This window comes from Anolis sagrei, chromosome 6 (genome assembly GCF_037176765.1).
Source record: "Anolis sagrei isolate rAnoSag1 chromosome 6, rAnoSag1.mat, whole genome shotgun sequence".
Taxonomy (NCBI): domain Eukaryota; kingdom Metazoa; phylum Chordata; class Lepidosauria; order Squamata; family Dactyloidae; genus Anolis; species Anolis sagrei.
The window spans coordinates 68,744,988-69,258,023 of record NC_090026.1 but is presented as its reverse complement, the minus strand read 5'-3'; the positions used below and the strand labels follow the sequence as shown (position 1 = coordinate 69,258,023).

The following is a 513,036-nucleotide window of genomic DNA, read 5'->3' as shown; positions in this document are numbered from 1 at the left end:
CGAAATCCTGGCTACGGGCCTGCCCCCAGGTATTTGGGTGCGCTGCAATGCTCCAGTGGGATTCCTTCCCAGGTGATCTTCAGAGCTCGGGATGCTTGTCTGTTCTTGAGGTGAAAGGCACATGTCTGTGTTTTAGATGGGTTGGGGATCAGTTGGTTTTCCCTCTAATAGGCAGTAAGAGCACCTAGAGCTCTGGAAATCTTCTGTTCTACCATCTCAAAGCTCCCTGCTTGAGCAGTAATTACTATTTAAATGATAAAGAGACTTTAAGGACACCCTGTATAGAACAGCCCTTAGCTTCCAACTGCTGAAATTAAAAACATAATAACAATAATAATAACAACAATCTGGTGACTTTAAAAACTAATACTTTACGTACTTACTTACTCATTGTCTGAACAGAATAGTCTTCCAGGGGCAGTATTCTGGTGGGTCCGTAGGTGAGTGTGGATCCCTATTCTTGATCTCCATCTTCTCCCACAGTGAGGGCATTGGTTTCCAGGTGGAAGGTGGTCCTGGTCGGGGTTGGCTTGATGCGCCTTCCTCTTGGTACGGTTCTCTCTTTCGCCCTCCATTCGTGCCTCTTCAAATTCTACAGTACTGCTGGTCACAGCTGACCTCCAGCTGGAGCACTCAATGGTCAGGGCTTCCCACTTCTCAGTGTCTATGCCAGAGATTTTAAGGTTGGCTTTGAGCCCATCTTTAAATCTCTTTTCCTGCCCGCCAACATCCCGTTTTCCGTTCTTGAGTTCGGAGTAGAGCAACTGTTTTGGGAGACGGTAGTCGGGCATCCAGACAACGTGGTCGGTCCAGCAGAGTTGATGACGGAGGGCCATGGCTTTAATGCTGGTGGTTTTTGCTTCTTCCAGCACGCCGACATTTGTCTGCTTGTCTTCCCAAGAGATTGCAGGATTTTCCAGAGACAGCACTGATGGAACCGTTCCAGGAGTTGTGTGTGACGTCTCTAGACAGTCCACATTTCGTAGGCATACAGCAGGGTTGGGAGGACAATACCTTTATAGACAAGCACCTTGGTATCCCTACAGGTGTCCCGGTACTCAAACACTCTGCTTCATTCAGAAAAAAGCTGCACTCGCAGAGCTCAGGCAGTGTTGTATTTCAGTGTCAATGTTGAGTTTTGTGGAGAGGTGGCTGCTAAGGTAGAGGAAATGGTCAACATTTTCTAATGTTACACCATTAAGCTATATTTCTGGCATTGGAGAGGGATTGGCTGGTGACTGCTGGAAAAGTACTTTGGTTTTCTCAACGTTCAATGATAGGCCGAGCTTCTTGTATGCTTTTGCAAAGGTGTTTAGAGTGGCTTGTAGGTCTTCTGAATGCGCACAGACAACATTGTCATCAGCATATTGGAGTTCTATAACAGATCTCGTGACTTTAAAAACGACAATAATAATAATAACACAGGATCTGATGACTAAAAACTACAGCATGAATAATAACAGAATCTGGTGACTTTAAAAACAATAACAACAACAATAATTACAATAATTTGAGTACAATACTCCTGACCTCACAATCATTGGGGGGGGGGGGGGACAAATATAGATCCTCGATGTTGCAATTCCAGGTGACAGCAGGATTGACAAGAAGCAACTCGAAAAGCTTCCATAGTATGAGGATTTAAAGATTGAACTGCAGAAACTGGCATAAGCCAGTAAAGGTGATCCCAGTGGTGATCAGTACACTAGGTGCAGTGCCTAAAGACCTTGGCCTGCACTTAAACACAATTGGGGCTGACAAAATTACCATCTGTCAGCTGCAAAAGACCACCCTACTTGGATCTGCACATATTATTTTACGATACATCACACAGTCCTAGACACTTGGGAAGTGTCCGACGTGTGATCAAATACAAAAGCCAGCATAGTGATCTTTTTTCTGTGTACTAATCTTGTTATGTATCAAATAAGAAATTTAAATAGTAAAGAGACTTTATGGACACCCTGCATAGTATAGACCTTGGTATTCACTGATGCTCTCCATCCAAGTACCAACCAAGGCTGGCCCTGCTTACTTGTCAAAGATCAGACAGAATCTGGTGCCTTTAATAACATAATAACAACAATAGTAATAACAAATTTTATTCATTATCTGCCTTTCCTGATAATTGGAGACAGGGTACAAAAACATGAACAATTAATCACATAGATAAAAAACCATTAAAAGAAAACATGCACCAAACACAGATACAGATTTGATATATCGTAGCAATAGAAAGTAAATCAAAACTCATGATTGAAAGTTGACTGAGTAGGCCTGCTGGACGAGATGGATTCTCAACTGAGTTTTAAATTGCAACTCATTTAGCCATTTGAGCTATTCTGGCAGGTCATTCCACAGCCTTGGGGTGGCAGGTAACACAATGTAACCCAATGTACAGTGCATTGCAGAAGTCCAACTTTTAGGGCAGAGCTTTCCAAACATTTTGTGTTGGCAACACACTCTTTAGACCTGCATCATTTTGCAACATGGTCATTCAGCAAACCCGAGGTTAACCCAAACTCTTATAATAGATATTGATGCAGACACCAATTGTAATAATAAAATGTATGACGGCACAGCACATCTCATGAAAAACTTTCATTTTAAATTAGGGTTCTGCAGAAAATTACTGTCTTCTGAAGGGTTCCACGTTAGCAAAGGTTTGGGAACTGTTGTTCTAGTGTTCCACTTTTTTTCTCTATTCAAGTAATCTATTCAATAAATAGGAGCATAGTGTCTAGATCCAGGGAAGTCATGCTACCCCTCTATTCTGCCTTAGTCAAACCACACCTGTAATTCTGTGTCCAGTTCTGGGCACCTCCGTTTAAAGGAGATGTTGACAAGCTGCAATGTATCCATAGAAGGACGACTAAAATGATCAAGGGTCTGGAGAACAAGCCCTATGAGGAGCGGCTTAAAGAGCTGGGCATGTTATCCTGCAGAAGAGCAGGCTGCGAGGAGACATGATGGCCATGTATAAATATGTGAAGGGAAGTCATAGAGAGGATCATAGAATTATAGAGTCAAAGAGTTGGAAGAGACCTCATGGGCCATCCAGTCCAACCCCCTGCCAAGAAGCAGGAATATTGCATTCAAATCACCCCTGACAGATGGCCAGCCAGCCTCTGTTTAAAAGCTTCCAAAAAAGGAGCCTCCACCACACTCCAGGGCAGAGAGTTCCACTGCTGAACGGCTCTCACAGTCAGGAAGTTCTTCCTCATGTTCAGATGGAATCTCCTTTCTTGTAGTTTGAAACCATTGTTCCGTTTCCCAGTCTACAGAGAAGCAGAAAACAAGCTGGCTCCCTCCTCCCTGTGGCTTCCTCTCACATATTTATACATGGCTATCATATCCCCTCTCAGCCTTCTCTTCTTCAGGCTAAACATGCCCAGCTCCCTAAGCTGCTTTTCATAGGCTTGTTCTCCAGACCCTTGATCATTTTAGTCGCCCTCCTCTGGACACATTCCAGCTTGAGGAGGGCGACTAAAATGATCAAGGGTCTGGAGAACAAGCCCTATGAGGAGCGGCTTAAGGAGCAGGCTTGCTTTCTGCTGCCCTGGAGACTAGGACACAGAACAATGGTTTCAAACTACAGGAAAGGAGATTCTACCTGAACACTAAGAAGAACTTCCTGACTGTGAGAGCTGTTCAGCAGTGGAACTCTCTGCCCCAGAATGTGGTAGAGGCTCCTTCTTTGGAGGTGTTTAAACAGGATGGATGGCTATCTGTCCGGGGTGCATTGAATGTGATTTCCTGTTTCTTGGCAGGGACTTAGACTGGATGGCCCATGAGGTCTCTTCCAACTCTATGATTCTATTATTCTAATCAGATAAAAGCCTCTGTTGTGATTTCTCCACACCTACAATGTTCATCCAGTTTCTACAAAGGCTGCCAGGGTGTAGTTGGCGGGAATGAGTGATCTACTATGTGTTATCTCCATGTTGTACCCATTCTGTGATGTATACTCAGAATATACATGGTATTAGAGCATATCAGTTTCTTCCCACTCGTGTTTCTAGTAGAATTCCTCTGCTTTTAACAGAGGCACATAAAACAGAATTTCAAAGCATAATGCTTTTCCTTTATTTGTATGCTGTGATATTCCAATTGGGATAAAAGATGTCAGCTCTAACAAGGAATGATCACGATTTGATTTAATGTAAACATAATAGAAAGAAATGGTAATTTCACTTACTGTCACTTCATTCCTTGCTTGAAGATCCTGAATTTACTGTTTTTCTCTGTTTACGTGCTATCTATATATTCATTAGTATGTATCTCTCTGCTTTCCCAGTCTTTTTCTACTATGGCAAGCTTTGATGATGTTGCTATTCATGTTAAATAGATCACAGTCAAAACTCATTTGTATTTTACTCTGAAAAATGTTTGATTTTCCCTTTTGACACAAGTGTAAGGGGAGTACTTACCCTTCCACCTACTAAAGAGTTTGAGTTTTGGCACACGGAAATGATTGATGGAGGTTGTCAAAGTATACTTCCAGGATGAAGGCTCTGCTTCCATTTAGAATAAATACAGGCATGAACCATATTTAAGCAGTGACTTAAAAGAAGCCCTAAAGAGTTGCGATTTCCATACATAAAATGTTGCAGATGGATATTCTGCTAATATTTTAGAGGTTTATCCATGCAATATGGGAATGTTTCAATTTCAGTTATACCAAATGAATAATGTACAGTCTGAGTAGATATTATGGGAATCCATGCAAACCTTATATAAAAGGTTTCAAGGTACTGTGTTGACAGAAGCACTTTATATTTTCAAATTATTTTTTGTGGTTTACGTTACAGTATTTAAAGGTAAACTATGTGAGGTGGGTGGCACCAAGCTATTCCACACTGTGTCAGAACATTGCTCCATCAAACCCATATATAATCTGCTCAAGAGCTTGGAATTAACAGATCAAAGTTAAGTAATTGCTGCTTAGTAATGAAGATACGAGGGTTGAATGAAAAGTCATGCCTCCACCTTCGTAACTCCTCAACAGATGGCAGTACTGGTATGCGGCAGGTACTGTCTTGTTCAGTAGACTCTCCTCTACAGTTCCATTTTGGTGGAAAACCTTAGCATTGAACAGTTGTGTTGTTAAAGTGCCAAGTATGGAACCCTGCACAGACGGTCGGTCAATGCGACTTAAGAAATGTGCCGTCATTGAATTCTTCACAGCAGAAGGTGTTCCCCCAAAGGAGATTAATCAAAGAATGCAAGTTGTTTATGATGATTGTGTTGATGTGAGTACTGTGCTTTGTTGGGCGAGTAAGTTTAAAGATGTCAAGGTGGGAACATCTTATTTGCATGACAAACAAAAAGTTAGACGTCCTGTGACAGCAACCAGTGAATGTCACAAGAAAAAGGTTGACAGATTGATTCAGGACAATCGTATCATTCAGAGAGAAATTTCAAGCATAATCGGCATTTTACAAGAACGTGTGGGTCACATTATTGCTTTGCTATCGGAAGATCTATGCACGATGGGTTGTGGAAACAGAGTATCGACTTCTTCCGTGACTGCTTCAGAAAACTTGCTCATTGTTGGCGGAAATGTATCCAATTGTCTGGTGATTATGTGGAAAAGTGAATAGTGGTAGTTAAAGAGAACATTCTAAAGATTATTTCTGTGTTTGATTTATTAAAACATTCCTATCCAAACCCAAGTAATGAAGATGGAGGCATTACTTTTCATTCAACCCTCATATATACCCAGAGCAATACGGGTAGGAATCATCTTGCTTTTGTCTGGTAATTCTCTACTACACCAGTGCTGTGAGTTGCTGTATTAAGGTAATAGCTTAAAACCCTTCAGCATTGAGCCTTCAGAATCCAAAGGTTTACAACTTGGATCTTTATATGAACATTATATTGGAATTTCCAATTATTAGTCTTACACATGAAGCAACAATGCATGCACAAGACTAATAACTGGGAATGCTCCGTATTACAGGGTTGAAATACCATTATATTACTCTCATAGTGATAAGGTGCAGATGGGGCATGCCTCCTCTGCTCCCTTAGCACACTTAACATGTAGGCAACATGTATGGCATAAGGAAAGTTACAGCAACTAAACTTTGATGGCTCTTTTGGTGTCAAGCTCAAAGCCTTACTAGAAATGATGGCAACAGAGTCATGTTTTCAGAATACAGTTTGACACCAAACAGAGATAAAAGGCAAATGTTTGAAAGCATAAAAGCACTAGGTGAGATGGTGTGCTGAATCCTTTCACCATCTGTATTTTTCAACCTAAAATCCCTTCTCCCAACTGCTTTTTCCAGAGCTGGGTTTCAAGACTACAACTAAATACACTGCAAAATAACTTAGGAGAGGTATTTTTATGACAACACACACACATACACACACTTATACACGTTCAGGACAACCTACATTTTAAAAAACAGTTTATGCCACCATCATGGTTGGTTAGTTCTATGGATTTGACCATTAAACAGGCAAAGAAATGGACTATTTGTCGTCCTTGAATTGTACGGGGCCAATTATAAATAAGCACTGCAAACACAACTGCAAGAGTTTTCACAGTCCACAAACTCAAATCAAATGTTGAATTGGGAATAATACACGTATCCAGTCTTCCAAGTTCTAAACAGCACAAATAGCACAAGTGCAGAATTTGTTTGTAGATATCTTGCCATTCAGCAATTCTTGCAGCCCTCCTCAGTGCCTTAACTCTGGACCCTTTCACCCAGCTGAATAAAATCCCAAATTATCTGTTTTGGTGGCTTCTGGAGTGAGAGAATCAGCCATCTACGAAGACGTTGCCCAGGGGACGCCCGGATGTCTTGCAATCCTGCAAGGAGGCTTCTCTCATGTCGCCACTGGTCAAAGATACTGGCCAAAGGACATTTACATGTTAATCAACTACCAAGCTTGCAAACTTTGTGTTTTGTTTGTTTGTTTAAAAAAATGCAATGCAACTGTTTGGTCTGCCCCTGACACGATAAATAAATATTATCTGCTTTGAACTGGAATGTATGGCAGATATCCCAGTTCAAAGCAGATATTGTGGGATTTTCTGCCTTAATATTCTGAGTTATATGGCTGTGTGGGAGGGCCTGTCTGTGTGCATGCACCTTTTCAAAAAAAAATATTATTCAAAGAAACCACCTTATCCTCATACAGATAACCAAAAACATCCCCCTCAATGGACTGTCATCTTGTCATGGTGAGGGGACTTGTGTGTTCTGATGAACCAGTGGGCACAACAACTGGAGTCGTGCACTCCCAGGAGTGGCTGCGGGGGAGGTCCCAGACCAAGCACAGTCCGAAGACCCAAAGACCTCAACGGCGGAGCAGGCGGAGGATAACATGGTACATGTTACAATGGCTGTGAAGGCGGAAGAAGGCTGCAACAGACTGAGAAGCCACAGTCATTGTGTTAAACTACACACCAATGGAACCTCACTCTGTGAAGACTGTGTGTTGATCAGCTGTGCACTGACCTCCACACATTAAAAAAAACTCATGCACAGGTGTCTTCCAAAGAAAATAAAAACAAACCAACAAAAGTCCCTTGGCGACCAGCGAGTGGCGATGGGGGCAGGACTGTGAAATCTGGAAGCCCCTAGTCACAGACTGGCACATGGGCGGTGGATATGGACTCAGTTGTTCTAGCTCAAGGTCCGAGGCAGTTGAGTAGTTCGGCAGCTGTATTCATGACTGAGCAGCCCTTTTTAGGACCCATTCTGCTCACCCCACACGAGGAGGGGGCACCGGGATTGTGGCTCAGCTGGCTGAGTGTCAGCTGCATTAAGATCACTCTGACCAAAAGGTCATGAGTTCGAGGCCAGCCCGGGCTGGAGTGGGTGTCCAGCCATTGTGTAGCCCGTTGTCGACCTTTGCAACCCGAAAGACAGTTGCATCTGTCAAGTAGGAAAATAAGGCACCACCTTGTGTGGGAGGCTAAATTTAACTAATTTATGAGGCCATAAAGAAAACTCCGGGGAATGTGGAATGCGGAAGAACTTCATCGGTGTCGTTGATGGACGATGAAAAGCAGCAGCTCCCCTGGCGGCCAGAAAAAAGTTAAATAGCCTTGGTGTATTTGTCTGTATTTGTTGTCTGTCAAACTGGCATTGAATGTTTGCCATATATGTGTTTACTGTAATCCGCCCTGAGTCCCCTGCGGGGTGAGAAGGGCGGAATATAAGAACTGTAAATAAATAATAAATAGAAAAGGTGCCCTCTCTTATCCCTGACTGGACTGACGCGTCCAGTGGGGTCACCACCCTGCGGCCAAAAAAGCAAAAATAGGACTCCACAGCCACCTACAGACTCACAAGTATTCTGATCCTGGAAGACTATCTTACTCAGCCAACGAGGGATCGCCTAAGTAAATAAGTAAGTAACCAAAACATATACAAAGGAACAAATTATAACAAACAAAAACATTTTCTTTCCAATCATTACACTATGTAAATTTCAGACTCTGTACAAATCTTTTCCCATTGATCCAACTGTATGTGAGTACTTCTAGTTTGTGTGCTCACTTGTATGCACATCAGCAAGATAAATATTACAATTAAATAAAAGTTTTGAAATTGTTTCTTAATTTGTTTGCAAGGGAATTTTAAAAAAAGCTTTGAATTTTCTTTTACTTGCAAATTAGCAAAATTTCAAATCAACGGGTTGTTCTTTGTGCCAACAATGTTGAAATACACCATCTTCCCAGTAACTCCTTTCTGAAATGTGCAGCATTTAAAACTGTGTTTGCAAAATGTAAGCTTTAAAACAAATAATAATAATAATAATAATAATAATAATCTTTATTTGTTACCCCGCCACCATAACCCCAATGGGGACTCAGAGCGGCTTACATGAGGCCAAGCCCAAACAACAATTACAATAAAGAAAACCAAAACACAAACCGAAAAAGCGGACAGTAAACAACAACATCATAGTTAAATAAAACACATGAATGCATAACAATATGAAAAATAAAAAAATATGCACAGGCACAAACAAAAAGGTGATTGATCTTTTTATATGGATCAAAACAGGCAGAAATAAGAGTATGAATGGAAATAAACAACAAAGACAAAGCAAAAAGTCAGTATGGTGAGAGGATAATGTAATGTGCCTATTAAAATGATTAATTATAATTGGATGGATAACACAAAACTCAATACAGTAGAGTCTTGCTTATGCAACCTTTGCTCATGCAACCTTCTGTATTATCCAATGCCGTCTGCTTCTAATCTGGATTCAGAGCTGTTTCAATACAATTATGTACAATACAATCCATGTCTACCCAGAAGTAATTCTCATGGGATGCAATACAGCTTTCTTTCCCATGTGTGTGTACAGGACTTCAGCATTTTTGACATCTCACATTTTTCTCAGAATCAAGGTTCAAGATGTTTAAAAAACACATAAAAGTAGAAACTTGCCAAACTTTACAGTTTAAAATCTATATACAGTAGAGTCTCACTTATCCAACCTTCATTCATCCAACGTTCTGAATTATCCAATGCTGTCTGCCTCCCACCCGGATTCACAGTTGTTTCAAAATATTGCAATGTTTTGGCACTAAATTCGTAAATACAGTAATTACTACATAACGTTAGCATGTATTCAACTGCTTTTTCTGACGATTTGTTGTAAAACATAATCTTTTGGTGCTTAATTTGTAAAAACACAACATAATTTGATGTTCAATAGCCTTTTCCTTAATCCCTTCTTATTATCCAACATTTTTGCTTATTCAACATTCTCCCAGCCCGTTTATGTTGGATAAGCAAGACTCTACATATTTATAAAGTTGTTTTTTAAAAAGTCACATCTCAGCTAGCCAACCCACTACACTTGCCCCCCCCCCCAACCCCAGGCCCCCAGACTAAAGCTTTGTCAGCCCCCACCCCCTTGGGGAAGCCATGAAAGCAAGTAGTTGTTTGTGTTGTTTGGGGAAAAAAGAAGAAGAAGAAGAACAAGAAGAGGAGGAGGAGGAGGAGGAGGAGGAGGAGGAGGAGGAGGTGTCCGACGTGTGATCCAATTCAACAGCCAGCAGAATATCTGCTGTGGACTCATCCTGTTGTGTTTCAAATAATAATAATAATAATAATAATAATAATAATGTATTTATTGGCATAGTCTTGTGCTCCCTGGTGGAGCAGCATGTTAAACTGCCGACTTGCTGAACTTGCTGATCGAAAGGTTGGAGGTTCGAATCTGGGGAGCGGGGTGAGCTCCCGCTGTTAGGCCCAGCTTCTGCCAACCTAGCAGTTCAAAAACATGCAAATGTGAGTACATCAATAGGTACCGCTTTTGCAGGAAGGTAATAATTCTCTATGCAGTCATGCTGGCCATATTACCTTGGAGGTGTCTATGGATAATGCCAGTTCTTCAACTTAGAAATGGAGATGAGCAATGGAGATGACCACCCCCCAGATTTGGACACGACTAGACTTAATGTCGGGGGAAACCTTTACCTTTATAGTCTTGTGCTGCACAATATAAGTATTTACTTTCATCATAAAAATGGACTATTGTGAACCATAAGTAATCATCATCATCATCATCATCATCATCATCATCATCATCATCTTTATTTGTACCTCGCCACCATCTCCCCAAAGGGGAACTCGGGATGGCTAACAGCAAAATAAAATACCAAGAATCAGGAAATACCATCAAAATAAATACATGAAATAACAAAATAAAGTAAACAACTACAAAATAACATGATAAAGAAATAGAACACAGTGGGCAGGCCAAATGCATTAGGATAAAATTGATAAAACCCTGGATGAGATAAGATCCCTATAAATATCTATTCATTTTGATATTGGTTGATTTTTAATAAATTCAGGTCATGTTGACTTGCTCTAGTCTCGAAGAGAAGGTATACTGACTGCAACATGAAATACTCAATGAGGGAAGGCATGAATATCCAAATACTTTCTTTATGAAAGTAAAAAAATGCCTGGTTTTAGATGCCATCATCCATAATGTTAATTAATATACAACAAGAAACACCCCAAGATTTTGATTTCCACTAACATTCAGAATATAAGATGGGTGTGAGTTACATTTATGCCCCGTTTAAGGCCAGTTTAAACTGCAATGAAGGCCTCCGTACAAATAGGAATGAGGCCCTGGGCTTCTAATTTTTCTCCCTGTGACAAATACCAGTGTTTAGGAGTTGACTTTTTCCATTTATTCTAAGCAGAACCCTCACTGAGTTCTGAGATTCCCAAGCTCCATGTAATAACATCTTAGCGAAAGAAGAAAATATTCCCATCAAACAGCTGCTTCCTTTATTACATCTTTTAACAGTCGGTGCTGCTTTTCTCCACACACAAATAGCCTTTTATCCATCCTGGATCTCCCCTTTTCCCTAATGCATGCGCCCCCTCAGGAATTGACCCGAGAGTACAGAGCTGTAGCCTGACAGTTCACCCCGGGACAATCCTTGATTATGAAGCAATGTTAGAGTCCAATCCAAATCCCCAGTGTGCAGGTTAGTGCCTTTAAGTGGTGCCCGAGGTGATATACAGGCAGGCTAAGCATTTGCTCCCCACTGGCGGAATAAGGGGGAGGAATTGCTCAATGAATTCTTCTTTTGATCTAGTGGAATTAGATATAGAAAAATAAACAAGCATATAACTTTGTACGTTATGAAAGTGGAAACGAAAATCTCGATTTTGAGGAATGAGATCCAGCTTTTCTATCTTCTGCTTTGGAACCAGACTAATGAAAGGTAAACAGAAACTGCCGAGTAAATGAGCCATGCAAGCAATCCGGATTTGAAAGTTTGAAAAGATGTATGCAGTTTATAGAGAGGCAACATGATACTCTAATTCCAGTAATACATAGTCAGGACAAGAAAATGTTAATGAGATCATGGCTGTCTTCACATAAGAAAGGTATGTAATTACAATTGGTCAGCAGCAATGATAGGGAGATGCAGCTGCAAAAACAATTTGGTTACCATTCTTCTCATTTTTCAGCTCAAGAAGGTATTTTGTAAGTAATAAAAGTTTTATGTGTATATGCCCCACATATCTAAAAGCTATGTTAACTGTTTCATTGCTAGATTTTTTTAAAAATAAAAGGTATGCACATACTCAGACATTTGTTGGACAGCAGTGGCTCCCAAAGTGACCTATTTAAGGTGGAATCAGGTGTCAAACAGGAATGTGTTATTGCCCCAACTTTATTCTCCATATTCACCGCTATGATACTTCATCTTGTTGATGGGAATCTGTCACTCCTTCCCACCTGCTACTAAGGAGGCTGTCGAGGTCCTGAACCGGTGCCTGGCCGCTGTAACGGTCTGGATGAGGGCGAACAAACTGAAACTAAATCCAGACAAGACAGAGGTACTCCTGGTCAGTCGCAAGGCCGAACGGGGTATAGGGTTACAGCCTGTGCTGGACGGGGTCGCACTCCCCTTGAAGGCGCAGGTTCGCAGCTTGGGTGTGACTCTGGACTCATCGTTGAGCCTGGACCCCCAGGTTTCAGCGGTGACCAGGGGAGCATTTGCACAGCTCAGGCTCGTGCGCCAGCTGCGCCCGTATCTCGAGAAGTCTGACTTGGCCACGGTGGTACACGCTCTTGTCACATCCCGCCTGGACTACTGCAACGCTCTCTACGTGGGGCTGCCCTTGAAGACGGCCCGGAAGCTTCAGCTGGTTCAGCGCGCGGCAGCCATGTTACTAACTGGAGCGGGTGGCAGGGAGCACACAACGCCCTTGTTGTCCCAGCTCCACTGGCTGCCGATTTGCTACCGGACCCAATTCAAGGTGCTGGTTTTGGCCTACAAAGCCCTAAACGGTTCCGGCCCAAAATACCTTTCCGACCGCATCTTGGCCTACGAGCCCACGAGGACCTTGAGATCGTCTGGGGAGGCCCTTCTCTTGATCCCGCCTGCCTCACAGGCACGGCTGGCGGGGACGAGGGAGAGGGCCTTCTCGGTGGTGGCCCCCCGGCTGTGGAACACTCTCCCTGCACACATCAGACAGGCGCCTTCCCTCATGTCCTTTCGAAAAAGCCTTAAGACATGGCTGTTCGAGAGGGCATTTAATTAAGTGCTAAACAATACGGTAATGAGAACTGGAATGGAACAAGGAATATGAGACTGGCTATGATTCCACTAAGAGACGAAGCGGATTTTTAGTGTAGTCTGTAATTGTTGTATAGTTTATATGTTGTTGAAACTGGCTTTTTTGTAATTGTCTTTTATGTGTACTGTACACCGCCATGAGTCGCCCTTATGGGCTGAGAATGGCGGTTAATAAGTGCATCAAATAAATAAATAAATAAATAATGGGAAGCTTCACACTGGAGTGGAAATCATCTATCGGACAGATGGCAAGCTATTTAACCTCAGCAGACTGAAAGCCAAAACCAAGATTATAACAACTTATAGAACTCCAGTATGCTGATGACAAAGTCGTCTGTGCGCATTCAGAAGAAGACCTATAAGCCACTCTAAACACCTTCGCAGAAGCATACGAGAAGGAGGATTATCCTATTCAGACAACAAGGGATCGCCTAAGTAAGTAAGTAAGTAAGTAAGTAGGTAAGTACGTTTTCTTTATTTAAATCCAAATTTGAATAGTCCATAAACAATTTTACATTTGGTGAGCCTCTGTGTCAGATAGTTTGCAGAGAATACTGGTAGATCCAAAGCTAGACTCTTGTGAAAGCTATGTGGAGACCTTACCTAAGAAAACCCTATGAAATGTATAGGTTTATCATATGTTAACAGGTGACTTGAAGGCGCATACACATACATCATCTAGGCACTGTGTCGCTCTACAAAAGCAGAAGTCTAAAAAGCATATAGTAAAGCAGGTTCTGACCCCAAATGGAGTCCCATTTGTTCAGTGTTGGGGTCTCGAAAAAGTTTGACAACAGTGAAAGTTTTCTGAACACTATCTAGTGGTTGTTTGCGATATTTGCATGAATCTGTACAGCAGTGTTTACAGTGGAGTCTGCAGAAGATACTTCAGCTGTACTTCATAAAAAGAAAAGTCAGCCTGTTTAGTAAGCTTTGCAAATGCTGATTTTTTATCAGTCAATGTTTGATTATTTTTTAAATATGTATGGTGAAAATGGAAGGAAAAAGGAAGAGGGGCTGACCAAGGGCAAGATGGATGGTTGACATCCTTGAAGTGACTGGATTGACCTTGAAGAAGCTGGGGGTGGTGACGGCCAACAGGGAGCTCTGGCATGGGCTGGTCCATGAGGTCACGAAGACTCAGAAACAACTGAATGAATGAACAACAACAACATATAACAAAATTTTCTCAGACCAAATGGGGTCCCGAATGGAAATGTTCAAGAAGCCCTCACTAAAGCTTAACACTTGCTTTTTACCATTTTTTTTTTGTTTTCTTTGTATTTAGGGGGGTGAAGGCAATTCAGTGTCTCACTTGAAATGTGCAATGCCACAAGTGTAAAACCCAACATTTCAACATTTGGATTTCAACCACAGTCCTTTCTTTCTTTCTTTCTTTCTTTCTTTCTTTCTTTCTTTCTTTCTTTCTGCCCAGCCTCCACTCTCCACTTTTTCCATTAAGCAAATATTGATTTCCTTCCCTTGCTTGAAAATGGAATAGAAATTAATATGGTTCTTTTTGGTTACTTCATTGTTTGTGGACCTTCTGGGAATAACATTTATTAGTTAACTGTTTTTCTGTTCATCCAATGGGCTGCACACATAACATTTTATATCTGTAGTTTAAATAAGGTTCGGTTGGAACTCTTATGCTGTGACAAAATATCTTTCCTTAAATATTTAAACAGCAGGCTTTTAAAGCTGATAGTGCCCTTGACAAGGAGGCATACTGTGGCTCAAGAATTTTGGACACGTTATTCTTTCATTTACTGCCCATTATCACAGTACTTTGGATTTCTGGTTCAGGATGTAGTGGAGGACACTTGGAGGGTAGACATTCACATTTCAAAAAATGCATGCATGGTTTACACATAATTTCACTGATATGGAATGTAACACAATTCACAAAGTCTCACAAAGGCATGGATTTCTAAGGCAAGTTGTCCTTTGTTTTGTAACAAGTATTGGTAAGAGTGGAATGAATAATTTCAGAAAGAATCTTGATACTACTGACATTCTTTAATTGCCCATTTCCAGCTGTCAAACTGCAACTCCCATCAGACCTAGCCAGTACAAATTTATTTATTTACAGTATTTGTATACCGCTTTTCTCACCCCGAGGGGGACTCAAAGCAGTTTACACATAAGCAATGGCAAAATTCAATGCCAGTACAAACAATTACAATTATACACTACAATTAGACATTTAAAACAAAACATCCATAAGCAATAAAACAATAATTAAAACAATAAAACAGTCTCATCCATCGAATCGCCGTTCCGGTCATTGTCTTTCCGAAATGCTGCATACATTTACTTCTACTGCCCGAAGGCCTGGTCCCAAAACCATGATTTTAAATTTTTTTCCCTAAAAGCCAGGAGGGAGGGAGCGGATCTTACCTCATTTGGGAGTGTGTTCCATAGGCGGCGGCGGGACGACAGCCGAGAAGGCCCTCTCTCTCATCCCCGCCAGGCGTATCTGTGCTGTTGATGGGAGCGAGACCAGGGCCTCCCCGGATGATCTGGAGAACAAGCCCTATGAGGAGTGGCTTAAGGAGCTGGGCATGTTTAGCCTGAAGAAGAGAAGGCTGAGAGGGGATATGATAGCCATGTATAAATATGTGAGAGGAAGCCACAGGGAGGAGGGAGCAAGCTTGTTTTCTGCTTCCCTGGAGACTAGGACACGGAACAATGGCTTCAAACTACAAGAGAGGAGATTCCATCTGAACATGAGGAAGAACTTCCTGACTGTGAGAGCCGTTCAGCAGTGGAACTCTCTGCCCCAGAGTGTGGTGGAGGCTCCTTCTTTGGAAGCTTTTAAACAGAGGCTGGATGGCCATCTGTCAGGAGTGATTTGAATGCAATATTCCTGCTTCTTGGCAGGGGGTTGGACTGGATGGCCCATGAGGTCTCTTCCAACTCTTTGATTCTATGATTCTATGATCTTAGATTACGAGGTGGGATGTAGGGGTAGATACGTTCAGACAAGTAAGCTGGACCAGAACCGTATAGAGTTTTATAGGTCAAAACCAGCAGTTTGAATTGGGCTCGGAGATGCAGTAGTCCTCTATTTAAAAAGGAAAGATCACATATCCATCACCCTTGGTTTTTGGTAAAGAAGGCCGCAAATCAAGATCTCAGCCCAAGTTATATGAATGCCAAATCAATGGACAGCTATTTTCAGTGAGCTCTTATGAAACACCTGATTGTATTACTTTTAACTGGACTGATTTATTCTTTACTTCAATAGCAATTCTGATAAATGAAAACAGAAACTAATTCGTAAACTAACATTCTTCTCTATATAATACCTGTTCTGAACTTGCTGTAAACATGAAGATTATCTTGAAATCTTTATAAGTCTCCAAATGTGTTTGAATGTAATAAATTACATGCAGACCTGCTTTGTCTGATTATTTGTAATGTTTTATAAGATCAAAGCAAAAAACTTAGAAGCGGGAGAAATAAAACTATAGCATGTTTTCCTAACACTAAAGAACAGAATTTGACAGATACAGGCTCTCCGTTTTATCTTTTTTTCTCTGAAGGGAGATGAAAAAGATCAGGTGGGAACCATGTCTCATTAGAAGTAAATGCAGTCAGAAGGGAGTCATGCTAAATACACTAGGTTGTGTCTTCTGAGGAAATGACACACACATCTGTCGAATATGCTGCACACTGTAGGACAAGAAATATGTATATTGATGCAATAGCATTAAGAACTATTCTGATTAATATTTTTTCTTCTTTAATGAAATTGAGTGACTTTGACTGTTTTAGTGAACCTTTTCCTGTGATTGACTTGAGATTGCAATGGGACTTAAGACAGTTCAGTTCAATATTCAGGGAACATCACAACAAATTAAGTCTATGTCTTCAGAACACACTTCATTTTCTTTTCCTCTACCCTCCTTTTTTGTACCTTTGCTAAAAGACATACTTTTTGATTAAGATATTTTCTCCCTGATCAATATTTTTAAACCTCTAGGTTATTGCTTCCTCAAGGGCTGCCTTGTTTCCTCCCCCGTCTCCTTTTCGCCTGCTGCTAAATTGCCCTTTGTAGTTTTATGAAGAATCTGGGGTATGCCAAAGCTTACATTAAATCTTTGAGATGTTTACTGTAGTAAGAAAGCGCTTGTGGAACAACCATTTATATATAACTGAGAACAGAGAGAATCTGAATCAGAAAAACGAAAGGCTTATTCCGTTTGAAGTGGACTTGTACAAATTGTTTACTACCCACCCCACTTGTGCTTAAACTGGGTGTATGTGCATAGATTCCTAAGCCACAGATATCCAGGAATATAGTCTTTACTCTCCACAACTGGGAAATGGTTGCAACATTTGTCTACACTGGGGATTTCATCACACACAATAAAACCAGTATTTTTACACATTTAAGAAACGGCTACCAACAGAGCCCGTTACATAACACAAGCTCGTACCATGGGTTCTGGGTATTCTGCTGTATCTAAAGTGTGTTTTTTTCCTATGTTTCCTAAGTTGATGGGCAATCGACTTCTTTCTTCTTCTTCTTCTTCTTCTTCTTCTTCTGAAATTTAACATGTGATGGGAATACCTCATTGTCCTCTTGTAAAGATAACAATGACATTGTTTTTGAGGGAGGAGGCGAGTTGGGCAGTATACAATCCTTTCTTTCACCATAATCTTTAGAACCAACGAAGAAGGAATGGTAATTGATATCTTTTTAAAAAAAAATATTGAAATTCAATAGAGTTACCTTTTGAATTGAGATATATCTGTACTTCTACATTGTAATATAGAATGGAAAAAGTCCTGTTTATTAATCTTGCATTTATTTATTTACAGTTTTTATATTCCGCCCTTCTCACCCTGCAGGGAACTCAGGGTGGATTACAGTGCACACATATATGGCAAACATTCAATGCCAATTTTTGACATACAAACATATACAGACATACACAGAGGCTATTTAACTTTTTCTGGCCGCCAGGGGAGCTGTCGCTTTTATCGTCCATCTGCGACGCTGATGAAGCACTTCCGCATTCCCTGTATGCTTCCCCCCTGGAATGCTTTGCTGGAGTCTTCTTTATGGCCTCATAAATCAGTTAATTTAGTCTCCCCACACTTTAAGGTGGTACCTAATTTTCCTACTTGACAGATGCAACTGTCTTTCGGGTTGCAAAGGTCGACAACAGGCTACACACAATTGGCTGGAAACCCACTCCAACGCGGGCTGGCTTCGAACTCATGCACTTTTGGTCAGAGTGATCTTAATGCAGCTGACACTCAGCCACAATCCCGGTGATTTTATGAGAACAAATAGAGGATTTCTTCAAGTAAAAGAAAATGAAGAAGGAAAAGTGGGAGGAGAATGTCTCCTGTGTGAAGAGAAGACCAACAGATAATTTGAATAGAAAGATGAATGAAGGAAAACATATTATTAGGGGTAGGAAAATCATTTGTTTAATTTCCAAATGGAGCACTGTGAAGCTCAAGGGATAAACAACGATCCCCAATGCTTTACTTATTGTGTGGGATAAAGTCCTAGCTTTATGCCCAAAGGACTGTATGTATATATAAGCCATTTGGACTTCATATTTTGTCAATGGAAATGATGGGTGCATTTTTGCTGTTAGACCTCAAGAATGAGTATCTTCCATGAGTAGGCCTGGCATGGAAAAGATCGACAAAGTGTTTGAACATGTGGAAAAGGCATTTGAGAACTTTCTGGTTGCACATTCTCCCCTTTTTGATGTTAAGAGGCAGGACTGAATGACTTTTTCATCGGTCAAACCTGGGGAAGGAATATCTGAACTAGTCCATATTTCTTAGCTAAACTTCTTTCAGCCACAAGAAACCCAAACTTCCTTGGGCTTCAGCAACAGCTTTTGCTTACAGTAATATGTTAGCTCCCCCCATCAAAACTCTTCCTTAGCTCTCCATTTTATCTGCCCGTTGGTCATTCTGTCCTGTCTGCCTCCCTTCTAACAAGCTGGAAACTGTACATCAAGATAGAGTCTTTGATGTTTTATTATTTCTTGTGCTCTGGCCAATACAAAATGATGAACACTATTTGAAATCGCTGATGCTGTGGGAAAAAAAATCTCATCCCACAAAATATCTCTTGTAGTTGATTACCAAGCTAAAAGCAAGTCTTCCTAATAAATGGCAAATCATGATCACTTCTTTGGATTGTCTGTCACCTAACTTGATAGGAGGCAAAGAGGAAAATTTGTAGGCAAGTTTTACACTTCTGAAAAGTGATGTTTCTTTAAAATGTTGTTTGTAAAAAATAGAAAGCTTTCACTCTTCCCTCACCTTTCTTTTAGCACTGATGTCCTCAAAATAATATCCAACTATTATTATTTGCTGTCATATTGATTTCATCTAATGGTGACCCTATGAATGAGAGATCTGGTCGTCAACTGTCTTGCTAAGGTTTTCCAAACTCAGGGCTTTTTCTTTCTTGATTGATTGTATTGTGGACTTCCTCTTTTTCAATTGGCTTCCACTTTATTGATATCTATATAAATAAAAATGTAATATAAGTTTGTGGGATTAACATAACCCAAAAACCACTGGATGAATTGACACGAAATTTGGACACAATATATCTATCAGGCCAATGAGTGACCATCACTCATAAAAACACTGAAAAAATTAAAAGCCAAAACTTTAAAGCTAAAAATATGCTACAGTGCATGCGCAAAAATGACTCTACTGGCAAACAAAACACACAATAAGATATCCACACTCTCTTCTGGACTACTGCTGCCAGTATCCCCTGGACCAGTCCCTTTAGGAGAGGAGGATGCTCCAAATGCACTGCTTCCAAGCTGCAAGCTTTCTTCTCTTTGGATTTCTCTGAGAGAATCCCAATCCCTACATATTTCCCATTTCCTATTCCTGGACTGCAACTCCCAGCAATCCTCCAGATAGATAGATTAGATAGAGATAGGTAGGTAGATTGATCAGGAGGACTGCTGGGAGTTACAGTCCAAGAATAGGTAGCGAAAGAAGAAAGGAGAGAAAGAAGAAGGGAAAGAAAGGAGAGAAGGAAGGGAAGAGGAAGAGAAGGAAGGAGAGAAGAAAAGAAAAAAGGGAAGGAAGGAAGGAGAGAAAGAAAGGAGGAGAGAAAGAGGGGGGGGGAAGGTTGGTCATAGCAATTTGTGGCGGGTACAGCTAGTTTATAATATTTTCCAATAAGTCACATTATGATACATCTAAAGTATGGGCGTATTCGGACTGCTCCTCAATGCTCAGGTCCCGCTTGTGGTGCATGTGTTCCAGGAAGAGTTTGCACTGCTTGTAGAGATCCTGCTTGGGCTTTTGGTATGGCTTGAGGAACTCCACAAAGTCCTTGGAGACCCGGTCTGTCTCCAGGTTGACCTGCCAGCTGATGGAGGGGCTCCCGGTCTTGGCCTCAGGGGCCTCTTTCTTGGCTCCCGGCCTGGAGGCCCCAAAGAACTTCATGGTGGTGACATTCCTGGACTTTTCATTGGTCTTCTTCTCCTCGAACTTGGAAAAGGTGAGGGGCTGGGCGCCCGGCGGGGGCTGAGTGCTGCCATAAGCCATACGGTAGGCTCAGTTTAATTATTTTTGCTTCTAGTGGGAGTTGATTTTTTTCCCCATTGGCTTTTTCTCACTGGCATACCTATGCATAGAATTAGAGAAATACTATGTACTATGACCAGGATGGTTCTGACTTTGGTATTGAATGGTATGTCTTTACACTTCAGTCCTTCATGGCTGCCTTTCCAAGTCCTAGTTTTCCAATTTCTTGACTGCAGTCTCCAGAGTGATAACTGAACCAAGATAAAGGAAAACTTTAAGAATTTAATTGCTCACTTTAAATGTATGTAAATCATGTGTTTTGTTTTCAATATTTGTTGGCAGTATTTTTAGAGCTGAAATTTTGTCTCTACTTTCTCAAGTGCCTCTTCTATTCCTAGTGATTTATCTCTTCCAGGTGCTTTGAGCCTTTTTCACTTCACTTTCTAAAATTGTGGATATGTTTACAAATTGTCCTTCCATTCTATCATCTCTCTCTCCCCCACCCCCACCCCGGTTTTTCTATAACTCTTGTTTCAATCGTTTGTATAAAAAAATGTTCTGATCACATCATGAGTTGGTCACAAAGAACCTTTATTTTCATTTTAAAATCCCTCTAATTTTTCAGATCCCGTGGAAGATGCCTCTTGCCTTTTTTTTGCCTTCTTCTATTTCTCTGCATTAATTACTGTAGTCTCTTTGTCTCTGCACACAAGTTGCTCAACAATTACGTTCAGTATTCTGGCAATATTTCTGTCACCCTTTGCTTTTGCATCTTGTGCATCCTTAACTGCTTGAAGAGTCTCACCTGTCATCCAACGAAGCTGTTCTTTCTTTTTGCCTCAAGATTGGGGTGGGGTGACATTCCTCCCTATTTTCAGTCTGTCGTTCTCTAGTTCCCTGTCCATTAGGCTTAGTAGTGCAAATGTATTCTTCAAAACAATGCAAAGATAAAACATTTTAAAACACATTAAAATGTTCTTCAAAAACTCATAAAAGCAGTTTAAAAGATGTCTTAGAATCCAGTTTTAAAACAGTTTAAACAGTAATTTCAAAATTGAACTCCATGCTGAACAACACTGTTTCAGTTGCTCACCAGAAACTTGAAAGTGATGGGGCCAGCCTCACTTTCTTGAATCATTAAAGTATTGCTAGAACTTTGTGAAGCCATCAGCCTAACTTCATGAGGTTTGGGGACATGCAACAAGAGCCTGCTCTGAAAATCTCTAATCCCAGCCAAGCTTATGTAGCAAGAGATAACCTGGCCTCAATCCATTGGGGCCAGGATATCAGAATGTTCTTCTTGGAAGCAAATTGGAAATTAGTGCAGTTCTTGCAAGGACATTGTTGTATAGTCTCTAAAATGCACAGTTGACAACATCACTCTGATTGCTGCTTTTTGCACTTGCTGCAGCTTCTGAACCCTTTTCAAGGGCAGCCCCATGTAGAATGTATTATCTGTAGTCCAGCATCCAGCAGTCCTATCCCTATTTCTGGATGTCAGAAATAGGAGCAAGTTAAAATTTGGGAGCAAGTTAAAATGCCTACATGAACATATATCTTGAGTACACATCTAGAAGTTATTAACAGGACATCTGTTTGAAATGGGTTGGCTCTTCAAGATGTAAATTGTGAAGTAGATAGGTCCAGCTATTGAGTAATTTTCTAATTTGTTTATGGGACTATTGACATAATAAACACTGTTTTTTTTCTCCAAAGGATCTCACAGATCTCACAATTCTATACACGGGACTTCCCATCTGGGTCTTCACCTTGAAATATTTTAACAAGGTCTATAATATCTGGGTGGTATTATTTTATAATGCATTGTTTATATTTTTACCTTTCAGGACCTAAGATTTCTGGAATTTTGCCTCCCTTTCCAGACAGGTACTTTCTAGTCTCTGGAAGTGATCACTGAAATGGGCCAACCAATCCCAGACTCACCAGTATCCTAGATCTCAGTGGCTGCTCCATTTGTTTTGTTTTTTTAATGCATTTGTTCATTGATGTGCTAATCTTACTTCAAGTACATTCTCTCCACCTTTCCCACAGTTGTATTACTCAAGAATTGGGAAAACAGAATATCTTTAGTAAAATGTGGGATAACATACCACAACTTTTATTTATTTAAGATGCTTATATGTCCCCGAACTGTCAAATCTTAGACACCGGAAACCAAAACAATCAGTAAATGTATTTATTTAATACTAGCTGTCCCTTGCCACACATTGCTGTGGCCCAGTCTGTATATATGTGTTTTGTGTGTGTGTATATGAGTGTGTGCAGGGCCGTAGCCAGAAAAAAATTTCGGGGAGGGTTGACAATTTGGGAGGGGGGGACAATTTCGGGAGGGGGTTGAAAATTTCGGGGAGGGTTGAAAATTTCGGGGGGGGGGGGGGTTGAAACCTGCCTCCTAGCTCACAATGAAGCAAAGAGCACAGCAGGGGGCAGAGTAGTCTTCAATAGCCTGCATCTCCGCCCCTGTCAACCACCTCCACCAAGTCTGGCCTCCTTAATGAGAGCATTCAACACACACACACACACACAACTTGGTTGCTTCACTACATCGGCTATTGCTGCAAGTAATGACAGTGTGAATAAATTGTCAGTATTTGCTTGAGACAGTGCTTATTGTTCTGGAGGGACTCTTAATTTTTTGCATCTCATAGACTTAGCATGGGGATTTGGTTAGCCAGTTAAAATTCATGAGTAAACCAGGTTTTTTTTAAAAAATCTGAAACATTTCGGGGGGGGGTTTGAACCCCTAAAACCACCCCCTCGCTACAGGCCTGAGTGTGTGTATGTTTGTGTATATGTGTTTGTGTATATATTTGGTTTGCGCATGCATTGTAATGTAATTTTTTGGGGTTTTTTTTGCTTTTTAAGTCCCTTCTGCTGTGTTTTTCAGTGTTTTTATGAGTGATGGTCACTCGTTGACCTGGTAGGTGTATTGTGTCCAAATTTGGTGTCAATTCGTCCAGTGGTTTTTGAGTTATATTAATCCCACAAACGAACATTGCAATTTTATTTATATAGATATATCTCATCCTTTTCCAACGTGGGACCCAAGGCAGTGTACAACATAATAAAACAAAATACAGTCAAAAACTTATAAATAGAAATATTTAAATACAATTAAATACAGAATTCTGTTAAAATCACAAAGATTATAACAGATTGAAATATTGTATAAAAGATGAAAACACATCACACCACATCAAAATATCTTTCTTCCACTGATGTTAAAGGCATCCCTAAATGAAAACACCCCCCCCCCCCCCGCTACACACACACACATTTGCCTGCTGGTGGGAAGAGATCAGGGAGGGAGCTAAGCAACCCCTTAAAAGACAATTTCACATCCACCAAAAAGGCTCCCATCCTTGTACTTACTCAACATGCCAAGAAAGTTCAGACCCTCATATATACAGATGAGGTATTTCAGTTAATCAGGATGTAATTTCTTTTTACAATGTATTGATGATAAGTATACTTGTTCTGGTACAGCTGTACCTGGAGCTCCAATTTTGTTTGCTTTGCATTGAATGTTTGTTTGCAGTCCTAAGTTTCAGGGACTCTGCAGATAGGTGGCTTCTTTTGGTTGCAGTTATAGGGCAAGCCACCTGCCCATCATCATTAACTTTTGGTCCCGCCCCTTGCTCAGGGCATTTGGGAAGGGAAGGGAGCCATTTTTAGTTAGTCTCAGCAAGGAAAGCTATGTACAGGATGTGTGTAAACTTCCCCTGTACAAAAGCTTCAACCTTTAAGAACTCCAGGGAAGCATCCCCACAGCTTTAAGAATTTCCAGGAAAACAGCCCTAAAGACCAAAGAACTCCAGCTGGAGAACATCTACTGCCTTGCTGGTAGGTCCACTCAGCATTCGAGACGCAGTTTGATCCGGTAGTGGAGCCCATGTCAGTAAGGGTTAGATTACAGTCAGACTGGGAGAAGTTAAAAAGGGGGATTTTCCTTTAAAGAAGAAGTTATTGAAGTCAGTTGCCTGTCCTTCGTGGGCAAGATTAGGAATTCACCAGTTGCCTAAAAGCTTGGAATCATTTGCTTAACTTTACTGAAGACAAGAGAAGTTTCTGTTTGATTGTTCATTAATAAAAGACTTTGTTGTACTTCTCAAGCCATCTAAAGACTATTTGTGGTGGAAACCTCTGAGAACTTCTACTTGGGCCCCTGGCTTCCCGCTGGGTAAAGGTTAGGTTACACATCCTGTTTTAAAGACAATTAATTACAGGCCCAGCGTGCGACAGAACAATACTAATAGCTCCAATTTAGGAAGAGTAGAAAAATGGGAGTAGAAGAAAGGAGAGAATTAAGGCAGCTATACAGAAAGAAAAACAAAACAATAAATTCCAGATTCCAGTGCTTATACTAGTTCCATGAAATAGTGGATTTCAGCAGGTAATAGCTGAGACTAATGTCCTATGCTGGAAGGTATGCACCAAATACAACAGCTTCTATTTGAAGCCCATGAATTAAATCAGGTAAAGTAATAAACCTTATTTGGGGGGAAACTGTACATTTTGTTTTGCTTTCTGATCCTAGCAAATTGATTTTGCAGTGACAGCCCTGAAACTTGCTACTGTTCAGAAAATTGGGGAACATGATAAATATGGTCATTAATTAAAATGTATACTTTGTTGTCCCCCTTGATTTAAATGTGATCTGTAGCATTTTATGTTTGAAAAAATAGCCTTTCCTCTGAGATGAACCATTATTGGTAGATGGTAAATACTGTATTATTAGTTCAACTTAGGCAGCACTTTATAGCTGAAAGACTAAGGTGTGAATATGGCATGGAAAATACTTTTAATATTGCTGTAAAATATGGAAAAATCATCCAGTATCGTTTCCACATATAGAACATAAATGATTGAATATGGCTGTGATTTGAGTCTGTCTGGGCAATCATGTGGAATGTGATACTTTGAGAAAATGGTTATTGTCCTTAACTGCTTAAATTTGGTTAAAAGCCAAGGAAACCATTTCTACCCGCAAAAACACATATGCTTTCATGTTTTAAAAGCAAATAAACGGATAGCGTGCTCCAAATATCACATGCAGACTGGAATCTCAAATAAGCACACTCACTTCCTGCAGTCCTATATTAATGCTTCAGGGAGAAAAGCTGCAGGTGAGTGATCCCTTATTGCTAGTTCTTATTCTCTAGTGTGTGCTGTTCTTGGTTTTCTCATATACTTCTATCAGCTGGAGACTTCCTGCACTTGAACTTGACCTTGGAAGGTACTTCACATGGTGCTTTGCTCAGAAATAAGTTAAAAAAAAACAAGAATGATGCAGATCTTAGCACTATAGCCTCTTTTGTACATAAAATGAAAGCTATCCAGTAGGCAACGGAAATCAGTGAATTAGTGTTCCAATGACAAATACAGTTGGGTCAAGTGACAAACAAAAGAGACCACTGGATCCAGCTTCAACTTTCAGACAGGTCGAAATTCCCGACTTTCTTTGTAAATAGAAACATTGCCTTGATCAAGAGAAATTGCTCAAGATATCTTGCTGCCTGATATAAAATAGCAAATGTGCTCTTCTTATTGCCTAGTACACTAAGTCTGTCAAGTAACTTTGTGACAATAGTCAGAAAATCTTTTTAAAGGCGTTTCCCCATTCTTGGCCAAATTTTAAGAATTTCAGGAGAAGGATATTTTTCTCAGCCTCCCCTATCCACTTGTGAATGGATCCATTTGCTTTTTCATCCGTTCTTTCGTTACCTTTGGGAGCATGTAATGGGAAGCCCCCTCCCGGTACAAAAATCAGCTCAACACAAAAGCAAGCAGGAGCCGATCTCAGGTGCTTATCTTCTTTTCATGAGCAGCCTCCTTGCCTTGGAAAAGTGAGCATGTGGTGTGCAGGCCCAGAAAGTGCATGTGCCTGCCTGCAGCTGAGCGCCTCCTCTAGAGTAAGAAACAGAACTTGCCTCCTTGACTTGGAAAGAGTGCATGTGTGGTGTCCAGGCCCAGAAAGCACACATCCCTGCCTGCAGCCGAGCACCTCCTCTAGAGTAAGAAACAGAACTTGCCTCCTTGACTTGGAAAGAGTGAATGTGTGGTGTCCAGGCCCAGAAAGCACACACCCCTGCCTGCAGCTGAACGCCTCCTCTAGAGTAAGAAACAGAACTTGCCTCTTTGACTTGTAAAGAGTGTATGTGTGGTGTGCAGGCCCAGAAAGCACACACCCCTTCCTGCAGCCGAGCACCTCCTCTAGAGTAAGAAACAGAACTTGCCTCCTTGACTTGGAAAGAGTGCATGTGTGGTGTGCAGGCCCAGAAAGCACACACCCCTGCCTGCAGCCGAGCACCTCCTCTAGAGTAAGAAACAGAACTTGCCTCCTTGTCTTGAAAAGAGTGTGCACCTGCATGGCGTACAGGTCCAGAAAGCATGCGTGCCTGCCCACACCCAAGCGCTTCTCCTCTAGAGTAGAGAAACAGATAAGAAACCTCCTTAAAGCATCCATCTGGCTGCAGCAGAGCGCCTCTCTTCTAGAGTAGAAATACTAGCAGCTTAAATGCCTAAAATGATGGGAAGGGGAGCCTGGAAAGCCCCCTCTTTCATAATGGGTCGACAGAAAATGAATCTTTCGGCACCCCAGAACGAATGCAGATACTTGCCCTCATAAAAGGCTCCCAAAAGCCGGGACATGAAACGGGTCAAGGTTTACCTGGATTGCACTAGCCTATTGTCCACCATAACAGGCCAATGATAGAAAAGAGAGGTTTTTTTTTCTTGGCACCTCACAGACTGTGAAAAATATTTTTAAAAATATTATTGTTTATAGGGAGACATTTATCTCTTAAGGTATATGACAGAAGGGTCTATTAAGGCAGACCCTTCTGACATATACATTGCACTGTGTTCTATGTGAAAGACTTCATCTCCCCATATGACCCTGAGTCTTACAATCTTTGGGGGAGACATTTCTCTCAGTCCCACCAATTTCACAGGAATGTTTCATTTCAGGTGAGGACACAAAGAGACACTTGTTGGTGACTGCTCCCAAGTATACAGCTCCCTTGGTGACTGCTCCCTTTGTGACAACAGGCAACCTTTTTATTTAAATGAGCATTCAGCTGTTTACTGGTGGCGGCAGCAGATCGAGCTTTTAATAAGGTGTGCTGTTAGTGTATCTTAGTGTTTAAGATTTTATGTAATATATTCATTCAGTGATATCTTTGGAAAATTTATTTTGTAAGTTGCCTTGGGTCCCATATTTGGAGAAATGTAGGATAATTAATAAATACGTATCACATTTAGAATCATCTCCAAGAAACCTCTTTCAGGACTAAAAATAGATCCCCAACCTTAATCCAAAATCAGCTGAAATATTCCAGCTTGAATTGCTGTCTGTAACTTACTCTATTGGTGACAGAGTGAGATATAAATATGTAAACAAAGAATTGTATGATGAACATATATATGTGAGTGTGAATTATTGTGTAAATCATAACACTGAATGGTCTATGAAGGCACATAGCTTCATGATCCTACACATTGGGTTGTTGTATAATGTTCTGTGGTTCTTAGGGTACAACATATTCTTTGTTCCGTGATTCTTATGCACCAAACAGCTATCGCTGTTTCTAATAATTGCTATTCAAATTAGTCTCGCCATCCTAACAAGCCTCAGTAAAATTAGGCATATATTGAAATTTGGAATAGTTTTCAGATTGGTTACCAAAGCTGGTTTAAGGAGTCCTGTGAGTTTGGAGTTTTGTTAACTTTTAGAGCAGTGGTTTGCAACCTGTGGGTCCCAAGATGTTTTGGCCTTCAACTCCCAGAAATCCTAACAGCTGGGAAACTGGTTGGGATTTCTAGGAGTTGTAGACCAAAACACCTGGGGACCCACTGGCTGAGAACCACTGTTCTAGAGGGAAGGGGCAACTGGTTTAGGATTTTGGTTCTGCAGGCAGGAAGAGGAATGAAGTTGGTTTTTTTGGATCCTTGTATCTCTCAGGAGATCCAGGAAAGCAACCTAATTTTTCTTCAGATGCAGACAAAAATGATCTGGTTGCCTCTCCTTATAACATAAATTACTACAACAGTATCTTGGATAATGACAAGTGCCTATTGGGAGAAGACAAACTGAATTTGAGAGCTCCCCCCCCCCCCCCAATGCCTTGATGAAGGGTCATTTTTTAACACAATGGTTGGAATTTAGTCCCAACCAGAGTCAACCTATTTAATTATTTGTGGATTAGCAAGTCAACATGTAAATTACTCCAACTGATTCATTGGCCTTGCTCTAACTATTTATTTATTTAATTATTTCATATATTTATATCCCGCCCTTCTCCCCACAAGGGAGACTCAGTGCGGCCTCACATGAGCATCAGAGGATGCTAACAACATAAATACCATAAAAACTACAACTTATAATAAAATCATTTTAAAACATTGTACATCATCAATAAAATTTAACAATAAATTAATAGATTAACGTGCCAGTAAAACCAAGCTGCGCCGGGAGAATCCATGTTGCAAAAATCCAAATTTTCTTTTCCTATTGCCGCTGGCCTCTAATCGAACGCCTGTTCCCAGAGCCAGGTCTTCAGTTGTTTTCTAAAGGACAGGAGGGAGGTGGCCAACCTGATATCCTTAGGGAGAGAGTTCCACAGACAGGGGGCCACTGCTGAGAAGGCCCTGTCTCTCATCCCCACCAACCACGTTTGTGAGAGTAGTGGGATCGAAAGCAGGGTCTCTCCTGATGATCTTAAGCTTCGTGATGGTTCATAGCAGGAGATACGTTCGGACAGATAATCTGGGCCAGAACCATTCAGGACTTTAAAGGTTAAAACCAGCACTAACTAGGACTAACAATAGAATTGTGGCCATATCTGCAAACAGCAAATAGTTTTCCCTCACTGTAAAATTAGAACAGCGGAAACCTTTGATTACAATGTACAGGAAAATATTAGCTAGAAATATATAAGGTTGCTCAAAGTTGAGATTGTTTTAGCCCCAAATAATAAATACTGTTCAGTCTGCCCAAAGAGTATCAATGGATCTTTTGAAGTGCTTACATTCATATATTTTGGGGAAGTTTACAACTTGACTTCAGACATTTCTCTGTTGTCTCTCCCCAAACCACAGAGCATATTCTTTCCACAAAACAGCACTCGTACACTACTGATAATGCTAGAGTTAGAAAGCTTTCAAGCAATTCTGAATCATAAAAGTGTTGCAAATTCAAGAGGCAAAAAAAGTGAGATTGGCAAGATATGCTTGTGGTTGAAATACATGTTTAAATTTTAAATGGTATCATGCTTTGCTTAACAAAAATAATTATAGCATCTTCGAGGGAGAGTTGCCTGTTGTAAAAAAATAATTGAGAAATACCTGATTTCAGACAAGCCAGTGAAATTGAATCCATGGGCAATATTTAACCATAGTAACTAATATGTTTTATATGGCATTCACAAATGCACAGCGTAATCATATACAGATCTATGCTGAAATAAAGTAAATGGGGCTTACTGCTAGCTAAAGGGTAAGATAAACTATCTTAACTTAAAACCTTGCTCTTTTCTCTTTTTTTCTTTACTTCGTTTCCATAACTTAAGAATTATAGATCCAAATACAATAAAACTGTGCAAGCTTTGCATTTGCTCTAGATTATTAACTATGGTTTACTGTGGGCAAGCAGATAGCAACTACTGGATGGCATATGTTCTGGATTAGATACTAGAGCTGATGTGGTCTATCCAATGCACATTTCTGAATCAGCACCCCAAATAACCAAAACGAATCTAAAGTTCACCAAAAACCGATTTGTAACCCTTTTGGTACTAATGTTGGATAGTGGTCCTTTGGAAACCCAAAGTCACCTATTGGGTTTCCATGGCCAAGCGCATAACCAAACCGTAGCCTCCAAAGTCATAGTCCAACATTCAACTCACTACGCTATGCCGCACATGTTCACAATCCTAGCCCAACCCAATTGCTCCAGGGCTCAGTTCAAGATGCTAATCCTTGGCTTTGAAGACTGAAATGGTATAAAACCCATGTACCTGAAAGGATTACTTGGTCAAAGTGGTCCCTGGTCAAAAGAAGGTTGGGAACCACTGCTTTACTAGACACTAGACACATCTATGGGCAATAGAGTAAATGAGGCTGGTGACGCAGTGGGTTAAAACGCTGAGCTGCTGAACTTGTTGACCAAAAGTCACAGGTTCAAATCCGGGAGCGGCATGAGCTCCCGCTGTCAGCCCCAGCTTCTGCAGTTCGACAACATGCAAATGTGAGTAGATCAATAGGTACCACTCCAGCGGGAAGGTAACGGTGCTCCATGTAGTCATGCCGGCCACGTGATCTTGGAGATGTATACAGACAACGCCGGCTCTTCGGCTGAGAAATGGAGATGAGCACCACACCCCAGAGTTGGACACGACTGGACTTAATGTCAGAGGAACACCTTTACCTTTACTTATTCTACCAATGTGGCAGGGGAAAATCACAGTATAGCTAGCAAAGGAGAGGCATCCGAATGTTTCCTTTATGTGGGGAACAGTTGCTCTACGCAAGTATATTTTCCCCTCTCCTCTCTTTACTTATACAATATGGTATAATAATTGAGGAACTGTCCCTGTCTGACTTTCATGAATTCCAGATTATGACGTGCAATAAACACTAGAAATAAACAACATTTCGAAAATAACGACTGGTTTGTTATAGGCATTTCAGCTTTGCTTGCTTTAAAATATAGGTTGCTTTTTAAGGGAGCTGACTACCTGAGTGACAAATCCAACGCTCTTCCTCATTGATAATTTTTCTGAGCCCAAGCAGGTCTTACTTCATGGAAAGCAGAATTTCCTGGCTGTCAGGCTGGAAAACCAATCATTAGCAACCTGTCAGTCAGGTAACTAGAAGTAGCAGTGATGTCAACACTGATTACATATACTGGCTGTAGAAACAACAACTGAGTCTCTCCTCCCCACCCCCGGCCTTCCTTCATTGTTATCAAACCATTAACATCTGTGAATGAAGTTTCATCTGTCAGTTTTAAGCTCAAATGGCAGTTCATTTATGTCTCACCTCTAAGAAAACTTGATGCATCAGGAATCATTTAGAAAGAGCAGGAAGTTTTCACAGGGTACATAGCAAGTGTGCTCACTGGAGCACAGTACTGTATGTCACTTTCCTTCGTGAACTACTCATTATGGAGTAGCAGATCAAACATATTTTGCAACAATTATCTGGTGGAGGACAAATCCTAACACTATAACTTTATGCAAGCCTATCTATAAGTAAGCCCCACTGAATTCCATGGGGCTCACTCCCAAGTCACTGGGGCCCCTTCCACACAGCTGAATACTGCCCAGAACCTCCAATTGGTCCAATATTCGGTAGCCAGACTGCTAACGGGCGAATTACAGGGAGCGGTCAACCGCCCTGTTTTAGGAGCTCCATTGGCTGCCATTCATTTTCTGGTCCCAATTCAAGGTGCAGGTTATCACCTATAAAGCCCTAAATGGTTTGGGACCCGCCTACCTTCGTGATCACATCTCCTACCACAAACCGGCATGATCCCTTCAATCCTCTCGAGAGGCTCTTCTTTCACCCTTCTTCCATCACACGCACTACTTATGGGAGCGAGCCTTCTCTGCTGTGGCCCTCCAACTGTGGAATTTGCTACTTGGTGAGATTAGGCAAGCCCCCACCCTAGCAGCCTCTAAGAAGGATCTAAAAACTTGGCTTTTCCGATGTTCTTTTGGAGAGTGACCATATATTCCTTTCATGTTGTTTGACCTACAATGTTGTCCTCATGTAGCACTTCCCCCAAACCTCACTGAATGCCTGAGTCCACTGTTCCACCCCCCTATGAGCTCCTCCCTCACAAATATTCCTCTTTCATTGTTATCTCATCCAGAGTTTTATCATTTTATGTCATTCATTTGGCCCGCCCATTTTGTTTGACTTGCCATTATGTTATTTTGCACTGTTTATTTTACTTGTATGTTTCATTTATTTTATGGTGATGTTATTTTTTGTTGTTCTGTATTTTATTTTGCTGTAATGTATCACCGGGCTTGGCCTTATGTAAGTCACCCCGAGTCCCCTTTGGGGAGATGGTGGCGGGGTATAAATAAAGATGATGATGATGATGATGATGATGATGATGATGATGATGATCTGCTTTGAACTGGAATATATGGCAGTGTGGATGCAGATAACCCAGGTCAAAGCAGGGTTTTTGGGATTTTCTGCCTTGATATTCTCGGATATATGGCTGTATGGAAAGGTCCTGAGCTTACCAAGAAGCAAGGCTTGCATAAAGTTATATTTAGGAATGTTAACTGGTTTACATTTACACTCTGTCCTTCTTGTAGAGAACTCAAAGGAAAGTTCATATTGCCCCATCAATTTTCCATTCACAAGAATCTTGTGAGGAAGGTTAGGCACTGTATGGGAAAGATTGGGCTGGGGTCATTTAGTGAGTTTCATAGATGAATAGGGATTTGAACCTGGATGTTCTCGGACCTACGTTGTTGTATGTCTTCAAGTCATTTCCAACCTATAGCAACCCTAAGGCTGGGGTTTCCTGGGGCTGAAAGTGTGTGACGCACCCAAAGTCACCTATTGGGTTTCCATGGCCAAGCGCATAACCAAACCGTAGCCTCCAAAGTCATAGTCCAACATTCAACTCACTACGCTATGCCGCACATGTTCACAATCCTAGCCCAACCCAATTGCTCCAGGGCTCAGTTCAAGATGCTAATCCTTGGCTTTGAAGACTGAAATGGTATAAAACCCATGTACCTGAAAGGATTACTCTCTCTATACCAGTCTGCTTGTATCTTAAGATTGGCAGGGGAAGATCTTCAAAGTATCCTTAATTCTAGGTAGGGGTGTGAAAAACGACAGAAATCTGTTCAATTTTCATTCAGTTTTCATTTTGAATTTCAGTCCCCACCCCCATTCTGCTTTTGGGAAGATTCTTCCTGAAACAGAATTGGAACCCCGAATCCCGAATCCGAATACCCCTCCCCCCCCCCGGCGCAGCATATCCTGGATTATTCCCAAAAACAGAACCGGGGGGGGGGGGGGGGGGGAGGACAGCAATCACAATGACAGATGGATCCAAAATTCAGAATGAAAAAATAATGAAAACAGATTGGATTTCTTCCATTTTGCATGCCCCTACTTAATTCATCATGTGATAATTAAGGAAATAACTTTCTAATTATTCTGAAGCCACATTGTGGGACGACCTCTGCTTAGAAGTTCAGCTGGCAGGGATCCTAGCATCATTTCAACCTTAGTGCTTGCCTAGACATTTTAATTTGGTTACTTTGCCCTTCTTTTTTTATCAAAATAGCTTGCTATTTTATTATGTAATGTTATTATTTATTATTTTGTTGCATTCTGTGGTTGTGTGACTTTATTGTTTAGTGCCCTGATTTTTTGTTGAATTGTTTATAACAATATTAATAAATAAAAGAAGAACATAGAAAAATTGGTATACCTTGGATCTTAGTGCTAAAATAACAGCTGTAAATAGTTAAGAAACTCCCAAGCTCTGAATTTTAATCTGCATTTTATCAGTAGATTTTGTTGTTGTTGTTGTTCATTCGTTCAGTCATCTCCAACTCTTCGTGACCTCATGGACTAGCCCACGCCAGAGCTCCCTGTCGACCGTCACCACCCCCAGCTCCTTCAAGGTCAGTCCAGTCACTTCAAGGATGCCATCAATCCATCTTGCCCTTGGTCGGCTCCTCTTCCTTTTGCCTTCCACTTTCCCCAGCATAATTGTCTTCTCTAGGCTTTGCTGTCTCCTCATGATGTGGCCAAAGTACTTCAACTTTGTCTCTAGTATCCTACCCTCCAATGAGCAGTCGGGCTTTATTTCCTGGAGGATGGACTGGTTGGATCTTCTCGCAGTCCAAGGCACTCTCAGCACTTTCCTCCAACACCACAGCTCAAAAGCATCTATCTTCCTTCGCTCAGCCTTCCCTAAGGTCCAGCTCTCACATCCGTAGGTTACTACAGGGAATACCATGGCTTTGATTAGGCGGATCTTTGTTGCCAGTGGATTTTAACTTGTATTTTAAATCTGTGTATCTTCTTGTATGTCTTTTAATAGGATTTTATGTATTGTTTTAATTATGTTGTATTCCGCTTCGAGTCAGGTAATAAAATAATCATCATCATCACAATAATAGGAGATAATTTTAGCTTTAAACTATTAATTGTTTCAGTCTTTTAAAAAACCCAAACAAAATAATATATCACATTGCCAAATAACAAAGTGCTGCACCAAACAGTATGAGGTTTTACCTGCAAAAAAGGAAGAAAAAAAAGACAGGGAAAGAACGACAATAAATACAATCAAAATGCAACAGGGTGAAAATATTTTCTTCTCAAAATTCAGAAGCTTCTTTAAGAAGTGCCAGCAGGAAAGGCTGTTGTTTTGTTCACAAATGGACACGGGAAACATATCAGAGGAAGATGTTAGCCTCAAATTAATTTCTGTCAGATTTGATTGAAAAACTCACACATATCTGCCCTTCGGAGGTTGGTGACCTAACTCTCTCTGAATGAGATTTGATAATCAAATAGAAAGTCCTATGATACACTGTCACTGGAGAGAGAAAATAGTAGAAAACTGCATAAGGACAGTAAAATAAGGATAAGTGGTTTCTAGTAACAATAATATTATATGCTTTGATCTTTACTTGCCAATGCAAGCAGACATTTGTATGCAGTTTTTTCCTTCTGCAGAAAGAGCCTTCTGCTTAATAAAAAGTGGGGCATAAATCTTTCAAATCATGGTTCAGTTTAGATGTACACAGTCCTTTTCCAAACTACAACACATATTCACCAACAAAGAGGCCAGGATTCACCACACATCATAGAAAATCCATGGGGTCCCGGTGGGATGTGGAGAACCTGTTGCTCCATGCCCCACATCATGGGAAGCGTCACCACCTGGCTTTCTCCCATTGATCCAAAGGCAACACGGAAAGCCTCCCACATTGCTGCCATGGTGGCATTCACCGCTTGCTCTCCCCTTTCAACACAGAGCCCAGCTGGAAGTATGCATGTAATGGGTTCAATGTTGAAAGTGGAGAGAAAGCGATGTATGATGAGGTGCTTCGCTGGCTATGATCTTATTCAATCCAACTTTGAGTATTGTGGTTATATCCCTGGACTGGATGAAGTTTGCTTGTAGCCTATTTAGATCTCCTCTTACTCCAGTTTCTTCTCTGTTCATTTATTTTATTTGGTTGTTTTTGTGTATTATGGCCTGCTCTTGATTTTGACTACAGAATGAAACTAGGCGATACAGGTAATTTTTGTAAACAGAACTTTTTAAAAAAAAACAGAACTTAACCATCAGAGCAGTTTTGCCAACCAAGTGCTCCACCAGCAGATCTTTGAGGTTCTTCAGATGGATATTTCTGATTACTTTCAGTCTGCTGAGGTTAGTTTCAGCAGACTGAAAGCCAAAACCAAGGTTACAACAACATCTGTTATAGAACTCCAATATGTTGATGACAAAATTGTATGTGCGCATTCAGAAGAAGACCTACAAGCCACTCTAAACACCTTCACAGAAGCATATGAGAAGCTCAGCCTGTCATTGAACATCGGGAAAACCAAAGCGCTCTTCCAGCAGTCACCAGCCAATCCCTCTTCCATGCCAGAAATACAGCTTAATGGTGTAACATTAGAAAATGTTGACCATTTCCGCTACCTTGGTAGCCACCTCTCCACCAAAGTCAACATTGACACTGAAATACAACACCGCCTGAGTTTTGTGAGTGCAGCATTTTTCCGAATGAAGCAGAAAGTGTTTGAGGACTGGGACATCCATAGGGATACCAACGTGATTGTTTATAAATCTATTGTCCTCACAACCCTGCTATATGCCTGCGAGATGTGGACTTCTATAGAGGTCACATGCATTTCCTGGAACAATTCCATCAGCACTGCCTCCGAAAGATCCTGCGAATCTCTTGGAAAGACAAGCAGACAAATGTCAGTGTGCTGGAAGAAGCAAAGACCACCAACATTGAAGCGATGGTCCTCCACCATCAACTCCACTGGACTGGCCACGTTGTCCGGATGCCTAACAACCGTCTCCCAAAGCAGTTGCTCTACTCCAAACTCAAGAACCAAAAACAGAATGTTGGTGGGCAAGAAAAGAGATTTAAAGATGGGCTCAAAGCCAACCTTAAAAATTCTGGTATAGACACTGAGAACTGGGAAGCCCTGGCCCTTGAGCGCTCCAGCTGGAGGTCAGCTGTGACCAGCAGTGCTGTAGAATTTGAAGTGGCACGAATGGAGGTCGAAAGAGAGAAACGTGCCAAGAGGAAGGCGCATCAAGCTAAACCTGACCGAGACCGCTTTCCATATGGAAACTCACTGTGGGAGAAGTTGCAGATCAAGAATAGGGCTCCACAGTCGACCCACCGCCTGGACACTGACCCTGGAAGACTATCCTACTCGGACAATGAGGGATCGCCTAAGAAAATATTTCTGATTATAGACAAATTGTGTACCTATGCATCCTATCTTTCTTTAATACAGAGCCCAAGATAACTTACAATATAGTTTAAAAGAACATATTGCAAAACAATGCTTTGAACACATTTTTTAAAAATCGAATACAGTCAAATTAAAGTATTAATTTTAAACAGTGAAAGCCACATTCGAAACCTAATTAAAATATGACACATCACACTTCAACAAATCCCCTTGCTCTAATCCTAATCCTTGACAATTAGCATGGTGCTAATTACTGAGCATTTGAACTGAAACAAGAGTTTCAGAAAATCCATTTTGTCCTCCTCCTTTCTCTCCTTCCATCCATAACTGTTAAAACAAAAGGGAATCACAATAGCTTCAATGTCTCAGCAGTTTCGTCAAGGGCATGATTGAGTAACGCAGTGCTGCTGACATTCTGCCATGTAACACACTGATTATAGGGAAGAAACAAGTCAGTGCTTTGTCTCCTGGCCCAGCCAAAGGATGCAAGCACACAGGTGGTGGGGGACTGAATATTCCCATTGATATCTTGCACATTGTTGGAATGGATGCCTGTCTCATATTTCTCTACATTCTAGGATTTAAAAATCTTCCCGTTAAGAAAAGACATAACATGCTGATGTGCCAATATGATGAAGTGAAGACACAAAGGCTCCCATACCATGTAAACCTTACATATCCGAATGTATCTCTCCTTATGAACCATCTAGGACTTTAGGATCGTCTGGGGAGGCACTGCTCTCGATCCCACCTTCCTCACAGGTGCGTTTGGCATGGCGAGAGACAGGGCCTTCTCAGTGGTGGCCCCTCGGCTATGGAACGCCCTCCCCAGGGATATATTTATGTATTTATTTCGAACATTTCTACCCCGCCCTTCTCAACCCCTAGGAGGACTCGGCAGCTTACAATTGGCAATAATTCAATGCCGCATCATAAAATACAGAATACAGAATAACCAATATAACAATTAACATGAACATTAATAAATAAAGATTAAAACCGTATACTTACACTCTGATTAGCTATTGCCTGTCTGGTGGCTGTTTAGCTAGCCATCTACTAATGAATACTCCGCTTAACTTATCCAAATCCTCTTCCATGCCATAGTCAAACATTATCAATTGTCCTTTAATCTGATTGCCCGAAGGCCTGGTCCCACAACCACGTTTTAACCTTTTTTCTAAAGGTGAGGAGGGATGACGATGACCTAATTTCCCCAGGGAGCAAATTCCACCTGCGGGGGGCCACCACCCAGAAGGCCCTGTCCCTCATCCCCGCCAAGCGTGTTTGAGACAAAGGCAGGGCCGAGAGAGGGCCTCCCCAGACGATCTTAAGCTTCGAGGTGGGACGTAGAAGGAGATACATTTGGACAGGTATGCTGGACCGGAGCCGTATACAAGATTGGCTCCCCCCCTTCTAACATTTCACAAAATGGTTAAGACCTGGCTCTTCGTGCAAGCTTTTTCTAATGGAGCATAATGACACGTAAACGAATATATGGAATGACTGATGATGCAACTGGACAACGATTTTTGTAAAGAGACGCCAAGGATCTTGTTTTTACAGATATATTTGCTTTTTATATTACATTTTAAATGTTGAATTGTTTTTCTAATTGTTTTAACTGTATTTTGATATTTGTTATGGCATCAAATTGCTGCCAAACCGCTTTCAGTCATCCCTGGCTGAGAAAGGCGGTATACAAATGCGGTAAATAAATAAAATAAATAAATAAACAGTAGATATATGCTACTGCAATGTTTCCCAAATGTCTTCCATATGTTTTGACTTCAGCTCCTACAATTCATGACTGTAGGCTAGGTTGGCTGGGGTCAATGGAAGTTGAAGTCCAAAATTTGTGAACCACTGTTCTAAAGTTTTATTTGTGAAGCACTTACATCACCATGTTGTGCTTTTGTTGTTTCAGCCCTCTGAAGGCCTCTATTTCAGGCAACATTGAAGATAGGGGTGAACGCTATACCAGTATTTTATTTCTTCTCTGTGGCAAAATACATGCAACCCTTACCTGTTGTCACCCCTTTCAACATTTCATAGAAGAAAACTTGGACCAGTGGTCAAACAACATCAGAATCTGGTCAAGTTGGCAAAAGTTATTAATGCGGAAGAATGGACAAGCTGGGAGAGGTTGCAGTGCTTTGCTTTTTCCTGAGCCCACCGAGAAGGATTTTTTTTCTCCTCCTCTCCCCCTGCGGAGTTAACTGAGTGCAGGTTGAACTCATTAAACTACTTTTGTGTTTCGAACACAGTTTGCAGCAAATGAAGTAGGCAAGGACAAAGTGGGAGAATGGGATGAAGAGAAAGAAACCGGGACATTTAAAAGCTTCTGAAAGAAGTAGGAAGACAGATCAATCAAGGCTGTCCTTGCCAAATCAGAACAGTTGTAGGGTGTACCTTCCCTCTTTTGACCTAATCACAACCACATATTGCCTGACTCATCGGAGTCCTCATCCCATGGAGGCAAGCGTTGGCTGCTTGGCTTCCCCATTGCTTCTGGTGCAACACTGGAAACCTCCTGTTGCCTGGCGGCAGCATGTGCCAATTCCTCCATAGTTTTTTGGCGGAGCCCTACTGGACATTCCTCTGCATCATGGGATTGGAGTCAGTAGGCTCTGTCGTAAAACTATTGAAGAACCAGCGCATGCTGCCAAAAACAAACCAATGTGATGAGGTTGTTTGTCTCTGACAATCTATGTGTTCTGCACTGCTCAATTTTACAAGTTTGCTATCATTGCCAATGCTTTATCCTTTGAAATTCTGACATCTGTATCTAGGTGGGGGTTTTTTTTTGTGGTGTGAGAGAATTGGCTGTCTGCAAGGACATCGGCCAGAGGACGCCCGGATGTTTTATTATCCTATGGGAGGCTTCTCTCATGTCCCCGCATGAGAAGCTGGAGCTGATAGATGGGAGCTCACCCCACTCCCTGGATTTAAATCGCCGACCTTTGATCAGTCATGCCAGCACAAGGGTTTAAGCCATTGTGCCACTGGGGGCGCCTAGGTGAGATAACATGCTTTTAGTCCATATCATTGAATTATATCATTATAACTCTCTGGCTGAGAATGTTAACTCAAAAAATGACACATTCCAAGATTCAGTAACATGAAACGATGACAGATAATATGGTAACCGGGACTGTGGCACAGCTGGCTGGGAGTCAGCTGCATCAAGATCACTACTGACCGAAAGGTCATGAGTTTGAAGCCAGCCCGGGTCGGAATGAGCTCCTGACCAAAATTGTATAGCTTGTTGTAAACCTTTGCAGCCTAAAAGACAGTTGCATCTGTCAAGTAGGAAAATTAGGTACCACTTTGTGGGGAGGCTGATTTACGAGGCCATAAAAAAATCACCAGGAAGTATGCAAAGAATGAGGAAGCGACAGCTCCCCTGGTGGCCAGAAGCTGGAATGTTAAATAGTCTCTGAGTGTCTGTCTATATATGTTGTGTGTCTATGGCATTGAATGTTTGCCGTGTATATGTACATTGTAATCCACCCTGAGTCCCCTGCGGGGTGAGAAGGGCGGAATATAATACTGTAAATAAATAAATAAATATAGAGCAATTGTATAGTGTAGTTACACAAACTGTGTCAGATAAAGAGGATTTTTCTCTCCCACCCTACACACATACATGCATACAAACACACAGTGTTGGTTGTTGGAATAGAAACTTAGTACCTCAAGGTTTAGAATTAGATGCTCGGCATTTTTAAAAATAAATTATCTGGCTGACGGCAGAGAAAGGTTGCTTATTAAATTTGCAGATTAAGCTTGGATGAGTAGACATCACCACAGACAGCAGAATTAAGATCCAAAATATTGAGCACTGAGCAAAAAATAACATGAAATTCAATGGAGATAAACTCCTGCATGTGGCACAAAAGACAATGTACACACATAAAAGTATGAGGGCAGAATAAGGTGAATATGGATGGCAGCAGCACATAAAAGCATTGAAATCTGAACCGAAAAAGAAGAAGCCTTCTACTTAACCTTCTCAATAGTCTCATCTCACTCACTCCCCAGTCCTTGCAATTCTCTTACACTCTTGGGTGCTCAAACAAAAGAAGTAGAAAAAACATTTTTCTCTTTCCTTCTGTCCTCTCTGTTGTCTTGTTGAGTGATTTCAGGTACTACCGCAAGAACTGTGGGTTCTGGGGCCAGAGTGTCAAGCTCCCAAAGGATTGAATGAGATGGATTGTAGGCAAAATCAGAGGAATTTATTCTCCGTGGCCAAAGTGAATGTCAGCAGAGTCAATGCAAACATAGAGACATATTTATAGGACCTGGACAGCACTTTGAAACAAAGGACTTCTGCTGCCCTGAGTGTTGATGTGCTCAGATCATGGCAGGCTAGGATCTGCAGGCTTATTGGCTGGGATGTGCTGTCTGTTGTTGTCAATTGGTCTCCGGTTTTGGAGTGAGATTTGATAAACTGTTATTGATATATTTGAAGGTTTGTGTCAGTTTATTAACCTATCCAGGAAAAGGGTGCAAGCAGAAAGGAATGCAGTGGGGCAAGAGATAATGGGTTTAAATGGGTTTTGATGTTTCTGTTTCAGTCAATACAATGGGTGCCAGCCAGGAAAACAAAATAATGTTGAGAAAAATTCTGTGGCTCTTCCTAAAGTCCATTATGTGTTTTGTGTGTCTTCTCGGGGTACTTACTTTACTTAGGTGATCCCTCGTTTTCCGAGGATGATTTTTCTTCCAGTGTTCTTGTGGGTCCGTATGTGGCTGTGGAGCCCTATTCTTGCTCTGCATCTTCTTTTGCAGTGAGGGCATTGGTTTCCAGGTGGAAGGCAGTCTCGGTCGGGGTTGGCTTGACGCGCCTTCCTCTTGGCACGCTTCTCCCTTTCGCTCTCCATTCGTGCCTCTTCCAGTTCTGCAGCACTGCTGGTCACAGCTGACCTCCAGCTGGAGCGGTCAAGGGCCAGGGCTCCCCAGTTCTCAGTGTCTATGCCAGAGTTTTGTAGGTTGGCTTTGAGCCCATCTTTAAATCTCTTTTCCTGTCCACCAACATTCCGTTTTCCGTTCCTGAGTTCGGAGTAGAGCAACTGCTTTGGTAGACGGTGGTTGGGCATCCGGACAACGTGGCTGGTCCAGTGGAGTTGATGGCGGAGGACCATCGCTTCAATACTAGTGGTCTTTGCTTCTTCCAGCACGCTGACGTTTGTCCACCTGTCTTCCCAAGAGATTTGCAGGATTTTCCGGAGGCAGCGCTGATGGAATCGTTCCAGGAGTTGTCTGTGACGACTGTAGATAGTCCACGTCTCACAGGCATACAGCAGTGTTGGGAGGACAATAGCTCTATAAACAAGCACCTTGGTATCCCTATGGATGTCCCGGTCCTCAAACACTCTCTGCTTCATTTGGAGAAATGCTGCGCTCGCAGAGCTCAGGCAGTGTTGTATTTCGGTGTCAATGTTGACTTCCGTGGAGAGGTGGTTGCCAAGGTAGCGGAAATGATCAACATTTTCTAATGTTACACCATTAAGCTGTATCACTGGCATTGGAGAGGAGTTGGCTGGTGTCTGCTGGAACAGCACCTTGGTTTTTTCGATGTTCAGTGACAGGCCGAGCTTCTCGTATGCTTCAGCAAAGGTGTTTAGAGTGGCTTGTAGGTCTGCTTCTGAATGCACACAGACGACGTTGTCATCAGCATACTGGAGTTCTCTAATAGATGTTGTTGTAACCTTGGTTTTGGCTCTCAGTCTGCTGAGGTTGAATAGCTTGCCATCTGTCCAATAGATGATTTCCATTCCGGTGGGGAGCTTCCCATCAACAAGGTGAAGTATCATAGCAATACTCGGGGTATTGTGAAGGGATTATGTTAATGAATGTATGGTCCTTCCCTGGGGTCTGGAATGTGTGTAGTCCGTGTGCAACATTATAGAGAAATTCAATGAAGAATGGCTTGAAACTAGAGAAAGGGTCAATGCAGGTTCCCTGTTAATTCCCGTGGAGCTGCAGATTGTGGGGTTGAGGGGTGAAAAAGAAGTCGGTAGCTAAAACACTAAATAAAGTATTGAAAGCTAGCGATTTTAGCTGATTTTGGGCATTGCTTACAACTAGCTAATACCAGTTGTTCCAGTCTTTCAAAAGAAGGCATTTGATAATATTTAGTAACCAGAACTGATTGCTAATCAGTGAGCACTTTATAGCTACATTCTGTGCATTCAACTGGGCTGCTACATTGATTACATGGGTCTTTTAACTAATTCTATTTTAATAGAGGTTGTTTTATCCAATCTATATACCTGGTTTATGTAATGTATTATTGTTTTCATGTTGATGTATTTTATTTTATGTATTATGTATTTTATGCATGGCATCTTTGTGTGCTATTTTGTAAGCCACCCCAAGTCCCTATGGTGGCAGGGTATAAATAAAGTTTTATCATTATCATCATCATCATATTAATTTTTTTGTGCAAATATTGTTTCCTGATCACAAAAAATAATAAACAAAGAGATACAGAGAGATCAACATTCTAGTTCTTTTGGTTTCTAATGTTTCCCATTTTACATGTTTTGATATGGGGGGGGGGGGTGGTTCCTAAAAAGAAGTGAATCTACACTGTCGAATTAATGCAGTTTGACACCACTTTAACCGCCATGGCTCAATGCTATGGAATCATGGGAGAGTAAGTTTTACAAGGCTTTTAGTGTCCTCTGCCAAATAGCATTGTTCCTCACCAATGTGCTACTCCCATAATTCCATAGCATAGAGTCATAGTAATTAAAGTGGTGTTAAACTGCATTAATTCTACAGTGTAGATGCAGCCAGAGTTCCTTCCCAATAAATAAATACAATTCTTGCCCTGCATTTTACGCTGAAAAAACCAATATCTATGATGGGGATGTCTCCTAACTGGTGGCAAGAAGCAAAGCCTGAAAAAGGGTGTTTTGTACTATTTATTTATTTATTTATTTATTTATTTACAGTATTCATATTCCGACCTTCTCACCCCGCAGGGGACTCAGGGTGGATTACAATGTACATATACATGCCAAACATTCAATGTAATAGACTCACAACATATATAGACAGACACTCAGAGACTATTTAACATTCCAGCTTCTGGCCACCAGGGGAGTTGTCGCTTCCTCATTCTTTGCATACTTCCTGGAGATTTTTATGGCCTCGTAAATCAGTTAAATTAGCCTCCCCACAAAGTGGTACCTAATTTTCCTACTTGACAGATGCAACTGTCTTTCGGGCTGCAAAGGTTGACAACAAGCTACACAATTTTGGTTGGGAGCTCATTCTGACCCGGGCTAGCTTTGAACTCATGACCTTTCGGTCAGTAGTGATCTTAATGCAGCTGACTCCCAGCCAGCTGTACTACAGTCCCGGTTCTACAACTTCCCAAATCCCGCATTCAGTAGGGCCAGTGGCATTTGTATCTCTGCAGCTGTCCATTTTGGATAATCAAGCACTTTGATTCCATTTTAAGTGTCCAGCCCCATTCTATAGGATCCTGAGATTTCTTGTTTAGTGATGTGCTCTCTGGTAGAAATTCCAAGGCCCCTTCTACACTGCACTATATCCCAGGATGTGATTCCAGATTATCTGCTTTAAACTGGATTATATGAGTCTACACAGCCAGATAATCTGGGATAAGCAAATAATCTGGGATTAGATCCTGGAATATCGGCACAGTGCAGAGTACATTATTAATCCAGGAGTCTATAAAAAGGAGCCTTGGCAAGAAAAGTGGGATCAAAGTGCTATAATTGTATAGTATGGATACATACCTTTATTTTCTTTTTCTGTCACATGGAGATATAATTATTCCACCACTATCAGCATGTCATGAGAACCCTCTTATTCAAGACCAATCAAGGAAAATGTGCAGAAACTAAAAGCCACAAGCAATTTGTTGCATTTCACTGACACATTAGCACTGCTAATTGTAACTGACAGAGTAATTAAAACCTAAAGATATCCTGACAAAGCTGCTTGTGTAAGTGCAACCACTCTATGAAAGTGGCAGATCGCACATTCGGTGTAATAGGATTAAACCCTTTCTCTGCATTTTTTGTCACACTGGAGCCCTCTGTTTTATCTGCATCCTATTAACTTTGCTTTTCAAGCATTCAGGCAACTTAGGCGCATTCTGCTTTATTTTATTTTAACTCTCTTCGAAAAGATAATCTTCTTAAAACAGCCAGTCTCCATGTAGCCTGATTGGTACTTCTAGTATCAAACTGAACGCTACTGCTTGAATGTGGGTGGCACTAGCAGTTAGGGATTGTATCATAGGGATAATAAAGTAGAACTACTACAACATCTGCATCATGCCCCTGCCAAGTAGTTCCTGATCAGTTGAACGTATCACAAATTGAAAGCTATGTATTCTCTTTTTTGAAAAAAAAAAAGTATTCTGTCCTTCCAAGCAGTTTTCTTACTCCTGATCATATAGTTGTTCTTACACTTTATTTTTCATTCGCCTACAGAAGAATTCAGATGGAGCCAGGCTCTTTAAAAATGACTTTTTCATTTCATGTTGTTTTCCCACTGGGCATGAACTAAATCCAAGGGAAGTTGACAGTTCCCATTGCGGTAAGATAGGCTTTGGTCTGAACCATAAAGGAGTTATGCAGAATATGGAACCATGTCCTCACAATAGATTTGGCCTCTTGGATAATTCTTCGAAAGTTTGGAGTAAAATCTGGAACAGGTACACCGCCACCTCTGTCAGGGCAGCCCCCCAGTGAAAAAACTGACAGAACCCGTCTATAAATCTTTTCAGCATAGCTCACTTTCGTTCAAGCCCACTTTTCAATTTAAGACAATTGTGAAATGGGATCAATATTTTCTCTGGTACTTATTTAGTAGAACCAACTGATGTATCATGTCATCTTGAGTTTAATACAGGAATCCCCAAACTAAGGCTTGAGGGTCAGACCGGGGTATAGGGTGGCAACCTGTGCTGGATGGGGTTGCACTCCCCCTGAAGTCACAGGTCCGCAGTTTGGAGGTCCTCCTGGATTCTTCACTTTGAGACTCAGGCGTCAGTGGTGGCTGGGAGGGCCTTTGCACAATTAAGACGTGTGCGCCTGCTGCGACCGTACCTCGGGAAGGCAGATCTGGCCAAAGTGGTCCACGCCTTAGTCACCTCTATACTGGATTACTGCAAGGCACTCTACGTGGGGCTGCCCTTGAAAACGGCCCGGAAAGTTCAGATGATCCAACGGGTGGTAGCCAGGTTGTTAACTGGGGCGCCTTACAGGGAGCGGTCCACCCTCCTGTTCAAGGAGCTCCACTGGCTGCCATTCATTTACCGGACCCAATTCAAGGTGCAGGTTCTTACCTACAAAGCCCTGAATGGTTTGGGACCCGCCTACCTGCGTGACCGCATCTCTGTATACGAACCCACACGATCCCTTTGATCATCCAGAGAGGCCCTGCTCTTGATCCCACCAGCATCGCACGTGTGATTGGTGGGGATGTGAGAGAGGGCATTTTTGGTGGTGGCCCCTCGACTCTGGAACTCACTCCCTAAAGACATCAAACAGGCCCCAACTTTGGCTGTCTTTAGGAGGAGCTTGAAGACGTGGTTGTTCCAGTGTGCCTTCCCGGAATAACTGATTCCATAGCACCTTGTCCTCCAAAGCACTTTACATTTTTTAGGTCTGCTCGTATGCCCTTCCACAAACGCCACTATCACCTTCTCGTCCATGTCCCAGTATTACTTCTAATTTTAATTTTATATTTGGCCTTCCCATTGTTTTAACTGTGTGTTGTCTTATTGATAATGTTGTATATTTTATTGTCTATGTTTTATTTTAATTTGCTTGTACTGTTGTTATTGCTTGTATTGTTGTATTTGGGCTCGGCCTCATGTAAGCCGCACCGAGTCCCTTGGGGAGATGGTAGCGGGGTACAAATAAAGTGTTATTATTATTATTATTATTATTATTATTATTATTATTATATACAGCCCTCCATTTACCCGGCCTTTGCTTTCAGGGCCGTAGCCAGAAAAAAAATTCGGGGAGGGTTGAAAATTTCGGGGGGGGGGGTGGGTTGAAAATTGGGGGGAGGGTTCAAAACCTGCCTCTTAGCTCACATTGAAGCAAAGAGCACAGCAGGGGGCAGAGCAGCCTTCAATAGCCTGCAGCTCCGCCCCTGTCAACCACCTCCACCAAGTCTGGCCTCATTAATTCAACACTACCCCCCAACTTGGTTGCTTCACTACATCGGCTATTGCTGCAAGTAATGACAGTGTGGAGGGATTCTTATTTTTTTGCGTCTCATAGACTTAGCATGGGGATTTGGTTAACTAGTTAAAATTCATGAGTAAACCAGTTTTTTTTTTAACCTGAAAAATTTCGGGGGGGGGGGGTTGGCTACAGGCCTGCTCGCTTGGGGTCAACCTAAGTTTGAAACGACTTGAAAGCACACAACAACAACAATCCTATCTCATAAAAAGCAGGCTTACACTTCCCATTGAAATACTAATGAGTTTATATTTGTTAAAATTGTTCTACATTTTAATTATTGTATTGTTTTTAAGTGTGTTTTTTGCACTACAAATGAGATATGTGCAGTGTGCATAGGAATTCATTCATGCTTTTTTCAAATTATAATCTGGCCCTCCAATAGTTTGGGGGACTGTGACCTGGCTCTCTGTTTGAAAAGTTTGAGGACCCCTGGTTTAATATATACCAGATAGTTATAACAGTTCCTAAAATAGAGGAGTTCAAGAAGAAACTTTAACTACACTCATTAATGGGCTTTATAATACTAGGTAAATACTACAAGGATACCGACAACATCACTCGTTTTCACAATGCACAATGCACAATGATTTTTTTCTGCTATTATCTAGTAATGAAGCATTTGGTTTTTTGATATTGTTGGATTGTTGTTTAGAACAAAGTGATCAAAGATCCCAACCTACCTTCTGCTCACTCCTAATCTATATTATTGCAAACTGATTTTGCTTACAAAGTCAATTAAGCTGTGCTGAATATTTTGGGGAGGTGCAGTGAGTTAAACCCACTGAACTGCTGAACTTGCTGACCGAAAGGTCAGTGGTTGGAATTTGGGGAGCGGGCTGAGCTCCTGCTGTTAGCCCCAGGTCCTGCCAACTTAGCAGTTTGGAAAGTGCAAAAGTCAGTATATCAATAGTACTTCTCTGGTGGTTTGAATGCCAGCCACATGACCTTGGAGGTGTCTACGGACAACCCTGGCTCTTCGGCTTAGAAATTGAGATAAGCATCAACCCCCAGAATCGGACTTAATGTCAGGGAAAAACCTTTACCTTTACTTAAATAAAATATGATTTTTTATCTAGAAGCTTATTGTAGCCGATATTACTGTGCTTCCATAAGATTACCTGAAAAAAATATGTTTGAATCAATCCACAAACATGTATAGTAATAAAGGTCCAAACATGAACCATTATGCCTTGGACAGGAAGCAATTCACCAAGTTAAGCATTTGGCTTTATTACAGGAAATGTTTCACCTATTTAATCTTTTCTTACCTGGCAGTTTGGGAAAGGATTGGAAAGTGTTCTAGAAAAGGGTGGTATGAAACAAGTAGGAACTTGGAGATAAATATATAAATATACAGTTGACTCTCGGTTAACCAAAACGATCAAGCAAGCGGCAAAAACACTGAAGAAATAATACAGCATTCACAAAGTTGGTTTTATAAAACTGTGTTACATTAAGTTGATCTTGATTGGCCCGAATTTGCTTTTAATTACTGTATTTCAGTATAAAAATCAAGTCTGCATAGTTTGTAGCGTGGCATAGTATGGGATATAGAACTAGCCCTATTCTTATAGTAACACCTAAGCAACCAGTAACTAGATTTATCTGGTATCTACCAGTCGCCATGGGTGCCGGTAACTGGGGGACCTTCCAAACAGCTGAATGATATCCCACATAATCTGCTTTGAACTGGAATATACGGCAATGTGGACTCAAATAACCCAGTTCAAAGCAAATATTGTGGGATATTCTGCCTTGATATTCTGGGTTATATGGCTATGTGGAAGGGCCCTCAGAGTACATGAATTAACCAGGAGTACATGAATTAAAATTAGTCAGATAAGCCTTCGACAATACATTAGTCAGATTTTTTTTTTGTCGTGTCAGGAGTGACTCGAGAAACTGCAAGACACTTCTGGTGTGAGAGAATTGGCCTTCGGCAAGGACATTGCCCAGGGGACGCCCAGATGATTTGATGTTTTTATCATCCTTGTGGGAGGCTTCTCTCATGTCCCTGTATGAAGAGCTGGAATTGATAGAGGGAGCTCATCCGCCTCTCCCCGGATTCGAACCTGCGTCCTGTTGGTCTTCTGTCCTGCCAGCGCAGGGGTTTAACCCACTGCGCCACCAGGGGCTCCTATTAGTCAGATAAGACTTTGTTTTACAAAGTAGCATGCCCTTTATTTACCCAAATAAAATGGACATTTTAGTCTCTAAGCTTCCTGAGTTTTAACAAAATTAAATGTGAATATTGAAAAACAACTCAAGAGAGCTTGTCACACCAGATCTATTTTAAATGTACAAAGTGTCTTGTTCTTCAATGTAAGGTTGTATCTTATATACATTTAACTTACAAGCATCTGCAAAGAGAGGCCAGGCATTGTGAGAAGATCACAGACTGTTCTGAGATTGCCATGCTTCTGTTTCTGCAGAAAGAGGAAAAATAGTCCCCCTAGTGTACTGTTGCTGTAAGAAACAAAAGCACATCTGTTGTGATTCACCAAGGAGTAAAAAGACTGCTGTTGTAAGAAGTTACATCTTTGCAGTTCCAAAGTTACTCAAAAGGTGGCAAATAACTCTATCCATTTGTCTAAGGGCTGATTCGTTCCATTTCCAAAATGCTAAAAGACATTGCATCAGTAAGGGAAATATATAAGGTAAAGGCTTTCCCCTGACATGAAGTCTAGTCATGTCCGACTCTGGGGGTTGGTGCTCATCTCCATTTTTAAGCTGAAGAGCCGGCATTGTCCGTAGACACGTCCAAGGTCATGTGGCCGGCATGTCTGCATGGAGCTCCGTTACCTTTCCGCCGGAGCTGTACCTATTGATCTACTCTATTGAAAAGAGTTGTACACATTTGTTTAACTGAAAAGAGGTATCACTTGTTCATTAACAAACTGCAAAAGGGAAAAGTAATACAAAATAAGTACCGTATATTTTCTCAGTCAAACTGTACTGTGCAATTTTAATCCTACCCACACTTGTAGGAATGTTCTTGTTTTGTGCCTTCAAATCAGTTCCAACATATGACAACCCTAAAGCATACATATAATAAAGTTTTCTTGGCAAAGTTTGTTCGAGAGATTTGCCTTTGCCATCTTCTGAGGCTGAAAGATTTGTGATTTGTCCAAGGCACCCAATGGGATTCTGTGGCCAATTGAGACTTAGGTTTCCAAACATATTCCAGCCATTGTGCTTAGGTGTGTTCAATCACAGGGCACGTTGGTCAGGGAGGGCCATCTTCCAGCCCAAACATTTTTTTACGTTGGATTTTTTGGTATGCAAGCCCCACTGGCTGCCTATTAGCTTCTGGGGTCAATTCAAAGTGTTTGTGGTCACCTATTATACCTTATATGGTTCCAACCCAGTTTACCTGTCTGAACGAATCTCCCCCTATGAACCGTCTAGGACCTTAATATCATCCGGGGAGGCTCTGCTCTCGGTCCCACCACCATCACAGTCGCGTTTGGTGGGGACAAGAGACAGGGCCTTCTCGGCGGTGGCCCCTCTGCTGTGGAACTCCCTCCCCAATGAGATCTGCCCCCTCCCCTCTGACCTTCCAGAAGAAGCTTAAATCCTGGTTATGGGTTCAAGCATCCACAGAATAGTTTGCTTACTGGGAAAGACAAGATTTTATTGGACCATACTTGGACTGCTTTGGATGGCAATTTTAATTCTGGTGATTTTATTCTGGTGAGCAGGTTTTTAATGTATATTTATAATTATTTTAATTTTTTGATGAATTTATTATATGTTTTTATTATGTTTGGCGTTGAATTGTTGCCTCTTTTGAAGCCGTTCTGAGTCCCCCCATGGAGGTCAAGAAGGACGGGGTCATGACCTATAAGGCCCTAAACGATTCGGGCAGGATTATTTTTAATATATGTGTGTTATGGCAACAATTTTTATGCATATTTTGTTTTGCTAATCTTATGGTTATGTTGTTTTTACTTTGTATGTTCTGTGATTTTTACCTGGGAACCGCTCTGAGTCCCCTCGGGGAGATAGAGTGTTATATAAATAAAGTTGTTGTTGTTGTTGTTGTTGTTGTTGTTGTTATTATTGTTTTAAATTAATCAATTAATCAATTTTGGAGTGGTTCTAGAGATAATGAGAGAGCTGACTAATGTCTAAACTGAGGGGAAAATATACAATTGAATAAATCATGTCATGTGTCCTTTACCGTATCAAGAACAGTATCAGATTTCCACCTGGAAATCTATGTCCTCATTGTGAAAGACCACGTGGATCCAGAATAGGTCTTCTTATGGATCCACTACCAAAACTCTGTCCTTGGAAGAAAATCATACTCAGCCACAAGTGATCACCTATGATAATGGTATGACAGGATCAAGTGTGCTATGGCAACATCTTGCACAGGACGCTAAATTAACTTTGTCCACAAAACATGTTTGTTTTTAAGCTGTCATAGGGCATGGTAGCAATGAGGACATCTTCAAGTAATGTCTTCTAGATATCTCAAAAGATATTCAGGGTGAATTTGGATGAGACCTGGGAGAACGTACATATATGTGTTTGTCAAACAACTCACTAACTTATTGGCCACTCTTCCCCTCACCATCCCAAAGGCTGCTGTAAAGAAGAACATCAAGACAAGTTTCAATACAAGAAAAGATCTAACATTAAGTCACAACCTTCTTTTGCTTTCTATTGTAAATTGCTTTGAATGCATTAATTTAAAACAATTCATTTATTCAGAACATACAAATGAATGGGTTCAACTCTGTGGAGACTTTCTACACCACATTTATTTATTTAAAGTATTTGCACATCTCTAAAGGCACCAGATCCTATTTGGTCTTAGAAGCTAAGCACTTCTATAGGCTATATTTCAGAGGAAGGAACAAATAAAAACAATTGAAAGTATTCTTTGCCTAAGCAAACCCTATGAAATTCATGGGGTTACCATAAGTGGAAGGCAACCTGATGTCACATACACACACAAACAAAAATATCCCAGGACAGTTACAAATATCAGGACTGAAACAGATCTTGTCATCTGACTTAGACTCCGAAAGAATCTCAACCTAAGAAGGAATGCTGCTGCTGGTGGTGGATGGGTGGCTGCTAAGGAGAACAAAATCAAGCTCAGTTAAGAAGGCAACAGTTCTCACCAAGGCCACATGTACCAGAAGCAGTCCACTGGCTAGGAGACAGCTGAGGAAAGCCAAAAGCAGATGACATCTCAATGGAGGAAACTTGCATTTTCCTCCTCCTTTTGTCTTCTGTGTGCTGTAGTGTGATGGACAAGTACCTGGCTTTTCAGACATTACATGAAACCATGGCGTGGAACCATTTCACAGGGGCTATGAAGTCTTGCTTTGATGTATAAGGTGGTGTTACATTTCAAAGTATAGGGCAAGAGAGGCCATGGTGTGCTCATTTGTTTGCTCACCAAAGAATAATAAAATCAATGCACAGTATGCTACAGATGCATTTGTGGGATGCCCTTGGAAAAGTGTGAATATATATAGAAATGGGACTCATAAAATATCCTATAGTAAAGCCCGTGGATGTGAGTCCGTGTTTTATTTCATCAGGCTGTACCCTGTCATCCTTTTCCTGCTCTTTTCCTGATTTTTTTTCCTTTAAAGCCCAATTCAGAGCTGAAAAACAAGAAGTTACCAATAATTAGTCATTTATGCAGGCATTCCCTGAGTTACAAACATCTGATTTAGAAAAAACTCACAGTTAAGAACAGGGGTGGGAGAACAGGAAGTGAGAGAAATCTACCCCTCGGAAGGGAAATTCACTCTTGAAAGAGTTATCATGGGGAAAATGTGTCTCCACTGAAACTTTATCACCAATCCTTGTTTCTACAACAAGCCAAATTTTTCAAAATGCAATTCTCACAGGGACAGAAAGTGAGGTGAAATCTTCTGGATAGGGGCAAAGACAGCAAAACAAATACCACGGGTGTTAACCCTTCCTTATGCTATTCGAAATCTATCTATCTATCTATCTATCTATCTATCTATCCAGAAGCGGCCCTAGGTAGTTTTCAACAGTAAGCAAACAGTATTTTGGCACCCCCCCCCCACCCAACCAATCATTGATATATATTTTCTATTCGTCATGGGAGTTCTGTGTGCCATATTTGGTTCAATTCCATCATTGGTGGAGTTCAGAATGCTCTTTGATTTTAGGTGAACTATACATCCCAGTCAAAGTTGAAGTACTTTGACCACATCATGAGGAGACAGCAAAGCCTAGAGAAGACAATTATGCTGGGGAAAGTAGAAGGTAAAAGGAAGAGGGGCCAACCAAGGGCAAGATGGATGGATGGCATCCTTGAAGTGACTGGACTGACCTTGAAGGAGCTGGGGGTGGTGACGGCCGACAGGGAGCTCTGGCGTGGGCTGGTCCATGAGGTCACGAAGAGTCGGAGACGACTGAATGAATGAACAACAACATACATCCCATTAACTACAACTCACATATGTCAAGGTCTATTTTCCCTCAAGAGCGCCCCTGGGCAAAATCAATTATACCGCGAATGCTTACTTTGCGTAATGGGTTGAGCCGCCCCTGTATCTATCTATCTATCTGCATGCTGGAGTTACACTTAAAATATACCTGTTCTGACTTACATACAAATTCAACTTAAGAACAACTTACAGAACCTGTCTGGTTTGTACGTTGGGAACTGTCTGTAATTGATTTTGTTTTTCAATAACATATGTAAAACTAAATTACATCATAATTGCAACTCATTGAGGGATAATGTTAAGCCTTTTTCAGTACAAATTAGCTTACAATTTAAAATATGGGGACGAAATACTCCAATGACTACCTACTTAGAATGGTTTCTGTGAAAACCAAAGTGTTAGAACAACAAATCTTCCAGCAATTGAAGCCCCACTCTCCCTACTCTGCACTTGCTTTCAATCCTGCAGCTGCCTGCAGGATTCTGGGGCCTTTAGTTTAGGGAGGAGCTTTTATCCTTCCTAGCAAGAGAAGTCCTGGAGCTGACTGAATTACAAGTTCCAGAACTCTGTAGGTTTTAAAGTGGGATGAGGCAAGTCCTATTTGATTTTGGAAACTAAACTGGGTCAGTACTATGAACACCAGTTGGGGTGGTTTATATTTCAGGTGAAGGAATTGGAAAAAATCACTGTACTGTTCCATTATCTGGGTGGAGACCACTAGGGAGCACTAGAGAGTGAAAGATAGTAAATTGTATTGTGTGTGTGTGGGGGGGGGGGGGAGTTGAAGGAGGAAAACCATTTCCCCCATTTTTGCTGGCTATTCCCCCTTCCCATATCATAAACAAGTTGGGTTCGGGGGGGGGGGCTGAGTTTCAGGGGGGAGCTGAGTCTGAGTGAAAGAGGGTCTACCCTAGCAAACCTTTTGTATTGTTACCCCAATACCCCCATGCATATGGGATATATTGAGTATGGTGATTAGATCATGATATGAATAAACATAACAGTTTAAATAATGCACCAGTAAGGCCTTTTCGCGAACCACCATGAGAATTTCGGGGGGGGGGGGGGGGCTGAAGCCCCTCAAGCCCCCTCCCCCCCCCGGCTACATGCCTGGCAGCAGCTGCTGCCTCTCCTCTCTCTCCCTCCTTCCCTCACTCACTCATCCCTTCCTGAATGAGTTTTTTCCCTGCCTCGCATCTTCCATTTGGCTACAGAAGCAGTCTAGTAAAAGTAAAGGTTTCCCCTTGACATTAAGTCTAGTCGTGTCCGGCTCTGGTGGGTGGTGCTCATCTCCATGGAAATGTTGTCCATAGATCCCCCAAGGTCATGTGGCCGGCATGACTACATGGAGCACCGTTACCTTCCCACAGAAGTGGTACCTATCGATCTACTCACATTTGCATGTTTTCGAACTGCTACGTTGGCAGAAACTGGGGCTAACAGCTGGAACTCACCCCGCCCCATAGATTCAAACCACTAACCTTTTGATCAGCAAGTTCTGTAGCTTAGTGGTTTAACCACTGTGCCACTGTGCCCCCCTTTTTCAGAAGCACTCTAACCCTGGCAAAAGGAGGCAGGAAATCTTTGAAAAGCAAGTAGCTTTCCTCTCTTGTGTCTCTTCCTCCTGTTTCCCAATGGCTGCTCCCTGTTTGCAAGCCTCATGGCCCTTCCAAAGGAATGTCCCTATTTACTTTGGCTCAGTTCTTGGATTACCGTAATACTCAATACTAATGCACACCCTAATTTTGGCTACGTGTTTTAGCAAAAAAAGTTGTGCATTAGACTCAAGAAAATACGGTAAAACAAATCTATTAAAGTTAATAATAACTATATGAAATGGGAAGCAACATTGTAATTTCATTACATGCCTGTACTTCCAAACACGGTGTTTCAGGTGTCCATGAGATCAGTGCTAGAGTACAATTTCAGAGACAACTAAGGACGCTTTTTTTTGTCGTGTCAGGAGTGACCTGAGAAACTGCAAGCCACTTCTGGTGTGAGAGAATTGGCCGTCTGCAAGGACATTGCCCAGGGGATGCCCGGATGATTTGATGTTTTTATCATACTCGTGGGAGGCTTCTCTCATGTTCCCGCATTAGGAGCTGGAATTGACAGAAGGAGCTCATCTGCCTCTCCCTGGATTCAAACCTGTGACCTGTCGGTCTTCAGTCCTGCCGGCACAGGGGTTTAACCCACTGCGCCACTGGGGGCCACTAAGGATTCTTATACACTGACGCTTTAATCCAGCTTGGAACCATGTTGTTTAAAAGCTTCCAAACAGCTTTTAAACAGAGGTTGGATGGCCATCTGTCAGGGGTGCTTTGAATGCAATTTTCCTGCTTCTTGGCAGGGGTTTGGACAGGATGGCCCATGAGGTCTCTTCCAACTCTATGATTCTAGTGGTATGTTTTCCAGCACCTGATTCTAGTGGCCTGAAGAAGAGAAGCCTGAAGAAGAGAAGGCTGAGAGGAGGTATGATAGCCATGTATAAATATGTGTGAGGAAGTCACAGGGAGGAGGGAGCAAGCTTGTTTTCTGCTTCCCTGGAGACTAGGACGCGGAACAATGGCTTCAAACTACAAGAAAGGAGATTCTATCTGAACATGAGGAAGAACTTCCTGACTCTGAGAGCCGTTCAGCAGTGGAACTCTCTGCCCCGGAGTGTGGTGGAGACTCCTTCTTTGGAAGCTTTTAAACAGAGGCTGGATGGCCATCTGTCAGGGGTGCTTTGAATGCAATTTTCCTGCTTCTTGGCAGGGGTTTGGACAGGATGGCCCATGAGGTCTCTTCCAACTCTATGATTCTAGTGGTATGTTTTCCAGCACCTGATTCTAGTGGTATGTTTTCCAGCACCTGGATTTTTGATTTCTCCCCCTGCAATGACCATTTTCACATGGTAGAGAGGAGACAACTGGTGTCAAGATTTGCTAGCTGATGCATTAACTGATGTACAGTTCATTAACGGAACAGCTGTATTGCCTTATTATTGTATTCACCCACCTGCTCTTAAAATGCTATAAGGATACATTAATGTCATCCAGCCATCAGCTATTACAGGCAATAATTTATCAGCAATCAATACTCTCACATGTTGCACGCACACATCAGATTTTGGAAGCTGATGTGTGTGTGGCTCATTCTGGAAAGGGAAACAGTCTCAGACATTTCTGAAAACCTTAACTTGGGAAAGGGACAGAACACGCAACTGCTTTCTTTGCAGATGGGGGTAGGGAGAGGATGTTAATGTCTGCCATCATAAGTAACAACAGTTTATGTCAGTTCAGTGGAGCAGCGAATGAACCAAAACTCCACAAACCTTCAAAATAGAAAGCATGCTGCAAGCAGGATTTACATAGTCTGAATATTTTATACTTGGGTGTTCAGTCAGGAAGCGTTAGCTACTGAAATGTGTAATACGACGTACATGGTAAATTTCTTGTTAACCTCGAACAGTTTAAAGCCTCCTCCCCAGCGCTTTCTAATTCTTCAGTCTTCTAATTTTATTTTTCACGGTTTTATACGTTTGTGCGCATGCAAGATAAGAGTGCAGTTGGTCTTGCCATAAACAATGGCATGAAATAGAAAAAAAAATAGGAGATCAAACTTTCAGGACACCGAAACACTACCAGCACAACAAAAAGAAACAGTAATGGGAAGGAAAGGGTTACCTTTCTGACCACCGCACCTGTAAATAAAATCATAGTCCTTTTTGAGAAAAAAAGTTTAGTCTTTTAAAAGAAAGCCACAGTCTTGTTAGGATGATCGAATATTAGGGCTACAGATTATAGTGAGTGTTTTGGCTTGGATGAATCGCTGTTTGTCTCTCCTTATTTATTTGGTATCGAGTATTTGTCAATGTCATTTCATATCTGCAGAAAATTCATATGTTATATGGAAGTATATATATATGTGTAGGAGAGAGTGGTGAAGGTCACATGACTGTTTCATCCTATTTGGTGGAGCTGCTTTACTTTTTTCTCTTCCCCCTTGCTTTTGGTGATGGCTGGGAGTGCAGAAGTTGATTGACAGATGCATGCCAGAAACCCCCATTCTCGTTTTCAAAGGCTACATATGATGGATTGCGATCTTGCAGCTCAGCAGGACACAGGGACCATGCAAGCTGTAATTGGTCAGGTATGGAGTCAGCCATTTCTCAACTCCCCTTTTATCCCCCCCCCCCCCACAAGAGACTAACCATATGATTCACATAATTCATATTTACAGTACCATCTTTCTGTCTGTAGCTTCAGCTGCAAGTAACTGCGGAGGCAGAAAGTGGAGAGTGGGGGGGGGGAGCAACAAAAGGCCACATTAATCTGGCCAGAGGCATAAGTGGTTAAAAATGTCATTCTGTGCTTTTTTTTAAAAAAAATCCCATTGCGATTTTTTAAGCTTCGTGTTTGGGGCTCAAATACATGCAAGTAAAACAAACAAAGTGTAAAGAAAGTGCTTGTAATGTTTACACGGGGAGTTGTGGTGTCTGTTTTCTGTATTCGTTGCGGATCGACAGTATTCTTTTGGCATGTAGCATGTGGATTTTTCTTTCTTCTTTCTCCCTAACCCAGATATAATGTGTGATTTCAGCTGGGTAAATGTAGGAGCCCTGGCTGCGGCTGCAGAGGGGCAGCTTGCAAATTAAACACACGGCCACCATCTGAAAGGTCCAGGTGGTCCGCTCCTGTTTCCGAATGCAATCCAGCACAACAGCTCTAATAAACAGCTCTGTTTAGTTCTCCCTGCGCTGTATCCAGGGAGGTGAAGCTGGTCTGGGGCTGCTGTGATGAAATGCCAGAAGGACATCTCTCAGAGGCCTCACAAGCTGCTTTTGAGAGCTTTTCCGCTTTGCCGTCTTTGTCTTCCAAATGGGTCAGTGTGAGTCCTTCTCTTGATGTTTCATTTGGTTCATTTGTCATTTCTTTTTTTCCCTGAGAAGTGTGCGTCGTCTCTGTGTATCTGTGTTTTTACACCTACCGTTCGGCTTAGTGTTGCCTTCCCAGATGTGATTTCTTTTTGTAAAAAAAAATCATTGTCTTTTCATCTGGCTCCAAATTATTACGGAAAGTGATGAGAGAGACCTGCTGCAGTTAGGAGAGGCCAGTTTTCTTCGATGGGAGCAGCAAATGGGAGAGGGTTGAGGGGTGTCCTTTGCATTTGCCCACAAAATGTGAAGCACTCTGCACCTGCTCATTAACTACTGACAAGCCTCAGCGAGAGATAAAAGACATTTAGGGATCCTTTAAAAGTTTGTATTCCTTATTTTTTAAAAAAGGAGCTGAAATTAATGCTGCTAAAACTAACAGTTCTGTATTTGTATCCAAAGCAGTGGGATGAAAGGGGAAGAAAACAGGCATTTTTAAACTTGTTACAGCGAAATGGAGAACTCACAAAACACATGGTTTATTAATACCAGCATCTTCAGTAATGCATTTGAAACAGAGAATGTAGCATCATATTTACTACAGCCTTACACGGCTGTAAATGTTGTTAAAAATAGATTTTTTAATATCAAAACCATCATGTACCTTTAAAAGCAGCATGGAAGTATGTGCAATGTTTAAGTTTTGATGTATTGTAAATGTGTTCATCACACACACACTCTCAGCTGAACACGTTTACAATACATTAAAATACATATATAGCAAGCACTAAAACAGTGTTATCTTTGTTGTTTACATATTTGCATAGCCAACTTTTAAACAAAACTTTGAGAGGGAAGGTGCAAGCACTGTTGATGCTTGTGAGATCATCCTTAATGCAACTATTTCTGAGCATATGCAAAAGTTTAAACTATTTTACATTTGTAATTAAAAAATAACAATAACAAAGCATGCCGGATACTTCACTATTTTTGTTTTCAATGAATTCAAGGTAGGCTAAATTACTCTGAACATAGCTGTATTGATTTTTAAATCCAAACACTTACAAGAAAGCATGAGAGTTTTGAGCCATACAAGGATTTGATGTAATATGTATCGGTCACTCGCTTTATTACTTGTTAGGTAACATAATTGGTGTACCTAATCAAATGAATTTTCTATTTAGCATATATGAATATAAAACTTTTATTATACAAATATACATAGATGCAAGGATACCTTGGTAGCACTGGTTATTTTAATTTCTTTTAAAAACAGAAGAAGATAAACAGCAATAGTAAAAGTTGAGATTTTGTTCTCTCCTTGGTGTTGTGTGGAAATGTTACAGGTATTTGAAAGCATAACATACATAAAAAGCAACTATTGTGTAAACAAATACAGAAAATAATGGTGTTAATTTCCTGGAGAACTACAGTTACACAGGTAGCATTGGAAGTGAGTGGCTGTTGTGTTATATGGTTCACATACTGCAAGGTGTGACTTAAAATTAAACATGCATACTTAAATAGTGGAAGTCAGTAAAACAAAGCTTTCATGATTTATCTATTTTTTAACTAAATGTTTCTTTCGAAAATTGAAATATCTGTGGCAGTAAAAAAAGTGTGTTCTAATATTTTGCCCATGTTCCTAAGCATATGAAACTTTCGGGGGAAACAAGTATGATCCTAAAAGCTGTGATCAATAATCTCTGAGTGCAAAATAATTAGATTGTTCATCAAGCCGCAATCATCCAAGCAACTGTCACATTACTGTATGTGAACAGATACAGTCAGGAATGTCAAAACTGTGTGTAGTAGTGGCAGTAGAATAAAAAAAATACTTAACACTTATTTGTTACTCAAAATACAAATCTCAATAGAATGCAGGAGTGCAAACAACGGAAAGGACCAGTATTAAAAGGATCATCAGTTCAGGATGCTGCTTTATTTAATTAAAGGAATTTCCTGATCTTTTTACCTTGATACTTAGCTATCCCTAAGCACCACTTTCCAAATTGAATTGCACTGACAAGTGGCATTAGCTAGGAGAGAGAGCTGCAGTGCTAGCGGTGGTACCTAGAAACAGTGCAGACTGGGTTGGGAGGGACAACATTGTGTGTCCAACTTCCCTTGCCTTTTCTTTCTTCCACCAACCTCTCCTGAGCAAGGAATTAATTCCCCCGAATGCTCTGAAGAAAAACTACTTCCTCGCCAGGTTAAAATGTAGACGTTGTGATTTTTGAATCATTGCTGAAGAGTTTGAAATCCTTGACAGAGGAATAGATCTTGCCACAGTGCCTCTTATTATCCTAATGTTTTGTTTTTCAAAACCTTTTGAAATAGGTGAAAAGGATCCTGCCCTTTCTCCCAGCTAGCCAGGTCACCTAATTATTTTAATTGTATGTTATCTTTCAACTTTGCTCAGTCGTGGTCTTGGCAGAAACTTGCTCCCTTCCCCCTCGATCTTCCCCCAAGACCTGAGTTTGTGAGTGACAGGTCGGTTCATCAGTGTTACAGCCCTCCTGTTTTTGTCTCATCTCATGCAGACAGGTCACTGTGTCCAATCACCCTTCTGGCTCTCTTGTCCCTTGGGAAGCCAAAGCCAGCCTACCATCTTGATCCTCCGGCCTCGGGGCCCAAATCTTGCTGTACATTTGTCCATTTGCAGGCTTTTGCAAACATAATGGAATAGACGAGATTAGATGAACTGGTGAAAGAAAAGGATGGCACGGATTAGATAAAAATGATTCCCATCAAACAGGAATGGGTGTGTCAGTGTCTACTGTGTGTGTTTTCTTATTGACATACTTATTTATTTATCGTGTCATCCACAACCAGAACATTGTATTACATTTCTAACAGAACAAAACAAACAAACAAATTAAAAAAACACACACAAATTTTGCAAACTTGGTAGCTGATTAAGTGTCCTTTGACCAGTATCTGGCCACTTGGAGTGCCTCTGGTGTTGCCACAAGAAGGTCCACTTCTTACTGAAAGAGAGTGTGGATAGAAAACAAAAAGATACTGACTTGATATGCATTAGCAGCATTGTATGGGTTAAACAACTTTTTCATTTTAATCTCAAATGTCTTCTCTTTTACTTCTGTCCAGAAGATTAATATAGGAAACAAATCAATAGGGGATAACTAATCAGATTTGTAGTACACTACTACTACTGCTGCTGCTACTACTAATTTATTTTATTTATTTGTCGTGTCAGAGCAGCCAGTCCATTATATTACATTTCTAACAGAACAAAGCAAACAAACAGAAAAATACACAACTTGTGAGTTTGGTAGCTGGTTAAATGTCCTTTGACCAGTATCTGGCCACTTGGAGTGCTTCCGGTGTTGCTGCAAGAAGGTCCTCCATTGTGCATGTGGCAGGGCTCAGGTTGCATTGCAGCAGGTGGTCAGTGGTTTGCTCTTCTCTGCACTCGCATGTCGAGGATTCCACTTTGTAGCCCCATTTCTGAAGGTTGGCTCTGCATCTCGTGGTGCCAGAGCGCAGTCTGTTCAGTGCCTTCCAAGTCACCCAGTCTTCTGTGTGCCCAGGAGGGAGTCTCTCATTTGGTATCAGCCATTGGTTGAGGTGCTGGGTTTGAGCCTGCCACTTTTGGACTCTCACTTGCTGAGGTGTAGATCTTAGAAAACTATTTCTAGATTTAAGTCGTTGATGTGCTGGCTGATACCCAAACAGGGGATGAGCTGGAGATATCTCTGCCTTGGTCCTTTCACTATTGGCTGCTACTTCCCGGCAGATGTCAGGTGGTGCAATACCGGCTAAGCAGTGTAATTTCTCTAGTGGTGTGGGACGCAGACACCCTGTGATAATGCGGCAACTACTACTACTAATAATAAACTAAACTTTATTTATATCCCGCCCCCTCTCCCCAAAGGGACTTGGGGCAGCTTACAACAGTCAATAGATACAGAAAATAATATAGGCAATAGACAAAGAGCAATAACCAATTATCACTACATAAAATTTAAAAACATACTAATAAAAACATTAATAAACAACCGTTTAAAAGCTGTTTACCCTCTAAAAACAATATAAATGTAGACACCATTTAATCAGTCTGTTCCTCTTGTCAGAATATCCAGTATTATGTTCTAATAGTCAATTCAAATCCTCTCCAACAATTAAGTTATACTCAGTATTGCTGTGATGTGAAGTTGATAGTTATATATGAAATTCTTATATCATATGTGACTTATAAGATGGATTGCCAGCCCCGAGAGAGTTGGTTAGGTTTACTCAGAAGAAAATAATTGTACCTTTATTACCAAACCCAACATTTTGGCTTGGTAATACTAGAAGAACCAGTGTCTGGAGAGATGTTTGCCTACGTTCAGTTCTTCAAACACTAAAACGCTGATCTCTAAGATCTAAATAAAACATTTTTATGCACCTATACATATATAAATATCAAAACTTTTGCTTAAAACATTCATACTTCCCTTTGAATCTGGTTTAATATAGTAGTTGAAAGTACTTCATAACTTATTTCTCTCAATATGGATTTGTTCAACCTATTATTTTGATACAGCAATGAGATAGTTCACTTTTATGCCCTTCAGAGCAGATCTCCGAGGCCTCTTCCACACAGCTGAATCAAATCCCACATTTTCTGCTTTGAACTGGAATACATGAGTACGGATTCAGGTAACCCAGTTCAAAGCAGATATTGGGGGATTTTCTGCCTTGATATTGTGGGTTACATGGCTGTGTGGAAGAGCCCTGAGAAGTGATAGTGGGCAGGGAACTCCTAGGTCTCAGTCCATTTCTCCGTTTATAGACTACCCGATATTTCCAAGATGATAATTCCCTTTTCGATCAGTTCTTCTATTTTCTCCTTGATAGAAATAATTTGGGAAAACTATAAATACATTGACTGGTCTGAGGAAGGCATGTTCTTGCCAAGTTAAGCAAACATATTATCTACGAACACACATTTCATTTACACCTGAGATGTCATTAATGCAGTGGTTCTCAACCCGTGACTCCCCAGATGTTTTGACCTACAACTCCCAGAAATCCCAGGCAGTTTACTGGCTGTTAGGATATCTGGGAGCTGAAGGCCAAAACATCTGGGAACCCACAGGTTGAGAACCACTGCATTAATGCATCAAAATACATATGTACATGCACAGGATGAGGGAATCCTGCTACCCTATGCTTCCATTCCTATCTGGCAAAAGGGATTTCTGCTTGACTGACCATGTGAAATAGCCCTATGTTTACAAGGAAATGTGTAGTTATTGACTGAAGTCTACAACACAAGGCTTTTATATCCAGTGCTTTTGAACTGCCTTTAAAAAAGCATAAAAGAGGCACCAATATCAGAGGCATATTATTATTATTATTATTATTATTATTATTATTACATACATTTTTATCTCGCCCTTCTCTCCACAAGGGGACTCAGGGCAGCCTTACATAAGCATCCAATGGTGCTATCAACATATATACCAATAAAATTACAATTAGAACAATAAAATCCATTTAAAACATTATACAGATTCAACAAATAAATTCATTAACAATAAATTAACGTGCATTGTCGCAATGTCCAAAATTTTCTTTGATATTTTCGCTCCTCTCTAGCCGAAAGCCTGGTTCCAGAGCCAGGTCTTCAGGAGGGACGTGGCCAACCTGATGTCCTTAGGGAGGGAGTTCCACAGACGGGGGACCACTGCCGAGAAGGTCCTGTCTCTCGTCCCCACCAACCGCATTTGCGAAGGTGGTGGGATGGAGAGCAGGGCCTCTCTTAAGCTTCATGATGGTTCACAATGTCATCACATTGCAACCTTGATGACTTTTTTTGGATACTTTGTTCATGTTCCAAACAATACAATGTTATAGAAGTTGGTTTAAAATGTTTGTGTTTCTTTAGGAACCTAATACATATTTTAAAAAACAACAACATCATAGGTCCATTCCTTCTCTATTCTGTTTAATTTTCATGTGTTTTTTTAAAAAAATCTCATAGTCATGCTTTGGTTATGATTAGGAAGACTTCTTTCTCACTGCTGATATTTACCAGGACAAGGTCAACACATTCTGTTGCAAATGCATTTATCTCCTCCGCAAATAATCTGTCCTTGTTTATCTTGCCTGAAGTTTTAATTCTGTTTCTACCCAATTTTCATTTTCCATTACATGTAGCTCACCCATGTTACCGTGATTGTGTTTATTGTAATTTTATATTGCTACTAGCCGTCCCCTGCCACACGTTGCTGTGGCCCACATGGGGGTTCTGTGTGAGAGGTTTGGCCCAATTCTATTGTTGGTGGGGTTCAGAATGCTCTGTTATTGTAGGTGAACTATAAATCCCAGCAACTACAACTCCCAAATGTCAAGAGTCTATTTTCCCCAAACTCCACATTTGGGCATATTGAGTATTTGTGTAGAGTATTTGAGTCCATCATTGTTTGAGTCCACAGTGATCTCTGGATGTAGGTGAACTACAACTCCAAAACCAAAGGACACTGCCCCACCAAACCCTTCCAGCATTTTCCGTTGGTCATGGGAGAACTGTGTGCCAAGTTTGGTTCAATTCCATCGTTGGTGGGGTTCAGAATGCTCTTTGATTGTAGGTAAACTATAAATCTCAACAACTACAACTCCCAAATGACAAAATCAATTTTTTGAGTGCAGGACATACATTGGATTGTTAGGTGTCTTGTGTCCAAATTTGGTGTCAAATCGTTCAGTGGTTTTTGAGTTCTGTTAATCCCACAAACGAACATTACATTTTTATTTATATAGATTTTATCTTTTGTTTTATGTAATTGTGTTATTATTGTTTATTATTTGCATTTTCAGTTTTGTTTTATTTCATGTAATTGTTGTTTTGGGCTTGGCCTCATGTAAGCTGCGCCGAGTCCCCATCGGGGAGATGGAGCGGGGTACAAAAAAGTGTATTATTATTATTATTATTATTATTATTGTTGTTGTTGTTGTTGTACTGATCCATTTAGTTTTCTTGGCAAGGATACTGGGGTGGTTTGCCATTGCCTTCCCCAGGGATCACGCTTGGTCTGACCTCTCTGCCACGACCGTCCTGTCTTGGGTGGCCCTTCACGGTCTCGCTCATGACATCATTGAGGTGCTCAAGCTCCAGCGCCACAACAAGGCGGTGATCCTTTGCTGGAGTCAGTCCAGTCCTGGACTTTGCAAGGTCAGTCCAGTCCTAGAAGTGACTGGACTGACCTTGAAGGAGCTGGGGGTGGTGACGGCCGACAGGGAGCTCTGGCGTGGGCTGGTCCATGAGGTCACGAAAAGTCGGAGACGACTGAACGAATGAACAACAACAACATTATTATTATTTGAGATGAAATGATACTCACTCCAGTCAAATTAAAATATAGAAATACATTAAATAACTAATAATTTGATGCCCATAGATCCCCATTTTTCTTAAGTGAATCCTAAGTTTAGCTATTCTTTGAAAAACTCTGTGTTAAAAACGTGTGGGTATGTGCGTGTTTTATCTGTGCGTCATCATAAGGGATAGTTATAGACAGATACAAGTTGAATGATGTTTTGAGTACAGCCAGAACAGTGTAAGCAATATTATGTCTAAAAAAATTCCTTTCATATTTATGAATACCTTTGTACTTTGAAAATAAAGTATTTCTGAAGGAAAACATTTTCCGTTTCTCCGACATGCTCCCCCTTTCCCTGAAATTATTATTGAAAGAAGATGCAGGAATGTCGCAATAATATTTTACAATATAAATGTTTGGTGTAGAAGAATTTTTCTATCTAGTTGAATTAGTCTATGTAATTCTTTGGTTCTTGTCCTAGATTCCAGCTCAAGAATGCTTTTACTCTGAGCCTTTTCTTTTTAAAGAAGGGTTTATTTTTTATATTAAAAATCTACTTTGCTATTCTATGTAAATAGTTTTCTGCGCATAACATTAACTGACAGTAGACTTCTGCAAATGCATTTATTTCTACTTAGACTTAAGACCTGTTGTCTTTTGTTATCCTACTTGGTATTTAATTTTGTGTCCAATACAACTGGTGGTAATTGAAGCCAATTAGGAGGTCATACTGTTGTTTTTTTAAAAAGAAAAGCATTAAAATATTATTATTTTAACTCTTAGGGTGAAAATACAATGCTTGCTTATGTGACCTTTAAATTGTTGGCCATGTTTCAGTCTTTCAGGGGTATAGATGTTTATCTTCAGGCAACACATTTACATTCAAGTGCTTTTTCTGTGGTTACTAGATTCCTTCCTGATAAGCTAAATACCAGCCTAGGCTACTATTTCTGTGTATAGTACATGGGAGAGACATTTATCTTATAAAGATCTGTAGCTGCAACAAGGCTAAAAAACAAAACAAGAACAAGAACAAGACAATAATCATCTTGATCCGTCTCAATCTCAGACAGATGAAAATAAAAATGTCTCCCAAAAATTAAAGTTAAATAGGCATTAACATTTTTTCTATGCAAAAATAAGCATAGATGGAAATGGAGTCAAATGTTTGTGTTGAATATATTTTAGGAAAAACAGTTTTCTAATTTCCCTGTTGCCTATGTTATCATTAGAAGCCCCATGTTGATTGATTTTTTTTGTGTAAAAAAATAATATCCAAAAAGTCCTTGCAAGTAGGAAGCTAGCATAAGGGAAAGCACTACACTAACATCCCCCCCCCCCCCCCGCCTCCAATGTTAGGAGTGCCTGGTGGCACAGTGGGTTAAAAGGCTGAGCTGCTGAACTTGCTGACCGTAAGGTTGGTTCAAATCCAGGGATCAGGGTGAACTCCCGCTGTTAGGTCCAGCTTCTGCTAACTTAGCAGTTTGAAAAAATGCAAATATGAGTAGATCAGTAGGTACCGCTTCTGCAAGAAAGTAATGGTGCTCCATGCAGTCATGCTGGCCACATGACCTTGAAGGCATCTTCAGACAGTGCCGGCTCTTCAGCTTAGAAATGGAGATGAGCACCCCCCCCCCCCCCCAGAGTCGGACATGACTAGACTTAATGTCAGGGGAAATCTTTACCTTTACCTTTACTGTATGTTAATTGTACTATTGGGAACATATCATAATGTGATCCCTAATCTGAAATCTGGAAAGGTGCAGTTAACACCATCTGCATTTTGCAGCGTGTAATGGTATTACTCTGTGCGTCGCTGTGAGTCACCCCCAGGCTGAGAACAGCGGTATATAAGCACAGTAAATAAATAAATAAATAAATAATACTCTTTCCTGTCAACTTCAACTTATGTTTTTTATTTATCGTGTCAGAAGCGAATTGAGAACACAGTTATAATTTATAGAAAAACCACCAGCAAATTTAAAAACTGGGCATTATGCTAAATTTCCTTTGACTACAAGCTGGCCACTTGGAGTGCCTCTGGTGTGGCTGTAAAGAGGTCCTCCATTGTGCATGTGGCAGGGCTCAGATTGCATTGTAGTGATTGGTCTGTGGTTTGCTCTTCTCCACACTTGCATGTTGTGGACTCCACTTTGTAGCCCCATTTCTTAAGGTTACTTCTGCATCTCATGGTGCCAGAGCACAGTCTGTTCAGCACATTCGAAGTTGCCCAGTCTTCTGTGTGCACAGGGCGGAGTTTCTCATTCGTTATCAGTCACTGATTGAGGTTCCAGATTTTTACCCTGCCACTTTTGGACTCTCAATTGCTGAGATGTTCCTGCAAGTATCTCTGTAGATCTTTGGAACTTATTTCTGGATTTATTGGCTTGCTGGTTGATAACTGAACAGAGGATGGGCCAGAGATGTCAATGCCTTGCTCCTTTCAATACAGGCTGCTACTTCCCGATGGATGTCAGGTGGTGCAATACTGACTAAGCCAGTGGTTCTCAATCTGTGGGCCCCTAGATGTTTTGGCTTTCAGCTCCCAGAAAACCTAACAGTAGTAAACTTTCTCCAGTGGTGTAGGGCATAGACATCCTGTGATAATGCGGCATGTCTCATTAAGAACCACATTCACTGTTTTAACATTGTGAATGTGGTTCTTAATGGGCATGCATACTCAGCAGCAGAGTAGCAAAGCACAAGGGCAGATGTCTTCACTGTGTCTGGCTGTGATCCCCAGGTTGTACCAGTCAGCTTTCATATGATGTTATTTTTAGCATTTTTGCTTGATATTCAAGCTGTGCTTCTTGTAAATCAGAGCATGGTCCAGAGGAACTCCCGGGTATCTTGGTGTGCTGCAATGCTCCAGTGGGATTGCTTCCCAAGTAACCCTCAGAGCTCGAGGTGCTTATCTGTTCTTAAGATGAAAAACACGTGTCTGCATTTTAGATGGATTAGGAATCAGTTGGTTTTCCTTGTAATAGGCAGTAAGAGCACCTAAAACTTTGGAGAGCTTTTTTTCAACCCTTTCAAAGCTTCCTGCTTGAGCAGTGATGGCACGATCATCGGCATAGATGAAACTCTGTGTCCCTTCTAGCATTTGTGTAAATGTTAAACATTGATGGAACAAGCATACTCTCCTGAGGCAGGCTGTTCTTCTGTTTTCGCCATCTGCTTCTCTGATCCTGGAAGTAACTTATGGTGACCCTATGAATGAGAGACCCCCCCCCCCCCCAAGAGCTCTGTTAATCAACTTGTAAACTCAGGCCTATGGCATCCTTAGTAGAATTTGTAGACCTGGCCAAAGGGTTGTCTAATGGCTAGTCTTTCTAGTGTGTGAATATGCTTTCGTGAAGGCTTATACAAGATTGGCATTGAGTTGAGGCTGGGTTGCACACAACCATATCATGATTTACTGGAGCATCATTCAGTTGTGGGAACAGGTCGTAGGAGCAAAATGATCACGGATATATGCCCAATTTCAGTAGGAATTAGTAGTTTGAATTCCATGTCATGCCTAGTGGCTTCCAGGCTATTGGGTCAGTGAATCTTCTGGTTTCAGTTTAAACCTTATAGGTGACCCAAAATATCAAACCCATTTTAACAATCAGTTCAGCACCATGGATAGTGCCTATAAAAATCAACCTCAAATGGTACCAGTAGATAAGCTGCCACCACCCAATGAATATTTTCCCCACACTGCAAGTCAAGTCTTAATGACATTTATACATTTTTTTTTGTATTGGAAAATAAATATTGATCTTGTATATAAACAGTGACATGACAATTGAAGAAATGCAATGTATAGTTTGACATATTACTTTTGAAAGTAATAGCATTGCTTAGATGAAGTTGCTCACCAAATGTAACACCCCAGACCATGTCATTATGTTGGGAATTTAGGCAGACTTGCTACTGAAACTAGAGATGATAATTTCCAAGTACTTATTCCAAATATTGGGCTTTCTAAACACATGAAGAAATTGTCGGATTTGACTATACTATGTTCTAATAATGCAGTGATTCTCAACCTGTGAGTCCCCAGATGTTTTGGCCTTCAATTCCCAGAAACCCTAACAGCTGGTAAACTGGCTGGGATTTCTGGGAGTTGTAGGCCAAAACAACTGGAGACCCACAGGTTGAGAACCACTGAAATAATGTATATTGTGACACCATTCTAGACAACTGCTTACAGATAGCCTAGCCCATATCACATTCTTATTTATTTATTTGTTTATTTACACCTTTTATATTCCACCCTTCTCACCCTGCAGGGGACTCAGGGTGGATTACAGTGTACATATATATGGCAAACATTCAATACCAATTTTTGACATAAAACCATATACAGACATACACAGAGGCTATTTAACTTTTTCTGGCCACCAGAGGAGCTGTCGCTTTCATCGTCCATCTGCGACGCTGATGAAGCACTTCCACATTCGCCGCATACTTCCCCACTGGAATGCTTTGCTGGAGTCTTCTTTATGGCCTCATAAATCAGTTAATTTAACCTCCCCACACTTTAAGGTGGTACCTAATTTTCCTACTTGACAGATGCAACTGTCTTTCGGGTTGCAAAGGTCGACAACAGGCTACACACAATTGGTTGGAAACCCACTCCAACCTGGGCTGGCTTCGAACTCATGACCTTTTGGTCAGAGTGATCTTAATGCAGCTGATACTCAGCCAGCTGTGCCACAATCTTAGAAGTTCTATTCAGTCTGTAGAGATGCTCCAAAATAAACAGAGTCTTAATAATATGGTAATCTGTATAATGCCAATCATTTTTTTTAATTTGTAGGGACCAGAAACACTCTTTTTGAAATATATGCGGTGGCATGCAAGATTTTTCACCAAGCATTATATAGATCACCATCTTACAAGATCTGGAAAAATTATTTTGGATGGCCAGTAGTTGGGAGTCTGCAAGTTACAGTCTCCAAAAGTAATCTTTTCAAGTTCTGACTCTCATTCAGGCATTTTCAGAATGGATGATCATGAGTCTTCACAGCCTATACACAAGTGTGTCCCCTGATTGAATACATTTAATTAGCAATGAATGTGAGGCATCATCAATTATAAGACAATTAGCAACAATTTATGTTGTATTCAATGCCTTTTATTTACAAATTAAGGACATTAAAATGGTAAGGTTCATTCATATCATATATTTTAGGGATCTTAGGGCCTTAGTTACATTTGATATGGCTTCAGGTTCTTTGAAAATAGCTGACAGGAAATCTAGTTTGATAGGACCATTTCTTCTTCTTTTTTAAAAAAGGACAGATTAGCTATTGATATTTGCCAATGATTCTCTGTTGACTGATACTGCTGCTCCATATGAGAGTTTTATCTAACAGTTGTATCAAAAGATCAAGGGAATGTTCTCTAGAGGGTGAAAAGCTAAGAACGCCAATACTAAAGATTTATTTCTTTGAATCAAATGTATAAATTGATAACTTTCCTACATAATAAAAATGTCATTGAAGCAAAAAGAATTCCTTTTTGTTAGTTATCTTCTGTTATTCATGTATTTAGTGTACATTCTAATATGTACATTAACAGAATTAACTTTAATGTAATCCTAATATACATTCTCGGTCATGCAATGGCTCAATCCTTGGTGTTTTTTTTACACTCATAGTATTATTATTTTAAGTGCATTTTTCTCTGTTCATTTTAATGATCAGTTGTTTTAAAATGTGATATTAATTGTCTCACATTTCCTTTTTATATACTTATTTATTTATTTATTTATTTATTTGCTGCATTTGTTGACCGCCGTTCTCAGCCCTAGGGCGACTCACGGCGGTGTACAACATATAAAAGACAATTTACAATAAAGCAATAACGAAAAATCAACATATCACTAATACACAATAATATAATTGCACTAAAATAATCCGCTCCGTCTTATCGTAGAATCATAACCAATCTCGTAATCCATATTCCGTTCCAATTGTCATTACCAGTTAATGTAGCACTCAGTTAAATGCCTTCTCAAATAGCCATGTCTTTAGGCTCTTACGGAAAGACATAAGGGAGGGCGCCTGTCTGATGTCAACAGGGAGGGTGTTCCACAGCCGGGGGGCCACCACCGAGAAGGCCCTCTCTCTCGTCTCCGCCAGACGTGCCTGTAAAGCAGGCGGGATCGAGAGAAGGGCCTCCCCAGACGATCTCAAGGCCCTCGGCGCTGAACCTGGAGGCCCAGGTATCTGTGGTGGCCAGGAGGGCCATTGCACAATTTAAACTTGTACACCAACTGAGCCCATTCCTTGAGAAGCCAGAACTGGCCAAGGTGGTACATGCCTTAGTTACATCCTGTCTAGGTTACTGTAATGCGTTCTACATGGGGCTGCCTCTGAAGAGTGCTTGGAAACTTATATACTTATGCTCATAAAACTCATATATGCAGACTTTCCTGACATAATATTAGCATTGCTATCAACAACTAAGTTCATTTCCACATCAAAATTCCAGCATTTATTAAAGGGATAAAATTTACATAGATTCTTATGTGGTTCAGAATATTTATACACACATTTCAACCCCCCCCCCCCCCAGAAATTTTTCAGGTTAAAAAAAATAAACCTGGTTTACTCATGAATTTTAACTGGTTAACCAAATCCCCATGCTAAGTCTATGAGACGCAAAAAATTAAGAGTCCCTCCAGAACTGCAAGCACTATCTCAAGCAAATATTGACAATTTATTCACACTGTCATTACTTGCAGCAATAGCCGAAGTAGCGAAGCAACCAAGTTGGGGGGGGGGGGGGGAGAGTGTTGAATGCTCTCATTAAGGAGGCCAGACTTGGTGGAGGTGGTTGACAAGGGTGGAGCTGCAGGCTATTGAAGGCTGCTCTGCCCCTGCTGTGCTCTTGGCTTCAGCTTGAGCTAAGAGGCAGGTTTCAACTCCCCCCCCCCCCAAAAATTTCCACCCCCCCCCCCGAAATTTTCAAAACTCCCCCCCCCCCAAATTTTCAACCCTTTCCGAAATTTTTTTCTGGCTACGGCCCTGTTCCATTCTGTCCCCCCAATGCTGTTTAACATATACATGAACCCGCTGGGAGAGGTTATCTGGAATTTTGGAGTATGGTTCCACCTGTATGCAGATGACACCCAACTCAACTACTCCTTTCCACCTAATGCCAATGAATGTGTCCTGAACCAGTCCCTGTCATCAGTAATGGACTGAATGAAGGCAAACAAATTGAAACTTAATCCAGACAAGACAGAAGTTCTCCTGGTCTGTTGGAAGGCAAATCAGGAAATATTGATTCAACCTGTGTTGGATGGGGTCACACTCCTGCTGAAGACACAGGTTCACAGTTTAGGGGGCTTCCTGGACTCGGCGCTGAACCTGGAGGCCCAGGTATCTGTGGTGGCCAGGAGGGCCATTGCACAATTTAAACTTGTACACCAACTGAGCCCATTCCTTGAGAAGCCAGAACTGGCCATGGTGGTACATGCCTTAGTTACATCCTGTCTGGGTTACTGTAATGCGTTCTACATGGGGCTGGCTCTGAAGAGTGCTTGGAAACTTCAGCTGGTCCAAACAGCAACAGAAAAGTTGCTAACTGGGGTTGGCTTCAGGGAGCAGACAACCCCCTGTTGCAGCAGATCGACTGGCTACCAGTAGCAATATTTTTACTGTATGTTAATGACAAAGCATAATGTCAGAGTGTACATTATTTTTTCTTCCCCGAAGATTGCTCCACAGAGGCCTCAAGAAGCGATTTATTCAATTTGTTTCCTCACCTGCACATTCAGATCCCTTTGATCTTTTAACAAAGAATGCAGGAAATGTCAGTTATTCAACTGAATTAGATATCATTACCCAGACGTTTGAGTACAACAATAAGGTATTATGAGAGATCAGTACTTCTGGAGTGAACCAAAGACTCCCTACTGCTGTTTTAGTGGAACGCACTCGTGTCAAGCTTTGGGACATATATAGTTCAGTTCAGTAGAGCAGTTCCACAGTGTCTTTCTTTTTTAAAAAAAAAATGGAGTCAAGGCATAGCAGGAGACATCTTATGTAGACAGAGGTCGTTTATAGATGTCTCCTTTTATAGAAGTAGGGGATTCAAACATGTGATAACTAAAAAGCCGAAGGTATTTATTTATTATTTATTTACTTTGCTTATATACCGCTGTATCTCAAGCCCGAAGGCGACTCACGGCGCTTCACAAACAGTAAAAACAGTAGAAACAGCAGTGGTTCCATACAACATATAACAATTGACTTAACACATTATCCATAAATTACCAATAAGCAATTACAATGCACAATTCTTACAAAAAACAACCGTACCCAATCTTCTCATCATCCAAGCGTAGTCCAGGTTCGTCGTCCATTGTTCCATTCCTATGTTCCATTACCAGATTGCACTAAATTACTCAAACGCCTGCACAAACATCCAGGTCTTCACCTTTTTGCGGAATACCATTAGAGATGGTGCTAGTCTAATGTCCGTAGGAAGGGCGTTCCACAGCCGAGGAGCCACCACCGAGAAGGCCCTATCTCTCGTCCCCGCCAGCCGAGCTTGAGAAGCAGGCGGGATCGAGAGCAGGGTCTCCCCGGAAGATCTCAAACTCCTGGTGGGTTCATAGGCAGAGATGCGGTCAGATAGGTAGCTTGGGCCGGAACCGTTTAGGGCTTTAAAGGCCAACGCCAGCACTTTGAATTCAGCCCGCTAGCAGATCGGTAGCCAGTGGAGTTGGCGCAACAGGGGGGTTGTATGCTCCCTGCGCTCCGCTCCTGTTAAAATCATGGCTGCCGAGCGTTGGACTAGTTGGAGCTTCCGAGCTGCCTTCAAAGGCAACCCCACGTAGAGAGCGTTGCAGTAGTCTAAACGGGATGTAACCAGAGCGTGGACTACTGTGGCCAAGTCAGACTTCCCAAGGTATGGGCGCAGCTGGCGCACAAGCTTTAGCTGTGCAAATGCTCCCCTGGTCACCGCCGAAACCTGGGGTTCCAGGCTCAGCGATGAGTCCAGGGTCACACCCAAGCTGCGAACCTGCATCTTCAGGGGGAGTGCGGCCCCATCCAACACAGGCTGTAACCCTATGCCCTGTTCGGCCTTGCGACTGACCAGGAGTACCTCTGTCTTGTCTGGATTCAATTTCAATTTGTTCGCCCTCATCCAGACCGTCACAGCGGCCAGGCACCGGTTCAGGACCTGGACAGCCTCCTTAGTAGCAGGTGGAAAGGAGTCACAGAGTTGGACATCATCCGCGTACAGATGACACCGTACCCCGAAACTCCGGATGATCTCCCCCAGCGGCTTCATGTAGATGTTAAACAACATGGGAGACAATATTGAGCCCTGAGGAACCCCACAAGACAATGGTTTGAAGCTGATTTAAAATATTAAAATTTAAAATATTGCAGTAACCCTGAAATGTAATGATAGGTAAATACTTTTTTGCTGTAGCACAGACTAAGTGGCACACTTTCCAACTTTCTGGGTGAAATTCTGACACACTTTATTCTGTAGTCCACTGGACTGGCAACAAGTATGCCTTGATATTTATTTCAGTAGAACTACAGTAGATTTTTTTGTATTCTATCCAGAATTTATTGAAATAAGGTTTGATTTCTGCATAAGAAACAAGAGCAGCTCCACTTGTTTGTGCTATGTCCAAATATACCAAATATAAGGACCCCCCGGTGGCGCTGTGGGTTAAACCACTGAGCTGCTAAACTTGTTGACCGAAAGGTCGCAGGTTCGATTCCGGGGAGCAGCGTGAGCTTCTGCTGTCAGCCCTAGCTGCTGCCAACCTAGCAGTTCAAAAACATGCAAATGTGAGTAGATCAATAGGTACCACTCCGGTGGGAAGGTAACGGCGCTCCATGCAGTCATGCTGGCCACATGACCTTGGAGGTGTCTATGGACAATGCCGGCTCTTCGACCTAGATATGGAGATGAGCACCACACCCCAGAGTCAGACATGACTGGACTTAATGTCAGGGGATAACCTTTACCTTTTACTACAGTAGAATTTTTAATGACAGTGAAGAAGAATTAATTCCACCTAAGGCACCTTATTAGCCAGAAAAGTTCACAATTGAAATGCAGCTTGTTCCTTTCTCAACCACTCAAAGTATTCCCTGAAACAAGTGAAACATTTGCAAACCACTTCTACGTATAATGTCTGTAGTTTTTGTACTAAACTCATTTTTTTAAAAAACTCAAATACCTCCCTCTTCCCCTAAAAAAACAATGTGCTGTGTCTTTCTGTGGCATTCAAATCAGACCATACATTTTCTGTGCTGACTTCATTTTATATAAAAAAAAGTTTATGTAATTACCTCCACATTTGCTTGTTGTTAATCTACTCTTTATTTCATCTTCTATTCTCTTCCTCGCTTCTGAACCCATCAAAGAACAGCTTCTGTCTCACATTTCCAAACACTTAAATGATCATACAGACATAGTAGGAAAGAATTGAAGAAGTAAAATATATTTGGCTCTCCACATTTGTGGGTCTGACTTTTGCAGGTTTGATTATTCACAAATTTTCTTAATATGGTCTTACCAGGAATTTTCTTTTTCACTGGAAGGTGACCATAGAGTTGTGCTTGAGGACCCAAAGATTCCTAGAGGTTTCTCTCAGGTTATTAAAAGTGTTTTTAATTCAATATTCCCACTTCTGTGAGGGTCCTGTGCTCCTAATCCCAACAAATTTGAAGGGGCCCACTGTCTTTTGATTGAAATGTTTTGTTTTTGGTATCTCCGATTTGCCTCTCATCTCCTTTTTGCTTAATTCTTTACATTTTAAGGCATTCAGTGATTGACTACAATTTTTTTTGTGTAAATGGAAGAGTTAAAAATAGAATATTTATATGTAGTGGGATAATAACAGCCTGCACAAAAGTGGCAAATATATTGATTCCTTTCTTGTTTTAGGTGTGTCGAATATATATATATTTACTTGGATTACACAAGGCAAAAATCTTATATAGCCACAGAAGTCGGATTATATTTTTCTTGCTGGTTTAGAAGAAGTTGAAGGGTGTGGTGAACACAAGAATGGCGGCTATTTGGGATAAAACACCTCAATCTTATTTTATTACTGTATATACTCGAGTATAAGCCTAGTTTTTTCAGCCCTTTTTTCCCCCTCGGCTTATACTCGAGTCAAGGTTATTTATTATTTTACTCTGTTATTATTATTATTTTCATTTCATTTATTATTTTATTCTATTTATTGTTATTACATTTATCATTTTAGTCTATTGTTATACATTCATTATTTTACTGTATAATTGTTGTTATTGCTACATTTATTCTTTTACTCTTTTTATTATTGTTATTGTTATTACATTTATTATGTTACTCTCTTTATTATTATTGGAAGGATACATAAGCACATTTACATTGAAGAAGGTAAATAATCAGAGTTGGACAGTCTTATCTTAAATTACTATTTTTGTAAATTTTCAAAAATATATAACCTGCTGATTCTCAATTAATGTAATTTAATTGGTATCTACTTTTATTTTGCAATTTACCAGTAGCTGCTGCATTTCTCATCCTCGGCTTAAACTCGAGTCAATCCGTTTTCTCAGTTTTTTGTGGTAAAATTAGGTGCCTCGGCTTATATTCGGGTCAGCTTATACTCGAGTATATATGGTACTTTATGCTGTGCTCTTAGAGCTGTAACATAACATTGGTTATATTTATATTTAGGGATGCAGGCACTGTTCCATTATTGAAGCGGAGGCCACAAGGAGACTCTAGAGAGAGAAGGACAGTCCATTTTATGGGGGTGGATGGTGGGTTGAAGGAGTAAACCATTTCCCCAGTTTTCCTGTTATTCCCCCCACCCATGATCCCATCATGGAATCAACCTTTATTGATGATATAGGAATGGGAAGGGGGCATAACCAATGAAAATAGGGGAAATAGTTTTCCTCCTTCAACTCCCTCCCTGTAAAATGAGCTACCCTTCTCTCTCTAGGCCCCCTTTGGGAGTCCGCCCAGACAATGGAACAGTACCAGACTGCAATATTGAATTCAGAATCAGAAAATATAAAACTGCTCCCAGATTTGACAAGTTGTGGGTCTGATAGTAAGTTGAGACCTAGTTTGGGGGATGTTAATGTCTATAAAGTTGAACCTGAAAATAATTAAGATGTTTGGATGCAGTTTTGTTTGATTGACTCAGGTCAGTATATTTGACCAAACGTCCGTCAATAGTTCACCACTGTGAGTAATAAATAGGCTTGTGCATTTCAGCTGAACTTCTATCCCTTTCTGCTGCCCAAATTTTAAGAGACCCCCCCCCCCCCCGATCCATTTTTCACATGGAGGACACATCAACTACTGTTAGGTCCCAATTTCATAATGTTTGGGTCATTCTCTGATTTTTAGGAATTTCTTTTCATTTTAGAAATAAAATCTACTTTAAAAATTACCCAAAGGTAACTCCTGCTGGCCCTGTCCTGTAACTTCTCCAGAGCAGCAGCAGCAGGGCATCATTACTTCCTGCCAAATGTCAAAGATGCACTTCCACATCACACAACCTAGTGCCCCACTATTATACTTTCTTCTTTACTCATAAAAAAACAACAGCAAACAACTTCCTCCAAAACTTTTACATTTCTTGTTTTCACTTTCCCAACTCCCAGTCCAACTAAATAAAAAGAATCAATAAAATAAGGGAAAATAATAATGATTCAATGCTAGAGAGAGGCCAAGCCAGGCCAAGCCAAAAATAAAGCTGAGAAGAAGGACTTGTGACCCACTGCCTCATGGCTCGTTTTGGCACCCCCCTTAAAAAAACCCAAAGCGGCTGAGCACTTGCCGTTATGGCCAGCCGAACAAGCTGGATTGGCTGAAGGAAACTGACCAAACCGAATCCGTGCACAAGCCTAGTAATAAATGCTTCAATAGAATTACCATTAATGTGGAGATCTTTGGTAGGGTTCCACCTAGACGCAGTGTCCAGAGAATGGGTAGCCTTATCACTTGTGTTGCTTTCCTTATGATGCTCTTATCAATAATCACCATTCTTCTTGCTTTTGGGATACATTGGGGATCTTTGGTAACTCAGTTTTGTTGGTTTATTAAACATAACTTTTCACCCAGGACTTTGGTCATCCATGAAACTGATCAGAGAGACCCTTGAAACTTTGTTCTAATTAAACATGGATCGGGCATGTAGCTGGGGGGGGGGGCTTGAGGGGCTTCAGCCCCCCCCCCCTGAAATTCTCATGCTGGTCCACAAGAAGGCCCTACTGGTACATTAATTAAACTGTTATGTTTATTCATATCATGATCTGATCACCATGCTCAATATATCCCATAAGCGTGGGGGTATTGGGGTAACGATACAAAAGGTTTGCTAGGGTAGACCCTCTTTCACTCAGACTCAGCCCCCCCCCCCGCCCCGAATCAAACTCAGCTCCCCCCGAATTAAAATCCTGGCTACGGGCCTGACATGGATGATTTGTTTTGGTTGACTTCTTACTGGATCAGATTGATTTTTAGAGCTTTCTTTTATTAGTATTTATGTTTCCCATTTTTGTTTTTGCTTGCAAACTTCTCTGTCTCCTCTTCAGATCAGGAGAACTAAAAAGAAAAGAAACACAGGTTGAGAAAGACATTGAGAGAGCAAGAGAAAATGAATTGGTGAATAACTTAGAAAATATTTGTGATAATTAATACATGTTCCAAATTTCTGCGTTTTACTTAGCTCCTGCAACAAATAAAACCAAAAAGAGGAAGTTCATGTAACCTAAGCAGAAGTAAATTGGATGAAGAATCTCTTAAAAGCTCAGACAGCAAGAAAATGAAAAACCTCCATGTCCCTCAGATGTTTCTTTTGCTTTTGAGACTCGCCTCTTTGACACTGTGAGAATCTCACTACTTAACCTTTTTCTCCTCCCTCAAGAGCCCATGAATCATCATAACTTGTTTTGCAGCAGCTATGAATCCCTTCGGAACTGCTCAGCATTGCTCCATGTATATAGAGGATGATGCTGAAGTTGTTCAGAATACACCGAGCTACTCTCTCTTACGTTTAGAACCAGAAACTGTTTCCCTAGGATATACACACGCACATACATACACACTACATTTTACCCATTGTTTTGAAATCATTTACAAATAACAAGTTCAATATTTTTGCTAGAACAGCAAGCCTTCTAACATGCTTTTTGGACCACTGCCAATAATAAATTTAATAATTTTCCTTCCCTTCTCTATAAGTACTAGCAAATAAAGTTCAGACAAATATTGTGAATTCTTGTATTATTTTGGATTTTTCAGCTGCTATTGTTGTTGCTGCTAGTTTAATTTAAACATTTGAAGCATTCGAGCTACAACAGAAGTGACCCTGGCAGTCCAGTTTATTTTAATACTAGCTTGAGTACCCGGCGTTACCTGGGTTATTTGAAAAAAGACATTTTTTTTAATTTTACAAGATGCATAAAGTTCTGAGTGAACTACAAGTCACATCATGCCAGGTTAACCCCGAAAAACTCCATCAGTACATCAGTTTGTCATGTTGGACATGTGTGCTCTAGATGCATCCTCAGTGGGGTCAAGTGTGCTCTCTAGCTGCAGGGTAAACTACAACTCCCACCATGGTGAGTCAGTCCCATCAAACAACTACAGAAGATTCAGTTGGTCATGTGGGTTCTGTGTGCCAAGTTTGATCCAGGTCCCTCGTTGGTAGGAGTCACAGCTTCTCTGGTTGTAGGAGAACTACAACTCTCAAAACTCAAGATCAATCCCTCCCAAACCCCTCCAGTAATCAAATTTGGGCATATGAGGTATGCCAAGTTTGGTCCGGATCCATTGGCCTTTGGATTCGCAGTACTCTGTGGAGGTGGGTAAACTACAACTCCCCCAAATGAAGGTGAATTTCCCCCAAAGCCCTCCAGTATTTTTTGATGTTCAGGAGGGTTCTGTGTGCCAAGTTTTGTCCAATTCCCATTTTTGTGGGGTCCAGAATGCTCTTTGATTGCAGGTGAACTATAAATCCCAGTTCCTACAAGCAGAAAGACATTACATATATTAGAAACCAACACTTTCTAATTACTTTATTTTCCATATCACCAGACTGGGCCACAGCAACGCATGGCAGGGGACGGCTAGTTTAAACATAAAAATGAATGGTCTGGTACAGAATTTTGTACAAATGCTTAAGGCCTCGCGGTTCCTTTTTTCTTTACAGTAAGCCCATGGTTATGAAAATACTAGTGGCCTAAATACCCTAAAAGCACTATATATCCCCTGGTCTTGGAAGCAAAGCAGGATCTGCCCTGGTTAGTACATGGATGGGAGACCACTAAGGAATACTGTAGGCAGGGAGTACTGCAAAACCACCTCTGAGTATTCCTTGCTTAAGAAAACCCTATTAAATACATGTGTTGCTATAACTATATTTGAAGACACATACAGAGCTTTTGTAGAAGCACACTTCACCTACTAAAGTCATATGTTTTGTCATAACTGCAGTATTCCCTCAATGCTTGAAAGGTCCTTAAGTCTACAGTTGGCCCTTCAAATTTGTGGGGTTTCAATGTGTTGTTGAAGGCTTTCATGGCTGGACTCACTGGGTTGTTGTAGGTTTTTTGGACTATATGGCCATGTTCAGGGGCGGCTCAACCCATTACGCAAAGTAAGCATTTGCAGTATAGTTGATTTTGCCCGGGGCGCTCTTGAGACGCTCTTGGGGGAAAATAGACCTTGACATATGCGAGTTGTAGTTACTGGGATGTATAGTTCACCTACGATCAAAGAGCATTCTGAACTCCACCAATGATGGAATTGAACCAAATATGGCACACAGAACTCCCACCACGAACAAAAAATATATATCAGTGATTGTTTCGGGGGGGGGGGGGGGATACTGTTTGCTTACCATTGAAAATTACCTAGGGCCGCCTCTGGCCATGTTCTAGAAGCATTCTCTCCTGATGTTTCGCCTGCATCTATGGGAAGCATCCTCAGAGGTTGTGGGGTTTCCTTTTGCAGATTTATTTATTTATTTGTTTATTTGTTTATTTATTTATTTACTGTATTTGTATACCGCCTTTCTCAGCCCGCAGTCAACTCAAGATTAAATTATTCACGGATTTGATGATTTTTTAACTCTGTGGTCAACATCTGGTGAAAGCGGACCACAGAATTGTGCTTGAGGACCTAGGGGTTCCTACAGAGATGTTCTCTGAGATAAAAAAAATAGAGATTTTTATTCACAGTTTTCCATTTCTGCAGGGGCGAAGCCCCTAAACACCAAAAATAGAGGGCCTACTGTAGTATGCAGTGGATGTCATTACAAATCTCCATATTCTGAAATAGAGACTGCCCTGAAAACACATGCATTATTATGATTATTATGATTATGATTATTATTAAATTTTATTTGTACCCCGCTACCATCTCCCCAAGGGACTCGGTGCGGCTTACATGAGGCTGAGCCCACAATACAACAATAAAACATAGCAACAGTAATACAACAATAAATAAACTCATAGCATCAGTTTGCTAGTGCCTATTGCCAATGCCTCCTAGGAAGTACTTCTCTTCGGAGAAAAAAAACCCTTTTCTTTCCTCTCCCCTTCCCCCATTTTTTTATTCTTACATTTCTCACTGACAGCGTGTGTCGTGCCACCTCCAAGCATTTTTGATATTCTTTAGCATGCCATTTTTTGGCCCACACTGGAGGAATCACTTATATGGACAGATATGTTGACTTCGTAAGATAGCGAGTAATGCATAAAGACATAACAGTTTTATTAATCATTTCCTTGATATCAATCAGGAACTAGACTTTGACAGAACTAGCACTTTACCACAAGCACATCTAACAATTTGTTTCTTCAGTAAAAGTTTCAAGTTACTAGAGAGACATATGAACACTGCATTATTACTTTCTTCTAGTTTTTAAGAGATATAATTGCTGCTTTCAACTCACCCTCCTTTTTCATATTGCACTTCGATTTTATGTTTGGGATGGGGGTAATTTTCTGTGAAGGTTACTTAACTCTAACGTTATTTTCAACTGCCATATTAAATTCCTTCCTAATTTTGTAGAAATGTACTTTGAACTTGAAGAATGGGGGAGAACCTGTTACTTTGTGAACACCTTTTTTGAAATGCGACAATAATTTCATCTGTGCAAGTATGGGAAAGTGCAACATAGTGGATGGATTTGGCAAACATTTTTAAAATACTACCACCGTTAAATAAACTGCAATAGAATATTTTTCTTCGTTAGCCATATTAACTCTCACAAAAGTCCTATTGTCATTTCCCAAGCGTTGTTAACCATTCTACTGATGAAGAAGTTACTATAGGTCAAATGGTTGGTTTACATGAGATGCCCATGGCTGCTTTGGTCATTGCCAGTTCTGTGGGTTAGTATGTGTTATTGTTCCTCTGTACAGAGGGTTTGTTCCATTTAGGGAGGGAAATAGGATCCAGCAGAGATTCCCAGTTGTAGAAGGGGGACAATAGGGGTCTCATCACAAAGGCCAGGTGAAGCATCTCACTTTATCTGGCTTTGGGGAGTCTGTCTGTCTGTCTCTCTCTCTCTCTCTCTCTCTCTCTCTCTCTCTATCTATCTATCTATTGGGAAATCTATCAACCCACACACAGCTCCCTCTCGGCTATGATTTCCCCATCACATGGGGGAAGCGTTGCCCTTCTGAAGAGGATCCATTGGAGCCAGCACAACATGGGAAGCCTCCCATGCTGTGGCGAAAGCCTCCATTGATGCTTCCACTCTGGTTAGGGCCTCTGCTGGACATCATGTGATGTTGTGTGATGGCTGGCGTGGGGCTCCATCCAGAAAACAGGATGAGTGTGATGAGGATGCAAGACAATGTTGTCCATTTTTTCCTTTACCCTGTGTACCAGGGTACCATGATGTGTACCATCTTCTATGTTATTTCCGGAGAGCACCTCAATCTTACACAGCAGAATAGGAGAGGATGCTGAAAGCTACAAGGAGAAGAAGGAATAAGTGAAAATTAAAAAAAAAACATCTCCCTTTTTTTCCAGTGCTAACAAAACATCACAGAGGGCTTCATTAAATGGGTGGGGAAAGCAAAGGGAACTGTTTGTTGCACTTTCCTTGCTCTCCCATCAGAATGTATTGCACTCAGTGAATCTGTACCTCAGCTATGTTCTTTTTCTCAGCCATATTGTTTTTGATGTTGTTTACAATTGTGACTGTTTTTATGTCTTATCTGATGTTTTTAACCAGATGTGTTTTGTTTGTAATTGTGGGCTTGTCCCTTGTAAGCTGCCTCGACTCCCCTAGGGGAGATGGTTGGCAGGGTATAAAAATAAAATTATTATTATTATTATTATTATTATTATTATTATTATTATTATTATTACCCTGTTCCCTATTGTTGTTCCTCATCTTCTGGGATCCAATGTATATCCTTTCTGTGCCTTTCCCCATATTCTCCCCATTTTCTAAAGTTTAGAGTCAAGTCACCATGGAGCCCCCGGTGGCTCAGTGGGTTAAACCCCTGTGCCAGCAGGACTGAAGACGAACAGGCCGCAGGTTCAAATCCGGGGAGAGCATGGATGAGCTCTCTCTATCAGCTCCAGCTCCTCATGCAGGGACATGAGAGAAGCCTCCAACAAGGATAATAAAACATCAAAACATCCGGGCGTCCTTGCAGACAGCCAATTCTCTCACACCAGAAGCGACTTGCAGTTTCTCAAGTCGCTCCTGACATGACAAAAAAGAAAGAAAAAAACCACGGAGTCCCACCAGAAGATCCCTTACATCATTTGATGGCCTTCGTAGGGCTCCCATAGGGCTCCGTTTCCTAAGCACAAGGGAACAGAGCACAGTCTGATGAAATCCTGAGTAGTGTGGATCCAACCTTATGTCTTTTTCAGCTGAAGAAATCTCTGCTACATGTAATATGTGGCATTCAGTAACAAAAAATACTTTAAAAGAGCTTCTTATCTGTCTCAAGACTAAAAACAAACAGCTGTCATCAAATCAAAAATTTTCCTCTGCAAAATAATTGATCATTTTCTAGTCCTTGCCATGTGATCAAGAGCAGTTGACTTTCCTGACCCCAATGATAATAAGAAATGATCATTGGAGTGCAAGCAACAAGGATCATAGTTAAGGAATTTAAAAAAATCTTTGAAAACCTTTATGGCAATATATATATTGCCATACACACACACATACACACACACACACACATATTGAGTATATATATGTGTATATATACATATATATACTCAATAAAATGTCCAAATGACTAAGAAGTGCATCAGTCCCAGTCTCCAAACACTTTGCTTTGCTCCACTACTTTCTCAATTTAGAAATTGACTCCCCTATACTTTGCCAGGAGCCCCTGGTGGCACAGTGGGTTAAACTGCTGAGCTGCTAAACTTGCTAACCAAAAGGTCACAGGTTTGAATCCGGGAGCAGCGTGAGCTCCTGCTGTTTGCCCCAGCTTCTGCCAACCTAGCAGTTTGAAAACATGGAAATGTGAGTAGATCAATAGGTACCTCTCCAGCCGGAAGGTGACGTCACTCCATGCAGTCATGCCGGCCACATGACCTTGGAGGTGTCTATGGATAACACCGACTCTTCGGCTTAGAAATTGAGATGAGGACCAACCCCCAGAGTCGGACACAACTGGACTTAATGTCAGGGGAAAACCTTTACCTTTGCCAATATAAAAGACAGAAGTTGCTGAAATCTTTAAGAAAGTATTTGCTTTGCATTTATCTCAACTGGACATTAAGTGAAGGCAGGGACTTTTTATCATGGCACTAGACCCCTGCCATTTCTAAAATAAGCCTATATGCTTCATTATGCTTAGTTCCTATGTTTTGTGCATATTGTTTTATATGCTTTGATGTTTTATATTTTAATGTTATGTTGTTTATTTGATTGCAATTTGTATTGTTATATTGTAATTCTTGTTCGGGCTTGGCCCCATGTAAGCTGCTCCGAGTCCCCTTTGGAGAGATGGTGGCTGGGTACAAATAAAGATTATTATTATTATTATTATTATTATTATTATTATTATTATATCTGTTATACAGATTTTTAAGCAATGGGTGAACATTTTACTCTTTGGACTAGCAGTTTCTCCTTAAAATGTGTTTTAATGTTCTACCATACTGAAATAATTTTCTCTCTCTATGTGGTGAGAGAGAGTAGGGGAGGGAGAGAATGAGAACATGATTTATTGCAGTTTTACTGTGTTTTCATTGGTTATTTATTATACATTGACTTTACTAAAGAATTTTGGAAAGGTACCTGATACATTGAAATGTGGGAAAATATCTAAAAGATGATTTATGTCTAAAGTTTGGTCAGCAAAGATGCTACCAGGCATGCTATTGTTGTACTACTCATATGACCCCTTTAAAGGATTTTTTGGGGAAGGGGAATAAGAATCGTGTAATCAATGCCACATCATGAGGAGACAGGAAAGCCTAGAGAAGACAATTATGCTGGGGAAAGTGGAAGGCAAAAGGAAGAGGGGCCGACCAAGGGCAAGATGGATGGATGGCATCCTTGAAGTGACTGGACTGACCTTGAGGAAGCTGGGGGTGGTAACGGCCGACAGGGAGCTCTGGCGTAGGCTGGTCCATGAGGTCACGAAGAGTCGGAGACGACTGAACGAATGAACAACAACAAATCAATGCCCATGTTCCTTCAGTCTGAATGCCATTTGGTACTCTGTGAATGAGCCAGTGGAGAAATCAGAGTAATGTAGCAATGAACATAATATAGTAGTAAAAAGTATTCTGGATTCTACTTGAAGAGAGATATGGATAAAGAACTGATGTCAGGTGTGGGAAAAGAAACTGGATATTTTTGGTAGACTGCAGTTCACATGTAAATCTTTTTCTGGATTACAGTATGTAATGAATTCCTTACCTTGGCAAGCTAGCTTAGGCCCCTGAGAGTGGGCCTGGCAAAGCCACAGCATCCATTTTAGAGAAGGGAGACAGGGAGATGTCATTTTAGGTTAGGTTTGCCTTAAGGGGGTGTGTTCTAGTCTTGGAGGGAAAGTCAGAAGGCTAGGATTGGTTAAGAAAGATGGGTGATCTGAAGAAAAAAAAGTAACTTTTAAACTGAGACTTGAGTTCCCAGATTGCCAGTTGGTGGAGAGTTGGCGGGGGACACGAGACAGGGCCTTCTCTGTGGTGGCCCCCCACCTCTGGAATGCCCTCCCGAAAGACCTCAGACAAGCCCCTACATTGGCAGTCTTCAGAAAGAATTTGAAAACCTGGCTGTTCCAATGTGCCTTTTCAGACTAGGAACCCCAGTAACAAATCCCAGAAGCACTTTAGTTAGAACCAAGATCACCGCACACCGCACTTATATTATAACCCCATATTCCTCCGACACATCAGCACTTTTAATCCTGTACCCCTACTCTGGCCGGCTCAGTTTTAATAATGTTTTGTTGTACTGCTATTGTTATTGTTTTTGCTTAACTGTTTATTTGCTAGGTACTGTATTGTTGTATTGTGTGGGCTTCGGCCTGTTGTAAGCCGCATCAAATCCCTTGGGAGATGCTAGCGGGGTACAAATAAAATAATAATAATAATAATAATAATAATAATAATAATAATTGGCGCTTGGAAAGGGTAGAGTGAAGACGTTGGGTGTTAGTGAGAACAGTTTGGGGTTTTGAAGAAGAACTTTGGGTCAGTCTTTTGTTTAGGATTCGGGGTAGCTATAGAGAAGTATAGCTAGAATACTGTGTGGAGCAGAACCCCGTTAGTGGTATGTTCTTTTCCTAAGGAAGGCTAGTTCAGGTTTTGACTAGTTTCCTAAGGGGGATTTTTGTGGGAGTTACTTTCAGAGATTCATTTCCTGAAGAAATTTTCTGTGTGGAAACCTTTAAGACTTGTAACCCAGAAGTTTTTAAGATCTTTTCTCAAACGTAACCACAAGCTTTGTATGCCAGATATTTACTGAAACCATTAAGCTTTTGTACCTGAATTATTCAAGCCTGTTCAATAAATGTTCTTGTTATTTTTATCAACTTATACCAGCCTCAGTGTGAATACCTTTGTGGTCAAAGCATTATTTAAGCCAGCTTTTTAACAGCCTCTAAGAAAACTCTAGTGACACAGTGTGATACTGAACAACCTCTCAATGGTACCTCAGTCTGTTCTGTAGTAATATGGTGGCAGCGGAAACCTTTTGAAGAATCATTTTAAGTCTCTCAGTTCCATGGTTCCCAGTACCTAATTTTTAAATATACAGTTGGTTTCAACAACTATTCTCCCTCTATATTTTGGTGAGCTAATCTGTATTAGTGGTGTCATTGTTATATTTTGGTAGGCTGCTGTGTGGTCGTTATAATTTGGTGAAGCAGCATTGGGATTTTTATTATCGAATAAAGTTCCCTACTTTCCCCCCACGGTTCGTTATACAGTACATTCCACAAAACAGGAGACTGCATAATGTTATGGTTCTCAAAATTCATAATACACTGAACAGTTTTCTCCCTGACATGGCATCTGCCATCTTCCTTTCTCTTTTTATTCTTCCCATGCACAAAACTGGAGTTGGCCTTACAAGATGTGAGGTTGCTTAGGCGGAAGCATAATGATCAACATCACAGTGCTATACATGTCTACTCATACGTATGTTTTATTGAAAAGAAAAGAAAGGAAAAGAGATTTAAAGATGGGCTCAAAGCCAACCTTAAAAACTCTGGCATAGACACTGAGAACTGGGAAGCTCCAGCTGGAGGTCAGCTGTGACCAGCAGTGCTGTAGAATTTGAAGAGGCACGAATGGAGGGTGAAAGAGAGAAATGTGCCAAGATGAAAGCATGTCAAGCCAATCTCAACCACCCGGAAACCAATGCCCTCACTGCGGGAGAAGATGCATATTAAGAATAGGTCTCTACAGTCACCTACGGACCTACCACCAGGACACTTCACTTGGAGGACTATCCTACTTGGACAATGAGGGATCACCTAAGTAAGTAAGTAAGTAAGTAAGTAAGTATGTTTCATTGAATTCGATGGGACATACTCCCAGCTAAGTGTACATAAGATTGCCACCGGATTCATTGTGTAACCCACTGAAGGAAGGAGTTTTACCTTTGAAATTTACAACCCCCAAACTGCTGCTCAGAAGTGACACAGACCAGAAACTGTTTTCTGTTGTCACCTGCTGTTTGTGTAGACTGCGCCTTAATCACACTGTCCAACAGGGCCCCTCTTTATCTTTAGTAGCTGACAGCTTTCATATGGATGGCAGCATACTCAACAGGCATCTTAATGTTAGAAAAAGTGAAAATGGTTTGCTTCTAGGCAGGCATAAATATAGCACTGTACTGCCATTGAGGACAAGGCAGGATAAAATCATGACTTTAATCTGCAGACCGCACTATGTTGCATTGATGGTTCAGTGCAAATCCCAGTTAAACTTTTTTTTGTTTTTGTTTACACCGCTACATTTTATTCCAGTTAAGCTGAGACCAGGTTTTATGCATTTGAACTTAACGTTGCTGTGACTCGAGCTATAAATTGCTATTTCTAACTGAAGGTTTCTGTGCCACATGCATGTTTATATGCAGTGCTATGCATGTCATATCACATATACAAGCTGTAGAGCTTGAATTCAATTGATATTACTAAGCCGCAATACTATTTTAATAAAATGAGACTGTGGCTTTCCTTGTGTAAGGATGTAAGAAAGAAAGCTCTTTTTGTCTCCTCTGTTTCTGCATCACTCCTTCTTCTTCTCCTACTACTAGTAGTAGGTATGGTGTCAGAATGCTGACTCACAACAGCTGATCACTTAACTTTGTGTTTTTGACACATTTACATGACCAAGATTTAGTCAGAGCATAATAGCATAAGAAAGTTTTGATTATAATGTATTATGTTGTTGTTCATTCGTTCAGTCGTCTCCGACTCTTCGTGACCTCATGGACCAGCCCACACCAGAGCTCCCTGTCGGCCGTCACCACCCCCAGCTCTTTCAAGGTCAGTCTAGTCACTTCAAGGATGCCATCCATCCATCTTGCCCTTCGTCGTCCCCTCTTCCTTTTACCTTCCACTTTCCCCAGCATAATTGTCTTCTCTAGGCTTTGCTGTCTCCTCATGATGTGGCCAAAGTACTTCAACTTTGTCTCTAGTATCCTTCCCTCCAATGAGCAGTCGGACTTTATTTCATGGAGGATGGACTGGTTGGATCTTCTCACAGTCCAAGGCACTCTCAGGACTTTCCTCCAACACTACAGTTCAAAAGCATCTATCTTCCTTCGCTCAGCCTTCCCTAAGGTCCAGCTCTCACATCCGTAGGTGACTACAGGGAATACCATGGCTTTGACTATGCGGATCTTTGTTGCCAGTGTGATGTCTCTGCTCTTTAGTATTTTATCGAGATTGGACGTTGCTCTCCTCTCAAGAAGTAAGCGTCTTCTGATTTCCTGGCCACAGTCTGCATCTACAGTAATCTTTGCACCTAGAAATACAAAGTCTGTCACGGCCTCCACATTTTCTCCCTCTATTTCCCAGTTGTCAATCATTCTTGTTGGAAGTAATTAAGCCATTGGGTAATTACTGTATTGTTATAATAAGAGTTTTTGTGTGAGGGGTGTTGTTTCCAATTTTCACATATTTTAATTCACAAGTTCATTCTGTTCCACTTTTTTGTGTGTTTCCTGGAATATGTATTTTGTGTGTTTTTAACTAAACTGCACTACAAATTTCAGTTTGAAGATTAACTGTATAATCTGTAAGTCAAAGAAATGTACATTAAACAAAACCTTTCCAACATCCCACTGCTGTTTTGGATTATTGTCTATAGTGGGGCTGAAGTGGTGCAATGGGTTAAACCCTTGTGCTGCTGAACTGCTGACCTGAAGGTTGCCAGTTCGAATCTACAAGACAGGTGAGTTCCTGAGTATCAGTCCTAGTTCCTGTCAACCTAGTAATTCAAAAATATGCACATGTGTGTAGATAAATAGGTACCACAATAGTGGAAAAAGCAAAGAGACACACCAAGCAATCTTGCTGGCCACATGACCAGGAGGTGAAAACGCAGGCTCCATGGCTTGAAAATTGAGAAAACCATATCTCCTTTCATTTCCGCCTCCAGAAGCCAGAAATGAAAGGAGAAGCCTCTGCCTTTGTTTGTGTTTGTGGATCTTATTGTATATGATTGTAAAAGCATTGAATGTTTGACTATGTATGTAAATGCTATAATCCACTCTGAGTCCCCTAGGGGAAAAGGGCAAAATATAAACAAAATGTATGATGATGATGATGATGATGATGATGATGATGATTATTATTATATCAATTTATAATTGAGAAATATTTATTGGCAAATCTACCAACTTGCGATACCAATGAGTTGGACAGAACTTGGAAGTATCCTTTTGGATTGGGATCCAGAGAATGCATTGTTTATATTCCAAAATGTAACTTTCCCAAGTTCTGGAACTAGAAGAGGGGATAATTTTTTTAGTGTTCCTTTTAGGATTTTCTAATTTTTCTTCCTTTCATGCCTGCCATGGCAATGAGAATGTAGGTGTGCTGTTAGAAAGTAACAGCAACCAAGCAGAATAAATGTACATGAAAGAGATGGTGGGAATGAGTGAGGTTTTAGAAAAAAAATACTTGTATTTATTGATACTTTTAAAATTTCAGAAAGTAATAATAATTATTATTATTATAAAAGAAAAGTTCAGAAAAGTTCTCTTTATTGTAAACTTGTAACTATACACTCAGAGATTTGGAATTAACTCCAAGAAAAGAATCCTGAGGATCAAGTTGTCTTATTTCACTAACAATAATTGTGAAATAATGAATTTCACAAAACAATCAAAATACCTGTGTCATAGTGCAGAAGGGGTAAAAGGAAGAAAAAGAAAGGATTTCACCAGCTGATTGGCTTTGGTTTTACAGATTGGATTCTCTATGATTAAGGGCATTCTGTCATGATCATAATAAATGCTACACCAGAGATAAATGGTTTAGTTCTCTCGCTGAAGAATTACTTTGGAGTCAAGGTAGGCCCAGACGTTGTAAACCATCCTTCAGTTGTCATAATGGTATTGTTATTGTGTAATATGTCTATGGCAACAATAGGGAAAGGAACCCAATCCAAGCTTGTACCTAATTCTAGAAATTCTCATCAGCACCTTAACTAGCCTTTTATTTTGCCTTCATCCAATGTATGAAAGTCAACATGATTTAATTCAGTTTTAATGGGAAATTACGCCTCTGTATCCATGAGTTCTGTATCCACAGATTCAACCATCAACATCTTGAAAATGTTTTTACCCATTTACTACACCATTGTATATAATGATACTTGAGTATTTACATATGTTGATCTCCATGTGGAGTCCTGAACCCAAATCCAGTGGATAGCAATAGTAACAGTGATTAATAATAATAATAATAATAATAATACACTTGCTGGCTCTGGGGAGGTGCTTTTCTCCATTTTCAAGCCAAGGAGCCTGTGTTGTCACCTTTTGGTTGTGTGGCCAGCAAAATTGCTTGGAGCATCTCTTTGCCTGTTCCTGCCAAAGTGATACCTATTTATCTACTCACATTTGCATGTTTTTGAATTGCTAGGTTGGCAAGAGCTGGAGCTGACAGATGGGAGCTAACCCTGTCTCGCGGATTCAAACTGCCAATCTTTAGGTCAGCAGTTCAGCCAACTAGTAAGCCCTGAATGTGCAACAAAAGCATTTTAATCTTTTAAAAGTAACTTTGAAAGCTTTTCCTAAATTCCTAAATACATCCTGGGTTGATTTATCAAAAACAAAAACAAGTCATGCCAGACTAATCTGATCTCTTTTTTCGATAGAGTTACAAGCTGGGTAGATGCGGGGAATGCCGTGGATATAGCATACCTGGATTTCAGTAAGGCCTTCGACAAGGTCCCCCATGACCGTCTGGCAAGGAAACTAGTCCAAGGTGGGCTAGGCAAAACTACGGTGAGGTGGATCTGTAATTGGTTAAATGGACGAACCCAGAGGGTGCTCACCAATGTTTCCTCTTCATCCTGGAAAGAAGTGACGAGTGGAGTGCCGCAGGGTTCCGTCCTGGGCCCGGTCCTGTTCAACATCTTTATTAATGACTTAGATGAAGGGCTAGAAGGCATGATCATCAAGTTTGCAGACGATACCAAATTGGGAGGGATAGCCAATACTCCAGAGGACAGGAGCAGGATTCAAAACGATCTTGACAGATTAGAGAGATGGGCCAAAACTAACAAAATGAAGTTCAACAGTGACAAATGCAAAATACTCCACTTAGGCAGAAAAAACAAAATGCAAAGATACAGAATGGGCAAAGCCTGGCTCGAGAGCAGTATGTGTGAAAAAGATCTTGGAGTCCTCATGGACAACAAGTTAAAAATGAGCCAACAATGTGATGTGGCGGCAAAAAAAGCCAATGGGATTTTGGCCTGCATCAATAGAAGCATAGTGTCTAGACCTAGGGAAGTAATGCTACCCCTCTATTCCGCTTTGGTTAGACCACACCTGGAATATTGTTGAGATCAACTTCACAATTCAGCAGCAGATCAGTTGCACAACTTCAGCGCTTTCCAGTAGCTTCTTCCTTCACAGTATTTTCAGTCAACTGCTCCCACAGCCTTTAGTCACTCTGGAACCTTTTACAGACACTTGAGCACATGCCCGGCCATTGTCAGTTTTACCATTGTCTTTCACCCAGTCTAGATGACATTATAAACTTACCACAGCATACAGTTATATCTTGTCTTAGCAGACAGGTTCTTTTAATCAATTACATATAGCCTTTGACGAACAACATCACAGCACAAGGAGATATATACACTGTACATGACTTCCTTATATACAATTCTATACAATTACACATAGCAATCTCTGATTGGTTCCCAACTCATTGACTTAACTCAAACCCAGGATTATATCATTCACAATCACCTGGACTAGGCCAGAACACATTCCCCAAATGAAGTTCTATATACAGTTAATGCATGACACAGCATTTCCAATAGAAGCCTGTTAACAATGCATGACTCAGCTATACTACATTACAATACATTGTAAAACCTGACAAATATTGTGTCCAATTCTGGGCACCACAATTCAAGAGAGATATTGACATGCTGGAAGGTGTCCAGAGGAGGGCAACTAAAACGATCAAGGGTCTGGAGAACAAGCCTTATGAGGAGTGGCTTAAGGAGCTGGGCATGTTTAGCTTGAAGAAGAGAAGGCTGAGAGGAGGTATGATAGTCATGTATAAATATGTGAGAGGAAGTCACGGGGATGAGGGAGCAAGCTTGTTTTCTGCTTCCCTGAAGACTAGGACGCGGAACAATGGCTTCAAACTACAAGAAAGGAGATTCCATCTGAACATGAGGAAGAACTTCCTGACTGTGAGAGCCGTTCAGCAGTGGAACTCTCTGCCCCGGAGTGTGGTGGAGGCTCCTTCTTTGGAGGCTTTTAAACAGAGGCTGGATGGCCATCTGACAGGGGTGCTTTGAATGCAATATTCCTGCTTCTTGGCAGGGGGTTGGACTGGATGGCCCATGAGGTCTCTTCCAACTCTTTAATTCTATGATTTGTATTTTCTTTCAGCAATTTCAACTTTTCTTATGATTTCAGTTCTGGTGGCAAAAGTTATAGAGCCATGCCTTTCAGCATTCCAGTGGAGTTGGTGAGGCATACTAATCTGTTTTGCCCTTCGCATACGCCCTGTAACTGATTCTGGGGAAAGCTGTTTACTTGCCCATTTTACGCAAGCATACAACCACAGTCTGACCACTAGAATAGAAGCCCATTACAGTATTTTCCTATTTCAAATGTCTGCCTTTTGATACCACTCTAGTTCTCAGGATTGTGTCTGTACTGTACATATTTCTGTACAATTATTTTAAAAAGTGCTCTTAACTGTACAGATTTAAAAATCTATGCATTAAATTTTCTGTGGCAGACTTCATCACCGGATACCAGATGATATACAAGGATGTGTCGTGATTTGTCTTTTCTTAATTGCCATCAATATATAAAATCACTTCTTCATCACTCTGGTGCTATGTTTAACCTTGTAAAAACAACTAGAGATTATGATGAACAGAAAGGAAGATAAAAATGAAATATTTCAAAGTGAACATCATATATTCAATGCTCATAAGATAAATGGCTTTACATCATGTTTAATCGAATAAGATAAGCAGATGATAAGCAATTGATAGTCCATAAGGAGGAAGATTCATTGAGTATATTAAAAAGTCAGTCATATTAATGGAATTAAAACTACAGTTGACATTGATTTTATTGACCTAATATCTACTCTTCTGACATAATTATCTGCTCTGACTCTGGATACTCCGTTATCTTCTTACATGTGACTGAAATTTACCCAGAAAACCATCATAATTACAGTGCATAAAGAACCCAACTAGCAATTAAGTTTACCTTCATAAAAGCAGTTAATAATATGGACTGAGTGCTATTATTTACTGCACCACATCTTAAACTGTGGGTGCTGACACCATATGAGGTCCCCTTAGTTCAATGTTGGGGTCACAAATAATTTGGCAACGGTAAATGATTTTTGAATGCCTCCCATTTGTACAAATTGATTAACAACAATATGCAGTGGCTGCAGAAAATGCTACAGGTGTACTTGAAAAATTTGAAAAATCGGCCTGTTTAGCAAGCTTGCAAATGCTGATTCATAATAATTAGGGAAGTAATGCTGCCCCTCTATTCCGCTTTGGTTAGACCACACCTGGAATATTGTGTCCAATTCTGGGCACCACAATTCAAGAGAGATATTGACAAGCTGGAATGTGTCCAGAGGAGGGTGACTAAAATGATCAAGGGTCTGGAGAACAAGCCCTATGAGGAGTGGCTTAAGGAGCTGGCCATGTTTAGCCTGAAGAAGAGAAGGCTGAGAGGAGATATGATAGCCATGTATAAATATGTGAGAGGAAGCCACAGGGAGGAGGGAGCAAGCTTGTTTTCTGCTTACCTGGAGACCAGGATGCGGAACAATGGCTTCAAACTACAAGAGAGGAGATTCCATCTGAACATGAGGAAGAACTTCCTGACTGTGAGAGCCATTCAGCAGTGGAACTCTCTGCCCCGGAGTGTGGTGAAGGCTCCTTCTTTGGAAGCTTTTAAACAGAGGCTGGATGGCCATCTATCAGGGGTGATTTGAATGCAACATTCCTGCTTCTTGGCAGGGGGTTGGACTGGATGGCCCATGAGGTCTGTTCCAATTCTTAGATTCTATGATTCTATGATTGTTATGTCTTGTTTATAAACCTAAATAACTGAGGTCACTTAAAAATTTCTTGGGTGGAAAGGGGTTGCGACGGGGAAAACCTTAAGAAGCCCTGGTTTACTGAACAACTTTCTAAATATGAACTAGCATATAGCTCATATTTAGATTTTTTTCTGGTTATATCTATATCTATATAAATAAAAATTGTAATGTTCGTTTGTGTGATTAACATAATTTAAAAACCACTAGATTAATTGCCACCAAATTTGGACACAAGACACCCACTAACCCAAGGAGTGACCATCACTCATAAAAAAATGATTTTGTCACTTGGGAGTCGTAGTTGCTGGGATTTCTAGTTCATCTACAATCAAAAAGCATTCTAAACGCTGCCAACAATGGAATTGAACCAAATGTGACACACAGGACTACCATAAACAACAGAAAGCACTAGAAGGGTTTGATGGGCATTGACCTTGAATTTGGGAGTTGTAGTTCACCTACATCCAGAGAGCACTGTAGCCTCAAACAATGATGGATCTGGACCAAACTTGGCACGAATATCCCATATGCCCAAATATGAACACAGATGGAGAGGGGGGGGGATAGACCTTGACATTTGGGAGTTGTAGATTTATAGTTCACCTACAATCAAAGAGCACTCTGAACACTACCAATGACAGAATCTCAAAAAAAAAAAACTTTTAGTGCTTGAAAATAAGATAAATCCTTATCTTTCTTATCAGCATGAATTTTCTCAAATATTCTTGAAGGTTTCATAGCTTCATTTGATTTTTTTTTTTTGGCAAATCAGGCACATTGATAATATAATATTTGTAGCCAACTGAATAAAGCCATATCTTAAATATTCAATACAATATTGTCTGGCGTGGGCTGGTCCATGAGGTCACGAAGGAACAGGCAGCTGGATCAAAATATTTTCAGTCTGATTCAAAAGGGCTATTCTTAAACAAGTAAATTTTGAGCTTGTCCATTGCTTTACCCATTACGGGAGCAAATCTTTCCCTAGAAAGAGAAATTCACTCCTGGAAGAGTTATCATGGGGAAAGGTGTCTCCATGGAAGCTTTATCACCAATCCTTGTTTCCACGACAACCCAACATTTTCAAAATCCAATTGTCACAGGGACAGAAAGTTTGCTGAAATATTCTGAAAAGGGGAACAGACAGAGAAACAAACATTACAAGGGTGCTATCCAAAACTTTAGAAAATTAGCTAGAATTACACTTTAAAATGTTTCTGTCCCGATTTACATACAAATTCATTTAAGTACAAACCTACAAAGCCTATCTTGTTTGTAACCCAGAGACTGTCTGTATATAATATACTAGCCGTCCCCTGCCACACGTTGCTGTGACCCAGTCTGGTGATCTGGAAAATAATTAGAAAATGTTGGTTTCTAATATATGTGATTTCTTGATGCTTGTGGGTAAGCAGTATTTCTTGGTGTTTCTTTATCATTGTTGATGTGGGGAGTGTCTGGTTTGCTCACTCTGGAACATGCAACATATCATAGTCCTTCTTTAAGGGTCCCTTTCAAATCTATGATACTATATCTCTCTCTCTCTCTGTGTGTGAATCATATCTATCTATCTATCTATCTATCTATCTATCTATCTATCTATCATCTATCTATATCGATAGCTGGGTGGCTCTTTGTCAGGAGGGCTTTGATTACATTTCCTTGCCCTGGTGAAGGGAGTTGGACTGGATGGCCTTAAGTATTTTCTGATGGTCATGGGAGTTCTGTATGGGAAGTTTGCCCCAATTCTGTCATTGGTGGGGTTCAGCATGCTCTTTGATTGTAGGTGTGAACTGCGATTCCCTTCCTTGGGCACCGATGCCCCATTCTGTACTGTGCTGGTCAAAGACCATAATAAATCATTGATTGATTGATTGTAGGTGAACTATAAACCCCAGTAACTACAACTCCCAAATGTCAAGGTCTATTTCCCTCAAACTCCATCTGTGTTCATATTTAGGCATGTAGAATATTCGTGCCAAGTTTGGTCCAGATCCATCATTGTTTGAGTCCACAGTGCTTTCTAGATGTAGGTGAACTACAAATCCAAAACTCAAGGTTAACACCCACCAAACCCTTCTAGAGTTTTCTGTTGGTCAGGGGAGTCCTGTATGCCAAGTTTGGTTCAATTCCATCATTGGTGGAGTTCAGAATGCTCTTTGATTGTAGGTGAACTATAAATCCCAGCAACTACAACTCCCAAATAACAAAATCATAATTTTTTGAGTGATGGTCACTCCTTGTGTTGTGAGACATTTTGTTGCCAAATTTGGTGTGATTTCGTTCATTGGTTCTTTTGTTTTCAAGGTACTCATTATGCACAGAACATTTTTATATAGATAGACTAGCCGTCCCCTGCCACGAGTTGCTGTGGCCCAGTCTGGTGATCTGGAAAACAAAGTAATAAAAAAGTGTTGGTTTCTAATATATGTAATGTCTTTCTGCTCGTGGGTAAATAATAACTCTCAATCCTTTATTCTCATTGCAATCCTTCCTGTCCCAAATGCTACAAAGAGAGACATAACTTAGGCTTTAGTGCAGGGGGAATGTATGTATCTCCTGGTCATGTAGGCACCTTCCACAAGTACAGGTCTTTAAAAAAAACTGCTTAATTTTGGGGGTATTTCCTGATTTATCTCACCACAGTTTATCCTATTCAGCAGTATTCTTAGTAAAAGAGTGGGAAATAAATTAAGCTACCTAATAAATGCACTAGGGAGTCAGTCCCATATGCAAACATTTTCAACAGTTTGAGAAAGGGAAGGTGCCATAAGAGACGGGGCTGAGAATTCTTATTCTACCATCCCAAATGTATACTGCTAAACTAAATGTTTCTAAACCAAAGCTTCTTGACCTTTGGATTGCTACCCCCTTTGGGATTCCCTAACTGAATGTGGGGGATCACAAAATGTGTGTAGCTTGCCACCTAGTGGCTGTTTTAGACATTTACAGAAATCTGTAAGCAACAACATGCAGCAAATACTTCAACTGTACTTCATAAAAAAGGAAAATCAGACTACCTTATTTAGCAAGACTTGCAAATACTGATTTAATTACTGTATATACTCGAGTATAAGCCTAGTTTTACAGCTCCTTTTTTAGGCTGCAAAAGCTCCCCTCGGCTTATTCCCGAGAAAGTTATTTATTCTTTTAGACTGTTATTACTATTATTTTTATTACATTTATTATTTTACTCTATTATTGGTATTATTACATTTACATTATTTTACTCTATTGTTATTTTATTACATTTATTATTATTATTATTATTACATTTATTATTTTACTCTATTGTTGTTCTTATTATATTTATTATTTTATTCTATTTATTATTATTATTATTATTATTATTATTATTATTACTACACTGTTTTACTTTATTATTGTTGTTATTATTACATTTATTATTTTAATATATTATTATTGGAAGTTAAAATAATGGTTTAATCAGAGTTGGTCAGTCTTATTTTAAATTACAGTTTTATGTAAACGTTGAAAAACATTTAACCTACTCAATTAATGTAATTTTATTGGTATCTTTTTTATTTTGAAATTGACCAGTAGCTGCTGCATTTCCCACCCTCGGCTTATACTCGACTCGAGTCAATACGTTTCCCCAGTTTTTGTGGTAAAATGATGTGCCTCCACTTATATTCGGATCAACTTATACCCGAGTATATACAGTAAATGCTTTTTTTAAAAAATTCAGAAATACTTCTCTTCCAATTTTGATACTAAAGAACTAAGTTGGGCGTGTAATCCATAAAGATTTCCCCTTCACTTTAAGTCTAGTCATGTCCGACTCTGGGCGGTGGTACTCATCTCCATTTCTAAGTTGAAGACTCAGCATTGTCCTTAGACACCTCCTAGGTCATGTGACCAGCATGACTGCATGGAGTGCCATTACCTTCCCGCCAAAGCGGTACCTATTGATCTACTCACAATTGCATTTTTTCAAACTGCTAGGTTGACGAAAGCTGGGGCTAACAATGGGAGCTCACCCCGTCCTCATATTCGAACTACTGATCTTTGGATCAGCAAGTTCTGCAGCTTAGCGGTTTAACCCGCTGTGCCACAGCAGCCTTATGTTGTCAACTGAAATAAAAAAATCTTATATTAAAAGGACTTATGGTTATTATTGTGTTACTGATGCTAACTGTAATGAGTTTTTACCTGTGTTAAATGTTTTTAATATTTAAATTATTTTTGTACTGTTGTGGGCATCGAATTGTGCCGTTTTGTAAACCGCCATGAGTCGCCCTCCGGCTGAGAATGGCGGTATAGAAGCATAGTAAATAAATAAATAAATAAGCTCAAGAAAAAATTGTCTGGAACCGTAGCAGGAAGGGATTAATACTCTTCTATTTGTTGGGAGGTGTTAACTGGTCCTGATTGATTCTTGTCTGGAATTCCCCTGTGTTTTGAGTGTTGCTCTTTATTTACTGTCCCGATTTTAGAGTTTTTAAATACTGGTGGCCAGATTTTGTTCAGTTTCATGGTTTACTCCTTGAATTTTGTATTTTTCTTTCTTCAATTCAATTTTTAAATTTCTGCCCAATTTTTCAATTTATTTTGATCCTTTTGACTTTTCCCCTGATTTCCAATGTGTAAGCCATTCCTCCCAGTTTTGTGTCATTTGCAGACTTGAAAGGGCTACCTCCACCCCATAATTGATGTCATTCATAAAACACTGAAGAATATAAACTTTCGGCAATGTCTAGAGTGCTCTTTGCAGGCAACTAAGCTAAAGATTATCACTGAAAGTTTTTTTAATTGATTCTTTGGCATGATTTCTTTTGGAATTCAGTAGCTGCCATATATAACACTTGGGAGTGCCCAGAATGAATATAATTGTCAGATCATGCTGATAAATATGGTTGTGTTTTTTAAAAAGTAGCCATTAGTCGACAGTGGCATTTTTGATTAGGAAGTAATGGGACAGATATCCAATATCCATATAAGAAGACTGAGCTAAACAGGGAAGATAATGTGATGCTTTCCATAAAAGTATATCAGCAGTGATGTGTCAGACACTGCCTCGGAAAATTATGAAAGTGCTTTCATGCCAATGCAACTAATGATCTGATTCTTCAGATAAATGATCTCAGCTATACCTAGGGAGCATTTTTCTCACTCTCTGTTACCTGCCCACAATAATATCCCAAAATACTACTTTCCAATAGCATTATGCAGCTTAAGTGAGAACATCAACTTCAGTTCGTGATTCCTGGTTGGTTGGGATCATGCTAGATCAGAGAAACAATCACTAACCAACAAAAATGCATAGAACAAGAACAACTGTGAGGTACAGGTAACTAAATAATTTTCAGAAAGGAGTAAGTTTAGCAATTCCAAATTTATTAATCCTTACAATTCTTTTTGTATTTGACTATGCATGTTGGTTTGGGTTGGCCCAAATCAAAGTGTGTTGTTGTTTATTCATTCAGTCACTTCTGACTCTTCGTGACCTCATGGACCAGCCCACGCCAGAGCTCCCAGTCAGCTGTCACCACCCTCAGCTCCTTCAAGGTCGTTAGTCACTTCAAGGATCCCATCCATCCATCTTGCCCTTGGTCGGCCCCTCCAATGAGCAGCTGGGCTTTATTTTCTGAAGTATGGACTGGTTGGATCTTCTCGCAGTCCAAGGCAGTCCAGAACTTCCCTCCAATGAGCAGTTGGGCTTTATTTTCTGAAGTATGGACTGGTTGGATCTTCTCGTAGTCCAAGGCACTCCAGAACTTTCCTCCAATGAGCAGTTGGGCTTTATTTTCTGAAGTATTGACTGGTTGGATCTTCTCGCAGTCCAAGGCACTCCAGAACTTCCCTCCAATGAGCAGTTGGGCTTTATTTTCTGAAGTATGGACTGGTTGGATCTTCTCACAGTCCAAGGCCCTCCAGAACTTCCCTCCAATGAGCAGTTGGGGTTTATTTTCTGAAGTATGGACTGGTTGGATCTTCTCACAGTCCAAGGCACTCCAGAACTTCCCTCCAATGAGCAGTTGGGCTTTATTTTCTGAAGTATGGATTGGTTGGATCTTCTCACAGTCCAAGGCACTCCAGAACTTCCCTCCAATGAGCAGTTGGGCTTTATTTTCTGAAGTATGGACTGGTTGGATCTTCTCGCAGTCCAAGGCACTCCAGAACTTTCCTCCAACACCACAGTTCAAAAGCATCTATCTTCCTTCACTCAGCCTTCCCTATGGTCCAGCTCTCACATCTGTAGGTTACTATGGGGAATACTATTGCTTTAACTATGAGGATCTTTGTTGTCAGTGTGATGTCTCTACTCTTAACTATTTTATCGAGATTGGTCGTTGCTCTCCTCCCAAGAAGTAAGTGTCTCCTGATTTCCTGGCTACAGTCTGCATCTGCAGTAATCTTTGCACCTAGAAATACAAAGTCTGTCACGGCCTCCACGTTTTCTCCCTCAATTTACCAGTTCTCAATCAGTCTTGTTGCCATAATCTTGGTTTTTTTAAAGTTTAACTGCAACCCAGCTTTTGCACTTTCTTCTTTCACCTTGGTTAGAAGGCTCTTCAGCTCCTCTTTGCTTTTGGCCATCAGAGTGGTATCATCTGCATATCTAAGGTTGTTAATGTTTCTTCCAGCAATTTTAACCCCAGCCTTGCATTCATCAAGCCCTGCACATAGCATGATGTGTTCTGCATACAAGTTGAATAGGTTGGGTGGGGGTATACAACCCTGCTGTATGCCTTTCCCAATCTTGAACCAGTCTGTTGTTCCATGGTCAGTTCTTACTGTTGCTACTTGGTCATTATACAGATTCCTCAGGAGAGAGACAAGGTGATTTGGTATGCCCATCCCACCAAGAACTTGCCACAATTTATTATGATCCACATAGTCAAAGGCTTTAGAATAGTCAATAAAGAAGAAATAGATGTTTTTCTGAAACTCCCTGCCTTTCTCCATTATCCAGCGGATATTGGCAATTTGGTCTCTCGTTCCTCTGCCTTTTCTAAGCCCAGCTTGAACATCTTGCAATTCTCTCTCCATGTTTTGCTGGAGTCTTCCTTGCAGGATCTTGAGCATTAGCTTACTGGCATGAGAAATAAGTGCCACTGTATGAAAAGTTGAGCCTTCAAAGTGTATGTGGATAAAATTTAAGAGGAAACTAATTGTACATTTCCATCAGTTATCTCCTGTTTTGTATGTTGAAAAAGCCCATATAGTACAGGGTGCTGTGTTTGTGACATTCACTCATGTTCCACTGCCTCTTCAGAGAGATCACTCTCAGTGATCTCTTCCACCATTCAATCACACATCTAAAATGTGACAGAACTGAAAGGAAAGCAAAGCAACACGAGAAAAGTTGCACCATTTATATGCGCTTATCTGTTGTTGTTATTGCTGCTGCCAGATCATTTCTGGAAAGTGAGTGAAAGCAAGGATAAAAGGTGGAAGAAAGCATTGCCCTCCCATCTGGAAAGAAAACACCAGACAACAACATTGTTATTAATAAAGCAACAACTTTATTTTAACAGAAATCTGCAATGTGGCAACGAGATGAAACATGCTCTTTGGTGGGAGCTCCAGTTAAAGTGAGCCTCCCAGAGAGATATCCCAGCTCTGAATTGTGGTGGAATTTCCTACATTTTTTCATCTGCTGTTCCCCATGAAGTGAATCTCTTGTAGGGAGGTTTCATCAGGAACAAAGAGCCTCTTTGGGATGTAGAAGGAGATACGTGCAGATAGGTACGCTCTGCCAGAACTGTATTGCTCTAGATGTGCAAGAAAGATGTGGTAAATTCCTTCACTTTGTGGTACCACATATATGAGAAGCCCAGAATCTAAGAAAATGTCCACACCCATCCAATCTGAGAGAATAGAACAAAGATATAACAATTAACAACAGTCTACTGTTAGAGAAACTCTCAGGGATAATGGCCATGAAAGTATAGAGTGTGAAACTAGGACACTGGGAGACCAGGAAAGGTAAAGACAATCCCCTCTCTCCAAACAAATTATGTCTGGAAAACCCCAATGAAAGGTTCATCTTAGGAGTTGCTTACAGTAGCAAATAAATAGGATATGACTAAGGCATGTGCTGTGGTGGCTAAATTTAGCATATCAAAGAATGGGTGCAGTCTTAAATGGACAATAAGCTCACAGCCAACACAAAAACTTTGGCTTCCAGGTTCAAAGTTAAGTCCAGGTATACACTCAAATTGCAAATCTCTGTCTTCAGGGGGAATGTAACCCCATCTAATCCCAATTTGTTTGCCCTCATCCACTCCATAATTGATGACTAACACCAGTTTAGAACCAAGACAGCTCCCTTGGATTGAAGTGGAATAGTTAGTAAAAGAACTGGGGTGTTTCCTTTATATTGATTGCATCACATCCTAAAACTCTTGATGATCTCTCCCAACTGTTTGATATAGATGATAAACAGCAAGGGGGGGGGGGGTTACCTTAGTGGGCTTCAAAAGTCAAGGCAATGGGTTAGGGTTAGGGTTACTCAGTGGTACTGAATGCCACTGAGAGATCAAGCAGAACAAACAGGGACACACTCTCCAGTCCAGTTTTCAATGTTTGTCATCCACCAAGTTGACTAATGTTTTCTCTGTCCCAAAACCAGATTGAAATAGATCTAGATAATCAATTTCATCCAGTAAGCCCTGAAGCTGGGAAGTCACCACATCCCCCAATACCTTGCCTAAAACACCAATTGGTTAAACACCAGTCAATAACACAGCCCACCAATATTGGTGTTTAGACCTGTTTCTGGGGCTATTTGGGGTGCTGATTCAGAAAATTGCACCAGCTCTAGTTTCTTAGGTATATGTCTCAAATGACTGGAAAGCTTGTATTATAAATCTGTGCTTTTGATATGAAATAAGTAGATTTGTTAAATTTAAGTAAATATAAGTACACATTAAAATTTTAATATGTTTCCTTCATGCTTAAAATATATTAATTTAAACTCTATATTAAAATATCTTACACATACATAATCTAGAGTGGATAGGGGGAAACTGGTACCATTTTTGGAATCAACAAGTCAAATATATCCAGAAACATCTATTAGCCAGTGTAATTACCGATTATGGAGGAACTCCTGGGCCAGCTTTTTCAGCAAAGGCTTACGAACTGCCACCTTTAGGCAAGCTGGAACTCTGTCTTGTTGTACGTAAATAGGCACTGACTATGACTACTCCATTCTTGTATTTGGTCAGCTCCTTTCTGGTTTGTTCAGTGAGCTAGGAAGGGTAAGAGTCTACTTCATGTGTACTTTGCAATGATTCTATTGTATTTGGTTAAGTCTGCTCAGCTGTAAATCTCATTTTAGTTTTCTGCAGACTTAGTGGTATTTGTAGCAAACATAACTACAATGTTTTCACTATTTATTGGTTGAATTAATTGACGTTACATGTATGTTTGCTAAATCAGAAAGTGTATTGATCATTATAAAGACAAATATTTTTACAACTCGGGGCACTTCCAGAGAGCCTTATAATCTGTAACAAATAAGTAGTACAAAAATAATGGTACCTGTCAGCAAGTCAAAACATGGAGCTGTCAGTTCCAGTAAATGTTCCCCCAGTGTCCTGACACATTAGTTTGTAGTGGATTTTAGAAATCTGCAAGATGGACAGGGGACATCTGTTGAAAGTTTACTTTTTTTAATGGACTCTCCAAGATGTGCTGAATTTCATGAGTGCTGATGTGACTATCTGAATGTGCACACTCATGCTGCCATTCCTTCTTCCCTCTTGAACCCCATTTCCTTTGGGGTCACTTTCCTGCCATGTTGGTGCACATTGTGTAAATTCAAGCTCTGTTTAATTTCATAAACAAAGGAATGCTTGCATAGAGTTCTTATGGGAACTGCTTTCCAATTGTGCTTCCATTTAGCCACCTGTGTCCATGGCTTCACTTGTTTACAGCCCTCATCAACCATTTCAGGATTTTAAAATGCACACACACACTGGAAGAGTCCACATTAGTATATAAGAATGAAGTCACACGTTTTCCTTGAGGGATATACAGTGATGTGAATATGCACATTTCTTGGACTAAAATCAGATTTTAAGTGCACCCTTTTAACACATTTTCAACAAATGTCATTTAGCCACCCTCCTTTAAGCTCAGTTTCTTACGCATTTAGGGCCTGTGTAGAAGGGCCCTTAGTTTCCTTTGAAACACGCAGTATTATGTCCAGTGTACAAAAACATGGAACCCAAATACCAATATTTAATGAAAATTGGGAAAGGGCTTACCTTTTACACAGGCCAGCATGCTTCTTCTAAAATGCCAACTGCTGGAATATGCATCTGTGCAAGTTAAAAAGGAAGAAAGTAAAGTTTTCCTCCTTCAAAACAATTGGCATCCCCAATAGCAATGCTTTGTTTGTTAATAGTGTGTCCAACAAATATATTTGATTTCTTAAATTTGATAACAGTCTATTAATGAAGAAATAACATGTTTTGGGGAAGAACTAATTCCTGTCCAACTCTGTAACATATGATGTTTAAAATGTTTTCCCCGTAAACATGGGGAATGGCCCTTCTGTCTGCCTCTCTCTTGTCTGTGCTGTGTTTTTTGTGCTCTGATGGTTTTCTGTCTTTGTCTGAGACAGATGAGATTCAAGGTGAGTGAGAGAGAACAAATCCTGTAAGGTAATTCTGTCACTCACCTCATCTTCATAATCTTTCCTTCGCTTCCTCTGCCTTCTAACCCTGCTATTGATCGTGTCACAGGCTACAGTAGACCAAGGCAGGGGGCTGAAAACCTTTTCGAACAGCAGTTGCCAGCCTGCCTGTTGCAGCTTGAAGAAGAAAAGCATGCTGTGAAAACAATCAGTGCATTTGCTTTAGATCTAAGTGATTCCAACTAGGTCGATGCTTCATGCTGATGTGTTGAAAACATTTAAAAAATTTCTCAGAGTTTGATTCCATCTGAAACATTTCGGCATGTGTCTGGCTGTCTGAAGTTGTTATTTTGCAGTAATATAGCAAGCAACTGGTTCTCCCCATAAATACAAAGAAGGTGTAGGTCTTTTTTGTTTTGATATCTTGGGAGGTCTAAGGTTTGCATGTGAAGGAAGGAAGATTTTCTGTGTTTTGTTGTGTTCTGGGCAGGATATGTAAGCAAGTGCTGCTTTGAGTTGGTCCTTATGTATTATTATTTCAGTGTGTATGAGAAAGATATAAACACTTGCCCCTTTTACTGAATGTATGCCACGTTGTCTTCTTTCCTGACTGCATTTTATTTGATTTTTTTTTCTTCAGAGCCAATTCTGACCATTTACAATGAAATTGGAAAGAGTTTATTTTCTTGAAACACATCCTTCCCTACATTAACATTTTACTCCAGAAATAATTGGCTTGATTCTCTCGCAGCTTGAAATGATGGAGCAAATGAGGCATTGCCAAAAGAGCTGCCCATATCCAAATTAATATTTATTCGCTCTCTGAGAGTGGCAGGCTCCTAGGATGCTCTTTCACGACCAGCAGTCAGTATCACAATTACCTTCTAAACTGCAGAGAGAAAGTACCAGCTGCAACCCATCTTGCTTCCTTTGAACATAAGCTTCCTCCTGGTGCCTTGGTTATTCAAGGTACATTCCACAGTGATTTGAATGGCGTTCGTGCATGTGCCATCACACCCAGACCCTGTAAAAATAAAACTAAGATGTAGGTTCTTGTGGGTTTTTTCGGGCTATAGGGCCATGTTCTAGAGGCATTTTTCCTGACGTTTCGCCTGCATCTATGGCAAGCATCCTCAGAGGTAGTGAGGTCTGTTGGAAGTAGGAAAATGGGTTTATATTAGGCCTGGGTAACAACGGAAAAATTTGTTTCTAAAATCGATTTGTATTTGGGTTTTTTTTTGTTTCGATATTTAAAATAATTACAAAATTTTCCTTTTAAAAAGTTCGATATTTACGAAATTTCGTAAATGGTAAAAAATTAACGAATTGATTTCCGAAACAATAACGAATCGATTCGTTAATGGTGGACGCGACCGCGAAATACGCTAAAAAACCTCCAAAACCTTCTGAAGCTTCCCTCTCCCTCTGTTGTTGACTGTTGGTGTGATATTATAATTTTTTTTCACTAATTAAACCATAAAACTGGCCCAGACATGCGGAAATAATAACGAAACGACCTCAAAACAATAACGAAACAAATACAATATCGAAATACGAAGCATTTACAAAACGTTTTTGAAAATTCGTTTTTTTAAATAATTGCTCCAGAATGGTTCGTTATCGTTTTGTAATTGAAAAAATTAACGAATTATTAACGAATTACGAATTAACGAAACGAAACCGCCCAGCCCTAGTTTATATATCTGTGGATATATAATGAAGGATATAATGAAGGTGGTCAGCTGAAACATTCACACCTAGCTGCAGCAGAGAGCTCTTTGCCCCACCCCAGTCATTCCACAGATATATAAACCCATTTTCCTACTTCCAACAGACCTCACTACCTCTGAGGATGCTTGCTATAGATGCAGGCGAAACGTCAGGAAAAATGCCTCTAGAACATGGCCATATAGCCCGAAAAAACCCACAAGAACCTAGTGATTCCAGCCATGAAAGCCTGCGACAATACATCAAAACTAAGATGTGCTTCTCTCTTTGTCTGGGTGGACCGCTGGGGTATTTCTTTAGAAACTTGAGATTCCCAGCAACTGTGACTACTACAGGTTTTGAACACCAAAACAGAATATTTATTTCTCAAAGTCCTTGAGACTTGGCACAGCTTGTCAAAGTTACAAACAAAACAGTCAATTGGTGAAACCATAGAGATGATATTTCTTTCTTTTTTCTTCAGTTACTGTGGTAACTCTTCCCCAAATGGTAGAAAATATCCTGGGATCCTTTCACCCTAACCCTGAGCTGCTATGGTTAGAAAAACAGGTTTTTTTCCCCTATCTATAGCTCAAGGTTAGCTTTGGAGATAAAGTACTGTTCAATAATATTCAATAACTTTTCTAGATCTCAGTTGCTATCTATAACTCAATTGCTATCTATCTCAATTAGCTTCTTTATCTATATAACTCAATCACTCAATCAACTCAATCTATCTTTCTATCTATGACTCAATCAGGTTATCTATATCTTAATAAGCTTTTCTATATCTCAGTCGTACTTACAATGGTTTTCTCAGAGTTACCTGCCTAACCAACAGCTTTCTTTCTCTGCTGAAGGAGGCAGGGGAGATTTCAAAATGGAGATCTCATCCCCTGGAAAAAGGGCAGTCTCTAGATCCAAAGATATACTTTTCTAAATGAATAACTGCAGAGGGCCTGCAGACTCTGATACTGTTTAACTTCCAGGGGGGTGCTGGGTCTGTAGCAGCCCTGGGAAAATGCAAAAGAAACTAAAAGGTAATGCAAACTATGCTCCTGGAAGACGGAACAGTGCAGGAGTTTGTATTAACAAATGTCCATAGGATTCGGAAATTTGGCCTGGTTTTATTGGTTCTAAGGTATTAACAAATCCAATTACACATAATTATTTATTATTTATTTCTTTAAAACATTTATATTCCGCTCTTCTTACCCTGAAGGGGACTCATATACACGGCAAACATTCAATGCTGGGATACAGATTCACATACAATACATATACATTAAAAAACATTTATCAAAATATTAAAATACACCATTTAAAACCATCCTAGTCATCCGTGTCAAATCTAATTGGCCTGGTCATCTTTCCTATTGCTGCTTTATTGCCCTGTCCCGAAAGCTTGGTCCCACAGCTAAGTTTTTATCATCCTTCTAAAGGACAGGAGGGAGGGGGCCGACCTGATCTCACCAGGAAGGGGGTTCCATAGCCGGGGAGCAATCACCGAGAAGGCCCTGTCTCTTGTCCCCACCAATCGTGCCTGTGACAATGGCGGGACGGAAAGTAGGGCCTCCCCGGAGGATCCTAATCTCCGTGATGGTTCATAGGGGGAGATGCGTTCGGACAGGTAGTTTGGGCCGGGACCATTTAGGGCTTTATAGGCCAAAGCCAGCACTTTGAATTGTGCCCGGTAGCAAACTGGCAGCCAGTGAAGCTGGCGTAATAGGGGAGTTGTATGCTCCCTGTATGCCGCCCCAGTTATTAACCTGGCTGCCTCTTGTTGGACTATTTGAAGCTTCTGAGCAGTCTTCAAAGGCAACCCCACGTAGAGTGAGTTGCAGTAGTCTATCCTAGATATAATGAGAGTGTGAACCACTGTGACCAAGTCTGACTTCCCAAGGTACGGGCGCAGCTGGCACACAAGTTTTAATTGAATTTGCCAATTAGAGTACTTTTTTCTGGTTTGGTAAACCTAAACACATGCATGACTGAAATCAAAATAACTTAGAATTAATTCTAAATGCATAAACATGCTATAAAGTAATTCTAATTTATAGCACTCTTGCACATTTAAAGATTACCTCCCCCTGCTATCTTTCAACCCTCACTTCATTTTACCAGTCTGCTCCTCTTCTTTGGTTCAGTTTTGCCCATTTTTTACTTCTGCCCCCCTGACCATTTGCAAACTGTTCTTTCCCTTGTTTTGAATTTTGATTAAAAACTTACTTACTTTCCAAAGCTTTGGAATTTTAGTATAATATTGATTTGAGAATCCTGTAAATATTGCTTACATGTGCTTGCCACATTGCTTTTTATTGCATTGGTTTTTGTATTACTCTTTGGATAATGTTTGTTTGCAATTGTATTTCATTAGTTTTGTATTTGTATTACTTCTTTCCCCACATATATGTGAGTGCGTACATTTATATTTTAGATTGTCTGCCTTTGGCAGGGCTGGCTGTTTGTTGTTGTTTTACTTTGTAAAGTATCGTGCACAGCGATAGTGCTGTATAAACAAATGATAACAAAAATTAAACATTATACATTAATTAGAACAGCTATCATAAATTGATATTTGGAATTAAATTAAAATCTGACAGTAAAAATATTCCTTCTCTCATGGTTTCAGCATTGAACTATTACTCTGGATACCAGGCTTTGAATCCCTGCTTAGACATGGAAAGTCACTGGGTAACCATGGACTAGTCATACTTTCTCAGGCCCCATCTACATTGCCATATAGAATCCAGATTATCTGGATTTTTTTTTTGTCGTGTTAGGAGTGACTTGAGAAACTGCAAGTCGCTTCTGATGTGAGAGAATTGACCGTCTGCAAGGACGTTGCCCAGGGGACGCCCAGATGATTTTGATGTTTTTATCATCCTTGTGGGAGACTTCTCTCATGTCCCCGTATGAGAAGCTGGAGCTGAAAGAGGGAGCTCATTCGCCTATCACTAGATTCGAACCTGCGACCTGTCGGTCTTTAGTCCTGCTGACACAAGGGTTTAACCCACTGCTCCACTGGGGGCTATTATAATATCTGGATTATAATAGTCTATACTTTTTGTCGTGTCAGGAGTGTCACGGAAAGTCATTTCTGTTGTGAGAGAATTGACCGTCTGCAAGGACGTTGCCCAGGGGACATTCGGATATTTTGATGTTTTACCACCATTGTGGGAGGCTTCTCTCATATCCCTGCATGGAGAGCTGGAGCTGATAGAGGAAGCTCATCTGAGCTCTCACCGGATTCGAACCTGTTGGTCTTCAGTAATGCCGGCACAGGGGTTTAATCCACTGCGCCACCGGGGGCTCCACTGCCATATAATCCAATTCAAAACAGATAATCTGGATTTTATATAGCAGCGTAGAAGGGATCTCAGCTTCAAAGAAAGCAAAACCATTGTGTACAAATTATGCCAGGAAAGTCCCATTATAGGTTCAGAAACTACTTGAAGACACACAACAAAAACAAATGCAGACTGTAAGGAATAACGCAACAAACAACAAAAAATGTAATGGAGTTCCTTTTCATTTTTGAAACATATGTTGGGACACTCCTTTCAGAAGTTGGTGGTTTCTTTTTACCTCTTGCTTTTCTTTTATTTCTTGGAATATTGTTGGGCCCACTTTCTTTAGTTTGAAAAAAATTGTACCCAGAAGAAATGAAATCTCTGGGGTGCTGTTCCCATCTTCTTTTTCTGTTATACCACAGAAAGCACATTCATGGCTGTTTCAGCAGGAAATAGCAAAACAAATACTCGCCTTGAGGTATGTGATTGAGCTTCAGAAACAAGTTGTTTTGAGTTGGACGCAGATGGTTCTCTTATTTTTAGCAGAAGAGAGAGAAGAGAAAACCACATCAGCAACTTATATTTGTAGCTGGAGTATGTGAAATGTACCCTGTAGTAACCTACGGATGTGAGAGCTGGACCTTAGGGAAGGCTGAGCGAAGGAAGATCGATGCTTTTGAGCTGTGGTGTTGGAGGAAAGTTCTGAGAGTGCCTTGGACTGCGAGAAGATCCAACCAGTCCATCCTCCAGGAAATAAAGCCCGACTGCTCACTGGAGGGAAAGATACTAGAGACAAAGCTGAAGTACTTTGGCCACATCATGAGGAGACAGGAAAGCCTAGAGAAGACAATTATGCTGGGGAAAGTGGAAGGCAAAAGGAAGAGGGGCCGACCAAGGGCAAGATGGATGGATGGCATCCTTGAAGTGACTGGACTGACCTTGAAAGAGCTGGGGGTGGTAACGGCCGACAGGGAGCTCTGGCGTAGGCTGGTCCATGAGGTCACGAAGAGTCGGAGACGACTGAACGAATGAACAACAACAACATGTGAAACGTTCTCTTTCGCTAGCATTCATCCAGTTCCTGAGATATAATTCAGCAGTGGGGATACCATATGTATATTTTATTAAGTGTTGTGACTTTTCTTCAGCTTAAGTGTCTATACCTCAAACCAGGGAAAATTGACACCTATAAGAATAGAACTATGGGGCAAGTTATTTTGAAGTGCCATCTTCTTAGGAACATTTCATTCGTTTAAAATATCAACTCACTGGATCATCTGGGAAAAATAGTTATACTTTAAACCAGGGGTCCTCAAACTATGGCCCAAGGGCCGGATACGGCCCTCCAAGGTCATTTACCCGGCCCTCGATCAGGGTCAACCTTAGTCTGAAACAACTTGAAAGCACAAAACAACAACAACAATCCTATCCCATCAGCCAAAGGTAGGTCCACAATTCCCACTGAAATACTAATAATTTTTATATTTGTTGAAATTGTTCTTCATTTTAATTATTGTATTGTTTTAAAGTGTTTTTTGCACTACAAATAAGATATGTGCACTGTGCATAGGGATTCATTCATGTTTTTTTCAAATTATAATCCGGCCCTCCAACAGTTTGAGGGACTGTGACCTGGCCCTCTGTTTAAAAAGTTTGTGGACCTCTGCTTTAAACTATATCTGAGTGCTATATCTAAGAGAATTTTTGCATATAATTTATGTACTCTGCTTGGCAGATATTAAAATTCCTACAGTTCCTTTCATTGCTCTGAATAGAGGATAAAGAAAGGAAGAAACAACACAGTCCCAAATGAAGCTCTGCACTGAAACTGACATAGTGATTCAAAATAGACCTTGAAAAACTTTTATCTAAGGATGGATGGAAATGGACTAGATAATGAGTCTGGACAATGTTTTTAACAAGGAGACACTATGGATTTCTATTTTATTGATTTGTTTAGTTTTTATTAAATGTCATGTTTTTAATTGTATTTATGACATTGTGAGCATTGGATATTGCCCTGTTAACCGCCTTGAGACACCTACGGGCTGAGAAAGATGGTATACAAATACAGTAACTAACTAACTAACTAACTAACTAACTAACTAAAATCTTAAACCCCTTGCCTAAAGGAGGAAGTTGTGAGACCTATACTTAAAAAGCCAGCCCTGAACCCATCCATAATCAACAACTATCAATCAGTGTAAAACCTTCACTTTTTTAAGCAAAGTATTGGAGCATGTGGTGGACAACTCTATCTCAATCCATGTAAATCTGTTTTCAGGCCTGGTTATGGAACAGACAGGGGCGGCTCAACCCATTACACAAAGTAAACATTTGCAGTATAGTTTATTTTGCCCAGGGGTGCTCTTGAGGTGCTCTTGGGGGAAAATAGACCTTGACATATGCGAGTTGTAATTACTGGGATGTATAGTTCACCTAAAATCAAAGAGCATTCTGAACTCCACCAATGATGGAATTGAACCAAATATGGCACACAGAACTCCTACGATGAACAGAAAATATATATCAATGATTGGTTTGGGGGGGGGGCGCCAAAATACTGTTTGCTTACTGTTGAAAATTACCTAGGGCCGCCTCTGGGAACAGAAACAGCCTTAGTTGCCTTGGTAGATGTCCTATACAAATAACTGAATAGGGGAGTCTGTCCCTGTTGGTTTTCCTGGACCTCTCAGTGCCTTTCAATACCATCAACTGTGGTATTCTTTTGGACTGTCTTGCTGAGATGGGACTTTGAGGCATTGTTTTATGGTGGCTCAATTCCTTCTTGGAGGGGCAAATCCAGAAAGTGGTTCTGGGGGATTCCTTTTCAAACCCCTGGTCACTGACCTTGGGGTTCCTTTTTGTTCCACATGCTGTTTGTCATATACATGAAACCACTGGAAGTGGTCATCCAAAGTTTTGGGGTGCAGGGGTGAGCCCCCCTGCAAGGTACAAATAATTGAAATAAATAAATAAATAAATAAATAAATACAGATGACACCCAACTCTACTCTTCCTTTCCACCTAAAGCCAAAGAAGTTGTCCTGACCCTATATCAGTGTCTGCCATCAGCAATGAACTGGATGAGGGCAAACAAATTGAAACTTAATCCAGACAGGACAGAGGTGCTCCTAGTCAGTCAGAGTTCAGATTAGGAAACAGAAATTCAGATGGTGCTGGATGGGGTTACACCCCCCCCCCCCTTGAAGACCCAGATCCACAATATGAGGGTCCTTCTGGACTTAGTGTGATCCTGGAGGTCCAGGTATCTGTGGTGGCCAGGAGAGCCTTTGAACATTTAAAACTTGTCACCAAATGTATCTGTTCCTTGAGATACAAGATCTGGCCATGGTGGTTCATACCTTAGTTATTTCCCGTTTGGATTTTACTGTAACATGCTCCATGTGGGGCTGACTTTGAAGAGTGTTCAAAAACTTCAGCTGGTCCAAACAGCTGCAGCCAGGTTGTTAACTGGGGCTGGCTACAGGGAGCAGACAACTCTCTTGTTGTAGCAGCTCAACTTGCTGCCGGTTTGTTCCCAGACACAATTCTAACCTTGGTTATGACCTTTAAAGCCCAATCCAGCTCAGATCCGGGCTATATGGCTGTTTGTATTTCCATTTCCTTGTACGAAGCTGTTCAGGCCCTGAAATCCTCAAGAGAGGCCCTTCTCTCGGTCCCACCTCCATCTTAAGCTCAGTTGGTGGGAATCAGAGAGAGAGAGGCTTCTCTCTCAGTGGCTGCCCTGCAACTCTGGATCTTCCTACCTAGGAAATCCAGAGTGGTCCATTCCCTACTGTCTTTCCAGCAGTAGGCTTTTTATTCAGGCAGGCTTTTAAAGAAGGAGGTTTTTAAGATCAAGTCAGGGGAGCTATGTTTTTAGCTATGAATAAGTTTTAAATCAGTTTTAAGGGGTTTAACATTTTAAAAATTCAGTTTTAATTCTATTTTAATGTCTGTATACATTTATTTATTTATTTATTTATTTATTTAAAACATTTATATTCCGCCCTTCTCACCACGAAGAGGACTCAGGGTGGAGCACAGCATATATACGGCAAACATTCAATGCCGGGACACAAATTCACATACAATACATAAACATTAAAAAAAATTATCAAAATATTAAAATACACAATTTAAAACCATCCTAGTCATCCGCATAAAATCTAATTGGCCTGGTCATCTTTCCTATTGAGGTTATTGCCCTGTCCTGAAAATTTGGTCCCACAGCTAAGTTTTGACCATCCTTCTAAAGGACAGGAGGGAGGGGGGCGACCTGATCTTACCACGAAGCTGGGGAGCAATCACCGAGAAGGCCCCATCTCTCGTCCCCACCAATCGTGCCTGTGACTGGCAGAATGGAAAGCAGTGCCTCCCCAGAGGATCTTAATCTCAGCAATGGTACATAGGGGGATATCCATTTAGACAGGTAATTTGGGCCAGGGACATTTAGGGCATTTATAGGCCAAAGCCAGCACTTTGAATTGTGCCCGGTAGCAAACTGGCAGCCAGTGGAGCTGGCGTAACATGGGAGTTGTATGCTCCCTGTATGTTGACCCAGTTATTAACCTGGCTGCCTCTTGTTGGACTATTTGAAGCTTCTGAGCAGTCTTCAAAGGCAACCCCACGTAGAGTGCGTTGCAGTAGTCTAGCCTAGATGTAACGAGAGCATGGACCACCTTGGCCAAGTCTGACTTCCCAAGGTACGGGCGCAGCTGGCGCACAAGTTTTAATTATGCGAATACTCCCCTGGCCACCGCTGCAACCTGGGATTTCAGGCTCAGTGATGAAATCAGGAGAACTCCCAAGCTGCGAATCTGTGCCTTCAAGGGTAGTATAACCCAATCCAGCACAGTTTGCGACCCTATACCCTGTTTGGCCTTGCGACTGATCAGGAGGACCTCTGTCTTGTCTGGATTCAACTTCAATTGGCTCGCCCTCATCCAGACCGTCACAGCGGCCAGGCACCGGTTCAGGACTTGGACTTCTAGGTTTTAATTGTAATGTATTGGTTTTACTACAAGTCTGTTTTGAGAGAGAGAGAGAGAGAGAGAGATTGAGATTCTTAGGGTCATCATCATTCTATAAGTGTAAGTGTATTGTGTATTGCTCACATATGACTTCTGCCCTCCACAGCCCAAAGTGTCTTCCCACTCCCACCCCTCCCTCACCTTGTTATGTATGTATGTATGTGGTGTCATCCCCATGTCGGGACCGAATATGAACATGAGGCTGATGAATTGAATAAATTTATGAAAATATTTTCCCTGAAAAAAAAAAAACCACACATAAGAATATACTGGAGGATAAATCCCATTCTTGTTCTTTGTACAAGATTCTATTGGCATTAATGGGAAGACAATGTATAGAACTATAGCACCAAACGGTACTTAATGTTGTTAAAAAGTGTTATTCTTATGCATGAAGTACATTATTGTGATGGTTTCTTTTCCCATGGGTGTTTTCTTTACATGCATCATTTGTGTTTTTAAAAAGAGTTTGCACCGTATTCCTCATTGCTAGGTGAAAGTTTTATGTTTTTCAAAAAATATCACACTGAAACTTTCCTCAGAAACACGATCAGCAAGCTGTTGCATATTATTCTGCAGGAAAGCTAAACAAAAGCTATAGAAAGTGTTTCGGCCTTTCTTTAGCAGACCGATTTTTCTCCAAAAAGTGTGGCCTTTGCAAAACATTATGAAAAATATGAGCAAATTACATTGAAGAAGGTAAATTAAAATTGAATTGAAATATTTTTCTCTATATCTAAAATTAACTTCATTGATGTACAAGGGCCTAAAGCAAAACCTTTAATTTCTCCAGTACATTTCTGGATCAACTTTACTGACTTGTATGATGTTCTGCAACTGGTTGGTGTAAGAGCTGCTAGGATTAGTACAATATGCTCATATAACCAGGGAAGGCCAGTGGATTTGTTACCAAAGGACTTGTGAGTTCATGTTCAGTTTTATAGCCAGAGAGATGTTTTTATCTTTAAAAAACCCCGCCTGTGAAACTGGTGAGTTATGGGGGAGGGGGTTTGCCTATATCACACCTTTAGAGTTATCTGGCTGTTTGAATGTTGGAATTAAAGAGTAAATGTGTCAGTCTCAGCACTGTTAAAGTAGTTAAAATAGTTTTATTGGATGGTCGTGATGTATTAGAGCTTATCAGGCAAGTACATCATGATGCCAAATACCTGGGAGTCACTCTGGACCGTGCTCTTACCTACAAGAAGCACTGCCTGAACATCAAGCAAAAAGTGGGTGCTAGAAACAATATCATACGAAAGCTGACTGGCACAACCTGGGGATCACAACCAGATACAGTGAAGACATCTGCCCTTGCGCTGTGCTATTCTGCTGCTGAGTAAGCATGCCCAGTGTGCAACACATCTCACCACACTAAAACAGTGAATGTGGCTCTGAATGAGACATGACGCATTATCACGGGGTGTCTGCGCCCTACACCACTGGAGAAATTACACTGCTTAGCCGGTATTGCACCACCTGACATCCGCCGGGAAGTAGCAGCCAATAGTGAAAGGACCAGGGCAGAGACATCTCCAGCTCATCCCCTATTTGACAGCCAGCATGTCAACGATTTAAATCTAGAAATAGTTTTTTAAGATCTACAGAGACCCTCGCTGGAATACCTCAGCAAACGAGAGTCCAAAAGTGGCAGGCTCAAACCCAGCACCTCAACCAATGGCTGATACCAAATGAGAGACTCCCTCCTGGGCACACAGAAGACTGGGCGACTTGGAAGGCACTGAACAGACTGCGCTCTGGCACCACGAGATGCAGAGCTAACCTTCAGAAATGGGGCTACAAAGTGGAATCCTCGACATGCGAGTGTGGAGAAGAGCAAACCACTGACCACCTGCTGCAATGCAACCTGAGCCCTGGTACATGCACAAGGGAGGACCTTCTTGCAGCAACACCAGAAGCACTCCAAGTGGCCAGATACTGGTCAAAGGACATTCAACCAACTACCAAACTCACAAGTTTTGTATTTGTCTGTTTGTTTGCTTTGTTCTGTTAGAAATGTAATATAATGGACTGGTTGCTCTGACACAACAAATAAATCATGATTCCATGCCTCATACGATTATCTTGAAGCATATAACTTTTATAAACAATAGAATTTTAAAGGCTATGATGGTGGAATTATTTCTGTGAGTGGAACGGTTTCTGTGAGTTTCTTAAAGAAAGGGATGTCACTGGGTCCTTTTAACAAAATGGATCATCATTGTTTGGATTTTAAAAAAAATCATCTTCTAGGCACAGCTAAGGGGGATGTCATGATGAGCTTGTGCTTTTTAAAATTTACAATCATAACACTGCCTATAACACATTGCTTTCTAGTGCAGTCATCTCACACATTTAGCGGCAACTTAGCCATCCAATATGAGGAATCAAGTGGTGAGAAATTAAGTGGTGTTCATGCATGTGTGAATCAGTTCCTGCAAAGGTGAATATATGCTTAGAATATTGAGGGTTTTTTGACAGCTGTAGCATCACAAAATGTTATGCTGACACTGCAGTGTAGCTACAGTAGTATTGTGGGCAAACATAAGACTGATTTTTTAAGGATTGGTGATTGGTCAGCAGTCAAAATAAGGTGTTATAGTAAAATTGAAAGTATTGGCATTAGATTTATTTCAGTTACTTTTACCCTGCCCTTCTCAACCCCCAAGGGGGGGACTCAGGGTGGCTTACAAAAAAGGCACAATTCGATGCCTACATAGAGTACATGTACATATAAAAACAGCAATCAACATTTATCACAATTAAACAATCAATATATAACACAATCACTAAAAACTAATCACGAGCTCAGCGTGCGTCTTTCAGAGTTCCATAATTCTATTCCATTTGTCAATTCCAGTCTATTGCCACATCCTTTTTCATCTGCCAGGTTGTCCAAATGCCTGATGCGAAATCCATGTTTTCAGTTTTTTTCTGAAGGAAAGAAGGGAGGTCGCAGATCTAATTTCCCCCGGGAGTGGATTCCACAGGTGAGGGGCTACCAACGAGAAGGCCCTGCTTCTCGTCCCCGCCAATCTCACTTGTGATAGAGGCGGGGTCGAGAGCAAGGCCTCCCCAGAAGATCTTAGATTCCGAGGTGGGACGTAGAAGGATCTGTTCGGACTGATACACTGGGCCGGAACCGTATAGGATTTTGTAGGTCAAAACCAGCACTTTGAATTGTGCTCGGAATTGGATTGGCAGCCAGTGGAGCTGACATAGTAATAAAGAGGTACTGGCAAATACCATAGAATTTGCTTTTTTTGGTAATTGCTGTCCTAACATCTTCTGATCAGGTGTTTCAGTGGGGCATTGAGAACACAACTTAAAACCTGTCCAGAGGTGGAAAAAACCACATGAGCCATCTAGTCCAACCTCCTGTCCTGCAGGAAAAGCACAATCAAAGCACCCTTGATAGATGGCCCTCCAACCTCTTAAAAGCCTCTAAGGAAGGCACATCTACCACACTCTGAGGCAGAGAGTTCTGTTTTTGAACAGCTTCTATGGTCAGGAAGTTCTTCCTCTTGTTCAAGTGGAATCTCCTCCTTTCCCATTGCTCTGAGTCTTAGGGTATTTCCAGACAGCACCAAATCATGGGCTTTATAGGTAGGGAAAAAAACCCTTGGGATCTGAGATCAGGTCCGCACACAGACCTGTTGGCCCTGGGATTTGTCCCTATGACTTGCTGCTTCTGAAATTTAGAAGCCCACAAGATGGCCACTGCGGGACGTTCGCTGGAAATTTCGGTGGCTTTAAACAACTTTTGTAATGTACAGATGCGAATATGCACATCATTCGTATGAGTTTCAGATTATAAATTATTATTATTATTATTATTATTATTATTATTATTATTATCTTTATTTGTATCCCGCTAGCATCTCCCGAAGGACTTGATGCCGCTTACAAAGGCAAGGCCTCAATAGAACAACAATATAACAAATACACATAAACCAAAAGCAAATCAAAACATTAAAGCAATAACAGTGAGCAGTAAAAAACAGTACACCGTAACACAATAAAAACTAGGCCAGGCCAAATGTAATGGGTACAGATTAAAAAGTGGTGAGTATGCTGAGTGAGACATAAGGATTTTCGGATAAGTGCAATGTGCGGACAATCTTAATCTCTAATAAAGTGGTTCTGGGACGCATTGCTGGAGTTTCCTATTCTGGAAAGGCACATCGGAATAGCCAGGTCTTCAAACTCTTCCTAAAGACTGCCAACGTAAGGGCTTGTGTGATGTCCTTGGGGAGGGTGTTCCAGAGTCGGGGGGGGGGGGGGGGTACCACAGAGAAGGCCCTGTCCCTCATCCCCACCAACCACTCTTGTGACGCAGGTGGAATCGTGAGCAGGGCCTCATAAATGGAGATGCGGTTCCTCATTGGTTCTATCATTGGTTCTATCATAAAAACCCAGTGAAAGTTGATTACAGGGCAAAAACTTTGTCATGGCAAGACAAAGTTTGTGACATACTAACAAAGTTTTTGCCGTGTAATCAACTTTGCCCATGTTTTTACAATAGAAGCAATCGGGAACCTACATTTATAACCCAGGAACATCACCCATTCTTCCAGACACAACCAAAGGTGGCCATGCAGCTTTTGAATAATGATAATAATGATGAAATTCTGTTTCTGGTTTGAAAGTGTGAGCTCCTCTTTAATGATGTAGACCTTACTTTGAAAGTATTGTCATACTCCACAAACTTTGTTTGTGTGCCACAAACTTTGATAAATCTCTTGCCACGACAAAGTTTTTGCCATGCAACCAACTTCCCCCATGTTTTACAATAGAATCAGCGAGGAACCAATATTTATAACTCAGAAACAAGCCAACATAAAAATTTTGTATTTTCTGAATGCAGGGACATACAGAGATTTGAAGATCTGAATCTTCTGCAGAACCGGGATATTCCTACACCTTTTTATCTTGCAGTTTTTTTAACTTTGTAGAAATTTCTCCCGTGTTTTCAGCAGTCATTGTCTAGCCACCCTTGATTTCGAACCAGGAGCTCCTGGGATAAAGGTACTCTGTGGATGGGCCCTTTGTCTCCAGGGCAGCAGAAAACAAGCCTGTTCCCTCTTCTTTATGTGGTTGCTGTTGTTGTTGTTGTTCATTTCTTCTTTATGACATCACCTCAATTTTTTAAACATGGTGATCATATCTCCTCTCAAACTTCTCTTCCGCAGGCTAAACATATCCAGCTCTTTAAGCTGCTCCTCATAGAGCATGGTTCATGACTTGCTATGAATTGCTTCTTACTCTTTTAAGGCAGCTTCTACAATCTACTTTTGTCAATTCATGTCATCATTTTGTCTCTCATATAACATTAACACTTACCATACTGCTTATTGTCTGCTCCCTTAAGAAATTGGATAGCCAAAGCTGAGAAAGAGACATGAGATAACACGACTATTTGCTTGCAAGAGATAATTTCCAACATATACTATTGGATGGTGTGCTGTCACACGCTGGGCCTGTGAAAAGGTCTGTAGACAGGACGTGCTCTGTATGCCCAACAGGACACCGGGGATGCCTCGGATTAGAAGCCCTATAGATTTCCCTAAACAAAGTCTTTAGAAACTTGGAAAGTTTAACAAAGTTCTTTATTAGTGCTTAGGTCTTCAATAAATCAAACAAATACTTCAAGGCTTTGAATCAACTGGTGGCTTTCTTAATTTTGTCCACAAGGGACAGGCAACTATCTTCATGAACTGTTTCTTCTCTATCAGGGAAATCATTGAACTCTACCTGGGCAATCTGTCTTAGGCTCTGCTGGCGTGGGCCCCTACACCCAGTCCAAATTGCATTATGGCTGCAGCAAGTGGTCCTTACCAAACAGAGTCCTTTTGTAGATTTCCAAGAGGAAAGAAGGTCTTCAATTCCCAGCAAAGGCTGGCTGTAAAGCTGTGGGACTGGATTCCCCCAGCAAAAGCTGTAAAAGACTAAGCTTTCTACAGGTGGAACTGACTCACGCCCTGTACGAAAGGCTTCTCTGTGAGAACTGAACTAGAGGTCCCCCCTTTCCCTCCTAAACCCAGAAAAAAGGGTGGAACTAAAGAACCTAATGATAATTGATGAGTCATTGGCTCTATAATTGCAAACCAAGTGAAGCCATCTTATTGCAAAATGCATGGAATTTTGAAATACACACAAACACTCAAAGAAAGAAAAAGAAGCTGGAGCTCCTGGTACAGCCGTACCAGAACAGATGGCGTCACTACATTCAGATCTCATGCTGAAAGATGGTTTTGTGTGATAAGAAAAATCTTCACTGAGCTTTGGGCATCTATGCTCCCATTCCCCTCTCCTCCTCCAGTACGATCATGAGACAACATTGAGGCTTCTACTTCCCGTTTACACGAACCACATTTCACTGTTACTGTATATCAGAACTCCAAATAACTAGTGGTGTCCAGATCTGTGAGATAGCATATATACTCTAGATTTTAAAGGAATTATCCAAGATGCTGAACACTTGGATAACTTCTTCAAAGTTAAGACCAAAACCTGAAGCAGATTAACCACCCTACTGACATGGAAACCATGAGCCACCACTAATCAGAATCCTAAACTCTGGTTTATCATAGCTAGAATTAATGGAAATCATAAAATGCATTTTGATTGTTTCCACATGACTTAGTCAAGAGGAAGTACATTGTCCAATTTGTACACAAAGTGTGGTTAATGAAACATGGGAATGAGAGATTCAAAATTCATGGAAGTTCTTCTTTGTCATGCTAATGTATGGTATAATGTCTGAGTGCAAGACAGAGAGAATTAGGAATTTTTATTTTAAATTCGAGGGGTATTTTTTAAGTAAGGTCCGTTTGAACATAAGTACACAACGAAAGTTTATTTCAAAAAATAAATTTATTTTCAGAAAGTACATACTTCACTCTATTTTTCGACATAATTGCCAAGTTTGTTCAAACACTTATCATACCTCTGAAGCAATTTTAAAATACCCTCTTCATAAAAACTTGCCGCCTGCTCCGATAACTAAGAGTTCACTGTAATCAAAGAAGGGCGACTGGAGCGGTCCTCATCATGGACGTTGTCACGGCCATCTTTTAATTGTCATACCCACTTATGCACTTTGCTTTCACTTATAACAATATTCCTTCACAAATCTGTCGATGAATTTCTGCAGCAGGCAGGTTCCTTGCTGACAAAAACCGTATCACTGAGCCAACCTCACATGCGGCGGGTGAGTTGATAGTCTTAAACATTTTTAAAGCACAGAACAGAACCGTACAGGTTAGCTACAGAGCGGAAACTGAGCACATTTGTTCCCGAGGCATGCCGGTACACGACACATGCGCTCGTTGCGGTATGCGCGCGAACTACTAGTGTCTACAACAAAACGGACCTTACTTAAAAAATACACCTCGTACTATTTAAACTTGTAAATGCCACCTTGGAACATTTATAAGTCCAATCTAATGTATCAACTTAAGGATATTTGGAAATTTCTCTCTATATACTATACCCCAATGTTGCAACAGTTATGAACATGCCAGGTATGATCAACATGCTTACACAGATCTGCATGTACAGAATACACACATAGTAACTATAAAAAAGGAGTGATATAGTAGCCAACATATATGTGTGCATGGTTGTAATGACATTTCCTTGTATCACATCTATGAGGATAGAAGTGGCTAATAATTTTCTTTTTTCCCCCCTACTTGCTGCCTGGCATTCTAATGGCATATCCTCATAAATCAACCTCAACGTTGAACATTGGTTAGGATATATAAATGTATGTGCATTGCAGAATGATCTGAGATTACAAAAATATATCAGAAGTCAAAAATAGCTGGTGGAGAAATGCTATGTCTTTAGTTTATTGAGATTGTTTGGAGGATCCTAATGTACTGTCACTGAAAGAATAATTTTTCCTTTACAATCTACTTAGCAAAGATTTATCGATCCTTTTCCCCTTCATAGAGAATTACTGATCCATTTTAGAAAATCAGATTTTCACACCTTTCATGAGAATGTGCACAGCGCAGTTCCCATGGGATTGCCGAGGAAGTTGACTTTGACATGAAATCCCCAGATACTGGGGCACAACAGCCTATAGTCTCTTTGCTGATTTGTTGCACAGGGTGGTAAAATACTTTTATACATTTATAGAGAAATGATTGCACTGCAAGGACTTATTTTTCTGTGCTAGCGAATGGCAGCCAGGGCACTATTATTTGTGTATACAGCATTTTTCAGAGCTTTCCCCCTCCCTACTTCTGATCTGCGATGTTTTGAACTGTAAGGTAAGATAAAAGTTGAAATTCATGTTGCAAAGACAAAAGGTATGTCTACATTTTTCTTGGCACACACACTCCCGTGTGTGTTTACGCGTGTGTGTATGTATAAATAGCTTTGTTTGCGTTGTGCCTCTTTTCTGTTCTCATTACTATTGTGTCCTAGGTAGCAAAACATTAGACATGCTATATTGAAGTATGCATCATAATGAAGGTGATTTATTATAATTAAAAGAGCATGGAGAACAGCTTTTATTAGACATATTGTTTCGCAGGAGAGCTTAATAAAGGGCATTATTATTAGTTATAGATCTGTGTGAAGGATGTTGTTTACCGAGAGTTATGTGAGTATTTGTCAAAGTCTGAAGTTGCTCATTTGAGCTGTCCACTTCAGAGGGAGTTGACGTTGAAAGAGAGGGAGAGAGAAGGAGAGAGAAAGAGAAAGGCATTCCATAAACAGCAAAGCAAAGAATTTTAAGACTGGCGGGGAAAGAGAGACAGAGGAAAAGGAAATGCCGAGTGCATGAAGTGTTCTCTGCAGGAGCAGTTCTAGAATACTTTATGACATATCCTCGGAGACGATGGCATGGACTGTAAGTAGCTCCAATCTCTCAATATAAAATAATGCACATAAAGTTGAGGTCATATTGGGTTTGCCCTGGGCTTTGATGCTACAGAAGGTCACTCTGGGAATCAATGGACAGAATGAGAGAGAGGGAGAGAGAGAGAAAGAGAGTCCTCACAATCAATTTGATCCCCACTCCCTGTTTCATTTGAACCCTGCAAGGTGTGAGTATAAGAGCTTCAAATGCATTATTTTCTATGGCTCACCCAGGCTGAGAACAAGAGCAACTGCAGATCTGTTGGCTTCTTTCCTTTTAATAACTGGGACTTGTAACAGTGGGAGCGCAGCCACGTAGGTCAGTCGACCAAACTAAAGTCTGAAGACACTGTGCAGCTTGAATGCAACAGTCACCTGCACAAATATATTGCATTTTCATTACTGTGAATTTTGTTTACAAAAGCTTCACTTCTGTGAAAGACCCAATTGTTAGCTAACATCTTAAACCGTCATCAGGTTTATTTATTTATTTTAGTGCACAGTATTTTCAACTTTTTGTTTCTGACTGTTCTGTGGCTGCACAGCTCGGTTATCATTTAAGTATGTTAGACTTTCAACAGCATGTTGACAGTTATTTTGGATTGCTGGAATGATACCGTATTGTCCTAAAGGTATTTGGAGCAAGGTTCTAAAATAGCAAGTGGCACCTTTAAAAGTTTTCAAAAGTGCTTTTAAGGTTTCTTATAGGCTTGGGTAACAACGGAAAAATTTGTTTCTAAACTCGTTTCGTTTTTAGGGGTCCATCGTGTTTCGTTTTTTTAAAGAATTCCGAAATTTACGAAATTTCGTATAATTACGAATCGATTCGTTAATGGCGGACGCGATTGCGCAATATACTAAAAAAAACCTCCAAATGGGACAGGGGGAACTTCTGAAGCTTCCCTCTCCCTCTGTTGTTGACTGTTGGTGTGATAAAACAAACAACAACTATAAAACTTGCACCAGACATGCGAAAATAACTACGAAATAATTATGAAATAATTTCGAAATAATTTCGAAATAATAAGGAAATAATTACGAAATAAATTGAAAAAATTGTTTCGAATCTAATTTACTCCTCACACTATTCCTGCATGGCTCAATATTGGATCGTAAGCTAATTTAAATACGAATTAATAACGAATTACGAAATTAACGAACGAAACCGCCCAAGCCTAGTTTCTTATAAGAAGGCTAAAAGCTAAAGAATGAATTTCAGGGTATTTAATGATTTTGTGCAATATGATTATTTATTTATTTATTTATTTACACCATTTCTACCCCGCCCTTCTCACCCCCGAGGGGTGACTCAGGGCGGCTAACACAGGCAACAATTCAATGCCAACAGTATCAATAACAACAATATAAACCAACAATATAAAATCCTATTACATAATTAAACAGTGATATTAATTAAAATTACATAATCACATAGAACAAATCACAAAATCACAAGTCATATAGCCATTTCCAATTTTCATAACAATCCTATTATCTGAGTTCAGTGCCTAAAGTGCTGCTGTGCCCACTAGCCAAAGGCCTGGCTCCAAAACCACATCTTTAGTTTTTTCCTAAAAGTGAAATGTATAAGACCACAAGATATGATAGGAAGGAGCTAACATAAGCAGAATTAAAAGATGCTATAAGTTAGTTTTTAAAAGTCTGCCAATGTAACTGGAAACAAACTCTCACAAATCGAGTTCAGTTCATACAAATCCCAGTTCTTAGTACTACTTACGTTATTTGGCCTTATTAATTTCAACAGAAATAACAGGATTAGAAATTAGAATTGTGATTTAAATGTATTGTGAATTCTGTATATATATCAGGGTAACATATCCGAGTGCTGACATTGTCTTTCTCTTTATTGCTCTGAGACAAGGCTGTTGTGTATTACAACTCAACTTTATTTAAAAACTAGCATGTTATATTAAATATAGTTTTACAGATTGGTGTATGTATTATATACCTTGAATGCTAAATACTGCATTTAAGCAGTATATTTTATTATTTTCTAATTTTTTAAAAAGAAAATATATAAGACCACAGTATAGGTGTGATCCAGTATAGAACTAGGAATTTATTTCACTTGTTTTCAATGGGCAGGAGTTAAGCACACACAGAACTTACTGAGATTATAAAGAGATTAACTTAGCCTACAATTGTTTCTATACTTTCATGTGAGCAAATTCTGTTGATCTCGGGGAGAAATATGTTTCTGAGAAGACATGTATAGATTTACATTTAGGGTGGATTATCTACTAGGCCTGGGCGGTTTCGTTTTGTTAATTCGTAATTCGTTAATAATTCATTAATTTTTTCAATTACAAAACGATAACGAACCATTCTGGAGCAATTATTTAAAAAAACGAATTTTTAAATACGTTTTGTAAATGCTTCATATTTCGTTATTGTGTTCGTTTCGTTATTGTTTTGAGATCGTTTCGTTATTATTTCCGCATGTCTGGGCCAGTTTTATGGTTTAATTAGTGAAAAAAAATTATAATATCACACCAACAGTCAACAACAGAGGGAGAGGGAAGCTTCAGAGGTTTTTGGAAGCTTTTTAGCGTATTTCGCGGTCGCGTCCGCCATTAACGAATCGATTCGTTATTGTTTCGGAAATCGATTCGTTAATTTTTTACCATTTATGAAATTTTGTAAATATCGAACTTTTTTAAGGGAAAATTTTGTAATTATTTTAAATATCGAAACAACCCCCCCCCCCCAAATACAAATCGATTTTAGAAACAAATTTTTCCGTTGTTACCCAGGCCTATTATCTACATGTCAACAACATCATGATGACTCCAAAGTAGTGGTTCTCAACCTGTGGAGCCCCAGATGTTTTGGCCTTCAACTCCCTGGTAAACTGGCTGGGATTTCTGGGAGTTGCAGGCCAAAACACCTGGGGACCCAAAGGTTGATGGGACTCACTGCTCTAAAGCTACATACATTTTTATGGAGGCCCACTGAATTTACCTGAAGTTACTTCTGTGTAAGGGGCTGCAGAGGTGCAGCGGGTTAAACCGCTAAACTATAGAACTTGCTGACCAGAAGGCTGGTGGTTCAAATCTGCGGGATAGGGTGAGCTCCCATTGCTAGTTCCAGTGTCTGCCAATCTAGCAGTTTGAAAACATGCAAATGTGAGTAGAAGGTAATGAGAAGGTGATGGCAGGAATGTAATGGCCCTCCATGCAATCATGCTAGCTGTATGACCTAGTAGGTGTCTATGGACAATGCTGGCTCTTCGGCTTAGAAATGGAGATGAGCACTTCAGAGTTTGACTCGATTAGACTTAATGTCAAGGGGAAAACTTTGCCTTTATGATTTCTGTGTAAAGCAGATACTGGGCTCGTTGTCTGCAAACAGATATTACAATGTAGTAGCAACAATAGGTTTAATTGCAGAAACTTTGCTCTGTAAAAGAAAATATTTAAGACAACTAGAGAAGGGAAAGGAGATTCCATCTGAACATGAGGAAGAACTTCCTGACTGTGAGAGCCGTTCAGCAGTGGAACTCTCTGCCCTGGAGTGTGGTGGAGGCTCCTTCTTTAGAAGTTTTTAAACAGAGGCTGGATGACCATCTCTCAGGGGTGATTTGAATGCAATATTCCTGCTTCTTGGCAGGGGGTTGGACTGGATGGCCCATGAGGTCTCTTCCAACTCTTTGATTCTATGATACAGTTGTAGAAATCAGTTTTTGGAAAGACTGGTCTTTATTTTTAACATATTTAAATCATTGTTATGCTAGCCTCATTGAGTCTCCTTTAAGAGAGCAAAGTGGGATATAATATATATATATATAAGTAATAATAATAATCCTTAAAAAGTTTTTTCTTGATAATTTGTTTTGGTAACATTAATCTGATTAATTCAAGTAAGTTATTATATATGTGTATGCATATATATTATTTAAAAAGTTTAAAGCAAACTTTAAAAGGCATCTTCCTGAGAGTCATAACATTATTAATACTTGGTTATTAATACAGAAGGAGAAATACCTGGCAGATAATATGTAGTAATAAAGCTAAGCTCTCAGATATCCCATTTATATTTATGGGAAGCTGTTAGCCAAATGTAGAAAAAGCCTATAATGTTGTTGATAAAGAAGAGTATTGACAAAGTGTTCATTTCCAACAAACATGCAGTAATTAATCAATTGAACACTTGTGGGAAAGCTTCATTCTTGTGCAGAAGGCAGTCACATTTTGTTTGCTGAAACTAAGAAGAATGCCCTTAAGAGTATATACTTGCATGCAAAAGCATGCAAGAGAATAACTTAATGTACTCTTTCAACATAATTTCTCTTAGCAGGGACATTTGCAATTCAAGCAGAAGGCATACTCACCTGAAATGATTTGTTTGTATTTTTATGTGTGCCCAGAGTAGGGACACTTCGGTTTATATTATTTTCATTTAAAGCAGCACCTGGGCATTCCTAAAAGGGGTTTTAAAACCTTTTCCAAAGACATGGTACTGATTTCAGACCTGTTGTGGTGAAACCATTTTGGAAGTAAAGGAAGAAGTACTGTGATTTAACATTATATATGAAATAACCTGCCCACAAAGATCTCTTAAAGCCAGATAGACCCTTGGGAGCTAATGGGAAGTGAATCACAAATAGATTTGATAAATCCACCAACTATGAGCCACGTTTGAATATGAAACCTTAGTGATATGTAGGGAACCAATATTTCCCTGTTTGAAATTATTATTATAGCATCTGCCGTTTCATGAATCTTGCTGGTTGGTTCTTTCAATGACAAAATGTATTTCTGTTCCATGATCAGAAGAAGAGATAAGGGTGGGACTAAATTCTGTCGGGCATACATGAATGTCATTCAACAGGACTGATGACAGCCAATACATGCCTTTTTAAAAAGATAAGCAAACACTACTCTCTCAGGAGTTCTGGGGCCTGTTTGATTCATATCAAACTTAGTGGGAGTCTGATCAAGTCTTTTCTGTTTACCTCTCTCTCTCTCTCTCTCTCTCTATATATATATATATGGCTTATACTTGTATAAAGTATGACTATTGTGAAGTGATAATATCTCCTTCTAGACCACAAGAAGGGCTTTTGCTTGAAAAGGTCTGGGACCTAACTCTGTAGGTATTCTGGTCATATTATTTTTCAAGCATTTTTCTCATACATACATATATATGTGTGTGTGTGTGTGTGGGGGGGGGGTGGGTGGTTTCCAGTGAAGAAAGTCTGTATCTGTGGGCCCTTCTACACATCATTAAAACCCGTGATGAAGTGGGTTCAAAGGGGGGAGGGTGGCTAAATGATGTTTTGCCAAAGTGCAGGAGGAATCAGGAGGAATTGGGTTAAGAGCTGGAAAACATGTTTTTAAAAGGTGCCCTTTAAACCTGATTCTTCCTGAGAAACATGGACCTTTCCATGTCTGTGAATCCCAGCAGGCATGGAAAACACATATTTTCCTTTCCTCCCCCCCACCCTTTGTGGATTCCTCTAGAGCATGTGCATTTTTGAAAAGTCCAAAACAGCTGATCAGCTGAACAGATGTCAAGCGGAGTCACAGGTGGCTCAGGGAAGCACAAGTGGAAAGCAAACAAATCTCTCTCAAATTCTGTCTTTGTAATGTTAAGCAGAACTTGAATTAACGATTGGGGGAAGACAAAGAGATGAGGGAAGGGTTTTTTTTTTTTTTGTTAAATTTGCTCTGTTATGCACTGGATCTCATACGGGCACATAAACAAATTTGCATCTTTGGAGTGAATTTTTTAAAAAGACTTCTGCTAGATGTTCCCTGTCTGCCCTTCACCTTAATCCACTTCCCAAAAAAAAGCTATGGGGACAGTAGGAGACTATGAAGCGGGACTGACAGGTCTGCATTTGAACTCCCTTTGAGGTGCTGCATTTTAAAAACCCACTTCTCTGTCCCGTGTTGTGACGCTGTCTGGAAGTGCTCTATAATAATGTCACATCACTAAGCAACATAGAAACAAGCCAATGCATTGCATATGCACAAAAATGAGTTGTGGACTTCAAAAAAATCCCCGAGAACCTCTCTTTGAGGCCCCCTGGCTTCCCGTTGGGCTTAAAGTATACGTCCTATAGAAAATTACAGCTGTTACAGGCCCAGTTATATTGTTCAGACGGAAGTAACTAGTCATAGAGGGTTAGGGGAAAAATAACTACAACTCCTGTAATTCCCTGAAAAGGCATTTTTTTTTCTAAACTCTGGTTTTGCTAAGGTTGTTTTTTTCCACAAAGCCATTCTTTGTCGCTAGAACTTCACCTGTAAGTAGCAATTTAAAATTCACCACAAACCCATATTTTTCTGAGTCTTGACGGGTTTTGACTGTGTTTGTTTAAAAGGTTGCAGCACAAACTCTAACCAAGTTGCTTTGTTTCCACCTCAATTTCACAATTTCCATGTGGGAAAAATATAGGTGTTTTTAAGAGCAAAGATGATAACAGATAGAACAAACAGTGTTTGTGATATCATTATAATTGTGCTTTGTTTTGTATTTTGATTTGGAGAAGGAAGAAACAAACAGATTTAAAACAAGAGGATATATATGTGAATGTTTTTGCCTGTATGTATTTGATACCATATAACAACAAATGCAATTGCTAGCCAGCTGTCTAGTACAGACAAAAATTAAACATTATATTTATTTGTTATCATGCCTTCAAATGTTAGTTGCAATTGAGTGCCTTCTATAGAGATGAATGAGAAAATCATTTGGTTTGCATTCTGATATAGTTTTACACACTTACTCTGGATCTGAATATGGATTGTGCCTTCAAGTTTTTTCCAAGTTTTGGAAAGATTGATTTAGGGCAGTGTTTCTCAACCTGGGGGTCGGGACCCCTATGGGGGTCGTGAGGGGGTGTCAGAGGGATCGCCAAAGACCATCAGAAAACATAGTATTTTCTGTTAGTATGAGGGTTCTGTGTGGAAAGTTTGGTCCAATTCTATCATTGGTGGGGTTCAGAATGCTATTTGATTGTGGGCGAACTATAAATTCCAACAACTACAACTCTCAAATGGCAAGGTCTATTTTCTCCAAACTCTACCAGTGTTCACATTTGGGCATATTGAGTATTTGTGCCAAATTTGATCCAGATCCATCATTGCTTGAGTCCACAGTCTGGATATAGGTGAACTACAACTCCAAAAGCTCAAAGTCAATGTCCACCAGACCTTCCCAATATTTTCTCATGGGAATTCTGTGTGCCATGTTTTATTCAGTTCCATCATTGATGGAGCTCAGAAGACTCTTTGATTTAAGATGAACTATAAATGAACCAGCAACTCCAGCATTACCAAATGATAAAATCAATCACCCCCAACCCCACCAGTATTCAAATTTTGGGCGTATAGGGTATTTGTCCAGTGACTGAAAATACATCCTGCATATCGGATATTTACATTACAATTCATAACAGTAGCAAAATTACAGTTATGAAGTAGCAATGAAAATAACATTATGGTTGGGGGTCACCACAACATGAGGACCAGTACTAAGGGGTTGCAGCATTAGGAAGGTTGAGAACCACTGGTTTAGGGGATTTGGCTTTGCTTTCTTTTGTGGTTAAGAATGATTCACTTGTCCAAGGTCACTCAGTGGGTTTCCATGGCCGACTAAGGATTTGCACTCTGGTCTCCAGAGTCATAATCCACACGTAAAGCATTACATCAAGCTAGCTTTGAAATCCATACACACATGAGTTTATGAATCAATTAGCCCATTTTTATTTTAAAAAATACATTTTAAAAAGATGTGCATGCACAAGTACAAAAATATTTTCATTTGAAAAGGGGTACATGAAAATGAGTCTGCTTTGGAAATAAGCATAGCAATGGAGCTGAAAATTCATGGAAAAAAAGAAGAAAAGAACTGTCAATCCACTGCAGACTGAAAGTAGAAATCGGAGAATTATTAACAAGATGGAACCTGGCAGCTTTGATCATCCCTAATAAATTGTTTATTTTAAAAACACACTCAGTGAAATGTTGACAAATATACAATATTGAGATCAACTGTTAGAGTCAATATCATATAACACTTAAAATAAAATGGCCTGTGAAAAATGTAGAGGATGTTTAAAAAAGTACAGATGTATTGAATATGTTGTTCATACATTACTTGCATCCGGCATTTCCTCCTTGCTTAACCCTCCTTCGACTAGTCACTTTTGTGTCTATCATGTAACATCTACCTCTTAGCAAATTATTTTTTTTACTGGGTTGTTGTAGGTTTTTTCGGGCTATATGGCCATGGTCTAGAGGCATTCTCTCCTGAGGTTTCACCTGCATCTATGGCAAGCATCCTCAGAGGGAGTGAGGATGCTTGCCATAGATGCAGGCGAAATGTTAGGAGAGAATGCTTCTAGACCATGACCATATAGCCCAAAAAAACCCTACAACAACCCAGTGATTCTGGCCATGAAAGCCTTCGAGAATATTTTTTTTATTAATGTTATTTCATGATAAATAAAAATCTTTAGTAAAATGGGAATTGTCCTTTTAATTCAATTTTTACAGGATAATAATCGAAAATGTCTTTTCTTATTATATGGTTTCTTTGCAAAACATTAAAATAATTAATTATACCTTTATTTGGAAAGTGAGATGCTAAAGACCTGTTTGCAACCCAAAGAAGTTTAGTCTATTTTAATTTTAGCCTCTACATATTGCCAAGTTCTAGGGGAAATTCAAAGCATTTGCTGATTACATTGCTTGAAAAGCATTGGTTTAAAGTGTAAGACTTAATAATTTGATGTACTTGTTAATTAATATAATAATATACTTAATGTCAATTCTAAGGGCCCTTCCACATAGCCATATAACCTAGAAGCTCAAGGCAGAAAATCCCACAATATCTGCTTTGAACTGGGTAATCTGAGTCTACACTAGCATATATTCCAGTTGAAATGTGGGATTTATTCACCTGTGTGGAAGAGATCTAAGACATACTCCCCCCTCCCATATAAACATCTCTAAAATAGAGTGTATCTTATAATTCTATGTGGTTTTATATAAATAAATAAACCCTTTTTCTGTTGGTGATATTGAAATTAATGTGCATCTTACAGTTGATGGTGACTTAAGACCTTATCACACTGAGGTCTTCAAGCCAGGTGACAGTGAGGTCATCCGTGGGACAGTGGGGCAAAGCCATCTAGCAGCAGGGGAAACTGTCATCACATGGCCTGTGTTGTCCACGTTGCTGCTTTCCCCCATCACATGGGAGAAAGTGTCACTCCCAGCTTCCCCCAACATTGTCCTCAGCTTACCTAATGAGAACACAGGTAGCCACCTATACTCTCAAGGATCCATCCTAGAACAATTCCTAGGATGCCAGAAGTAGTCCTGTGTCATGTGGTGGGCTCCTGTAGGCGTCATCCTGGAAGCATACTAGGATGGAGCTTAAGCCTCATGTGATGAGGTCCTCAGAATCAAAGAAATATGGTGATATACAAGTCAATGAAATGTTTCCGTGGCCATGTGTAAGCACTGACCATCATTATAATGACCTAACTAAATTGTTTTATTTGCTTTGCCTTTGAACCACCATTGTAGCATTTTCTTCTACCTTCCTATGTGTGGAATACCTCCTTTTGCACCTCCTTTAAATCATTGCCCACCTTTTCTGTGACCGATTTGGTGCAACTTCCTTGATACCCTACACTGTGTAACTAAGCAAAAAAATTTCACTGAAATAGAGGACTTGGACATATCTGGTCAGGCCTGTAGCCAGGATTTCGATTCGGGGGGGGGGGGTGAGTTTGTTTCGGGGGGGAGCTGAGTCTGAGTGAAAGAGGGTTGACCCTAGCAAACCCTTTGTATTGTTACCCCAAAACCCCCATGCATATGGGATATATTGAGTATGGTGATCAGATCATGATATGAAGAAACATAACAGTTTAAATAATGCACCAGTAAGGCCTTTTCGCGGACCACCGTGAGAATTTCGGGGGGGGGGGGGCTGAAGCCCCTCAAGCCCCCCCCCCCCCCCCCCCCGGCTAAATGCCTGTATCTGGTGTATCTGGCACAAAGTCACAGCCAGCTGTCATTTTTCTTGAATGGAACAACTGCTTCCTTCTGGGAGTCTGTGCAGTGTACTGTGAGTCTTTCCTCTATTTTGCAGGGAAAATACAATACCATCCTTTTTAATGTGTCACCAGAATTTACTTTACTAGCTGTTTCCCCATCCTCCCCCTCTTGTTTTCAATACTTGTATGCAGAAATTGAGCTTTAATGGCTATTATTCGGGGGGGGGGGTCAATGTGTCGTTTCTTCTTGTTCTAGTTCTTATTCAACCTGGCCATTAGGCCTGGGTAACAACGCAAAAATTTGTTTCTAAAATCGATTTGTTTTTGGGAGGTTTTTGCGTTTCGTTATTTAAAAGAATTACAAAATTTTCCTTTAAAAAAGTTCGGTATTTATGAAATTTCGTTATTATTAACGAATCGATTCATTAAGATGGCGGACCCCCCGCGCATGCGCAAATCACTTCCGAAACTTTGTTATTGATGCGGGGTCGATTCGTTAAGGTAATAACGAATCGATTCGTTAAAATGGCGGACGCGATTTGCGCATGCGCAAAAACGACTTCCGAACTTCGTTATTAAATACGAATCGATTCGTTATTAAAATAATAACGAATCGATTCGTTAAAATGGCGGACGCGATTGCGCAATGCTAAATGCTCTATAAACAAAATCATTTCATAAAATAAATCAAAAATTAATCAAATAGAACAAGATATTAAGATAAAGATATTAAATAAAAAAGTAATAAGATAAAGTAAACACAGCCACAGGACAGGGACAAACGCACACACAGGCACACAAGTTTCTTTTCTTTTTTTAGAATATTTTTTGAATTTTTTGAAGAATAAAAGAAATATATTTTTCAGAAATATTTAAAATGGAAAATTAACAAAATGCTTGCCCTGTTGTGGAGCGAACACAGCCACAGGACAGGGACAAATGCACACACAGGCACACAAGTTTTTTTCTTTTTTTAGAATATTTTTTGATTTTTTTGAAGAATAAAAGATTTTTTTTTCAGAAATATTTAAAAATGTAGGGCGAAAACAGGGCAAAGCCTCCCCGCTGCTCCCAGCCCAGGGAATGAATGCAAGCAATGAATGAATGCAAGCAAGCCAAGCCTCCCTCCCGAACCTCCCGTCTCCTCGCCTTCCCCAGCAATGAGCAATGCGGCCACGCGGAGCCGCTTTTAAAGGGCAGCCTGCCCAATCACAATGAGCCACGGTGCTTGGGAGCGCCGGATTGGCTCCCGGCGCACCCAGCATCCTCCATCCCTAAAACGTCATTTCCGAAACGGGCGGAAGCTCGTAAAAAAGATGGAGGATGCCGTTTCGATATTTAAAAACACTTCCGGGTTTGAAAATAAGTTTTGTAATCGTTTTGTAATTGTTAAAAATAACGAATATTTAACGAATTACAAAATTAACGAACGAAACCGCCCAGGCCTACTGGCCATCAGTTTCAGTTTTTGGTTGGATCCAATTTGGGGAGTGAGAGTCCCCATTCTGGAGAGATACCAGAATGGGTATTGGGGCGGCATCTTCTAAGGTATCACATAGCTATGAGATTTTCAGTCTTGCCTACGTTCTCAGTTTACAGCGGAACCACACTGACTTATACCCACACGAATCTCACTTTTTTGTCATCTCATGCTATCTCCATCAGTGTGGCTTGAGTTTGATGGTTTACATTGGGTTGAAGGCCCATCATACAGTTCTCTTTTGTATGCCACCTCAAGCATTTGCAGTTGTGACCAAAAAGTAGTAGCCTTTTATAATCCAGCAATGTATCTGTGTATTTTCTGTCATGTGTGGTGGTTACTGCCCACCTTTCACTCCTTGGGCCAAGAACAAGCAACTTTGCTGTTTCACCCACTGCCTCCATTTTTCTTACCACCTTATATGGTCTCCATTTCATTTTTTTTAAACTGAGAATTGCCCTCTCGTTCTTTGTCATGTGCCATTGTATGTGAAGAGTGATTAATAGATTCACATTATTTTTTTAAAAAAAGAATTTCATTTTAGCTTAACCAACATCATTTGGGATTTCACTTTCTCATGAGGAAAGCCCTCTGACTATTCAGTTAGTGCAAGATGGTACAGTGAATAAAATTCTATCCATGTTTTGCATTAATTGGGTTCATGTACACCAATGATTTTTAAACTATAGATATATGAACCATTTCCTCTTATGTAAGATATACATTATGTCATGATTCCATTGCTGTAGATCAACAAGTGGTGTTTATCGATCTGTTCCAACAGCATGTAATGCTGTGGAAGATTTTGATTGATAATTCTCATCCAAAATGTGCCTTTCCTCCATCTCTCCAGAGTGTTCTTTGTTTCTAGCAACAGACTATATGGAGGCCCTTATTTATGATGAAAGCCTTCTACCAAAAATAAAGGGGGTGGAAGGGTGGATTAGTTTCTGAGGAAACCTTTTAAGCACCCATCTGCCTTTTGGTTCCATGAAAATTTGGGAGGATCCAAAGTGTAACCTTTGAGAAAAAGAAAATTAGCTGTCAGTAATAATAGTGATGTTGACATATTCCTGTAGATCTGTGATGGAACCATTTAACATCTAGGTACTGAATCAGAAACTAAGGACTGCTTCACATATGGTATGACAATATCAAGTATAAACTTGACACGAAATAGCAATCAACCATGGCTCTCTTAAGGACATCTTTATATATTCTTTAGGAGCATGTCTAGATTCCTGCAAAGTGGAGTGACCTTACATGAATTCTTCATTTTTAAAAAAAAACATATTATATCCATCACTGGTAGGGAAAAAAGAATGCAGGTGAAGAAAAACAATTCTTATTTAACTGCAATAGAACGTATTTAATGGGTTCTATTTCTGATCACTTAGATCAGTGTTTCTCAACCTGGGGGTCGGGACCCCTGAGGGGGTCACGAGAGGGGTGTCAGAGGGGTCGTCAAAGACAATCAGAAAACACAGTATTTTATGTTGGTCATAGGGGTGTGGCAAGTTGGCCCAATTCTATCATTGGTGGGGTTCAGAATGCTCTTTGATTGCAGGTGAACTATAAATCCCAGCAACTAAAACTCCCAAATGTCAAGGTCTATTGTCCTTAAACTCCACCAGTGTTCATATTTAGGCATTTTGAGTATTTGTGCCAAGTTTGGTCCAGATCCATCATTGTTTGAATCCACAGTACTCTCTGGATGTAGGTGAACTACAACTCCAAAAGTCAAAGTCAATGCCCACCAAACCCATCCAGTTTTTTCTGTTTGTCATGGAAGTTGTGCCTGCCAAGCTTTGTTCAATTCCATTGTTGGTGGAGTTCAAAATGTTCTTGGATTGTAGGTAAATTATAAATCCCAGCAACTACAACTCTCCAATGACAAAATCAACCCCCCCCCCCCCATCTCACCGTATTCAAATTTGAACATATCTGGGGGTTTTTTTGGTCATGTCAGGAGTGACTTGAGAAACTGCAAGTTGCTTCTGATGTGAGAGAATTGGTTCAAATCTGGGGAGAGGCGGATGAGCTCCCTCTGTCAGTTCCAGCTCCTCATACGGGGACATGAGAGAAGCCTCCCACAAGGATGATAAAAACATCAAATCATCTGGGCATGCCCTGGGCAACGTCCTTGCAGACATATGTGATATTTGTGCCATATTTGTTTCAGTGAATAAAATGCATCCTGTATATCAGATATTTACATTACGATTAATAACAGTTGCAAAATTGCAGTTATGTAGTAGCAACGAATATAATGTTATGGTTGGGGTCACCACAACATTGGGAACTGTAATAAGGGGTCACAGCATTAGGAAGGTTGAGGACCACTGACTTAGATGAATGATAACAGTTATCATATTCAATATAATATATTGCTTTCAGTGGGAGCTAAGTGCAACTAACTTAGGTTGGGTCCAATTCATTGCTTATGTATTGAGCTATGCTTGTCTTCAGAGCAATTCAAAATACGCAAAATAACTATCAGAGTGTTAAAGAAAATCAAAATAGATTTATTTTTGAAACGTTAATAAAGTATTTTACTTTTCTTGTGGATTCCCGCTCCCTACTTTTAATGGGGGGGGGGATGTTCTGGGATGGTGGCGGAATGAAGTATAGTGTTCCCTCGCTACTTCGCGGTTTGCTTTTCATGGACTCGCTGTTTTGTGGGTTTTTGCCTTCCAGTTTATGAATGGTTGCCGTTGCCCAGAGTGGTGTTCTGGAGTGTGGAAGGGGGTTTCACCCTCCCCCTTCAGGAGAGAGGCAGCCAATCAAAAAGTGTGTGGTGCCTTTAAATCTCTCTTCACTTCTGTCTCATCCTCGGAACTTGACAAACATATATAGTGTCCCTACTTAATGGATTTTCACTTTTTGAGGCTGGTCCTGGAACGTAAGACCTGCAATAAATGAGGGAATACTGTATAATCAACCCTCTGCATCCATGGATTCTGGATCCATCAATTCCAGTCACCCAAAATTAAAAATAGGAAAAACCCTCCTTGATTTTGCCATTTTATATAAGGTTCACCTTTTAACTACCCTGTTGTATATTATGGGGTCTAAATATCCATGGATTTTGGTGTTCATAAGGTTCTGGAACCAAACCCCAAGTCCCCAATGCATTTTTCTTTTCCAGAAGCTGTGGTTTTGTCAACTATATAACTTCCAAACATGTTCATTTTGTCTTTCTGTGTCCCCTTAAAAGGAAAATGGTGAAAAATGGTGTGAGTTGCTGGTCAGCAATATCAAGTAGGCTTGGGCGGTTTCGTTCGTTAATTTCGTAATTTGTTATTAATTCGTATTTAAATTAGCTTACGATCCAATATTGAGCCATGCAGGAATTGTGTGAGGAGTAATAAAGATTCGAAACAATTTTTTCAATTTATTTCGTAATTATTTCGTAATTATTTCAAAATTATTTCGTAATTATTTCAAAATTATTTCGTAATTATTTCGTAATTATTTCGTAATTATTTTTGCATGTCTGGTGCAAGTTTTATAGTTGTTGTTTGTTTTATCACACCAACAGTCAACAACAGAGGGAGAGGGAAGCTTCAGAAGTTCCTCCTGTCCCATTTGGAGGGTTTTTTTTAGCATATTGCGCAATCCCGTCCGCCATTAACGAATCAATTCATAATTTTACGAAATTTCGTAAATTTTGAATTTTTTTAAAGTAAAATTTTGGAATTATAAAAAAAAACGAAAACAAAAACAAAACAAGTTTAGAACCAAATTTTTCCGTGGTTACCCAAGCCTATCAAGAGGTTGCTTGATTCCCTCATCCATTTTAATATGTTTCAGTAATTTGATTGTAAGCAAACACATAGAAGTGTTTTCATGCACTATCTGTTTTTAGAAGAAATCCACAGTATTGGTTGCCATGTAACATAATTTAGAATAATGTACTTGTATCCAGATATTATAGGATTGAGATTTCCACAGGAAGCTGAGAGTAAAGGTCCTACATGCATCTCTCCCTCGGCCCCCCAAACCTAGCCCAGTATTAAAGTCAGCATGCCAAACTCCCCCTAAAGGTATTGGCTTCCTGTTGAGAGGATAAATCTGTGACATCAGGGACTTGACTGCCTACTAGATGATAAATCTTCTGGATAACTTGTTATAGGAAGCCGTGTCAGTAATTAAGATGAGCAGAGTTGATGTAGTAATGAAGCACCATGCTCCCCATCCTCCCTGGTTTTTGTTCCTGTTCCTATACAGCAATTGCTGAGGTCCCTTGAATGTCAAAATGAGAGCTATTGGCATTGATTTAGAAGCTGGCATCGTATAAGTTTCATTTTTTCCACTGTGGAATTACTTGAATGGTGCCCCACCTTGAGATATTTTGAATCTGCTTTGACCAAGAACTACGTACTTCGTAGCAATATCTCAACAATATTTTTGTTTATATCTTTATAAACCATTAAAATTATTATTTTTAAAATAAGTACGTTAGACAGTTTCACATTTTCTGATCATACTATACTGTGGTGGCCTTCACAAATGACAGCAGTGGCGTTGAAGTCACTTTTCCCTGAACTAATCCATGGAATTTTTCATAAAACCGAAAGGCCTGAGATCATGTGGTTAGGGCCAAAGTGTGCTATTATTTTCCATCAAAGGTTGATTCTGGGACAATTAGTGTCCCTGAAGAAATAAAGAGAGCCTGCTGTATTTGTGGTGGTGTTCTTTTGAAACATCACACATATATGCAACACCCCCCCCCCCCAAAAAAAAACATGGAATATCATATCTTATATTGTCAAATGGCAGTGACACAAATTGGCATGCTTCAGTGTATCAGAATTTAAGTCATCATTGTTTAATAATATGGAGAATGACAATCTGTGATCAGTTAACAACAATTCTTTATTGATTAGTCAATTTTGACCATATCAAAATGTGCAAAACATAGTTTTCCGGGCTGTGATCAGTTGAAATTGTGGATCTGGAAATCCCAGATCCAGAGGGTCTACGGAACAGTTTCCAAATCTATACAGTAAGCTGGAAAACAAGAAAGTAAAACTTTGTTGTCAGTGGTCACCATATAATTTATCAAACTCGAATCTTTAACTTAAAGTTTTTAAATCCTGTATGTTATTGTTATATGTGATTTTTATTATTTTGTATTGCTTTAATAATTATAATAATAAACCTTTATTTATACCCCGATACTATCTGCCGCAGGACTCGGTGCGGCTTACAAGAGGCCAAGCCCAAATACATCAATAAAACACAACAACAACAATACAACAATCACGATGCATTTAAAATTTGTGGCAGGGCCAAATGTAATGATTAAAATTTTAAAATGCTGGGCATGTTCAAGAGAAATAGGATGGATATTTTAGGGATAGGTGGGCGTGCAAACAATTCTAAATCTCTCGTAAAGTGCATTTGGGACCTATTGCTTGGGGTTCCTTATTCTGGGAAGACACACAGGAATATCCATGTTTTTAAGCTCCTTCTAAAGACTGCCAATGTTGGGGCATGCCTGATGTCCTTGGGGAGGGAGTTCCAGAGTCATGGGGTCACCACCGAGAAGGTCTTGTACCTCGTCCCCACCATGTATTGTTTGTTTATTGCTTTTCTGTTTTGATGTGTTATTGGGCTTGGCCTCATGTAAGCCGCTCCGAGTCCCTTGGGGAGATGGTGGCAGGGTATAAATAAAGTATTATTATTATTATTATTATTATTATTATTATTATTATAAGGTCTTACATCAACCTTTCACGACATACCCTTTTGATGTAATCACCTACCAACTTTATTTTATGACTAGCAGGCAGATCTCATTAATATGCTTTTGTCTCTGCAGCATTATCTTTATTGCTACAGTTTAAAGCACGATCCTGTAAGAGACACATTTCTATGTCCTTTGTTGACAGCAAATGGTTTTGTTCTAAAATGTTTAACTGCACCACCACACCAAGAAATCTGATTCCTAGCAGGTAAAAAAAAAACTTCAAGAAATCCGCCTTTGGCACTGTTCTTCTCATTGACATTTTGCAAGTTTCCACACATAGATGGAATAACCAGTAACAGGGAAGCTGCTTTAACACTGGCGCAGGGGCTTCCTGTTGTTGTTGTTCATTCTTTCAGTCGTCTCCGACTCTTCGTGACCTCATGGACCAGCCCACGCCAGAGCTCACTGTCGGCCGTCACCACCCCCAGCTCCTTCAAGGTCAGTCCAGTCACTTCAAGGATGCCATCCATCCATCTTGCCCTTGGTCAGCCCCTCTTCCTTTTACCTTCTACTTTCCCCAGTATAATTGTCTTCTCTAGGCATAATTGTCTTCTCTAGGGGCTTCCTAAGAGGCAACAAATGAGATGGTGCCTAAGAACACCAGGGCAATTCCATAATCCTATTTTTATTTGCACTTTCGTTACAACCATTTATAGCATGATATTTTACCATGGATAGACTACTAGATATTACTACAAACAGGGCAAGAAGATGATAGACCATTTCGCCGGTTCACATTTTCCCTATTTCAGGAATGGAGCAGGTATGAGGAAGCCAATGCTGGAATTAATTCTGCTGTTTGGTGGTGATGTTGTTCATTCATTCAGGCATTTCCGACTCTTCATGACCTTATGGACCAGCTCACGCCAGAGCTCCCTGTCAGCCATCACCACCCCCAGCTCCTTCAAGGTCAAGCCAGTCACTTCAAGGATGCCATCCATCCATCTTGCCCTTAGTCGGCCCCTCTTCCTTTTTCCTTCCATTTCCCCCAGCATCATTTTCTTCTCTAAGCTTTCCTGTTTCTCATGATGTGGCCAAAATACTTCATCTTTGTCTCTAATATCCTTCCCTCCAATGAGCAGTCGGGCTTTATTTCCTGAAGTATGGACTGGTTGGATCTTCTGGCGGTCCAAGGCACTCTCAGAATTTTCTTCTAACACCACAGTTCAAAAGCATCTATCTTCCTTCGCTCAGCCTTCCCTATGGTCCAGCTCTCACATACGCAGGTGACTACGGGAAATACCATTGCTTTAACTATGTGGATCTTCATTGCCAGTGTGATGTCTCTACTCTTCACTATTGGTGGTGATAGAGACTTCCATTTCCTATGCAGGGAAGAAAAGAGATGTCACCCTTAGACATTGGCTTTGTGTTGCATTCTGGGCAGAAAGAAGAGTTTAAAATATTTCTTTTTTGGGGGGGGGGGGGGTTTGATATAAATATTATAGTATTTTTACTGCATGGATATAAATTGTGGAAATTGAAAAACAATGAATGATTGGGTTGTTGTAGGTTTTTTCGGGCTATATGGCCATGTTCTAGAGGCATTCTCTCCTGACGTTTTGCCTGCATCTATGGCAAGCATCCTCAGAGGCAGGGAGGTCTGATGAATGATTATATCTAGGTCTCATCACACATAGAATTTTTCCTGTTTCTACACACTTTAAAATCTGAGTGGTGAGACACTATGGGATGCCATTTCCACAGCCCATGGAAATGGCATCTTCAGAAGTTGGGTGTTACCTGACTCCAAACTAAAAGGTGGGAGAAAACGGGGGAAAGCAGAGAAAGGATGTAGGATGGCTGGCTATTCCAGAAGATAGTAGGTGATGAGATAAGACGTTTCCTTCTGCTTTTCCCTGCTTTTTCCCCACATGTGGAATGAAGTCCTTAATCATAGTGTATAAAATCTATAAAGCTATATTCAAATCATGTTAATATTTTTGAAACGTTTGGCCATTCAGAATTCAAAATAATAATAATTTTAAAATATGGTTTAACTGACCCCCTCAAATATCAGAAAACATAACATCTTTAATTTTTTATGGTCAGACAATAGGTAGCACTTCTATTTTAACATATTCTGTTTCATAATACAAAGTGTTTGTGTATGTGTGTATGGTAAATCATCAACATACGAATGGTGGTAACAATTGCAAAGGCTTTTCAACCACCCTGCACGCAACTGATAAATGTCTAGATTGGAAAACTGTGCTAGCGAATGCTGATAATCAATATTAGTAATTGTGTATACTCAATAGCCTGTCATCTTGATTTAAATTGTTCATCTAATTTGACATTTCTTCATGATGATCAAGAATTCCTACACTTTGGATATTTACTGAATATTCACGGAAGAGTCTCTTTTCTTTTCAGTTTTCTTATAAATTGTTGTAAAGGAAATAGTAGTTTTAAAACATGTATTTCCTCTTTTTGAATGGAGGACAGTATCAAATGTGGGTGAAACAGCCCAACACAAAACCTTGGACCAAGTAGAACTCGAAATCAATTTCAGGAGATACTTTGAAGCACTTCAGAATGAAGTAATTTTTACCTTTATTTTCAATCCAAACTTAATACATACATAAAAACCTTATTGTACATAGCCAATGGCATTCACACTGCACAGAATAAAACAGGAATAGAATTAACAAAGCTATTTAAAATAGTTAAAGAAACATTTTACAGACACTCTATTGTAAAATAAAAGGTGTAAAATTATTGTTTTTTTCTATTAGAATATGTTCCTTAATGAAGAGCACATATAGTTTATTAGTTGGCACTGCAAATTGGGCAAATGGCTGCATATAAGCGAAGGAGTCTTTTTTTACTTGTGGTGTGTTGGCCATATATTGCTGACACAAATCTTTGTCTAGGAAAATAATAATTAGTAAATCATGTCATCAATCTGATTACTGCCAAATACACATTTAATGTCTGCATTTGGAATACCACTACATCTCTCTTCAAAATCAGCAGAAGGCATCTAATAGAATCTGAGTTCTGTGAAAACCCTCTGGAGATGAGTGAAGCTCAAAGTTTCAAAGTATTGTGTCTTGCCAATACTGTGGCAAGACATAGGGGTGGCTCAACCCATTACGCAAAGTAACCTTTTGCAGTATAGTTGATTTTTCCCAGGGATGCTCTTGAGGCGCTCTTGGGGGAAAATAGACCTTGACATATGTGAGTTGTAGCTACTGAGATGTATAGTTCACCTACAATCAAAGAGCATTCTGAACTCCACCAACAATGGAATTGAACCAAATATGGCACACAGAACTCCCACAACGAACAGAAAATATATATCAGTGATTGGTTGGAGGGGGGGATGCCAAAATAAAGTTTGCTTACCATTGAAAATTACCTAGGACCGTCTCTACCAAGACACAATACTTGGACCAGTGATTGGTTGGAGGGGGGGGGGGATGCCAAAATAAAGTTTGCTTACCATTGAAAATTACCTAGGACCGCCTCTACCAAGACACAATACTTGCCAATACTGTGTGTAGCACATGATTTGAAACCAGTTTTTAAGGTGTTGAGGATAAGTCTAATAATAAGCTAAATGAGCTGTTGGAATTTAAAATGCAGAGATGGGAAGACCCATCTCTTCCAGCAGGCCTACCCAGTCAACCTTCAATCATGAGTTTTGATTTACATTCTATTGCTGCTATATGTCCATTCTGTATCTGTCTTTGGTGCAAGATTTTATATTTTTGTAAGCCATCGAATGGGTTATAAATGTTTATAATAATAATAATTATTATTTATTGTACATATTTTATATTCATATGGTTTTGACTTTGTTGTGCCATGGCTCAAGTCATCAGGAGAAGTGAGCAATAAACACAATTTATGGTGGTGGTGATGATGATGATAATAACAATTTCTTAAATAATTTTCTCTATTAAGGCTGTAAAATTTTAACTTGATTTGGCACAATTGTGCTCATAATACAGATCTTAATTCCTCCATCCAATGAAGTTTGCAATGAGCATTTGAGTCGCCTGAGGGCTGAGAAAAGTGGTCTATAAATAAAGTAAATAAATGAGCATGATCCTCATATCCATTTAATTGGTGCCAGAATTTTAGGAAAGTCAGATCAGTTTTAACTGCAATTGAAACAGTAAATGTGCATTAAATGTAACAGACAGTCAGAGCAGTCCATCACAACTCTGGAACCCAGTCTATCATGCCACTGGAAATGCTTAACAAAAATCCAAGTATTTGCAGCAGATGGGATAGGATGTTGTGTGGTACTTACTTATTGGTACTTTTATTGTAACATCCGTATTACTTATATTTCGCACAGTATTACAACTGCGACAGCTTTTCTCACCAGTACTCCTATTACCAAATACAACTGTAACTATCATTAAAACTACTACCATGATCATTTACTGTATCATTGTCTATTCTTCTGTCTAACTGGTGTATCTAGTACAAAGTACCTTCACTGCTCCTTCATATTTGCTAATAGCTTATATGATTCCACTCTAAGGTAAAGATATGTCAAAAGAAATTAGAAACTAACAGAACAACTGTTCTTCCCAAGTGCTAAACCTTGTTCAGATCAACTGGATTAACTCTCAGGCAGGTTTGTTCAGGAATCCAGTTTATAATATGAGAATAGGATGTTTTGTTGAGTAATCCGCTAGTGCTCGGCATCTAAATATCCAATGTAAACAAACAGAGCCATTAAAAGATTCAGAATAAAATGATACCCATTTCCCACAAACCATTTTATAAATGGGCAAATTCTACAATGTAAATGAGTGGAACAATGCCTAGCACCTAGCTGGATTCCTAAGCCAATAATAATAACTTTATATTTGTACCTTACCTCCATCTCCTCGAAGAGATTCGGGTAAGTTACATGGGGAAAAGTCCTATCAACATAGTTAAAATAACACATTAATATTCATAAACTCTACATGAATACTTATTATGCCCAAATGTGAACACTGGTGGAGTTTGAGGAAAATAGAATCTTGACATTTGGGAGTTGTAGTTGCTGGGATTTATAGTTCACCTACAATCACAGAGCATTCTGAACCCCACCAACGATAGAATTGGGCCAAACCTCCCACACAGAACCCCCATGTGGGCCACAGCAATGCGTGGCAGGGGACGGCTAGTTGGGGATAAAAAGCAATGTGAGGCAGAACACTATATCTCTGGGCAGGAGACAGTAGTAAAGTATAGGGACTGAATTTTGAGTCATAACTGGAGGCTAATTTTTTCTGGGAAACCGTCTAATCAAAAGCACAATGGAACATCCATATTTTTATATCTTTGTGAAAGATGGGCAAGGTGGGTGTAAGCCTAATCTCCCTGGGGAGAGAATTCCAGAGTTGGGGGCCATCACTGAGGAGGCCCTCTCCCTCGTCCCCACCAGCCCCACTTGTGATGGAGGTGGGAGTGAGAGCAGAGCCTCCCTAAAAGATCTTAGGGATCACACAGGTTCGTGGGGGAAGATGCGATCGCGAAGATAGGCAGACCGAAGTGTACTGACATCTCTGATAAGAGCCTTTATCATGCTGGCAAAGGTAGTGTGAGAGAGGTTTTTTGCCACTTCCGCCGCTCAAGAGGCCTGCCCAAAATTAGTCCACAGGGACTACTTTTGGGGGAGAGCGGAGCCTGGCAAGTTTGCTGCCCTCTTCACTTCCTTTAAGGACAGTGAAAACCCAACCCTCCCGCCCATTAACAGTATAATGGAGTGGGTCGCCCACAGGGGGGCCGGGTAGAAATTTTTTGCCCTCCCTTCCCCTTGTGGGGGGGGGAGGGGTTTTGCCTACCCTATACTGTTACACGAGGGCAAATTGAGAGGGTAGGGACTTAAATAGGCATACCCGGTGCAGCGTGAGCAGGATGGATATTGAATTCGATGCGCACCCAAGGCGCCCATTTGGATGGTTCAGCAACTGTAACCTGGCCCTAGGATAATATTGGATGGCAAGAAAAATTAGAGTGGCTCAGGATTTTGAAGATGGACATTAATAATTCCGGGAACAGGTTCACCCTCACCAATTTCATTGCCAAGTTCATGGCCAGGTCAAGGCCAAGTTCAATGCCAAGTTCATGGATAGAAGTTTATACTCAGTTATGGTGATGGTAGGTAGATTTAGTTTCTAATTAGGTAACAATAATAAAGTTGCCCTTAGTTAACCCAAGCACGTGTGTGGCTTCTTTATTTGCGATGGTGATGTGGCAAACATAGTAGAATGAAAGGTGACTTCTATATACAACGGGGGGCTTCGTGTTTGTATGCTCAGTTGTGAATGAGATGCTCAAATGTCTTTATGTCTGATGCTGCCTTTTATGAACACTGATAGAAACCTATACTAAAGAAACAAAAAGCCAGTACAATGCCATTAAGTGCAATCTGGCATTTTTTAAAAAAAATAGAAAATGTTGCTTTTTGCTTTAGTGGCAGGAAGATCAGAACCAATTGCTTTTCTTTATCCTGCACAAATGAGACGTGGAGACTTGAGCCAGATCCTGCTTCCCAGAGAAGAATAGGCGGATGACCAGTTGTTTATGTAAAATTAAAATCTGAAGTCTTATTAAACCAAAATGTGAAATTATCAAATCAAATGAAATACCACGGCAGGAGGGATTTATTATTTCAAGAATGAAAGGCATTGTCTGTTTTATGTCTCCTAAGGAGAGTGTGGTGCTACTTATACTTCAGCGGCAAAGTTGAATCATGCCTGCAATTTGCTAGTTTTTGCAAATAGAAACAGTAACGTGGGGGGAAATAATAATGGGAACTGCATATTTTTGTTTTGATTAGAATACCAATTTATTTCACCCATTGAAATATGAGCATCGTTCTCCATCTCCCCCTTCTTTTCCCCCTTTTTATTGTTTTTGTGAGTTCATTTTCCCCTTTTCTGAAAACAAAATAAAACTTATTTGCCACAAAAAATATATGAGCATCCTTAAAAACTACAAATGGAAAACAGGAACTAAACTTGGAAAATTCAAACTTTTTGTTCCTACTATTTCTGCTTGTCCAATAAAATACTCCCATGTAGAATGCAAATATTGAGCAGGTCATTACCTCCGAAATGATCAATATTTCTCATGTCACAGTAGTCTGCAGTAATGTGCTGTGTATAATGTGCTGGTTCATAGTGATAAACTGTTACATGCAATACCTTCCTGATTTTCTTGGGCTGCAGTTCTCATTATCTCTACCCAGCCTGGTTAGTTGGTGGAGGATGGTGATTTTCAGCATCAAGAGATCTGCATCCCCCTCCTTCAAACCAGAAGTGTATCTAAGGATAATTCTTTACACATAAAAGGATTTGACCTTAAGAAAAATAAAAGAGGGGTTCCAGAGCTTGTTTTTTTTTTCAGTTTTCAATCATACATTTTAAAAAGGGATGGAAGGGGTGAGCGGAGGTGTGATAACATCGGGTAAGTGGGGGAAGGGGGAAATAGGTCCAGAACACACACAAAAAAAAGAGAAAGAAGAAAAATACAGAAATATAAATAAATAAAAGGATAAAAACTGACTTCCATTCTAATTTCAGGCTTTTTATAGTCTCCTTATATAAGTTCTCCCTGAGTTTATCCAGGGGTGTATCCATCCCAGCTTATCATCCTTCCCTGTCTAATTGTCCGTCAATGTCTTTCTATTCTTTAGTAGACTTTATATCCATATGTCTTTTTTCATACTCCTCGAACACTGCCCATTCTCAGTTCTTGTGGGTTTTTTCGGGCTATATGACCATGTTCTAGAGGCATTTCTCCTGACGTTTCGCCTGCATCTATGGATGCTTGCCACAGATGCAGGCGAAATGTCAGGAGAAATGCCTCTAGAACATGGCCATATAGCCCAAAAAACCCCACAAGAACTGAATGATTCCAGCCATGAAAGCCTTCGACAATACACTGCCCATTCTGTTTGTTTCATTGGTCTACCTACGCTATTTTTCAAAAGAAAAGTCAACTTATCCATATCCTTTATATCAGAAAGTTTACTAAGCCATTGTTCTATTGTTGGGATGTGATCTTCTTTCCAGTGTTTAGCAAAAGTCATTCTTGCTACTGTGGTAATACAGGTGAACAGTATATCATCATTACTATTCAAGTTTAGATCTTTATCCGTGAGGCCTAGTAGGAAGTATTCCGGATTGCACGGAATCTTTTTTTAAAGGATTTTTTGGGTTTCATCTTGTATGGCACGCCAATATTTGGTGGACTTTGGACAGGTCTACCACATATGGTAGAAGCTTCCTAGTTGTGCTTTACATTTCCAACAGGAACCTTGATAACTCTTGTACATCAAATTCAGCTTTTGGGGCGTCAGGTACCATCTATGAAAGATTTTCAACCAGTTTTCTTTGAGGTCAGCCGAATAGGTATATTTTAATTTTTTCGTCCATGTTTGTTGCCACTCCTGAATCTTTATTTGTCTTCCTATGTTCTTGGCCCAAGTCGTCATACAGTTTTTAATTATTTCTGTTTCAGTTACCCAGTCTATCAGTTGGTTGTATAGTTTAGTTATATTTTTCTTTTCTGACGTTAGCAGTTTGTCCCAAAATAGCTCCTTGTCCTCAAATCCAACTGTTTTTTCCAATTTACGTATATATTTCCCTAATTTGGAAATACTGGAGCCAAGTTAGATCCTCGTATCTCTGAGATAAGTCTTCCTGGGATTTTAATTCTAGGATGTTAGATTTTTTCCCTCCAATAGGTCTTTGTATGTTGGCCAGACTTGCCAACCTAGTAGTCTTCTCTGTTTTGCCTCTATCAGCGAAATCCATAGCGGGGTTTTTGTATAAAAGTATATTTTGTATTTATCCCATACTTTAATGAGCGCTGACTATACAAAATGATTCCCAAAGTTTTTTTCAATTTTTGTTTTCCCAATTTTTGTTTTCTTAGTGAAAATAGCAACTATGTCATACATTGTCATAAAACCACGGTTGCCTGTGTAAAAAAAAAAATCAAACACTTCCACATGGCAGGATCTGTATAAAGTTAAGGGGCTCTTCATACAGCTCAAAATAGAAGGAAACATTGCATTAACACATGAAACAGACTGATTTCATTAGAAGGTCTAATTCTCAGTCTTTAACAAAATGACCTTCAAGGGATAATTATTTTAATAGCTGTCCTGAAATCAAGAGTTTCCTGTCTTAATGGAGTGTATTTTTGTCCTGCAGTGGTTGCTTCTTCTATTGGCAGAAAGAAACCTCAGCTCTAAGAAATGAATTTTAATACAATTTACATACTAAAGAGGAAGGATTCTTTTTTACCATTATTTTTTTTCTTCCAAAAGCAATGGTAACCTGAAACATTGGAGGTTTTGTAATTTTCTTTTTTTAAAAAACAAACAGTTTTTATTTATTTATTGTTTCTTCATGCTCACTCCTTAGTAAATGTAAAGGTTTCCCCTTGACATTAAGTCGAGTCGAGTCGAGTCCACCACTGCTCATCTCCATTTCTAAGCCAAAGAGACTGCATTATCTGTAGACGCCTCCTAGGTCATGTGGCTGGCATGACTCCATGGAGGGCCGTTACCTTCCCGCTGCAGCAGTACCTATTGATCTACTCACATTTGCATGTTTTCGAACTGCTAGATTGGCAGAAGCTGGGGCTAGCAATGAAAGTTCACCGTTCCCTGTGGATTTGAACCACTGACATTCGGGTCAGCAAGTTCAGCAGCTTAGCTGCTTAACTCACTATGCCACCACGGCTCATTCCTTAAGGCACCAGATTCTTTCAATTCTAGAAATGTTAAGCATGCTCATCCTTGGTCAGTGCTTAGATGATTGATTACCAAGGAGTATCAGAGGTGCTCTAGACTATTTTCAGGGCAAAAAACTGGCAAAATCACCTTGGAGTATTCATTGCCTAACACATTCCTATGAAATTCATGGGGTTGTGAACCAGTGTAGGGAAGCGTCGTCAGATGATACTATATTCTTAGGGGCCCTTTTACATAGGCATGAAAAATGTTGGTTCCAAGTTGCAGCCAGACAAGGGTGTCCTGAACTACCTTGGCAGTGGGATACCGGATTGACAGCTGAGCAATGCCAAAACCAGTTTGACAGGCAGTTTTCCAACATCCCCCCCCCCCCCGCACGCACCTCAATTTTACTCCTCCACCAAAGCAAGGTGATATGACCTTACAGATACTACCTGCTCTTCCTTTCTTGTTTTGCCATCATTTAAGTGAGCAAAGCAGATTGGGAGGAATTAATATTTTGGAATTATGAAACACATGTATGTCCACAGCATTACTTCAGCATTCAGATTAGAAAGGGAATATTGCTGAGAAGGACATTTTCAATTCAGGTGTTCCTGTAGAAAAAGTAGGACCAAAAATTGGGAGGGGGTACTCGACTTTCCCTAATTTGGGAAATTTGGAAGTGACTAATGGAAATCAAGAATTACTGAATTTTTCAGAACAGGAACATCTTATCATATAACATTTTAAAAGATGAAAATAAGAATATAGTTTGTTTATGTATACATTTGAGAATAATAGAGATGTAATTGGACTCTACTTACATTACTACTCAAATATCAACAAAAGTGTGCTTTTGACAGGAATCTTTCTACTATTGACCCCTCAAAAAGAGACGGTAAATGGAAATCCTTTGTGTGATATTGAAAGGCAGAGTGTGACCAGTCCAATGAGGGAGGGTATATTTTTGAATAGAAACCAAAAGAAACAGAAAGCTGGTGATGCCAACAAGGAATTGAGTAGAAGAAGCAACAATGATACAGTTCTTCTGTAGCAAGCAGAATTAGCTTGGCAGTAGAGTTAGAAATCCTTCTGTGGTTAGAAACCGGCAGCTTTTGGAAGGCACTGAAGATTGTTAAATGAAATAATCAAAGTGGGAAATGATTACAGTAAATATTAATTCCTCAGAGAAAAGATAATATTACTGAAACAAGTCACAGCAAGTGACACCAGAAAGCAGTAAAATATTAGAGATGACATATTTAAGTTCTGTTTCCAATATCTGTGAAGAGCTCTTTTAAGGGTGATAATAAAGAAGAGGAGGAAAGCACGTCGAATCATAGAGTTGGAAGAAACCTTGTGGACAATCTAGTCCAACCTCCTGCCAAGAAGTAGGAAAATTGTATTCAAAGCACCACTGACAGATGGCCATTCAGCCTCTGTTTAAAAGTCTCCAAAGAAGGAGCCTCCACCACACTCTGGAGCAGAGAGTTCCACTGCTGAACAGCTCTCAGAGTCAGGAAATTCTTCCTAATGTTCAGGTGGAATCTCCTTTCTTGTAGTTTGAAGCCATTGTCTGCATCCTAGTTTCCAGGGCAGCAGAAAACAAGCATGCTTCCTCCTCCCTATGACTTCCCCTCACATATTTATACAAGACCATCATGTCTCCTCTCAGCCTTCTTTTCTGAAGGCTAAACATGCCCAGCTCTTCAAGCCACTCCTCATAGACCTTGTTCTCCAGACCCTTGATTCTTTTAGTTGCCCTCCTCTGGACACATTTCAGCTTGCCAACATCTCCCTTAAATTGCGGTGCCCAGAATTGGATACAGTGTGATTCCAGGTGTAGTCTGACCAAGGTGGAATAGAGGAGTAGCATAACTTCAATGTAGCTAGACATTATACTCCTATTTATGCAGGCCAAAATCCCATTGGCTTTTTTAGCCGCTGCATCACATTGTTGGCTCATGTTTAATTTGTTGTCCACAAGGACATGTAAGAGAAGGTTTTCTGCAAAAACAATCTTGAATTGTATCTGTGAATTTATGCTGGTAGTGGTATCTCATCAGAAAGATAAGAGACAAGGCCTACCAACTATAAGAATTTGGTATTAGTTCATGTTGTGAAAGTAGCGTTAAAAAGACAATAGTGTCCTGGAAGCTTTTGTTGATGTGCTACTAGTGAAATATAACAATGTGTGTTCTTATTTCCCTGCATATTGTTCTATGAGTTGTACAAAATTATGCAATGCTGCTACTGAACTTGATTGGTATGGGCATCTCAGAATATGCAGTGCATTGTTTTATAGTTCTATGTTTTAGCTTTGCAATTTTGCAAAAATACGATGCTGTTCTCTACCATTGAACGTGACCTGCTCAGTGACCCAGTTGGTCCCAAGAGATACTGCATATGGTCTACTAAAGCTTGGCTGGGCATATGGGCAGAGGAGAAAACACATCAGCCAGACAGAAAGCAATGATAGTTGGAATTTAGCTATTGAAGTGAGCAGACAGGTTGGGAACAGGCAGAAGAACGAGCAGAAGAAATGTAGTTTCAAGTTTAACTTTTAAAAAAATCAGAACCTTGGAGAGATCCAAACAAGTGCAGGCAACTTGATCTGCAACTTAAGTTGAAGAATAGCTGATACCTCATATTAGAACTAATGACTGTTCTGAGCAGACAGGTCTTGAAAGATCTCTAACTCTGCCCTCAAGCCTTCCATTGTTTTTAATGTAGGGTTTCTGCATATGTGTTGACCTATCAGACAAGGATTTACAGAGGAACTTGGAAACTTGGGCCACCAGTAGATCAGTTCCTCAGAGGACTCAAGCTGCTCTGCTCTGTATTTCTGATGGTGTAATCTCTGAAGTTTATCTTCTGCAGTGGCCTTCTTCAGATGGAATTATTATTATTATTATTATTATTATTATTATTATTTCGCGTATTTCTACCCCGCCCTTCTCAACCCCCGAGGGGGGACTCAGGGCGGCTTACAAAAGGTACAGTTCAATGCCTACACGACAGTACAAATAAAACATATATAACAGCAATTAAAACAATTATAAACAGTTAAAACAATCAATTATACATCACAATCAATAAAACCAATCTCATGCTCAACGTTCGCCAGCTCAGAATCCATAAATTCATTCCACATTGTCAGTTCCTATCAATTCTAGTCGCCATTGTCCTTTATCTATCTGCCAGGTTACCCAAACGCCTGGTTCTAAATCCATGTTTTTAATTTCCTTCTAAAAGAGAGGAGGGATGTCAATGACCTAATTTCCCCGGGGAGTGAATTCCACAGGTGAGGGCCACCACCGAGAAGGCCCTGCTCCTCGTCCCCACCAATCTCACTTGTGATAGAGGTGGGGCTGAGAGCAGGGCCTCCCCAGAAGATTTTAAACTCCGAGGCGGGACATAGAGGGAGATGCGTTTGGACAGATACGCTGGGCCGGAGCCTTATGGAATGTCTTATGGAATGTCTGAAATTCCTGATGTTTATTCCTTACAGTCAACTTCGGAATTGTTACTCATTGGCTTGACATCGAGGGGATTTGCAGATGCATATTGGTGCCCCTGGTGGTGCAGTGGGTTAAACCACTGAGCTGCTAAACTTGTTGACTGAAAGGTCACAGGTTCGAATCCAGGGAATGGTGTAAACTTCCACTGTCAGCCCCAGTTTCTGCCAACCCAACAGTTCAAAAACATGCAAATGTGAGTAGATCAATAGGTTCCGCTCCGGCAGGAAGGTAACGCTGCTCCATGCAGTCATGCTGGCCACATGACCTTGGAGGTGTCTACGGACAACTCTGGCTCTTCGGCTTAGAAATGGAGATGAGCACTACACCCCAGAGTTGGACACGACTGGACTTAATGTCAAGGGGTAACCTTTACCTTTACCTAATCCAATATAGTCAGAACAAGTCCACATTTTCCAGGCAGAACCCATTTCTAGAGATTGGGAGGACAAAATTAGGAATGGGTTTCTCCAAATAGTTATGGACAAGTTTTAATTCAGTCATGAGACTATAATGAAATAAATCCCTCAACAGAGCCATAAAGGGGGATGCTTGGAAAAAGAAAAATGTTGGCGCCACCAGATTCTGGCATCAGATGTTACAGAAGAAGAATAGGCTGATTGATAGAGATTGGCTGAGGAGATTTTTTAAAAAAAGAAAACCCAAACATCAGCAGTTCTGTTCATATCACCTCCAGAGAAACACCAGGATAAAAGTCATCAGGTGCCACGAGGAGTGAATGAAGAGACAACTTCCTCCAGAGTTTTGCTGAGGAAAGAAAGAAGTGTGAACAATAACTTAGGACAGTCAGTTAAATGGCAGAGATTTGTTTTCTTATTTATGTGCCTAATCGTGAAATTGGCTTCTTTCACTTTCTACTTTTTAGTGGCGAACTTCTCTTGATGCTCAATTAAAATACAGATTAATTAGTGCCTTATGGACCTCACTACTAGTTCAAAGGCTTAAAAGAGCCAGTTCTACAGTTTACAATTATCATGTATCAACTGCACCGATTTTTTTTAACAAAGTAAAGGTTTATGTTGTTCTCGTCTGATGAAAACCAATTTCCAGTTTTGATACCGTTCCCAGCCTTCCAAGCCAAACTCGAGATGTACCTGTGGATTCGTGCAATTTCTGTAATAACTGAGTTGGCTTATTTTTTTGTACTGTCCAGGTTGAATATTTGCCCTGCTTTAGTGTAAACTGTGCAGTTTTAATTAATCTGTGTAACCAACCCTCAAGCTGCTCTGTGTATATAGTTTGGCTCCCTTCCATTATTCCAGATGCCATGTGATTTCTGTTTTATCCCATTACAACCTAGTGAATATTCTGAATTTATGCATCCTTCGGCTTTCACCCTCAGTTATAGCCAAGATTACAGATTCTAGTTTTGCATACTGAAGACATTAGTTCCCTCCTCCAAATTATCTACAGTTAATTCCAGTCTCTGCATCGTTCTTCTCTTTTTTCTTTATCCCCCTATCAGACCATATGCATTCACTAGTGCAAATTGCAAGATTAACAAAATTCACTTCTGAGGATAGAGTAATATAATAATAGAGTCAGAAGAGACCACAGTGACCACCTAGTCCAACACCCTGCCATGTGGGAAAAGCACAATCAAAGTACCCCCAACAGATGGCCACCCAGCCTCTGTTTAAAAGCCACCAAAGAAGGAGACCCCACCACACTCCAAGGCAGAGAGTTCCACTGTTGAACAGCTTGTATGGTCAGGAAGTTCTTCCTAATGTTCAGATGGAATCGCCTTTCCTGTAATTTGAACTCTTTGCTCCAAGTCCTAGTCTCCAGGCCAGCATAAAACAACTCTGCTCCCCAGGCCCATAGCCAGGATTTTGTTTTTTTTTTTGGGGGGGGGGGCTGAGTTTGGTTCGGGGGGGGGCTGAGTCTAAGTGAAAGAGGGTCTACCCTAGCAAACCTTTTGTATCGTTACCCCAATACCCCCATGCATATGGGATATATTGAGCACGGTGACCAGATCATGATATGAATAAACATAACAGTTTAAATAATGTACCAGTAAGGCCTTCTTGTGGACCACCATGAGAATTTTTTGGGGAGGCTGAAGCCCCCCAAGCCCCCCTGGCTACATGCCTGCTGCTCCCCCTTTTTATGGGGGCAGAAGATCCTCATGGTGGAGTATTCCTCTTTATATATTGTTGAAATAATAATATATTAATAACTTTATTTTTATACCCTCCCAACCATCTCCCCTAGGGGACTCAGGGCAGCGTACAAGGGACACCCCCAAGATTGCAATTAAAACACACATGTAAAACACTTTAACTAATTAAAACATCAGATAAAACAAATAACAACACAATTGAAAGCAATATAAAAACAATACGGCTGAAAGAAACATAGCTGAGCTACAGATTCAATGAGTGCAATACATTTGGTGTTATAATTGCATTGACACACTGGGAAGCTTCAGTAACTATGGCTGAGTTGACCTCTGAATGTTTCAAGTGAATTAGGAGGAAATCCTAAATTGGTACTAATATTTTCCTTCAAAGCAAACCCTACTTAAGAACAATGCTGTTTCTCCAGGCCACAGCAGTGGAAAAGAATATTGCCTCCCAGTGCCTACATCAATTCTTACCAAGAATTCATACCTTATAAAAGAGTTTTAAAAAGCTAAATAAGTAACATCATGTAAAAAGCCATGCCTTGACCTGCCACCTCATCATACTAGGACACATTTCCTCTTTACAGCACTTTGGGGATGGAGCCTGCCGAGTGCCATCACATGACACTCAGCAGGCCCCTTCCCATTTACCCTCCAAGTGCTGAGAACGTGCTGCAAAACACTTCCTTGGAAACTACAGAGAAATAAGTGCTTTTTGGAAGCTCCAATAGATCTACCAGTATTTTTGGGCCCTTTCTCCCATGTAATGGGGGAAAGGGCAACTCGTGTTGCTGCCCTTTACCCTATCTGATGAGGACAAGGTGCCAACGCACCTTATCCTGTTGTCCCAGTCTGATGGGAAAAGGAGGGAAGAAATGCAGGGTGCGATGAGGTGCCTTGCGTGGCTGCCGTTTTGTCGGCAATTGCTTGCAAACTGGCAGAGGGGCTAGGGATGCGTGAAGACATCTCTGGTGTTGAAAAGAAACTAATATTATTGCTAGTCAAGGGAAGGCTATTCTAGAAGTGGATTGCCAAAGCTCTTCCTTCTTGATATCACCCCATTGCTAGGGGGATAAAGAAGAAGGGCTTTCTGGCAAGATCTCAATCTTCAGACAAACATCTATCTATCCATATATAAAAATGTAATGTTCATTTGTGGGACACATATAACTCAAAAACCACAGGACAAATTGACACAAAACTTGGACACAAAACACCTATCAGGCCAAAGAGTGACCACCACTCATAAAAGCACACACACACAAAAAAACACAGTGGAAAGGACTTAAACACCCAAAACCCCAAAAAGATGTTACAGCACGTGCACAAAAATGACTTCCCTGACCACACCCCTTTCCTGCATGAGGGGAAAAAACCAAACAGCTGGGAGGTTGCTTCTGGTGTGAGAGAATTGGCCATTTCCAAGGATGTTCCTTAGGGTGTGCCCAGATATTTTACCATCCTGTGGGAGGCTTCTCTTTATAGATCTGTGAAAGGTCCAGGGTGGGAGAAAGAACTCTCTTCTACTTGACCCAAGTGTGAATGTTGCAATTGCCCACCTTGATTACCACTGAATAGCCTTGCAACTTCAAACCCTGGCTCTTCCTGCCTGCTGGAAATCTTTGTTGAGAAGTGTTACCTGGCCTAGACTGTTTCATGTCTGGAATTCCTGTTTTCTGAGGGCCAGAGCAACGTGTGGCTGGGCACAGCTAGAACTTTATGCAATTGTATTTCAGTGAGGCACTAAAAGTATTTGAAAGAATTTTTAAAAAAAAAAATCCTTGCAAAACTACAACTTCCATGATTCCATAGCATTGAGACATAGCAGTTAAAGTGGTGTTAAACTGCATTAATTCTGCAGTGTAGATGCACCCAATGTCAGCCTTATTTATTTCAATGCAGTCTATATTGCTGTCCATCCCTTGAGGGTCAGAGATCGGTATTAGGATAATTTGATGTATACTAACGATTTGTGAGACAATAATTGTGTAATTATAAATATTGTTCTAACTGGTGCAGCCAAGTACCATTATAACATGATTACATTTATTTACTGTAAATTCAGAAGACTTTTATATATCCTAAGTAAATAAATATATTCAAAACACAATAGATCTGATTTTATAGATAGAAAATACAGAGATACAGCAATATACGAGTTGTATTTTTAAATTCTTGGATACAATTGTTGAGCACAGTCATCTTATAGTACTAACCTATGCCTATCTATTGAGGAATCAACCCAGATATGTGTGTATAGCATGAGTGGGAAACGTGAGCCATGCAGAATATTATGCTCTACAACTCCTGTAATCTCTAACAATTGTCCATGCAGGCTGGAGCTACTCAGGAATTGTACTCTGATATTTGGATTGCCACAGTTTCATCATCTAGTGTTATAATGAGAATGCAGTCTGTGCTTTCTTCACCCCAGTTAACTTCATGTATTCCTCTCAATATACCTGATATTCTTCCTTTGAGCATTAAAAGTTGGGAGAATGATTCTAAAATTGAATTGGGTATGCTTGTTACTCTAAGCTATCAAAAGTATGCATACAATGCATATCTTGCAGCAGTCTGGAGATATATTACATTTTCCTATATTTGTAATTCACCGCTGGAAAACCACAAAGAGATAGATAAAAATGACAGTATGTAATCAAGTAATTAACATTACAGTTGCCCACAAAACAGTAAATAACACAGAATATGAATTATGCCACTTTGGATTGGATGGAGATATACACATGGTTCCCTGTCCAAACATATTCTCTGTACACAGAAGATTAACAGCTGGGGAAAAACTGTTTTAGCCTAGTTTTTACCCTAACTTGCTAGTTTTCTACATTCACTTACAATTTGCTGAGAAAATGGTTTATCACTCCCACTTTTACTGTTTGTAAGAATGATATGTTTGATCTCATGTCTTGGTTGAATGAGTTTGGAGCCTCTTTCCAATCTATCTGTTCAAGATGGAAGGAATGTATCAGGAGAGAAGTTGTCTAAAATATGCTGGTTTTTCTCCATTCTCAGTCCAAAAGTCAGAATTAACTAGCATATCATAGCCATTGCTAGACCAGCCATAAGAGACTGGAGGCAGTAAGGCTAGGACCCAAGTTCAGATCCTCAGCCAGCCTTTCTTTTCGCTGTTCTCTCCCTCTCTTCCTCCCTTCTTTCTTACCTTCCCTTCAAAAAGGCAACTAACAAATACTAAAGAAAATACATTAAAATATAAACAGAAATCAGAATTCAACAAATCAACAAAAAGAAGCAAACAGTACCTAACCAGATAAAAAGAGTTTTCCATGCTAGCAGAAGGACAACAGAGGAGGTAGCCTGGATTCCAGGCATGGATAGAGTCGCTCGGATAACCCGTAGCTCATAATAATTCTGTTAAAATTACTTTTTTGAAGGGATATTGAAGCTTTTTTAAAAATCGGAAGTCCCTTTGCCCTTCCAAAGCTTTTTCCGCCATTTTTGTTACAACTCAAGAAGTGAGCCAGAAATGATTTCAGCTTTTCCCCACTTCGGTCCCTGGCGTCGGCTCAAGCCAGAAACCCAGTTTTAAAGCCAAACAAGCCAGTTTTAAACCAGAGAAGGAAGGAATTTCCTCCGCTTGCTTTTCTCCGCTTCTGGTCCGCTTGCTTTCCCCCGCTTCTAGACCAGGAGCGGAGGAAAGCGGCAGAAATTCCTTCCTTTTCTGGTTTAGAACCAGAGAAGGAAGGAATTTTCTCCACTTGCTTTTCCTTGCTTCTGGAGTGAAACAACTACTTTCAAAGTAAAGATCACCCAATGAAACAGGAAATAACACTTTCAAACCATTAACGAAAGGATTTGGAAGTCTCAGAACTTTTGAAAAGTTTCGAAAAAAAAATTCTGTGAAAATCGGAATTGAATTTAGAATTAAACCACCAAAATGAGTTTTGAACCATTTTTTTAATCAACCAAGCCTACTGGATTCACTTGTTAGGAAGTTGCAGAACTTGGAAGCATTCATGGAGAAGTCATTTCTTGTGTTTCCATTGTTTATGCCTGTATTGGGAGTGGCACTGAGAGGAGGGCCTGCCTTGAAGATCTCAAAACCTGGTCAAGCAAGAACTTTGGGTTTCACATAGCCTGATTTCAAGCCAAGAGCATGGCTAGTACTTTGCATTATCCCTGGAAATGTGGCTGTTGTAACAAGGGAGTGTTCTCTGTGATTGGCCCAAATAAATCACCTGGACAAACTATTGTGAACCAGTAGGAGCTTTTCATGCAGAGTGAATTACAGCAGTTCAAATGAGAGGAAAACAAGGCAAGCATTATTATGGTCAAATCTGACTAGTCCAGGAACAGGCAAAAAATGCCCACTGGCCTTAGCCATGCCAATGGATTCCTTGTCACTGCTGAAAGCTGAGCATGTGGGTTTGTAGTGAATGAGAGAGTACCTCCAATTGCTAATAGGAGAAGAGAAGAAAAAAGAAACTCACAAATGCCTGGTTCTACACACTTCAAATGTATGAAAAAAATGCCTGCCAAATACAGACTAATAAATCCATACTGGCAATTTCATCTCAAAATAATGTGAATTTGCATCACCGATTTAATTCATTACATTTCAATTGTGTTGACAGCAGCTCAGTTTATTTTCTGGAAAGCTCAGGGTAGGTATCAATGGATTTTGTTAAAAAAACAATAACAACATCAACAACAATAGAGTAATGTTAGTGGTTCCTATCTGCAATAATCTAATGCTGACAGAGAGTAGTATTTTATTTAGTAATTAACAGTGTAAAGGGGAGAGAAGCTGTCATGTTGGTTCTTAAGCTGGGGAATGTGATGAAAGATGATATCTCCGATCTCATCCTTTCCACTTGTTTAGGATTGTCAGGATGAGAAATGTCAGCATTATGAAAGCTCAGCTCTGCTCTTGATATGATAAAACCCTTCAAAAGCCAGTCTCTCTCCCTCCCTCCTCCCCTCCTTTCTCTCTCCCTGCACTTGCTTCTTCTTTTTTATTTATCCTGTTTTGTTAGATGGCAGAAATATAATTCTTTTCTTTCTTCCTATTATCAGCCACCATTTTTGTTTTATTATATGTTTCACAACCCCTAATGTCCCACTGAAAATTACCTTGTTAAATGACAGTGTTTCAAAGCCATGAATCCTCACCCCCAGTCCATTTCCTCTGAGGTTTGAAACAGTCAACAGACTGTAAAGAATAAATAATAAAAAAGTATTGATTATTTTGATGACTGTGAGATTCAATTAAGTATTAATTTTGCCCTCCAGTGGACCTATCAAGGTATTCAAAAGGGAGGATTCGGCTTGAACTAAATGCGCACTGAGTGCTTCAGCCTTAAATAGGGAGAAAATGTGTTTACCTACAGTATTTGAAGAAGAGTGCATTGATGCACAGAGTCCAATATTTAAGTGCTGTGCAAATTAAACCCTGGTGACAGTGACATTGTTTTCGGCGATATGAGTATTGACTAAAGAAGTGCATTTGATGACAGTTTAAACTATTTGTATTGATTAACATTTTCATAGATTATCATGTGTCATATCAAATTCACTTTTCAGACATGAATACATTAAAGAAACCCATAGGCAACCATCGACCAATGTGCGAATGGGCAGAGGGAACATGCTAACCAACCTACGTGTACGCTGGTCACCTGTTCTCTGCATAAGAACCATTTAGGCATGAATTTAGCAATAAATAGTTCTGGGATCGCGCAAGTTCCGTTGCTTCTTTTTTTCATTCTCTCCTTGCCTATCCTCTGATTTTGTTGCTTGATTGGCAAAACAAATGACTCTCTTTGGAAGTCATAACTGACCTGTTTTACTCCAAAGCCCAAAACCTTTGAAAGAGAAGATAAAATAGATTTAGCTAATTAAAAAATTACTTAATATATTTCATAAATATGGAAAAATAATGCCCCAAATTCAAGAATGATTGCAAACATTTTGTAAGTATTTTTTTCACATATTTTGTCTTTTGCAAATGTGTATGTGTTTGTATTATTTGTCTCTATAACTGTATATTTTCGTTAAGTGGGAAATTATGGGCTTTTGAAGCTTAGCACCCAAAGACAAGAGGGTAAAGGTTTGTTTTGTCTTGATTGTTTCTGCTTACATGAAATATTTCTGTTTTATTCTTTAAATGCTATGTCGTGTTGTAGAAACATTTATTTGGACTGTGATTATTGCTGTTTTGCTTCTCCTTTGATTAGTGCTGTACCAACAAAAATGCTTTTTTCTTTTTGAGAGAGAACTCTGGGATGTTCACAAGCTTTAAAATAAATGCACTGCTGGACAGCCACCCCCTCCTTTTCCACATTAAAGTAAAGAGAGAGGTGTAAAAATGCACACATAAAGAAGCACATCCCACAATTAAAGCTGTGTTGGGTATGTAGCTTTCACTGAAGTTTTCTCTCCAAAGCATCCGGAATCTCTCACATGCTAGTTGAGCTTTAATAGGGTGGGGAGTAATGGAAAACTCATTGGATCTGTAATAGCTCTTCACTTGACTGCAGCCAGCAATAACAGCAGGAGCAGCCAGAGATAAGAGAAAGAGAGAGAGAGTGTGTGTATATGTGTGTATGTGTGTGTGTAAGAGAGAGAAAGGGAGAGAAAGAGAGGGAGTGGAAGATAGAATACGCACACCAAAGCTGCCACTTTTCCCCCCTCACTCTTTTTCCCCCCATCCTAGGATCCAATGATAGCTGGACAAGTCAGTAAGCCCTTGCTGTCACTGCGGAGTGAAATGAATGCAGAGTTGAGAGGTGAGGACAAGGCAGCTGCTTCAGACAACGAGCTGAATGAGCCCCTGCTTGTGCCTGTGGAATCAAATGACAACGAGGACACTCCCAGCAAGCTCTTCGGTAAGTCTGCCTAGGTATTTTGTGTTTGGAGTGTTGTTGCCTCGGCACTGGTGCCACAGAATCGGAGACTAGAGAAAGGAGATGCATTGATAATAATATTTGGTAGGACCAACTTTGGCTGTGTGAAGACGACGCACATGCTTTCTCTGTCCAGCTTAAAAGAGAGTGCTTGACAACTGAAAAAAGTTTAGTCTGAGAAATGCCATTGTATCGTCAACTTTAGCTGCAATATACAAATCACATCTTCTGGTGTAGTGTCTTTAACATCAGTGGGACCGTAGCAATCCGACCCTTGCTGAAGTGGTTGTCTTTTGGGTATTAGTGTTGCCATGTTTTCCAGAAAAGTAATGTGTTTGATGTTGTTAAGATTAAGTATGTTAATTGAAATTTGTGGGAGCACAATCAAAGACTCAGGTTTTCCTAGCTCGCTTCTTTTTAATGGTCTTTCCGAGCACTTTGCTCCACAGCAAACTTTTCTTCAGCATTTTAAAGAGTTCTCCACTCTTTTCCTTTTGTTTGTAGGTCTTTTTAAAAGGGGGGTCAGGCTTCTTTTATCTTCTCTTAATATCCAGTATTACACTATTCTAGAAAACCTTTTGGAATAGGTCAGTACAAGTTTAAGAATTATTCATTATGTGTTCTAAATTAAAGCAGGGAACGAAGACGTGTTGTTTCTTGGAAAGGTCTTTATTTAGAAGGAAAATAGCTCTCCCTCTGTGATTGCATGAATATATATGTGTGTGATGTATTAATAGCTTATAAAAATGTAGCATTTCAGCAATCTTTGTTTTGTATTCAAAATCAAAAGAAAAAAAGAACTTGTGTCAGGGGCACTTCAACCCAGACATCTGTCATTCAAACCAGTGACACCCTGTAAGACAACTCAAGCAACTGTAATCTCTAATCAGAAAAGGGAGCAGAGCGTGTTCGGGGGTGTGCTTGAATGATAGATGTTGATATACGTCTGTGCCGGCACAGCACCACATAGTACAATGTGACATTTGGATTCGACAGCAATTGCATCGGAACGAGTTCCTCTTAATTGTTTCCACGTGCAGCATTTTATCGGGAGAATTTGCAAGCATGTATGGGAAACATGCATTGTGTGTTTTACAAAGTGTCTTTTTTGAGAAAGAAACACAACTTTTAAAACACATTTTAAGAAAATAGAGCTGGAGATATGCTCAGAAGCAGCAAAACGATTTTTTGCAAAAGGGCCATGCAATTTTGATCAAAAGAGAGGTCCTATCATTTTTAGAGAGACAGGGAGATGCACAAAAATAATGAAATTATTGAATGTGTTCAACTGAGCCATTATAATTGAATTGCATGAGACCTATTATAAATTATCGTTTCTGTTTAAATAAAAATTGATACCTCTTTCATGAAAAAAAATCCTTTTCTTTTGGGAATATTTAGCTGCCATGTAATTATACCAGTTGCCTTCAGGGAATCAGCTGTGATACCGGTGTTTTTAAAAAAAATGAAAAACCTGTATTACAATCTAGAATCTAAACAATTTCAATAATATTTTCCAGAGATTCTTATAATTTGAAGAAAAGAGACAAATAATATATCTCTGCTTTGGTAGTTTAATAATCAGGACAATTCACACAGAGATATATATAGCTTAAATAAAATATTAGTATTATGTTGCTGATTTTGCTGAATGTTTCAGGCAAGTTTCATAATAAAGAGCAACAACTCACAACATAGCATTCTACAGTTATTTATCATAGTAGAAAACTTCTGTTCACTACTGCTAGAATTAAAAACACCTTTGTAGTATTAGTAAATTTCTAAACTTTCATAAAATTGAATTACAAGAGGTGAATTAATGTTGAAAAATATTCAAAACAATTGGTCTAAATTTGATATTTGTAAATAAATATAGGCATGAATCAGAACACTGTTCACTTAACCACTTTGTAAACCCTTTGATTTAACCATTTAGCATGGTAAAACTATTCATGCCTACTCAAAAGTAAATCCCATCCAGTTCAATTGTGTTTACTACTTGGAACTTAAAAGTGTTTAATTTGGCCATATGATGTGTTGTGATAACAGTTATCAAATCAGCATCTAGATCATGTCCTTCGTTTGCATGTAATTGAACTTGTAGAAAGAAGCTGGTGAAAACTCTTGTTTATCTGCCTGGTGTGCAAACCTACATATGCATACCTAGGAATAGCCTTGCATTGATCTCAGTGGGACTATCTATGTGAGGATTACACTATGCAGATCTATCCTATGCATGGTTTTACTGAAGGAAAACCTGTTTCGATCAATGAAACTTAAATACAGGTAAAGGTGTATTGGGTTGCAGTCTTAATCATTAGTGTCCCTACTGATATTAGTGGCAGTGTTTGGGGTGGGGGGAGCCTTTCCACTCCCCTTTGACTATCCTTCAGAACTATTGGTAATTCAAATTTTCTATATCTGTACAAGTAAGCTTTAAGAAAAGTTGAAATCGAAAGGAATTACATGTTAGCTGTGGAAGGCAAGAGTCTTCTTTTTCCCTCTCATGCCCACAGACACATATTTAAAACATATAGAGAGAATATGTGATATCATAGTGAAGAATCCATCAAAATTAGGACTCTACTATGAGTGTTTCAAGACATTGATTTTTCTTGTTATAATGTTATGATAATTTGTCTAATTTCATAGTCATTTTTTTTAATTTCAGGAGTCTCTGTCTATCATTGTTTTTCCATATAAAATCCCGACTCTTTTATCAAGTGTGTATCTCTTGTTATAAAAGAGAAGGAGGTGAAATAATGGTTGAGGCCCTCAGCTTCCAAAATGTCCTGCGTTGCAATATTTCACAGTTTCCCGCAATTGTAGTGTTAGATGGTTTTATGTGTTAATACCTGATAGAACATAGTAGGAAACTGGCTTTTTTCCAATAGCAATAGCTCCAGTTTCAGGTGGCAGAGATTCAGGATTAAGATTGATAGTAGTCTTTCTTCTTTCTTTTTTGTTTCCTTTACGGCTACAACAGCTTTTTGGCTTGCCTCCAAAATGTACACTTTGCCACCAATGGCAGAGAAATTGAAGACAACAGCATTTCAGGCTTCAGGAATGCCATCCTGGATTTATTCAGCTCTCAAAAACATTAAACATTGTGATATAGTTCCATAGCTAATATAAAATGAATTTAAGCTATTAAATTTCCTCTACCCTTATTGTATATGATTTGTGTATGAGCATATGTGTGGCTATACATTTGCACACTCAAACACATATACATATAGACCATATTATTTTCTGAACGTTCCATCCTTCAATGATGAATCTTTAATTCTTCTGCTTACCAACTTATAAATATTTGATATTTTCCCCAAATCTTTCTACATTAACATCAGAGGAACTATTGCTATGGTAATTGTAAGTGCCACTTAAAGTAACACTGAAAGTTCTGATAAAGGAACTTATATTCTCAAGTATTACACTGAAAATAGTATTTTCTTTAGCTTGTATATTTATAAAGAGCTATATTACACTAATGTGGCATGAATCCAGATTTTGTTGAGGAACACGAAATCACAGAAAGAGATTGTGTTGTTTGATTCCAAGAGGGAAGAAAGTCTCATACACAGATAGCATGCATAGAGTTTTCCCATTATTGAAAGCAGGCTGACGGGTATGTACTATCGAACTGTGCATTATCTGCAGGTAAAGTTGTGGGTAAAATTGGATTTCATTCAGTACAAGTGGGAAATTTGTGAATAACTGAATTTTGAGATATGCGTACGTTCAGAATTAATAAGTATGTTTTCATTAAAACCTATGTCATTTCAATTTAACATTGACACAAAACACGATTCCTTAAAATGTAGATTGTGATCAAAATGAAAGTTTTGGTTAAATCTTTGTTGTCATATTTTTTCATCTCATCATTGCTTTTAGTTGTAGGCCTTTGACCACCAGATGGTGAATCTGAAAGGGTATCAGATGCTAAAGTCTGAGATATGCTCTGACTTCATGATAAAGATGTTAAGAGAAAAAGGTTGTGTAATGTTTCTTTGTGGATATTGAGAGCCTTTGTAGTATTCTCCTGTATTCATGAGTCAAGAGTTAATGATTGATATCTTGTCCTAAACTGATACCTGGCACATTCAGTCTTGGCCTGGAAGTACCTTCTATTTAAATCCTTTCCCAAAGAAAATTATCCACCCTTTATGCCACACACATGCACACACCAGAACGAAGTTATGTCAGGGTTAAGGGGAAATATTGTCACTCTGGTGGCATGCAGTTTCTCTTTTATGGTATATATTGCAATTCATAGCACTTTCCCCTCTCTTTTCGTTTTGCTCCCAGAATGCTCACTTTGTTTATTTATTTACCATATTTGTATACCGCCCTTCTCAGCCCGAAGGTGACTCACGGTGGTTCACAGTTGGCAACATTTGATTTACCAGTTGGCAACATTTATTTATTTACCAAATATGGTAAATAAATAAATGCTCACTTTTTGTGTTGCTGTGCTCTCAGTGCTGTTTTGGCTTCCATGGAGCAAGAGGATGTGTAGCTGCTTATGCCAAGATCGAGAGTCTAGCTGTTGGAACTGAAATATAAACTTTGAATCGATAATGTTCAAATGTAAGGCAAAATATTTCATTTCTAGACCAGCTGATTATGAAATCGAGGGATTTACATTTTGGACGACCCTAGCAACCTCTGTTGTATATGTCAGCTTTGTTAAACATGTCTGTGTAATGTTAATGTTTAACCAAACTTTATTACATGTTCATTTTTGTAAACTTTCAGACTTTTTCATGATCAGAATTGCACACTAGGTTTTGGTTTTATGGGAAGGAAAATACGTGATTGCAATAGAGAACAAACTGTAGTCTTTGGTACTTGCCAGTTGATCTCACCTTAGTTGTATACAAGCAGTGTAGCATTTACTAGTATTCAGTTTTATTTGGGTATATAAACTTTACCAACAATGGAGATATGATCTTTCAGGATTAAAGTACTGAGAAATGTGGAATGTTTTACTCATCCAGTCAGTTTATTCTGTCCCACAAAGTAGTTTTTTTCTGAATGGGAGACACCTTGAAGGCAACAGAGCTTTGGGTTTTGTTGTGGGAGCATGTACATCTGTAACTATAAAGTAAGTCAAATTGCTAGATTTACACTTTAAAAATTGTGTTGTTCCTTGTTAAGTTGCAATGGTAATGCAACTTGATCATCCCTTAGTTATAGCATTGGGAATTGAGATCAGCTCTTCCTTGAATGACTTAATGGGATGTCTTATTTAGGTCCCCCAGGGCCCTTCCACACGGACATATAACCCAGAAAATCCCACAATATTTGCTTTGAACTAGATTATCTGAGTCCACACTGCCATATATCCCAGTTCAAAGCAGGTAATATGGGATTTTATTCAGCTGTGTGGGCCCCAGACTCTCACTGGACTAGTTCTCACTCCCAAATAAATGTCAATGTTAGTTATGTCATAAGTGGAAATTATGTGGTGCTGCAGATATCGTTGGAATACAGTCTCCAAAATTTGTCACCATTGGCGAAGTTAGCTAGCACAGCTAGGAATTAAGCATGACTTTTCCCACTGAAAAGAGTAGGACTTAAAGTACCTAACTATATATTTTAAAAACTTCTATTCACCTCCTGTAAAATGCCTACAGACATATGAGGAAAGGAAGCATCACTAAATCATAACATCTAAGTATGTTAGATTCAGATATAAATCACAAACAAAATGTGAAATGTGCTTAGTGATGTCTTTCAGTGTAAAGTACTAGAAAGATGGTTGTCTTATTGTGCGTCTCCTTTCTGGCAACATACCAGAAAATAATTGCAAATCAGACTATACTTCTCCAGGTCCATCGGTCCTGTATAAATGAACAACTCCTAAAGTAGGAAAAAGGGATTTTTGATAGCTTGCTGCTTCGGTTTATTTTCTTCAACAGTATTATACATAACAAATATCCATGTATCCTAGCAGGCATATTCTTGATGCACAGCAGATATAGTATGTGTCTGAAATTTAATTTAATAGATCCAGCTCTAAGTTCTTGCTGCTTTAAAAATATGGATCACAGGTAATTGTGTGTGTGTGTGTGGGGGGGGGGGTATAAATCAGTTTGATTAGAAATTGCTGCATTCTAACCATTTTTAGAGACAGAAAAAAGAATTAACACTTGCTCTCTGAGGTTATGGTTAGTTAAGTTCCAAGGCAAGGACATAGTCAGTTTTTCAGAGAAGTAGTTGCGTCCACGGAATGAAATTAAGTCATGTTAGAATTTTCTTTATTGTTGTCAAAGTTTTACACTACCAGTGATCCCAGTAATGACCATAGCATTGCTTTAGTATCAAGATGCATCTATATAAGATTTTTCTTTTCTATCTGGAAACTTTGAGAAACATTGGATTTATGTTCTCTGAAGAAACTTCTCTGATGTTTCAAGGATGGGAACATTTCCAAAACTACTTTGGGGCAAGAAGTCTCAATTTAGAGTGTCGACAACTTAAATATACTATGAATGAAAGCTTGCAGTGGTGGGGGGATAGGTGAGAAAAAATACTATCTAGGAGCATCTGCTCCCCTTGCTTTTACTTAGAGTCATCTGCATACAAGAGTGTACGATAATTCTGCAATAATGTTGTATTTTCTACAACTTTGGTAAAACACAGACAAAATTTAATGGCTAATTATTTGAACATCTAGGACTGGGCTCCAAAAACCTTCAAATAAGAGAACTTTAAAGAACTTCAGAAAACCAGACATTTTTAAAAACACTATTCATACAACAACTAATAAAGAAAGAAAATAATTGAACAGCAATGAAAGTAGCTGATGATGGATGTGGCATCAAACTGTTGCACAATCTCAGTAATATAGTTTGTGGAATAAAGGAAATATAGGTGCTCATTAGAGAAACAGAATTGGCTGCCTGGGAATTGAAGAATCAAAATTACTGTTTGTTTAATGAAACTTATGTCTCTCTGGCAACAGGAGCAACATATTTGTAAATTTTAGAGAAAAAAAAACTTCTGTTCTATATATGATTCTTCAAAATGCAGATTTCTTTTCATTATGATCATTATATTATAGATCTGCATATTATATCGTATTAAAATGTAACTTCCAATGCTCTGTGGGACTTTAGTCTGCTGTATTTTTTGCTGTGTTGTGTGCATTTGAACTTCTCACTGTTTTCCATATAACTTTACTAAGTACATCTGAATGGGGAAATAAAGCCAAAACATTTATTTTACAGATACAACTCTGACATTTTTCTGTTCCTTTCTCTTGCTCTCTTTCTTGTTTTTCTTTCTCTCTATTTTGATTATTTCATGCCATATCAACTGTCTAAATTGACCCCCTGAGTTCCTTGAAAGAAGATGATGCTATAGTAATAGAACAAATGAACAAATAATGAGTAAATGTAGCATACCACCAGAAACATAATGTAATTGCTTGGTCTTGAATGTAAATCTTTACAGAAATGTTCAAGAACAGCAATTTCGATAATTACGCTAAACAGGATTGCTTACAAAAACAGGTGAAACATGCAGTTGGCAGGGAATATAGTAGCAAAAGATATTGAATATATTTTGATGATAGTCTTTGCTTATTACCTTTTTGTAGTAGATAATTAAGTTCAAGAGCAATTCTTCAATTCAAAGGATTAAAAAACAGTCATTTTCATATTTATATGTGAAGTGTAATTATTACTCATTGTGAAACATGTATAAACTTAATTATAACTTTGATAGCTTGATATTCACAACAATATTTGACTCACCAATTTTTAAATTCCTTTTCCTTCATAATAAATTCCAATTATGAATTATTTTCTCTGTCGCTTTTTGTCATAAGCATGTATATGCCAACTAAAATCAAAGCCAAATGTACAACATCATGTCCTCCGTAGGCCGAGGGAAACATTATGCCTAATAACCAGCAAATGCTTGTAACCCATTAACAAGTCTATGCTGCCATTTCTATCTTCACAACCTCTGCTCAAAACTGTTTATAAGAAGTAAACCACACAAATATATCAAGTCGTTATTTCCAATTTAACATGCCTGTAGCCTTACAAGCATGCAATACATTTTCTTCGTGTTGTTACTCTATTTGTTTTCATTGTTACATCCTTCATTTATTTTTATGTTAACACATTTGATTGTCATTCTTGATGTTTTCTCTCTGTGTGTGTCTATATCTCTGGCATCAGATTGTGGTGGTGATGCTTTTAGTTTCTTAGAATGCTTCTGATATTGCATCCTTCAAAAAAGCACCCCCCCCCCCCGATGTTTTAGTCACATCATTCTAAGAAAATAATCATTGGCAAATAAGCAGGAAATTGTATTAGTTTCATTACAAATTTGTGTACGAAATTGTACAGAACCATATTTTTGTTGTCACTCTTTAATTTGATATATAACAAATATCCACCACTATTTCCGATCCTGAAAGGGTGATACAAACAAATCTGCAGTTCTCATGTATGAACCATTAGCTGGGCTAAGAACCATGTAGGCAAATGGGTATCAACTTCATGTCTACTGCTCTTGAACTGACTACAACAACTGTGAGTAATGTTTCAGTTGCTTGCTCTGGAATTGCATGTGTAATGCAGATCAGACAGTAGGTGCCAACAGCTTTGGCCACAGGTTTCTGGAGAATGTTGGCACTAGTTAGAACCTGGTCCTTCCTGCAACAGATATGACTATTGCTAGCAAAGCTGTCAATACCAAGTACATAATTGGCAGATTGACTTTAGAATGTCTCTGTGTGGACCAATAAAGAACTAATTCACAATTTGCATGTTTGCCACTGTACAAAGACTTTGGGGTGGCGGGGGGGGGGGGTTAATCAGGGGTTGTTGGACAACTTCCCACCAACTAAATTGCCATTAACAAGTGAAAATTAGTTTTGTATCTACAAACTAAATAGTATATTTCCCATTTCTACATAGAAATTCACTTTTGGAATTTCAGACTAGAGCAAAATAATCTATATATTCAAAATAAAGTCATCTTTGGATTAGTCCATCAATTGTGTAGAAGAAAGGTCAGGAGCACATTTTGTAGAGTAGAAATAAATCCTCCATGTGAATGGATGTTCTCTTATTCATAAGTAAATGTGGGAAACGGCTGTAGTTAAATACCTTTAAATTTCATTTGTTTCACATGAATAGCTAAGAATTATCTCCTTTTTATAGCCTGCCATATTTCCTTAAGAAAGAACATCCTCAATAATTTGTTTCTATGTGACTACAATTAAACAAATGCTGTTTCGAAAAGAACATGTTTCTTAGCGAATAGGGAATTGATAATTTGTGAGGGAACTGGTACCTTCTCAGATTGAGAACCTTGTTAGTTTGAGATTAATAATACATCAGATACTCACACATTAAAAGGAGAAGGATATGAAGAAGTGAAGGGGGAGAGAATGGGGTATATTTATTTATCCAGTCTCTATGGGAATTTAAAGATGAGCAAAAAGAAAATTTAGATTTGTCCAAATCTTTGCCTGCCATGAATCTTGTAACACTTTTCTATATGTCATAATCATGTCCTATGCACTTTGCTGTTATACTTTCCATCTGGGAAATTTTGTTCCTCTTTTCATGCTCTTGTAACATTGGAACTTAAACTATTTTCATTACAGTTTTCTCCTCATATATTTAATGTTTAGTTTTGTTTGGTAGAATAAAGCTTGTATGTCATATGTAAAATAATACAATTTGTTTTAAAGTGGACAAATTACAGTACAGTTTATTATGCCTTTATTACAGTTAACAAATCAGAAGGCAATGCGACAATTATATACATCTTAAACACATGTAAAAGAGGTGTGCACACACTATATTGGAAAACAGAAACAAGCCAGGATGCCATATACTTTAGTGCTGAATGTTAGGTTCTTCTCAAATACTTCTTGCCCCTCAGTCCTAAAGATGGTAATTTGTAAAAAATAAAATAAAGAAGTTTATTTCTTTCTCCATAACTTAAATCAAAGTAATTGTACTTAAAATGATATTTTTGTACTCTGTAATGAGACAGATAATTCCCATGACACCAGTGGGATATTCCAGAAGGGTAGTCATGCTAAGCTCCAGTTAGAAATCCATATATTTATAAATGTAATGTTAGTTTGTGGGACACACATAACTCAAAAACCATTGGATGAAATGACACCAAATTTGGCCACAAGACACCTACTAACCCAAGGAGTGACCATCACTCATAAATTCACCAAAAACAGTAAAAATAACTTAAAAATTCAAAAAGGTAGAAAATGACACAGCACATGTGCGCAATTGCCTTCCATGGCCACGCCCCCACCTGCGCAAGGACACAGCAAGTGTCAGAAGCACCACCAAACATCCTCCTTCTTCTGGCCAGAGCAGGAGCTAGGAACTGATGACACAATGATGGGTCTGGTGAGGGGAGAACCTCATCCACCACCAGGAATGGAAGGAAAGAAGGAGAAAAGGAAGCAGAGAATGAAAGGAGGAGTGATAGAGGGAAAGAAGAAAAGAGAGAAGGGAGGATGGAAGCAAAGAATGAAGGAAGGAAGAAAAGAAAGAGGTAGAAAAGGAAGAAAGGAGAGAAAGAAAAGGGAGCGGAAGGTAGAGGGAGGGAAGGTTAGCTACAGCAATGCGTGATAGGTACATCTAGTCATTTATGAATATGTAAATGAACAATGTGGAAATACACTAGCCCCTCTGACAGAGGCATAAAACAGACTGGAATGACTGGGAATCACTTGGCATTAATTGTTTCAAACTTCAAATAACTGTCAGATTATTCATATTTTTCTATTTTGTCTTGACTATTTTAATATTGCTGTCTATTAAAGCCACCTATTGCTGGGTAGGAGGATGTTTAAGACACAATTAAGTTGAATTAAGAAATTCATCAGTAATATTTCTTGTTAAAAATCTGGCTGAGGAAATTATTTGCTTTTGCTTTTAAAAGGTACTCTGATCCTTTTTCATTCTTTAAGAACCACGTTGTGAAATACGAGGATTCAAGGGTGCATGTGTGTTATGCCATCCCTTCCTTCACTATGTTGTGATGCAGTTTTGACATTATCAGAAATGGGACAAAACCTATTTAATTTGAAAGCAGGGGTCATTGAGAGAAGAATAACACTCTATTTCATCTGACTCAAGAGCTCATCCTTATAGAAACTGAAATTGTATTTGCTTTCTAAGTATTTTGAGTATTTTAATCAAAATGCAGCCCCTTAAAACGTTACCTGTCTCTTTAACATTAGACTGCTACTTGTTAGTTCAATGTCAATTGTTTTTCTTTTCAAATTGGTAAAACAGTATTGTACCAGATGTCCTTTCCTCAAAGTAAATCTCATCCTTTTGAGACCCTCAATTGCCTTCAGCTCTTGTTTTAGCACCAACAATTTGTCAAAGAGTTGCAAGCTTTAAGATGCAATTCTATACACATACCTACCAGGAAATAAGGCAATGGAATTCAGTGCGACTTAATTCTCTGAAGAGATGTAGAATATGGCATTATTAATCGTTATTAATTATATCTCTGCAGCCACAAACACCCAAGAATGAAACCATTACCATTTGAAAGTGTGGGGCATAGAGTTTCAAAGAATTACCACTAGATACCTATTCCAGTGCATAAACAGCCTCTAGCTGCAGTCATTTGCAAATGATGACCTCACAACATATCCCACACTGTATCCAGAGATCACAGAACAATTTAATAATTATAAAAATATAAACAATCTAAAACCAATTCAGCAAAATTGAACTTAGTCAACAAATAGAATCCTAAACCGAACCATCCAGTGGCTAGAATCAAGCCATAGTCACTATCCCCTCTTCCAAAATATAAATAAATACCCAGGTTTAACCTGGTTCCAAAATGAAGCCAACATCTTCTCTTATCTTCCTTGCTAAATTTAAGGTAAGTCACAGACAGTTCCTAGTAGTAGGTAGGTAGATAGATCTGTTTATTGATTAGTCTATTGATCATATCAATAATAAAAGACAAAAACAAAAGAACACAAACAAATAGACACTAATCATTATACTAAAATTCATGTAATAAACAAAATTAAATAAGTATGAGATTGTCACTTCTTAACTAGGTGCTCAGCATTGTAGGAATGGCTGTACATTTTGTCCAGTGCACATTTAAAGAGTACACTTCCACATGAGCAGGTTGAATTCATGAGCAGAAACAAATAATTTAAACTACTTAATGCTATCAGACTTCCATATTGACAAATACAAAAAAAGTACAAGGAATCTATGTATTTTCTTTAATTGAAATACATATACCACACCAGGAAAAAATGCTTATCAACAATAACTAAATCCATATCCAGAATGTATGACAGTTTGCTATATATTTCTGCCATACATTTAAAACTACGGTATATTTTGTGAACTTCAATTTAAACATTTTTCAATACGTAAAATTGTACAGTACAATAAAACAGCAATATTCCTATGTAAAGGGATCTTGTAGCACCTTGGAGACTAGCTGAGAGAAAGAAGTTGGAAGCACAAGCTACTGTAGACTTAAGGATACTTCATTGGATGCTTGGAGTGAAGTACCCAGGAACAGATTTTATAGCTATGATGAATACGTGACATGTATGAATAGCAATAGAAATATAAAAAGTATAGAAGTGGTGATGTGCTGTTCAGGGACCTCTGGTTGTAAGATAAGTAGTTGTGTGGTGATGGTCACCAATGGCACTACAAGCAGCGGGACAGCCATCCCCCTTCCCTGGGGTGTCTGAACCTGGGGAGCACTGAATTACTGCCAAGACAATTGAGGCTAATTCTGTTTCGGAACTGACTCAGCTGTCTGCACAGCACCCATCTCAGGGACAGCCCAAATCCTGTCTCAGGATTCAAGTTTCTCCCAGAGTTAGTTTAATCCTGATCAGTTCTGTGCAACAGTCACACATTACTTTACACTGTAATGTGTGAATGTACTTCACACTGACTGTCATGCCTCCACAAGATCTCTCACTGCGTACTCCTGTTTAGCTCCTATTTAGTTAGTGAGGAGTAGTATTTTATGTATAGTTTGTGGAGTTAGTCTAGATAGCCTGTTCCTCCTTGTGTATGAAACCTCCCTTGCTCTGTCTCTTTTAGACTCCTCTCAGGAGTGGAACCTCAATCAAGAGCCTTCTGGTTCCTTGAGGAAGCAGTCAGTGTGGTATTAGAAAGTGAAGAGTAAGGAAGGTGGAAGAATCACAAAATAGAATGTCATGTTGAAGTCATATACATAGCCATGTCGAAGCTACACAAGTCAGTCATGTCAAAGCTATGCAAGTTACATTAAGTCAAAGATTGAAGTTACACAAGTCATAGAAGTTACACCAAAGCTACATAATAGTAAAGACACAAAGTAAAACCACGTCAAAGATGTAACAGATTGCAATCCAATTGAAGTCATATTAAAGGGACATCCAGTCAGAACTGTGGTTGTGTTTCAAAGACATTACCTCTCCCCACAAAGACCCACAGTAAACTAAAGAAGAGAAGAAGTTTGAGATCTGTTATTCAATAAATTGTTGTTTTTACTTCAAATGTGTAGCATTTGATCTGTTCCCTGCATCATAGACACCTTCCAAATAATTAGCTAATGTGGGGGCAGAACACTGACCTAATGTGTCCCCCTTTCCCATTACTTTTTATTTAAGAAAACAAATATACAAACATAAAACAAAGGAAAACATGTACAGAAAAACATTAAAACAGTATCCTTGCTAGAGAAACAAATACATAATATATTTAGTTTAATATATATTTATATATATACGAGGGGTATTTTTTAAGTAAGGTCCGTTGGAACATAAGTACACAACGAAAGTTTATTTCAAAAAAGTAAATTTATTTTCAGAAAGTGCATACTTCACTCTATTTTTTGACATAGTTGCCAAGTTTGTTCAAACACTTATCATACCTCTGAACCAATTTTTAAATACCCTCTTTATAAAAACTTGCCGCCTGCTGTGATAACCAAATCGTCTGTAATCAAAGAAGGGCGACCAGAGCAGTCCTCATCATGGACGTTGTCATGGCTATCTTTGAATTGTCATATCCACTTACGCACTTTGCTTTCACTCATAACAGTATCACCGTACACTTCACAAATCTGTCAATGAATTTCTGCAGCAGGCAGGTTCCTTGCTGACAAAAACCGTATCACTGAGCGAACCTCACATGAAGCGGGTGAGTTGATAGTCTTAAACATTTTTAAAGCACAGAACAGAACCGTACAGGTTAGCTACAGAGTGGAAACTGAGCACAGTTGTTCCCGAGGCATGCCGGTACACGACACACGCACTCATTGCGGTATGCGCGTGAACTACTAGTGTCTACAACAAAACGGGCCTTACTTAAAAAATACCCCTCGTATATTTAGCTGCCCTCAGTCCTCCTCCCCCCAATCTGGGGGTTGAGAAGGGCAGGGTATAAATATTTGAAATAAATAAATAAATAATATATATAAATAGACTACAACAGTTAACAGAGCTCAACTAATGCAATCACCCCCTAACCACTGCAACCTCACACAAACCCATGCTACTAGACACATACTACACACACAATGACAAAAAGTAATCTATAAGCCTTGCACCCTCTGCATGTTGATTTTAACTTTGTGCTCCTTTAAAAACTCTGGGTTTATCATAATCCTGACCATAATAATTTCTTCCAACATCATATGTACTTGAGTCCAGTATTTCTGGGCCTTTTATAATACCTCTACGTATCATTTCATATAATTGTCTAAAAGGAAGCCACTCTGGTACCAGGTACCATTTATATATCATCTTATAAAATTTGTTTTCTAATCATTATTCAATATAAATTTCAAATTCTTTGTCCAAATCTTTTCCCATTGTTCCGATTATATCTACTCTGGCCCTGTTTACTTCTCCAAACGTATTCTCCCCTATGAACCATCAAGATTATTAAGATCGTCTGGAGAGGCCCTGCTCTCGGTCCCACCGGCCTCGCAAGCGTGTCTGGTGGGGACGAGGGACAAGGCTTTCTCGGTGGTGGCCCCTCGACTCTGGAACTCTCTTCCACTGGAGATCAGAACCGCCCCGTCTATCCTGACATTTAGGAAACAGATGAAGACTTGGTTATGGAGACAGGCATTCGACGAGTGAGCCAGATATGGATGGAGGATGATGAACAATGAGTTAGTGTGACGACTGACCATTGTAGTTATTGAATGTAATTGCTGTTTTAATGTTTTAGTGTAAAATGAATTATTATGTTTTATTAATTGTATGTGATATTATGGTTGGAAACCGGTCTGAGACCCTCAAGAGAGGTGAGAAGGCCGGTATATAAAACTTTTAAATAAATAATAATAAATAAATATCTATGTAACAATATTTTGTGTGAACTTAACTACACAATTTTCCAACTACTCATCCCCTATTTCATATTTTAGCAACAATTTACACATTTTATCAATCAGATGGTCATCCCCAGAATATAAAAAAGTTTCAAATTCTGGTTTATGTATTACAGACTCACATATATTTTTGTCCATCTTAAACTGTTTTCAATTTGTCTATAAGCAACTTAAGATGTCCTTAGTTAGTTTCAAGATTCCTTTGTATACTGGTGCAGATGAACATAGTCTTGTCTCTGAATTCTATCTATATTAATTTTGTCTGTCTTGCCAGCACAATTCAAAATTCTTCAATTGCTAAGTTTTGCTGTCTCTTATCATAAAGTCTGAAATATCAGTAAAGGGAAGTACTTGCAATGTTTTAAAATTGTACTTGATTTTTTTAACTGAAAGTTTTAAATGTTTTAAATGTTTACAATCCTATGCTGTAATTTAGGGGCCTGCCTACTTGAATACTATAAGATTTTTTTTCCTAAATAAAAATGCATAGGATTGTACTTTATGGATTCTTTCTTTCTATCACCATTTTAGTTGCTGCAATAAATGAGTGTGTTAAATGTGTATTATTTCAATGATGACATTGAAATAATACTAAAAGTACAGTTTTTTTCTTTTTAACTTAAATGAAGCTCTTTATTGACTGCTAGAACTTTAGGAAAAACAACTATTATTATGTTACATAGAACTGTAAGAACAGAAAACATAAATTACTCATGCTTTGCTCCTCCCTCCATACAATCTTCAATTTATATAGCTACTCCTGGGAGTTGCTCTTATTGATTTCAGTGGAATATATTCTCCTTATTAGACTGTAATCTTCACCTTGCCTAGGACCATTTTGGCAGATTTTCTGCAAGAAAAGAAGAAGAAATAATATGAAGAGGCAAGATTCTCAGCGTAAATTTCAGCTCTCTCCTAAAATATCTACATTAGGATAAATTTTGCAAGACAAGATTCATATTAAATGAAATTGTGGTCACAATTTTATTTATACATTTTACAATTTGATATCAAGACTGATTAAACAGGTTTTTTTTGTTTTTAGCCAAATGGATCCACACAGTCAGCATACTGACATGGTATTGGAGCCAATTTTATTTATTTATTTCGTTTCAGATTTGCTTAAAGTCCATAGAACCCTTTTTAAAAAACCACAGAGTTACACAGGACTAATTAGATGAAATACAAGAGATGTGTGAGTATTGTAGTTACTTTTTGGGGGGGGCGGGGTACAATAAATTTAAAAAAAACCTTAAGGACCTCATGTGGATTGATGGGGGTATTGTATATAGTACATTATAGAGAAATAGAAGAAATAATATGTAGGATTTGATGCAATCCTTTGTGCCATTTAGGTATCCTTACCCGGGTATTTCTAGTCCACATGGTCCAGGTTGTTTTGGGTTTGTCTTTGTGGCACAATATAAATGGAATAGAAATTATAAATACTTGATATTACATAACTGAAAAGTTGTTTTCAGACATGTAACATTTGGTATTTACAGTTTCCACTCAATGCTATGCAGTAGAGATGGAAAGAATATTCATAATTACCTGATTACAGGTGAAAAAAAACCAGAAAGTTCATCAAGAATAATAGAGCATTGAGAGTTTTGCTGTTTTCTCCTAGTATTCAAATACCCTAAAGTAGGAATGTAATTCTTAACTAATTACCTTTTCAAAGAAAGAAACAACTAATTTCAAATTTTCTTCCTACTGGAAGAAAATCTTTGAAAACCACAAAATTTTGTTGCCTAAGCAGAAATGCTATTTTCTGTGCAGAAAAAGTGACTACTTGCTCAGAAAATGCTGTAACATGTACAGGGACTAATTCACTGCAAAATTTGCATCTGATTTTTTTACACAGAAAACAACATTTTCTACATAGCAAACAGCTTTTTTCTGTTCACAAAAAATGTATTACTTCAACTGATAAAGTTCTTTTTGTGTGTAAAAACATCCACTTGTGAATTTTCAAAGAATAAGTGAATTGCAAAGATGTTTATCAGTTGAAGTAATGTTGAGATTTTTTAACACTTTGAAACATATTTTTGAATGTATTTTCAGAAATTCTTTCCATCCCTGTTCTGAAGTATTGGGTGAATCTTTTTGGCACAAAACATTTCTTATATAGAAAACAATGTTTCCTGTGCAGAAATATTGTTTTCTGTACCATAAAGTCCATATGTGTTTTTTCTGCATAAAATTCCTCTGCAACAATGAGGTGCTTTTGAAGCAGATAGGAAAGAGCAATGTCAAAAGAATAATATGGAAAGAAAAAAGTGTCTTCATAAGTAGTGTCTGTCTCAAGCCTGCATTTCATAGATTTGAGAGGATCACATTCCAGGGCAGAAGCAGTTACTTGTAAGATAAACATAACTTTTTCTTCTTATTTCCATCTTATTCTGTCTTTTTTCCTGCTCATTTCTCCCAAGAAACATGATGTTCTGACATTGAAATGCAGCTAATAGAAAGACCTAGGCCCTGCATTCAAAAAAACAAAAAATGCAAAAACAAACAAAAAAGCCACCATGGCACCATTTAGTAAAGGTCAGGAGGCTGTAACAATTTAAGTGTAGTGTAAATATCTACTAGGGAAGTAATACATCCACTGTACAACTTCTGTACTAAATAGTAATGTGACATAAACATGCATGTTGTTCATTGGTTCAGTCAGTTTTGTCTCTTCGTTACCTCATGAACCAGCCCATGCCAGAGCTCCTTGTCAGCCATCCCCACCCCCAGCTCTTTCAAGATCAAGTCGATCACATCAAGGATGCCATCAATCTTGCCCTTTGGTCAGCCCCTCTTCCTTTTTCCTTCCTTCCCCCCCCCCCCCCCCCCCAGCATCACTGTCTTCTCTCAGCTTTCCTGTCTTCTCATTATGTGGCCAAAATACTTCATCTTGGCCTCTACTATCCTTCCCTCCAATGAGCAGTCGGGCTTTATTTCCTGAAGTATGGACTGTTTGGATCTTCTCGCAGTCCAAGGCACTCTCAGAACTTTCCTCCAACACCACAGTTCAAAAGCATCTATCTTCCTTTGCTCAGCTTTCCCTATGGTCCAGAACTACTACATTTTCCAGGACCTGAGTCATTTAGTATGGGGAAAGAAGAGCTGCTACTACTTTGTTTGAACTCAGGAATGAAGGGGGACTAACTAGTCTTAGTCTTTTATGGTAACAACACTCTTTGTTTGAGTTATGCAAAGATGTACTTTTTCTGCATTTTTCTGCCCTTTTGAACCCTGGGTTTTTATGGGTTTCAGAAACACACTAACTATTGTAGACAGCTAACATTTCTCCTTCCTCTATGTCAGTCATTTTGAGGTTCTAAGTATAAGCATTGAGATAAATAGCACAAAATAGCAGAGGATTTGCTATAAATGTGTACTGTCTCTGTATATCCATTCTTCTTCAAGCTGTAACCAGTTACTTTCTTCTAAGTTGAAACTGTTCACATTGGAATAAGCATCTCATTCTTCTGTGTACATAGATCACATGCTATAGTCGCTGTAGTGTAGTGTAATCAGTATTACATTGCCTAAGTGGCACTTGTCTCCTTTTTTCCCAAGGGCCTCATACAAATATAACCTTTTGTAAATTATACCAGGTAGCAGTGCAAAGTGTCACTACAGAGTACCAGAAAGTCATTCAGTCAGATATCTGCTTTTGACACTAGTGGAATTGCATGGATGAACATTTTTAGGATATAATGTGCCTGTTATTACATTTCCCAATACGTATGGAGTTGTATAGAGTTACCTGGAGTTTTATCCCCAATTAAAATTTTGTCTTCTCTAATATGTCTCTCAGATTTATCAGTAGAACTTTATTTTTCTGTTATGCGAAGGAATATAGATTGAGTCACTTCAAGGAAACATTTACTTCACCTTTTTATAATCAAGGAAGCTCTGAAGCCACCAAGGTTTCCGAAGTTTTTGTCTTCTCTGTTACTAGGGTGCCTCCTAAGACCTACTATTCCAATGCCCACTGGAAAACTGCAGCATGGGATGTACTATTCCACGTCTTGCTTCTCTGAATTAACCTGTGTTATCTGGAACTGTCTGTGCTTGATGAATACTTAGTGTGTTCTTTTATGATTATTACTTTGAAAGTAGTTGGCAATTACATGAATTTAAAAACCATCTAAAGACCTATTTCTACTCTTAGGTCTACGTAAACAGTTTTTACACATGGATTTTAAACATGTCCTTTTAAAATTTTCATTTGCGTGTGGATGGGCGACACTCCTCCCGCCATAAGAACCAGAGACGACGCTGACACATAGATGGAGTAAAACATGGCCACAACTTAATTTATTGTTTACAGGAACAAGGAGTTGGCTGCCAGGCATGGGTTCTGGATCAAGATCGATCAGCCCGCTGCTGACTGATACGAGATGAGTCCAACAGGGGACCCACCGGCACAATACCGGGCAACGAAAACGGTACCCCTGGGAACAGCCGTATATTCCCTCCCTGGCCAGTAGGGGAGGGGCAGAAACCAGATCCAGGGCCCATGCCATATGCCAATGCAAGTTGTGACGAACAGATAATAACCAAAAAACTGCAACACTTTACAACAACATGAAACATGCAGGGTGGGTGGGAGGACAACTCGAAGCAGGTCTGGGCCTGCCTGGCCCAGCACAGCCTATATAAGGGTTCTGGGTGAGGCAGAGGCCGGCCCCTTGGCCCCTTAGAGGTACTGGGTGGGGCCAGCTGCTGAATGGCCTGCTGACCAGGTGGCGGGAAAACTTCCCACCATGCAGGGGGCTTCTGAGAAGGAGAAGCCCCCTGCTCCCCACGTGGCTGGCGGGAGACTGCCCCCGCCGCAACAGGCCTTGCCTGGTAAGTCAGGCAATGCATTTTGTGTATTTTAATATGTATTTTATAGAAAAACATTTTAAGTCCCCTCGGGGAGAGAGGTCAGATTAAAAATAAAGATTATTATTATTATTATTTAATATGTATCTTTTATGTAAATATACATATTATATAAAATAATTAATATATGTATTGCGGTATTTTTATAATGTTTATGAGTTTTAATTATACTGTAACCCACCTCAAGCTACAACGAGAGGTGGGTAAGAAATAAAACTATTATTATTATTATTATTATTATTGTAATAATTATGCAAATCTACACTAGATGAGGGAATTGTAGTTGCTGCTGCTGCTGTTGTTGTTGTTGTTGTTGTGTTCCTTGAAGTAATTTCTGTCTCATCATGACCCTCAGGCCTATGATTCTTATTATTTATTTATTTACTTTATTTGTATACCGCTGTTCTCAGCCCTTAGGCGACTCACAGCGGTTAATAACAAGAACAGCAAAAATTCAATGCTACCATAACACAGTATAAAAAACAGTTAATATCATAACATATTATAGAAAAGTATACAATCAACAACATATAGTATTAGTAATATATGTTCAGAGAAGATTTGACCTTTGTTGTCCTCTGCAGCTGAGATAAGGTTACTTGCCCAAGGTCACTCAGTTGGTTCCTATGACCGAGTGGGAATTTGAACAGTGGTTTCCAGAGTTACTGGGTTGTAAAAGGGTGCATGTATAAAATGTGTGTTACTAACATGAAATGTTTGGAAAGCTCTGGCTTAGATTGGGACTATGGTATTTTAGACACAATACATAATATTTATAACTTTACTAGGCGGGTATAAATGGGCATCTTAGTGCAGAGCCTTATCATTATGTTGGGTCTGAAATTTTTATATACTGTACATTCCTGTCATCTTTACTTTCTGTTCCAAGGGTAAACACAAATATCTCTTTATTAAGTACGGTCCCAATATTTTGACTACCCAAGATCAAGTAGATTACCATCCACCCATTTCACATACTAAAGTCAACCAAGCTGGAAGCTGAATATTAAGTCCAACACAAGTTAATATTACCCATTGGACTAGGATTCTGGGTTTAATTCCTCAATCAGCCATGGAAACCCAGTGGGTGACTTTAGCCCCAGACAAAGTCAAGGATGACCCTGCTTTGAACAATTTTTGCCCAGAAGATCTTATGATAGGTTTGCCTTAAGATTGCCTTAAGCTGGAATTGACTTGAAGACACATGACAACAATTTTTGTGTATTGTTAAAATAATAAATTAATTATACAAATAACACACAACAAACATTAACACAAAACATAAAATAAATCAGTTAAACAATCATATTTTTTATTCATGTAATCTCTACATGTACCCACCACCCATGGGATATATATTCATTTTTAATATTAATGATTCTTATATTGACCTCATCTCCCATATGCTAGCATATGTTGATTTGGTTTTATTCCTTTTTCTTTGACAAATACATACTCTAAAAATTCATTTCTTTTCATTAATCCCTTTTTACATTTTATTTCACAAATCAGTTTAGCATTTATTGTGATGTTCCACACCTCTTTGTACCAACCATCAATTTTGTTATCATAATTTTCTTCCAATTTTTGGCTATAACTAATTTTAAAGCAGTAACAAAAATTACTATTAATTCTTTATTTGGCCATTTTAATTTTGTATCTCCAAAATTTAATAGAAGTGCTATATTTAGAATTTTTTTTGATTAATCAATAGTATGTCATTAATTATCCCATTTTTTATTTTTTTCACACTCCTACCATATATGTTTCCTTATTGCGTCTCTAACAATTTTGTAGATTATTTCTATTATAATAATTTAATGTTATTGAAGTCATGTACCATCTCCAAATTGTTTTATAATAACTCTCTTTAATCCTAACGGACATATTTTTCATAATTTTTGTGTCCAAATTTTTAACCATTCATTTTCTGTAATATTGATTCCTAAATTCCTTTACCATTTTTTTTCTGAATTGTATTGGATCACTTTTTATCACTATTTTATAAATATTACTAATTAATCATTTTGTTACTTGATCTGTACCATTCTGCTTTAATTGTATTATTAATTCTTTAAATTGTGTTAATTGTCTGCATTTAGTGTGTTCTTTTATCCAATTCCTATTCCATGAATCCAACTGCAGTACATTAGACCAGGTATAAGGTATAACAGCAATAATTTGTGATTAACCAATAGTAGTAGCTACTAGCTACTACATATGAGGGTGATAGCCTAGTTTAGAAGGTACAGGATAGCCATTCTGTCCTCCAACAACATATCACAGTACCTGGCACTTCCCATTGTTAGCTACCTGAGGTATTTGCTGGGTCTGCCAATATTACTTTGTAGGAAGCATTCAATAAAATATACCCACATAGGTCCTTCCTGCAGTTAACTGAGAAACTTCATGCTGCCGAAAACATCTGTGGACACTGTAATTCCCACAAAGCTCAGTGGTCTCTAATGATTAATTTTTTTAAAATGTGTATACAATGTTTAGTTTCATTTAAGATTTGTTTTCATTGTCCTGGAAGAACTGCTCACCCATCTCCTGTGTTTAGCCATATTCTTCTCCTAGAATTGACTTTTTAAATGGAAAATATTTGGATTTACTCCTGTAATAAATTTGTGAAAAGACATTGATGCTTGGAATTTGTTGGTACACTCCCTCCTGGGAAGACTGAGTAGACAGAAAGTGCCTAAAAGATCAGTATTGAACCAGCAGTCAGTGAATTTCATACAAGATGTATTCCTAAACCAGTTCCAACCCAAACTCTTGTGGTATTTTACATCAACCGAAGCTTTTAAATGGTTTTAAGGGGCAACCTGTATGTACTATGTACATCATATTCCAGTAGTCTACCCTAGGGTTGGGAATCACATATCCTTCTAGCTATTAGACTGAGTTCTTTATAATTAACGATTAAAATTAGAGCTTCTCTGGATCCCGAGATTCAATATATGTATATGTGTGTGTGTATATATATATACACTGATAATGCCCAGAATATAAATGTGAACAATTTATATTTTCAGGCATGTGCTAAAGACACATGTCTTTTTGCAAGCCTTCTTAGAGCACTTCCAGACAGTGTCAAAAAGAAAACAAATAAGTGGGGCAAAAAATTGCGGTACCAGACACAGAGCTGTCAGTCCCAGTCCCCTGATATGTTTGTTTGTAGTGGATTTAGAAATCTGCAAAATGGATGGGGAATATCCTGTGGAAGTTTATTTTTAATTATTGTTTTAAATTGACTCTCCAAGATGCACTGGACCTCATATGCATTGATACAGATATCTAAAAGTGCAAACAAGCAGTTTTCGTATTATCTTTCCTCACCTTCCTGTAAATTCAAACTCTGTTTAATTTCAGAAACATCAGAACAAAGGAATGGTTGCAGAGATTTCTCATTGGAATTGCTTTCCAATTGTGCTTCCATTTATCCACCTGTGCATCCATGGCTCCATTTGTTTACAGCCCTGATCAGCTGTAAAATGCGGACATGCACTGGAGTAGTATAGGGACAAAGTCACATATTTTCCTTGACTGCAGGGATATACAGACATGCAAATATGCACATTTTTGACCGAAATAGGTTTTCAAATGCACTTTTTTAACATGGGTTTTTCAGGTGTTAATCCAAATCAACTCATATATTCCTTAAATATCATACCCTTCTATCCCAGTTCCTTCCACTGGGACCTTTTAGGACCTGTGTAGAAGGGCCCTTAGCGTAGTTCATTCTATCATGTAAGTATTCCCATGGACAATGAAGATATTGTATATTGATTTCATGTATTGTTTAATATTATCCATTTTATTCTTTGTGCCTCCTATTTGAAATCTTTAGACATAAACAGCTTATAAATATCTTTAAACAAAACAATGATACTGCCACCTCCAAAATTATGGACATTGAATATCATCAGAAGAAAAGTACTGAAGTTGAAATCCTGACTTACCTACCAGGGAGTAAGTCCCACTGAACTCAGGAAGGATGGAGAGAGATGAATAGTATTGTGTTGCAGGTCCTATTGAACTCACTTAGGCCCCATCTACACTGACCATTTAATGTATTTTCAAGCTGGTATTGAAAAAAGAGTTTCATAGCTGATTACTTAGGAAACTCTGGAACCAGTTTAAGGTCCAGATGGGTACATAATAATAATAATAATAATAATAATAACAACAACAACAACAACAATAACAACAACAACACTTTATTTGTACCCCACTACCATCTCCCCAAGGGACTCGGTGCGGCTTACATGAGGCCAAGCCCAAATACAACAATACAAGCAATAAAACAACAATACAAATAATTAAATAGAAACATAGACAATAAAATATTTAACATTATCAATAAGATAGCACACAATTAAAAACAGTGGGAAGGCCAAATGTAGAATTTAAAATTGGAAGTGATGCTGGGACATTGACGAAAAGGAGATAGTGGTGTTTGTGGAAGGGCATATGAGCAGACCTAAAGAAATGTAAAGTGCTTTGGAGGACAAAGTGCTATGGGATCATTATTCTGCGAAGGCATACTGGAACAGCCATGTCTTCAAGCTCCTCCTGAAGACTGCCAGAGTTGGGGCCTGTCTGATGTCTTTAGGGAATGAGTTCCAGAGTCGAGGGGCCACCACCGAAAAGGCCCTCTCTCTCGTCTCCACCAATCGCGCCTGAGAGGCTGGTGGGATCGTGAGCAGGGCCTCCCCAGATTATCGAAGGGATCGTGTGGGTTCGTATATGGAGATGCGGTCATGCAGGTAGACAGGTCCCAAACCATTCAGGGCTTTGTAGGTAAGAACCTGCACCTTGAATTGGGTCGGGTAAATGAATGGCAGCCAGTGGTGCTCCTTGAACAGGAGGGATGTTACATAGAGCACTGATGCACATCAAGGGCTTTGTTTGTGTGCTTTTTTGGGCATTTGTTGTCTGACCACTGCAGTTTGATACTTGCTTTGAAATACATTAAATGGTCATTTATTTCATTGGGAGATGAATTTTCCTATTTTTTGTACCCTGACTCCTTTAACAGCAACTAAAACTAAACTAGGGATTATGCCTTTAATGTTTTCAGAGCTGGTACAAATGTACTGTTTGAATTCAGTATAATATTATGCAAGTGATTTGTGTTATGTGTATATAATGCTTCCTTTCTTGCTAACCCTGTTCATCTTGTAGCCTTTTTTCTTTAAAAAATGTTCTTGTTCGTAGCAGGTTACAGTTGATAACAAAAACCTGTGTAGTTTCCTTAAAAGACAGCTTCCTGCTGCTTTGTATTTTGTTTATCTCTGATTTCTTTCTGATGCTATTCATGTGGTCCCTGTAATAGACTATCATAGCCCATGCGATGTCTCATCATCTGTAGTGTATCCATATGTTTTTATAATGATGTAATAACCTGATCCGTGCAGCAGTTTATGATTCATTTGAGTATGCTTATGGATCCTCAAAGCCACAAAGAGCTGGACAGCAGAAGTGGACTGCTTTGGCAAAACCGGTTCTGTGACACAATTGACAAGCTTGTGACTTAGCTGCTAAGAAATCATATTGATCTGAGCCATCATTAAACTTTTATGCTAAAGGGAGGAGTGTATCAAGTACATTAGACAGGAAAATATGCTTTTGACTGTTTGGGACTTAGAAAGCATGTAAAATGGCACACATTAATACAGGTATCGATTTGTTATTATTTATAAAAAGGATTTTATGCATCCTGTATTATAGTAAGTGGGCTCTTTTTTGTTGTTGTTTTTGGAAGGGTCCCCCTTCTATTTTTTGTCACTTTTTTTCAGAAAAGAGGAAATAAAGAAGTTGTAGCTTGATGGTGATGTAAACAGGACATAAAAACATGTACACAAATACTCAAAAACAGCTGGGAAAGTGACCATATCACAATGAATCGCAATATATACACACATGAAAACCTCAGTCATCTTAACATTTGTAATGGTGCTAATTTCCAAGTGCTTTTTAAAATATGCTTCCACATGAGCTCTCAAAACCCATAAAAGCCAGGCATGTAAAGTAAATTGTTTGTCACTTTGCTGACGACCTGCCATATTTATTGTCAGGAGAAATGGACATTAGTTGGAAAAGCAGTTGTTAAAGGCCAAACAATTTTTAAAGATGGCAAAAGATGCGCAAGGGTTTTTCCTTTTTCTAACAATGAGCCACCCCTTCAGACATCAAAAGACAAGATAATAAGACACTTCAAGCACAATTCAAGATTATATTCAACATCTAAAGGCTCATCTCTTGTCAGTTTGCATTTACTCTCCCAGGGATGTGATGCTTCTATCATCACGCTGTCAAGAGGAGTCTGGCAGAAGCGACGAGGGCCCCTCATTTCACACACTTAGTGTTTTTTATCAAATAGCCAGCACTCATTCTGATTCAGCCAAAATAGAGGGATAATTTGAGGAAGGTCATGCGCAAGTACAAAAATCTCGGGTATCGATTTGTGTGATTAGGAAGCATTAAAACGGCACATTTATGTTAGTTTTCAGAGATGTGTTGCCAGTTGATTTGGAAATGTATTTTTTTCTGGATTAAATTGTTTTCTTTTTTCAAAAATAGAAAGTGAGCTTTCTACTTTAAAGCACACAGTGAAAGGAAATAAAATTTCTCTCCCCCCCCCCCCCCAAAGATTTGGTATTTTCAAGCTTCTATTATTGAAGACAGCTTTGTCTAATTCTTCCTTTCTAAATCTTAAACATTTGCTTTGTAATGCAATTAGTAGCCTTGACTTTGATAATATAGTATTATCTCTCATAGTGTTACATAAGAGCACCTTATGCTAACACTATGTTTAGATTCTCTTAAAGGCAATGCAAAAACTGTGATCATAATGTATCTGGATTTCATCATTGTGTTAGGGCAAGGATATATAATGTTTATTATTATATATAATGTTTATTATCTCCCTCTACGTCCCACCCCGGAATTTGAGATCATCTGGGGAGGCCCTGCTCTCGACCCCACAGCTATCGCAAGTGAGGCTGGTGGGGACGAGGAGCGTGGCCTTCTCAGTGGTGGCCCCTCACCTGTGGAACTCACTCCCGGGGGAAATTAGGGCATCAACATCCCTCCTCTCCTTCAGGAGGAAGGCAAAGACGTGGTTATGGGACCAGGCCTTTGGGCAATCTGTCAACTAGATATGGACAACCAGATGGATAGGACTGAAAGGACTGACAATTGTGGATTGGAATTTGAACTATGAGATTGCGAAACGCTGACCATCAATGAGTAGAATGGTATGTATTGGTTTTATAGCTTATTACTGGTTTTATGGTTGTTTTCGCCTTACAATAATTATTGTCTCTGTTAATTGATGTTATTGCTAGAAATGCTGCTTTATGTTAACTGATGTTATTTGTCTTATTGCTGTTATGTGATGTGGGCATCGAATTGTGCCTTGCTTTTGTAAGCCACCCTGAGTCCCCTCCGGGGTGAGAAAGGCGGGGTAGAAGCAACCGAAACAAACAAACAAATAAATAAATTATTAAAGATGATAGGGAACTAATTAGGTCCAAAGGGAAACAAGAGATCATAATAATAGTCTGTTGTAAGGCAAACCTATCACGGGGTTTTCTGAGGTGGGGAGTATGATGCATCCAAGGTCACCCACTGCCAGGAATCAAATTGTGGTCCCAAGTGCTGTAGTCTGCTGTAGTCCAGCACTCAAACACATGACAACAACAATCTTACGGGGATTTCTAAATGGTATTTGGAACATCAAACTCATCAGATGGGCCAACAACATCACCACGCATTGTGATGAATCAAGTGGTGCCCATTTGGGGGACGGATGGGGATGACACATCACCCTACAAACCGCTTCACTCAACTTACCCCAGGCCCCATCCCATGGGGGAAGCATTGGGCACCCCCCCCCCCTAGACTTCTGTGCAAGATGGGAGGTCTCATGAGTTATTTAGCCAAAGAGACTGAACGTCCCAGATGCTCTTCTTCCCTTCCCTGCAAAAATGCAGTAGTAGGAAGGTCAATGAGTAACAATTTGCTGCCTTTTTATGACATCTCAAATATCCTGTCTGAATACACTGCTTCAGTATTGCTCACTCAGCCCACACTGAGGAAGTGCAGGAGATTTTCTTCAAAGTCTTCTTGTAAAGAAGGAGGTTATGACTGCTATGTGTTATGTCTGTTCCTCCCAGAGGACATAGATTTGAATTGCAAACAATACTTGATTCTTATAATATATGCATCAAGTCTGTGGTGACATTTCTTTCTTTTTGTATGTACAGTAAAACTTTCCCATAAGACCATCAAGGTGGCTTCTCTGAAAGAATTCTGAGAATAGTTTCATTTAAACCCCCCCAGCCTGCCCCAATCTCTTCCAGAATGAAAGCTGCCAAGTGTCCCAGGTAACACAAAATGATGATTAAATGAGGGCAAGTATCCCATGGGTAAGATATCACTTTATCTGCTGCTGAACAAAATTAGGATTTGGCTGAAATTCTGAACAACAGGATATACAGTAAGACAAAAAGCTAGCCAGGTGAGCAAATATTTGTCTTGTAGTCCACCATCACAAACACTTATTGATCTGAAGTGGTGGACTCTATACTAGAGGAGATTGATTCCTTATTTAACCAAATGCACGAGGATAGTCAGACTTCCCTCTCCACAAATTTAAAGATTCCTTCCACTATTGCAGCACAATTCTAATTGTAAATGCTTCTATCCGATAGAGAACATATTCAAACTTCACAAGATGCTCCTTACATAGGTTGGTTTCAGCATTGAGAAAGTATATGGATTGAAAGCAAAGTATATACAAAAAGCAAGAAAATCTCAATTTCCAGTGCACTGGAAGTCATTCATATGGTGGGTTGTTTTAGGTAAGCTACTGTGTTTTGACATTGAGATATAGACACATTGTCAATACTGTACAGAAATGATAACATGGCCCAACCAAAAGAAATTCTCGGTGTCTTGGTCTTTAGGCTTGTTCCTGGGGTTATTTAGGGCACTGATTCGGAAAATTGCATTGGATTGACCACATCAGCTCTAGTTTCTTAGATATGGTTACAATGTTTTTCTATAAGATGGCAACTTGTAGATGGCATATGTGTTCTATATCTCAAAAATTACAGCTGATAGGGGAAAACTGGTGAAATTTGTGGGATAAGCAGGTCATATATATTCCGAAACAGGGCTAACATTTGAGGCACCAAAATGTGTGTTCACCAATATAATCATAGTAAAGCTAGATAGACAATTGGTCTGTTTTGTTCATCCTACAAAGTCCATAATATAATTAATTGTTGTGTTGAAATGGTGCAAATCCAGCACATCTGAAAACTCAACTTTGGGAAGACTGACACAAAGCATGAGATTTTGTCTATCAATCTCTTCAGTTCACTTGGTCACTCAATTCTTGTTTTCTTACTACTCCTACCAACACATACACTTCAATCCCTCTTTAAATACCTTTCCATATAATAATGAGGAATGATTTATTTGAGTTACAGTTACAGGATCCCTGCAAGTAGGTAGCTACAAATATATTAATTCAGTGCAGCATTATTAGTCTAAAATTTTGAGAATCTGCAAAACATTTTTTTCTAAACAACTATGTCCTCACTCTAAACCAAGAGTCATAGTGTGCCAAGATCAGTAGCTGTGTGCAAGCTTTGTATGCAGGAGCCAAGGATCCCAAATATAATCTGTATCAGTTTTGCCATTATCTAACAAGCCCATTCTTCTCTGCATCAATCTTGCCTTATTTGTATATTTAGAAGGGATATTGAAGTGGAGATGGAAGTGTGCAAAGTGGGCAATAAGTAGAATGAGAAGACTAGGGAATGGGATTGATGGTAGCATTTTCTTTGCATTACTCAAGAGCATAGCACTAAAGTATTGCAAAGGGGTTCATTGCACTTCACACCAAATTATATAATGTAATAATTGTATAATATGTATATAACAATACAATATAATTAGAAATTATTATAATTGATGGTGAACAAGATGTTGTTAAATAGCATGGCAATGCACCCTGCCTACTTATTTTATGTTGGGCCATGTGAGGGGCATCTATGGTCCCTTCCACACAGCTCTATAAAATCTACCTTGAACTGGATTATATGACAATGGGGACTCAGATAACCACTTCAAAGAAGATATCATGGATCATCTGCCTTGATATTCTGAGTTACATGGTTGTGTGGAAGGGCTCTACATTTTAGACCTAGAATGTCTTAAGGCAAAAGAGTTCAGATACCAAATTGGTAGGGATAGCCAATACTCCAGAGGACAGGAGCAGGATTCAAAACGATCTTGACAGATTAAAGAGATGGGCCAAAACTAACAAAATGAAGTTCAACAGGGACAAATGCAAGATACTCCACTTAGGCAGAAAAAACGAAATGCAAAGATACAGAATGGGGGACGCCTGGCTTGAGAGCAGTACGTGCGAAAAAGATCTTGGAGTCCTCATGGACAACAAGTTAAACATGAGCCAACAATGTGATGTGGCAGCAAAAAAAGCCAATGGGATTTTGGCCTGCATTAACAGGAGCATAGTGTCTAGATCTAGGGAAGTAATGCTACCCCTCTATTCCGCTTTGGTTAGACCACACTTGAAATATTGTGTCCAATTCTGGGCACCACAATTCAAGAGAGATATCGACAAGCTGGAATGTGTCCAGAGGAGGGCCACTAAAATGATCAAGGGTCTGGAGAACAAGCCCTATGAGGAGCGGCTTAAGGAGCTGGCCTGAAGAAGAGAAAGCTGAGAGGAGATATGATAGCCATGTATAAATATGTGAGAGGAAGCCACAGGGAGGAGGGAGCAAGCTTGTTTTCTGCTTCCTTGGAGACTAGGACGCGGAACAATGGCTTCAAACTACAAGAGAGGAGATTCCATCTGAACATGAGGAAGAACTTCCTGACTGTGAGAGCCATTCAGCAGTGTAACTCTCTGCCCCGGAGTGTGGTGGAGGCTCCTTCTTTGGAAGCTTTTAAATAGAGACTGGATGGCCATCTGTCAGGGCTGATTTGAGTGCAATATTCCTGCTTCTTGGCAGGGGGTTGGACTGGATGGCCCATGAGGTCTCTTCCAACTCTTTGATTCTATGATTCTATGATTTTAAAAGGGCTCATATACAGTCAGCCCTCTGTATCTGAGAGGTGTAAGAAACACAATCTTCTATACAATTGTATATAATGGCACCCACAGATTTTGATATCCACAGGGACCCAAAACCCAACCCCCAACAGATACCCTGCTCAATTAATATTTTGCCATAATATAAAGCATAAACCAGTACAATACGTAACTGGTGGAGAGAAGTTGCCAAAGAGAGTCATGATGCACCCTTGGCAAATGCTTTTCTTTCATAGAGGCTCATTCTGGATGATCGTCTGGCTACTTGAGGGCTTCGGTCATCTGCAAAGGAAACATAACATTTCCCTCTTCACTTCCAATACATTTCATGGCTCAATTTCTTATTATTATTCTTTGCCACATTAACTGGGCTACAGAAAATTCTCTCTCATTATTGTCTTTCAAAAAGACCATAGGAATATTACTTTGCCCAATAACAAAGACTTGCAAGTTTCAGCCTTAATAATTTTCCCGAGACAGTAGGCTTTCATGTTGTATGGAATGTGAAACAGGGAGAGGAATTTACCCAAATGGATGTTGGTCACCCAGTTCACTATCACATCATTTTAACTTTAGCATTAAGCAGGGAATCTAGAAATGTAAGTGAAATTGTTTTTAAAAATGGTGATTTAATAACTCAATGGGTTACAAAATCTAGTGCTGACTCTCATTCAACAATTAATTCAGTGAATCTATTCTAGTTGAGATTTCAAAGAAGATACAGGTTTAAATAAGTAAATATGTAAAGATAAAAGATAAGTACATTTTTGCAAGCTTAAATATTCAGTCTTTCACTATTCCTGGAGGGCAGGCTGTGCATTTTTAGGTACTCTATTGGATATCATGAATAAAACTTCTCTAGGGATTTTCTTTTTGGCCAGTATTGTATTCATGTCAGGCAGATTTGCTGTGCTTCTCAATTCAGTTTTATACAACTCTTTCTTTTTGCTGACAAGGATTGAGGAGGAAGTGACAAGGAGAGTAATCAAGATGTAGGGACCAACACAAAAGCGTTTTCCATGTTTCTGGGTTGCTTCGGAAAAACCGAGGAATAGAGCCTAGAGTTAATAAAACCTTTCCCTAAGAAAAGCTCTAGGGTGCAAACTGGCATTTTGAAAGCTTGTACCTGCAGATTTCTTTGGGATTTCTTTGCTTTTAAAGGAAACTATAGGATGCTCACCAGTGAGAGACAGAATCAAGTAAATTAATAATAGGAAGCCATACTAATTGTGTGCCTGTTAGGTTGATGTGAAATCTTGAGATTATTCTTTGAAGAAAAAGACATTTTTGCCTGAAGCGAAGGGCTCTGGAACTCTCTGGATTGTACGCAGCACTGAGGGCAACATTAACCTGAAACAGTTTCATAGTCTTGGGTGTTTTTTTTTTAAATCCCAGGGGAAGGGGAAAAAATCACCACGACATCATCAGAAAAACAGCCAGCATCATCAGTTTGCTCAGTGGCAAACTGCAAGAACAACTACACAAAACAGACCAAGCTTGACTCAGTTCAACTGGACCTGTCACAGAGTCATAACCGGGATCCTTTGGGGAAATGCAAATTTGATTGTTCACAGTACATTCATGTTGTGCATAGTACAGGTTGAATATTCCTTATCCATAATGCTTGGGACTAGAAATACTATGGATTTCAGATTTTCTTTATCTAGGAATACCTGTATTTCTGTCACCGCTGGAGCCGAAATGAAGTGCTTTTAAGAGAGGATGTTAGGCTTGCATCCAGCGGGAAGCCAGGGCCCCCGAAAAGAAGCCTTTAGGAAAATTTCCCTTATTAAGCAGTCTTTATGAGGCTTGAGCTTAAATATAACAGTTCTTTATTAATGAACAAACAGGCTTAACAGTATATTAGCTCTTGCAATCTTGTTTACAGGAAACAGGCACTATCTTCAAGAACTTTGTTAAAAGGAAAATTTCCCTTTTTAGCTCCTCCCAGGCTGCTGTGAACCTAAACCTGACTGATTTGAGTCCACTACCAGCTGAACTGCATCTCAGAACCTAGCAGACGTATCAACAGGCCTATAGTCACTTAGCTGGTTGATGAGCAGAGCTGTTATTCCCTCTGGAAGTCCTCAGGGCTGTAAAGCTGTTTCCCTGGAACCTTTGGGAATCTGTAGAGGCTCTTAAAACTGTTCTCCCTCAGGAAGTCTTAAGAGATGAAGCCTTTGCACAGGAGGATGTTTGTATACATCCTCTGCATTGACTTCCTTTTTGAGACTGACTGAAAAATGGCTCCTTCCCTCCAAAAAACCCAGAGAGGGGCGGGACCAGGGAACCTAACTGTTATTGACAGGTGGCTTGTCCTATGAATGCAAATTATAACAGGAAGCCACCCTGCTGCAAAATCCCAAGCCTGGGATTGCAAACCAACGTTTAATTCAAAGAAATAAAATTGGAGCTCCTGGAACAGCTGTTCCAGAACACGTACATAAGGAGATAACTTGAAATTCATTTTTATTTCATATGCACCTTATAAACATAGCCTGAAGATAATCTTATACACAATATTTTAAATAATTGTACATGAAAAAATGTTTATGTACATTGAACCATCAGAAAGCAAAGATGATACAATCTCAGCCACACATGTGTATAATTCTGGATTTCAAAGTATTTAAGAATTCAGAATTCCGGCCAAGGGTTGTTCAACCTATATTTGTTATAATTTAACAAATCTAACATACAGAAGAAAATGTGTAGCTGTTAAGATCTAATGTATGTAATACTTAATTTCTGTTTGTAAAATGTAGGCCGCTTCCACACAGCTATTTACTCTGAGTCAAGATATGGGTGAAAGATATCCAGTTTGGTCCGGAGTGCCTATATAGGCACCCCAGGAACCAGTTGTAAGTTCCGATGGAGTCCATAAATCTACAATGATCCACATCTAGCCAAACCCAGAAGTATATTTTCTCCATTGCTCTTCTGCAAAATGCTGCGGTCAAAACCAGCATTTGTCTACAGGAGAGCCAGGCAGTTTAGTATTTTAATGGGCACCTTGCTGGTGGAGGATTTCTCTCCAAGCTGTTTAGCCATGTTCCATCTATGACCCCTGCAGCTTTAACCCTGTCTTGACAAGTGCTCTGAATGCTTCTTCCACTTTACAGAACTGTATTGTTCATACACTGACCAACTTAACCGCATTTTGTAGCATGAACTTGAGGTTTTCTTAACACACGAATTCCAGCTGGTTGCATGTTGAAAGTCACATTTGGGGTGAATGTTTTCTAGACTTTTTGACTTCAAGCTGGCTTCCAGCCATAGTGCAATGTGTGTGTAAATGCGATCCTAGCCAGCATGGTAGAAGTGACAATTTTGGAACCTGGGAAATATAAGTTCAAAAGTTGTCTCTACCGTAAGTTATTGGTTTTCATTTTACATTTTCATTCTGTAAAATGGGAATATTTGTTCAGAATAAGGGTTGTAGGATTGAATTTTACTTACATGTGATTTTTATGGCTACTGAGATTTATTCAAGCTGCTTCTATTTTTGTTTGTTTAAACCATGTGATGTCATGTAGAATTCATTAATTCTTTGATAAAAATTTAGAAAATAAAAAGTGTTGCATGAAAAGTCACTTTAGTTTAAAAGAAGCCCGATAAAAGTATGCTCTAGTTATACATTTAATAACTGCTTTTGTAGGTTTTTCTTTCTAAAGTGGACTTGTTGTTTCAGTCCTACTGAACTGATTGAACCAGTCTTTCAATCAGTCATCAAAGCTATGAAACATCTGCATCTCTTTAAATCAGTTTTCCTGATACCAAGTCTCCATGCAAACGAACTTCAGTTTTTCAGTAATTGAATAATAATAGGTTGCTGTAGGTTTTTCGGGCTGTATGGCCATGTTCTGGAAACATTCTCTCCTGACGTTTCACCTGCATCTGTGTCGAATGAATGCAGTTTGACATGACATTAACTCCAATTGTTCAATGCTATGTAATCCTAGGAATTTTAGTTTTAGCTTTATCTTCCTCACCAAATTACAAATCCCAGGATTCCATAGCATTGAACCATGACAGTTAAAGTGGTTTCCAAAGTTCATGAGTTTTACAGAGTAGATGAGTCTGTTGTCTCCTCTTGTTGTTCATTCGTTCAGTCGTCTCCGACTCTTCGTGACCTCATGGACCATCCCATGCCAGAGCTCCCTGTCAGCTGTCACCACCCCCAACTCCTTCAAGGTCAGTCCAGTCACTTCAAGGATGCCATCCATCCATCTTGCCCTTGGTCGGCCCCTCTTCCTTTTACCTTCCACCTTCCCCAGCATAATTGTCTTCTCCAGGCTTTACTGTCTCCTTGTGATGTGGCTGAAGTTTTAGGTGCTCTTACTGCCTATTACAGAAAAAAAACAGCTGATTCTGAATCCATCTAAAATGCAGACATGTGCTTTTCACCTTAAGAACAGACAAGCATCTCGAACTCTGAAGATTACCTGGGAAGAAATCCCACTGGAGCATTGCAGCACACCCAAATACCTGGGAGTTAACCTGGACTATACTCTGACTTACAATAAGCACTGATTGATTATCATGCAAAAAGAAGCCCTCGGTGGCACAGTGGGTTAAACCCCTGTGCCGGCAGGACTGAAGACCGACAGGTCGCAGGTTCGAATCTGGGGAGAGGCGGATGAGCTCCCTCTATCAGCTCCAGCTCCTCATGCAGGGACATGAGAGAAGCCTCCCACAAGGATGATAAAACATCAAATCATCCGGGCGTCCCCTGGGCAACGTCCTTGCAGACGGCCAATTCTCTTGCACCAGAAGCGACTTGCAGTTTCTCAGGTTGCTTCTGACACGACAAAAAAAATCACACAAAAAGTGGGTGCTAGAAATAATATCATACAAAAGCTGACTAGCACAACCTGGGGATCACAACCAGACACAGTGAAGACATCTGCCCTTGTGCTTTGCTGCTAAATACCATGCCCAGTGTGGAACACATCTCACAATGTTAAAACAGTGAATGTGGCCCTTAATGAAACATGCCACATTATAACAGAATGTCTACGCCCCACACCACTGGAAAAATTATACTGTTTATCCATTATTGGACCACCTGACATCTGTCTGGAAGTAGCAGCCAATAATGAAAGGACCAAGGCAGTGACACTTTTGTTGTACAATCCCACTTTAACAGAGCAGCTATTGTGAATATTCCACATTTTCTATTTTTAGTTGTACTTTTAATTGTATTTTAGTGGATTGCAGTGTCAAACCAGGAATAAGAGAAGCTGTCATAGCTATAATCCTCACAATTAAAGTATTAAAGATGATAATTAGCAAACATGATTTATTGCAAACCAGAGCAAGAAAAAAATCAATATTTTGAAATGATGGAACAGATGAGATACTTATAGTGAAAAAAAAAAGCATATTCAAAACACCCAATCATTTAAATACTGGAATTCCATATGAGAAATGTCTATTTTTATCCCTTTAAAAGCTCACATAAGCTAATTATTATTTTGAATAAATTGCATAAATGGCATGAAGACATCCAAGGCCATATTATTCCTGCATTTTCTCTAAATGTTGGGAGATCATGGCTAATGGAACGCGTTCCAGTGCCACTTCTACTCATTTATATATAATTGTATGTTTTCATTATATTGATATTAAAAGTTCTTCTAAGAAAAAAACATTAGTAAACAGGCACAGAAATATTTTAATAATTCTTCTGTTGAGCTACCCATCATGTTCCAAAATTCTTACCCCCACCTTGCACGTTTGGATTAAACAGAAGAGAGGGGACTTTATATGTTTTGGTCCCGGTTTCTGCACCACCGGGATTGTGGCGCAGCTGGCTGAGTGTCAGTTGCATTAAGATCACTCTGACCAAAAAGGTCATGAGTTCGAAACCAGCCTGGGTTGGAGTGGGTTTTCAACCAATTGTGTGTAGCCTGTTGTCGACCTTTGCAACCCGAAACACAGTTGCATCTGTCAAGTAGCAAAATAAGGTACCACCTTAAAGTGTGGGGAGGCTAAATTAACTGATTTATGAGGCCATAAAGAAGACTCCAGCAAAGCATCCCAGCGGGGAAGCATGCGGGGAATGCGGAAGTGCTTCATCAGCGTCGCATATGAACCATGAAAGCGACAGCTCCCCTGGTGGCCAGAAAAAGTTAAATAGCCTCTGTGTATGTCTGTATACGTTTGTATGTCAAAATTGGCATTGAATGTTTGCCATATATGTGTACACTGTAATCCGCCCTGAGTCCCCTACGGGGTGAGAAGGGTGGAATATAAAAGCTGTAAATAAATAAATAAATAAATCATACTTTCCAACATTTTTCAGATGAAAACTGAGGCATGTGTGTTCAAAACTGCAAAATGTATCAACGAGGAAGAACACAGAAGCTTAGGGAGAGAATAGCATTTTGCTTTTACCTGAGCCTACTGGGAAGGGAGTACTCATCTCCTTCTTGCTAAGAGTCTATCTTAAAATAAATGATCTGGCCAACATAATTTACTCTTATATATAAATATATCTAAGTTTGGTTTTTGCAACAACAACCTCAGCCATTTTATATACAACAAACTTGTCCTTATGTGATAAAAGACAATATTTTTCTTGGAATAACCTCTATCACAGTCTTTTGAGAACTGTAGCCAAAATGTGTCCCTTGAGGCTCCATATGATGTGCAGTGCAAGATGTTATGGAGAGTGGCTGGTACCATCTGCTGAGTGCTAATGCATGGATGCCTATTTACAAGAATGTTCTCATTATCTTCAAGAGAGGCTGTGGCCATATTCCAAAATTTAAGCACCATGTGGCCATATTCCAAAATTTAAGTGTTCATGAGACTTTGAGTCAGTGTAGTCTAAGGCCCCATTTATGCTGACCATTCAATGCGGTTCCAACTGGTGACCAGAGAAAATCTCGTGAAAGAAATCACTTAATGCACATCAATGATCTGTGGTTTCTGTAAAGACTGCTCAGATCTCAAACTTTTACCAACTGTAAATAATAATCACCTGCATAGCCAGAGGTGGCCCTAGGTAATTTTCAATAGTAAGCAAACAGTATTTTGGCACTCCCCCCAACCAATCACTGATATATATTTTCTGTTCGTCGTGGGAGTTCTGTGTGCCATATTTGGTTCAATTCCATCGTTGGTGGAGTTCAGAATGCTCTTTGATTGTAGGTGAACGATACATCCCAGTAACTACAACTCACATATGTCAAGGTCTATTTTCCCCCAAGCGCGCCTCAAGAGCGCCCCTGGGCAAAATCAACTATACTGCAAATGCTTACTTTGCGTAATGGGTTGAGCCGCCCCTGTGCACAACAAAGCCACTGGGATTCTGGAAACCAAAATATTGCACAAAGTACAGTGGGACTTTGGTATCTAATGGGTTTTGGTTCCCTCCTCCCTCCCAATCATGTCTGTAGCTGGGGGGGGGGGGGGGGAGGGGTTAGGGGTTCAACCCCCCCCCCCAAATTTTTCAGGTTAAAAAAACTGGTTTACTCATGAATTTTAACTGGTTAACCAAATCCCCATGCTAAGTCTATGAGATGCAAAAAATTAAGAATCCCTCCAGAACTGCAAGCACTATCTCAAGCAAATATTGACAATTTATTCACGCTGTCATTACTTGCAGCAATAGCCGATGTAGCGAAGCAATCAAGTTGGGGGGGGGGGTTGAATGCTCTCATTAAGGAGGCCAGACTTGGTGGAGGTGGTTGACAGGGGCGGAGCTGCAGGCTATTAAAAGCTGCTCTGCCCCCTGCTGTGGTCTTTGCTTCAGCGTGACCCTAACCCCCCCCCAAATTTTCAAACCCCCCCCCCAAATTTTCAACCCCCCCCAAAAAAATTTCTGGCTACAGCCCTGCTCCCAATAGCCAAATCTGTGGACGCTCAAATCCTGTGATATGCAATAGTGTAGTAAATAGTGTAATAAAAACTCTGGATAAAATGGCAAAATCAAGGTTTCCTTTTTGAATTTTGATATTTTTGGAATATTTTCAAGCTGTGGATAGTATAATCTGTGGAACCAGAATCCATGGAGGATGAACTGTATTGTTTGTGGTGACAGATGTAAATATAAGGAGGACTGGGGGATTGAGGGAGATCCTGAGATTCCCCAGATCTAAAGTTCTTCAGGACTTTAGAGTGAATGGTAAATAATGTACCACAGTCATCTTTAGATTTCCACAATTTGCATCCCCTCACTTCCTTTGCCATTTGTTAGAGGAGGTCAGTCTTTTGCCTTTGCTTTTAAACTAATTACAGCTCATGTTATTCAAACTGTAGATAACCTTGTTTGTTAATTAACAAATATCTTCTAATATTTTTTGCTGTATATAGAGGGAGAGAGGGAAGGAAGAAGTATTAAAAGGTGGGGAAAATGTTCTTAGCAGAGATTTTGATTACTGTATATTTTTCCAGCTGATAACACGCTGTGAAAGTGTGGTTGCATGTTAATTTTCCATTTCATGTATTTATTTATTTATATATCTATTTACTTACTTATTTGTCTCTATATGATATCTTTTTCCCAGAGTGGTGGGACCCAAGTCAATTTGGGAATTAAATGTATATGTTGGGGGGAAATGTCTGTCAAAATATGTATGTTTGGGCCTCTCCATTTCTGAAGGCCTTGCAGTCCAATACAGTCTTGCAATCCAATACTGCTGAAAAAAATGTTCTTGAAAAAAATGCAACAAAAAAATGAAGTCATAAATGTTCTTGTCTCCAGAGAGAATATAGTTAACTATTATTAGGTGAACTCATAGCCTATGGATCTCATCACATTGATAAGATTCCCCGTTACGATTCGCCAGCCTCTCTGGTGAATCGGCAGAACAACGGGGTAATCTTGGCACCTCGTGCCCCACTCCACCAGCAGCGATGCTTCTCCATCACAAATGGAGAAGCATTACTGCACAGTTTTCCCCCACACTAGCCCCATTGTTTCTAATGAAACACAAATATGCTCCCGTGTTGCCAGTACAGCTTCGTAGGATGCTTATGACCCGGTTGAGCCACAGAGCCCTGCTAGACATGAGCCTGCATCGTCTGATGAGCAGCATGGGCTCTGTTACTCAACTGGGGCCAAAGCATCCTAGGATGCTGAAAACTGATCATGTGATGAAGTCTTCCTTTAGTTCTAACTTGAGCAAAACTATTATGTCAACCTACAGATTGACTTACCATTCAACAACTGATTCAATGGGTCTAATTTAGTTAAAACTAACCACCAGGATGCCTAAATACTAAAAGTATTTGCAGAATGTGAAAGGCCAACTGAAGCAAGAACAATATTGAACAATCTTTGGGTCCTGATGGCATCCTGGAATTATCTAGTTCTTGGATCAAGGACAGTATTTTGGGAACTGAATGTGTTTGTGCTTTATTTCCACTATTCCTGTCTCTCTCCAACTACTGTGTATGGAAGCTCATCCTGACAAGACTGAGCAAATATATATTGTGGTGCATCTTTGTGCACTATCTGCTTTCATCAGGCATAGAACAGAACCCATGCAGTGCCAGTGTCAGGGAAACTAGCTGCATTTTTCCTGAGAGTTTTTTTTCCTAAGCAAGATCTCCTGGGAAATTTCCATCTCCAGAGGGCAAAGTGTATTAGATATGCCTGTAATTTCTGAGTGATTCTTGTGTTTGTCTGAAATGCAATAACTTCAAAGTCAATTCCTGAATTACCTGGATTGTTTGAGACATTAATTCATAAAACCCAAAGGCTTTGACAGAATATTAGAAAACTCAAAACAATTCTATTATTATGGAGATCTTTGAATGAAACAAAAGGCATCAATTGTAGTTTGTCCAGAGGTTCACAATACATTTAAAGGCAGTAATCAGGAACTGGCAAGGCCCAGTTTAAAGCCCTGCATACTCCACAGAGCTACACGCACACACACATTTAACGTCAGTTTTGTTTTTAAAAGACACCACTAATCCTTAAAAAATATTTGGCCTCAAAATCCTATTAAGTTGATACACTCTCTGATTTGTTCTTGAGGACAGGGAAGTTGGGGGATGTCCAGAGATAAATAAGATGGTAACGATGATAATGTTGATAACAATGTTTTATATTCATTATTTTTGATATTCATGATGTTTCAATACAGATATTGTATTCATGTTTATCAGTGTTACACCAGTGCATTTACCTATGAGTTCATCACATGGGCATTCAGCCCCATCCTAAGACACTACCAAAACACAGCCAGGATGGAGGCTGCTGGAACCCATCATATGACTTAGGGACAGTGTGGGAGCAAGCCGGGACCAGATAGAGGGTGACGTGAGGTGATGCCTGATGATTTCCCATGCTGCCCCACAGATGTCTCAGCTGTCACCTAGCTCAAGGACCTCCATATGATGAGTTCTCTAGAGTGCCCCCCTTTTTTTTGTCGTATCAGGAGAGACTTGAGAATCTGCAAGTCACTTCTAGTGTGAGAGAATTGGCCGTCTGCAAGGACGTTGCCCAGGGGACACCTGGATGATTTGATGTTTTATCATCCTTGTGGGAGGCTTCTCTCATGTCCCCGCATGAGGAGCTGGAGCTGGTAGAGGGAGGTCATTCACCTCTCCCTGGATTCGAACTTGCGGCCTGTCGGTCTTCAGTCCTGCCGGCACAGGGGTTTAACCCACTGCGCCACCAGGGGCTCCATAAGTGCCCAGAGTGCCCGTCAAAACCCACCTTAGAAATCAGCACTATGTTTTCTGTCACTGCTAGGAGTGGCTGTATACTTCTTCATACACCACTCCACTCCCCAATGACTCAGAAATATCAGTCTTGCTCTGGTTGCCTGGCTTCTAAGATAGGTTGGGAGGCATTGGGAAAGGTAACTATGATCACAGAGTCCATCGTTTTAGCTATGACTCCTGATGAATGCTCTCAGTCAAGGCTAGTTTCTGACTCAGTTACTGTCACAATGATGTTCCAAATTGAGAGTGCACTACACAATAATACACAACATCATATTACTTTCTGAAGTGATGTGTTGACAAAAGCACCAAAGCTACTCTCCATCCTGCCCATTTCTCCACTTAAGTGGCAAAAAGGAAAGATCTTTTTGAATGCTTTACTTGTGGCAGAGGATCTTCAAGGTTCCTTTCAACTTTTGTCAACTGTGTTTGTGTAGCATTGGATGGTAGCTTCTGTTGTAGACTCCATGTGTCCTTTTCAGTGAACAAGAATGAAAGGAAAGATGGCTTTTCAGGGTGTGTAGAGAAAGGTTTTATTCTAAGAAACAGGAAAATGCATTCCAGCCTGGAAATATTTGTGCTTTCTTCAGAAGAAATCAGTTTTAAACTCACTCTGTAGGGGTTTCAGAACTGTTTATCCAGCTCTAAAGGGACAATGAAAACATGATGATCCACGTATAGGATACAATACTCACATTGTCAGAAGAATGGATTCTGTTTTGGTTATTGTGATGCATTTTAAATGATGGTGGCTGTGCAGGATGTTTGGAAATTTCAGTTGCATGGTGCTATTCTTGGTTTCATAACTTTCAGACGACTGGTCCCAGGTTATGCAACTCTCTTCTGAGGAATGAATAACTAGCTTCATCCATGTCGTTCTTCTGCTAGTTACAGTAGCTCAGGACCTGAAACAGTCAGGAATTTGAAGTGGATGAGCAGCTCATTGAATATTTGTTTTAGTATTATTTAGACGTTTCAAATTGTTTTTAAATATATGAATTTTTAATTTGTGTTCTTAACTGATAATTTTATACTCTCACATACAGTCAATACTCATGTATAGGTCTAAAAATGTTACAGATAAAATCAGGCCCAAAAATCTACACCAACTTATTGATGGATCAGTGTAACTTTATTTCTCATTCTCAAAGAAACCATCTTCTTCTCTGGAAAAATACAAGAGCTTTAGTCTATCCTTGGAGAACCTTAAAGAAACACCCCTCTGGTCTCTCTGTTACAGTCCAACTTCTAGCCTTGTTGAACGCCTGGGTGAAAAAATGGCAGCAGTGTCTACTGGCGGCTGGCTCTCTAAGAACCTCATCCCATTTGCCACCAGAATTACCACACATTGTAGGGAATCTGGTGGTGCCTGGAAGAGGGCAGAGGGAACCCACCATCCCACACTCCGTATCGCCTGGCTTACCCTTTTCTCATCCCACTGGGGGGTGTCCACCATGGCTTCCCCCCGTTGACCTCTATGCAATATGGAAAGCCTCCCATGTTGCCGCCATGGCAGCATACGCCAGTCCTCTTCCCTTTTATCATGGAGCCCCACCAGAAATAGCTGTGAATCGTGGGTTGGGTGCTGGATGGCTCCATGGCAAAAGTGAAGGAGAACTGGCATTGCTGCTGAATTCAACCCCATCTGATGAGATTGTAGGGTGTGTTTACTCTTTCCTCTTGCTGTGGAATGACTCCCAACTTATCTATGAGACACATCAAAATCCATAAATATAGCCCCCAAATTGATCTTGATTTCAATACAAGATTTACTAATAAACAAATATATATGTGTTGTTGAAGGCTATCTTGCATTCCAGCCAAGGAGGAAAGGGAGGTTATAAAATAAATACATACTGAATAACCAGCATGACATAAGAACAGGAAAAGGAAACATACTCTTTCAACAAGACTAATAGGACCACCTCTTCCCACCTCACCTTCCTCAGGCTTCAGCCTAATGAGATGGATGCTGGTGTGACCATAAAGGGGTCTTCAGGAGTCTTGGTCTTTGAGTAGAACTGGCAGCATATACATATAACTCTGTATTAAATGCCTCCCAAAACCAAAACAATCAAGAATTACAATCTGGAATGGTTGGATTTTCAAGGCTTTCACATTGCAGTGCATGTTTGAATTAAACATTAAATCTGAATGGCAATATTTTCTTTAAAACTGGAAACTGAAGTTCTATCATCAAGGTACTCATAAATATGCATTGAGGTTCTTGTTGGTACTTAACTGATATTTAATAAGCAATAAGTACATTCTTATAATTTTAGAAGTTACTTTTTAAAGAATGTAATTTGTTCCTATTATTTGTTACACAGTTAAAAGAGTAATATTTTTTTTTATTTCTCATTACATCGAGAAAGGGAAATAAGAGATTAATTGACTTTCATTCTTGCCAGTGAAATTGCTTGCTGTACTGTTCATAACTTTGTTACTTTTTTGTTTCTTAAAAAAACATCTCAAGGCTCATATAAGAATAGCATAAATATAAATACATATCAAAAATGTTTTCAAATGTCTAGAAATTGGAAAATACAACCAATGTCTTTTAAAAGTAAGTTGAAGAATAACTAGAAAACTTATTAATTGCACTCATTTTTCAAATTAACACCATTCTCACTTACTATATTACTTTCAAAAAGGCCTTTTTAAAATAACATTATTACCATACACACAAAGAATTTGTTGTACAAGTGCATTGCTTGAAATTTGCTATTGCTAAACTGTATCCTAAATATACAATTTTTAAAAAATCTGGAATGGAAATTGAACTTATTAAATGGCAGACGTGTCTTTGTGGCATTCCCATAATACAGAATTCAGAAATATTCTGATTACTTGAGCATATTGATCAGTAAAGCAGATTGGTGCTACTGGGCAGGGGACCTAACTGGTATCTCCATGATCTCTGTGTCATGGCTGGTTATAATCATGACATGGATATGCCTTTCTCTCCCTCCTCCCAGACTCCCTTGTGAGTCATGAGGCCCTCAAGAAGGCCAACAGCCCTCCATAAGTAAGGTCCATGCCATGATTGTAGTCAACCATGATACAGAGGAGGGAGCCAGAAAGGGTAGCCATCCCACATCCCTGGAGAACCTGAGCCTGAGGAGTCCAGAATGACGATCTTGACATACCCTAACTTAAGGGAGAAACTAACTCCTGTTTCAGGAGTTGGGATTTCCCTCAAATGGGTTAACCTAGGGGAAAGTCTTGTAAGGTGTATTTCCTGCTTGACAGGTGTTGGACTCGATAGCCCATGTGGTCTCTTCCAACTCTATTATTCTATCAAGGTTAATGCAGATCAGCATTTAGTCACCATGGGACTGAATGCATCACACACCAGCCTAAATGCTCAGTGTAAATGTACTTTTAGATTCTGTACCAGAGATGGACCTTCTGGTTGGTTTTAGAGAAGAAAGGTTCTTCTCTAAGTGCTGGTCTTAACCTATAAAGCCCTAAACGACTCCAGCCCAATTTACCTGTCCGAACGTATCCTCCCCTATGAGCCATCAAGATTATTAAGATCGTCTGGAGGGGCCCTGCTCTCGATCCCACCGGCCTCACAGGCGCGGCTGGTGGGGACGAGAGACAGGGCCTTCTTGGTGGTGGCCCCTTGACTCTAGAACTCCCTTCCACTGGAGATCAGAACTGCCCCTTCGATCTTAACGTTCAGGAAACAGGTGAAAATCTGGCTTTGGGAATTGGCAATTAAACCAATGAGCCACGATCCTGTGATATGGATGGATGACGACGAATAATGACTTTGATGATGACTGACCACTGTAATCATATGACTGTATTTTTGCCATTTTAATTGTTTCAATGTTTTAATGTTTTAGTGTGATTTAGAAATATGATGTTTTAATGACGGTCTGTAATATTGATGTTGGAAACCGGCCCGAGTCCCTCGAATGGAGGTGAGAAGACCGGTATACAAAACTACCAAATAAATAAATAAATAAATAAAAACTTCATTATATGATTAAATGCAGTTTCCTGGAAGTCTGAGAATATCTCTTGTTTTAGAACTCCACAGTTTTACTTTTGAATAGTTACTGTGCAAGTAAAATCCAGAATCTCCCTTTAGGATCACTTCCTTTTTAATCAGAGTATTTTATGGTTCTTACCGTTGGTCCTACTTTGGTGAACTAGGATATGCTGGTAGTGACTGTAACAGGCATGAATTTTATAACAGTGGAATATTACATCCATGATGAACTCATGCATCAAAAGAAGTTAGTTGAAATTTACATAATGCTTGCTGCACAGGCTTGAATGAACTCTTAGATTATTGTATAAGGCTGACAGTGTTCAAGTGTTTCTGGCTTGTGACATTCTCAGTGGATTAGTGAAAATAAGTGTGCTGCTTGGCGATGGAATTTATATTGTGTTTCAAAGTCATTGAGCAAACACAAGAGGGTGAAAAATACATTATAGACCCCGCGTGCCTCTACACTGGGGGAAATATAAACCAATGATACAGCTTAAAGAGTTGTTGCTTTTTTCACTCGTGCAACATGTCTTGCTTCTTAATCAATTAAGACCAGGCCAGCTACTCCAGCCTGAATTGATTTATGCACTTTCAGCTGCTGAGAGCACACAATATTTACAAACAGAAAGAAACAGAAATCATTATATTCAGTAGCAGCCATTCGGTAAACTTGATCTTCAAGGACATGTCAAGTATTGTCCTTGATCTTCAACAATATGTGTAGCTTTTTCGATATCCCAGATGCCTTTTCCATAATTACTGTTTCATTATGAGAAGAGCTCTGCTGCCTCAAAAGAAGTCTATTAAGCCTCACATTCTGGTTGCTTTAGTAGCCAGGCAGTTTCGTAAAGGGATTTGAGCAAAGGAGTATCTGGTAAGAAACTCCTTCTGGCAGTTTCTTCCACACGGGCAGATATCTAGGACCTGCCATTTTCATATCTGTCAAGACCCTCCCAAGTGATGCCATTTTGCCAGGATTATCAATGGAGCAAAAGACTCCATGGGTTTAAAAATAATAATCCTAGAGTTAGTCACCAGTATTGCCCCCTGGTGCTGACCTTACCTTGCAGAAACAAAGAGAACATAAAGACAAAACTTTCTGTAATATCAGACAGTCAGATATGGAAAGCCAATTTATCTGCTATGGGTAATTAAAGTCACCAGTCCGATACCATAATATCTGATCCTAATTGTATCTCCCCCCCCCCCCCCCCAAGCACGGAGCTACTAGTTACACTCACTGCAAAAATATTTTCCATACTATTAAAATTAAAGCCAAAATTTATTTATTTTCTATATTTATACCCCAACCTTCTCCCCCCAAAGGGGACTCAGGGCAGCCTAACAAAAGAATCATACGATGCTAGCATCATAAAAACATCCACAGTACAATCAAAATATTAAAAATATTGAAACAACAATTAAAACAATTAATTAAGACACATCCATTAAAATCGAAATCCAAAAATCAGTCCGGGTCAATTCATTGCCATAAGTTGTGTGATCTTCTTCCACTTGCTGCTCATTGATCAAATGCTTGGTCCCATAACCAGGTCTTGATTTTCCTTCTAAAAGACAAGAGGGAAGTGGCCAATCTGATATCTTTATGGAGGGTGTTCCATAGGTGAGGGGCCACTGCACAAAAGGCCCTGTCTCTCGTCCCCATCAACCGCATTTGTGATAGTGGTGGGATCGAGAGCAGAGCCTCTCCTGAAGATCTTAAACTTTGTGATGGTTCGCAGGAGATACGTTCGTACAGGTAATATATGGTAGGCATTGACACCACAGCACATGGGAAGCTTTAAGAACCACGCACAGTAATTCTTTATGCTTACTGTCATGAAATAGAATGGCAGTGGGAACAAGATAATGGTGAAATTTTATAGATAGTAGGAAGGAAGGGTTAAGTCACTTCTTCCTAGATGCTATTATTTTCCTACAGAGCTGATATTCAATTAAAAACATTTGGTGATTAGTAATTGTGTTGTTAATGCCATGTGCACTTAGGTCAAAAGATAACTGCTGCATACTTTGCCTGTGAATTAGTTGGAACCTTGTAGAGTTGTTATTGCTGGTTTTTTTGTCAATGGGTGGTAAATCTCTTCTGTATTTTAATCCAGTTTTAAGCTATTTGAAGCAGATTAATCAATGCATTGACATGGACATCAGCAATCATGAATGCTATGAATGGTACAGATCGATGCTAGTAGAAGTTATGACCCATGTACTGAGGCTGGTAGAAATGGGCACAAGTATGTTACTTATTCCTGGCACATTAGGAAAAAAATATAGCTCTACCACATTAGATATCAGAAAAACTATTGCTATTGGTAATAATATGACAGATAGTGTTGATTTGAAAAAAATGTTACTCAGAAGGATAGCATGATACATTCCATTCAAATATCAACAATATGTGAGTATCTCCATGCTAGAGATGTAAACTTCAAATACTTGCTCCAAGGATGTGAGGGGGAATATTTTTCAAAGTTTTCCTCCTGCTGTAGGAGAAAATGAATATTTCTGCACACAAATACAAATAGAAATACAAATAAATAAACATAATAATCATCATAATCATTGTTTGTGTGTAAAAACATTTGTGTTTGTTTTTCCATGCACACACATTTCCATAAACACATTTGGTATTTTTGTATGAAAATACTGTTTGTATTGTTTGGGGAGGGGGGGTGCACAAAAATGTGCATTTCTGAACCTTTTTTGTTTGCACAAAATTGTGTAAAAACCCATTTTTATATATATCCTTTTTTCTTTCCTAGAAGTACATTTTTTCTGAAGAAAAAAAAGACTGTGGGCTTTAAGCAATGGAAAACTAATGTGTTTCTGCATGCAAGATGGGATTTTCTTTTGCATTCAGAAATATATTTTTTGTTAAATACTGCTGTTTTGTGCAAAAAGTACAAATTTTCCAAATTTGGACTTGCAAAAGGTTTATTATTGGAAAGAGTGTTCAAAGCTCCACAATTTTTGTGCTTCTCACTTCTATGTATTTCTGCATATGATAATTTTCTGAAACACACCAAAATGTACAGATGCTGGGCAAAAAATGGTAAAAATTTAACCTCTGTGCTTTTACTCTCAACTAAGCTTCCTGACTGATTTTCAGTGAGGAAATGAATAATAAAGAATGAGCATACTATTTTCTGCAGTGTTACATAATCAGATCTTTTACTTCCCCATTCATATGGTGTCAGGTGCCCAGTGTGGAACACATCTCACCACACTAAAACAGTGGATGTGGCTCTTAATGAGACATGCCGCATTATCACGGGGTGTCTGCGCCCTACACCGCTGGAGAAATTACACTGCTTAGCCAGTATTGCACCACCTGACATCCGCCAGGAAGTAGCAGCCAATAGTGAAAGGACCAAGGCAGAGACATCTCCAGCTCATCGCCTGTTTGGATTTCAGCCAGCACGTCAACGACTTAAATCTAGAAATAGTTTTCTAAGATCTACAGAGACACTCGCTGGAACACCTCAGCAAGCGAGAGTCCAAAAGTGGCAGGCTCAAACCCAGCACCTCAACCAATGGCTGATACCAAATGAGAGACTCCCCCCTGGGCACACAGAAAACTGGGCAACTTGGAAGGCGCTGAACAGACTGCGCTGTGGCACCACAAGATGCAGAGCCAACCTCAAGAAATGGAGCTACAAAGTGGAATCCACGACATGAGAGTGTGGAGAGGAGCAAACTACTGACCACCTGCTGCAATGCAACCTGAGCCCTGCCACATGCACAATGGAGGACCTTCTTGCAGCAACACCAGAAGCACTCCAAGTGGCCAGCTACTGGTCAAAGGACATTTAACCAACTACCAAACTCACAAATTTTGTATTCTGTCTGTTTGTTTGCTTTGTTCTGTTAGAAATGTAATATAATTGACTGGTTGCCCTGATACGACAAATAAATATGGTGTCAGGTAGAGTTGGCATGCAGAGATCAGCGATAAAATATAAGTTTTGCATGTGGGAACCAGGAATCACATGTTCAACCCCTTCTATCTCCAGTTTTTAAGAATCCTAGTACTCTCTAACTATCGTATTTTATTTGAAAAATCTATTTTCAGTAAATGACAAGAAAAGAGCCTGTACACAACTAGCAACATCAATTAGTTATTTAGCTTATTTTCAAAGATCTGACAATACTGTACTTCACTCTTTCTTTCTTTATTTGATTAGACGTAGGTGGTACAAATCCTTCCTTCTTTTTGTTCTCTTTCTAGAAATTAAGGCTGCAGTTACAGTGACATTTCCAGGAATTATGCACCACTAAAACCAGTGTATTTACCACTGTAAAACAAGCACGAATGTATAATAAGTTCTTGAAAGTGATTAATCAAGTACATGGGAAATAAGGCCCCATCTACACTGCCATGTAAAATCCAGATTATTGGCTTTGAACTGGATTGTATGGCAGTGTAATCTCATAATCCAGTTCAAATCAGATAATCTGGATTATAAAGCGGTGTAGAGCCATCCTAGGTTCATCAATGTCTAAAAGCTATCCTAGCTAAATATAAGCAGAAGAAGTGTGTTACATCAAGGTCTAAGGGTACACCCAATGAAGCTGGATCTACTCTCAATCATGGTCATATGTCAGTGATCTTCCAAATGTATTACCTATAAATATTTCACAGCCAAGTCTCATCTGGCCATCTTTGGAATCATTCTCGCTTAGACATTTTTGTAATTTGTTTTGATTGCACGGCTCCTGATTTTGGGATAAATATTTGTTTCAGACCATATAGTTCAACAGCAATACACTGTTGCTCAATTTACTAAAATCATATGATCGATAATATTTTATTGTTGTAGGAGTTTTTACTTCTGTAACATAGTCTGCCCTCCATCATTTTTTGTAATGAATAGGTATTTGGAGTATCCCCAAGAGTGGAATTGGTTATTCATTTGTATAAGGGGAAACATCATTGGAAAAGAGCAAGCTATAGCACAGAGAAAGGATGAAAGTTGAATTTAATAGGAAGAGTAGTTGCTCTATGGCTTTCAACTATGAATTTCAGTGTGAGGCCTACTGAAAGGCCAAGGATATGTTATGTTGAAGAGCTTGCAGAACAAGGGTGGTAAATGCTGCTTTCTGCATGTGGTTACGCCACAACTTTCAGCATTTCTTGCCATTTCCTATGCAGGTTATGTGTTCCAGTCTGACGACATTAAGAGGGTTGCATCATTCTCACATCTATTGTGGATACAATGGTCAAGAAGAACAGGAAATACCTGATTAAATATGAGGATTCTCGTACCTCTGTGGAGTGCACAAATGCCTCTAAAACCTCATAAAGAAGGTTCCTCCCCCGCAAACTTGGCGAGGGAACAATAATGCAGTTTTAAAAAGAATCCTCTAGAACATTGGTTCTCAACCTGGAGTCCCCAGATGTTTTTGGCCTACAACTTCCAGAAATCCCAGCCACTTCACCAGCTATTAAGATTTCTGGGAGTTGGAGGCCAAAAACATCTGGGGACTCCAGGTTGAGAACCACTGCTCTAGAAGATGTTCTGTTAGTGGAAGTAGAGAGGCTCATGAAGGCAGTTTGGGGTTCCAAAGAAGGAGGGGATTAGGTAAAGTTAAAGGTTTTCCACTGACATTAAGTCCAGCCATGTCCGACTCTTTGGGTTGGTGTTCATCTCCATTTCTAAGCCAAAGAGCCAGCGAACCAACACACATTAGGTTAAAAGATGACTAAAAATATTATCATTAAAATGTCAAGATAAAATTTCATACCACAAAAATAAAAAACGAAGGTTAAAATGAAGGTTAAAATGGGCCAGCTATTACCCAATCCCAAGCCACTTCAGATATCTGTGTCACCCCTACAGTTGACCCCAATCGCCTCCAGATACGCAGTTCTTAGCTGTGTTGCTTTATAAAGGAAAAGGGCTGTTTGGTGTGTTATCTTAGCATTCTGGCCAGCCATTAGGAATGTAGTTTTGATATGGGGATCCCAGTGAGTCTTCTGTATGATGAATGGTCCGAGGTATTGATTTCTCTCTTTGTTGTACAAAATACAATTAAACAGTACATGTGTAATATCCTCTACCTCTGTCGCCCCACAGATACAGAAACACTCATTATATGGAACTTGGTTAAACCTTCCATGTTTAACCATTGTATCTGTCTGTTCGACTCGGGTTCTAGTGAATACCCTCCTTAGATGTTTAGGCATTTCATGTGGCCAGCATGACTGCATAGAGCGCCGTTACCTTCCCGCTGGAGTGGTACCTATTGATCTACTCACATTTGCATGTTTTTGAACTGCTAGATTGGCAGAAGCTGGGGCTGACAGTGGGAGCTCACTCTGCTCCCTGGATTTGAACCTGCAACAAGTTTATCAGCTCAGTGGTTAAACACACTGCGCAACCGGGGGCTCCAATGAGGAGATTATTGGAAAGCAAATAACAGTCTTCATCAAAGTTGACACTGATTTGATTCATTGTGTCATCAGCAAATCTGCTCCAATTCACAATGGATAAAAACTTACTGCTCATCCATAAATAAATGCTGCCACTGGCACAGTATAGTGTGTGAGGATGTGGGGTGGTGACATGAGGGTATTGCACCCCAAATAAGAATTCTACCTCCAAAATGAAAATCTTTCAGACAATCAAATTTCTAGTAATAATTTAAAATTTTAGTTGAACATATGCCAGAAGTTGGCCATGGAATTGTGCTGCAGGATCTAAAAATGCATAGAGAGAATGAATTTTCTATTGCATATAGGGTTGCAGTGATAGCAAATACAAAAATCTGCAAATGCTTAAATTGCAAATGTGGATGAACAACTGTACACTATATGCATAAAAAAGAGACAGGTGAAGGTAGCAGGGGAGTGCAATCATATTGACTATGCCATCTCTTTGTATTGCTTGAAATGAGAAGACTCAGGATTTTCATGAGGGGCAGAAAGTCTTATGGAATCAATGCCTTTAACCGCAACCCAATCTGTAATCATACTCTTGCTTCCAGGGATGTAACTGCATTGCACAATTATAATAGTCTAGTATCATTTTGACTACTGTGACTTCATTTGGAAAAATCATGGAGGTATGTAATTTTGTATGCTATTTAGAATTTTCTAATACCACCCCCAAACTACAATATTGGAGCTCTTTGGGGTGATCCAAATACCCCAAAGCAAATCAGATGATTTAATGGGATATAGCCATAGCAGTAACTAGTGACTATGCTCCATCCGACAAGAAATATCACTTTGTTCAAAATTCTCTTTGATTTATATATCTGTAAAGAAATGTAATTACATTCTTTTAAAAAATAATTTTAATAAGAATTTTGTTAAAAGAAAAGAAGAAAAGAAGAAAAAAAGATATATCTATATAAATAAAAATGTAATGTTCACTTGTGGGATTAACAGAACTCAAAAACCAGTGGGTCAATTGACACCAAATTTGGACAGCATACACGTAACAACACAATGAATGTCCTTCACTCAAATTTTTTTGATTTTGTCATTTGGGACTTGCTGGGATTTATAGTTCACCTACAATCAAAGAGCATTCTGAACTCCACCAATTATGGCATTGAACCAAACGTGGCATACAGGACTCCCATGACCAACAGAAAACACTAGAAGGGTTTGGTGGGCATTGACCTTGAGTTTGGGAGCTGTAGTTCACCTACATTCAGAGAGCACTCTGGACCCAAACAATGATGGATTTGGACCAAACTTGGCACAAATATTCCATATGCCCAAATATGAACACAGATGGAGTTTGGGGGAAATAGACCTTGACAGTTGGGATTTGTAGTTACTGGGATTTATAGTTCACCTACAATCAAAGGGCATTCTGAACCCCACCAATGACAGAATTGGGCCAAACTTCCCACACAGAACCCCCATGACCAACAGAAAATACTTAAGGCCATCTAATCCAACTCCATCAAGGCAAGAAAACATAATCAAAGTCCTCCTGACAAAGAGCCATCCAGCTATAGATATAGATAAATATATATGATTCACACACACACACAGATATAGTATCATAGATTTGAAAGGGACCCCTAAAGAAGGACAATTCTATGTTCCATATTCCAGAGTACGCAAACCAGACAATCTCCACATCAACACTAACAAAAAAACAACAAGAAATACTGTTTAGCCACAACCATAAAGAAATTACATATATTAGAAACCCACACTTTCACATTACTTTATTTTCCAGATCACCAGACTGGGCCACAGCAACGTGTGGCAGGTGATGGCATATATATATATATATATATATATATATATATATATATTAGAAATAATAAAGAGAAATAGAGAAATAGATTAAAAAGTTATTTGTTGACTTCCATTGGTATCTTCAGAGTGGGTTCTTCCTTTTCTTTTTCTTGTCTTCTTTCTTCTGCTTCTTTTTCCTTTCTATTCCTTCTTTTCCCATTTTCTTTCCTCTTTCCTCTTTTCCTTCCTCATCTCCTTCTTTCTATATTAGTATGTCTCTTTTTTCGATTTTAAATAGTCTGTAACTTTCGACCAGTCTGTTTCCTTTATCGGGATCCCCTTATTTTTAGATATTAAATATGTTAGTCAGTCCATATTTCTAATATCTTCAATTTTCTCCATCCAAACACCTTCTTCTGGAATATCTTCCTTTTTCTAAAGCCTTGCATAGCAGATTCTTGCTGCTGTATTTAGCAAAAATAATAATTTATCTGTATTTTTATCTAACTTCTGAACAATTATACCAAGCAGAAATATTTCCAGTTTCATAGAGATTTTTATATTTAATATCTTTTGTAATGTAATTTGTATTTTTTTCCAGTACGTTCATGCCTTCTCACAATGCCACCATATTTGAAAGAATGATCCTTCCAATTTCCCTCATTTCCAACATTTTACAGCATTTACCTAGTTTCTGTGGAGTCATAAACCACCTGTGTGACATCTTAATCCAAGAAATTAATTAAATTCTTGAGGAGTTTTGCGTGTCAGCTATGAAGTCCATTGGGTGGCCTTCGAAAATGGCACTCTCTCTACCCAGAGGAAGGCAATGACAAACCTCTGCTGATTTATTTATCGTGTCAGGCAATCGAACAGTTGTATTACATTTTTGACAGAACAAACAAACAAACATACAAAAGACACAGAGTTTGCAAGCTTGGTAGTTGATTAAATGTCCTTTGACCAGTATCTGGCCACTTGGAGTGCTTCTGGTGTTGCCGCAAGGAGGTCCTCCATTGTGCATGTAGCAGGGCTCAGGTTGCATTGCAGCAGGTGGTCTGTAGTTTGCTCTTCTCCACACTTGCATGTCGTGAATTCCACTTTGTAGTCACATTTCTTAAGATTGGCTCTGCATCTCGTGGTGCCAGAGCGCAGTCTTTTCAGCGCCTTCCCAGTTTTCTGTGTGCCCAGTGGGGAGTCTCTCATTGGGTATCAGCCATTGATTGAGGCTCCGGGTTTGAGCCTGCTACTTTTGGACTCTCGCTTGCTGAGGTGTTCCAGCGAGTGTCTCTGTAGATCTTAGAAAACTATTTCTTGATTTAAGTCATTGACGTGCTGGCTGATACCCAACAAGGGATGAGCTGGAGATGTCACTGCCTTGGTCCTTTCACTATTGACTGCTACTTCCTGACGGATGTCAGGTGGTGCAATACCGGCTAAGCAGTGTAATTTCTCCAGTGGTGTAGGGTGCAGACACCCTGTGATAATGCGGCATGTCTCATTAAGAGCCACATCCACTGTTTTAGTGTGGTGAGATGTGTTCCACACTGGGCATGCATACTCAGCAGCAGAGTAACATAGAGCAAGTGCGGATGTCTTCACTGTATCTGGTTGTGATCCCCAGGTTGTGCCAGTAAGCTTTCGTATGATATTGTTTCTAGCACCCACTTTTTGCTTGATATTCAGGCAGTGCTTCTTGTAGGTAAGAGCACGGTCCAGAGTGACTCCCAGCTATTTGGGTGCGCTGCAATGCTCCAGTGGGATTCCTTCCCAGGTGATCCTCAGAGCTCGGGATGCTTGTCTGTTCTTGAGATGAAAAGCACATGTCTGTGTTTTAGATGGATTAGGGATCAGCTGGTTTTCCTTGTAGTAGGCAGTAACAGCACCTAGAGCTTCGGAGAGCCTTTGTTCAACCATCTCAAAGCTCCCTGCTTGAGCGGTGATGGCACGATCATCAGCATAGATGAAGCTCTCTGTCCCTTCTGGGAGTGGCTGGTCATTTGTGTAGATGTTGAACATTGATGGAGCAAGCACGCTTCCCTGAGGCAGGCTGTTCTTCTGTTTCCGCCATCTGCTTCTCTGACCCTGGAACTCAATAGATGAGGTCTTGAGATGAAATCTTGCCAAGAAAACTTTGTCATTGGGCTACTTTAGGGTCACCATAAGTTGGAAACAACATGACAGCACATAAGAACAAAAAATAAAATGAGATTAGATAGTTAACATTTTGAGGAGAATTGTCCAGGTTTAGAAAATATGTGGGTGGGAACCCCATCAATGAATGGAAATATGTAAGAAAGCAAATTGAGCTGGTATGAACAAAAGAAACAGGTAAAGATGGGAATTAGATAGACAAGGTTCAAGTAGAAGCTGAACAAAGAAAAGAGTTGAAGGAGAAGTGATTTTGTATACTTTGCTATATTTCTGTGAAAGAGAATATCACTTTCTCTAGACTGACCTTTATTGAGAGTTTTCTTTATTTACAGCGACGTCTGCTGACATTTATACAATTTCAGACTTGTCAGAGAGAAAGCCAGAAACATTTAGTTTCAATCTACGTAAACTATCCACTTGTCTTTCCCTCCTGTCTCTCCCTCCTCCCGCACTTTATTTGTGTGTATGTGTGTTGGGGGTACATTAAACTATTCTGTTCAGTTACTGGAGCAGTATCTCTACTATGTGTGCTTGGATTCCATGCTGTTCTTGCAACATTGGTTGCATGCCTGATGCAAACCACTTTCCGCATCAGTTGTACCTTTCTGGAGTGGATCATCCCGTCACTATACCATTCCTGGGAATATTTGCTATCAAAGTGATATGTAAAAGTAGCTATCTTGCTACTCATGGATTAATTTTCCCCAAATTTCACAGCTGCAAAGTCATCTTTTACATTTATCTTGTGCTTTAGAATGTGCAATAAAGCATATATAATTTCAGGAATGCTTAAAACAACATTGTAAAATGATGCCATAGATGCAGGCGAAACGTCAGGAGAAAAATTGCCTCCAGAACATTGCCATATAGCCCGGAAAAACCTACAACAACCCAGTGATCCCGGCCATGAAAGCCTTCGACAATACATTGTAAAATAGCTTGGCATGAATTACATAGATTGACTTAATACAAGCAATTATCTGCAGTCTTAATATTCTGACCCAAATAGTATGTGTATATCTCGTAATATTGACCTACTTGGTTGCTGTAAGAATAAGAAATTAATATATATGAATTCCATTCAAGGTTTCAGTGAATACAGTGTTTACTTTTGTAGATTGCACTGCCAAGGGAGAGACCAAAATGCTGAATTGCCTGTTGAATCACTTTTGCTTGTATCATTGTCTTCTTTCATTTTTATGTGATAGCTTGCACATTCCAATGTACATCAACAGATATTTATAATATAACCACAACTTACTGGTGTGTTGAGTTGTTCATTTTTATAAAAGTGTCAGATATTATGGTACTACCATAAAAAGTATGTATAAGGAAATTAATCATCCTATACTTTGAAGCAGAAATGGTGCTGGGTTCAGTAAATAAGGTGTGGGCTTGTGTAATAAAATATTAAATCTAGGGTCCACTTCCCTGTGGAATAGGTAAATCATCACAAAACTAGGGCTCATATCATAGCCCATGCTGATAAGGAAACAGATTTCAGAATAGCACACGTTTTGCATTACCCAAATGTTGTGCTATTATTATTGCAACATTAATATGATAGTATGATGTCCAGTTTTGTTCTGGTTTGTGCTATGAATGCTATGGTTCCACTTCTCATAAAGAGCTGTCTCATCTTTCTGCATTTCCCGACCTGATTTTTCAGCCTTCAGCCTGGCTTCCCAAAGGAAAGAGAGGGGCAGTAGGGCAAATCCATCACCCCGTGCATAGCTGATTTTCAGGGATGCTTCCCACATCACACGTGGAAAACATCACCCTTCCAGGGAGGAGCCAACACAACTTGAAAAGTCTGCCATGTTGTGAGGGAAGCATCGAAGGACATTTTCACCCTGGTTGTGGGTGTGGGCATGGGGCTCCGTCCCCCAAACAGGCTAGAGAGGCCCTGCTCTCGGTCCCACTGGCCTCGCAAGCGCGACTGGTGGGGACGAGGGACAGGGTCTTCTCGGTGGTGGCCCCGCGACTCTGGAACTCTCTCCCTCTGGAGGCCAGAACCGCCCCATCCATCCTAACATTTAGGAAACAGGTGAAGACGTGGCTGTGGAGTCAGGCCTTCGATGAATGAGACAACACCATAGGACCCTGGATGGAAGTTGATGTATATCCATCTTAATAGGACGACTGACCACTGTAGTTTTATATATAGTGTTTTAAAGTTGTTTTTGTAATTGTGATATATGATATTTTAATGAGTTTATATGTTTTTTATGGCTGGAAACCGGGCTGAGTCCCTCAATGAGGTTGAGAAGCTCGGTATAGAAAACTGTGAAATAAATAAATAAATATATATATAGAAGCATCTTGTTGTTGTTCATTCATTCAGTCACTTCTGACTCTTCGTGACCTCATGGACCAGCCCACGCCAGAGCTCCCTGTTGGCTGTCACCACCCCCAGCTCCTTCAAAGTAAAGCCAGTCACTTCAAGGATACCATCCATCCATCCAGGTTGTTAACTGGTGCTCCTTACAGGGAGCGGTCAACCCTTCTGTTTAAGGAGCTCTATTGGCTGCCGTTCATTTTCCGGTCCCAATTCAAGGTGCAGGTGCTTACCTACAAAGCCCTAAACGGTTTGGGGCCCGCCTACCTGCTGACCGCATCTCTGTGTACGAACCCACACAATCTCTTCGATCATCTGGAGAGGCCCTGCTCGTGCTCCCACCTCCATCGCAAGCGCGATTGGTGGGGATGAGAGAGAGGGCCTTCTCGGTGGTGGCCCCTCAACTCAGGAACTCACTCCCCAAGGACATCAGGCATGCCCCAACTCTGGCAGTCTTTAGGAGGAGCCTGAAAACGTGATTGTTTCAGTGTGCCTTCCCAGAATAAGGAAACTCCCAGCAATATGTCCCTAAACACACTATATTAGTGATCTAGGATTTTCTGCATATTTCATCCCTCTCCAAAATTTCTATCCTAGTTATATGCCACCTGGTCATGCCCAGCATTATTTTTTTTAAATTTTAATTATTACATTTGGCCCAGCCATAGGTTTTTAAATGTCGTCGTGTTGTTGCTAATGTTTATTGCTTATTTTCTGCTTATGAGTTTATTTATTGTTTTGTATTACTGTTGCTATTGTTTTTATTGTTGTATTGTGGGCTCGGCCTCATGTAAGCCGCACCGAGTCCCTTGGGGAGATGGTAGCAGGGTACAAATATATTATTATTATTATTATTATTATTATTATTATTATTATCTTGCCCTTGGTCAGCCTCTCTTCCTTTTTCCTTCCATTTTTCCCAGCATAATTGTCTTCTCTAAGCTTCCTTGTCTTCTCATTATGTGGCCAAAATGCTTCATCTTTGCCTTTAATATACCCTTCCCTCCAATGAGCAGTCGGGCTTTATTTCCTGAAGTATTGACTGGTTGGATCTTCTCGTGGTCCAAGGCATTCTCAGAACTTTCCTCCAACACCACAGTTCAAAAGCAGGAAGTATCTTAGGATGCTGAATTTGGTGAGTGTTATGGGGTCGCAAGAAATACTGGCCTGGATAGAGTTCTTACATAAACTTCCAGCTTCTTGCATAATCTCTAAACTCTGTAACAGATAACAGGAAAGTGATTTTAGCATCCCTGCAGTATAGACAAAGACCCCTTGCCAACATCAACAGGAAACAATGTTTTCCAGCTAAAATTTCCAAAGTAAATGCTGACGTTCACTGCAGTACAATGGTGCAAAAACATATTCAATGAAGTATTAATATATTTTGGAATAACTATGCTTCTCAAAACAACAGATATTTGACATCCCTGATTCCATTCACATTGTTTCTTCTCTCAGATCAAATACATTAAATTAAATGCTTTGCTTTCCATCCCAAAAAAGAGGTCAAGGTTGTGCATGATAAATTTCTATATTTAATCTTTCACATGGTTACGTTCAATATGTGCTTCCCCTTTTATCCTGGGTAGCAGAAAATAGATTATTTGTTTTCGCTTTTTCAATTTGATCTCTTTAAGTGTTTAGGCATGCATACATTTCTAGAAGGCAAGGAGGGGGATTCTATATATCACAGAATCCGAAGTTGCTTGGTATTTGAAAGCTGAAAATTAGAATTTTTTTATTGGTATTATTATTATTCTATTTGGGGCCCCAAGTTATATTTGAGTGTCCTTCACCTTTTCCTTCTTTATTATTTATAACCCACACTCTTTGAGCAATGACCAGGACTAATCTGTAACCTTATGTCCTTCTGGCTGATTCACTTGCTTTTGGAAACAAAAGCACTGAAACAAATATTCAGAAACTTCTTCAACATATATATTGAAATATATATTTCATGCTTCTCATACTGAAATCCAACTTATGAAGGCTTTTCTTTTCTCATTCATTCTCGGTGGAAGATTCTTCAAAAGAGAAGGCAAGAAGAAGTAGAAAATCCACTTTGCACTTTGGTATTCATTATATTCTAACACATTTCCATGTTGTTTCTCATTATGCCATACATACACAACTGGACAACAATCTGCGTCTATAGACAAAAATGAGTTGAACTTTCTTTTCTAGATTACTGGTTTAATTATTCTAGATTTTGTGTATTTGCCTGTGTTCATCCCACAGCCCAGCCCACCTCAAAGCAAAAGCTGCATCAAAATATATAAATAAATGCAACTATTCGTTTGTGCTTGCTATACAATGTAAGGAAGTGGAGCATAAAACAGCATTATCAGTGAATCCCCTGAGGATGGAAGAACCTCACAGGGGTTCGGTCCTCTGAATGGTCTCTGTCACTCCCTAGCAGCTAATGACTGAAATGGGATCCATTGCCACTGGGAGCTTTTAATTTACCTTACATTGTGCCAGATTGCCTTGATTTGATGCGTAGTGACAGCTACGATTCCAGTACGTCTCATTAACAGCTTTTTGTGCAAAGCAGTGAAGGCTATATTTTTTCTTTGAGCTATAAAGTCCATAGTCCACATACAGAAGCTATGTTCTCCCTTTGGACAGGGTATAAAATAATATGGCTGCATGTATAATTAACGTAGCTGGCAAGATATTGAGAGACGGAGGAATTTATTTATGCTTAATTTGTTCTGTTCAGTTTCTTTGGGGCCAAAACAATTACCATGTACCCTCAAGAATATCATGTGGGAAAGTTTGCATATAGAGAGACATACTATATTAAAACACGTGGAAGTCATAAAAAGGGGAAGATAGCTAGGTCATTGACTACATAAGCAAGATGTGGGGGGTAGGAGCTTTTGTGCAGGCTGATAAGTTCTGCAATCCTTTTAGGGCCCTCTCAAATAGGCCCTATATCCCAGATTCTGATCCCAGGTTTTTTGTTTGTTTGTTTGTTTGTTTGTTTGTTTACGATATTTATAGCCTGTCTTTCTCAGCCATACAGCAACTCAAGGCGGGTTACAGATTGGCACAATTCGATGTCAGGCATTCATAAAAGTGCCATTAAAAGCAATCAACATTACAATATAAAACATAAATAAAAACTATTAGAGCATATAATCATTAGTGTTAAAAATGCTATCCAGTAAAATCGTCTGGCCATTCCATGTTCATCATTCATAGTTCCGTGTTATCTATTCTGCTGCATTCTCAAAAGCTTGCTCAAAAAGCCAGGTCTTTACTTTTTTCAGAAAGTCAGGAGGGAGGCGGCTGATCTAATTTTCTTGGGGAGGGAGTTCCATAGCTGGGGGGCCACCACTGAGAAGGCCCTGCCCTTCATCTCTGCCAATTGCACTTGTGAGGCAGGCGGGATCGAGAGCAGGACCTCCCCAGATGATCTTAAGCTCCTAGCTGGTTCATAGGAGGAGATACGTTCAGAAAGATAAGCTGGGCTGGAATCACTTAGGGCTTTATAGGCTAAAGCCAGCACTTTGAATTGTGCTTGGTAGCAAATTGGCAGCCAGTGGAGCTGACGCAACAGAGGAGTAGTGTGTTCCCTGAACGCCACTCCTGTTAGTAACCTGGCTTCCGAACAGTCTTCAAAGGCAAGAGTGCATTGAGTAATCTATTCGGGATGCAACAAGAGCGTGGACCACCGTGGCCAAGTCAGACTTCCCAAGGTACAGGCATTTATCCCAGATTATCTAGCAGTGCGAACTCATATAATTAAGTTTAAGGCAGAAAACCTAGGATCAGATCCTGGGATATAGGGTCACATACGGTAGCATAACCCTTAGTGGCTTATGCTACTGTACGTGGGGGTTATTATACAAGAGTTTTGCTCAGCTGCTTAGATAGTGCCATGCACAACCTAGTCGAGATGACCACGGTTTGGCTAGGGAGTGGGCTCTAGAACAGCAGTCATCCTTCCAGCTTCCAACATGTAAATACATGAGTGGAGTGTTATTGTTTTGGTACAGCCGCACCAGGAGTTCCAGCTTATCTTGCTATTTGTTCATTGCTGCGTGTATTTTAGTTATATGCCTTTGCAGTTAGATGGCTCTCCTTATTTTGCAGTTATTGGGTCAATTGCTTGTCAATTATCCTTAGGTTCCCTAGTCCCGCCCCCTTTTTGGGCTTTTGTAGGGAAGTGAGCCATTTTGTGTTTAGTTTCAGCCAGGTTAACCAATGTATAGGATGTGTGTTGCTTCCCCTGTACAAAGGTTTCAACCTTTAAGAACCTCCAGGGAAAGAATTTCCAGGGGAGAACACCTTTAAGAGTCTCCTAAGAACTCCAGGGAAGCCTTCCCACAGCCTTGAGAGTTTCCAGGAAGACAGTCTTAAGGTCTAAAGAACTCCAACTGGAGAACATCCATTGCCTTGCTGGTAGGTCCTGGTTATGCAGAAAGGGTTTTGTTTCCATATGTTTGGTATGACTGAAAGGGGTGAAACCTTTGGTACCAAAACTTATATTTTGCTGCACATTGTTACATTCAAAAATTAAAGTGTGCACCACTCTGCATGTGTCAGGACTCTATTAGGGGAAATGTTTATGAGCTCCCTTTTTGGAATAGACAGTCTCTGGGGAGGTGTGGGGAGAGAAGCAGCATGAAACATGTTCAGTTGTTTACATTCTTTTTTATATTGACTGTTACATCATGTGAAAGATTGATCTGGCAATTTGGAGAAAGTATCGATTCACTAGAGACTATGTCCAATTGGTGAAGGACTGGTATGTTTAGAAAAAACTACCTAGTTCTCCCAGTGAAGTGGGCTGTTCAAAAACATTTCCCCATCACACGTGTCTGTTTACAAACAGTGGGCTCATGCCCTTGACTGAAGGGGACATGCATTATTTTTTCTTCCCTTATCCCTCCTTGGGTTATCTTGTTAGCAATGGATAGGATCGTTATTAAAGGATCTCTTCTGCATGTCACTGAGCAAATTCTTGAAGACAGCTGTCATGGCAAGCTGGGGAAACATTACATATTATTCTTCACTACTTAGGTATATCCACAGCAATAGAGTATGTAATAGAACAGATGTCATTTACATGCAACTTTGGAGCACACACATTCTGTTTCCTTGCTTTCTTCTATTTATTTATTTACTTTGCTTATATATACCGCTGTTCTCAGCCCAGGGGCAACTCACTTCTACTAGGGCATACTTAGCTAAGCGAATCTCCAAACCAAAACAGCCTTCCAGCATAAAACTTTCTTTTAAAGAGATTGAACGCCACATTTCTGGCTCACCATTAGATGCTACACTGTATATTCTCAAAAGTTGCACAACAATTTGAAATATAGAACTTTGATGGTAGTAATGGGTATAGTTGAGTTGCATGGAGTGTTTTCATCCTGTAAATGATTTCTTGTCCACTAGTGGAAGAGACTATTACTAATGAGATAAGTCTGTAGGATGTAAAAGTCATACATGCTTCTAGTAAATTATATTTCTGAATATTGTTTGTACAACATTTCATATATTATCAGTATTTCGGATACTAGTAACATTAGAGGATAGCAGGCCCGTAGCTAGGATTTTGATTCGGGGGGAGCTGAGTTTGATTTGGGGTGGGGGGGGGCTGAGTCTGAGTGAAAGAGGGTCTACCCTAGCAAACCTTTTGTATCGTTACCCCAATACCCCCATGCATATGGGATATATGGAGCATGGTAATCAGATCATGATATGAATAAACACAACAGTTTAAATAATGTATCAGTAAGGCCTTCTCACGGACCACCATTAGAATTTCGGGGAGTGGGTGGGCTGAAGCCCCTCAAGCCCCCCCCCTCTCGGCTACATGCCTGCAGGATAGGGTTCGGTCAAGCTTCTACACTGCCATATAATCCAGATTATCAAATCAGATAATTCACATTAACTGCTTTGAACTGGATTATTTGAGTCTACACTACCATATAATCCAGTTCAAAGCAGATAATCTGGGCTTTATATGACAGTGTTAAAGGGTCCTTAAAGTAGACCTGTTGAAATCAATGGATTTAAAATTAGTTGCTCTTAATTGTTAAACAAGTTATTATTAATAAATTTAATAACTTTTCTATGAGTACGCCTAGGGCCTCTTCTACATTGCAATATAAAATCCATATTATCTGCTTTGAACTGGATTATATGGCAGTTCTGTTCAAAGCAGATAATATGCATTATCTGCTTTGATAATCTGGATTATATGACATTGTAGAAGGAGCCTATGTATGGACTTTTTACAATATAGTTTGCCTGAGTTTGTATTTTCTTTGTGAAGGTTTCTTCCTGCATCTATACTGTTAAATTAATGCAGTTTGGCACCACTTCAACACCAAGGGCTCAGTGCTATGGAATCATGGGAATTGCAATCTAGGAAAGTACTTATCTGCCAAAGGCACTCTTTGACAGAGAAGGCTACCATTTGTAAAACTAAAGTTTCAACTCCCATTAACTGCATTAATTTTACAGTGAGGATGCATTGTAATGAATTTGGCGGCATGCACCAGTTTGCCTTCCCTTTTGCGACAGAGCCCCCTGGCTCAAATCCCATGATGCACTGCAATTTCAGTTGGGAGTCTGTTCTAAAAGTGAAGTTCAATGGGTGCATGTCGTTACAGCAGCAACACAGGGGGACTCCCACGTTACATCGACTTCAAAGGGGGGAAGCTGGGTGGCCAACACTTCACCCCATTAGATGGTGCAACCAATGAATCAGGCAATGCGGGGCATGGTATGATGAGTTCCCCGGGCACCCCGATGGGCACTGCAGGAATCACTATGATCCATGGCAATTCGGTCAACACGTTTGATGAGGTTGCAGCATGTCACATGTTGCAAAATCAAAATGTCAAAGCAAGTTGTGAAACAAAACCGTATGTCATTTTTGGATTTAGAACACTGGATTCCTATAAAACCAGCATGCTTATTTCTAAAAGTTTTTTTTACTGCTTTGAGTCCTCTTTGGGGACTAGCGCTGGCACAACAAAGCAATGCATAGGCAGTTCCTTAACAAAATTAAAGGAAAAGTTGATAAGAAGAAGACCTGTTTAGGGCTCACGAAAGGAACACTGAAAAAGAAAGAGACAGAAGGCCTGATTCTTGCAGCCCAGGAGCAAGCCATCAGAACAAATGCCATTAAGGCCAGGATTGAAAAATCAACTGATGACCCAAAATGCAGACTGTGCAAGGAAGCTGATGAAACCATTGATCATATCCTCAGCTGCTGCAAGAAAATCGCACCAACAGACTACAAACAGAGGCACAACTCTGTGGCCCAAACGATTCATTGGAACTTATGTCACAAGTACCACCTGCCAGTAGTAAAGAACTGGTGGGAATTTTTTTTGTCGTGTCAGGAGCGACTTGAGAAACTGCAAGTCACGTCTGGTGTGAGAGAATTGGCCATCTGCAAGGACGTTGCCCAGGGGATGCCTGGATGATTTGATGTTTTTTTAAATCATCCTTGTGGGAGGCTTCTCTCATGTCCCCGCATGAGGAGCTGGAGCTGATAGAGAGAGCTCATCCGCCTCTCCCCGGATTTGAACCTGCGATCTGTCAGACTTCAGTCCTGCTGGCACAGGGGTTTAACCCACTACGCCACCAGGGGCTTACTGGTGGGATCATAAACCTACGAAGGTAGTGGAAAATGAACATGCAAAAATACTGTGTGACTTTTGAATCCAGACTGACAAAGTTTTGGAACACATTATTCCAGACATCACGATTGTGGAAAAGAAAAACTTTGGATATTGATGTCGCCATATTAGGTGACTGTCGAACTGACGAAAGCAACAGGAAAAACTCAACCATTATCAGGACCTCAAAATCAAACTGCAAAGGCAGGTGGTCCCTGTGGTCATCGGCACACTGGACGCCATGCTAAAAGATCTCAGCTGGCATTTGGAAGCAATAAACATTGACAAAATCACAATCTGTCAACTACAAAAGGCCATCTTACTTGGATCTGCGTGTATCATTCGAAAATACATCACACAGTGCTGGACGCTTGGGAAATGTTCGACTTGAGAAATCTAGCATATAGATCTCGTTTGCTGTGACATACTGTGGTTTTGTGTCAGTAAAATAATAATAATAATAATAATAATAATAATAATAATAATAATAATCTATATAAATAAACATGTAATGTTCGTTTGTGGGATTAACAGAACTCAAAAACCACTGGACGAATTGACACCAAATTTGGACAGCATACACCTAACAACCCAATGCATGTCCTTCACTCAAAAGTTTTTGATTTTGTCATTTGGGAGTTGTAGTTCTTGGGATTTATAGTTCACCTACAATCAAAGAGCATTCTGAACCCCACCAACAATGGAATTGAACCAAACTTGGCACACAGTTCTCCCATGACCAAAAGAAAATACTGGAAGGGTTTGGTGGGCAGTGTCCTTTGGTTTTGGAGTTGTAGTTCACCTACATCCAGAGATCACTGTGGACTCAAGCAATGATGGCTCTGGATCAAACTCTACATGAATAGTCAATATGCCCAAATGTGAACACTGGTGGAGTTTGGAGAAAATAGAATCTTGACATTTGGGAGTTGTAGTTGCTGGGATTTATAGTTCACCTACAATCACAGAACATTCTGAACCTACCAACGATATAATTGGGCCAAACCTCCCACACAGAACCCCCATGTGGGCCACAGCAACGCGTGGCAGGGGACGGCTAATAATAATAATAATAGTAATAATAATAATAATAATAATAATAATAATAATGACCCTCAATGTTGCAGTTCTGTTATAGGTAGAACACGCCAAGCCATATAGCTGTTTTGTAACTGCAGAATAAAAAAAGTTAGTGCTGTGAAAGAAAAGGTACAGAAGTAGACAGGTGTAAGGCCCAGACACAGCAGGTGGGCAGGTTTAAGCAACATGGTTGACAGACTGGGAGTGCTGTGCAGTTTCACTTGAGGGATGCTGTTTACAGATAATGCAGAGCAATTGTAGCAGACAAGGAAAGGACCCCCAGAGAAGCATCTTCTCTCTCTATTGCTTAGAGTGTCACACTTATGACCTCGGTGCACCACTCAATCAAGTAAGAAGTTACCATAACTGAAGCAATTTGCATTGGTATTTAAAAAAGAACACTTGACAAAATATTGACAGTGTGCTTTCACAGTCAGAAGCAAACACAGGCTAGTGAGTAGACTTAAACATTAAACAATAATATCTCTGTGTGTACAGTCACATATCAATAGTTCTTGCGAGTGGGACTTCTTCCTGCCATATGTTTTGTATTGTTCTTACCATGTATTCATTATCCTTAATCATCAATTTGTAAATTATTCCTGTCAACCCTTTTCGTGATTTCTCCATTTTTAAAATACCTTCCCCAAATTTATTTTCCTCCTTTATTTTTTCATCATATTTTCCTTGTTTAAATCTATTGTATTATCCTAATAATTTAATCCTATTTTATTACCCATCTTTACTATTATCCTTCCCATTCATGTCATACATAGATTTAATTTTGTCAAGTACAGAATATAATGAAGGGGATGAAGAAAATTAAAATGGAGAAGTACAAATTTATTTTATGTATTTATGTATTTATTTATTTAGAACTTTTATATACCGGTCTTCTCACCTCCGCAGAGGGACCCAGGCCGGTTCACAACAACAGTATCACAGACAATCATTTAAAAACATCACATCCCGTAATACACTAAAACATTAAAATACTAAACTACAATCATATAATTACATAGGCCAAGTCGTCAAAATGAAATCGTAGTTCATCACCATCCGTCCGTGTAGTCACGAGTTAATGACTCACTCGTCAAATGCCAGTTTCCAGAGCCAGGTTTTCACCTGTTTTCTAAAGGTCAGGAGAGAAGGGGCAGTTCTAATCTCCAATGGGAGAGAGTTCCAGAGCCGAGGGGCCACCACTGAGAAGGCCCTGTCCCTCGTCCCCACCAGACGCGATTGCGAGGGTTTCTTTCCAAAGAATTGGAAAGAAAATTTATATTAAAATGGTACAGGACCTCGACCCAAATATCATACACGACAAAGGGATTAAGCCCAATGTGTTGGCATTGTGGAAAAAATAAGGGATGGTATTCCCACATGTGGTGGGAATGCCCAAAGATAATTCTTTTCTGGGAAATGATAATCAAATGATGGAGAAAATATTTAAATTACCATTGCATGTAGATTTAGATATACTATTAATGAGTAATAGGTGATACCAGAGTTTTAAAAAAAGAACAAGAATTGTTCAAAAGTATGATTCGGGCAGGACCAGTAGTAATTGCATGGGAGTGGAAAGACAATAAAATAAATGAAATAAAGAAAAAATGGATGACGTATATAGAATGGGTTGAAAAGGGAGAAGCCAACACAAGCATATTATATAATTTTTTAAAAACTGTGGACATGGTTAAAGATAATAGTCTATATAAATAAAAATGTAATGTTCATTTGTGGGACGAACTGACACCAAATTTGGACACAATACACCTATCTGGCCAATGAGTGACCATCACTCATAAAACACTGAAAAACACAGCAGAAGAGACTTAAAAAGCCAAAAAAGCAGAAAGACACTACAGCGCATGCGCAAAAATGACTCTCCTGGCAAACAAATCACACAATAGCATATCCACACTTACTTCTGAACTACAGCTCCCGACATTCCCTAGACCAGGCCCTTTAGGAAAGGAGGATGATCCAAATGCACTGTTTTCAAGCTGCAAGCTTGCTTCTCCTTGGATTTCTTTGAGAGCATCCCAGTCTCTGCATATTTCAAATGTCCTATTCCTGGACTGCAACTCCCAGAAATCCTCCAGATAGATAGATTAGATAAAGATAGGTAGCTAGTAGGGCTGGGTAACCACGGAAAAAATTGTTTCTAAACTCGATTCATTTCCAGGGGGCGCTAGCGCTTCCAAATTCTAAATACTTCCGAAATTTTGAGATTTCAAAATTTCGTTATTTACAAAATTTCGTTAATTTTGAATCGATTGGTTAATGGCGGACGCGATTGCGCAATATGCTAAAAAAAAAACCTCCAAATGGGACAGGGGGAACTTCTGAAGCTTCCCTCTCCCTCTGTTGTTGGTGTGATAATTTATTTTTTATCATTGATAAAACAAACAACAACTATAAAACTTGCACCAGACATGCGGAAATAATTTCGAAACAATTTCGAAACAATATCGAAACAATTACGAAACAATATTGAAACAATTACGAAACAATTACGAAACAAATTGAAAAAAAGTTTCAATTTTTAATTACTCTTGCATGGCTCAATATCGGATCGTAAGCTAATTTAAATACGAATTAATAACAAATTACGAAATTAACGAACGAAACCGCCCAGCCCTAGTAGGTAAGTAGATCAGGAGGACTTCTGGGAGTTGCAGTCCAAGAATAGGTAGAGAGGGAAGAAAGGAGAGAAAAGGGGAAAGAAAAGGGAACGAAGGAAGGAAAGAGCAAGAGAAAGAAGGAAGGAGAGAAGGAAAGAAACAAAAAGGAAGGAATGAAAGAGGGAGAGAAAGGAAGGAGGAGAGGAAGAGGGAGGAAAGGTTGGCCACAGCAACACATGGTGGGTACAGCTAGTATTGAATAAATATGTGGTCGGAGGGAGGGATGAGGGATGGGCAACACAGGTAGCTTTAATACTAAAATTTAGTTAAATGTTAATTTTTTGAAAGGACGTATATAAGAAGGTGAAAGAAGAAAGCGCAAAAGCTGGGTTGCAGCTAAACATCAAAAAAACCAAGATTATGCCAACAAGAATGATTGACAACTGCGAAATAGAGGGAGAAAACATGGAGGCCGTGACAGACTTTGTATTTCTAGGCGCAAAGATTACTGCAGAGGCAGACTGTGGCCAGGAAATCAGAAGACGCTTACTTCTTGGGAGGAGAGCAATGTCCAGTCTCGATAAAATAATAAAGAGTAGAGACATCAGACTGGCAACAAAGATCCGCCTAGTCAAAGCCATGGTATTCCCTGTAGTAACCTACGGATGTGAGAGCTGGACCTTAGGGAAGGCTGAGCGAAGGAAGATCGATGCTTTTGAGCTGTGGTACTGGAGGAAAGTGCTGAGAGTGCCTTGGACTGCGAGAAGATCCAACCAGTCCATCCTCCAGGAAATAAAGCCCGACTGCTCACTGGAGGGAAGGATATTAGAGACAAAGTTGAAGTACTTTGGCCACATCATGAGGAGAAAGCAAAGCCTAGAGAAGACAATTATGCTGGGGAAAGTGGAAGGCAAAAGGAAGAGGGGCCGATCAAGGACAAGATGGATGGATGGCATCCCTGAAGTGACTGGACTGACCTTGAAGGAGCTGGGGGTGGTGACGGCCGACAGGGAGCTCTGGCGTGGACTGGTCCATGAAGTCACGAAGAGTCGGAGATGACTGAACGAATGAACAACAACAACATATAAGAAGACTTATGTCAACAGCCTGTTAAATGAAAGTGGAATGTATCATACAACATATGTACAATTCTTAAGGCTGTTATGTATAACGCAGTGATATTTGGTAAAAATTGTCATTAAAAAATCAACAGTTCTCATTGACAGGATGATACTAAAATTTGCAGCCTCTGGAAAAGCTTCAGAATATGTAATGTTGGAGATAACTTTGGTAAGGGGCTGTGTTAATATATGTAAACCCAGGTAAAAATGAAATGAAATTAGCAGAAGAGTTGAGGAATTACGTCTTCTTAATTGACAAAAATACAAGTATTTCAGACTGGAAAAGGTAGAAACGATGGCAAAAGATGAGCCTATTCTGTTCTGCTGATGGGAAAAATACCTTTCTCGATGGAAGTGTGGAGAGTCTATTGTTCCATAAAGTCTGGCTTTCAGCAGGCCTTGGTTACATGGCCTTTTTCAAGCCTGGATCATCAGCCAATTTCCCCTGCCATTGAGCACATTGAGCACTCACAGGACTTGCCGTCTCCTTGCCTTAGGTGATCAGCTCCCTTCTTGTATTCATTAGAAGGTCACCGCCTGGACCTTTGTGCTTGGATGTAATTTTTTAGCACAGAGGAAGACATCTCTGCCATCAGAGGAACAGGCACTTCCATACAATCGAACAATGTCAGGGCAGAAACTAAAGCAAATTACAGTAAATTAAATACAATTTTTCACTAAAATGGATCTTCAACTCCCAGAATTCCTGACCATTGGACAAGCTGGCTAGGACTTCTTGGAGTTGGATTCCAACACCCAGAGGGCTACAGGTTGTGCAGGCCTGGCCTATAGTGATAGACACTGAGAACTTCAGTTTAATAGCATCACTGACTTAATTTGGGAGGTCTCTATAGAAATAAATGTAAGTGGTCCAAAATTAATATACTGTTATGTATTATTATTTATTATTTCCAGTATTTCTATTCCGATCCTTCTCAACCCCCGAAGGGGGACTAAGCACGGCTTACATTTGGCAGCAATTCGATGTCACTACATATAACAGAGTAATATAATAACAATTAAAACAATAAGTAAAACATTCATTAAAACAGTAAAAAACAGTATTAATAGCTGTATCATTATTCCAGTTAATTTCATATCCAATTCATGTCCAAAGTGCTATCTATGTCTGTTGTCCAAAGGCCTGGTCCCAGAACCACGACTTCAGTTTCTTCCTAAATAACAGGAGGTACTGATCTTACCTCAGTGGGAAGCGAGTTCCACAGGCGGGGGGCCACAGCCGAGAAGGCCCTGTCTCTCATCCTTGCCAGACGTATTTGTGATGCTGACAGAAGCGAGAGCAGGGCCTCCTCAGATGATCTTAAACTGTGAGGCGGGAGATGCGTTAGGACCAGTAAGCTGGCCCAGAACCATATAGGGCAGTCTTTCTCAACCTTCCTAATGCCGCGACCCCTTAATATAATTCCTCATGTTGTGGTGACCCTCAACCATAAAATTATTTTTTTTTTGCTACTTCAAAACTGTGATTTTACTACCGTTATGAACTGTAATGTAAATATCTGATATGCAGGATGTATTTTCATGCACTGGACCAAATTTGGCACAAATACCCAATACAACCAAATTTGAATACTGGTGGAGTTCAGGCGAATTGATTTTGGGAGTTGTAGTTGCCAGGATTCATATTCCATCCACAATCAAAGAGCATTCTAAACTCCACCAATGATGAAATGGAACCAAACTTGGCATACACAACTCCCATGACCAATAGAAAATATTGGAAGGGTTTGGTGGTCACTGACCTTGAGTTTTGGAGTTGTAGTTCACCTACATCCAGAGAGCAATGGGAACTCAAACAATGATGGATCTGGACCAAACTTGGCACGGATACTCAATATGCCCAAATGTGAACACTGGTGGAGTTTGGGGGAAAATAGACCTTGACATGTGGGAGCTGTAGTTGCTGGGATTTATAGTTCACCTACAATCAAAGAGCATTTTGAACCCCACCAATGATAGAATTGGGCCAAACTTCGCACACAGAACCTTCATGACCAACAGAAAGTACTGTGTTTTCTAATGGTCTTTGGAGACCCCTCTGATACACCCTCGCGACCCCCACAGGGGTCCCGACCCCCAGGTTGAGAAACCCTGATATAGGGCTTTATAGGTCAAAACCAGCACTTTGAATTGAGCTTGGAAGTGGACTGGCAGCCAGTGAAGCTGGCACAACAAGGGGGTGGTATGCTCCCTGTTCCTGCTTAACTTCAATTTCTTCAGCTTCTACACAACACCTTGCTGATCCATCTTGTCCAAACAGCTCTAAAGTTTCTAGTGGCTGGACATTCAAGTGTGTTCTTTGGACATGTGTATTGTTTTCATTTATTAAAAATGTAAAGACATGCGGTGTCCTTTGTTCACGCTACTGTGAGTCCAAGAAAAAAGGAAAGGAAATGTTCTTTCAAACAGACAGACCCCCTAAAAAGATAAAAAAAGAAGCAGCAGCACCCATTTAATTAAATGGCAGCACTGGGGATTTTATTTAGTTTGCATTACAGAAGGAATTTAGACTTCCACTGCTACCACCTGCTGCCAAGTTGAGCCTGGAGCATTGTTACTGTGACTTTACAAATGCAGGTGAACTTAGTGCTCAACCACTTTCACAGTCCAGAAAGCATGACATTCCTTGTTACCAGTGGGAGGAAAGGCTAATTGAGAAGTGTGTATAAAAGCTGTAATGAGTAGCATTTACATGTATTGATTAGAAGTAGGGCCACCGTCTCTCATTTATCACTACCAGCAGCTGTGAAATTTTTTTCCCCACGTCGATTGGCACGGCTCATATTCCCGCTCCCTTAGTTCTTTATTGCTTTTTCCTTCTCTCTCTTTTTCTCCCCATCCTCGGCATTCCCTCCCCTCCCCTCACTGAACCAGAAGGCTGATCCACCGGCTGGAATGGGCTGGTAATTACTCCAGCGACTCCACCAGCTGCCGCAATTGCCAAACTGCTGGAGTGAAAAATTCCATCCTACATTTCCGATTTTTTACATTACCACTGCATAATCATATTTGACGAATAATTAACCTGGGTTAATACTTCAGAGAGCCATTTGCAAGTAAATTGATAAGCCGAGTGGTAGCAAGAGGGCTTGCGTGGTGGGCTGGAGGCTTTAGGCCAGCTGCATGCAACAGCCAACTGGCTCGGACCTTCTAATGTATGCACACCCCCGACTGTCTTAATTAAGAGTGGCATGCAGCCACCCGCTCAGCATTGCACATGCTGCCTAAGGCAGAAAAGCTTTAGATCAAGCCGAATGAAACACTGAACTTTACAGCGTCTTACTTTAGGGGAAATGACAGAGACTTTCTCTTTTCTTTCTGCTTTTGGTACCTTCTCTCCTCCCCCCACCTTTATATAGATTAAAATATACTGGTGGTACACAGACAATGTGAAGAAATGGATCCTCTATAGCCACTGTTGACAAATGCAAGGCTGGGACGAAAATTGCTGGAAGAAACATTAACAACCTTAAATGTGCAGATGATACCACTTTGATGGCCGAAAGTGAGGAGGAGCTGAGGAGCCTTCTAATCAAGGTGAAAGAAGAAAGCGCAAAAGCTGGGTTGCAGCTAAACATAAAGAAAAACAAGAATGATTGACAATTGGGAAATAGAGGGAGAAAACATGGAGGCAGTGACAGAATTTGTATTTCTAGGTGCAAAGATTACTGCAGACTGCAGCCAGGAAATCAGCAGATGCTTACTTCTTGGGAGGAGAGCAATGTCCAATATCAATAAAATAGTGAAGAGTAGAGACATCACACTGGCAACGAAGATCTGCATAATTAAAGCAATGGTATTCTCCGTAGTCGCCTAAGGATATGAGAGCTGGACCATAGGGAAGGCTGAGCGAAGGAAGATAGATACTTTTGAACTGTGGTGTTGGAGGAAAGTTCTGAGGGTGCCTTGGACTGCCAGAAGATCCAACCAGTCCATACTTCAGGAAATAAAGCCCGACTGGTCATTGGAGGGAAGGATATTAGAGGCAAAGTTGGAGTGCTTTGGCAACATCATGAGAAGAAAGGAAAGCTTAGAGAAGACAATGATGCTGGGGAAAATGGAAGGAAAAAGGAAGTGGGGCCTTGAAGTGACTGGATTGACCTTGAAGGAGCTGGGGTGGTGATGGCCAACAGGGAGCTCTGGCGTGGGCTGGTCCATGAGGTCACGAAGAGTCAGAAATGACTGAACGAAAGAACAACAACATAGCCACTGTTTCTGTGTTGTGAACAAATATCCAGACCAAGCAGGGCCATAGCTGGGGGGGGGGGGGGGGTTAAGGGTTCTTTTAATCCCCTCCCCCCCCCCCCCCCGAGACCAAATATGAATGCAATAGTATTATTCACTACAATTTAGCTTTCACCCGAAAATATTAAGTTGCATTATACTGAAGTAGGTTATTGATCCAACTAGCCCATTACTTGTTGTTGTTTATTCATTCAGTTGCTTCCAACTCTTCTTGACCTCATGGTCTAGCCCACGCCAGAGCTCCCTGTTGGCCGTCACCTCCCCCAGCTCCTTCAAGGTCAAGCCAGTCACTTCAAGGATACCATCCATCCATCTTGCCCTTGGTCAGCCCCTCTTCCTTTTTCCTTCCATTTTTCCCCAGCATAATTGACTTCTCTAAGCTTTCCTGTCTTCTCATTATGTGACCAAAGTACTTCATCTTTGCTTCTAATATTCTTCCCTCCAATGAGCAGTCGGGCTTTATTTCCTGAAGTATGGACTGGTTGGATCTTCTCGCGATCCTAGGCATTCTCAGATCTTTCCTCCAACACCACAGTTAAAAAACATATATCTTCCTTCGCTCAGCCTTCCCTATGGCCCAGCTCTCACATATCTGTAAATTACTATGTGGAATACCATTGCTTTAACTATGCGGATCTTCGTTGCCAGTGTGATGTCTCTACTCTTCACTATTTTATCGAGATCGGTCATTGCTCTCCTCCCAAGAAGTAAAGTCTTCTGATTTCCTGGCTGCAGTCTGCATCTGCAGTAATCTTTGCACCTAGAAATACAAATTCTGTCATTGCCTCCATGTTTTCTCCCTCTATTTGCCAGTTACCAATCAGTCTTGCTGCCATAATCTTGTTGTTTTTTATGTTTAACTGCAACCCAGCTTTTGCGTTTTCTTCTTTCACCTTCATTAGAAGGCTTCTCAGCTCCTCCTCACTTTCGGCCCATTACTAGACCTTGGAAATTGTCACTTTGGGGGTGCTATGGTCTCAGAATCCCCAGCCAGCTTGGCCACTGCTTATAGTGGGACCTGTAGTCCAAAATAACTTTGCTTAAGCTCTGATTATTACTGCTTCTCTAAAACAGCAGGGTCTCTTCAAAAACTCTTAGATAAAGGGCCTTCTTCCCTTCACATTCACTTTCAATTTGAATTGCAGTAACTACACTTGGGACTTGTGGCCTATCACTGCACTGTGAATTAAGCTAACCTCAAAGATAGGAATCACCTAGTATAAGTGCTGCTGTCCTTACGTATGGTGAAATCAATATATACACCTAGACTAAAGTGGGGAAAGGGGTTTCTGTTGCACCACCATGAAAGCAAAAGATTGAGATCCCAAGTCTGATTGGCAATGAGGAACTGTCTGAATTTGTAATGAATCTTCCAAATGTGCTAAGTCTCCCAGACTGAACCTGCCAAGCATTAAGAGATGTATGCCTTGACACGCTTGCTGACTCAAGCAACCAGACTGCGAAGAAGTATTAGAGTGAGTGGTTTGAAGACCTCCATTCTCCAACAAAGATGCAGGATCTGAGAAATGCATGCCCCTTCTACACTGTCATATAATCCAGATTATCAAATCAGATAATCCAGATTATCTGATTTGAACTGGATTATATGATTCTACACTACTATATAATTCAGTTCAAAGCAAACAATCTGGATTTTATCTGGCAGCATAGAAAGGACCGTAGCTGAATTTAAGAATGATTAGGGGTCTCCTTTTTTTCCCTAGCATTCATGGGGACATTTCCAATCTTCATGAGACCCATCTAACCCTCACCTCTGATGCCAATTCTTGACATTGTGGGTGCTGAATGAGATTTAAGTCCCTACGGATGCCCCAAAAAACCAGGCTTTCCTAGGGGTTGTCCCCATTCCAGCATGATGCCTACCGCACTGGAATGTGGTCACCACATTACTGGGTCACCATGAGGCTGCTCTGAAAGTCCTCTTGGGATGTAAAAATGATGCCCCAGGAGGTGCGGGGGAGGAAGTGATCTCCCCCCTGCTTCCTGGCATATCATTTTTATGCACCAGGAGGGCTGCCGGAGCAGCCTTATGGCGACCTGGTAAGGATTTTTTTTAATATTTAGGCTTTGGGGGTGCGAAGCGGGTCAGTCCCCTTTTGCTTATCTGGGCTGATGGGGCAAAGAAGCAAATTGGGCTGTGGGGACAGACAGGAGTTGATCACCACAGGACCCATGCCCCATTAGACCTTGGCCTTTCAGGATGGCCTGGGTCTAATGGGATATCTATTTAATTCAGGACAAAGCTTTGGCCCAAATTAATCCTCTTTTACCTGAGGCATCATTTGGACACCTGAGGTACAAATCCAACAGGTCCCACATTTTGGGCTGTATCTTGAAGGGCTCTTTGAGTCCACCCCTCCCCCCGGCTTAGGGCCAGGCATCTCATGTGATGGGGCAGTGTTCCTCCCTTCACCACTGTAGACCCAAGCTAAAGTCCATCTCAATTCTGTTTCATTTGGGAAAAGTTTAAGATCTAAGCTTCTAGCAATATAAAAATAACATTTATATTTTTTATTTATATTACTTCTTTTAGGTCATAAACATATTTGTAAATTTTCTCCAAAGTAAGTGATGAAATGATAATAATGAAACTCAAGAACTTTGTTTTGCCTTACTTGGTTTATAATCACAACCATTGCTATTATACATTTTTGTTACTACACTTGATCTTAGCCAAAAGGCTAAGCCTAAAAATGCTGGTAATAGTCATGAAAGTTTGTCAAAGTAAATTTACTAAATTGGAAGGTTTTGACCCATGTAATCACAATAAAACTATCAGGTTGCAATAAGTTTTGCAATAGTGAGGGTCTTTAGCTGCTTCCATACCCATTGTTTCCCATCCAAACTGACAATTTTTGTGCGCTCAGTTATTACAGATAATATATATGATGATGTTGCCCTTTCGTGATTTTGAATGGAATCACAGCTGAAGCCTTTCTTGTGTGGATTGGTAAAAATCAAACATAGGCTGAATCCCTAACTAAAATTGGATATAATAATCAGTGTGTACAATCAAATACTAGATAATAAACAGATAAACAGGGTATAAAGCTCTGCATGAAAAATGTACTTCTGATCTGCATTTAAAAAAAAAATGAGGAAAAGACTTCACAAAAAGGTAAAATTATATTTCTGAAATGGGAAATGAGGAAAAATCCAACCTCTTTAATATTTTTTGAAAAAACATGGCCAAGATTTGCCATCTGCATGTAGCTCAGCACCCATAATTCAACATCTTCCCACCAAACCTGCATAGCATAGGTGAATGGACTGTAATATTTCAATCAGGATACAAAATATAAAGTGGGAACTATATCCCATTACAATAAAACTCAAAATTAGGAGGGAATGGCTACAATTACACCCCCATTGGAAGACGGCCACTGTAAAACCTCAGAAACATTAAAGCGTAAGGTCTATCTTCTATCGTTTTGTTGTTGTTGTTCATTCCTTCAGTCATTTCCAACTCCTCCTGACCTCATGGACCAGCCCACTCCAGAGCTCCCTGTTGGCCGTCACCTCCCTAAGCTCCTTCAGAGTCAATCCAGTCACTTCAAGGATGTCATCCATCCATCTTGCCCTTGGTCGGCCCCTCTTCCTTTTTCCTTCCATTTTCCCCAGCATCATTGTCTTCTCTAAGCTTTCCTGTCTCCTCGTGATGTGGCCAAAGTACTTCAACTTTTTCCTCTAATATCCTTCCCTCCAATGAGTAATTGGACTTTATTTCCTGAAGTATGGACTGGTTGGATTTTCTGAAAGTCCAAGGCACTCTTTTATCATTATTTTACCTAATTTATACATTTTCCAACATTTGGGTTAGAGAGGTGTGATATTCTCTCATTAAAACCAAGGTAGCATTGCATGCATTAGTCCTTAACCCTGAACGAAGTCTGTAAACTGAATGTGTAGCAAATGTGAAGTTCCCTTTTCTATAGTTTGTACTGTATTTCATACCTTTTTGCTTTGTATATGCCAATAAAGGCTTATTAGATTGGAAAATGGCATGCAATAGTCTGATGTTGCATTTGTTTGATATACAAGTAGCCACTTCTTCAAGCAAGCTTTGTGTACTTGTGAGACGAAAAGTCAGTACAGGCATTTGTCGCTGTATGAGGTAATGTAAGGGGAAGTAGTTCCTTTTCAGAGCTCAACAGTAGCAGTAAGTGAAATCAATGACCAAACAATCTAACACAATTGGTCACATATTGATAGAATTAAACACTGCTGTTAACGTGACTAGTCATTGATCCGACAAAAAGAGAGTCTGGGGTAAAAGTCGCCTGGAGCTTTTAGGCTTTGTGATGGTACAGCAAAGGTTGGGAATGCTATTTGCACCCTCTGAATTGAACATAGCCTTACATACAAACAACGGATTGCATATATTCTAATTCTGCGGGAAAGGAGAGAAAAATATCTGTCTTTCTGTTGTAATAAGGAATAGGCGGGACCAGGCAATTGATATTTAGTTTTGTTACCCCATCAGAAAGGAAACATAATTCATGAGAAACATTGCCAGTGAAAACTTTTGCCACGTGTTAACTTCTTCCATGCATGACATCAAACAATGGGAAAATAACTCCTGCATTACTGCTGTACGTTAGAGAATAACTGTAATTTGGATATTGTTACCAGTTCAGTACAAGATATTGAAATGTTTTCATTCCAACTTAGTAATCACTGTTCAAATAAATCACATCCTTTTTACGTAGCAGCTTAAGAAGAATTCAAAACAACTAATAAACCTGATTTTGCCATGGATCAACTGAAGCTGCATTCACTTTGGAAATGTTGTCTCAGTTGTAGACTTTTGGTTGCGATTTTGCTTGCTATAATCCCCACCACCATCGTTTTCATATTGCTTGGAGGAGCTGACCATCTATACATTGCCATGGACCGACCATCACCTGATCAGGTTTAGGCTTACTGCACCCCTAACCTCTACAGTGATGGAGGACCAATTGAAATGATCTGCCCCAGAAGACTTATGGATCCAGATGGATTCCTGAAGGCTCTTGGGGAATTCCCCGCTACCTTGGTAGGTGATCCTCTTGATGCCCTGGTCACTCTTTGGAATAGGGAGATGACTAGGGCAGTAGTCACAATTGCTCTGGAACGTCCCCTCTCGAGTAGCCGAGCTAAACCATCTCCTTGGTTCAATGAGGAGTTGGCAGCGATGAAGCAAAGGAAGAAGAGACTAGAGTGCATGTGGCGTTTTGAACGTAGCAAACACAGCTGTGTCTTCATTTAAGGGCATATGCGGTGGCAATTGACACAGCAAAAAAATCTCTTTACAACCAACATTGCCTCCACAAAGAACCATCCAGAGGAGCCATCTTGAGTGGTCAGATGCTTGTTAAATCCCTTCTCACAAGACAGGATCCCTGACCATTTGGCAGCCCACTGTGAAGCATTTGCTCGGTTCTTTGTAGACAAAGTCACTTTGATCCGCTCCAACTTAGACACCATGTTAACGGCAGTCTCTGAGGATGTAACACGAGTACCTGCTTGTCCGGTTTTAATGGATTCATTTCCAATTAGTACAGCCCGAGGATGTGGGCAAGATCCTTGGAGAGGTGAGGGCTACTACATACATCCTAGACCAATGCCCATCCTGGCCAATAAAGGAAGCCAGAGGGGGGTTGGCAGAGTGAAGGTGGTGGTTAACACCTTCTTACAGGAAGGCAATATTCCAGCCAGCTTAAAACAAACTGTTATAAACTGCTGTTGAGAAAACCATCACAGGATCCCACTCAATTTGTCAACTTTCAGCCAGTTTCTAATCTTCCCTTTTTGGGCAAAGTCCTGGAATGTGTGGTGGAAAACATGGATTATCTAAATCCGGCACAGTCTGGCTTTAGCCCGGGACATGGTACTGAAACAGCCTTGGTTACCTTAGTGGATGATCTATATCGGGAACTGGACAGGGGGAATGTGTTTCTGATGGTTCTGCTGGACCTCTCAGTGGCCTTCGATACCATTAACCACAGTATCCTTCTGGGGCGCCTCGCGGGAATGGGTCTCGGAGGTACTGTTCTGCAGTGGCTCCAGTCCTTCCTTGAGAATTGTTCCCAGAAGCTGTTGTTGGGTGACACCTGCTTGACCCTGCAGTCTTTGTTCTGTGGAGTCCCACAGGACTCACCCATGTTCCCAGAGTGATGTTAATATATATAGCGTTTTAAAAAAGTATTTTCCCACTTTGATGAAGCCCTCTGCCTCTAACCCCCAATAATATAGAGGGCCTACTAACATCCAAGCTTTGGTTTGAAATATTTTTCACTGTAAACTCCCCTTCCCACACTTCCTATTCAATTGACTGTCCAAGGGCAAATCTCTAGAAGAGTATGAGAGTTCAATGATACATTAAAGTATATAATACAGACATTTGAAGAAACTTTCATAATAAATTATCTCAATTCTCATCATCTAGATCCTGAGCTGCTTTCAAAATTCATAGGAGTCCTTCTTGACATATCTCTAGAGAAAGTCTTAATCCTTCAAATGAGAGGCTGGAAAGCTTTTGGCATGACAGAGTATCTAAGATAAAGTCATGAATACCTGTCAAGACTGCTTTAGGAATGTTTGCTTAATGCATCACCTGTAATTCTCAGGTTCACAGGAAATTATTTGTCATGCCCTGATTTGAGCCATTTTTTAAAATCTAAATCACCAAAACATTGTCAAATAATTAATACAAGTTCTGTAAATTAGTACTAAAGTATTCAATTGTACACAGGTATAATTTCTGCTGCAAACAGAACATCAGAGCGCTTTAACATAGGAAACTATGTATTGTGGTACAGGCGGAACTATCCCCTCCACACAATGCTTGCATAAGGCAATCAACAATGCACACTGAGATAGTTCATGGAGCTATCAGGTCAAAATTATTTTATTTTCCTAAGCTATTACAGTGGAAAGGGATGGATCACCTACCACTTTCAAAATTCTGCCAGTTGGGGACCATTGCAAGGAGTATTTACCCTGCCCCTCCACCTGTAGCTCTTAGTAGTAGATAGATTTTTAAACTCCCTCTTTCATAGGAAGAATAAATTAATATGCCTGGAACAGGATATTGTAACTAAATAGCCTGATCCTAGGGCCCCTTATTGGCTTTTAGATTCAGCATGGTTTATGTTTTTTCAATCCCACAAACAGTACTTCTTGTTTGGGGGATCCACTACTTACTGGAACACTGCCAGGAGTAGAATTGTACTTGCATATTCCCCCCCCCCCCTCTTTTTGTAACTTAAACCATGAGGGTAGATGGTACGTCCTCCCTCTCTAGAGTTCCTATCTGCTATTTGGTGGGCAGATGTCACTTAATATTTCAGTAATATTATGATTTTGATACAGAAATTATTAATTAAAGTAGATGCTCCTTGCTGGTCATCCAAAGTCCCAATCGCATTTTTAAAAAGAATTATATTGTGAAATTTTTATCTGAAAATGAAGTGAAAAGTCTCTTAGAATCACATCAGATGAGCAAAATGGCCCATCCTAGGATAGTTCACCCTCACTTCAGCCTCTGAGCTCGCCAGAACCCATCACATAATGTCGACTTACTTCCGGCAGTACTTCATGCCTGTTGTTCATTCATTCAGTCGTCTCCGGCTCTTCGTGACCTCATGGACCAGCCCACGCCAGAGCTCCCTGTCGGCCGTCACCACCCCCAGCTCCGTCAGGGTCAGTCCAGTCACTTCAAGGATGCCATCCATCCATCTTGCCCTTGGTCGGCCCCTCTTCCTTTTACCTTCCACTTTCCCCAGCATAATTGTCTTCTCTAGGCTTTGCTGTCTCCTCATGATGTGGCCAAAGTACTTCAACTTTGTCTCTATTATCCTTCCCTCCAGTGAGCAGTCGGGCTTTATTTCCTGGAGGATGGACTGGTTGGATCTTCTCGCAGTCCAAGGCACTCTCAGAACTGAGAGCAAACTGTTGTAAGGGCAGCACCAGCAGCACAGGAGGCTTACTTTGTTGCAAAGAGAACAACCTGGGGGTGGTGGGGGGGAGCCAGATGGTGACACTTCCCCCATGGAATGAAGAAAGGCAATGCAGGGTGTGAGGAGGTGGATTCCCCATGCCAGATTCGCCATGATCCATAGTGAATCCCCCGCTATTATCCAGGTCTGTGACCACAATGTGGTTCTTAAACACCTATCACCCCTGAAACCCCTATAAAATCTACAGTAGAGCCTATCCTAAATACTTGATTCTCTGAAAGTGACACAGTTTCACTCCCTGTTACCATTTTCTAAAGGACATGGATGAAAATAGTGGTATTATCAGGGTGATACAACAATGAAGGGGTTAGGAGTGAATTAGTATAATATTTTGGATGTATATCTTAGACATCTAACCAACTAAGTTAAATGGATCTTTCATTGTGATAAATATGCTCAGAATATGTATGTGTTGTATTTAATAGGGTTCTATCCTAGTTCCTATTGCGATGCAGCCCTTAGGAGGGATACAAAATGGCACCTATGAGATAGGCTGGGATTTTTTTTGTTGTGTCAGGAGCAACTTGAGAAACTGCAAGTCGCTTCTGTTGTAAGAGAATTGGCCTACAAGGACGTTGCTCAGGGGACGCCCAGATGATGTGATGTTTTATCATCCTTGTGGGAGGCTTCTCTCATGTCCCTGCATGAGGAGCTGGAGCTAATAGAGGGAGCTCATTCACCTCTCCCTGGATTCGAACCTGTGACCTGTCGGTCTTCAGTCCTACCGGCACAGGAGTTTAACCCACTGTGCCACCGGGGGCTCCTATAGGTTGTGGTGTAGGAGGTATTTTATTTGAGAAGTAAAATGAAATGGCAGAGTGATGTTAATGTGGAAATATACATGCCTTTTGAACTGGATTGTTACTGTATATGCTTTGAGATAGAGCAGTGGTTCTCAATTTGTGGGTCCCCAGGTGTTTTGGCCTACAACTTTCAGAAATCCCAGCCAGTTCACCAGCTGTTAGGATTTCTAGGAGTTGAAGTCCAAAACATATGGGGACCCACAGGTTGAAAACCACTGAGATACAGGTAGGCTTTATCTGTGGGTTCACTTTCCACAGTTTCAAGATGGATCTACACTGCCCTATATCCCCGGATTTGTTACTGGATTGTCTGCTTTGAATTGGATTATGAGTCCTATACTGCCAGATAATCTGGGATAAGCAGATATTCTGGGATCAAACCCTGGGATATAGGGCCGTGTAGATCCAGCCTCAGCTAACTTTGGTCAAATATTAGCAGCCCCCGTCCCACAATGTATGAGGGACTGCTACCATATTTATGCCCTTTGAATTCAACTGCTTTTCCTTTCTGGGGATTCACCATACACTTTCTGATAATTCAGTGTTCATGGGCTTTGTTTCAAGCACAAAATTATCAAAAATGTTGTGTATAAAATTACTTTCACATTATACATAAGGGGTGTAGAGAATATAAATGATTTTCAAATGCAGACTTAGGTCCCATCTCCAAAATGTTGTATTAATATGCAAATACAGGTATTCCAAACTCCTCCCGCTCAAATCCAGATTGCTTCTGGTCCCAAAATTTTTGGATAAGAGATACCCAATCTGTATTAGCAAGCCAATGTTTCTGTTCTAAATCACAGATTTAGAAATTTCCATGGCGTTTTGCATCAAATATATAATAGTTGAATATTACATTTATGATTTTTTTTGAGCCAATAAGTCCCAGCAGTGCACTCTTGAGTTTTACTCTTGAGTTCTGTGAGGCTTATTCCCAATTAAATTAATAATAACCAAAGTCATATGTGCTGGGGAAAGTGGAAGGCAAAAGGAAGAGGGGCCGACCAAGGGCAAGATGGATGGATGGCATCCTTGAAGCGACTGGACTGACCTTGAAGGAGCTGGGGGTGGTGACGGCCGACAGGGAGCTCTAGCTTGGACTGGTCCATGAGGTCACGAAGAGTCGGAGATGACTGAATGAATGAACAACAACAACAAAAGTCATATGTGTATGGTGTGCTTCAACTGCCGCAACATAAGTTCTTTCTCGGTAAAATGGAGATATTAGGGACTTTCCTTATAGAGTCATTTTTGAACAAAACAAGACAAAAGCAAAACCATGGGATTGTTTTTGTGTGTGTGTGCTTCTGCCAGAATATTAGGGTGAGGCCTTATGAGAAATGGAAGTGGGGACAGGTAGTCGCTTTCAGCTGTCTGGGAAAAACGCGTCTGCATTTTGTGCCCATCTTGGCTGCGATTAAGTGGCTTCTTAAAAGAATTGTCTCCATAATTGCATGCCAACAGGGACAGTCTAAGTTTCTAAGGCACAACCGATTTGTTAGAGCATTGGTTTTCTTTCTATTGCAGATAGTTTGTTTTCCAAGGAGGAAAAGAATAGGAGAGGGACCTGTTTGAGTAACTGCACACTTTGGCAATAGATAATGCTAAATAGCTTTGCCAGTCTTTGCTGTAGCAATACTGCCACTCTGGCTGAAGAAGTGTGCAGAGTTACTCAAAATGAATAAGAAGAGAGCTGAAATGGCAAGGAAGGCGGCTGTCAAAATACACTATACTTAAAGTTAATCCATTCCAATGCTAGACATTCATGTTAAATGGTTTTGACTTTGCTGTTTTTTTTAAAAAAGTTCATACTGGTGAACTCTGACCAATGTAAACTAAGAATTTGTATGGTCCTGCTCAAATGAAGCACCGACAGAAATGCCATACTATTTAAAATTTTAGTTTCGATTTATGTGTTTTGAACTTACTGAAAACAAAAGAATAGAAAACTTGAGGTGAGTTTGGGAAGTCCCATTCAAGGAACATTCCCTGTAATAATTTCATGGGAAATAAAAACCATGTTGACAAGTTAGGTCAAATGTCCCTGTGGCAAGATATATTTGCATGAAAATATGTTTGCCTGGAAACTTGCTCCAGATTTCCCAGTCTAGTAAGATGTGTTTAGGGGATGAATGGGGAGAAATAAATCCCTTCCAATTCTAATGACCAAAGGGCTTTCATTTGCATGCATTTCATATGAATTGATTATTTTGGGCAGTAATTACCCAGACGGTAAGTGACTCGTGTTGTAGATAGTATATCAATTACAAAACAGAAAGAACAGCATGAACTCTCTGAGAATTTAATAAGCATTGCTGCTCATGTTAAATATGTCTGGTTTGTGTATTTATTTATTTTTAAAGTTTTACTTTGAATTTATATTTGCTGGCCATCTCATTTTCACTGAGATCCAGAGACAGGGTAAAAATACATTATGTATTTTGTAGCATGTATTTTGTAGCATTATGTAGCATGAGCGTCTGCTGTCAGCCCCAGCTTCTGCCAACCTAGCAGTTCGAAAACATGCACATGTGAGTAGATCAATAGGTACCGCTCCGGTGGGAAGGTAATGGTCCTCTATGCAGTCATGCTGGCCACACGACCTTGGAGGTGTCGATGGACAACGCCAGCTCTTCGGCTTAGAAATGGAGATGAGCACCACACCCAAGAGTCGGACAAACTGGACTTAATGTCAGGGGAAATCCTTTACCTTTACCTTTACTATAAATATCTATATAAATAAAAATGTAATGTTCGTTTGTGGGATTAACAGAACTCAAAAACCACTGGATGAATTGACATGTAATTTGGACACTATACTCCTAACAGACCAATGAGTGACCATCACTCATACCCGCCCCCCCCAAAAAAACAGCGGAAAGTACTAAAAAAAACCCAAAAAGCCAAATGACAAAAAACCTAAATGACGATACAGAAAAAAAGGGAAGGAAGAGGGAGGGAATGAAGGGGAGAAAGGAAGGAAGGAGGAATGGAAGAAAGAAAGGAAAGAAGAGGGAGGGAGAGAAAGAAAGAAGGAAAGAGAAAGAAGTTTGGAAGCAAAATGCTAAGGAAGGAAGGAAAGCGGTAGAGAAGGAAGAAAGGAGAGAGAGGAAGGAAAAGCAAAAGGGGGAAGAAAGGAATGAAAGAGGTAGAGAAGGAAGGAAGGAGAGAAGGAAAGAAGAAAAGGAAAGAAAGGAAAGAGGGAGCAAAGGAAAGAGAGAAAAAGGGAGGGAAGGAAAGAAGGAAAGAGAAGGAAAAAGCAAAAAGCTAAGGAAGGAAGGAAAGAGGTAGAGAAGGAAGAAAGGAGAGAGAGGAAGAAAAAGCAAAAGGAGGAAGGAAGGAAAGAGGTAGAGAAGGAAGGAAGGAGAGAAGGAAAGAAGAAAAGGGAAGAAAGGAAAGAGGGAGCGAAGGAAGGAGAGAAAGAAGGAGGGAAGGAAAGAAGGAAAGAGAAGGAAGAATGGAAGCAAAAAGATAAGGAAGGAAAGAAAGAGGTAGAGAAGGAAGAAAGGGGAGAGAGGAAGGAAAGGCAAAAGGGGGAAGAAAGGAATGAAAGAGGTAGAGAAGGAAGGAAGGAGAGAAAGAAAGAAGAAAAGGAAAGAAAGGAAAGAGGGAGCGAAGGAAGGAGAGAAAGAGGGAGGGAAGGAAAGAAAGAAGGAAAGAGAAGGAAGAATGGAAGCAAAAAGCTAAGGAGGGAAGGAAAGAGGTAGAGAAGGAAGAAAGGAGAGAGAAGAAGGAAAAGCAAAAGGGGGAAGGAAGGAAAGAGGTAGAGAAGGAAGGAAGGAAGGAAGGAAGGAAGGAAGAAAGGAAGGAAGGAAGGAAGGAAGGAAGGAAAGAGAGAAGGAAAGAAGAAAAGGGAATGAAGGGAGCAAAGGAGGGAAAGAAGGAGAGAAAGAGTGAGGGAAGGCTGGCCACAGCAACACGTGGTAGGAACAGCTAGTACGTAAATAAAATGTCTTTGTTTCTGAGTTTAAAATATCTTTAATTAGACAAAGCAACACTATACCTGGAAACTGGATCCCTTTCTGGATTTGTAATGATGTATAAAGAAAACCTAAAAAGCTTTTGCCAAGTTTTCAGGTTTTTTTCAATGCTTTTTTTATATATATATATATAATCTTTATTGGCGTTTTCAATACAAAACATCTCAGAAAAGTCAGAAATATAAGGTGCATGAAACACCGGATAGAAGGTGGGGGGCGGAGGGGGCGGGGAAGGGGGAAGGGCTAAGGCGATAGTAGCGGGTATGGGACAGAGGTCAAGGTGGGTAAGAGAGTTGGGTAGGAAGAAGGTTGGGTGGGGTGGGGGGGGGGAAAGGGCAGAGTTTAAAAAAGTTTGACTTCCAAATAGTCTGCAGGGGTTATTCCATGAATTTGATTTCCTTTTCTTCTCCTTCTCTTAGTTACTTCCTCTACCTTCTGCCCCAGCAGTCTGGGGCAATATTTTTCTTTTCCTTCAAGAATGACCTCATTAGTTCCCAATCTGTCCTTTTTTTCTTGCTTTTATCGAGCAATAGATTGGCTAGTGCGTCCATATCCATTAAATCTCTGGCTTTTAATAGCCAGTCTTCGGTGGTTGGTAGTAGGCCTGGGCGGTTTTGTTTCGTTAATTTGTAATTCGTTAATAATTCATTATTTTTTTCAATTACAAAACGATAACGAACCATTCTGGAGCAATTATTTTAAAAAACAAATTTTTAAATACGTTTTGTAAATGCTTCGTATTTCGTTATTGTGTTCGTTTCGTTATTGTTTTGAGGTCGTTTCGTTATTATTTCCGCATGTCTGGGCCAGTTTTATGGTTTAATTAGTGAAAAAAAATTATAATATCACACCAACAGTCAACAACAGAGGGAGAGGGAAGCTTCAGAAGTTTTTGGAGGTTTTTTAGCGTATTTCGCGGTCGCGTCCGCCATTAACAAATCGATTCGTTATTGTTTCGGAAATCGATTAGTTAATTTTTTACCATCTACGAAATTTCGTAAAAAATCAAACCTTTTTAAGGGAAAATTTTGTAATTATTTTAAATATCGAAACAAAAAAAAAACCCAAATACAAATCGATTTTAGAAACAAATTTTTCCGTTGTTACCCAGGCCTAGTTGGTAGGTCTCTTTTTTTCCACATACTCGCCAGGACAGTCCTCGCTGAGGCTGTTAGATGGTATAATAACCTCTCTTTGCTGGGTTCTAGCTTAAAATCTAGTAGGTGGAGTAGATAGTACTCCGGTCTTAACTCAAACTTAATATGTATGATTTGTTGGATCTGCTTATGGATCTCTACCCAGAAACTCTTCACTCTCTTGCATTGCCACCATGAGTGGAAATATGTCCCCAAATGGGAGCCACACTTCCAACAACTGCTGTTCACCCCTTTATAAAATTTTGCTATTTTCTGAGGGGTGAGGTGCCAACGGTAAGCCATCTTATACCAGTTTTCTGTTATTGATGTCGCCTTTGCAAACCTAATTTTCCCTTTCCAGATTGTTTCCCACTCCTGAAGCAGTGTAGTAGTATAGGTTTTTTCAATGCTTTTAAACTGTATTTCAGACTGAATAACCACACAACAGCAACCACTTGCAACAGTAGTGGGAGTAAGAGAACAGGTGAGCTTACTGGATCAAGAAAAGAAAAGGCGTAGATTTCTTGCATTCTGGCCTTTTTTTATTGTTTGTTAACATTTCTCTAATGCCCAAACTGTTATGGGCACAAAGATTTGGCCTCTTGTCCTTTCTTAAGAAAGAGTATGAAGCCCCCCAGCTTTGGTCTCTGAATCCTTGGCAACTGTATTAGAAAAAGAAAGAAATAGAAGATAAAAATTGACATTTCTTGCGACTCAAAGGTAAAGCAAACAAAGCTTTTCCTGTCTACCACCACTACTTCAGTATTAGAAAATGAGAAGTTGTTAAAATTGCCCTCTTCATTATCAAGAATGATAAAGTGGATCATTCTCTTGCATGCGTCTCTGAAGGACCAGTTCAGCTTTCAGATTCAAAATGATGCCCAAGAGGAGTGATTCTTGCACTTGGTTGTTTCTAGAAATGCTTTCTGTGAATTAGCACATGCTTTGCTCTCTAGGAACTGGCTTGCTGAAACAGACCAAAATTTGATATAGTACAGAAACTTCTTTTTAGCATTAGCCCCAATGAAAATTCCACAACAAAATGTGTCTCCTTCCTGTTTACATTTGTGCATGCAACTATACATCATGTTATTCTTGATTTCTAATTAACAGTGAATGAAAGGATTACTGTTATAAGCTGTTTGTGTCTCCTTGGCTTCTTTTTAGAAATGTGAATAGCTAAATAAATTGGAAGCTGTCTATATTTTCTCTCACCTCTGCCTAACAACTACACCATGCATATGCTTTACACTGTAGAATGACATCCCGGCTGAGATCTGTGGCAAAGAAGCCCTGACTTATGACTCAGACTTACAGTGACATGCAACCAGATTAATGATTCATTCAAACCAGATTGGTTGGAGAAAAAAAAAACCTTGAAATGTGATAAAATATGTTTATTAGCACTGACTGTGCAGGTACAGCTGTACCAGGAGCTCCAATTTTGTTTGCTTTGCGTTGAATGTTTGTTGTAGTCCTGAGTTTCAGGGGCTCTGCAGATAGGTGGCTTCTTTTGACTGCAATCATAGGGCAAGCCACCTGTCAATTATAGTTAGGATCCCTGGTCCCGTCCCCTTTTTGGTTTTTTTTGGAGGGAATAGGTGCCATTTTGGGTTCAGTCCGTACAGAGAAGCCTTTCATGCAGGACATAAAACCAAGAGCTCCTGTAGAAAGCTTCATCTTCTACAGCTTGGCCGGTGAGAAAGGTCCCATAGCTTGGCCGAGGATTATACAGCCTTACAACTCCTTTGCTGAGGGACTTCAGCCAGCCATCATCGAAACCTGAACTCCCTTTTCCTCTGGAAGTCTACAAAGCTCTGCTTGGTAAGGGTCACTCGCGGAAGCCAGAAGCAGTTGGTACCGGGTGTAGGGGCTCCACGCCAACAGAGGCAAAGACAGACTGCCTAGATTAGAAGTTAAGGATTTCCCCATTAGTTAGTATACAGTTATGAAGATAGTGCCTGTTCCCCATGGACAAGATTGAGAGAGAGCCAATAGACTGTTAAGAAAGCCTTAAAGTACCTGTTTGTTTGCAATAATAAAGAACTTTGTTGAACCTTTAAGCAATCCAAAGACTCTGTTTTAAGGAAATCCAAGGGTCTTTCATCTGAGGCAGCCCTGGCGTCCCGTTGGGCACACAGAATTTATGTCCTGTCTACAGTCTTATGCACAGGCCCAGCGTGTGACAGCACACTGAGAATGAAAAAAGTGATAGAAAGAATATAAGAAAATATTTTAAAATGGCTGAAAAGCATTTATTAATATTAAGAAATCCTAATAAAATGATTATAGACTGATAAGAATATAGAAAATCTATCTATGCTTGTTGTGCAACAATATCAATTCCTGCACAGAAAACAATGTTTTGTTTCTATGTAGAAAATGCTATAAATGGGGTGGAGGCCTGTGCAACATTTGTGTATAATTTGCATAGGAAACATTTCTCAACATGTATTAATATTGCTGCCTTGATATGCCACTTCTTTTGCAGAAAATGCTGTTTTCTGCCTTGAAATATTTTTTCCATTGTACTAAATGCTATTTTCTTTGCAAAAATGTTGTCTTCTGCACAAATCATACATATTTGAATTTTGTACAGATTGAATCCCAAATTGTGAATAGTCTTCGAAAACTACATGTCTTTGAAGACTTTCTCGCAGCATGAAGAAAATAGCTGAAATTGCTTATTGCTATCTTTGAGAATAAATTTAGTGAAGAATTAAATCTCTAAAAACAGATACTGTTAGCAACAAGAAAAATATGGATGTGAGCATAGCCAGTTTATATATGGAAGACTATTCACTGTGAATGCCTTTAAACTATTCATTCTTATGTTTTGATGTTTTGTCTTATGTCTGTAATAACAGGCTGTGTTTTTTATTTAATTTTAGTTGTTAAGTTATAATTCGTGCTTATATGTTGAGTTATATACACTTTTTTATATTATGGATGTATTTTTGTTGTATTCAGGCATTTTTTTTTTATTTATCGTGTCAGGCAACCGAACAGTTGTATTACGTTTTTGACAGAACAGACAAACAAACATATAAAAGACACAGAGTTTGCAAGCTTGGTTGTTGATTAAATGTCCTTTGACCAGTATCTGGCCACTTGGAGTGCTTCTGATGTTGCCGCAAAAAGGTCCTCCATTGTGCATGTAGCAGGGCTCAGGTTGCATTGCAGCAGGTGGTCTGTGGCTTGCTCTTCTCCACACTCGCATGTCGTGGATTCCACTTTGTAGCCCCATTTCTGAAGGTTGGCTCTGCATCTCGTGGTGCCAGAGCGCAGTCTGTTTAGCGCCTTCCAAGTTGCCCAGTTTTCTGTGAGCCCAAGGGGGAGTCTCTCATTGGGTATCAGCCATTGATTGAGGCTCTGGGTTTGAGCCTGCCACTTTTGGACTCTCGCTTGCTGAGGTGTTCCAGCGAGTGTCTCTGTAGATCTTAGAAAACTATTTCTTGATTTAAGTCGTTGATGTACTGGCTGATGCCCAAACAAGGGATGAGCTGGAGATATCTCTGCCTTGGTCATTCAGGCATTGAATGTTTGCCTTTTATGTTTGGAATCTGCCCTAAGCCCCTTCGGGGAGATAGAGCGGAATATAAAGTTATTATTATAATTATTATTACTTATCAGGCCAGTTTTGACATTTGGACCTACATCCAATTGTTTGATCCAATCACATAAATCCATGGTATCTATTGTTGAATTACAAATCAACAGTTATATAAATTCCAGTGATTCAATGGGTTTACTCTAGTTGGATGAGAAATTGGATTTAGGATTTATAGTGGTATAGGTGATCCAAATGGAAGAAATCTGATTTGGGAGGGTCCATGTATAGAATGCCCAGCCAAGGAAGGTGATGGAGTGAATGATGGGCACTTCAAATGTGATTGGACACTGGTTTGGAAAAGAAGTCTGCCAAGGACCATAAAAGGCAATGAACAGGGCTAGAGAAGGAAGGTCAGAACTGAAGCTCAAGCACATGGGAACTAAACAGAAACTGGAGAGTGGGAAAATAATGGAAGAAATAAGAAGTGAAGGCTAAAGAAAGTGGAGAGCAAATAGCAACAAGACCTAAACTGCAATTACAGAAGAGATGAGACATAGGACTTCATCAGATGGGCAAAACTGCCTGTTCTATAACAGTATGCTCTCACTTCAGAGACAGAGCCCGCCAGATCCCATCACATGACATCAAGCTACTTCTGGAGCGACTCCATACCTGAAGTGAAGTCAAACTGTCATAAGAGGCAGCATCGGCAACACAGAGGCTTCCCGTGTTGGGGGGAAGCCGGATGGAAATACTTTTCCCTGTGGGATGAGGTAGGGGCAATATGGGCTATGTGGGGCATGGAGCATTGGATTCCCTATGCCAGATTCACCACGAGCTATGGCGAATCCCGCTGCTATCACCGAGATCAGTGACCTCAATGTGATGAAGTCCTAAGGATGGTCTGGGGCAGAAAATGGAAGTAAAGACCTATTTTGATATGGGAGAATTGTGCTATTCTTCCCATACCAATTTTCTAACTATTAATGAAAGTTATCATGGTATTCATTCGTTCAACTTGAACATGGTCAGAACAATGTGTGGTTGAGCCATGGGGGAATGGAAGGGTTGCCTTGCCATTTTGGTAAACCAAATCCTAAATCGCATTAGGTATTAAGGAGTACACAGTACAATGGTGATGATGATGATGATGATTATGACAATGACAAGAATTCATATGGAACTTTTTGAGATAAATGCACCTAGAGCAGCTCTCAAGTATACATATCATGTAGTTCTCAAGAATGCAGCAATATTACAACAAACAGTACAATGCCATTGAATTTAAATTTTAACATGGTCCACATACATAATTCATTTCAATAATAGTTATAACATACTATTTTAAAACTTAGTATAAAATAGTATAAAATAGGCAGTATCAATCTATCAATCAAGAATGATTGACAACTGGAAAATAGAGGGAGAAAATTTGGAACCGTGACAGATTTTGTATTTCTAGGTGCAAAGATTACTGCAGATGCAGACAGCGGCCAGGAAATCAGAAGACGCTTACTCCTTGGGAGGAGAGCAATGTCCAATCCCGATAAAATAGTAAAGAGTAGAGACAACACACTGGCAACAAAGATCCGCCTAGTCAAAGCCATGGTATTCCCTGTAGTAATGTACGGATGTGAGAGCTGGACCTTAGGGAAGGCTGAGCGAAGGAAGATCGATGCTTTTGAGCTGTGGTGTTGGAGGAAAGTTCTGAGAGTGCCTTGGACTGCGAGAAGATCCAACCAGTCCATCCTCCAGGAAATAAAGCCCGACTGCTCATTGGAGGGAAGGATACTAGAGACAAAGTTGAAGTACTTTGGCCACATTGTGAGGAGACAGCAAAGCCTAGAGAAGACAGTGATGCTGGGGAAAGTGGAAGGTAAAAGGAAGAGGGCCAACCAAGGGCAAGATGGATAGATGGCATCCTTGAAGTGACTGGGCTGACCTTGAAGGAGCTGGGGGTGGTGACAGCTGACAGGGAGCTCTGGCGTAGGCTGGTCCATGTCACGAAGAGTCGGAGACAACTGAACGAATGAACAACAACAATCAATCTATATAAGGTAACATTAGTTGCTTTCATCGATCAGTAGTCAATAGAAAAAAAATGACTAAAAGGGGCCCAGGCCACAAAGTTTGGTCAGCTTCTGTCTTCCATTTGTCTATATCATCTTGCAGTGCCAAGCAGAAGATATTTTTTCAAAAGAGCCTCGTCCTCATTCCAATTTCCTGGAAGAGTTGGCTTTATTTCCATTTTATTAAATATTGCCTTGCTTGTCCAAGTAGCAATTGTATTTGTGTTTTCAGAATGTATCTCTCTTTATTTATTGTAATCTGTGAATATTGTATTTTACAGTCTGTAAATTAGATATGAGATTTAATGCAGTGCCAGAACACAAGAGTGTTAAAAAATCTTCAGTTCCAGCAGGAAACCACAGGGATGTTTAAAAGCCTGATGCATATAATGTTAATATTACATTACAAGCTGTGCTACTGCTCTGGATGCTTATGGCAAATGTCTATAGGGAGAATCTGTTCCGAAGATTTCATTTTCAATAAACAGATTATGCAGTTCCACCATATACAATTAAAGAGGTAGTAATGAAATGGTTATGAAATCCCATGTCATTCTCTCGTTGTTTTTTAATTTTGTAAATAACATCAGAAGCAATCTTCTGGGAAGTGCTTATGTATTTATTTATTATTGATTTTTTATTTTTAAAAACTACATTTAACATTACTTGTTATTGCACATCTAGTCTTAGGAATGGCAAGACGATGAAGTATTTCCACATTATTAAATGTTGGATGCATGGGGAATTGAGGCAACATATCCTTTTATAAGAATATATTAAATATTAATAGCTTGTGATTACAGAAATTAATTTAAAGCTACAGTTAATTTTCAGATGGCAACTTTCTCTAACTTACTTTTATTGCAAAACAATGCATATTTAAAATAGATTCCCTTGGTAAATCTCTTGAGTGACTGCTGAATTGTCCTGTTTCATAACTGGAATTCTACAACCATATACAGGTCAATGCAGAAGATTTTCAAAAGATATATTGCCAGGAAAAGTCAAATACATCGAAATGGGCAAAAATGGCAAAAAGGACAAAATCTTGGGAAACTTAATTTGTAAGGGAGGTTGTTGTCTGAAACACATACACCTTGGGTCAGGACTTGCTTCTGGATAGACAGGTAGATAATAGGGCTGGGCGGTTTCGTTTCGTTAATTCGTAATTCGTTAATAATTCGTTAATTTTTTTCAATTACAAAATGATAACGAACCATTCTGGAGCAATTATTTAAAAAAACGAATTTTCAAAAACGTTTTGTAAATGCTTCGTATTTCGATATTGTATTCGTTTCGTTATTGTTTTGAGGTCGTTTCGTTATTATTTCCGCATGTCTGGGCCAGTTTTATGGTTTAATTAGTGAAAAAAAATTATAATATCACACCAACAATCAACAACAGAGGGAGAGGGAAGCTTCAGAAGGTTTTGGAGGTTTTTTAGCGTATTTCGCGGTCGCGTCCGCCATTAACGAATCGATTCGTTATTGTTTCGGAAATTGATTCGTTAAATTTTTACCATTTACGAAATTTCGTAAATATTGAACTTTTTAAAAGGAAAATTTTGTAATTATTTTAAATATCGAAACAAAAAAAGCCCCCAAATACAAATCGATTTTAGAAACAAATTTTTCCGTTGTTACCCAGGCCTAGTAGATAATATTCTATTACTTGGGAGTAAGCTTCTTTGAACTAAGTCAGATTTCAGCCCATCTACAATGAATATGCAATTTCAAACTGGTATTGAAGTAAGTGGTTTTGCTGTGAAGATGATTACATAGGAAATTCTGGAACCAGTTTGAGGCCTAAATAGTGATAAATTATCTTAACTAATTTTTTCCCCTGGACATTATAATATCCCAGCATGTATCTCTAACATTAAAGCCTATTTTTTGGTCTTTAAAACATTATTTCGTTTGCAAATAGTTAAACCAACTCACCTTCACCTCTGATTCTCGCAGTTCTTCCTGTTTTCAGGTGCCATTCATTATGTTGTTTTGTTAGTAGCTGTTTATAGCTAAGAATATCAACCTGGACCTAATTTATTTACAACTTCATCTAGTCATTCATATTAATAAAAACATCATGCACTCTGATACATCAAAAATATATTTTCTTTCTGCCTTTTATGTATACTCCTAATAGATGTACATAGAATCATACAATGCTATTGAATTGCTGAAGTTGTGACTCTTAGGCCTTCTTTGGCTTACTGCTATTTAATAAACGATAACAAAAGTACTTTATATTCTTCTTTGAATGTACAACTTGCTACAACTTGTTTCTCCATCTTTCTCGTGTCTTCATTTGTTCTTGTTACAACAAGAACAAAGACATAAGAAAGATGGAGAAAAGATAGATACATAAGCAAAAAAAAGTGAGTTATTGATTTTATTGACTGCTCCGTTAACTTCTGACATTCCAATAAAGCCTTATTTATTTGTATACAGAAGACTCAATTACATAGTTACATATCATTTTAATAACCGGTTTATTTACAAAATTCCAGCTTCATAAATAATATAGATGAGCATTTCTTAAGCTGGTGCTTACTTCTAGTTGCTATTTCGGGACTCGTGGATTGTAGAAATATTTTCTAGAAAAAAAAAGTCAGAATATCACTGTGTGACACGTGAAAGGAGAGACAAGGATTCTTCTTGACTATATAATAATATAGAGACAAATGTACACTTGGTCATAAAATTATGGAATCTCAAAGTTAAAAGGCCATATATCCAACTCCTGCCAAGCAGGCATACTCAACAAAAGCCCTCCTTAAAAATGCCTGTGCAACCTCAATTTAAAGACCACTATTCAACAGCTCCATCAGTAAAGATATTATCCCTAACATTTAGCTAGAAACCTTTCTTGTAATTTGAATCCATTGATTTGTGTTTTTTGGAGCAGCAGGAAACAAGCTTGCTCCATCTTCTGCATGAAATCCCTTCAAATATTTCAAGATGGCTATAATGTCACCACTAAGGTAGACATACATTGTTCTCTGGGGCATTCCTTATACGTTTCTTATAACTTGGTGTCATCTGAAAATGTTATAGGATTTCTTCTGTTCTTTCAATTACATCCTGGAAAAAAGATGTTTAATAAATCTATTATTGCTGTTGTTCTAAACCTGTCTCTGACTCTGCAGCCATTCTGCCATGCAGAGCTTCTGAAACTGGGGGTCCTGACCCCATATGGGGTCCCCTTAGCTCAATGTTGGGGTTGTTAAAGCCCTCCTTCACAATAAGGAGGGGGGAAAGCCTAGCTCAAGCTGCTAATGGCAGAGGAAAGGGCCCAGAAAGGCAGCAGCCATGTGAAGGAGAGCAAAAGAAAAATAAAGCAGACAGACAATAGAGGAGGAAGAAGAGGGACGAGGACAAGAAAAGGAGGTATGTATGTAAGGGTTGTCATGAATCTAACCTTTTGCCAGGAAGGCCGAAGCCTGGAAAGTCAGTAGCTGACATGTTCAGAGATAGGCAGGGAGCCAAGAGGCAGGAGGGAGGAGCCAGCCGACTCCTGATTGGCTAGAGCAGTCAGGGGAGTAGCAAGCTTTTAGAGGGAAAAAAGGCTGTCTTATTTGACAAGCTAGGGAGTTGAGCTTTAAAACATCGTAGAGTGAAGAAGTATTTTAGGGAGAGGGAGCTGAGAGGAATTTAGTCAGGGAAAACTTTTGAAGTGAGCCTTGGGTTTAGAGCATCGGGAAGGCAAAGGTTCCTGAAACACTGTACTTAGTGGGGTCAGTGTAGGAAAACCTATTTTGCTCTGTGAGACAGTCAGTGGGGCTGTTCTCAAGGACACACTGTGTCAGTGTAGTGAACAGTGTGAAGCAAGAGTCTCACAAGAAACAAAAGTTAAAGTCTCGAGTGAAGACTGCCTGTTTAACCAGCTAAGCCTCAAGTAACCGCATTATGCTTTTGTACCACTCTTATGAAGAGTTGTTTTGTTCACCAAGTTTAAATAAACCTGTTTCTATTTTTCATCTTTAAACTGGTGTCTGCCTCGGTCTATTACAATCATTAGATCTCAGCTAGCCTAAAGAAGATTACTTTCAGTCCAGTCAGCGAAAGAAGCAGTCTTTAAAGAAGCACTTAGGGCTTGAACAAACTTTACCAATTTCACATTCACACTCATGTTTTCCTCAGACATATATTGAGGTGGTGGCGGCGAATCTACCTAGTACATCGGTCATTAACAACGTTAATACAGTTGGTCACTGAATAATATTACGGAGGTGGGATAAGAGAGTCTTTCCCCCTTTGTCACAGCCATATATCCTCGTTAAAGTAGTGTCCAGCTGAAAGTTAACATCTTCACACTGGTGGGCAGTGGTGAGATTGGTCTTCTATCTGCCCGGTGTGTCGTTGATCTTTGTTATAGGGTGAAGGAGGAGAAACAGAAACCCTGCCATTTTCTCCAGGCATTTACTGCTCTTCCCTCTCATCAACCAGCTCCTTTGGAGGCTTTTAAGCAGAGGCTGGATGGCCATCTGTCAGGGGTGCTTTGAATTTGATTTTCCTGCTTCCTGGCAGGGGGTTGGACTGGATGGCCCACAACTCTATGATTCTAACCACATCCCCTTGCTGGAAGAAAATCTGATTTTCTTTTGTTTGTTTGCATCTTAATCTTCCTATAGAGTTTGACTTGCAATTGAATGGACCCTCTGTATCCATAGATTCAACCACAGCTTGAATATCTATAACTCTCTAAACTTGACTTTGCTATTTCATATAAGGGACATAATTTTACATCATCCTTTCAGATAGATCTGTTTATTTATTAGTCTACTGACCATATCAACAATAAAAGCTTTTTAAAATACACAGATAAGTAGACACTGATCACTATAATCTATATAAATAAAAATGTAATGTTAGTTTGTGGGATTAGCATAGCTCAAAAACCACTGGACGAATTGACACCAAATTTGGATACAATACACCTATCAGGCCAACGAGTGACCATCACTCATAAAAACACTGAAAAACATAGTGGAAGGGACTTAAAAAGCCAAAAAATAAAAAAATGCATTACAATGCATGCACAAAATCACATATATACACATATACACATACATAGTTTGTGGGATTAACATAGCTCAAAAACCACTGCACGAATTGATACCAAATTTGGACATAATATACCTATCAGGCCAACGAGTGACCATCACTCATAAAAACACTGAAAAACACAGTGGAAGGGACTTAAAAGCCAAATAAAATAAAATAAAAATGCATTACAATACCTGCACAAAACCACATATATACACATACATACACACACAAAACACATATACACAGACTGGGTTATAGCAACGCATGGCAGGGGACGGCTAGTAGTCAGCTAAAATTTGTGTCATGCAGACAAAGTTTCTGGAGTAGAACAACTACTTTCAAAGTAAACACCACAAAATGAAACAGGAAATAACACTTTCAAGCCAGGAACAGATTTTCTTTATTACTAAAAAGGTTTTTATAAAAACTTTGAAAATTCACTAAAAATCCATGGATAAGTCAAAGGTTATGAAATTTGGTGAGCTAACGCTTGTCCATGTGTTCTATCACTGTAACAAGTTTCATCAGGATTGGTCTAAAACTGAGGGACGGAAAATCCCCTGAAGTTTCCCCAGTGGCAGTGCTGTTTTTTCCTACTGCGCATGCACGTCTGCATTAACAAATCGATTTGGAAATTTCAGAAATTATGGAAAGTTTCAAATTTTTTGGGAAAGATTCAGAAGTGAGTTTAGAATCGAACCACCAGCACCCCCTACTTCCGAACTGAGTTTTGAACCATTTTTGGATCAAACAAGCCTAGTAGGAATAGTGTTCTTCCACTTGTTTACACACAACTAAATTGCTCTCTCCCAGCTCTAAGCAGCCCAGAAAAGAATTCCTGGTAACTTAAAAGAAGTACCACCTTCCCTGCTTTCTCTGATATGGCAGGGAAGTGTCAAAGAATAACCACCACTGCCACAATCTTTTCAAACAATCATTACAAAAGGGCAAAAGCTTTAATGGAGAGATATCATTACATTCTGCCAAAGCTTTCACCTTACATGGATTTTATATAGCAACAGAATCTGAAGTTAATTTCAGTCCAAAAACTCAACACAATCTTCAGCCACATATATACTATGACTCACTACAATACAAGCCAATACTTTCATTTGAAATAATGGCTCATCCTGCTGAGATATAGCATGAGATCATATTGTCAGTTTCATACTTTTGGGGGCATGGGGCTAGGTGAATGAAAGTGAGCTGGATGTGTTAGAATTTTTGCAAACAGGAACATTTCTCGATGCACTTTATATGCATGTTCATTTGTAGCACAGAATTTTGCTAGTAATTTGATCTGATCTTACAGCATGGCCTTATGACTACAGAGCTGCAACTGCTGTCATTCCCTGAGCTTACTGCTTAGCTCCTACTGTATGCATCTCTGTGGGGCTACTCTTTCAAGAGTCTCAGCAAAGTCTGAGCAGCTGAACAACCTGTAATGAGACCCTTGATTCAGCTACCCCGTAGAGCTGCATAAAAACCGTAGAGTGGATTGGGAAATTGTCAAAAAGCTGCAGGAAGCCAAACCAGCATACTGGACAATGTACTGAGACCTATAGTTTCATAAACCACTGTCTCTTACCTGGTCTCCCAGCTTAACACAATCTTGTGAAAATGCATTTCAGCGAAAAGAAAAAAAATCTACTGTTAATATATAGAGGGGGTGGGATAGAGAGAGATGTAGATTGTGTTCTTCTGATGTGGAGCCTAGCTGTACTATTCCCCTTTATTAGGTCTCCTAGAATAAAGATAAACAATCCTTTGGCTTTCTCAATTATTGTGGTATTTAAAGAAAGATAAATAAGGATTGTGCTGAATTTATTGAAGCCATGGTTATTCAGCTAGTGTATTTGTGTTCTTTGAAATAACGTTGCATTAATCGATTTTTAAATTCAGGTGGAGATGGGTGTTCAAATGTACTATGTTTCTGCGCAATTAGCCTTTCGAGAAAGCCAAACACTTACATTAGAAAAGTTTATAAACATACTACCAATTTAAATCTGTTTTAAAGGGCTACTGCTCGGCTGCCAAGCATACCTAGTGAAGAATTTTTATTAGCATTTTTAGGGCTTCAGATCCAATATCTGACATACCTCAGTTCATGGATATTTGGATCATACTTGAAACAGCAGGAAAATTCCTCAGAAGCAGTCTTGGATTCTAATGGATAGGTCTTCTGTTTCATTTATCTAATCATATATGCTCTGCTCTCTGTGTGGACAGGCCCAGGGAGAGTCCCGGGACTTCTCTGCAGCTTGTCAATACACCAATCTCACATCTTCTGGGCTCCTGGAGCCCAGAAGATGTGAGATTGCCTACACCCCTTTCCCCCAAAATATCCCCAAAGCCCTAAAAAGTAAAAATAACTTACTGGCCACCATTTGGCCTCACGGCAGTGGACTAAAACCCGGACGCAATCACTTTTTAAAAATGTGATTGCTCCTGGGTTATAGGGCTTTGCGAAACTGGTCTCCATCCATCCTGGACAACATAAGTCAATTACTTCTGGAGAGCCACATGTTCCTCTTCCCTGCTTTAAGACTATTTATTTATATATTTACTGTATTTATATACTGCTTTTCTCACTCCTGGTGGGAGGGGGGGGGGTCAAAGCAGTTTACAACAAATAATGGCCAAATTCAATGCCTATTACTATGGTTCTTGGTCGTGGCTCCTGGTTGCATCTTCTACTTTGGAAACTAATTGGTAGTACTTAAAAGAGTCTCAGATCACTTAGCTCAGTGGTTCTCAACCTGTGGGTCTCGAGATGTTTTGGCCTCCAACTCCGAGAAATCCTAATAGCTGGTAAACTGACTGGGATTTCTGGGAGTGGTATTCATTTTTTTTATTTAGAACAGGAGTCCTCAAACTAAGGCCCGGGGACCAGATACAGCCCTCTAAGGTCATTTACCTGGCCCTCACTCAGGGTCAACCTAATCTGAAATGACTTGAAAGCACACAACAACAACAACAACAACAACAACAACAACAACAGTCATATTTCATCAGCCAAAAGCAGGCCCACACTTCCCATTGAAATACTATTAAGTTTATATTTGCTAAAATTGTTTTTCATTTTAATTATTGTATTGTTTTAAAGTGTTTTTTGCACTACAAGTAACATATGTGCAGTGTGCATAAGAATTAATTCATGGGGTTTTTTTTCAAATTATAATCTAGCCCTCCAACAGTTTGAGGGACTGTGACCTGGCCCTCTGTTTAAAAAGTTTGAGGGCCCCTGATTTAGAACATTTATACCCTGTCCTTCTCAACCTCTGAAGAGGGACTCAGAACATCTTCCAACAGACAACAATTCCATGCCAACACAATATAAAACAAATCATAAAATACAACCATATACATTAAAACAGTTATAAATATATATTAAAAACAATTTGCCAGGTTAAAATTGTCATTGTAGGCCAAAACACCTGTGAACCCACAGGTTGAGGACCACTGACTTAGCTCTAATTTCTGGACCCCCTGAGTCTTGCAAAAGGGGTTTGAAGACCAATTCCTTTATTTTTGAATGTGTAACAGTATAATCCTATATATCAGTAGTTCTCAACCTCCCTAAAGCCGCGACCCCTTAATACAGTTATCTCATGTTGTGGTGACCCTCAACCATAACATTATTTTGTTACTACTTCACAAATGTAATTTTGCTGCTGTTATGAATCATCTTGCAAGTATCTGATATGCAGGATGTATTTTCATTCACTGGACCAAATTCGGCACAAATGCTTGATATGCCCAAATTTGAATTCTAGTGGGGTTGAAGGGGAGATTCATGAGTCCATAAGAACTCTTATGACCAACAGTAAATATTGGAAGGGTTTGATAGGCCTTGAGTTTTGGAGTTGTAGTTCGCCTACATCCAGAGAGCACTGTGGACTCAAACAATGATGGATCATTTGGGAGTTGTAGTAGCTGAGATTTATAGTTCACATACAATCAAAGAGCATTGTGAACTCCACCAATGACTGAACTGAACTAGTTTTGGCACACAGAATAATAATAATAATAATAATAATAATAATAATAATAATAATAATCTTTATTTGTACCTTGCTACCATCTCCCCAAGGGACTCGCTGCAGCTTACATGAGGCCAAGCCCGAAGTACATCAACAAACATCAATAACACAACATTAATAAACAATCAATAAAATACAAATCATATAAATCACATAACAAAAACAACAATCAATAATGACATATTAAAAATGGCCGGGCCAAATGTAAACAGATTAAAATTGATAATATGCTGACGTGAACAGGTAAAAATGTAAAAATGTAACTGGGATAGGATTTTTCAGAGAGAAACGAGGGAACGCAATCCGTAAGAACTCTTATGACCAACAGTAAATACTGGAATGGTTTGATAGGCCTTGAGTTTTGGAGTTGTAGTTCACCTACATCCATAGAGCACTGTGGACTCAAACAATGATGGATCTGGACCAAATACTCAGCATGCCCAAATGTGAACATTGGAGGAGGTTAGAGAAAATAGACCTTGACATTTGGGAGTTGTAATTACTGGGATTTATAGTTCACCTACAGACAAAGACCAATCTGAATTCCAACAATGAGAGAATTGGGCTAAACTTCCTACACGGAACCCCCATGACCAATAGAAAATACTGTGTTTTCTGATGGTCTTTGGTGACCCCTCTGATGCCCCCTCACGACCCCCCCAGGGGTCCCGACCTCCAGGTTGAGAAACACTGCTATATATAGTACTAGCTGTGCCCTGCCACGCGTTGCTGTGGCCTATAGTAAAACTTATCAAAGTTGAGGTAGATATCTGGACTATTATGAAAGAGAGGTCCCTACCTATTCCTTCCCCTTTTTCCTCCCCCTTTCTCTCCTTTCTTCCTTCTCTACCTCTTTCTTTCTTTCCTTCTTTCACTACTTGGTTTCATCCTTCTCTCTTTCCTTCATTCCCTCCCCCTTTCTTCCTTTGCCTTTCTTCCCTCCCTGTTTGCTTCCTTCTTTCACTTTTTATTTCCTTTTATTTTACCACCATCGTAACAATAACAATAATGCAATGCATTGCCTCTGGGACCTGACACCTCTCCCATTCCCCCAGGATCTCATAGGAACAATAGCATAATAATAATAATAATAATAATAGATATAACAACCTTTACCCGCCACGTGTTGCTGTGGCCAATCTTCCCTCTTTCTCTCCTTCTTTCCCTCCTTCCTTCCTTCCTTCCTTCCTTCCTTCCTTCCTTCCCATCTTTCCTTCTCCTCTTCTTTCTCTATCTCTATCCTTCCTTCCCCCTTTTTCTTTCTTTTCTGCTGTCTCTCTTTTCTTTCCTTCCATCTTTCCTTTTCTTTCCTTTTCTTCTTCCTCTAACTTTCCTTCCTTCCCCCTTTTTCATTACCTCCCTTTCTCTTTCTTCCTTCTTTCCTTCCTTCCTGTCTTTCCTAGATTTTGACAGGGCGGGAAGGGGCGGGGTGGGGTTTGGAGGTGGCATGAAGTAAAAGGAGGTAAGATTGGGGCAGGGGAGTGATGGAGTGTGGGGTTGCGTGTGTGTGTGCGGTGGCGGGGGGAGTGATGGAGCGTGGGGTTGCATGTGTGTGTGCGGCAGGGTGTGTGTGTGTGCGGGAAGTGGCGTGGCGGGGCTTGGAGTGGGCATGGTTTCCGCAGAGGGAACGTTGGCCAGAAGGCCATGTGCGCGCGCCAGGGAACTTGCGGCTGGGCGCCAATGCGCATGCTCAGTTGTTTTGCCGTTTTGTGAGTGTGTTGTTGTGTTGTTTTTCATTTTGAGTAGATATGTTTGTACCTTGTGGGTTGTGTTATGGGCATGGGAATTTTGGTTAAGTTTTGTTGGGTTTTTTTTAGTTTTGTTGTTTTGCTGTTTTGTGAGTGTGTTGTTTTTCATTTTGAGTAGATATGTTTGTACCTTGTGGGTTGTGTTATGAGCATGGGAATTTTGGTTAAGTTTCGTTGGGTTTTTTTTTGAGTTTCGTTCTTTTGCCGTTTTGTGAGTGTGTTGTTGTGTTGTTTTTCATTTTGAGTAGATATGTTTGTACCTTGTGGGTTGTGTTATGGGCATGGGAATTTTGGTTATGTTTCGTTGGGGGGGTTTTGAGTTTTGTTTCTCCGTTGGATGCCCCTAACAAATTTATATATATATAGATTGCAACCTGCTAGTGGCGTATGTCTATAAAGTGGGTTTTTAAGAAAAGAAGGAGGAGGGGAGGTTTCTTTTGAAGAATGAGAGTCTGGACATCATTTGAGTGTGGATTACTGGGGCCTACAGATAAAATTATTTCTGCTTTCTGGACTGAGTACGTAGAACAGATAAAAATTAAGTGAAGAAAATCATAAGGAGTCAATAAGTACTGATTTTCTTAAAAGAAAAAAAACTGAACACTAGCAGTTGCTCCATATAATAGATTTTCTTTTAACAGACTCTGCCTTTGGCATTTAGTAAGCTTGCAAGAATATAAAGAAAGGAGGTTTAATTTAGAGAATCCTCTGGACTGTTTAGTTAGGGATCAGCTGCCCAACATAAAATAATAATGCATCCAACTGTCCATCTTTTAATAGGCAACCTTTATCACCACTATATTCAGCAGTGCTAACAGCAAATGAAATAGTGTATGAATTCACAGAAAATTGATAGGGTCATTGTGACCTTAATGTGATTATATGTGTGCTAATGCATACAGCAGAAAGGAAACCAGAACTCACAATGGGGAAGGGTCCAGTTCATAAAAGATGCATGCAGTATACAGAGGAGGGGGTGGAAGGGATACGTAATGTTAGCCTGTTTTAAAAAAATAAAGAACATGCTTTTACAATTATATCCATTTCCTTATTGGGTAACAATTTTGCTTCTCAACAATCCTTTAGCTTGAAAAAAAGACATGCAATTGTTCATACCCAATATAAACATATGCATTTATTTTGTAACATGATGCAAATCAGGGAGCTACAGCGAATAGCAGAAAAAATGTGAAAACATAGATGAAAATATGAGCAAAGAAGCTGATGAACACATTAGGATAGATCCCAATGCGATTAGACCATAGAAATTAATTGCACTTGAGATTTGCTGCTTTTACTGCTTACCCTTTGACTATGACTAAATCTGGATCTAACTTTGAGTTTTGTAGGGGGTGTATATGTACATAGAAAACTATACAATATGACTGTTATAATCTATATAAATAAAAATGTAATGTTAGTTCGTGCTACCATCAGAACTCAAAAACCACTGGGGGAATTGACACCAAATTTGGATACAAGACACCTAACAGTCCAATTTATGTCCTCCACTAAAAAAAATGATTTTCTCATTTTGGAATTGTCGTTGCTGGGATTTATAGTTTACCTACAATCAAAAGCATTCTGAACTCCACCAATGATGGAATTGGGCCAAACTTAGCACACAGGGCTCCCATGACCAACAGAAAAAACTGGAAAGGTTTGGTGGACATTGACCTTGAGTTTGGGAATTATAGTTCACCCACATCCAGAGAGCACTGTGGACTCAAACAATGATGGATCTGGACCAAACTTGGCACGAATATTCCATATGCCTGAATATGAATACAGATGGAGTTTAAGGGAAATAGACGTTGACATTTGGGAGTTGTAGTTGCTGGGATTTATAGTTCACCTACAATCAAAGAGCATTCTGAACTCCACCAATGATGGAATTCAATCAAACATGGCATACAGGACTTCCATGACCAACAGAACACACTGGAAGGGTTTGGTGGGCATTGACCTTGAGTTTGGGAGTTGTAGTTCACCTACATCCAGAGAGCACTGTGGACTCAAACAATGATGGATCTGGACCAAACTTGACACAAATATTCCATATGCCCAAATATGAACACAGATGGAGTTTGGAGGAAATAGACCTTGACATTTGGGATTTGTAGTTACTGGGATTTATAGTTCACTACAATTAAAGAGCATTCTGAAACCCACAAACGACAGAAATGGAGCAAACTTCCCACACAGAACCCCCATGACCAACAGAAAATACTTAAGGCCACCTAGTCCAAATCTATTCACCAGGGCAAGAAAATGTAATCAGAGCCATCCTGACAAAGAGCCATCCAGTCATATATATATAGATAGATAGATAGATAGATAGATAGATATGATTCTATCTCACACACACAGATATAGTATCATAGATTTGAAAGAGACCCTTGAAGAAGGACTATGATATGTTGCATATTCCAGAGTAGGCAAACCAGACACTCTCCACATCAACACTGACAAAGAAACAACAAAAATACCGTTTACTCACAAGCATAAAGGAATTACATATATTAGAAACCAACACTTTCTCATTACATTATTTTCCAGATCACCAGACTGGGCCACAGCAACGTGTGGCAGGGGACAGCTAATAATAATAATAATAATAATAATAATAATAATAATAATAAGGAATTCCAGTAATGCTGTAAATTTGTAAATATAGCACATCACTCTATCAAAAGTTTCACCCCCAAATTACCTGAATCAGACTAGTTTACCAGAGTGGTAGTGGCCACCATGTGGTGGTCTAGTGAATGTGCTTGTGATTTTATTAAAGAAACTATTCTGAATCCTGTTTCCCAAACAGGTTCAGGACTTTGGATAGCACCTTTAAAATCTAGAATGAAACCAAAACTGATTTACCATATCAGTGACGCCAACATCCTGGTGTTTCTGGTTCAAGATCTTTTGCAGATTCAGGAAGACATTGGCAGTTTGTATGTCTACAAGACTTAAACCAAGCAGAAAAGCTCAGCTGGGTACTATTTAGAAGATGCACATTACGTATTTCAATTGCTCAATGTCCTCCATGATTTCAGTTGCATTGTTTTCAGTTAAGAGAGATTCAGCACACTTGAAAAAGCCAGAGAAAGTTGCAAGATCCAGTCCTAATCCTCAATGTAATGTCATCGTTGCAATCTTTGAGGTATCCATTTCATAGTACAGTGTATGTCATTTTATTTTCCGGGCCCAATTCAAAGTGCTGGTTGTCACCTACAAAGCCCTAAACGGCTTGGGACCCGCCTACCTTCATGACTGTATCTCTCTCCATGAACCAACCGGGCCATTCAATCTTCGGGAGAGGCCCTCCTTTCACCTCTGCCAATCTCACAAGCTCGTCTTGTGGGCACAAGGGAGAGAGCCTTCTCCTCTGTGGCTCCCTGACTCTGGAACTCATTACTTGGAGAGATCAGGAAAACCCCTACATTAGAAATATTTAAAAAGAACCTTAAAACCTGGCTCTTCTGCTACCCCTTTGGCGAGGAGGTGCACAATATGACACTATTGCTCCTCTAAACGCTTCTGTCACTGGAGTACACGCCCCCCAAATGGGAAGTTTAGTTTTACAACCCTGTGTTTCTGTATGAGCTCCCTGCAAATAACTTGTTCCTATTTTGATCTCATTAGAGTTTTAACATTTTATCCAGTACATGTGGATAATTTCACTGTTATTGAAATTGTGTTTATTGCAATGTTATTTTGTTACTGTATTCATATTTTTAATGTAATTTTGATGATGTTGTTTGTTGTTTATGTTTTGGTTTTATTTTGCTGTAATATGTTGTCCGTGCTTGGCCCCATGTAAGCTGCTCCGAGTCCTTATTATTATTATTATTATTATTATTATTATTATTATTTGACAAAGCTTTTTCCTATAAACTTAATATTTCTGGTAATTTTCACTATATTTTTAATCATTATAAACTATTTAAACCCTTGTTTGGGGTGTTTGCTACGTAAGACTTGATTGCATTTATTCTGTAGTATGGAATGTACACTGTAAGGAAAGAAAGAATCACAGCCATATCTGAATGTTTTGTGGCGGTAGTTTTCCTTCCTGGGTGTTTTCACCTGTGCTTTCACTGACAGTAATAGATGACTGAACATAAATTCAGGCGGCTCTGGGATGTAAGTCAGCTTCCAGCCAGCTTGAAATCGCAGCTTTATGGCATTTCCTTGGTTCTCAGCACACAATTTGCTGATTTTCCTTCTGGCTTTCAAACCAAACTTGCTTTTGGAGCTAGTCTTATATAGTGGGTAGATTAGGAGGAGGACCTACAAGGCTAAGTGAAGTACAAGTGTATGCTGTAGAAGGATGTGGGCAGGAGAGGATAAATTCCTCTTTGATCCTGAAAAGACAGCATGCATAATCTTGTATTGGGACTGTGTAAAGCCTCATTCATGCGCATGAAATCATATACCATTTTCACAGTCATTGCTAAACTGGTTTGGAAAAAAAAAAACCCTGAAAAAGTCAAATGCTGCTTTACAAACCAGACACATCATCTTGAATATCCTGCAGCAGGCAAACTAAACAATTAAGGGGTGTTTCATCCTGAAAAACTTTTGGGGGTAAATTATTATTTGGTAATACTGGATACAGTGATATATATATATATATATATATATATATATATATATATATATTATATATATATATACTAGCCCGTCCCCTGCCACGGGTCGTTGTGGCCCAGTCTGGTGATCTGGAAAATAAAGTAATGGTTTCTAATCTATGTAATTTCTTTATGCTTGTGGGTAAACAGTATTTATTGTTGTTTCTTTGTCAGTATTGATGTGGAGAGTGTTTGGTTTGCCTACTCTGGAATATGCAACATATCATTGTCCTTCTTTAGGGGTCCCTTTCAAATCTATGATATTATATCTGTGTGTGTGTGAGTGTGAATAATATCTATCTATTTATATTTATGGCTGGATGGCTCTTTGTTAGGAGGGCTTTGATTATATTTTCTTGCCCTGGTGAAGAGAGTTGGACTGGATGGCCTTAAGTATTTTCTATTTGTCATGGGGGTTCTGTGTGGGAAATTTGCCCCAATTCTGTCGTTTGTGGGGTTCAGAATGCTCTTTGATTGTAGGTGAACTATAAACCCCAGTAACTACAACTCCCAAATGTCAAGGTGTATTTCCCCCAAACTCCATCTGTGTTCATATTTGGGCATATGGCATATTTGTGCCAAGTTTGGTCCAGATCCATCATTGTTTGAATCCACAGTGTTCTCTGGATGTAGGTGAACGGCAACTCCCAAACTCAAGGTCAATGCCCACCAAACCCTTCTAGTGTTTTCTGATGGTCATGGGAGTCCTGTGTCAGCTTTGGTTCAATTCCATCATTAGTGGAGTTCAGAATGCTCTTTGATTGTAGGTGAACTATAAATCCCAAGAACTACAACTCCCAAATGACAGAATCAAAAATTTTTGAGAGGAGGAGAAACATTGGGTTGTTAGGTGTATGCTGTCCAAATTTGGTGTCAATTTGCCCACTGGTTTTTGAGTTCTGTTAATCCCACAAACGAACATTATATTTATATATATATACATACATACATATACACATGGCTATGCGGCATAGACGTACAGATATTGGTTGGAATACTAAACCAAGTAACATCTTCTGGTCGGACTCCTCCTCACCACAACCTTATACAATGTTAGTCACCATACTCCAATCCTTGATAGAATAGATCTTCTCTCACACACATCTATAATATAGGTTTGGTTGGGGGAGTTGTGTTTGTGGCAGTGGTGTCAAAATATGTAATAGTTCGAAATATGTGCACTTAACTAACTTTGGGTATCATAAAGAAGGATCAATACTTCTGTGGTGTTTGTTTTGCTGTCTGTGCCCCTTTTCAGAAGATTTCACTTCACTTTCTGTCCCTGTGAGAACTGAATTTTGAAAAATGTGGCTTGTTGTGGAAACAAGGATTGGTGATGCAGCTTCAGTTTTGACACTTTTCCCCCATGATAACTCCTTCAGGAGTGAATTTCCCTTCCGAGGGGTATATTTTTCTCACTTCCTGATGTTTCACACCCTTTCTTCACTATGGGTTGTTTGTAAGTCAGATGTCTGTAACTAGGGGAATTTTTGGTGTCAGGACTGACTTGAGAAACTGCAAGTCAGTTCTGGTGTGAGAGAATTGGCCATCTGCAAGGACATTGCCAGGGGTCACCTGGATGTTTTGAGGTTTTTACCAACCTAACCTCTGAGTATTCAAGCTTTTCCAACGAATGTACCAGCTAGGTTTTTGACATTCCCATATACTTTCCTTAGGATGTTTGGTCCAGGAAACTTTCAAGCAAAGAGTTCTAGATATCAATGTACAAACTGATATAGCTTTGCTGGCTGGCTTCAAATCACTAAACCGGTTAGCCAAAATCAAAACAACTTTTTGGCACAAAAAAGTACCTTAGGATGAGCATCATGCAGGGACAGAGAACAGCTTTAACAAGAGCTAGATTTGAGCAACTTAATCTTATGGTAAGAATGGAACAATTTCAAAATATACTTTACAATGAAAGAACATGCACCAGCTATAGAGGACATTGTGGAATGTGACTATTTTGTTTGATTGTTGTCTATATGCCAAAGTGAGATCTCAATATTTACAACTGCTTTTGGTTAGAACAACCAAATGGGATCCAATTTCCAAATTGTCTTTTTTCTTTCTTTCTGGGGAGAATCTACAGTTGATCTTGTCGAAGGCTTTCATGGCCGGAATCACTGGGTTGTTGTAGGTTTTTTTGGGCTATATGGCCATGGTCTAGAGGCATTCTCTCCTGACGTTTCACCTGCATCTATGGCAAGCATCCTCAGAGGTACCTCACTACCTCTGAAGATGCTTGCCATAGATGCAGGCGAAACGTCAGGAGAGAATACCTCTAGACCATGGCCATATAGCCCGAAAAAACCTACAACAACTACAGTTGATCTACTGCATAACCAAATTAATCATAAAAGTGGCCTTCCTGAGAGATCTCTCTATCTCACAAAGCAGGGTTTCTTGTCATGTTATCTAAATTCTCCAACTCATTCTTTTACACTTACCACTCTACTCACCTTGTAATTTAATCCCATTTTACTAAATGTATTATTTTATCAAGTTTTATTGAGTTTTGATTTATTTTAGTTGAATATTATAATGATCAGTGTCTATTTATTTGTGTATTTTAAAAATCTGTATTGTTGATAGGGTCAGTAGACTAATAAATAAACAGACCTATCTATAAGAGTGATGTAAAATGATATATCTTATATGAAATCGCAAAGTCAAGTTTAGAGAGTTATAGATATTCAAGCTGTTGCCTAGGGGGTGCGTGGATGTTTTATCATCCTTTGGGAGGCTTCTCTCATGTCCTTGCATGAGAAGCTGTTCCTGACAGATGGGAGCTCACTCCACTCTCCAGATTCAAACTGCTGAACTTATGGTCAGTAGTTGTGCCGTTACAAGGGTTTAACCTATTGCACCACTGGGGGCCCTAACTCAAGGACTGCCAGTAGAATAAGCGGGTCAACCTGCCTGTGCTGTGGTGTAGTTCAACCACCGCACTGTGGTTGGATCTCATGGTCCCTCAAAGCTAGGTATCTGGGAAGTTGCCACTGGTGCAGAGATGCATAGGGCAGTAGCAAAGAACAGCAATGGTTCTCCAATGTAGAGGGGCACCTCCTGAATTGAGGGATGGTAAAGGAACTATTTATTATTTATTTATTTATTTATTTATTTATTATTAACCATATTTATACATCACCTTTCTCAGCCTGAAGGCGACTCAATTAACAAGACTATCCTTGTTTCCTCTAACAATATTTTCATTGCTTTATTCAGTCATTTTGGGAGTCCTCTTGGATTCATTACTTACGCTTGAGGCTCAGGCGTTGGCAGTGTCCGGGAGGGCTTTTGCACAATTGAGACTCGTGCGCCAACTGCGACTGTACCTCGCAAAGGCTGATCTGCCCGGGGTGGTCCATGCCTTGGTCACCTCTAGATTGGACTACTGTAATGCGCTCTACGTGGGGCTGCCCTTGAAAACGGCTCGGAAATTTCAACTGGTCCAACGGGCGGCATCCAGGATGTTAACTGGAGCTCCTTACAGAGAGAGGTCAACCCTCCTGTTCAAGGAGCTCCATTGGCTGCCGTTTATTTTCCGATCCCAATTCAAGGTGCAGGTGCTTACCTACAAAGGTTTGGGACCAGCCTACCTGCATGACCACATCTCCGTTTATGAACCCACGCATTCTCTTCGCTCATCCAGAGAGGCCCTGCTCACGATCCCACCTGCGTCGCAAGTGCGTTTGGTGGGGACGAGGGACAGGGCCTTTTCTGTGGTAGCCCCCCGACTTTGGAACACCCTCCCCAAAGACATCAGACAAGCCCCTACGTTGGCAGTCTTTAGGAAGAATTTGAAGACCTGGCTGTTCCGATGTGCCTTTCCAGAATAGGAACTCCAGCAATATGTCCCAGAAGCACTTTATCAGAGTTTTAAGATTGTCTGCACAGTGCACCTACCTTAAAATCCTATATCCACCTGTCACACCCAGCACTTTTTAATCTGTACCCATTACATTTGGCCTGGCCCTAGTTTTATTGTGTCGTGGTGTATTGTTTTTTTATTGTTTACTGCTATTGTTTTATTGTTTGATTTGCTTTAAGTTATGTGTTTTGTTATGCTGTTGTTTTATTGAGGCCTTGGCCTGTGTAAGCCGCATCGAGTCCTTTGGGAGATGCTAGCGGGGTACAAATAAAGTTAATAATAATAATAATAATATAATAATAATAATAATAATAATAATTTGATTTTTAAAAGCGGCATACCCCTCTTTAAATTGCATTATAACAATTCGTTTTTTTAATTAGTTGATTATAAGATTGCTCATAAAAGGAATAACTAGTATTTACATCAACTTAAAAAAAACTATCTGTTCATTGAAAGGGAGAACATTACATGCAAAATGTATTTGACTTAGTTCATGCTATAAGGATATTTCAATACAACATATGTAAGTATTCCCAAACCTATGAACATTTTTGATTTTTCAAGAATATTATAAATTAATCAGATTCTCAGGTTTCCGACTAATGATTCTCTGCATTTATTTCTTAATCCCGTTATAAAATATTGTTAAGATTGACACATTGCTATAGAGCTAGAAGTCAATTGAATAATATGTAGCAGTCTATTTTATTTGTTACTTAATGTGGGGAGGTATTTCTTTCACATTTCTATTATTTATAAGTCTTTCCCCTTGGAGAATATATCGAAGAATTTGTTTTAAATGAGGAGATAATACCTTCTTTAAAATTTATAAGTATAGCAGAATCAGAGCCTTCCTTCCCCCCCCCCCCCCCCCCTCCTCTTCACAGACCATGGCATGGAAATAAAGAGGTTCTGAATTGCCTTTTGCTTGTTATTCATAGGACAAACATTGGGGAGAAAAGGATCTTGTTAAGGTTGAGTTAAAATTTCCATTTCTACATCCATCTGTAAAACGGCAGACAAAATCTACACCAAACTCTCTGGCAGAAGTCTTAAAAATTGGTGATGGGTTATGATGTTCTTAAGGCAACGGTGTTCCTAATGCTCCGTCACCATTTGCTTTCATTCATACAATTCAGAAATGACAAATATAAGCAACCCTATCCCGAAGCACCTTTTCTATTACTAACGCTCATTCTGCAGTAATAAGACAAGAACTTCAATCTATCTAGAGATGTATTGTCGAAGGCTTTCATGGCCGGAATCACTCAGTTCTTGTGGGTTTTTTCGGGCTATATGGCCATGTTCTAGAGGCATTTCTCCTGATGTTTCGCCTGCATCTATGGCAAGCATCCTCAGAGGTGACCTCACCTCTGAGGATGCTTGCCATAGATGCAGGCGAAACGTCAGGAGAAATGCCTCTAGAACATGGCCATATAGCCCAAAAAATCCCACAAGAACTGAGTATCTAGAGATGCATTCGTAGGCAGAAATAAGTTTACATGCATGTATTTGCAAGGGAATGTTGAACCACATACACAAAGAGCAAGCTAATTCAAATCTTTCCTTATATAAATCAGATTTTGGGATACACATCACTTTCTCTATGTTTAAAAATTGTGAAAGCTGAAACATATATAAATCCTAGACCTCTGGTGTTTGTTTATGTTCCAGCACACGTGACTTAAGCCTTCCATATTTTCCATGTGCTTTCTGTTTGGAATGTTTGTTTTTTTACAATGTGGCTTCTGGGTTGTATGGCCATGTTCTAGCAGCATTTTCTCCTGACGTTTCGTCTGCATCTGTGGGTGGCGTCTTCAGAGGATCAGCCTTTGACAATACATTTATTTGTGAAATTCATATGTATCTTTTCTTTAATGACCTCAAGATGGAATACATATTTTATTCTCTGTACTTTACATACATAAATGTTTGAAGTCAGTAAGGCTCAAAGAGTGAAGCTGGCTCAAGGTCACCTAGTGAATTTCACTGATCAGCAAGGAATTCAACTTAGATCTTAAATGGATGAACCCAGAGGGTGCTCACCAATGCTTCCTCTTCATCCTGGAAAGAAGTGACGAGCAGAGTGCCACAGGGTTCGGTCCTGGGCCCGGTCCTGTTCAACATCTTTATTAATGACTTAGATGAAGGGCTAGAAGGCATGATCATCAAGTTTGCAGACAACACCAAATTGGGAGGGATAGCCAATACTCCAGAGGACAGGAGCAGAATTCAAAACGATCTTGACAGATTAGAGAGATGGGCCAAAACTAACAAAATGAAGTTCAACAGTGACAAATGCAAGATACTCCACTTAGGCAGAAAAAACAAAATGCAAAGATACAGAATGGGGGACATTTCCTGGCTCGAGAGCAGTACGTGTGAAAAAGATCTTGTAGTCCTCATGGACAACAAGTTAAACATGAGCCAACAATGTGATGTGGTGGCAAAAAAGCCAATGGGATTTTGGGCTGCATCAATAGGAGCATAGTGTCTAGGTCCAGGGAAGTAATGCTACCCCTCTATTCTGCTTTGGTTAGACCACACCCGGAATATTGTGTTCAGTTCTGAGCACCACAATTCAAGAGAGATATTGACAAGCTGGAATGTGTCCAGAGGAGGGCGACTAAAATGATCAAGGGTCTGGAGAACAAGCCCTATGAGGAGCAGCTTAAGGAATTGGGCATGTTAAGCCTGAAGATTCCCTGTTATCTTGTGTCATTTATAGAAAACTCAAGGAGATAACTCTTGTAGTTTTTTAAAATGTTGTTTATAAACACTTTGAAAATTTCCCCAAAATACTATGGATAAGTGAAACATTTTGAAACATGATGGGCTAACAGTGGTAAATGTGTTCTACCACTGAAGCAAGTTTCACCCCAATAGCTGTACAAATGAGAAAGAAACTCCTGAAGTTTCCCCATGTGCAATTACTATAACTAAAAAGTAACGAAATTTTGTTACTCTTGTTATAGTAATGAGATTTTCACTAACTATATTTTAGAAACACTTTAGAAACAAAATGCCAACACCCCCTTATTTTGTAATGACTTTTGAAACATTTTTGAAATTGATCGCAATTCTTATAAGGAGTTGATTTAACTTCCAGTTGGATTGTAAAACTCCATTACTGTATTGTAAAACGATGCATGTCTAAAATGTGTGTAATCAACATGAAAAGTTTGTTGCTACTTCAGAACTGTAATTTTGTTACTGTTATGAATCGTAATGTAAATATCTGACATGCAGGATGTATTTTCATTCACTGGACCAAATTTGGCACAAATACCTGATATGCCCAAATTTGAATACTGGTGAGGTTAGCGGGGGGATAGATTTTGTCATTTGGGAGTTGTAGTTGCTGGGATTTATAGTTCATCTACAACCAAAGAGCATTCTGAACTCCACCAATGATGGAAATGAACCAAACTTGGCACACAAAATTCTCATGACCAACAGAAAATACTGGAAGAATTTGGTGGGCATTGACCTTGAGTTTTGGAGTTGTAGTTCTCCAGAGAGCACTGTGGACTCAAACAATGATGAATCTGGACCAAACTTGTCACGAATTCTCAATATGCCCAGTTTTGAACACTGCTGAAGTTTGGGGAAAATAGAGCTGGACTTTTGGGAGTTGTAGTTGCTGGGCTTTATAGTTCACCTACAATCAAAGAGCACTCTGAATGCAGCCCACAATGGATCTGTACCAAACTTGGCACACTACATACATGGCCAACACTGAATACTGGTGGGGTTGGGGGGGGGGCTGTTTTTGAATTCTGGGAGTTGTATTTCACCAACACCAAAAAAGAAGAGAAGGGCAGGCAGAGAAATCTTAAGTTTTGTCTGCCAAAGGGGTTCCTAAGACCATCAGACCTGGGTTTTTTCTGATGGTCTTTGGCGACCCCTCTGAAACCCCCTTGCGACCCCACTAGGGGTCCCGACCCCCAGGTTGAGAAACACTGCTCTAAACTGGGTTGTTGTAGGTTTTTCTGGGGTATATGGCCATGTTCTAGAGGCATTTTCTCCTGACGTTTCACCTGCATCTATGGCAAGCATCCTCAGAGATAGTGAGCCTCTGAGGATGCTTGCCATAGATGCAGGCAAAATGTCAGGAGAAAATGCCTCTAGAACATGGCTGTATAGCCCGGAAAAACCTACCATGACCCAGTGATTCCGGCCATGAAAGCCTTCGACAATACACTGCTCTAAACCTTTGACAATTTTGGTTGCCCTTCTCTTGACACATTCCAGCTTGTGAATTGTGGTACCCCAGAATGGTATGCAGTATTTTACTTCTCTCAATCTAGACACTGCACTCCCATTGCTGCAGCCTGGAATTGCACTGGCTACATCAGACTGCTGACTGAGCGTGTGATCTACTAAGATTCCTAAATCCTTTTCACATGTAGTGTTTTCAAGTAAAATGTCACCCATCCTATATCCGTGCATTTCATTATTTTTTTTTATTTTTTGCCTAAGTGTAATACAAAACATTTCTCCTGGTTCAAAGTAATTTTGTTAGTTGTAGTCTATTAAGGTCATTTTGGATTTGGATCCTGTCTCTGGGATATTAGCTTCCCGCAGAATTTGGCGTCATATACAGATTTTGGAATTCTGGTTAAGGGATGCTCTACCTAGAATTTTGCTACTTCTTTGCGGAATATATAGTCTGGTCTGTGGAAAAGCTGCAGTAACTTGGAACAACTAGACAACATATAGATGTGTATTTTTTTTAAAAAAAAAATCCTTGATTTAAATATACAGTGGATGTGAAATCACTTTGGCTTGGATGATTTTTGCTCAGCAAGAGGAAGGTTGCTCTTGCTCACCATAGCCTTTTAAAAAACCCCAAACCATTTCCCCTCTTTTCATGCAGAAAGCTCATGTGCTTTTTATGTAAATGGATGTATAATGTAACCCACATTAACTGTGTCAATGATAGCTTCAGTTTCACTGCTGTCAGATTTCCGTATCGCTCTAAGAGCGTAGGCTAGCTTGAATGAATGTTAGCATAATTTATGCAGCTGATAAGTGATTTGAGCGTTTGAGTTATTGATAAACTGCTTTAGCATATCATTTCCAGCTTGATGCTATGTGACATCACAGCAAAATGTAATGTGCTGGTCCCCAGACTAGATATTAAGGTAGAGCTCTTTATTTGAATTCCAGGAGCCAGAGGAAAAGCAGCGCTGTCTGATGCGAGCACATCTGACCAGCACCAACCCAGTCAATCCCATCCAGCGTTCGCTGTTGGGCCCCAGGTCAGTTTCTTTCATTGAGCCTTAATAAATCCTGTTTTCTGAATGCAATTATTACTAGTCAACTAAATGTATAAAATAGAATTCTTCAGCTGCATGCTTTAGTTCAAAATGTGTGCATTCTGATGACGTTTCTATAGCAAATTATATTTTAAATTTGCATTGAAAATGGAAACTTTATTTTAAAAATCAAGCTAAATGTATGATGTAAACTAGGGATTTCTCTCCATTAAGTTAAGTAATTAGAAACTAAAAACTGTCATTTTTCATTTGTAGAGAATATATTCATGCAAAACAGCTGAAAGTGATTCTAATATAAATTTAGCTGTTTGGGTTTTCTAGCTGTTTGTATGTTACATACATAGTTCATTTCAAATTAAGTTTGTATTATTTTGGAGCTAACAAATATTTATGAGTAAAGCAATTACATGATTTTGAAGCCTTTTTAAAGTGATTACTTTATAAAGGCTTTGGAATTGTTGTGATTATTATCATAGAATCAAAGAGTTGGAAGAGACCTCATGGGCCATCCAGTCCAACCCCCTGCCAAGAAGCAGGAATATTGCATTCAAATCACCCCTGACAGATGGCCATCCAGGCTCTCTTTAAAAGCTTACAAAGAAGGAGCCTCCACCACACTCCGGGGCAGAGAGTTCCACTGCTGAACGGCTCTCACAGTCAGGAAATTCTTCCTAATGTTCAGATGGAATTTCCTTTCTTATAGTTTGAAGCCATTGTTTCGCATCCTAGTCTCCAGGGAAGCAGAAAACAAGCTTGCTCCCTCCTCCCTGTGGCTTCCTCTCACATATTTATACATGGTTATCATATCTCCTCTCAGCCTTCTCTTCTTCAGGCTAAACATGCCTGGGTATTATAGGGTAATTCACTATAAAAGTTGCAGGGAGCCAGTTTTAGTTTTGGCCCATAGTCTGTGGGCATGTATACACTACAAACTTAAATTTGTATATGTCACTGGAACTATTATGGCTTCCTTCAAAGAATTCTTGGAGTTGTAGTTTGAGAAGAATATTGAGGAGAACCCTTTGCTTTGGTGACTCGTATCTGGAGCCCCCGGTGGCGCAGTGGGTTAAACCGCTGATCTGCTAAACTTGTTGACCAAAAGGTCGCAGGTTTGAATCCGGTGTAAGATTCCGTAGTTAGCCCCAGCTTCTGCCAACCTAGCAGTTTGAAAACATGCAAATGTGAGTAGATCAATAGGTACTGCTTCGGCGAGAAGGTAATGGCGTTCCGTGCAGTCATGCTGGCCACATGATCTTGGAGGTATCTATGGACAACGCTGACTCTTTTGCTTAGAAATGGAGATGAGCACCAAATCACAGAGTCGGACACGACTGGACTTGATGTCAGGGGAAAACTTTTATCTTTACCTATAGTAATGTTAGGACAATACACATCACAACCCCTGCACAAGAATTTCGTGAAGTATTATGTATTTGCATTCATGTGTTTTGAAAGCAAAAGTTTTGAGGTTCAGTCCATTCTGAAAAAGGATCAGGTATCAGAAAGTAGGAGAGATACTTGCTTGAAACATGAATAGCCATTGCCAGTCATAGTGGACACACAACTAGAATCAGCAGCCTGACCCTGAGAAAATCTGCTTCCTAAATCTGTTAAACATCCATTGCATGACAGCTCCATCACAAATCTTTTCTGGAGAAGAGTGACTATTGAAAAAGTTTTGGCCTGTTGTGCAGATATGCCCACTAGTTGCCTCCCAATCCAAATAATGACTTGAAATTTATTTATTTATTTGTGGGAGTAGTTAGTAATTGGGTTTAACCTGGTCTTCCGCTCAAGAGCAATGAATTAGAGATGAATGTGTCTAGTTCTGTTCTGCTCAGTTGCTCATTTTCCAACATTAAGTTCATTCTATCCAATGTCCATGTCCACTTTTCAGTTGTACTCTACAAAAGCTGCACATAAGTGTTATATTAGAGACACATTTCTTCTGATATATACATTGTTGTACATATTCAACAGTGCACACTATCCTGTAAGTGATTTTCCCTAATATCTATATAAATAAAAATGTAATGTTAATTTGTGGGATTAACATAACTCAAAAACCAGTGGACGAATTGACACCAAATTTGGACACAATTCACAAGTCACCAACAAGTGACCATCAATCATAAAAAACATTGAAAATACAGCAGAAGAGACTTTAAAAGCCATGAAACAAAAAATACATTACAATGCATGTGCAAAATCACATATATACACGCAAACACACAGATATACGCATATGCACACACAAAACACATATACACAGACTGGGCCACAGCAACGCATGGCGGGGGATGGCTAGTAAGCAATATAAATGTGCACATTTCTTTTAATAGATGTAGTTTTGCACACTTTTTCATACAATACCCTTAAGTATTTTGGATTTTCAAAAATTCCAACAAATATACGTATCACTGGGTAATTGTATCTCAGTTTGGACAGTGCAAATTTGATAACTTTGCATTAAAATGCAAACCAAATAAATATCTCACTTCTCTCTAACTTGTAATATGCCTTTCACTTAGCAAAGTCCAAGACATAACACAGGTAATGATGGTAATCTTGCTCTGTAGTTAAACAAGGAGGTAAATACACAGGGAAGTCTTTGTAGACATTCATGAATGCAGGTTTAGAAAAGATGCCACATGCTATGTTTTTAGATTTCAGCAAGCTGGCCCTTGAGAAAGATTGAGGACAATGAGCCAAATGTGGAACACCTTTCTATGATATCTGAGCTGATTTCCTTGATCATGAGAAATTGCAAGCTTTAGCCCTCTGTGCCACCCATCAGACCCAGATGTAGACCAGTGGCCAGTGCAGGTTGAGTATCCTTTATCCAAATGCTTTTTTATATATGCCTTATATACATAACCTTGAAGAAATTCAATACAAAACACTTTTTTAATGTGCACGAAAGACAGTTTATTTATTTATTTATTTATTTATTTACTACTCTTATATACCGCAATTCTCAGCCTACTGGCGACTCATTGCGGTGTACAACATAGAAAAAAGGTGCAGAATACAACATAATATAAAATAATCCACAGTACATAGTTATCACATCATCAAAACATCAAATTACTACAAGATCATTCCGAGTCGTCTCATCGTCGAATTCACAATCCGACCGATACCATTTCCGTTGTTCCATTCCTATGGTCAAATCACCAGTCATTGCACTTCTATTCAAAAGCCTTCTTAAACAACCAGGGCTTCAGCTTCCTGTGGAAGATCAACAGGGAGGGGGCTAACCTGATGTCCACGCGAAGGGTGTTCCACAGCCGAGGAGCCACCACCGAGAAGGCCCTATCTCTTGTCTCCGCCAGCCGTGCCTGAGACGCAGGCGGGATCGAGAGCAGGGCCTCCCCGGAAGATCTCAAAGTCCTCGTGGGCTCATAGGCCGAGAGGCGGTTAGTTAAGTATCTTGGGCCGGAACCATTTAGGGCTTTATAGGCCAGTGCCAGCACCTTGAATTGAGCCCGGTAGCAGATCGGCAGCCAGTGGAGCTGGTACAGCAGGGGGGTGGTATGCTCCCTGTGCCCCGCTCCTGTTAGTATCATGGCTGCCGTTTGTGTACATTGAACCTCCAAAAAGCAAAGTTGTCCCTATTTGAGCCACCCATGTGGACAATTTCAGATTTTGGAGTATTTTGGATTTTTGGAATTCCTGAGACATAACTAGTAAAGTAAAGGTAAAGGGTTCCCCTTGACATTAAGTCTAGTCCGAGTCCGGCCCTGGGAGGTAGTGCTCATCTACATTTCTAAGCTGAAGAGCGTTGTCCGTAGACACCTCCTAGGTCATATGGCTGGCATGATTGCATGGAGCACCATTACCTTCCCACCAAAGTGGTACCTATTGATCTACTCACATTTGCATGTTTTCGAGCTGCTAAGTTGGCAGAAGCTGGGGCTAACAACAGGAGCTCACCCTGTCCCGCAGATTTGAACTGCCGGTCAGCAATTTCTACAGCTTGCTGGATTGTAAACCGCCTTAAATCCCTTCTGGGGTAAAGAAAGGCAGAGTAGAAATGAAGTAAGTAAATAAATAAATGAAATACAGCTTAGTGGTTTAACCCACTGCGCCACCATGGCCCTGAAGTCATGAACAGCACCTTCTAACAGAATGGCATATTACACTGCTTGTCATTTATTTATTTATTTATTTACTATACTTGTATACCACCTTATCGGCGACTCAAGTCAGTACACATAACAACAAAATACAAATTGAACATTAAAACAGTATAAAACCACAACAGAAGCAATAAAAACAATAAAAACGAAACTTATCATCAGCGTCTCCTTGTTAAATAATGCTGTCCAAATTCCATTGTCGAGTGATTCCATTTCCTTTGTTAGTTACTCTGCATTTGTAAACGCTTGCTCAAATACAAGCAATCTGGCTTTTGGTTGCTTTTAATTTAACACCAAATCAACTTAAAATACCATCACACCAAATAGCCCTCTCCCATTAGTTTATGTGAATGCTACTTGTTATTCACATTGGATTAATTCTAAAAAGTAATAAAATTGTTAAAGTTGTAACATGTTACTTTCAAGCACTGGCAGTCACTCCACAGAATAAATACTGTGAACTCTCTAAGGTTGATTTTTCTTTTTTAGAGTAGGGGAGGACATCTCGGGGTAGGGGACTGGTTAAAACACACACAGATTTTGTTTGATCTATAAATATGTTTCCATTATAATAGTTTCATTCTTTCTATAAACAGCACTGAAACTACAACTGAAAAAATAAAATAATGATAACAAAATTAAAAATAATCATAACAAAATTGAAAATAATTATAACAAACAGTTAAAAAAACAGTACTCGACAACAATGTTAATTATGTGGCATATTTTAGAATTATATCTAACTAGAACACTTTCTAGTGGTAAGACCAATTTTATTTTGTTCCAATGTCCACCTATTTGGTCCTATTTGTGAGTAAGCATACAAGCATTCTCATTTGCATAGAATCATAGAATTGGAAGAGAATCATAGAGTTGACCATCCAGTCCAACCCCTGCCAAGAAGCAGGAAAATTGTATTCAAAGCACCCCCGACAGATGGCCATCCAGCCTCTGTTTAAAAGCTTCCAAAGAAGGAGCCTCTACCACACTCCAGGGCAGAGAGTTCCACTGCTGAACAGCTCTCACAGTCAGGAAGTTCTTCCTCATGTTCAGATGGAATCTCCTTTCTTGTAGTTTGAAGCCATTGTTCCGCGTCCTAGTCTCCAGGGAAGCAGAAAATAAGTTCGCTCCCTCCTCCTTATGACTTCCTCTCACATATTTATACATGGCTATCATGTCTCCTCTCAGCTTTCTCTTCTTCAATCTAAACAAGTCTTTGAGCCTCTCCTCATAGGGCCTGTTCTCCAGACCCTTGATCATTTTAGTCGCCCTCCTCTGGACACATTCCAGCTTGTCAATATCTCTCTTCAGTGGTGGTGCCCAGAATTGGACACAATATTCCAGGTGTGGTCTAACCAAGGCAGAATAGAGTGGTAGCATGACTTCCCTGCAACTAGGCACTATGCTCCTATTGATGCAGGCCAAAATCCCATTGGCTTTTTTTTGCCGCCGCATCACATTGTTGGCTCATGTTTAACTTGTTGTCCACGAGGACTCCAAGATCTTTTTCACATGTACTGCTCATGAGCCAAGCGTCCCCTATTCTGTATTTTTTCATTTCATTTTTTCTGCCTAAGTGGAGTATCTTGCATTTGTCACTGTTGAACTTCATTTTGTTAGTTTTGGCCCATCTCTCTAATCTGTCAAGATCGTTTTGAATTCTGCATGACAGACATGGAAACCAATACTCATAAGGTTTGCCCTCTCAAGAATAGGGTAGCCAATTTTGGAACGAAAATCTCAAATACTTTCACCATCTTAGAAGTACATTCTTAGGAAAGCTTTCTTGCAAAAATAAATGTATGGGATTCTCATGTTTCCACTTTTCTTATCAGAAATGATTGTATGAAACTGGAGTTGCATCTCAATTGAACATATTTAATTTGATTTATTATATTAATTTAATTGATGAATCAATTAAAGTTACAGATGAAACATATTTTTATTGTTTTTGGATGATTTGTGCATTTGTTCTAGCAGCCTTTATCTCAGAAGAGGCAGTCACCCAAATGTCAAGGCAAAGAGTTCCTTTTAAGATGGCCCTTGCCAATTACACTGTTTAGACAACATTAAATCTATATCAATTGCTGTAAAAACTATCTGGTTAGGTGGCCCCTTTTTAGTCAATCACTTCATTAAACCAATTAATTTTTAACTAGATTAATCAATTAAAAATAATTGACTAAAATGATGCTCTGAGTTAATCAGATAGCAGATGAATTATTAATTGATTGATTAAGTGCTGCATGCCCAGTGTAAACTCACTCTATGATTGCATTCGATTTTTGACATTAGAAACCTGACAGAAGTCAGGAAAATGGATGCGCTGGAATATCCCCAAGCTCTAGTGAAACAATTGCACCCATGCTGCTATCCATTAATTTTGCTGTATGGTAAATATGGTAATTGTGTTTCCTTGCAGCCACTACTGACGGCTCAGCAGTTAGCCTCAGCTGTAGCCGGGGTAATGCCGGGAGGCACGCCAGCCCTGAATCAGCCTATCCTTATCCCTTTCAACATGGCTGGACAACTAGGTGGTCAGCAAGGATTGGTCCTGACTTTGCCGACTGCTAATCTCACCAACATCCAAGGGCTGGTAGCAGCAGCTGCAGCAGGAGGCATTATGACTTTGCCATTGCAAAATTTACAAGGTAAAGCATCCCGGGAATTCATGTCATTTATTTATTTATCTATAATCATTTGTGGACACAGCGGGAATATTCTAAAATCACAATTCCTCATTAGAAATATAACAGCACATATTACGAGTTTAAAAGCCAAGGACAATTAAGCCATATTTAATATAAGAAAGCTTAAACTGCCTGTATGCATTGTTTGGGGTGGTAAGTTTGTTTGCCTTTAATGCAAGTATTAGTGAAATGTGACAGACCAGCAAAGACTGGGCTGCTCTGGAGGAGGAGGAGGATCCCCCTCCTCTCATTTTGATATGTTGTTCCAATCAAATCATTTATTTCGGTCATTGACTAGCACTGGAAATAGAAGTCACATTTTCATTCAAACTTGGTATGTTTGGTACATTAAAAATATAAATATAACTACTGAAGCACAATATGGGTGAGGGAGCGGAAGGGGAAACAGGATAAAAACATACAATGCACAGATCTATCACCAAATTGTAGATTCAGGGAAGAAGATTACTGGACACACAGTTAACTTTTGGGACTAGTCATCCCCTGATGGATTTTGTATGCTGCGGCACAGAACTTTGCAACATTGCAGGTTGTAGCTGAATTAGTATCTGCAAGTAGCAGGGTGGTATAACATTGTCCTGAATGGCCTGGGTGCTTGTATATCAGAGGTAAGATAAGCCTGGCATGGATATCCCTGTAGAATGGGCACTGAAGGAGCACATGTTCTATTTTTTCTACATGACCCGAGTCACAGAGGCAGAGTCTCTCTTGGAAAGGGATCTTCCGGTAGTGGCCTTCGAGTACAGCTGATGGGAGAGCGTGGCATCGAGCCAGGTTGAAAGCCCTTCGATGCTCCTCTGCGCTGTGTTAGCTATTTGATCCCCATGAGCTCTTCTGCTACCATTAGATTGGAGAACTACACATAAATATTTGAAGGATGTAACTTGTTCAATTTTATGACCATCTATGCTCCAAGAGTAAGTCCTGGGCCTATTAGCGAAAGCCATGATTTTGGTTTTATTGTAATTAAGTTGGAGCTGATCTGTGTTGCAATGTTGTATTAATGCTCTCAGAGCTCTTTTGAGCCCAATGGGTGTTCTAGAGAGGACAGCAGCATCATCTGCATAAAGCAGGATGGAGATGTGTCTTCCCGCCAGCTTTGGGGGGTGGAAGTCCATATTTTGAAGCTGGTCCACTATGGAGTTTATATAAAAGTTGAACAGCAAAGGGGCCAGGATGCAACCTTGCTTGACACCTTTGCCTGTTTCAACAGCCTCAGTGAGGTGATCCTGTGGGTTGCATCTTACTTTGAGTGTGGTCTTTTCATGAAGTTGGCGTATTAGGTATTTTTAACTCCAACACATCACAGCTTATTTATTATTTATCATGTCAGGAGCAAACCAAACAGTTGTATTGCATTAAAACAAACAAACAAAACACAAAGTTTGCAAACTTGGTAGTTGATTAAATGTCCTTTGACCAGTAGCTGGCCACTTGGAGTGCCTCTGGTGTTGCTCTAAGAGGGTCCTCCATTGTGCATTTAGCAGGGCTCAGGTTGCTCAGGTAGTAGGTGGTCTGTGGTCTGCTCTTCTCCGCACTCGCATGTCATGGATTCCACTTTATAGTCCCATTTCTTAAGGTTGGCTCTGCATCTCGTGGTGCGAAAACGCAGTCTGTTCAGCATCTTCCAAGTTGCCCAGTTTTCTGTGTGCCCTGGAGTGAGTCTCTCATTTGATATCAGCCATTGATTGAGGTTCTGGGTTTGAGCCTGCCACTTTTGGACTCTTGCTTGCTGAGGAGTTCCAGCAAGTGTCACTCCAGAAGCGACCAGAAGCGACATCACAGCTGACAGGAGCAGAGAAAAACCTCTCCTACCAGCAGTTTCTGTCACCAGAGCAAGACTTGCCTTTCTCCCCACTTCTTATAGTTTCTGCTGCCATTCATATGCATTTCCTCTCTTTTACTTGATCATTGGAGCCCTGCTATACAAATCCATCTACTAGGATGCAGAAGGGCAAAATAAAACAGAAGGCAATATAGAAAAGGTGACACCTAGAAATTGACACTCTTGCTTGCATGTGCTTGTATTGATACAATGCAGTTGGCAATCTGTAGCCACAGACTCAACATCCATGGTTCAGTTATCAAACTTGGAAAATATTAATTCCAAAATCAAAACCTTGATTTTGGCATTTTATATAATGTCACTATGAACTTAAGCATCCACAGATTTTCATATACTTAGGGGATGTAGAATCAAACCCCAATTGATACAGATGGCCCACTATACAGAGCAATTCTGTCTTAAGCAATAGTACTGGGTCGCTTTTGAAGAACAGCAAAATGGAGTCTAAGGGCCTCATCACATGGAGGTGTTTACTCCAGGGGACTTCGGGGATATCTGCGGGGCAGTGTGGCCAATCTGTTGGACAGCAGGGTAAATTGTTGGGCAGTGCCCCACATCCTCTGCTTATCATGCTATTGTAAGTGCATTGGGGTTACTTTAATATCATTAGCATCTCATAAAATGGTCTGGAGTTCTGGGAGAGCCTCTTGACTGATTTTCAGGCAGCTTTGAGTGCAGCAGAAGATAAGGGGAAATGGGAAGTTCTATTGTACTAGCAAAGTGGCATCTCTGAATTTAGGTCATAATTTGTAAGCATTTTCCCTCCAGAGAAAATAATGAAAACATAAGAATACTTTCTTTTTAAAAATATTGATTTTTATTCAGAAAAATGTAGTTATACAATAAAAGAGGAGGAACATTGTGTACAGAAAAGTAGGAAATAAAGTTGAATTTCTAAGAGAGGAAGAGAGAGACAGAACACACACACACACACAAAGAAATTACTAGGATAGAGCAAAACTTCGATGCTTCCTATCTTCACTGCAAAGAATTGTTATCCAAAATGATAATAAAATAGAATTATTTATATATTACTAGCAAAGTGTTTGACAATTATATGAAATAATTGTTCCAAATATTTCATATAATTATTTCCTTTACTATTATTTCCAGATTTTCGTCTTTCAGAAACATTTCAGGGGTGTCCAGTCCGTTTTCTTTTGGGGATTTGGGGAATTACATGAAATTTGATAAGTCAATATGTCCATATTCATTATACAGGGTGAGACAGCATAACTTCCTTTTTAAAAATGTGCACTATTCAGTCGGTTGAAGACGTAGCGAAGCGCTAGTGGTCTCGTTCGAGAGACAGGAGTATAAAGTTTTGTCCTGACACAGTTCAGTCGCCATCATGTGTTGGAACAGTGATAAGCATGCTTTTGCCATTGAGGCCTACTTTTTGAGCGGATTTGGAGTGGCCGGCCCGCTCTCCAGATTTGGCCCCTTGTGATTTTTTTTCTATAGGGTTTTTTGAAATCCCGTATTTATGTGAACCATCCAAGGACCCTACAAGATTTGAAGACCAACATCCAGGGAAAAATTGCCAACATAATGCCTGCTATACTGGCAAGAGTCATGACAAATGCCAGAAATCGGTTTACTCAGTGTATGGAGAATAGGGGATGTCACCTACCTAATTTGATCTTCAAACTACGTAAAACAAAACTTTAGGTATGCACCTACATTATAAAAAAAATAAAAAATTCTGATTCATGCAATGGGTTTTATTAAGTTTTGGAAAAAAAAGGAAGTTAAGCTGCCTCACCCTGTATCTAGTAATCTTAATTCCCATAATGTTCTAGTTGGAGTGATTTCCTGTTTCCATAGTTTTGCATAGATTAGTCTTGCTGCTGTCATCATGTAAGTCAAAAGTTTGTCTTGATTTTGGTCTAATACAAAGTCAAACATACCTAATAAAAAGTATGTAAGAATAGTTTCTGAGCCAATCACTGACATTTGAAAAGTCGTGACTAGTGAAAGATAAAGTCATGCTTAGATGCAAATGTTCTCTAGAAGGTTCAAAACTTTTTATTTCAGCAAGGTTCATCTGATCTGGTTATTTCATTTCACACATGCATATTGATCAGTTTGAATGAAATGTCGTCAAAAGAGGTTCCACTTCTCTTCTTTTCTGTTATGGTATAGGAACCTCTCTTTATTCTTTCCCTGTTGTTTCTGTCCGTGGTACTGAAGTTTCCATTGAGGAAGTCATGCCTGGGAACATATCAACTTCGTTAACCGAGATTTTCCATTTATGTACTGTATGCATCTTCAATAATTCAAATTCCTTGCAGTGTTGTAGTTGCCTTTCTTCCTGATAAGTAAATAAGTGAGCAAAGTTTTAGGTCTTAACTTGATTAAACTTCAGTGTCCATCAGAAGCTAGGTTAAATTTCTACTTGCTGCAGTGAGTTTTCACTGCTCTATTCTAGATTCTCAATTTATTCTGGGTATTTCTTTTTCTGGTCAGTAGGAACAGATTATTGTGTGAAATTTATTCCAGAATCAAGTGGTAATGGATTTAGGAGGGAGTTGTTTGAGTCTCAGAGAAGCTCTGAATAGCCTCAAAAGAGACAGAGTGGAATAGAATAAGTCAGTGATAAGAAGAGCTTCTCAAGTTCTCTGGGGTGTTTCTCTGTCCTTGACAGGCTCTGCATCTTTGCTGTAGTAGTTGGTCTGGATCTATACAGTTGTTTTTTGAGATTACAGTCAAAACAACATCCTGATTTCTTTCACATTAAATCAGTTCTTATCTAATTTATAATCAGAATTGTGTGCATATTCTACAGACACCTATTCTAACCTCATTTTCAGTGAGAGATCAGAAGGGAGAAGGTCCATCTTCTAGTCTACTCAGACTACAGCCTTGCTCCTATCTCAGCCACAATCTAATTGGTTAAAGGGAAAAGTAACTATTAGAAACAAAACCACCACATTTTTTCTGCTGTCCTCTAATACCAGGGGACATGAGATCCATCCTTCAAATCAAGTCAAAACAGCATGTATACTCTTACATTAAAATAATAATAGCAATAATCACTTTATTAATTCAAACTATCACCTGTGATGTCCAAATAGTCCACAAGGAGCAAGAGAAACAGGACAGATTTTTAATTCAGCTCACTAAATATGCTTTTCCAGCATGAAAGCATTCCTTTGACCTCTAACCTCTCTCTTGATTGCGAGCCTTGTACTACGGTGAACCCTGAATTCCAAACGGTCTGCCCTATCTAAATCTGCAGAGCCTTCAAGGTCGAATACCTCATTATCCTGGAGATGGGAATCAGCAATCTGAGAATCAGAAGGCAGAGGCTGGCTCAACTCCTCCACCTGCACCTGTGAAGTTTTGCTAAGATCAGAAACATCTTCTAAGACAACATCCCTTCCCATGGGAAACTGGAACTCCTCATCCTCAGCATCACCATCATCTGTTTCAACAATAGGAACATGTTCAGGAATCTGAAACCCATCATCCTCTTCCTGCTCTTCCTGAGGCTCCAGCTGAGCCACGACCCTTGGATTAATGTGGATCAACCTCTATGTATTCAAATTTTTTGGCCACTCACAGACCAACCTCAATAGTCAGTGTAGATCAGTGGCTCTCAATCTTCCACATACCGCAACCCCTTAAAACAGCCCCTCATGTTGTGGTGACCCCCAACCATAAAAATATTTTCATTACTACTTCACAACTGTAATTTTGCTACTGTTATGAATCGTTATGCAAATATCTGATATGCTGGATTTATTTTCATTCACTGGACCAAATTTGGCACAAATACCCGATATGCCCAAATTTGAATACTGGTGGGGTTGATGTCATTTGGGAGTTGTAGTGGCTGGGATTTATAGTTCACCTACAATCAAAGAGCATTCTGAACTCCACCAAGGATGGAATTGAACCAAACTTGGCAAACAGACCTCCCATGACCAACAGAAAATACTGGAAGGGTTTGGTGGACATTGACCTTGAGTTTGGGAGTTGTGGTTCGTCAACATCAAGAGAGCACTGTGGACTCAAACATTGACCAAACTTGGCACAAATATTCCATATGCCCAAATATGAACACAGATGGAGTTTGAGGAAAATAGACCTTGCCCTCTGGGAGTTGTAGTTGCTGGCATGTATAGTTCACTTAGAGTCATTTATTTCGTCATTGACCAGCACAGGAAATAGTCACATTTTCATACAAACTTGGTATGTTTGGTACATTAAAAATATAAATATAACTCCTGAAGCACAATATGGGTGAGGGAGCAAAAGGGAAGGGGAAACAGGGTAAAAACATACAATGCCCCGATCCATCACCAAATTGTAGATTCAGGGAAGAAGATTACTGGACACACAGTTAACTTTTGGGACTAGTCATCCCCTGACGGATTTTGTATGCTGCTGGCACAGAACTTTGCAACATTGTAGGTTGTAGCTGAATTAATGTCTGCAAGTAGCAGGGAGGTATAAAATTGTCCTGAATGGCCTGGGTGCTTGTATAACAGAGGTAAGATAAGCCTGGCATGGATATCTCTGTAGAACGGGCACTGGAGAAGCACATGTTCTATTGTTTCTACATGACTCAAATCACAGGAGCAGAGTCTCTCTGGGAAAGGGATCTTCCGGTAGCGATCTTCGAGTACAGCTGATGGGAGAGCGTGGCATCGAGCCAGGGTGAAAGCCCTTCGATGAATGGGAACCTCTAAGTTTGTTAAATATGTCATAGGGGAGGCAAGATATCTGCTGTCTTCATTGATATGGAAGGTTGGCACCGAGGCCAAATCTAGTTGTCACTCTGTGTCTGTGATACGTTGTTTAATAAGTTCTTTGGCTTGATTGTAATCCATAGCGAGTAGTAGACCTGGAGAAAATCCCAATGAGGAGATTTTTGATGCTACCGCCTGCTTCCATGTAGATTGGAAGTCATCCTTCATGGTTAGTGGGACAAGACCAAAGGGTGCACGGAGTCAAAAAGCATCCTGAACCCCAACAACAATAGAATTGGACCAAACTCCACACATAGAACCCCCATGACCAACAGAAAATACTGTGTTTTCTGATGGTCTTTGGCGAACCCTCTGACACCCACTCACGACCCCCTCAGGGGTCCCGACCCCCAGGTTGAGAAATGCTGGTGTAGATAGTGGCAAAATGATAGTAGCAAAGGAAACTTCATATTCATTCCTCTCTCATTCCTGTGTTCTATATTTTTCATGGCAAAGGATGATCTTCTGAATATGTAGGTAACATTGTAGAACAAAAGGGATCATCTGAGAACACCCTCAATTATTATTCCATCTGGTTTTTATATTCTATATTACACAACATACTACGTGTATTTATATTTAACCCCCCCACCTCTGAACGTCCACAAGAAGAACTTAAGTAGATAATGATGAAACATTTGTGAAAGGAACAAATTCAGCGTTAGATCTTTCCATTTTTAAAATAAATTTTGCTGACATAAATGCAGGAAAAGTTTTGCACAGATAAAATGGGGCGTCCATTAAGTGAATGCTCTGCACAGCACTCTAAGTACTTTTGCAGTGATTAAACTCTGGTTGCTGCTGATGACTTGATGGAATGTTTGACGCACCAAAGACTACAGGTTGTGAAACAGTAAGAAGGGGAGACAGTTAATGTGTTGAACAAACTCCCTTACAAACTGCACGCATGGTGCCCTCACCTGTTGCTTGAGCAGCTCGCCTTTACCTTGTGCAAGTTTTAAACATTAATGTCAACAGACCTCTCTTATCATAGTTGCAAATGGTTTTCACTTTAATGTTTAAAATAATGTCTCCCTCTCATACCATTAGCTGCACCGAGAAACCTGTCAGTCATAAATCTTAGATGAAAAGGACACACTAATGCACAAATTTTTCTTGTTTAAAATTTGAAAGTGCATGTAAAGTAGGGAACTGGAGATTAAAAAAATAATGCAGGGACAGGGTCCGAGTAAAAGCAGATATAACAAAGTGGATGAAGAGGCTTTTTAGTGTAGGTGGATGATAAAATCTTAATGAAGACTCGGGCATTATAAAAGTGTATCCCTTGGCTCCTGAGTGTTCTGACTTCTGGCTACTGTGGATATATAAATAAACATAAGCTGATACACATTTCACGTCATGAATTCATTCTGCTTTGCTAAGTTGTATAGTAGGGGCTTTCTTGCACGGAGCATTTTAGCTGAAGAAAACATGAAGATTCAGCACAATCCATCTATCGCTGCTGCTTTTGTAGGAGACCTGGATTGCTATAACACACAATACAGCAGTGGCCAAGACTTGCCAGTTTGTATGATGCCCATCAGCCTGCTCTATCCGCATCAAAACAGTCTTGGGACATCAGATTGGATAAATAATGGATTCAGGGAAACGTACGTCTTGGAAAATGATTACTTGCTATAATGAAGACTTCTACAGAAATCATATTTTGCATGTAGGCCAACACAATGATCAGTGGAGCATAACAATAAGTTGGTGTAACTTTGTAAACTTGCAAGGAAACTAAGCCCCCTTCTATAATGCCATATAATACAGATTACCAATGCAGATAATTCACATTATCGGCTTTGAACTGAATTATCTGAGTCTACACTGCCATATAATCCAGTTGAAAACAAATAATCTGGATTTTATATGGCAGTGTAGACGGGGCCTGAGTTGTCCCGCTGATGTGGGAGAGAGAGGAAAGCTTTTTGCAGCACTTCTGGGCTTTTCGGAACACGTCATACACTTGTGCATTTTTTTTTTTGGTTCACTTGTGCAAGGGGATCTTGCCCAGGGGATGTCCGGATGTTTTGATATTTTACCATCCTTGTGGGAGGCTTTTTTCATGTCCCCACATGGAGAGCTAGAGCTGACAGAGGGAGCTCATCCATGCTCTTCCCAGATTCAAACCTCTGACCTGTTGGTCTTCAGTCCTGCCAGCACAAGTGTTTAGCCTATTGTGCCACCAAGGGCTCCTGTGACAATGAGCTGTGACTGCTAGACCATAATACAGTTGATTCACTTACTTCTAGAAAATTACATATACATTCTAAATGATAAAAACCATATAAGAATTTACCAAGATTATTTATTTATTATTTAAAACATTTATATTCTGCCCTTCTCACCCCGAAGGGGACTCAGGGCAGAGCACAGCATATACACTGCAAACATTCAATGCCGGGACACAGATTCACATACAATATATAAACATTAAAAAACATTTATCAAAATATTAAAATACACCATTTAAAACCGTCCTAGTCATCCGCGTCAAATCAAATTGGCATAGTCATCTTGCCTATTGCCGCTTTATTGCCCTGTCCCGAAAGCTTGGTCCCACAGCCAAGTTTTTACCATCCTAAAGGACAGGAGGGAGGGGGCCTACCTGATCTCACCAGGAAGGGAGTTCCATAGCCGGAGAGCAATCACCGAGGAGGTCCTGTCTCTCGTCCCCACCAATCGTGCCTGTGACAATGGCGGGACGGAAAGCAGGGCCTCCCCGAGAATCTTCAACCCTGTGATGGTTCATAGGGGGAGATGTTTTCGGACAGGTAATTTGGGCAGGGGCTGTTTAGGACTTTATAGGCCAAAGCCAGCACTTTGGTGTAGCTTTGGTGTAGCAAGGTAGACAATAGGATCCACTTTTCCAGGAAAAGTACCAACCTATTCAGAGACTTGCAAGTTGATTTTGGAGAATGGTGGGTTTAGTTTTCCCCTCTTAGTTTTTAAATGTCAATGTTGATCAATGGAAAGGAGGTAGTTACTCATGACAGTACTATTTCTGAAATAGCATCTATCCTACAAATGCAACAGTATGTCTGTAACATGGTTTCTTGCTAGTCAGCTTCAAAAGCTCATTTTTTCCAGTCTTAGTTTGTACCAATGAAAGTAAGCTGAAGACAGGCAAGGAGAAGGAGGAGGAGAAGGAGGAGAGTGAAATGGAGATATTTAAAGTCAGGTGAAAAACAGGGATGAGAGAAGATTAATTGGGACTATCCCTGCCAAACTAACATGTTTGGAAGCAAATGATCTGTCACCTTTTCATATGTTCAAGATGTGTAGAAGACTAAAGTATGACAGCCAGTTACATTGGCAACAGACTGTGAGTCCACCATACACAGGGGCGGCTCAACCATTACGCAAAGTAAGCATTTCCAGTATAGTTGATTTTGCCCAGGGGCGCTCTTGAGGTGCTCTTGGGGGAAAATGGACCTTGACATATGCGAGTTGTAGTTACTGGGATGTATAGTTCACCTACAATCAAAGAGCATTTTGAACTCCACCAATGATGGAATTGAACCAAATATGGCACACAGAACTCCCATGACGAACAGAAAATATATATCAATGATTGGTTGGGGGGGGGGGGCAAAATACTGTTTACTTACCATTGAAAATTACCTAGGGCCGCCTCTGACCATACATTTGCTCATTGTTTGCAGGATATCATGTGAACCATCACTTGCATTTTCTTTAATCACTTTCATTGTTAGCACCCAAGCTATGAGGGAGAAGGATAGCACTTAGGCCAGTGGGATGCCTAGTGTATTGAGAATAGAGTAATTTATCTAAAATATTTAGGCAGGAAAGAAATCAGCAGCTGGTACAAGGGGAAAGCAACCCAAACGCAAGAACCCATACCAAACACAACCATAAATAAATAAATAAACATTCTACAAACAGATGATAAAAATGTAATACTTCACTCAATACAGACAACAAGTAAACCAGTTAAATAACCACAAAATGCATTTCTGAAAGAAATTTCAAATATATAAAACACATAACTGAAACACTATTTTTCTGTAGGGCTCTGAAAGCTATTTCATGTAACTAGATTGCATGATAGCAAGATACTACCTCTGAGAATTTGTGTAGTGATATGATTTCCAGTACTGTATAGGTTCACCACATTTTGGTACCACCCCAGAATGTTAGTATTTTCCAAGGTAGTAAGTTATGTTCAACAAAAAACTCAACTTAAATAAAATGCTTGGCCCGACTTATCGGGCCGAGCGAGTTGCGGTGCAGGGTGTCCTCGCCGCCATCTTGCTTGGGGGCTTCTTCCCAGAAGCCCCCTGGAGGTCTTGGGTGGTGGGAAAGTTTCCCGCCAGTTAGGGCCAGCCAGCCAATGGATGGACTGGCCCGACCCCATCTTGGGCCTGGCTGCAGTCGGTCCTCTCTTCCACCCAGGCAGACTACTTAAGGCTGCCCAAGGCCTCCAGCAGGCACTGGTCCTACTTCAGCTTTTCCAACCCTCCCACCCTGTTTGCTATTTGTATTAGTGTTCTGTTAGCCTTTCTTGTTGTTAGCTTGTTCCTCTTGTCACAACTCCGTGTTTGGCATGCAGCATGAGTCCTGGATCTGTCTGGTTTATTGTCCCTCGGTGGAAGGGGAGATAACGCATGTGGGCCCTGGGGTGCCGAGTTTCCGTTGACCGATATTGGGCTGGCGGCACCCAGGCTAGTGAGTAGCATCGGTAAGCAGCGGGCTGCCCGACCCCTGATCCAGGACCCATGCATGGCTGCCAACCCTTGTTCCTGTAATCAATAAACGAGTTGTGGCCATTTTTACTCCAATCTGTTCGTGTTCGCGTCTTCTTGGTTAACTGGAGAAAGGTGTATCACCCATGCACACGCAATTGGTAAATACACCTGCTTTTCTACATAGTGTAAAGAAGAATAGTATCTCATCTACACTGCCATATAAAATCCAGATTATCTACTTTGAATTAGATTATATGACAGTGTGGATTATCTTCATTGGTAATCTGGATTATATGGCAATGTAGAACAAGTCCTAGAATCACAGTTTAATGAGATCACTTGGCCAACCTCTGCCATGCAGGAAAATACAGCCAAAGCAAAGCCCTTCCATATATGTGCCCTTCATGGTTATACTAGAAAAGATATATGGAAGGACAAGGAGGATTGTAACCAATCCCCAAATAGTGGTCCAGATACGCCAGCTTTCAGTCACCAATATGAGAGGATATTAAAGTACTGTACAGCTTGTGTAATACTTGTATTTCAGAAGCAATGACCGTATACTTTCAAGAAGTGGACAGGTTTCATTCCATAAAAGTTAAATCCTCAAAGTTTTATTCCCACTGCAAATCGTGGAATATTTCCAAACCGAATGACAATAATATACTTCCTCATCAGCAGACACAGCAACCAATAAGAAACAATTGTCTTCTGTTACCATTAGTGAAATTCCCCTGTGCTGTAAGGAAATCTTGTTTTCTCTGAAAAAAAATTATGCCTTCACTTTTTCCTTTTTATTAAAAACAAAATGCACAGCAGGTTATATTTTTAAGCAGCATTTACTGACTAAACATTCATTAAATAGCCAGAGAATGAGATGCTGGAAGATGGCCATTAGAATTTTCTGGTTCATATTTATTCAGATATTGTAACAATAAAGAGAGAGGGATTCTTTAATCTTCAATTGCCTAGAGATCCAATTGCCTCCTGAAAACTACCAGAAAAGCAACAATACGTTTAATGCAATTGTTGTACCTCAATTAATTTTAATTGCAAAAAGATATATCGAAAATGCACAAAATCATTCCATTCTCTTTGTATGTGTAGTTCAAAAAATTGACTTGATAGGTAAAGAAAAATAAGAACATAAAATGAAGTGTCAACCTGAATTGTTTACTGATCTAAAGTCCAGAGCCTCTTTTTCCCTCAAAAGAATATTCTCTTTTTAACTAAAGTGATACAGTCCCTATTCATTTGTATTCTCCATCTAGTTACATGAAATAGCTTTCAGAGCCCTACAGAAAAATAGTGTTTCAGTTATGTATTTTAATGAGCACCAATGTCAGTAATAATCAAAATGATGTTTCACTTAGAGGAATAGTTATTCCCAGGTAGTTCTACATGGCACTAACATAACTAAAACAAGAATGACACCGACTAAGAGCAAATCAAAAGAAGAGCCCCAATCAGTACTAATCCTGACCTGCTACCTTAAGTCCAAATACAACCATCACAGTATTACTGTATATGCTATTTAGTCACATGACTTAAGGGCATGTATAATAAAGTCAGAGGGTATGCAATATCAATACTGAGGCCCAGTAAAGTGAGGGGACTTAATCACATGCAGTCAAACATATAGCCATATATAGGTGGAGAAAGAAAGAGAAAGATAACCTAATCTTTCTTACTCGATTAGTAACTTTGTTTCCTGATGTTGTGATGGCTATCATCAGGCAACAGGGTGGGAGAGTGGGTAAAATTTCACATATTGAGCCAGTTCACTGTAGATATCATGTTAAACCATGCAAGCTGATGTGTGCAACAAAAAGGCCACAGTTCAGCATGTTCTCTCAACTCCGATTAATCTGAAGCTTGATTTGTGAGAACAAGACGGTTTTCTACATCTAGTTGGACATTCGCTTGCCAATTAACCATAGTTTAGATACGCCTCAATTTGAGGGATCAAATGATACAAACCAGAAAAGAGTTGTCTTATTTTGTTCTTGTTGTTAACTGCCTTCAAGATGACTTTGACTCATGGTGAACCTATGAATGAGAGACCTCTTAGTCACTCTAGCCTCAACTGCCCAGGTCAGGACTTACAGACTGTAGACTTAATCACATTGAGATTCATCAACCATCACGAAGTTTAACATCTTCAGGAGAGGCCCTGCTCTCAATCCCACCACCATTGCAAATGCAGTTGGTGGGAATGAGAGATAGGGCCTTCTTGGCAGTGCCCCCCCCCATCTGTGGAACTCTCTCCCCAGGGTCATCAAATTAGCCACCTCCCTCCTGTCCTTTAGAAGAAAATTGAAGACTTGGCTTTGGGACAAGGCCTTTAATTAGTGGACAGTGGCAATTGGAAAGAAGACATGGATACTGTGACATTGAATTAACCCCATACTTGGTTTTGGTTTTAACTGGCATGACTAATGTATTGCTTTAATGAATTGTTTTAATGTTGTAATGTGTTTGTTGATAATAGCATAGTACAGTGCTTATGTGAGGCTGCCCTGAGTCCCCCCCTTGGGGGGGGGGGGGGAGAAGGGGGGGATAAAAGTGTATGAAATAATAAATAAATAAATAAAAAAGCTGGGGACAGCTGAGGCATATGTGGGGCAGAGAGGCAAATCCAGCTGGCAGCATGGAAAACCATCATCCATGTTCTGCATCACCCACTCCCACATCTCACAAGGGACAGCGTCCCCGCCCGGCTTCCCCCACACTGTATGAGAACATGGGAAGCCTCTCATGTTCTCATGGCTCCATTCTAGGATGCTTCCAGGATGGTACCCTGCCAGAAGTAACCCTGAATCATGTGATGGGCTTCAACAAGCTCCATCCTGGTTCTGTCCAGGAAACATCTTAGGATAGATCTAGAACCCAATGTGATTAGGTCCTCTGCCTTGCTTCTCTGATTGAGTTATGCATGAGGAATGCAGTATTTCTCTTCCCTGCTATCCTCCACTTTACCAAACATATATCTTTACACCTCAGGATCTTCTCTAGTTTCTTCATAGCTGCCATTCCAGGTTTGAGTCTTCCTGACTTCAGCTTTCATACTAGTTATATAAATGGATGATATCATTCAAGATAGTATGACTTGAAGTCTTCACAGGGTAGTTACCAATTTAAGTCAACTTGATGGCAGTTAAGACCAATAATTAGCTGCTACTAAAATGTGGTAGATAATGTACAAGAAACATTAACAAATGCTACGTTCAGCAAAGGACAAGAGGGATCCTCTCACCTCTGCAGGAGTCTACCGTATACCATGCAGCTGTGGACAAGTCTACATAGGGACCACCAAACTCAGCATTGCCCAAGCACGAATCAAGGAACATGAAAGGCACTGCAGACTACTTCAACCAGAGAAGTCAGCCATAGCAGAGCACCTGATGAACCAGCCTGGACACAGCATATTATTTGAGAACACAGAAGTGCTGGACCACTCTCACAACCACCATGTCAGACTACACAGAGAAGCCATTGAAATCCACAAGCATGTGGACAATTTCAACAGAAAGGAGGAGACCATGAAAATGAACAAAATCTGGCTACCAGTATTAAAAAAACTCTAAAATTACAACAACAAAACAGCAGAGAGGAAACAACCAGGCACATTTTAACACCTCTCAACAGAACATTTTCCCAGGCTCAGCCAGGCCTTCAAATGCTAATGAGGGTGGTCGGCTGAAACATTCACACCTAGCTTCAGCAGAGAGCTCTTTGCCCCACCCCAGTCATTCCACAGATATATAAACCCATTTTCCTATTTCCAACAGACCTCACTACCTCTGAGGATGCTTGCCATAGATGCAGGCAAAACGTCAGGAGAAATGCCTCTAGAACATGGCCCTATAGCCTGAAAAAACCTACAAGAACCTAGTGATTCCAGCCATGAAAGCCTTCGACAATACATTGAACATTAATTTTACTGCTGTTTTGGGTGAGGAAGAATCCATATCAACTAAAATGGTATAAAATGGCTTGGCAGGTTTGCATCTGTGTGCTTGTTTATTTGTAGATAGATTGGTATTGTCGAGCTTTCAGAATTATACGTACTGTAGCAACTACAATACCATAAAAATATTTTTCCTGCTTTATTTTTCAGTGAAATTCTAGCCCTTGTGTCCTGTTTAACAAAATGATCCATTGCTGTTCTTGACAGCACCTTGGGCTACATTATTGTGCAACACTATGCTATAGCTTCAAAATATTTTGTTCCCAATATTTTTTTCTTTTTTCTCTGTGATTATTTATTCAAATCATTTTATCTTCGAAGGATGGGTGGCAGCTTTCAGTAATTTCTCTTTACATTTAATGAACATCCTTTTACTGGTTTCTCTATTTTTATTCGTTTTAATTGTAGCATTCATCTCACAATAGTTAATTTAGAGAAGCTAAATTATCCAGATTTTGAAAAAATGCAATGCTGTTCAAACATTTTTGAGACATTTCATTCATGTACAAATATTTGTATAGATATCTATGCATACCAAACATTTGACATGAGCTAATTTGAGTTGTCTGTGTTTGTGAGCTTCCTCACTAGGGAAAATGTTGCATTAAATAAATAATAGAGATAAAATTTATACTTCCATATATTTCAAAGCTAATGCATCCAGTGTACAATGGAACGGTAACATGAAGACATGCTGCACTGTAATTTGATTGATTTGTTTTGACAGCAGCCAAATAATTGAGAGTGAAAGGTGTCAGCACAGATGAAATATTGTAGAAGCCACATTCAGAAGGCAAACCCCAGCAGCAATTGCAACTGGAGTTTTATTTCCTTTGATATCACACTGTTACTCACTTCCAGTTTATTATAAAACCCTGAAAGGTAGGCAACTTTTCAAATGAAAGAGGCACTTGGATGGAGAAGAAATAGAAGTATGTGTCCGGTACTTGAACAATGGAATAGATACTGACATCAGGGTATGTGATGGATGCAACATAGAAGGGAAATTATCTTAATCTTTTCCCCTGGTTTTCTCTCTTTTTCAAATCCTTTTTTTTCACAGGCTACTGCTTATCTAGCATCTTACCTCTAGCTTGGGGGTTAACTCCCTCCAGAGCAAACATCAGTGTCATTCGGTGGCTTGCTTAGCAGGGGTTTGCTGCAGGAGCAGGATTGCTATTAGCCATCCCAGCAGTATGGCTTGTGTTGAGTTCACTTCTTCAGCACAACAACCTGGTTTGCAGTATGGTCAGCTGCAAGATACATCTGCGTATCTTCAGCATCACATACCTTTGCAGATCCAGGAACTGAGGAAAATGGGAGGGTTACAGTTTAACCTCTGAGAGCTATGGCTCAGTGACATGAAAATTATCCAGTAGTCCAGCTTGTTTTGAAAACAAAGGGATCCAGAAATTGTAGCTGGAGATTTCAAAGAGGCACATGTGTTCTTCTGCTGGCTGTTGTTTTGAAAAATGGTTCAAATCTAGTTCCATATGTAAAATTACTATTTTTATTTATTTTATTTATTTACTTTGCTTGTATACCGCAGTTTCTCAGCCCGTAGGCGACTCAACGCGGTTCACAACAGGAGCAAAAAGACAATCATAACAATATACAATTTAAAAACCATTAAGAGCATAATATACAAAGTAATGACACATCAATAACAACACATTAACGTCTCGTAACTAGAATCGTGATCCAATTCGTCGTCTATAATTCCGTTCCTATATTCATCGTATTCATTGCACTGTTTATCCGAATGCCTGTTCAAACAGCCAGGTTTTTAGTTTTCTTCGAAACACCATTAACGTAGGAGCTGATCTAATGTCCAAGGGAAGGGCGTTCCACAGCCGAGGGGCTACCACAGAGAAGGCCCTGTCCCTCGTCCCTGCCAGCCGTGCTTGTGATGCAGGCGGGATCGAGAGCAGGGCCTCCCCAGAAGATCTTAGAGTCCTGGTGGGTTCATAGGCAGAGATACGTTCAGATAGGTAGCTTGGGCCCGAACCGTTTAGGGCTTTATAGGCCAACGCCAGCACTTTGAATTGAGCCCGGTAGCAAATCGACAGCCAGTGGAGCTGGTGCAGCAGAGGAGTTGTATGCTCCCTGCGCTCCGCTCCTGTTAGTATCATGGCTGCCGAGCGTTGGACTAGCTGGAGCTTCCGAGCCGTCTTCAAAGGCAACCCCACGTAAAGAGCGTTGCCGTGGTCTAGACGGGATATAACCAGAGCGTGGACTACCGTGGCCAAGTCAGACTTCCCAAGTCAGACTTTCCATGCAACATGCATAGATTACACCATAAACACCTTTGAGGAAAATCCACAAGAAAATTAATATTTACATTTGCATGGATACAAGGAAAAAGATAGTTTGAAAGACCTCAGTTAGATCACCTAATCCACCATTCTGGTTCCAGCAGTGGCTGAATGGAAACCGATACCTTTTTCTGTCTCCGAATATCTGCTATGCAATTTCTCAATATAGTTCTTCTATTTTGTCTACTTCATCTAATAGCCATTGAAAGCCCGACCCTTGGTATCTTTTTATTATTCTATTTAAGGCATCTAAGCCTCACAACTGTGAAGTATACTTCCCATGTGTGATCACGAGTATGAATTTCATTCCTACTGACTGCTTACTGTTTATAGTTCAAGAAAGCGAGACTTCTCCCCTCCTGCATGAAAAGATGAGCTAGCATTCCTGGTTAGAGAGGGGGAAATCCTACCAAAAGTGCATCTTCACTGAGGCATCTTCTACACTACCATAAAAAAACCAGATTATCTGCTTTGAACTGGATTATGTGGCAGTGTAGACTCATATAATCCAGTTCAAAGCAGACAGTGTTGATTATCTGATTTGTTAATCTGGATTATATCACAGTGTAGAAGGTGCCTCGTTTATAGTGGAAGCAAATCAGCTCAGTGGCTGTTATACAACCGACAGAACTGATCCAGTGTGGCCTTGAACCCCATTAACAGAAGTCTGCAGAATCAACTGTTCTGCTTCCTATTTGGGAAGTCACACAACTGATTATTTACCATCCCACGTTCCTCAGGTTCAGGCAGCCCAGGGACAGGGGACACTACCTTACCTCTCATCTTTTTGTGGTGCCTACCAGGCTATGAATCAAGATTTCAGTGGTTTCTTAGATACACCTCAATGCAAGTGTGGTCCTTGAGACATTGTTGAACTGACCCTAGCCAGCCTAGTCAGTGGTGAAATAGGCTGGAAGTTATAATTTAGTTCCATTTGAGGAGCCACATATCCCCCAAACCTGCTTTAGTCTCCATTTACTTAGGCAATCCCTTGTTGTCAGAGTACGATAGTCTTCCAAGATCAGTGTACTGACTGTGGAGCCCTATTCTTGATCTGCATCTTCTCCCGCAGTGAGGGCATTGGTTTCCAGATGGAAGGTGGTCCCGGTCAGGGTTGGCTTGATGCGCCTTCCTCTTGGCACGTTTCTCTCTTTCGCCCTCCATTCGTGCCTCTTCAAATTTAAATGACCTCCAGCGGGAGCGCTCAAGAGCCAGGGCTTCCTAGTTCTCAGTGTCTATGCCAGAGTTTTTAAGGTTGGCTTTGAGCCCATCTTTAAATCTCTTTTCCTGCCCATCAACTTTCCATATTCTGTTCTTGAGTTCGGAGTGGAGCAACTGCTTTGGGAGACGGTGGTTGGGCATCCGGACAATGTGGCCAGTCCAGCGGAGTTGATGGCGGAGGACCATCACCTCAATGCTGGTGGACTTTGCTTGACATTTGTCTGCTTGTCTTCCCAAGAGATTTCCAGGATTTTCCAGAGTCAGCACTGATGGAATTGTTCCAGGAGTTGCATGTGATGTCTGTAGACAGTCCTCGTCTCACAAGCGTATAGTAGGGTTGGGAGGACAATAGCTTTATAAACAAGCACCTTGATATCCCTATGGATGTCCAGGTCCTCAAACACCCTCTGCTTCATTCAGAAAAATGCTGCACTCGCAGAGCTCAGGCGGTGTTGTATTTCAATGTCAATGTTGACTTTTGTGGAGAGGTGGCTGCCAAGGTAGCGGAAATGGTCAACATTTTCTAATGTTACACCTTTAAGATGTATCTCTGGCATTGGAGAGGGATTGACTGGTGACTGCTGGAAGAGCACTTTTGTTGTCTTGATGTTCAATGGCAGGTCGAGCTTCTCGTATGCTTCTGCGAAGGTATTTAGAGTGGCTTGTAGGTCTTCTTCTGAATGCACACAGACAATGTTGTCATCAGCGTATTGGAGTTCTATAACAGATGTTGTTGTAACCTTGGTTTTAGCTTTCAGTCTGCTGAGGTTAAATAGCTTGCCATCTGTCCAATAGATGATTTCCACTCTGGTGGGAAGCTTCCCGTCAACAAAATGAAGTATCATAGGAATAAAAATCTCTACTATCTTTTCCTTATTAAAGAACTCAACCATTATCCCATAGAAAAGAACAAATACAAATGAGGAGTTCTTCTATTCAGATAGTAACAAGAGTGCTACCTGAATGAGTTCATATAGGACCAGGACTATGCTTTAACAAGGGCAACCACGAATTAAGGAATCCTTTGTCAAAATGTTGGGTAGCCTGACTTGCAAAAACCCTCTCTCCATGAACCATCATGTGTGGGAAATCAGCTGAAGATATTACAACTGGTCCTTTAGTTCTTCCTCATTCCAGATTAAAATCACAATTGTTAAACCATTTTAAGGAGCCTTTTGAAAAGCTGTTAATTTATTGCTCTTCTTGTGAATCACCACTGTCTTTTGGTTCAGTAGTTCTCTTTGCCAGACTTAGATTCTGAATGAGGAACCAGAATGCACACGATCATGAGCCACAAATGTTCAGATATCATAAGTCAGCCTCCCCCACCATCTGACAGGCTTAAAAATAACACGGGTTTGTTTTTATGTACCTTCTGATGCTGAGCCTTTAGGGCACAGAGCAGCCAGGCTGTAAATCTTTTCTATGACACCACAAAGGCTAAAAATATATTTTTTAATAAGTGGAAGCAGAGTGTGTCATGATTTTATCAGATGGGGCCACTAAAACACTTAAGACTGTAAGTCTGGGAAATAAAACTACAAAACTTGGCAAGAATGCATGTGTCTCTTTTGGTTCTGTGTCAGCATGCCATTTGGTAAAGAACAAGAATGAGGGAAGCAAAGGAGGATCGGATCAAAGAGAATAATCCCCTGACTGCAATCAAAATCAGACAAAAATAGGAAGTAGTCCATCAAAATGTATGCCAACCAACTAATTGGAGAGCTGGTGAAATGGCATTCTTCTAATAGTTGCATGTTCATGATTCCCAGACATGTCAGAGCTTTTATATGTAAGTTTTCTACTGTGATTCTCTGAATCCCCAGCCAACCTGGGTCACTATGAGTTTTGGGAATTACAGCCCACAAAAGTTACTTTTTAAATTCTGAGGCAAGTAACTGTGCCTCAGCTTCCAAACTTGTCAAAAAGTTGAGGACTCCTTCCCGCAGCACTAACCGCTCCTCTGGGCCAGAGTGAAGGGGGGGGGGCAGAGGACAGTTCCATCTTGTCTTCCACATATGTCATCAGCTGGGGACCCCTCCCCCCAGCACCAACTGCTGCTCTGGGCCAGAGTGAAGAGCGAGGGGGCCAGGGGACAGTTCCATCTTGTCTCCTACATATGTCATCAATTGGGGACCCCTCCCCCCAGCACCAACTGCTACTCTGGGCCAGAGTGAAGAGAGGGGGTGAGGCAGGGGACAGTTCCATCTTGTGTCCTACATAGGTCATCAGTTGGGGACCCCTCCCCCCCAACACCAACTGCTGCTCTGGGCCAGAGTGAAGAGAGAGGGGGCAGGGGACAGTTCCATCTTGTCTCCTACATATGTCATCAGTTGGGGACCCCTCCCCCCAGCACCAACTGCTGCTCTGGGCCAGAGTGAAGAGAGGGGGGGGGCAGGGGACAGTTCCATCTTGTCTCCTGTGCAATGCTAATAATATAATATAATAAATATAATATAATATTATATAATATTTATAATATTATAATGTAATACAATATAATACTAATAATATGAAATTATAATTATATATTTATATTACATGTAATATTACTAATAATATTACAATATAATGATATAGTACAGTATAGTAATATATAATATTGATATTGTACTATGCTAAAAATATAATGTATTGTATGTATACATATCTTATAAGCCACTCTGAGTCTCCTTCGGGGTGAGAAGGGCAGCATATAAATATCGTAAATAAATAAATAATAAATAAATAGTTGCTCCATTGTATGTGGGGAATAAAAAAGGCCTATTGTCATATCATGGGAATGACCAGACCTTGGAAGGAATTAATCATGGGCATGTACAGTCTGTAATATTTTTTTCTGGAGGCATAACAGTCCATTAACTTTTCCTTAATGGTTAGCTAAGACCTCAGGATTTGGCCAGCCATCTTGCTGGAACATGGATACTCCTCCATTCAATTTCAGTGGTCATTGCTGACACACTACATTAGAACAAACAGACCCACTTAGCATAGCTGTGTTTTCAACTGTCATGAGCATTCAGCCTTATTTAAAATGACATCCTCTCTATCAATCCCCACAAGCTAGAATTACTCTGTCAGAATGTTTCAAGTTGGGATTCTGGTCAGTTTGAATTCTGTTACTAATAAATTGTATACACAGATGGGTGAAGCACAACATAGAAATGAACATAGGATATAGAGAAGGGCATGGCAGACAGAGATAGAAGACAACCCTGTGTGTATTGTCGAAGGCTTTCATGGCTGGAATAACTGAGTTGTTGTAGGTTTTTTCGGGCTATATGGCCATGTTCTAGAGGCATTTTCTCCTGACGTTTTGCCTGCATCTATGGCAAGCATCCTCCTGTATGTATTTACTTTGAAGTAAATCCCCTTGTATTTAGTGGGGTTTGCTTCCAGGAACGTGTGCTTAAGATTGCAGCCCAAGAAGAGCATATGTAAAGAAAGCAAATATGGCAGGATGTATTAGAAATAAGCAACCTGTGCGGGAGACACTGTGCAAGAAACAAATGGAACTAAACTGCAACTCTCCCATAAGACAATGGTTGGATTCTCCCTTGCATTTTAAATGACTGCATGTTATAGATTTCAGTGCACTCATTTGACCTATAGTACAATTATGAGACATTGCATTCATAGAGTGTTCTCTTACAATATCACCAGGGAACTGGCTGTGCTAACTACGGGAAGCAAGGTGAAAGAAATACGTAGAATGTATACATTTATTAACAAAATTTATATGCTGGTTCAACACAGATTTTGGTCAAGATCCTATTTCATGCATGTCCATGTTTGTGTGCTTCACAAACATAATGTTGAATGGGAAAGTTGTGCAACTGAATGTGAAAATAAATGTGAAACCATGTCCACGTATACATCTGTGAACACAGTAGCACCACATGTACAACTCTATAGCCTTGAACTTAATGTGGATACTTTGCATAGGATAAACATGTCCAACTTGTGACATAAGTCAACTTAAACATGTGAAAGATACCAGAAAATAATTTAGGATCATAAAAGTTAAACCAATAGAATAACTACCCACAACTAAAAATAAACACAAGAAAACTAAACGTAATTTAAATATTACGAAAAATAAATGTACCAGCAGCAAAAACAAAGCAAATGCAAATGACTCATTTCTCTAGTAGATCTCGGAGCTTTAAACAAACTCAAAATGAAAATGCCCAAGAGAATTGTAAAAAATCTTGAGGAAGATAGCAGAGGAAAGCAGTATTAGCCTACTGGTCAAGCACAGTGTGTTTGAAGTAGAAAATAATTTTCTATGCGCATAAAATTAAGGCACTGCAAAAACACTATGTAACGTGATTTTTGTTCCTGGGTTATAAATATCATTTCCTAATTGTTTCTATCATAAAAACATGGGAAAAGGTTATTAAACTGTATTTTCAGCCTGCACAAAGTTTAAAAATGGCATATTTTCATTAAGAAAAATTACAGACAAAGTGCCTAGAGACTGAAGGAAATAATAGTACTACTCTCAGCCACAAAAATGAAAATTTGAGTATAACAGCTACTTTCAAAGTTAGTACCACACAATTAAACAGGAAATAACATTTTTAAACCAGCAACAGATTTTTTCAAATACTGTTACACAGTGTAGTGTAATATTAGATAAGGAGTAAAACATGTATGCAAGTTTTATTTGTTACTTTGTATACAGGGCTTCTACGGAAATTCCTGTGGTTCAGATACTGACATATTAAATATGCCTTTGAAATTACTTTTTATATTCAAAATGATTTTTCTTTCTAGAAATGACCTATTTTCATTAACATATTCAAACCTAGGGAGCCTAGAACAAACAGTAAATTGACCAGTCACTTATTTTCAGTTGACCATTTATTTCTCCTCAATCAAATATTATCCAATAGGATCTCTAAAATAATGTTGCAACACATATTTCAGTTCAATATTCTAGCCACTCCTCCATTCCACCCTGTCTTTCCTCCCCCTGATTCCCAATTTCCTTCCCGGTAAATATTTCATATTTGATAGTCACTATCAAATTTCCTCCAGGAAATAAAGCCCGACTGCTCATTGGAGGGAAGGATACTAGAGACAAAGTTGAAGTACTTTGGCCACATCATGAGGAGACAGCAAAGCCTGGAGAAGACAATTATGCTGGGGAAAGTGGAAGGTAAAAGGAAGAGGGGCCGACCAAGGGCAAGATGGATGGATGGCATCCTTGAAGTGACTCGACTGACCTTGAAGGAGCTGGGGGTGGTGACAGCCGACAGGGAGCTCTGGCGTGGGCTGGTCCATGAGGTCACGAAGAGTCGGAGACAACTGAACGAATGAACAACAACAGTCACTAAATGCTCAGTTCACAGAGAACCAATCCCCTTAACTGTAATTTTGCCTTGGTTCTGAGAGTACCTTAAAGTAGAGATTTCCAAATTGTGTGTTGTGACACATTAGAGTGTCAGTTACAGCGTGTAAATGTGCCACACACACACAATGAGAAGCCTCTGAATCTCTGTGAAAAAAGCAACAAATCATATATATTAGGGATGTGGACAACTAAAAAAACCTGCCTCATTTGTTTTATCAAAAGTCACGCAACCCCATTTGATTCTTAAGTGTTTTTAAAAATGTAAGAGGTCTATGTTGGACCTATTACAGGGTTCCAAAATCATTGCTAGTTTTCCATTATGTTCTTTGCCCATTTGTGACAATGGGGACACTATCTGGGGTCCTTCCTCAGTTTTAGGGCTTTCACAATGAAACCTGCTACACTTGTAGCACATATTTATCACTCTAAGCCACCCAAGTTTCAGAACGTTTCAATCATCCATTCAATTTACAGATATTTCAAAAATTTCTCTCTCCTACTGAGAGAAGGAGAGGAGACACAGCTGGCCGGGGGGGGGGGGGGGACACAGATGCAACAGCTGTTCCCAACCAGTTCAAGGAATCCTGGATTTTGTTGTCCAAACTGTAATTGGCTGAGAAAAAGCATGTGCTGCAACTCCCTCACCTTTCTCTTTTATCCAATGGAGTATCAGTCTACTTTGAAAAAACAAAATTTAACAATTTTTTCCCCTGGAATCCCAAGTGGACTGTTTTGTTTTGTTTAGATTCAGGGGAGCTCAATTTTGAATCATAAGTACAATTTGTTATTACAAATTTATATGCCTTACTAATTGCCACCCAAAATTTTGCACACTTCTGATATATATTTTAAATTATTAACGATAGGGTTTCATGAGATATACTGTATCCTGTCACAATGCCAGGGCTCTGCCTTATTCAGGTAGAAATGAACCAAACAAAAACCCAGTTTATATCAAGCAGTTTAACTAAAACAGCACTTACTTTCTGGCTGTTTTAATAGTCCAAAATATAAAACATAAAGATAGCACTCAGCCACATAATATAAAACAAAAACAGTAAACACTGTTGCAGGTTCAAGGTAACTCTGTAGTCAAAAGGTCCACTCCAGTGGTCAAATACCGAAAGTTCAATAAACAAAGTCCAGGGATCAAGAGTCTATACCGTAGTCAAAAACCAGTCCAAAGGTTCAAGGTTCCAGGATTCCAAAGTTTCAGGAGACAGGTCAGGACACTGAAAATCCACAAACCTGGGGAAAAACCAGCAGCATCTACCACAAAAATAAAACAAATACTCTTCTCCCAAAGATCAGTTCCAAGGCTTGCTCCTTATATCCAGAAACACCCAGCTGCAACGTATCTCTTGTATACCTCCATCCTTAATTGCTTTCACCCATGAACTCTTACTTACAGATTACTCAACCCTTTAGAACTAATACTTACATTAACCCTTCCATCACCAACCACCATCAACTGCAGAACATAATCCATGACATATCCTCATACATTTCATTATTATAATGTATGTATTCATCAGTATTTCTTATAAGAAGTTGGTTTAACCTCAGGTTTGCTAGTAAAACTAAATTACTGTGTTGTGAAATGATGCATGTCTAAAAAGAAAAGTTTGAAAATATCTACCTTAGAATCAAACATTGAACGAAATAGCCTTCTTAATATACAGTCAGTCAATAAGGCGAGATGTGTGTCTTGTGACCATAGCAGGAGTATGCACATGCAGCAGATGGCCAGTTTAAAACATTACCATTTGAGGTTCTTCCACGAATGCAAATGAGAGTTGATACTGTGCAAGCAGTGAAGGTGTCAAACTATTCCCTTTGGTCTACTGTGCAAATGTTCACATAGTATCCTAAGAGGATTGCGACATTAGTGGCCTATTAGCATGTAAATATGGTGATGATGTCCTTGAGACAATGGAAGCATGTGCTTTATTGCTAAATGAGCTCACCTGACAACCTTTGCAGAAGAAATAAAGTCCCCTTGTCTCTCTTTACTACTGCCCAGGCAAAGATTAAATATGTAAACACACTTATTTCAGAGCAGACCTTACTCTTGTCTTGTAATCTTCGCCAGAGAGCTTTTGTCTAACCCCCACCCCCAAACAAAGAGCAAGTATTATAGCTTCCTATGGGCTGTAGTTGCAGAGGCCTCTCTCTTTTTTACTTAATTTTTAATTCAAACTTGTGACACAAATAAAGAAAACAATACTTATACATACATAAACATAAGCATACTTGAACAGCAATTACATAAATAATTACACAATGTCTCTTACAACATACATCTTTAATTATATGTAACTTTCACATACAAAAATATATACAATGAAATCTTGACTTACAAGTGAACCAACTTACAAGCTTTTGAGATAAAAGCTGTCACTCGGTCAATTTTTTGCTTTGATATGCAAGCTGAGATTTGAGTTAAGAACTAACATGAGCGCTAGCATGAGAGTATGCCCCCTACCATCTTAAGCAGGGCTTTAAAGGAGTAGCCACGAAAGCTCCCTGATCTTGTTCTTGTTATTTCTGCAATTCCAGGGCTTTAGGAGAGTGTAGGAAAGTTGAGGGACCAGGAGCCTATCATCAGTAAACTTCTATCCCGATTAAAGTTTCAGAATTTATTGAAAAGAAACACCCTAAAAAATTGCAACAAATCATGCATTGGTGCTGTGTAACAACACTTGCCTCGCTCATTTTAGAAACATTTTGAAAAGAAGGAAGAAATAAACCAGTTTGGACAGGTTTTTATTGAAATACCCTGCAAGTAAAAGTGAGGAAAGTGTGGCAAAAAATACAAAGGTCAATGAAGAAGAAGAAGAAGAAGAAGAAGAAGATTAAGATTAAATGAAGTCTTATCTTGAAGGAAAATACATACTCCATATTTAATAAATCCAGTTTATTTCTTTACATTCTCTTTTATTATGTATTATTATTTTCAATAAATTATCTATTATTTATAAAGTACATTTTTCTTATTAAAAATACGCAACAAAAATTGGTGTGGTTTTTGGAGGGCTAGAACGGATTAATAGCATTTCAATTCATTTCAAAGGAGAAGGTTGCTTTGACATTAATTATTTATTTACTTTACTTTACTTTACTTATATACCGCTGTTCTCAGCCCGAGGGCGACTCACAGCGGTTCACAACAACAAGAATAGCAAAAATTCAATACCACAATATTAAAAACAATTAACAACTCAGCACATCACACAATTAATAAGCAATTACTACAATAACTTCACTATCGTCTCATCCACAAGAACGTAATCCAGATTCGTCAACCATTATTCCATTCCTACATTCATCACCAGTCATTGCACTAATTATTCGAACACCTGCTTAAACAGCCAGGTCTTCACTTTTTTACGGAATACCATTAAGGTTGGTGCTAGCCTAATGTCCGAGGGAAGGGCGTTCCACAGCCATGGGGCCACCACCGAGAAGGCCCTATTCCTCGTCCCCACCAGCCGTGCTTGAGAAGCAGGCGGGATCGAGAGTAGGGCCTCCCCGGAAGATCTCAAAGTCCTGGTGGGTTCATAGGCAGAGATGCGGTCAGATAGGTAGCTTTCATAAGAGCAATTTGAGTTAAGAGCTCAGTCACGGAATGAATTAAACTTGTAAGTCAAGGCACCAGTGTACATAAATTTGTTTTAAAAGAATTTCTTGTTTCTCCTTTGTTAGTTTTCTCATAATTTAACATTTTTCCTCTACCTTATATCCAGGATGTTATTTACTTCTGCTTATTATTTTATTAACAAATGATTAATTCAGCAGTTTATATCTCCAAACATGTACATAAAGTCTCCTCTCCCTTATACATATTGATAAAAAAAAATCCATTCTTCTAAGAATGTATCTGGGTTTTTTTTATCAATTTTTATGAATGCCCAAATTTTCATTGTCCAATCTTCTATAATTGATAAAAATGGGGACAAGTTCCCAATCCTCAGGCTGTCCTCTTGGCATTCTGCTAGGAGGAAGGCAAGACACACGGTGGTTGAGAGCACTCCAGAGGGCTCTCAGCTGCTACATGCCTTCGTCTCCCATCTTTTTGCCATAAGGAGATAGCGGGCTGCTGTGTCCTTCTGCCAAGAGGACAGGGAAAATTAGGAGGTCCTGAGATAAGCACCCAGGGAGCTGTGTCAGGCCCCTGGGCCTTAGTTTGCCTGTGCCTGATATATACTTAAGTTTAAGTTGATCTCGTGTATACAGTGTTCCCTCACTTATCACGGCGGTTCTGTTCCAGGAACCCCCGCAATAAGTGAAAACTCACAAAATAGGGACGCTCCACCCACTCAGTGGTGGCCTCCCCCTTCTCACTTCCTGTGCTCCTACTGGCTCCGGAGGCCCCTTGGCTACTGTTGATGGCACTGCCAGGCTGGCCTCCTCCTCCTCACCACCTCTGCTTCTACTTCTCTGGACTCAGAGGTCCCTTGGGCACCATTGATGGTGCTGCCAGGCTAGGCTGGGGCCTCAGCCCAGTCTGGCAACACCATCAACGGTGGCCAAGGGGTCTCTGAAGCCAGCAGGATCTCAGGCAGCGAGGAAGAGGAAGCTGCTGCCGAGTTGGCGGAGCGTCCTCCTCCTTGCCACCTCTGCTTCTCTGGCCCCAGAGGCCCCTTGGGTGCCATTGATGGTGCTGCCAGGTTAGACTGGGGCCTCAGCCCACAAGGGCAGCACCATCAATGGTGGCCAAAGGGGCCTCCGAAGCTGGCAGGATCTCAAGCGGCTAGGAGGAGGTTGCCGCCTAACCCTAACCGTCAAGGAGGAGGATGTCCCCTAACCCTAACCCTCAAGGGCAGGTTTTGTGGCCAAAATTATTGATTTTGGTATGACCTGTGGATAAGTTGAGGGTCATTTCAGAGAGAACGGAAAAACAGCAAAACCAACTCAGTCACCCCTGGCCACCAGGGGAATGGTAGTTCCCCCTGGTGGGGGAACTACCATTCCCCCACCCAGGCATTAAAAAGATCAGAAGTGGTGTTGTGATCAAGAGAATAGAGGGGATGCTTCTTTTGGGTTGCCCCTGGATGAACTAAGTATTTGCCTTTCACCAGACTACTCAGAGAGGGGAATGGTTCCTTTTTTGATAAGTAAGGTATAGTGTTCACATTGACCTATAGGCTCAGGTTTTGGGGTTGATTTTTTCACTAAAATGTCTAGACTTATACGTGAGTATATAGGGTAAGATCTTGTGTCATTGAAAACATGCACAATGCCACTATGGGATGCATAATGACTCACTTACAAAATATTTATTCCATTGTTAACACTTACGTAAGGCATAGATGTTGTGTATGTATGTATATGTCTAATTGTGTTGCTATGAGCACAGGGATTTTCTCCTGCTGTTTTTACTTAGTATTGTTAGCGGATCTTTGGAAAAAAGTTGAAAGTAACTAGTTACAAGTTACTTGGAACTAATTATATTCCTAATAGCTAAAGTATAAGTATGATGTATTATTATAATCCAACCGGAGGTAATGTCATCTGCTTTGGTATCTAATTTAACTTCTACATTGTGTTTGTAGTTATGAGGAATGTGGTCCCACTAAGCAGTGAAGGAAGAATGCATGTTAAGTGATGCAATGCATGGGCTTTCTTGTTGATATTGAGATGATGGTCATTTGGGCAGGGGTGGAGAGAGTGAGGAAAGTCACACAATGACACATAACTGTAATACATTTTATCTGGGGCTGCCTTTGAAGAGTGTTTGGAAACTTCAGGGGCAGAGAGTTCCACAGCTGAACATCTAGTGTAGTTTCTACTTGTAGTTTCTAACCAAACTACAAGTCCTTGCTTCAGAAAAATAGCTTAAAAATATTACACAATGGAGAGGCTTCCTGTAACTGATTTGAACATCAAATTGTCACTACTACAGGTTTACATGGTAGACACCCCACTTTTTATTGTGTTCAGAAAAAGGGGTGGCCTGAGGAATTTGGATGGTTGCATGAAGATGCTGCAGGGTCGCACCTTGTCTAACCTTGCTGCACATAATTGCAACATAATTCATGTTTCAGCCGGTGGCTATTTATCTGCCTCTTATGTAATTCAGGCTGCAGCAGTTACATCAATGCTCGCAATTTTCTTACAACAAATATTTAGCTATATATAAATGCATGTTTCTCCAAAGCAGCTGCATTTAATGCCAGGGGATACCAGAGCCTTTGAAGTTTCATGTTCTTAATGTAAAATTAATTCCTTTAAAAATATTTCTTTTACAAAAAATAAAACCACCCACAACATTTTTCTAATGTGCATTAAGAATGTTGGAGAGTTCACTGAAGCATATGTCTTGAGCTTTCAGGAGCAATCTGTAGTCAGGCATTTTAAATGAAAATTGATTTGTGATTTACATGGTCAGTGGAAAGAAAATTAACTTATGGAGGTTGTAATGAAATATTAGACAAGTAAAAAAGTAGATGGTGATCTAGTGGAACTAAAAGTCCCATCTGGAAGAATTCGGTGACATTTTTACATTTATCTATGTTCTGCATGAGTTGTAATGTTAGTGGTAATTTTATGGGACTGAACTGAAATGAAAAGGGTGTTATCAAAGATTGCCTACAATATAGGATTGTGTTCAGTGGAGAGTCCTGTATCCTTTTCTTCATTTTCCTATAATATGACTCATTGCACTTTTTTTCCAGCTACTGTTGTTGAATTCATTCAGCCCTGTACTTGAGGTTATTAAAGAAGAACATGAAATGCTCACAAATACAATCTAACAGCACATTTAAAAGAATCATTACTTCCTCTGTGTGTGGGTTAAAGAACATTCAAGAAAGACCATATCTACTGTACAAGCTATAAGAATTGTGAGTGCTGCCAACCTAAAGCATTTGCCCTGCAGGATTTATCCATGATCCACTTCACCCATAGATACTCTCACATGAGATTGTCACCTTGAGAATACACAGGGCTTGGGCAGGCCAAGCTCATGGGAAGGTACTATTTCTGTTAAACACTATCTGCATGGTAATAAAGTACATGCTTTGTATTTTCAGCAGGGTTTTCTCATTGGAGTCTCAGTCCCACAAATAAATTAGACATTCTGTATAGTCCTAAGATAACTACTTGGGGAGGGGCATTAACTGGAATAACAACTATCAATAGGACTGAGGATATGAAAAGAGTATTTACACTGCCATTACATAGGTAACTGTGCTGCTAACTGTGTTGCTAACCTGCGCAACTCTAGCACTTTAACTCATTAGTTTCAATATATAGCACTTTACACTGTTAATCCCTCCATTGTTGTACTTTATTTAGCACCTTAGATAATGACAAGTCCCACCTGCACTTTAAAATCTTTGTATATTATCTAGCACTTTAGAGTCTGACTACCTGCTTGCACTTTATGTACTCTAGTCAACTTGTTTTTAACAACTACCACCCATGCTCCTGCCCATCTCCTGGTACTTGATAACTGTACTTGGACTTGGTTGGAGGTGGGATAAGGGGTGTAGTGGGTTGGAGAAACTTGGAATTAGCAAAGCAGGGGTGGGAAATGAATGGAGGGGAGGGTTATTGCTAACTGAATCATTACTGAACCAAACAACCTGCAGGAAACAATGGGTTGAAGTTATGAAAGTAGAAAGTGATATGGCTGGGGGGTGTTCCATTGGCCGAGGGGGCCCCATAGGAATAATAATGGGGAATGGGAGATACAGGAAATTGAGACCTTTAATTTGGCCTAGGGATCGTGTAACAACGTCAGTAACTCCAAATTGGTCTCCTAACAAGGTAAATTGGTGTACCCAGGATGGCAGTCCCTCTGGATTGAAGGTAGTGCTGCCGAATGCCAGATCTGTCAATGGGAAAATAGCCTTTATCCAGGATCTAATCCTGGATGAATGGGCAGATCTGGTGTGCATTACGGAGACCTGGTTGGATGAGTCTGGGGGTGTAAATCTGGCCCAGCTCTATCCACAAGAATTCTCCATACAGCACCAGCTGAAATCTGGAAGGCAAGGAGGTGGGGTTACAGTGGTCTATAGGGAGTCCATCTCACTGACCAGGGCCCCCATCCCACAGTCAATCAATTTTGTATGTGTCCACCTGAGGGTGGGTGTCTGGACAGAATAGGGATTCTGTTAGTGTACCATCCACCCCACTGCACTACAGTCTCGCTACCTGAGCTAGCAGGGATGGTCTCAAGCTTGGCACTGGAGTCCCAATGGCCCAATGTGCTGGGGGACTTCAATGTCCATGCCAAGGCTACCCTTTCAGGAGTGGCTCAGGACTTCATGTCTGCCATGGCAACCATGGGGCTGTCCCAACGGGTATCTGGCCCCACTCACAGTGCGGGACACATGTTGGATTTGGTTTTCTGCCAGGGATGGGAGGAAGGAGGCGGTGTTGAGGAGTTGACCATTTCTCCATTGCCATGGACTGACCACCACCTGGTCAGGTTTAGACTTACTGCACCTCCTAACCTCCACAGGGGTGGAAGATCCATTAAGTTGGTCCACCCCAGGAGGCTTATGGATCCAGAGGGATTCCTGACAGCTCTTGGGGAATTTCCCATCACCTCGTGAGGTGATCCTGTTGATGCCCTGGTCACTCTCTGGAATGGGGAGATGACTAGGGCAATAGACACATTGCTCCAGAATGCCCTCTCTCAAGTAGCCAAGCTAAACCAGACCCTTAGTTCAACGAGGAGTTGGCAGCGATGAAGCGAAGGAAGAGGGAACTAGAGGGCATGTGGCGTTTGGATCTGAACAGGCCAAATCGAACACGTCTTGATGCCCTTCTAAGGGCATATGACGCAGCAATAAAGGCCACAAAGAAATCTTTCTTTGCAGCCAATAGTGCATCTACAAGGAACCGTTTGGCGGAGCTGTTTTGAGTCATCAGAGGCCTTTTAAATCCCACCGTTAAGGATGGGAGTCCTGACAACTCGGCTGCCCGCTGTGAAGCATTTGCTTGGTTCTTGGCAGACAAAGTCGCTTTGATCTACTCTGGCCTGGACACCATGTTAAAGGCTTTCTCTGAGGATGTAACACGAGCATCTGCTTGTCCGATTTTGATGGATTCATTTCAATTGGTGAAACCCGAGGATGTGGACAAGTTACTTGGAGAAATGAGACCAACCACATGCATACTAGACCCCTAATTTGTGGAAATCTCATCAGGAGGGTTTCTTGACAAGTTTTGTTCAAGAGTGTTGTTGCCATAGTTCTTCAATAAGGCTAAGAGAATGCAACTTGCCCAAGGTTATCTAGTAGGTTTCCGTGCAATTTGAACTGCATATATAGGAATTTGAAGCCTGGCCTTAAAAATCCTAATCCAACACTCAATCCACTGTGGCTTTAATAAAATATTGAGTTTGAGGTGATGCAACATGATATGCTAGTTCATATGCAAGGATTGCAATAATATTGCTTTAGTGCAGACTTCATAGAACTCAGGGTGGCTCTTTTGAGTGGATATTCAAAGCACTTCAAAGCTGCTAGCATATCCCTCTTTGCCTGGCTGAAAGCCAACTGTGATCACTGAATTAATATTTAAAGGTTTTGATTGTTGTCATGCTACCAACAATATAATCCTGTTGAGCTGTGGTTGAGAAGGATGCACATGTCTCATCTCTTTCATCATACAGTACAATACAACTAGTCATAATAATGCATCCTTTATATTCCTATGTGTGTAGATGTTCAAAAAGGAGCCAAATTCTGCCATGCCATCAAAAATCCACCAGATAAGAAAATAATGCAACTCAAACTAACCCATGTAGTACCTTTTAAAAATACGACAGTACCTTAATTGCAGTATCTATTGCAATAAAGGAGTGGCTGTCCAGACAGTGTTCTGGACAGTCCTGGATTAATTCACTACAAACCAGGAAAACCCTGGTTTGTAGCGAATTAATTAGATAATGGGTTTATTCCACACCTTCTTGAAAGGTGCGGGATAAACCCACTATTTCCAGCTCTGGACTACAGAATACTGTAGTCCAGATGGTATTCCCACAGTATTCCCCGGAAAACTGTTGAAATCCCAACCCCTCACCCAAAGCCCCCCTAAACTGAGCTCTCCCCCCTCCTTTTTCCTGGCGCATCATTTGTACATGCCAGGAGAACTCGGGCAGCCGTCCCAGGGAGGCCGGGTGAGTTCTTTTCTATTTTGACTTAGTTTAAGGGTGCTTTGGGGGAGGGGGGTTAGTGTCCCGATGTTGTCCCAGTACGATATCTAGACACCCACCCCACAAAGCATGCCCTTTCTGTGGTGGGTGTAGACAGCTTCCCAGAAACATCTACGTTTTTTTAAATATGGATGCTTGTGGGAGAAAAGGCTGTCTGGATCCACCCACAGAGACCTCTGAAGCCTTTGAAGGAGTGTATGATTGAGGCAGGAGAGTGGACTCAAGGCAGCCCAGTATTAAATCAAAAATTAAATGAATAAGGGACCCCAACAGTTCTGAAAAAAAACACTGTTCTTTAAAATTATAAAATAAAAGAAGGACCTGAAGCCCACAATTCTGAGCTCAGTCTTTTCACTCTAAAGCTCAATTGCTCATTCTTGTCTTAACACACTTACAATTCAATCCATCTTCTAACCACAGCTGAGCTCTGTTTTCAAGGCTTAAGATGCAAATATTGCTGTTAGTTGGGTTGTTGTAGGTTTTTTCGGGCTATATGGCCATGTTCTAGAGGCATTCTCTCCTGACGTTTCACCTGCATCTATGGCAAGCATCCTCAGAGGATGCTTGCATAGATGCAGGCAAAATGTCAGGAGAGAATGCGTCTAGAACATGGCCATATAGCCCCAAAATACCTACAACAACCCAGTGATTCCAGCCATGAAAGCCTTTGACAATACATTGCTGTTAGTTGCTGAGTGATTAAATTAAACTACACTCACCTTTATCCTGAAGACAAAAAGGTATGACAGCTCCCCCTCTCCATTCTGGGGCAGCCTCCGTAAACTGGAACCTTCCATTGGTTTGGAAGATATTGTACCCAGTGACACTCTTGTGATGGTCATAACATACATCTCTCTCTTAAAACAATTCTTTGGCACCAGTGTTAAAGTCAGTCTTGTCATTGTGGTCAAAACAACAGAGTTCCTTTGAAGAAAAGACCCAACTCTGGAAGATGCTGAGCAATATCAAATACTATTAATATCTTCTTTTAGAGTGGAGGTAGAATCGTCACTCTTTCCTCTTTATATTTATAAAGCACCTGAAAACAACTGTGCAGTGTGCAGGGTTTGGAAATCAAGTGCCCTGCCAGAGGTTCATAATTTATTGATTCCTGAAAGTGTGAGACCTACCTGAGTCTTTCTGGCACATGTTTCTTTCATATGGTAACCTGAAAGAAAGATGAAACATCACAAATCCATTGCACACTGTATGTCTTTCAATAAATCTATCTTGATAATGATGGAAGGAGTGGTCTTTCTAATCACAGGATACTCAAAAGGTCAATATTGGATATCGGCTTTCCGTCCTGTCCATCTGAAACAATATACAGCAGTGAATGCATTTGGTAAATGGTGGTAAATGAACCTCTCAGAAGCATTAGAATGGCAGGAAGGGAAAATTTGAGAATTGATGCTAAGTGGATTTTGTGGGTTGTAATAGTAGTCTTGGGAATAATTATCCTAATTAATAGCTTCTGTAATCCTGGCCTTTGCTCCTGTACTTATGCATGACTTAATGATTACTGTTCTGCCAATGTTTTTGGTAGAATTGCTAAGCATGTCAGAAGGGTAAAAAGTCCTCAGGGACCAGATTTAAAATCTAATGAACTTTTGGATGCTCACTTTCCCCAAACCACAAGTACATCACTCTGTGATCAGATAACATCTTTGCAGACCACAAAATAGTGGATCGTGGTTAAGTGATACTTGAGTGGAAAGATCTATTACACCAGTAAGTTCCTGAGACATGTAATCTTGCTCTTATTATGTGGAGGGCTTCACTTTCTATGCTGTGCTTTAAATATATATATTTTTCTATACGTCTGTTCCATTAGTTAAGTTTAACCCTTTATGGCAGAAATAAGTTATTATTGTTCCTCTTTGTGAATATCGTCTTATAGGTAGTACAAATTTTCAAAGAATATAACATTTTTGTTATTTATTATTAAAAGCATATTACATTATGCTTTCCTTCCCCAAACAAAATATACATCTACTCATTTATAGAGAGGAACACCGTGTGTTTATAATCAATGACAATATCAATATACCCCCCTCCCCAAATTGTGAAAACAGTGTTGAAAACATATATAATGTGTTTTTACACATGGATTGCTAGATTCAGAGAGTGGTGTGGAATTATCACTGATTTCACTCCAAAATATCATGAGGACTGTTTGCAATTTTGAGTGTATTATACACACACTCAGTTACTGAAATTCAACACTGCCTGAGCTCTGCGAGTACAGCATTTTTCCGAATGAAACAGAGAGTGTTTGAGGACTGGGACATCCGTAGGGATACCATAGTGCTTGTTTATAAAGCTATTGTCCTCCCAACCCTGCTATACACCTGCGAGACATGGGCTGTCTACAGACATCACATGCAACTCCTGGAACGATTCCATCAGCACTGCCTCCGAAAAATCCTGCAAATCTCTGGGAAGACAGACAAATGTCAGCATGCTGGAAGAAGCCAAGACCACCAGCATTGAAATGATAGTCCTCCGCCAACAACTCCCCTGGACTGGCCATGTTGTCCGGATGCCCAACCACCATCTCCCAAAGCAGTTGCTCTATTCCGAACTCAAGAATGGAAAATGGAATGTTGGAGGACAGGAAAAGATATTTAAAGATGGGCTCAAAGCCAACCTTAAAAACTCTGGCATAGTCACTGAGAACTGGGAAGCCCTGGCTCTTGAGCACTCCAGTTGAAGGTAGCTGTGACCAGTACGGCTGCAGAATTTGAAGAGGCACGAATGGAGGGAGAAAGAGAGAAATGTGCCAAGAGGAAGGCACGTCAAGCCAACCCCAACCCGGACTGCCTTCCACCTGGAAACCTATGCCCTCACTGTGGGAGATGATGCAGATCAAGAATAGGGCTCCAGTCACCTACGGACCTACCACCAGGACACTACACTTGTAGGACCATCATCCTCGGGCTACGAGGGATCGCCTAAGTAAAAAAAAAAGTGGAATTATCACTGATTTCACTCCAAAATATCATGAGGCCTGTTTGCAATTTTGAGTGTATTATACACACATTCAGTTATTTATTATTTATTTATTTATTTAGAACTTTTATATACCGGTCTTCTCACCTCCAACGAGGGACTCAGGCCGGTTTACAACAAGGGGGTTCATACACAATAGTTTAAAAACATCACATCAATAATACACTAATATAAACACATTAAAGTACTATCATATAATTATATAAAGCCAAGTCATTAGCATAAAAATCACTATTCATTCCCATCCGTCCGTGTGGTCAAAAGCCATTGCCTCACTCATCAAATGCCAAATTCCAAAGCCAGGTTTTCACCAACTTTCTAAAGGTCAGGAAGGAAGGGGCAGTTCTAATCTCCAATGGGAGATAGTTCCAGAGCCGAGGGGCCACCACCGAGAAGGCCCTGTCCTTCGTCCCCACCAGATGTGATTGCGAAGATGGTGGGAACGAGAGCAGGGCCCCTCCAGAAGATGTTAACAACCTTGATGGTTCATAGGGGAGAATCCGTTCAGACAGGTAAAAGTTATTGATAACATATTTGTATTCACAATGTAGCCTTGCCATAGGAAAACACAAAATATGTACACTTGAGAAAAAAATCATGACAATTAGTCATTTTTATTGATATGAACCTGAGAAAATAATTAATCTGATTACTATTCCTATGGAATTTAACAGGCTTTGACTGAGTGTCTCTTTGAATGAATACTGACTATGAGGTGGAGGTACTTCAAGACAATATCTTTTATCCATTTGAATGTTTTCGTCTTGGGAATGTATGTCAAAAAGCTGTTCAACCATGATTCTATAAGTTGGTGTAGTTTGTATCTTTATGTCACTATCATTCATTCATTCACATGTATAGCTGCTCCATCCTAAATGCCTAGGGCAGGTAACAGTAGGTTAGTATAAATATAACATTCCACTCAAATTTAAATGAAGAGTTAGGAGATAAGACACAACATATGCATATATTGGGATTGGATCTGTGTATGTTTGTATGTGTGTCATCTGTTTAAGATATATACTATGGAGGTCTAAACACACAAAGGACGTGACTTCAAACAGTTAAAATGCAGCCTCAGCCAATATGGAAATGCAACTGAATTTGAAATTTACTATATGCTATTTCGGCTTTTCATTTTTTACCATTTCACACCTTGTCCACATCTCGAGCGAGCTTGTAAGTTTCCAGTGCATACATTTCTTGTGATGATATATTGTCCTGGTGGAAAATTTCATTTACTGGCTGTGCCCTTTGCTGAACCTGTTGCTAGTCAGGGAACATGATAAGCGTATAAGTGGCATGCTACTTCATTTATCATACATCGTTTTAGACACTCAAATATCTTATATACAATTTTGCATTCTACACCACGAGAATCAACATGCAGGGGGAAAGAATCGACAAATAAAGTGTCTGTTTATAATACATAAGTATATCACACTAATAAAAATTAATCACAGTTTCTACTAAAAGTGCGTTTTATTTCATTTTTACAGCCGTGGTAACTGCATGCTATCAAACACGAACAGAGAAGTGTTTGAGTTTTGTGATTTGGGATATAATGGAATTAAATGATATAAAAATGCTACCTGTTTATGAATAATTGAATTGCATTTTGAAATAACCCACAGGTTTGATCTATCCTGCAATGTCAGAAGATGCTCCTATCTTTGTGTGGCTTGCGGGTTTGGATATTGCTTATAACTCAACTAAAATAATATCATGTTCAAAAGGAAAACAAGAGCAGCCCACACACATTTTCTGTTCAACTAGAATGACAACATTTAAAGAGATCTGTGGTCAGATGAAGATGTGATTCGCTGTCTCTTTTGTATGCTGGAAAAATAAGATCTAGCATTTCTAATTTCAGTTGCTGCTATTTATTGATTTCGCAGCATCTTTATAGTAATTTAATATCTTTTACTTTCTTGTTCTATGTGAACATTCAAAAGTCCAAATCTTACCAAGTTATATTTTTAAAATTTAAAATTATGGTTTAAAGAAGACATGATTGAAAAATATGATGTAACAAAACACAGCCATCCTTGTGTTATAACAAAAAGCTAATATTCATATGAAAGCCATTGATGAGGGTGGTGGTGATGATATGTATCCTACCTGCTTTCTAGTTCAAGACTCAGAATGGCTTACAAAAATGAAAAATAACATTGTGAAAAATTCACAAGATATAAAAGTTAAAATGAAATAAAAATTAAAACCAGATTAAAACATGAATTATTAACTACACATGCATGAACTCAGACCAGCACAACAATGAGCAAGATTCGGCACATTATTTAAATAAGATTATTTAATATAGTCAATCATCAAATGCTTGTTGTAATAGAAAGTAGGGAGAATGCCAGTCTAACTTGTCTAGGGGCAGCCACCGAGAGTATAGATTTCAATTCGATATTAGAAGGTACCTCTTGTCAATAAGAGCAGTTTTGCTGTGGAACATTGCCTAGAGAGTTACTAGAGTCTCCTTCTCTCTACGTTTTAAAAAAGAGACAGGTATGTTTTAAAAAAGAGACTTTGCGCAAGAGGTTGGACCCAATAGTTCACAGCACCCCTTCCAATTCGATGATTCTATGGCTAGGGCTTTGGGAAATCTTGGTTCAAATCCCCACTTAGTCATGAAAACCTACTAGGTGACCTTGTCTCAAGACCTCATCACACAGGGCTTTTTCTCCACCCCAGGACACTGCCAAGATGCAACCAGGATGGATCTTGCTGGAGCCCATCACGTGACACAGGACAACTTCCAGCAGGGTTCTGTCCTGGTTCCATCTTGGCAGTGTGTTCAGAGGCTTCCTTGAAAACATAGAGGCTGCCCTGACTACCCAAGTTTTCATTCAAGAAGCCAGAGAAAGCATGGGTTGAAGCTGGGGGCAGACTGGAAACAGCATGGCATAGGTAAGGGAGCAATGCAGGGCACTTCCCAATGGCTTCCCTCATTGCCCCACAGATTCCCCTGTTATCACCCAGCTTACAGAGCTCTATATGATGTGGTCCTCAGTCTTAGAGACATCCTATTGCAAACCTTCTCTGAATAAATTTTACGCCTCTCCAAAAGTCCATGATAGTACTTTGGCCACATCATGAGGAGACAGGAAAGCTTAGAGAAGACAATGATGCCGGGGAAAATGGAAGGAAAAAGGAAGAGGGGCCGACCAAGGGCAAGATGGATGGATGGCATCCTTGAAGTGACTGGCTTGACTCTGAAGGAGCTGGGGGAGATGACAGCCGACAGGGAGTTCTGGCATGGGCTGGTCCATGAGGTCACAAAGAGTCAGAAATGACTGAATGAATGAACAAGAACAACAAAAAGACCATGATAGGATTACCATAAATTGAGGTGACATAACAACAACAGTGATAATTTAGGATAAAAATCTGTATCCTATATTGTGTGATACATTGATTTGATGTCTGGACAAGGAGCCAGGCTCCACTTAACTTTGAAGCTCACTGGGTAACCTTCATCTAGTTACTATGTTTAGTCCTAATTTTCCTCACATGTTTGTTATAAGGAGGCATTTGTAAAGGAACATAGTACATAGCACTTTAACCTCCTTAAGGGTAGTTGGAATTGATATGTTAATATGGATGTTAACATGAATGACATCAGTCAGCACCAAGGCACTCATAAAAAGATTTTTCCCTTCTGGCTGTGGCCCCTCATAGGTGAGCGTGTCAAATATTATTTCAGAATACTGGTCTGCAACATCTGGGAAGAAATGGGCACATAGGCTGCATTAGGAATGAGAAGATGGAAAAGCTCTGATGCATATATAGATCATGAGAAGTTATTTTGATTCTGGCCAGAGTGCTGAACTACACTGGCCTTTGGGTTTGATCCAGCATTGGGCAAGGCTTTTATTTTGCATGCAAAGGTCATATTGCTTCAAAGACTATTGAACTATTTGCAGTTTCAGCTCTCCATGCATTCTGCTAAGTCTGTATTTCCAGAATGATAAGCTAGTAAAAGTGAGATTTGGTTACGAAAGTAAAAAAAAAATCAACCCCTATATGAATTCAGGTATTAACTGACCAGTTAGGTTGTGAAAAGTCCCTTAATATTTACTGTGGAGGTACCACTTGAATTAAACATCTGTACATGGATTTTGAGACTGCTTCGAAAGCCTTGGCCGATGGTCAAATAATAATAGATGAAACAAACAAGTAAAAAAAAGAGAGTCTGGCACTTCTCTGTTAAATAAAAGGGGATCTGCAAAACAAAGAGGTTGTTTGATTGAAAAGTTTCTACCTCTAAAGAAAAAGAAATCATACAATTGTATAATATGTGATAATTGACAATAATTCTGCAATATTTTACTGTTTTTTGGAAACCTCTTTCTCTTATCTAAGATATCTGGATGACCTTTGTCCATGACAAGATATAAGCTGTAAAGACTGGAATTTATCTGACACTATTGTTGTTTTACTTTCTACAGCAAGAAAAAGTCAACCCTGGCATTTGTCTATAGATGTTATATTTGAGGCTTGACAGCCACCTCCTAGGGAGTGACAGTGTGCCTTTCCTGCTTGTGAGTTCCCACCCAACATCAATCAGCAATCTACTTTCTGTTCTTGCTGCTAACAATTTCTCTGCTCCCTCAAAAACTTGATGGAAGAGAAACTCTCCCACCATAATATAATTTTCGTTTGTCCAGTTTGGCATCTGTGGCACTTAGGATTTTGGACTGACATGGGAATGTTTTCACAGGATGAGATGCAGTGGTTCTCAACCTGGGGTCCCCAGATGTTTTTGGCCTACAACTCCCAGAAATCCTAACAGCTGGTAAACTAGCTGGGATTTCTGGGAGTTGTAGGCCAAAAACATCTGGGGACCCCAGGTTGAGAGCAACTGTGCTAAGGGGTCCTCACAAGAACTTGTGTTTGCTCCCATATGGGGGAAAGGAGTGCTCATAATGGGGTCACATCTTGAAAAGAAAGTTCTTGGGAGACATTCCTTTTTAGTTTTTTCTGGAAGTTTGCTGCTGTTATCAGAAGATGAAGGAAATCATAATCTACTTGAGTTGTGAAATGAGGGAGAAAATAGAGACTACACACTTCCTTGACCAATTTCAAACCAGCTTCAGAGCAGGATATGGAGTTGAGACAGCTATGGTCACCTTAGTGGATGATCTCCATCTCAACATCAACAGGGGGAGTGTGTTCCTGTTGGTGCTTCTAGACCACTCAGCGGCCTTCAATACCATTGACCATGTGCTGTGCTGCAGTGGTTCCAGTTGTACCTCTCAGGGAGGTTCCAGATGGTGGTGCTTGGGGATAGCTGCTCCTCAAAAAAAGGAGCTGTTATATGGTGTCCCACAAGGTGCCATTCTATCCCCAATTTTCTTTATTATTTACCTGAAGCCACTGGGAGAGATCATCTGTAGGCATGAAGCAGGACGTTATCAATGTGCTGATGACACCCAAATATATTTCTCCATGCGTTCAAAAACAGCTTCAGCTAAGGATAGTGTGCCTCTTCTGAATGAATGCCTGGAGGAGGTAATGGGCTGGATGAGGAAAAACAAATTGAAACTGAATCCAGACAAAGCAGAGGTGCTTTGTGTATTGTTATGTTGTGTTTTGAGGCTTAGGCCTTTGTAAGCCGCATCGATTCCTTCGGGAGATGCTAGCGGGGTACAAATAAAGATAATAATAATAATAATAATAATAATAATAATAATAATATATTTCTTCATATCATGTTAGCCTTACTGCTTCTTGTTAAGATAATTATAGCTTGACACCCATCTAGTTAGCATTAGGCCGAGAAGGGATCTTTTGTTGTCCATTCTTACTATTAGGCATAGTGGAGTGGCTTCATAAGAAGTTGAATGTTGGGGTACAGCAGTAGCAGGCCCTTTCACTGCTTTTCCTGAGCACTCCTAATCATTTCCCCTAACCTCCTGGTCAAACAGCCATTATCATGTCCTTGGACTCTTGCTAATTATCTTCTTCTAATACTTTATAGACAATGTTTGTCAGAATTAATGAAGAAATGGAAGGTCAACCACACAAGACAGGGTAAATTTCAGCGGCAAATCCCATATGCATGGGGGTATTGGGGTAATGATGCAAAAGGTTTGCTAGGGTAGACCCTCTTTCACTCAAACTCCCCCCCCCCCCCGAATCAAACTCAGCTCCCCCCAAATCAAAATCCTGGCTACGGGCCTGGCCCTAGATGGTTCATGAGGGGAGATGCATTCGGACATGTAAGTCTTTTCTGCAGCATGCACTGGTTCCTCTATAGTTTTACAATGTAGTCTGCTGGCTCCTATCCCACAATGTAAAGCTACTTCTGGCGGGGCTCAGTTGTAAACTATAGAGGAATCGGTGCATGCCACTGTGGCAACAACTCTGGAGGCTTCCCATGTTCAACTGGAGTCAATGTGGGAAACCAGGCGATGTGGGGTAGGGATGATGGGTTCTCCACACCCCACACAGGGCACCGCCAGATTTGCTATGATTATATGGTGATTCTGGCAGCCCATCTGATGAGGTCATTAGACATCCTTAATACAATATCTCACAACTCTCTCTCTCTCTCTCTCTCTCTCTCTCTCTCTCATTCTCTCATCTCTCATTCCCTCTGTCCTCTTTCTCTTATTCTCCCTCTCTCTTTCTGTCTCTGTTTTGGACTTATGGAACTATTTTAAAAATTGCATCTGAGCAAATGAGAAGCATCTTCTAAAGGATTACTTTATGGCTTTGATTTTTATTTATAAAACATAAAAGGCTAATATATATCAGTTAGGACATTTTGCTTCCAAAGTGCATTGTAGCAAAAATAATTGGAAGGCAGTTGTGGTATGAAATATATGACAGCTTTACAGGACATAAAAAGCAGCTTTTTTTTTCTTTGTAATAGTGTAATTGCCTTAAACCCCACAATCATAATTGTTATCAAAAAATAATCCCAAGGAAAGGCTAATATAAGGTGAGCAGACTATTATGAGAGCTCTAATACACTCGATTCCTTGGAACAGCAAATGCAGCCCCTCAATCTCCCAGTGCTTTTAGTGTCAGTCAGAGAGCACTCAGTCATTTCTGTGCATCAAGCCTGCAGTATTGATTTTTCCACTGACTGAAACAGCCATATAAGCATAAATTTTGCATGAGGCTTTCACTTTGTAGACTCTCCTTTGGTCAGATGACACATGATGTGAACATGAAGACTGGATAATAACAATGCATGGTCAACCTGCAGGCATTAAAGCGTGGTCGCTCACAGCTTTGAAGGACAAAAGCTGGAATGGTGCTTCTCTGGTGTGATAGAAAACAAATATCATTTCCATCTTGGCAGCCAGCATTCAATTTTAGTTTCTATCTCTCTCTCCCCTTTTCACTTTCATAGCCCTCTTTCAAGGGGGAAATATATAAATGTATGTTGTGAGATAGTGTGCATGACAGAGTAGTGTTTGCGTGCATGCACACATATAACCCTCTCCCCCCGACGCACACACCTCAAAAGACTCCACTCCAGATGAGAATCTATTGACTGCAAAAACAAAGCTTTGATATCAGTGAGGTATCAGAACCAAAGCTTTTTTTCTACTTCCCGTCTCCCAGTTTCCCAGTGGTGTGTTTGCATTATTTTGTTTTTTTCGGTGGATGCCATTTTTTAGTCAGTCCTTAAGACTAAATACTGTATAGCTGGGTTTGATGACATCTTGTATCAGTGTTGTTGTTTTTTAATGTATTCCTTCTCGTGATGGACAGACAGGAGTGAAAACACTCCTTCAAAGTGACATCATGTTTATTCCATCTCGGCCATGGATGCGTTTCCTTTCTCCTTAATATTTTCTCCAATCTTTCCTTGTTTAAATGTTCCATCTCGGAATCCATTCATCCTGTTATGAGATCATGTCACCGGATCAAGGAGGAAGGGGAAGCCTGCCTAACATGAATACCATCTATAAGAGCTGCTGCCGTGTATTAGCTCTTGTTTGAAGAGCATTAAAAGTGCAGCTGTTTGATTTAATTAATTTAAATTACCATGGAACAAAACCTTTTCAAATCAAACTTAACTGACCTGGAGGAGACTATATTTGTAAACAAAAGTGGTGCCGCTTAAGCCAGTTTTAGTCAATAAAAATGTAGAAACCATTTTGCTTTGGATCCCAATCAGAACACATTAAAAGACAGAAGGGTGGGAACCGCTGGAGTGAATAACTGGAAATGAATTTGCTTTTCATTTTGCAAAAGATCTCTTTTCAGCACAGCCACTATATAACAGGAAACATTCTTCAGTTGGTGAGAGGTCAGAAACACCAATACAGCTGCCCTCATATGTATACATTAATCATGTAAAAGGTATAAATAATGGGGGTTAGTTCAAAAAGCATCAGAAATTGATGGTAAAATTGTGCATGTGTGACTGAGAGCAACAGCTACCATACTTGCTCTCAGTAGGGTAATTTTACATTTTCTTTGTTTCTTTGCTTCTACTTTTCCCACCAGTGTACTATATGATTGTAGCATGGTTACTCTTTGAATAGTGCCATTCCTTTATTGGGAATAGTGGTCAAATTATTATTATTTTTTATTTCAAGTTCAATGTGTATCACAGGAGATCTCTCTGTTTGAACTCAAAGCTATTAGAGTGAACTGTGTTCTTTGAAATGAGTTTTTTCCAGAAAGACAATAAGCATAATGATACTTTCGAGCCAGGGCTCCAGGAGGAGAGATTGTACGTGAGCACAGAATATCAAGGGACCAAAGCAAGAGGAAGAGGACTTCCTTGTTATAGATTAATGTTGATAAAGTGCAGAAGCTCACCTACTTCTCTCCTCCTATCCCAATTCCAGTACAAATACAAATAACCCTCATCTGGTAGTTTTAAAAACTGTATTGAGTGACTTGTTTTCAGAGGCCACGGGAATTGCAATGTATTGAAGGGTTAATGATGCCTATTTTCACATATGTGTTTGTGCCATCCAGAATGCTTAAATGCAGAGAGACAACGAATGTATGTTGATATGAGGCGAAATGTTGTGCTATTGTCAACCTTTCATTCTGGAGTGGGGGAAAACGCAAGCAATGCTATTTCTATGTCATAAAAAATATGTTTACTACTATGTTGTGAAAACAGTTATATATTTTTAAGAAGACCAAACATTAAAGATATTAAAGATTGTTGGTACCCCAACAACATCAGCCCAAGTAAATGTCTTCTAATGAAGGGTCATTCTTCCACCATCTATGCTTTCTACCACTTTCTTCCATTCATGCTCTTCTTAGACCTTCTCCACTTGCGACCCCTTTTTGCCTGAGAAATGTTTATATAAGATAAATATAAAGAACAAACATTTACAGAAAATAACCAGTATTTGCAAGGCTTGCTAAACAGGCTGACTTTCCTTTTGGTGGAGTACAGCTAAAGCATTTTCTGCATCATACATTATAAACACTGCACATTTTTGCTAACTGATTTGGGTAAATGATCATGTAGAGAAAAAAATACTGTTGCCAAATGTTTTATAACCCCCAACACTGAACTAAGGATACTCCATTTGGGGTTGGGACTCACAGTTCAAGAAGTAGTGATATAGCAAATTTCCAACATGTTTATGTATGCTATCTGCTGGTTTTCATAAACACTTTTCTGCTGCAGAAGTATTAGTACATATAGAGAGACTCAGTTCTTGTGGGTTTTTTCGGGCTATATGGCCATGTTCTAGAGGCATTTCTCCTGACGTTTTGCCTGCATCTATGGCAAGCTTCCTCAGAGGGTGAGGTCACCCTCTGAGGAAGCTTGCCTCAGACCTCACCCTCTGAGGAAGCTTGCCATAGATGCAGGTGAAACGTCAGGAGAAATGCCTCTAGAACATGGCCATATAGCCCAAAAAAACCCACAAGAACTGAGTGATTCCGGCCATGAAAGCCTTCGACATATAGAGAGAGTTTATTCTGTCAAATGGTGGCAACATGCATTAAATATTTGATTGCAAATTTTGTACCACTTCTAAAGCAGTAGAGAATATTCTGTCTCCTACCACATGTCATCTGGTGTGGAAATATGGTTAAATATTGTAACTAACCTGAGATTGTAGTACGATGCTACCTGCAGAAGTCAAAGTATCATCCCAAAGGTCTGATGTCTTGCCATGGTAGAACCTTCAATTTTTGTTAAATTTGCTTATTTTGCATGGCATGTTATAAATAGAATGGATAATTAGCCACCTGTTCATCAATTAGAGCCATCTCTGATTCATACTACTTTTGAAGCTGCCCAACATCATCCACAAGTCCCAAACTTTATCAGTAATTCTACACATGGCTTTTTCCTTGTTGTCAGATCAAGTGCCCTGACTTCAAAATATGGTATCTGCTCAAGTTCAGTGTTGCTCTGACAATGTGGCCCCAGCCTAGAGACCACAATTCAGTCTGGATCCAATCAATTTTGTGATAAAATATGACTGGATTTTGCTGGGGGGGGGGGGGGGGGAGGGAAGGGTTATTTAATATTTATTATTTATTTATTACTATATTTGTATACCGCCCCTCTCAGCCCAGAGGAGACTCGAGGCAGTTTACAGTCAGCAGTCAATGCCCCCAACAACGTAAAATACAGTTAAAAGCATTACATGTAATACAAACCATATAAAAGCAATAAAACAATAAAAACCATAAAGCATAAGTCCTCAGCATGTCATCACTAAAATCATTTTTCCTTCGCATTGTCCAATTGTTCTGTGGATCTCAATTAGTCTGTTACACTTTGTCTGCAAATGCCTGCTCAAGCAGCCAGTTTTTGACTCTCTTTCGAAATGTTAGGGGGGAGGGGGCTGATCTAATATCCCTAGGAAAGGCATTCCATAGCCGAGGAGCCACCGCTGAGAAGGGTTTGTATGGATTTCATTAGATTTACATAGAAACTGATAATAGAAAACTAATATCACTGTGGAAAACTCTGTGGTTTTATAATTGGTTTTAATATTGGTGGGAAATAAATGTAGTAGTAAATAAATAATTGCTGGGTAGATATTTAGAAATTGGGGGGGGGTAGCTGTTTCATATTTTTCTCTTTTGTTTCTTGATATATGTTAAAGCTTTTCTAAGATTGGAGGAAAAATATCTGGATTCGGCACAGTCTGGTTTCAGACCGGGACATGGTACTGAGACGGTCTTGGTCGCCTTAGTGGATGATCTGCGCCGGGAGCTAGACAGGGGGAGTGTGTCCCTGTTGGTGCTCCTGGACCTCTCAGCGGCCTTCGATACCGTCGACCTCGGTATCCTTCTGGGGCGTCTTGTGGAGATGGGCCTCGGGGGCACTGTTCTACAGTGGCTCCGGTCATTTCTGGAGGGTCGCACCCAGAAGGTGTCATTGGGGGACACCTGTTCAACGCCACAGCCTTTGACTTGTGGGGTTCCACAGGGCTCTATACTGTCCCCCATGCTGTTTAATATCTACATGAAGCCGCTGGGTGAGATCATTCGGAGTTTCGGGGTGCGGTGTCATCTGTACGCAGATGATGTCCAACTCTGTCACTCCTTCCCACCTGCTACTAAGGAGGCTGTCGAGGTCCTGAACCGGTGCCTGGCCGCTGTAACGGTCTGGATGAGGGCGAACAAATTGAAATTGAATCCAGACAAGACAGAGGTACTCCTGGTCAGTCGCAAGGCCGAACAGGGTATAGGGTTACAGCCTGTGCTGGATGGGGTCGCACTCCCCTTGAAGGCGCAGGTTCGCAGCTTGGGTGTGATCCTGGATTCATCGTTGAGCCTGGATCCCCAGGTTTCAGCGGTGACCAGGGGAGCATTTGCACAGCTTAGGCTCGTGCGCCAGCTGCGCCCGTACCTTGGGAAGTCTGACTTGGCCATGGTGGTACACGCTCTGGTCACATCCCGCCTGGACTACTGCAACGCTCTCTACATGGGGCTGCCCTTGAAGATGGCCCAGAAGCTCCAGCTAGTGCAGCGCTCAGCAGCCATGTTACTAACGGGAGTGGGACGCAGGGAGCACACAACGCCCTTGCTGTACCAGCTCCACTGGCTGCCGATTTGCTACCGGGCCCAATTCAAGGTGCTGGTGTTGGCCTACAAAGCCCTAAACGGTTCCGGCCCAAAATACCTGTCTGACCGCATCTCGGCCTATGAGCCCACGAGGACTTTGAGATCGTCCGGGGAGGCCCTTCTCTCGATCCCGCCCGCCTCTCAGGCACGCCTGGCGGGGACTAGGGACAGGGCCTTCTCAGTGGTGGCCCCCCGGCTGTGGAACACCCTCCCTGTGGACATCAGAGTGGCGCCCTCCCTCATGACATTCCGCAAGAGACTAAAGACGTGGTTCTTTGAGAAGGCGTTTGTGTAAGTGCTGCAACAATTGGCAACGACGATTAGAACGGAACATGGATAATGAGATTCGGATTATGATTCAACGATGAGACGTGGCGAATGATTTAGTGTAACTGTATTATTGATAGTGCTGTTGTTTATTGTTGATGTGTAATTGCTTTGTTGAAATTGTACCTGGTTTTTATATGTTGTACACCACTGTGAGTCGCCCTAGGGCTGAGAAGGGCGGTCTACAAATGTAGTAAATAAATAAATAAATAAATAAAAATAGAGGTAATGACTAATAGTTTTTTAAAAAGGCAGTGTCAGTTACTGGGTGAATCGTCTTAACTTCTGGACTTTAATTAAAACCATAGTTTAACTCTGAACTGCCAGCTTTAGTTTTTTCTCCTGTATTTGAGAATGATCTGCTTCACACAGGTGTTTTTTTTAATAAAGGTAAGCAGAAGAACAGAGCATCGTGAAAGTTCCATTAAGTATTTAAACAACCATTTAAAAACCTCTGAAAGGCCTGAGCTTTTAAAACTGCAATCTTAAGCACAGTTTCTGACAGTGCAATCCTTTTTCAGAGAAGCAAGAGAAAGGAGAAACCTTGTGTGCCAGTTGAAAAGGTGCTCTACCAGATTAACTACCCTTATGCTGCCATAACTTTCTTTTACCTGCACAACTGTCCTGGGATCTGCTAGCACAGTGGTTCCCAACCTTATTTTGACCAGGGACCATTTGACCATTTGACCAGGGACCACTTTGACCAGAGACCACTCTCCAACATTAGTACCAAAAGAGTTATGAATCAGGTTTTGGTCAGCTTTAGATTTGGTTTGGTTATTTGGGGTGCTGATTCAGAAAATTTCATTGGATAGTCCACATCATCTCTAGTTTCTTATACAGAACATATGCCATTCAGTAGTTGCCATCTGCTCGCCCACAGAAAACTATATTTAATAAGCCTCGGCACTATAAGAGGGTTTCATGAGACCAAGCACTCTCATTGCAATGGTGTAGTAATGGTGAGGCTGTGGACCATATTTTAGTTCTTGCAGATCATTGGTGGTCCATGGACCACAGGTTGGGTACCACTGTGCTAGCAGAAGAGTTCAGAAATAAGATGCAGTTTTATGGTCTTAATTGCCAATGGATTTCAATGGATTTTGCCATATCATATAGGAGCCAATGGATTTTGGTGCCAATGGATTTTGCCATATCATATAGGAGCATTTTATCTTGGTGCACACCCAAATCGGTTTCCCAAACATAATGAAAAATAGCTGAAAAGTTTACATTTAGTGTTTAAAAAGATAGGGAACATCTATTTTACAGTTAATAACTGATATGAGAGTCTGAGCCTTAAGTGATATTATCTGATGTGTTTGAGGTTGTAGAATTATATCCTCTAAAATATTGCATAGGCAAATGTACTCTTCACAATCTAATGCTATATTTTACAAAACGCTTCATGAAGTCAATGAGAAAGGTAATTAAAGGAAGGTCAACTAAATTAAAATGTAATGCAAAATTATAGAATTCCTCATCCGTTCATACTCTGAATCTAATGAATCATTCAATTGCTTTTCATTCGTCATTTCTCATTCTTTCCTCCAGGCATTTAAAATTGCTTTGCATTGTCATAGTCGTAAAACAGAAATTTATGTCCCTCCAAAAGAATAGGCACATTTTCAGGAAATAATATAGATGTCCAATTTGAGATCAGCATAGTTCGGCCATAAAGAAATGAGTCTTTCTCTAAGGCTCCTGGTGATTTCCTAGAACATCAAAGAGAGAGAGAGCAGTCTGAGAAGTAGAAGTAGAGAGATAGAAAGAAGATATTTGAGAAACACTAGTTCTTTTTGGAAGAAATGTCTGAAGGAGTACATATGCACTGTCAAATATGGCAGCAATAACCAGGAATTGTCATTTTTGTTTGGTAAGGTGGCTGCTATCTTTCCTTTCAGTTCAAGACCATGATTCCATCCTATATGAATAACTAAGCGTCCTCCTAATTATAGCACACTTTAAATTAATCTGCCCTTGAAAACAGCCCAGAAACTTCAATTAATGTAAAAATGAATGAAGTGGCTAATTTATTAACAGGAGCATGTAGACAAGATAATTGTTGCCCAGTTCTGGCAAATTAGAATATGTAGGAAAGAAGAGGTATGGTTTCAAATGGCTGATGACAAGGACACAGGGTGCCCCCGGTGGCGCAGTGGGTTAAACCCCTGTGCCAACAGGACTGAAGACCGACAGGTCGCAGGTTCGAATCCAGGGAGAGGCGGATGAGCTCCGTCTATCAGCTCCAGCTCCTCATATGGGGACATGAGAGAAGCCTCCCACAAGGATGATAAAAACATCAAATCATCCAGGTGTCCCCTGGGCAACTTCCTTGCAGACGGCTAATTCTCTCACACCAGAAGTGACTTGCAGTTTCTCAAGTCGCTCCTGACACGACAAAAAAAGGGGGGACAAATGACCAGGAGTATCCCAAAACTCTTCATGCTCTTCTAGACAGATTTTAACTCCCCCTTAAATTGTAGATTTAGTAACCAGATATCCACAACATTTCTGTCTTTCCAGGATACATATTTTCAGTTTATTGGTCCTTGCTCTGTCTACCTGATAGTAATTGCCAAGTTTCTCAAGATCCAAGAAGGGCTCATTATTATTTTTATTGTTAAAAATTATATTGCCTCTCCATTCATAGGATCACAGGTTGGACAAGACCACAAGGCCATCCAGTCCAATCCCTTGCCATGCAGGAACACCCAATTAAAGAACTCCCAATGGATCCAGCTTCTGTCTAAAAGCCTCCAGAGAAGGAAACTCCAGTACCCTGTGAGGCAGCATTTTCCATTGCTGAACAGCTCTTACCATCAGGAAGTTTTCCTGAAGTTTGAATCTATTGCTCTGTTTCCTAGTTTATAGAGGAGCAGAAAACTAGCCCCTTCCTCAATAAGAAAACAAGAAAACATCTCAAATATGTTAAATGTAGTTATAATGTCACCTCTCAACCTTCTCTTCTTTGAGCAAAACATACCCATAAGAGCCCTGTTGGAAATTAGTGTGTGTTGCGTGAGGATCTGTAGATTAACTGTGCTGCAAGCGTCCTAGGACGGTTGTGAAGACCCATGTGATGAAGTGGTATGCCTATAATCAGTATATTTATATCCCATAAATGAAGGCAATATTGGTGAGACAGCAAGCTGCTGTGGGAAAGTTAACATTTCAGAGAGCAAGAACTGAGAAACAGTCTGCAGCTACAGGCACACTGTCCATATCCTCATCTTTTACCGTACTTAAAAAAATTGAAATCCTGAAGATACAGGGAGACATCGGTGATATCACAGATTCTGCTTAGTAAGCACAAACTTCATCCAGTTTCTCCTTGCTTCAAACTAAACCATGCCAAAAAAATCTGGAGGACCAACTGAAATATATATATAGACAGATTACATGGCCCATTCCTTCCTTTAATAGTTTTTGTTAGAATGGAAAAATTATATTAACATTAGTTAGCTATGAGTGAATTTTCCAGTATTGGTGTGAACTCAACTCCTTCCAGCTTATCTTCATTCTCTGTATTGTCACGTCTTCAGAACTCTTACGTTATTCTGGGTGTCTGACTGCTGGATAGTCGTCCGTCTTTATGAAGTGATTACTAGACAACTTTATCATAGAAGTATCATGATGAAACAGGTCATGGGATCATAAAGAACACAATGCAACATAATGCTGTTGAACACAGCTCATGTGAGTCTTAAATATAGGTCAAGATTGAATGCAATATTCCTGCTTCTTGGCAGGGGATTGGACTGGATGGCCCATGAGGTCTCTTCCAACTCTATGATTCTATGATTCTATGTACAATTTGCATTACTTCAAATTATGCTTACACAATTATTCTTCAATTATTCTCAGTAAGTGAATTATTTCCCATTTTCTTTTCATGTCACGTTATTTTAATGCTTAGAATCTTTTTATATGATGGTTAGATCTAACAAAAAAACCAACAATGACAGGAGTTCTTTGATTGTATGACATGAAAAAAAAATGCTTTTTCTGTTTGGTTGCCCACTCAGTCAGAAATCACATTTATTGTTTAACTATAATCTCTGCATCCAAATATTAGAAGCTTTTCCAAATAATTTGAGGCTACACTAGAATTAATGTAGGGTAGGAAAAGAAATTGTCATTTACTTAAGTCAATACTGCTTTATATTATCTAATGTCTGAAACAGTAAATGAGATAAAGTAATGCAAAAATCAACAAGAAAAATCCAAAGAATTCAAATATACACATTATGCAATATAGAATTGGCATAGGTTTATAGCAGGCATGGGCAAATCTATCTGCAAGGGGGCCACATGCTAGGCCGGCCAAGCTGGGAGGGAAGGAGGGGGCAGGGGGATCGAGGGCACTTGGCATTGGGGGGAAGCCAGGGGGTGGTTGGCAAGAGGGGGAGGGTTTAACACATGGCTGTGTGGACCTCTTGGGAGAGTCACTTGCAGCTGCACGTGCTGGTAGAGCTGTCTTTTTGACAGGAGGGTGTGGTAGCCTGTCTTGCCCTCATATCAACATAGTAGTAAAACACATATGCTACTTTCCATGTAACAAGCTTCAGTCTCTGGGATCTCTAGTTTAAAAAATGTTATCATAGAATGCTGTGGGGTTACTAGTGTTCCAGAGATAGTCATGGGGATTATATTGTGACTAAGCCATATACCAGTGACACTTAATTCTTATCTCTCCTTCCATTCAGTTCCAAGGACATTATTCAGCTCTGGAATCTATTGTCAGTAATGGACTAGATGAGGATGAACATATCTAAACTTAATCTACAAAGGTGTTTCTAGCCCATTGGAATGTAAATTAGGGAATAGGGATGTGGCCTATGCTGCATTTGTCCTGTCTCTAGATGTTTTAATTTATGCCCTCTGCATTAGTAGTAAATCAGATTCTATTCATTGCTAATGTTTATTTGTTACATTCCATGTTCCTTTACTCCCAAATAGCTTTGAAAAGCTATGTTTCTAGCAAGCAAAATGCTTGGGGAGCACGACTGTTGGTTCTTGTGTGAATAATTCAGGTAGGAGCAGGATCTTAAAATTTATGCACAAATGTAATGACAGGTGCTTGCCCTCAGGTAGTTACAGTCTGAATTTGACTTGCACAGTGAGCAATTCCAAAATGAACAAGAGAGGAGCAGGAACTGAGCTTCAGATACTCCCTTGTTGACCTACCTAAGTTCATAGCTGCCTACAAAAACAAACTCTTTCTTCAGGTTTTTTTTAAAAGAATAAATATACTAAGAAATATATTTGGGTTTAAATAGCCAACACACAATGTTAAATAAAGAACAATTACATATGCTACTTGGCTGCTGAAAAATCAGTGCCCCATTTTATCAGTAAAACTGTACCTTGTTTTACTGATAAAATCTACTTGGTTAGGATGGAATGCAACATATCCATTGAATCCACCATCAAATGCTGAGTAAATACAAAAATTCACCTGATTCAATGGCTGTAATCAGGACTAACATTAGGATTTAAACCCATGAATACTAAGTGAAATTGTAAACAAAAACACATATATGAAGATGGGCACATCTGCATTTATACTATAATGAGGATAGGAATTGGTTTGGGAGGAACCGGTTCTGCTGTGCGGGTGATTAGATTGACAGGTCTGGAACTAGTTTGAGGCCAGATGGGTGATTACATTAACCACAGCATGCAGTCTCAAACCGCTTTGCAGGGCTCCCACCCCCCTCCCCAATATTCAGGAGAGATATGCACCAGCGCTCCAGAGGCACATGGGGTGAAAAAAATGGGGGGCAGTGACAAGTAGGAGTGGAAGTAATCAATTCCCCTTCCAGAGTGTCTATTTTTCCCCTGCTGCCCAACCATACGTTTGGATCGCTTTTTTGACGGCTCCTATTCTAGAGGCTATAATCTGCTACAACAGGACAGTTGTCTACAAAGTGCTCCACATTTTGCTGAGCTGATTTCACCCTGGATCTGGAATACAGGCAATTCCCAAATTATAAACAAGATAGGTTCTGTAGGGCTTTTGTATGAAGTTGAATGTGTATGTAAGTCGGAACAGGAACAGGTGTATATATATTAGCCTTGGATAGCACAGGGAAGGTTTAACACTCCTGTGGTGTTTGTTTTGCTATCTGTGCCCCTGTTCAGAAGATTTTACCTCACTTTCTGTCCCTGTGATGATTGGACTTTGAAAACTGTGGCTTGCTATGGACACAAAGATTGGTGATAAAGCTTCAGTTGAGATGTCTTTTCCACATAAGTCTTTCAGGGATGAATGTCCCTTCTGAGGGGTAGATTTCTCTCATTTCCTGTTGTCTCACCCCCATTCTTGACTATGAGACATTTTGTATGTCAGATGTCTGGAACTCAGGGACTACCTTTACACTCATCTCTGATGCAACACATTGTTTGGCTGAACTTGAAGTGTCCTGCAACTTTTTAATGCACTGCCGTATGCCCTTAAATGCTTACTGTAGCTTGCACAGATGACATATGTTTTGTGGCCATTGTGGTTTTGAGTAATCTGGAAGCCACATTATATAGCAAGTGTAAATGGGACCTTCATGTACTGATTCAGAGGTCCTCAAACTTTTTAAACAGAGGCCCAGGTCACAGTCCCTCAAGCTGTGGGAGGGCCGGATTATAATTTGAAAAAAACATGAATGAATTCCAATGCACACTGCACATATCTTTTTTGTAGTGCAAAAATCACCTAAAAACAATACAATAATTAAAATGAAGAACAAATTTAACAAATATAAACTTATTAGTATTTCAATGGGAAGTGTGGGCCTGCTTTTGGCTGATGAGATAGGATTGTTGTTGTTGTTGCATGCTTTCAAGTTGTTTCAGATTTAGGTTGACCCTGAGCGAGGGCCGTGTAAATGACCTTGGAGGGCCGTATTCGGCCCCCGGGCCATAGTTTGAGGACCCCTGTACTGATTAAACAAATACAAGATTGGAAAAGTAAGCATATACAGAAACAAAAATGGACAGAATCCTCTGTTATTAGTGATTTTCAATCCGGCTTTGGAGATATAACATAGAAGTCTAATTCAAAACAAAATAGGCACCTAGTGCTAAATAAATCTGTTGATAAAAATGTATTATCTTTTTCACTAATAATATACAAAGTTGCACGTAAAATGTTGAAGTCTAAAATACGTACAAAAATTACTATAAATCACAACGATAAAACTCAGGAAAATAATAATAATGCACTTTATTTATATTCCACTTTATTACAGTCTACATATAAGGCAAACATTAAATGCCTTTTAGACAAGCAATGACATACAATACACAGATAAGGTAAAGGCCTTCCCCTTTTCATCTCTGGCATCTGTAAGCGATGCTCAATTCCAGCCATGGGGAGGTGCTCTTGTTCCATTTTTCCATGCCAATGAGCCTGCTGTTCATAGACTTCTCCAATCGTGTTGCCAGCATGTCTGCATGTTGTATGAGGTGCCCTTTTACCTCCCCATCGAGGATCTACTCACATTGCATGCTTTCAAATGGCTAGATTTGCAGAAGCTAGGACTAACAGTTGGGAGCTCACTCCGACTCACAACTTTAAACATTTAGGCACACCATCAGGACATAGAAAAAATACTTTCTGAGAAACAGTATCCAACAACCCAACTCCAGTATGTGAGTTGCCATTGAAAAGAGAATAGGCAACTGGATCAAGGGCAGTGCAACTAAAATTTATAGCAATTCCCTAAAGATCTTGTCAAAAAGTCACACTTTAATGAGCCAACTAAAACTGTTTCATGTTACATGCTAGCAATCTTCTTTGGGAAGCAATTTCCCTAATTTGTGTCAGCACTGACAAGGCCTTATTTTGAATAAACAGAGCAAGAGCTTCCTAGAGATTGGAAACCCAAAGTATAACATGTTTTTGAGAATATTTTAACATGGATGCTCATTCTTCATAGATCAAGACCTTGTCTTCTTTTTCCTTCCATTTTATATAACTTTCAAAAGTTTCTGTTTTGCTTGTGCTCTGTATTTCAATTCTTTTGAGTTATTGAGAGCCAGACAAGGTGTTTTTCCTTTTCCTTTCTTCTATTTTTTTGTATATGATAAGCTCCAGTGAATAACATATACTTAACAAAATTACCCAATACATTTGCTGTGAGCAATGCCCAACTCCTTTTCACTTCTGTTCTGACAAGAAGAACGCTATCGCCAAGAAAATCACCGACCTCCATTTCCACCTCACTTTTATTTGGCAGAAAAGAGTCAAGTCTGCCACTGCCTCCTTCTCCTGCATTGTTCAGCTCATCTGATATGAGATCACATTAAGGAAGATTGTGGCAATTTGACTCATCTTGTTGTAAAAGCATATAGTGTCCTCCATGCACTCAAGCTATACTTTTAGAATGGAGGTTTGAGTGGGGCTGGAGCAGGCTGAGTAAATATGTTGTTCCAATTAGGGCACAATAATAAAAGGCTTTGCTAGCATTTTCAATGCTTCTTAGTGTTTGTGTTTAAAAAGTAATCACTTCTTTACACAAAAATCAAGTTCCACTTGGGGAGAGAGTTTTGAAAAGGTTATGAGAAGAGAGCTTTGCTTTGCTTTGCCATCTATAGTCAAGGCCTTCTCTTGAAGATAGACAACTCAGTCCAGCAAACATTTAAGAATGTGAAAACACAATTTAACCCAGTGGGAGTTAAATGCCCCTGGACCCACCCCATTGTCATACTATTATATTTCCCACAGCAACTAGAATGCTTTAGTAAGGTGCCATATACAAAGGTGGAATGGGAGACAAACAACAACAGAAAAATGGTAAAATGAAGGAATACCTTCAAACATTACAAATGCAGGCGAAACATCAGGAGAAATGTCTCTAGAACATGGCCATATAGCCCAAAAAAACCTACAACAACCCATTACAAATCTACTTCTATGTAACCGTGACACTTACCAGTGGCTGGTGACTCTCAGTCAGTGAAGACTGCTCTAAAATTTAGTTAAATTTTAAATTTTCCCAAAATAAGTTCAGCATGCTAGCTTGCTCCTTTAAATTTCACAACTTTGCTGCTAGCCACCAGTTGCCACTGGCCAGTTCAGCCAATCCTTGGGCTCCTGCCTGACCTCCTCTCCCTGATCTCCCAGAGATTATTTTATTTATTTACGCCATTTCTACACCACCTTTCTCAACCCTGATGGGGACTCAAGGCAGTTTTACAACATAGGCAGTGTGGTGAGGGAGGGAGACTATTTACTTATTAAAAACCTCTTTGCTGCCTTATACAGTTTCTTCTTTATATATTGGCTGGGATCTTCTGTGTGCTGTTAAACCTTTGTGCTTTATGTCACAGGCAATGAAACACTCTTGTGTATAACAAAGTAACACAGTTTATTTATAACTTCTGGCTCCAACGCTTGTGGTTACATTTGTGTTTTGTTGCAATCTTGAGGCTTAGAATCAGTATCATTTACTTGGTTTACTTTTCTGAATAAACTTTCAATGTTTCACGTTCACAAACATGTTACTTGCTTTGTAGACTCTTGGCTGAATTAGAGTCTGAACTAATGCAACACTAGCCTTCTTTATGTTCCTTAAAACTCGAGTTCTATTTAACTAACTGCTTCTCTGTATCAGAAGTCTTTAACCCATCTTCATAACTGCTTATTTCTCACAGGCACTCAAAAACCAACTCTCCTCTTCACACACAGATTCCTAACTGTCATTTTTAAACTCCCTCACTCTAACTGCCTCTTTCAAAACCTTGGCTCCACCCCTTTGGAATGCTCTGCTCTGCTCTCCCCAACTGTAATTTTGGCCTAGCAGCCTTTTCAAATCCTGGGCCTACGCTAATCTGCATATGACCAATCAGCTTCACATATGCAAATAAATCCTATCTCTGCTGTTGCTACCCTGTCTGTACCTATTCTTCCCTATCTGCCATATGTAAACATAGAGCTATACACCAAATATTTAACATAGAGTAGCAATTTCACTACAGGCAGCTATTCAATACCATTAAAAACAATGTAAAATTACAATAAACATTTAAAATGGGATTATAAAATACATCAGAACATTGAAAACATTAAACCAATATCATCACTGTTAAACCACGCTATTCATAATCATAATCCAGATCATTCCAATAGTCCATGCACATAATTCTGTCTATCATTTTATTTTAGGGCCACATTCCAGTTGTCAAATAGGTCTTTGCAATACATGAGGTAACTCTGCATGATGGCAATATTAAGAATTTCTCAGATGATTATTTCTGTTTTTCATGAAATACAAGGGATATCTGGAAAGTAAGGTTACAAGATTTTTTAAATACAAAGAATGAATATATTTTAATAAATCTTACATGGATTATAGCATAGGTGTTACACTATTTTTTTCACATAATCACCATTCGTTTCAATACATTTTGTCATCCATGCAACAAGTTTTTTTATGCCTGTGTCATGGAAGTCTCTTGCTGCCTTTTTCAGCCAGTTTGTCACTTTAATTTTCCTTCATCATCATTGGAAAAGTGTTTTCCACCAAGGTGTTCCTTCAATTTAGTGAACAGTTGATAGTGTCTGGGTGCGAGACCGGAGGCTGTGAGAGGGGTGGCTTAAAACATCTCAACCAAATGAAGTCAACAACTCTTGTGTTGCATGAGTGGTGTGTGGACACATATTGTCATGAAGGAGACAGACAGAAGGGAAATGGACTGAGGATGCTCACCTCTAACCTTCACCACAATGCCAGTTGATGAGCTACTGACAACTGGCACTGCTCGTTTGCTTCTGCTGGCTTCCTGCTACATGGCAGTGATACCAACTTCCCCCGGGAAAATTCCCCACCAGAGCTACGTGCCTTGTAACCTTACTCTCCAGATAACCCTCGTATATTGCATATGTGATATATGAATAGCTGGAAAGCTGACAGAAAAGCATGCACATAGGACCTCATCCCATGAGTGGGGGGAATGTGGGGGAAAGCAGGAGAAAGCAGAGTTCTATCGAGGTCCATCTTCTGGTCCTACGTCCTTTCCCTGCCAAAGTCTGTCTTTCCCTGCTTTTCCCGGCTTTATCCTGTTTGGAGTCGGATAGCACCTGACTCCTCAAAACACATTCTGGACTCCATTTCCATGCACTTCGGAAAAAGTCCCATGGAGTCCTACCAGAAGTGCATTTACGTCATGTGATGGCTTCTATAGGACTCTGTTTTCTAAGTGCATGGAGGGAGGGAGGGGCCTTCAGTCCCACTGATTACCAATATTCCGGTGGTTTTGGGGTTCTCATGGACCCAGTGAAAAAACAACTCCAGAAATTGGTTTTTTCACGCAAATTTCTTTCTGATGAAAAAAAATGTTTTTTTCATGCAGATTTCTTTTTATGTGGATTTCTTTTGGTAACGCAGATTTCTTTTTGATGAGATTAAAGTGAAAGAACTACAGTAAGCAATAGCAGGCAGGCCACCATCCTAATTGAGAATGGGTCACTTAGAATAATAATGTATGGCCAACCATCTCCCCTAACCTTTGGGAAATGCCTTTTCCTAGCCCTTACTAAATTAAGATTACACCTGAGTTGCAATAGATGACAAACATGATCAGTTGAATACAAACATTTCAGTCGTAAGAGATGTGATGCATACATTTTGGATAATAACTTCACCAACATTATCAGTAGGAGAGCCGAACAGTATTTTTAGCAGCATCAAGAACTAGTTAGAGATTAATGTGGAATTTATTTTATTTTGTGGTCTCTCTGATTTAATAGGATGTCTTTGGAGACAGGCTTTTTAAACAGCAAAAGCACTACCCTCTGAGTGATATACTTGGTTTTCATCTCTGCTGGACTCCATTAAAGTAAGCTGCTATAAACAGACATCAATTACAACCCATTTGAAAGTTTTTAAAATGTAATCCAACAGGGCTGCTTAACTAAATGAATCCTGAGAACTGATCTCTAGTGAATTAATAGAGCAGTATGTGGAGAGAGCCCTATGAATTTGAGTTAATGACTGGAGAAGATCAAATTAATTACAAGTGTCTCCTAGGACCAGTGGGGAAGAACTGTCCCTTATTAGCTAAAGTTTGCTTAACCCTTCAGTGACCAAATTCAAATATTTCAGTGATTTTTGCAAAGAAAAATGCATCCTGATTTAAACTGGATGTTAAAAAATGCTCTATATCAGGGGTGTTCCAAGGGAGGATATGTGTGCATATGTGTATACACATCCATATGTCTTGGTGAAACTCCTTCCTAAGTGGGATGCTTTTGATGTGGGCCAAACGAAAAATATGCATATCTCTATTGAACAGCTTTTTCCTTCAGAAAGTTTTTCCTAGTGTTTAGGTGGAATCGCTTTTCCTGTAGTTTGAATCCACTGTTCTGTGACTTAAATGATCAGTGTAGACTAGACAGCCTCTCAGTGTGCATCTACAATATAGAATTGATGCAGTTTGACACCACTTTAATTGCCATGGCTCAGTGCCATATAATCATGGGAGTTGCCATTTTACAAGGTCTTTGTGTTGTCTGTCAAAAAATGCTGGTTCTCCACCAAACTACAACCATGAGTTTGGCAATTAAAGTTTTGCCAAACTGCATTAATTCTACAGTGTAGATGCATACTGAAGGGATATCTATACTAACTACTTAATGTTATTTCAAATTGGTAGGAAAAAGTGGTATTGCTATGCATATGATTACACAGGAAATCTGAAACCAGTTGACGGAAACAGAAAAGGTGTTTCCATCAACAAAGAGAGTCAGTACAACAAATAAAGGTGCTTGACTAGATGCCAACAGAATTAAGAAAGAATCCATTTCTAGCTGTTTGGGAATTAGGACAGGGTTTATAAGTGACTAATGAGAAATATTGCTTCAGTTGAAGCAACGGATTCACGTCAAATTCCTGGTGTCAAGATCTTGGCTATGCTATGGAATATGCCTTTGTTCTGTTCATGATTCAAGTGCCTTTGTTGTTGTTTTGTCTATGAATTCAAGGGCCTAGTTTCATGGATTTCTTTGGACTCTATTTCTTTTGACCCTTTGTTCCTGTCATCTTTTAAATAATTTGGATTACTTCTTACTGTGGATTATTTTTTTTTACTGCTTTGGCTTTTTATACTCTTAATAAACTGCTTCCTGATTTTACCCAGCTGGTGTGGTGTTTAAAGTCGGAGGTGATTCTACTCTGGAGTACGACACTGATGTGCATTAAGGGCTTTCTTTTGTGCTCGTTTGTGGGTGTTTGTTGTCTGGCCACCATAGTCTGAACCTAGCATTAAATTGTATTAAATGGTCAGTATAGGCCCCATATAAGATACCATATAATTCCCTTTGAAACCACATTTTATGGTCAGTGTAGTCTCATATAATGCAGCTTAATTGCATTGATCTGCATTATATGCATCTCATTGATCGGTTCCAAACTACATTATATGGTAGCGTAGGTGAATCCATAGATGTTGCCTGAGTCTCTGGAGCAGCTGAAAACTAGTTTGTTCCCTCCTTAGTATGACACCCTTTCAAAGATGGCTATCATGCCCCCTTTCAACTTTTCTTTACTTCACACCAAACATAAACAGCTCCCTAACCTGCTCCTCATAGGGCTTGACTTCTAGACCTCTAACCATTTTGATTTCCCTTTACTGGATCTCAGCAGTTTTTTATCAGATAACTGCAGAGTAGCTAAAACAAAAAATCAGGTCCATATTAAGTTATTTCTAGAATAGAACCAATGAAACAAATGGTGAGTCCATTGCACCTGGGATGGAATCTGAATCCAACGTCATGAGTTGTCCTTTTATGCATGTAGTATTCATAAAATAGTCTCACATCTAAGAACCCAACAATGACTATTCAATATTAAATAAGACCCTCTTTCACCAAATTTTGGAACAGCTTTTAGGAACAGTTGAGAAATGTCACAGTATATACTGATTCTGTCAATCATTCAGCCAGAAGTGGAGAACAGAGAACATAATTACCCTTTTCATAATACAAAAAGTCTTCTTTGAGGTGGAAAGAATTATAAGACTTAAGAAGGGGAAAGATTTCTGCAAAGAAGATAAAGAGAATGGATACCTGAAATTAAGGTTCTTATAAATATAAGTTTGTTCTGCTAAGAACTGGATCCAAACTAAGATATAAAAAAGATTTAAAAGTGTTGGAGTTTTCTAATTATTTCACGTTCCTGTCTTTTCTTAAAAATTGCTAAGCTGTTGAACGTTACTTACTGATAAAAGCCACAGTTACAAACATTTTATGAGCAGGGCCTTCATACGTCCTCGTTTAAGGAAGCTATTATTTTTCTAGCAAACAGAAAGGAAAAACTACTGAAATGTACTCTAACAATCCTTAAGTGAGCAGCATATGAGAGAAGATGGAAACTGCCAGCAAATCTGTTGTCTTCTTACTGGCTGTCAGTCAAATGGAGAGCAGCAGATAAACATTCTAAATAATTAAAAGATTTTGTTGATATATAGTTGATTTGTTTGTATTTACCTTTAGTCATAAACACAGATTTTAAAATAAATGAGTAGGTTCTTAGTAGTTATCTAATACAAGGATTTGATGTATAGCAGGATCTCCATATCCACTGGGAATATTATGTATACGGACTTGAAATGGCAGACCTTTGGCCCAAAATATGATCGAGCAGAGCTTTCCAAACTGAATGTAAAGAGAAATCTCTGAATCTATGTATGAATCTACACTGTCCTATATCCCATGATCAGATTCCAGATTATCTCGTAGTGTAGACTCAAAGCAGACACTCTGGGATCAGATCATAAGGTACAGGGCAGTGTAAACCCAGCCTATGTAAAATAAGCAATAAATCATATATTAAAAAGATATAAATGAAAATTTTTCATGAGCTATATTGTGTTGCCATACACTCTTTTTTTTTTTCAAATTATGTATGTGTTTGTATCTCTTATAAGGGGTTGGTTTACCCTCCAGTTTGCTTTTGTTGTTGTTCATTCGTTTAGTCGTTTCCGACTCTTCATGACCTCATGGACCAGCTCACTCCAGAGCTACCTGTCGGCCATCACCACCCCCAGCTCCTTCAAGGTCAATCTAGTCACATCAAGGATGCCAACCATCCATCTTGCCCTTGGTCAGCCCCTCTTCCTTCCATTTTCCCCAGCATAATTGTCTTCTCTAGGCTTTCCTTTCTTCTCATGATGTGGCCAAAGTACTTCATCTTTGCCTCTAATATCCTTCCCTCCAATAAGCAGTTGGACTTTATTTCCTGAAGTATGGACTGGCTGAATCTTCTCGCAGTCCAAGGCACACTCAGAAATTTCCTCCAACACCACAGTTCAAAAGCATATATCTTCCTTTGCTCAGCCTTCCCTAAGGTCCAGTTTGCTAGTAAAACTGAATTACTGTATTGCAAAAATGATGCATGTCAGCATTATGTTTGGAAAGCTCTGCCATAGAGTCATGCTGGAGGATCTTGAAAATGCCTAAAGAGGATGTATATATTTTGAATGTGAATAAATAAACTGTGGATACAAGTCCCAAAGATATATACATTGTACAGAGTGTAAGTATGAGGTATTTAAGATAGGAAACATTTAAGCATTCTTTATCAAAGACCCATCAAGTTCAGAAACCTATTTTCCATAGAGCAGTGGTTCTGAACCTGTGGATCCCCAGGTGTTTTGGCCTACAACTCCAAGAAATCCCAGCCAATTTACCAGCTGTTGGGATTTCTGGAAGTTGAAGACCAAAACATCTAGGGACCCACAAGTTTAGAACCACTGCCATAGAGGGAGGTGATTTTTTAAAACATACATATACCTATTTGTTGCTGTTATGTGCTTCCAAGGCCCCTTCTACACTGTCATAAAAATCCAGATTACCTGCTTTGAACTGGATCATATGGCATTGTAGACTCATGTAATCCAGTTCAAAGTAGATAATGTGGATTTTCTTTGATAATCTGGAAAACAGTGTAGAAGTGGTCCAAGTCAACTTCAATTTATATTTTTTTCAAAACCCCTATCTTAGAATCTTCTTCATCCTATCTCAGTGGTTGGATCTACACTACCTATACTTAGGCAATCCCTCGTACTTTGAGAATGGTGGTCCTCCAAGTGGGTCCGTAGATGACTGTGGAGCCCTATTCTTGATCTGCATCTTCTCCCACAGTGAGGGCATCGGTTTCCAGGTGAAAAGCGGTCCCGGTCGGGGTTGGCTTGACACGCCTTCCTCTTGGCACATTTATCTCTTTCGCCCTCCATTCATACCTCTTCAAATTCTACAGCACTGCTGGTTACAGCTGACCTCCAACTGGAACGCTCAAGGGCCAGGGCTTCCCAGGTCTCAGTGTCTATGCCAGAGTTTTTAAGGTTGGCTTTGAGCCCATCTTTAAATCTCTTTTCCTGTCCTCCAACATTCAGTTTTCCGTTCTTGAGTTCGGAATAGAGTGACTGCTTTGGGAGACGGTGGTCAGGCATCCGGACAAGGTGGCCGGTCCAGCAGAGTTGATGGCAGAGGACCATCGCTTCAATGCTGGTGGTCTTGGCTTCTTCCAGCATGCTGACATTTGTCCGCTTGTCTTCTCAAGAGATTTGCAGGATTTTTCGGAGGCAGGGCTGATGGAATCGTTCCAGGAGTTGCATGTGATGTATGTAGACTGTCCACATCTCACACTACCTATATCCCAACATCTGTTCCCAGATTATCTGCATATCCCAGATTATCTGGCAGTGTTACTCATATAATCCTGTTCAAAGCAGATAAATAGGGATCAGATCCTGGGATATAGGGCAGTGTAGATCCAGCCAGGGTTTTCTTTTTTCCTCTGAGCCTAGGGCCCCATCTTCACACGTGGGATAGGAAATGGATTAGCTGGTTGCTCTTGAATTTTAGGCCTGTGTGGAAGCAGCCTAAGAGAATGTATAACACGCCTAATTTCACCCAGTGTAGTTCCATGTCTGAGCAAGGATTTAAATCATGGACTCCCAGATTTCTAACGAAACACTCAAAGACTATGTTCTCACCAGAAAGAGATGAGCACAAATTAATCCCTGCTTTCATTCCCTACATTCTATAGAGATAAGAGTTCTAAGAGGACTATGTGACACATTCTTCTACATTTGTGGATAGAATACTAGTAAGAAAGTTAGGTATCTTAGATAAAGGGAAATATTGCTATCTGATAGGTAGAATACTTTTGTCAGTTGGATGCTTATACTAGATTTGCAAATTTAATACAAAACCTGATAAGCATTTGAATTCCTATTCAGCCATGGAACTTTCTGAGTAAATTTAGATATATCTTTCCTTCCTCTGAGAGTTGTTGTGAGAGAGCTAAGATAAGAACCAAAAAATATTTTGTGGACTTAGAAATTGAATAAGACATAATTCCAGCTTGTCCAATTGAAAAGTAAGCCTCCATGGAGGTATATCATCTTAAATTCAGAAATAATGAACTAAGCATGTCCTGTCACTGTTTCCCTCTTTAGATTTTTACATTCTCTTTTTCTTTGGACTGAGACACATTTTGCCACAGGCTTGCCTTAGGAACCCTGATGTGTATATAACCCTGATTAAAAATAATACTGTCGTGGTGCCAGTACCTGTGGGGAGGAGGCTAATCAAAGATCCAGAATTAATATACACATAAAGGGGCTACCAAGGCACATTTTTCAGTGACTGAAATATTACATTTTGAACCATAGCCCAGAAAATCGCCTAGCTGCATGGCTAGACAGCCAGTCATTGAGATGGGAGTGAAGAAATGAACCCTAGAAGGATAGGCAGAGCCAGGCATGTGCAGGCTGATGGTCGTCCCCGCTGTGTTGTAAAGAGAACATATTATGCATCACAAGTTCATAAATGGCTAGAACAGACAACTGCGTAAAAATAATTTTTCATGGGCAGAAAGGATTTCTCCAAATGGGGACACTGAAGCTTCATGAGAGCTTTAATGCCAAATTGTGAATAGTATCAATTTGTCGCTTCCATTTGTACATTAAATTGAGATTTAATGTGACTCCTTTCATTTGCCATGAACACAGATAAAGGCAAGAAACAGTATTATGATGAGATCTGAAATGCTTTTGTTCAAGTGGAGGCGTTGCATTCTTGCATGTGAAGCAAAACCCACTATTTTGGGCAACGAGGAACAAATTAAAGGTTTACTGTTGTAAAAGAAGCTGCTGAGGGTGTCAGTAAATTTGCGATGAGTTTATAATTTACACTGTCTATTAAACAGTACATCGTGTGTGCATTAAAGTCATCATAATAACCTGTCAGTGAGATTTCCTTACAACACATTTATTACGGAAAATGTATGAAAACATAACATTCTCAAGGGTTGGCAGAACAGCTTTCCTTATAAAGTGGTAATGGCATCATCACACCAAAAAGGAATTCAACAAATGGGCTAAATATTTTCTATGAGCAAAATGCAGAGCTGGAAAAGTTACTTTTTTTAGATTGTAACTCTCAGAGGCCCCATCTACACTGCTATTTCTTGCAGTTTCAGAATGCTGGTTAACTGCATCGAACTGGTTGAGAGAGAGCAGAAGAGGATGATCGCCATCCCTACCTATGCCAATTGCAAATCGGCACAGATGAGTATCAGGCCATCTCCATCCAGAAAACCAGGGTCTTGGCCCTCTGTTTGGCCAAAAGTGTGAGAGGAATGGGCATTTAAAAAGCTGATTCTTCTTGCAATTTGGGCTGTCGGGGAGGGCCCCAAGTCTCCCTTTATTCCCTTTGTCTGCAAAGGGGATAGCACCGGAACTGTGGTGCAGCACCGGGACTGCGGCGCAGCTGGCTGGGAGTCAGCTGCATTAAGATCACTACTGATTGAAAGGTCATGAGTTCGAAGCCAGCCCGGGTCGGAGTGAGCTCCAGACCAAAATTGTGTAGCTTTGCAGCCTGAAAGGCAGTTGCATCTGTCAAGTAGGAAATTTAGGTACCACTTTGTGGGGAGGCTGATTTAACTGATTTATGAGGCCATAAATATCTCCAGGAAGTATGCAAAGAATGAGGAAGCAACAGCTCCCCTGGTGGCCAGAAGCTGAAATGTTAAATAGCCTCTGAGTGTCTGTCTCAGACAGACACTTGTTGTGTGCCTATGGCATTGAATGTTTGCCATGTATATGCACATTGTAATCCACCCTGAGTCCCCTGTGGGGTGAGAAGGGAGGAATATAAACACTGTAAATAAACAAATAAATTAAAAGGGGCACCCATGTGGAGCTCCATCTCTAGTCATGACTATTAGTTTACTTGCCCACATGACCACCATATTTAGCAGTTATTGTAATTAAGTATAGTTTAATTATTGTATTTGTATCTTTTCTTTTTCTTTCTAGTTTAATTATTGCGTTTGGATCTTTTGAGATAAAAAAAGTAAAGTTGGTCTCCCCCTTACCTTGTTGGATCATCTAGAGCAGTGGTTCTCAACCTGGGGTCCCCAGATGTTTTTGGCCTTCAACTCCCAGAATTCCTAACAGCTGGTAAACTGGTTGGGATTCTGGGTGTTGTAGACCAAAAAACATCTGGGGACCCCAGGTTGAGAACAACTGGTCTAGAGTAATTACTCCTGTTTCTATAGTAAATTTGTATTACTTTAGCCCGCTACACTCTGTTAGTATGAATCCCAAATGATCCAATAGTGTGTATGGAATCATGGGGAGGTGAAGACAATCATTTACACTAATTGTCTTTAGCTTTCCATATTTATGAAATATGACCCCGATCTACACTACCATGTAATGCAGTTTGAAACTCCAGGCTCTTCTACACCGCTGAAACTGTGCCAGGCATTGGCATTGTAAATGTTGATTAGGTCAGACAGTAGGGGGAAACTCTGCCTTTTTAAAGAAATGTGGCCATATACCTACCCATGCTGGTGTGCGCTTAGCACAGGTGGCCTGGGCATCGACTCACATTCCTCTCTGTACCCCGTTTTACCCCCAAAGAAGATAAAAGGCTTCCTTACTGAAGTAGGAAGGCTGCTTTAGCTCTGTGATGCTGCTAAATTTCCCCCTTCCCTCTCCAGGATTGTCTGGCATCATTTAGCATGCAACCACTGGAGAAAACCCGTTCTCTTTTCATGATTGTAGGAATTATAGTTATTTTTCCTGAAATTTCCATTCACTTAGATTAAAACTGCATTGTCACCGTTGTGTTTAACAGACCATTCAGAATACAAACCTTTCTGCTCCTACCACTGAAATGTACATCAGGACCCTCACTGTGATATCATCTACTAAACTATTGAAATATTACCCATCCATCTTAGCTTCACTTGTCAGTCTTTGTAGGACGTACATTCAACCAGGTCAGTAGCAATTTTTTTTAAAAAGAGGAACTGTGAGCTCTCACAGAGATGCTAAACTAAAGCTATCTTCAACTTAGGTATAATCTATGAAATAATTAGCTTTCAAGTCACTTCTGGAGGAAGAAATAAATACATTTCACATTTTCATATTAAAATTTATAATCAGAACCAGAGTTTGTCCATGACAAAATATAGATACACTTAAAAAAAAAGAGAGAGAGAGAATTCCTGGCATCTAGACTCAGCACATAGAAGATGGCTTTGAAAGGCAGCAGATCACAGGAGCTGTCTTCATAAACCTGTCCGCAGTTTATGATGCTGTGAACCACCGCCTCCTCCTGAGAAAAATGTATAATATCACAAAGGACTACCACCTCACCCGCCTCATAGGAAACCTGCTACAAAACAGGAGCTTTTTTGTTGAGTTCCAGGACCAGAGAAGCAGATGGCAGAAACAGAAGAACGGCCTGCCTCAGGGAAGCGTGCTTGCCCCATCTATGTTCAGTATCTACCAGAAGGGACAGAGAGCTTCATCTATGCTGATGACTGTGCCATTACTGCTCAAGCAGGGAGCTTTGAGATGGTTGAACAGAAGCTCTCCGAAGCTCTAGGTGCTCTTACTACCCACTACAGGGAAAACCAGCTGATCCCTAATCCATCTAAAACACAGACATGTGCTTTTCATCTCAAGAACAGACAAGCATCCCGAGCTCTGAGGATCACCTGGGAAGGAATCCCACTGGAGCATTGCAGTGCACCCAAATACCTGGGAGTCACTCTGGACCATGCCCTGACCTACAAGAAGCACTGCCTGAATATCTAGCAAAAAGTGGGTGCTAGAAACAATATCATACGAAAGCTTACTGGCACAACCTGGGGATCACAACCAGACACAGTGAAGACATCCACCCTTGCGCTATGCTACTCTGCTGCTGAGTATGCATGCCCAGTGTGGAACACATCTCACCACACACAAAAAGGGGATGTGGCTCTTAATGAGACATGCCGCATTATCACGGGGTGTCTGCGCCCTACACCACTGGAGAAATTACACTGCTTAGCCGGTATTGCACCACCTGACATCCGCTGGGAAGTAGCAACCAATAGTGAAAGGACCAAGACAGAGACATCTCCAGCTCATCCCTTGTTTGGGCATCAGCCAGCACGTCAATGACTTAAATCAAGAAATAGTTTTCTAAGATCTACAGAGACACTCACTGGAACACCTCAGCAAGCGAGAGTCCAAAAGTGGCAGGCTCAAACCCAGCACCTCAATCAATGGCTGATACCCAATGAGAGACTCCCCCCTGGGCACACAGAAAACTGGACGACTTGGAAGGCACTGAACAGACTGCGCTCTGGCACCAGGAGATGCAGAGCCAACCTTCAGAAATGGGCCTACAAAGTGAAATCCACAACATGTGAGTGTGGAGAAGAGCAAACAACAAACAACCTGCTGCAATGCAACCTGAGCCCTGCTACATGCACAATGGAGGACCTTCTTGCGGCAACACCAGAAGCACTCCAAGTGGCCAGATACTGGTCAAAGGACATCTAATCAACTACCAAGCTTGCAAACTCTGTGTCTTTTGTTTGTTTGTTTGTTTGTTTGTTTGTTCTGACAAAAATGTAATACAACTGTTCGGTTGCCTGACACGATAAATAAATAATCTAGTCCCTAATAATTTTGTATTCAGGACTTGATTTTCTGTGGTAACAAATTCCGCATAAATGTTCATTGTCCTGTCCAGTGACTCAATATCTGTTTACTACTAAACTATAGAGAGTGAGTTAAACAAGGGCCTCCTTGCTTTTTGGCACAGGTGCAAAATTTATGTAGGAGCTGTATTGTTCAAAAGTTGTACAACTTTTCCAAAGCCAATGGACATAGTGGGGGGCCTAGAAAAGGTACCAAAATAGGATTCCCTTTTGTGAATTTCTGTGTGAGTGTACACAATATATTCTCAGAGATAAGGCATAGGAAAAAAATCAGGATATTTATATATACCTTATAAATAGAAAGTACAACAGGTGGCAGTGCACCAGCCTTCCTTTTGAAATCCTTTTTCAGCTCTGAAATGTAAGAGGTTAACTATCTGATCCATTAATTTATTTTTTGTTCAATTACACAAGTAAGCTGCAGTATGTTGATGGCTATATACATATGAAGAAATTCAGAAAGTGAGTGGATATGCCTAGGAAGCAAGTGACACATTTTCCTTTCAACATCTGGACACTGCCAAGCCAGTGAGATACCTGAAACCATTGCACTGATTGAAACATTCATAATCTGACTCAGACCTTCTACTATGTTCAGCTTTAATGTGGACTTGGTATATGCGAACCTCCTATTGGAGCAAAACTGGATATTACTTACCTACCAGGCTAAAATCTTTTAAATCACAAATTACATCCTTCTCATACATCAGGAAATTAACAGATGTTGGTATGTTTTGATTAAAACAAACTAAATTACAAAACAAAGTCAATTCTCAACCATCTATTCATGGTCAGATTCAACAGATGCAGGTGTTTCCTGCATGGAGATGACCACGTTGTGTCTATTTACACATAGTTGCATAAGAAGGAAATCTTCTCAGACAAAAACTAGGTGGCATGTTTAATTCAGCACCAAAACTGCATTTGAATAGACAGGGACTCAAAGTCATACTTTGTAAAAGGGAGAATTATTCCTTGCTTGGAGGGATGAATCCATCACATTCTCCCATATTTACATGTTTTCTTCTCTGTGTTTTTCTGTCATATTATGAAAAAAAAAGGTCATAAAAAATCCAAGCAAGCAACATTCTCACCCATTATTTTCAATATAGTTTAAAATCCGACTTCTAAGATGGATCACTTCACCTTCATGCACAACACTATAAATAAATAAGACTCCTTACTTGACCACTGCAAAGTGTTGGGTGCAATGGAAGCCTTTCTAAGCCTTGTAAGGTTGTTACTTATGCAAAAGATAATTATTTTCATGCACAAAATGAAACACATGTTTTCTTATATGCATATTCTAGTTCTGTTCCTAAATATCTAATTGGTCAATAATACTAATTCCTTCTCACTTGGATAATGTTTTAATATTAAAAGCATTTAAATGTAAAGTCTTTTGGACAGTAGTTTCCAGCCTGTGGTCTCTGGCCCACCAGTGGTCCACAAGAACTAAAATATGGCCCGTGCTCTCCCCATTGCAACGAGACTGACTGGTCTCGCGAAACCCTCTTATAGTGCCGAGGCAATGGGGATATCAGGAAGCGAGAGGCTGACTACCCACGAAAATTGCATTGGATAGACCACAGCAGCTCTAGATTATTAAATATGGGTGAGCAGATGGTGACTACTGGATGGCATATGTTCTGTATCAGAAACTAGAGCTGAAGTGGTCTATCCAATGCAGTTTTCTGAATCAGCATCCCAAATAACCAAACCGAATCTAAAGTTGACTAAAAACCAATTTGTAACGCTTTTGGTACTAATGCTGGAGAGTGGTTCCTGATCAAGTGGTTCCTGGCCCCAAAAAAAGGTTGTGAGCCATTGCTTTAGGAAATAATTGAGTAAGAACTGTTTTAATGATTTTAATTTATAGTTATATGTTAGTGTTTAGTTATTATGATTTTTATCTGTATATGGCACTGAATTTTTGCTCTTTACTTTTTATTTAAAACCCTCTGTTGTTTTGCTGTTGTAATTTTTGAGTTTTTTAATACTGGTAGTCAGATTTTGTTCATTTTCATGGTTTCTTCATTTCTGTTGAAATTGTCCACATGCTTGTCCACAATTTCAACAGAAAGGAAGAAACCATGAAAATGAACAAAATCTGGCTACCAGTATTTAAAAAAAAACCTCTAAAATTACAACAGCAAAACAACAGAGGGGAAACAAACAGGCACATAAAATCACTCTCAACAAAAGATTCCCCCCAGGCACTTCCAAGCCATTGAATGCTAATCAAGGTGATCAGCTGAAACATTCACACCTAGCCCCAGCAGACAAAAGTCCTTTGTCTCACCCTGGTCATTCCACAGATATAGAAACCCATTTTTCCTACTTCCAACAGACCTCACTACCTCTGAGGATGCTTGCCATAGATGCAAGCGAAACGTCAGAAGAAAAATTGCCTCCAGAACATGGCCATATAGCCCGGAAAAACCTACAACAACCCAATAAAGATTATTATTATTATTATTATTATTATTATTATTATTATTATTATGTTGTAAAGTGCCTTGTGTCCCCCTCTGGGGTGAGAAAGGTGGCATATAAATAAATAAATAAATAAATAAATAAATATTAATAAATAAATATTAATTCACATGCTCAACGAGCAATGAAAAAAATAGAAAAAAATAAAACCTGATAACCTCTCCTTTATTATAGAGTGTAACAATTTATTTTTTCTTTCTTTCATGGATTCTGTACAGTGATTACGGATGTTACCTAATTTTTATTTTGCTGCCTTAAGGGATTTGGACCTGCTATGATTTAATTACATTTCTGCTCATTCAAACATTTCTCCTGCATGTATGTTTTCAGATTGTGCTCAGTGTATTTGCAGTTTTCCAACTTTGCGATATAAAAAAACAATCTTTTAAATAAAATGGTTCCTGCTCTGAAGTGTTTAAAGAAAAAGGAAGAGGTACATGAAGGAGAGCCACAAAGATGAAGGCCAGGCTTGAAGCACAGTTTCATTAATACTGGATGGCAGGGAAGAAGCCAAGTCCCAGATAATGAGGAAGGAGTTGCAATTTTTTTAAGCTATCTGGTGACAGGGAAAACAAAAATGACATTCAGCTGACGAATGAGCAGAGTTTGACCTAGCCTTTTGACCCTTGACAATCAATCTTACCTGCTGCTTCATAAAGAATTATAGCTGTGCCACTCACATTTGACTCCGGATTTTTACTATTCTCTTTTTAAACAAAAAACAAAAAAAACCCACAACCTGTTTTCTTTATGAATTCAGAGCCAAGGAAGATAAATGTGAGCTTTGGGTATCAGGAGCCAAAAAAGATAGCATGTTCTTAGGAAGGAAGAGAAAGAGGAGCAGAGGTGCAGATGCCAGAGCTTAGTGGATGATAGGAAGACAGTGATAAAAGGGAACTGTAGGTGAAATTTAGAAATGGAAAGGAATATATCACTGTAAGCACCGGTACATTTCTTACCTGTATGCACCCATCTGTGATACAGTAGTTTATGCAGCCATAAGATGAAAGGATGGATGAATGGAAGATATTTCATATAATAATATAAACAATGGGCAATCTATTGTCGAAGGCTTTCATGGCTGGAATCACTAGGTTCTTGTGGGTTTTTTCGGGCTATAGGGCCATGTTCTAGAGGCATTTTTTCCTGACGTTTCGCCTGCATCTATGGCAAGCATCCTCAGAGGTAGTGAGGTCTGTTGGAATTAGGACAATCGGTTTATATTAGGGCTGGGCAACCACGGAAAAAATTGTTTCTAAACTCGATTCGTTTTTTGGGGTTTTTTGCGTTTCAATATTTAAAAGAATTCCAAAATTTTTCTTTAAAAAAGTTCGATATTTACGAAATTTCATAAATTACGAAACAATTACGAAACGATTTCGAAACGAATACGAATCAATTCGTTAATGGTGGATGCGACCGCGCAATACGCTAAAAAACCTCCAAATGGGACAGGGGGACTTTTGAAGCTTCCCTCTCCCTCTGTTGTTGACTGTTGGTGTGATATTTATAATTTTTTTCACTGATTAAACAAACAACAGCTATAAAACTTGCCCCAGACATGCGGAAATAATAACGAAACGATTTCGAAACGAATACAAAACAAATACGAAGCAATTACGAAATGAATTGAAAAATTCGTTTCATTTTTTAGATGCTCCTGAATGGTTCAAAATCACTTCGTTATCAAAAAAAATAACGAATTTTTAACAAATTACGAAATTACAAAACGAAACCGCCCAGCCCTAGTTTATATATCTGTGGAATAGCTGGGGTGGGGCACAGAGCTCTTCTCTGCTGGAGCTAGGTGTGAATGTTTCAACTGTCCACCTTCATTAGCATTTGAAGGCCTGGCTGAGCCTGGGAAAATGTTTTGTTGAGAGGTGTTAAGATGTGCCTGGTTGTTTCCTCTCTGCTGTTTTGCTGTTGTAATTTTAGAGTTTTTTAATACTGGTAGCCAGCTTTTGTTCATTTTCATGGTCTCTTCCTTTCTGTTGAAATTGTCCACATGCTTGTGGATTTCAATGGCTTCTCTGTGTAGTCTGACTCTGTGCAGAGCACCTGATGAACCAGTCTGGACACAGCATATTATTTGAGAACACAAAAATGCTGGACCACACTAACAACCACCATGTCAGACTACACATTCTGCAAGTGTACATGCCTCTCCATTAAGATACCAATAAGAGAGTGGTTTGTGTAAAGGGGAAGACCACACCACAATAACAAGGAATAGGCGCTCAACTGATGGAGCAATTTTGTGTTTCCTCTGATGTGGAGGAGGTTCTGCCAAGGCCCAGAAAGCCACAGCACCAAGGACAGTTCCCAGAAATGCAAGAGATTAGAGGTGCATGTGTTTTTTGCATACTCCTTGTGCGCTCCCCAGGAAAACTGGTACACACTGGGTTCCCTATGTCTATTTGTTCATCTGTTCAACTAGTGTCTCTTCTGGTTAGACCTGAACTCAGGGCAAGCTCTTAGGTAACTGATTGTTTTTAATTGAACATGCCAAAGTTGATAGTGAGCCACTTTGGTCTAGAACACTAAATTATTCCTTCTTCCCTAAATAATGTTTAGGACTTCAGACAGACAAGGGGAGTCTGTAGACTTTTATTTGCTCACTTGTTAACATATATCTATGGCTAAGCTACATTGGTTACTTTTAAAAATAATCTTTATTAATTTTCCAATTTTCACTTTCAAAACGATAATACTATAAATGTGTGTGTGTGTGTTTGTGTGTGTGAATCATATATATCTATACTATCTATGGCTGGATGGCTCTTTGGCAGGAGGGCTTTGATAATATTTTCTTGGCCTGGTGAAGGGATTTGGACTGGATGGCCTTAAGGCAGCATTTCTCAACCTTGGGTCAGGACCCCTGGGGGGTCACGAGGGGATGTCAAAAGATTCGCCAAAGACTACCAGAAAACACAGTATTTTCTGTTGCTCATGGGGTTCTATGTGGGAAGTTTCGTCCAATTCTATGGTGGGTGGGGTTCAGAATGCTCTTTGATTATAGGTGAACTATAAGTCCCAGTAACTACAACTCCCAAATGTCAAGGTCTATTCCTCCCAAACTCTATCTGTGTTCATATCTGGGCATATGGAGTATTAGTGCCAAGTTTGGTCTAGATCCTTCATTGTTTGAGTCCACAGTGCTCTCTAGATGTAGATAAACTACAACTCCAAACCTCAAGGTCAATGCTCACCAAACTCTTCTAGTATTTTCTGTCAGTCATGGGGTTCAGTGTGGGAATTTTGGTCCAATTCTATGGTTGGTGGGGTTCGGAATGCTCTTTGATTATAGGTGAATGATAAATCCCAGTAACTACAACTCCTGAGTGTCAAGGTCTATTTCCCCCAAACTCCATCTGTGTTCATATCTGGGCATATGAAGTATTAGTGCCAAGTTTGGTCTAGATCCTTCATTGTTTGAGTCCACAGTGGTCTCTAGATGTAGATAAACTACAACTCCAAACCTCAAGGTCAATGCCCACCAAACTCTTCTAGTGTTTTCTGTTGGTCATGGGAATCCTGTGTGCCAAGTTTGGTTCAATTCCATCGTTGGTGGAGTTCGGAATGCTCTTTGATTGTAGATCAGTGGTTCTCAACCTGGGGTCCCCAGATGTTTTTGACCTACAACTCCCAGAAATCCCAGCCAGTTTACCAGCTGTTAGGATTTCTGGGAGTTGAAGGCCAAAAACATCTGGGGACCCCAGGTTGAGAACCACTGTTGTAGATTAACTATACATCCCAGCAACTATAACTTCCAAATGACAAAATCAATTTTTTTTGAGTGATGGTCATTCCTTGGGTTAGTAGGTGTCTTGTGGCCAAATTTGGTGGCAATTTGTCCAGTGGACTTTGAGTTATGATGTCACTCAAAACGAACAGAGCACATAAAGATATAAATATAAATAAAGATATAGATGATATAGGTATAGATATCCTAATGTCTGTTTCAGTTATGTGAAGTATCTCTGGAACCTCTTTAGTTCTCTTATGGAGAAGGAGACATATTTTACGTAATGTTTTTCCCATTTCACTTGGTCATCTTCAGTTTGTCCATCTTCCTGCAGACTGGGCTTCTGTTTGGATAGATTGCATCCATATTTATATTGAAAGATAAACTTATGAGACTCATTCTACTGCTACTGTTACACGTTTTCCTGTACAAAGTCATCCTGATCTTTTGCCTGACATGGGACTCTTAAAAGACATACAGTACTTTTCAAATAAATTACAAATGAGATAAGACAGCTTTTTTTAAAAAAAACAAAACACTCTTTTGTACAGCCGTGTGATAAAAAAAGCTACCATATCGATCTGACATATGAATCACTGTACACAGACATACATCACGCTGTATGTGAGCCACTATATTTTAAAAAGGCAAAAGTACTTTCTAATTTCATTCATTTAAAAAATCCAAAGTCCATAATAATTTAAGCTTTCATAGCATAGGTAAATCGCACTTTTGGCCTACAATTCACAAAATACCGCAGTCACTATCACCAATTACAATGCTGTCTCAGGATTATAGTGAAAAAAGATATATACCCACACGATCTCTTCGATCATCTGGAGAGGCCCTGCTCGCGCTCCCGCCTCCATCGCAAGCGCGATTGGTGGGGACGAGGGACAGGGCCTTCTCGGTGGTGGCCCCTCAACTCTGGAACTCACTCCCCAGGGACATCAGACATGCCCCAACACTGGCAGTCTTTAGGAGGAGCCTGAAAAAAATGGTTGTTGCAGTGTGCCTTCCCAGAATAAGGAAACTCCCAGCAATATGTCCCTAAATGCACTTTATTAGTGATCTAGGATTGTCTGCATGCTCTATCCTTCTCCAAAATGTCTATCTTGTTTATATGTCACCTGGTCACGCCTAGAATTATTTTTTAAAAAAAATTAATTAGTACATTTGGCCATGCCATAGGTTTTTAAACGTCATTGTGTTATTGTTAATGTTTATTGCTATTTTCTGTTTATGAGTTTTATTTATTGTTGTATTACTGTTGCTATTGTTTTATTGTTGTATTGTGGGCTCGGCCTCATGTAAGCCACACCGAGTCCCTTGGGGAGATGGTAGCGGGGTACAAATAAATTATTATTATTATTATTATTATTATTATTATTATACTGTAATTGGGAATTATATATTGTTTAACCTTTCGGTTGGCATGATAAAATTATTCAAAGCTTGGAAAGTCTGTTTATTTGGTACTACAGCGTTGACACCTCTTTTTAGACAAAGATCAAGAAATTCTGCAAATCTTCAGAATAGTGACATGGTCCAGAGTAACTTAAAGAAAAGTCCTGTACATGTATACTAAATCTCAGTTGAGTTCATTGGGACTCCTAGGTGTACACAATTGCAATATAAAAGCGATCTGAATGAGGGACTAGTAATATGTACACTGGACTATAGTAGTGTATGTGTAATTTCTTTGCCACAGAGCAATAAAGTCGGAAGGTTGTTAACTTCTTCCTGAGTTTTGATTTATTTTTTCCCTGGCAATGAGACTCATGTCAGTGGATTGTACAGTGCGCATTGTTCATAACAACAAAAATGTTTAAGAAGAGTAAAACAGGGCAGCCTTATTAATGGAGGAAGTGAGGTCAGAGGTCTTTACAGTCTTAACAAGATGACAAAATTTATGAACCACTACAGTAGAAGGATGTAGTTGCCCTCAGTTGGTTGATATAATAAGCCCACTTGGGGCTTATAGTTATTCCCCTTGAATTTGTTTTTGTTTCTTTGCTGTCTTTTCTTATCTTTGGATTTCTTTAGTCTTTTTTGCAATGGTACAGGAAAAGTATGTGTGCATGCATGTGCACACTCAAGAAAGAGCAAGAAAAAGAGAATTCCTTAAAGTGACAATTGATAGTTTGGCTTAAATGACAACATGTAACCATTACGGAAGGAGCACCATGTGTAAAATTGTGATTTTAATGAAAGAAGTAATTTTGGGTGTAATTTTAGTTCATGGCTTCACATTGTTTAGGGTTTGACATTATTCAAACTGGTATAGTGAGCATCAATTTCAGGGACAAACTAATTACATGGATGTAATGCCAGAAATTGATTTAGTTTGAACAGCTGCAGAAAAAAAATGCCACTGAAGAAATTATATGAGGCCTGACTTTTAAAGACTTCACAAATGAAAATATTTGAGTCTGGGGTCACAGATGATTTATAAATTTATTCTTGTACTAGCCGTCCCCTGCCACATGTTGCTGTGGCCCACATGGGGGTTCTGTGTGGGAGGTTTGGTTCAATTCTATCATTGGTGAGATTCAAAAAGCTCTGTGATTGTAGGTGAACTATAAATCCCAGCAACTATAACTCCCAAATGTCAAGATTCTATTTTCCCCAAACTCTACTAGTGTTCGTATTTGGGCATATTGAGTTTGGTCCAGATCCATCATTGTTTGAGTCCACAGTGATCTCTGGATGTAGGTGAACTACAACTACAAAACCAAAGGACACTGCCCACCAAACGCTTCCAGTATTTTCTGTTGGTCATGGGAGTTCTGTGTGCCAAGTTTGGTTCAATTCTATTGTTGGTGGGGTTCAGAATGCTCTTTGATTGTAGGTGAACTATACATCCCAGCAACTACAACTCCCAAATGACAAAATCAATTTTTTTGAGTGAGGGACATACATTGGGTTGTTAGGTGTATTGTGTCCAAATTTGGTGCCAATTCGTCCAGTGGTTTTTGAGTAATGTTAATCCCACATACGAACATTACATTTTTATTTATATAGATTACTCCTTGCTTTTCCTTAAAGGAGCTTAAGCTTGAATAGGCTGTGATCCGAACTGGATCCTCACATCAGGACTATGAGGTAGAAAAGATATGGTACTTGATCTAAAGTCACATGGTGAGCTTGATAAAGATGTGATTTTAACCTCTTCTGTTCTGATCTGGCTCTCTTAAATATGATACACATGGAACAAAAGAGAGGTTTTTTAAAAAAACTCATTGAGCCTCTTTATGCAGATCAAAATTTACAAGGCTTGTTATGCAAACACGAGAAAACTATCATTGTAGCAGCTCTGGTTGTAGTAGAAAATTGCAAGAATAAACCTCCTCCAAAAACAAATTCTTGGCACCGTTATTGGGGATACTACTGGCAGTGAGAATTAAAGCCCCTCCTATACTGCCATATAATCCAGTTTCTGATCCCAAATTCCCTGCTTTGAATAGGATTATATGGCAGTGTAGACTCATATAATTGTGTTCAAAGCACATAATTTGAAATCAGATACTGGATTATATGCAGTAGTGGCCGCAAAGAAATCTTTCATTGAAGCCAACATTGTGTCAGCAAGGAACTGTACAGCCAAGCTGCTTCAAATAGTCAGAGGTTTCTTAAATCCTGCCTTTCAAAACAAGATCCCTGACCATTTGGCAGCTGGCTGTGAAGCATTTGGTCAGTTCTTTGCAGATAAAATCATTCTGATCTGTTCTGACCAGGACTCTACTTTGACTGAAGTGCCTGAAGATGTAACTCAATCATCTGCTTTTTCTGTTTTAATGGATTCATTTCAATTGATACAACCCAAGGATGTGGGCAAGACCCTTGGAGATATGAGGGCAACCACATGCATCCCTGTCCATCCTGGCTGATAAAGCAGGCCAGAGAGGCTTTCGTGAAGTGGGTGAAGGTGGTAGTTAATGCCTCCTTGCAAGAAGGCAAGATTCTAGTGAGTTGGGCAAAGTAGAGATTGTTGGCTGCCCCAAGGTGGGAGTGGAACTTCCCTTGGCCGCAAGTATGGGGCAAGGAAGTGCCACAACTTTCCAAGAACTGTCAACAAATTCCTTTGCCCTTGCTCCCTAGCCAAGGCTATTGGAAAAGCACAAGGGAGGCTGGAAACAAGCTCCTTTGCTTCTCACCTCCAGCTGCAGCTGCAGAGGAAGGGAGAAGGAGACTGGCTAAAATCTCCCTTGTCCATCCGTTTGTATCAACTTGTTTGTAAGTCAGATATTTGTAACTTGGGAACAGTCTATACAGAATATTTTATCTCATGCGCAAATATATACAGTAGTAAAAACTGTAGTCATATGTGCAATAAATAAGTAGTTTTGATTTTATTCACCTACATAGATGGAGCCCCCGGTGGCACAATGAGTTAAACCCTTGTTTTGGCAAGACTGAAGACCGACAGGTCGCAGGTTCGAATCCAGGGAGAGCGCAGATTAGCTCCCTTTTTCAGCTCCAACTCCCCATGTGGGGACATGGAAGAAGCCTCCCACAAGGATAGTAAAACATCAAAACTTATGGGTGTCCACTGGGAAATGTCCTTGTAGATGGGCAATTCTTTCACACCAGAAGCAACTTGCAGTTTCTCAAGTCGCACCTGTTGTTGTTGTTTATTCATTCAGTTGCTTCCAACTCTACATGACCTCATGGACCAGCTCCTACATAGATGACTTGACAAGTGGTTACATACACATCATGACAGGTTTGCTCATTTTTTAGTCTCTAACAGTGCCTTTTGTAAGAGATATCCCACAAATGTGGGTCTTGGCTTGAATGAAATCTTGAAGCTTCCACCAATGCTTGGTGACAGTAAAAGTAGAGCTTGGAAATGCTATATTTTTATTACTTCTCTCAGCTACTGTGTTGTTGTTGGTGGTGGTGGTAGTAGTGGGTCCTAAAATTTATAGCATATATATATATATATATATATATATATATATATATATATCCCAATGTTCTGAATAAATGTTGTCATCAGACCTCTTGCTTTGAAATAATATTTATACTTTCTTCTGAGGCAGAGAACATCAAATTTTTCAGATATATGTTTAAAATCCTGCCTTGGGAGAGCAGGGAAAGGCACCTCCTCCTCTCTGGTGCTGTGAAACAAAACCATCAAGAGTGGTATTAATTTAAGCTTCATTGGAAACATGTAAGAAGGAGAAAAATCCATGATTGCCAAATGGAAAAGGTTTAAAATTGATGAGGAAAGAAATTTTCATTTCCAAGCTTCCATGCGGGCTATTAAGACCAACGGAGGAAAGAAAAATGGCTTGGCAGTGCCCCCTGAAGAAAACAGTTTTGCATCTATTTAGTTAAAACTTGGCAAAACAAATCCAATTTTAGTGGTTTCAGATTTCTCAGTGCACTCACAGTATAATTCTCACTTACTGCATTGCCATGATTATTTCCAGGGTCTGAGAACCAGTGCATAACTCCCACTTAAAAAAAGATAAATATCAATTGAAGCAAAACACATGGAGGGGTTTTGAAATGTTCCCCCGTCAAATTTTTCACCTTTGTACCCATCTTTCGCCAGTACTGTGACATTGAAAATAGGATCACTCTTGTGAACTTGCTATATTTCAACATATTCTCATAATGTGTGTACCTTTCTTTTCTGCTTCTACAAAATTGTAGGGTGTTATTTTTTATCGGATCCACAGTAACTATAGTTACTCAAGTATAAGCTAACCCAAATATAAGCCGAGGCACCTAATTTTATTACAAAAAAACTGGGAAATTGTATTGACTCAAGTATAACGTGAGGCTGGAAAAAGCAGTAGCTACTGGTAAAATTCAAAATAAAAATACGAGGGGTATTTTTTAAGTAAGGTCCATTTGAACATAAGTACACAACGAAAGTTTATTTCAAAAAAGTAAAATTATTTTCAGAAAGTACATACTTCACTCTATTTTTCGACATAGTTGCCAAGTTTGTTCAAATACTTATCATACTTCTGAACCAATTTTAAAATATTCTCTTCATAAAAACTTGCCGCCTGCTCCGATAACCAAATCATCTGTAATCAAAGAAGGGTGACCGGAGTGGTCCTCATCATGGACGTTGTCACGGCCATCTTTGAATTGTCGTACCCACTTACGCACTTTGCATTCACTTATAACAGTATCACCGTACGCTTCACAAATCTGCTGATGAATTTCTGCAGCGGGCAGGTTCCTTGCTGACAAAAACCGTACCACTGAGCGAACCTTACATGCGGAGGGTGAGTTGATAGTCTTAAACATTTTTAAAGCACAGAACAGAACCATACAGGTTAGCTACAGAGCGGAAACTGAGCACAGTTGTTCCCGAGGCATGCCGGTACACGACGCATGCACTCGTTGCAGTATGCGTGTGAACTACTAGTGTCTACAACAAAACGGACCTTACGTAAAAAATACCCCTCGTATATACCAATAAAATTACATTAATTGAAGCATCAGTAGGTTAAATGTTTTTGAATACAGTATTTATTGGAGTTAAAGTAAGACTGTCCAACTCTGATTAAACCATTATTTTAACCTTCTTCAATGTAAACGTACTTATATATCCTTCCAATAATAATAAATAGAGTAAAATAATGTAATAATAATAGAGTAAAATAATAAATGTAATAATAACAATAATAGAGTAAAATAATAAATGTAATAATAATAGAGTAAAATAATGTAAATGTAATAATAATAATAATAATAATAATAATAATAAATAGAGTAAAATAATAAATGTAATGAAAATACTAATAACAAAATAGTGAAATAATAAACAACCTTTACTTGAGTATGAACTAAGGGCTAAAAAAAGGGCTGTAAAGCTAGGCTTATACGCGCGTATATATGGTAGTTGAAATACACAGGCTTCAAAACCCATAGTTTGAAGTCAGATTTTTAAAAATTAACTGCAGTTAATGTTCGACCCAAAGTGTCACTCCAAATCACAGAAGAAAACACAATTAAAGCAAAATAATTTCCCTCCGCTCCCAAAGGACAACTTCCTTGCAATGCTACCACTTGGTGATTGCGTTTATCAGTGTACATTATTTTAAAAATGGTTTGCCTTATGTATGAATGTTTTCCATGGATTCTGCATGTATATGCATGTGCATACCAGGAAGCATCCCTGCCTTACCAGTCATTTTGTTTTCTGGTGAGAAAGTTGAGAATAGAAAAGGTTTACTGAAGCCAAAAGGGAGACAATACGTTGTTTTGCTAGCATCCGGTATCATAAACCAAGGAGTGGCTTTGGCAAAGAGAAACCCTTGGATCATATACCTAAGGATATTAATGAGAAGCAGTCGTATTTAGGATCAAGTTGGTAAGGTCCCATATATTTGATGTGTGTTTTTGATCTCACTTCTTGCCTCATTTCACAGATGAGAACTGTGACCCAGGTGGTACAACTTTGCTGGAATGTGGTCAAAAAACAAGAGGGCACAATTTAATAATAGGAAGTACGCCCAAAACTAACTTAGTTTTGTGTATGCTTCCTATTAACATAGTAAGTTGAAAAGGCCTGAAGCCACCCCATGATCAATCTCTTTCTCTCCATGTGTGTGCATGAATGCACATCATTATTAACATTATTGCTTCTCTAAAATATTGATCCTATTTTAGGAAAATTAGTAATAGAGGTCCTTGAAGTGACACAATCTGTGTGTTTGTGTGTGAGACCAATTGAGCAAGCACCTGCTCTGGACATAATGCAGTTCAAAGGAGGTCCTTTTAAGGAAAGTCCTTTATAATAGGTTGTTGTTTGTTTGGTTGTTTGTTAATATATTTTTGTTTGTATGCATGTATGTTTGTATATCACTGCTCACTGGGGTCACACAGGCTATTGAAGGGATACTACAGAAACTTTCTTCTTGCATTGGGCACATGAGAACAGGGAGGCTTCACTCTTTGCAGTAAACTGCTCTGGGGGAAAGGAAGGGAAATCTAATCCAATTTGTTAAAAGTAGCTAAAAACACTGAATTGAGATGTTTAGGAACTCATCTACTCTGTCCATATAGTGCAGACTGAGCTGGATTATATGACAGTGTAGATTTATATAATCTAGTTCAATGTAGTTCAGTCTGTATTATGTGAGTCTATGTTGACCGTATAACACCTTTCAAACGGCATTCTACGGCTGTGTAGATGTGGCCGAAGAGTCTTATCACATTAAGTAAGAGATTCGTCAAACATCGTGGGGAATCCATGGGGTCCCATAAGGGGCATGGAAAACCCATTGCCACACGGCCAGCATTGTTCAACTTACCATCACCCCCATCCCACGGGAAGACATGTCTGCCGTCTGGAAGTAGATGTCATGTAATGGGTTCTGTGGCAAAAGAGGTGCAGAATGCAGTGTATGACGGCAAATCAGCATATTATGAGATTGTAAGTGTGGTTTTCCCATCTGATTCATACTTGGTGGAGGCTATACATTGAAATTAGTATTCATTCCAGAATAGGATTACAAATAATAGCTATGAACAATTACTAGAGAAAGAGATTCTGAGAATATGACTTCCTCTGAATTTCTTAATAGTCATTGTAGTCTAATAAATAACTGATAGCAAAAAAAACTCATTCTTCTTTTAACAAAAGCTGTATCATGGTAATACTCTCTGTTAGTCATGGGATTTCTGTATGCCAAGTTTGGTTTAATTCAATTTCTGTTTGAGTTCATAATGCTCATTGATAGCAGGGAAACTATACATTCCAGCAACTCCCAAATGCCAAGGTCTATTTTCCCCATGCCTCTTCAGTGTTTTCAGTTGGTCCTGCGTGTTCTGTATGCCGTGTTTGGTTCAATTTCATTGTTGTTTGAGTTCAGAATGCTCTTTGATGGCAGGGGATCTATACATCCCAGTAACTGCAACTCCCGAATGTCTTGATCTATTTTTCCCAAACTCCACCAGTGTTCAATTTTGAGCATAGTGAATATTTGTGCCAAGTTTGGTCCAGATCCATAGTCATTTGGGTTCACAGTGCTCTCCGGATGTACATCTTTCATAAATCAGTCAATTCCTCCCAACCCCCTCCAGTATTTTCTGTTGGTCATTGGGGTTCTGTGTGCCAAGTTTGGTCCAGGTCTGTAATTCATGGGAGTCGCAGTGGACTGTGGATGTCAAAGATGAACCAGTTGAAGGTACTACAGATCCCACCTCCCTTGTCCATACTCCCACAAACATTTCTTTTTTTTTTTTAGAAATATGTTTATTGATTTTTCAATGTACATTAAAATAGGGGTCGTGCATCTTATGAAAAAGGGGAGGAGTGAGGGATAGGAGGGAAGGGAGGATGAGGTAGAGGCATTCGCTTTCTGGCATACTAATCACTTTCATACTCTGACTCATTCTGGTGGGTGGGGGTAGGGACGGGGTGGGACCGGGGAAGAGTGTAGGGTAAGAAAGGGGCAGTAGAAAGGAACTTCCAATAGTACCCGTAGGCTGTCATATTTATCTTCTTCGTTTATCCTTGCAGACATTTCTAACAATGAAAATACATCCAGAATATCAGATATTTACATTACAGTTCATAACAGTAGCAAAATTACAGTTATGAAGTAGCAACAAAAATATGGTTGGGGGTCACCACAACATGAGGAACTTTATTTAGGGGTCACGGCATTAGAAAGGTTGAGAACCACTGCCATAACTGGACACATAGCATCTCAAAATAGCAGAACTCTTCTAGTCAAAACCATTGTTCTTAAACTGTGGTCAGAGCTCACCATTTTCCACGTGGCACCTGAGATCATTATGCAAACTGGGGGAAAGTGGTTAAGAGCTTGAGATATCTAAGAACTTTATCAGTACCAGATGAGGAAGTAAAAATAGTTTGTCTCTAAGAATGAAATGAAATGCAAATAAAAAGGGAACAATGACCATTGCGGTCATGAGGAAAAAAGAAGATGGTTTAATCTTTTCCTCCACTATCATCCCAAAGTAAATCTCTTTCTCACACACACACCATAGCTAGCACAAAGCCTGTAGAAGAGGCGTCCCTTTGTGCTAATGGAAGCATCCCTCTTGGGACATAAAGAACATTAAGGCAAGAGCAAATTTTATTGGGATTGCTGCAGTTCTGATTCAAGACCTATCCCACCTCCTGCTATTGATATTATTTTGAAATGTGTTCACAGGTCTAACAGATCTAATGTGTTATTTATTTATGTGTAAAAAATAAAATTGTTTTTATCCAGACAAGATCGAACCACAGAATCATAGAGTTGGGAGAAATAGTTTAGCCTAAATCAGGTGTTTAAATGTGTGCTATCATGCTTCCTATCTGAAGTTTACACTTATGACCTCATCAAATGGGCTGCCAGAATCACCAAGCCTTGTGGCAAATCCAGCAGAACCCATTGGGGTAGGGTAGGGACTCTATGCTCTGCATCGCCTGACCTACTCGAGGCCCCATCCCATGGGGGGAAGCCTCCCCGTGTTGCCTCCATTGTGACATGTACTGGTTCGTTTGTATTTTTGTGACAGAGCCCTGATGGAACTAGCTCTACATCATGGGATGGGAGCCAGTAGGATTCCTTGCAAAAGTATAGACAAACCAGCACATGCTGCCAAAAAGTACCCCATCTGATGAAATTGATTATGTGAGTTGTGTTTTATTTTTTAAAGGAATTTGTTCAGTATCTTGGCTGGTTTTTAACTTGACTTTTGAATACTTGTGTGTCAGCTCCAAATTAATATTTACTATTTCATGGAAGATTTTTTCTAATGATTACCTCTATATTATGTTAAAAGCCCTTTAAGTGCTGTCATAATCATTTTAGACTAACATTTGCAGAGAATTATCTGTGAATGCCACACAATTCCTGGTTGAGGTCTAAAACTACGGGAGTCATAGAATATCTAGTTAGACAAGCAGTACCCTGATGTGTTTAATTAGATACTTTCCAATATCACAGGCAAATGTAAGGCCTTTGACATATACCCTGTACTCATGCACAGCTGCAGATATTCATATCTTTTCAAAGGAAACAAAAGGAAGGGCAAAACAATGGCAATATTTTGGTCTGATCTTTGACAGTTTGCTTTTAGCTGCACTAGAGAGCCTAGTGTATAAATCTATTAAGTTTTTATTGTTGTTTTGCATTGATATTGCATTGTCATCTCAAGGTTTTGCCATCACAGGGTCCCATTGTACTATTCTCTCAACAAATTAATGGCATGAGATATTCATTGGTCTGAAGAGTACTCCATTTCTTTAGAAGTCATCTCAACACAGGCAACGAGAGAAGAAAAAAATGTAATGTACATGCACATTTTTTAAATCAAGTGGATTCTTGAATTTATTCAAAAGCTTACTATATATATATGAAAAGAGTACCATGTACAAAAATAACAAGGACTCTTAGATAAAAGCATTTTGCCAGCATTAATCAACATTCAGGCAAAATGCACCATACTACATCCTTTGATGAAATTGGGGTGGGGTGGAAATGGCAAGCTGTTTTGTCATTTAAGGGGCTTGGAGGCCAGCCTCCGCTCAAAATAACAAAACAAAACATCACCACCTTGTATTTATGAAAACAATGTTTCCACTTATGATCACTTCACATTTACGAGAAATACGATTTGCGTCAAAAGTGTCTCTTGGGAAATACTTATAATGATGACTGATGTTCCAAGAAGCAAACACTTGCTACTTCTGGATAAATATGTTTTTAGAACACATACCCAAAACATACACCTTCCATTTCTATCCACAAACAAGTTACAAGACAGTAGAACTGATAATACCATTAAAATGTAAGAAATGGACCAGATAGCTCAGCAGAAAACCCAGCTTTGATCACACAAACTTGTTGAAATTTCTGATGAGAGAAGGAAAAACAAAAGAAAAACTTGCATTATGAAATTTCACTAAAACTAAGCCACTATATGACATGTTTAGCCCAGTTTATCTATCCAAACGCATCTCTCCCTATGAACCTTCCAGAAAGTTGAGATCATCTGAGGAGGCTCTGCTCTCAATCCCGCTTGCTTCACAGGCATGTCTGGCGGGAACAAGAGACAGGAACTTCTCAGTGGTGGCCCCTTGGCCACCACTGAGGAATATTAGATCAGGCCCCTCCCTCCTGACCTTTCGAAAAAGAGTGAAAACCTGGCTCTTTGAGCAAGCATTTGGAACTTCAGCATGACCAGATAAACTCAAATTGGAATATGAACTAGGAACAGCTAAGACGATGGAGTGGTTGAGGATTTGAACAAGAACACATAGGTTTTTTTTATTTTTATTGTTATTGCTTTTAAGGTTTTTAAATGTATTGTAATGTGATTTTTTATTTTATTTTTTGCTTTTAACCGATGTATGTATTTTTATATGGCATCTAATTGTGCCAATTTGTACACCACTCTGAGTCGCCTTCGGGCTGATATGGGTGGGATAAAAGTGACATAAATAAATATTAAATAAATAAATAAGATCACATAAAATTGAATTGAGACTATTGGGCATAAGGCTGAAATTTATTTGTGGAACAATTTATATCTAGATTAAGTTATTGCCTCGTGTGTATGTATATGTACATGGGGGCAATAAAATGCAAGGTTTTCCTGATATATTATACTCCTTACCAATTTGCTAAAACAGACTAAGCATCCCTTATCTGGAATTCCAAAATCTAAACTTTTCCACATGAGAAGCTAAGATAGTATAACACCTTTCCTTTTTGATGGTTCAATGCATACATCTTTGTTGTGTGCACTAAATTATTAAAAATATTGCATAAAATTATTTTAAGGTGTGTAGGGTGAAACATAAATGAATTTTGTGTTTAAACTTTATCTCATATACAGAATATCTCATCATGTAAGTATATGCAAATACCAGTATTCCAAAATCTGAAATCCAAAATACTCTTGGTCCTAAGCATTTCAGAGAAGGGATACTCGACCTGTACCACTTTTGTAGGTGCTAGCACACTATTTCAAATTACTTGATGCCAAGTAGGTGGGATGCTGCATGAATATGTTGTTTTAGGCTTGGCAGAGAGAGAGAAAGAGAGAGGGGGGGGGGTTCTGAGCCCCCAGAATCAGTTAGACATCAATGTTGACAAAAACCAGTCATACCATGAATATTTCTCAAGAAACTAGTCAGACACAGACACTCTGAAACAACAATGTACGGCACACCACTGCAGAAAAAACAAGGCATAGATTATTCCTTTTGTAGCCATGGGAGGGGGGGGATCATAACTACATTTGTTTGTTTATTTATATGTTATTCATTAATTAATTAATTCATTTACTTATGTATACATTTATTTGCATAGCAGCATCTGTTTGCATACTGTTTGATAATACAATGGTACAAAGTTCATCCCTTTAAGCTAAAGCAGATACAAGAAATCAATGGAAAGCGACAGAAATTGAGGTATAGGTAAGCAGGGGTTAAAATATGTGGTTATTTCAATTATATATATGATGCTTAAAGTAAAATCAAGAGACAGGAAGAAGCATCAGTGGCCAAGCAAGTGGGGGGGGGGGTTGAGGGGTTTCAGCTCCCCCCCCAAAAAAAAATTATCAGGGTGGTCCGCAAGAAGGCCTTACTGGTACATTATTTAAACTGTTATGTCTATTCATATCATGATCTGATCACTATGCTCAATATATTCCATATGCATGGAGGTATTGGGATAATGATACAAAAGGTTTGCTAGGGTAGATCCGCGCACCCCCCCCCCCAATCAAACTCAGCATCCCCCCGAATCAAAATCCTGGCTACAGCAGAAGTAATAACCAGTTACACTTCAATAATTGAAGCCAGATTATGGTCAAGGTTCATCATCTAGACTTTTAGCTTTACATTTCTCATTTTTAGTTTTAATTCATTGCACATACCACTGTATTATATATCAGCTCGTTCTGTTGGTTAGTTCCAAATACAGTTGACCATTGAACTAATTGTTGATTCAATAGGTCAACACACAGGTAAATCCTTTGATTAGAACAGTGGTTCTCAACCTGGGGTCCCCAGATGTTTTTGGCCTACAACTCCCAGAAATCCCAGCCAGTTTACCAGCTGTTAGGATTTCTGGGAGTTGTAGGCCAAAAACATCTGGGGACCCCAGGTTGAGAACCACTGGATTAGAATCTTTTCTATTGGGGACTAACAATAGGATTCAGTTCAGTTAATTGGCTGTTCCATTTTTAGAGTATCCTCTTCTCTTGCCACCTCATCATAAGGGCAAAATTTCTCGTCCTGTGCTGTTTTCATCCCTCGTCAGCCATGGAGCTTGCCAGCTCTCATCCTGTGACATAGATCCCATGTTGCATTGGGATCATGGGGGGTGGGTGGGCAGCAGACACTTCCCCTTGTGGGATGAGGTAAGGAAGAAGCCATGTGGTGTGGGGTGTGGGGCATGGGGCGATGGGTTCACCACATCCCATGCTGAGCACCACTGGATTCACCACAATTCATGGTGAATTGGCAGCTTAATGTCATAAGGTCCTTAAACTGTTGTCAACTGTTCCAAAGTTGAGTTAAACTGAAATAAATAAATACATAAATAAATAGTGTGTTATTTGATTTTATTAAAATCCCAAAATGCTTCTCTGAAAGCTCTTTTTCATGAGCCAAACCAATCTAGAGAATGATGTTACAGCCTCCTGTACAATATGATATTTTAATTCCCATTTGCACTGAAAAAGCAAATAGTGTATGGAAATCTAATTTCTTCAACAGTTCCCTTGCATTTAGACATTTAAAAGACGTTAGTACAATTTTTACAGTGCACACAGGGAGACTGAATCAAAAATATTGTCATGAACCAAGAGGCGAAGAAAACAATTAAGTTACCGCCAGGTAGGAGCAGCTTCACATGTATTTGTGTTGCTCTTTAGTTGATCTTCTTAATAAGTTTGAAAAAAAGTTTCTTCATTATAGAGTTATGCTGGTGGAGAGAAACTGAAATAATAGAATCAGTTGATTGTCTGTTCACAGCATTGAGACACCACAGAATCCTGTGTAACTTTATAGTCCTTTTATTGATATTGTGCTTTATTATCTTTAATATTTAAGCCATGAACTACTCAAGCAAATTAATCCAGATTTGATCAGAGTAGAATGTGAAGACTGAATCCAACAAAAGTGCTTTCTAATTATAAATACAGGGAAACTGTTTTATGTTCTAAACAAAAAATGTTACCACAACAAAGGAAGAGGTTTTGTCTCACAGAGAACATCACTTCTTCAGGATTTTCTGTCCTCTGAGGAATGCTAGGTGTATAAATGTTCCTATATAATAAATGTCTTCCTTTGGTGGAAGTGCAAACCTTATATACGCTTATATTTGGAAAAGCTCCAAAGTAATTAGTTTTGTAGTTGATTTTTTAAAGAGTAATTTTTACTTCGTCCTTTTTTGACAAGAATTTAAATATTGTTGTTTTCTTTTTAAAAAAAACATAGATAACAATGATGCTACAATCCCTTGGCAGAGATTCCATCTCCTTCTACCCATTGTTGTAACCTCAATATAGAAGAAGATACAAGTTGCATCAGCACGAGATAGCATTTTGATCCATGTGGTATTTTCCTTTGCCTTGTAATAAGACAACGTTTTATAACTACAAAGCTTACCTAAAAGTTACAATTCTGCTGTAAGGAACATCAGTGACTCATTGCCCAAGCAGGGAAGTGCCTCACACAATCTTTTTGGGTTGATCTTGCCTTTTTCAGACAATGGTGCACACTTACAAATTACAATTATAATACTTAAGTTATAGCATAAGTTTTGATGAAGGAAATTGGGTATAAACAACTAGTTCTTTTCAATCTTGGATTACAACTATTCATACTGTCTGCTCAAGATGCTGTCTTTTAACGTGCTTGATAGCTGTTGCGTCGTTCAAATGCAAGTATGCTGTGATAGTGCCTGAGGTCAGAAAGAGAGCATGAACATGATTTTTACAATATTAGTCAATGTGTACAAGGTGAAAATGTACATGTTGACAGAGTCGTTTGGGTTTTTTTGTTGGTCGGTGTACAAATTCTTCACTTATGACCTCATCACATGAGAGAAAATTGGCATCCTACCACACTGCCAGGAAACTTCCTCCTCGGTGCCCACCAGATGCCATCACACAACATACAGCAAGTTCCGGTGAGGCTCTGTGGAGGAAACATCCTGACAGCATGGTTGGATGTTTCCCTCAGAACATGAGAGGCTTCCAGTGTTCCATAGGGAGCAACGGGGCCAGTGAGGGGGAAGCCATTGTGGTGATGTTGAGGTTGCCCTGCTGCCCCAAGGATTCACCACAGGGACTGGCAAATCACCCTGCTTCCCCTCGTATTTTTTTTTCTTTTTTGGTGAGCCACACTGAGTTTCTGCTGTTTCTGCAGAGCCAGAGGCTACTTACCCCAATCTCAAAACTTTAGAAGGGGCAGTCCCATCTTTTCAACATTGTAGGTAAAGGTTTCCCCCTGACCTTAAACCCAGTCGTGTCTGACTCTGGGGTGTGGTGCTCATCTCCATTTCTAAGCTGAAGAGCCAACATTGTCCGTAGACACCTCCAAGGTGATGTGGCCGGCATGACTGCATGGATCACTGTTACCTTCCTGCTGGAATGGTACCTATTGATCTACTCACATTTGCATGTTTTCAAACTGCTAGGTTGGCAAAAGCTGGGGTGGACAGCGGAAGCTCACACCGCTCCCCGGATTTGAACCTGCGACCTTCCAGTCAACAAGCTCAGCAGCTCAGCTGTTTCAACACTGTATTCTTCCTTATTCTTTCACTCTTGAATTTCATGGGTTTTTAATGGTAGGTAGAGGTTGTTGGTTGCTTTGATAGGCAATGTGGTCCCCTGCCAAGAAAACACAGCCAATCCATTTTATATAACATAAGGCGCTCTATAGCTATCAAAGTGCTATGACTTTTGTTCTTTGTATTGACCTAGACATGATTTGAACCAGTGATCTAGAAGTAATGTGTGTTGTATTCCATTAGTAATATATGGAGCCATTAAGTCCCATCCCCACCCTCATTTTCTTTTCCTATCTGTTGGGCATATATATATATATATATATATATATATATATATATATTCATTCCTCAAAAAAGAAAATCAAGCATACATGCGGGAGGGTGGGAGGTGGGAGACAACCATTTCTTGGCAGCCCGCACCCTTCATTACATAATAGGACACAGTGTAAATGCAGACATACATTGGTCTATTCATTGTGCGCATTCAATTCCTTGCAATCTTCTTCAAAGAAAAGAAAAGCAGCCCAGCTCATTAGTAGATAAACAAAATAAGAAAAGCAGACCACGTCAATTGAAGCACTGGCCCCAGATGCTTAAGTTCGTTACACTTTTCAATAGAGAAATCCATTCACTACTTGAGGGAGGGCGATTTACGGAAAAGACTTCTCAAAACAGCAATCTCCAAATTCTCTGCTCAGTCAAATATGAACAGCCTTAATATATGATTTTCTCCTTTTTAGTCCATTGTACATTGCATTATTTCGCATTAAGGCACAATTGTGTAACATCTACACAATTATGGAAATAAAAGACTCTGGGACGAGGTAATGCAATGAAACATGTGGACCAGGGCAGCTTCAGATGCCCAATTATATTTGTCCTTATTCATCCACCATCATATTTGCACTGCGGTAATCAGATGCAAGCAAGCAACATGCAGCAGTTGAACGATTTGAAGTCATTTAGGATGAAAACCGATCTCTCATCATACTTAATTTTCACCTCTATTCTGACCTTTGGAAAAAAAAGATTTTCCTTGCTAAATCAGACCAACCGGTCCTTTATTATTGCCAGGAAGATGCCCTGACAAGCTCCAGCTTATGATGTTAATGCCCATCCCTAGTTGCTTAATCCCAACCTCCAATAACCAGCTTCTGAATATGGCAATTCCACCGTATATGCTGTGCTGTCGCACGCTGGGCCTGTGCATAAGACTGTAGGCAGGACATAAATTCTGTGTGCCCAACGGGACGCCGGGGCTGCCTCAGATTAAAGGCCCTTGGATTTCCTTAAAACAGAGTCTTTAAATTGCTTAAAGGTTCGACAAAGTTCTTTATTAATGAAAACAAACAGGTACTTTAAGGCTTTCTTAATAGTCTATTGGCTCTCTCTCAATCTTGTCCACAGGGAACAGGCACTATCTTTATAAACTGTACATTAACTAATGGGGAAATCCTTAACTTCTAATCTGGGCAGTCTGTCTTTGCCTCTGTTGGCATGGAGCCCCTGCACCTGGTACCAACTGCTTCTGGCTTCCACGAGTGATCCTTACCAAGCAGAGCTTTGTAGACTTCCAGGGGGGAAAGAATTCGGGTTTCCGTGATGGCTGACTGAAGTCCTTCAGCAAAGGAGCTGTAGGGCTGTATAACCACGGCCAAGCCGTGGGCTGTATATCTCCCCGGCCAAGCCGTGGAAGACGAAGCCTTCTACAGGAGCTCTTGGTATTATGTCCTGCATGAAAGACTTCTCTGTGTGGACTGGCCCAAAATGGCTCCTATTCCCTACAAAACCCAAAAAGGGGGCGGGACCAGGGAACCTAATGATAATTGACAGGTGGTTTGCCCTATGATTGCAGCCAAAAGAAGCCACCTATCTGCAGAGTCCCTGAAACTTAGGACTACAACAAACATTCAGTGCAAAGCAAACAAAATTGGAACTCCTGGTACAGCTGTACCTGCACATATGCACTGCTTACATTGACAAAATATGAATTTATCTGATGGCCTCATCATATGGGCTGATTTGCCCGTTTCACCACGGAACCATTACATGATGTACATCTACTTCCGGATGAGCTCTGTGATGAAAGGAGAGGGGAAGTGGCTTCCTCCTGTGTTGAAACATTGAAGGGAAACTGGGCAGTGAATGGGGTCATGGGTGACTCAGGTGATACAGGCCATGTGGCGATGCGTACTCCATGCCCCCCCCCCCCACAACCAGGACCCCACGGATTTTCCACAATGCATGATGAATCCATATGCCTATGTGATTACATCCATAGTTATAGAGATCCTAGCTGAAGAATATTGTATGGAGGTCATTCTTTAAACTGGTGCATTTTGAAGAATGGCCGGGCCTGGAGAGCTTTGTTTTGCTTATTTTGATTCTTAGGAAGTATAACTGAAAAGTTTTGAACTTCTATATTTGAATCCTTGCTAATACTTGGGGAAGGACTCATGGCCCAGTGACAGAATATGTCACATAACCCAGGTTCATACCCTAGCAACAAAACAGAGACAAAACTGGGGAGCATCTACCGTAGTGAACTCCATTACAGACTCAACAATGCTGAGAAACTACCAGCAATATAACAATAATTACAATAATGCAGCTTCAGAGGTTTTTGAGCTCATAAACAAGAGTGTGGGCTAATTGCTGAATACTTATGGGTATAAACGGAGGAAATTATCATATGAGACACCATGCTGGGCTTCCAGGGAAAAGACTGACATACAAATTTAATGAAATAATGTGAAATAAATAAAATTTACTTGTGGTCTTGTTCAAGTAATGAGGATTTCGTTTTGCATGAATAAAGATATTATACTGACTGCCTGTCTCTGATGAAGAACTGGATGTTTTCAGAAAGGCAATATATATTAAAAGAGAGTAAAAATGTGTTGCACTATACATTCAAAACCAATCCATGTATAGTCAAAATAGTTGATCATGCATATCAACTGCTGGCCCCAAATACAGATCTGCATCCTTATTTGCATCGAAAAATGTACCCACCCAATTCAACACAAACAGATGGTGTTGCAATGTTGGCAAAGATTCAGACACTGGATAAGTTATTATTCTAGACCAGGTGTCCTCAAACTTTTTAAGCAGAGGGCCAGGTCACAGTCCTTCAAACTGTTGGAGGGCCGGATTATAATTTGAAAAAAACCCCATGAATTTCTATGCACACTGCACATGTCTAATTTGTAGTGCAAAAAACACCTAAAAACAATACAATAATTAAAATGAAGAACAATATTAACAAATATAAATTTATTAGTATTTCAATGGGAAGTGTGGGCCTGCTTCTGGCTGATGAGATAGGATTGTTGTTGTTGAGTGCTTTCAAGTCATTTCAGACTTAGGTTGACCCTGAGTGAGGGCTGGGTAAATGACTTTGGAGGAACGTATCCGGCCCTCGGGCCTTAGTTTGAGGACTCCTGTTCTAGACTATAGATCTCAGAATCCAACAGCCAGAATGATCAAAGGCCTGTCCGAACTTATCTCCTTCTACATCCCACCTCAGAGTTTAAGATTTTCTAGGGAGGCCTTGCTCTCGGCCCCACCTCTGTCACAAATGCGCTTGGTGGGGATGAGAGACAGGACCTTCTCAGTGGTGGCCCCTCACCTGTGGAATTCACTCCCTGGTGAAATTATATTATCAACGTCCCTCCTTTCCTTTAGAAAGAAGTAAAAAATGTGGATGTGGGACCAGGACTTCGGGTAATCTTGCTGACAATGACAGTGACACTGATGACAATTGCTATGGAAATGGACTATGGACATGCTTGATAGAATCTCTAACTACAGAATTCTGCTCAGATAAGGCCACCAGGCTGTTTTTGAAACAGAATCAGATTTTAATTAATTAATGCAATTTAATGTTTTAACTGTATGTAATTGTTGGATTTTGTTATGTATTTTATTATGTGTACATTGGAGGCATCGAATTGTTGCCGGCTGGAAGCCACCCTGAGCAGTCCCCCCCCCCCCGGGGCGGGGGGGGGGGTTTGAGAAGGGTGGGGTACAAATAAGGGAAATAAATAAATAAATAAATAAATAATTGCAGTCTCTCTTTCTGCCTTTTCAATAAACTTCGCTAAGATTCACATCAGCCCTGGGGTACAAATAAGGGAAATAAATAAATAAATAATAAAATAATTGCAGCCTCTCTTTCTGCCTTTTCAATAAACTTCGCTAAGATTCACATCAGCCCTGGTTGCTGAAATATGCATGCCCCCCTTGATGGACTTGGGTACAATCCCTATAGCTTCCCAACAAAATAGCTTTGAAGACTGAAGTCAGAAAAAAAATCCAGCTATTATTTCTTCAGCTATGAAGTTGGTGACAGTGTGTTCAAGTGAACATTGATACTACACCACAAAGGACAAATAATGCTGCTTAATTGGCTATTCCATCAAACCGATATTTTCCCCAGAAGAGGTGAACTGTGGAGTAATCATGGGGAAATATTGCCACATCAATCAGCTAATCAATCTCTGTTAGGATAATCTTGGGGAAAGTTATTAGAGAATGGACTGAGTTTTGGAAAAATGTTTTTCAAGGCACAAAAATTTAAAAAATGCCATTCATATTGTGTTTTGGTTACTGTTTTAATTAAAGCAAAGCCCCATCTAGTTACAGTTACAAAAAGCTTGATCTGAGAGACTGCATTGGGAATGTTAAGCACGTGCTTTCAGATAGAAAGCAGTAAAATATTCTTGAACTGGGCCAAAGAGTACTTAGAGTTAATACAACACTTGCTTTTCAAATCTCCTGAGCTCTGGCCCTTTGCTGCAGCCATTGTCTTAATCGTCTATACTCTGACATGCATCTTAATTTCTTTGGCACTGTGCATATGCTCTTCTGTATAATCATTTTGGACCTCAAGGCAACTTTGCACTTTAGCACTGAATCTTATTTTATTCCTTTTAATATTCTTTGCCCACACACTGAGCTCTCTAGCCATAAAACAGCCATTCAGCCTCTCTCTTTTTTCTTCTTTTATCCATTCGCGCAATGAGGCTCATAGGAATTTCTGCTTGGCTTCTGGTTGTCATTTATATATTTCTTTTAAGACTTCTAAAAGTGTGATGCATTTACGCACGTTACTAGATCATTATAACACAGGCTCTGAAGTGTCAATATTTTCATTTTACTGATGGAAATCCCAAACTAAAAAACTCTGACTTGTCTAGAGCCTGTTGTGTGGGCTCAAAACAAATGTGGAATTTGAATGCAGAACTTTCTCCCAACTTGACTGTCTGGTGACCTACACTAACCACTGAAAACTTCCTCATTACACCATTTAAGGAATGATATTCATTGTTCAGAAAGCACTAGTTGGATCCATTGTCTCCTTACAGAATGTCTTCATGACTTGGTTGATGTAGGTTTTTTCGTGCTATATGGCCATGTTCTAGAGGCATTCTCTCCTGATGTTTCGCCTGCATCTATGGCAAGCATCCTCAGAGGTAGTGAGGTCTGTTGGAACTAGGAAAATTTGGTTTATATATCTGTGAAATGACCAGGGTGGGACAAAGAACTCTTGTCTGCTGGAGCTAGGTGTGAATTTTTCAATTGACCACCTTGATTAGCATTTGATGGCCTGGCAGTTTTTTGGTGTGGCTTGTTAGTGCCTGGCAGATTTTTTTGTTGAGAGGTGATTAGTTGTCCCTGATTGTTTCTTCTCTGTTGTTTTGCTGTTGTAATTTTAGAGTTTTTAAATACTAGTAGCCAGATTTTGTTCATTTTCATGGTTTCCTCCTTTCTGTTGTAATTGTCCACATGCTTGTGTATTTCAATGGCTTCTCGGTGTAGTCTGACATGGTGGTTGTGAGAGTGGTCCAGCATTTCTGTGTTCTCAAATAATATGCTGTGTCCAGGTTGGTTCATCAGGTGCTCTGCTATGGCTGATTTCTCTGGTTGAAGTAGTCTGCAGTGCCTTTCATGTTCCTTGATTTGAGTTTGGGCAATGCGGCGTTTGGTGGTCCCTATGTAGACTTGTCCACAGCTGCATGATTTACGGTAGACTCCCACAGAAGTGAGAGGATCTCTCTTGTCCTTTGCTGAACGTAGCATTTGTTGGATTTTCTTGGTGGGTCTGTAGTTAGTTTGTATGTTGTGTTTCCTCATCAGCTTCCCTATGCGGTCAGTGGTTCCCTTGATGTATGGCAAGAACACTTTTCCTCTGGGTGGATCTTTGTCTTTACTCTCGTGGCTTGTTCTCGGTATTGCACTCTTCTGATGTCTGAGGTGGAGTATCCATTGGCCTGTAAAGTCCAGTTTAGGTAGTTCAATTCATCTTGGAGGAGGTGGGGTTCGCAGATTCTTTTTGCACGGTCTGCCAAAGCTTTAATGGTGCTTCTTTTTTGACTTGGGTGATGGTTGGAGTTTTTATGTAGATATCTATCTCTGTGTGTGGGTTTTCTGTAAATGGTGTGACCCAATTGTTGATCTGGTTTCCAGATGACTAGGACATCTAGAAAAGGCAGTTTCCCTTCATTTTCTTTTTCCATGGTGAATTGGTTGCTTGGGTGGATGCTATTAAGATGGTCCAGGAAGCTGTTTAGTTCTTCTTCTCCATGGCTCCAAATGGTGAAAGTGTCATCCACATAGCTGAACCATATAGTGGGCTTTTTTGTTGCTGTTTCCAGGGCTTGTTTTTCAAAGTGTTCCATGTAGAAATTTGCTATGACTGGGCTGAGAGGGCTCCCCATAGCTACTCCATCTTTCTGTTCATAGAATTCATTGTCCCACTGAAAATAGCTGGTCGTGAGGCAATGGTGAAACAGAGCTGTGATGTCTTCTGGGAGCCTCTGGTTGATTAGTGCAATGGTGCTTCATGACTTGGCAATCCAACCACACAGCACTCCAACTATCTGCATTTGTTTGTCATAACCTGGCCTGTTATTTCAGCCCCAATAAAGTTTTAAGGGGAGTTTTTTTGTTTTATTTGAGTTTGTGGTAAACTGTGAAACATGTATGCCAGGTGCTCTTTAGGTCTGCAGGTATGCTCTATACATTCTGCCCCTGAAGTTCCACTAACATGTCTATATGGTGCCCATATAGTCTCTCTCTTGTCTAATGGTAAAGTCTCTGTTTATATAGGAAGGCAAGATGGTTTGAGAGGAGAGATGGCTATGAGTTATACTGTGACAATAACATGGTGCACCACAATTTATTTATAGTGCCTGCCTTCATGGTATGAAATGTTATACCACATTCACATCCTTAAGCTTTTCCCTGTAGTTTTCAGCCAAGAGTAGATATTATTGATGTCTTATATCCTGATATTGGGGGTTTGAACCCCCTTAAATTAGGCTACAGAAGACTGAGCCCTCTAACATCACCAAGCAAAAACAACAACAACTAGGTATCTAATAATCAGGACCACCAAGAGTGTTGTGTGATTGAGTGCCTGGGGAACTAAAAGTCAGAAGTGTTCACTTTTATAGACATTTTTGCTTTCGCTTACAAGTTTTCCCCTTTTCTAGATTTACAATTTAATGTTTTAAATAATGTTATACTATTTCATTTCCTGTGTTATTGTTGTCTTCATGGTAGTCACATTGTTAACTCGTTCATCTGGTGATGTTATGATGATGGGATGCAGTAGGAATAGGGGTAGAGTGCACTATAAGTGGGCTATTTGATCAAGAGAGCCTCAGTTTGCATGATCTGAAGAGGGCAGTTGATGACTAAAGAACTTGGAGTCCTCTCATTCATTGGGCTGCCATACATTGAGGTCAATCTGATTGCAAACAACAACAAATTCATTATTATTATTATTATTATTATTATTATTCATTGCATTTTGAGTTTTTACTTTTTGGCAAAAACATAGCAAATTTCTAAATATCTTGACGTGCCTGCCAAGGGGAGCCCCTGTTCTTTAACAGTAGTGCTTGAATCTTAGCGCAGTGTGCATCTTTTTAAGTCTCCCAATGGTATGAAATTTGGAGGTATATTTGCCACAATAATTCTTTGTAATTCCGGTGTTTCTTTTTCCACTTGTAGCTACCTCATCCCTGAATTCCCAGCTTCAGCAACTTCAGCATCTTCAACAACTCCAGCACCACCAACAGCAGCAGCAACAACAGCAACAGGGCCAAACTAGCCAGCCACTGCAGGGACAAACCAACCAGCCCCAACATCAAGCTCAGCCACAGCCACAACAGCCTCAACAACCCGCACCACCACCTCCACCACAGCAGCCTCCGCCACAACCACCACAATCGCAGTCTCAGAGTCAGAACCAAGCGTCACCGGCTTCACAATCTTCGGGCTCCCCTCAGAAGCCCAGCCAGTCACCAGGACATAGCCTTCCCTCACCTCTCACGTCACCAAACCCGCTCCAGGTAGGTCTCCTGGGTGCCTGAAAAGGAACTCTCTTGCTTTCTCTTTCAAAACCCAATTACTTTCTCTTGACTCTTCCTTTTATTTCATTCACTCTTCACATGAGTTTTCATTCAGTTCTGCTGTTTCACATTTCTTTTTGCATCTTTTAAAACATTATTTCAATTTGCTTGTATGTCAGAGGCATGTTTTCATTGTTCAGGTAATCTGCTCCTTTTCTTCATAGTCATTTATTTGTATGATACAACTTCTGAATAATTTCAGGTAATGGGATGCAGTCAGAATGGGATTTAGGACTCAATCCCATGCAGTCTTCACTATTTCTCTGTGCTGCTGAAACAGAGTCCCACAAAAGCCTTTACATGATGTAAGGCTACTTCTGGTAGTTGCCCGTGGGAGTCCATTGCAGCAGCACAGGGAAATGGAGTGAAAACTGAATGTTTTGGAGTTGGGTGCTATCCGACTCCCAACCATAGAAGACAAATGGAAGCGAGGAAAGGCAGGGAAAGGACGTGGGATGGCTGCCATCCCTGAAAATGGAAATACCTCAACGGTAGGAAATGAAATAAGATGGTTCTCATTGCTTTTCCCCCCTCCCCCCTCCACAAATGATGGAAGGTAGAATGAGATTATTAAAGCTAGAAGTAAAGGTCAGGTTTCACTCCAGTGCTGTCAGAAGTTGGAGTTTCCTGTGTTGGAGATGTAATAAAGAGATGTTAGACGGCAACCAATGGATTCCTACACTTGTAAATTTTGATGCTTTTGGAAACTCTGTCTATTAAGGAATTCTGGGAGTTCTAGGAGATGGGATCCAAAAACAGCATCTTCCGAGTTTGCTCTTAGCAAGTGTCATGGCTGAGCAATGTTTTTACCTATACTGCGGGTAAAGGTAAAAATTTTCCTTACAAAATGTCATTTTGTCTACTGCTTTTCACCTCCTAATATAATCTACATCTACACCATTATATAAAGAGAAGTTGGGGCGGGGAACCCTCTTTACCTATCAAAAACTAGTCACTGGGCACATCTACACTGTAGAATGAATGCAGCTTGTCACCATTTTATTCTCTTTGGTCCAATGTTGTGAATTTCTGGGAGCTGTAGTTTTAAAAGCTCTCTAGCCTTCTTTGCTGAAGAGGCTGGTGCATCACCAAATACAACTCCAGGATTCCTGTTCTGTCGCCGCTGGGCTTGAAACGAATTGCCTTTAAAACAGGACATGCAACTTTAGCCCAACGGGAAGCCAGGGCCCCCGAAGAGAAAATCTAAAGGATCTTCACCGTAAACAGTCTTTAGACAGCTTGTGAAATATAACAAAGTCTTTATTGGTGAACAATTAACAGAAACTTCTTTGTCTTCAAAAGGTTAAACAAATGCTTCCAGGCTTCAAGCAACTGGTGGCTTCTAACTGTTTCTTTGCTTTACTTAAAAGGAAAATCCCTTTCTAAATTTCTCCCAGGCTATCTATGAACCTAAACCTAACTGATGTGGATCCACTACCGATCTGAACTGCGTCTCAACACCGAGTAGACCTACCAGAAGGCCTGTAGTCACTTAGCTGGAGTTCTTGAAGTTTAAAGCTGTTATTCCCTCCGAAATTCCTCAGGGCTGTAAGGCTGTTTCCCTGGGAACCTTTGGGAATCTTTAGATGCTCTTAAGACTGATCTCCCCTGGGAAGTCTTAAGGGTTGGAGCCTTTGTACAGGAGGAAGTCTGTACACGTCCTGCACATTGACTTCCTTGATGGAAACTGACTGAAAATGGCTCCCTTCCCTTCTCTCAGAGCCTGAACAGGGGCGGAACCAAACTTAACAATGATGGCCCTATAATTGCAAACTTTAACAGGAAGCCACCCTTCTGCAAAAATCCCAAGCCTTGGGCTGCAAGCAAACACTTAATACAAAGCAAATAAAGTGGGAGTTTCTGATACAGCTGTACCAGCACAATTCCATAACATTGAGCTATGCAGATAAGGTGATGTTATCCATGCCAGTCCTAAACAGCAAGACCTGAATGAATTGCAAATTGCTTTATCCTTTATTTTCACTGGCTCAAAGTTACTACATTACCATTTTCTGACTGCTCTGAGCCAAGTGGGGCATACATTAAAAGACAGCAAAACAAGAAAGTATTCAGGATGAGTTATAGAGTTGCAACCTGAAAGCACAGGAGGGAGAACAGCAGTTTGTGTAGAAAACAGCTGGTATGAATGCACCCACTAGCAGTAAGGGAGAGTCCATTTCACCTTTTAGGAAGACAATGATCCATTCACTGCAGGGAAAATAGAATGAACCCTGTAGGGGTAGCATGTAGATGCTGATTTTTGTCAGCTAATTTAAATCAATACTTTGTATGCATGCCGGATCAAATCAGCAGTTTTTACATAAGCCAAAAAAAAATATCAAACAGTGGAAGTTCTTAAATCAAGGAGATCTAAAATGGGATATAAATAAACAACAACAACAACAATAATTTCCATGAAACAGTAAATGCCTCTTTTTCTCTCCCCAAAACACGAGGTCAATGCTTTAAAGAATAAACACACAAAGTTAGCCATAAGACAAATTCAAGGAATCGAGAGAATACATTCCTCGCAGATTTAGAAGTGGGAAAGATAATACTTGATGTACCCTTCAAGATTTTTGGAGAAACTTACCAGAAAACTCACATTCAATAGAGTGTTTACCCATGAATCTTGGATAAGTGGAAATGCAGCCTTAATCTTTCCCAAAGAAACAGCATTAGTTAGAATGGGGTGGTTAATTAGGCCTGGGTAACAACGGAAAAATTTGTTTCTAAAATCGATTCATTTTTTGGGGGGTTTTGCGTTTCGATATTTAAAAGAATTCCGAAATTTTTCTTTTAAAAAGTTCAATATTTACGAAATTTCGTAAATGTAAAAAAAATTACGAAACATTAACGAAACAAATACGAAACAATAACGAATCGATTTGTTAATGGCGGACGCGACTGCGCAATACGCTAAAAAACCTCCAAATGGGACAGGGGGAACTTCTGAAGCTTCCCTCTCCCTCTGTTGTTGACTGTTGGTGTGATATTATAATTTTTTTTCACTAATTAAACAAAAAACAACTATAAAACTTGCCCCAGACATGCGGAAATAATAACGAAACGACCTCAAACCGATAACGAAACGAATACATAACGAATCCGAAGCATTTACTAAACGAATTTAAAAATTCGTTTCGTTTTTAAGTTGCTCCAGAATGGTTTGTTATCGCTTCGTTATAAAAAAAAATAACGAATTTTTAACGAATTACAAATTAACGAAATGAAACCGCCCAGCCCTAGTGGTTATTATCACAGATCTGCATGTCCTGTCTCGTTTCTTGAAGTCCCCGGTATTGTTTAGACAATTCTTTGTAGGGGAACTAGTCTTGCAAATGTGTAATATAGATAGAGAGTGTGCACAGGTACTGCTCTGTTTCCTTACTTCTTTGTCTTGATAGATATGTACAAGACATGAGAATCATGTGGCCCTTCAGAAAATGGCCAATAGTAAGGAATGCCATTGTTCAGCAAGTCACCAGATCTCCAAATCTGAGTAACAATGTCCCATCCAGACTTTAGCAATAAACAATAAAGGTCTCAGATGAAAGCTGCTTATAAAATGTTCTGTTTATTTGCTAGCACTGAATTAAAAGGTGCAAGGCTGCTATTTGAGTTGTACTTGGGGGATCTATATCTCTCTTGGCTGTATTTTATTCTTTCCCTGGAACAGGATGGAATGTAGATCTGATATGCCTAGAATGTCTCCACTGTGTATCACCTTGAACATATGTGATCTTATCTGATGTCAAAAGCTAAGCGGGTCTGATTTGCTAGTCTTAATGGATGAGAGTTTTCCAACAGATGTTATATTGAGGAGGGCCATACCTTAGCAGCAGATCACATGATTGATATATAGAGCACTCAAGATTCAGATCCCAGCCTCTCCAAGGAATGTTAGCAGAGAGCTGTTGCCAATCAGCATTGGAAAGAGATCAACTTTCTGAGTACTTAACATCAGTGAACGTCAATAGAAGCGATTAGCTTCAATATCAGAATTTCGTCTGGATTTTAGACTTAATTGTAAAGGTGATATCCAATGTGCTGGACTCATAGAATCATAGAGTTGGAAAAGACCTCATGGGCCATCCAGTCCAACCCCCTGCCAAGAAGCAGGAAAATTGCATTCAAAGCACTCCCGACAGATGGCCATCCAGCCTCTGTTTAAAAGCCTCCAAAGAAGGAGTCTCCACCACACCACATTTATGGAATTCATCCATAAATCATTTTAGTATCTTTTCTTACTCCTTAAATTGAAATCAGAAACTGAAAATGTACTCCCAATCTCAAGACCATTTGCCCCCATTGAAAACAGTGAAATTAAATACCAGTTTAGACGCTTCTCCTATTTAGATGAACATATGAAGCTGACCTTGTCTGACTTACTTAGCATTGTGCACATGCTAACTTGAAGTGGCTCTGAAGGGTTCAGGACAGGTTTGCACTGGAGTGCCTTTGTGTGAAGCACGTGAAAGAAAATTTAAAAACATAAAAGAAATTCAAAAAATATCTTCAAGACTATTCGTGGTGGTGACAGTGCCTTTGTATATCCCTAATTTCCTCTAGAGTTTCCATACGGCAGGATACTGGTGCTTATCACAACTTAATTATTAGGGCTGGGCGGTTTCGTTCGTTAATTTCGTAATTCGTTAATAATTCGTTATTTTTTGGGTAAACGAAGCGATAACAAACCATCCAGGAGCAACTAAAAAACGAAACGAATTTTTAAAGCTATTTCGTAATTGTTTCGTTATTGTTTCGTTATTATTTCCGTGTGTCTGGTGCTAGTTTTATAGTTGTTTCCCTCTCCTTGGTTGCAAGCGGCATTTACCCCACTTCTGGGTCCCTGGCCTCTGCTTAAGTGGATCAAATTCTCCTCTCTTCCTGTCATCACCTCGTTCATCACTCTGGCCTGCGTGCATTGGGCAAAGAGACACAGCAGTGCAGCACTCAGAGACCTGCCTGTTGCCTGCCTAACCTCTTTCCTTCTCCAGGTTAAAACTATTATATTAATTATATTTATTATTATTATTATTATTATTATTATTATTATTAAGAATGGATGGCCATCTTTCAGTACTGCTTTGACTGTCCCTTACATTCACGAAGGCAGAAAGTGGTTTGTTGTTATTATTATTATTATTATTATTATTATTGAGAAGAAGCATTGTCAAACCAGAATAGAGATGTCACCCACTCTCCTCTCTCTCTCCTTCCCCCCCTTTCCTTCTCCAGGTTAAAACTATTATATTAATTATATTTATTATTATTATTATTATTATTATTATTATTATTATTATTATTAAGAATGGATGGCCATCTTTCAGTACTGCTTTCACTGTCCCATACATTCACGAAGGCAGAAAGTGGTTTGTTTCACCCCTCCTCTCTCTCTCTTTCCCCCCTCTTTCCTTCTCAGAGGTTAAAACTATTATTTTCACGTCGCGCAACCGCCATTTTAACGAATTGATTCATTAATATTAATGAAATTTCGTAAATACCGAACTTTTTTAAGGGAAAATTTTGTAATTATTTTAAATATCGAAACAAAAAACCCCCCCAAATACAAATCGATTTTAGAAACAAATTTTTCCGTTGTTACCCAGGCCTATTAATTATTATAGGAACATGTTATAAAAAGAATTCATAGATTCCATTTTTAAAAAACAACAATTCAGCAATGTCCTTTTCCTTTTTGCTCACCACATACATGGCTTTAGTTGACAAACACTTCACTTGAATAGCTTACGATTCTATTAGGGGCACAACAATAATGTATAGTGTCAATGGCTACTTAAGCTAAGTGAGCAGCCTATTGTGTTACCAATTGTTTAGGGACTCTTTAATATGCAGATTATTGATGGAAAAGGCATTGCTGTCACATTTTATTGTCTCAACACTAGGGCTCTTCCAGTGCAGCTGTGTACATAAAAGAGAAGTACTGAAATTATTGCAAACAACCGGCTGATTTTCTGTGCAATTGCTTTTCATATTAAAATACATGTGTGTGTGCGTGAGAGAGGGAGAGAGACAGAGAGAAAGAGAGAGAGATGAAAAACAGTACAATATAGGCCTGAATCCTATTGACTAGACTCATTGAATCAACTGAATGGTTAAGTCAGTAATATGTAAATCCCATTCAGGTGGCTTACAGTACTTGGAAGAATTCAGGCTATGACTTTTTGACTCACCGTGAATCTTTCTTTAAGTATGGCTCTGTTTATGTTGTTTCCTCTTAAAACTATGTCAGCTACTTATTTTGTGAAAACGCCATTTGACAAACGAATCCTCTCTGCCAACTAATCCTGCAATGACTGGTCATTTTATTTATTTGTTTATTTATTTATTTACAGCATTTTTACCCCACTCTTCTCAACCCCTGATGGGGAACTTAGAGCGGCTAACACAGGCAGCAATTCGATGCCACAATCCCAATAAACATCAATTTTATTTATTTGTCATGTCAGGGCAACCAGTCAATAGTATTACATTTCTAACAGAACAAAACAAACAAACAGACAGACAGACAGACAAAACACAAAATTTGCAAGTTTGGTAGTTGATTAAATGTCCTTTGACCAGTATCTGGCCACTTTGAGTGCTTCTGGTGTTGCTGCAAGAAGGTCCTCCATTGTGCATGTGGCAGGGCTCAGGGTGCATTGCAACAAGTGGTCAGTGGTTTGCTCCTCTCCACACTCGCATGTTGAGGATTCCATTTTGTAGCCCCATTTCTGAAGGTTGGCTCTGTATCTCGTGGTGCCAGAATGCAGTCTGTTCAGTGCCTTCCAAGTCACCCAGTCCTCTGTGTGCCCAGGGGGGAGTTTCTCATTTGGTATCAGCCATTGGTTGAGGTTCTGGGTTTGAGCCTGCCACTTTTGGACTCTCGCTTGCTGAGGTGTTCCAGCGTGTGTATCTATAGATCTTAGAAAACTATTTCTAGATTTAAGTCATTGACGTGCTGGCTGATACCCAAACAGGGGATGAGCTGGAGATATCTCTGCCTTGGTCCTTTCACTATTGGCTGCTACTTCCCGGCGGATGTCAGGTGGTGCAATACCGGCTAAGCAGTGTAATGTCTCCAGTGGTGTAGGGCACAGACACCCCGTGATGATGCGGTATGTCTCATTAAGAGCCACATCTGCTGTTTTAGTGTGGTGAGATCTGTTCCACACTGGGCATGCGCACTCAGCAGCAGAGTAGCATAGCGCAAGGGTATTGATAAACATCAATATAAAACCATAAATACATAAAAGGTTTAAAAGAGTAACAATTAATTATATAATCACACAAACACATAATCACATATCCGTTCCCAATTATCATAACAGTCGTCAGGTCCAGTTCCATGTTCAAATCCTGTTGCGCCCACTAGCCGAAAGCCGAAGAAACATGATTTTAGTTTTTTCCTGAAGGAAAGGAGGGAGGGTGCTGATCTAATCTCGCTGTGGAGTGAATTCCACAAGCGGGGGTACCACCGAGAAGGCCCTGTCCCTCGTCCCCACCAGACGCGTTTACAAGGCCAGTGGGACTGAGAGCAGGGTCTCCTCAACAGATCTTAGACTACGAGATGGAGCGTAGAGGGAGATACATTTGGATAAGTAAGCTGGGCCGGAAACATATAGAGCTTTATAGGCCAATAGGGCTGGGTAACAACGGAAAAATTTGTTTCTAAACTCGTTTCATTTTTAGGGGGTCCATTGCGTTTCGTTTTTTAAAAGAATTCCGAATTTTTCTTTTAAAAAATTCCGTTATTTACGAAATTTTGTAAATTTCGAATTGATTCGTTAATGGTGGACGCGATTGCGCAATACGCTAAAAAACCCTCCAAATGGGACAGGGGGAACTTCTGAAGCTTCCCTCTCCCTCTGTTGTTGACTGTTGGTGTGATAATTTATTTTTTATCACTGATAAAACAAACAACAACTATAAAACTTGCACCAGACATACGGAAATAATAACGAAACAATTTCGACACGATTTCGAAACGATTTCGAAATGATTTTGAAACAATTACGAAACAATTACGAAATAAATTGAAAAATTCATTTCGATTTTTAGTTGCTCCTGCATGGCTCAATATCGGATCGTAAGCTAATTTAAATACGAATCAATAACGAATTACGAAATTAACGAACGAAACCGCCCAGCCCTATAGGCCAAGCCTAGCACTTTGAATTGTGTTCGGAGTGGACTGGCAGTCAGTGGAGCTGACATATCGGGGGGTGGTGTGAGATTTTTTCATAGCGATGTCTTGATGTGTCAAGGTACCATTTCTAGAAGACAATCCTATCAATACAGTGTACGACTTCATAGGCACCATTTACACTGACCATTTAATGCAGTTTGAAGCTAGCTGCATTAAGATAGCTGCATTAAACTGCATTAAGTTAGCATCAAACTGTGATGGCCAGACAATGAACTCCCAAAAAGTATGCAAAAGAAAGGCCTTAAAGCTCATCAGTGCTTTGTAGTTTGTGTAATCGCCACCTAGGCCTTAATCTGGTTCCAGGATTTCCAATGTAATCAACTGCACAGCGAAACCACTTTCTTCAATACTGATTTAAAACTGACTTAAGTGTTCAGTATAGGTGTGCCCATACACTTCCTTCTTGTCTGGATAGGCAACCAAGAGCCAGATTTGGTCCAGGATCCTCCAGTTTTGTATTCCTGTTTGAGAACAAGGGGACGTAAAATGGTCCGCAGCAAAGACTTAACTTCACTTACATAGTTACTGCTTTAAAAGCTTTGTGGAGATCTTGTTGCAGTTCTTTTTTGTCTGTTGCTTTAACATAAATATCGACTTGGAATTAAATTCATGGAAATAATAGCCTCCAAGGTGAATGGTCTTTATGAACTAGAACAAAGCAGCTTCGGTTTGAACAATATTAAGGGAATAAAAATCAACTAACTTTAAATTTGACAGGTTAAATTTCATTTCTGAATCCTTGATTTTTCATGTGGGTTTTATCTTCTTACATTATTCAGGGGCTGTCCAAGAGATATTGGCTGAGAACAGTTCAGCTTAGAAAGATTGTCATGGAGAAGCCAGTAATACAGAAGGATGATTGCATTTATTTGAAAAGGCTCTGAAGGATAACAACAATTATAACTAAAAATGTACAGGTGCTGTCATGTCTTCAGACAGAAAATTAAATGAGAATGACTTTGTTACATGCACCTGAGTGAGGCATTTTACATTTTTTGGTTGATTTGAAATTAATGACAGTGTTGGGTGGCAACCAGAGGCACAAAACTTCTCAGAATAATTCTTGTCAGATTTCTCTATAATTTGTCACGCTGTCACTTTATTATTTCTGTCCTCAGTTCAGCAGAGGGTGCTGCATTTCCAGTTTGAAGGTTTGTATATTTGTTTGAATAGCCAAATTGTATATTTACTTTCTAGAATTACCAGAGCCAATCTTTGTTTGGAGATTATTCTAGTCTATTAGCTTGGTTAGAGCCAAATTGTATATATACGTCCTAGAATTACTATTTGTTTGGAGACTATTCTACTCCTTTAGTCTAATTTGGTGGTATTACTCTTCCCACTGATCATTAAAATACGTTCATGATTTAACCATTCTTTATGTAAAGCATTTGATTTGGCTCTTGACTAGCTGTAACTAGACTTCATGCTACCCTGAGTTCTTGTGATATAGAGCAAGATAGAAAGATTTTAATAATACAGTTGGCTCTCCACATTTACAGGTTTGACGTTTGCAGATTTGATTATTCATCAGTTTTATTACTATAATATATAATAATAAATAACACTTTATTTGTACCCCGCTACCATCTCCCCAAGGGACTCGGTGCGACTTACATGAGGCCAAGCCCAAACACAACAATACAAGCAATAATCACAACAATACAAGCAATTAAAATAAAACATAGACAATAAACATATAACATTATCAATAGGACAACATCCAATTAAAACTGTGGGAAGGCCAAATGTAAAAATTAAAATTGGAAATAGTGCTGAGGCATGGACGAAAAGGTGATAGTGGCGTTTGTGGAAGACATACGAGCAGACCTAAAATATCAAGTGCTTTAGAGGGACAAAGTGCTATGGGATCATTATTCCAGGAAGGCACACTGGAACAACCACGTCTTCAAGCTCCTCCTGAAGACTGCCAGGGTTGGGGCCTGCCTGATGTCCTTAGGGAGTGAGTTCCAGAGTCGAGGGGCCACCACCGAAAAGGCCCTCTCTCTCGTCCTTACCAGTCGCACCTGCGATGCTGGTGGGATCGAGAGCAGGGCCTCTCCAGATGAACGAAAAGATTGTGTGGGTTCGTATACAGAGATGCGGTCACGCAGGTAGGCGGATTGCAAACCGTTCAGGGCTTTGAAGGTAAGAACCTGCACCTTGAATTGGGTCCGGTAGATGAATTGGGTCCGGTAGAACGTATTCTCCCCTATGAACCATCAAGATTACTAAGATCATCTGGAGAGGCCCTGCTCTCGGTCCCACCAGCCTCGCAAGCGCGACTGGTGGGGACGAGGGACAGGGCCTTCTCGGTGGTGGCCCCACGACTCTGGAACTCTCTCCCTCTGGAGGCCAGAACCGCCCCATCCATCCTAACATTTAGGAAACGGGTGAAGACGTGGCTGTGGAATCAGGCTTTCGAGGAATGAGACAACACCATAGGATTCTGGTTGGAAGTGGATATAGATCCATCTTATTAGGACGACTGACCACTGTAGTTTTATATTTAGTGTTTTTAAAGTTGTTTTGTAATTTGTGATATATGATATTTTAATGAATGTATATGTTTTTATGGCTGTAAACCGGGCTGAGTCCCTCGACGAGGTTGAGAAGCTCGGTATACAAAACTGTTAAATAAATAAATAAATAAATAAATAAATGATAACTAGTGGAGCCATTGAACAGGAGGGCTGACCGCTCCCTGTAAGGAGCCCCAGTTAACAACCTGGCTGCCACCCGTTGGATCATCTGAAATTTCTGAGCCATTTTCAAGGGCAGCCCCACGTAGAGTGCATTACAGTAATCCAGTCTAGAGGTGACTAAGGCATGGACCACCTTGGCCAGATCAACCTTCACAAATGTGGGGGTCAGCATGGTGTTGATGGAAAATGGGGCACTAAAGGCCCCCTAACAAAGAGTACAATTTCACCCAAACTTTCCAAATTGCCATGACTTTAAAAACTCATAAAATGAATAATAGAATGTTGTAGAAATAAATGTACATTGCCACTGTTTTTTAAATCATTAGGCACTGCAAAGAATGTTTGTGCAGGGTAGTAAATTAAAATGAAATTCATAGACTCACAGGCCAGAAACCAAGTAATATGGGGTGTTTTCTTCCCTTATGTCATCAGCTCCCAAGACTTCTAATGGCTTCCAGTTGCATTCTGCCTTTTTCTCCCTGTACATCAGAATTACATAGATCAGGAATATCTGACATACAAAGGGAGGCCCCTACTACAGACAGAGAAAGAGCCCAACTGATTTTTCACTACTTTCACTCACCTGCAAAGATCAACAGAAAAACAGGCGATTCCCCAAGGACTACCTTGACGGTAGAATTATTTTGACCATTTTCAGAACTCAGTTACAAAGCAGGTTTTGTTGTTGCAAGCAACACAATATAAGGAAAGCCATAGAAGGAACATGACAGGTAAATAAAAAGAAAAGTGTGTGTAGTGGTGGGCAGGAGAAGAAGTGGGGGACGTTAAGACAAGAACTGACGCGGGAGGGAACCCAAATAAAAGCAAGGCCTTAGATGGAAACAGCAGGCTCTACTTCAAATTAAATTTTCATGCTAATCTTAAATAATATATCTGGCACCTAGATATTTTATTGCAATGAAAGATAGATGGAAAAGCATGGGCTTAAATGAGACGAGCACCTTCACGAATGCTGAAGGAAACTGTAGAGCTCCGCAAAAGTAAAACGGACCAAACAAATGACACAGACATTGCATCCAGGGACTAATTTAATATAATGTAAACAAGGTGTTTGTATCTCCTTTGCATCCATGTTTGTCTGACTTTAAAGAGGGTATAATTCTTTAATTTTACACATGATAGCAAAGGTCTACATTTCAAAGCAACTTGTCAGCTGCACTTTGATGGAAAGATCATAGCTCAGAAAAAAAATGTAATGGCAAGCAAAAGGCCGAAGGTTCAACCCTGGATATTTCAAGATTTGTTCTTAACATTAGTTTCTTAATGCTAATTTTGATCAAGTATAATTCCCCAATACTTGTTTTATTTTCCCTTCTTTACACTTCTGTTGCAGTTGTTGTTATGTTTTCTCAAGTTAACTCTGACTTATGACATTCATACCCTAGGGTTTCCTTGGCAAAATTTGTTTGGGAGGGTTGGTCTTGCCTTGAGAGAATGTGACTGGCCTAAGGTCACCCAATGGGCTTCCATAGCTGAATAGGGATTTGACTTCCAGTCTTCCAGTGTGCTGCGCCTGGGGGCTATAACTCTTAATGAGAGAGGCATGGACGTGGCCACTGACGGAGCGGCGCCAGGTGGGCGTGGCCAGGGAACGCCAGCGTTCCCTGGCCACGCCCACCCGGCACCGCTCCGTCACTTTGGGACACCCTCTGCTCCGGCCGCTCTCCCTGTGTGGAAGGGAGAAGCCTCCCAGCTGGGTCCTCTGCAGCTGGGAGGTTTCTTCCTTCCACACAGGGAGAGCAGCCGGAGCAGAGGGTGTCCCAAATTTTCAGAGTGGTGCCGGGTGGGCATGGCCAGGCCAGGCCATGCGGGCCGGAGAAATGCCCACGGCGGGCTGTATACGGCCCGCGGGCCGTAGTTTGGGGACCCCTGCGTTACAGTCTCAGTTAGTCCTGGGTCCAAAGTGTTTGAAGCTGAGAAGCCTTTCCAAGTTTCCTCTTTCCTCAATGGCTGTGAATGCCGGAGCAAACCACAACCCCAGTTCAGACGGCCTATGTTTGAAGACTCAGGATCTTCCTCTGGTGCCAAAAGAACTGGTTTGAAGGCGCTTGAGACTTCCAACGTCATTCAGGTTGGTCTAAACATGAAGCACAAGTCTCAAGGGTAAAAAACCTCAGAACTGGTGCTGAGAGGTAATTTAAATCAGGGTCTTTTAAAGTCAAGTCTCTTACTCTCGTCCATCTGGTAGAAACTCTGATGGCAGAATGAAAAGAAAGGAAGCACTCCCCTCCTGCAGGAATCGGTGGAACCAAACAGTACTGATTGACAGCTATAAGTAACCAATCCATCCAACTATACATAAGCAGGGTAAAAAGACAGGATTAAGCATGATACAACAGTTTAAATCTTGCAACTAACAGTTCTACACATAGGTGGCGCCACTCGCGCCATCACATCCAGAGGCGTAGTCCAAGGATTTCATCACACAGATCACAGATAAATTTACCCATCGTACGATACTTTCACCACAGTTCAGGGATGGATCCCAACAGATCCATCAAATGATGTAGAGCTACTTTCAGCAACCCATGTTCTCATTGCTATAACGGGGTGAGCATGGGGGGGGGGGGGAGCTGAGCAGCAATGGGATAGGGAAGGCGGCACTGCAGGTGATGCATAGCACGCAACAAAAGATTCCCCCACTGCCCACCAGATTTGCCACACTGCCTGGCGAATCCCCCCACTGTCACCCACTTTGGGTGACTGAATGTGATGAAGTCCCAGCCCTCAAAGCACTACACTATGTTGGCTCAACTCTGGAAAAACTGCTATCTGAAATCCTTGAAAGCTGGCACCAGTCAATATAGACCAGTGGTTCCCAGTTTTTCTTTTGTCCATGCCCCACCTAAGCATCTCAAATATCTTGATGTCCACCCCCCACCCCACCCCACAACCCTGCCTAGGCATATTCAAAAGGTGAACTCCTGTTCATGTGGATGAATCTTAAAAGGCCATTAACTTGGTCTTAAGTGTCCAACTTCATTGCATGTATTTGGTGAGAAGATGCAAGAATATCCTGTCACCTGATGTTATTTTTTTGTAGCTGATCATTTTTATTTTATTTTTTCATAGAAAAATATTGACTTATCTATGAAAGTAGTAATTGTGCTTTAGATTTTTTTTCAGATTTCTGGCTACATTAATATGTAGGAAAAAAAGAAATTAGTATATATTTTATATAGCTTGTTAAAAAAACACTCAGAACACTGAGAAGAGTAGAGGTGTTTGAAACGAAAGTTGCCTCACTTTTCTGGATGGAAGTCCTGCATCTCTTCATAGTTCTCTAGCCAATGCTGCTAGAAAAGCTCCATATAGTTAGAGGACAAAAAAAGACTTTATAAAAACAACTTTATTTGTTAGAGGCTTTGGTGACAGAGGTATGCCCATATAGTTCTCTCAAGAAGGGACAGTTTGTGTTGCTTAGTTTAGGCTATCTAGATTTCCAGTCTGCACACTGGTTGTAGCAATTTGCCATAAGAAAGGAGGTAAAATGAAAGTGTATATTGTATTGTTGAAGGCTTTCATGGCTGGAATCACTAGGTTCTTGTGGGTTTTTTCGGGCTATATGGCCATGTTCTAGAGGCATTTTCCCTGATGTTTCGCCTGCGTCTATGGCAAGCATCCTCAGAGGTAGTGAGGTCTCTTGGAAGTAGGAAAATGGGTTTATATATCTGTGGAATGACTGGGGTGGGGCAAAGAGCTCTCTGCTGCAGCTAGGTGTGAATGTTTCAGCTGACCACCATTAGCATTTGAAGGCCTGGCTGAGCCTGGGAAAATGTTTTGTTGAGAGGTGTTAAGATGTGCCTGGTTGTTTGTTTCCTCTCTGCTGTTTTGCTGTTGTAATTTTAGAGTTTTTTAATACTGGTAGCCAGATTTTGTTCATTTTCATGGTCTCCTCCTTTCTGTTGAAATTGTCCACATGCTTATGGATTTCAATGGCTTCTCTGTGTAGTCTGACATGGTGGACATCCACTCCAACAACCACCATGTCAGACTACACAGAGAAGCCATTGAAATCCACAAGCATGTAGTCAATTTCAACAGAAAGGAGGATACCATGAAAATGAACAAAATCTGGCTACCAGTATTAAAAAAAACTCTAAAATTACAACAGCAAAACAGCAGAGAGGAAACAAACAACCAGGCACATCTTAACACCTCTCAACAAAACATTTTCCCAGGCTCAGCCAGGCCTTCAAATGCTAATGAAGATGGTCAGCTGAAACATTCACACCTAGCTGCAGCAGAGAGCTCTTTGCCCCACCCCAGTCATTCCACAGATATATAAACCCCTTTTCCTACTTCCAAGAGACCTCACTACCTCTGAGGATGCTTGCCATAGACGCAGGCGAAACGTCAGGAAAAATGCCTCTAGAACATAGCCATATAGCCTGAAAAACCCACAAGAACCTAAAGTGTATATTTCTCTGCAAGCTTTTCCTGTCCAAGAACTCTGCTACTCTTTGCATTGATTAAGTGCTTGATCATCTAACTGCAGGGTTTTCAAAAGCTGCATTTAAACAGAATAAAGTTTAAGGGCTTTGAGAAGCAAATGTATAAGAGAACTATTCTATTCCCAATGGAACATACCTTTCTGCAAAGCCACCGCTTGCGTGGTCCATCCAAGTGCACTCTATGCAGGTGCTTTATTTTTAGAAGCACTGGGAAAATTGGTCTGAGTCACATTTAAAGTGAAAGAAATTAATCTTCTAGCAAAACAGTTGGCATTATTAACACTCAAGAGGCTACTATCCTTGAATTTAATACCAAAAAGTATTTGCTAGAGAATTCTCTTAAAGTGCATGGAAAGAAGAGATGTTATGCAGCCTTCCCTTACCACAAACACAGACACACAACCTCTATAATTCATGATTCCAGGGAAACAAATAGCAGCTGTTGTTCATATGACAGATGCTGGTTTTGCACTTCTTAAAATCCACAATTTTCAGCTTCAAAATAGTGACAATAGTGCCACACTTCCACATCAGTTCGGAAATCAAGGAAATGAGAAATTTCTCTTCATCTTTCAGCATGAAGATACAGAAACATATAGAAAGTGACTAAAGAGAAACTCCCAATACACATAATCTCTGAATGTTTGCTATTTGGGTTCACTTAGTCAACAAAACTACCTTATAGTACTTTCACTTCAGAGTAGGTCAGTCATCTGTATCACTCTGTGAATGAGCAATGAGGATTTTAGCAAACATCATCTACAAAGGTGTGCAAAAAGTATGTTTACATAAATGTCTATACATTTGATGTCTGCATATGATCATTGTATGTACATATGGTCATTCAATGTACAAAAATATCCTAGATCATTTGTAGTATCTTTCCCATGGTAGCACTCCGGTTTTGGAACTCCATACTAGCACTCCTACTAGCACTCCAGTTTTGGAACTTGCCAGTGTACCTCTGGACTGTCTTACCTGAAGGCCCAATACAAAAATGTCTTGGAACCACCTTCTTCCTTGGAAAAACTGCCAAAATCCATCAAGCAGTCAAGATTCCAGCCACAAAATCTTCAGCACCATTGAAAATAGCCTTCGTTCCTTCCTCCCCTCATCGTCTGCATTTGACTCCTCTCCAGACCTGAGGTTCATTGCATCTGACCCTCTTTCCCTGATGAATGACCTCCAGGCATTCTTGGTTTAGATGTATCGCATGGTAAACACCATCAGGCTTGAGGCACACCAGTCAATGGCCATCATCAATGATATACAGAAATATGCCTCCCCAGTAGCATACCTCCTCTACATACTCAAGCAATCCTGATCGCCAACATCATCGGTTCCTTCTGCCTCTATAAGATTGAGTCCAGATATTGAGTCCAGATATTGGCTCACTCACCACCGAAAGCCAAACTTGATTATGTGTAGCCCAGAAGCTCCTCTCAATGTCAGTTGGCAAGAAAGGGGGGAAAGCTAAATGACATGGGATAGAAATGTATGCCTCAACTTGCTCGAATGTCAAATTATGCAGCTTACATGGAAGCATATTAACAGTATCTGCAGAAGAAGGTTTCACTCTATTTTGAGTGGCTTCCTGAGTAACACAAGGAGGCAGTCTCCACACTTGGTGAGGAAGCAACTGTCTTAGCACACCACCAAATTCAATTAGCCAAACACATGGCAGACTCCATGAGGAAGCTCATGGCTCATTCCACAGCCATGAGATGCCACACTTGGCTCTGGTTCTCAGGTGTATCAATATCAGATATAATCATCATCATCATCATCATCATCATCATCATCATCATATTACTTGCTTTTCCTTGCAGCTTGAGGCAGGGTACAACATAATTAAAACAGTGAAGTAGCACTATTGAAATACATTTAACATACACACAGGTTAAAGGTAGCTTAACATTTACAGATAAAATGCAGGTTAAAATTCACCAGTTAAAAATAGACTGGTAGGACCAAGGACAACATCCCTCTCAATGCTACCACCATTATTGAAAGTCTGTTTTCCCCAATTGTTTCCATCAGTTTTTTGGAGCTTGTCCAGCATCACCTTGGACACTTGGATCTTTGACATTATGGAAAGAGTGCCATAGAGTTCATCTCCCTTCCCTCTACAACTGTGTTTTGACCAACCCGATCGTCTCCTGCCTTGTGGGAGGAGGTTTGACTTTAGTGTCAAAATGAGCCATTTAGCATATTCCACTCTCTAGCTTTCAGAAGAGTTTTTTCTCCCACTACTTCACCATGATGAAGAAGTACATCACGGTGGTTCCTCCCATTCTAGGCCTGAGAGAATGTCAAATCTTACATCATAGCCTGATTATTCCCATTGTGGTCAATTCAATTTATTGGGGCTTGACTCAACTCAATTGATGTGACTTGATTTCTGCCAGGGGACAAGTTCAGGACCCTTCATTCAGCAGTCCTCGGATGTCAGTATCTCAGACTGCTGAGAGCCAGGGAATTTTCAAAGCATACTCAGTTATATGTCCAGTCCATGACAACATCTGCCATACCACTAGCCCGTCTCCACATGAGCGCTCTGCAGTCATGGTTTCTCCATGTCTTCAATCCCCTGACAAAGTTTCTGTCTACTCTGAGAGTTCTCCACTGATCACTCACTTGATGGATTGCCAGATTCAACATCTGGTGGGAATGCCCTTTTAACCAAAACAACCATAGATGTCCCTTTCCTACTATGCTCTCTGGGTTTGTGGAGCCTATTGCAGAGACCTCACCATCCACAACCTTTGGTCAGTGGCAGAAACCCAGAGGTGCATCATCTTCCTGGAGTGGTTGGCTATCTTCAAAGCACTTAAGGCTTTCTGTGGTGGGGGAAAAGGTCATTGAAACTATTGGGCTTGACTCTGAGAACTCAAGTCTGGTGTCTGCAGCACAAAGTCTTTTTGTTCATAGTCCACCTAATGGGAAATGGACTAATAGCCTAAGAAGGACTTCAGACTTTTGCCTCAACTAGCAACCCTCCCCCTGATATTCTTTGTCCTCTATTTCAGAAAATGGGACAATCTGAGATTGACCTGTTTGCCTCTCCAATGAACATGCACTGTCACAGGTTCCATGCCCAATATTGACCCAATGTCACAGACACCTGTCTTGGGGAAGCATTCCTCTACTGGTCTAGAACCCTAATATGTACCTTCCCTCTAATCTCTCTCATCACTAGATGCAGCTTCCTGCATCCTTATCACCCAGAAGTGGCAGTGATTTGCAACACTGCTCCTGCTGTTTTGAGGTCGGTACCATTGGTTTCAGTATCAGACAGACCCCCTCACCATGCATCGAGATTGAATTCGACATCCAGATCTCGACTGCCTTCAGCTTGCAGCTTGGAGGATCAGAAACTAATACCTCCCCGGGACTCAGTAAAATGAATCTTCAAGGTGGCTCAAAAACCATAGACCCAGATGTCATGTGGTTACAAATGGAACTGCTTCACCAACTTTCTTGGGTACTCCCAAATATCCCCCCAGTCAGTGTCAATATTGAGTGTGTTTCTTGTTTCCCTTTCGGACAGAGGGCTTTCCTTGGCATCTGCTGAGTGTTACCTAGCTGCCACTCTTGGTACTTTCATAAACCTGATAGGTTTCCACCTTTTGGGGGGGGGGGTTGTCTTGGGTGCATCTATACTCTAAAAATAATGCTGTTCCCTCACCAAAGTATAAATGCCATGATTCCATGGCATTGAACCATAGCAGTTTTTTTTTTTTTGTCATGTCAGGAGTGATTCCTGGTGTGAGAGAATTGGCCGTCTGCAAGGACGTTGCCCAGGGGATGCCTGGATGATTTGATGTTTTTATCATCCTTGTGGGAGGTTTCTCTCATGTCCCCGCATGACGAGCTGGAGCTGATAGAGGGAGCTCATCCGCCTCTCCCCAGATTCGAACCTGTGACCTGTCGGTCTTCAGTCCTGCCGGCACAGGGGTTTAACCCACTGTGCCACCGGGGGCTCCATAGCAGTTAAGATCTAGTTAAAACTGTATTAATTCTATAGTGTAGATACACAGTTTGATATGCTATTAGTTACAAACTGAAGCAAAAGAAAGCTACACACTGAGATGAAAGAAAAGGGTGCACTCCATCTCAGCAGTTTTTAATTGTGTAGACAATGTTGTAGTGCATAAGATACTCAGGATCTAAACCTGAGAATGTGCAAGAGCAATTGGTTTGCTTTCTAATATGCAGAGGTTTAAATCCCAAGCTTTGCAGTAAATCGGGATAAATAATGTATCATGTCCACTTGTGGATTCTAGTGTAGCCACAACTTGATTTGATTAATGAATGTTTTCAAGATAAATCGTAATAACAATGCTTTCTTTTCCCCGCCCTTTTAAATTAGGCTATTCGGTGAGAGTGACTAAGCGCTCTTCAAGTTTATGAAATTTGCTTAAGTGTTAATAGGCTGATTGCTGAGTTAGAGCCTGCCATCTTTACTGGGGATTGATTGACTGGTGCTGCAGGTCTTTCACACTTGACGCTCGGATTTGACTTGAAAATTCTGCCAAGTCTTTTACTCTGAAATTTATCTTAATTAGATCTGAAAGACCTGCCACAGCAGAATAGTCACACCGATTAAAATGAAAAACAGGAGAAATTACTGATCAAATTAATCATAATGTCGGGTTACAGCTGTAGGTCTGATGTAATTTGCCACTCCAGTGAGTTACATCGGCCCAGGCATGGGAAAAAAGAGCTGGTTTTACGCTGATCCGTAACACCAGCCAGCTTCGGGCAGCCCATCAGGACGCTTATTCCATTCGTTCTCTTGGCTTAGTCTGACCTCAGTGCAGCAGCGAGAAACAAATAAGACTAAAATAAATAAAATAAAACAGAGAAAGACAGGGAAATATCCCTCTATTGCAGTAATCACATGGTGTGGATGAAATTTATGGATTTTTTTTTCTTTGCACACACAGTATGTCCACACAGCATATACTCACTACACACCTATGGGTTTATGTGTGCTTGTACAAACTTCATGGGGGGAAAACATGCAAACAACACAATTAAAAAGATCACAATAACAAGCTGTGTGACTTGAGATTGCATATGTAGTGGGTGTTTATATACTTTCAAACTTTTTGGAAACAAAGCTTTTTAAACTTGTGGCAAGTACTATGGATGGATACAATAGCCCAGGAGAGGAAGAGTGCCCAATGGAAGATAGTAGATCAATAATGAGATTTGACATCTCATCTATCTGGTTGATTCATTTTGAAATCATATAATAACTGTCATGTACTCCATCATAGTATAAAGTAGCCTGGGAAGAACATGGGGGAGCTCCAAAAAAAGTCATTAGAGATAGAGATAATTGAAGAGATAGCCTGAAATGTTTGCTTCAAGTTCTCATACATATTCACCTACAGTTAGAATCACTATAAGCATTTAACTGAGCTCTTCCACATGGACCAGCTCTACTGCTGCAACTAGACCATTCTGGTATAGCTGACGGCTCTCTTAGACCTCACCTGTATCGCTATTTGAAAGACCACACTCTCCCAAATAAGATCTGTGAGGGAAGACCTTTCCTCAGTTTGGCTGTCATGTTATAGGCAGCCCTGAGATCCTTCTCAATGGCTGCTTCAAAACTGTGGACACTCTGCTGAAGAGAGGCTAGGTTGGCTCCCTCTTCATTGTCCTTCTCCCAATAAGCCAATACTGGACATGCAAGCTGGTTTTCTTCTGATGGCTGTTTGCCATGATTTGGTTCTAGTTTATTTAAAATCATAGAGTTGGAAGAGACCCCCCTGGGCCATCTAGTCCAACCTCTGTCATGCTGGAAAAGCACAATCCAAGTACCCCCAACAGATGGTCATCCAGCCACCAAAGAAGGCGCTTCCACCATACTCTGAGGTAGTGAGTTCCACTGTGGAACAACTTTTATGGTCAAGAAATTCTTCCAAATGTATATGTGGAATCTCCCTTTCTGTTATTTGGACCCATTGCTCTGAGTCCTAGTCTCCAGGGCAACAGAAAATAAGCCTTCTCCCTTTTCCTTATGACATCCTTTCAGATATTTAAACATGGTTATTGTGTCTCCTATGAACCTTCTCTTCTGCGGGTTAATTGCCAAGCTCTTTAAGCTGCTCCTCAGAGGACATGAGAATCTAAAAGACGCACCATCTCCCTCTGCTCTGTCTGCCATGGTGTTGCTTCTGTTCTTTTTGAATGCCTAGACAGAAATTATTATTATTATTATTATTATTATTAATAATAATAATAATACAACTTTATTTCTAGACAATCCTCTCTTCCCGGAAGGACCCAGGGTGGTTTACACATAAAAAGGGCAAATATTCAATGCCTCAAAATAGGTCCAGACACATCAAAATAATACAGAGTAACAACAGAAAACTTACAACAAAAGAATTAAACATCAAAATAAAGTAAAAACAAGAACAATCCATTAAGACATAAAAACTGAAACATAAATAAATATTACAATGTACATCCTAAAAACAAATTTAGACATGACATTAAAAATGGCTGACAACAGTGCTTCATTTAAGATGTATCATAACAGCCATTCAATACACATAGATTAGCCAGCAATCCTAATTCTTCTCCTCTCCATATGCGAAAGTGCATAGGTATGTTTTAGAAGTTTCTTAAAGGAGAGGAGGGTGGGGGCCATTTTTATTTCTTTAGGGAGGGAGTTCCAGAGACAGGGAGCAATCACAGAGAAGCCCCCCTCTTCCATTACCACCAACCGAGCTTGTGACAGGGGTGGGACTGAGAGGAGGACCTCCTCTGTAGATCTCAGTGCACGTGATGGTCTATACAGAGATATGTGATTAGACAAATAACCTGGAGCCGAACCATTTAAGGTTAATAGGTGATTACCAGCACTTTGTATTTAGCTCGGAAGTGGACCAGCAACCAGTGGAGCTGTCGCAGCATGGGAGTCCTCCTCTCACAATATGGCACTTCAGTGAACAATCTAGCTGCCAATCTCTGCACTAATTGCAGCTTCCGAACTATCTTCAAAGGCAGCCCCACTTCGAGGGCATTGCAGAAGTAACTAAGGCATGAACTACCATGACCAAGTCTGGCATCTCAAGGTACAGGCACACGTGGCAAATGCAATCTTGGCCACCGCTGACACCAGGGATTCCAGGGTCAACAATAAGTCCAGAATCACCCCCAGAATGCGGACCTGTGTCTTCAGGTGGAGTGCGACCCCATCCAATGTAGGATGAAATCCCACATCCTGATCTGCCTTACAACTGACCAGGAGTACCTCTGTCTTGTCTGGATTTAATTTCAGCTTGTTGGCCCTCATCCAGTCCATTACTGATGACAGGTGGCAGCGACTCACCTCTTGAGATAGCATCTGTATAACGACCCTCGACCTGTCCACAGCTCATATAAAAATCCATAATTTGGGCCCCCAAACCTGCCCTCAAGTTATATGTGTGATTGACTTGTATGAGAGCATATACAGTACATATGAGATAGTAGTGGTTTGCCTTAAGCGGCCTTGTTGTCTGCATAGCTGAAGTGAGATTTGAAATGGCAGCTTCACAGATTAGACATCTCTGTCTTAACTATTAAGCTAGCTCTGCATTCTAACTGTAAACACTGAAAATAAAGTCTCATTTCAGTTGCATAGAGTATCTAATATGTGTAATAAGGTAACTGAGCTTAATGTGAGCGCTGGATGAACATGCAAGTCAGCTTTCATGCTTTGAATCTCTCTTACTCAGCTCCCTGAAGGCTGGTTGAGCTAATACTCTGAGAAAGGTTTATATTCAATCATCTCCATAATATACTGTATTGAAAAAAAGATATACTGAGTGAATTATATCACTTTAGATTCAGGTCCTAGGTTTTTTTAACACCTATTCTTTACTTCTCTTCTTCTCTTTTTGTAATTTAAACTTAAAAAGTGATTATTTTTTATGTACTATGTAAAGCAAAGCATTCAAAACAACTAACATAGAGTATCTAATATGTGATCTCAAGGTACTTGTGATCTCAAAGAGGTGCTTCTAGAGACATAGAATTCTGTTTCGTTTACTCTAAGTTTTATCCAAAAATGTTTTGATTGATTATTTCAGTGTAATGCATCATGGATGGGACAGAATATTAGTGATGTGAATGACTAGGAGAGGGGGATAAATGATTAACAAAATAATGAAAACAACAGTTAGGGGCCCCAATACACAGAATTTCTTCTATAGGAGAACAACTGGTTACACCTCAGGGCTAGGAAGTGGGAATTAAGAAACATTGCACCGTGTAATGAGAAGTTCTCAGATATTTTGCTTGTAGAAAATCAGAAATTCATATTAAATCCCTGTCATTCTTTTTTCTATATAAAATGCTCTTTAAAAAAAATAGGGCAGATCAGGGCTTAGCAAACTCAAGGGAGGGCAAGTAGGAGAAATTTTCTGTCCCCAAAGATCCATCCCAAGTCACATTAGCCAAAGTCTACTCTTCAATGCAGATGACAGGCAATTTCCACACCCACCAGATGCAACACCCCTCAATGGCAGTACCCCCTGCATGCTTTGTTCCCCCCTCTCCAGAGTGTTTACTAGGCTTGTTTGAGTTCGTTCGGAAGCTTCTAAAATCAGAAATAATTTGGATTAAATTTCCTTTTGAACCAATTTCGAGCCATGCAGGAATAGTGGGAGGCGAAATTCTGAATTTAAACCACTTACCCATTGTTCAGAATTATTTTCAGATGTTTCCCACAGTTATTTTCATTTTAGGACCATTAAGCAATTTTGGCAAAGCCTAACAAACGGTTATAAAATCTCACGGTTTCCCTTCCCACACCTCCAGCGGCCTTCGAGAAGAGCTGTGTTTAGCCACGCCCACCTCGTCCCTCTGCATCGCAGCTCACCACCAGGGAAGGGAAACTGGGGATCTAATCACTTTAAAAGATGAAAACATGCTAGAGGTAATGAGGAAGAGATCCAGGATGTAGTTTGATCTTTTTATCAGCACTGTCTGGATACTATCATAATACATTAACTCCATCATTTATCATGGTACTATCATTAGAAGAAACTGCGAGATTTTAAAACTGTTTGTTTAGGCTTTCTGGCTTTGCCAAAGTTACTTAATGTTTCTGGAGGGCACCTTCCATTAACGAAGTAATTCGGATTTCTGATATTTCCTATCTTTTTTTCAAGAAAATTTCAGAAATCATTTCAAAATCAAATCGCCAGCAGCCCCTACAACAGGCCCATAGCCAGGATTTCATTTCGGGGGGAGGGGCTGAATTTTTTTCAGGGGGGGTCGGGGGGGCTGAGTTTCGGGGGGGACTGAGTCTGAGTGAAAGAGGGTCTAGCCTAGCAAACCTTTTGTATCGTTACCCCAATACCCCCAAGCCTAGTGTTCACAAAACTAGTAGACTAGATCTGTTAATTGATTAGTGCATTGTTACCATATCAACAATAAAAGATTAAAAAACAAAGAATACATAGACAAATACATACTAATCCTAAAACTCCTCTAATTGTTAACTAAAACAAATTAAAACACAATATAACTTAATTAGACAATACATTTGGTAAAATGGGATTAAATTGCAAGATTAAAGCAGGGGGAGAAGAATGACGAGTGTAAAAGAATCAGTGGGAGAATTTAGATAAGTTCATCATCACGACAAGGCAGAAATGCATTTCATAAGGAATCAATTTCTTCTTTTTAAAAGTTGCTTCTTTATTTATAAAATGCATTCCTGCTTTTCATACTAAAAACAATTTCTGAAGAGATTACAATGCTAAAATGATTGCTCTGCCCCTCCATCTCATTCTGATGAAAAGATATTTTGGAAGAGGAGAACTTCTCTGTGTGGAAGAAATTCATCTGAACTAGAACTTGGTTTTTCCTGGGCTCTGGTTTATTTGGATTGCACAGAAGATGTCTTCTTTTCAGAAATGTTGCACTTATACAATTAAATCAATGACAGGGATAGGCAGGCTTAGCATACACTCACAATTTAATCACCTTTTGAATTACTCAATAGGGCTAATCAACCTACAGAAAATTTAAAATAATAATTACAGAGTTAAATAGAAGAAAACACTATTTTTGCCCAAATCCTAAATGAAGAAGTGGGTCTTCTGTTGATATCAAAAGTTGTTTTTTTTTTTACAGTGATATACCCTGCTCTGGAGTATGGTGGAGCAGGCATGTAGCCGGGGGAGGGGGGGGGGGGGCTTGAGGGGCTTCAGCCCCCCCCCCCCGAAATTCTCATGGTGGTTCGCGAAAAGGCCTTACTGGTGCATTACTTAAACTGTTATGTTTATTCATATCATGATCTGATCACCATACTCAATATATCCCATATGCATGGGGGTATTGGGGTAATGATACAAAAGGTTTGCTAGGCTAGACCCTCTTTCACTCAGACTCAGCCCCCTCCCGAAACTCAGCCCCCCCCGAACCCCCCCCCCTGAAATTTTTTTACCCCCCCCCCCCCCCCCGAAATGAAATCCTGGCTACGGGCCTGTGGTGGAGCCTCCTTCTCTGGAGGTTTTTCAGCAGAGGCTGGATGGCACTGTTGAAAGTGCTTTGATTGTATTTTCTATGGAGTTGGACTGGATGGCCCTTATGGTTTCTTCCAACTATGGTTCTATGATTATCTGATTCTCTGATTCTACTCAGTTGTTTTTTCAGAGTATTACTTCATTCAGAAAAATAGTTTTTTTTAAAAGTTAAATGAAACCATTTATTTTCAGATTTTCTTTCTTATCAAAATTCAGACTCTGCTAACTGGTCTCCTCATTCAGCACACCACTACATCCAAAAACATGTCCAGAATCTACACAGGCTCAATGCTGGCTCCAACTTGTTTTATTTTTCAGTGTGGAACAACCTCATATTGCTCCATGGATTATGGCAATGGGCATTCAGCATATTTAGTTATTGATTTATTTTGGACATTTGTATCCCATCCTATCTCGACCTCCGCAGAGGGACTCTGGGCGGCTAACAAACCAGCACCCCATGATGCCACAACCAAAAACATAAATATACAATTTAAATAACAATATAGCACTAAAACAGTATAAAACAGTATAAAACATTAGAAAAACAATCAAACAGTCAACAGTCACCGGTTTAAGTCATCATCCAAGAAGTAGTCAGTCAATTCCATAAAAGCCCTTCACGTCAGTAGGTCAACCTAATCTACAAAGAACTGATCCCATAGCCAGGATTTCACTTGTTTCCAAAAGGTCAAAAGGGATGGAGTAGATCTATTTCACTTGGGAGGGAGTTCCACAGCTGAGGGGCCACCACAGAAAAGGCCCTGTCCCTTGTCCCCACCAACTGTGATTGCTATAATGGGGGGACAACGAGCAGGGTCTCCCCGGATGATCGCATACTGACATTTCCCAAGTAGCTTTGAATAGATGTTCAACAGCATCAATATTGGACCACATAGATGTGTATTGTTTAACTGCCATGAGATTGACTATTGGCCACTGAGCCTAAACCTCCAAAAAGGGGTTGTACTGCTATCTTTTGGGCCTAATCCTATAGATAAGAGATGTCCTTCCCACTCACAATCCACAACACTGGTTCAAAGCATGTCACTGATACTCAACAGCTGCTGTAATATTAAGTAGACTCAGTAGCTCCACATACTGCTAAATGACAGTTTAAAGTCCTCAAACCAGGGCAGCACCTTTCTTCCAAGTTGATATGAAGCTGTAAGTCTCCAACATTTTGAGTATCTTCCCTAAGGAAGGGAATGGACAACTGGGGGGGATCATCAAAAGCTACTAGGTCAGCCCTCTTATCACCCCACAATGACTCAGTTTCATCCTTGGAATCCACACTTAATTTACCCATTCCTGTAGTAGAAATGTCTATACTTAAGTTCATTTGTTGGTATGGCAGTTTTCTCCCATACTTGTTTCACCTAACATGAGTCATAGCACTTATTCAATAGGTACTTATGGTATTTATGTAACCACAATGCACATGGCATCAAGAATCACAAAGGCAGAATAAGTTGGAGAGGAGACAAAGGCATTTCTCCACCTAGCTAAATACCTCAACTGATAAACATGAAAGACATTGTGGTATATTGAATATCAAGGTTCTCATCTGGAATGTTTCCATCTTATGATATTATATTGATTGAAATGTAGTTTAGGTAGACATGATTTGGGTGGTCTTATTTTAATATCTAAATAATGATCTCATTGTCATTTAGATGTGAAAAAATACATTTTGTTCTAATAACAATATGGGTTCAACAGTGAGGGTGAGCTATTTGTCAGAGATAGTAGTTAACCTTATGCACCTCCTGTGACGGCGCAAGTGGTGCCACCTATGTGTGGAACTGTTAGTTGCAAGATTTAAATTGTTGTATCATGCTTAATCCTGCCTTTTTACCCTGCTTATGTATAGTTGGATTGATTGGTTATTTATAGCTGTCAATCAGTGTTGTTTGCATCAGTTGAATTGCTTTTTCAGCTCAATTGTTTGGCTCCACCTCTTCCTGGAGGAGGGGGGTGCTTCCCTTTTATATTCCACCATCAGATTTTCTATCAGATGGATGTGAGTAAGAGACTTGGCTCTAAAAGCCCCTGATTAAATTACCTCTCAGCACCAATTCTGAGGTTTTTACCCTCGAGACTTATGCTTCATGTTCAGACCAACCTGAACGACGTTGGGAAGTCTCAAGTGCCTTCAGACCAGTTCCTTTGGCACCAGAGGAAGACCCTGTGTCTTCAAACATCAGCCATCTGGACTGGGGTTGTGGATTGCTCCGGCATTTACAGCTATTGAGAAAGAGGGACCTGGAAAAGCTTCTCAGCTTCAAACCTTCTTGGACCCAAGGCAACCAGAGACTGTAATGTACATTTTCCTTCACCCCTTTGAAACTGCCAGCTTATTGCCTTAAAGAGATAATTCTTTGTGAACAATAAAACCTATTTTGAGTTATCTACAGTGTTTGGGTCTTTGAGAGTTCCAGTTTCCTAAAGGAGGGCAAGAAGCAATCTCCTTGGAAAAGATGTCACGTGCATGCCTCTTTCACTAAGAGCTATAGCCCCAAGGCGCGACGGCACACCTCCTAAGATGGCCCTTCTGAAATGGGTTCAGAGAAAATGTGTTGGATGTTCTTCAGAACTGCTCTGGTGATGAAGGACCAGTGCAGTTGCCTGAAAAGGCTCTGAAAAACTTAGCAAACCTCTACCTTAGATGAGGAATAAATCCTAACAACTTACTGGACATAGTTTCTTAATACTTTCAACAGCTTTCAATAGGAAGATGTAACTTTGGAAGATTCGGTGGGGGGAAAAAAGGATCAGATGCTAATTTGTTTTCCCAAGCATTAATATTTTTTGAAGTTTCTCTCAGGAGCTGATCAGTGTGCTGTCAAATGTGCTAATGAAAGGTTTTCCTAAAGTTAATTTTCCCACTCGTAATACAATAAACAAATTTACTTTAACACTTGAAAAAATTCATCCATACTAAAGAGAATCAGTTGCTTAATCCTAAAATTAAAGGTTATTGCATGCAAGAGAAAATAATTACATGCTCAAAGTATGGAAAAAAGAAAACTTTTTTAATATGTAGGTATTTGTATAATTAAAGACTAATCAAGCATGAAGGCTGCTGACTAAACCAGAAAATGAGATTGTTGGCAAGCAATATTGCAATGTAAATGCCATTTTTGTTTAAGTACTAAGAAGCTGGAGGAATGATATCCTGAAGAGATTAAAAGCAAACAGCATTGATAATAAATATTTATCAGATTTCAAATGCAACATGATATTTTACATGCAAGATGTATTTGCACTGAACTGTTCAGTCCTTTTTCAGGGTCTGTTAACACCTCTGCTTTTAAAGTGTAAAAAAGGCAAGGGTTTATCCGTTTCTCAGATACAGAATTTAACTGTAGCCAAAGATGTCAATGTTAGAGTAGACTATACACAAGAGAACTGTGTACATAAAATACAATTTCCTGTGTATAAGGAGCATAATTTGTAGCACAGGTGGGCAGTGTATGGCCCATGAGCCGCCTGTTAATCACTTTTGCCTCACAAAATAACTTCCCATCCTACATATGAAAACAGGCATTTGATGTTATCTTAAAGACTTCCATGGAGGGATATTAATAGTCAACTATTTCTTCCTTGCAAGTGAGGAGGAATCATTTCCCAGTTTCCTCCCTATTACATATAAAACAACTATTTCTGCACAATTTTGATTCGGCATTCATGCATGTCCAGAAGTATTTCCAGAAATGCTTTTGCACAAAAAAAGTACAGAAACAACCTGTGACTATTCTTTTGTACATGATTGTTAGTTGTCATGCAGGGGAGGCCCTGCTCTCAATCCCGCCTGCGTCACAAACACGTTTGGTGGGGACGAGAGACAGGGCCTTCTCAGTGGTGGCCCCTCGGCTATAGAACGCCCTTCCTGGGGATATTAGATCAGCCTCCTCCCTGTTAACATTTCGGAAAAGAGTCAAGACATTTCGGAAAAGAGTCAAGATAAGCATTTGAAAATGCAAGGTAAAATACATAGGAATTGGAACAACTGGACGACAAGATGGGACAATGTTTTTTATTAAGAGATGCAAACTATCTATGTTTTAATTAATTAATTAATTAATTTATTTGCTATACTTGTATACCACTGTTTCTCAGCCTAGCCGGCGACTCAACGCGGTTTACAACAAAATACAACAATCAACAGTATACAATTTAAAACCATAAAACATAGTACACAATATTCGCATATCAATAACAATCCAATGCATCTCCTGACTAAAATCGTGATCCAATTTTGTCGTCCATATTACCAAACCTTTAATCATTTCATTCATTGCACCGAATTAACCAAATGCCTGCTCGAACATCCAGGTTTTTAATTTTCTACGGAACACCATCAGCGAGGGGGCTGATCTTACCTCCATGGGAAGGGCGTTCCATAGCCGAGGGGCCACCACAGAAAAGGCCCTGTCTCTCGTCCCCATATTCTTGTTATGGTTTTATATTATGTGTTAATGTTTTAAAATGTTTTATAGTGCTTTGGGCATCGAATCGTTGCCATTGCAAACCGCCCTGAGTGGCCTGAGGGCTGAGAAGAGCAGTATACAAATACAGTAAATAAATAAACAAATAAATAAATATATTATTGCCTAAGAATTTTTGTTATTCAAGATTGCTGTATTTGTATAGAAAACAGCAATCCTGCCCCAAACCAAATATGACTTACTGGAAAGAGTAGTGAGTACTTCGTACAAAGTCCCACAATTTTCATGCAAAAAATAATGTGCATTTTATGTAGAAATATTTTGCAAAACATTTCAGGATTTACAAACAGAAGGCAAAAACTGAACAGAATTCTCACCACTGTACTCGTATTCTTTCTCTCATTTGGATTTCCCATTTGAGTTTTGTTAATGAAACTCATTTTTTTTTACCAAAAAAGGAATAATTTTCCACCCCTGCTTCTAAATATATTGTAGGTCAAGCATTCATTGATATTTTTGAAAGAATGTGCGTACTCCTCCATTAACAATGATAGATAAATATAGATGCACACTAGGGGTGTGCAAAATGGCAGAAATCCATTCTGTTTTCGGTCTGTTGCGAATTTCAGGGTGCCACCACCCATTCTGGGAAGATTCTTCCAAAACTGGAAACAGAACTTAGGATGTTGAATTATGAATCCAACAGCTCCCCTCCCAATCTCCCAGAATCTTCCCAAAAACAGAATGGGGGGCACTAGAAATTCAAAACAAAGACAGAACGCTTGTTATGGGTTTTCTGGGCTGTATGACCATGTTCCAGAGGCATTCTCTCCTGATGTTTTACCCAATCTATAGCAGAAATCCTCAGAGGTTGTGAGGTGTGTTGGAAACAAGTCAGTTGGGGTTTATATATCTGTGGAATGTCCAGGATGAGAGAAGGAACTCTTGTCTGTTTGAGGCAAAAACAGAATGAATTCGTACACCCCTAATTACACACACGCATAATGTACTATGTGTATATACTAGGGCTGGGCAACCACGGAAAAAATTGTTTCTAAACTCGATTCGTTTTTTGGGGTTTTTTGAGTTTCGATATTTAAAAGAATTCCGAATTTTTTCTTTAAAAAAGTTTGATATTTACGAAATTCCGTAAAATTACGAAACAATATGAAACGAATACGAAACTAATACGAATCGATTCGTTAATGGCGGACGCGACCGCGCAATATGCTAAAAAACCTCCATATGGGACAGGGGGAACTTTTGAAGCTTCCCTCTCCCTCTGTTGTTGACTGTTGGTGTGATATTTATAATTTTTTTCACTGATTAAACAAACAACAGCTATAAAACTTGCCCCAGACATGTGGAAATAATAACGAAACGATTTCGAAACGATTTCGAAACGAATACGAAACGAATACGAAGCAATTACGAAACGAATTGAAAAATTCATTTCGTTTTTAAGATGCTCCTGAATGGTTCAATATCGCTTCGTTATAAAAAAATAACGAATTTTTAACGAATTATGAAATTACGAAACGAAACCGCCCAGCCCTAGTATATACACATAGAGATATAAACTGTGGGCCCCCAAAACCATGAAAATCATGAAATTTTCCATTCTAAAAATAAACAAATAAATCTACCTATGCCAATGTGTCAATAATGACATGATTATGTGAGCTCTTCACAAAAAAGCCAGAGTCACAATGAATATACATAGATATTCCACTGCTACAATTTGCAGCAGCAAGAGCTTGAGACCTCCAGGTTTCTGAATTACAAGGCTCCTTGAATAAATATACTGGATACTGGAAAGCAGTTGCACTTAAACTCATCATTTAATAAAATAAGGAAGTCGGCATTGCTATGCAATAATACAATACAATAAGAGAGATTAAGGAAATTTTTGTTCTGCCTAACTAAATAAGGATGGAAGTCCAATTTGGTTTGCTTTCAGTATCTCTAAAAGAAAACCCAAGAACTTGTCCAGAGATTGAAGAAAGGGGAAGTGGTAGCAGCAAACCTAAGAACTGAGTTTGTCAAATTCAACACTGTAGAATTAATGCAGTTTGACATGGCTCAATCTGCATGGGCCAGTGCTATGAAAGCCTGGGAGTTGTACTTACAGGAGACACCAGCACACTTTCTGCAGTGTAGATTCTTCCAGAGTCTTAGAGGAAAGCAATGGCAAATCTCCTCTGGATAAATATTGCCAAGAAAGCCCTACGAAAGGATAATCTTAGAATTGTCCAAGTTAGACTTGAAGGCACATAACAACAAAAAACAATGTCTGGACTTCCATGAACAAGAGAGTGAATACTGCATATAGACAAGGAAATGGTTTTAGGTATCCATTAAGCACATCACTACATTTTACTCTGTGCCAAACTCTCAAAACCATGTTTTTAAGAGGAGGAGGAGGAGAAAGAGGAGGAGGAGGAGGAGGAGGAGGAGGAGGAGGAGGAGGAGGAGGAGGTGGAGGTGGAGGTGGAGGTGGAGGTGGAGGTGGAGGTGGAGGTGGAGGTGGAGGTGGAGGTGGAGAAGGGGAAGGGGAAGGGGAAGGGGAAGGGGAAGGGGAAGGGGAAGGGGAAGGGGAAGGGGAAGGGGAAGGAGAAGGAGAAGGAGAAGGAGAAGGAGAAGGAGAAGGAGAAGGAGAAGGAGAAGGAGAAGGAGAAGGAGAAGGAGAAGGAGAAGGAGAAGGAGAAGGAGAAGGAGAAGGAGAAGAAGGAGAAGTTGTTTATTTTTCTACCCTGCCTCCATCTCCCCGAAGGAACTCAGGGTGGCTTACATGAGGCCAAGCCCAAGGCAACATACAATTAAAAACAGAACAAATAAAATATTAAAACAGCATAAGAACAGTATCATCATTTTTGAGCTCCCTCTGTCATCTCTAGCTCCCCATGCACTGACATGAGAGAGGCCCGTAGCCAGGATTTCGATTCGGGGGGGGGGTGTGAGTTTTTTTCGGGGGGGGGGGGGCTGAGCCTGAGTGAAAGAAGGTCTACTATAGCAAACCTTTTGTATTGTTACCCCAATACCCCCATGCATATGGGATATATTGAGTATGGTGATCAGATCATGATATGAATAAACATAACAGTTTAAATAATGCACCAGTAAGGCCTTTTCACAAACCACCATGAGAATTTCAGGGTGGGCTGAAGCCCCTCAAGCCCCCCCCCCCCCCGGCTACATGCCTGGGCAACATCCTTGCAGAAGGCCAATTCTCTCACACCAGAAGCGACTTGCAGTTTCTCAAGTCGCTCCTGACACACACAAAAACCTAATTGTTACAGAGAAGAAAAAGCAAATTCAAAACAGTGAAGTACTATTGTATCAACCAAGACTTTGTAGCAGCTGATTGAAGCCCCATATCTCCAAGAAAAGCTGGATTTATTTTTCACCACGTGATAATTGCACCCCCTTTGTTTGGCCAAAAAAAGAGGTTAAAGGATGACTATTACATGGTGAAATACAGAACATTTTTAGCATTGGATCTGTGGTGTGTATGTGTGTAATTATCATTATACTTTGCAGAATGTGATATGAGCTTTTTTCCAGTGAGGAAATGTAGCAAAATGCAAATTCTTCTAACACAAAGAATGCAGTTTCACAAGTCATTAAACAGCAGTACCATGGAATACAAAAAAAGCACCCCTTTAGTTATTTAGCCAGGGGGACTACAAGTCAAAGGGGGAATGGTGTCAGCAAAAAACTGCCTACAAAAGTGCAATTATTTAAAAAAAGAAAGGGAAAACAGTGAAGTGTCAGCATGTATGTGTGTATATCTATATCGACACATCTATATTTTACTTTATACACACAAATATAGTAATGATTTTCCTTTGGGGAATTGTTATTCATAAAATAGCCACTACTGTTAATATCTGCAGAAGGGTTATATAGAAATGCAAGGAACAAAAACTGGACAACTACAGACAATCCCAAAGTTACGAACAAGAAAGGTTCTATAGGTTTGTTCTTAAGCTGAATTTAAATAAGTAGGAACAGGTACATTTTAAGTGTGACTCCAGCCATATATATTGGCTGTGGATAGCACAGGGAAGGATTAATAATAATAATAATAATAATAATAATAATAATAATAACTTTATTTATACCCCGCCACCATCTCCCCAAAGGGAGCCCCCGGTGGCGCAGTGGGTTAAACTCCTGTGCCAGCAGGACTGAAGACCGACAGGTCGCAGGTTCGAATCCGAGGAGAGGCGGATGAGCTCCCTCTATCAGCTCCAGCTCCTCATGAAGGGACATGAGAGAAGCCTCCCACAAGGATGATAAAAACATCAAAATCATCCACGCATTCCCTGGGCAATGTCCTTGCAGATGGCCAATTCTCTCACACCAGGAGTCACTCCTGACACGACAAAAAAAAATCTCCCCAAAGGGGACTCGGGGGCGGCTTACATAAGGCCACGCCCATCAATACAGTAAACACAATATAACACAAAACACAACAAAATCAAGAAATAAAATAACATAAAATACAGAACCAATGAAATAAGCAATACAGCAGTAAAAAAATCAAAACACTAAACACTAAGAATGATCACAGTGGGCAGGGCAAATTCAAGGATTAAAATTTAAAACACTGGGAGATAGGGCAGTGAAAATATCGGGAAGGGGATCCAGGGGATGAGGTAGGATTTGATTGTCAGAAAATAAAGTGCTTCTGGGGGTATTTTATACAGAGTTTGGCCAGGGATTATCATACATTCAATCATTGAAGGCACATTGGAACAGCCAGGTTTTCAGGCTCCTCCTGAAGATTGCCAGGGTGGGGGCTTGCCTAATATCTCTGGGGAGTGAATTAACATATCTGTGATGTTTGTTTAGCCATCTATGCCCCTGTTCAGAAGATTTCACCTTACTTTCTGTCCCTGTGATAATTGGATTTTGAAAAATCTGGATGTTGTAGTGATAAAACTTCAGCTGAGACCCCTTTTCCCCCATGATAACTCTTCTAGGAGTAAATTTCCCTTCTGAGGGGGTAGATTTCTCTCAGTTTCTGTTGTCCCACCTACATTCTTAACTATGAGTTGGGTGTAAGTTGGGGATTGCCTGTACTTTGGTTGATATGGAGAAGAGAAATGCATGATTTTTGCTGCTTGGTCTCCTCAAATGCTCTCCTCTAAACCATGGTTGCGGCGGAATGAAAATCATGTGTTGTTCACATCTTTACCAATCCACACACTACCTTGCTAGAGAAAAGATATACCACACAGATTATCAATAAAGAATAAGGTGTTTACTCTTTTGTTATGCAGATCAACATATATACAGCCATGAGAACAGTTGTATTGACTCGCATAATGTCCTTTGAGAGATTCAAATGGTCCTTAGGTGTCCATGTGAGAGATCTTCTTCCAGCAGCCTAGAAGCAAAAATACAAAACTATCTTGGCAAGCTCCTGCACACAAAACGTAATCATGTAACTGTTGCTAAAACTCCCAGACTCAGCTAGTTTCTAAGCATGAGTCAACCAATCAGCTTTGTGCTTTGCATTTCTCAGTTAACACACTAACCAACTGATTTTTCTTTTTTGCACAAGTTATTTTTTTTAGTAAATTATGAAAAATTCTTTCAAAAGGAGATAATTTTTTTACTTGGAGCACTGAGGATGGAATTATATGTATACGAGGGGTATTTTTTAAGTAAGGTCCGTTTTGTTGTAGACACTAGTAGTTTCCACGCATACCACAACGAGCGCATGCGTCGGGAACAACTGTGCTCAGTTTCCGCTCTGTAGCTAACCTATACGGTTCTGTTCTGTGCTTTAAAAATGTTTAAGACTATCAACTCACCCGCCGCATGTGAGGTTCACTCAGTGATACAGTTTTTGTCAGCAAGGAACCTGCCTGCTGCAGAAATTCATCGACAGATTTGTGAACTGTACGGTGATACTGTTATGAGTGAAAGCAAAGTGCATAAGTGGCTACAACAATTCAAAGATGGCCGTGACAACGTCCATGATGAGGACCGCTCCGGTCGCCCTTCTTTGATTACGGACGATTTGGTGGCTTTTGGTGGCGGCAAGTTTTTATGAAGAGGGTATTTTAAAATTGGTTCAGAGGTATGATAAGTGTTTGAACAAACTTGGCCACTATGTTGAAAAATAGAGTGAAGTATGTACTTTCTGAAAATAAATTTACTTTTTTGAAATAAACTTTCGTTGTGTACTTATGTTCAAACGGACCTTACTTAAAAAATACCCCTCATGTGTGTGTGTGTGTATATGTATGTATGTATGTATGTATGTGTGTGTGTGTGTATGTGTGTGTGTGTGTGTGTGTGTATATATATATATATATATATATATATATAGGGCAGGCATCTGTCCTATATATTTAATTGCATCTTATTTTTCTGAATCTGTTATATGAAGAAGACATATTTAAACATGTAAGAGCATTAAAATATACCTGATAAACATTTAATAACCGTATAATAATCTTAAACCTTTGTGCTTAATCTTTGGATTGTGTTTAGTAGAAATATTTTAAATATCAGTAGACTTTAAAGATTGTACACCTACAGCTGAATATTTAAAAATTCTAGGTTCTTACCACAAAGTTTTTAGCCTTATTGCTTTGGTTTAGATTTGCCACCCATGGCCCTTTACATATTGAACTTAAGCTATAAAAATATCACTTCTTATTGATCATGTGGTTATTAAAGTCAGCCAAATGCCCCACTTATATGTCAAACACTTGTAATATTTCCAGTAAATATTAGAACACAGGAGGAGACTCATAATCCCATTGTGTACAGCCATGTTAGAATGGCTGAGCTTTTCATCACTAGAAAAATAATAAAACTGTCATCTGAAGTTTCATTAAGCATGTCTTAACATTTATCAAAGCATTCTGTTTTTATTTATATATGTGCCCTATGCATGATGTATATATGCACCGTGCTCCTCTTTGAGTAAAATGTAAGTTATTTTACAGTCTCTAACCTCATCCCCCTCTTTCTTATGCAAATTCCTATATGTTGGCATGGCTATGGTTAGCTTTAATGGGTGTAATCCACTTGACATTACAAAAATAAGAATAAAGCAGTCAGCAAGGTTCATGCAGAACTCATAAGTTTTCAATTCACATTTCCATGGCTCCTTAAACATCTGTTGCATGTATCTAATGACATTTAAGAGAGTTTCCAACAGAGGTCAAAGTAGAGATCCTTAGATTTCCTCCATGTTCCCCTAAGATGCCTTTCCCGCAGTCAAATTATTTCATATGAGTAATGGAAAGAAACCTTTCACCATCCACTGGGGAGTCTTTTACGGCTGGGTTTTGCTTAGAGTCTGAGTGCAGGCCTGTGAGCAAGGAGGTGTTTGTAAGCATTTCTAATGGCATTTTGATGTACATGTTCAAAATTGATGTCGGAAGGATCATTGTAAAGTCCCAAACAGTGGAATATTGAGGATATTTTCAGGTGGCAGTCAGATTCTAGCTGGGTGAGCCCAGTGTATTTTCTCATGTCACAGTTGATTAGGTTCACAGGGAAGTGGAAAGAGTAAAAAAAAATCTCTTATTACTTCAGCAATGCCATATCAGCCTCTTTTCCCTTTGAATGCAACATTAGTTTTTGTCCAGAACTCTAACTGCTTTCTACAGTTTGGGGAATTGTAAAGCAGAAACAATTTTCCCAGCTAGGCTGACCTTCACAGTAATAAGAAATGGCTGGGATTTCTCTCTATATCTCAAAACATTTGGAATTAGGGTGGGGGCAGAGAGAAGGAATGTGTTTGTTTTGCTTGATATTATGTTGTGGGCATCTATTTGGCACTTTGAATCTATTTTTCCCATCCAGGAGATTACATGGACTGTGGCACTATCTGACCCATAGTGAGATGGCAAGTGCATTGAGAAATGACATTAATGTAGTTGAAAGCTTGTGTTATCAACACAGAAAGTGGTATTTTGTTTTTTGCCCATATCGAAGCACACCTTTCCTCACTCCCCTGGGAATGAATATTTTCATTTACTCTCTTGAACCTGCTCATGTGATAAGCAGTGGTCTTCAGAAATCTAAAAATCCCTACAATGCTAGGCGTGTATCCACTATATTAAGTCATCTTGCCCTGTTCTGTTACAGGATACGCTGTACATGGTTGTGTGAGCAGATTTACAGTAACATAAATCATTGTCAATTGTACACACACCCATGAAGTCAAAGGCAACGTCAGTTGCCAATCACTCTCTAAGAGTAGATCAGGTCAGTTAAATATTATAGAACACATACACACATTCAGCAAAATTATGTGTGTGCCCATCACAGCTACTGCTATTTCGTGTGTAGGTGAGGGACTGGTTTGGGATTATTTTAGGTACCCTGTTAAGCCTGAATATTTCACTTGTTGAGGGGTTTCCAAACAGTGGCATGTTTCCTCTACTGAGACTTGCAATGGTATTCCCAATGCAAGCTATACCTGCAGTAATTTTCCATCATTGACAATGTTCCTTTCAAAGTACATATAATAATAATAATAATAATAATAATAATAATAATAATAATAATAGTGCGGTTTTCTGGCATTGTATATTTCTGCCGCTTCTGTGATGGTTCATTCTGGACATCCACTTGTCAATGGATGTCTAGAATCAGCAGTATCCACTGCGGTCCTTTTTATCCTGGGCGTCGACCGAGCCAGTATAGACTTGGTTTTGGTTTGCTTCTCCATAGTGCTAATGGGTTAGGTGCTTTTGGTTTCACTCCTCAACTGAGACCTCTCTGGCTTGGTTGGACCTGCTGGTAGTTACACTACCACCAGCACAGCTGTAGGCATCCTTGGAGCAGTTAAGCCCCCCACCACGACAAGGCGGCACCCATCGGGGGAGTTCATATCCTCATATCCTCAGCTGTTCATTCATATCCTCAGCTGTTGCAAGAAAATCGCACAGATGGACTACAAACAAAGACACAACTCTGTGGCCTAGATGATTCACTGGAACTTATGTCACAAGTACCACCTGCCAGCAATAAAGAATTGGTGGAATCATAAACCCGCAAAGGTCGTAGAAAATGAACATGCAAAAATACTGTGGGGCTTTTGAATCCAGACTGACAAAGTTTTGGAACACAATACACCAGACATCATGATTGTGGAAAAGAAAAAAGTCTGGATTATTGATGTCGCCATTCCAGGTGACAGTCGCATTGAGGAAAAACAACAGGAAAAACTCAGCCGCTATCAAGACCTCAAAATCGAATTGCAAAGGCTTTGGCATAAACCAATACAGGTGGTCCCAGTGGTCATTGGCTTACTGGGTGCCGTGCCAAAAGATCTCAGCCGGCATTTGGAAACAATAAACATCGACAAAATCATGATCTGTCAACTGCAAAAGGCCACCTTACTTGGATCTGCGCGCATCATTCGAAAATACATCACACAGTCCTAGATGCTTGGGAAGTGTTCGACTTGTGATTTTGTGATACGAAATCCAGCATATAGATCTCGTTTGCTGTGACATACTGTGCTTTTGTGTCAATCTTTTAATTAATTTAAATGGTTTTACCCCTAAAAATTGTTTTTAAAATAACTTCTGTATTTATATTTTTATTGATGTATTTGTATATTTTTTTATTTGTACTGTTTTTAATGCTGTAAGTTATAAGCTGCCTTGAACCCAACTACTAGGAAGTAGGTGGGGGATCAAAATCAATGAAATTAGATAGAGATAAATACATCAATCCCCAAGGAATCGTTGCAATTTTCAATGACAAATCAATTAATCCTTGCAAACTGTAGTCAGCTGCTACTCTACTAGGCCAGCTGGAAATTTGTACACTGATTTTTCCTCCTACCTGGAGCCAAGACACCAGAACTGGAGAATATGGAAACACTTTTAAAAAACAAACAAACTAGAGATTACACTCAAAAAATCTGGACACAGGGCTAGGGTTTGAGATCTGTCAGTCCACTCCAAATTAGGGTCTCCAAGGAACAATAAGGACAATTCTGGAAATGTTTTTCAAACAACTGCCTCTCAAGCCAGAGAATGCAGAAGAGGGTATTACTTTTTTTAAAAAAAATCCTTATATAGCATTACATGGGGAGGATAATTCCTTCCATGAGAATTGTCCTAACCAGTCTATAGTCATGCCAGTTGGTTCAGTACAGTGCTGGACTAGAATAATTGAATCAGAATTATAGACTTGAAAGGAGCCATCCGGTCCAATCTCCTCCTCATTGCAGGAATGAGAGATAGAGCAAAACCAGGAAATTTTTGCTGAGTCTCTTTTTGAAGACATTGAGACACCCACCTCACAAGGCAATTGGTTTTTATTCTAATTTGAAGAAGGGTTGTGTGTTATAGCCTTGAATTTGGCCAACTCTGCATGGTATCTTCTGTGTCCTTCTACTAAGCAAATCTTGAACACCTTTTTTGAGAATCTTGCAGGGGCATGCACTAGAGTTTATACATTTGTTTTCTGTTCTATTAAAATGTCCTTTTCTTTTCCACATTAGTATTAAGAGACAAATAGATTGAAAGATGGGGAAAACCTCATATATGAAAATGATTTAAGGATAATATTGTCTGTCAAGTTGAATACAGCCCCAGTAGTCAGCTATGGGCCATTGCGGTTCTGGCTGCTCCAGTCTGCAAACCATGCGGTTATATGACAGAGAGTCACATGGCAGGACATTAAAAATACAAAGAGTGACATGAGACTGATGAGACTTACAATTTACAGATATATATCTTAGGATCTTAGAAATAGATGCAGCATTCTAAAGGTAGATATCAGAAAACAGAAGTGCAACTACTAGTGCATAAGGTCAAGGTATTACAGGGTCAAAACTTGTGGGCAGACAATACCGAAGCAAAAATATAGGAGTCGATTAATTGGTGAAAGTATAAAAGTACAAGTTTAGAAATAAAATGTTCTTGCCGCTGTGATACAATAATTGAATAGGATAGCCTCATTTTGGTCTAGTTCCAATTCTTCATCTATTATTCCCAATAAAAAAATATTCTGGCTTAGTTTGAATCTTTGTTTTTAATATCTTTTTGCATTCTTGTTTTATCATTTTCCAGTATGTATTGATAACTGAGCATGTCCACCATGCATGATAAAATGTTCCAATGTGTGTTTCACATTTCCAACATTTATTTTTAATATTGCCGTACATTATTCCTAATTTTTGTGGCGTCATGTACCACCTATAAAAATTGTTTAGCCAATTCTCCTGTAAGTCGATCTAATAAGTATATCTAATCTTTCGTGACCAAATCTGTTCCCATTCTTTATATTGTATCTGTCTTCCTAGATTTTTTGCCCATTTAATCAAACATTCTTTTATTACTTCTTTTTCTGTTGCCCATTCTAATAATTTGTTATATATTATTGTTATATTTTTCTTCTTTTTTCCTAAAATTTTGTCCCATATGTCTTCCTCTATCATAAGTGGGGGTGCGGAAGACCATGTACTTAGTTGTGTTCTCGGCCAATTCACCAGTGTCCTTGTACATGCAGAAATAATGCAACACAACAATAAAGAAGAGCACTTCAGCATTCTCATTAGACTTTTTTATTCTAAACAGTGTACATGTGCAATGAAATAACTAGGTCAGATGAGTCTTGCATAAGTAAACACAAATATTTGAAAGACCATCTAAGTGCTTTTTCCAAAATGCCTGCAGGGATGATTTTTTTTTCTTTCCATGGCATTTGCGTTTCCATGTGGTTTCCATTTTGGCAATCACACTTTTAGCTCTATACTACTTTTGACATGCTGGTGAGGTAGACCTATCTGATTTTCTCTTTTCTTTCTATTCTGTTGTGCATGTCTGTTTAGTGTCCTGTTGCAAATAGGCACAAACAGCTACAATACAATTGGCCAGAGTAGAATCTTATTCCTTCCCAGCTCAAGTTTTTACTGTGTTGTTTCCTGCAGACACACTGCTGCAATCCAACACTAAAAGTTTGCATTTCTCCAGTCGTCTTTCACCATCTTCCCAATGCTTGTGCTGCTATAGCCTCCAACCTAGGTGGAGAGCAAACAGGCAATATGGTAGTTGAGTGGGTATAAAATACTTGGGACTCTTTGTTAATTTAAATAGGGGTCCATAATAATAATAGTCCATACCTCAGGATATAAAGCCTGGCTGCTCATTGGAAGGAAGGATATTAGAGGCAAAGATGAAGTACTTTGGCCACATCATAAGAAGACAGGAAAGCATAGAGAAGACAATTACGCTGGGGAAAATGGAAGGAAAAAGGAAGAGGGGCCGACCAAGGGAAAAATGGATGGATGGTATCCTTGAAGTCACTGGCTTGACCTTGAAGGACCAGGGGGGTGGCAAGAGAGTAGGAAGTGACTGAACGAATAAACAACAACAACAAAACAGTGTTAATAACAACAAATTGAGTTCCCAATTTTTACAATCAATGCTAATCAATTTATTTGCAAACTGGAGATTTCAAGCTCTAATAAAAATGAATCAGAATAATTAAGAAGTTTTTAACAGGATGGAGTTCACAATATGATGCAAGTAGAGTAGTAGGCTTAGGGAAAATTTACCCTTTTAAAAGAGGATGTCATAATTCCTCCAATTCTTCTCAAGGCTTGAGAAAATAAGTGTATTTTAAAGCACCAGGAACCCAACACTGCATTTAACTTAGTGAATCACAAGTTATTTATTATATATATCTAAAAAAACACGTATTTATCGTGTGAGTATTCAGGGTTTTTTTTCTTTTATTGTAAGCTTTTTCTAATGTTTGCAATTACTTAAGCTTGCATTTAGCAAGATTTGTAGGAGAGCAACTAGTCCTGAGAGTCCCTCAATCATATATGCAACATATTATTTATTGGACTTTGTGGATTTGCTTTTATTATATGTGCATTTCATTACTATTGGCCACTTTATTTTCTATGTTTCCTTTGTCAAGTGTGAAAGAATGTAGATATACAGGGTTCCCTCGCTACTTCATAGTTCACTTATTACGGACTCGCTGTTTTGTGGGGCGCAGTGAGGGAACACTGTATAGCTGCTCCCCATTCCTTCCTCACCAGGCTGCGCACCAGGCTTGGGTGCCCAGCCTGGTTAGGGAGGGGCCTCTGAGGTGGGGAGCAGCGGAGGTGGCGAGGAGGAGGAGACCACCACTGAAGAGGGCCTCAGCGGCGTCCTCCTCCTCCTTGTCCCTCCGCTGCTCCCTGCTCCTTCCTTGCCAGGCTGGGCACCAGGCTTGAGTACCCAGCCTGGCGAGGAAGGGACCTCTGAGTTGGGGAGCAGCGGAGGTGGCAAGGAGGAGGAGACCGCCGCTGAAGAGGGCCTCAGTGGCGTCCTCCTCCTCCTTGTCCCTCCGCTGCTCCCTGCTCCTTCCTTGCCAGGCTGGGCACCAGGCTTGAGTGTCCAGCCTGGCAAGGAAGGGACCTCTGAGTTGGGGAGCAGCGGAGGTGGCGAGGAGGAGGAGACCGCCGCTGAAGAGGTCCTCAGTGGCAGTATCTTCTTCCTTGTCCCTCTGCTGCTCCCCGCTCCTTCTTTGCCAGGCTGGCCCCCAGGCTTGGGCACCCAGCCTGGCGAGGAAGGGGCCTCTGAGACAGGGAGCAGTGGAGATAGTAAGGAGGAGGCCGTGACATAGTAGGACACTCTGCCCACTCAAGTGGGTGGAGCATCCCTACTTCGTGAATTTTCACTTACCGCGGGTGGTCCTGGAACAGAACACCTGTGATAAGTGAAGGAACACTGTACGCAGGGGCGGCTCAACCATTACGCAAAGTAAGCATTTGCGGTATAGTTGATTTTGCCCAGGGGTGCTCTTGAGGTGCTCTTGGGGAAAAATAGACCTTTACATATGCGAGTTGTAGTTATTGGGATGTATAGTTCACCTACAATCAAAGAGCATTCTGAACTCCACCAATGATGGAACTGAACCAAATATGGCACACAGAACTCCCATGACGAACAGAAAATATATATCAATGATTGGTTCGGGGGAGGAGCGCCAAAATACTGTTTGCTTACCGTTGAAAATTACCTAGGGCCGCCTCTGACTGTACACTTAAAAAATTGAAAGGGCCATTTACTATATCAGCATTGCATCTTCTATGAAGTGTAATAGGAACTTAGACTGTACTCAGTGGTTTAATGGTATTTTTATTTATTATTTTATTTATTTGATGCATTTATTAACCGCCATTCTCAGCCCTTTAGGGCGACTCATGGCGGTGTACACACATATAAAAGACAATTTACAAAGAGGCAATTACAACAACATATAAACTACATAACAATTACAAAAACTACACTAAAAATCCGCTTCGTCTCATAGTGGAATCATAACCAATCTCGTATTCCTTGTTCCATTCCAGTCATCTTTACCACATTGTTATAGCACTTAATTAAATGCCTTCTCGAACAGCCATGTCTTGAGGCTTTTTCGGAAGGACATGAGGGAGGGCGCCTGTCTGATGTCTGCAGGGAGAGTGTTCCACAGCCGGGGGGCCACCACCGAGAAGGCCCTCTCCCTCGTCCCCGCCAAACGTGCCTGTGAGGCAGGCGGGATCGAGAGAAGGGCCTCCCCGGACGATCTCAAGGTCCTCGTGGGCTCGTAGGCCAAGATGCGGTCCGAAAGGTATTTTGGGCCGGAACCGTTTAGGGCTTTGTAGGCCAAAACCAGCACCTTAAATTGGGTCCGGTAGCAAATCGGCAGCCAATGGAGCTGGGACAACAAGGGCGTTGTATGCTCCCTGCCACCCGCTCCAGTTAGTAACATGGCTGCCGCGCGCTGAACCAGCTGAAGCTTCCGGGCCGTCTTCAAGGGCAGCCCCACGTAGAGAGCGTTGCAGTAGTCAAGGCGGGATGTGACCAGAGCGTGTACCACCGTGGCCAAGTCAGACTTCCCGAGATACGGGCGCAGCTGGCGCACGAGCCTGAGCTGTGCAAATGCTCCCCTGGTCACCGCTGAAACCTGGGGATTAAAACTGATAATTATTACAGTTATAAAAAGTTGTGATTTCCATAATATATATCAAAGACAAAATATATAGTAAAATGAAGACAAAAAAGTTTGATCATTTGTACTGTACAAAGTAAAAAAAACTTGGGTAACCAACAAGTATCTCCAAGGTCACATAAGAAATCCTTTGCAAATTTGGACTTGAATTTTTAAACCACGTATATGGAACATTAGCTAGGGCCATATTTCTTAATTACAAGGTCTCATATTAAAATGTTATAAAAGCAGAATGCAATTTCTTTACCTTTCAAATTGATAAATGGTTTCTCACTAGTGCACAATAAAACAGTTCCTATAATAACATGTGGTGTTTCAACCAGTATTTCAGAAAGTCACTACTTTCTGAAATACCACTTTTTTCCTTATTAATTGAATGTAGATTTTATTTTCTATTGGCACTGATAGCCTATGGGTGTTTTTAAAGGTCTGATATTGGGCAAAAAAAGAGTCAAGCCTTCAATGTAGAGGATACATTTTATTGATTGTACAGTTAGTAGAACAAATTGAGTTTCCAGACCTTAATTCTCTGGGAGAAGCAGAAGAAAACGAAAGAACAAAATCACTAGTTTTATTCAGGTGATGCTTTCCTCTTTATTACCAGGCAAAAATATGATTTTGATTGGAGTTGTGTATAAATTTGCCTCTGAACTAAAGACATTTAAAAGTTTCATTACTATTTGGATCCATGTTTACCAAGTTCTTAAAGACACAGTCAAATAACTTTTATATTATTTTTTACTGGAGCATAATTTTATCAACACATCACTTACTTGATTGGTATCGTTTATCCATTTAGAAGTAATAAAACATAGTGGCAGTTCACCACAACTTTGCAGATTGCTCATACAGAAAGTAAACTCAAAGTAAATTGTACTAATTCTACTTTTTCTTATAAAAGAAAGATGGATGAAACATTTTAAGAAAAATAGAAATCTTCATTAGTTCTTCTCTAAAATACAATATGATTGTCCCATAATTCTGCATGATCTAACTAATATTAAACACTCATTTATTTCAGTGAGACATCCTACCTATTAACTCTGTTGCAGGATAGCACTGTGGATGCCATTCAGCCTGTTCTGGGCTTTTCAGAATAATTCACCACCTCAAATATAGTGCAGCATGCCACCTCAAGAGTCAGTTGTCTGAGTCATTAACTTCTCTGCATGGAGTAGAGAAGGAGTCTGCCTCATCCTTTACCTTCACAGCAAAGTCATTCATTCAATTCATTCATTCAATGTGATGTGGCGAACAATGTGATGTGGCGGCAAAAAAAGCCAATGGGATTTTGGCCTGCATCAATAGGAGCATAGTGTCTAGATCTAGGGAAGTAATGCTACCCCTCTATTCTGTTTTGGTTAGAACACACCTGGAATATTGTGTCCAATTCTGGGCACCACAATTCAAGAGAGATATTGACAAGCTGGAATGTGTCCAGAGGAGAGCGACTAAAATGATAAAAGGTCTGGAGAACAAGTCCTATGAGGAGCGGCTTAAGGAGCTGGGCATGTTTAGCCTGAAGAAGAGAAGGCTGAGAGGGGATATGATAGCCATGTATAAATATGTGAGAGGAAGCCACAGGGAGGAGGGAGCAAGCTTGTTTTCTGCTTCCCTGGAGACTAGGACGCGGAACAATGGCTTCAAACTACAAGAGAGGAGATTCCATCTGAACATGAGGAAGAACTTCCTGACTGTGAGAGCTGTTCAGCAGTGGAACTCCCTGCCCCGGAGTGTGGTGGAGGCTCCTTCTTTGAAAGCTTTTAAACAGAGGCTGGATGGCCATCGGTCAGGGGTGATTTGAATGCAATATTCCTGCTTCTTGGCAGGGGGTTGGACTGGATGGCCCATGAGGTCTCCTCCAACTCTTTGATTCTATGATTCTATGATTCAGTTTGAACCCTCCTTTCTCCTAAGGTGATTTCCAAGTTTAAAGCCTTAGCTAAAACCTTGTTTCACAAAGTTAGAGAGCAGTTATTTATTTATTTATTTATTATGTCAGGCAACCAAGCAGTTGTATTACATTTTTGACAGAACAGACAAACAAACATACAAAAGACACAGAGTTTGCAAGCTTGGTAGTAGATTAAATGTCCTTTGACCAGTATTTGACCACTTGGAGTCCTTCTGGTGTTGCCGCAAGAAGATCCTCCATTGTGCATGTGGCAGGGTTCAGGTTGCATTGCAGCAGGTGGTCTGTGGTTTGCTCTTCTCCACGCTCGCATGTCGTGGATTCCACTTTGTAGCCCCATTTCTTGAGGTTGGCTCTGCATCTCGTGGTGCCAGAGCGCAGTCTGTTCAGCGCCTTCCAAGTCGCCCAGTCTTCTGTGTGCCCAGGGGGGAGTCTCCCATTGAGTGTCAGCCACTGATTGAGGTTCTGGGTTTGAACCTGCCACTTTTGGACTCCCACTTGCTGGGGTGTTCCAGCGAGTGTGTCTGTAGATCTTAGAAAACTATTTCTTGATTTAAGTCATTGACGTGCTGGCTGATGCCCAAACAAGGGATGAGCTGGAGATGTCTCTGCCTCGGTCCTTTCACTATTAGCTGCCACTTCCTGGTGGATGTCAGGTGGTGCAATACCGGCTAGATAGTGTAATTTCTCCAGTGGTGTAGGGTGCAGACACCCCGTGATAATGCGGCATGTCTCATTAAGAGCCACATCCACTGTTTTAGTGTGGTGAGATGTGTTCCACACTGGGCATGCATACTCAGGAGCGGAGTAGAATAGCGCAAGGGCGGATGTCTTCACTGTGTCTGGTTGTGATCCCCAGGTTGTGCCAGTAAGCTTTCGTATGATATTGTTTCTAGCACCCACTTTTTGCTTGATGTTCAGGCAGTGCAGAGAGCAGTTAAATAGCACTTGTCTTGAACTAATCCTGGTGTGCAAATTCTGAAATGAGGCAAAATGAGTGCTGGATATACAATTTCAATTCATTAACGACAGTTATCAGATTGTCTCATTATTTATTTCGCATTTGGATTATTCAATTGTGCTCTAAGACAGCCATCTTCCAGTTGTTCCACTTGCTATGTGAAATCTATGTTGATAAAGACAATATATGTTCAGTGTTAATAAGTATAATTGTTAAATAGAAATTTACCCTAACACAGAACTCTACCTTTCACTAAATATTGATGAGGTCACGCGGGGCAGTTCGCCAGTCCCCATGGCAAATTGGTGGGGCAGTGGGGCAATCCTCAGTGACACTTTACCATTACATATTTATTTATTTATTTATTTATTTAGAACTTTTATATACCGGTCTTCTCACCTCCAACGAGGGACTCAGGTCGGTTTACAACAAGGGAGTTCATACACAATGGTTTAAAAACATCACATCAATAATACACTAATATAAACACATTAAAGTACTATCATATAATTATATAAAGCCAAGTCGTCAGCATAAAAATCACTATTCATCCCCATCCATCCATGGTCAAAAGTAATTGCCTCACTCATCAAATGCCAGATTCCAAAGCCAGGTTTTCACCAACTTTTTAAAGGTCAGGAGGGAAGGGGCAGTTCTAATCTCCAATGGGAGAGAGTTCCAGAGCCGAGGGGCCACCACCGAGAAGGCCCTGTCCCTCGTCCCCACCAGACGCGATTGTGAGGATGGTGGGACCGAGAGCAGGGCCCCTCCAGAAGATCTTAACAACCTTGATGGTTCATAGGGGAGAATCCATTCGGACAGGTAAACTGGGCCAGAGTCATTTAGGGATTTATAGGTCAACACCAACACTTTGAATTGTGCTCGGAAGCTAATTGGCAGCCAGTGGAGCTGGCGCAACAGAGGAGTAGTATGCTCCCTGTACCCCACTCCTGTTAGTAATCTGGCTGCCGCTCGTTCGACTCATTGCAGCTTCTGGGCAGTCTTCAGAGGCAACCCCACGTAGAGAGCGTTGCAGTAGTCTATACGGGATGTAGCCAGAGCGTGGACCACCGTGGCCAAGTCAGACTTCCCAAGGTATGGGCGTGTCACCGAATAGCTTCCCCCTGTGCTGGCCCCATTGTTCCCAATGGAACGTAGAAAGTCTCAAGTGTTCTGATCACCATGTGGTAGGACACTTGCACCCTAGTTGATCGACGGCGCCCCACCGGAATTGAGGATGTGTCATGTCATGGGTGGTGTGGCGCATCCTAGAACACTTGAAAAAACACATATGATGAAGTCTTTACACCATCTATCGAAATTTTACGTATTGACAGAGTACAGCTCTGTTTTCTTACATCTCTGTCTAAAAATCTCACCCTCATTTGGCAATAACATGTTTAAAATGAGTTACAATTGGTTGTATTGCCATTCTTTAGGCTTTATGCACGGTATCTTTGATGCTATTTTAACTGCCATGGCTCCATCCTCTGGAATTCTGGGATTTGTAGGGTTTTTAAAAAAGATACTTGGAATTTTCTACCAGAGAGCTTTAATGTATTATAATTCACCAAAATATAGATCCCAGGAACATGTAGTGCAGTACCATGTCAATTAAACTGATATCAAACAGATATAACTATGCTATGTGGATGCACTAAAATGTGTTCTACATGAGACTTCTCAGAACTGTTAACAAGAATATAGTCACTGCTTAGGTGACAGGAATCAACTAAAGACAACTTATTCAGACAAAATGTTGGCTGCTTTCTGTCCCATTTCTGGGCACACATCAGAGTCTTCCTTGTTATCTCTAAACACATAAATAATTTGGCAACCGTCTATCTGAAAGACTACCTTCTATTGCATTAGCCTGCTCATCAGTTGTGTATTTTATGGCTCTTACTAGGGCTTTGAGAATTGATCCACTGATTTTATTGATTCCAGGGCTATGTCATTTTTTATTTTATATGTCATCTCATTGTACTGTTTTTATTGCATAACAGTCTTTGCAGGCTGCACTGGAGGGCAATACATATATTGCATGGCAGCAGATATATTATAAAACTAAAATAAATAAATGCTTGTTGGTTGTATTATTCACCATAGTGAATGCTGTTGGTTCCTCACTGTGTGTGCTAGTTGATCTGTCCATGGTTGAAGTTGAGTATCGAAGCTTTACTTCCAATACACTAGCTTTATTTACCTGTGACATAAATGGAAATATAGCACATTATTTATAATTTTCTATTTTCAGAGCTTGGAAAAGTTGCTTTGAAACACAGGTCCCAGAATTCTCTAACTAACATGGCCAATGCAATGGAGTTGGATACAGACCATGATAATTCTGGTTGGAGTATTCTGAGGCATGTAGTCCTAAAAGTACTCTACATATATACATGCAGGTCCCATTAACACTGGTTATAAACCATTTTCTGAATCCAGGTTATCTGCTTTGAAATGTATTTAACAGTAGGGTATCAATCAATCAATTTATTAATGCTCTGACCAATGGTCGTATGCATTTATACCGACAGAAACAACATCAAACAAGTATCTATACAAAACCCTGTAAAATCCAACAGTTAAAAGCAGGATGCAAGCAGGATAAAACAGAGTGTAAAATACACATCATGAGGTACAGTGACACAAGTCAACATGCGCTGGAAACCGCACATTCACCTGTGTTGTTGTTGTTGTTCATTCGTTCAGTCGTCTCCGACTCTTCGTGACCTCATGGACCAGCCCACGCCAGAGCTCCCTGTCGGTCGTCACCACCCCTAGCTCCTTCAAGGTCAGTCCAGTCACTTCAAGGATGCCATCCATCCATCTTGTCCTTGGTCGGCCCCTCTTCCTTTTACCTTCCACTTTCCCCAGCGTAATTGTCTTCTCTAGGCTTTGCTGTCTCCTCATGATGTGGCCAAAGTACTTCAGCTTTGTCTCTAGTATCCTTCCCTCCAATGAGCAGTCGGGCTTTATTTTCTGGAGGATGGACTCGTTGGATCTTCTCACAGTCCAAGGCACTCTCAGAACTTTCCTCCAACACCACAGTTCAAAAGCATCTATCTTCCCTAAGGTCCAGCTCTCACATCCGTAGGTTACTACAGGGAATACCATGGCTTTGACTAGGCAGATCTTTGTTGCCAGAGTGATGTCTCTACTCTTTACTATTTTATCGAGACTGGACATTGCTCTCCTCCCAAGAAGTAAGCGTCTTCTGATTTCCTGGCCACATTCACCTGTAAGAAGCCAGTATAAAAGATCAGTCATGTTAAAAGCTTAAGTAACAACATCTAACAAGCATCTATACAAAACTAACAGCAGTGTAGACTCATATAATCAAGTGCAATGTAGATAATTTGGATTCATGGCAGTGTAGTTCCAGCCATTGTATGTCCTACCTCTTTGGCTACATCCAGCTTTGGTTACATTAATTACACTATGTAACAAAAATTGAAAAAAATATGTTCCTGGTTTGAAAGTGTTATTTCCTGTTTGATTGTGCTGTACTTACTTTGAAAGTAGTTGTTATACTCCAGAAACCTCATTTTTGTGGCTGCCATAAAATATGTTGAATTCGCTGAGACAGACATTCATTGAAAAAGTATTTTTATTTATTTATTTACATTATTTATATCCCGCCCATATCAGCCCACAGGCGACTCAGGGCGGTCATAGCAAAATGTGCTGTAAGATGTTCCACAAAACAAAGTTTTTGCAGTTTAATAAACTTTTCCCATGTTTTTATGACATAACCTATTAGGAAATGACATTTATAACCCAGGAATAAAAATCATATTACATAGTGTTCTCTATATAAATAAAAATGTAATGTTCGTTTGTGCTATTCACAGAACTCAAAAACCACTGGACGAATTGGCAGCAAATTTGGACACAAGACATCTAACAACCCAATGTATGTCCTTCACTAAAAAAAATGATTTTGTCATTTGGGAGTTGTAGTTGCTGGGATTTATATTTCACCTACAATCAAAGAGCATCCTGAACTCCACCAACGATGGAATTGAACCAAACTTGGCACACAGTTCTCCCATGACCAACAGAAAATATTGGAAGTGTTTGGTGGGCAGTGTCCTTTGGTTTTGGAGTTGTAGTTCACCTACATCCAGAGAGCACTGTGGACTCAAACAATGATGGGTCTGGACCAAACTCTACACGAATACTCAATATGCCCAAACGTGAACACTGGTAGAGTTTGGGGAAAATAGAATCTTGGCATTTGGGAGTTGTAGTTGCTGGGATTTATAGTTCACCTACAATCACAGAGCATTCTGAACCCCACCAATAATAGAATTGGGCCAAACCTCCACACAGAGCCCCCAGAACCACCAGAGTGGGCCACAGCAACACATGGCAGGGGACAGCTAGTTAATCATAAAAATATGTATTCTTTAATTATCACAAATACTTCATCTTCAACCCTTGTTTTCATAAAGAAAGTCCATCTTCGCATGCTCAGACAAATTCAGTACAAAATCATTTCAATTTTTTTGTGTATACACTATTTTCCCAACAGGAGAGTTAGCATAAAGTAACGTTGCTCTGCTCAACTAAGGCTTATTGCACCCATGCAACCTCTGTGTCTCTCACTCCCTATTAGAAATGAAAATAGTGAGATAAAAGAAGTTTTGCCAAAGAAACAGCAGCTCACAGTGGGAACTCCTGCCTTGTTTTCAGTGTGTTACCTCTAACTTTTTTGCCATTGCTAACTATATGAGGGTCATGTTCTTCTCTCAGTTCTGTGGATAAAAATTTGGCTCTCATTCAGTATTACAAGGAAAGGATTTGAACTGTTCTACGAGCAAGAAATGTCTTTTGTTTCCAACGTCTGCCTTTATTGAGCTCTCACAAGCATAATTGAGGTTGTACAAGCTACTGTCTGTCAAGGTTCCTGAGACCAAAATCCATGTAGACATAACAATGTTTACATGCACATCATTTCTTTCTTTCTTGTTTTGAGAAGAGAGCAACCTGTTTATATTACATTTTTATGCATGAGACTTTAAAATGTGAAGGGAACCTATGGCCAAAAATCAAAGTGAAAATGTACTTGTGGGGATGTAGAAATGAACATTCAGATGCTATGACCACATAGACAATGATTGTGGAAAAAAATATTGTAGTCAAAATACAAATGATTCCCTGTCCTTCCAGTACCATACAAGGTGTTGGGTTTTTTAAAATATATATATATCTCCCTTTATGCTCATATCCACGTGATTTCCACAGATATCCTACTATGAAGGGAAGATCTTAATAAAGGAAGCACAACCCATATCTTTTATTGTGTTATTCCCCTCTCATCGTGGCTCTAGAATAGTATACTATTACTGAAGCTATTTCCGAAGGAGAGAAAAGGAAAGTAGGAAGACTCACACATTTGGTATTAAAAAAAAAAGTAGGTACATATCAGTAAAACATCAATTTCATCAGCAAATGCTGGGATTTTAAATGGCTTTGCTGTGTTACTATCTATAATACATATGGTGCCAAGGGGTCTTATTCTGTATACATTCAAGTGTTTTTTCCCAAAAAAATCCCACAGTGACTTTATTGTGATTCCTGCATGTTTTCTCTCACCTGAAAGAAATCAGAACCAGCCCTGAAAGAAGCTTAGTCCTTTATTATTTTTACCACAAAAATGCTTGTTTTATATAGCACAGAAGATTGCCTAAAGGGTCTATAAATATTTGGTAGTATTCTGGCTAACAGCTAAAAGTAGGAAAGACTTGGGGAAAATGCATCTGTCTAGCAACAAAGTCTTATGGAAGGGCATGATTCTGTGTACAGCAAGGCAATAATGTGAGATTTAATGAAAAACTTACAGATTTTGTGGTTGTTAGCAGATTTGCTGCAGAAAAGGGAGGCTATACAGTTTTTAATTTCAGCTCCCTTTGCACATGTCCACCTGTGGCAAAATACATCGATCATTCCTCTTACTCCTTTTTTTTTCATCCTACTGATAACTATGCTGCTCTGGTATCCAAAGATGCAGAGCTCCAATCAGGAGCCTTTATCACCAGGACCACTGGTCAGAATGACATATAGACAACTCCAATTGATATTTTCACCTACTCATCCTTACATATCGATAGTATTCCCTGCCTCAGAATTTCTGACACAACATACATAACCTAATAATATACCATGCCTATAGCCATCTTTCTGGTCAACTTGTCATTGAGGAAAGTTACTGGACCTACCCACTTTGCTATCACACAACTTCGCTACCAGCTTTTTATTTCCCAAGTTCATGGTCCACTGACAATAGTAGTAATAATAATAATTATTATAATAATTATAATAATTATTTATTTATTTATTTATTTACTTTGCTTATATATCGCAGTATCTCAAGCCCGAAGGCGACTCACAGCGGTTCACAAACAATAAAAACAGTAGAAACAGCAGTGGTTCCATGCAACATATAACAATTGACTTAACACATTATCCATAAATTACCAATAAGCAATTACAATGCACAATTATTATGAAAAACAACCGTACCCAATCTTCTCATCATCCAAGCGTAGTCCAGGTTCGTCGTCCATTGTTCCATTCCTATATTCCATTACCAGATTGCACTAAATTACTCAAACACCTGCACAAACATCCAGGTCTTCACCTTTTTGCGGAATACCATTAGAGATGGTGCTAGTCTAATGTCCGTAGGAAGGGCGTTCCACAGCCGAGGAGCCACCACCGAGAAGGCCCTATCTCTTGTCCCCGCCAGCCGAGCTTGAGAAACAGGCGGGATCGAGAGCAGGGTCTCCCCGGAAGATCTCAAAGTCCTGGTGGGTTCATAGGCAGAGATGCGGTCAGATAGGTAGCTTGGGCCAGAACCGTTTAGGGCTTTAAAGGCCAACGCCAGCACTTTGAATTCAGCCCGGTAGCAGATCGGTAGCCAGTGGAGTTGGCGCAACAGGGGGGTTGTATGCTCCCTGCGCTCCGCTCCTGTTAAAATCATGGCTGCCGAGCGTTGGACTAGTTGGAGCTTCCGAGCTGTCTTCAAAGGCAACCCCACATAGAGAGCGTTGCAGTAGTCTAAACGGGATGTAACCAGAGCGTGGACTACCGTGGCCAAGTCAGACTTCCCAAGGTACGGGCGCAGCTGGCGCACAAGCTTTAGCTGTGCAAATGCTCCCCTGGTCACCGCCAAAACCTGGGGTTCCAGGCTCAGCGATGAGTCCAGGGTCACACCCAAGCTGCGAACCTGCGTCTTCAGGGGGAGTGCGGCCCCATCCAACACAGGCTGTAACCCTATGCCCTGTTCGGCCTTGCGACTGACCAGGAGGACCTCTGTCTTGTCTGGATTCAATTTCAATTTGTTCACCCTCATCCAGACCGTCACAGTGGCCAAGCACCGGTTCAGGACCTGGACAGCCTCCTTAGTAGCAGGTGGAAAGGAGTGACAGAGTTGGACATCATCCGCGTACAGATGACAACGTACCCCGAAACTCCGGATGATCTCCCCCAGCAGCTTCATGTAGATGTTAAACAACATGGGAGACAATATTGAGCCCTGAGGAACCCCACAAGACAATGGTTGTGAGGTTGAACAGGTGTCCCCCAACAACACCTTCTGAGATCGACCCTCCAGGAATGACCGGAGCCACTGCAAAACAGTACCTCCAAGACCCATCCCCGCGAGGCATCCCAGAAGGATACCGTGGTCGACGGTATCGAAGGCCGCTGAGAGGTCCAGCAGCACCAACAGGGACACACTCCCCCTGTCGAGCTCCCGGCGCAGATCATCCACTAAGGCGACCAAGGCTGTCTCGGTACCATGTCCCGGCCTAACGCCAGACTGTGCCGGGTCTAGATAATCCGTGTCTACCAAGAATACCTGGAGTTGTGAGGCCACCACACGTTCCAAGACTTTGCCCAAGAAGGGGAGATTGGAAACTGGCTAGTTGTCGAATTTAGTGGGGTCCAGTGATGGTTTATTCAACAGCGGTTTTATTATAGCTTGTTTTAAGCTCGCTGGAATCTTGCCTTCCTGAAGGGAAGCATTAACCATCACCTTAACCCACTCAGCCAATCCCCCTCTGGCCTCCTTTAGAAGCCAGGATGGGCAGGGGTCCAGGATGCATGTGGTTGGCCTCATTCCTCCAAGTATCTTGTCCACATCCTCGGGTTTCACCAATTGAAATGAATCCATCAAAACTGGACAAGCAGGTGCTCGTGTTACATCCTCAGAGACTGCCATTAACATGGTATCCAGACCAGAACGGATCAAAGTGACTTTGTCTGCAAAGAACTGAGCAAAAGCTTCACAGCGAGAAGTCGAATCGTCAGGGTTCCCACCTTGAGTGGTGGGATTTAAAAGGCCTCTGACAATTCGGAACAGCTCAGCCGAACGGTTCTTTGCAGACGCAATAGTGGCCGCAAAGAAGGCCTTCTTTGCGGCTTTTATTGCCGCGGCATATGCTCTTAAAAAGGACACGAACCGTGTTCGATTTGGCTCACTCGGATCCGAACTCCACACACTCTCTAGTTCCCTCTTCCTTCGCTTCATCGCTGCCAGCTCCTCGGTGAACCAGGGAGCTGGTTTAGCTCGGCTACTTGAGAGGGGACGTTCCGGAGCGATCGTGTCAATTGCCCTAGTCATCTCCCCATTCCAGAGAGTGACCAGGGCCTCGACAGGTATAACAACAACAACAACAACAACAACAACAACACTTTATTTGTACCCCACTACCATCTCCCCAAGGGACTCGGTGCGGCTTACATGTGGCCGAGCACAAATACAAAAATACAAACAGTAATGACAACAATACAAGCAATTAAAAATAAAACATGGACAATACAATAATGCAACATTAACAATAAGATTAAAAACTATGGGAAGGTCAAATGTAAAATTAAAATTGAAAGTAATGCTGGAACATGGGCAAAAACATGCTTGCTTATGTTATCAATCCATTGGCATGTTCTTGATGAAGCAGAACTGATAAAAATTAATCTGGGCTTTAAATAGCTATAGGATATAGAAGGCAAACTATTAGTGCTTTTCCACTAAGGTGTGTGAAATGACAGAAATCTGCTCTGTTTTTGTTCTGTTTTCATTTCAAATTTCAGATCCTATCACCCCTCCCTCCCCCATTCTGTTTTGGGAAGATTCAGAAACTGAACTATAGATCTCGAATTCTAAATCTGAATGGCCACCCTCCTAATCTCCCAGAATCACCCCCAAACAAAACCGGGGGAGGGGGGAAGCACCCGAAAACAGAACAGATTTATTTATTTGTTTGTTTGTTTGTTTGTTTGTTTACAGCATTTATATACCACTTTTCTCACCCCTAGGGGGACTCAAAGCGGTTTTCTATCATTTCATACACTCATATTTTCTATATCTTCTGTCTGGTAGGCTAGTGTAATGTAAGAAATGTGGAGTTGTTGCAGACCATGGGCTGCTCCATACAAGACCCAACAGATAGGTAGAACAGCCCAGGTTAGACAATAACACATGGAAGAATAAGGAGAAATCTCTAGGATACAATATTCTGTCAAGTAAATTATTCACAGGACTACGAAAGTAAATAGAATTGCATATATGGTATGGTTTTCAAAAAGAGAGCTCCAGATCAAATTCTTATAGTAGTAGATTGGGCTAAAAAGTTTGAAAACTATAAATGTCTGTATGTGGAAGGGGTGTATGATAAAATCTTTTGGTTCACCAATCTTCCTTCCTGAGAAGAGTCCCCTTCTAGTTTTTTAATTACAGTATTCTTACCCGATCGAAATGTTTCAGTTTGCATATTGGGCGAATGGTGGCCCATGATGAAAGAATTGGGATCTTTTCTTTAAAGTCCATGATCTGAAAGCAACAGCCTCCGATGCTCTTGAAGAAGATGCTAGCTTCTTGCCATGACTGCCCTCATGTATCTATCAGACTTCCAATTTTCAATGCATGTATTTTACTGAATGAAGATGAACATGGGGAAATATGGACAAAAATGAGAAAATAAAGTGTCCTGCACATTTTAGTATTTAGAGGATGGGTGATAACAGTTGAGCAAAAATTATATTAAGGACAAAACATTATGAATTCTGAAGACCCAGTGTGCTGTTCTCTGCAGTTTAAAAAAAGCTTTAACAAAATTCCACCTCAAATTACCTTGTTGTTAAGAGCTGAAATTGAACCAGCCTCAACCTTCTCTAGCATTTGCGCATCTCTAATAGATCCCTGACAGAGATGTATCTATATCAGGACTTAAAGTTCATGTTGGCAGTAGGTGGCTTGCTGGCTCTGAATCATGTGAAGGTCTGTAGGAAGCGGGAAAAGGTCCTCTATGGAAACAATTCTATGTAGTTACCTTGCAGTAGTAATCCTTGAGTGTTTTTTTTTTTTTAGATCTAATGCCAGTATAGCATAATCATAGGTATGCTGACAGTACTTGGTCCACTTCACACCACTGCAAAAAGGGGGAAATTGCAGGTGGCAATTTAGAATCATAGAGTTGGAACACATGGTCAAAACATTCAGTCTGGATCTACACTGCCATATAATCCAATTTCAGAATGCAGATTAACTACTTTGAACTGGATTAAATGGGTCTACCCTACCATATAATCCATTTAAAAGCAGTTAATCTGCATTCAGAAACTAGATTATATGGGGCCCAGTAGATGGGTCCCACAGTTTGCACCAACTCTATTTGCCCAAACAAAGAAGAAACTTTTCCTTTACAAACAATACGTATTTTGTGAGATTTTCTTTATTAGTAATAATAATCCCCCTCCAGTTTTGCATTAGTTTTGCATTAGATAGTGCTGAGCAATAACTGCCGGTAGTTTTTCACAAATATATCTCTTTTGGGGATATTTTTCAAGAGTCTATGAAAATGTTTATTACTATAGCCCTCACTTATTCTTCTTTTCTTTACTATATCGTGAAAGCAGCCTCAAGGTGTGACACAGATCTTGATGTGCCACAGTTACATTACAAGTATTATTCTGATATTGTGAACAACTTTCTTGACCAACATTGTGAAAGTCAGCCTATATGTGTAATGGTTTTGCCTAATCGTTGTGTTCTGGTCTGATCTATAAGGTTGTGCTTTTCGAGCAGCACAACTAAAATCAGGGTCTGAAGAAACTATGAAATTTCAGAACCAGTCCAACAAAGACCATTTGGTTTTTAATCCTATGTCAGGATTCCATCATGACTCTACCAATGACATGCTATGATATTTAAAGAATACAGACATGACTTATGTTATGATGATTTTTATTTATTTTATTTATTGTGTCATCAGCAACCATACCATTATATAACATTTCTAACAGAACAAAACAAACAAACAGAGAAAATAAGCACAAATTTTGCAAACTTGGTAGTTGACTAAATGTCCTTTGACCAGTATCTGGTCACTTGGAGTGCCTCTGGTGTTGCCGCAAGAAGGTCCTCCATTGTGCATGTAGCAGGGCTCAGGTTGCATTGAAGCAGGTGGTCTGTGGTTTGCTCTTCTCCACACTCGCATGTCGTTGATTCAACTTTGTAGCCCCATTTCTTAAGATTGGCTCTGCATCTCGTGGTGCCAGAGCACAGTCTGTTCAGCACCTTCCAAGTCACCCAGTCTTCTGTGTGCCCAGGAGGGAGTCTCTCATCTGGTATCACCCACCGATTAAGGTCCTGGGTTTGAGCCTGCCACTTTTGGACTCTCGCTTGCTGAGGTGTTCCAGCGAGTGTCTCTGTAGATCTAAGAAAACTATTTCTTGATTTAAGTCGTTGATGTGCTGGTTGATACCCAAACAAGGGATGAGCTGGAGATGTCGCTGCCTTGGTCCTTTCACTATTGGCTGCTACTTCCCAACGGATGTCAGGTGGTGCAATACTGGCTAAGCAGTGTAATTTCTCCAGTGGTGTAGTGTGCAGACACCCTGTGATAATGCGGTATGTCTCATTAAGAGCCACACCCACTGTTTTAGTGTGGTGAAATGTGTTCCACACTGGGCATGCGTACTCAGCAGCAGAGTAGCATAGCGCAAGGGCAGATGTCTTCACTGTGTCTGGTTGTGATCCCCAGGTTGTGCCAGTCAACTTTCGTATGATATAGTTTCTAGCGCCCACTTTTTGCTTAATGTTCAGGCAGTGCTTCTTGTAGGTCAGAGCATGGTCCAGAGTGACTCCCAGGTATCTGGGTGTGCTGCAATGCTCCAGTGGGATTCCTTCCTCCAGTGGGATTCCTTATGATGATATACATATATGATTTATATGATGATAATATTGCTGTGACTTAACCCTTTGCTAGTAATGAGATAGGCAGGCATAGAATCTAGATTATTAGAGAAACCTGACGTGCATATATACTAAAAAGTGTAAAGAAAAATTAACACGACTGTTAAGATTTTCTAAACATGGGCAAAAATGGTGGAAAATCCCAGCCCTATACGAAGTGTGTGTCTTCTTCCTGACGACGTGAAACTGCATGGGCCATTCTTTAACTTTTCTCCTTATATTTTACCTTAACAACACATGCTGTCAATTCAAATGGACATGTCCAAACATTTTTGAAGAAAAAAACATTGTACTAATGTTGTTTTGCTGCTTAAAGGCTTTCTTTGTTGAGGTTCATTTCCTCAGTCGGTTATGAAATGGAAGGGTTGAGATTAGGTTCCCAATTTGATCACACTAGCTTTAAAAATGGCTCAAGACCACCCATAATCTATGAAATATAATGAGTGTAACTACGATGTATGTTGAAGGATATGTTGTTCGTATCACCTCAGGTGGTGTCAATTCATATTGAATCAAGTCAAGTTGCATCAGCTATACCCCTATCAGTACTTATTCCTGAGAGCCGTAGATTTAAGTAGATTTAGACAGCAAATATCTCAGCTACTACAAATGCATATAATGAGCAGATATCTGTGAAAGCCAGCTATTTTTAGAGTCTCCAGAAATGCAAACTTTTGATATTGAGCTATACATATTATTCTCGTGTTATACTACTAAAATGAAGTACAAATGTAAGTTTCCTAGCTCTAATAGGTCATAGTATTAAATAACATGTCAATTGGTCATTATAATGCTTGACAGAGCCACACCTTTTCTTTCCCAAGCAACTGTGCATGCTATACTTTTTGTTTGCCATTTCATTATTCCTCTTTGCTCTTCATTTTACATCAAAAATACAACTAACAATTGAAACATAGATTCAGAGGAGTATCGAGTACAGGTTTCACTTCAGAATCCACATGAGAAATCATTACTTTGGATGCATGCCCTTGTAAACATTTCTCTCCGTGTGAGAATATCTAAGATATCAAGGAAATGACCAGGTAGCTGTTATCCTTTTATGCAAGCTTTATATCTGTAAAGATGTAAAACTTGTCCGTCTGGAATTCATCTCATTAGAGCTTCTTGGTACTCATTAGGGTTTCTTGATACTCGGTATTTGAAAAACGTATTTTTGATTTTTTAAAATATTTTCAAATACTTTTTCTCCAGAGCAGTTGAACTGTAAAGTCTTCTTGGAACTAGGTTCTGCGAATTATGGCAAAGCCAAATAAATTGGGGGCCCTTTCATGCTACACAATTATAGCAATATGACTCCACTTTAGCTGCCATTCCTATTAAATGTGTAGTTTGCCGAGGTATTGCAGTTCTTTCACTGAGAATTGTGGCAAAGCCAAATAAATTGGGGGCCCTTTCATGCTACATAATTATAGCAGTATGACTCCACTTTAGCTGCCATTCCTATGAAATGTGTAGTTTGCCGAGGTATTGCAGTTCTTTCATTGAGAATTCTAAGGATTTCATCCCATGCTTTAGAGCCCCATTTCCATGTGCTTCAGAAACTGAGCCCCACGGGAGCCCCACAGAGGCCATCACATAAAATAAGGGCACTTCTGGTGGGACTCCAAGGAGCTATGTTTCTGCAGTGCATGGAAAGGGAGTCTTAAAGCCAGGCCTGTAGCGAGGGGATGGTTTTAGGGGTTCAACCCCCCCCCCCCGAAATGTTTCAGATTTTTTAAAAAAACCTGGTTTACTCATGAATTTTAACTGGTTAACCAAATCCCCATGCTGCTAAGTCTATGAGATGCAAAAAATTAAGAGTCCCTCCAGAACTGTAAGCACTATCTCAAGCAAATATTGACAATTTATTCACACTGTCATTACTTGCAGCAATAGCCGATGTAGTGAAGCAACTAAGTTGGGGGTGTGTGTGTTGAATGCTCTCATTAAGGAGGCCAGACTTGGTGGAGGTGGTTGACAGGGGTGGAGCTGCAGGCTATTGAAGGATGCTCTGCCCCCTGCTGTGCTCTTTGCTTCAGCGTGAGCTAGGAGGCAGGTTTCAACCCCCCCTCCCCGAAATTTTCAACCCTCCCCGAAATTTTCAACCCCCCCCCCCCCCCGAAATTTTCAACCTCCCCCCCTCCCCCGCCGAAATTGTCAACCCTCCCCGAAATTTTTTTCTGGCTACGGCCCTGCTTAAAGCTGTCTTCAGGAGTCAGGTCTTACCCAATGCCAAATGGCAGAAAGCTAAGAAAGGTAGACCTTAACATGGAAAGGACATGGGATGGCTGGCCATCCCGGAAAACAGAAAAGGACGGAAAGGAACAGAGTATGACAATGTCCTCCACTTTTCCCTACTTTCCCGCTACTCATGGGATGAGGTCTTAAATCTCCCTCCCTAAGCAGTTCTTGCCATGGCAGTTAAAACTGAACCATGATATTATAATTGTGTATGTCGAAGGGTGTAGTTTGAGGACAAGATTGTATAGTTATTTGCCTCCCCTAAAACAATATAATGCAATCTATCCTGGACTCTTTCACATCAGAAACTATTTTCTTTTTAAAAAACCGTTTCCAAATCTGTGTTTTAATAACATGTGGAAAATATACTTTGGCTGTATTCCACTTTGGCCATGATCTACTTACAAGTGGAATAATTTCTGCTGATACCAGCAACACTTGTAAAGGGTTTAGAATCCCGCTGACTGATATGCCATTGTGAAACCCTCAAATGTTGTTTGAGATTTCAAGATTACCAGCATCTCAATCAAATTGATTTCATAAGGTCAATTAGCTGTGTGTTGCTATCTCTATCCTTACTGTTTGCTCTTTTCTTCCTATTTTCAGCTGGTTAGTAATCCTCTAGCAAGTCAAGCGGCGGCGGCGGCAGCAGCGGCAGCCGCCATGGGCTCAATAGCAAGCTCACAGGCCTTTGGCAATGCACTCTCCGGTCTTCAGGGGGTCACAGGTCAACTAGTCACTAATGCACAAGGACAGGTGAGTGGAAGACGAGGGGAAGTAGTGAATTCATGTGGCACACAGGTCTTGGAAAACAAGTGAATTATGTATGCATGACAGCCATTTCTAGCAGCCAATGTGTTTGTGTGTATGGCATGGAGACAGATAAATAGTGGTTCCTACCAAAATATAAGAAGGAGAATTGAGTATTGAGGTAGCATTAATGGTTATATTTGAGTTACCCTATATACTCAGGTATAAGTCTAGAAATTTTAGTTAAAAAAATCAACCTGAAAAACATGGGTTGGCTGTTTTTTACATGTTAAGCTAAGCTCTGTACTTTAAATCTTATTTTTAGAAGGAACCATCCTCTTCTTTGAATAGAGTGATGAAAGGCCAGCACATAGGCATCCCAGGATAATCTAAAAAAAAAGTACCAATTCCAGTGGTTCTCAACCTGGGGTCCCCAGATGTTTTTGGCCTACAACTCCCAGAAATCTCAGTCACTTCACCAGCTGTTAGGATTTCTGGGAGTTGAAGGCCAAAAACATCTGGGGACCCCAGGTTGAGAACCACTGCTCTATTCTCTCTGCCGTACTGCTGCTTCTGAGCTTTTTGAATGCCTGGGTGGGGAAATGGAAATGGCAAGCAGGGGAGACTTGCCCTTGAGGTAGCATTGGTGCTTTCCCCTCTTTGCATAACGTCTTTCAATTTATCCACAGCTCATAGCAAAATCCATAATTTTGACCCTAAAACTAATTTTTGGCTTATACATGAGGCCAAATTATACATATGATCTTATTTAAAGGAGACCCACTACAATTACTACGACTTAACATCCCATCTAACATACTTACAAATCAAATTGATTTTAGTAAATGAACACTATAGATAAATCTGGATTCAGTCCAATACTATTTTTAAAGGTTGTCTTGCATCTAACTGGACAGCACAATTCCAAAATGTTGAATAATTATGCTGTGCAATACCTATATCAGGGGTCCTCAAACTAAGGCCCAAGGGCCGGATAAGGTCCTCCAAGGTCATTTAGGTGGCCCACGCTCAGGGTCAACCTAAGTCTAACTGGACAACACAATTCGAAAATGTTGAATTATTATGCTCTGCAATGCCTATATCAGGGGTCCTCTAACTAAGGCCCAAGGGCCAGATAAGGCCCTCCAAGGTCATTTAGGCGGCCCTCACTCGGTGTCAACCTAAGTCTGAAATGACGTGAAAGGACACAACAACAACAACAACAACAATCCTATCTCATCAGCCAAAAGCAGGCCCACACTTCCCATTGAAATACTAATAAGTTTATATTTGTTAACGTTGTTCTTCATTTTAATTATTGTATTGTTTTAAAGTATTTTTTGCACTACAAATAAGATATGTGCAGTATGCATAAGAATTGATTCATGCTTTTTTCAAATTGTAATCTGGCCCTCCAACAGTTTGAGGGACTGTGATCTGGCCCTCTGTTTAAAAAGTTTGAGGACCTCTGGCCTATATTAATTTCTGACACATCATTGCTCTACATATCTCCCATATTACTAAGGAGAATACAACACAGTGTTAAATATTTAATATTTAGAATGTTTAACAATGGCAGAAATGTCTTGAAATGAGATCCCAGAATGTCTTTAGCCGTACTGAAAATCAGGGGCTAATCAGCATAATCAAAGCAAAGTTAAGCATATTTATTATTTCAGTGGGAGATAATTTGCTTCTACTAAGGTCTCCCACTGAAATAAATGGGAGTTAAGTAAAAATTACAACTGTGTGTATTTATAAATAAGTTGTCTGCCTCCAACTGAGTGAATTATACCTCTTCTCACAATAGCTGTCAAAAGTGCTTCACGTTAGTTGGATTCAGTCTGTGTTTTCATTTATATCCTGAGCAATTTCTAAATGGTAACACATGCGCTGGGACAATAGTAAAGTTACAAATTAAATATGCAAATTATACTGCTTATATTATAGACAGCAATTAAATTGTGTTCTTCAAAAGGGGATCTGTAAAGTGGGAATAAAAATGTTAATTTATTTGCATCAGCATGCCCAGTTTTCATTTAGTTGGAATTACTTTGTGAGGGAGCTGCCAGCTCTTTTCTTCATGCAAACCATGTACTTCTCAAAGTGCCTACAGATGTATTATATAGGCCTGTGTCATGCAAGGCCCATATGACTGTGCTGTTGTTGTTTTTACCACATACTTACCAAAAAATATCCTTAAGTACCAACTTTAACTAACTCACTTTCCCTAAATAATGAGCTCTGTCCAAGAGGATTGCAGTCAAAATCAAACCATTGAGAAACAAGGAGGCATCATCATGAGAAGAAGAAGCATTCGTATCTTAAAATCATAGTTTGAGTCTAGTGTTTGTAAATGTGTGCTTCCTCAGTTTTGAGAATATAATTGAAAAAATGCAGGAAAAGTGAATTATTCCTCCCTATGATTCAGTATCACCTAGCTGCTTAAATGGGATAAAAGTGATATTTATTTTATCTCTTCAATGCTTTTTAAATATTTAAAAGAAACCAGCCTCAAGCCTGATGTTTGCATTGATGTTTACTCTGTTTAATCATGATTAACATAAAACATGAACGAAGATGAATCTGACACACACAGTCCTCATATATAGGTCCCACAAGGAAAAAAATGCTGACCTTGTTATATTTACTGGGTGGGTACAGAATTGTTCCATCACTACCCCGAGGGTTGAACGATGGAGCTTGTCAAAGTGAGACCTTATCTAATGAATCATCTTATCGCAGGTGCACACCACACATATTAAAGGAGGATTGCACGACCAGTGTGCCCTCTACAATAACCTTTCAGTGTCTGCTTTAACCCTTGCTTCAATCCCTTTTCATCAAAGAATCATTTTATGCAGCCAGTTTTAAAAGGAGGCTCTCAAAAGCCTATTAGGTTTTCTGTTAGGGACATATTATTGGAATAGAGGAAAAGTTGGTTACAGTACCTATAACTCATAGTCAGATCAGCTCCATCTAGAAAGCTTGCTTGTTTATATCTGTACTTCAGAAATAGTGCAAACTCTCCTCTCGCAGGAGTCTGTAGGCACATGGGACATAAATTTAAGGCTTAGAGATATAAAACCATGACAGTTTGTCAGTCGAAGGGATTTCCCCCCCACCTTTTTCAAGCTCTCCCAGGAAGAGAAATAATGGCATGTGTTGGTAAACTAGTAAGCAATCATATCAGTCCTAGACTGGAATGAAAATGTATAAGAGACTTTCTAGTGGCACTGAATATTTCAAACACCATAACTGGGGGTCCCACAGGTTGTCGCAGTGGGTGGGATTCCACTTTCCCAACAATCCATGGAATAATCATGTTTCCAGGTACAATTCAGTGTAAAATGTATAGTAAGACCCTCCCATATCTACGGGTTAATGAAACCACAGATACAACAAAATGCCGTTAAATAATATGACTTCTGGTACTATAAAGTTGCACTGGAAAACCTAGAGATTCCTAGAGATACCCTCCTTAAGAATGTGTTAGGCCCTCCAATGCAACTCTGTGGTAACTTTTAGGGAAAGCATATCATAGAATCACCTGGAAAACTTAGCAAATTCCTAGAGAGACCATTCTCACCTCCTGGCTTACCTCTTGGGTAAGTAAAACAGCAGATATTCTGTTGTTACCCTGCTCACGATCCCACCTACATCACAAGCACGATTGGTGGTGACGAGGGATAGGGCTTTCTCTGTGGTGGCCCCTCAACTCTGGAACTCTCTCCACAAAGACATCAGGCAGGCTGTCTGTTGTTGCTGTTGCTTTTACTATTGTATTTGGGCTCAACCTCTTGTAAACCACACTGAGTCCTTCGGGAGATGGTAACGGGGTACAAATAAAGGTTTATTATTATTATTATTATTATTATTATTATTATTATTATTAGTTATCCGGGTGTCTTACTATACTCTTATGTATGAATGAAGGTTCAAAAAAGTACATGAGATGCCTGATATGCTGAGTCCTATTATGTTAGACTTTTGGGGATCTTACTGGTAGAAAAACAAGACTACCATTGTAGATAGAATTTTATCAAGTTTACTCATTTGAGAGAAAGGGAGACTCTTCTGTAGGTTTTTTTCTTGTTTTTCCTCCATTGACGTTGTCACTTGAGCCTCTAAATCAAGAAATCCCATTGAGTGTTCAATACAACTATTTTGTGTAGTTCCTTATTGCAGTCTCCTGTCCCTCATGATGCTGTCCCTATGGCCCTACTTTTTAAATGTTTAAAGATTAAGGATGTTGCTGGCCCACTCCAAGCATTGTAGTAAATCAAGAAATTGGTGGCATTAGAACTAGAATATCAAGTTAAATAGACCAAATACCCTGGGTTGCTTTAGATTTGAAATGCCACTTCTATTTACCACCAGATAATCAACACTGAACCCCTTGAGGTTTGGTTTTTTAAAAGTAAACTGGGCTCTGAATTGAAACAGTAATTAACATGACTGCAATAGAACTGAGAATTATCCTTATGCTTAGCATTTTGGTGGATACTCCAAGATATTGGATGCACTGAGTTGTATGTTGAAAATATATTCTATTAGACTTTCAGAATAGTTTTTACTCCACAAAATTCCACAATACATTTATACAAATGGGAGAGAGGATGATGAGATCCACTGCATGAGCACCAGAGTAATTGAAAGATCAACAGACCAACCAAAGTTATAGTCCCTGTCATCACAAGAAGCCAGACAGAAGCAGGAGAGTTGCAAGCAACATATTGAATTGATGGACCAAGGGAAAGAATAGTGGAAGCAAATGATACTTCTTCTAGTTGTATTTGCAGGCCACTGGATAAATGTCTAGTTAACAATCAGTAAGGATTAGAAGAATACTTGTTATTTGTTTGTTGGGAGTAAAATAAAAATGGGGGGGGGGTCTCAGCAATCATTTGGGAAGAAGCATGACATTTGCACACACACAAATGCTGAGATTTTCATATCCCAAAGTATTTCAGTAAATTGTTTTGCATATAAATATATGTAGGACTTTTGGGTTTTATGTACAAAAACAAATTTTAGTGCAAATGTGAAGAATTGGGGGAGGGACAAAATTTCAAAACAAACAAGAAGGCTGGATTTTTGGCACACAAAAAAGCCTGTTTCTGTAAATTGGAGTGGTTGTGCATAGTTCTCCTTTCTGTGCTAACCCCCACCTCAGAAATACCACTTCTGAAAAAGAAACTTCTTCTTTTTGAAAAAGAAATCCACAAGCATGTGGACAATTACAACAGAAAGGAAGAGACCATGAAAATGAACAAAATCTGGCTACCAGTATTAAAAAAACTCTAAAATTACAACAGCAAAACAGCAGAGAGGAAACAACCAGGCACATCTTAACACCTCTCAACAAAAGATTTTCCCAGGCTCAGCCAAGCCTTCAAATGCTAATGAAGGTGGTCAGTTGAAACATTCACACCTAGCTCCAGCAGAGAAGAGCTCTTTGCCCCACCCCAGCCATTCCACAGATATATAAACCCATTGTCCTAATTTCAACAGACCTCACTACCTCTGAGGATGCTTGCCATAGATGCAGGTGAAACATTAGGAGAAATGCCTCTAGAACATGGCTCTATAGCCCAAAAAAACCCACAAGAACCTAACTTCTTCTCTTCTATAATGAAACCATGTATATTTCTGGGGGAAAAAAATCTATTTTTAAAAAATTGTTCTTGTGTTAAAAAATAATTTCTTTAAAAAATAGAATAAAACATGAATTTTGAATGAGAAACACCTGTATTTTTGGAAGTAGTTTCCATGATCAGAAATGGTTTTGCACTCACACAAATTTATGCAAGGAACACTTTTTAGAAACTCATACAAATTCATGGACTCTACCAACCACTACAGCAGAAGACCAGAACTATATCTATTCCTTCCCCTGTTGTATAAGTTTTGCACAAACCTCACTATTTTGACGGTGATAAGGATCTTTTGCTCATCTAAGTTGCATGTGATGAAAATTCTTTAAAATATTACTGGAGCTATACATTAACTAAACTATACAGTATAATCCTATAATTCTTTACTGAATCCTCTTCAATAATCAAATTGATTTCAGTGATACAATGTGTATTTGATGAGAGGGCTACATGCTGGTTTTGTGAAATTTGCCCACTTTATTAGTTTAAAAAATAATGTTATTTATTAGCAAGACAAATGTCTTCAAGTTGGGCATGTTTAAAAAAGAATTCTCTTTTTGAATACTATCAGGATCAAAAGAAACAAAGAGTTGTTTTATGGATTTTAGGTCATATAATTTAATTTGCACTGTGGATTCATGGGGTGTAATATAGCTTATGAGCAATCCGAAGGATTTAATCGGCACTGAGTGTATGCCCTGCTTCATCGATGGAGAGATCTTCTCTATGTGGGAGAAAAGAGCCTTATGTCTGGCTTCACTAATTAGCAAATACTAACTGCCTTTGGAAAGGTTTAACCCGCAATTAGCTTGCCGACTAAGCAGGTACCGCGGCGTTGTTGATCCAGTTGGGTAATGGGAGCACTTTGGTTCTCATTATTCTGATGCGAGGGTATCCATTGGCTCTCTGAGCATCTTGATGGTAAACGGTGCTAATAAGGCCTGATGGTTCTCTCTTCCTAACAAGCCTCTCAGCGGCGAGAATGATTACAATGGAGATAGATTTGATGGGATGCACTCGCTTTTGTAGTGTCTCAGCTGCTGACACTCTGCGACATAATCAGGTCACAGAGCCGGTCACAGCCATCAGCAAAAGCCATAGCTCTATCCCTCATTATTAAAGTGTATTATTCTGTCCCAGGCCTTTCTAACACTGCCAAGGGCCTTTTCATTTCTTTTATATACATATAATATCTATATGACTTTCCCCCAGCTTGCCTCTCCTCTTTGGCTAAGCATCTGCTACTAGCTAATAAAATAAAATACTTCATCAGCTAAAAAGCTAGCCGTATATTTTAAAGCAGGGGAAATAAAGCAGCCCATTTCAAATCCAGTGAAGGGATCTCAATTAAATAAGAAGGGGCATTTTTTTTGTCACCGTGCACACTGCATGGTGCAATGTAATATGTCATGTGCAATAAAAGGAGTGGAAGGGATTAGAAAATAGGACCTGACTCTCTTTATGGATTGATTTGTAAACTACCAAAGCGTATCCCCCTTGAAGAGACTCTGGGTGAACACTTTTTAATGTCCCCGAGTCCTGTATTTTCACAATTGCTTTGAATTTCTTGTAGTACTGCAAATATTTCCACAGAATAAAGAGGATGTCATCTCAGTAATAAACTCTGGAGAAGTTCCATAACAGTCAACAGAACTATTTGGAGTGAAAATTTTAAAGTATATAGATTCAGGCGGGAAGGTGATGTCTTTTTTATATATACAAAGACACAGCAATATACACTAGAGAGAGGAAATGATATAATTTCTGCATCTGCTACTATACATTTTATAGCCCCAAAACCGTTTCTGTGTTGAAGGTGGGGGGGGGGGGTCAATATTGGCAGGCAAGTTGTTATTAATTTTGCCTACTCAGAGCTAGTTTTCAAGGGAGGACAATTTACTTTCCCTATTTATTATCATTTATTTATCGTGTCAGGAGCAACCAGACAGTTGTATTACATTTTTAACAAAACAAACAGACAAAACACAATGTTTGCAAGCTTGGTGGTTGATTAAATGTCCTTTGACCAGTATCTGGCCACTTGGAGTGCCTCTGGTGTTGCCGCAAGAAGGTCCTCCATTGTGCATGTAGCTCAGGTTGCATTGCAGCAGATGGTCAATGGTTTGCTCTTCTCCACACTCGCATGTTGTGGATTCCACTTTGTAGCCCCATTTCTTAAGATTGGCTCTGCATCTCGTGGTGCCAGAGCACAGTCTGTTCAGCGCCTTCCAAGTCACCCAGTTTTCTGTGTGCCGAGGGGGGAGTCTCTCATTTGGTATCAGCCATTGATTGAAGTTCTGGGTTTGAGCCTGCCACGTTTGGACTCTTGCTTGCTGGGTGTTCCAGCGAGTGTCTCTGTAGATCTTAGAAAACTATTTCTTGATTTAAGTTGTTGACGTGCTGGCTGATACCCAAACAAAGGATGAGCTGGAGATGTCGCTGCCTTGGTCCTTTCACTATTGGCTGCTACTTCAATTGTGCTGCAAGCATCCAAGGATGATTTATTTATTTATTTATTTATTTATTTGCCATACTTGTACCCCACCTTTCTCTACCCCAACAGGGGACTCAAGGTGGCTGTTGCAAAGACACATACAATGAAGTCCTTAATGTCTTTACAATTGATTTTAGATAATGAAGGTTGTTTTGATTGCTGCATTGCTATCATATTTAGTCATTATTTGGGCTTGTTGGATGTCTTTATCATTGATATCAAAAGGCAGAACACAAATACCAAAACAAATGAATGACTAAATGGGCCAATTCCAAAGTTTGCTGATATAGCTTCTTTATTGCCTTGTAGGTAGGAAGGATAAAGTAATTCATTGTTCAGCATGTACTGAATCATATACCATGGCTTAAGAAAGTATGCTGTGTATCCCTAAGGAGTCTAACTGTGTCCAAGTTCTTGGTTAGTCCTCCGGGAGTTTTAAAATCAGTCTGCTTGCCTGAGGCGGAGTTGTCTCACAGAAACTCCTCTAAGGCAGCTCAGTCTCATTTCACCCTCACTGCCTTAGGCTGTCTCTGCTTTGGCCTTTTATTTCATTTCATGCTTTTTACCACTCCTCCTACAACAGGTAGGTTGGATAATAGAAACATCACATGTGCCTCCATGCCTGGGCACTTCAAGGGATGTGGCATTCTGATTTCACATGGGCACAGAATAACCATAGGCTAGATTTCTACAAATTATCAAGGAAATTTCAGGAGATGTTGAATTTGTTAAGGTATACACTGCATCCAAAAGGGCAAAAGGGTGGAGTCTCACAGAACTGGTGAGATGCATATTTTGAAGTATTGTTGATCGTTTGTTTAGTCACACTGGCAACTTCTATTCAAAAGATCAAACTAAGAAGCATTAATAGTAATAATCACTCTTAGATGTTCCTGTAACCAATCTGGCTGCCATGTTTGGAACAAATTGGAGTTTCTGAACTTGGTAGCCCAGGAGAAAGTGCATTGCAGAAATTCAAACTAGAAGTTACCAGCGCACACACTACCATCTTTAGATCCTATAATTCTAGGTAGGGTGCAGCTGGTGTATCAGCCGAAGCTGGTCATAAGCACTCCTGACTGTCATATCCTTCTGAGCTGAGATTTGGAGAGTCAGATCCAGGAGCACCCCCAAGCTACAGTATTTACCGGGGGGAGGGGGGTATACTGCCATCCAGAACTGGTTGATACACCTTCAACCCTAGGTTAGGCCCTTTAATGGCAAGCATCTCTGTCTTCTTTCATCCTATTATCTCCTCCAGGCATTCATTCAAAGGAGACATTAAGGATAATGACTATGCTTAGTTATAGCTGTTTTTGAAGACTTGGAGAAATATATTTGGGTGTTATCAGTGTACTGATAGCAGCCTGCTCCATACCTACAGATGATCTCTCCCAACAGCTTTATGTAAATGTTAATAAGCATTGGCGATAGAATGACAACTTGTGGGATGCCATATATCAGCTCCTAAATTGAGGAGCAGCTATCCCCAAGCACCACCACCTAGAAAAGTGCTTCCAATTCCCAAGCCCTTCAGGTGTTTCAGAAGTATATCATAGTCAATGGTATTGAATGCTGATGAGAGATCAAAAAACACCAATAGAGACACAGTCCCCCTGTTAGTGTTGAGACAGAATTCATCCACTAACATGACTCTGTATCTTGCTCTGAAGCCAATTTGAAATTAATCAGGAAAGTGTGCATCATCCAAGAATATCTGGAGTTGGTGGCAACTGCCTTCTCAATCATCTTGCCCCAAAAAAGATTAGGCCCTGATAAACCATTCAAAATAATCACTGAAGATCACTGTTAACCCAACATCTATGGAAACCAGCACTGAACTATGAATGTTGGCTTGGGTTTTCAGGATAAATTTTCAGACTAAAATTGTGTGACATATAGTTGAGTATGTACATTACTTCCTATCCACACAGTGAAACGTGGAATCCCCATGAAACAAGGAAGGGGAATGAGTGTTGTTCTGTGAAGAGTTAGGTGGAGGAGAGAATTAGATAGGAAATGTTTGCTGCACTAAACTCTGTGAACTCCTCAGAAAGCAGGAGATTGTGGTAACTGCAGTTATTCAATGTCTATAAAAGTGCCCACTCCTTTAAGGTCCAATCTATAAATTATGTGTTGTTTTGTCTCCCATGCTTGACTTTACATTATTCATAATCCAAGGTTAAGCCAAATATAATACAAATACTTGAGTGTACTGTAATCTTTATGTGAACACCTTGGCCTTGGCTTGCTACCACTTTCAATAGTTTAAGTTCTTTGTGGTTTCATTGTTAATTGTCACTGCACTCACAAGCTTTTTATTGAAAGTGAAAGAATGAACAATAGACATCAGTTTACATATGGAGAGCAGTCATGTGTCCTCGTGTCTCAAAGGTGATGATCACTCAATACAGTATCATTGAGCACAAACAATACATTTAATATGCACTTGAAACATGAAGGATAAAATAAAATGCAGGAACATTCATAGCTGTATAAAAATTAAATACAGTTGAATAGACTGAATAAAGGAAAACACGTTCCCGAATCCGCAAGACTTGAGCACGGGTGACTTGAAGGTCTCTTAATAATACGGTCACCATATGCCTGATGCTGATGTGATGATAGCTAACAACAAATAACAATAAAAATTAAAAGAAGTTGATTTTACAGAAAAATAAAGAAAAGCTGTGCTTGAATCACAGATACTCTAACTTTGAGGAAATCATATTAATTCAAAAGATAACCTCCTATAAGTTAATATTGGACTCGAGACAGCCCAGAACATAGGATCTATGAACATGGGATGGGAACTGGAGGTAGGTTTGGGTAGAATGACAGAGTAATTTTACAGGAAGGTCAGTATAAAAGTAGTTAAAAAGTAGGGCAGAACTGTGTGTCATGACACATTCGTACATCAGCTGCAGAGTGTAGGTATGTTGGGTGAACATAAGGAGACATCTTTCAGTTGATGGGAAATAAGCAAAACATACTAAATTTCTAAATATATAAATGAAAGGTTTTCATAAGATATGTTGTGACCCCATACATTTCATTATTGCAGTTTATATATGTGTGTGTATCTTTAATAAGGAGTTGGTTTAATTTCCTGGGATACGTAGTTGGTTTAATTTAATTTCCAATTCGCTAGGAAAACCGAATTACTGTGTCATGAAATAATGCATGTCTACAAGTGTGTCACAAGCATTAAATGGGATTTCTGGGAGTTGTAGGCCAAAAACAAATGGGGACCCCAGGTTGAGAACCACTGATTTAGACTATGGTCTTTGGGAAGTGTCCTAGCATACTTCTTCGATGGAGCCTGGCAGATGCCATCACATGACATAAGGCTACTTCTAGTGGGGATCCATAAAGGAAGCATCCTGGTAGCATGCTAGGATGCTTCCCAGAGAAGCATCCCATGTTCTCATTAAGGCAAATGAAGGAAGGCCGGGCAACAACATTTCCCCTCGTGTGATAAGGTAAGGGGCACGGTGGGTGATGTCTGGCAATAGTTTCCCCATGCTGCCTACCAGATTCTCCAAGCTGCACGATGAATCCCCCCCCCATCGCGCACTGCTGCCTAGCTTATTGACCTCAGTGTGATGAGGTCCCCAGATAAAAGTGAAAAAACTCTATCATAGAGTTGCATATTGATTCAGATAAGTCTTATCCATATAGCTGCGGATGATAGGGTTTCAGGTGGGAGCAGTGTCAGATTTAGGACAAATGAGGCTTTGCGCTACCAAGGATTAGTGGACCTTCCTCAATGGGTATTACAGAATCCAGCTAAATATTTGTGTCTCTATATGCCTTCAAGTCACCTTTCAGCTTATGATAACACCATAAATTTCAAAGGGTTTTCTTATTATTTATTTTATGATTTTATTAACTTTATTTGAACCCCGCTACCATCTCCCCAAGGGACTCGGGGCGGCTTACATGAGGCCGAGCCCAAACACAACAACAAAAGCAATAAAACATCAATACAAGCAATTAAAAAACATAGACAATAAAATACACAACATTATAAAAAACACATAATTAAAACAGTGGGAAGGCCAAATGTAGAGTTAAAATTGGAAATAATGCCGGGCCATGAACGAAAGGTGATACTAGTGTTAGTGGAGAGCATACAAGCAGACTCAGGGAAATGTAAAGTGCTTTGGAGGACAAAGTGCTATGGGATTCATTATTCCGGGAAGGCACACTGGAACAGCCACGTCTTCAAGCTCCTCCTGAAGACTGCCAAGGTTGGGGCCTGTCTGATGTCTTTAGGGAGTGAGTTCCAGAGTCGAGGGGCCACCACCGAAAAGGCCCTCTCCCTCGTCCCCACCAAACGCACCTGCGATGCTGGTGGGATCGAGAGCAGGGCCTCTCCGGGAGATCGAAGGGATCGTGTGGGTTCGTATACAGTGATGCGATCATGTAGGTAGGCAGATCCCAAACAGTTCAGGGCTTTATAGGTAAGAACCTAAACCTTGAATTGGGCAAGAAATACTCAGTAGTGGGTTTGTACTTCCCTCCTCTGAAATACAGCCTCCAGTGTTATTTGTCGGTCTTCCATATAACCAGGCCTGACCCTGCTTTGCTTTTGAGAACAGACAAGATCTCATGCCTTTTACGGTATTTAGACCACTAAAAGTTTGCATAGCTTTCTTTAAATACAATATCTAATTTGCTTATGTAGTCCTATGAAGCTAGGTCTTGCTTCTTTTTCTGAAAAACTCATTGTCAGATTTCAAAGTAATATCTGGGGCAACCTAAAACCATACACACAGTAGATGCTTGCACATGTTCTTCCTTGTTTCAGTAGGACTACGCATTGAAAGTTGGGGAACACAGCTAAATTGTTAAATCTTAAACTATCCCATGTAATTATACTACCTGAAGGAGTACGACAAAAAGGGTCCCCATCCAAGGTGTGTAACAACCAAAGCAAGCAAGTTGGGGAAAACAGATAAATTGTTAAATCCGAAACTATCCCATGTAATTATGCTACCAAAAGGAGTAGGAGAAAAAGAGTCCCCATCCAAGGTGTGTAACAGCCAATGCAAGCTAAATTATTTATGCACACGAAACAGAAATTCCCATAAGCACCCTTTCCCATATCTACAAGTTTATTTTTAAACAGAGTGATAAGAAATGAAGCAACATTTTGCCGATCTTATATGAAACCATAAAGTTGTTTGAAGTGACTACTTCACTCTGCCTAACAATACAGGCGGGCAAGTCCGCTGTGCTGTCCTTTACCCAGCATTTCTTCCACATTGAACAAAAAAAAACCCCAAACTCCATTACCCTCCAGTAGTATGTTTTAAAAGCAAACTTCTCTCCCCTCCTCCAGGATACACACACACACACACACACACACACACACACACACATGATATATTTGGAGATTGGCATCAAGCAGCCAATATCCAAATAAACATCCATTTTAATGGTGGATACATCAAATACTCTGATATCACCAGTTCTCAGAATAAATAGTTTGTTTTAGAGGTTGTATGTGTCATATTAGCATCTATCCAGGAGATAAGAAAAAAGAAATAGATCAGAGAATGATCAGGACATCAGGGAGACAGTTTAGAAAGAGATGAGAGAGACCAGTTACCAGGAGAATGTGTGTGTATGAAGCAGGCAGGGGGGGGGGGAGTATAAATAGGTCATTGCAGACAACTTCAAAGAAAAGTTTAATTTAACTTGTTAGATTTAGCCTTTAGAGGCTTGTTCTCCTCTCAATATATGTATTTATCAAGCCATTACATGCTTTATTCAACAGAATGGATGGATGAACACAGGGACTTAAAGTGATAGGGAAACAGTGAAAATGGATCCACATAATATAGCAGAAGGGTTTGGGTTGGAAAAGGATAGTCTCTTAATAGAGAGAATTTGTCTTAATGACTGGTTCCCATCATAGCAACAAATCAGAGTTTTTCTCCTTGTTTCACTCTAAACATCTCCCCCTTAGCCTCTTTAAGCAACAGTTCACATGGTGATATACTCTAGGTATATGAATTAACTCTGGCGTTCATTCTTTTCCTATGTGTGTATGCATCTATTTTGAAACTCAGACCTTCCAGGATATTCTTTGGCTTTGGGTGGGGATTTTTGTATAATTCTATTACCAGAAAAACATAGATGTTTGGCAATAGGGCTGCCCATGTACCGGCTTGGATATGTTGACTTTCAGAGAAGAGGACATTTCATCCATTCTGCATTCATGTAGGGGGAAAAAAACTATAAACGTTATTTTTCTATATAGACACTTAGCAGGGTCATGGCACCCCAAATACCAAGGAATTAAAAATTGATCAACTAAAGGGGAAGCAAACATTGGCGAGCTCTTTGAAGTTAATAGAGTGGGTCTCATTAAACACCAGAAGAAAATGTTAACCTTAAGGTTATTTCATTTTTATTTTATGGTGTTAAGTGTCAGTTAACACATTCATGGCTGCCCTTTCCATGAAACTATACACGTTCATACAGAATCCTTAAGTCAATATAAGAGGTTTCCATGGAATTATTTAGGAATCCAAATTAATTTTCATTAACAAGTGATATGCTTCTGATAATCTCAGCAGTGATTCTATTTCTATCAACCATATTGCTGGTCTTTTCAGGATGATAAATGATGCTAAATATAAAAAATGCCCAACTTCCTTCTGCTTCTGGACACATTTAAATCCACTCTTAATGACAGTGTTAAAGAATGAAAATAAAAGCAGGAGTGGGAATGAAATAATATGGCAGACTGATTCTTTCAGCATGAGTTTTTTCATCAATTTCATCCCACTCTTTCAAGTTCTGAGAGAGTTAATACACATGACCTCATCAGGCAGGGTAACTTTTGGTGACATACACCGGATCTTCTATAGTTTTGTGATGGAGCCCGTCCGCTTCTATCTCACGATATAGAACTACTTCTAGCAGGGCTCTGTCACAAAACTATACAAGTACTCCACACTGGGCACCGCTGGATTCGCTACAATATATGGTGATTTCGGCAGCCCATAAGAGGAGTTCGTAAAACACACATATATATTAGCTATCAAATAGTTGTGGTGGTGGGATCAGAGTATAATAAGCTATAGAAAAGATGCAGCTTGTGATATTGTCTGGAAACCTTCAAATAGTTGCACAAGATGAGACAGGTCTGCTAGATTGTCCTGTAGTTCTGAGTTGTGAAAGCAATTCTAGTGAAATCAAGAGAAAGAGGGGGACTTCCACATAAGGCTTTGCTCATGCAATTGCTCTTGTTTTTGTTTTGTTTTGTTTTGTTTTGCTTTTTTGGTCGTGTCAGGAATGACTCTTGGTGTGAGAGAATTGGCCGTCTGCAAGGACGTTGCCCAGGGGACGCCTGGATGATTTGATGTTTTTATCATCCTTGTGGGAGGCTTCTCTCATGTCCCCGCATGAGGAGCTGGAGATGATAGAGGGAGCTCATCCGCCTCTCCCCGGATTCGAACCTGTGACCTGTCGGTCTTCAGTCCTGCCAGCACAGGGGTTTAACCCACTGCGGCACCGGGGGCTCCACAATTGCTCTGGTTCTTTTACAGAAGTGTAGGGTGGGTTTAGAGAACAGCATCTTCCATTTGTAGCCCTCCTATCTGAGTTTTCCCATAACGTATTCCCATCCTTTTTCTAAACATTCCAAGAAGTCTATATAAATAAAAATCTAATGTTCATTTGTGGAATTAACATAACTCAAAAACCGCTGGACATATCGACACCAAATTTGGACACAATACATGTATCAGGTCAATGAGTGACCATCACTCATAAAAACATTGAAAAACACAGCAGAAGAGACTTAAAAAGCCAAAAAACAAGAAAATTACAGCGCATGTGCAAAACCACACATATATATGCAAACATATACACAAAATACATATACACAGATTGGGCCACAGCAACACATGGCAGGGGATAGCTAGTATGCTTTAAAGGAAGAGACAAAATAGCAAGAAAATGTCTTTTGATTGATAGTGTATCCTACAAGCTTCCATGAATGTAACTTTGCCAGAATCACATTTATTACACTGCTTGCCATACAAAAACTTTTGCTTGTTTGGACATTTTTAATTTAAATAAATAAACAGACAAGATGCCAACATCAGGGAGATCAAAGATTGCCCCTTTCAATAGATTTACTATCTCTGTTATCTCATCACACATGCCTTCCAAACGAGTCTAAATCATCACAGAAATTATGCCTACATTTTTGGTCCAATGCACATCTGAAGAAGCAAAAGAAGAATGGGCAGAGCATTTGCAAGAATGTCTTAAGCTTTCTTTTTGCAACTCTGTGTGTATGTGTGTGTTTGTGTGTGTGTGAAAATGCTGGGATGGTCATGGATAAAAGATTGTTCACCTGTGAAAAGGGTGATGCAGGTTTTCATGGGCAATTCTCATTAGCATCATTATAATGAGTTTTGGTCTTTGTTGTGAGAAATGAGAAATCCTGTAGTCTCGCCCTAAAGAACATTAAAGAAACATTACTGGCAGGAAATTGAAAAAGTAATATATGTTAGATGAAATATGACAACTTTTTTTCTGATAGAGCAGACAGATAAATGTCACCTACAAGTTTCAAAATACATTTAATTTTGCTACCACAATGGATATTCTCTTCATAAAATATATATGAATCAGCTTTGAATCATAAAACTTCACTGTGATAAACAAATGCATATTTGATAACATGCTTTTTTTTTAAAAAAAAAGTGATCTTTCCTGCTCCTCACCTCAGCCCAACCTGACTCTTTCTGGTTTTCAGTTCTTTAAACTATAAACTTTAGATTAACTCTTTTAATGAGTGCAAGGCTACCAGTTTTGGTCCCTCATCTCAGTCTAACCTTCAATACACTTATGTATTTAACATTTGCTCTAAGGGATTATTTGCTTTTATGTAATAACTGCACACATTGAATAATTTATATCAACATTTGGATCAGAGGAATAAACTGTGTCTCCTCTAACTTTGGGGACTGCTCAATATTGCACAAATGGATGAGTGAATCACTCTCAACCTATACATACAAGGAAAACATTACTGTGCCTAGCTTACTATTAGAATGGTGAAATCATGAACCTGTTTTGGACATAATGAGAGAACTTGCTTCCTGGAGTATAGTTCAGACATTCTGCAGTTTCTCAAGTCACTCCAGACACCAAAAAAAAAGTTCAGATATTAAAGAAACTAACAACAGAGATTGGAGCAGTTACTTCTTGGGCCTTGCTTCCAAAATACCATCCGAGCTCAGGGATTGTGTTTTCCCCCTGTCTCCATACTCCACTTTGTGACCATAAGGATAATGTCGGAACCCAGATGCCTTAAAGAGCCAGATACAGGGGTATATTCAAAACAACAGTTTATTAAATCAAACAGGACTCAGAGACACTTGCTTCAGTGCCTCTGGTCAAAACTCAAAGTCTGCAGCAATTTGCACCTTAAAAACGAACTTGGAAAATAAACCGGATTAAACTGGCAAAAGATCCGAATTAAACAAGAGTTCCTTCAAAACACATCAAAATCACACAGTTCAAAGATAATGGTTAAACAAAGAGCCGTGAAGAGAAGCCGTTGTCCAAAAACAGTCCCAAGTTGAAGAAGTCCCAGATGAAGATTCCAGAGTCCAAAAGGCAGTGTCATCGTCAGAAACAGTGCGAGGTCACAGAGAGGGGAAATCCGCACTTACGAGAATCCAAGCACTTACGAGAATCCAATACACGAAGAACACAGCAACCTGCAGTTCCAGGACCCAAGCCCAACAAGAGAAGCGGCAGTGACAAGACCCAAGTGAATCCAACACTTTGCCTACTGCAAAGTTCTATCACTCCAGTGCCTTCATTTATCCTACAACTCATCATCCGTTGATGAGTTGCCCCTCACCCCATCCTCATCGCTGTCAGCTGGCTTAGCTTCTACAGCTGAACGCCAACACCCATCCCTCCAACTCTTCCATCTTTTGATCAAGACTTAGATCACCCCATGATTCCATGGTATTATCAGCTTACCAATCCCCACCAGAAAATCCCTCAAAGGTGTCACTGGACATGGGCTGCGTACACACATTCCTGATCTCCTGAACTTGTGTCCAGTCCAGTGGTTCCTCTTCATCTTCACTACTCCCAGACCCATTACTTCCAGTAAAGCCCACAAAATCCTCTTTCTTAGTGGTAGCAGTAAGTATGTCCCAGATCCTCTTTCTTTGACGCTCCTCGTCTGACTCTTGCTCCCGAGTAGTCCTCTTAAAACCTCTACTCCCATCTCCTTCCTCCTCCTCACTCATTTCACTGCCAGAGAAACCTTTGAAGGATTCCTTGTCTGTGGGTGACATAAGTATCTCCTGGATTCTCTTCCTTTGCTGCTCTTCATTTAACACCTGGGCACCTCATTTCCCTCCTCTACTACTCCTACTATCAGTTGTAACATTGCCAGCAGACTCTACTACAACAGATAAGATCAAAATCTCCTACATTTAAACTGACTACAGTTTTCCACAACATCCTAATCCAGAGTAATATGCAAAATATATTTGATCCTGGGCTGACCAACATGTGAAAATGCAGCTCTCATTCCCACTATTGGTTATGTTGGCTAGTGTTATGATAGCTGACATCTGACTATATCAGAAGGATCATAAATTGCCCCTTCCTACTTTCAGCTATGGTTTGAGAACAAGCCATGCCTATTTTCTTTATCCATATTCTATATGGGGAGAAAAGTGGGGTATAAATAAACAAATAAATACATAAATAAATGTATAGAGATAGAGGTTACTTTAAAATCAGAAGTAATATCAACTCTACCTTTCTATCTTCTTTGTCTTTGCTAGAATGAAAGAGGAGGAAATGAGTATGAATGTCTGAAATGTGATGGAGCCCACCCAGAGCAGCAAATTATAGTTCTGTAATGTTTTAACCATACGTACCAAGAAGAGAAGATATAATGAAAAGTAGTGGGACAAATGCTAACATCAACCACCATATAGATTCTGAAAAGTGGTCATCTGAAGTATCATATGCTTTCAAACTTAATGAGAAATTGGGCATGTAGCAAAGCAGTGGTTTGATTTCCTTGACTTGGACTTAGTTTCAGTCAACAGAGATGGAAGAGACCACAAGGGCTACCCAGTCCAACTTCCTGCCACACACACAATCAATGCACTCCCAATAGATGGCCATCCAACCTCTAAGGAAAACTCCACCATACTCCAAGGCAGCACGTTCCACTGTCGAACAGTGTTTACCATCAGGACGTTCTTCCTAATGCTTACATGGAATCTTTTTTTCCTGCAATTTAAATCCACTGCTCTATGTCCTAGTCTCTAGAGCAGCAGAAAAAAACTTGCCCTCTCCTCAATATGACAACCTCTCAAATATTTAAACTTGGCTATCATGTCTCTTGTTAATCGTTCTTTTCTTTAAGGTAAACATACCCCTTTTTAAAAGATGGGGATAACATTTGCCCCCCTCCAGTCTTCTGGAACTCATCCTGTTCTCCAGGAATTCTCAAGGATGATTGCCAATGGTTCTGAAATTATTTTTGCTAGTTCTTTTAATACCCTTGGATGTAAACCATGTGGCCCCAGTTGACTTAATTTCATTTAGATTAACCAGATATTCCTATGCTGCTTTTTAACCTATTCAGTGCTGCATTTCTCCCGTTGCATTGTGTGCTCCATTATTCCCAAGTTGAGTACTATTTATCTTTTGGGAGAAGACTGAAACAAAGCAGGCATTGTGTAGTTCTGCTTTTTCTCTGTCTCCTGTTAGCATTTTTTCATTACTTCTATGCAGCAACACTACAATTTCCTCATTCTTCCTTTTGCTGTGGACATAACAAACAAACAAACAAACAAACAAAACACCCTTTTATCCTCTCTAGCATGTCTGATCTCATTCATTTGGCTTTTCTAACTTTCTCCCAATATATGTTGGGTATTCATTTGAATTATTCTTTCTTCTTTTTTCCATTTTTGTACATGCCACTTTTACATCTTAATTCAGTGGAATGTGCTTCATTCAGATCCCTAACATTTTAAATAGTACTATGAAATCGCCAGATTTCAATTTAAATGGGGTGTGAATATTCTTCAGTCCCCTAAATTTGGATGCATAGTAAAGGTAAAGATTTCCTCCTTGACATTAAGTCTAGTTGGGTCCAACTCTGGGGGATGGTGCTTATCTCCATTTCTAAATCAAAGAGCCAGTGTTGTCTGTAGATGCCTCCAAGGTCATGTGGCCGGCATGACTGCATGAAGCGCCATTACTGTCCCGCAAAATGGTACCTATTATCTTCTCACATTGGCAGAAGCTGGGGCATGTAATGGCACCTCACCCCTTCCAACGAATTTGAACTGCCAACCTTCTGGTCAGCAAGTTCTGCAGCTTCGTGGTTTAACTCGCTGCACCACCACAGCCATACGAGAGTCATCTTATTCTGATAGTAATCTATACAATGTGTAGGACTATGAAAATACTTTTTTGTAGAAAAATGAACTCCATAGGCATTCTGTAATAAATAAAAAATCACACATTTCCTGATATGATTATTTCTGTTTAGTGTTTCATCCAAAGAGACACTCCACCCATCACCTTCCTCCAACCACTCCAGTTTTTATTTCCAGCTCATAGACAACAATTTGTAGTGACTGATATGTGGCATTTTGTTGGGCTATTGTGAGCCAAGTTTACCCCAAGGTTTTGAGGTTATTTTTGTTGCATTATATCTTATTCTAGATATTGTAAAAAACCCTAAATATACTGATACATTCCTCATGTTTATAGTACCCTAGTTTTCTCTTCAGTTCTGGCAATAAAGTCCCTAGATTTGATACTGACTCACAGGAAACTGGTTTGTGTGAGACAATAGATCCCTTTCATTCATACTAACTTCCAGCAGCTTCAGAGATGAGTCCTATTTGGTTTTACCTGTAAATGCCACTGAGCTGTTGATCTTCCATAAACATCTCCTTGCTTTGGTTCCTCCCTGATTGTCCAAGATGAGTTTGTGGCTTTTTGGATATAAGAACAGCAACATTGAGAATTTAATGGATATAATAAAGTAGAAGTTTGCCGATTCACATAGCTCCTTCATCCATAAAGCCAATAATCCATATTGATTCCTGGCTTCAGGCTAATTATATAACAAATCGCAGAAAGCTTTCCTTATGCAAAACAAAACCTCCTGGTTTCTAGGTGTTAGACATGCTACACACATATACACAGAGGGCTCTGTACTGGTGACATGTTACTATAGACATAGTAAACAAAACACAGTTGGTATTTTAAGGAAGCCAGAGCTCTGATTTTTAGTTATAGTGCTAGCCAAAGTAGCAAAGAGGAAAGAAAAGTCCATCTCATGTTAATTAGAATAATTAAGTTGAATTTTGGTATTAATATTTTTCAAAGTACATATTATGATTCATCTTGATGCCCTAAATCTATAAATAGTGACATTTAGGTTGTTGCTTCTTAGGAGGAGAGCAATGTCCAGTCTCGATAAAATAGTAAAGAGTAGAGACATCAGACTGGCAACAAAGATCCGCCTAGTCAAAGCCATGGTATTCCTTGTAGTCACCTACGGATGTGAGAGCTGGACCTTAGGGAAGGCTGAGCGAAGGAAGATAGATGCCTTTGAGCTGTGGTGTTGGAGGAAAGTTCTGAGAGTGCCTTGGACTGCGAGAAGATCCAACCAGTCCATCCTCCAGGAAATAAAGCCCGACTGCTCATTGAAGGGAAGGATACTAGAGACAAAGTTGAAGTACTTCAGCCACACCATGAGGAGACAGGAAAGCCTAGAGAAGACCATTATGCTGGGGAAAGTGGAAGGAAAAAGGAAGAGGGGCCGACCAAGGGCAAGATGGATGGATGGCATCCTTGAAGTGACTGGACTGACCTTGAAGGAGCTGGGGGTGGTGACGGCCGACAGGGAGCTCTGGCGTGGGCTGGTCCAGGAGGTCACGAAGAGTCGGAGATGACTGAACGAATGAACAACAACAACAGGTTGTTGCTAATTGACATCAAGTCAACTTTGACCTATGGAGACTCCATGAATGAGACACCTTCAAGCCATCCTATCATCAGGTCTTGCAAACATCAGACTATGGCTTCCTTATTTGAGTCTACCCATCTGGAATGTGATCATCCTTCTTTTCATACTGCCTTGGACCTTTCCAAGCATATTGCCTTTTCTATATAGCAATAAGAAATTTCATGTGATTTAAAATCTCTTTGAAATAAAGGAGAGCTGAGTGATAAATGAGTTTTAAGAAACCCAAGATCAAATCCATGATATTTCTCTTTTTGCTATTCTCATGTTGCTTTCCAGGTTTGTACTTCATAATCATTACACTTACAAACTCTGATTTTTGTGTAACTAAGTGAAAAGGGTAAGGTCCTTGACTCGAGACTTCATTAGGAAATGAATTTAGAGAATAACAAGATAGAAAACTGAGACCTAACTTTGAGCTGTGCCTAAATAATTAAAAGAACAAATAAGAGCCCAAAGGCATCTTTTACTATTAATAAAATATTTCCTTCTGGTATATCTGCAAAACTTCCAGAGAGAAATATTTAGCTTTAAAACAACCAGTGAAGGCATGCACTATGATGCAGCCGGTGCAGCCTTCACTTGCAGATACAGAGCGTTCTCCTTTCACATCGATGAAGGAAATGCTTCCATGCAAATAAAGTGAAGTTCATACAAAAACTTCCATATCAACACAAAATATTCTAACCTAACCTCTCTAATACATTACTCACCAATTAAGATTTGGGGTGTATGTGTGCAATTCACCACATGGTTGAATTGCAGGTTTAGTCATTGCAGTATTTTATAAGTGAGTTGCTGGATTAAAGTCTATGCCAGGGATTCTCAAACTTTTTAAACAGAGGGCCAAGTCACAGTCTCTCAGACTGTTGGAGGGCCGGATTATAATTTGAAAGAAACATAAATGAATTCCTATGCACACTGCACATATCTCATTTGTAGAATCATAGAATCATAGAGTTGGAAGAGACTTCATGGGCCATCCAGTCCAACCCCCTGCCAAGAAGCAGGAATATTGCATTCAAAGCACCCCTGGCAGATGGCCATCCAGCCTCTGTTTAAAAGCCTCCAGAGAAGGAGCCCCCACCACACTTCAGGGCAGAGAGTTCCACTGCTGAACAGCTCCCACAGTCAGGAAGTTCTTCCTAATGTTCAGATGGAATCTCCTTTCTTGTAGTTTGAAGCCATTGTTCCGTGTCCTAGTCTCCAGGGCAGCAGTAAACAAGCTTGCTCCCTCAAGAGTTTTTTGTAGTGCAAAAAAACTCTTGAAAACAATACAATAATTAAAATGAAGAACAATTTTAACAAATATAAACTTATTAGTATTTCAGTGGAAAGTGTGGGCCTGCTTTTGGCTGATGAGATAGGATTGTTGTTGTTGTTGTTGTTGTTGTGTGCTTTCAAGACATTTCAGACTTAGGTTGATCCTGAGCAAGGGCCGGGTAAATGACCTTGGAGGGCCGTAGCCAGCCCCCAGGCCTTAGTTTGAGGACCCCCTGGTCCATGCCATTTGTGCAAGTGTAATTTATTTTGCAAGAGTACATTGAAGGAATGAGATGGTTACAATGCATCATTCTTAAATACTCCTTTTGGGGTGCAAGCTTTAGTCACCTCCCTCCGCTCTTTGTACATTTAGAGATAGTACAGGTCATTTATTGTAAAAACAATATGCATTAGTACAAGAGGACATCTTCTGGCTTCTGACCTTACAAACTGTTCACTTCAGCAATGTCATTCTCAAAATGCCTGACTGCAATCCAAGAAATGCATTTTAAATGTGGATGCAAACATTTCTATTACTGATAAAACTAGCGCAGCATTTTTTTGCCTTGTGGGGACTGAAGCTTGCTGGCTGAAGTTACAGGCCCAGAAGTGACACTTCAAGGCCATGTCCTTTGTGACATGTGAAGCAAAGATTCCTGCCCCCCTTTTTTGTTTTGTTTTGTAGGCCAGTTGCTGACAGCATAAAAAGAAAAAATATTCTGATTTCATAACATTTGTAGAAGACATACTATATTGACTTCTACCTTTTCAGGTTATACTAACACAGTTGTGATCATTTGCATTCTGGACTAGTAGAGCTGACCACATTAGCTGTGAAAAGACAATCAGATTTTTTAAAAATATTTTTTATTGTGCCTTTTTTATAGTTATATCGAAAGGGGGGGGGTCAAGAGTTTTATAGAAAGAAAAGTGGGAAAGAAGAGAATAGTGTGAAGTTTAAAATAGACTAAAAATCCATACCCCTAAAAAAACTAAACAAAAACAAAAAAACCTAAACAAGAGAAAAATTGTTCGTAAGGGGACTTCCCAAAGTCTTCGGAGAGTATTGATCTTCGTAAATCAGGTTCTCCTGTGATTAAACCGGCGATACTTTGTTTTGTTAGTCTTTTTCAAATGTTGGACAGATCTATTATTAGTGTCATTTTCCTTGTTGTAATAAAGTCTTTGAAACCTGACCAATCTGTTTTTGTTTTTTTGTTTTTTTGGGGGGGGGGTGGCGTTCTGTTCAGTTTTTGGGATAAGCGGTCCATTTGAATTATATCAAATATTTTCATGATCCATTCTTCAGTTGTAGGGATTTCTTTTTGTTTCCATACTTTGGCTAGTAGTAATCTGGCCACCGTACATAAAAGGAAAAATATTTTCTCCTGATTTTCATTCATTTTTAAACTGGATATGCCAAACAAATACATTTCTGGTGTTTGAGAAAAATTAATTTTTAAGATTTTTTGAGTTAGTAGATGAATTTCTTTCCAGTATTTCCTTATTTGTTTACAAGTCCACCATGAGTGGGAAAAGGTCCCTTATCTCTTTCCAACATGGATTTGGTAGATTTTTGTTAAATTTGGCCAACTTTACAGGAGTGTGGTATTATCTAAAGAACATTTTATACCAATTTTCTCATAAATCATTACCCACTATGTATTTTATTTTATTGTTCCAAATTTCTTACCCTTGTTTCATAAGAATATTATGACCTAGGTCTTTTGCCCATTTGATTTCACAATCAGATTTATACTTAGCAAAATCCACTTCCTTAGTTGCATCACCAACTCCAGGACGTAAAAAGACTACACTATTATGTCACTAGTAGAGCTGCATGTAATGTTTCATTCATTATCCTTCAGGATGGCTCATATATCAGAAATTGAGTGATTTTTTAAACAAAATCTTCTACCTTTTTTTACTTCTTTGATTACAAAAAAAAAGCTAATAAAAGGAGGACATGTTTTTGAGCCTTCTGCAATACTTCAGTGCCTTCTGAGTACTTGTTAGTTAGCTAGTTCATTTACAGAATTAATAGACTGCCATATAATAGAGTTCTTAGGATGACTCACAAGGTAGCCCCTTCATAAGTCTTTCTTTTTCTCAATGTGGTATATCAGGATGGGCATGTCATAACCTCCCCAGACCCTGTTGGAACCCAGTTCCCAATACTCCTTATCATTGGCTACTCTGGTGACAATAGATAGGAACTGCAGGCCAAAAACATCTTGAGACCCCCCCCCCCCAAGTCATACCCACTCTTGCTGTTTGTGATTTTCAACTTCCTTTTTCCATCTCTCATACTGTCCATGCTTCACAATTTAGTCTTCTTTCAGTTTTACAGGGTGCAAAACATTAAAGGATAAAACTTAGTTCACTAAACTAAATTTTGAGCAAGCTAGCTATAGCTTCAAATGCCAAAGTGTAATCTCCGCGCTTCGTCTTTCCAAAATACTTACATAAATGTCAGTGCACGTTGCCATAGATTTTTGTTTTCCTGCAGGAGATTTTAAAAGGTGAATGTCTTGCTTTTTCAGTAATGGAGGATTGTTGAGTGTGCCTATTTCAGAAACTGTATTAAGCCAAATTTGAGCAGAGCAATACTTCAGAGGAATGGCTACGAGTAAGTCCAATCACTTGCAGTGTATGACTGATTCAGATGTTATGTACTACCTTAGTGACTGGAAGAAAGGCCTTTCTCATGGCATAATTCCAATGGGGAGCATAAAGATCAAAGGAGCTTATCTTATAGACCACATCAAACACAAAAGGAGCCTTCACAGAATGGCAACAGTGAATGCTGGAAACACTCTTCTAATGACCTTATCACATTAGGTACTGGATTTGTGATGCATTGTGATAAATCTGTGTGGTTCTGGCAAAGGTGTGTGAAGAACCCATCGCCCCACACCCCGCATCATCTGACTCACTACCAGCCCCATCCCACAGGGGGAAGCATCTATAATACCCGGCTTCCCCCTATTGTAGCAAAGGCAACATGGAAAGCCTCCCATGGTGCCACCACAGTGGCATGTGCTGCTTACTCGCTCCTTTTGCCACAGAACCCTACCAGAAGTAGATGTGCATTGTGTAATGGACTCCATGGTGAAATGAGTGAGGAAGCGGCATGTGACAGGCAAATCAGCCCATCTAATGAAGTCGTAAATGTAATAGAGTGAATGCCTAATGTGACTGTGTAGTTAAATGTAACTCAGGAGTGTAACTCAGGAGTTCCAAGTATGTCTATTCAGAAAGATGCTGTTTGACATAGCAGTAAAAATTCACAATCTTATAGGTGATGTGACACAATCTTATAGGTGATGTGATACCATTTGACATATGGTATTCTCTCACTTCAGCTTCATCAAAGGTTCCAGGTGGAGGTTGTTAGATTAAAAAACTAAAGAAAAATGCTGGTTGGCTGCATTTACACTAGGCAGGTTACTCTACTGTAAATCTGCCCTAGAGTAGTCAAAGATCCAGAACGTAGCTGCTGAATCTGGTACTGGCATCTGGATGAACTGGGACTACATCAGCTCTGCTGAACAGTCACCTCAACCTCTGTGTCTCACTGCTCCCCACCAGTCATTGAGCAGTAGACATAACCATGATGTCCACAGGTGCTTGGACAGAGCTCTGTGACCAGTGGGGAGCAGTGGCATTGACATAAGGAATAGAGCAGAGGAATGATGATGGTAGCAATGTTCATCTAGACATGAATAGGGCCAAGATGGACTGAAACCAACTGTCTAGATCAGAGGTCCTCAAACATTTTAAAGAGAGGGCCAGGTCACAGTCCCTCAAACTGTTGGAGGGCCAGATTATAATTTGAAAAAAAGCATGAATGAATTCCTATGCACAATGCACAAATCTTATTTGTAGTGCAAAAACACTTTAAAACAATACAATAATTAATATAATTACTAATTAGTATTTCAATGGGAAGTATGGATCTGCTTTTGGCTGATGAGATAGGATTGTTGTTGTTGTGTGCTTTCAAGTCGTTTCAGACTTAGGTTGACCTTGAGTGAGGGCTGGGTAAATGACCTTGGAGGGCCGTATCCGGCCCGCAGACCTTAGTTTGGGAACCTCTGGTCTAGATTGTCAGACAGGACAAAGATTCAACCCAGAAAAACCAGGACACTCACTAGAAGTCATTGTGTATCATGAAGACAGACAATGGTGGATTCACAGTGATGATTTTTTTTTTTTGGCCAGTGTAGGAAAGTGTAGGAACTCACTGCCAACAGTATAATAGATAATATGAAATACCTAGAAAGCATATACATGAAGAAGAGGTGCAGAGATATTCCTGTTTTCATTAAGATGGTGACTCTTGACACATTTATTCTTATAGAATCCTAAAAGTAACAATTGTTAACTGTAAAAATTTGGCTCATTTTTAATTCTCAATCTGTAGAATGTGAGCTGCTTCATGAATCTTATGGCCAAATTCATCACAATGAAGTACTGTTTTAATTTATTATTTTTTGTCGTGTCAGGAGCAACCGCTCCTGTTGTAAGAGAATTGGCCGTCTTGTGGGAGGCTTCTCTCATGTCCCCGCATGAGGAGCTGGAGCTAATAGAGGGAGCTCATCCGCCTCTCCCCGGATTCGAACCTGTGACCTGTCGGTCTTCAGTCTTGCTGGCACAGTGCTTTTACCCACTGCGCCACCGGGGGCTCCACTGTTTCAATGAATGTTTTACTTATTGTTTTAATTGTTATTATATTGCTCTGTTATGTGTAGTGGCATCGATTTACTGCCAAATGTAAGCCGTCCCGACTCTCCCTTCGGGGGTTGAGAAGGAACAGGATAGAAATACCAGAAATAAATAAAATAAAATAAAATACGTATCATATTATTGAGTGTTATTTGTATTCTCATCAGTATAAAGAACATTTTGTATGAAATCCTCTGCATATAGTGATGTGAGCTTACCCGCTTACATTATCATTTACTAACTGAAGTTGATATGTTTCTTTCATTGATGGTGGGGTAGATATGCTTGTGGGGAGAAGGCATTCAAATTCCCATACTGTGAAAATCCATGGTTTAATTCAACATTATTCTAAGATATTTGTTTCAATGAGTGAGTCAAAATGTGAGCACACACTGAAAATGTTTACAGGAGTAATGCAATTGCATCTTGCATTGCACCTTAGGCATCATCAGAGCACCCTCACTTCAGTAATGCTGATGAAAGGTTATGTAGAAAACAGGGGTTGCTGGTTTTCACTGATTTATCTCTGCGCTGTCAAAATACGTAGTCTGTACTTCAAAAATCCACTCCAGAAAAAAGACTTAAGAAAATGTTTTCTAAATTGTTTATAGACTTGGTATAAAGCAAACTCATCTGAAGTGCTTCCTAATGCCATCGAGCATCTCTTCACTGAAAAAGAGAGATTTGAGATTCCTTGTCAGTATTAGCTGGGGATTTTGTAATCTAAAAAAGTAAATTTTCCTGAAGACCCATAGTGGTGGGCAAGCTGTCTATGCAACCCAGGGATCCAAGAATATGTTTGAAAACCACTCGAGTCCGAGGATTTCAACCATGCCCAGGCACAGCTAGAAATACACGTTACACTTTCCGATTTCTTTATCAGTCCGCCTTGGGTCAAAGGAAATGTTCAATGCTACTTATGTTCTATGATCGCACAATAAAATATTTGTAACCTATAGAATGTCACTTTTGTTTCTCTTAGATTATTGGAACGATTCCATTGATGCCTAATCCAGTCCCATCCAATCAGGCAGCAGGAGGAGCTCAGGGCCTTCAAGTGCAGCCAATCACGCCACAGTTATTGACCAATGCCCAGGGGCAAATCATTGCAACTGTCATTGGAAACCAAATTTTGCCAGTGATCAACACCCAGGGAATCACACTGTCACCACTTAAACCAGGCCAGCAGGTAATGTGTAACAAATGTTAGTTCCTAAATTAATTAATGATTAGTGGATATATCTTTGCTACACATGGTTGTTTTTTCTCCTCATTCACAGCCAATTTACTAGGATGAACAATAAAAACTACTATATATACCATTCACATTTTAAGCAATAAAAATAACATTGCATTGATATTTTAAGCCAAAAAATAAATTACATTTTAAATCAGATTTGCTTTTGAAATATTCAGGAAGTGGACATGATTCATTTTGTAATATGGGGAAAGCCTTCAGTCACTAAACAAGAGACACGCAAACTTATTTGGCCTTTTGCTTCTTTCAGAAAAAAAATCAGTGCCTCCTGAAAATCTCCTTTCTTTCAGCAAACAAACAGAAAGACACAATAACAAATTTGCATTATTTTCTATATCTATATTTCTACCATACACCCTGCAACATGAAAAAGAAAGATGTTGTTAATAAAAAACCTTGAAGCCTGAAATCATAAAATTATTTATTAAAATCAACCATAATAACATTTGCATTACACACAGGAAATTCAGATAATGAAGGATATTAAAATAAAATTATTAATAACATTAAAAAATAATCCCAAATGAAGGGTGAACCTGTTGTACTGCTATCAGTTTATTAATGTTCTGCTCCATTTTTGTCAGCAGGATGAATTTAAAGATTTAAATAATTATTGCACTTGCACTCTTATTAACTGCTTGTCACAATTCTGAAACAATCTAAATTAGCCCGGAAAAACCTACAACAACCAATCTAAATTAGGTTTCATGCATGCCACCTATGTATAGTATCATACTGTAAACAAGACATTCCACGCACATATTCTTGCTGATGCATGCCAGACTTCCTGACAATGCTCGGCACACTCACCTGCCAACATTTGCTTGGCAGATCTGACCATTGATCAGTTATAACTTACATTTTTGTGTTCATTTTAATAAAAAGTAATCACTGTGACTTTAACACTATCCTTCACATGAAACATGTATGGACCATTTTTCAAAATTTCCATCTCTTCTTTCTTTATGCTTCCATCACCCCCTATTTTTACTCACTGGCCCAAACTTCACCTCACCATTGCCCCTCTGGATCATTTCAGTGCCCCAAATGGGGCAATTTTGGGAAGCACTGCACTAAATCATCAAGAAAGTCTTGAGCAAGTCTTTCTCCTTGTTTCAAATAGCTCTACCTCATTTTTGCCCTCCTTATAATCCATTTTACACTGTCCTGAAACAGGATGAGCCTAGTGCACTAGTGGCTACATAGCAGCTTAGTCCAGGTCCCTTTCATAGTACTTAATCCTATTGTTCCAGTGCTAGCAAAGCTCTTGACATCCATAGGCCTTGGGTCACAGTTATCTTAAGGAACGTATACTCCAAGGCTTGATATCTTCAGAGGTACCCATCTTTTGATCCTGCCACTCCCAACCACATATGATAAAGAGACAAGTAAAGACTTCCATAGGGCTCATTCACACTATATAATTATAGTGCCATGATTCTGCTCAAACTACCATGGCAACGTTCCATGGAATCCTGGGAATTGCATTCTATGGACGCTCATTTAGAATTTTCAGCCTTGTATGTCTAGATGTCATTTCTGACTCATGACAACCCTAAGGCTGTCATAGGATTTCCATGGTAGAGTTTATTCAGAGTTTGATGTATTGTCGAAGGCTTTCATGGTTGGAATCACTGGATTGTTGTAGGTTTTTTGGGCTGTGTGGCCATGTTCTAGAAGCATTCTCTCCTGATGTTTCACCTGCCAATTGAAACATTCACACCTAGCTCCAAAAGACAAGAGTTCTTTCTCCCACCCTTTTCCACAGTTTCCAAAAGACCTCACAACCTCTGAGGATGCCTGCCATAGATGCAGGTGAAACGTCAGGAAAGAATGCTTCTAGAACATGGCCATACAGCCTGAAAAACCTACAACGACCCTATTCAGAGTTTGCCCTTTCTTGCTGAGGATGAGAAGGTGAGACTTACCCAAGAACACCCTGTAGGGTTCCATGGCCAAGTGGGCATTCAAACCCTGGTCTCCCATTGTCCAAGTCCAACCTCAAACCACACCACCACTCTGGTTCTCTTTATCGCCGCTTGCAAATTACAGTCATTGGGAAGGTGCTATTGAACATCTCTCTGCTTGCAGAGGTGTGGAGAGTAAGGGGAAAATATGGGGGCTGCTCAACAGTAGGGCCACCAGCTGTGGAATTTCATGGCCCAGCAGGTCAACAAGTTATTCCATTAGGTGTGCTTAGGAGGGAAATGAAAACAACCACAGCATACGTTCACAGGAACAACAGCCTTTCATTCTGCTGTTTTCAGTTTTATCTGGCATTTTACTGCTGAATTAGTTTTCTGTAGGTTGTTTTTTTATTGTTTATGTATTTATTATGATGCAGTTGATTTGTTAGTCCTTCCAAGGACACTTTTTTAAAAATAAAAAGGATCCCATCATTTCCTATGCATTGTATCAAATGCAACACTCACCACAGTGATGACAACATATTACTTATTTCTTTACTGAGGTTGTGTGTGTTTGTTTGCATTTAGCTCCATCAGCCATCTCAGACACAAGTGGGACAAGCAGCATCACAGTCCAGTCTTCTACATTTGGCTCACAGTCAGGCATCTATGTCTCAAAGCCCTGTGCGTCAGGCTTCTTCCTCCTCCTCCTCCTCCTCCTCATCTTCAGCTCTGAGTGTTGGCCAGTTAGTTAGCAGTAAGTAGAATTCTCGCTCTCTCTCTCTCGCTCTCTTTCTCTCGCTGCTTCCAAGACTTCTTCCCTCCCGTTTTCTGCACAAAACTTATAAATCTGGCTAAATTGTTGGGGGGGGGGGGACGGACGGACCAAAAGCCGTTAACTGCTAAATAATGATAAAATGTAGAAGCATGGTTTCTTTTTATTCTTTTGTTCATTTGTTTAAATGTGTATATTCTGCATTTTTGTCAAGATAGCTAACAATGAATTCCAAAATATATGACACAATACCAATTTACAATTATCTCTATGTGATCTATATTACAAGCTAGCAAATATATGGTGGTGGTGGTAGTAGTAACATGGAAGGCCATAGGAAAAGAGGAAAGTCCCATTACAGGTTGATAGGCAAACGCCACAGCCCACAAGACCAGAACAGGTCTGTTGAAGATATGATGACCCTATGAATTAGGGAATTCAAAGTCACCCTAAGTCAAAATTGACCTTGTGGCAGTTAACAACAACAGCAGTCGTAGCAGCAGTAATAAAGGCTAGCGGTGGGCATATATGTCCTTCTCTAGACAGCATAGCCAATGATGGAGGCTACTGAGAGCAGGCATGTAGCCGGGGGGGGGGGGGGCTTGGGGGGCTTCAGCCCCCCCCCCCCCCGTAATTCTCATGGTGGTCCGCGAGAAGTCCTTACTGGTACATTATTTAAACTGTTATGTTTATTCATATCATGATCTGATCACCATACTCAATATATCCCATATGCATGGGGGTATTGGAGTAACAATACAAAAGGTGTGCTAGGGTAGACCCTCTTTCACTCAGACTCACCCCCCCCCCCGAATCAAACTTAGTTCCCCCCGAAACAAAATCCTGGCTATGGGCCTGACTGAGAGCTTTGGTCCTTCAGACTCCCCATTCCCATCCTCTAACTTACGACTTCATCAGACGGGGCTTATTTTGGCGGCATATACCGGTTCAGTGATAGTTTAGTCATTAAGCCTGCCAACTCCCATCCCACGATGTAATACTACTTCCAGCAGGGCTCTGTGGTAAAACAATTGTGGAACCACCATATGCCACCATGGTGGCAACACGGGAGGATTTCTGTTTTGCACCAGCAACAATGGAGGGAAGCCAAGCGACTGAAGATTCCCTCTGTGGGATAGGGTTATTGGTGATTCAGATGATGTGAGGTGTGGGGCGATGGGTTCCCCACACCCCCAGATGACCTGTGGTGATTCTGGTAGCCTGTATAAGAAGGTAGTTGGAGTATGGTCACCCCGAAAGTGGTACTAAAGAAGCAGTAGTAATAATATTTGTAAAGGAAAGCACAGATTTTTCCAAAATCTTCAATTATCCTTCTATGCAGAAGGAATTCTATTACTCCATGATGGGCAAAGTCCTGATTTTAATTTTATAGAGTACACAGTACAAACCGGAAGAGCCTGAACTAAAGCTTCTTCACAGGTATCTCCTAGTCGATGGGCAGCATTATATGGAAAAACAAGGTTCCTTTCATGGTTAGAATGCTAACGTTGTCCAAATTAATTTTGATTAAAAATTAGAAAACTGCTATTGGGTTGGAAGGATTCATAGGAAGTTTTAATCTGAGTAGGATGTTTTCCATAATGCTGCCAAATAGGAATTTTAGTGCAGTAATTCTATTGCAAGACTGAGCTCTCAGTAGTTACAAGCACCACACATTATAATATAGTATTCTGCACATTACCAACATAGTCAGCTGTGGACCTCTAATGACCTGTATTTAGAGACATGGGTGGATTATTATGGAGAAAACATTTCACATCAGAAAAGCCCAAGAATGAGCTGGAAAACAATAGAGATGTCGTGCTGTGGGAATGGCTTTGCTACGCACAGCATTGAACAACCCTTTGAAATCTTCCACCACCCCAGTCCCATGCTGTCTTCACCAGCTTGGAGAATGCTTTCATTTAGCAAGGGATCGGTTGCAGAAAAGGAGGGGAGATACCATTCTCCAGCTGTTGTGTCATTTCCCTTGATAAGTCCTAAATTGACCGTATTTCCAGCACCAAAAGAGCTTGCCTCTGGAACAGAGCTTTTATTATGTGCCTCTTTGGGGACAAAAGCTATGCCAGTGCACAGAAATAAGACCAATTTATTCTTGTGACATTATCTTCCAAGGGTCCAAAGACAAAATAAAACACGTGTCAGCTTTACTATTTGAAGGTTGAACTTCAGCATCTTCACTGGCAACTGTGATGATGCAGAACAGAATTTTTGAAAGAACTCCAAACTGTTCATGGAATCCAGTTAAAAGAATATGATGAAAATATCCTCAATAATATTTTAGCTGTGTTGCTATAGACAAAAAGGGGCAAGTTGGAAATATAAGAACTGCATATCCTTCCTACATCTGGACATCTGTTTGGCTATCTCTTCTTCCTTCCCATGCCCCCTTTTCAGCCCTCAGTTAGGAACTCAGTTTTGAAATATTTAATTTTTTCTGAAGACATCTGGATGAAAAAGACTATATTGGACTTCACTTGCTCAGCTGGTCCGAGGTTTTGGACTGGAGTGTTATCAGTACGCTGATGACACTCAGCTGGTGCTGAAGATGGAAGGCCAACCGGACTCTGTACTCGATTATTTCCATCAGTGCCTCGAGGCCGTTACTGGATGGCTGCATGCCAGCAGGTTGAGGGTGAATCCAGCAAAGAAGGAGATCCTATGGCTGGGTCGACCAGGCAGTGGGGATATCCAGCTGCCTACCCTGGATGGCAAGGTGCTATGCCCGTCATCATTGGTAAAGAGTCTGGGAGTCCTTTTGGACCCTCTGCTGACGATGGAGGCCCAGGTCTCCGCCGTTAACAGAACCGCTTTTTTTCATCTGCGGCAGTCTAGACGGCTGGCCCCCTACCTGTCCAGGGATGACCTAGCTACGGTGATCCAGGCTCCGGTCATCTCAAGACTGGACTATTGTAACGCCCTCTACATTGGCCTTCCTCTGTCGGTGATCCGGAAGCTCAAGTTGGTACAAAATGCAGCTGCTCGGCTTCTTGCGGGAATTCCAATGAGATGCCACATAACACCAATCTTACTACAGCTGCATTGGTTACCAATTGAGCATCGGATCACTTTCAAAGTGATGGTACTCTCCTTTAAGGCCTTGCATAGTCTGGGGCCGATGTATCTGAGGGATCGCCTCACCCCCTACCAACCCCAGAGATCCCTCCGTTCTGAGGACCAAGATCTATTGGAAATTCCCAGTGTCAAGACCTTGCGTCTAACAGCAACCAGACGCAGAGCCTTCACAGCAGTGGCACCATCACTCTGGAATACTCTGCCACCTGAAGTCCATGCCTTGCGGGACTTATTAGCTTTCCACAGGGCATGCAAGACATACCTGTTTTGTCAGACCTTTGATTGTTGATTTGCTGTTTTTAAATTGTTTTTAAATTGTTTTAAATTGTGTTAGATTTTAGCCATTCTTGTAAGCCGCTCCGAGCCCCAGGGGAGTGGCGGCATATAAGTTCGAATAATAAATAAATAAATAAGGGGCATAATTAAATTAATTCAACTTGGCGTGGCATGCAAAAGTAATTTTCTATTTTTCCCCCCTAGATCCCCAGACAGCCTCGAGTGAGGTGGATGGGGTGAACCTTGAAGAAATCCGAGAATTTGCCAAAGCTTTTAAAATCCGACGCCTGTCCCTTGGTCTTACCCAGACACAAGTTGGTCAAGCTCTAAGTGCCACAGAAGGTCCAGCCTACAGTCAATCTGCCATCTGCAGGTAACAATATAAGTTGTAAACATTCCCTGTCTCTCTCTCTCTGTCTTCTCTTAGGGTGTACTATTACTGTTTGCTGTCTGTATTACTTTCATTTCATCTCATCTCATCTCCATAGAAAAGAGCTGCTTTGTATGGAAGCCACAGAGGAGTGATTGCTGTTGTTATCGAGCAAAGAAAATATATTTCGCCACCTGTCCTTAAAATAACTTTCATCTCTCCCTCGCCACCCCTCCCCTGCCCACTTTCCTTTTGTAACAAGTAAGGAACAATAAATATGTTCCTGGCCTTGAGACTTAATGCAGTATTGGAGCTGGAGACCCTGCTGCTCCTGCATAAGCACCAGCTGACCCTCTTCATACTGTGCCATTTTCTACAGATGGGGTTAGTGAACAAATATTTCATGGATGCCTCCCTGCTAGGTTTAAGCCTGTAGTACCATTGCTTGCACTTCACATCTAAGATGTTAATGACGATTTTCTTGGGCAATGCTGAAGAGACTGTGGACAGTGTGTGTGTACGTGTGTGTCTTGTCAATGGCGATGTTTCTAGACTTTCAAGGATTAATCATGTGTCGTACTCTTTCTAAAAGAAAAGAACAGGTATTTAGAGGGAGAAGAATCGTACTCTGAGCATGACAAAATAATAAAAACAAAGCCGTCTTAATAGAGTTAAAGGTCTTGAGAGCGAAGCCCCTATGTCTTCATGTATGTGTGTTACACTAATCCTATGTTTATGCATGAGGTAACAAACACACTTAGGTAACAGCTTTTTCCTCTTGGGCAATGCCTCGTAGTCCTCCTCCATCAGTGAAAGCCAGAAAACCAACTCTAAGCTCATTTAAGTGGATTTTGTTCTTGGTGATCCATGAAATGCTCTGTCTTTTTATCTGCTCTTTATACTTTTAATGTATTCCCCATAGAACGGAAGTGTACTTTTCCTGCAGTTTAAGACTGAGGTTATAAATAACATCAGTATGGGGTAGTGAGCTTGCAGCTCACATTTTGCTCAATGATTTTCCATAAAACCCATTGATTGTTGTTAAATACAAAAAGCTCCATAGGATCCTCTCACTTCTATGGCCTCCCCTACTGTTTTTTCTTATAAGATACCTCCCTGTAGAAAATAACCTTTATTCAGTCTATACAAGGATACCACTGCTGTGAAATTTGTTGCAAGACTTGTATATCCTTATAGCAAACATTGCCTACAGAAAACCAAGCGCTAACAAGCCACACAAAATGGTGAGGATATGACTGCCCTGTTTAACTTTAATCTCGAGCTTTAATTTTGTTTAATTTTAGTTGCCAATTGGTAAAAAGGAACCAAAACAATAAGACAAATGAATTAAAAAAAAAGAAGAACTGTTAACATGTGATGTTTTTGCACAATTTTTAAATTAATACAGTTAGAATTAGTGGTTTGATTTAACCCTTTCACAGTATTTTCTTTTGTTTAATGGGCAGGTGCCTGTGATATAGATTGCTACCCATATCCTTCTGAACATCACAGCAAATCCATCAAGAATGTCAATGATACTCAATTTCATCAATTACATATATTGGCATTATGCTAAATATCATCAGGATAGTTATTTCTATTAAAAAATCAAGTATCATAATATCTCATCATGCCACAAAATTGGAATCAGATTAATACTGTGGAAGCAAAGTAAAAGTGTATTTGTTTAATCCCAATATTGGGGGCAAGAGAAGATGAGATTGATGATCTGCAATCCCTCACTCATGCGACCATAAGGTTGTGAGGTCTAGACATACCACAGTCCAATAAGGACATGGGGCCAACAATATAATACTTGGCTGGGAAACAAAATATATGAGGCCAGCAATGGTTTAGTGATCCAGAATCAGTTAACATTGCACGGAATCCATTTGTTTCCTTTACAAAGCAGTGGACAAACTCACATTCACAGTGTAGTAGACTCTTTTTGTGGACTGAGTAATAAAAGACAGGATTTTTCCCAAAAATGCTCATGTATTGTCAAATGCTTTCATGGATGGAATCACTGGGCTGTTGTAGGTTTTTTCGGGCTATATGGCCATGTTCTAGAGGACCTCACAACCTCTGAGGATGCTTGCCATAGATGCAAGCGAAATGTCAGGAGGGAATGCTTCTAGAACATGGTCGTATAGCCCGAAAAAACCTACAACAACCCAATACTCATGTAATTAAGCAACTTTGGTCAAGGTTAAATGTATCTATCTACATGTACACCAGGAACAATGTGTGTGATTAGTTTTCTATGAAATACTCATGAAAGTCCAGAATCCAACCTAATCTGGGCTATAATTAGGAGGAAGTAGAAACATCTCTCTGTGAACATAGTTATCTAGCCTTCAGAGTGCTTTGGACATTAAATTCATGATTTAATTGCTATAGTTGTATCCCTCATTGTTCCACTGAACTCAAAGTAGTTTAGTTGATCTTCACAACAGTCTTGTGAAGCAAGCTAAGGCTCTGTCTACACTGGCATATAATCCAATTTGAATTGCATTATAATGCTCAGTATAGACTCATACAATGCAGAATGAACACATTGAACTGAATTATATGAGTCTACACTGCCATATGAGCCAGAACAATGCAGTTATTCTACATTCTGAAACTGGGTTATACAGCAGTGTAGATGGGGCCTTGATTGAAGAAGTATGCCTTGTTCGAAGTCACCTTGTGGCTAACCAGGTTTTGGATTCTTAGGATAAACTAGGGGTCCTTAAACTTTTTAAACAGAGGGCCAGGTCACAGTCCTTCAAACTGTTGGAGGGCCGGATTATAATCTGAAAAAAAATGAATGAATTCCTATGCACACTGCACATATCTTATTTGTAGTGCAAAAACACTTAAAAACAATACAACAATTAAAATGAAAAACAAAATTAACAAATATAAACTTATTAGTATTTCCATAGGAAGTGTGGACCTATTTTTGACTGATAAGATAGTATAGTTGTTGATGTTGTGTGCTTTCAAGTCATTTCAGACTTAGGTTGACCCTGAGTGAGGGCCAGGTAAATGACCTTGGAGGGCAGTATTCGGCACCCAGGCCTTAGTTTGAGGATCCCTGGGATAAACCAATACACTCACCTATCTAAAATCACTCAGAAAAATATGGTTTGGTCCCTTAGATTTCAATGGGATTTCAACCTGAGACTGAAGGCATTCACTGCCATATAAGTGAAAGCTGCCCACTCTAAATATGCACTTCAAAAATGAAACAGACCATTCCAAGAACAATGGAACTTCATTATAAATCAATCTCGACAAGTCAATAACATTACATTTTGTAAAACTGTATCAGGAATATAAGATTTTCTAAGACTGAAGAATATGTAAAGTGTGAACCTACAAAAGTAGCCATTTGTTAAGTCAATGGGCAAAACAAGAATTGAAGTGGAGTTGGTTTAAACAGAGGAACGTCCCCAGTATAGAATTTTTCCTCAAGATATTGCACAAGATTTGTAAAATCTGGTCTAGGAAAGGACTTTTGATGGCAAAATGATACACAGAAGACCTCATTTACAGGAAATGATATCATTCGGCGCAGTGTGCAGACATACCACAATAAACCCAGCTTGAGGCCACAATATATTAGTGCGCTGTTATACTGGGTTTCATCTGGAAGGCATGAGTTTCTCTCAGCACAACTGCTTGTGTGGGTATTCAAGGTAATTACAGAGTGTCCAGCTGTTTGAACTGAAGACTGCCACAGCTTTGGGGATTTTTTTTTCCTCGCTGAGGAAGGGACACGGTATTCACTTGCATACGGGGAAAATTGCTTAAAAAGGAAAAGGAAGATGGAAATTCAGGGGCTAAGAGCCACTTTGTGAAATTAAGACAGAAGCAGTGGGCCAAAACGCTACAGAAAAAAAGGTGTGATCCCAGTAAAACTCCAAATGACACAAAAGCCATTGATATCATTTCCTAGTTGTAATGTGTGTGTTAAACAAAATTGTTGTATGCAGAACTTGCACAAAAGGAACTGAGAAATTTGAAATCTATGCTTTTAATGGTCTCTTCCAGGATGCATTTAGTGAACTATTTCAACTGGAGCCTGAACCATTTCAGTGGAGCAAGGCAATCTGGGGCCATGTTTTTTTTAAGCTCCCAGTCTGTTCTTCCCACTGAAATGGAGCTTCAGAGTTCCACGTGGCTCTCTTAAGGAGAATGGATTTCCAGATTGGGGCAATCGGTATAGTTATTTTGTCACTGTGATATTGAGTGTGTGTGAATGTGAGTGTCTAACTATCTCTGTAGACCTGAGTTTTCATGATCCATTGTAAATATCCTCTGCCAGTCAATTAGTCAGGCAGGCAGGTAGTCCCACCCTGGCAGAGCATCAGTGTAAGACTCTTCTTTCTCAATTTTCCCCTCAGACACACCATCCTGAGAAGCCACTTTTTCCTACCACAGGAAGCCCAAGAGAACACTATAGCTAGCAGTCTGACAGCCAAACTGAACCCTGGCCTTTTGTATCCTGCCAGGTTTGAAAAGCTGGACATCACCCCTAAAAGTGCCCAGAAGATCAAGCCGGTGCTTGAACGGTGGATGGCTGAGGCTGAGGCCCGCCATCGAGCAGGTATGCAGAACCTGACCGAATTTATTGGGAGTGAACCGTCCAAAAAGCGCAAGAGGCGCACCTCGTTCACACCGCAAGCCCTTGAAATCTTGAATGCCCACTTTGAGAAGAACACACATCCCTCTGGGCAGGAAATGACAGAAATCGCAGAGAAACTGAACTATGACCGGGAAGTAGTTAGAGTCTGGTTCTGCAATAAGAGGCAAGCACTGAAGAACACAATTAAACGCCTAAAACAGCACGAGCCAGCAACGGCAGTCCCAATGGAGCCCTTAACAGACTCTCTGGAAGAAAACTCCTAATTGGATAACTTTAAGGAAAGAACACACAAAATGAACACAATTTAAACATTTGAACTCTGTAAAGACGCTCTTTCACCACCCTTGTAAGTAAAAGACTGAGACAGTGGCACGATGGACGGAACAATTTATAAATGTCTGTGCAGTTTCCTAGATAAAAACAACCAGAAAAAAATACAAAAAAAAATATTACACAGCACTTAGTGTGTGTGTGCGTGTGGTAGAACTAGTTCCAAAATAAACCCGTTTTTTTAAGGGACCTAAAAGTAAACCAAATAACTGCTTACTTTTTTCCTGTATATTATGAAAATGTGGACATGTTTTATGAAAACGAACCCAACAACAATGACAACCACAACAAAACCTTTAACTGTTTTTACAAGAGAGAGAGAGATTGAGAGAAAGAGAGAGAGAAAGAGAAAGAGAAATACAAGCCTGCCACCTGGAGGAGTGATTGTAGCCTTTCAGGTATCAAGTGCTTCTTCATTACGAAAACTATTAACCAAAGTCAGAAACATGGCGTTGCAAACTCGATTGTTAGTCTACTCTTTTATGAGTAATACCTTGTGTTATGAATTTTTACATTTGTACTTTGCAAAGAGAATAATAATAATGATGATAATGATAATGATAATAATAATACAGGACTCTCTTTTCCCTCTGCATCCTCTCTCACATGCCCAGCACGTGAGTAAACTAACTAGACTTGGCTTGAGCTGCGGTGTTCAACCATTTCGTTTGTCATAGACAGTTCTGTGATCTCCAGATTTTCGTGTGCCAAAATGACTGTCTCTCCAAACTGTGGATTTTGATATTTATTTGCCATTTTAAAACTTTATTTATGTGCCATTCGATCGACACTTTATTTTGTCTGCTTTCTCTGTCACAATGGCATTTACATTTTCTTTAAAAGAGAGCAGAACTTGTTTTCATGACGAAGTTGTAAGAATCACACTATAAGGACATATTAAGTAACTTGAACCTTTACTTATCATAGACAGCTCGTGACTTTCTCTTTCCTTTGGCCACGAACTAGGAGAGGTTACCAAAGCAACTTTTTTGTAATATAAATATAAACTGCACACTTGGTCCAATATACAGCATTGGTCTTTCATGGTTTTGTCTACGTGAAGCAATTTCTCTCCAAAGTCTGATAGCCAAAGAAATTCCTTGGGATTCTAATGGAAAGCAAGCTGAGGGCAAAAGGACACAAGTGATGATGACATTCCTTCCTAAGTCCTTCTTTTGTTGGTGTTGCTTTCTGCCTTTTTAATATATTTATTTTATTTATGTATTCCCTGCCCACTCCCTTCTGGTAATTCCTACTTTCAGGATTGTGGATAGCTACTGATAGGATTGCATTGATGTCATAATTGGTTTGAGAATATGTGACTAACATACGAGGGGTATTTTTAAAGTAAGGTCCATTGGAACATAAGTACACAACAAAAGTTTATTTCAAAAAAAGTAAATTTATTTTCAGAAAGTACATACTTCACTCTATTTTTCGACATAGTTGCCAAGTTTGTTCAAACACTTATCATACCTCTGAACCAATTTTAAAATACTCTCTTCATAAAAACTTGCCGCCTGCTCCAATAACCAAGAGTTCACTGTAATCAAAAAAGGGCGACCGGAGCGGTCCTCATCATGGACGTTGTCACGGCTATCTTTGAATTGTCGTACCCACTTACGCACTTTGCTTTCACTCATAACAGTATCACCGTATAGTTCACAAATCTGTCGATGAATTTCTGCAGCAGGCAGGTTCCTTGCTGAAAAAAACCATACCACTGAGCGAACCTCACATGCGGAGGGTGAGTTGATAGTCTTAAACATTTTAAAGCACAGAACAGAACCGTACAGGTTAGCTACAGAGCGGAAACTGAGCACAGTTGTTCCCGAGGCATGCCGGTACATGACGCACGCACTCGTTGCGGTATGTGCGCGAACTACTAGTGTCTACAACAAAACGGACCTTACTTAAAAAATACCCCTCGTATTTACCTAATTTTAGAATTCAGATTAAAAAAAACAGTGATCCCCAAAACACATGCAATACACTGTATTGCTATGGAATCGAAAGTTATGCAAAGGAAGTTTCTGACCCTTTTATATGTTGTACAGGACAGTCAAACTGAGGAATCATTAAATTTAGGCAAATATTTCCTGAAGTATGGGACCTAGTTATATTTATTACAAAATCAGTCTAACAGCTTGTTCCACGCTTATCAAAATACATTTCCATTTGGAATTTCATAGAATAGTACTTTTTCATCTGATCACAGTGTGAATCTCCAATGCTTCTGGGTTGTTCACCAGTACTAGTGTGACAGCATTAAATCCCCCACAGAATTTGTGGCCTTAAATGTTCCATTTCTCATCGAGGTTTTTCCCTATTTCACTAGAAGGTAAGAAGAGTTAATTCAGTTACCACTTTGAATCTAATTCTCCGATTTTATTTATTGCCATTCATTTTAAACTTTCCTTGGAGGTTCAGTCCACTCTTCGTTTCAAGTGAGTTTACCCAGCAGTATTTTCTTATGGATTATGTCTGAGATTTTAAGATAAGAAATTGTTGGTGCACAATTATCACACAATTGTCAATTTTTTAAATTTGGCCAGGAACGTGTATGGTAGTGAAACAGTTCCTTGTGGAAATCCGCTATAAATTGGAAAAGTTGATCATGTTAATTCATCCTCTTTCTTTAAAAAAATGCAAATGGTTCCAAAATTATGAATGAGGACTTCTAAGTACGAGCAGCTGACTATCAATCCTTTATGAAAATGGTATGTCCATACACCTCAGCTTTGGGGCATTTTATGTGGACAACAGAAAAGTACGGAAGTTACAGAAACAAGTAAAATTAGAACCACAGTGCATACAAACTTCAACTTTACAGAGTCACAGGCAAGAATGGGTAGTTCACCATGATTAGGTAACCACATTTGAGATTTTTTTTTTCATTCATGCTTTTGCTTTGTTTGTTTGTTTGTTTAGTTGGTTGGTTTTTTTTTTTTTACTGACTGGATTTTTGCTTATTTTAGGAGTAATACAATTAGAATGACTGTTCCTGCTATTGATATATAATTTTGGGGATAGCTGTTCAGCTTGCAACGTGTGGATTGAGGCTGGGAGTCAGTTTTTAGGCCTTGTAGCACTCTTCAGGTAAAGAAATGAATAAGATGTGCCTATTTGCAATCAAAACTGTTCCCTAGTTGCATACATACCCCAGTTGACAAGCAATATGAAATTTTGAGATCACCTAAGATTTATTTTTTTCATGCCAGGAGTGACTTAAGAAACTGGAAGTCACTTCTGGTGTGAAAGAATTGGCCATCTGCAGGGGTGTTGCCCAGGGGATGTCCGGATATTTTACCATCCCATGGGAGGCTTCTCTCGTGTCCCTGCATGACAAGCTGGAGCTGACAGATGGGAGTTCACCCTGCTTCCCGGGTTTGAATTGCTGACCTTACGTTACATTATGTTACGTTACTACATGGCAGAGCCAATAATGCACACTGGTCCAGTTGAGCAATGGAAAACCAGACCAGTGTGCATTGTATCGTATGTGCATCCCATTGGTTCTGATGCTTAGTATGCACCAATGCACATTAGACATTATTGGTAGTATCCCATCATGGTCTTTGCAATTAGGTAAAAAAGAGTTTTCTTAGGACCTTTGCTATATAGATAGGTAAGTATACATTAAGTTACAGGTCATATAGAATTTGGCAAATATTTATAGTAGAGCACAATTCTTATATCTGTGGGGGATATGTTCCAAGATTTCCTGTGGATAACTGTAACCACAGATAATAGTAAATCCTATAATGTGATTATTCTTGGACCAGAAGTATACTGTAGAATCTTACTAGAGGACCTAGGGCAGTGGTTCCCAACCTTTGGGCGTCCAGGTGTTTTGGACTTCAGCTCCCAGAGTTCCTAACAGTTGGTAAGCTGGCTGGGATTTCTTGGAGTTTACTTATTTATTTACAACATTTCTACCCCATTCTTCTCAACCCCTGAGGGGGGACTCAGAGTGGTTAACACTGGCAACAATTCGATACCACAATATCACAAAATAACAACAATATAAAACCATAAATACACAATAGATTAAAAACAATAACATTAGTTATACAGTCAAATATCCGTTTTCATTATCATAACAATCATATGGTCCAGTTCAATGTCCAAAGTGCCGTTGTGCCTGCTAGCCAAAAGCCTGGTTCCAAAAGCACAATTTCAGTTTTTTCCTAAAAGAAAGGAGGGAGGACAATCTAATCTCACTGGGGAGCGAATTCCACAAACGGGGGTCACCACCGAGAAAGCCCTGTCCCTCGTCCCCACCAGACGCGTTTGCAAGGCTAATGGGACCGAGAGCAGGGCCTCCCTGGTGGACCTTAAACTACAAGGTGGAATGTAGAAGGAGATACGTTCTGACAAGTAAGCTGGGCCAGAGACATATAGAGCTTTATAGGCCAAGATCAGCCCTTTGAATTGTGCTCGGAAATGGGCTGGCAGCCAGTGGAGTTGACATAGCAGGGGGGTGGTGTGCTCCGATGAGCAAGCTGGCTGCTGCCCATTGGACTAGTTGAAGTTTCAGAACAATCTTCAAAGGCAACCCCACATAGAGTGTGTTGCAGTAATCTATTCGGGATGTAACCAGAGCATGGACCACCGTGGCCAGATCAGACTTCCCAAGGTACGGGCGCAGCTGGCACACAAGCTTTAACTGTCCAAAACACCTGGAGGTCCAAAGATTGGGAACCACTGACCTAGGAGAACTCAATAAACACTTCCAGTAAAGAATATTTTAAGAGCATGGATAATTAGATCCATGGATATTGGGTTCATGGTTAGCTGTACCATTTTAAATAGGAGTCCCATACACACCTAAAATATTTACGCACACACATTGAGACTCTGCCCATTTTCTTTTCCATACACCCTCTCACGCATTTGAAGCCAGTTCTAGAGGGCATGAGGAACTGCAGCAGAAAAGTATTCCTCAAAATCCCATGGCTTCCAAGAGCACGCTTTTTGAAATTACATATACTACAGTAAGAGGAGACACCACCATTTATATTTCCAGAAGGGGAAAAGAGAGAGATCTCTATCAAACAGTGGCAAAAAAAACCCTTTCACTTCCACAATGGCTACTATTTTCACAAGTAATGCCAAACCACACTTGAGCATTACGTGGATGAGTTCAGCTCCTCTCTCAGCTTCCTCCACGACTAGATCAGAAACTTCAACTTTTGTTTTTATATTAACCCCAGTTCTAAGTGTTCCTCTGACACTAAACTCTGTTTAAACTTAACTCTGTTTAAATCTATGTTTTACTCCACTTTGTCAAAAAACCTGATACCCAGAGCATTATTAAAGCAAAAACAAAACTCTTCCATAGTGAAAGGAGTGGATAAGATCACAAGGAAAGCTAAGTTAATTCTTGTTCAATGTATTGTCGAAGGCTTTCATGGCCGGAATCACTCAGTTCTTGTGGGTTTTTTCGGGCGATATGGCCATGTTCTAGAGGCATTTCTCCTGACGTTTCGCCTGCATCTATGGCAAGCTTCCTCACCTCTGAGGAAGCTTGCCATAGATGCAGGCGAAACGTCAGGAGAAATGCCTCTAGAACATGGCCATATAGCCTGAAAAAACCCACAAGAACTGAGTTAATTCTTGTTGTTCATTCGTTCAGTCGTCTCTGACTCTTCGTGACCTCATGGACCAGCCCATGAGGTCACGAATTCTACTAAGTTAATTCTACTAACACTAAAATATAGTGTTGCATTACATCCAAAGCAGGCACAATAATATGTTGATTTTACTTTCTATGAAGACGAGAGTGAGTTTTGCCTAAGGGGCTAACAATAAACTAGCTTAGTCCTGATCCTGAAGTTTGCTGTCCTACAAAAGAAGGGCTGGAATCATTATCTGTCACAAACCAAAATGCTATGTCAGTATAGCGGGGATATTAGGTAGGTGTATGAAACTAATGTTATGCCAGAAATGTTTAGGTTTTGAAGCGTATCAGCTCCACTGAACATAAAAAAGATACCAAATCCATTCAGAATGTTTCCGTTTATGTTAGAATCACAAAGATATAAAGAGACCAAGAAAGCAAAAGGGAGCTAAGAAGGAACAAGTAGAGGCGTGTCAAAGTACTCAAGCTATAACCAAAAAGAAATATTATATGCCTTTGCTCGTCTTCTCAATGCTGGACCAAAGCTCAATCTATGTAGGTATATGCACATTGTATAGATATGGCTAAATGTTGCTGACAATCTTGCAATACTAAACTGTTACTATTTTAAAAGGGAAAAGAAGAAATACAGAAAGAAACTGTTCATCAGTGTTTTACCTCAGCACTCTACTTGTACCCAACTCATGAGCAACACTGAATTAAGGATTTTAAAAAAAAAATTAAAAAAATAAAAAATAAAGGAAACTGATTTCCATGTAAATGTTTGACTGTAAAAAAAAAATCTGTTTCAGTAACATTTTGTACTGAGCTTTTTGTCATGTAGTTTGCTTGTTTCCAACCTGAGATTATGTGGGGCACATTTGTTTATTTATTGTTGGGAAAGTGGATCTTTTTTAACCTTTAATTTTATAAATATATAAATATATATTTTGGTCCGATGTGCTCTTGGGTGCAGTCCAGAAACACTGTTGCTGTGTTGCCCGCATTCGTTTTCTGGGCACTTTTGGGGGGCTTCCACCCCAGGGCTCCTCTGAAATGGATAGAGGCGATATCGCAGGAGCCTGTAGTGTCTGGCTCCCATAATCGACAGAATGGTCACCAGGGTCACTATGAAGCACTGCAAAAGAGACCTGCTTTCCTATGTATGGCATATGCAGCAGGAAAGATGGCAGAGAACGGAGTGGACTGTATTGTGTTCTTCATTTGATTTTTTTTTAAAGGAAAATAAAATATGGAGGACTTGTGACCAAGAAGCCAAACTGGTTATTTCAAGCTCCTTGCTGTTCTGACTTTGAAACCAAAGCTGATTTATCTGCACAGGTTGCTTACCATTTAAAAAAAAAAATTAAAAACTGACAAAAAACTGTACTTAAACTAGAGCAATATCTGTATGGTCAGTAAAGCTGCACTTTGTGTATTTCTTAACAGCTTCAGATCTGTCACTTTTAATTTGTACCATAAAAAAATAAAGAACTGTTTGACATGAAAAATAAGCTTCCATCCCAGGCTTGTCCCTAAGTCTCATGAATTATTCACAGGATCAAATCTCATGTTATTTTACATCAGTTCAATACAAAAACAGTTTCAAAATGCGTGAAAAAAAATTGAAAGCTGTTTGCTACAGCTAAACTGGAGACAGACAGTACTTTCTAAAAGTAAGTTAAATGTACTGCAAGAGAGAATGTTGCACACACTCTTTTGTCCTATTATTCTTTCTAGGCAAATACTAGAGTATGTCGGTTTTGCGGACAAACCTGCACACCTCTTTATTTATTATTATTACTAACTTTATTTGTACCCCCGCTACCATCTCCCCAAGGGACTCGGTGCGGCTTACATGAGGCCGAGCCCAACACAACAACAAAAGCAATAAAACATCAATACAAGCAATTAAAAACATAGACAATAAAATACACAACATTATTAATGAAGCAACACATGATTAAAACAGTGGGAAGGCCAAATGTAGAATTAAAATTGGAAATAATAATAATTATTATTATTATTATATTATTATTATTATTATTAAACTTTATTTGTACCCCGCTAGCATCTCCCGAAGGACTTGATGCGGCTTACAAAGGCCAAGGCCTCAACACACAATACAACAATATAAAACCTAAAGCAAATTAAAAAAATTAAAGCAATATAAACAATGCTGGGCCATAAGTGAAAGGTGATACTAGTAATTGTGGAGGGCATACAAGCAGACTCAGGGAAATGTAAAGTGCTTTGGAGGACAAAGTGCTATGGGATTCATTATTTGACAACAACTTGTAGAGAAAATTATATCAATATATTGGTAATGATATTTCTCCTAGCCAGCTGGCCTGATTTATTTTATTTAAATGTATTAAAGCCCCCCGTTCCCCACTGGTGCAGTGAATTAATCCACTGAGCTGCTGAACTTGCTGACCGAAAGGTTGGCTGTTTGAATCCGGGGAGTGGGGTGAGCTCCCACTGTTATGTTGCATTAGTAGCCACATAATGACTTAGCCGCTTTTAACTCTGTGATAAAAATAACTCATTAAAAATACACTTTAAATAGAAATAAAATGAAGTTCTATTCACTGTATACAAAACAAGACAGAAGAATTGCTTTCAGCAAAATATAACAAAAACAATATCTTCAGTGAGTCCTCTTCATTCAACGGCATATATGCAGACATATAATAGAATAATAAACAGTCTTTCCAACTTTGTTGTCCATAGAGTGACCTTGTCTTGCCATAAACAAACTTTATCTTCAGGACACTGCAGAACTGCTCTCGGCTCAAAACAAACCCTCAAGCAAAGCTAGAACGCAATGCTCAAAGTTTCCAAACACTTAGTGGATTACTTTGTACAGGTACTAATATCACACTCAATTAACCTGTGACAACTGCAGCAGAAAAAACCCTGATCCTTTCTAAGACTTAGAAAAAACCCATTGCAAACCCCTAGTAGCAACATGTTAGGCCCAACTCCTGCCAACCTAGCAGTTTGAAAACATGTCACGTTGTGTCAGGAGCAACCTGAGAAACTGCAAGTCACATCTGTTGTGAGAGAATTGGCCATCTGCAGGAATGTTGCCAAGGGGATGCCCAGATGATTTGATGTTTTATCATCCTTGTGGGAGGCTTCTCTCATGTCCCCGCATGAGGAGCTGGAGCTGATAGAGGGAGCTCATCCACCTCTCCCCGGATTCGAATTTACAACCTGTCGGTCTTCAGTCCTGCCGGCACAGGGGTTTAACCCACTGTGCCACCGGGGGCTCTAGTTTGAAAACATGGAAATGTGATTAGATCAATAGGTACTGCTTCTGCGGGAAATGACACTCCATGCAGTCATGTTGGCCACATGACCTTGGAGGTGTCTATGGACAACACGGCTTAGAAATGGAGATGAGCATCACCTCCCAGAGTCGGACATGACTAGACTTAAATGTCAGGGGAAACCTTTACCTTAAGGGGACACAGAGTGCGAAGAGCTGGGGGGCATATTTAACTGACTGAAGACCATCTGCACAGAGGACAAATCAGCACTCCAACAGGATTCTACCCCATTTCTTTCTCTTCATCCAGTGTCTCAAAATGCTAGAGAATATCAATCAGTGGGTTGTTGTAGGTTTTTTTGGGCTATATGGCCATATTCTAGAGGCATTCTCTAGAACATGGCCATATAGCTCGAAAAAACCTACAACAACCCAGTAATTCTGGACATGAAAGCCTTCGGCAATTAAATATCAATCAGGATAATCACCCATGTCTTATTAAAATGGGGAGAAGCAACTTGTGGCCTTTAAGATTTCATTGAATGAAAGAGTCCATCATTCCTCACCAAAGGCTATGCTAGCTAGGCCTGATGAGTGCTATCATCCAACATTTGGAGGGTTGGATGTTTGCAGGCAGGTAGCCGGGGGGGGGGGGGGGGGTTGAGGGGCTTCAGCCCCCCTCCCCCCAAATTCTCATGGTGGTTCACGAAAAGGCCTTAGTGGTGCATTATTTAAACTGTTATGTTTATTCATATCATGATTTGATCACCATACCCAATATATCCCATATGCATGGGAGTATTGGGGTAACAATACAAAAGGTTTGCTAAGGTAGACCCTCTTTCACGCACACTCAGCCCCCCCCCCCCCCCCCGGAATTGAAATCCTGGCTACCGGCCTGGATGTTTGTTTAGTGATTTCAACAAACGGAAAACTTAGGAACAGAATGAATTCCAATTCAGCCTACAACTAGAGTGCTCCCTCATGATTCGAACACAGATTAGTGTGGAGTTTTTTCCCTTCACATGTTCTGGTACTAATATTATATCATTTTCACTTTCCTCACCCAGAATCTTGCACTCAAATTATTAATGTTTGTTCTTCAATGCTACGCTTTTGTGAGTGCATCAACGGCATAATACAAAAATGCATAAAGAAAAAGATGCATCTTCCTCAAAACAGGAAACAGAATTGTGGAGCTTTTACAAAAATGAACAAAATTGAGTGATTGAAGACATTTACCTTTTTTTAAAAAAAAGGCTCAAGCAATAAAGGAGGAGACGAATAATGAAGAAGTGAGAAAGTAAAAGAATATAATGGGGTGGGAACAGAGATATTACTATTGGGGATAGGGAAGGGAAAATGAGAGTATTGCTTCTCCCAAATAAGAATTCTGCTACTAAAGGACATTTTCCTGTATTCCCCAAATTCCTGGCAATGCAGAGAGTGAGTGTCTGAAAATCGTTCTTCTTCTTCTTATTATTATTATTATTATTAACTTTATTTGTACCCCGCTAGCATCTCCCGAAGGAGATGCGGCTTAAAAAGTCCAAGGCCTCAATAAAACAACAATATAACAAATACATATAAACCATAAAGCAAATCAAAACATTAAAGCAATAACGATAAACAGTAAAAAAAACAGTACACCATAGCACAATAAAAACTAAGGCCAGGTACAGATTAAAAGTGCTGAGTATGACAAGTGGGATATAGGACATTTGGGTAAGTGCAATGTGCGGACAATCTTAAATCTCTAATAAAGTGCTTCTGGGACATGTTGCTGGGGTTTCCTATTCTGGAAAGGCACATCGGAATAGCCAAGTCTTCAAGCTCTTCCTAAAGACTGCCAATGTAGGGGCTTATCTGATGTCCTTGGGGAGGGTGTTCCAGAGTCGGGGGGCTACCACAGAGAAGGCCTTGTCCCTCGTCCCCACACACCGCGCTTGCGATGCCGGTGGGATCATGAGCAGAGCCTCTCCGGATGAACGAAGGGAGCGTGCGGGTTCGTAAACGGAGATGCGGTCACGCAGGTAGGCAGGTCCCAAACCGTTTAGGGCTTTGTAGGTAAGCACCTGCACCTTGAATTGGGACCAGAAAATGAACGGCAGCCAATGGAGCTCCTTGAACAGGAGGGTTGGCCTCTCCCTGAAAGGAGCACCAGTTAACATCCTGGCTGCCGCCTGTTGGACTAGCTGAAATTTCCGAGCCGTTTTCAAGGGCAGCCCCATGTAGAGCACATTACAGTAATCCAATCATACCCAGAGCACTTGACTTGCTTTGTTCATGTTTCCTTGGTAACTTTGTAAGACCCATTTCTTTAGTGCCTAAGATGCATTACTAAATGCTCAACTAAATTTTTAAGTTACTGCAGTGTTAGATATCTGTGGGAAGATATCTCCTTACCTGCTTCTTGTTCACATGGACATCTCTATTACTGTCAGCTTGTGGTGCCTTCAATGACCAGGAGCTTATATGCCATTTTGCAGCTATATGGGAACAGTGATTATGAACTGGGCACAATCTGACCCCTTTCCCTGTGTTGATGAGCTCATGTAAAGAATGGTAGCATTACCCAAATTGGACCTGATCCTTCTGTCCACACTACATCAAAGCTGCAGGGTTGCTGCAGAATTTCAAACAAACTTCAAAGCATCCCCCAACTTTTTTAAGCATCAAGTTAAGCTGAGTTGACCTGATTTATCCCATGTTATCTACTGGAAGTGTAGGAATCTCATAGTAACATTCGGTATCAAACTCGCAGTGAGTATGGGTCATATTGCACAGTTAGATGAGCTCACTGTCTATCAATGAAATGGCACTTCTATATAAATAAAAATGTAATGTTAGTTTGTGATATTCACAGAACTCAAAAACCACTGGACAAATTGACACCAAATTTGGACACAAGACACTTAACAACCCAATGTATGTCCTTCACTCAAAAAAATGATTTTGTCATTTGGGACTTGTAGTTGCTGGGATTTATAGTTTACCTACAATCAAAGAGCATTCTGAACCCCACCAACAATGGAATTGAACCAAACTTGGCACACTCTTCTCCCATGACCAACAAAATACTGGAAGGGTTTGGTGGGCAGTGTCCTTTGGTTTTGGAGTTGTAGTTCACCTATATCCAGAGAGCACTGTGGACTCAAACAATGATGGATCTGGACCAAACTCTACACTAATACTCAATATGCCCACATGTAAACACTGGTGGAGTTTGGGGGAAATAGAATCTTTGACATTTGGGAGTTGTAGTTGCTGGGATTTATAATTCACCTACAATCACAGAGCATTCTGAACCCCACCAACGATAGAATTGAGCCAAACCTCCCACACAGAACCCCCATGAGGGCCATAGCAATGCATGTCAGGGGACGGCTGGTTTACAATATAACCTTGGGAATCTAAAAAGTAGAGCACATTTGCCCACCAAACCTCTGGACCAACTCAGCAAACCATATTCCAGTTGTGTTTTAAAAATAAAATGTCCCAAAGGAATAATACTAATAATTTTATTTCTTACCTGACTCTCCTTGTATCTCAACCATAGCTAAAAACCCATAATCATTATATTAAATACACATATTAAAACATATTTCTACAAAATACATATATTAAAATAGAAGTAGACAGAGAATTGACAACTGGAAAACCCAAAGTAGTTTGTCGTAAGAACTCATGGTTCTTCAGACCATTCTAGAAAAGCCCTGAATATATTATGTGAGATAGAATCATAGAATCATACCATTGGAAGTTCACATGTCCATGCAGTCTAACCCCTGCCATGAAGGAAAAGCATAATAATAATAATAATAATAATAATAATAATAATAATCCCTTATTTATACCCCGCTAACATCTCCCGAAGGACTCGGTGCTGCTTACAAGAGGACGAGGCGCAACACATCATAAAAACAACACCATAACAAATACAACAATAAATAAAACTCATAAAACAAGCAATAAACATTAAAACAATAGCAATAAACATTAGACAATCATAGCACCCCAGGCAGATGACCATTCAGCCTCTGTTTAAAAGTTTCCAAGGAAGGAATTTCCATCACACACCCAGACAGAGAGTTCCACTGTTGAACAGCTCTTATTGTCAGGAGGTTCTTCCTAATGTTTAAGTAGAATCTCCTTTTCCTTTGAAACCATTACTCCAATTCCTGCCACCTCATCACATGGAAAGAATTAAGCATCCTAGTATGCTGCCATGATGCTTCCTCCATGGAGCCCACTGGACACCATCATATGATCTATGGCAACTTCACAGAAGAAGCATCCTGTCAGCATGCTACAACGCTTCCCTGGTAACAGAGGAGGCTTTGTATGTTCCACAGACAAGAACTGAGGGAAAACGAGCAGCAATGCTTCTCCCTGTGGGTTGAGCTAAGGGGTACAACAGGTGATGCGGGACACAGAGCAACTGTTTCCCCCCACTACCCCATGGATTCGAACCTCAGTGTGATGAGGTTCCGTGTCTCCAGGGCAGCAGAAAACAATGCTGTTCCCACTTCCTTATGACATTCTTTCAAATATTTGAACATAGTTTTCATGTCTCAGCCTTCTCTTCTGCAGGCTAAAACATGCCCAGCTCTTTCAGTCACTCCTCATA

The 513,036-nt window shown here is 40.0% G+C and overlaps 1 protein-coding gene across 4 annotated transcripts; it reads left to right on the top strand.

Annotated features, from left to right (window-relative positions):
- The first annotated feature begins 57,806 nt into the window (after positions 1 to 57,806).
- Positions 57,807 to 501,502, top strand: POU6F2 (POU class 6 homeobox 2). Of its 4 annotated transcripts, none has more exons than XM_060781601.2 (10): positions 57,807 to 57,986; positions 165,186 to 165,357; positions 285,040 to 285,131; positions 291,714 to 291,942; positions 394,750 to 395,090; positions 458,511 to 458,660; positions 487,844 to 488,050; positions 490,615 to 490,783; positions 494,378 to 494,546; positions 499,046 to 501,502. In XM_060781601.2, the coding sequence occupies exons 1-10, from the start codon at positions 57,882 to 57,884 to the stop codon at positions 499,440 to 499,442; spliced, it is 2,031 nt and encodes a 676-aa protein (XP_060637584.2). In that variant the 5' UTR covers positions 57,807 to 57,881; the 3' UTR covers positions 499,443 to 501,502. The 4 variants fall into 4 exon arrangements, with proteins under 4 accessions (XP_060637584.2, XP_060637582.2, XP_060637583.2 ...); XM_060781599.2 differs by having other exon boundaries at positions 498,938 to 501,502; XM_060781600.2 differs by lacking the exon at positions 57,807 to 57,986 and adding an exon at positions 58,570 to 58,718 and having other exon boundaries at positions 498,938 to 501,502.
- Positions 501,503 to 513,036: the final 11,534 nt, after the last annotated feature.

What these genes read in the sequence shown, in the direction of transcription:
- POU6F2 (XM_060781599.2), top strand. Translation starts at nt 57,882, where the DNA reads ATGCATGCCAGAAACCCCCATTCTCGTTTTCAAAGGCTACATATGATG. An exon ending in TGCAAGCTGTAATTGGTCAG is followed by an intron (nt 57,987 to 165,185) that starts GTATGGAGTCAG and finishes CCCCCATCCTAG; the next exon opens with GATCCAATGATAGCTGGACA. An exon ending in CACTTAAACCAGGCCAGCAG is followed by an intron (nt 488,051 to 490,614) that starts GTAATGTGTAAC and finishes GTTTGCATTTAG; the next exon opens with CTCCATCAGCCATCTCAGAC.